General features: G+C 40.5%; 2 protein-coding genes across 8 annotated transcripts; both read left to right on the top strand.

Annotated features, from left to right (window-relative positions):
* The first annotated feature begins 122,885 nt into the window (after positions 1 to 122,885).
* slit2 (slit homolog 2 (Drosophila)) lies at positions 122,886 to 492,526 on the top strand. 7 transcript variants are annotated; one of them, XM_052037428.1, is made up of 41 exons: positions 122,886 to 124,123; positions 126,174 to 126,245; positions 127,393 to 127,464; positions 142,505 to 142,576; positions 345,729 to 345,800; positions 363,624 to 363,695; positions 366,166 to 366,237; positions 367,622 to 367,785; positions 370,332 to 370,476; positions 385,665 to 385,736; positions 389,992 to 390,063; positions 395,711 to 395,782; positions 402,889 to 403,032; positions 405,965 to 406,128; positions 406,434 to 406,457; positions 412,617 to 412,634; positions 413,956 to 414,106; positions 416,303 to 416,377; positions 417,464 to 417,607; positions 420,966 to 421,109; positions 423,330 to 423,496; positions 432,588 to 432,720; positions 435,699 to 435,767; positions 437,665 to 437,736; positions 437,929 to 438,000; positions 441,800 to 441,871; positions 443,087 to 443,250; positions 443,557 to 443,589; positions 444,380 to 444,504; positions 450,800 to 450,897; positions 458,205 to 458,344; positions 462,937 to 462,963; positions 469,111 to 469,204; positions 471,815 to 471,952; positions 472,339 to 472,579; positions 473,887 to 474,017; positions 479,953 to 480,107; positions 480,901 to 481,189; positions 487,633 to 487,844; positions 488,478 to 488,566; positions 491,206 to 491,436. In XM_052037428.1, exons 1-41 carry the CDS (start codon positions 123,930 to 123,932, stop codon positions 491,296 to 491,298), a joined length of 4,629 nt encoding a protein of 1,542 aa, XP_051893388.1. In that variant the 5' UTR covers positions 122,886 to 123,929; the 3' UTR covers positions 491,299 to 491,436. The 7 variants fall into 7 exon arrangements, with proteins under 7 accessions (XP_051893388.1, XP_051893349.1, XP_051893365.1 ...); XM_052037389.1 differs by lacking the exon at positions 488,478 to 488,566 and having other exon boundaries at positions 122,888 to 124,123; positions 491,206 to 492,526; XM_052037405.1 differs by lacking the exons at positions 443,557 to 443,589; positions 488,478 to 488,566 and having other exon boundaries at positions 122,889 to 124,123; positions 491,206 to 492,526.
* Positions 492,527 to 527,605: 35,079 nt separating this feature from the next.
* Positions 527,606 to 568,873, top strand: LOC127566945 (PACRG-like protein). The gene is made up of 6 exons (XM_052009504.1): positions 527,606 to 527,630; positions 533,066 to 533,229; positions 561,602 to 561,736; positions 563,190 to 563,297; positions 564,807 to 564,887; positions 568,717 to 568,873. The coding sequence occupies exons 2-6, from the start codon at positions 533,086 to 533,088 to the stop codon at positions 568,771 to 568,773; spliced, it is 525 nt and encodes a 174-aa protein (XP_051865464.1). The 5' UTR covers positions 527,606 to 527,630; positions 533,066 to 533,085; the 3' UTR covers positions 568,774 to 568,873.
* The last annotated feature ends 7,843 nt before the right edge of the window (positions 568,874 to 576,716 follow it).

The raw sequence follows: 576,716 nt of genomic DNA, 5'->3' as shown, positions 1-576,716 counted from the left end.
GGAGCAGAAGGTGCAGAAGAGATCTGATGTCATCAGCGAAGGTGTTAACTTCATCAACAAGGAATCATAATTTCAAATTGGGTGAAATAAGAAGTAGGTAACTCAGGCAATCCTTTTTACAATAAGAGGGTATCCAACACACGGTACAGACTGTCAGTAGGGGGTGAAATACCAAAAATCTATAACAGCTTTCAAAAGGCAATGAGACAGGTTCCCGACAGCAAATCAAAATTAACTTGTTCCATTTAGAAATAAATCAAAAGACCCTTGTCAAAGGTCGTCTGATCTACTCCCAGCTGAAAATGATTAGATTACTGAGTTCAGTATTTGGAATGAAAACTGTCCCCTGTACTGTGGAGCATTATATTTTGTTTAGCCAATCAGACAAGCAGAGTCTTGTTGCTATAGTCACAGATGACAAATTTGGTATTCGTTAAAGGGTAAAAAAATAAAAGGAGACAAGTTCAACATTTCTGAATGAATCAGCCAATGAGCTTTTGGGATCCGCACTTGGTGCTCATATGAGAAGACAAATTAATAATAGAATTGGTGAACCCAGCTAATCTTTTCCCACTGTACAGGACAAAAAGTAGTGCTGTGAACAGCTACAGGAGAGTTAGGGCCTGCAGCATGTACATTATTAAACATTCACAAAGTGTAATCTCTCTGCTTTCATATGTGTTATGGTGACCTTACTGTCATACTTCTCCTCGCAGGTCAAGGTTGTACAATGTGGGAGCGTGAGAAGTTGCTGGTGGGGACCATTGCTTCTGAAACCCCTGCACCCCTGGGAAGAATGTGGACTTGACTTTATTCAGTTTGCAATGCTCACTGTAGTTGGCCCCCCAGAGGTGGGAGAGTCTGCAACTGCAAAATGATATCTGTTTCTGTGGTAATAATGTCAGTTAACGGGACAGTAGACATAATTAGATTTTAGAAGGTTGCTTTGGGCATTTGAATTCCACAGCTAATGTTCCCCTATGTGTTTACTTGACAGATGGACACCACCCAGTTTCGGATGACTGATCGGGCGGGCACATCCTCACACTCACCATTACCCATGGATCACTTCCCATTATGCTTGGAGTTCAGGCACTTCACTTGCTCAGCACGACTCCCTGGAAATGGAAGCAAAGCAGAGATTTTATGGCTGTGCCTTGGGCATTCTATAGGAAAGGCAGCAGACTTTACACAGAAGGCCATGCCACCTGTCGCCTCTGTGGTGTTGCCTGTGGATCCCTTGAAACAGGGAAGTTTCTGTCAATGGCAAACCTTCTAGCATGTTGAGAGTGGTAGATTTGATGATAGTAATGCCATCAGTGCTCTACATATCAATGCCCTCTTTCTTCGCAATATAATGGAGCATACAGCATACATCACTGTTTTAGGCACCTTGCCTAAGCTGTGCTCCAAACACTCCACTATCACAGTAACTAAGCAACAGTGTCACTGCTTCAGTGCTCCAAAGTATTCTTCACACTAGCTTGGGCTTGGGCTTTGTTATGGTAGATTTTAGATTCATTGGCTGTCCCAGCAACTGGGGCCACGAGTCAGTATCAAGGAGAATAGCCAGAATCCCACATGTTTAATTTATCCACACAGCCAGATAGGGTGGCACGTAGGGTGGCACAGTGGTACAGCTGGTAGAGCCACTGCCTCACAGCACCAGGGACCCTGGTTCAATTCTGACCATGGGTGCTGCCTATATGGCATTTGCATGTCCTCCCTGTGACTGCATAGGCTTCCTCTGGGAGCTCTGGTTTCCTCCCAAATTCCAAAGACACGCAGGTTGGTAGGTTAACTGGCTGCTGTAAATTGCCCCTAGTGTGTAGGTGAGTGGTAGAATCTGGGGGGCATTTGGAGGGAATTAAAATGGGATTGATGCAGGATTAGTTTAAGTGGATGGTTGATATTGGTGCCAGCTCAGTGGGCTACAGGGCCTGCTTCTATTCTGTATCTCTCTATGACTTTATCTATGCATCCATTCATATTGCGTGATTGAATAACATGGCATAAATCTAAGGTTAGCTTCTGGTGTACCTGGTATTAACTAAAGGACATTGAGGTTGACTTTGCACTTTAGTTGCACATTGACAGTGTTCCCATAGCACTGCTTGGCCCAATGCAACATTAGAGCAAACACATGTGCTGTTGCTGATGCCTGTACCGAAGAAAGGCAGTTGATACTTCTGTACCCATTGCAGCATGAGCACCTCAGCAGAAACCCTCTGACACTTTAGATGCTGTAGTGCACCAAGGAACAGTTCATTCCTACTCCTGTGACAGCTTGAAAGAATACTGAAGCATTAAGATTCATCAAGAGTCCAGGATGAATTGTCTCTCCACTCTGTGGTGGGGCAGAAAGCAGCCACATAAATACTGTGGCGACTAGAAGAAGTCAAAGACTGGACATTTCGAGGTGATACATCTTCCGACATTCCAAAGCCTTTTCACCATCTACAAGGCAGAAATCAATCATAGAATACTCTCCACTTGCCTGCATGAATGTATCTCCAGCAACTCTCAAGAAATTTGACTCCATCCAGGATGAATCGGCCAAGTTAATTGGCACTCCTTCAAACACCCTAAACGCTCATTCCTTACACGACCTGTGCATAGTTTCTGTAGTGTGTACCATCTACAAAACACACCCCAGTTACTCACCCAGGCTAATTTGACAGCACCTCCCAAGCTGACAACATCTACAATCAAGAAGGACCAGTGCAAGTGACGCTGGGGAAGACTACCTCCTGCAGGTTCCCTCCGTGTCACACACCATCCCGACTTGGACATATATTGCCAGTCCTTCATCATCACTGGGTCTAGACCTTATAACTCCATACCCAACAGCACCATGGAAGTACCTTCACCAGAAATACAGCAGTGGTTCAAAAATGCTGCTCATCATCACCTTTTTAAATCCAGAAAGGGATGGTCGATAAATGCTGGCCTTACCAGTTCTTTAAAAATGAATAAAAACATCGCAGCCATAGGAATGGCAAGTGTTGCACATAATGGCAAATCCTGCACCAATACCCATGTGACTGCTCCTGAGATTGTGGCTGTATCTCTGTGGGTGTTTAATATTGAAGGTAAGTGGGTACTATTCACTCCTTATTGCCTCTTCACACTAAATGCAAGCAAATATTGGCAATGTTGCACTTTTTATTTCCCCTTGTCTCCCTTACAACTCAAAGAACAAGCAATTGGAGTTTAGTGGAGAGTGAACTTGATGGAGCTAATGTGGCATTAAATGAGCTATAACATGCTTGGAACCACCAAAAACTATTGTGCTGAAGATTTTAGCCACTCTTTCAAGATCTGAGCAAATATAGGACCATGTTTTCCCTTGCATTGTCTGCCTGCACCAAAAGTTCACAATCCTACTGTGTAACTCTCATGGCCCCATCATTCTCCTGATTTGAACCACAGAGTCACAGAGAGATACATTACAGAAACAGGCCCTTTGGCCCACCAAGTCCATATCAACCATTTTTACAGTATTCCTACCCTGATCTATTTTATTCTCCTCACATTCCCATCAACTACCACCCAGACCATTAGGGGCAATTTGCAGTGATCAATTAACCTGCCAACCCACACATTTTTGGGATGTGGGAGTAAACCTCGTGGAAACCCATGCAGTCACAGGATGAACATGTAAATTGCACACAGATAGCACCAGAGGTCAGCATCACTGGAGCAGTGAGGCAGCAGCTCCTCTTGATTAGGCTAGAGGTAATTGAAAGCTTTCTCAAGGAGCTTAGGTTATGGCATGCCTGGCTAGAAATTGCAAAAACCATTAGAAACTGCATTTAGGCTGAATGCTCACCAGAAAAATGCTGAAGTAAAGGTGTCAGTTTTTATAATAGCACAGTGGCATTGAACAATCCTGCTGCCTATGAGCCTGAAAAGTTTGAGGAACTACTTAAAGTCAAACCTGCTGTAGAAGCACAGGTGCAGCCCAATGAAGGGAAGTCACAATAAAGGTCAGTGCAATCACACCTGGGTCCCTTGATTTTGACTTAAAATGCAAGAACCAGGTGAAGGTGAATTTGATCCTTATGTTTGTTGGGAGGTTCATCAAACACAACACAATGACATTTGGAGCTGCCACAGGCTCTGGAATTGCCATTTGAAACATTGCATCGAAACATGGGCTCTTGTATCTATTCACTGTGGTATTTTATGCTGCAACTAAGTAAAAGAAGCACCAAATTGATCCTGAGACAGTTTCACTGCAGTATCTTAACTGAAGTAGTTTGACTCTGATACTTAGGCTGAGGAGCTCCTCAGGTGTTTGGAGTTTTCTCAGAAGAGCCAGCCTTTTGGTTCTAAGTGCTGTCCACCCTGTGTGCTATCATCCACTACAAAAGGCATGCCCAATATGGTTGCTTCCTGTACGTGCCTTTGGTTAGACAGCTTTTATGGGCAAAGTTCACATGGTGGGATTAACCTTTTCAAAGACTGCCATAAAAACATTCCAGTAAAATGATGGGGCAATGCATCATTTGATGCATCATTTGATGTGACATGATCTCAATGGAACATTGGAGTTGGTCTAGCACTCAAGGTTGTGCCCAGATGGAAGACTACTGTTGGTTGCATGCAAAGTCCTAGTAACAACAGAGGGTGAAACAAACTGAATCTATTCAGTTCAGATGAAGCTCAGAAGATCTGATAAAAATTCATCAACTTGAAATTCTAACCCTGTTTCTCTCTCCTCAGATGCTGCCTAAACTGCTGAGCATTTCCAGCACTTTCTTCTTTTAATTCAGATTTTCCATATCCATACGATGTTGTCTTTGTCCCTTCATTCTATTTGGAGTTGGTTTTAATGCATCAGCAATTGCTAGTGTCTCCACAGGTTTTCATGTTTTCTCCTGCAGGTCTCATGTGCAGCAAGTACCATGCCAAAAACACAGGAGAAATGAATCCCTGAATTTCAGTAAATCTAAATCTAGTCAATTGCTGTAATTTTGATGGGAAACCAGTAGAATGCCTGTGGAAGCAACATTAATCACTGAAAACAGCAACACGGTTATGAAAAGCTCCATGGAAATTCAGAGCATTATCATCCAGACAAACATAATGCTTGGTTCTTTACACTCTTCATTGTCTATCTTTTATGAACAACATGAATATGGAAATTAAGCTGTGCAATATTATTACACAATATATGCAATCAAGTTCCCACGTCTATGATTTATATAAAGATTTAAGCTGATATTTGTAAGAAAGCTAAAAACTGTTGAAATAACGAATATAGAAATCTGATACTAACTTTTTAATCATTAATACAATAATATTGCACTGCGTAATTTCCAAGCTCTGGTTTTCTCGCAGGTAAGATTTTATTAATGCAACATCTCCTGGAGCACCATATCGCAAAAATAAATTTGAATCAGTAACTCATGAATGAATATTTAATGCTTCATTTAAATATATCTCTGCTGGGCTTTCATGCTATTGCATCACAGGAGTGCTGAAGAGGAACAACAATAGCTGATGTTAAATGCTACTACTACCATTCATCCCATCACCAAAGCTCCTTCTCACCATGACATAGCAATATCACAGGTAAAGCATTCATTGTTTCTTTCCTCTCCTGTCATTGAAGAGAAACCACTGAGTCACCAGCAATATATCAATGAAATTACTGGTCAGAAAACTGTGAGCTCTGCAGGCCTCTCCCCTCACAGACCTCTCCTCTCACCCCCCTCTCCCATCCTAATTCCAAACAAGATCAGGCAATATGCTAAGAGGACAAACTCATAAAATCTGCCCTTATTTGCAATGCTTCATATGTCACATTAATGAGGAGTTGTCTATCTCTGCCTTTTCCATGACAGTGGACAGCACATTGATTGTGAAAGTCAATGGTGTAATATTTACAAATCACCAAATAATGTTAACCACACTGCTTACAGTATTTGGCAGTGGTAATTTGATGATAAAAATAATCATTGCCCTGACCATTCAAAAATTTTAGCACATCTGTCTGAGCTACTATATCTCTGCCTGCTTGATGAATCCTATTTCTGCCTGAAGAGTAAATCTGCTGGTTACGAATGCAACACATTTTGACAGCTGTCAGACCACTCAGTGGGTGGGTCATCCTACTGCTGTGCAATATCTGACTTTAGGGCAAAAGGAAAGATGATGTAGGCCATTGCTCTGAGCAATATACTCTCTCTTCCTCTTGACACTGGCAAGGAAGCATCATATGGGTCACTGGCCAGCTTTTCTTGACTGTAGGAGTTCTGCATCCAGACAAGGACCATAAAAGGAAACTCCAGACATTCTGGTGAAATATGAGCAAAAGGCATAAAATAACTTACAAAACTGTGCTAATACTTCAGAAACAACTCACATAATGGAACATTCTTGTGTAAAAATATTCAACAATTTGAGTACATGATTGCAATGTTTTTCTTGACACATTGGATTGCTTTCCACAACACCAGTTTGAGATGTTTATAGAGCTGACAGATAGGTTGCAATGTAGTTAGAGTCACTACGTCAGTAAAGGCAGATGTCATCGACTTGGACTTTATCTTAATTCACGTAAAGGTTGGACATTGCAGACAAGGCCAACATTTATTATCCATTCCAAATCACTTTGAGAAGGTGGGGTCAGGTAGGGTATTCCAGGATTTAGATCTGGTGATGATGTTGGAACAACAATATAATGTATGACTTGGAGGGGTATCTGCAGGTTGTACTGTTCCCCAGCACCTGCAGCCCTTGCTCTTCTTGATGGCAGGTGGCGCAGGAGTGGCTGAGGCCAATAGTGGCAGTGTATATTGTAGATGATGCGCACGTGATGGAGGGAAGGTGGTGGATGGGGTCTGAAAATATACTTGCAGGAGCAATAATTGTGTGAAACAATGGAAAAGCCTCATCTATTTTTTAAATACATTTTATGGGTGAATTTACTTTTGGCCCACCTTGTCCATGCTGCACATAATACCTACCTATGCTAATCCCAGATGCTCGCATTAGGCCTATATCTGTTCATTCCTATCCAAGTACCTATCCTAATGCCTTTTACATGCTGTGATTGTACCTGCCTCTACCACTTCCTCTGGCAGCTCATTCCATATAACCACCACCATCTACATGGAAAACCTGCCCCTCAGATCTCCTTTACATTTCTCCCCTCTTATCTTAAACCTGTGCCCTCTCGTTTTGGATTCCCCCACTCAAGGAAAGAGATTCTGACTATCTACCCTATCTATGCCCCTCATCATTTTATAAGCCTCTGTAAGGTCACCCCTCAGCCTCCTACATTCCAGTAAGAATAAACCCAGACTAACCAATCTCTACTCATAAGTGAAGCCCTTCATTCCAGGCAACATCTTAGTGAATCTCTTCTGCACTCATTCTAATTCTACCACATCCTTCCTGCAGCATGAGGACCAGATCTGTACACAATACTCTAAGTATGGCTGAACCAATATTTTGTACAGGTGCAACTTGACTACCTAACTCTTGCACTCAATACCTCAGGCTGTGAAGATGAGTATGCTGAATACCTTCTTCACTAACCTATCCACCTGTGTTGCCATTTTCAGGGAACTATGAATGCACCCCAAAGTCCCTCTGCACATGAACACTCCTGAGGTCCCTGCCATTTACTGTGTATATCTTGTTCATATTTGACATACCTCACACTTGTCTGGATAAAGTTCCATCTGCCACTTCTCCATTCAACTTTCCTGTTCTTCTGTATCCTTTCACAACCTTTTTCACTACCTGCTACTCCACCAGTTTTTGTGTCGTCAGCAAACTTACCAGTTAGTTGACCTACATTCTCAACCAAGATAGATATGACAAATAATAATGGTTCCAGCACTGATCCCTGCAGTACACCACTGGTTACCAATTTACAGTCTGAAAAACACTCCATGACCACCACCCTCTGCCTCATATCACTGTCAATTTTGGATCCAGTTTGCAAAATACCTTAGATCCCATGTCCCGTAACTTTCTGAACCAGTCTATTATTTGGGAATTTGTCAAAAGCTTTCCTAAAGTCCATATAAATTACATGTACCACCCTACCTTCATCAATTTTCTTAGCTGTCTCCTTAAAAAAAGCTCAATCAGATTTGCGATATAGGACTTCCCCTTGCAAAAAAATGTACAAAAATGGCTTCAATTTCTTGGCTTAAGAAGGATATTTTCAGACATATAATGAAGACACCAGTGCACTGGGTTCTCACTGTCTGAGCTGGTAAAATCAGTAAATGGTTAAATCACATAGATCAGGGAAGTCAATCAGGAATATTAAGAACAGATTGTGGATCATTGTGAGCAGCACTACCCATGTAAACTCAAATCCAACACAGAACCCCCTTTCTGATATTATTCAGTAGTTCATTCTGATGAAAGGTTATTGACCCGAAACATTAACTCTTCTGCTCTTTCTGTCCTCACAGGTGCTGCTTGACCAACTGAATCCACCATTTTCTGGTATTATTTCAGTGGCTGGCAGTTGAATGATGTCTAAGCTTCCTCACCATGACAGCAAGGTTAACCTAAGGCTTGTCTGAGCCTGGACCAACCTTCAACTGATGGTATCTCTCATTTGGAAATGCTGGTAACAGCTATGCAAAAACTGTTTAGGATTATTCCTTCCTTCTGGATGTGGCCTGACATTTGGGTGGCCTCACCTATTATTTCACAAGAAGTTGTCATTTTAAAAGCACATTTTTCAAAAGATATATGAAAGCAAAGGCACTTTACCACAATCACTTTGCTTTGCTTCCAAATCGTGTTGGAAGGATCTGCTTATCTCTTCTTCCTTTTGGGTTCTTTCTTTGTGTTTCTTTCCTGAACTGAATGCCACATTAACTCCATGGATGCATTTAAAAATCTCTGAGAAGATGTTTCCCATATGGACCACACATCCATACCACAAATATCCATTCAGTTTAACAGACTGAACTTTGAGATATGTAGGCCACAGGTGAGGGGAATGCAAGGACCATCTGCTTAGATAATAAGTTCTAATCTAGCCTTTGTCCCAGCTTGTAAGGCATAAAGGGCACCTGGTACTCCTGCTGAATTACCTGAACCAGGAGAGAAGAGGTTCTCAGAATTATTCTACCACTTGTTCTTCAAATAATGAAAATGTTTTCAAAATGTTCATTTTACCCACATATTTAAATGCATTGGGTCTGGAGCACATTCCTCACAAGTATCCCAAGCAAACAAGTGAACTCCAGCCTGGAATCTTCACATTAAAACTTTAGTGTACCAGCTTCCTTTATACAGCAGCAAAAGATTACATAATGCTGAGTGTGTGCAATGCTGTGTTGGTTTAATTCACCTTGTATCTCCATGTAGGCTTGTGAAAATGTTGTTTAACTTCAAACACACACTTTTTCCCAGTTCACCATTTGCAAGTGTAAAGCAATTCTGAGTTGCTACTGCCAAAAGTTGCACACCTGAGGGCTTCGTTCCATAACCACATCCAGTTGCTTCTGTTCAACCTGCTGGTGCACCCTAATACCAGATTGCTTCACCACACAACTGTTGAATGACTTCATTGTCAGTATGTTATTTTGAGCTTCATTTTCAAAATCTACCCATCACATGAGTGCCCATTCCCAATTTCCTCCCTTTCCCTGATTCCCCCACCCAACATCTCCTGAAAATCACGTCCACCCCTTTGCTAATCCAGACACAATGTTTGCAATGCTCTGCGATGGACTCTTAATCTCTGTGGAGCACTTCATGTTTAATATGTCAATAATTCATGTGGTTATAGAACATTTTATCATCATCTGTATGTATGATGTAAGCACCATGTGTTGGTCTGCCTTGCGGTTAGACCAGAATAAGGTACTCTCCCTTGTCTGGAACCTCCTGCTGATAAGTTTTGGTGCAAGTTTTATTGCTTGCCTGCATTCCCAGAATCCACATTTGTTGCTAATTGTAAAGTTTCACTCTGAGAAACTTTACAATTAGCAACAAATGTGGATTTGCTTTAAAAAAAGTATATGTTGTGACATCTCCAAAGGGTTTTTTTCCTTGGAACACTAGTTCGTCATGGAGCTCTTAAATAAAAATGTAGCTGCGAGGTGAAAGCAGCAGAAATGACAAAAACTGCACTGCCGTGCCCCAGGTACAGAGGCGATGAGTGCACTTGCCCAGCGACCGGTGGTTCAGCGTGGAGAAACTGCAGGCAGCAGCAACAACGACATTCAGCACAGCAGCCGCCACTCTTAAAGCAGCACCAAGCAATTTTAAAGTGAAGTTAGAGCAAGCTAGTCTGCAGCAGAGCAGGCCATGCTCAGGTATAAAGGGAAAACATGCAGGTGGCCTGCAGGGAGTTGTTTTGCTGGAAAGGAAAGCAATAGGGCAGCTCCAAATCATGGGTAACACGGAGGCCAATAACAAGGCGCGTGAATCACCCAGCACCCCCATGGGGAGGATGGGGGTGGGGAGGATGGGGATGGGGGTGGGGATGGGGTGGGGGTGAGGAGGATGGGGTGGGGGTGGGGATGGGGGGTGGGGAGGATGGGATTGGGGTGGGTTTGGGGGTGGGGAGAATGGTGGGTGGGGGTGGGGATGGGGGTGCAGAGGATGGGGGTGGGGGTGGGTATTGAGGTGGGGACGATGGGGGTGGGGGTAGGGTTAGGGGTGGGGGTTGAGTCAGGGTCATGGCCAATGATATTCTTGAGGTGGAAGACGGTGCTGGGAATATTCTGCATCCAATGCCACTGGGAGGGACTGAAAGGGAGCAATTGGTTCTGAAGTGGATCACACACAAAGTAGTTCTGTGGGAAAGTGCAGGAGTCCCGGTGCAGAAGAAGTCCGGAAGTTAGGAGAGTGCTTTAACACACAGCCCACTTGAGATGGTGGACAGCCATAAAATCAGTACATGGGAAAAACAGCAAGTGATACATCGTCACTCCTGAAGAACTATTTAAGGCAGTGACACTTCAGAGAGGTTTTAGATTCTGCACTAAGAGGCAGGTTTGTGTGTTGTCAAAAGGATGTAAGGATCCAGATTAAGCTGTTCCAAACATTAAAGGAAGGAAGCGAATGCATAAACCCAGTATTAAGGATGATGCAATAGGGAGTTGGTGGGGGGAAGGAGAAGGGGGCTACAGGGTGCTGAAGACATGCTTTGGGGATGATACAGTTTACAGGGGGGGTATTGATAGGTTGAGTGAGTGAGCAAAACATTGGCCAATGAAGTTAACATGTGGGAAGATGTGAGCTTGTTCACTGTGAGGGAAGCGTAATAAAAGAGATAATTATGTAAATAGAGGACGTAGCACAAAGAGATTTGGGGATGAAACACAGAAAGCTAGCACACAGCTGCAGCAGGTAATCATGAAGGCAAATTGAACGAATGTTGGCTTTCATTTCAAGGGAGGTGGAGTATAATGGTAGGGATGTTGTATAAGGCACAAGTGAGACCATATCTAGAGCACTATAAAAAAGGTTTTGTCTCCTTATCTAAGGTAATTATACATTATCATTGGAGAGATTGTCTTATAATGAAAGACTGAACAGGTTGGGTCTGCACTCATTGGAGTTTAGAAGAAAGAGAGGTGACCTTCTCAAAACATATTAGATTCTAAGAGTGCATGACAAGATAATTGCTGAGGGGATGTTCTCCTCCACGGCATAGTCTCAGAATGAGAGGCTGTCCATTAGACTGAGATGAGAAATAATTTCATCTCTCAATGTGCCGTGAGATTTTAGAATAACTTATCCCAGAGGCTGAACCTTTGAATATATTCAAAGAGCAGATAGATAGAATATTAGTAAACGATCAAGGGTTATAGAGATAGGGCAGGACTTGAGGAAAGTTTAATCAGCCATGATCTTATAAAATGCGGGGTCAGTCTCATGAGGCCAAATGGTCTACTCCTGTTCTTCTTTCTTATGGTCTTATTTGCTTTGTAGGATTGTGACTTCATGCCGATGGCAGCCAAACATGCCAAGGAGTTCTTCTCTTCATCAGCCATAGATACTGTATACCTGTCAAAGGACAACTCCATAAGCTTTAGCCCAGAAACAGGGAGAGCATAGTGTGACTGCAACTGGTGCCAATCGGTGTTACTATTATAGCAGTCCCCATTCCCCATACAAATGATCGTTTAAAGAGACCAAGTATTGCGCATGCTGGAAGCACATAGCAGCAGGTTGCAAATTGAAATACAAGACAACAAATAGGAGGTCTGTTTTTTAATGCAGCACCAGCACCAGTGCAGATGGAACAGACAAGATCACCTCTGAATCTATATGTGTGAGGGTTGTCCTCATCCACTAAATTGTCAAATGGAGTCACTTCCTCATGAAACACCTTCCAGTCCACGATGCCCAAAGTTATTCAGGGTTTTGGTGGCTTTCTGTGAAACTCAAATGGTATCACTATGGCAAAAGATAGATTTTTATATAGTTTGGAGTAAGTATTTAAGTAATTTCTCCATTACAGTTTGAAATGTATTTGGTCTAATTGCACTTTTGTACAACGGGAGGTGTTGTACTTCAGTCGGAAGGTAGATGCTAAAGGGCTGAAGTCAATTAAACACAAGGCTGATATCACATGTCCAGAAAATGCTAGAAGAATTTCTCTCCTGTCTGGGGATGACTCCATATTATTCTGGATTCTTGCCTAATCTAGCTAACACAGTTGCACGAACTTTCTTGAGTCAATAATAAATGGAAATGAGCTGACAAGCAACAGGAACCGTTTAATCAATATAAGCACAGTATAAACACCACAACTGCTTTCCTGTTCTCAGGTCCCATCTCATTACATCTCAGTACTTCTATCATTGCCTCCTCTTCATTAAGACTTCCCTGAACTGGATCCCCTCTTAACTATCTAGTCCTGAACACAACAATCGCTTTAATGGATCCTTCCCCCCACCCCAATAAATATGGGATCCACTAAATATCTATACTTCACTCCCTCACCAAGATGCTGTCTTTGGTCAACATTATTTGCAAAAATGCGTCTGTTTTCATGGGTCCACTAATGTCAACCAACTCTACTTCTTTCCACCTCCTTTTGTGTACTGAAATTGCATAGCTGATGTCCAATCCCAGATGAGGCACAGTTTCCTCCAGTTAATCATTATAAAGACTGTGTCATACAGCACAAAAGTGGATCCTTCAGCCCACCATGTCCATGCCATCTCCACTAATCCCATTTGTCTGCATTTGGTCTGTATCCTATGCTTTGCCTATTTAAGTGTCTGACAGTAATTGTATCTGATTCTGCCATTTCACCTCTGGAAGTATATTCCAGATATCAATCACTCTCTGTGGAAAAAAAAATCCCTCAAATCCCTTTAAACCTCCTTCTTCTCACTATAAACCTATACCCTCTAATTTTTGATACCCCTACTAATGCCAACATCTTCTGCCCAAGAACAAATTCCTGATCTTTTCCACAATTTCCGTTCTCCTCTACATCCATTAACTCAGGTGGCAGAAGATTGTTGGTAACTTCAGCATTCTATTCAACCCTGGTCTGGTCTTCTGACTCTATAGCTTTCTAACATATTACAAAATCCTCAGGTACTTCACAGGAGAGGTATCAGATAAACTTTGAAACCAACAAAACATTACAGCAGTTGACAAAAAGCTTTTTCAAAGAGTTGATTGTAGTACTTGGAGCCTAGGCTTCCAAAGGCATAACCACCAATGGTTTCTTCTCAAAGATTGCTTACATCCACCCCCATGACATCTTCCACCTCCAATCCCAGCCTAGAACATCTGCTCTTCCATGTCTTTTAGCACTTTGACTCTGCCAGTGCTCTCCTAAAATACCACCCACTCACCAATCTCCATAATCTCTAAATGTTGTTGACTGTATGCTGTCCTCTACCATATCCCATCATTCATTGATTCCCTACACTGCCTGTTCATACCCTATTGCATCCTATTTAAAATTTCAGTCAATTTATTTTCAATCCCTTTATTACCATGCCCCTCTCCACATCTGCAGACTGAAATTAACTCCCTCTGCCTCTCAATCTTCTCCTCCTCCATTAAACCTCTCCTTGAAGCTTGATCTCACATCTCCCAATATTGGCACAGTCTCCATTTATTTCTGCTGATATTCTATGAAGTGCCTTCAGGAGATTTTGTTTAGAGATAGCCTTGCATAAATGCAAGTTGTTATACTTGTTGTATGAGAGCATGTTTCCATTTAGCATAACCTGTGGTTCCAACTCATGCCAGCTCCACATTATTGGATAACCATTAGTGCAATGTACTGGACCAATTATTATTATTTTCCATGGGGTACAAAAGAATTCTTCAACCCATCACATAATCAAAATCATGAGTTTGCTCCAAAGGTAATGAAACAAAAACAAAGGGCTTTAAACCATTGTAATATAAGAGTACTTCTTCCAAATTTTGCTGTTTTTCAGACGAACTAGAAGCAAATATTTAGGTCTAAATGGTAAAGTAAATATAATCTATTCATGCATCTGTGTCCCTGATATGTTTCTTGCCTAGGATTTATGGTGAATTTATTCCCTTGAAAGTTGTATTTCTCCATCAAAAAATGCTTTGGTAACCTGTTTATAAAGAAAAGCAGACCATGACATATTTTTGCTGTATAAGAGAAAGCAAAATGAACTTACTCAGGGGCCAGTGTAGAGTTCAATCAAAATTGGCCAAGTATTGTTATCGTGGAAAGTAAATCTGAGCTTAAGGTTCCACAAAGCTCAGTTTGAAGCGGCTTTGACAAGTGGTCAAATGCCTGACAAGGCAATTTAGCAGATTATTAAACAAAGGAAAGTAAATTAGTATGATTGATGAAACTGCCAAAACACTGAACTTATTTTTTGAAATTCAGCTTTAAAAAAATCACTGCACGAACTTGCAGTAGAAACAGTGCTGTGAGGAAGCATTTTAATCGTGGAGCTCAGATGGTGTTTCAAAACCTTCAAAACCTTGAACTTTCTAACTCATCACCCAATATATATTAGTCAGCATTTCTATTTAATTATCAATATTATCTGTAATTAATACCTGGAAATGTTCCAGGTAACTTCAATGACAACCAAGGATCTTGGATATGTTAACTCTGGAATAAAAATGCATGTTGTTACCATTTTTGCAAATCAGGGCCCATGTCTGCCATTACACAGGGATGAAAGATTTAAACCAACACCAAAAGTTATCAATGACTATATATATAGATAGATAGATACATACATACATACATACACACACACACACACACACACACACATATATATATATATATATATATATATATATATATATATATATATATATATATATAACAATACAGCACAATACAGGCCCTTCGGCCCACCATGTTGTGCCGACCTTCAAACCACACCTAAGACTATCTAACCCCTTCCTCCCAGATATCCCTCTATCTTAAATTCCTCCATATGCTTATCTAACAATCTCTTGAACTTGTCCAATGTATCAGCCTCCACCACCACCCCAGGAAGCGCATTCCATGCACCAACCACTCTCTGGGTGAGAAACCTCCCTCTGACATCTCCCTTGAACTTCCCACCCATTACCTTAAAACCATGCCCTCTTGTATTGAGCATTGATGCACTGGCTGTCCACTCTATCTATTCCTCTTAATATTTTGTATACCTGTATCATGTCTCCCCTCATCCTTCTTCTCTCCAACGAGTAAAGCCCTAGCTCCTTTAGTCTCTCCTCATAATCCATACTCTCTAATCCAGGCAGCATCCTGGTAAATCTCCTCTGCACCCTTTCCAATGCTTCCACATCCTTCCTATAATGAGGCGACCAGAACTGGACACAGTACTCTAAGTGTGGTCTAACCAGAGTTTTGTAAAGCTGCATCATTACTTTGCGGTTCTTAAACTCGATCTCCCGACTTATGAAAGCTAACATCCCATAAGCTTTCTTAACTACCCTGTCCACCTGTGAGGCAACTTTCAGTGATCTGTGGATATGAACCACAGATCCCTCTGCTCCTCTACACTGCCCAAAATCCTGCCATTTACCTTGTACTCCACCTTGGAGTTTGTCCTTCCAAAGTGTACCACGTCATTTATTGTTATACCTGCATTTATTGTTTTTGAAGATGATAAAAGTGGACTTCTCATTGATTAGAGTGGCAAAGTGTAATGGAGGTTCATTCACTGCATTTAATAATGATTGGCTATGGACAGCCACATATGATTTTGTTTTGATCCCACCTTCATCCTTTTTGGGAGATATTGAGCAAGAGACCAGACACTTTTACGCAGAGAAATTAGGGCATGGGGTGGAGGGGCTGTGGAAACTAAAAGACCATTTACTCAAGTTTCTGGCACAGATTGGAAGGGACTGGGAATAGTTTCTGAGACATTCCCTTTTTGACATGGTTAATGGCTAGCATGAGCACATTAGGAAGGGTTAAGATAATAGACCCATCAAAATAACATAATTCATATGTGGAATTAATGCAATTCCTATTTCATTACAGTATATTACAAATGTAACTACTTAGAAGCTGGTCATCTGATGAATGCCCACTTTTTTAAATCTGAGGGAGGATGAATGTTTTGGGCTATATGGCACTGGGATCCTCTCAGTTTAAGAGCTAACAGCGTAGGTAGGGCATAGTTCAGATGAAAGACAATGCCCTTCCTGAATATGCTTGTTGGATTATGTGCCAAAGACTTGAATCTACAACCTATTGACTCAAAGGCAAGAATGATGAGGTGACAAGAATATTACCAATGAGTTAAGATGACACTTTAATAACCAGAATGTCCTTGAAATATTTTTTATATTCTCAAAACGTGTGCATTGCAGGCAAGGGCAGCATTTAATTACCCTTGAGATGATGGGGTGAGCCATATACGTAAACTGTTGCATTTGTATTAGATAAGGAATTTATTGTAGCCATTTGAAACCAATGAATGGTTTGTTGGGCCAATTCAGAGGAAAAGTCAATCACATGGGCCTGAAGTCACATCCAGAACAGACAAGGAAAGGATGGCAGATTACTTAGTTCGTAAATGTGAACCAGATGTGTCTTTTAAATTTAGTTTCATGATCACCATTACTGATACTAGCTTTTTATTCCAGGTTATTTATATTAACTGAATTTATATTTTTCCAACTGTCAAACTAGGATTTGAAATCTCATCCCTAGATATTTAATTCCGTTTTCTGTATTACTAATCCTGTTACTTAACCAATATATTATTTATTTGTGGAATGACTTGTCACCTCTGTAGTGGAATATTGTCGTAAATCTAATGAAAGGATGGCATTGTGGCCACAAATGCAGTTAGGATTCAACAATAGGTGAGTCTCGGCTATGTTAGAAATTTCCCATAGACTCAGTAGGAATGGATCCTACACTTGTCTTTAATATTGAAAGATGCTGAAGCCCCAGAGGATGCAGTAAGTTCACACACCTGCATTTTATTCCAAATAAATAGTTTGGTGATTAAAAAAATATTTATTTGTAATGCCTACTTAGCCAGTCTGAGCAGACATTTTCACAGTGGAAATGAACTTACCTGAAAAAGAGAGGGCAGTGTTTTCATTGCGTATAAGTAACCCCAGCTGGGTCACTTTTATCACAAGATGTGTGGCACATTAGGTCATCAGCCAACTGGATGCTGATGTATTAGTCATAACTCCAGACAAGCAGGTCATAAAAAGCCGTTTGAAATTTCAAACCCACATAAGATTTTACAGCACGGCATGAACCTTTGTAGACAGAGATTACTAACCTTGGGTTTGTCAGCAATAGAATAACCACAAGGCAGAGTTCTGAAATTAGACCAAATGTAAATGTATCAGATCGAAAATCATTATGAACCCACTCATTCTTTGGGTTAACTCACCCAACTAGGAGGTATCATTGGCTCAATTTTGTAGCTGATGAATATTTATATAGAAGGACATAAATATTCTTAATTTATAAATATTCAAATTATTTTTAATTGGTTGACTTTTGCCACCAGCAACTACAGTATATGGTGAGGGATAGGCATAACAGTTCAAGGAAATCATCAAAGGTATCTAAGGTGATAACAAAAGCCTCTTTCTGGAGTTGTCAAGCTATTGATTTCTACCATGAAAATGAAATGGTTAAACAAAATTCTTGCTGTATTGCACTGTTGCTTTGAGTTTTTGTGCATTGCTGATAGATTTCATCAAAAAGATTCAAATACAAGAATCCCTGCTGCTGCAGCAGGAGTATTGCTTAAGTTTCTTAGCACAAATCAGTGCAAGTAAAGGATCAAAGGCAAGTATGTTTGATGTGTGTAAAACTTAACAGTCTCCTCACTTCTTTTCCTTTAGGGTGCTTGTTCCAAGAACTTTCAGGACAAAAATGCTTTTGAAGTGGGCTGCAGACTCAAAAGTTTGCAATTAAATTAATATTTATTGAGGTAAACAAGGGAAGGGCTGCACATTTTAAATTAAAAATGGAGAGAAAAGGAAACATTCCAAGTATGCAACTTTCTCATGTCTTATGGCTAATGTTTCTGTGAATGACAAATATCCACAGCATTTGAAATACCAATGAAACTGACTTTTGAAGTTGGTGCTTTCCCTGGTAAGTTTGTGCTAAGCTCCTTAGAGAATTGTAATAAACAGCATAGATTGCTAATTTTTCTGAGACAATACTTCTCTGTATATATTAGTAAGTGTCACTCACTAATCTTTAATAGTTGAACTACAAGATGAGAAGCTGCAAAGAATCCCAGTTATTGCAGTGATTTTGGCTCATCTCAACAGAGCTGTTGTGTGGTATTTCGTCACCTGCACTATGATCTGCCCAGAATGGAACATAGAATATTTCTTTCATACAGATTGCAAAAGAATTACTTTTGACAAACTAACAAGAGGTTTTGCATAACAAAACGATGAGCTTGATACTGATACGGAATGCTTCGCCAACTGGTGGTTTTGCTCGGATGTCAAAAAGAACATTTTTAGTTCAGAGACAGGTAGAACAAAAACATTTCAGAGGATGGAGACGTCAGCTGTATAGAAGAGATTTAATAAAGATGTTCCTAATTGACAAAGTAGATCAGGAGAAATTGTTGCCAGAGAACTAGTTTTAAAATAATCGGCAAAAGAAGCAAAGAGGTGATGAAGGGATTTTTTTTTATGGATGTATCCTTGAAAAGGAAAACAAAACCTGCAAAGCTATAGGGAAGGAGCAGAGGAGCACAACAAATTGGATAAGTTTTTCAAATAAAATGGCACAGAGACAATTGGATGAATGGCCTCTCTTGCGATTGGTAACAGCAATATTTTGTATTTCAGTATTGCTGCAGACATTACCTTGAACGCTGCATGCAAAATTTCGAAGATGCAGTTACTCTTGCCTATTGAGCTGTTGTTGGTGAATTCATGACCTTTTGTAGCAACACATATTTCCTACCCTTCTGTGCTGTCAGCAGTCAAATGAACAAATAGTGTGAAACATCTGTCCTTCTTATAAATGTCCTTGCTTTTGCATTGCATTGTGGAATAAAACAGCAGATAACAGATCAAACTAGGAAAATGTTATTTTTCTTTAAAGCTTTATTTTTTAGAGTGTTGTCATTTGAATTTGTACTCAGTTAATTTTCTTATGCTTAATTAAGAGTATAATGGATTTCATTATTTTAATTGTAGATATTTTATAATGTATAAACAATGTTACAATTGTTTGTAACTGGCAAGTGCATGGGTGATCTTAATGTTGAACTACACCAAGAATGAATGTCCAAAGTTCCCACAGGGATAGAAATGATACATGGATCCCATTTGGTGATGAAGTGAAAAGCTTGAACCAGCACAATGATTGATGACACAATGAAATATTTGTGTTATTAATGTCCATTACAGAAATAGATTTAAGATAGGTCTTCTGATGAAGCTTGGCCTGACATTGTTAAATACTTACTGTGCGGAGGTGACCAAAGCTACAATGGACATGTCAGTAAAATGTAGTTTTGCTAATTGAGGTGAGGTTACAATTTAGTGCAGCAAACACAGGACTTTGTATGATGGGAAGCACATAAAGTATTTAGAAATGGAAATCATTACATTAGATTTAGAAGATATGTACCAATGAAAGTTAAGTGCTTGCATCCTCTTTGCAAAGATCTGGGCCACAAAGTTCATCTGCAGAGCAGCCAATCTTTGGGCTCTGCAGCTGCAGATTTGGTTCCAGTATTGCATGCATGCATGCATGCACATGATATTTATAGACTGAGATGTTCCTGTTGAGAAGGGTACTTGTATATACAACACTTTTGCACACAAGAAGATTGCAGTGTAGACAAGTTGTGATATTAGTAAATGTACAATATTGATTTGATTCTAGCAGTGCCAAACTGGAACACAATGAAGCAGCTAGCGCCACGTGTTTGCACACACAAGGCGAAACTGGCAGGTGGCAGCTGGCAAGATCCCCCCACCTACATTATTTGAAAGGATAAATAATTATTTGCAGGTTAGTTGATGATGGATTTATGGAGTGTTTGTTGAAGTAAGGTATCTTTTAGTGCTTTTCCAGACTTCATAAAAAGCTAGAGGGCTGTGGCTTTGCAGAAGGAAGGATTATGCATCGTTACATCAAAGTTTTAGGAAAATCCCTGTGCTGCCAGTGCTAGTAGTACAGCATGACGAGGAGAATGACGATGGGGCACGCAGACCAGAGCAATCGTCCAGGAAGGAGAGGAGGATAAGGGTGAATGGGCCTTCAACAGGAAGCCCAATCAAGCAAGTATCAGGGAGCAAATTGTATTGTACATCTCAGCAAGGCGCAAAAAGAATATAAGGAACAGAAGTAGAGGTATTCCAAATGAATCCTCAATGATTCTGTATTAATCAATAGTAACATGGTCCCTCAAGACTCTTTACATGCTCATTCTACAAATCTTGTGCTTCTCTTGGTGCCCAGAAACCCATCAATTTCATCTGAATATATACAATGAATGAGCACTGACTATCCTCTGAAGAAGAGAATGCTGAATATTTTCAGTGGTCTGCCTAAATAAATTTCTCCTCATCTAAGTCCAAATGACCATTAGCTTCCACAAGTATACTGATGACTTACAGCTTTACTCTTTTAACTACTTCACTATCTCTGTGATGTTAGACATTCATCTGACATTCAATACACTAAGAACAACATTTCCTCCAACTATGTCCATTCTCTTTACTCCCTGTCACAAACCCTGTTCTGCAGCCACCAACCCCATCCCTCATTCTGGACAATGAAACGGAACCAGAAAGTTGTTGTATTCCCCAAGTTTTCACATGAGACCACGTCTTCTGATTCGAGACAAGCTAGTCAGCAGAAATAACTACCGTATTAGCCTCTTTCAGAATCTTACATCACCCTAGAGATTATAGGCCAATTGTACTCCATAACTTCTCGTGGAACGATGCCTTGGCAACGGAAGACAAAGCTCACCATTTGTGAAGCGATAAGCATTGGAGATGAGCATGAGGCCAGGACTGGAGTTGTTTATATACCTTGGAAAATCTCTAGTGTCTTTTTTTTATATATTGCTTGCAATAAGAGCCCTTGATTCAATATTACATTTCTTGAGATGTCCAAGATGCTATCCTATTCTTCTGATGTAAACACTGATGCAAAATAATCATTCAGCATTAATGCTGTTTTCTAACTTTCATCCACAGTATCACCACTATCTATTTTTAAGGAGTCTACAATGCACCTGACCACACTCATGTGCCAAATATAATTCCAAGAATTTTCGTGTTGATTTTAATATCCTTTGTATCCTTGTAGTAGTTCTTACTATTACCTTCTGCTGTTATTTGTATTTCCTTCAGTGTTCTAGCACATGTAGGCATTTTCTTTTATTTAATGCTGTTGCCTACTTCAATGACATCCACGACTCTTTATTTGCAAAGTAGTGTTTTAGTTCTTTACGAGTATAAACTAGTTCTGAATCAGATTAAATTCTTTTTGACGCCACCTATTGATATACTGTTGCGTTATCCATTAGCAGATTTTCTCATTTAACTGTGGGTTGTCTCTCTTTCATCTTGAGGGATCTCACCTGGTTCAAATCTAAAAGTCCAGTAGTCATTGTATGTTTCTCACTTTCATTATATTTTGTGTGCTATCATATTATGACCATTGTTGAATAAGCACTCACAAATCACCAGACTGCCAAATGTGGCTCATTATTCTTTACTAATCCAATGTGTCTTGTTGACTTAGGGACATTTTGTGGTAGATCACTATACTAAACGAACACTAGGAATTCACAACTCTTAAGATATGAATTAGTCTCCAATGATTCCAGTGTTAAATTTCTCCATTAAAACCATCCTGACTTTGTTACCAGTTTGTCTAAGTTCTGTTTTCAACATTTTGCCATGATAATTGGTGCAAGATATCCTTTCCTGTTTCTCAATTCTCAATTTTCTCAATCTCCATTGTCGGTTTACCTCCTATGTTATCACCTCTGGTCACTGCTGAGATTTTGCTCTTAATTTCTAGGTGACTCATTGCTCTTTACTATTTTCTTTATTTTTCCTGACCATCTTGCAGAAGGGAAATATTATTTCCTATGATCTTCCCCCACCCCCACCACCAATAACCTACTATGCCACACTACTGCTTCTGGACGTGGACTCTCTAATATGTGAGAGGTAAGAAGTTGTATTGCATATATGTCTGACATGTTTGTGCTGCTGGCGCTATTCCTACACCACCTTCTTCTGGAAAAAAGAGGGAAGAGTTAGTGAACATTGTGTTTGTTTATTGAGCCTACGATGCTGCATAGGAATGTTTGGACAATTCCGACTAATAAAGGTTGTTCACAATGAATAAAGGGTACAGTGTATTGGAGAATGTGTGAAGCAGGTGTGCCTGAAGTTGGAATTCATCTTTATGGTGCATCTAATAGGTAATGCAATTAGCATTAACGCCCAAATTAAAAGAATCCCCCAAAAATAATGAATTGGAGAAATTTACTTTTGAAAATTATAAGTGTGGTTTTCCCCCTAATTACAGTGTTAAAATGTGACGTGGAATTCCCGAGGGCAGTTTCTGCGTCATTGTCGTTAGCAATCATGGGAAGTGGGTCTCAGCCTTAAAGGGGAGACACAAGAGACTACAGATGCCGGAATCTGGAACAACACACAATCTGCTGGAGGAACTCAGCAGGTCGAGCAGCATCTGTGGGGAGAAAGGAATTGGCGATGTTTCGAGTTGCAGGGTTTTGACCCAAAGTGTCGACAATTCCTTTCCTCCCACAGGTACTGCTTGACCTGCTGAGTTTCTCCAGCAGATTGTTTGTTGCTCGGCCTTAAAGAGCTCGCCCTGGCAGCCATAGTTCAATAGCATAACAAATTGCCATTGAGACAAAAGAAAATACAGGGGAGGGGAGGGAGTAACACATGACTTCACAGTGGGTGTCCATACCCCCTCATGTTCATTGGCACAGATCAATAGCCCCTTGTCACAGCAAGGTTTGGAATTCATTAGAATCTGGCTACCTGGCCCAACCCTGATGGGAGTTAACTGTGTGCTAATGCATTTAGTTCAAGTTGGGTTGGGCCCTGCCCAGTATTTTATCCAGGCATATTTACGATTGTTATATTTACATCAATGGTCCTGTCGGATAGAAGAAATTTATAAGTACTCAGGCTCAAATTGGGTTGGGATTATCCATGAATGGCTGTGGTTTGAATAGGATTTTATATTTATAACTGAACAGACCTCTGTGGTTCATCATTCTGCAGAGATCACAGCTTGTATCTTCACTGTGAAAAACTGCAATAAACTCTGTGAGACCGAGACATGATGCATGAAATGTGCAGAACATTAAAAATTCGGGCAGGCAGATACAGACAGCTACACATCGTTTTCATTGAGGACCTTTTAATTCACATTTCCTTGCCACCTTGCTGCATGGCTTAGTCCTTATTTTTCTGGAAGTCAAACCTGAAGGCTGTTGTTTGCACATCATCACTCCAATATTATTGCTAAGGCACAGATAGTATTGTGCACATTGATGGTGCCATTATGTGTGTAGAGACACTGGAAAAACGTCACCCAGTCTAAGGAGAATCTCACCCAGAAGTGCCTGTTCCAATTTTCCAATGGGTCAGACTTCCACTAGGAAAAGTCACTAGAGTGCTAAAGCATGCCAGAAATGGTTGCATGCACAATTTGTGACAAGTGGGTTCAATTTTTGGGCAGTGTTGAAGTTGAAAGAATGTGGCATTTGAAGATCTGTGCATTCATCTGGACCATATGTCACTGGAGCTCATCTACTTTCTTCGACCTCCACAGCTTTCTCCTCCCAATGCTACTTTATTCCATGGATGGAGAGCTTCCTGATTCACTCTGGATTGACTGCATTTACTCTTTGTAATAAATGCTGATCTTGCCAATGTCACTCACAATAATGATTAAAACAGGCTGAATTTCTGGTGAGTGAAAGCTTATAATTTCACTAGCCAGAATCTTATGAACATCTTACAACACTTAGGGTGCAATGGGTTATGGGGATATCCCTTGCAACAGGGAGATTGGTTGTAATTTACACCTGGTCTTCAGGAAGTTAGAGTAGCATTTTATATTATTAGCATTTTGCACTGTAAGATAACCTGCCAAATTTAAGCTAAGTTTTTAAAAAATGCAATGCATTCAATGATTTCTTTAAAGATAATTTGAAACAGTTGTTTTTTGCTGTTGCAAAATTATATTATACATTTTCTTGTGGACATACCTTTTATTGCAGGTAACTGATTGCTTACAGGAAACAAATATTTCTGTCCAATCAACCTGTAAAATAAAGGAGTTATCCAATCCACTCTGAACTTTATGCACCATGCAAAATATAATTTGTTTTGAGAAGAGACTATAAGGTGACAGATTTGGCACACCTTTTCTATGTTGAACTGTTTCCACTACATAATTCCTCACTTTTTAACAAGTGTAGCGTGGACTGAGAAAATCACTTCAAAAGTATTTGATATTTATTTTATTCATGATACCTGTTCTGTAAACTGGGAATGCAATACGTCTCTATGGGACATAGATTGTATCTTATTTATTAGCATGACCTTGCTCCCAAATGTTGATTTTCAGGCTGTTAAAACAGTGGGATAAATTCCGGTGGGTTAGCATTCATTGTACACTCCCTGGTAAAGCTTGTTTTCTAAATTAATGTTAGGAAATCAGAACTATCAGATAATAGAAAGATTGAATTCAGCAGCTGCAGGTGACTGGTAAGGATATAATTGGTATTGGTATTAGTTTACTATTGTCACTTGTGCCGAGGTACAGTGGGAAAACTTGTCTTGCATACTGTTTGTAAATATATGAAAGTCTTTCCTTAAGATAAGATAAGATATCTTTATTAGTCACATGTACATTGAAACACACAGTGAAAAACATCTTTTGCGTAGTGATCTGGGGGGCAGCCCGCTAGAGTCGCCACGTTTCCGGCGTCAACATAGCATGCCCACAACTTCCTAACCTGTACGTCTTTGGAATGTGGGAGGAAACCAGAGCACCCGGAGGAAACCCACACAGACACGGGGAGAACGTACAAACTCCTTACAGACAGTGGCCGGATTTGAACCCGGGTCGCTGGCGCTGTAAAGCGTTACACTAACCGCTACACTACCGTGCCTTTATTATTTGTGTTTCTTCATTATTTGCATGGAGGCTTTACTTTTTTTTACATGGAATAGAATGCCATATAAATTCATGCTGGAGCAAGAGCTACAAACTGAGTTCAACACAGTTCCGATAATTTAATGGACCTAAACAGAAACAACAGTAACCAATTTGATATTGCACCTCAACAACTCTTAAACTGGCGTACACCACATTTTACACAGCCCTGAAAAACCGTAGGTCCCATATTCATATTAAAAGGAGGCTCCATGCCCTGTTTTCACAAAGATATTTATAATCATTTATCCTGGTTGGAGCTGCTGTTGAATCACAGGATTCAATAGCAGCATAAAAAATGAAATAAACACTATGCATGGTTTAAATTAATTAATTTTGCAGATGCAGGTTTAGAAACAGTAGTACCAGTGAACCAGTTCCATCTAATTAATTTAATAGGGATAAAATAATATTCCAAGTTTGCTTCTAAATGATGATTTACAGAGACAGGGTTCCATAATATGTACAGATTAGAAGCAGGCATTCAGCTCTATCAGTTCATGCCACTATTTATGTTTTGCTCAAGGCACCTCTCTTCCTTTTTTGTCTGGCTTGTATCAGAGTCATCATCTAGTGTCTTTGCCATTCTCTTAGGTGAACCTTATATATCTCAACACAGTCACTCCTGTGGTTGTAAATTCAGGGGATTCACCATTTTGTGGATCAGAAGATTTTTTTTCCCTCAATAATTTATTTGACTTTTGTTGATTATGTTGCATTGATGGAATTTAGTATTGCTTTTCCCAGCAAATAGAAACATCTCTCCTGATTAAAGAACAAAACAATTGAAAATCAGCTTTGGCATTTGTTTGTGCTGGTGCAAGATTCACTTTGCAATAATCTGTCTGCAAACTTCAATACCTGTCTTCAGGGCTCATCATTCCTTCTCTGGCTCATTGATATCCTCAATCATATTGGAGAATGAAATAAATGTGATCTGTTACAAAGATTTATCAAGGTTTTTTTTTTGTTAGTTAAGTGGAAGAAAAATAAGAGCAGTGTGCCATATGGCCTTTTGAGTCTGCCCTGCCATTCAGTATGATCATGATTGATCATCAATCTCATTAATATATTCCCGTTCCCTTCCCCTACTCTTTAATGTTTTTTGTGTCCAGAAATCTATCTATCTCCATGCCAAACATATTGGGTGACTTGACTTGTACAGCACGTTGTGCTAGAGAAATCCAGAAACTCACCACTCTCTGTGTGAAGAGATTTTTCTTCATATCGTGGAGTCATAGAGTAAAAAGAGTCATGGAACTGTACAGCACAGGAATGGACCCTTTGGCTCAACTGGTCTATGCAGACTGCGAGGACTATCTGCACTAATCCCATTGTCATTCCTAAAAATTTTATCCTGTATCTTAAGATTGTGATCCCTTGTTATGGACAGTCAGCTCGGGGAATCGTTCTCCTCAAATCCATTCCGGCAGAAGTTTGTACATTTCAATTAGGTGCCCTTCAATTCTTCTAAACTGTAGTGAATACAAACCTACTTGCCTACTCACTCCTCATATGACAGTCCCACCATCCAGGATCCTGTCTGTTGAATTTTTGCTGCACTCACATTACGGAAAGCATATCCTGTCTTAGATAAGAAGACCACAGCTGAACACAATACTCCAGGTGTGATCACATCAACGCCCTGTATAATTGTAGTAAAGCATCCTTACTTCTTACTTAAACCCTCTTGCTGCGAAGGCCAACATATCATTTGGTTTCTTAACTGTTTGTTACACCTCTGCTTGCTTTCAATGACTGCTGTCCATGTACCCATGTCTCTTTATACAACAGGGAGGAAAAATACTGATCAAGACTGAACATCACAGAGAAGAAAAGAGAGACTATCATCTTCTTTAGGTTTCTACTTTGAATAACTCAGTAATTTAGGCACTCATTTTCGCTGTTGTACAAAGTGCCTTGAACATTATTTTTCACCTTTGCTCACAGATACTTAGAATCTCAATCCCTGTTGAGGAATGCACCATATCATATGTATTATGTTCTCTCTGCTTTCAAAATTCAGTTCCATGGTGACAGAGTTCAACATACTGTCTTCTTAACAGAGCACATTTAAAGCTATGGTCAGGATGAATTTCTAGCAACATACTCGTGCTTAATTCTGAACTGAGTACTGATTCCATAGACTTGTATTTTCTCGAGGTATTCCCTTGAGAATAGAGGACTAAGGTTGATTTAATTGTGATCATTAAAATAATAAATTGGATAGATAGAAAGTATTACCTTTGATAGGGAAATCCTTAACAAGGAGATAAACCCTAAAATCAGTAATGTTTGAAAGTACATCTTCATACAAAGGACAGTAGAAATCTGAAACATTCTCCCCTGAAATCTGCTGAAATGAGATCAACTGAACCTTGCAAAATCAAGGTAGATCTTGATTATATAACAGCACTATGGAATACAGAAGTAAGGAATGTAGATGGAATTAAGATCAGCCAGGATGAAATTAAATGGTGGAGTAAGTTTTAACAGCAGAATGGTCAACCTCTGCTCCTGCATTCCCGTTAAATCATTATATCCACCATGATATGACCTGTACCAAAAGAGCTGGTCATTGACTTCAGGAAAGGGAGCGGTGTACATGCACCTGTCTACATCAACGGTGCTGAGGTTGAGAGGCTTCAGAGCTTCAAGTTCCTGGGAATGAACATCACCAACAACCTGTCCTGGTCAAATCACATAGATGCCATGGCCAAGAAAGCTCACCAGCGCCTCTACTTCCTCAGGAGGCTTAAGAAATTCAGCTTGTCCCCTTTGACTCTCACCAACTTTTATCGATGCACCAGAGAATACATCCTATCTGGATGTATCATGGCTTGGTACGGAAACTGCTCTGCCCAGGACCGCAAGAAACTGCAGAGAGTTGTGGACACAGCCCAGCCTCCCCTCCTCGGACTCTTGTCTTTACCTCTTGCTGCCTTGGTGAAGCAGCCAGCATAATCAAAGACCCCACCCACCCAGGTCATTCTCTCTTCTCTCTTCTTCCATCGGGTAGAAGATACAGGAGCCTGAGGGCACGTACCACCAAGCTCAAGGACAGCTTCTACCCCACTGTGGTAAGACTATTGAACTGTTCCCTTATACAATGAGATGGGCTATGACCTTATGATCTACCTTGTGACCTTTCACCTTATTGCACTGCACTTTCTCTATAGCTGTGACACTTTACTCTGTACTGTTATTGTTTTTACCTGTACTACATCAATGCGCTCTGTACTAACTCAATGTAACTGCACTGTATAATGAATTGACAAATACAATCAGTATGCAAGACAAGTTTTTCACTGTACCTCGGTACAAGTGACAATAATAAACCAATACCAATACCAATACCCCTTCTAGAGCCAGTCTGTGCCCTGCAGCAAAGACAAAGACTCCAATGTCATCGGGAAGCCATGGGGCATGCCAGGAGAAGGTTGCAGGCAAAGAACCCAGCAAGTTTGTGATGTGCAGGACCTACTGATCTTTACAGCAAGATCACGTTTAAATAAAAGAGTAGCTCCCGACGCCTGTCCAGATTAACAACCTGGTCAGAGGAAGGGAGCTGGGATTCGCAGCTGTTTGCCACACTTTAGATCCTTGAGGGTGGAAGCCAGGTTTGGAGTAGACCTGTATGCAAATAGAATGAGACAAGTGACTGGAGCAATGTGGGTTGTGGGACCTGGGGGTAGCTCCATGCAAGGGAAAATCAGGGTTTCTCTGTGAGGCCCAGCAGAGCACGCCCGCTCCTCTTGGCTTACAAGGAAACCTGAAATATAACTCCATTCCTTATGCAATGGGCTTTCTCCAGTCACGGAGTCATCCTGCAGCTGGCTTGCCTGACAAAGTAATTAATCCTGCCTCCCCACCATAACTCCACCTCAGCCCCTGACGCCACCCAACCCACCCATTCAGTCAACTCCATCCTCAACTTGGATCAAACATCACACGGAAATTGTAAATTGGATCCTGATGATTAGGTACTACTTGTTCTGCTACAATTTTTCATTAGTTAGACAAATGTATGATGCAATTTTACTTAAGCTGGAGTGAGTTGCGCTGGCTGTGGATAATAGTTCCAAACAGAACTTTGATGTCCAGCCATTCAAACCATTCAAAACTGGGATTCCCCCAAACTTATACACATTCACTGTGAATCAGGGACTTACCTACAGATAGAACATAGAACATAGAATATAGAACATAGAACATAGAACATAGAACAGTACAGCACAGAACAGGCCCTTCGGCCCACAATGTTGTGCCAACATAGCTATTCCCTCCTACCTCCTTCTCATTCATGTGCCCATCCAAGCCCCTCTTAAAAGCCCCCAGTGAATTTGCCTCCATCACCCTATCAGGCAATGCATTCCAGGCATCCACCACTCTCTCAGTAAAGAACTTACCCCTCAAGTTTGTTCTGAACCTACCCCCTCTCACCTTAAGTGCGTGCCCTCTGGTATTGGATCACTCAATATTGGGAAAAAGATATTGCTTGTCCACCCTATCTATGGCCCTCATAATCTTATACACTTCCAACAGATCACCCTTCAGCCTTCGCTGCTCCAGAGAAAAGAGCCCAAGTTTGTCCAGCCTCTCCTGATAGCACATGCCCTCTAATCCAGGGAACATCCCAGTAAACCTCCTCTGCACCCTCTCTAAAGCCTCGACATCCTTTCAAAAGTGAGGTGATGAGAATTGCATGCAATACTCTAAGTGTGGCCTAACCAGAGTTCTATAGAGATGCAACATAACTTCTTGACTCCTATACTCAATACCCCAATTAATGAAAGCAAGCATTCCATAAGCCTTCTTAACCACCCTATCTACCTGTATAGCCACTTTCAATCAGTCATGGATGTGCACCCCAAGGTGTCTCTGCTCTTCAACACTGTTAAGGGTCTTGCCCTTAAAAGTGTACTGCCTCTTGACATTAGTCCTACCAAGGTGCAATATCTCACATTTATCTGGGTTAAACTCCATCTGCCATTTCTCTGCCCACGTCTGCAGCAGCTGGTCTATATCACGCTGTATCCATTGCCAGTCTTCTACACTATTCACAACTCCACCATTCCTGGTATCATCTGCAAATTTACTGACCCACCCATCAACACACTCATCCAGGTCATTTATGTACATCACAAACAGCAGAGGTCACAGCACAGATCCCTGCGGAACACCACTACTCATAGACCTCCAGCCCGAATAAGTCCCTTCAACCACCAGCCTGTGTCTTCTATGGGCAAGCCAGTTCTGGATCCACACAGCCAATTCTCCGCTGACCCCATGCATCCGAACTTTCTTGATTAACCAATTATGTGGGAACTTGTCAAATGCCTTACTGAAGTCCATATAGATGACATCCACAGCTCTACCTTCATTAGTCTCTCTCATCACCCTGTCAAAAAACTCAACCGGGTTAGTAAGACACGACTTGCCCCGCACAAAGCCATGCTGGGTTTTTCTTATCAAGCTATTGGATTCCAGATGCCTGTATATCCTATCTCTAAGAATTTCCTCCAGCAATTTCCCTGCAACTGACGTGAGACTCACCAGTCAATAGTTCCCTGGATTTTCCCTCTTTCCTTTCTTAAATAGAGGAACAACACTAGCGACTCGCCAGTCAGCCAGTACCTCACCCGTGGTCAAAGAGGACACAAAGATACTGGTCAAGGCCCCAGCAATTTCCTTTCTCACCTCCCTCAGTAACCTGGGGTATATTGCATCAGGCCCTGGGGACTTATCCACCTTAATATTGTTTAGGAGACCTAACACTACCTCCTCCTTGACCTCTAAATGCCCTAACATGTTTCTGCCCTCAATTCCAATTTCTGCACCCTGCATGTCCCTTTCCTGGGTAAATACTGAAGAGAAATACTCATTCAGAACCTCACCCACATCCTCTGCGTCCAAACATAGATTCCCTTCTTTATCCTTAAGTAGTCCTACCCTTTCCCTTGTCAACCTCTTATTCTTGATTTAGGTAAAGTATGCCTTTGGATTCTCCTTAATCCTACCTGCTAAGAATGTTTCATGGCCCCTCCTGGCTTTCCTAATTCCTTTCTTGAGTTCATTTCTAGCTTCTCTATAGTCCTCATGTGCTCTGTCTGATCCTAACTTCTGAAGCTCTACATGCTTGTCCTTCTTCTTCTTGACTAAGTTCATTACTTCCCTGGACATCCAATTTTCCCATTCATGTCCTTCCTTCTAATCGGGACATACCTCTCCTGTACTCTGTGTATTTGATCCTGAAACACTTTTCACATGCTCGACTTGCCAGCAAAAAGGTTTTTCCAGTTTACTCCACCTAGTTCCTGCCTTATGCCTTCATAATTAACCCTGCTCCAATTTAAAACTGTCCCGCTAGCCCCATACCTATCCTTATCAATAGCTATCCTGAAAGTTAATGAACTGTGGTCACTGTTCCCCAATTGCTCACCCACTGATAGGTGAGTCACCTGGCCAGGCTCATTACCCAACTCCAGGTCCAGAATAGCCTCTTCCCCTGTTGGACTGACAACATATTGATTTAGGAACCCCTCCTGGATACACTTAACAAATTCTGTCCCATTTAACCCCCCTTGCACTAAAAAGGTCCCAATTTATATCAGGGAAGTTGAAGTCTCCCATGACTACAACCCTGTAATTTTTACACATTTCCCTAATCTGTTTGTCCCAGTGTCCCGGTGGCTATTGGGAGGTCTATAGTACACCCCCAAGAGAGTGATTGCACCCTTCCCATTCCTGAGTTCTACCCATATAAACTCTGTGTCCGAGCCCTCCATTATGTCTCCTCAGAGTGCAGCTGATATATTATCTCTATTCAGCACTTCAACTCCTCCCCCTCCTTTACCCTCCCCCCCCTTTTTATTCCTCCTAAAACTTCAAAACCCTGGTACATCGATCACCCATTCCTGTCCCTCCCTCAGCCAAGTCTCTGCAATGTCACAACATCATAGTTCCATGTACTGACCCATGATCTAAGTTCATCACTCTTGCCCATAATACTCCCAGCATTAAAGTACAAACACTTCAAACCATTCATCCCATCACATCTGTTATCAGGAATCTGCCTAATACTACATTGCCTGACATCAGCCCTCCTGCCTGTTCCCTCACCTACTGACCTGTTGTTCCAGTTCCCATCCCCCTGTGAAGCTAATTTAAACCTTCCCCAGTAGCATTAACAAACCTCCCTGCCAGGATATTGGTTCCCCTCCAGTTCAGGTGCAACCCATCCCTCTTGCACAGGTCACCCCTTCCCCAGCAAAGGTTCCAATGATCCAAGAACTTGAAACCCTGCCCCCTGCACCATCTCCCCAGCCACTCATTTGTCTGTGCTATCATCCTGTTCTTTCCTTCACTAGCTTGTGGCACCGGAAGTAATCCGGAGATTACTACCTTGGAAGTCCTGCTCTTCAGCCTCCTTCCCAGCTCCCCATACTCATTGCACAGGACCACTACCCCTCTCTTTCCTGTGTCATTGGTACCAATATGCATCACGACCTCTTGCTGCTCACCATCCCCCTTAAGAATATTCTGCAACCGCTCCGAGACATCGAGGATCCTAGCACCTGGGAGGCAACACACCATTCTGGCGTCTCTTAGGCGGCTGCAGAATCTCCTGTCTGTCCCCCTAACTATTGAGTTCCCTACGACTATCACTCTGCCTGACTTCATCCTTCCCTTCTGAGCCTCAGAGCTGACCACAGTGCCACAGGCCTGGCTGCTGCTACCTTGCCCAGATAGGTCACCCCCTCAGCAGTATCCAAAGGGGTATACTTGTTGCTGGGAGAAATGGCCACAGGGGGACCCTGCACTAACTTCTTTTCCCCCTACCCATCCACTACCTGAATCCTGCACTCTGGGTGTGACCACCTGCTCAAAAGTCCTGTCTATGATTCGCTCAGCCTCTCGGATGCTCCTCAGTTCATCCAACTCCAGTTCCAACTCCTTAATCCTGTCTTCCAGGAGCTAAAGTTGGCTGCACTTCCCGCAGCTGTAGTCATCAGGGAGACCATCAATCTTCCTGAATTCCCACATCCTACAGGAGGAGCATTCCATTGCCGTATCTGCCATCCTGTCTACACTATATTAAGGGAATCTAAGACCACAGCACCAACAATAAAAGGACAAACTTAACCTCCTTCTTTTGCCTCAGCCGCTTCTTGGCAAAGCCTCTAAATTCCCAGTCTAACTCTAGCCCACTCCAACGATGGCCACTCCGCTCGACATTACCTCCCTTTCATGGTTGAAAACTCCAAGCAAATGGAGATAGAAACAAAAATTCAGGGGTTGAATTTGTCCTAGATTTATACAGCATGGAAACAGACCATTAGGCCCAACTTGTCCATGCCAACCAAGTTGTCAACTTGATCCAGTCTCATTTGCCTGTGTTTGGCTCATATTCCTCTGAACCTTTCTTTTCCATAAACAGGTCCAAATATTGTTTAAACATTGTAATTGTACCCACCTGTACAGCTTCCTCTGGCAGCTCATTCCATATACCCACCACCCTCTATGTGAGAAAGTTGCCCCTCAAGACCCTCTAAAATCTTTTCCCTCTCACCTTAAATCTATTCCCTCTAGTTTTAGACTCCCCTACCCTGGGGAAAAGACCATAACCATTCACTTTATCTTTGTCTCTCATCATTTTATGTATCTCTATAAGGTCACCCCTCAGTTTCCTATGCTCCAGGGAAAAAGTCCCAGCCCATGCAGCCTCTCCTTGTAGCTCAAGCCCTCCAGTCTCGGTAACATCCTCGTGACTCTTTTCTGCTCCCTTTCCAGCTTAATGACATCCTTCCTACAGCTGGGCAACCAGAACTGCACAAAATACTCCAAGTGTGGTCTCACCAGCGACTTGTACATGATTCTCTGCTACTGGTGCCCCACTGGTGTCCCAATGACTGGGCCAAATCTTGGTAATGTTCCTCAGTAACACTAGGGAATCATCATTCAGCTCCAGCAACAGATCAGACCTAGCAGAAGGACAGAAGAACCCTCATCCTATTGCTTTCAGCAATGATTCTGTGCATTCAGAAGGTTATTTAGTTTGTATTATTTTTCTTTAGATTAACTATTTGGTACCTTTAATAATTGGTATGTCTTTAATTAGTTCAATTTTAATAATTTGAATTGGCTTATATGTAAAATTACTAAAATCATTGTTAGGTTTGAAAGGGGCAAAGCTCCACTTGGTTTTCCATCTGCCACTGGCTGCCAACTCCTACATCATTGGTGCACTTGTCACTGGCAGCTCAGAAGAAGTCTCCTCCCAGCAGCCATGGAGCAGCAACAGAGTAAGCTAATGTGGAATTGAAGAAAAGCACGGGAGAGAGGGGCATGATATTATCGAAGTGAGTGGCCACCCACAAGCAGCGGTCTGGCCTGATTGAGTCCTGTGCTGCCAGTCACCTTATGCAGAATGAGGCAGAGATCAAAGCATGTAGTACTGGTGAGCACAAGATAAAAAGGCGGCCAACAGTGATGGAACAACTAATGACCTGGTTTCAATTATCCTGAGGCTGGCAGATGGTGTGCGAGATATTGATGTAACAGTGTACTCCCTTTAATTGATTTCTCACTTTGGAATATAACATGACATGCTCCTGAATTTTTTGTGATATTCAAGTAGGGTTGTAGGTTGCACCCAGAAGCTTCAATTTATGTTGGTAAGGGAGGAAACACAGAGTGCAACTTGCAACGCCATTAGGTGTACAACTGACCAAGAAGGCATCAACTACATTCAGCTGAATTGAACACTGAAATTCATGGGCCAATTTTCTAAATGGTATGACTTCACCCAGAAATGATTGTTGATGCGATCTAACTGGGTAACACTTCCTATATGCACAGACTGCATTAAAAAATGCATGCTAATGGATCCAGTTTCTGTGGCAGATTCTTTTTGCATATTTCCCTCAAACTGTGAACAATAAATAAATGGCTTAATATTGGAATCAACCATGAGAAAATTAAATTTTACCAATATGACCACATATGGCAATTTGGCAGACCTTGTTTTTTGTAATTTAACTAAGTATATGCATAAAGCAATCTCGGCTCACCATCCTTTGAAAACTAATTGAGCCCATTGCAATGCAGTGAATATTTCCAAAGCTATGACCCATTAATGTTTGTGGTATGACTGTGTGGGATGTGTGCCATTCCTCTGATATTATTTTTAAAGTAATTTTGTGCCTGCTTTTTACCTCTGTTCTAACAAAGAAGGTGGCCATGTGTGGGAAGATCAAAGAAAAAGACAAATTAAAGCATTAAAAATTAAATGCATTCTTAACTCCTTCATCAGGTTACATAGCATTTTAAAACAGCTTTATACTTTCTAACCATTGTGAACTTCCCAACTATTCAAGCGCTCTGGGATTTTACCATTCCTCATTAAAAAATGAAGTTATTGCAAAGTTAGGCCAGCTGGTGTGTTCTCAGAAGTGATTCAAATCACCAAAGATGATCACTTAATGTTAATTCAATGTTGGTATGAATTTTCAACTCCCGCTGCTGCCAATAAACTAAAATTAACTTAAGCCTCCTTGACTTGTAGCAAATGAAGGTGATTATTCCAGTGTGCTGAAATACTTTTTCTAGCCAATGAAATAAATAATGAAAATTCAGGATTAAACTAGAAAGTTTTGATCACCTTCCAGAACAGCATATATCCTCCTAATTTTGCTTGCCATTAGATGAATTTACATACTTTTGTAGGGTGCGAGCATTAGCAAGTTCAAAATAATAATCTTGAAGAGTAACACCACTAATTTGCTTACATTACATAGTTTCTTTGGAGCCTTTTCATGTTTCTCAGCTTTCATTTCTGTTTTCTTCTGCAACTCAACTTAACTGCTTCTCCTCACTTCTCTTGATGTTTTGGCAGGCTGTTGTTGTATGTTTATCCTTATAAGTGACTAAACTATCAAATGTGTCTGCTGAATAAAGTATTTGAAGAAAATGCATCAAATGAATGTTTCATACACTGCTGTGTTATTAAAAGTAACTTTGAGGGATGAGTACCAAGTTAATGAATGTCCATAAATTTTGGAAGCAAGAAGGCCAATAAACCTAGGATTCAAGATGATTGTTTTACATCTCCTGGTCATGGGTCATATCTCACAGTTGACTGATGTATTAATAAACTATCTGAAGACTAATTCAAAAGCAAATTACTGCAGCAGCTGGAAATCTGAAATAAAATTGTGCATGGGAGATCATGCTTCATGAATATGATTGAGTTATTTGAAGAAGCAATGAAGGTGGTCAATGAGGGCAGGGCAGTAGACATGGTCTATATGAATCTCAGTAAGGCCTTTGATAAGGTTCTGCATGGTAGGCTGCTATGGAAAGTTAGATCGTATGGGATCCAGGGAGAACTAACTAATTGGATACAGAATTGGCTTGATGATAGGAAACAGAGGGTGATGGTGGAAGGTTATTTCTGGGACTGGAGGCCTATGACTAGTGGTGTTCCCCAGGGCTTGGTGTAGGCCCATTGATTTTGTCATCTATATCAATGATTTGAATGAAAATGTCCAAGATGTGGTTAGTAAGTTTGTAGATGACACTAAAATAGGTGGTTTCATTGACAGTGAAGATGGTTGTCAGGATTTACAGAGGGATCTTGATCAGTTGTGTAAGTGGGCCGAGGAATGGCAAATGGTGTTTCATTTGCATAAGGGCAAGTTGTTGCATTTTGGGAAGACAAATGAGGGTAGGTCTTTCACAGTGAATGGTAGGGCCCTGGGGAGTGTTGTAGAACAGAGTACAAGAACATGGTTCCCTGAAAGTGGTGTCTTGGGTAGACAGGGTGGTGAAGAAGTCTTTTGGGCATGCTGGCTTTCATCAGTCATGGCATGGAGTATAGAAATTGGGATGTTATGTTGCAGTTGTACGAGATGTTGGTGAGGCTGCATTTGGAATATTGTGTTCAGTTTTGGTCACCGTGCTATAGGAAAGATGCCATTAAGCTGGAAAGAATGCTGAGGAGATTTATGAGGATGTTGCTGGGACTCGAGGGACTGAATTATGGGTTGGTTCTTTTTTCATTGGAGCACAGGAGAACGAGGGGTGATTTACAGAGGTGTATAAAATTATGAGGGGCATAGATAGGGTGAACGCGCACAGTCTTTTTCCCCAGGGTTGGGGAATCAAGAACCAGAGGGCATAGGTTTAAGGTGAGAGGGGAGAGGTTTAACCGGGAACCTGAGGGGCAACTTTTTCACCCAATAAATGGAATGAGCTCCCAGAGGAAGTGGTTGAGGCAGGTACATTAACATTTAAAAGGTACATGGACAGGTACATGGATAGAAAAGGTGAGCAAATGGGACTTCCTTAGATGGGAACCTTGGTCGGCATGGACCAATTGAGCTGAAGGGCCTATTTCCATGCTGTATGACTCTATTACTACCTGACTCTATGACTCTATGAAATGCTGGAAATGCTTGGAAGGTCAAGCGGCATCAATGGGGATAAGATGGAGATAACATTTTAGATTGGAAAAAATTTGAGGTATATACCTAAAAATTCATCTCTGTCTCATAGTGTGGCATGTCTACATCATATTCTTCCACTGTAATTCCTTCCATTGACCAATGTACTGATTGTACAATGCAGCATATTGTGACCACTGAATGATGATGAATTTCTACACTATCGGGTTTCAAGATGCAGGGAAGGGAGGAGCAGAGTAAAGAACACAATGAGATGATCTCTGGAAGACAATGACAATATGTTTAGCAGATGCCTCCAGACCTGCTGAGTATTACTGTATTTTCTGTTTTTACTAGCCGTTGTCTATAACAGAAGTAAAATATTTTCATCAATGATGGATTACAAGATTGACTTATTTTGCTGATTATGCCACATGCATGGTTAAAATTAGTTCATTCTGACTGATAAGAAGATCAAGAGTAAAAAAAAAGCAATATAATTTAGGAAGCCTTACCACTTTGAAGTGTGACCAGAGATCTTTCAAAGTCTTCAGAGAAAGTTGTGTCTATTTTGCATGAAGTAACCCAAGCCACTTGATTCACTTACAAGTATCCCTCGGTTCTTTTTGTGTGTGAATTTAATTGTAGTCTAATTAAGAAGTGCTCTTTTACCTCATTTTCTTCTAATATGTGTTGAAAGGATTTTGTAGACAGATGCATAGATTTATTTATCCACATGTCAGACAGAGTGAAAAGCCAGCAACAAACCATGTTAATTTGGTTGTGACTGTGTTTACACTTCAGAGGTGAAATAAATGCAATAGATGCTCCTTTGTAATTTTGCTGTTCTGAGGTATGCAATTAAAATTGCATTTATTGTAAATCTAATGTCAGTATTGAATATTGTTAATTTATTTATAAAATGAGCATATTTGACCAGTTTTCATTTAGAGTCCATTATGGTTCTTTTCCTTATAACTCTTTAATTATCCTAATTCATGTGAAGGCATGTACTAAGTGTTGTGAGCAAGAATGAAGTGACATAAAACATGCGTTCAAGCTTTGTCCTGACTACATCTGATCATATATCAGCATCTCAAGGCACATGACTGCTAGTAGAGAATGTGAGTTTGCTGATGGAAAAGTTCTAAGGTGCGAAACAAAGGGAAATAGGCAGCACAATAGAAAGCAAATGGGAACAGTCTGTCCTGTTTTCCACAGTGCTGTAAAGAACAACTGAGAATAGAACAATATCACAGAAGCCAGCAATTCACTTCTGCAATGGAGGAGACAAAGGCAGAGAGATTGTGAGCAAATGACGATCCTTAAGGCATGTCTTTCATTTCTGCTTGGGGATGCACATTTTTAAAATGGCTTGTGTGTTGAAAGTGAGCAGCATAATCTTTCTGGCAACCCTTTTCTCTCACGGTTTGTTGAAACCACCTTTTTGTTTACTATGAGGCAGGGCATTCACCAGCTAACCATGTTCAGCAGTTCAAAATCCTTCCATGGGAATCACTTTCAAATGATAAAATAACTAGATAATGTAATAGAATCATAATGATACCTGAAGTACAACTATTTAAATATTATGCAGTAAATTTTAAATACTCCATTCTTTGTACAGATCAAATTCATAATTGGAAAACTGGAAGATAGATCATTTGGACACAATAACTTCCCCATTATGTGCTCCATGCCAGACTCTCATGGAACAATATCTTATGCTTGGGATTGAAATGCCAGAATGTGAAGTTTAATATTCTCAGACCAATATCCCAGCACTTAATTCTCCTTCCTATAGTGCTTATTTACAAGGGCCTGCTGCAATTGATTTTATCCCATTGCACTTGTTCAGCAACTGAGCCAAACTGGCACTAAGATTAAAAAGGATTATTTGGCAGCATGGAAGATGACTCAACTGTTCTGCATTAATATGATTACTGCAATCCATCTTTGCAGAAAGGAAATTATCTGAAATGGTGAAAGACCACTAACAGCATCAATATCTACACTATGAGGCAGAGACATGCTCTCTGCATTAGAGGTAAATGACTGAACCTAATGGCCCAGATTTTGCAGACAAATTTGTTTCTCTGTTGGTTCACACCTGACTTTCAAAATCAATGCAGACTTATCTATCTTTGTCCTCTTGGTAGGAGCTTCTGCAAATCTCAGTTGCAGGACTCAAAACAACAAAGGAGCCTTCCACACCCAAATAGAATCATTGACTGCTGACTAACGCATGTTTCTTGACTTGGCTCTAAGGCATTCTGATGGTCTGGATTGACCTAGAGAACCAGCAGCCACCTGCAGTTAGCATTTCAGTTTATCTCAGACTTCTGCACATGTATGATATCTAACCTCCAGCTTTGCTGCTAGATTCACACTGAGTCTGATGGCAGAAGACAGATATAGAACGTAGAACCGTACAGCATAGGAACAGGCCCTTCAACCCCTGATATCTGTGCCAACCGTGATGCCAAATTAAACTAATCCCATCTGCCTGTACATGGTCTATATACCTCCATTCCCTACCTGTTCATGTGCCTTCTAAATGTCTCTTGAACATTGCTATCATATCTGCTTCCACCATCTTTCCTGGCAGCTGGATCCAGCGCAATATATTGAGAGAAGCTGGATACAATTCACATCACTCCCCTCATATTTACACCAGTGCTGGCTGACATTAAGAACAACATTTGCAAGAGGTAACCAAACTTGTGAAAAAAGTGAAGGAGGTTAAATTGGTTTAGTTATTTTATTTTGTTTTTATCTTTTAAATTATTTGTTATAATTTTAAGGTGTTGTAATTAAACTTTTAATTTTTTTTGGTTATTTAATATGAACAGATTTTAAATGTCTTTGACTTTCAGAAAAATTAAAAGCAGTTTCAAAAACCTTTGAAAGAGGACTGAGGACAGATCAACTCTCAGAGCCCCCTGTACCTCCTGGAGCACCTCTCAGGGTACAGAGCCAACCCTCCATATGTGTAGTAGGTCAGCACGGGTGAAGCAATCAAAAGTGTTCAAAAGCAATTGAGATTTTAATAACAAAAGACTTTAATAACTAAAATGAAACCAGGAGAACTTAACAATTTAAAAAACCCTAAAAAAACTTTAAAAATACAAAACATTCTACAATAGTTTAGAAAAACTTCTGACCGTTGTAATAGAACTTTAAGTACCTTTTAAACACTTTAGAAGATCTCAGGGATTTCTTTTTAAAAATCATTAGCATGTTTACTGGAGCATTTTAACACTATCAATTGCAAAATAGTCTTTTCACATTAACAAACCCAAAGCTTTCACAACCATTCCCATTCATGCACACCAATAGGGAAAGGCCAGTTGCCTGATGCAAGGTTCTTTGGTGGGTGCAAAATGTGGATATGCAGAAGATTTCCAATGCTTCCCCTCCCATGCTGAACTGCAGCAGCACTGGTGAGCAGTTGTGTCTCCATCAGCAAACCACTGGACTTCCATGTTCATGCTTACAAGTGGGTATGTGGTAGTTACTGTCACTTAGACAATGCTGGCAAAATGCTGAGAGTTTCCATTGACATTTCCCTTCAAAATCTGGGCCAATAGAATGGCATCCATCAATATGGGTGACAAAAGCCGAAAAATCAGCTTTGATTTTGTTTAATTTTGCTTAATTCATCTTAATGTTAGTGGATAATATCATTAGTTGACATTTCCACAATAGAAAAAAAAGCATTAAGGAAGAAATAATTTTGAAAAATACTTATAATATCAGCCATTACAAGATACAGAGTTGAAAAAAAAGTCTGGCTTTATGGTTTGGAACGTGATGAAAGAGGGTTAATAAGTATCAGATGCAAAATTTCCAGAACTCCCACCTCGAAAACCTGTTAAAACTAATAACTGTTTCAGTGTAATTTATGTCCCAGGGTTTCAACTAAAAAGAAATAGAAAAAACTTCCCCTGCAGTTCAGTGAAATAATGGATCTTTTTAAGTCCGCCTTAAAGTGGAGTCATCACCTTGATTTAATGTCCCATCGATAGGATGGTATCTCATACAGTGCTGCATTTCCTCACCACTACACATCAGAAATAGAAGCAACAGTAAAAAGGCCCTTCAAAACTGATCCACCATTTGCCAAGATCATGGCTGTTGTTCTTCCTAAACTCTATTTTTCTGCCAAATTCTGATAAATCTAGATTCCTCTGCATTCCACAAAATATATCAGTCTTGGCCTTGAATAAACTCAGTGACTGAGAATCCACAGCCTTCTGGGCTAGAGAATTCGAAAGATTTAACAACCATTTGGGGGTAGAAATTCCTCTAAAACTTCAGACATGAATGCCTGACCCCTTTACCATGAGACAATGCTCCCTTCCTTTTAGAGTTCCCACCGAACAGCTTCTCAACATTCATCTTGTCAAACTTCAATGTAATCAACTCTCATTCTTCTAAACTTCTGAGAATATACTCAAACTTTCCTCATTGAACAGCCTCTCGAGCAATGAGTCAATCAAGTAAATGTTGCATTGTCTCCAAGGCAAATGTATTTTGTGAGATTACAGGTTCTCACCAGGTTATGGCAGGTAACCGGAAGTTTGCAAGTCAGAAATGCAGCCATGAACCAAGTTCCCAAGTGGCAAAAGATGCTTGCAGCCCAACAGCAGCCAGCAAATCCATACCACCAATCTCTCAAACATTGGTTCATAGGTATGGGCTGTACATAAGTCGGGCATTTGTAAGCTGGGAACGACTTGCATGGGATCAAAGTTGTTCATAGCACATCAAATATGGACACATGTCAGCCTTTGGAATGGGACTTGTCCCCAGTCCTCTTATCAGAGTCAAGAATATCAGCAACGGGAGGGACAAATTAGTATGGTTAAAACTCCAGTAGCTATGATTGAAAATATTAATGCATAAAGAATGTGATTTTTTTGTGTAACAAATAAATGGAAAGTTTATAGTGAGCTTACTAGTAAAACATTCAGGTTATTTTATTTCTACTCAGAGTACTTCTTGCATTGCCAGTTTGGCAATTGTGGCATATTTTGGGTCAACCATAAAGTTGTATGTGTCCATGTCAACTCTTCTGGCACTTTATGACAAGTTGCTCACAGGGTGCTTAATATTTATCTACACAGACTTTCACCTCCCTACCCTGTGGGTTTCCTTTCTCAGGACTACTTGGAGTTTGGTTGCTCTACAATCAATTTATTGAGGTTTATTGCTACATTCTTCACTCAAACTTCAAAGCATTTACATAGATTTGGTTATTTTTCATCTATCAGGGTTTACATACATATTCCTTTTGCTGAAAGTTGACTCAGCAAGGCCACCAAGGAATAAAATTTGCTGTCATTACTGACATTGTTTTCAACTGTCTTCCATTAGTAACTCGGCCTGGCTGTCATTATTTACTTTCTCCAAACAAAACCAAGATTATTCATGTTTTTAGCAGACCTTCAATGATTTTGTCTATTTTCTCTACTTCCCCATTATTCCACAGACATTTAAAAGTATTTTCGAGGTGAGCAAGCCATCATCCTGGTGAAACTACACAAATATTTCCCCTAAAGATGATCATCTATCTGATGTTTCCTCATCTGGTTTCCACACTTGAGAAATGAGATATTATAAATCATCTCTGACCTTCTGCAATGAACATTTTGCCAGAACAGAAAGAAACTTAGGTCCATCAGTGCTTAATCTATCTTTTGCACACATGGAACAGTTCTGGAAAGTTTGTTCAAGCTGCTTGTTCAAACCTGGCTGCAATGTATCTTGCTTAGTTATTTCTTCAGGCTTTCGTATCTCTTAGTGTCCTCCATAAGGTGAATCTTTTAAACTCTCTTCTTCAGTGGGCTATAGCCAGTCAAACCATCACTGTAGTCCTTCTCTTTAACTTTAATGAATAAGGCATGATCTTAATGAAATATATCAGATTCTGATTCAGCTCGACAGGGTGGAACTAAATGGGTGCTTTTCCTGTGGGGGAATCAAGAACTAGTGAGCATGGTTTCTCAGCTCTTGTTTTTTCTGCACCTTCCTCACATTTCTCCTTATTAATCTCATTTTCTGCTTCTGAGGTGCTCCAGGAATACTTTCTGCTAAAGAATGATCACTGCAGCCACCACCATCAGGAGATGATGGGGTGGTTCTCAGTGGCCAGGCATCACAAGGTAACAGGTAATTAGAGCAACAAACAAGATACTGGAGGAACTCAGTAGGTCAGGCAGCATCTGTGGCGGGAAATAGACAGTCAATGTTTTGGGTCGAGCAATTCATCTGGACCGAAAGATAGAGGGGAGATGGCCAGTATGGTGAAGGGAAGGGATGGAGCAAGAGCTAGCAAGCAATAGGTGCTTGCTAGCTCTTGCTCCATCCCTTCCCTTCACCATACTGGCTCCATCCCTTCCCTCTTGCCCGAGGGGTGATAGGCAGATGAAGGATGGGAGAATCAGAATCAGGTTTATTATCACTGACTTATATGCCATGAAATTTCTTGTTTTGCAGCAGCAGTACAGTGAAAAGACATAAAAATTACTATAAATTACAAAGTAAATAAATAGTGCAAAAAAAAGGAATAACGAGGTAGTGTACATGAGTTCATGGACCGTTCAGAAATCTGATGGTGGAGGGGAAGGAACTGTTCCTAAATCATTGAGTGTCAGTTTTCAGGTTCCTGTACCTCCTCCCCAACGGTAGTAACGAGAAGGCATATCCCGGATGGTGAGGGTCCTTAGTGATGGATGCTGCCTTCTTGAGGTACTGCCTCAAGTAGTGGGGGGAGTTGTGCCCATGATGGAGCTAGCTGAGTCTACAACCCTCTGCAGCCTCTTGCGATCCTGTGCATTGGAGCCTCCATACCAGGCTGTGATGCAACCAGTCAGAATGGTCTCCACCGTACATCTATAGAAATTTGCAAGAGTCTTTGGTGACATACCAAATCTCCTCAAACTCCTAAAGAGGAGAGTGCAAATCATGACAGATTCTGGGAGGTGGTAGGTGGAGGCAACAAAGAGCTGCAGATGATAGAAGAGGAAGATGGAATATGGAACCAAATAAGGGAGGCGGGAAGGGCAGGTGGGAACAGTGGGGGGAAGGGAACCAGTGGAAGGAGTGTGTGGGTGGTAGGCAGAGCTAACTCTTGTTCTATCCTTCCCCTCACCTCTTAATACTGGCTATCTCCCCTCTATCTTTCAGTCCAGATGAAAGGTCTCATCCCGAAATGTTGACTGTCCATTTTCGTCCTCAGATGCTGCCTGACCCGTTGATCTCCTTCAGCATCTTGTCTGTTGCTCCAGATTCCAGCATCCACAGTTTCTGGTGTCTCCATGAGATTATTAGAGGTTGGTTTTGAGGACGGTGGCAGAGTCAGATGGCAGGTGGTCATGGGTGGATATTGGACATTGGGCGGGCAGTGCTGTGGGCATAGACCAAACCAAGCGAACATTCCTAGCCATACTTATAAATCCAATCAAGATGAAATATATAAAATGTCAACTTCTAACCCTCGGGCATACACTTGGTTTGTGCCATCCAGAATCAAAATCAGATTTATTGTCACTGTCTTATATGAGGTGAAATTTGTTGATTTGCAGCAGCAGTACAGTGCAAGACATAAAGTTGCTGTAAATTACAAAAACAAATACTGCAAAAAAGACAATAAGAAGGCATTGATTTCCCCCAGTGGCTGCAGCCAAACTGGCAGAGGGTTGCGTTACTTTCTGTAAAGAGCAAGATGGACCTGGACCCAAGTGACTAAGTTTCAGAGTGTGCTACTTCACCTTGGGCTACTTCACCGTGGGCAACAAGCAATACTTCAACAATCACAATGGATCAGAGGGGCACAGCAGTGTTGTGATTCCAGGTATGGTCGGGAACAGCAGACTTATACTCCTTTCAGCAATTGCCACCTTACCCAGGATGACACCTCAGTTACTTGTTGCTGGACAGGTTTGCTGCAGGGTCAGGACACCCTTAGTGTCCCTTTCAACACTGGCATGCACAGCCATGACTATGACAGTATGGGCTCCCACCACAGTGTTCAGACTTTGGATAGCTTCCACTTTTGTAATTTATGGTAATTTTATGTCTTTGCACTGTACTGCTGCCGCAAAAAACAACAATTTTCATGACATATAAGTCAGTGATAATAAACCTCATTCTGATTCTAATTCTGTATCAGAGTAGAACATGACCTCAACTGTGAGACCCTACATGATGAAAAACCAAATAAAATAGACTGCAGATGCTGGAAATCTGAAATAGAAACAGAAAATGTGGAAACGCTCTGCAGGTCAGGCAACATGTGGAAGTAGAAGCAATTAACATTTTGTCTGAAACAGTGTAGGTAGAAAGAAGGAGAAATTTAATAATGCTGGTAGATGTCCTCTGGAATGGCAATGCAAGCACAGCCTTAGCCTATTCAATCCATGCAATGGTATTCATGCTTTCACTTCACTAACATGATTGTGGGAAATGAGAAAGAGAGAAAAACAGATTAGTTTTAAGCTGCAGTGAAGATCACAAGATCACAAGACAAGGGAGCAGAAGTAGGCCATTCGGCCCATCGAGTCTGCTCCAAAGAAAAGGGGAAAAAGAAAAAAGTACACTCCAAGAGCCTACAAACGCTTATCATATGTAAGCCCTTTCATTCCGGGAATGATCCTTGTAAATCTCCTCTGGACCCTCTCCAACATCAGCACATCCTTCCTAAGATATGGGGCACAAAACTGTACACAGTATTCCAAATGAGGCCTCGTTAGTGCCCCGTAGAGCCTCATCAACACTTCCTTACTTTTATACACTATACTTCTCGAAATGAATGCCAACATAACATTCGCTTTCCTTATCACCGATCTGACCTGGTGGTTAACCTTTAGGGTATCCTGCACGAGTACCCCCAAGTCCCTTTGTACTTTTGTACTTTGAATTTTCTCCCCTTCTAGATAATAATATACCCATTTATTTCTGTTTCCAAAGTGGACAACAGCACATTTCTCAACATTGAATTTCATCTGCCATTTCCTTGCCCATTCTCCCAAACTATCTAGGTCTATCTGCAACCTTCCTGTCTCCTCAATACTCTCTACTCCTCCACCTATCTTGGTGTCATCCGCAAACTTAGCCACAAAACCATTTACTCCAGCATCCAAATCGTTAATGTACAGAGTAAAAAGAAGCGGCCCCAACACTGACCCCTGCGGAACACCACTAGTAACTGGTAGCCAACCAGAACAGGATACTTTTATTCCCACCCTTTGCTTTCTGCCAACCAGCCAATGCTCCACCCATTCTGTTATCCTACCTGTAATTCCCTGACCTCTCATCTTATTAATCAGTCTCTTGTGCGGCACCTTGTCAAAGGCCTTTTGAAAGTCTAAATACACAACATCTACCGCCTCTCCCTTATCCACCCTACCTGAGATTTCTTCAAAAAACTCCAATAGGTTGGTCAGGCAGGATCTTTCCTTCACAAAACCATGTTGGCTTGGACCTATTTTGCCATGTACCTCTAGGTATTCCATAACATCATCCTTGAGGATCGATTCTAATAACTTTCCCACCACCAACGTCAGACTAATAGGTCTCTAATTTCCTTTATGCTGCCTCCCACCTTTCTTATACAGCGGAACTACAGTTGCGACCCTCCAGTTCTCCGGAACCATGCCAGAGTCTGTCGATTCCTGGAAAATTATCACCAATGCCTCCGCTATCTCTAAAGCCACCTCCTTCAGAACCCGGGGATGCATCTCATCCAGTCCAGGAGACTTATCAGTCTTTAGTCCATTTAGCTTTCCTAGCACCTTCTCTCTAGTAATCTTAACTGAACTCCTTGAGACCCCTGACTATCCGGTATATTGCTGATGTCCTCCACGGTGAAGACCGATGCAAAATACTCATTTAGTTCCTCTGCCATCTCTTTATCATCCATTATAATTTCTCCGGCACCGTTATCGATTGGTCCTATATCAACCCGTGTCTCTCTTTTACTCCTTATATATTTAAAAAAAATTCTTGGTATCCTTTCGATAAAGAGCAGATAGGCCAAAGTGAATATCAATGACAGGGTGAAACCAGGTCTAATGGGTTAATGTGGTCACTCAGAGGGTGTTATGTGTTACTAATAGCCCAACACGTCAGGCTGGGCTAATAGAGAAAGAAAAACTGAGCTAAAAGTCAACTTTAGCTAACTTGCTTTCTCTGTCTGTATCAAATGACCCATTGTGATACAGACAGAGAAAGCAAGTTACCTAAAGTTGAAGAATTCATTACTGAATGCAAAGGGCTGCAATGTACCCAGACATAGATGTGATGTTATTGAGTTATAGAATCATATAAAGATACAGTACCAAAGCAGGCCCTTTGGCCCATCAACTCCATCAACCACCTATGTTAAACGAATCCTACATTAATTCCATTCTTCATTGTCCCCACATTTTTTTCAGCTACACCCAGATTCTACCACTCACCTGCACATGGGATAATTTACAGTGCCAATTAACATACCTACCCACAAAAGTCTTTGGGATATGGGAAGAAACCAGAGCTCCTGGAGGAAATTCCACACAGACAGTGCCTGAGGTCAGGACACACAACACCAGAAGTCAGGATTGAAGCCAGAGCTCTGGAACTGTGAAGCAGCAATCACCTGCACCAGTGTGCTTCCCCCAAGGGTTAGAAGTAATGAGCACCTCCCTTTTATGAGGTGTGGTTATTGGCTTCGTAAGCACAAGTGAGCTTACTACTCTCAAAGATGCATCCTGTGGACATGTGTTAATGCCAGTTAGTGCTGGCTGTACATGACAATCATGTTAATGAAGTGAAAGCATGAATATCATTGCATGGATTGAATAGGCTAAGGCTATGCTTGCATTGCCATTCCAGAGGACATCTCCCAGCATTATTAAATTTCTCCTTCTTTCTACCTAAACTGTTTCAGGACTTTACACATTCAGTCTTTAGCACCTTTATAAAGTCATTGCATACTTTTCCATTTTAGTGGAAGCAGCCTGAACTTCCTTATGTCAGGCAACATCACAGTGGATCTGTTTATTACTTCACTAGCCTTCAGACAACATGGAACATAAACCAGCAAGCAGTATTCCTTTTTTTTTCCTTCAACGGGTTTGAACGTCACTGACAAGGTCGGTGGTACTCAGCAGGTCGTGAACTAGGGCATTTAGTCCAGCAGGTTAACATCATAGCTTTCTCCATATGATACATTGCATCCCATCTCTCTCTCCTGCTCGTATCTCATATACTTTAACAGTTCTCCTTTTCAAGCCATTATCTAATTCCCTTTTAAAATGCTTTCGTGGACTTTGCTTCAGCCTGTTTGCAAATAGAAGGGGGCACGCCAAAATCATCAGAGCAGAAATGAGTAATGGTGAAGGTAACTGCTGATGGCTGCCTGCTCATGAGTGATTTCCATATCCCAGTGTGTAACTGGTAGACCAAGGACATCTGGGAGGGAGTGGTTATAGTATAGGTAATTTGATAGCAGTATTAAGTGTTTATTACACAAAGTGCAAAGCTGGTTATGAAGCCTGTTCCAGTAATCATTGTATTGCTGGATTTGGCATTATAGGCAATCTGAGCCTGATCTTTTTCTCACCCAATGGCCCTTATGTGGCCCTTGTGATGTTAATGATGCTCGTACTAGTTGTGAGCCCTTGATCTAAATCCTTGTGCAGTACATTTTCAGCAGCATTGTACTAAAAAATTAATCTTAGAAAATTTATAACTCCAACCAATTTTGAAGTGGAATTCCCCAGGACTATAGTAAGATGATGCTCTGGATATTTGTAATTTTATTTGCAATATTGCAAGATCTTTTCTCTGACATAATTGGGATGAAAGTGAAGTGAATGAAAAAGAAAATGGGGAGGATTCACTGCTTTTGTACTCCCACACAAAATAAATTTCACTCTTGTTAAGTGTTGTTCTGATACCTTTCGTGACTCTCTTTTAAAAAAACCTGAGATATATTGCCTATTAATAAAAGGCACATGAAAAGGCAGAGATGTAAAATATTTCACAGTTAGCACTAGTAGTTAGTGTTGCTTATTTTCTAAATTATTCAAATCATTGTGGAAGATCTATACTGCATTAGTGTTTCATCAATTAAGTTGTCAACAGCAATGGCCACCAATGTCACAGGAAGTTCTTTTTTTTATTTTTAAGCCACTGAAAATGTTATGAAGCATTGATATTCTGTTAATGTATGGCCTAAAGGAAAAAGAAAACTACTTCAATTAGTAATCAATGTGTGCAGTTTGTTATTCTTGGATGGTGGTCTTGCCCTTCAATCAATCAGTTGAATCTCTGCTCCCACAAGCTCAGGATTGGTCCTTCTGCTCAAGGTTTTTGTATCAGAAGGGAGAGTGGGGTTGAGATTCACATCTAAAGCTGCATGGTATATATCAGGACTCCCTGTGGCAACAAATAACTAATGTCCTCACATTAATTTCAAGGGCACCTAATGGAAAAGTTATTGCTGGGACTTCCTTGCTTCATCTTTTTACAAATGAGCGAGGTGTCAGACTCAGATAGAGTTATTCTCACAGAGAACAAAGTGATGTGGATATCAAACTGAAAACTATTTAAATAATTGTGGTCTATCTTTTTAATTACAGACGAATGAATGATACTACTTCATCTGCATGAAAAATAACAAAATACAATTTCCATAGCAGTCAACCCACCAAGGATTAGAGTGTGATGTCTGTGCTGTCATGAATAATATTTGAAGGCTAATGGCCCTATAAACAGAATAATGCAACTGTAATTTAGCAAGTGGCAAGAAATCAATCAGCTTTTTGGTGCACTACCAGATGTTTATTCCTAATTGAATAAAAATGTGTTACTACTGACAAAGAGCGCCTGAAAATAGCCAAGAGAATAGCTCACACATACTCTCACATTTACAAACAAAGGACACATGTGCAAAGAGCATACTTCAAAGTGATAATGGATTAGGAGGATCGCCAGCAGTCTTGGAAAGTGCAAAACTCCCAGTGGGGATCAAAAAGAAAGGGTTGGAGGAATTCAACTTCAAAGTGATGCCCTGGACAGAAAAGGGAAAATGAAGTTAGATGCCAGTTATCATAGCATCAAGTTCAGAAGCACAGAAAGAAAACTGCAGATGAACGAAAGGATTCAGCCCAAGAATAAAAGAAGATATGAGGAGAAACCTGGACCACATGGCACGACTTGTACAGCAACAGTCTTGCATTAGTAGATATTGCTGAATGGAAGAAGAGATGGTTACATAAGGATTTATTTTAAGTATGATAAAATTCCTACAATTAGCACTTAAAAGCTGCCAGTTAGGAATGCTGCATTTCAAGGTTAACCACTAATAAGCTATCAGTGTTAAGGTATTTCATGTTTAAATAAATCTTTTGGTAGTTTGTTAGCAATGGGTGGAACACTTCACCTTCTGTTGTGGTTCTAAGGAATGACATACTGTTTTGGTGATATCATGTGGCTTTATATGAATTGAACAATGAAATCCATAGAGACAGTGAGCTGAGTTCTGCTTTTCAGTGTTGGAGTTAAACACACAAAAACAATCTGGAAATTCTCCTACACCATAAATAAGGCCAATTAAATTAAATGAAAATTTCCTTCAGGCATTCAATTACAGTCAGAAAATGCTTGAAGTGTTTAAAGTTCATGCAGCATCTATAGAGAAAGCAGCAAAATTGATGTGTTAAGTCAATTGTCTTTCACTGGAATTGATGAAAGGCCATTGATCTGAACCATTAATTCTGTTGACCTTCTACAGATGCTGCCTAACCAGCTGAGTATTCCATTTTCTGTTTTTGTTTTGGATATATAACATCTTTTGTATTTTGCTTTTATTCAATTATTTAGCCTATGCTTAATACATTTGATAAAATATCCAGTTAATATTATGAATATTGTTCCCTGAACATGACCTGTTATCTGGTGTTTCCCCCCCTACTTTATATAAACTATTTAAAATGAAACCATTGTGATCAATCCAGCAAATCGTACCTTTGTTCCTTCTCAATATCATAATCAATTTTTGCCTTGCAAGAAGAATATTCCCAAAACAATTTCATATTTCTTCTTTGTATCCATTTATCAGATTGCGAGGATTTGGTGTCCAATCACTCTGGTTTTGTTTATGACTTTATATTCCTGGCACCCCAGCATCCATCAAAGTTTCCTGAAGGTTCCAATTTGCTTCAGAGACAGAGCAAAACAATTTGTACATTAGAATTCTGTGCTCTTTTTGTTAATAGCACAGTCTTGTTTATGCAATTGAACTACATCTAAAGCATTTTCGATATAAATATTAAAATTTTCCACAGCCGGAAGTGAAATATCAGTCCTTATAGTTAACTTTAACCTACTTAGGTATTCAAACAATTGGTTTACACAATTTCTTTAAGTCAGCCCAACAGGTAAACCACTGATCTGCTCTTTGTTACATGATATAACATGACTGAAGTTCACATTTGTGAAGTTTTATCCCAATTCTGCCATTAAAAAAAATCAAATTTGTTTCCATTGGGCAAGCCACATCATTCACACCAGACTCTGAAAATGACATCCTATTCTGATATCTGTCAAGAGATTACCAGGTGGAAAGAGTCATAGAGTCATAGACTTATCCAGCATGGAATCAGGCCCTTTGGCTGTTAGACCCTTTGGATATCAACTCATCCACGCCAACCAACTTGCCCACCTGCACTAGCCCTATTTGCCTGTATTTGGCCCATATTTCTCTAAACCTTTCCTATCCCTGTACCTGTCTAAATGCCTCTTAAACATTGTCATTGTACCCACCACTACAGCTTCTTCTGGTACCTCGTTTCATGTACCCACCAGCCTATGTGAAAAAGTTGCCCCTCAGGTCCCTTTTAAATCTTTCCCCTCTCATCTTTAACCCATGCCTTCTAGTTTTAGACTCCCCTAACCTGGGGAAAAAAAACTATAAGCATTCACCTTACCTATGCCCCTCATGATTTTATATACTTATATAAGGTCACTTCTCAACTTGCTACGTATGTTTCAGGGAAAAAGTCCCAGCCTATCCAGCCTTTCCTTATAACTCAAGCCCTCCAGTCTCGTTAACATCCTTGTGAATCTTTTCTGCAACCTTTCCAGCTTAATGACATCCTTCCTTTAGCTAGGTGACCAAAACTACACACATTAGTCCAAACATGATCTCGCCAACAATTTTTGCAGTGGCAACATGACGTCCTAACTCCTGTACTCAATACCCTGGCTGATGAAGGCAAGCATGCCAAACACCTTCTTCAGCATACTGTCTACTGTGGCACCACTTTCAGGAAACTATGTACTTGTACCCCCAGGTCTCTCTGTTCTACATAAGGAAAGGTTCAATGATGTGCTCAAAGCTTCCTTGAAGGAATGCAGCATCCCCGCTAACTCTTGGGATCCTCTGGCCTACGATCACTCGAAGTGGAGAAGGAATATTTGGGATGGTATTGAGAACCTCGTCCATGCACCAGGAGCACCTGAAAGTCCTGTGTAAGTGGCCAAAGTACCCACCCTTCTGTCCTGCCAGGCACCTCCTGCCCCATGTGTGGAAGAATCTTTAGTTCACATGTTGGCCTTGTTAGTCATCACAGAATCCACAAAACTGGAATGGAAGGAGATCATCCTCAATCCTGAGGGACCCCCTAAGAACTTTTATGGTCTATTTCCAGCCCATTCATGTTCTGTTATAAGCAATGTTGCACTTTTGTGCATTTCACAGATTTACTTCTCAAAATCTTTTAACTCTTTCTTGACATGATAAAAGTCTCTCTTTGCCGGTGACGATGTGATCACTGGTGTGCACTTACTTTGCAGAACAGCAGCCTTCTTTAGGCACTGTGCAATACTGTTTGTCTTTATACTGGGCCTTCTTCTTATATTACCACAACCTAACAATATATGGCAATTTCTGGGAATGAAGAGTAACTTTGAGAAAACAAGTTCCCACTGTATTAGGCCAAATACAGTAGTGCCCTTTCACCAGCTTTTCAAGCAGTTAATTTCTCATTGCAGATGTAACCAGTGACAGAGTTGCAAAAAAGCATTCAAACAACAGATTAATCATGGAATTGTTTTTGTGAACTATTAATCCCCTGAAACAGTGTTTGAGAGGTTTTTGTCATCTAACATGCACTATACATTACTTCTTTTGTGACACCCCTCCTGAAGAAATAGTCAGTGTACTGTTCTTTATTGTGCACCTTATCTATGATGCACCAGAGAACAGTGTGTCATTGCTGGCTTCTGGCATTATGTTGACAACATGTTTGACACATTTTTGATTGATGGGTTGAACCTGAAGTAATGACCTGGACAAACGTGTTGCTTACTCCATGAACCTGGATCCCATTGACTGCTATTTAATTTTATGCACAGTTCCTCGTGGAAGAAGTAGATTATCATGACACTGCCATGTCTTGGGACTAAAGTAATAGTCTGTGGAGCTGACGTTTGAATACTAAGGAACAGATATGTGCTGAGTATGCTGCTGCAATGATGTGGAAACAAAATCAACCAGCAAAACATGTCCCATTATTCTGAAAAGGCACAGCTTATTTTTCTTTTAACTGGGAAAGCAATATTTATCTGAACACCATAGAAAGACAAATGTTTAGTATTTTCTGTCTTGATGGACATCCTTAACCCTTCGTGCCCATGGAGTCAAAGCGGTATTTTTAGAATGGAATGACCACCCTGCCAATCTACTGCAGCTAGCTGACTGAGTGAGGTAAGGGCCAAAATTCTAGACTTTGAACTTAGGCCTTGGAATGAGCTTTGCACATGTCCTGCCCACCATTATAGAGTTATGGAGAGATACAGCATGGAAACAGGCCTTTTGGCCCACCAAGTCCGTGCTGACCGTCAACCACTTATTTACACCAATCAACTGTCCCCTCCACACTCCCCCCCCCACCCCCCAGATTCTACCACTCACCTATACATGAAGGGCAACTTACAAATGCCAATTAATCTACCAACCCGCACATCTTTGGGACGTGGGAAGAAACCGGAGTACCCGGAGGAAACTCGCACAGTCACAAGGATGACGTCCAAACTCCACACAGACAACACCCAAGCTCTGCCGGCTGTGCCACAGCACTGTCTACCCAATGGTCTTAAAATCAATCCACTACTGCATTTTATTTCCATCATTTCTTTTCATAAATAGTAAACATAACTACATAAATGATTAAATACCATTGTTAAAGTCCTATTTAAATATTTCCCCCCATAATGCAATGTGCAAAATCAGTATTCAGTGTGTGTAAACTAAAGCCCTGCTGGTAGAATGTAATCTCGATCTTCTTTGTTTAATTGTCCATAAAGTGAATAATGGACCCTTCAGTCCTTGAGTCTGTGCAAATAGGTTTTACAGCCTGTAATCTGATATTGCCCATAATTAAGGTAAATTGCATGGAATTATATGGAAAGTTCAACAAAGAAGCAGGCCATTCAGCCCAACTAGTTTATTTATGGTGTACTTATCCCCTTTAAGAGTCTCCTGACATTACTCAGCCCTTTCAGAGTGTTCTTCTCTTTATTCCTCTCTCAAGTATTTATCCAACTTGTGTTTAAATGCATCTATTCCTCTCGCCTTCACTTCCACATTCTTCTTATAGTGTAAAGATCATTTTCTTGGTTTCGTTACGGCATTTGTTACTGATTATATCTATGACTCTTGGTCCCCCTGCCCCAACCCAGTCCCCCTTCACTGTGACAAGTGGAAATATCATTTGTTTAGATATTTCTTGCAGTGTAATCTGGTCCTGCTCTTAACCAAGGAATGCGAGATACATGATAATCTGGTAATGCTCAGAAACAAGTTATGACATTTGGGTGCTGAATTAATGCATGTTTAACCAATAGACCTAATGTACTTTTGCAAATCTCCTTTACGTCAGACTTGTTTCCTTCAGCCACTGGTGTACATTTGTTCCAATGAATTCCTTGTGGACAGGTTTACTGTCCCTTCAGAATGAAGGCTCTCACTTTTGTCAAGTTTTTTTCCAGCTGTGAATTGCAGTTCTTGCTGACGGTGCTGTCTGCAGCCTTTAGGCCAGATGCCAACATGAAGGATATGCACCATATATGTTGCTGATATAATAAGGATTCCAACAGCAGGAATAATCCTCAAAGAATACTCTGTCATAGTAGCTTAACTTTCTAACTAAGATTTACGGTACAACTAACTTATAGCAGCTCTTTTATTAACCTAGACACTAAACATCATATTTAAGAAAGTTGTCTGGTCTGATCATGGAGAATGACATAAGCCACACAGCATAGAAAGAGACCACTGGGTAAAACTCATCCACATCTCTCTACTCACATCTTCTCCATCCTTAATCTGGTAGCTTAATTAGTCACTGTAAAGTCATCCCTACCAGAGGTAAGTAGTAGAATCTGGGGGGTTAGTGTCGATGGGAGTATGGAGAGAATAAAATGGGTTAGTATAGGATTAGTGTAAATGGGTGCTTGGTGGGACTCAATGGGCCAAGAAGCCTGTTTCCATACTGTATATCTTTTTGGACCCATAGCTTTATCAGCGTAACAGACTATTCCTTTCTTCTTCAAATGTTTATCCAGCTGTCTATCATATGTATCTACTTCTTCTTCCTAGGCATTCCCTTAGATTGAAGAAGGAGTTGCCTCCATTCCAGTTTTGTGGGTTCCAAGATGGTTAAAGAGGCCATTGTGGGAATCACAGACTCTTCCACACATCAAGCAGGAGGTACCTGTCAGGGCAGGCAGTGGATAGTTTACACATCTTTTGTTGCTTTCACTGTGCTTTTGTGTGTTTTCAATGCAAAGCCTTGAGGTTGTCAATTCAATCCCAAATGTTCCTTCTCCACTTTGAGTGGTCATGGGCCAGAGATTCCCAGGATTCAACAGGGACGCTGCATTTCAACAAGGAGGCTTTGAGCATATCCCTAATTCTTTTCTTCTGTTAGGGTAAGCTCTTCCCATTACCCCTTAACCTTATCTTTTCAATGGTAGATAGATCCACCCTGTTCTACATCTGAACGCATGCAATCTTGCAGTTCTGGTGTTAGACTTGAACTCTCACAGTGTATTCCCTGATCACTTTGACCTTCAAACTATTTATCATTCTAATTTTCCAAGTAATGCTTGACATTAATATATACACACCTTTTCATTAAGATGAGGGATGTGGACATTACTAGTGACGTCAATATTTAGTGGCTATCCCTAACCACCCACGAGAAACTGCTGGGGAGCTACCTTTTTGAAATTTTGCTGTCCATCTGGTGCAGACATGCCCACAATACTGTTGGAGAAGAAGTCCTAGGATTTAGATCCAGTTGTGTAAATGGAATATCAATAAAATTCCAAGTCATGATGCTTATGACTTGTTGAGGAACCCACAGGAGGTGATGATCCCAAGCACCAGCTACCCCTGATGGAGGTTGTAGTGTTGGTGTTAGAGAAACCCTAGAAAGTTGCCGCAGTGTACTTTGCAGATGGTAGACACTTCAGGTGTGGTGCATTGGTGAAAGGTGAGGTGTGCCAATCAAACAGGTTGTTTTGTTCTGGATGTAATTTAACCAGGAGAGTTGTTGAAGCAACATTCATTCAGACAAGTGGGAAGTATTCCAGTGCACTCCTAGCATGATTTTAGATAGTGGGAAATGTTTGGGGTGTGTTGTGAGAAATCCACATGGCTGTCACGTGACAGTAATGACAATGACCCCCACTGACCGGAGGACAGCATTGTTCCTCTGATCGGAAGTGATACTACTGTCAATCAAGGTGCGGCTCCACCCACCCCTCAGGTGTGAGAGTACCTTTTGCCTCTGAACTTGCCTGACCAGTACCCTTTGTCTCTGAACCTGCCTGACCATTGGCTGTGGCAGGAGCCTTTGACTCCCACACCATTGGCTCATTTAAATCACAACAGTGAGGCTCCACCCAGCCTCCTAGCACCATAAAAATGGCTGCATCACCTAGCCCTCCCTCTTTTGATGACTCCAGGAGTAGTGACACAATGCTGCAGAGATCATTGTTAAGAGTGCATCACCACATGGTCAGGGAGTGTTTCATTCAGACTCAGGAGCGTTAAGGGCCAATGCTAGTGTGGGACCGGCATTGAAGTGTTATATCCTGAACGCTTGTTTGTATCAATGTGTGTGTGTGTGAGTGTATTTTACCCCAGTTGCAATCCCCTCTCGTGTTCACGGATTCCTGCATGTGAGTGAGTGTGTGTCTGTTCCCATCCATTCTGTCCCGCGTTTGCCTTTGTGATTAAACTAGCTTTGGTCTACAAAGCTCGTGTCCAGAGTCCTTGATCCTTAAGACAAAAAAGAATGATTTCACACAACAGGGTGTCAGAAGGTGAGAAAACCCAGCCCCTGACTGCTCTTGAAGTCACAGATTTATTCAACTGGTCCAGTTAAGTTTTTGGTCACTGGTGATCCCCAGGATCTTGACAGTGAGACACTCAGTGATAGAATGCAGTAAAATATCCAAGGGAGGCAGTTAGGCTCTACTTTGTCAGAAATGTTGACGATGGTCACTGCCTCCCACTTGCCTGTCATTTGTCAGTCCCTGTTTGAACATTGTCCAGGTCTTTCTGCAGGTGGGCAAGAACTGCTTCATTATCTGGGAAGTTGCAAACGGCATTGAACATTATGAAATCATTAGTGAACATCCCCATTTCTGACTTTATAATGTTGGGGATGTTATTTATAACACGGGTGAAGATCAGTGGGCCTAGGGCACTGCCCAGAGGAAGACAGATTTCCAAGGACTGAGGTGATTACACATCAATACACAACTTCCTTCCTTTGTGCAATGTATAACTCTAACAAACAGAGAGTTTTGCCTTGATTCATATTGACTTCAGTTTTGCTAAGCCTTCTTGGTGCTGCATTCAGTCCAATTTTGGCTTGATGTTATCCTTGCCCGCTTTCTGTAATGCAACTCCTTTGTTCATGTTTGTTTGTTTTGAAATTCACTTTCTATTTATGTACTGATTCTGCAAGTGTATTAAACCCTTATTGTAATGCATTGCAGCCCTGCACAGAGTTGACCAATTCCCCTAATTAAATACCACATGCAAAATTGGAAATGGTGCTTTTAATTCCAAACTCTAAATTGCTAATATAAATTTTGAACAACTATGGTCCCATCACTATCATGGTGAGATCCTATTACCAACCATGGCTCTTTCACTGACTAGTTTTTACAAATATCCTGCTATCAAAACCATTGTGCTGTTTATCTGCTGAATTTCTAAGTTCTAACCCATAATTATTCTATTATGTAATACTATGTTAAAGGCCTTTTGAAATCCATATATATCTTATTTATTATAATCTTTGTTTAGTTTCTATGTTACCTCTTCGATGTGTTCATTGGTGTTGGTGGTGCAAGACCTTCTCTTTTGAAAATCATATTAACAAATTATTATTGTATTTTTGTTTTCTGTCTAATTTTCTGTTTTCTTCTTTAGAAGGGGTTAATTTGTTTGGTGGATTGAAGTGGGAATCAAGTTGTAAAATCAGCACATTAATAATCCAAAGTGCAGAGAAGAAACTTCCTTGTAACTGAAAGTGAAGAGAGAGCCTGATAAGACTTGTCATGAAAGAAGAGAATGTAAGAACTGATCTGTTATTAATACCAAGGAAAGGAAGGATACTTCATCTTGACCACAAAAGGAATTCAAGGTTGTCAATGACCAGATGGAAGTAGTGGAAAGTTATGTTTGTCTCGAGCCAGAAATGGAGCTGAATTGATGAACTAACTCTCTGAATCGTTAACATTAGGAAGATCAACACAGCATGGCATGATCAGGATAATATGTGATAAAGATCTTGTGGCCCCTGAAATAAAGTACTTTGATTTTTCCATTAGCATTGCACAGATGTGAAATAGGCACTTCACAAGAGGACAAGAGAAAGACGTATCGCGGCACAGCTAGTTTAGCTGGTGTCTCACAGCTCCAGCAACCAGGGTTCAATCCTGATCTCTGGTGCTGTATGTGTGGAGCTTGCACATTCTCCCTATGACTATGTGGGTTTCCTCTGGGGGCTCCGGTTTCTTCCCACATCCAAAGACATATGGACTGGTAGGTTAATTGGCCATTCTGTTTCCCCTTTGTATCTGAATAGTAGAATCTGGAAGGAGTTGATGGGAATGTGGGGAGAATAGATTACAGGGAAATTAGTGAGGGAATAGGATGGTTCTGTGAGCCAACACAGACTCCATGGGCCAAAATTGCCTCCTTCTGTGTCGTAAGGAAATATCAATGGCTTTAAAATGTATAACAAAAAATATTTAACAAAATCCCATAGAAAGCAGAGAGAATCATTTTGTCATAGGCCGTATAAAGCTTCCTCTTGAAGCTATGAGGCACAAGCCAAAAAGGACTTACTTTGGATGTGTAATGTGGTAAACCATTGAATAGAGAAGGCAGTTATGCTTGGTAAATTTGAAGAAAACAGAAGAGGAAATCAGCAAACAGGATGGATGCCTGTGATCATATAAGCTATTCGTATGTCTCTCTGTCAGCTGTGAGAAGTAGTTAGTTATAAGACATCTTGGAGAGAACGAGTCAGTGGACACACACCTGATGATGTCACATTTCGTGCAGCATCTATTTCTGCCCTTATTCAGATAAATTGGTACTTCAGGGTGCAACTGATGACCAACATTGAACAGTCACTGTACAACCAGGGGCAGACTGAGGTACTTTGTTGTATTTATCATTATTTAAAGGGACATTCTGCTGATATTGGGAGATTTGACCAGGCAGCTTCAGAGCTCATGGTAGGCTACTCAGACACCCTCCATGGTCCACAGATGCTACAACCAACAGTAAGTAACCAATGATTTCTCCAGCGCTGAGCTGCTGAGATACTCATTAAATGGTAACATCACTAGCATTACTGCTTTACTAAAGGCAATGATAAGGCAATGACTGGCCTCTCATGTGAACATAAGGCAAAGACATGTCCGTTTCCAATAAGATGAGACCTGCAAAGACTTCAGAGAAGCAACATCCTCTTTGATAATGTTATCAAGCTCAGGTTTTCCATGACTGTCACTGCTGAGATATGTGACATTATGCATAAAGACCTTTGACCATAGTCTCAACCATGGACTGTTCTTTCCTTGGAGGTTAAGGTCAAGTTGACCAGTTTCTTCATCAGAGGATCTTTCCCAGTAACCACAGCAGATCCCCGTCACATCTCCCAATCTGCTGCTCACTGCTGCATTAGAGAGGTCATCCCGGCACTGTATTTACAGAGAGATGATTGAATGGCATCAGGACCAGTAGTTCAGGCTTCCCATGAGTGCAGGTAGCCATTGACTGCACCCATGTGCCCATAAGGACTCCCTTTAGTGAGTCAGACTATTGCAGGTATTGCAACTGTCACACAGGTTTCATCCTGTCTCATTCTGTTTGTGTGGAGCTTACATGTTCTCCCTGTGACCATGTGGATTTCCCTGATGTGCCTCAGCTTCCTTCCAGATCCTACAGATGTGCAGATTGGTAGGTTAATTGGCTCCTGTATATTACCCCTAGTGACTGGTGGAAGAATCAGTGCAGTGATATTGAATATACGAGAGAGAATAGTATTCAGGAAAGTGGGGCGATGAAATTTCTCCCAGGGCCAGCATAAGCACAATGGGCTGAATGCCTTCCTTTTATGCCGTAAGGTGGTCCTGGCCAGTTTGCTGTCTCCCTTGGGGCACAAACTCTCCCTCTTGGTGTGCATCTCTGGAGGAGATTTCCATGTTCCTTTCAGTGAATCTGGGAGCTCTCTCCCTCTCCCGTTCAACCTCTCACTCCTTCATGCCAGCCATAGTGTGTGTTGCTGCCTGGCTGCCATGTTGAGAGTGCCTTTAAGGACTGATGCCCTTGTTAGGTGGCTGTGTAGCAAATTGGGGGCAGTGGTGTTCAACCGAACCTGGCCTCACTGGCAACCTCACAGGTCCTGATTCCCGCATAATTCAAGGTATAGACCATCCTTACACTATTTCCAACACCATTTTGGACAATTTCATGATATTTATACGGGGTGTTCCATTGGGTTTTAGACATGCAGGTAACACAGGTTTTGCATAGCAAAACAAAAGGTGAAATCTAATTTCCAGGCAATTGCACCTCAAAAAATCTGGATGCTGGAAATCTGAAATGAAAAATAGAAAATACTGGAAACTCTCGGCAGATGAGGCAGCGTCTGGGGTAAGAGAAACAGAGTTGGCATTTCAGGTCAATAATCCTTTATCAGAATCAGCAAATGCTGTCTGACCAGCTGAGTGTTTCCAGCATTTTCTGTTTCTATGTCTTTGAATGATGTCTTCAACGGACATCATGTAGTTTAGAAGAAGGATGGGGCACAGGAGGAGAAGCTGTTTTACAGAATTCAGTGACTGCACCTGGACAGGTAAAATAATGCACTTGAAGCTGACTAAATACCTTGTATCAGGCATGGAGCTGGAAAGGTTGATACTAATTTGTATTACTGTATTTTAAGCTGTGCTGTGTTAATTAGGCAGGTGTCTGGTTAATGAAGTTCACCACCTGATTGCTCCATGCACCATTGCCCATTCTGTGACACAGGACTCAGTTAAGAGGCAGAAAATGGCTTAGCTTTTGATATCTCAATTATTTTCTTTGGGAAACAAATACACTTCACTGAATTGAATAATGTTCATTGTAGTTGTAAAACCTCCCCACTCACTTTCAATAACCCTCAAGATCTATTTCCCAGCTGAGGAGTGTGTGGTATGTAAAGAGTTGGCTGTCAGTGGGACTGATGTTTTGAAATTGTACCATGATGTAAGGCTGTATAAGCAAGTATAAACAACCAAAATATACACTAATTCTTTTCAAACTTTTCAGTCCCAAAGGAGAAATAAATGTAGAATCACTCATTCTATGGACTATGAAGGTGACTGTGAAGTCAATGTAGTCTTCGTGTGACACAAATTTCCTAATCAGCAGCAACTCAAGGGTTAAATTGAAATAGGGAATATCAGACAACAGGCAATTATGCTGCAAACTTCATGGGATTTGCAAGGGTCACGATCTCTCTCAAATTAAAAATAAAATCAATGTTTCCAATCCATTTATCCTCAGGGTCGGAATCAAATTATAACTCCAACCCCTCAAAAAATCTGAATTATGAGTCACCCAACCATCAGGAAATCTCCATTCATATGTGTGCTATTTTACTTTTGTCTTGAAATCCTTACAAAATGGTGATATTGAATATACAGGATAAAAGACACCACTTTGTGAAAAATAAGGTAATAATCCAATCAAGTGATTCAGCGGATGTTTTAAATTTTACATGATGGTCATCGTTTTAACCCACAGATTGGATTGCTGCCTTTAATTCATTCCGAAATATACATTGCAGTTTCCAAATGGTCTGTGACGATTCTTTGCAATTCCTCTTATCATTTCAGTGCTGTGCTGTCACTGCCTTTGCCAGTTAAAGACACTACATGAAATGAAATCAACTTCTGAGTCTGATGTAAGCCCTGAAGATATATTAGATTCTGCGGCATGCACCTAAGTGAGGATTGAATTTGTGAGGCCCATTTTGATGGAATATTGGATTTATGATGATGGATCTGGAGGTTTTACCTCAGCTTGCAGAGATATTACTAATTCTTTTCACAGGATTACACTTATCTCACACATAACAATGCAGAGGGAGGCTATCTGGCCCATCAGGTCCATGTGGGCTACCCCTACTCCCATTCCTTCCACTCTATTTCCCTCTGCCTAAGCAATGTATTCACTCTTACAGTACACATGCACGTCAACTCCCCTTTGATTTTTTTTTGTCATTAAACTACACTGACCAGTAAGTTACAGTAGCCAACTAACCTCCCTACTTTGGGATATAGGACGAGTCTGGAGCATCTGGAGGAAACCCACGTGGTCATGGAGAGAACATACAAACTCCACACAGACAGCATCCGAGGTTAGAATTGATGCTGGGTCCCTGGATCTGTGATGCAACTGTTGTGTCACTATGCTTTGTATCTTTTGCACTTACTAGGTTTGTGGCTTATTCATAATGAAGACTATTGCAGCTTTGGGCAATGCAATGTTCATCACATATTTCACACCCAGGAGCTCCACAAAGCAAACACCCAATATGCAGTTCATTTCCCCAAAGCAGAGATGACCACTTTTCAAGCAATGAATGCCATACAACAGATTGGAATAAGTGCAAGCGAATCATTGCTTTGAGCAGGATCGTGTGGGTCCCTGGATGGTGGGAAGGAAAGATGTAAAATGATAGGTGGAATTGGAAGAGCAGATGAGGGAGTTACAAAGAAAACAATCCTTTCAGAGGGCTGAAGGGGGAGGGGAGGAGAAGATGTGTTTGGTGGTGGAATCTTATTAAAGGTGCAGAAATTACAACAGATGATCCATTGAATGCAAATACTGGTGGGGTGGAAAATAAGGACTAGGGGAAATCTGTCCTTGCTCTGTCTGGGAGGACAAGTAGTGGGAGCAGTGGTAAGGAAATAAATACGATGTAATAAACAGCTTTGTAATTATGATAGAGGGGAAGCCACAGTTAAAGAAAAAGAATGCAGAGATACCTTCCTTCTTCATTATTTGTGGCATCCCCTATACATTGGAGAAACAAAACACGGATTAGGTGACTTTTTTGTGGAGCACCTGTGTTCAGTCCACGGTGCCAACCCTGAACTTCCAGTACCCTGTCACTTTAATTCTCTAATTCATTTCCATTCTGACCTATCTGTCCATAATCTCCTACACTGTTCAAATGAGGCCCAATGTAAGCTTGAGGAACAGCACCTCGAATTCCATTTGGGCTTATTGCAGAACTTCAAGGCTCAAAATTGAATTCAATAGTTCCTTGTATCAGAACTAGCCAGTTTGGCTGTAGGTGTCCATCTGTAATGTTAACTAGTTTTCTTTCTCCACAGACAGACTAATCCTGCTGGCAGCACTGACCAGCATTTCAGAGTTTTTTCATGTTTGTTTGTTTGTTTTCTCTCCCTCTCCTACTACCTCGTTCATCTATTAACTAGATGGCTGCGTAACATAAGAATAACCACAGCAACCCCAGCCTGTTTCAGAAATATTCCCTTTGATTTGTCCATTCCTCCCCTAACTTTTCTACATTTTAAAACTAACATGATTTCTCACTTTCCCAGTTCTGGCAAAGAGTCTTCAGCCTGAAACATGAACTCTGTTTCTCTCTCTACAGATGCTGCTTGACCTGCTGAGTGCTTCCAGCATTTACTGTTTTTATTTAAGCTCCTGTCTGCTTCAGAGACCCATCTAAAATTTGTGCCAGGGTCATCTTGTGTAAGTCTGGATTGGCTTAGTCCACACTTCTGCCTCCTCCCTCCGCAATATTCAACTTCTGTCAATGAAACAGGCAATCAGATGAAGATTAGTCTTCTTATCAGCTACATTTCAAAAGCAAAGCACAATATAAAGCATGTAAAAGACCCTTCAGAGTGTTCCCACAACAAAAATCACATATTTATGTGGTGCTTTTGATGTAGTAAAATGTTCCAATGAGCTTTGCTGGAGCGTTATCAGATACAGAATGACACCAAGCCACACAAGTACAAGTAACTAAAAGCTTGTTCAGAAAAGTAGCTGTTAAGGAGCACTTTAGAGAAGAAAGGAGAAGACCAAAAATATATAGAGATGGGAGTTCCAGAGCTTAGGGACTAGGTAAGCAAAGGGCAATCATCAATGTAAAATAAAGATAGAAAATGTTTGAAACACTCAGCATGTCAGGCAGCAAGTATGGAAAAAAAGAGTTAACGTTTCAAGTCTAAGCCCTTCATTAGAACTAGGACAAAGAGAAAACAAGTTGGTTTAGGTTGTACGAAGGATGAGTCAGGGATTGATAGGACAAAATACGTATTTCCATTAAGGTAAGGAAAAAGGAAAGATGTGGCAGTGGAAGTGGATTTTGGTCAACAACTTATCAAAGACAAGAAGAAAAAGAGAGAAACTAATTATTCCTTCTGTCCTAATCACCCCTCCCTCACCATTGGCAGTATGATTAAATAAAGCATACATAAGAACTGGAAAATTTCAGAGGGTTCTTAGGCTGGTGCAAGATACCTGTATGACAGGGTAGAGGAGGCAAGGGGCATCCATGGAAGGAATTAATAGCATAGGCTGAAATCTACAATTCCTTCCTCAAATCTAACTTTGCCATTTGAAGATAACAGAATGGCCAGCAAAACCTTTCAGGAAATGGCCATTCTTAGAAATATTTCTTTTACATCTATTATCCATGATTTGGGTTTGATGAGCTATAATCCTGCAATATGCAAATGAATCTATATATCATCATGTACACATCAACTATGCTTGCCAACATTTGACACTTCAACTGCCAGATATATATATTTATAAAATATCCAAACTGTCACTTTTACATAATTGGCTCAAATATTCAATATCAATCAATAGAAAGTGAATAAAGCCTGCAGATCACAAAGTGGCACATCACAGAATGCTGCTGCCCTGAAAGCTGACTTGGCTCTGGACACTAGTGGGCAAAGAGACTGCCACAGTGCAGCAATCCAACCATTTCTTCTTCAGTACTGCCTCTGCGAGGTGATCTCTTGCTGACAGTTTTAATTCTACTCCTCTTCTCCTCACTCATCCAGCAGCTTGTCTGCTCACCCTACCCCTAGTCCTGCTCAATGCTATGAGGAAACCCGACTGGAACAAGTACTAAATCACCAAAATGGCACATCGCCGCCAGCCAGTCTGTACTTGGAAGCCTATTGAATTTTTTAACAAGCATGGAAAAACACCCAAAACATGTAGGATGGAAGCAGCTGTGGAAAGCAAGAATTCAACAACTAAACTTTTGGTAGACACAGTAGTATAGCGGTTAACGTAACGCTATTACAGCACCAGCGACCCGGGTTCAATTCCTGCCGCTGCCTGTAGGGAGTTTGTATGTTCTCCCCGTGTCTGCATGGGTTTCCTCTAGCTGCTCCGGTTTCCTCCCACATTCCAAAAAGGCATACAGGTTAGGAGCTGTGGCCATGCTATGTTGGCGCCAGAAGAGTGGCGACACTTGAGGGCTGCCCCCAGAACATTCTCAGTAATGCAAAAAGATGCATTTCACTGTGTGTTTCGATGTACATGTGACTAATAAATAAATATCTTATCTTATCTTGTTGATTCCTTTAAGCAGCATGGATAGTTCTGAGCTCACAGCACTAAACATACATTCAGCTGCAAGGGTTTAAGAGAGGGCATAGAGTGGAGAATGGAGCTCCAGAATAGCAGTGCTGGCATCAGGCATCCATATTACAATCTCCCTGATCTGCATGCTGCCAGCAGATGTTAAGTGTGCATGTGCTAACCTCTTTAAAATATGGTATCAGCAAAAGCAGTGTGCAACAGACAGAAATAAGTGGTCTAACAACCAATGGACCAGATTGATGTACAGCATTCTTTCCACATCTAGTTGTGAATGGTAATGGACAATTAACCAGCTAATGAAAAGAGGAGGCTCTAAGAATATTTCTGTTCTCAGTGATAATGTGGCCCAGCATGTGAGTGCTTAAGACTCAACCATGTTCAGCCCCAAGTGTTGGCTTCCTCCTGAGATCCCCACTCCCAAAAAAGCCAGCCAGTTCAAACCACTCTACATGATATCAAGAAACAATGGAGAGCATAGAATACAGCAAAGGCTATGGGACATCCTGGCTGTAGAACTGAAGACTTACAAAAGCAACTGAGTATAGAATTATTGAGTATAGAAGCTGGGTTGTTATGTTGCAGTTGTATAAGATGTTGGTGAGGCCTCATTTGGAACATTGTGTTCAGTTTTGGTCACCCTGCTATAGGAAAAGTGCCATTAAGCTGGAAAGAGTGTCAAGGAGATTTACGAGAATGTTTCCAGGACTCGAGGGACTGAATTACAGAGAGAGGTTGAGCAGGTTGGACGTTTTTCGTTGGATTGTAAGAGAACGAGGGTGATCTTATAGAGGTGTATAAAGAGGTGTATAGGGGCATAGATAAGATCAATGCAAAAAGTCTTTTTCCCAGGGTTGGGGAATAAAGAACCAGAGGCACAGGTTTAAGGTGAGAGGGGGGAGATTTAATAAGAACCTGAGGTGCAACCTTTTCACCCAGGGAGTGGTCAGAATGTGGAGTGAGTTGCCAGAGGAAGTGGTTGAGGCAGGTACATTAACAATGTTTAAAACGTACTTGGATAGGTACATGGATAGGAAAGGTTTAGAGGTTTATGGACCAAACGTGGCCAAATGGGATTAGCCTAGATGGGAATTTTGGTTGGCATGGACCAGTAAGGCCGAAGGGTATGTTTCCATGCTATATGACTCTACGACTCTACAGTACCGCATTTACCTGTGGAAAACTGCACAGATATATTCAGCTCAAAAAAAGCAGGACATATCTCATCATTGCACAATTAGTCTACTTGCAATCATAAGACATAGGAGCATGAGTTAGCCATTTGGTCCTTCTACCATTCATCAGGATTATGTCTAATCTTCTATTTCAAACATCATTTCATGCTCCAATTCCATATTCCTTGATTCTTCTAATATCCAGGAATCTATCTATTTCTACTTTGAATATCATCAGTGCCATCTAGGATAGAGATTTCCAAAGATTCACTACCCCCTCAGTGAAGAAATTTCTCTTCATTTCAACCTTAAGTGGTTGACTGTGACCTTGATACCAGACCCTTTAGCAGGAGAAACACATTTGCCCCACATCAACCCTGTCAACCTCTCCAAGAATTCAATATGTTCCAATGAGTCACTTCTCAATCTAATAAATCTAGAGACTAGAGGCCTTACCCATTCAATCCCTCTACATATAACAGTCCCATCAACCCAGGAACTAGCAAAAGTGTCTTTAACACTGTTATCAAGCGGCACTAACTGATCAACCAGCTTTTCACCAATGCCCAGTCTAGGATTCACCAGGACCGCTCAGATCCAGACCTCATCAGAGCCTTAGTCCAAAGTTGGACCAACCAGCTGAATTCCAGAGGTGAAGTGAGAGTGACTGTCCATTACACCAAGGTAGTATTCGACTGAGTGTAGCATCAAGGATCCCTCATAAGCAAATAGAAGAAGAAGGCCACCAGGCCCCTCAAACCTGCCACATCATTCAATATAATCATATCTGATCTATGCTGGCCTCAACTCCTCTTCTGTGCCTGTTCCCCATAACCCTTAATTCATTGATCTTATATGTTTAAATAACATCACCAATCATTCTTCTAAAGTCCAAGGAGTACAGGCCCAAAATGTCTAGCCTCTCTTGATAGGACATCCCAGGAATTAGCCTGGTGAATCTCCTTTGGACTGCCTCCAATGCTAGTATATACTGTACTTATTTAGGTAAGAGGACCAAAACTGTGCACAGTATTCCAGATGTGGCCTCATCAACATCCTGTACAACTATAATAAAACCTCCCTATTCTTAAACCAACCCGTTCACAATAAAAGCTGAAATGCTGCTTGCCTTTTTAACAATTTGTTTGACCTGCCTGCTAACTTTTTGTGATTCATACGCTAGAACACCTCTGAACTTCACTCATTTGAAGTCTCCCTCCATTTAGATAATGAACTGCCTTTTGATTCTTCAGGATACTGAAGAAGGAAATTAACTTATTTCAGAAACATACACATGTATTATGGGTAACATGTCTAATATTTGGGCTATTGTTTCCAAACTATTGCACTGTACAAAAGGAAATTGCTTAATCAGTACGTGGGTGTTAATGACTATAGTGTTTTACTGGTTTATTACAACTTCACAAAAAGTAATTTTTTTAAACCAAAGTAACAAAATGTTTATGACTCCTAATATTCATTAGCCCCTCAAAGTCTTTATCTAGGTCCTCTACAGCGAAGTTAGTGTAGTTACTGTTAGTGATCTGATGCCTGCAGTATCCTTTCCCCTGACTTTATTGCAGTGTATGTGTGCCCAAGTGTCTCACACATGCCAATGTCACCCTCTGTTATCATTTAAATTATGCCCAGTTTCAATACATGAGCTGGTGGCAGCAAGTGTTAAATCGAGTGAGTGATTGAAATTTTATACCTGGATAGGCCTTCCTTCTTTCTGAAACGTTATGTGTTAGCAAGCCATGGTCCAGAGCGATTGTCCATGCCATTAAATGTAACGCATCTAAACTGAAATGTAGTTTCATTCTCTGGAACCCAAAGGGCAATAGATAAAATTATTTGAAATGTTACCAATAGTTTCCATTTAAAAATAATAGTGCATTCTCCTTGTTAAAGTCATATAAAACATATAATATTAATTTGTAAAAAGATACATTTTTAAACTGGATGTTTTAAGAATGCTAATTAGTTTGTTTTAATGTTCTCCCTATTACATCACTGACTTTCCAAATAACCTTTTAACTTCAGATTGTAAAGTCATTCATCTGGATATGTTATCTTGATTATACTGGACACTGTTTTCATTCATAAACATATGGTAAACATGTTACACTTCCTAATGTGTGCTTCTTAGTTATTTTTATTGTCAGAAATAACCACAAAAGCCGAATTTCAGTTTACATACATCCGCTTTAATAGTGCTAACACTTTGTGTCTCACCGTCATTATTCAGCTCCTAGTACCTGCACTTCCTCTCACTTGACTGTCAGCAACTGGACTCTCCGATTTCTTGTTAAACTGAAGCTCCTACTTGACGTTACCACCCAGCTTGATTTCCCCGATTCTTGAGTTCACAGATAAATCAGGAAATCACATTAATATTTCAAAAGCTTAACACTATTTTAATAACTTGTTTCACAGAAGCTAGATGCAACATCCACAGGTATTAGGAATTGGAGATCAGAAGCAGAATAAATTTAATTTACATTTGTAATGAGTGGCAGCTTATTGCTTCTCTCTCATTTTATTTACATTTGTGAACTAAAGTAATGAAATCTGACTTGATGAGACCATGTTGGGAATCAATATGCTCAAGTTGCTTTCCACGCTTGTTCAGCACACTTTCCAACATTACAGCAACGACTGCACTTCAAAGCTGTTTCATTGTCTGTGAAAAGCTCTGGGATGTTCTAAGGTTGTTACAGGTGCTCTGCAATAGCAGGCCTTTCTTCCTTGGTTCTTTCTTTCAATGTACTCATGAGGATCACCCAGCTGATGTATTTGGGAAGGCAGGAGAAGCAAAAGTTCAAGCGACGGGCCTGATCCCCTGCAAGAAAGGGAGTTGCCGGGTCTTCTGTCAGAAGTCTTGTTTCTCTTGAAAGTAGGGAAGTAAGATAATGAAAAAAAGATATTAAATGCTTTGTGAGATTCTAGATCATCACTATGTTGTTTTTACCTAGCAAGGTTGTTGGAGTGGTTTCTGGTCTCAGACTTGGATTGATATTGCATTTGGGAGCTGATGGCTGTTGTCATCATTGTACTTTGATATGAATGTTTGAAAAGGACCACACAGCCATCAGGAAGGAAATCAGCAAGTATATTTTAGTTGTCCAGCTGGGGTTATGCTGAACAGGATGGGTCAGAATTAGTTCAAATATACAGGCCTTCCCCAACTTACAAATGCCCAACACATGTACAACCCATACCTACAAACGAGAGACAGCCTATCAACTGGTTTTCAATGCATTGCAAACTTGGTTTAGGTGGCACATTTTTGGAGCCGATGGGAAGGATTTGCCTGCTGCTGTAGGGCTGCAGGTATCTTCTGCTGCGTGGGAACTTGGTTTGTGGCCACATTTCTGACTTACGCAATGTTTGGGTTACTAACAGTTCACAGGAATGGAACCCTAACATAACCTAGGGAGGATCTTGTATGTTCCCCTTTCCCTTGTTCTTTTTCTTCTTAGATGCCATTCACATTTAATGTCCTTCATCCTGAAGTGGGGTTTATACATCAATTGACTTGAATTCTCTGGACAAATGCCATTTGATCTAATGAGTGTCTGCAGTACTATCTGCTTTTCGCTTGATATTAGCAACTTAGCTTTTCCTGAATCAAGAACAAAAAAATAATTTAATAACATATAAATGTGTTTTTATCTTTTTTTCTGAGTGCTGGTCTGGCATTTTTATAGAATATTAATTTAGCAAAGTTTCCCAAACCACTTCTCAGAAGCATAATCATTTGAGAATGACTACCCAACCAATGAGAAGGACACATTAGAGCAGCCTTCACTGTATGTTAAGGGGTATCTTTAGAAAGGAGAGGAAAATGCACACAAAATGAAAATCAAAACTTACTCTTTCTTTGTGGCTATAACTGGCCATTTCTACCTGACTTCATTTTGGCTCACTTTTTTCTCTTTCAATTCTTATAGTCTAGCCGGTTGGGCATGTCCCACAAAACGTTACAGACAACGGAACGTAAAATGTGCTTGTAACAGCCCTCATCAACCCATTTAGACTCCATATGCACCTTGTTCTACCGATTCCTCCCCCCCATTCCACTGCCCCTGAACCTTCTCTTCAACTGAAAACTAACTTGCTTTTTCTCTATTTCCCAGTTTTGATGAAGGGTCTCAGACCTGAAACATTAACTGCTCCTCTTTCCACAGATGCTTCCTGACCTGCTGAGTCCTTCCACCGTTTTCTGATTTTATTTCAGAAATGCACACTAAGTTTAGAGGGACCATGCAAGGATTGTGGGACTGGAGGAGATTGCAGGGGCAAGGAAGGGGGGAGACTATGAAGGAATTTCAGCATGATTATGAGAAATTATGAAGTGTTGGTTCAGAGAAACAGCATTCAATGTTGATCAACAAGGACAGGAGTAAGAGATGAATAGACCTGTTGCTTGTACTTAGTCAATGTGGGGAGTAGAATGCCATTCGAGGGGCCATTGCAATACCTGTACCTTTGGCGACAGTGGCATGATGAGGGCTTCAACACATAATGTGCCGAGCCAGGCTGGAACAGATGTTGCTAGACAAGTGGATCCTTGTGATAGGAAAAATTCTGGGTCAAATTATTAGCTCAAGGTCAAATGGCACATTAAGAGAATTGCTGCAGAGAAAGCCGGGAATGATTACAAAAACAGATCATTTGTATTGAACCGAAGGGCAACAACTCCTATTCTCTCAATGTTTGCCCGGAGGAAATTGTGTCTCGTTCATGATTACAAGTTTCTGGCCACAGAGAGTGAGAACCAATCCTGTTTGCTCCATTGAGCCTTACCTGATTGAGAAGATTTACAATAGATCTGAACCCTGGGGCTAGAGATGGGTCATATGCAAGAAGGAATAACCAAGATAGATGGGAGTAAAGACATTGCTGGGGATAACGTCATAAGAGGTGAAGATGAGGAAGTGGTTAATCCGATCAACAGTTGCAACAGGATCAAACTGATGACCAGGAGATTCCTTGTACTATCAATTGGTTTTCAATGCATTGTAAACTTGGTTTAGGTGGCACATTTCTTTCTCCTTCCCTGAATGTTCATGTCGCATTCCAACCATTAATATTGTTTCTTACTGCAAAGCAATTAAATCCAAAATATTGCATACTACTTTGAAGCTTCAGAAGACTACAATTGTCCTTCCAAATGCACCGTTAGAATGAGTATTGCTGCCTGCCTTCATTTTTGCAGGAAATATGTGGTAAAGCGTCAGGCACCATGGGTTCACTCTGCCATCTGTCACTAAAGCTGACACAGAACCAGAATGAAGAAAGGCAAAACTGGCTAGACGAAAAGATCAATTCTCAGCTGAAGGAAAAATAAATCTCAGGGAATTGTATGCCCATGGGGAATTAGGGGACATAAAAAATCCTTTTAAAACATTTAATGTACTTTAAAAATGCATATGTTTCCTTCTGCAGTCTGCAAAATTATATTTGATTAATTACAGCAGTCTGAAGAATTAAGTTTTTTTTCTGGAAACCATCACTTATGTAACAAAAGCACCAGGAAGGAAGAAGGTTTTGATGGATAAAAACTTGGATATGCTACATATAATGGGATTAATCAAAGGGACAATTGTCCAAAAGGCCTCTGTCTGTGCCAAAACTTGTGTGATTCTACACTGCATGTTGTCAATGGATAGATAAATAATTATGTAGACTGTTATAAGATGGTATTCTGTGCCTAGTAATCCTTTCCTCTCTTACTTCTCTCCTGAGAGCACTGACAGATGATGTGAATGTGTTTCCACACCTGCCTTCCACTAATACTCATGGACGCCAACCACACGCATTATCGCACAACACTCCTTACTTTAGCAATGACACTGAAAGTAGCTGCACACAGCATGGGCTAATCACAGCTGAACTCAGGAAGCAATGAGACTAAGGGAGGGAAGAAGAAGGTTGAAGAGAGTGTAAGAAGGAAAAATGGGGGGAAGCGCAGGAAGTGAAGCTAATGAAGGGGAAGAGAGGCAACTCAATAATCCAGAAAGCAATGAAAGGAAGAAGAAAGAGAAAATGGATGGCAATAAAGGGAAGGAGAAACAAATCCAATGAGAGGAAACAAAAGGTGCAGGGCGTAGGAACAGCACAATGGGTACTGAGGAAAAAATTGTTGGCCAGCATTAACTAAGAGATTATAGAGGGATAATGCATCACCAGCTAAGACGTGACAAAGAGAAGTGCCATCCATAATTGAGAGAAACCAGAGGGAAAGTATCATTAAAAAACCGAGAGGACTACATTTCTGGTGTTAACCACAAACACAGATTTTTGGATTTTTTTTTCTCTCAATGGGGGATTGAATTTACAACCACTGAGTTTGTTGCTTCAGGAGCATTCCCACTTGACTTTCACATTCTTTGGTCAAGGCTCACCCAGACGGAAGTCTGGCTTCAAAAGCATTTGATTAAAATTTTGCAGAGGGAATTGCAACACTGCAATCAAGCACAAGGTGCTTACTTTCTGATTCATGAGTTTTCTGAGTAGCCTCTATATCACAACTGCAGTCCTGCAAAATCAACAATGTACCAGTCTGGACTGTTAGTAAATCGTTTGACAATGAAGAATCAAACCTGAACTCAAACTTAAAACCTCCGACTACTTTGCAGAAAGGTTCACCATGGTTGGAAGAATCTGGTCCTCTCATATGCAATGAAGCCATCAACTGACCTAGCAAATTTGGATGTTCTAGGTTCAATCCATTTGGGACAATAGGGGACAAGCAATATTTCAGTCCACCATTAACCTTCTTTATTATTCTGCAGCACTTCCAATTTTGGAAGAAGTATCAAAATGGAGAGGGTGAAACTGATTTTCAGAGCCACTGACCATGTGAGGAATTAATGTACGAATAACTGTTGGTGATAAAAGGCCCCAATATTTATGTATTTGTAATTTAATATATATTCCTCTCTTAGGTTCTTATTATTGCTGGCCATGATTTCTTCTCCACCGATGTGAATGAGAAAGTCCCAGCCATTCGGTTTCCTTTTTATTTCACTTAAGATGAGATATATTAGTGTAGGGGAATAGGATCCTTCCACTGGTGTCAAATAATAAAGTACTTCTGTTCCAGGAAAATATGTATGAAGTTACTTGTATTATGAAGATTCATTGCTGCAGCTGGGCTTGCAGTGATATCATTTAGTGATCCCAAGATTTGTTAGCATTAAAACTGTTTATAAATATTACAAACTTTGATTTTGCCACACAAGCTAATTTTTCCTCAGTTACATTCAGTAAATTTATAGGTTTTCTCTGTGCTGAAGAAAGAAGTGATAACTTGCAATATATTGGTTGCTCATAAAAAATGCTGCCTTAACTTCTATTTTTATTATATACATGAATGATATAATTTTAGATTCTCTCTGTTTTTGGCCCTGAACTTAATTACTTGAATTGATGTTAATTGATCTGAATGCATTGATCAGATATCAGTTAAATTACTAAAATACACAAAAGAATCTGTAAACTAAGGGAGAGTCCTAGAGGGGTATTGAAGCCTCACAATAGCAAGGCAGGAATAAAACAAATATGAATGATATACTCCTGGGAAGCACTTCATTTTAAAGGAAATGAACAAATTATATTCTATCTTCCCCAACAGGACTATGATACACCAGTCTACAAAAATATCAAAGGTAATAATTATGATAATGCAGTAAATCAAGCAATAGTTACCATGAGTTTCATCAGATGTTACTTCTTGTATATTTATCAACTTTGACCGACTTGAACAGTTACTTAAGTTAGCGATGAATGTTAGTAACCACTTGTATAATGTTTGAAAATTTATTCTATATTTTAAATGAATTTTGATAGATGATTCAAGTTAACATTTGGCAGAATTCATTTACGCTGAACTGGACACGTATAGGTGTATATCTGGGGTATAAGAATCTCTGAAAATCTGAATTGCATTTATTTGATTGCAGCAAGTTTTGTAATCTGCAGGATGCTTTACATCACTTATAAGGAACGTTAAAAAGCAATTGGAAAATTAAAAGGAACAGATCCAGAAGTATAATTTGTTTTAAAGAGGTGAGATCTGAAATGTAAATCAAAGTTGCTGCCCAGCATTAACTAAGAGATTACAGATGGAAAATGCCATCACTAACTGAGAGACTACATTTTTGGTCACAACCCACAAACCAGAGTTTTTGAAAACTTTCCACTTCATCTTTCTGCCTCTTTAAGATGTGTTTCTTAACTGTTGTGAGTTCCTAGCCTTCACGTTAATGGTAAGTAAATGAAATGATGCCTTTTGGAATAGAAATATAAAGACTGGAATGTGATAATGGGCCATGTCTTGCTGGTCCAGTCCCCTTGTCTGGTCTTGCTAACTCACTCCATCCTCCCCCCACCGGCCCTCCCCCCCATCAGCAATAGCCAATGAGATTCCATCCTGATTGTGCAGGTCTGAGAATTTCCTTCAGGCCTGCAGTGAATTGGAGCGGGGGGAATTGATGGTGACTGATAGGAAATAGTTATCTACTTCAATGCAATGACTTCTTTTTTGATTTCAATGATATCAATGGAAGATCATAGATACAGTTCACATCTCCAGGGGCCCTTTGAGAAATTGAAATATAAACTGTCATCATTTAAGAACACTATGTGTCATTCTAACTGTCTAATATACAGGTCTCTCTGTCTAAGAGCTTAATGCTCGTCCTTCTGAACAAATTAAGAGAGTAATAGCCCTTTTTGGAATGCTGTCCCAATGGAAGGTAGTGTAAACCAAGAATGGTGAATATGAAGGAGATATAATTTAATAATGGTTTAGTTGAGCATAAAAGAAAAATCATTGGGAAAGAACTAGGGAAGATTTGAAAGGTAATTCTCTTGAAGCTAAATAAGTTTACCATGAGCTTCCTCAGAGTTTTCGCAATGTTTTATGTGTTATCAATCCCTCTGTTAAATTGCAGGTACAAAGGCTCTAAAGCTAGAATTTAATTCTTGGCTTAGAGACAGCAGATCCAGCTTTCTCACAATATTGACTTGTATTCAGGCCGAAACATAGAAGAGGATGCCATACTCTAATAGAGGCATCTCAATTTCTCGCATCAACCAACTTAAGGCTTATTTCTGAGACTTGGGTATACATAACTTCAACTGCCTGCGTGATAACAATTTACTAATCCCTTCCCCAATTATGATATAATCTATAATTCTAATCAGGTTGCATGATGTTTCTTAATCCAGGTTGTTTCCTTTCACTTGAAACAGTTCAGGCTAGCATTAATCTTGGGTGCACAGCCATCCTGTATTCTGAAGTAAAACATAAAATAATGGAAATCTCACTAGTCAGTTAGCATTAGTGTAGAGAGAATCTGATGACCTTTCATCAGAACTGGAAAAAAATAGAAATAGAAAGAAATTGCAAAGCAAGGGGGAGGGGGCAGGGTGAAAAAAGGGAAGGCCTGTGATAAGCCGAAGGGCAGGAAAGACTGAACAATAGAAGTTGTAATGGAGTTAGCTGAAAGAGGATGGTGAAGGCTAGTGAGTAACAAGACCTTGATTAGAAATTGGATGACATGGTGCTCATTTTTCCAGCCCTGTACAATTAGTTCTGATTTCAGCTGGAGTAAATCTTATGAGTGATAACTTCTGGGTGAAATCTTGCCAATCATGAAATCAGACCAGATACTTCTAATCACAATACATGTTAGCATGAGTGATTGTCTCCTGGCATCAGAGGCACACCTAATAATGTCAATCCTCAGCACACATTGGATATACATTGAACACCGTGGGCTATTGATCAGTATTGATGATTGATATTCAACATTGTAGCCAATGCAGCTGAGAGTAATGGATATCTTAACATAATTAGCTGATTGGCCTACAGTGAAGAGTTAACAATCCAGTGAAGTTCATTCTCCAATCAGTAAGGAGAAAACCCCTGAAGGACTCTCTTGCAGTCATAAAACACAGTTAAACTATTGAAGCAACTAACTAGACCAGGATACAAAAGAGGCAGTTAATGGTGGTGTCTCAAGGGAAGACAGACTGGGTTTCATTCTATTCACACCAATCAGATGTGATCGTCTTACAGTCACACTATCTTGCTCAAGGTATCACTTTTAATGCTATCTCAACTGCTGATGTAGAATTTATACCTGTGTGAGCAAATGGGTAGCATTGAGTATGTCCTACATTTGACCATGCTGCCCCCACTGAACCTTTTGTAGGAGTCCCTCCCTCAGAGACCGCCATCAGGCATATCCAAAGAGTTCATCAAGCATGGGAGAAGAATCCCCAGAGATTAACTGGCTTTACATCAGAGACCTTCCTCATTCATTGCATGGCAGGTATGGCATCAGCCTTACTTAGTTCGCAATCATGTGCTGTGCAGTAGTAAGGCTCTCCTTGTTATTTGGGAAGGATCCACCTACTGCTACTAACATCATCCAAGATCTCAAGCCATTTGATCTGAAATGCATGTAATCAGCATCCTAACTAAGAGGGGTATCGCTGCATATGCAGAAGTGCTGGCAGCAACCAAACTGCATACTCAAAGATCTTAAGGATCCTACAAAGAAATCCTATTAAATCTTACCTGCTTGTTGAAAAATATTTATAACAAAGATAAGATCAAAGATTTCATCAACAGAAACTTATTATAATTGCCTTTTAAGTTAAACACCCCAGGGTGCCTTTCCTCACAACTTGCAAAAAAAACTAATTTTCTCTGGAGCTGAGCATTTCCAGTTAGAGAACATCTTCAGGTCAATCCACTCCTCATTTTCATTCTGCTTAGCACCAGGGAATCTCTGAGTGTCGATTTTATTACTTCTAGGTTTAACTGCATGAATACAGAGGCTGAAAGATTGCCTTGGATTTACCCACACGATCAAAATATTATGAGGGGCCGATTTCAGAAAAATGAGGAATTCAGATTTGAATGATAGACTGATTTTCCCTTGATTACCTTTGGGGTTAAGGAGACATCCTGCTGAATTTTATTACCTTGGATACTTTAATTATGACCCTTCACATTGGCACAAGTGGGCTTGAAGTACAATTTGCCTTTCCATTCATCAATTCTGCATCACATATTGACATACATTTTTCAGGATCAATAGGAAACCTGCCTAAAAATCACATATATTCAGCAATACATAGGGAACAATTATCCTAAACAGCATACCTACAACAAGTTAAATTGACTTGTGTGACTTGTGAAATGCAATATATGGTGCCTAAAGCAATACTTCAACAAATTCCTAACAAGAAAAGACATGAAGTGTGGATTTCTAACTTTAGGCTCCTGTGGGGAGCATTGGCCACCAGCAGATTGTATCAGTTCAGGCACAGCTCTCAATCAATTCCACTTATATTTCTAATCTATATGGTTGGAAGATCATGAGGAAGAAATTTCCAAATTCTCTGTACACTCTTCAGGTGGAAGAAGCTTCCTGTCAGGAGGGTGCTTCTATTGAATTACTCTTACAGTTGTCAAAAAGAAACATTGATTCCCTGAAGAAGCAGTGCTCACTTGGCTCTTGAAATTTTCAAGTTGCACTCTGCAAAGCTTTATAGTGCCTTCTCACTACAAACTGCAAGTTAATAGTTACCTTTAATTTCAAATGTTAAATTTATTTTGGGCTTCATTTTCCTCCTGTTCCAGGTCAGTGGAACTCACAAACAGTAGAGCCAAGATTCTTGATTAGAATGATTGACAATTTGATGAATTTTAATATTGTAAGTCTAACTACTTCAGTCTAAGTTGTTGACTGTAACCAAGTTGACTGTAAATAGTTTTTACTTTATGGAAACTGGCGAGGTGAAGTAAGAAACACTCTGATTCCATGCAGTAGAGATGGCAAACCCTGGATTTTGGAATAAAGTACCAAACAGAAAAATAATTTATAATCTAGAACCATAGAATAGAAAATCTGCAATGCATGATATTTATGTCAGTGCATTTAGATCATAGAACAGTACAGCACAGGAACAGGCCCTTCGGCTCACAATGTTGTGCCAAACCAATTACATTAGTAATAAAATGCCCAAATGAACTAATCCCTTCTGCCTACACAATGTCCATATCCTACCATTTCCCTCACATTCATGTGCCTCTCTAAGAGCTTCTTGAACATCCCTATCGTATTTTCCTCCACCACCCCAGGTAGCGCATTACAGGCACCCACCACTCTGTGTAAAAGAACTTGCCCCGCACATCTCTTTTGAACTTTACCCCCTCTCACCTTAAATGCATGCCCTCTGGTACTAGACATTTCAACCCTGGGGGAAAAGATACCGGCAGTCTATTCTACCTATGCCTCTCATAATCTTATAAACCTCCACCAGATCTCCCCTCAGCCCTTGCTGCTCCAGAGAAAACAAGTGCTTATAAGTGCTTTCTGCTCTGTAAAGAGATGATTATTAGAAGTCATATTTGAGTCAATGCAGCTGTCTTCACTGCACGTGTACAATATTATGCCGCTAGAGGTGAGCCAGCCTCAACTCATCCAAGGTCATCTCTTTGCAAGTTTTTCTTTGCATCTGTTCCTTCCCACCCACTGCACCATCCTGCCCCCACCCCACACCCTTTAGTTCAAGAGATTAGAATGGATAGAGGAGAGCAAAACCTTGCCACCGGCAGCTCATATAGAGCCAGTGTTTTATTTTAACACAACCTAAATCTTTGAATGTACTGAACATTATCCTCAGAGGATGGTGCAGACATATTGGAACTACAGTCTCCTTCAGTGGTATCAGTTTGGATAATTTAAGGAAGAGGTATTGCAGAGGAGATGTTTGCCACCTGTCTTTATCTGGAGAGGAAACTCTCTGCAAATCACAACATGGAGCAAGTCTGCCAGGTGGTGACAAATCAAGTTATTGCCTTGTCTTATACAGATAGATCACCAATGAGAAAAGAACTCTCAGTCACGAGGAAACCCTCCACCATGTGTCTTGCCATGGATTTAATTCTATGTCCAGAATATGCACGTCAATATGAAAAAGCATTTACAAGAGAAGCTTTGAACTTTCATTCACATTGTATTTACCAACCCATACATCACCTCAAAATAACTTGCCGTTAAAATTGCTTCTCATGTCACTTATTAGTGGCATAAACAATTATTCTCATGTCATTTGCTCACTTACGTAAACAAGATTGGAATAGGCCGAGCACTGGTGTGCCATTTTAAACTCTTTCAAATTCTAATAAGTAACAATGTTGAGTGTCCAGTCTCCCTGATAACTATATCTGCACAAGGTGCTTCCAGCTGCAGATCCTCACAGACCGTGTTAGGGAACTGGAGATACAGCTGGATGACCTTCGGCTCCTACAGGAGAATGAGGAGTTCACAGATAAGAGCAACAGGGAGGCAGTCACTGCTAAACTGCAGGAGGCAGGTAGCTGAGTGACTGTCAAGAGAAGGAAGGAGAATAGGCAGGCAGTGCAGAGTATCCCTGTGGCCATTCCTCTCAATAACAGGTATATCGTTTTGGATACCATTGGGGGCAGGGAGCGCGGGGACCTACCAGGTGAAAGCCGCAGTGACCAGGTCTCTGGCACTGAACCTGTTTGTGTGGTGCAAAAGGGAAGGGGAGAGAAGAGGAGAGCGGGTGTGACAGGGGGTAGACAGGAGATTCTGTGGAGGTGAAAGAGACTCCCGGATGGTATGTTGCCTGCCGGGTGCCAGGGTCAGGGGTGTCTCGGATCGGGTCCACAGCATTCTGAAGGGGGAGGGTGAACAGCCATAGGTCCTGGTACATATTGGTGCCAATGACATAGGTAAGAAAAGAAATGAGGTCCTGAAGAGGAAATATAGGGAGCTAGGTAGGAAACTGCAAAGCAGGACCTCAAGGGTAGTAATCTTTGAGTTGCTGCCTCTGCCACGCACCAGTGAAGGTAAGAATAGGATGATTTGGCAGATGAATGCGTGGCTGAGGAGTTGGTGCAGGGGGCAGGGTTTCAGATTTGTTGATCATTCGGATCTCTTCTGGGGAAGGTATGACCTGTACAAAAGAGACAGGCTACACCTGAACTGGAAGGGGACTAATATTCTTGCAGGCAGGTTTTCTATAACTGTTGGGGGGGGGGGGGGGTGGTTATTAAACTAGTTTGGCAGGGGAATGGGAACCAGAGTGATAAGTCAGAGGTTGGTGCATTTAGTGTACAAGTAGGTGCAGAGTGTAGAAGGATGTGAGGAAGGATAGGCATTTTAAAGGGCAAAATTGCAGTCAGTTGGATGAGCTGAAGCGTATCTACTTTAATGCAAGAAGTATCAGGAACAAGGGTGATGAACTTAGATCGTGGGTAAGTACATGGAACTATGATGTGTGGCCATTACAGAGACTTGGCTGTCATAAGGGCAGGAATGGCTGCTGGATATTCTGGGATTTAGATGTTTCTAAAGGGACAGGGACGGAGGTAAATGAGGTCAGGGGTGTCTTTGCTGATCAGGGACTGTCACAGCTGCAGAAAGGGAGGACATCCTGGAGGGATCGTCTACTGAGTCAGTGTGGGTGGAAATCAGAAACAGGAAAGGAGCGATCACTCTATTGGGAATATTCTACAGACCCCCCAGTAGCAGCAGTGACACTGAGGAGCAGATTGGGAGGGAGATTTTGGAGAAGTACAAAAATAGCAGGGTTGTTGTCCTGGCTGATTTCAACTTCCCTAATGTTGATTGGCACCTCCTTAGTGTAAAGCGGATAGATGGGACAGGGTTTGTTAGGTATGTCCAGGAAGGATTCCTGACACAGTATGTGGACAGGCTGACTAAAGGAGATGCCTTTCGGGACCTGGTGCTGGGCCTGATCAGGTTTCAGATCTCTCGGTGGGAGAGCATTTTGGAAATAGTGACCATAACTCCTTGACCTTTACCCTAGCCTTGGAAAAGGATAGGAGCAGACGATATGGGAAAGTATTTAATTGGGGGAGGGGGAGTTATGATGCTATTAGGCAGGAACTTGGGAGTGTAAATTGGGAACAGATGTTCTTGGGGAAGTGCACAGCAGAAGTATGGAGGTTGTTCAGGGAGTACTTGCATGGGATTCTGGATAGGCTTGTCCCATTGAGGCAGGGTAAGGATGGTAGAGTGAAGGAACTGTGGTTGACAAGAGATGTAGGATATCTTGTCAAGAGGAAGAAAGAAGCTTAGAAAGAAGAAGTTTGGAAAGCATGGATCAGACAGGGCTCTGGAGAGTTAGAAGGTAGCCAGGAGGGAGCTTAAGAATGGACTTAAGAGAGCTAGAAGGGGCATGAGAAGGCCTTGGTGAGCAGGATTAAGGAGACCCCAAGGCGTTCTACACATATGTGAAGAATAGGAGGATGACTAGAGTGAGGGTAGGACAGATCAGGGATAAAAGAGGGAACGTACCTGGAGTCAGAAGAGGTAGGGGAGGTCTTTAATGAATATTTTGCTTCAGTATTCATCAGTGAGAGAGACCTTGATGTTTGTGAGGATGGCCTACGACAGGCTGATACGCTAGGGCATGTCATTGTGAGGAAAGAGGATGTGCTGGAACTTTTGAAAAACATTAGGATAGATAAGTCACCGGGGCTGGACGGGATATATCCAAGGTTATTATGGGAAGTGAGGGAAGAGATTGCTGTGCCTTTGGCGATGATCTTTGCATCCTCAATGGCCACAGGAGTAGTGCCAGATGATTGGAGGGTGGAAAAATGTTGTTCCTTTGTTTAAGGAAGGGAGTAGGGATAACCCTGGGAATTATAGGCCAGTGAGTCTTACTTTGGTGGTGGGCAAATTGCTGGAGAAGATTCTTAGAGACAGGATTTATGGGCATTTGGAGAAGCATAGGCTGATTAGGGTCAGTCAGCATGGTTTTGTTAGGGGCAGGTCATGCCTCACAAGCCTGATTGAATTTTTTGAGGATGTGACAAAGCACATTGGAAAGGGTAGAGCAGTGGATGTGGTGTACATGGATTTTAGTAAGGCATTTGATAAGGTTCCTCATAGAAGGCTCATTCAGAAGGTCAGGAGGCATGGGATCCAGGGAAACTTGGCTGTGTGGATTCAGAATTGGCTTGCCCATAGAAGACAGAGGGTGGTAGTAGATGGAGCCTACTCTGCCTGGAGGTTGGTGACCAGTGGTGTTCCGCAGGGATTTGTTCTGGGACCCCTGCTCTTTGTGATTTTTATAAGTGACTTGGATGAGGATGTGGAAGGGTGGGTTAGTAAGTTTGCTGATGACACAAAGGTTGATGGTGTTGTGGATAGTGTAGAAGGTTGCTATGGATTACAACAGGATATTGATTGAATGCAGAGCTGGGCTGAGAAGTGGCAAATGGAGTTCAACCCGGAGAAGTGTGAAGTGATTCACTTTGGAAGATTGAATTTGAAGGCAGAATACAAGGTTAATGGCAGGACTCTTAGCAGTGTGGAGGAACAAAAGCATCTTGGGGTCCATGTCCATAGAACCCTCAAGGTTACTGCACAGGTCAATAGGGTTGTTAAGAAGGCATATGGTGTGTTGGACTTCTTTATGCAGGGTATTGAGTTCAAGAGCTGCGAGTTAATGTTGCAGCTCTATAGAACTCTGGTTAGACCACACTTGGAGTATTGTGTTCGGTTCTGGTCATCTCATTATAGGAAGGATGTGGAAGCTTTAGAAATGGTGCAGAGGAGGTTTACCAGGATGCTGCCTGGATTGGAGAGCATGTCTTATGATGATAGGTTGAGCAACCTAGGGCTTTTCTCTTTGGAGAGAAGGAGGATGAGTAAAAAGGATCTGTAAAAAGGATGACCAAAATCTTGATATTGGTCTACAAGATGATAAGAGGCATAGATCGAGTGAACAGTCAGAGACTTTGTCCCAGGCGAAAATGGCTGACATGAGTGGGCATAATTTTAAGGTGATTGGAGGATTGTATAAGGGGGATGTCAGAGGATTTTTACACAGAGAGTGGTGGGTGCATGGAACGCACTGCCGGCAGAGGTTGTGGAGGCAGATATATTAGGGACATTTAAGACACTCTTAGATAGGCACATGAATGATAGAGAAATGGGGGGCGTTGTGGGAGGGATGGGTTAGATGAATCTTAGAGCAGGATAAAATGTCGGCACAACATCGTGGGCTGAAGGGCCTGTACTGTGCTGTAATGTTCTATGTTCTCTGTTCTGTGTTGAAATTTCACATGGGTTCATGCGATTTCTTGCAAAAACCTTTATCCATTGGATGACTTCCTCAGACAGAAGACGCAGGTGAGTAAAGGCTGGGTGGGTGGTATTAGAAAAGGGCTATTAGACAAGAATCGACAGGCAAGTGCCAAAAGCCTACTGTGCAATGGGTGTTACCGTTCAGGTGCCGCTACATGAGATTCAACAATGTTCATGTCTCCAGAATAAATCAGTGTGGCAACTTCTAGGGATGTAGGGTCATGGGTGTCAATGGGAGGGCACAGAGGTCCACCCGACAGTCTGTCCTGTATGGTTTTGTTCAGCAGCATGTCAATTTGCTCTGAGCGTATCAGCTTGGGAGAATTCCAGCAGTGAACACTCTGGTGGCAATAAAGAGGAAAAATAACAGTAAATCCTATAAGTGCATTCACTTGTTTTAAAGTCTTTGTGCGTAGTTTTAGTCTAAATAATACCCTTTCTTCCTGAAAAATAACCCTAGTAACATCAAAAAGAGAAAATGCTGGAAACACACAACACGTCAGGCAGTATCTGTGGAAAGTGAACATTTGAGGTCAAAGGCCCTTGTTCGGAACAGTGAAAGAGAGAAGAATGGTAGATTTGAGTTGGGGGTTGGGTGGACAGTGATGGATAGGGTAAAGGGAAAATCTGTGATAGGATTAGGTTGGGGTTGCAGACTTCTGGACTCTGTTGAATTCTTAAACTTCTGATAAATGGCTTTCTCTGTCTATATCAGAACTGATCCTTTTCTATTACAGTATTGGCTCAGTTTTTTTCCCCACTATCCACGAACACGCCCTGACCTACTATTTGCAACACGTCACACTTCAGGTGCTATGATTTTCCACCACACCTTAAAAATGAGCAGGTTGGTAGGTTCATTGGCCACTGTAAATTACCCATGGTGTGGAGATGAGTGGTGGAATCTGTGGGGAGTTGATGGGAAAGTGGGGAGAACAAAATGGGTTGGGGTAGGACAGGTGTAAATGGGTGGTTGTTGGCTGCACAGACTCAATAGATTGATGCGGTATCTCTCCATGATTCTATGATTCTTTATCACCCATTAATAACTCATCCCCACAGCAATCATGGCCTCAACACAGCAGAGATAGTCCCTTTCCCTTTATCTTCCTCCTCGATTCCCCAATACTCTGAACTAACATTTTCCTCTCTTTCACAGTTCTGACAATGTTTTGATTTTCATTCACTTTTGTGCCAACTCCTTACCAAAGTTGTGGTTCATCATTGCAGATGCAAGGATGTAAAACAGTTATTGCCCTGAAGATCGTGAATTAAGATTTGGAATTGCCATCATTCTAGATTTTTTAAAAATGTTATGACTACGTATTAGTATATTGTTGGTCAATCCTGTCTATTTGCTCCTGCGATTTTTCATAAATTGCATCTCATATCCTGACCATATTGCATGATACTTCCTGAACCAAGGAGAGTTGTCTTTTACTCAAAGATAGAAACAGGCTTCAAGGATAGATGCATAGATAGATAAGGCTGAGTGCTTTATACCATCGCTTATGTTTGAAAAGGAAGATGGCATGGAATGGTAAGAAGATGAAGCAAATTAATATCAAGCAGGTTCATACATGACATACATTTGCTGTTTTCTTTATGATTATTAGTTGCATTACTTGTGCATGACACATAATTCCTCTGAATAGAAGCCAATAATTTAGATTGCAAAACAATAAAAATAATTGATTCAAACTCAATCAAGAAACTACTGTTCTCTTGTTATCTTGTTGGAGAATGAAATTACTTTCGGTAACTGTTATTGAAAGCAGAAAATATGACTAAAGTAATTCAGTTTTAAAGGCATTTGGCTTTGGTCCAATCTGATTCAACACTATATTTAAAACATGCCAGGCTTTTTTTGTAAGTGTGAATCTCTTCTCATCCTTCAGTGGGGTCCAGCACGTTGGCATAATGTTCCTGAATGCTTCACCTGGCAGATTGGTTGGTGTAAGTCTGTACTCATTAAGGTGGAATGTTTGCCCCAAAGGAAGTGACCTAATATAAGCAGTCATTAACCAAAATATTATGGATCAGTGGGTTTGCCTCCAAGGCAGAGACAATGATGGATCCATTAGTGCGAATTCTGAAGAATGGATGTTATTAGAAGATGAATAAATAAGCAAGAATATACCTGTAACCAACTTATTATTCCACTTAAAAGCTATTGCTCCTGAGGTTAAGGCCAGGACCTGACAGCACACCAAAAGAATGAAACACATTAAGAAGACAATACCAACCACCAATTATGATTAAACTGGGATTTTAAAATTTGGTGTGCAGGTATGTGTGGTAGTGTTGGACATATTGAAGAACAGTTCCCATAATTCAGGAAAACATCTTAACAAAATGTGACAAAGAATATATACTTGAAAATTACAAAACAAGAAGAGATTAACTGTCAAAAATGGTTGGAAATGGAATAATTTGTCTAAAAAGGCTACGCTGACAAGGGAGCTACCTTTTCTGAAAGGAATACAGTAAAAAAAACCATGGATTGCTGTTGCAGAAATACTTGATTGAATTTTAATGCAGCTAAGTCCATGGTAGGTAGGAGTGAGGTGGGGTAGTGCTGGTTAAATCCAACAATATTGAGAGTGCACGAAGAAACCGTTTCCAACTCAACAACCTCTAGATTTGACTCCAGCAGATAAGGCTGCCTGTGCATAATCCCCTCTAGAGAGGGCGGTCAGTCTTCATAAACCAATCCCTTAGAGTGATATGGATGCATTGCTTTTACTTCAATGCCAGGTCAATAGGTTCACTGGTGTTCCCTCACCTCACCTGTGAAATTAAGACAAACACACATCAGCTGAAGCAATCAGAGTGAAGGTGTCAATAAATGCTCCAAACCTTCAGTTGTTTTGTTACTACTAGTGGAAAAGTCTTTTTTTTGTAAAAAACAGAAAACGTTAGAAATGCTCAGCAGGTCAGGCAGCATCTGTAAAAAGGGAAATAGTTAATGTTTCAGGTCCAGGATCTTTCATCAAAACTGAGCTTTGATTTAATTGATTTAATTTTAGCTGCTTATATTAAGGTGAAGTTGCAGAAAATGGGCAGTAAAAAAGGAAAATGAAAACCAAGGAATACATAAACAGTAGGAAGAGAACAAAATAAGGAAGTATTTTTTTCTCTGTTGTCAATGAGTTTTTCCCATTTGAGTAAAAAGTTCCATTAAAAATTAGCTTATTGATTCTGGGGTTCTGTACAAAATAATTTTTTCTTCACTATTTGCTCAGAGGCCAACAAACATTCTACACCTCTTGTTTTACCTCTTACAGGTAGCTTTCAATTGCAACTAATTTTACATGTTCTCCATGACCATTCCTGCTCTACTTCTCCATTCTCAGCCATGCTTTATGTGACTTTGGATGGAAATTGATTAAACAATAGATAACGACCAGAATCACTCCATATAGTTTCACACCCAGAGCAATGTAAATACTTTTTGCAGTGACTGCAGCTCAGATTTTTTTCCCTAAGTAAAGAAAATATATACTTTATTGATGTGTTAAGATGTGCATTAGTGGATGGGACATGTCACCAAAAAGAACCATTTAGCCTAATGATCAGAATACGGATTGTGATCAGGCAATACTACACAATGATATGGATTGTTTAAGGTACCCACTGACTTTATTTCCACACAATTATGGAAAGTTTTTTTTTCCCCTTTAAAGAATCTTCAGTGCATTCAGAGTTTATTTTTATCCTTTCCAAGCAAAACCTTTGTGGTACAGTCTGTGGAATGAAATGGTCTGGGTATTTTAGACAGGCAAGCCTTCTGTGGAGAGCCTTTCGTAAACCTCCTCAGTTTGTGTTCTGGCAGTGTTGTCCCATAGGAAAAGAAGTGGGAAAAGGTCAATCAGCAATTGATTATATTAACATTTAGTAATGGATTAGAGAAAAGAAACAAAGAATCTGGAAGTTAGAGCACCCTATGTAAGTGGGACTGAAAGTACACTTTGAAGCAGCATTCCTTAATTTCAAAACATTAATAGAAGAATCAAAAATGCATGTTTCTATATTTTTAAGTTAAATATAAACTCTTTGAGTGCATAGTATATGAACTCACATGTTTGAAACAAGCCTGCATTGGAAAAATATCTATCAGCAACACATAAATAAGAATTGACAATACCTGGAATAAAAACATAACAAGCTCTACTTACATGAAATTTTAGCTGAGGCATTTTCCAAATAAAAGCCATGAAGTACAACAGCAAAACTGACAAGTCTGTTTAAAAAAAATGTTTGCATTAAACAACTTATTCTGGAGAGCATAATATCTGATGTGGCAAAGCCTGGTTCGTAGTTTTAAGAGAAATATGTCTGATGAGAAAGTTTTTGGTCACCAGCTGTGTATATAAATCTCACACAAGCATCAACATTGAAGCTAGACCAGATTCAGCTGTTTGACTGCACCATGCAGCATGTCCTAAAGCGACTCTCTCTTTTTAAAACCTGGGAACTTCACTCTGTGAAGCCAGTACCCCATGAAGACATCAAATTCCTGACCCCTCAGAGGAAAATCTTAGAAGCTATATTATCTTATGAGGTAAGATTTCCTAATTTGGCAGAAAAAATGCAGCTTAATTCTATTTTACCCTTACATATTCACATTTTCTACAACCCAGGAGGTACCCTACCAGTCAGTACACCTCTCTGGAGCATGCCAATTTATATTCAATGATGTTAAATACATCTATTTGCATATTGTTGCATATGGTTCCTTTTTAGAATCCTGTTCTCTTTGCAGATGTTACGAACAAATAAACCTTCAAACTGTGACATACATTTCTCATGTGAAGTATATATTTAAATACACATATTATTAAGTTTTCATTCTTTTTGTGAGATTATGTGTGGCTTTTTTACTTACTGAGGTGGTAGTGCTGGAAGATGCAGTACTTAAAAAATGCCAAAGCATTGCATTATTAATTTCAAGGGAAGGATGACCTATTTAGATGTGGCACAAGTCAGGGATTTAAATTATTGAACCCTGTGTTGAATGTATGCTCTTAAAAACAATATGCTGCCTGCATGTCAGCGGTACACACTCCACCGTCACTGGAGAAGATTTTACACATATAGAAAGGGTCGCAGTCCCAGTGAGCAATTTATTTGGAATTAGATTAGTGGAAACTTTAAACTGCATTGAAGATGAAACTTGACAATACAGGCAGTGAATTGGGAACTTAATTTATTTTTCCATTGAAGTCATGGTGAATTCCAGCTTTAATATCATATGTGAATACACCACACATGAATACTGACCCCAGGCAACACCCCCACCCCCCAGGTAATTTACCATCCTGTGGCACTCTTGAAGCAATTTTTTTTCCTGTGCTGGATTCTGGAGATCAAGATCCCATCTGTCATCAGCTGTAGACAAATGTGTGATGACCTTTCAGCTAAATGCTTCCTACTTCTCTACTGCTGTATCCACCTGTTCGAGCTAACTTATACTCTGTGCCCTTGTAATGGCTTAGCTGAATGCACTATATACACTTTATATAGTACCCTGGTTCCCCTGTCAAAAGGAAGTAATCCCATACAAAACATTAATTATTTACACATATAAATGTGAGGGCAGGCATGGTAGTATAGCGGTTAGCATAATGCTATTACAACACCAGTGACTCAGGTTCAATTCCAGCCACAGTCTGTAAGGAGTTTGTACGTTCTACCCGTGACTGCGTGCGCTTCGGTTTCCTCCCACATTCCAAAGACGTACGGGCTAGGAAGTTGTGGGGCATGCTATGTTGGCGCCAGAAGCGTGGCAACACTTGCGGGCTGCCCCCAGAACACTCTACGCAAAAAATGCATTTCACTGTGTTTTGATATACATGTTACTAATAAAGGTATCTTAAAAAATCTTAAATGTATACAATAGGGTCAATATTTACAAATGTATACACAGTTATCAACTCAACCAATTATGAGTTCAATTGATGTACTGATCTTAAACCTCTGAAATCTCCTCAACTGCAGCGGTGCCTTTGTTACCCTGAGGTCTCCACTTCAGTTGTCCCGGTCCTGGTGAACCACCACCTCCTGTGGTCCTTGTGTCATCCTCTCAGTTTTGGGTCTCCTGTGCTTCATGACCCACAACCTGCCCAACAATGGCAACATCACAGAACCAATCCTGTAACTCAAATCCATGCTCATCCTGCACACCATATTCTCGATCACTATTGTCTTGGATATAAGATAAGATATCTTTATTAGTCACATGTACATCGAAACACACAGTGAAATGCATCTTCTGTGTAGAGTGTTCTGGGGGCAGCCTGCAAGTGTTGCCACACTTCCGGCGCCAACATAGCATGCGCACAGCTCCTAACCCGTACGTCTATGGAATGTGGGAGGAAACCAGAGCACTCGGAGGAAACCCACACAGACACGGGGAGAACGCACAAACTCCTTACAGACAGTGGCCAGAATTGAACCTGGGTCGTTGGCACTGTAATAGCATTACACTAACTGCTACGCTACCATGCCGCCATTGACACTACTGTGCCGTGATACCATGTGCATGTACCAGTTGATTAAAGTGAACCTTTCGACTTCGGACACCCATTTTCACCACTTAGCTCCTGACTCCCAGTGCTTCCACCATCTCCCTGTGGCTCTATCTTGCCAATCCTCCAAGGCCTGGTATTTAGCATCCCCACTTGAAACTGTCTCCCTTGACCTTGTGACTTCTGCCATCACCTCTGGCTCCTCTAATTTTCCTCCACCTGTCCTTCCAAGTTAAGTTTCTCCAAGCTCAGCCAAGTCTACACACCAAGCCATCAGCATCACCACTGGGGAACATGTCATGGTGGAGAGTGGGATGGTCCTGCACATAAGCAGAAGCAATGCCAGCCAATGACTCATCGACCCTTTGTCCTCTAAGTGCCATGTTATTGTGACCTTCACTGTGCAGGCAGATCACTTGGCTTCCCTGTGAGAAGCTGGATGACATTAAGCTGTGTCAGATCCCATTAGGGTGGACGAATGTAACAAACCGCACTGACCTGAACTGTGGCCCGTTATCACAAACTAGTTCTTCAGGGAGACACAGGAGACTGCCGATGCTGGAATCTGGAGCAACACAAAAGGCGCCTGAATGAAGGGCCTCGACCCGAAATGTCGACTGTCCATTTACGCCCATAGATGCTGCCTGACCCACTGAGTTCCTCCAGCATTTTTTCTGTGGTTCTTCAGGGAAACCATGAGTTTCATAAGCTGATCTTCGAGCCTCCGCAGTTCTTTCTGTAAAGGTGCAGGATCCACTCCCAAACGGTGTGAGGAGCTGTCAACCAGCAGACTGCCTAGGACTTCACTAGATCTTCAATATCCTGGTCAATCCTAAATCAGTACACAGTCTGTGACCACAACTTTCATGTAGACAATTCCCTGTGCCTAGCATGGACAGCCATCAGTTTGTGTGCTTGTGATACCTTTGCAGCCACCACTCTGGACCCACCTCAGGCAACCTTGACTCACTAACAGCTTTTGGCACCTTCTCTGGAAATATCTTATCTCCTCACTCTCTGCCATCTTCATTCATACCAGCCCATCAAGCCATATTCATATACCTGCCGCAAAATTACATGTGTAAAGGTGGCCCCAGCAACCTCTTCGTCTGTTGTCAGAAAATCAAGATCAACCACAAACTGCTGCTGCATCTTTAGGAGTTCCTATTCAGTCTCTCTGGTGATGAAAATGTCCTTTTGATTTCATAGACACCCGGTGATCCCTTGCAGACTGAAAGACTTTTGGGTTTGATAACCCCATATAGCAGCTTGGTGTGGGCATAGAGCCCTCATGTGCTTTCATTGTCTGGTAACTCTGACTCCCTGAGGTCACATTCAAAAGTGCACTGGCACAGCTTGCTAAAGTATTGAAAACTTCCAATTCTCTGAATTGATCATACAAGGTGGGCAGCAGCATATGCATCAGCAACAGCTTTGTTCAGGATAACTTCGTAGTCCCCACATAATTACACAGGTTTACCTCCACTGGGAACCAATAATATCTTGTATGTCTCCAGTCCTACTTCCAGCAACAGTATCACCTTTCTCTTCTTGCATGTCACCACCGTTCTCTATTCTGTTTTTGTCTGCAGCCTCGACACTATTATAGAATGGTACTGCATGGACACAGGCCCTTTGTCCCACTATGTCCATGCCAGACATCAAATGACTATAATTACTAATCCCATTTCCCAGCACTCAGTCTATAGCCTTCTACACCATGACATTTCAAGTGCTCATCTTAATACTTCTTAAATGTTGTGACAGTAACTGTCTCCACCATCCCCAGGCAGTGTGTTCCAGGTATCAACCAAGCTCTGGGTGAAAAAAAAGTCTTCTTAAAATTCCCTCTAAATTTCCTACCCCTTACCTAAAGACACCTAAGCTAAGGGAAACATTTCTTACCATCTACCCTATTAATACCCCTCATAATTTTGTGTACATCAATCAGGTCAGCTTTCAGTTTTCTCCACTCTAAGAAAAACAAAGCCAGCCTATCCAGTCTCTCCCCTTGGCTGAAATGCTCCATCTCAGGGAACATCTCAGTCAATATCCTCTGCAGTCCTTTCAGTAAATCACATCTTTCCTATGTTGTGGTGACCAGAACTGCACTCTATCCTCCAGCTGTGTCCTAATTAATGTTTTATTTAATCATACCAAAATGCCCCTGCTCTTATATTCTCTGCCACAGCTAATGAAAGCAAGTTTCCCATAAGTGTGCCTATCCTACCTGCTTTTAGGAATCATAGGACTAGTACACCAAGGTTCCTATGCTCTTCAGTACTTCTAAAGGTCCTACTATTCGTTGTGTATATCCTAACCTTATTAGTACTCCCAAAGTGCACCACCTCACACTTATCAGGATTAAATTCCATCTGCCTTTGCTCTGCATATCTTACCAACTTATCAATATTGTTTGGTAGCCGAAGATTTCCCTTTTCATTATCAACAACACAACCAATTTTTGTGTCAACTGCAAACTTACTAATCATACTCTTTCCTTCTTGATATTGTTCATCTTCAGGAACATTTCCACTTATTCCATATGCCTGAGTCATCTCAAATCCCACTGCCTTCCCTGCTGCATCCACCGACATTTGCCATGGAAACCTGCATTCTACGGTTTTGGAGGAGATGGCTGTGGATATCATGAATGCATTAATTTTCACCTTCCAAAATCCCAAAGGTTCTTAAATTATGAGAGGCATAAATAGGTTAGATAATCAGAATCTTTTTTCCAAGGGTGGAAGTGTCAAATACTAGAGGGCGTAGCTTTAAGGTGAGAGGGGGAAAGTTTAACAGAGCTTTGCAAGGTAAGTTTTTACACAGAGAGTGGTAGGTGCCTGGAACGTGCTGCCAGGGGAGATGGTGGAAGTAGATAGAATAGTAACATTTAAGAGGCATTTAGACAGACTCATGAACAGTCAGGGGATGGAGGCTTATAGACCATGTGTAGGCAGATGGCAGTTTAACTTGGCATCAAGGTCAGCACAGAGATCATGGATGGAAGGGCCTGTTCCTGTACTGTACAGTTCTATGTACTATATCAAGAATCAGCTGAGAGCACTTTATACAAGAAGGCAGCAGGACTAGACTGCATCCCAGATGTAGTACTGAACACTTACACTCCAGAACTTGCTGTGCCACTGGACAAATTATTCCAGTACAGCTATAGCACCGGCATCTACCCAAATTTGCAAAAAATTGCCCAGGCATATCCCATCCGCAAAAAAACGGACAAATCCAAGTTGACAAATTATCACCTATTCTCAATCATCAGTAAAGTGATGGAAGATATGGTTGACAGTGTATTCAAATAGCACTAACTCAACAATGTCCTTTTCACTTGAGCATCAACAAGACCAACCATAGACCAATGAGCTGAATTCCAGAGAAGAGGTGAGTCTGCGATTAATATCAGGGCATCAAGTATGCGAGAGGACAATGCCTTTACTTGATCAAGCATGGCATCAAGACACCTTTATAAAGATGAGGTCAATGGACACCAAAGGGGAAAAGGCAAACACTCAAGTGGCTAGGATCATGCTTTGCAAAAGAGAAGATGTTTGCATTTGTCAGGTGGAGAGGGGAGTGAATGTTGGGGAAAGCTGTTCAAACCATTTGTGTATGTACAGTACTACATATAAAAAGACAAAATAAATCCTCCAAAATTAGTTATTGGTTTCACATGATGCAGATGCCATATAACACGGCTGTTAAGGTTGTCTCTGGACACCTGTGTTATATTAAGATTGCACTGTTCTATGGATACAGGTGTTTCATCCTATTACAGACAATACCTTTAATTCTCTCCTCCCCTCCCTCCTGCACTTCCCTCAATTCCTGCTTAAAACTTAAATTTCTAACATTTTCCAGATCTTGTAAGAGCCTATCAGTTTGAATCATTGCTTCCCTCCGAATAGATGCTGCCTGGTCTGTTGAACATTTTCAGCACTTCCTGCATTTTCAAATTATTTTTAAAGTGGGATGACGTTCCTCCTTCCCAGACACCCCTCAGATATCCTGACTAGCTTGGCTTCTTTTACAAGCAATGAGTTGAAATAAGTGATTTCCTCCTTAAATGGCTTCAGGTCTTAAAGCACTCAAATTTCCTTCTGCCGTTGAGCCACTGCTGATCCTTGGGTAAATGTCCTGCCATTCACTTAGTTTATACGTCATAGTCAGATGAACCTGGAAGTAGCAATGTTGATGTTGATCACAGGCATATATGGTTTGGTGGTTTGTGGTGAAGAGGAAATGAGAAAGGTCAACTCCTTACTCCTTGAAAGGAGAAACCAAGGATAAGAACTAATGCCGAAAAGATGGCTTTTATTCATACATATGCCTTTGGTGTCCACACCCTCATCCTGGCTGTGATAAATCCTGATCTGCTTATTGTGTATTGGAATAATAATCTAACCCATGCACCTTTATCACACACTGAACCCTTCAAGGATAACTGAACTGGTGGATTATTATATTGAGAAAATTACATTTTAAATCAACTATTGTAGTGAATTATATTTCTGCATGCTCTCCTCTGAAGCCCTGAATAATTAGCAGTAGGTTCCGGTAAATGTACAAAATGTTCCATTTTGTCATCATTGATTTAAAAAAAACCACAATGTTATCAGATTTTATTTCATAAAAAAATCACAACCACTTAACAACAATGATACGCTACATAGAATTTACAAATCTCTTTTGTCGGTGTTTGTCACACCCAAGGTTAGTAATTTCCCAAACTTTTCAGGACTAATGTTGTGCTCATAAATGTTTTGCTTTGTGGTCTCATTGTAAATATCAGTAAGCCTTATCATAAATGTTAGTCCATGGTTTTATTGATTTGCTTAAATCAACTTGTCAAAGCTGACAAGGGTGCCAAGTTGAAAAACGCTTGCTTTCCCCATACCCCTTTACGATGCACAATGCAACAGCACCCTTTGCTTCTGATGGACACAGCACACCAGCTTGGTGCTGATGCTCATTTAAGTGACTGCAGAGTGCAGCCAGCGCTAAACATTGCCATCCATTGGTTATTACCTCAGCAGTGAGTCCACTTTTATTAGTGGCTAGCAGAAGTTAAAACTAACCTGTGCTGTTTAAGGTTAGAGTGTACCTCTTAAAGGGGAGGTGGACTGGGGCTGCCAAAGGCACTGGCAGACTCAATGATGCAGCTAGTAGAGATGCTGCCCCACAACTCCAGCAGTCCAGGTCCATCCTGACCTCCGGTGCTGACTATGTGGAGTTTGCACATTCTCCCACTGACTGTTATGGGTGCTCTAGTTTCCTCCCACAGCCCATAGACGTGTGGGCTGGTAAGTTAATTGGACACCATAAATTGCCGCTATTGTGTCGTTGAGGGTTAGAGGCAAACTCTTTAGTCCCATTGTGCATAATTTTGCTTCATCTACAACTAAAATACTTTTTAACTTGTCTTTTATCTTTTACCTTCTCCCCTTCTCCACCTTCCAACATGTTACTGTGCATTAATGGAATTTTAGTTCAAAGGTGAATGGAAATAATGATCACCTAGTCTTGCAGTGTATTGCTCCAAAGTCTTTTTGTTTAATTTTCAAGTATTTTCTTCCCAGTGAGAGATTTATTTTGCCATGAGCTCGTGCACTAACACGATAGAGGATAGGCCGGTGGCTCATTCCTGTGTTCTGCCATTGTTTCTTTTTAATCGGTGGCTTTGGCATGTTTTAAGTGATGTGAGTCAACTTGCCTTTCAGTTTCCTCTCCTACTTTAAACAGAAAGGATTTCAGTGAATTAGCACCACTGAAACACCAGCAATCCATGAGTGTAGACTGGAACTAACCTCTACACATTTTTATGCACAGCTCCATACTTCAGTAAGCCTATCACATATTATTCTTATTATAGTGATGAAACCTTACACTGAAAACATCAGCCTATTTTTCTCTTTTAGATGCTGTGTATAATGCCTTCAGAATGCATTGAGAAATAGCATCCAAAAAGAGTACAGGTTTATTTATATGACACCACATTAACGATTTACATTCAAACTATTTACATTAACTATTCAAACTCTTGTTGCAGACTGTGAAACTTTTACATTGTTGGGAATGCAGAACACATGCTTCAGCTATTCCATATGATCACAATAAAACATATGCAGATAAGGAATAAACAGCATGATCTATGCTTAAAGATACATTTCACAATAGTGCAATATAACTATATACATATTTAATGAATAACAACTATAAATTTATTCTAATAACTGCTTCCAGATCTGCTTGTAGGCTTTAGTGTTGAATCCATTTTTAAACTGGTTCTGATTTTGACCTCAAAGAAGGATGAATTTCTTTGTCTTACTTAGATTTTGTACATCATTTCCTCAAGTTTGCACTAGATCTCAGTCATAACTTTATAATCAAGTGGATCGTTATCCAGACTTGATTCATCTTTCATAGATATCATTTGATCAACAGGAACACCAGAAATTGTCACCACTTTCAAACACATACCTATTGGTTCAAAAGCTTCTTCTATTGTTCCTACCTCCTATTGTGAGTTCAACTTGCTGGGTGGATTAAGAACATGAGCTCCCTTGTTTTATTTGAAGTTGTGTTCTTTCTGGTCAGTGTCGTAGTGATGCTTATGACTGAATTACTTCTGTTCAACATTTTAAGCTAAATTTGATTGAACAAGACCTAGGCATGTTTTCAATCTTCATCAAGAGTGTTGTAGGTGTAAATGCCATGGTATGAAAAGTTGTTCTGTTCTACAGCAGGAAAATGCTGAAGTGAAGCTTCAGGCTGAGTTTACAGTCTCCTAGCAACACTTGCTTCATGAGAGCTTCCTTAACTATTCCGTCTGACCTATTGGCAGCTCCATTTGAAGCCGGATGAAGAGAAGGAATGAGAGTATGCTTGCTACCATTCCATTCCCTAATGCTTGCAAATATAGTAGCTCGTTGTTAGAAATGAGTTCTGATAAACCATGACATGCACATCGAGGCCTCAACTGATCTATAGTACGTTCAGCAGTGGTACATGAACCCATGTGATTCACTTCAGTTCACGTTGAATGATCATTGACTCCCTCGTTCCTTGTTTTCACAGAAATCTACATGTACTCTCTGTGCAATGTCAAAAAATGTGGATGGAATTCACATGAAACTGCACCACCCCTAGGAACAATCTCACCTCTGCTTTATTTCAGTCCTTGTCGCATCAGTGATACTCTCTTCTTTTTTCTTCACATTTGTAGGTCATTGACATCAACCTTCCAACCAAGGTATACTACATCTCATTGTGAAAAGTGCATTTGCTTCGCTTCGGCTCGACGTTGTGCTCATGTAATTTCCTGAACACTGCCACAAAATCAGAAGGTTTACTGCTTCTGTGATCACAGCAGTCAACAAATCTTCTTTGCTTCACAAGCAATGATCTATTTTTTGCAAGTTTTTATCTACTGTGGTCTGGAAAGCCCTGGGCAAAGACGTGACTCCATAGGGTAACCTTGTGTATGTGCATGAGTCAGGTACTGCCAGCTGTCCTTGTCAACATTCATTTGTTCATAGGCATGGGAGAAGTCCAATTTTATGAATATTTTTTATACTCCTAACTCTTCACACAGATTTTATGAGTGGGAACACTGGTTGGGAACACTGAGTGGGAGCACCAGTCTTGATGCTCAGCATGTGTCCTCGGAAATGAGAGTGTGGCTGGAATCATGAGCAAAAATATCATTGTACAATTATGTAGGAGATACATAACCAAGAGCGCTGCTGTGCCAGGAACTTGGTGCAAATCCCTGCCACAACTGTCCCACAGCAAAGAATCACCCTTGGCTTGCTGTGGAGAAGCTGCCTGTGAGGGCTAATGTTGGGCAGCTGGGGCAAGCAGTAAGGCTGCTCAGTGCTGAGACGTGTGGTTCAGGACCACACCCTGACTGGCACAGTGATTGTGAACCACTGCTGGAGACTGGCAGCACCTGCTCCACGTGTTGCCAGACCACCATTGAGCTTGTTACAGTGCAGAAGTTTCCAGTCTGGGGGATGCTGGGCTGAATGCAGCTTCCAACAATGAGGAGGGCAGGGATTGACGCCAAGTTCCAGGGGTTTGCCTCAGGTTCCAGGTACAGCTGTCCACAGGGTAATGGTTCACACCAGACACCCAGCAAAGCAGCGCAGGGCCTGAGCGGCTTTCTTCTTAGTAGATTAAGGGAGCAAGCATCTGTGAACGTACAAGGTGCAAGACTGGCTGTGCTATACAAACCAGTGCCCTGTGTGGTAGTACTAAGTGTGGTACCAGCAGAATGGATATCATTCATTGTCTGCAACTTGATTTAGTGTGACTTTGCAGTCTCCATACCACTGCACCATTTTGTCTGCCTTAGCTACGGTTAATATCGACATGGCCCACTCACTCTGGTCAGTTTTCACAAGCACGCCATTATGTTCCAGCTTATCCAGTTCCCTCCTAACTTGACTCTTTAGAGCTATTCATTATAGTACTGTTGGTCCTCCAGCCTGTACATCCACAGATACATACCCCTTAATCTATTAAAAAAACAGCTGCTCAGGCCTTTAGCTGCTGTCCTGGAGGTCTGACATAAACCTCTGCCTTCTGGACAAATGTGCACTGCTGTGCCTGGAATCTGACATGAACCTCTGGAACTTAGCATAAATCCCTGCCCTCCACATTGTTGGAAGCTGCTGTCTCCTCAGTGATGTATAGCTGTTGTCTCTGTTTGTTGCATTGTATTGTGCACTCCATTTTCCCTATTGTCTGTAAAACCTCATCAAAGTAATGGTTTTCAATTTGATAGTGCTTTCCCTCAACGGTACCTGGCTGAATTTGGTACCTGAACTTGAATCATTACCAAAGAGGATGCAATGGTATCAATTAGCGTGGCAATGCAATGACCTAAATTCTAAAAATTCTGCTTGTTTGATGACTTAAATATTGTACAGTCCACTTCCTCATTTCAGATGACTTGCTAAACTATGAAATCTCCTTCCTATCATCATTTCAAATTGTTTTGGTTGTTTGTATAAGCATTGGATCTGCAGGCTGCAGCAATGTGATCTTTTGTTTGGGAATGAAACACTTGTCTGTTCTAAGCTGATAATACTGGGGTGAGCTATGACCATTGCAATGATAACAAATGCTCTGGATTCTGTTTCGAACCTTGGAATTTGTTATATGATTTTGACGACGGACTGCAGTTTTACCAGATGCTAATGGTGAAATTTCTTTAGCATTTTTGGATGTCTTTCCTTTGACAAGCAATTTTATTTGCAAGTTCAAATGTTTGGTTTTGTATGCTCAACAGTTTTGATTGAATTCATTCTTCTCAAAATCCATACTCAAACCTATGTGATAAAGCACAATCTAAACATCACCATTGTGCGAAGGACAAGTTCTTCATAAAAATTGACTTCAATAATTGCCTCGTCCTGCTTCTGCTTTCTGCCTCAAACCTATAGATTTCCACTATTTCTAACAGTTTCAGGCCAAAGCAATATTCTGTCAGGCAGGTCCGTGCTGGCACCACAGGGAACATCTCGATAATTTCATTTTGCATCATTTACCTGTGCCAAGTTTATCTGAAGGCAACCATGAAGGTGGCTCCTCAAAGACCCTCTTCCACTCTAGCTGAAGCCTTGCTCAGACATAGGGTGCAGATACAACAGACTGAAGTAGCTACCACAATTATTATAGAATGTACCACTGGCGTCCCAAAGCAGGATGTCAGATCTTTGCACTGATATGACTTACCTAAGGTGCCTTACACTACCGCCAACCCATATTAGCTTTTTAACTTTCTTACTAAAAGAAAGTTACTTTGGGAATGAAGCATCCAATCCAAAATAAATCCAAAATAGGGGGTCACACAGATAATGATCATAATGAAAAATCTCCAGTGATATCAGCACAGTCTGATGACTGGAGCACTGGGTGCACATCCAAGATACCTCTACCACAGCTACAAATAAGAAAATCTGCCTTGTGATAGAATTGCGTTAATGTGGCTTAGGTATTTTCTGTGCCACTGTCCTCTCCATCTCTTCAACCAGTGGCGGAGCCAGTCTTTGTTGTTCTACCAGCTTTCTAGTTCCTCAAGAAAATTAAAACCTCTAGACAAAGTTCAAAAACAGTTTAATTGATTACGTGTCCTACTTAGTGCCATTAGTGACTACTGCTCCATTGTGACGCATCACATTCTCATGCATTGTTTGAACTGTGTAATACTAAATCACAATAATAGTGACTTTCTTGTGAAAGAAGTGGGTGTTGGTTTTCATAGTCAAATAGAATGCTGATGTCTTGTGCCTTCTTCTGCTGTTTCCTGAGATGGCCTGGCACCTGTTCTGCCACAGCACTTTACACAGTGGCTAACCAGCTCTGGTCATTGATTGGTAACTCCACTGCTCCTTCTACAGTAATGTTGAATGGAACAGATATGCTGCATCCCTGAAAGTCAACAGCTTTATCCATCCCTACACCTGCATGTCATTGCTGTTGGGTCTTCCCTTTGCACATCCACTGACTGACATCAGAGCATTCCTAAGGGCAGAAATTCTGAAGGCTTGCCTCAAGGCTTTTCAATCTGCTTGCCCGGAGAGTCTCCAGTAAATTAGAGCTCCTTATCTCTCGAACAGAAATCTGAGCTTCTGCGAGCGATATGCACATTGAGCTTAGGACATCAATGTGGAACCGACTGTAGATGCTTCAGGAGCTGCCACGTAATGGGTAATGCCATGTAATAGCCTTTATGATGAGTAACTCTTTACCCACCCACTCACAAATTCACACAGTGGAATCCCCTGCACCCATAGCCTTACCTTGTGAAATGTTAGTTGGACTGAATGAGTCCAATCACCAATCCCTCTCAGAGTGCATCTTCTTTAAGGACTTCCTATGAAATCAGGTTTTTCCACATTTAAGAAGGAAAGTGAGCTGGCCCTCCAGCCAAGACGCGCCAGGCCTCTCTGACACAACCACTTCCTCTTTTTCACTGGTCCTAACTACTCAGCCTGATTGGTTTTAAATCCATTCATCTGCACACACCATTCAAGTTAACAATCAGAATGGATTCGTGTTGGAAATCTCACATCTTGACAACCTCCTCAACTTTTTTGAGGATGTGCAAACCTTGGTAGACTATGGTAATTCTTTTTTTCCCAAAAGGTTTTTGAAAAACTTCCAGTCCATTAATTTGACTGTGGTAATTTAGAATAAACCCTGGAAATGGATGAGAAAGAGTACAGTGGGTACTTGTTCAATAAATACTTGTCAGCAGAAAAGCTGCTGGAATCCTAGAAGCTCAGATTCCTGCTCTAGAGATATGGAGCTCTGATTTAGTAGAGACTCTCTAGGCAACCAGATTGAAGAATCTTGAGAAGGTGGTGGCATGGGGAACCCTGGGGTTTCTTTCTACATTCATTGCTACCTCTAAATTACATTGGTGACCTGGATTCTGAAGTACAGCCAAGGTGATCCAATTTGCAGATGATACCAGACTGGGAAAGGCAATGGAATTGCCGGTCACCATGCAGAGGCTACTTACACAGTGCAGACAGGAGTAAAGTTCTCTACATGGGAAAGAAAAATAGGTGCCATCTGTATTCTGTAGGTGGTGCTGAATTCACCATTCATGAAGTTGAAAGAGGCCTATGAATCTTAATAAACTCAATCCCATCATTTCTGACCAATTTAGAGCAGTAATCAATTAAAGCAATAGGATGCAGAAAAGATATATATCGAAAAGGAGAGGGTGATAATCAAACCACGTGGTATTCTGATCAGACTTCAACTTAAATGCTGCATGCAGTTCTGGTCTGAAAGCATGGAATGAAACTTCAAAGGTGCTGATCCTGATTTTGAAGATACTATGGGAAGATTAAAGAAACTGGGTTATCAGGCTTGGAAAGGACATGCAAGAGAAGAGATCCAATACAGGGTATAGAAGTGTAAAACCAATGGAAAAAGTTAATTAAGTTGGAATTAAATAATGGTTCAAAATGTTGGCCCAGAATTTTGCTGCCAGCAGTGAGCCAGTCATGTTTGGTACTGATCTAAAAGACAAATACAAACCTATGGAACTACTATTGCCCACCTTTACACCAGGACTATGCTGATTTAGAAGGACCTCATGGATGTACTACTGACATTGGGTAGGTGGGGAGGGGTTTGGAGTGGGGCTTGCCAGTGGATTAAGACTAGTGTTGTCCACAAAGAGCTTTGAAAAACTTTGATAGCTATGCCTCTGACAACCCTGTCAAAAACTTCTGTGTGTTTCTAAATGTTTCTGCACTCAGAGACATTCAAATACACTCAAAACTATTAAAATTCAATTGAACAATTAAAAAATAAACAAAAGCTTAAACACTTTAAGAAAGCTTTTAAACAAAAGCAATTAACTAAATACAATTAACTCATAAAAGATAAAAATTGCATTATGTTATTTTGCTGTATTGCCATTCAAATGAACAGACTCTTCCTGCAGCTTTAACTGGCATAGGTTCAGTAGACAAATTCTCCCGTGCAAAAACTGGGGAACTGTTCGTAGTTTGTGGGCCACCGTGGAAAGCCAATCAGGAGACCGCTAGTGAAGAGCTGCCAGCAGATTTGTGCAGGAATTCATAACTTGATGATGCCTACACAGATAAATGCCAATAGTTCCGTGCAGACCTATCGATTTCCCTGCATAACCAACCTCTCAGAAAGTAATTTTGGAACTGATACCAGGGAATTTCCTTTCATAACGAGTATGAACAATGGGTAGAATCAGCATTGAGAGAGAAATGAGAGCAGAATCCTAGCATTATTTAAGAAGCAACATGGCAATGTGGATTGGAGGGTGGGTTTTACTGAATAAAAAATTAAGATGGAGTGAGTGGCATTTTATGGTGTACTACTAACAACATTCTCCAGGATGTGTGTGTTCATTGGAATTGCAACTGCTTTAGAAGAGGACATTACATACACGATTTCTTTTATCAAGGAATGGTCCATGCTCCCTAAGTTGATTTTGATTTTCCATATATGCTATTTCATATGGGAGATTAAACTATATGGGAATCAATCAAAATGAAGTTTTACGCATTGTGCTAATCCATGAGCATCAAAATAATAGTCTGTTAATAGGTTTTCTATTGGTCACTAAACTTTGTTAACCTTGGAATTACTGTTGCTTATATTGATATTCTTAATGCAATCATATGATATCCATATGCGATATGCAGTTATTCCTCCACTTATTAATTAAAGTGTAAGTTTAAAGTAGAAGGCATTGAGGAATCAAATTCAATCTCAAATGCCAACCAAGAGGCTGACAGAATCAGGAACATCATTGCGATGAGCATTTCAGTGATGTCACCAGAGATTTATAGTGGACTGGGTGTTAAAATGGCATTCAGCAGATCTTTGTAAGTTTTCTACCTGGCGATCTGGATTAATAGGGCTTGCCCTGATACTGGATTTTTACTTCTTTGGGAGTTGTGGGAATTTCTTGCCAAAGTTATAGGAAGTAATCAGGACAACCCCTGCAGAAATTCAAGTTCAGCAATCTATTATGGTGACCGGCACACTCAGGGCAAATAAATCTTTGCAATTAATCTTGCAAACTGGGAAACTGAATTTGTGGTTGTTTTACTCCCCAACTGATTTTCTTTCTTGTGGTAAAGAAACTCAGGCTGTCTGTAAAATGGGGTAATGATTCACTGTTGCATTACCACTGATGACAAATTTCAGCCCCATTTGTGCTGTGCTTTACATTGGAAAGTGTGTGGTTGCTTTAGTGGATCAATTTTTTAAAAACTTTGTTCAGTGAAAATTATTGTTGAGTATTTTATTAAATGCAGGGAAGCTGTGGATAGGAGTCAAAGGAAAGACCAACCAAGTATAATCTTGGGGACGACTTTCAGTTTATTTTCGACTCCTTTCACTTTGTTCCACTCATTGTGCTCCAGATTGTCAAAAAATCATACAACACAGAGAAAGGCCCTTTGACTCACCTTGTCCATGCCAGCTATAAAGTACCTACCTATGCATTTGCCAACACTTGGTCCATAACCTTCTATGAGCTGGCGATTTAAGTACTTCTAAAAAGTTGTGAGAGTACCTGCTCCCACAACCCACACAGAGTGTTCCAGATTCCAACCACCTACTGGATGAAAAGGTTCTTCCTCAGATTCCCTCTAAACCTTCTAATCCTTACCATAAATCTATGACCTTTCATCTTAGATATCAATGCTACTGGGAAAGGTTTCACAATTTCTACCCTACTTATGCTCCTCATAATTTTGTATACCTCGACCAGATTTCCCCTCAACCTTCTCTACTCTAAGGATAATGAGCTGATGGTCTTAAAAGTTCTGGAATCCTCCTCTGGTCTCTTCTTTTCTACAGTGATTGTAATTTTCTGTTCAGTCATAAATGCAACCATCCAGGCTGTGGATTCCGCTCAACGTATTACTTACCATTGAACCTTGTGGGTTTCCCGGAATCAATGAACTCTTAAGTACTGCTGGACAAATTTCTCCACTGATGGGACTTTTGTAGTGGTGGTAAGCACTGGTAGTAGTTTCCAACACAACCGCCAACATAAGAGTTTACAAGAAAAGCCACTCACAACTTCCAAGAATACAAGTCATATTTATTATTTTCATGAACAGAAGAAAACTGTAGATATTTGAAATAAAATCAGAAAATTCTGGAGGTACCTGGCCGTTCAGACAAGATTTGTGGAGAGAGAGAAAAACAAAGTCAACAATTCAGATTGCTGAGGTCATTGGCCTGAAAGGTTAATGATGTTTCACTCTCCATGAGTGCTGCCTAATCTGTTGTGCTGTTCCAACATTTTCTGTTTTCATCATTTTCTTGTCATTAATTGTTCCTGTGTTCCATGATATATCAGAAATGGCCGGTTCCCTCTGGTATTTTCTCTTTGTGACTGCTATGAGAATGAGATGGGCAAAGGTTAATAATATGTGTAGGCTCTGTCAAGTGGGGTCTTGATGATTCTTTCTTTGTCTTATGTTTACATGCTGACCTGTCAGGACAAATGTCCAATCCTTCTATATTTCTGTCCACCAAATACCACTAAAACTGGCATCCTGCCTCAAAGTGAGGTGGCGTTCAGAAAGCAGCTTAAGTGCTACATGATTATTTATCGCGTCAATCCATTTTAAAATGTCCAACAATCATTTCCTGCACAGGTTTGTTGCAGGTTGCCATAATCAGTGAGCTGCTTCTAAACATATTTGCATATGTTAGTTTTCTTCAGCTCAGCCATCTTTTGCTTCATCTTGGGTTCTTTGATATGCTGTTCTATTTAGTGAACCAGTTTTTTTTGAGGAAAGGACCAAGCAATCCCCACATGATATCCTTGTGTTAACTTCCGGTTATCAGTCATTGTACAAATGACTGGGATACAGAACAGTGTTTGCTCCAATTGGATTGAACACATCAGATGGTTGTACCACAGTCTGCAAGGCATCCATCCAGCAAATTGCCATCAGACTCTTCCAGGGGGTTGACACAAGAAATTTTACATAGTCCACATACACACTGAATATTGCCTTGTTGCAGACAAGATGCCATTTCTGCTTATTAGTAATGTATGTTCTTTATGCTATCAATTCTTGTCCAGTGCAATACACTAGCTGAGAATTGATAGTTTAAAGAGCACATGGTGCTAATAAATAGTATTGCAGAAGGTGGATTTGGTGAATTGTGCAGGCTACTGCAAAAACTGATATTGGGACTTAATGTGTGGACAAGAAATCTCCCAATAAACTTTAGTTACCCAAAGTTAACCACTAAATAGCACATCAAGAACAACTTTTAGAATCATGCATTAATTTCCACTGGACCATTAGGGACGGGATGCCCCCTACTGGTCTACCAAGAAGTTAACACATCAAAAAGCACAAGCAAACGGAAGGAGAGGTGGTAAAGCATGTTGGGAACCCAGCAGTTATTATTTCCAAAGCCATGGCCCTGTCACCGTGTGAGAGGATAAACTTTCAGTGTTTGTCTGAAAGTCCTTCTCCACAACTTCAGTAGCTATGTTCACCCATTTATTTTTAACAAGATCACATCTCCACTAAAACAGCAATGGGGGAATTCCAGATGAACATATTACACATTCATCCATTAATATTCCATGGCACAATTTCAGGACCAATGACTTTTCAGTCTGAAACATATTTCCACATTGGGAGGCGAAATATAAATCACAAGACAAATCAACTGGGCCTGTTTGAAGGCACTGTATGACTGCCAAATACAAAATCAATTTGTCAGGGGAAAAGAAGCAAGCTGCCCTGTTTTTTAAGTTTTTATTCCAGATAAATTTCTTGAGCTCAAATATTTCTCCTGGACTTTGATATGATACAGTTTATACCTATTCCTGCCAATTCTGTCTCATCTGCATTAGTCCAGAAATCAAAAAGATTACCCCTGTACTCGTATTTCACAGTGGATCTTCTCATGTGGTCTTATGTTTTCTTCTTAATTCTGGAGGACACTAGAATAAATACTTTAATGGATTATGGCTTCAGCTATAAACTGCCAAACAAATTACTAGACAGCGAACAAATATATGAATAGAAGTGATGGCTCCCTGCATTTTTGCTGTTGTTTCAGGTTTACCTCTCCTTTCTCAAAAATTAGGGAAGTAACAGATAATAGACGAGACCGGATCTGAGGTGCTGGCAACTGTTTGACAATGGAATCCTAGCAGTTGCACCTTGGACCATACTCACTGCTGCACTCACCCCAAAGATATGTGTGGTGATGAAGAAGGAAACCCAAGCTGCTTGGAACCATTGTGTATCTGTGCACCTTAGAGATTCACTATCCTCAGAGTTTCATCAATTGATGTCATCTGAGCTCAGGTGTATTTATATATGTCTCACCCACAAAGACCATTAAGGACTCACAAGAACAATAGGAGCAGGAGGAGACGTCAGGCCCTTCAAGGCTGCCCCATCATTTAATATGGTCATGGCTGATCTGTGCTGGCCTCAACTCCTCTTCTGTGCCATTTCTCCACACCCCTCTATTCCAAGATCTATTGAATATTTACCCACCTCTACTTTAAATACTACTTCAAATGATCCAGCTTCCACCAGAGAGACAGAGAATTCTAGAGGTTCACCGCTCTCTGCAAGAAGAAATTTCTAAGTACCTCAGTTTTAAAAGACATGCCCCTTGTCGTATAGTTAGGTCCCCTTGTTGGAGACTCTCCCACTGGTGAAAATTCCATTATCACTGCCCATTCAGCTTTCTCAATAATAAAACTCATTAAAATGACTTTCCTTATGTTCTTCTCTGGTCTAAACCTCACTGACCTAGGGCTCAACTCATTACCCCATTGCCCAAAGCTTTATGGGGAACTGGTACTGAAGAAAAGTTGAGACCAGCATAGATCAGGCCATGATCATACTGAACAGCAGGGCAGGCTGGAGGGGCCTCGTGACTTACTCCTACTCCTACTCCTATTCTCTTATGTTCTTGTTCACTAGGTCTCTCTCTGATGGGCTGAGAAATCTGGGATTCTGATCATAGGCAACTCTTGCCTTTGGCTGTTCACTTATTGACATGAGTAGCCTTGCACAGAGCAGAATAAACCTCATCCCCAGAGGAGACTGTGGGAATTTCCAACCTATATGCAAGACCTGGCAGAGTTTATTTGATAGTGGTGGAATCCTACCCTAGTTTTAATCAGAGTTACCAGGGTTCCTTGCAACTTCAAACTAAAGGAATCTGGGGATGCTTTACATTGCACTTTGGACTGACTGCCCACAATATTTTCTTCAATAATTTTCTACAATGATTTTGCTTGAACTATCCGGTTTGAATTAGACAGAATGAAACTAAAACTTTCTTTAAAAAATGTGCTTTTAGGGATGTTTCTAATTCTCAGAATGAGTTGCCTGCAGACCTCAGGAGAAAATATCTCAGTTATGTTAAGTTAAATGGCTTGATTCCTCTCTCGTTAGAAACATCTTAATGTCATCATCAGAGAGCTAGTGCCATGTTAGACTGGTGCAATGCACTAGGGCTGGAAGTTGAGGTATCTCTCCATGAGATCAGTGTAGTGACTCCTGAATATGTTCCAGGTAGTCTGGAGAAGCTGGCGAAGGCAGGTGAAGTACTGCACAAAATAAACTCTGTAATAAGTTTAACGATGCCAATCCCATGACCATATAATGGTGGACCACAGGCACCAGCAGGAAGAGGCAAATGTTGGCTCTTAGCTGTGCTCTCAGTTCAGGAATCATTGAAGTGCAAGGAAATCCGAGAGCACAAGAGAAAAGCAAATGACAATCTTGTCCTGGGAGAGAAAAGAGCAATGAGAAAGCTGAGAAGGCTCAACTTCGCTTCATCCTCTTCTTTTCCTCAATTGTCCTTACACCACCACAACTCCCCTCCAACCCTCCCCCAACCATCACCTTCCCCTCACTCTGCCTACCCCCATCCTCATTTTAGTCCTTGCTGCCTTGTTTGTTACTTTGCCAGGATTGTAACAAAGTCTGATTTACCCAGCCTTTCCAAAGTCATCATGAGTGTTACATTTAGGAAGTGTTTAATTCTACTCACCTGACAGGTAGGCAGATAAAATCCAGATCCACTTGTCTGAGGTTGTCAATGCCCAGGTCTCAGTGTTTTCAGTTTTAACACATCCTACATGGGTCATGGCCTGCTTTAAACCAGTGGAGGTCCTGTTTAACTCTGAAGTTTGGTGACTCATGATATAATTGGGACAAGCTACTATTTTAACAGAGGGAAGCCAGTTTTCTCCCTGGTGACCATAACTGAGAGGAGAGCATTCAAGTGTACAGTGTGCACCTTCAAGCACTACAAGGAACATTTAGGCTTTATCTGTTCCAGACCTTTCCCTCATTTTCCTATCATGAGACTACAACCCCTGCAACAGTTACCACATCAGATTGTTTGGATTCAGATGATCTTTTCCCTCTGCTTCTATCCCTATTAGATTTCCTGGATCTGAAATGTTGGAGTGATGATATGCTTAGCACTGTTCGTACATTCTATGTTACCTCCCAACTGCATCATTTTGCTTGAGAGCTCTTTTTACATCACCTCTCCTAACCCCAATTCTTTAAGTATGTTGTACAAAATGACTTGATAATCCCTGGGCTTGTAAACATCTGATCAATGCGCAGTTAGTGACTCACTAAAATTGTTGAGGATAGTCGGAACCAATTTAGAATTTATGTCTGGGCTCCATGTGACTGTGGCATTCATGGTTATCTGAAATTGCAGCTGATATTTGGCTGTCATAAGCTGTGGCTTTGCTGCAGATGGAATCAGTCCCAATAGTTTTTCTTCTCCCTCAGGGGTGGGACATGCAGTTGGTATAAAGTACTCCACCTAATGGGCAAGCCAAGCACTGGCATGATCGACTTACTGAGACAGCAGCCACTCAAAGCTGACATTCATACACTCATCCTCTGTGCGGATTGAACCACTAATCTGTTTGAAAATCTATTTGGAAAGTGTTTTATACATTTCCTTTCTCATGATCCGCCTGCGGTGTGGTAATGTTGGAGGCTGTGCGGCAAAAGCCAGTTATGGTGTTAAGTTACATTGGAATTTGAAAAGCTACAAAAAGAAAACAAACGTACTCCGCAGGCAGTCAAAATTGGCCTGCCTTGGTAATAGTAGCAAGTATATTGCTAAGTAAACCTACTGGATCAGAAGATTCTGCAGATTGTACATGATTGTATAGTGGTCCTGTATATGTTGCAAGTGACTAAGATGGACATGGTTGAAGACAGGTAAAATTCTAAGTGATTTATTTGATGTAGACCGGCCTTAGCATTCCCATTCTTGTTCCTGCTGTATTCACTGGAATAGGAAAACACTGATGTAAGTGCCAGTGGTCACTTAATAACTCATCAATAAAGCAATCTCCCCACCCAAGAAATCAACTTAGTATCTAACAAGTAAAATTCATGCAACACTGATCCGACTGTGTAGACTAAACAGGGTGTGTTACAATTAAAGTGAAACTCATTTATATTCATCAATTTGAGCATGTTTCCTTTTGATTCATACAATCTTGTTGATCATTGTATGCAAATTCCTACATCTCTGTGCACCAGAAAGCAGCACTAATGAAACCATGGAATGGCAAGGATCTTAGTTTTTATTTGCAGAAAAACAACAAAGCAATTTTAGAGCAACAAATAGCACAAATACATTCATCATAGAATATAGTGTGGAAAAATATGAGATAATTTGCTTTGGTAGACAAAAGTGGAAAATGGAGTACTTTTTTAAATGGTGAGAGTGAAAGGTGTTTGCTTTCATAGGACCTGCATGCCCTTGTACATAAATTACTGAAAGCTAATGTGCAGGTAACACAGGCAATGAGGAAGGCAAATGGACTGTTAGCATTCATTGCCAGAGGATATCAAAAGAAGAATAAAGACATTTTACTGTATTTATATAGGGCACTAGTTAATACTCTATACAAGTCTGACCTCCCTTCCTTAGGAGTGATAAAAGGAGTATGACAAAGGTTCACCAGATTGATTCCTGAGATGCAGGCATGGGTATCCCTAATAAGCACACTATGTCTATGTTCTCAAGAGTTTAAAATAAGAGGTGATCTCATTGCAAGATACAAAATTCTTACAGGGTTTGACAGAGTAGATACAGGGATGATAATTTCCCTTGCTTAAATGTCCAGAACCAGATGTTCCAATATAAGATACAAACTAAGGCTATTCAATACTTAAATTTCTTCACCCAGAAGATAGTGAACCTTTGGAATTTGCTATCTGGGAGGGCTGTGGAGGCTTAAGAGGCTGAGTACATTTAAGGCGGAGATGCACATATTTTGGAATATTAATCAAGAGGTACACAGTTAGTGCAAGAAAGTGGCAGTGAAGTGAAAGATCAGGAGCAGACGTGAGGGGCCCATTGGCCAACTCAAAAGTCTGCAATTCTCCTCCATTGTTCAGATGTTTCCAGGAAAACTGAGATCCAGAATAGGTGTTAAAATAACTGTAAACTATCATCATGAAATGTCATTTTTTTTACATTTTTCCAATTGATAAACATATAACAAGTGTTTCCTCAATATTTTTTATTTCATTTCACTTATAAACAAAATGGTGAAACCCATCAAAGAATGGGAATAGAACAAAGGTTTGGATCTGGTGGTTATTATACCCAATTTGTATGCTCCTGATGTTGCAGCCATTCAGCTTTCATATGCGATTCTGTGTTGTGGATACAGTCTTATAATTTTGGGGCTAAATGCCTGGGTGTTTTCCTGATTTTTCCACTCTTGGGAAGGGATTTACAGAACCCTAAGAGAAATGACATAGACACCATATTGTCTAAACTCATGATCATGCTGCAAATCTCAGCATGTGTCTGCTTCACTGACATGTTTCATGTGGTAGCATTGCAGAAGTGCAGAAACACAGTTTACAGCAAGTGTTTGGTTATTCGGTGTTTGCACAAGCTGTGAAATTCCTTCCTGCCTGTGAAACATTGGGACAGAAATACAGCAAAATTGATCCTTACGATGCTCATTGATTATAATAACCAAGAGTAACTAACTAGCATATGAATCCTCGAAACAGATTAGACAATTTAATGCATTGAGTTGATCTTGTCTAGAAAACAGATCATTGTTAAATTACATAACTGAGAAATAGTTTTGGAAAGTAATATTTTGTCAGTGATAAAAACTGCTCACTATAAGACAAATTCTGCACAGTAACATTATACCAGATGTTGTGTAGGACAATGTAAAACATGGAAAGACACTGTGAAAAATCTGCTATTTCATAAATTGCCCTCAGCACAATAAATTTGAAAAAAATGTAAGTTTTACTTAAAACAATAACTGGATTCATACAAATGTCTGTTAACTTTACAATAGAAAGATGTGATAGCGATGTTTACTGATACATTCCCTTACATTAATCAATAGGATTGTTCTGAAATGTGCTGTACAGACAGATTCAATAGTAACCAAAGCTAGATAAATGTTTGAAAGAGGTGACATTTGCAGGACAATAGGTTAAGAGCAGTGTCCGGCCCTAATTCAATGTTTTTCTTGAAGGGTCACCATAGGTCTGATGGGACAGAGATAGAATAACTCTCTTCTCCCGTCTTCCATTGGGCAGAAAATACAAAAGCTTGAAAACATGCACCACCAGGCTCAAGGATAGCCTCTATCCCACTGTTATAAGACTCTTGAAAGGATCTCTTGTATGATAAAGATGAACTCTGGATTTCACAGTCTACATGCACTGCACTTTCTCTGTAACTGTAACACTGTATTCCGTATTCTGTTGTTGCTTTTCCCCTTGTTCTACCTCGATGTACTTATGTTGTGAAATGATCTGTATGGATAGCATGCAAAACACACTTTTTCACTGTATCTCGGTACACGTGATAATAATAAACCAATTACCAATTGACCTGTCTGTGACGTATGAAATTAAGATGCGTTTCATTCTTGAGACATTCAGTATTCATCCTTATGTTAGCAGATACATATTATGAACAACCATATGGTTTTGGGAGAGTGGAAGAATAATTCTGCCTTACTACAACACAGGAGGCCATTCTGCCTGTAGGGTCCATGCCAGCTCTCAGTCGAGCAAACACATCAGTCCTATTCCCCCGTAACCCATTCTTTTTCATATGCCTATCAACTTCCCTTTGGTACTTTCATTGCTTTTTACTCACATTAGGGGTAATTTACAGAGGCCAATTAACCTGTCAGCCCATCTTTGGGATATGGGAGGAAAACAGGACTCCCAGAGGGAGCCCACGCAATCACAGGAAGCATGTGTAAACGCCACACAGACAGCACTCAGGGCAGGTTCCAACCCGGGTTACTGGAGCTATGAGGCAGCAGCATTAATTGCTGTGCCATTATGCTGTCCTGTCTTGCATCAGATAAGATTTCTTTATTAGTCACGTGTACATCGAAACACACAGTGAAATGCATCTTTTGCGTAGAGTGTTCTAGGGGCAGCCTGCAAGTGTCACCATGCTTCCAGCGCCAACATAGCATGCCCACAGCTTCCCAACCTGTACGTCTTTGGATTGTGGGAGGAAACTGGAGCACCCAGAGGAAATCCATGCAGATATGGGGAGAACGTACAAACTCTTTAAAGACAGCAGCTGGAATTGAACCCAGGTCGCTGGCGCTGAAAAGCGTTACGCTAACTGCTACACTCCCATGCCTGCCCAGTTTGTTTTTGTTGATGTTGACTTCCAGGCTGCGATCAATTGCTGAAACTGCATAGTGCAAATTGAGGTGGTATTTTACCTGCACTGATATTGAATTTTATATTTTACATCTAAACAGGGAAATGGGAAACCCTACATCAATTATGACACATTTGCAGAAAAATCTGACAATAGCTTCTTCCTACAGATGGTAAAAATGCTAACCACTGAGCGACACAAATGAGGAATGCCTTTAGTTTGATCCCCAGTGTGCACTGTGTTGACTGATCTCAAATATGGCAAATGCAGATAAAGGTAACTACTTTCATCTCTTGAGGGATAGGGAATGACTCAGTGGATTTCCTACTGCTTGTCACTATCCAGCAACTATCAATATGTAGACGTTGGGCCTGAGGGTGGTAAAGCATGTTGGGAACCCAGCAGTTATTATTTCCAAAGCCATGCCCTATCACTGTGTAAGCGGATAAACTTTTTATGTCTGTAAATCTTTCTCCACTATTTTAGTAGATATATTCACCCATTTGTTTTTAATAAGATCACATCTCCGCTGAAGTAGCAATGGGGGTTGGGGGTCGGTGCGGAATTCCAGATGAACATATTGCACATTCATCCGTTAATATTCCATGGCACAATTTCAGGACCAATGACTTTTCAGTCTGAAATATATTTCCTCTTTGGGAAGTGAAATATAAATCACAATGAATGGCCTGAGGGTAATACACACTGCCAGGGTGTATAGTTTGCTGCTTCCACTGTTCAGATATACATGTGAAGATTAGCCATTTAGTCGAGGATATGGGTGTGTGGCTGGCCCTGTGGAGATATATTCCAATAAAGAAAATCTGGATATTGGAGAGAAGCAAGTCTCAGAAAAGATGGAAAAAACAAAATCAATCACACAAGTCACTTTAAGTTACCTATGCAGAATAGAATAGTCTTGTTTCAAAAGTGTGTAGATTTGTAGGCTTGGTTTATTGTACAATAGCATGTTTTCTCCTTTCTATTAGAATATACCCAGCTAAGTATTTGTATCTGAACATGAAACGATCAGCAGAGTATGCTCATAATAATTCTATAAAAAGTAGTCACTTGAATAAAAGAAAATTATCAATGAAATAAAGTGTTTATTTTCCTTTCCACCAGATTAAATTGTTTATCATTCCCTGACCAAGAAGATATGAAGATAAGCATCTGCCAATTTTTGTCCATCATCTCATACATAACACAGAGCAGACCCAACATTTTATTGCTGAGCTTGGATTTTCACATTCCCATGCACACGTGGTCAGGCCCATGTATGTGAATGCAAACACGTGTGCAGACATGCACACACTCATACATATACTGACATATGCTGACGTAGACAAACACACAAATACACAGACAGCTCTGCACACATCCAGAGGGACACATACTCACAAATTACACATTTTCAGAGAAGACATAGACACAGTGGAAACATAAATATACCTATGTTTTTGATATCAAATATCCTCATTAAAATAATCACTTCCTAAAAAAATGATTTACCATACATTCTTTTTTCTTGTCCCCATGTGGTAAAATATGGAAAGTATTGAAAATAAATAATTAACAGTTGTTACTTTTTGGGTCATTAAGTCTAAATGTAGTACACACTCTAGGCTATAAAAAGCCCATAGATGACTGGTTGTCTTGGGGTATACTAAAGTATCTGTACTGTTGAAAAATTGTGTACTCTGGTGGAATCTCATGGTAGATTATTGCACCATCACTCCATGACAAGATGGAATCAGGTGGATAATGATGATGTGCTACAGCACAATTTAAGGCCTTTTTATAGCAGTTGCAAAATTTTACAAAGCAAAAGGTTTGCTTAAGTTACTGGGGTCCATCAAGTTATTGGAATGTATTAAATAAATCATAATGGTTTACCTTGTTAAAATTGTCAAATCACATGTTAAATGAATAATTGCCACTAGAATAACACATCACAACCATAAAGACAAAAATGCATGTCAACTACATTTTGGTTGCTTGTCAACATTTTGTAATTATGCAAGATTTAAGACAGGAAAACACATTGATAATTTTTTTTACCCTACAACATTATATTCTGAATAATTATTGAAAATATGGAATTCAAATAGAAAACATTTTTGAAAAAAGTAAAAATTGTATTTTATGGGATTAATGATTTTGAGAAAACCTTTTTATTTTCTCAAAATCATAAAATCTCAGTCGCTGTATGAAATAAATTTTACCACTAAAATTCTACTCGCAGAAATTAACCGATGCTAATCTGTTAAATCTGTACAAGTTCTCCATTCAGGAAATATTGCACACACTCAAATATTTGATAAAAACAAGTCGTCTGATTACCACCAATATAAAATTAGGTCCCACAGTGGTTATTATTACATTCTTCTACCACCATGCCAGTGCTGCTTAATCTGATGGCTACATAATGATATATTTTCTACAGCCAAAGTCTGCAAAGACCCATTTAATGAAAGGCAGGAGTTGGAGTTGTTGGAAACCAATTAGAACAACAGTGATAAAAAAAGCTGGTTGCAGATCAGTAGTTACTGTGTCTGAGTCCTGATCAGAAGATCTTGAGTAAAGGAGCTTTCAGATTATTACAGTGCCGCTGACTCCTGGCACGTGGCTGTCATACAGCCACTGGCACTTCAGATTATAGCCACATATCAATGAAGCCTGTATTTTGCTGATTTTTCTGTTTCCTGTGCTTTCATTCTGATTATAGATGAGAAAGGCACTTTGACCCATCTTAGTGCAACCTCGCAGAATTCCTCACTGAATTATGTTTTGATCTTCGCTTGAAATCTATTCACTCAGTGTAAAGGAGGTTTTCCTGATATCAACTCAGAATTGAACTTTTACAATTTGAGTTTGTGTCCCCAGCTCTAATTCTTTCTTTTTATTATCTTTTGTACCACAACATGATCGTCTCATAGATGCCTCTTTTCAAACGTCAAAAGCCCAAATATCTTTCCTCCTGGCAAATATTGATGTTGCAGTTGACATCAATAAAACAGATGACCTGGTTATTGTCACAGTGCTGTGGGTACTTGCTGTGTGCAAGCTGTCAGCTGCTTTTCTTACATAACATCAGTAACTGAATTTTAGAAGTTCTGCATTTACTTTAGGTACTTAGGGATATCCTAAGGCTATGAGTGGTGTTACCTTAAAAGAGAGTCTCTCTTTCTGTAACCCAGTAGATCAGGGAGCAGCCTTATGGTTCTCACCTATACTGTCACATCTCCTTAAATATCTCTCAATTAATTGGTTGCAAGAACTGGACACAGTGCATTGCATGTGAACTGAGCAGAGTATGATATGGTTTGAACATGACTTATATTCTGTTTTGGTGAAGTTAATTCATCATTCCATTGTCTTTATTGATTGCTGGCCTGCTGTACATAAACATAGTATGTGGAATGAGCAGACAAACTGTATCTTGGTGTTTGCACTTGTCCCATTATCTTTTATATACTATTGTTCTGCCTGCTTGCCTATTTGATATAATTCATTCCATCATAGTGGAGCCCTGTCCTCTGAGCAATCCCAGTATGTAAATCTGAACAATTGTGCAATGAGTTTCTGATTCTAAGTCATGGGAATAAATTAAAAACACACGCAGTCAGACAACAGTCACTGGGAAACCACAACTGCCATCTTCGACTCTTCCACAATATATTTAGCATGCATATGCTATTTTGTACCCTTCTGTCAATTTGTTATCCATCCCACGTTTTAACTTGAATTCCTACAGCTCTGAGGTCAACTAGTACCTTTTTATTTTGAAACTTAGGAGTCTAAACGGACCACAGAATGGTTGCAGTTTGTCTGTTGAGTCAGAACCACCTCTGTGTAACACCACTCCAGCTAGTCCCACACCCCATGCCCTGCAAATTCTTTCCTTTTAGATGTTTCTTCAGCTCGCTATTCAATGTTATGACTTAATTGACCTCCACAATCCACCTCAGCGGTGCATTCAGGACCCTAATCACTACTGCATAAAATCTTTTCCTCTTGTCATTTTTAGTTTGTTTGCCAATTATCTTTATTCTATGTCCTCTGGATCTTGACACTTGGTTCTCTCTATCTATTTTGTGTGTACCACCTCCCCCCCTCCCCATGATTTAAAATTAGATCTGCTTGCAACTTTCTCTGGTTCAAGGAGAAAAACAACAGTTTCTCTAGTCTACTTGCGTAACCTAAGTCCCTCATCTCCGGAACCATCTTAGAAAGCTCTTCTACACTCTCTACAAAGCATTTACATCTTTCCTAAAGTGTGGCATCTAAAACTGGGTACTCCATTTGTATCAGAATCAGCATTTTATAAAGATTCATCATGTCTTCCTTACTCTTGTCAAGTTCTCATGTATATTTTGAACAATGTTCTCAATCAAAGAACTATGCACATATTACTACTACAGCTCCAGAACTGCGCCCTCTAATTTATATTGCCTCTTCCTACCAAAGTTTAACACTTCACACTTATCAGCATTAAATTTCATCAGCTACTTATCCAGCTATTCCACCTGCCTTTCTTTGAAATTTACTATATTTACGTGCAGCTATTATTCTCAACACTGGTGCCCCACGAGGCTGCGTCCTCAGCCCTCTACTCTACTCTCTATACACTCATGACTGTGTGGCCAGATCCTGCTCTAACTCCATCTACAAGTTTGCAGATGATACCACTGTTGTAGGCCGTATCTCAAACAGCGATGAGTCGGAGTACAGGAAGGAGATAGAGAGCTTAGTGGAATGGTGTCATGACAACAGCCTTTCCCTCAATGTCAACAAAACTAAAGAGCTGGTCATTGACTTCAGGAAAGGGGGCGGTGTACATGCACCTGTCTACATCAATGGTGCTGAGGTCAAGAGGGTTGACAGCTTCAAGTTCCTGGGAGTGAACATCACCATCAGCCTGTCCTGGTCAAATCACATAGATGCCACAGTCAAGAAAGCTCACCAGCACCTCTACTTTCTCAGGAGGCTAAAGAAATTTGGTTTGTCCCCTTTGACTCTCACGAACTTTTACTGATGCACCATAGAAAGCATCCTATCTGGATGTATCACGGCTTGGTACGGCAATTGCTCTGCCCAAGACCACAAGAAGCTGCAGAGAGCTGTGGACACAGCCCAGCGCATCATGGACACTAGCCTCCCCTCCTTGGACTCTGCCTTTACGTCTCATTGTCTTGGTGTAACAGCCAGCATAATCAAAGACCCTACCCACCTGGGACATTCTCACTTCTCTCCTCTTCCATCGGATAGAAAATACAGGCACCTGAGGGCACATACCACCAGACTGAAGGACAGCTTCTATCCCACTGTGATAAGACTATTGAACAGTTCCCTTATACAATGAGATAGACTATGACCTCATGATCTACCTTGTTGTGACCTTGCACCTTATTGCACTGAACTTTCTCTGTAGCTGTGACACTTTACTCTGTACTGTTATTGTTTTTACCTGTACTACATCAATGCACTCTGTACTAACTCAATGTAACTGCACTGTGTAATGAATTGACCTGTACGATCGGTTTGTAAGACAAGCTTTCCACTGTACCTCCGTACAAGTGACAATAATAAACCAATACCAAGTGTGTCCATCATTTGCAAATTTAAAAAGTGTGCCTTATACACCCAAGTCTAAGTCATTAATAAATATTAATAAAACATTAATCCTACCACTGATCCCTGGGGAAATCCATTGTACACTTGTCTCCGGTCCATAAAGCAACTTTTCACTGCCACCCTGGTTTCTATTAGTCGATTTTCCATCCGTGCTGCTACAACCCCTCTTACTCTATGGTCTTCAATCCAGATGTGGCATTTTATCAAATACTTTATAGAAATCCATCAGCTGCATTTCCCTCAATGAACCTCTCTGTTATCCTCCTTGTTACCAAGTTTAAACTATTATTGTGTGCTTCACTTAGGATATTGGTATATCAAAGATCCAACAAGGTTAGGCAGACACAATTTTTCGGATGCTCCTGAGAATTAATTCAAATATTTTACACAGGCTTGATGTTAAACCACTGGGACTGTTACAACCGAAAACAGATGCCTGTGAGCCTCCACAGCATCTCCCATCCAAACCCCACCCCAGTGACCAGTGAATTCCTACCATAACAGTTAATAATTCACAAATTGTTGTTTTGATGAATTGGATTTTTACACCAGTGTTCTCCAACCATGCAAAATTACTTCACAACTCAACCATACAGTTGCCACTGCCTTTAGCTTGGTGTGTAGCTATTGACTAACGTTTTGTGCCATGGAAAGTTTTTTTTGTTCTGCAGTGGAATAATTTTCAACACTGAATTAGATATACTTGCTTTATGAGAGGCAGTTCCACGTCTGAAGTCCTGCTCTTGCACTTGAAACTTAAAACAGATCTCCATTTTCACTAAGGGAGAGTTTTAGTCATTCCCAGTCAGTTTATTATCTCACAATTATATAAATTACACAGATCACTGAGTGTGAAATAAAGCTGGTGAGCCGAGCTCCTACAAGAAACCGGAGAAAGAAGGGAGACTATTTTACTCAGCAATACTTTGGCAAATTATCTAGTGTATTAAGAAACTGAAATATGAGGGAACTTAATTTTTAGTTCAATTTCTACCTAAATCTAACGAGTTCATAAGAGTATTCTAGTTCTCCCTGCAGTTCCTTAATTCTCTATCTATATCTTCTATACAGCTATAACTTTTGCGTTTTGTTGACAGCCTTGTGCTGTAAATCTGCCTGCCATACATAGCATTTAACAGTGATGGACATTGATTTTTATTAAAGGTTAAACCTACTTTTCTTTTGTTTGCAAACACATAGAGGTTAATTGCATGACAAGACATCATTGTGTCACTTATGCACAGCACCGCCCTTGGAAAAATGACGCACGTTGCCCGTGGCTGCAGTTTGCAAACAAAAGAATGGGGTTGTCACAATTCATTCACTTACTTGGGGGAACGCATCCGTAAACAGAACCTAGGGATCGAGCAGCATCCCACCTAAGAATGAAGCTGCACCTAAAACAGGATTACATTGGGCGGGGTACATGAATAATAATCTCAACGAAACGTGCTTCAGAAACATGCCAGAGATAGAGTGAACAGTCGCCCAGACCAGGACTTTTTGTTTGCTCATTTTGGAGAGGGGGGGGTGGGTGTTCGCCTGTTTTAGCAGTTATGGAACAGAGAGAGGCAGGGGAAAGCCACGGCAGAGAGCGAAAAAGCAAGACAACCCAGTTGATTACTGTTTGATTAATGAACGCTCCTTGTGCCAATCACACACGGGCCCCATTCAGTATCTGGGACTTCTCTTCATTCACTCCATTGTTGCCCGCACCGCGTCTCCGCCGTATGCAAATGAGCCGGCGTGCGGCATCCAATGGGGTGGAAGGCGGGGAGAGGGGCGGGGCCAGCGGCCCGGGTACATTAGCGCGTGCCCGAGCGAGGCGAATGTTGCAACGTTGTGAGTGTGGATGGGCGGCGGAGGCGAGGCTGCAGCTCCAACACCAGCACCAGCTCACTCGCAGCATGTGACAGCACCCGGCTGCTCTGCTACTTCTAACCCTCGCTTTTAACACCCGGGGGGGTCAAAGCAAAAAAAAATTACCCAAACCAACCATCGGTCGCGACTGATGCAACTAGAGATAGGTGCTGAGAGTGCAACAATGCAAACATTGGTTTCACTGCCCACCTACCTTCAGGTGTTTAGGGCAAAGCGAAGAGATTTCTAGAGAAAGCAAAATTTTGGTTTCAATCAGCTTCCCGGAGAGGCAGAGAGGAGGAAAAAAAAGAGAACTCCTTGTTTGTTGTACTTGGGACCCGGACTTAAAAGAAGAAAAAAAGGACAGGTTATCAGGACTTAAGCATTTCTAAACACGGTGATAGCCAAGAACTGGTGTGCTTGAATTAGGGCAAGTATGATCTTCCCCCACCCAAACCCTCAGCGATTCTCATGACTGTCAGTGACAGCTTGATGGATGCTTGAAAGGCAATCAATATCTGGCGTTGTATGCGGCGCCGTCTGTTGAATCATCCAGGCTGTTGTGGTCGAACGATCCGAAGCTATTCGGTGACAAGATAATTCATTTGGTTTGGCTGCATTCGTTCACAACCCGGAGCCTCCTATCGTGGTGATAGAAAAGGCGCTGTTGATACGTGTTATTGTCTGGGAACTGGCCTCGGTGAGTTTGCAGGGATTGTAGCAACCGCTGTTCTGCAAATCTCTGCACACACGAATACCCAGGCACTGGGACAGAAAGAAAAAGTTGGGAGAGGAGGTCGGTGGCTCTCGGAAGGCGGATTTGAAACGAACCGTTCGCATTTATTCACCTTCGGCTTTCGATTTAAACGTTCCTTGTTTGTGTGTTGTTTTGTTTTAAATCGAAGTTTACCTCTTCCCGATGGCAGCGATGAGTGGGTTTGGATTTGGGGGGATTTTCCTGTGGTTTCTCCTTGTGATCGGGACGAGCACTTGGGAAGAAGTTGCTGGCCAAGTTTGCCCGAATCGCTGTACCTGCGCTGGGACGGCTGTGGACTGCCATGGACTGGGGCTGCGCTCCGTTCCCAAAAGCATCCCCAGGAATACCGAGAGACTGTAAGTACAAACCCCTGGCAGCAGCCCTTCCAGTCTTTTATCTTCCAATCGCTGATTGCATTTATGCTCGCTGTATCACTGGCACATAGCACTCGTTTCTGAATTTCGCCATTATCGACATAGTCCACGGAGAGTGGCGCTTGGCCATTTTCCCTGCTGATTGAGTGTGGTGCAGAGGGTGGGTATGGAGCAGCATATGTCTGCCCCTTTCACCGTGTGAAACTGACTCGACTCACGCGTCACATTTAATGCAGGAGCCGAGAGGAAGGACCCTGCACGGGGGTCGATGAAGTCGGCACGTTTAAATATTTGCGGATTAATCTTGGTTTAAGCGCTGCATTTTTGATTCGCACGAGGGTATGCACATTGTCATTGCACGGTGTCAGATTTGGACACCGCAGGAAGCGGCTTCGAACCTGCCCGCCTGAGAGACACCGAGAGTTTGCAACACCAGAGAGCCAGAGTGATCATGAATTGGTCTGTTTGATCCACCATCAAACACCTGGGAGATGTACAGAACGAGAGCCAATTGCAATCCTGAAATCACTTTGAAAACGGGTTTATTACTTGCTAACCGTCACGCTCTGTAGAATAATTCGGTAGCCGGGAAAGGTTTTGATCAATTTCCCTGGTTTCGCCTTGTTACACAACTGGCTGAAATGATCACCTGAAAATAGACAATTTTAATTGCTAAGCAGGACCTATTTCCATGTTACAGTTAAAAGAATTCCTTAGGGACTGTGAAATTGTTTCGTGGACATCCCGAACTTGCTCAGCTCTTTATTTTGAATGCCAGAACGGGACACATTTCAAGACTGCTCCTAAATAAAATATCTTGCAGCAGATTACAAAAGGGAAGAGTGCGGCCCAGGGTCCAACTCCTCTTGCAACAGCCCCATACCGCCCATTCCCCGCTCCCCGCCGCCCCCCAGTTACTGCCGAGGGGATTTCACTTTGATTATACGCCGCGGGTTTTCAGCGGTGTGTCCTGTGCAAGTCGCCGCGTCCTGTTCAAGTCTCCGAGTAGGTTTGAAAGAATTGTGCGCTTATTGAGCTTAGTTAGCGAGTGTATAAGTGGTCTCAGATGCTTGATGGGATTAAATTTCAAGGGCTTGCTGTGCTGTCAAAGTCTACATTTGCGCGCAGCAGAAAACCACACACACTTTTGCATGAATACTGATTTTTATTTGTTTGAAATCCTCGATGACAGTGAGGTTTTCTGTATTTTGTTTCCCACATTCCGTTTGTTTTTAATAAAAGCAAGCACTCACATTAGCAGCTTCTCCCATAAACTTTCCCTTATAAATTAATTCTAACCCCATAATTGCACAGAATGCAGCAAATGACAACTCCCTTTAATGGGGGATGGACATTGGTAACAGTTTACAGTCTTTTCCGTTCACTTACGGAGATTCAGACAGGTTTATATAGCAGTGCTTGTCAGTTGATGATGATTCAGATTAATAAACACCTCCAACCACATCGTTCCCCCAGTCTGAAACTCGCGCCAACCCGTTCATGTTGCACCTCCTTTGCCCGCGGTCCCAATTTCCCCCAAAACGTGTATCTCCTGGACAGCTGCTATGACCTCTTGCTCTGGCAGGTGATGCCTCCAAAATGACAACAATAGTGAGGCCCGAGATAATCATAGGGTCTTTGATGGAAATGTCACTCTCAGATTTTCTTCCACAGTGCTAAATATTCTGCAATAGTTATACACTGGCTCCTTTTATTTTGCATGCAGAGACAAAAAGGTGGCAATGACCTGCTGGGCAAATATTTTCAGCTCCTGCATTCGGCCCCTTTCTGGTGTATGCGCGGTTTTTTATTGGGAGGGGGCGTGTGGGGGTGGGCAGACACGGCTTGGTCTTATCACTGTTCCAGACAGACCTAAAAATGGTTCAAGTGTCACTGAGTGAAGTATCAATAACTGGGCCCAGATCTGGCCTCTGGTTTTCACACTTGGTTACGCTTCAGCACATGATAATGAGCCTGTCGTGTTGTCTCTCCTTGCTTCATTGTCAGACACTTTGACATTGTTTCTTTTCAGGGATTTGAATGGGAACAACATCACAAGAATCACCAAATCAGCTTTTTCAGGATTAAGACATATGCGAGTTCTGTAAGTCCAGATCTTTCTGTTGCACAATCTGTGATTATATTTCTGCTACTTCTTATTTCCAGCTGTTCAATTTCTGCCATCAGTGTTTCATTTTTTTTGTATATTACAGCTTGATATTTAATGCAACTTTTAATAGTCCCTTGTGAATGAAGTGTAAGAGCAAGGTGTTGTATGAATTAGCACAAGGCCGAGTCTGCAACGACTATATCCCACAGCTGTGGACCCTAACATTTTGAACCCTGAGTTTTATGATGGGACTTGCATCATGCTACAAGAAAACCTGATTCAGCTGCTTGCTGTTTTGATGATTTAATATTAGTATGACAGTACACTTGGCAAGCTCAACTGGCCCACACTGAGCCTGTATTTTACATTTTTGTTGCAGTGGTTAGTTGTAATGAATAATAGAATACACCAGCTTTAGGTAAGTAGGACAACAAAATACCACTCAGCAAATAGCTTCAGTGACACAGCTAGTATTCTACTTTAAGTGCAGTCTCAAAGATATGAATAATATGCTTAAATTGACACATTAATATTCCTCATCTTTTTAGCACATTCACATATTTGAACAGGAACATATAGGTACACAAACTTCCTAAATTGCCTATTATCCAGGTGAAGTTTCTTAGAAACATATAGTAGAAACATTCAGTTTCTATTAATCAAAGTTTTGGTGAGCTTGTCATTCTAAAACATAATCAACATAACGCTTCTCACGCAGCCTGTCTCTGTTTTCCTGGTACTATAACTTCAAAGTGCTGTTCGTGATAAATACTTTAGTTTCACTCTTTTACTTCTTTACTTTTGTCTTAGAAACCAAACTCCAAAGCATGTTTTCAGGAATGTTTTAAAATGTATTTTTAATGGTGAAAGGACCTTCCCCTTCCCCCTTCCCCCTCCCCCCCACTCCATACTTTCTTTCAGTTCCGCACATGTAACTGGATGGGTTTCAGGTGTCAGTAGCAGGCAGAGCAAATTGGATGTGAAATCTCAAACTTGGGTACGATATGCTGTGAAAAAAGACAAGCCAGCCCACAGTCTGCTGCTAATGTTTGAAATGCAGTCATTCTAGGTGTTAATGGCTGTCTGCTTGTTCGTTGCATTAAGATGCCATGGCTTCAATTTTCTGTCATCTGCTTCACAGACAGCTCATGGAAAACCAAATAACTACTATTGAGAGGGGAGCTTTTCAGGATCTAAAGGAGCTGGAGAGACTGTAAGTATTACCAGTACATGAACTTTGTAGTACCTGAACTTTATATCAACTAAGAACTCAAATATAGTCATTTGTATTACCAGGTCAGGAAGTGAAAGCAATATATTTCACTCTTTATGCTATCATGTTTGTGAGTTTTCTTGCTTCATCTTGATTTGGTACTGGATTCCTAACTGAGGAGATGTTCTTATAAAGGGTTAATTAAATGTAAAATTTTCAGTTTTAACTTTTAAAAAAAACATACTTTGACATACTTAGCATTTATAAACTCTTCAAATAGAATTTTGAAAATTTTCTGTTCATGTGAATTTTTTCTCAACAATTTTATATGCATGCATACTGTGCAGATTTTCAAAAAATTCATACTAATTTGTATATATGAAGTACTTTGGTGGCCATGCCTTCAGCTGTACAGGTCTTGTGCTCCAGCAATTCCTCTCAAAAACTGATTTCCTATTCTATTTTATGTGTTTTGATCACCTGTCCTATTATCCCTAGCTCTATATTTTTCTTCAGCTGATAGGACACTTCACAAGAGTTTTAGGATGTTTTGCTCTGTTGTACTTGCTGTATGAATACAAATTCTTGTTAGTAGTGTGAAAACCTATAGAATGGTTCATTCTCTGCATTTTCTGCGATTACATTTTAAGGCTAATATTTGATGTTATGTTATATAATTATCTACAGAGTCATACCTAAGTTTATATTACATTGCTCTTTAAATCTATATATCAAAAATATTACAGTAGATCTCTCAAGACATTTCTTTTGCAGTTTCAGGCATGGATCATCATAGTGTTGTTACTGACATCATCGTTTACTTTCCTTTTGAGGCTTTGTACCTTATTTGCCAATGTATTGGACAGGGGACCAAAAGCATTTTGAAGAAAGAGAACAGTGAAGAGGTTCATGGAGTAAATGCCAGTACTTGAGGCCTAGACATCTTGGATAAGGGCACCAAGCTAACCACTGCATCTATACAAATGAGGGCTGATTATCTGGAACCATTCAAGGCAAGCTTTGAGGCAGAGAGAGAAGTGGACTGACTCGGTATTTCTTAGGGTGTGTTTACCTGCTTTCACCAAGTTTGGGTAATTTACCTAGTTTATCTCCAATCTTGGTATTCCCTGGTTTAAACACAGTTTATGTATTTTTTCCATTTCACCTCTGTCTTAGTGTATTTAGCCTGGCCAGGCTAGATTGGTTTCTGGGTTTAAAATACATTTTGGCTTTATTAACCTAAGTCTGGGGGCATTTACTTAGTTTTGCAGATGTATTTCCCTCATTTAGGCCCAGTCCAGGATATGTACACAGTTTGTCCTTGGTTCTCGTGTGCTTACAAAGTCATGGAGTCGTACAGCCTGGAAACAGGCCCTTCAGCCCAATTCGTCCAAGCCGACTGTGTTGCCCAGTGAGCTAGTCTCATCTGCCCACATTTGGCCCACAGCCCTCTAAACCTCTCCTATCCATGTACTTGTCTAGATGGCTTTTAAATGTTGCTAATGTGCCCACCTCAACCACTATTTCTGGCAACTCATTCCAAATTTACACGACCCTTTGCATGAAGAAGCTGCCCCTGATGTCCCCTTTAAATCTCTCGCCTCTGATCTTAAACCTACACCCTCTTGTTTTTAGCACCCTCTCCCTGGGAAAAAGACTGTGCTTTCACCCTGTCTATGTCCCTCATAATCTTATATACCTCTATCAGGTCGCCCCCAATCTCCTATGTTCTAGGGAATAAAGTCCTAGTCGGTACAACCTCTCCTTGTAACTCAGGCCCCCAAGTCCAGGCACATCCTGGTAAATATTTTCTGCACTCTTTCTAGTTTAATAACATCTTTTCTATGACAGGGTGACCAAAACTGTACACAATACTCCAAGTGCGGCCTCACCAACATCTTTCATAACTGCAGCATAACTTCCCAAATCCTATACTCAGTGCCCTGACTGATGAAGGTGAGCATGCCAAACGCCTTCTTCACCACCTACCTGTGATGCTGCTTTCAGCGAACTGTGCTAGGTCTCAAAGTTCCACAACACTCCCCAGGGCCCTACCATCCACTGTACAAGTCCTACCCTGGTTTGATCCCCCAAAATGCAATACCTCACCTTTATATGGATTGAAAGCCATTTGCCAATCCTCAGTCCACATACCCAGCTGATCGAGATCCCCCTGTAATTTTTAATAACCTACTACTCTGTCTACAACACCACCTATTTTAATATCATCTACAGAGGAGGTTCACTCTTTAGCCGCAGACCAGGAGTTTTGATTTGCTTGGCCTAGGTTTAGGCCTATTTACTCAATTTAGCTCCAGACTGGTTGAGATTACCCAGCTTTACCTTGGATTGGGAGTATTTGCCCATTGTTGCCTTGCACAGGGATGTTTATAATGGGGTAAGGATACTGAGGATGTGATGGAGTTTGAGGACGTAAGTGAATGTGATACTGTCGACAAAGAAGGGTGTCAGCATGACCAAGCCTGTTGATTTTCCAGAGGATGGGTAGAAAGGCATAGTAAGAAGGAAACTAGTTTTTTGTTTGTGACATTGAATATTCTATGTCTAAATTATGAGATAACTTCATTTTAAGTGGAAAGAAGAAGAAACTGTTGTGGTAACTGAAAATGGGCTTAAAATTTTTCTCATTGTACGATTGTATTCAGATTCAGTGGTGAGCACTCAGCACAGAAGAAAGACATTTTTCACAACTGCAAGGTTGCAACGTGCCTCTCAATCAATGAAGTATGTTAGTAGTGTAACCACTGATGTAAGGCGACAGGCAATTTGCACACAGCAAGGTCCCACAAACAGCATTTACATAATAATCAGACAATATTCTTTGTATTGATGTGGTTTGAGGGATAAGTCTTGGCCAGAGCAGTGTTTGAAACTCACCACAAAGTTTACAGTGTACATTTTCACTGAAACTTGGGGAGAATTTCTGTGGGGTTCTCTCTTCGTAGAAACCCCAAGGAATGATGTTAATAACTCTGCTAATTCTTCATCTGATCTTCCACTGAAGCAACTGACTTGATGGAAGCCTTGCAGAAGTTCCAAATAATTATGTATAACACATATTTGTAGTTGTGATCAACGAAAGCATGTGAGTCACAGTGAATCCAGTTCCCATAGTGGATTTCCAAGTCTTAGCATCTGCTGATTATACCACGTTGCTATTCACAGACATTAACCTTATTTAGAAACTTTTTTTTTCATATGTAGAAATATTGCTGCACCAGTGCAGTATAGAATAATTTATCTGTGTATCTCTACTAGTGAGATCTGTTAGTTTCTGGCAGACTAACTATGGAACAAGATCAAACCAACCTGAATTTTATTCTGTAAGAGCAGTTGTTACATTGCTGCCTTGGTGATATCGTAGTTCCTACCAATATTCCTAGTTATTAATGAATATTAAATTGAATATTAAATATGAATAATAATTAAATCACTATACAATTATCAGAACTGTTGTGTAAACATATTAGAAGATTTTAAAAACAAAGGACTTGTTTTATTCCTCTGAACTGGCTGCACTGCTGAAGACCCATTAGCTGCAGTAATTATAATTAATCTTATAAACACATAGTTTTGCTTATACCTTTTGTAAGACTGCACAGAATGAAATCTCAAATGCTACTTGCTGTCCCAAACTTCAGCTGAGGCTTGATTCAAACAAATGTAGTACAGATGAGGTTTGATGTATGCATGTTCCTGTCAGAAATGGATGGGTCTTCGTTCATACCACCTCAGGGAACTCTGGCATTCTAATCATCCCTCCTGAACCAGAGCTCGCCATCCCACATGAATGCACCGAATATTAGCTTAGAATGCAATTACATCTATAGGAATGGTGTTTTTTATTGGTGTTCAATGCTGTCTTCTAGTTTGCTTCACATTGGCTGCCTTAACTGTTGACAGTGATCTATAGCTGGTAAGGCCTGACTGGAGTGTGGGAGATCGGGCTGAATTTCAGCCATGGAACGTGATTTAGCACAGAGCCCCCTCTAGGCAGTCACAGCTGTCAGCCCCAGAGCAAATATTTCATATTTGTTAGGAATAAGCTGCGGAAATTCCCATTGTTAGTGGCTGTCAAGTCAACCTGACGTGAAGACTTTGTTATCTGACAAGCAATTTATCTTTAAGTGCCTGTGGAATCTGCAAGAATGTTCACTTGAAGTTTGTATTAACCTGTAAATGAATTTCCATCATATTCTTTTCCCTTCACTTCAAGAAGGAAACAGATTGAATTTTGATTTCCATGAGATGTCTTGAAAAAGCACCTGGAGTTTGCTTTCCGATTCTAACAACTTCTTTTCAATGCTGTAGCAGTTTGCTTACCTGCAGAGCCTGCAGGGAAAGTAGAAGAGATGTTCCCACGATTCCTTTGCACAGCAAGTTCCCTGACCTTGACTGTGACATCAAGGGGAGGCACAGAGAGTAGGCTAGACAGTTCCCCACAGGAGGGAGGGAACTTCTGCAGGCAAGTCAAGTCTTATTAGCAGCCACTTCAAAGTGGATGAGGAGAATTAGTGTTTATTTCAGAACTCAAGACTAGTGTTCCTGCCAATTGCTTAAGGAGGGTGGCATATTCTGCTTCTATTTTGGGAAGGGAGAGGGAGGGAGAAAATGACATCTCAGCAGTTCATCTATCTTGCTTCCTTCATCTGTCATATTTTGCAGTGACAAGAAACTAGGCTTCATTTATTCTGGGGACTATGGCACTGGGCTGCAGTTCTGTTCTCTCAACTTTGGCAATAAATTTAGGTGCAATTAAGCCTAAGAGAAAGACAATCAAAGTAGAAAGCTGGCAGAGTGGGTGGGGGATGGGGTGAAGCGGCAAGTCATTGTAGGATAATAATAAAGTAAAAGCAAGAAAGTGCAATTGAAGTATCAGGTTTACCATCTTGGAATGAATCGGAACTGTAATGTCATGTTGCTGCTCAGCTGGTGAAAACTAAGTAAGGCTCTCGGCTTGACTGGCCAGTAGTCATTCTGGTCTAGAATAATGTTGTTCAAGCCTTGTCTGTTTTTCACTCGAGGGATTGATTTCTTCTGTGTATATCATGAAAATCAATCCTGTTCCTTCTCCCCTAGTGTAGCACCCATGTTATTGCACCAGATTATTAAAGAGGGACACCAAAAGGGAAAGTCATCAGTGGCAATTTATTTAGAGCAAAGTCTGTTTTCTTAAATGTCATCAGGATGCTCTTGGTCTTTTGCACACTGGCAGTGTTGGCTGTGACTTCACTTTTCAAAAAAGCAGTTTTAATTTCTCTTCGTCCACCACCCGCATCTCCCCGCTCATTGTCTTTATTGAACCAAGAGACAGTTCCTTTGAGTGCATTTCATCAAGTTGTACAGCACAGAAACAGGCCCTTGTGCCCACCATGTTCACACTGACCATCAATTGGCCATCAGCACTCATCGCATTTACCATTACTTGGTCTATAACCTTGTACGGCTTGGCAATTTAAGTGCTTGTCTGAATACTCCTTACATGCTGTGAGAAGCTGTGTCTCCACCACCTTGTCAGGCAATGTGTTCCAGATTTCAACCACCCTCTGGTTGAAAAAAAATGTCCTCAGATCCCTTCCAAACCTCATTCACCTTACCCTAAACCTTTGCCCTCCCAGAAGTTTACATCTCTGTTATGGGGAACAGCTTTCTGTCTTCTACACTGTCTACACCCTCATAATTTTGTATATCTTAATCAGGTTGCATGCCCCCCCCCCCACCCTCCTCTGCTCCAAGGAAAACAAACCTGATAGTCTGTCCAGTCTTTCCTCATAAGTAAAAAGCTCCATCCCAGTGAATCTCCTTTGCACCATCTATAGTACGATCACATCCTTCCTCTAGCTTAGTAACCAGAACTGCATGCAGTACTCCAACCGTAGCCTAATCAATGTTTTACAAAGCTGCATCATAACCTCTCTGTTATATTCTTTGCCCTGGCTAATGAAGGCTTCTACCCCATGCTCCTTCTCTACCACCTTATCGATCTGTTCTGCAATCATCTGGGATCGTAGGTTTTTGTACAAGGTCCCTCAGTGCTCCCTAGAGCCCTACTATTCATTGTGCATGTCCTATCCTTATTAGTCCTCCCAAAGTATGTCATCTCGCGCTAATCAGGATTATTTACTCCATAGCACAGACAGAACCTTAAACCACTGTTGGTTTGCTGCATGTGAGATTCCAGGTAGTTTGCTTTGAAAAATGTGGCCATTCTGAACATCATGTTCTCGTGTCATCTAATGTCCCAAGTGTATAGCAGCAGGGATCCTAGGAAAGCATGAAATAATGGAGACTGGCAGTCTGAATGCAGATTTATTCTGAAGTCTGCAGCCAGTAGAACAAGGTAACGGAGACTAAGCTTTTCCCCAGGTATTGCAGTTAGTTCTCCCCGTGACACAAGAGCTGATGAATATTGGCAAATACCTGGTGGTGGTATTCTTTCCTTATCTTCTATTGCAAAGCCTCTGTATACGCGCTACTCCAGCACAACTACTTTAATTGAAGGATTGTGACCTTCAGTCCTGGCTTCAGTGCCACCAGGCTGTAACTGGACTTGTTGCTGGGGCTTCACACCAGAGAGCCTCCCCGCACTGTGGTTTTGAAGCACATCGCAGGTTATCTCCTGATGGATGGGTGGTTAATAACAAATAATTGGTTGTGCTTAAAGATGCCATCTGTGGTTGGAGGTACTCCTGGTGGTACAGCAAATGATCTTGTGACTCCAGCTGCCTCACCCAGTCAAACAGCCTTTGTCACCCTGCCTCTCATACTTCTGCAATTTACAAACAAAAAGATTTTGAAGAAAATGAGGAAATAAAGTAAGCACATTTATTTCAGATTCCCCTGCGAGTTTCCTTCTGGGCACATGTCGCAATGTCTGGGAGATTAATCTTTAATTATGGGAGATTCACGGAATTCTTGACAACCCATAAGGTGCTTTCTTAGTTAAAGGATGAAGTTTGGTGAGGAATTGCAGCAATATGGAACAGTGATGGTGTAAAAAATAGGTGGGGACACAAATAAATGAAACACAGTGCATGTCTTGAGAAACCAGAAATTAATTTGATCTGACATCAATTTAAAAAGCACTCAGTAGTGTCTGCCTGTTAATCTGCTGCGTGTCTGCTTGTTTCTGGTTATAATAGACCTTGAATTATTTCTTTCAGTGCTTTAATGACTTTCTTTTATGTAGTTTAGAAGTGTCAGACAGTCAATACTGGCGAAATAATCCAATTTTTTTTAAGCAAGAGTTTCAAACCATTGTCTGGACCTACAACAAGTGCTGATGTGGAGATTAAACAAGATCTTGCTCAATGGCAGAAACTAACTAATAGTGACAAATAGGGTATCTTTCATACAAAGGATGGAAAGTACTCTGTCACTTACATGGTTTGTGTTTATATGCCGGTGCTTTACATACTACTTCACCTTAGGCAGTCCCTTGGGATCGAGGCTGATCTGCTTCCACTCAAGTTCTGTGGGATTGAGCTGGCTAATGGCCATTGTGGCAACGGCAGACTCTTCTGCAGATGGGGCGGCTGGAGGCCTATGGGGCATGCAAGTGGGTGGTTTATTAGATGGTCTGCTCCTTCTGCCACTGATACAGGGCTTCTGTATGCTCCTGATGCATGGTGTCGAGGTTCTTTAATGCTCCTCCTCCACTTTGAGTGGTCAAGGCTAGAATTTCCCAGCAGTCAGTGGGCATGTTACTTTTCTTGCAGAAGGCTTTGAACACATCCTTGAATCTTGTCATCTGTCTTCCTGGTAATGTCTTCGCAATGATAGAGCTTGGAACAGAGTGTCTGTTTTGGGAGACTGGTGTCAGGCATGTGAATAATGTAACCTGCTCAATGTAGCTGACTGTAACTAGGGCCTTGACGCTGGGTTTGTCGGTTTGGGGGAGGATGTTGACGTTGCTTCACTTGCCCTTCCAGTGGATTTGTAGGATGTTGCAGAGAGAATGTTCGTTGTACTTTTCCAGTGCCTTGAGGTGCCTGCTGTAGCCAGTCAAGGTTTCAGAAGCATATGGGGGACAGGTTTCTCTTGCCCAATATACTATGAATTTTGTGCCAGGTCTGAGATCTTGATTTCTTTCAAATACCCTTTTCCTCAATCTACCAAAAGCTGTGCTGGCGTAGTGAAAGCTGCAGTGAATTGCGTCATTCGTTCTTCCCTTGTTGAGAGGTAGCTCCTAAAGTGTGGGAAGTGGTCCAAGGTGTGGCCGTGAACCTTTGCTGTTGGAGAGCAGTGGGGGGGAGGGTGGTTGGAAAACCTGCATAAGCAGGTAAATAACACCACATTCTGCTCATGATTATATGCAGAAGGATGTCTTTGGAAGGGCTTGACTGCTGTTGGGCCTTGGGGCAGCCTTTACTGCATCACAGCATTTCCCACTGACAAAGCATTTTCCCCCTGGCAGCATTGGTTTAGTTTGAATTCCAGGCATGAGTTTAAATATCCATTCCACATGCTGAAATTGCTAAATATGTCTCTTTTGGTTGGGCAGGAGAATTGTAGACTCAGTTTTGCAGACCCAGCTTTTCATGTAACCGTTGAGTATGTCATTGAGTTTTCTGGATTTAGTGGTAAACCATCTCCAGAATAATAGATTTATAGGACTTAACCTGTGAAGGTAAAAGAACTGTTTGAATGTGGCAGAATCGCATGTGGAATGATGGATTAATGATCACAATCACATTGCATTTTTTTGGTGGTCAGCCTTGTTTGAAGCACTGGTGTGTCACACGTGTTTGGAGGCGAATCACCTTGCTGGAATGCTTGATTGTAATCTAACAGAGATAAGGATAATATCCTTAAAGCAGGCCTGGCCCTTTAAATTGTTTATGTAGGAGTGTTACAGAATAGAGAGCAGACCTAATCCCTGTTAAAATTCCAAGGAGTTAAGTGAAATGTGGGAAGATTCTTGCTGAGATTGAAAATAAAAGGTCCTGGAAGTAATCTTGGCTCCATCTCACTGCTGAGATTAAGCATTAAAGCCAAAAAAAATCAAGTATTCCTGTATCAGATTGCCTGCTTACCTTTCCCCACTCACAATTCATAACATGTTAAAAGTTTCCACTGGTGGAGCCAAGCAGTGTTCATCATTAAAGGCAGTCTGAGGTTGCTTGAAATGGTCTTCAAATAGGGAGTGTAGGAGAGGATGAACAATAGCCTGAAGCAATGCATAATATTATTTGCTATAGAAAAAAATACATTGAGCACAGTAGGTGTAATAATTATTGCCCTTTGCCCACCCCTGAATCTTCCCTTGGCTTGTGAATCAAGCCTCATTTATTTTCTGGAACATTGCTGACTGCTACATTGAAAAAGGTGATACTATGTTCCAGAGGATTTGACCAGAAGTGAATCAATGGGTCTCTTATTTGTGCATTGCTCATCCATTATTTGTCAGTCATACCTTGCAGTACAAGTCCTCAGCGTCTCTGTATAAAGGCAGGAGTGGGTGTGTTGCTGTAGAAACCCCTCAGAGGAAAGACCCTGGTCGAAAAGGAAACATTTCCTTTACCTAATCAAGTGCGTAAATTAGAAAATACAAATGGGGCTAATGTTCTCCCAGAGAGTGATCCAAATAGTATTCCCACCTGACACAACTACAGGAACTGCAGCTGAGGTAGTGGGGGAATGCCCTCTTGCCATACAGCTGTAGAGACGTGCAGGGTGGTGAGAATAAGATCTTTTTGGTGATGGTTGACATCTTTCTTTCGTTAATGACACAATCAGTTCTTAAGAAGCTGGGCAGTAAAAACCTGTTCTTATTGTTATGTAAAACACAAGGAAAAACTTAAGCAAAGGCTTTCTTGAAAAAACACTTTTAACATGTATTTGTTTTTGGGCCAGTTGCTGCTGGCTGATGCTGTGGGCTGTCAGCTGTACGCAGCTTAGCATATTTTGGACTGCCACTTGCGTACAGTGAAAAGCGGAAGTCCAGGATGAAGTGAAAAATGCCAGTATTTCTGATTGTCTGATCTGCTGTTGGGCACAATGGTACGAGTCCTCATTGAGCCCAGTGGTTGAGCAGAGGCTCACAGCAGAGAGGAGCATGCACAAAAAGCTGGAGGAACTCAGCAGGTCAGGCAGCATCTATGGAGGGAAATAAACAGTTGACATTTTGGGTCGAGACCCTTCATCAGTTTGCTCCAGATTCCAGCATCTGCAGAACCTCTTGTGTCACAGCAGAGAGGGTCCAGATTCACTTCACATCAAGGCTGCAAACCAGGAGGAGTGACGTAAGAACAATGATCCTGTTTATGATGTTTTCTGATTTCTGATCCCGGTTTCTGATGCAGTGGTACGAGGTGATTGCAGGCTTTTTATTTTACTTTAAATATTGTTTCAAATTAAACTTCAATATTTTAATGTCTTTATGATTAAAGTCATTGTTTTAGATTTTTAAATACCTTTTTTGTTGCTTAAAACTATTTTAAGACAAGATAGGATAAGGTATCTTTATTAGTCACATGTACATCGAAACACACAGTGAAATGGATCTTTGCGTAGAGTGTTCTGCGGGCAGCCTGCAAGTGTCACCACGCTCCCGGTGCCAACATAGCATGCCCACAACTTCCTAACCCGTACGTCTTTGGAATGTGAGAGGAAACCGGAACACCTGGAGGAAACCCATGCAGACACGGGGAGAACGTACAGACTCCTTACAGACAGTGGCTGGAATATGAACCTGGGTTGCTGGCGCTGTAATAGTGTTATGCTGACCACTACACTACTGTGCTGATTTGAATAGTTTTTGAATATCATTGAATATCCAAGTCCTTTAAAAGCAGTTACGGAACCTTTGACAGCTGCTGAGCTGTCATAAGCCTTCAAGGCTCCCTGGGGCAGCTCTTCAGGCTACATCTCCTGAGGGTTAGTCGCCACTCAAATCCTTGCAGGACTCCTGTCAGGTGCAGAAGGTCAGCTCGTGTTCCCCTTTGGATGCACTTGGCAAAACAGTACTTGCTATCAAGGAAACTGTGCTTAAAACTTTCACGTATAGTTTACAACATTAATAACATCGTAAAGAATAAACTACAGTTCAGTAGCCTTGCCTCTGGGTCAGAAGCTAAAAGGTTGAAGCCCCATTCCAGAACCTTCAATGCAAAATCTAAGGTGACAATTGCAACGCAATATTGAGGGAACTTTTCTTTTACTAATTCAATTTTTTGGATCTGTGTGTCACTGGCATAGCCAGTGTTTATTGCCTTTAAAGTGGTCTTCTAGGCCAGTTAAGATTCAGTCACTTTGGTGGAGTTATATACAGGCCAAACCAAATAAGGATGGCAGGTTTTCTCCCTTTGAAAGACATTAGTGAACTAGATTGTTTTTTATAACAATCCGGTAGTTTTTCTGGTTTTCATTGCAAGGACTAGTTGTTTTATTCGCCGAAGTCCATATTATTAACTAAATTTAAATTGCACAGATGCCATGGTGGGATGTGAATGAGGACCTTGGGTTGTTGGTCTCTGCTTCTGAATTACTAGTCTGGTAACTTAACCATTGCACCCCTGTCAGAGGTATTGTCTTCCAAACAAACCTCCAAACGTCAGGTCTCAAATGAATGCCAGAGATCTAATGGTAGCACAGAAGCTCTCCCCTGCTGGCCAGTTTTCAGCAGTCAACAGTTATTGTTAAAACAGAAGAGCTGGTCATTATATCTTTGCTACTGGTGGCACCTTGCTGTGCACAAGTAAACTGTCACATTTCCTGCATTACAACGATGTTGCGTGTTGCGCTTTAAAAAAAATTCACCATTGAAAAGTATTTCTTGATGTCCTGAGGGTGTGAAACTTGCAATATAAATGAAAATCTTTCTTTTCTCATATGATATGCTAAGTTAGTAAGTATATAGGCAGAACCATGGCAATTTAAGGAATGCGATGTTACATTCCTCATCAAGATAACATTACAGCAGATGTTCCCATTGATGTTTGCATTATCTGAGGGGGGAGCTGGTAACAAAATGTTGTTGTTCACATTATGTGAGGCTTACACTCTTTTCTCACTGGACCCACACAAGAACAAGAAGAAAATATGAACAGGGGTAGGCTACCTGCCCCCTCGAGCCTAACCCACCATTCATTATAATTATGGCTGATGTACTCCAAGCCTCAGCTCCTCTTCTGTACCAGTTCCCTATAGCTCTCAATTCCCTGATCTTTCAAAAATTTATCCACCTCCTCCTTAAATACCTTGAGTGATCTAGGCACTACAATCCTCCGGGGTAGAGATTTCCAGAGTTTCACCACCCTCAGTGAAAAGCAATCCGGTCATCTACTTAGTGGTTACAAGGGTAAAGCTGAGAGTACTTGACTTTGTACACAGATTTATAATTTTCTGATGGCACATTGGATATGGCAGCACTGATCTCCATGGACAGGTTAAGCAACTTCATGGTGCATTAACACTGTCAGTAGAAACAAACATATTAACCATTGCATTCAGTATAGTTCACAAGATTGCTTACTCTATTAAACTTAGGATTTAACCCCAAAATGGACTTGGATATTGGTACCTCGGATCCATTGGGACAGGAACATGTGATATCCAAAGCCATTAATATTAGGGAACTAGATTGATACAGCACCACCCTTACTACCCCTTCTGTTCATAGAAGACTTCCTATCACTATGTGCTTTTATTTACAGCGATTAAGGGCAGAGTATCAGAAGGAATTAGCAGTATTATAATAAATAAATAATTACAATATGAACAAGATCTATGGCCTAGTTGTTGGATGGATGTCACATCTTCCTATAAACTGTGTTTCAATGAGCATTATGTAAGTGTTAGCATAGATAAGTCAATGCTTAAATGTCACAGTGAAAGGCTTTCTTTTTCCATTGCCCGTTGCTAACGCAGTTTTTTCCTGCCCATGAACAAACTTGCTAATATTGCAGAGTTCTCAGTGTCTCTCCTTTGCTTTGGGTTGGGTTCTGCCTGACCTTTTTATGGCTATTGATGTTGAATTGAGGAATGGAGCCTGTTTGCACTGAGCAGTGCCTTCTTAGCAATTCAGATGGCAGGCTGCTGTTTGTTTTTCCCACATCTGTTTTGCACTGGTCCTTTGTGGCAATGTTTGCTGGATGCTGGCCCTTCTACTTTCTCCTGAAATGCGAAGCCCATTTGAACGGATGTTTCCAAATGTTAGACACACTGTGTTATACCCTCCCGTGCGCACCCACCACCACCGCACCCCCCCCCCCCCCCCCGACCACACTTCATATTATCAGCCGACAATACTTGGACTGTATTTCACAAAAGCAGTAGCTGTCATCTGTCCGAAGATAAGACTGGTGATCCCACTGCTTTCAAATGGTAGCTTGAATGGATGCGCTTTATAAAAACAAGAAAATTGTGATTTGTTTTTCACTCCCTAATTCCAGATTTCTGTCTGACCCTGAGCAACTTTCCCTTCTCTCCTGGAGGTACTGACTCTTGGTCAGGAGCACTTCACGGAGTGCCATGAATTCACCAGTATGTTACTTAACTGATTGATTGTCCTATACGGTGAACCTTGTCAAGCTGCTTGGCTGAGGAAGACATCACAACCAGGCGTGATTCTATCCTTGACTGGAGTGCAGCTGAGTGCACTTTCCAGCTGTTATTTTTTTGGATAAAACACATGGCAGGCATTGTGGCTGCTTCTTCCCAATGTATATCCAGGGAACACGAGAAAAACTAAAAGTAATCTAACATGTACTTAATGTGCATTATGGGAAATTTGTTGATATTAAGGTGGTGTAATGCCACAGACAGTCACTAGCTGAGCAGTAGGATTAACTACATGCTGAGGGATCTTATGATTGAGCAAGGTTAAACACAACTTCCCATAATAAAGGTAGTTTTTTTTTTAAAACTTAAGTTGCCTTGAAACCAGGCACATAAAAAAATCATTTATGACATTTTGACAGTCAGATGTAGTGACTGAGAATAAGCAAATCACAATTTTGTAACAAGATGGGTCTATAGATGCTAGTAAATTAATTCATTGAAAGTTAGCAGTGACAGGAAAGTTGATATAATTAGAGGGTTTTGATCAATATGTGAAAGTTACTGAGCTGATTTAAAAACAATAAAGTCCAATTTGCCATTGGGCATGAGGAAAGAATTTTTCAGACTTCACTTTCTCGTTAACTCTGTGTCAGCCCTTCTTCATGGACTTCACAGATTTTTAACTGACTTGCGCACCCACCGGGAACATTTTAACATTCTGTAATATCTTGGGACCACCTCGTGGAATTGACAAGCTGTTATCATACCCCAGCCAAATATGTAACACATTTTTCATTTGATGCATATGTAGCACCTGTGTCCATTCGAGCTTAGACCTTTAATAAACACACAAAGCTATCCTTTGACAGGCACCATATGAAGAATATTAAAAACAGACAGTGTTCTTATTATTTAAAAATGGGAGAGTGGAGCTCCTGGTGTGCCTGTGAGTACACCATAAGAATTTTTAAAGTGCGATATCACTTTTTCTTGGATTTTCTTTCAATTTTTATTGATGTCAAATGAAGAGCAATTAAGGTACTATACTGTTAAAAAAGAAAACTTGCATTTATATGGATCCTTTGAAGATCTCCTCGATCTCCAAAAGTGGTTTTTGGCAATGAAGTACCTTAATGGTATGTTTTAGGTTTATAGTTACACTTATAATATAGAAAATATGACATCCAGTTTGTATACAGGAAGTTGTCAGAAACGCCAGTGTAATAATGACTGGAGAGATTGTTTTAGTGATGTTGGTTGAAAGATAAATATTGGCTAGAAATATGGGTAAGAGAAAGGGAACTGCAGTGTTGTGGACCCATCTCCAACTGTTCTCTCCTCCTGTGGAATCAATAAAGTTAGCTATTGCTGTCTGGATTCAAAAATGAAGGATAGCCACTATGAGGAGGTATTGGAGAATACTATTTATTTGTGAGATGAGGGATTAAAATTTGAAGGTTTAAGGGGTGATTTTTGCATACTCCTCACGATTATTTCTCTTTTCGCTTTCACCCAGCCGCCTGAACAGAAACAATCTGCAGGTCTTACCCGAGTTGCTTTTCCTGGGAACTCCAAAGCTCTACAGACTGTGAGTAGTCAAGTTTCCTTAACCCTGTCAAATTTGAAACCAAAAGACACCTGGATTATTTCCATGACGTGTGGCTACTCCTGAACGAATTGCACCACATCAGCACAATCTTAACTCCTGGTGACTTGCTGCTCAAACCAGCCTAATGCTACAAATGGCCATATAATTACAAATATTTTGTTAATACAACTGTCTGAAGAGGGTACTTTTGCTTAATTGTCACAATTTTTCTAAGGCCCTTACAAGGCCCTTTCTGTGAGAAGTTCTAGGATAATTGAATAGTTGTAATTTGTTTCATGCTTTCTTACAAATCATAAATCAACGCTAAGGCTGAGTTCTGAGGTATCCTCGGGCACTTTGAAGCAGGCTGATGCAGTCCTGATGGTAATTTAGAAGGAAAACAGTTCATTTAAAGTCATTGAGAAGCAAGTGCTTCAGAAAGGTGGAGGATGAAGGTCATGTCTGGAATGGTTTCAAATTATTGCAGTTCACTTGGAACTTTCCATGCCTAATGGATCAATTTTCCTTTAGTTTCATTTTTGCAACAGAAATCCTGAGAACTTCTTGAAATTTGCAAGTTCAGTTGATTAATGCATAAATATTAGTTGAAAATGTGGAATAAGTCCACTATTGTCTGGTTGTTAAAGCACGTTACATTGATTTGAATGTGACATATGACCGAGGGCCTCCTTTAACTTTAATGGGTAAGTGGATTCCTCTGTGAAGACAGACTGTGGTTGTAGATGTAACTTCACTGTCATTCAAAATGGAATTTGAAAACGTGACCTTTTGTGCTTTTTGTTTTGTTCTTTGCAGGTGAAATTTCTAGGAAGGAAAATACAATATACATGCACATTGTTGTGAGGCAAATATCATAAGATCATGAAAATCCAAGAGGGATTATGATTATATTCATATGTATATTGTGATTCCTTTGGGCAATTATAAACTAGTATTATCTTTAACATTAGTGTAAATAATAAATTAACATCAATTGTGCACTTGAAGCTTTGGCATTCATTAGTATACCAAAATATCTTTTGGGAATTGTTTTAAAATGAATTCTCAGTTATAAGTGATTGCAGTGAAGCAATAGTAGGAATAATAAGTTGTTCTTATTCCTCTCTTTTTTCTCTGTTTCCCTCCAATTTTATTCCCACTTTCCACACCAGAAAGAGTTAATTCCCACTGGCAAAGTGATCCCACTTGTAAAAAGCAATCAGAACTACAGCCTTGTCTAGGTGTTTTCTGTATTCAACTTTTTGAGGGTCTTTGGTCTACAACATTGAAGTATCTCTTCTCCTAAATGCTTCAGTGAGCAGTGCCCCAGAGGGCTGTGGAATGCATCTGGTTCTAAATCATTTCTGTTCCTGCAAAAATCTGTTAGCATTCACTTGGATTGATCTGAATTAAATTAGCATTATTTGATTTTGATACATCTCCCTTTCAAAATATTAAATTCTTGCAACACTGTGACTAGTTTATACCCATTAGTGCCAATGGAGCTTTCTTTTCATGTTTCTCTCCCTGTCATTGAGAATACTTTAAAAAATAAGAAAAGAGAATATAGGCTTTCAGCAACATGTCTGAGGAGTTTACTATTCATTGTGCTCAAAGAACTTGGATGAGCAGTTTGTCTCCACTCTCAGTGGGCTTGAAGGGAATGCAAGTCAGAGAATCAGCACACAGTGTGATAGCCAGTACCCCACTTCCATCCTCACCGTGTGCAGGCACTGCATTTATCCCAGTGCTTGAGGCATGTACAAATGAGATGCCATATTAAAATCTCATTTCATATTTCATTGTGGTATTGTTGGTAGCATTCTTCGTTTAGGTTCGTAAGTTGTGGGTTTGTGTGACATTCGGTGTTGATGTAACTTACCAGTTAAATAAATGTTGTATTGTTGGAGGTAGTGCCCAGCACAAGCAATATTATGACCGTTGGCTGGCAAATTGGGTGTTATGGATCCTTAGGTATTGTTTAGAAGAGACCACTGGAATCACTCTGTCTTCTGACCAACATTCCCCCTTCAGCCAATCTCAACTAAGCTGAGCTGATTTGTAATTCATCTAATGGCCAGTCATGAGAGAATATGGGAAAAACCTATTACTGCTGGGCATGGCTACACAATGAGCAATCATGTGAACCACTTTAATATTCCAACATATGAAGGCACTAATTAATTGCAAGTATTTTGCTTTATTTATTTAAACCATTGAACAATCTGCAAGAACATCATTTCTTCCACCTGTTGTATAGTAAGTTGTCCAGGTTCACAGCTGAAGACTTCTCTCCATTGCTTGAGTAGAGCCTGGGAAGTCTTTTAGACCTTGGCTTGAAGCTGCATGATTACTTTCAGATGCAAGATTAATAAAGCATTATTGATTACTATTTTGAAATGCTTTTGCAACATTAGTGGTATAAAAATAGTGTGCTGCTTGGCTGAGTGAAATAATTAAAATATTTTTGATTAGTATTTTGAACCTTTGACTTATTGAGTTCTTCAGCTAAATATTTTAACTAGATCTCTGACTATAAACTATCTCCATATATAAAATATATTGATGTATTGATATATAAAATATCTCAACTATAAACAAAAAATATGTTCATCCCTTTTTTAAGAAGTTTGCCCATTTGTTAACATAATTGAATCAATTTTATATTTTTATGGATTACCTTTAATTTCATTAACATAGGTAGCTTAATTCAAGAAGAACTGGTTTTACTTACAAGTTTAGGTCATGGATGATGTGGAGGTGCAAACTGTTAAGATATGCATTTACAGCCTGGTATATGTTTGCATCTTACTTTCCTGTGTAATGCTGCAAAGTAGTGACATTATTTCTGATGATAGCTAAGCAATCTGGGATCCTGCTCCTCAATCAGTAACCCCTATTCCTTTGGGTGGAGCTCAGATATAGTTTGTCTAAATCCATGGTGAGCCTGAGTCCTGTGAAATCTTTAGCAATCATTTGGGTTCAGCAAAACTAAAGAAGCTGCCTGACCTGCTGAGTTCCTCCAGGGTTCTGTGTGTGTTGTTACAAAGACTACTCTTATTTTATAATTGTGCAGAGCCCAGATGGATAATAGTCAAAGGAAATATACAACTCAGAAGGAGGCTGTTTGGCCCATTGTGGCCATCCCAGTTGAAAAAGATCCATCCAGCCTAATCACACTTCCAAGACAAAGTCCATAGCCTTGCAGATCATGGCTCTTCAAGTACATGTTTAAATGTGATAAGGGTTTCTGCCTCTAACAGGTCTTCAGGCAGTGAGTTCCAGGAAGGGAAAAGCTCACCTGAGGTTTAGAAAGCATAGATCAGACAGGGTTCTGGAGAGTTACAAGGTAGCCAGGAGGGAGCTTAAGAATGGACTTAGGAGAGCTAGAAGAGGGCATTGGAAATCCTTGGCGAGTAGGATCAAGGAAAACCCCAAGCCGTTCTGCACGTATGTGAAGAATAAGAGGGTGACTAGAGTGAAGGTAGGACCGATCAGGGATGAAAGAGGAAATATGTGCCTGGAGTCAGAAGAGGTAGGGGAGGTCCTTAATGAATACATTGCTTTGCTATTCACCAGAGAGAGAGACCTTGATGTTTGTGAGGATGGCATATGACAGACTGATATGCTGGGGCATGTCGACGTGAAGAAAGAGGATGTTCTGGAACTACTGAAAATCATTAGGATAGATAAGTCATCGGGGCGGATGGGATATATCCAAGGTTATTACGGGAAGCTAGGGAAGAGATTGCTGCACCTTTGGTGATGATCTTTGCATTCTCGCTGGCCACAGGAGTAGTGCCGGATGATTGGAGGGTGGCAAATGTTGTTCCTTTGTTTGAGAAAGGAAGTAGGGATAACCCTAGTAAACATAGAAGCATAGGCTGGGAAGAGAAGCATAGGCTGATTGGGGACAGTCAGCATGGCTTTGTGAGGGGCAGGTCATGCCTCACAAGTCTGATTGAATTCTTTGAGGATGTGACAAGGCACATTGATGAAGGTAGAGCAGTGGATGTGGTGTACATGGATTTTAGTAAGGTGTTTGATAAGGTCCCTCTTGGAAGGCTCATTCAGAAAGTCAGGAGGCATGGGATCCAGGGAAACTTGGCTGTGCGGATTCAGAATTGGCTCGCTCGTAGAAGACAGAGGGTGGTGGTAGATGGAGCGTATTCTGCCTGGAGGTCGATAACCAGTGGTGTTGCACAGGGATCTGTTCTGGGACCCCTGCTCTTCGTGATTTTTATAAATGACTTGGATGAGGATGTGGGAGGGTGGGTTAGTAAGTTTGCTGATGATACAAAGGTTAGTGGTGTTGTGGATATTGTAGAAGGTTGCTGTAGATTACAACAGGATATTGATAGAATGCAGAACTGGGCTGAGAAGTGGCAGATGGAGTTCAACCCAGGTAAGTGTGAAGTGATACACTTCGGGAGATTGAATTTGAAGCAGAATACAAGGTTAATGGCAGTGTGGAGGAACAGAAGCATCTTGGGGTCCACGTCCATAGATCCCTCAAGATTGCCACGCAGGTTGATAGGGTTGTTAAGAAGGCGTATGGAGTGTTGGCCTTCATTAGTCGGAGTATTGAGTTCAAGAGCCGCGAGGTGATGTTGCAGCTCTATACAATTCTGGTCAGACCACACTTGGAGTATTGTGTTCAGTTCTGGTCACCTCATTATAGAAAGGATATGGAAGCTTTAGAGAGGGTGCAGAGGAGATTTACCAGGATGTAAAGTGGACAGTAGGAGGATGAGAGGTGACTTGATAGAGGTGTACAAGATGATAAGAGGCATAGATTGAGTGGACAGTCAGAGACTTTTTCCCAGGGTGACAATGGCTAACATGAGGGGACATAATTTTAAGGTGATTGGAGGAAGGTATAAGGGGGATGTCAGGGGTAAGTTTTTTACACAGAGTGGTGGATGCGTGGAACACACTGCCTGCAGAGGTTGTGGGGGCAGATACATTAGGGACATTTAAGAGACTCTTAGATAGACACATGAATGATAGAAAAATAGGGGACTATGTGGGAGGGAAGGGTTAGATAGATCTCAGAGCAGGATAAAATGTCGGCACAACATTGTGGGCCAAAGGGCCTGCACTGTGCTGTAGTGTTCTATGTTCTAGTATCCAGTGGGTGAAGAAAACCCTTGAACCCTCATCCTTTGACCAATGCCTTTAAATTTATGCCCTCTGGTTCTTGACCTGCATGTTAAGGGATCTGGTACTATTTTTACTCCATCAAATGCTAATGTATTAAAATCTCATTTGTTATTTCAGTGTGGCCTTGTTGGTAGCATTTTACCTTTGAATTCATAAGATATCTCATGAGGAATCAACTGCCTATTTATACAACCTACTGCATTCTGTGCTCTGGAACAATATATCATGTGGTGCAAAGGGGCTACTTGTTGGGGAGTAGAATGTGTACTTCCAGCTCATCATCAGATGGAGCCAGTAAGAAGTCCACTTGACATGGACTGAATTGCCTTTGGTTTTCCAGGTGATAAACGTTAGTTTAGTATACTCTGAGAGCAGTTTACTGCTCTTGTTATAATCATTACTCCTCTGAAAGTGCTGGCGAATGGTTCAGCAAGTGCCTGGCACCATTTGTTGCCATGGCAAAGAAGCCATTTTCCTAATGCTGAAGTCCAGATACTAGATGGCAATAGATTTTGTCTGTGGGCATCATCACCAATTTGCTGCTGTGTATCAGCATCCATACAAGAGCGATTCAGCTGCTGCAAAGCAATTAAGTTCAGAAACCTTCACCAACTTTGTGTTTTCCTACCCCCTCTCTTATTCTGAAATCAGCTGAGATAAGCTACCTCGGACTGAAAACTGGACCCTTTCTGACTGTACAAGATGGCTTTCCAGTGATCTAGTCAGCCAGGCTGAATGGAGGATCCAAACCCTCTAGTTTTGTAAGGAAGATAAAATATCTCTATAATGACAAGGTCAGTATGGCTGGGGAATTGGACTTGTATCTGGTACCTTACCATCGGCTCAAATCCTGGAGCCACAAGTCTTCACTAAGTTTTTCAGGACAGTGCCAGGGCCTCACTGAGTAAAAGCTTGCTAGCTGTGTCGCAAAAGCACAAAGCTGATTTTAGTTTAAAATGATGGCAGGAAACAGACGGTAGCGATTGACCATCCATTATATAGCCCCACAAACTACCAGAGGAGAGGGCCATCAAACAACTGTATGGGGGGCATGGTCTGTTACTGTTCACCCTTGTAAGTCTGTGATATTAGAGACTTTAATGCTGTGGGGGGAAAGGGGAAAATAAAGGAATTCAATGCAAAAATGAGAAGGAAACTACAATATTAAATTTCTCTTGCCTGAGGGTTGTTGCTAAACAGACTATGAAGTCAAACTTGTGTGTGTGTTTGGCTGATGCAGACTTTCATAAATAATGACACATGCTTAGTTTCAGAGTGTTGCTCAGTCTGTTTCATCTTTTGTATGCTCTGCTCTGTACCCTTGCATAAAATGGATTTTAATTCAGCAGCTTAAGTAGCATTGCAAATTTTAATAATGCTGCTAATCAACAAATTGAATAGCCACTGTGGTGTGAAATGCTGCTGAAAATAAAACTATTTGAAGAATATTTGAAATGCTTTGCAGGCTGCTAGTACCAGTGCCAAAGAAAATTTAGATAACGCAACATGAATTGTAATGTATTTTCTTTTAAGGAAACATGTCCATCAAAGTCTCTGGTAATGTTTATACAGGTTGTATTCTGCATGCCAAGAATGATTAGCATTTTGTGGCACTCTGTTCCAGTCTCTGGTGCGTTAAAATTTCTTCATAAAAATACTCCTGAAACATAGGTTCGGTCTAATTGACAAACTGAACCTATCCACAAAATCCGCTGCAGTTACTCACCTCGGCTACTTGAACAGCATTATGCAAACCTACGATCTTCCCCACCAAGAAGGACAAAGACTTCAGCCACTTAGAGACACCACCCTTTTCAGGCTCCCCATCCTGAGTTGGATCTTTATTGCTGATAATACATTGTCAAAGGGTCCAAATCCAGGAATTATCTGCCCAAAAATATTTGGGGGGGTTCTCCACCTACAGGACTCCAGATGTGCTCACTATCATCTCATGAGCAATGAGGGTTGCTGTCCTTGCCCAAGATACCCGCAGCATATAAAGTGAACCTAAAAACTGTGCACATGCAACAGTGGGAGAGTTTTATTGGAGTGGTCCCCTCAAACTGTTTCATATGAGCATCTGAACATTACAAGTGGGTATTTCCTTTTTGGCCTATGGCACTGATGAATAGTGAGAGGATGTGGGTGTGTGAATGACATGATTGGTTGCAGATGGTCACCAGTAGCAACCAAGGGAATTGTTTCCCAATTTTGCTGTTTGCTCTATAGCTTCTCTTAGGGAGCAATACCTCTGGAAGTATTACATGCTTAGGTCAAGGTATTTCCTCTGTAACAGTAGTATAGTCACAGCTGTGTTGCAGGGTTAAGAAACCAGTTCAAATATCAGACAAGTTATAGTGCTCTTCATGCTGCTATATCTTGACACAGGTACATGTGGAACCATGGCTCAGACTCCCTCCAGTAGTTTCTGAGGGCAAGTTACGCATTGTACAACCGATGTAGGGTCTGCATTGCAATGCTGTGCAGCTTCTCGGTGTAGAGTAGGTTGTGTTTGCTCTAATGCCTTGTGGTCCAGATATAGGCACCTTCATTGCTTTAGCTCATCGTAGTCAAGCCGCCCATTTTATCTCAGTGAGACAAGTGTGAATAAAACTCGGAGCCCAAGTTTGACATCGATTTCACGAAAAGAGTATTCTGCAGGCATTTGCATAAACTGGATATGTTATTATAAATTATATTGTTCAATATTAGCAGATGACTTTATTAGCATGTCTCTGTGCTGAATCCATCCCATATTGGACTCCATTCCATATTCATGTTGACATAAAGTTGACGGAAGACTGGCTTTTTGCTGGTTACCACCCCCTGAATAGTGATTCACTGAAGAATTCTAAAGAGTTTGATGAGAGTAATTTTTAGGCTAGTTTGATGTATATCTGCCATACTTCTTGCCTGTGTCATTGAATTTCTGTTGCTATGTCCATGTAAACCATGACTTGCATAATCATAGATATCCAGAACTCAAATTTTTAGAATTTTCTGAGATTTTAATCGACACACAGATATTTTTAGTTGATGAAGAATCTCATTAGGATGAGAAATCACGTAGAAATACATCATGTTTGTCAAAGATCATTATCCTCAAATCTGTAGCCTCTTGCTGTATGACCCATGGCATCTGGTCTTGAGCAGGAGCCCCTACTTAGTTAGCCCTCTTAAGGATAGAGCTTCTGCCAACCCCAAATAAGGCCAGTGATTTACGAAGGGATGGGACTTGGGGTGTCGGTATTTCATCAGGTGTTCCAGGCACCTGGCCAACTGGGAGGAGGGGTGCTATGGCAGTAATAGTACGTTTTATGGGCTTTTGTTAGTCTTCTAGGTTGGGAGTACAACTTAATGCAACATAAAGAAAATAAAATCATAATATGACCCTTAATTATTATGGCAGTTAATTAGGAGAACCCCCACCAGGAAAGGTCCCAGTACCAGTGAAGGTATAATCCACACAGATGCTATATTTAAAAAAAACATCCAGCTCTATATTTCACCTGTTTAATTTTGCTGGATAAATTGTTTTACTGGAATTAATACTGCAGCCAATGCTGTCAACACAGTCAGTTATAGTTACCATCGTACTGTAAGGTTTCTTAGGTGTTGTTGGTTGTACATATATTGGCTCTCATCCAAAAAAATCTCATACACATGGTTCATTCCTAGGGTTAAACTCTTCATTAGCATTGGTCTGTATGGGCCATCATTATGGAAGTGCTGTGGTTACATTGTTTCGTCTGTGCAGTTACTAAACTCAGCAACTAAAAGCCTACTGAACCAAGGTATATATAGTATGTGCCAATACACAGAGAGTGAATTCCATCTGCACTTCCACTTTGAGGAGTAAAGAAGAGGAATGGTCAGTGTCATCTGACAGTGCTGGTAGCTCCTTACAACCAAATTAAAATATTGCAGCCTATCTCTTACTCTGAGGAACATTTAAATAAAAAGCAGGCATTGTGATGATCAATTTTATATCTCCCTGTAATACAGAGAGCACTCAAGATTGTGTGGATTAGAGCAGAGAATAGAAGCAAGATTCTCTGAATTGTGGTTTATAAATGTGGGGGAAAAAAAGCAGCAATTTTCCTAAATGGATGTCTGTATTATGTTTGGGTTTAACCTCTTGGCTTGCTTGTTGATTTGTGGGCATTGCAAGTAGGTATTAATTTTCTTTGTTAGTGAGTAATTTGTTCGGGTTGCAGTGCTGTTGATCCCATCAGATTCACAGTTACAATGCCGTACTGTAAAGGGGAAACAGGAAAGTGATTTTTTTCCGACATGATTATTTGCCTCAGTGGTAATTTCTTTAATTTAATATTTCCAAATACTTGGAGCCGAACCACACAAGACCACAGGGGATTAAATCCTGATTCAAGTGGAATTGGGGAGACTCTGGGGAAAGATTTTCTTTCCCTTTTGATGTTTGTTCTGAACAAAAGGTGCATTTGTGTGTGCACCTGACTGTGTACACGCCTGATTGTGTGTGTGTGTGTGTCTGTGTGCGTGTGTGATTGTGTTTAAATCTGTCTTAGTTTATATGGATTGGGGTGGATGACATTGGGTCCTGAGGAGGAAACAAATGTGTTTAAGAGAGTCATCCTTGCATGTTCTAAGTTTATTGATCCATTTCATTGTGTTACTTGAAATATTTCTTGGATATTAAGAGTTGTGCTCTCTGTTGAATCACAGTTATTCTGCTTAGAAATTTCCTGAAAAATGTTAAGAACTGAGAAAGTCTCTTGTACAGTTTTGATTCCTTTTCCCCTTCATGTTTGGTTTCCTATTAGCTGTTTCATTCACATGCATCATCCTATAACACAGTGGAGGGTGACCTCCAGCTAAATTTCTACTAGCTTGTGTGCAATCATATTTATTTGCTTTTGATCATTCTCAAAAATTGAAAACAAGTCGAGTTTATTGTCATATGCACAAGATTATGTATGCACAGGTGAAATGAAAAACTTACTTGCAGCAGCATCAAGGTACATCACATCAGATACACAACATTCACAAGAAAAACAAAACAACATCAATTATACAAAATTATATTAAAAAATAATGAACTTACTGGCATCTGCTTGGTGTCCTCATGCATTTACATATTGGGCTCAAAATTTATCTCCAGTCAATAACATTAAAGATGCTGTATTATTGCATCGGCACATTGTATTCTGCCTTCAAAATTCATTGCAAGGTACAAAGCACTGATGCAACTAGCATATGATTGTGGATACATTTCTAGACTGTCATCCTTTGCATTCTGGAGACTGAATGAGCTGCCCCACCTTTATCTTTCCTTAATATATAGATGTGGTAAGGGTTATCCCAAGATTGCAGTGAAGAGTGGTACTGTCCACAGTGGCCTGATTTTCTCATTCACAGCAATGCTGGCCTGATTTTCTCATTCACAGCAATGCTACCCTGATCAACTCTAGTACCTCCTGCAAAGCACATTGTTCACAGTCTACTGACTGCTCATCTGAAGCAAATAGATTCTGACTGTTTAATTTGGTTTGTTGGCTCACAGTTCAGTGATCATTCCTTGCTGATCAGCAGTGTTACATTGCACCAAGTGTTTGACCTGAAATGCTGATAACTGTAGAGTCAAAATTCGTCTGTAGTACGTGCTAAGGGGTATAGTAGCAGCTTTGCTTTGTACCTTGGTTCCTTTGACAGAAGTGGGGTGAAATGTGTAACTACCACTAACATTCATGGTTAGCATAAGTTACTGAGGATTTTTATCTTTTGGGTTTATAGATACGTTCCTAACTTTAGGTAGAAAATAGGATAAATGAGCCAAGTGGTTTTGAGAAGTGATTTCTTCAAGCAATTTATTAACGCTCTGTGCTTCAATGGTACATGAGAGTAAAATCTGAACAAATCAAAAGTTGATAAGGATTGTCTGGTTTGAGCACAGAGAGAGGACAAAAAAAACACAGGGAACTGGCTTCTGTATCAGCTCCTTCCTGTCCTTAATTCAAAGCAAGCATGTCCATTTACCCTGTGAAATTCTCCACAGTCACGAGCACTGCCTTTCGAAATGGAGGGAACAAGAGGTTTCCATGGTTTTGTAATGGAATAGACTTCCTTCTGGTGACTTTCTCACCCTGCAATGGAATGGTGTACTGAACCTAATGTGTTCATCCCGTACCATGCACTGTCAGAAAAATGAGGTGCAGCTGATTAGTCCCTGCTTGGGCATAGATCCAGAAAGTCTGAGCGATGATGGAACAGGATCAAGACTCTGCCTTTTCTTGTTTTAGACTTTAAGAAGTGATGTGCTGTTGGTTTTTCTGTCCTGCTGATGACAGGATTACTGTATCAGGTCTGTTCATGAGCAAAGAACTGGGCCAGACCACCTTTTTCACCCACAGAACTAATAAATCATCTCCAGACCCTAATTTCTAAGCTTACCTAATAGAAGAGTTTGAATGGGGCATAATTCAACAACATGTTAGTGTGACATTTTCTTTGGGCTTGTTGTAATATTTTTTAGTTTTTTAATTTGTATTGGGAATGCTGAGGGGCAAGTATTGTTTATTTTACCTGTAATGAAGGTATTCTAATGGTTGATCTTGATGTCCTCTAACCATCCTGTCCTGACCGCTGCCCAGCAACCCTGAACCCCATGAATACAGACACCAAGCAAGTGAGGGGATTGAGTTTGATGGCAGTGTTGGTGCTTTAACTGTCTGTAGACTTTCTTATCTCAGTCGCATGCATGAAAGGGGTGATGATTTATGCAAGTAATCAGACAGTTGCAGGTGCCTGTGGAGAGGTGTCCCATTGCAAGCCGTCATCCATGGGACAGCAGCGAAGGGATAGGCACACAGTTTATAAGAGACACCAGCACAAAGAACATATAAATTTACCTCACATAAGCATTTTTAATTGCTTTTCCTTTTATTGCTTGTTAGCACGTGATCGTGCAAATGAAATGGTCAAAAGCAATTTATAATAGGAAGAAGACAAATGCCTCATTCTCAAGGAGTGTTTCCTGAAATAGAAAATATTCCCTTTTAGTCGGGCATTTTGCAGCATTGTGGGTTTTGTAGCCTTATCACAAAAGCAGGAGCTGCACAGGGAACTATATCGAAAATCCTCTGGAATTAATTTCTACCAGCTATGATTAAAGTGCACGACACCAGACGTGTCAGATGCCATGGTCCTGTGACTCATTTTCTTTCTGGCCTCTCTGGCCTTTGCCGTATTGAATACGACAATGGCTGAGCAGGCTTCACAGGTTACTGTTGCTACGGTTACTGTCGCCTTGTCAAATCAAAATCATTACTCAACCCGTGAGCTGCCATGATAGCTGTTGCTGGCTTCCAATATTAGGAAGACTTGGGGGTAATTTAGGGAGAAGAGAGGGAAGTTTTTGGCTGTGTTCTGTGAGGTGGATTTTAACGTCTTGGCTCTGCTTGCATGAGATGGTTGTTGACGAGCCCTTGTGAGTTGTGTCTGTGTCAACCTGGACTCTTAATTGTCATGGAAACCTGAAAGAGAGATGGCATTGTAAACTTTGTAACATTGAAAGGTTTTTATTTGTTCTGGGATTATACTTCTGTGTGCATTCACTTTGATATTTTATTTATAATATTATCACCACCTTTTTAAAATCCTTGCAAGTTTTGGACTTGTTTGTTTGAGACCCTGTGGTAGTGTATGAATAGAACAAGATGTTGTTTCCTTTGCAGTCTAAAGTACTGCCAGCTCATAGTGTTGTCCCACCCTGCCGGGTTGAAAAACTTCAAAAGAGCAGACCGGCTTTTGTTTTGGGGTCTCCTAAAGAAGCCAGTGACATTGTAAATAAGACATCAGGCAATGCTAGTGTGCAAAGTGGCCTAATCCCCGTCAAGTAAAGACAACCTACCATCTCAACCGATTGAACACTTGACTCGCATCCTAAAAGTCAAATGCTAAATTTCCATGGAAGTGTCAGCAGTGTCGATTGGCGATGGAAAGGATCGCAGCCAGGCAAAATCATTTCCTGATAATAAGTTTTCCTAAATCTTTGTTATGTGAATAGATGATGCTTTAAGTGAAGGCAGCAATGATTTTATTTTTACATCCCTCTCTGAACTTCTAGGCTGGTGATTGGGTCCAACCCATCATCTTGGAGGATGTGGATCGAAAGAGATCTATTGGAATTGGAAATGAAGTGAACATTTTTATTTTGCAATATGGATGATTGTTTGGAGGTGTTGTTAACCAACCAAAGGAAGTAAAGCTGCCTAATCCTGTTTTAATGTTCCATGTCAGCAACATCAGCTCAACCTCTATGACAAACACAAGGATAGGAAGATTAAGGGATGCTTCCTGTAGTGTGTGGCGTGTTTAATGACAGCTCAAAGTACCACAGGAAAATGCTGTTTATCCCCAGGTTGCCTCTATTCGTTGAGTAGTTGCTTACTGCTCAAACTCTGATGCTGTTGCCAATGAGTTTCGTTGGTTCTCAGCCAGATTCTCTGGTGGGATCCCCCATCTCCTGGAAAAGGGAAGCATAGTTGAAGTAAATTGTAAAAGAGGAGTAGAACGTACAGTTGCTATAATATAGTGCATGTAATGTGACTAATTGGGTATAACTTTCTAAGCATTGACAGGATCAAACTACACTTGAAACTAATTTGCAGTCAGGAGAGAAATAAGTAAGAGGTTGAAGATGAACCTAGAACGCACAGATACTATTGTTTGAATCAGGGGAAAATTGATTTAACAAAATGCTTTTCAGTATATGGTGACAGGAGCGTTTGGTATTTTACTCTTTTGTGAAAGGTCAGAGTTGCATTGACAGGTAGTCAGGAAAATCTGTTCCCTGGCTCCAAAATGACTTAGTGACTTTATTCTAGAAGTTGGAAAGTTTTAATGATCCATGAAATATCCCAGGTTATGGCACGGACTAGTGCCGACACAGCTGTAGTAATATAGAGATGCTGCCTCCTGCTCCTAAGTAGAAAGGAAAAACCTATTCAGAGTCCCCACTGCCAATTGCAAATGCTGACGGAAGTGCATGTGCATCAATATCAGGTTGGGTGCACGGGTAACGCTCTCTCCAGTCAAATAGCTTGTAGTGCTCTCTGTTGTGACTCCGCACACCGATAGTCACCATATGGGCAGCACCAGTCATTATATCTGCTCCCTGCAAGTGGAAGAGCAGTGGTAGAAATACCATTGCTGTCCTCATTTAAAACATTGTCCATTTGTGGAGAAAAGATTTAATCAAACTAATTATCAGAAAATGATTAGGTTGACGTGCTCAAGAAATCTTCTTTGATATTCCACACAAAATTAAATAGAACATTGTGCATCTTGATGACTGCTGGAAGAGATGGTCTCTTGAAGCAGAAAGTGTGCACTTAGCCTTGACAAGTGTGGCATCTGTAGAAAGATATAAAGGAAATACTTTCTGAATGGTGTAAACAGCTGGGGCGGGCTGCTCAGCTCTCTCCTTATTTGGTGTGAATAATAAACGTCCACATCCATGAGGTGCTCCTACGTTACGATGCAATGGAAACAGATGTGGCTGAAGATGCAGTGTATTTCTTTTGTCAGAACTTCTGAAGTATAGCCAGCATAAACGTTGAGCATCAAAGCATTGAAATCTGCTGAAATTAAAATATCACCCTGCCTGTAACCATGTCACCAGCATGATGTGAATGGGATGGCAAGCACGTTAGACATTTAAAGTGGCGATAGATTGGAAACATTGCCACGTTTAACTGAATCACACTTTCATTAATTATAGACTACACTTGGTATATAATTACATACTGGGTGAAGTGTGTATAAACATTAGGCGGAGGGAAGAGCAGACACGACAAGTTGATTCATTCCACTTGGCTGCTGGAGGAGGAGTGTTGCACACAGTCTAATCCTCATAGTTCTTTCTCATTTGTGCGTTCCATCCCACAACCTGTACCAAAATAGTTTTCCGTGAATGCTACATCAGCACAGATGAGTGCAGAGCGTTTCATTACCTGCCACCTGATTGGGTTTTACATTAATAGAACAGAGGTACTGCTTCCCAAGTACCTCTGGCTCACTGGATCTGCACCTCCAGTCACACGGACCAAGATGATGCAAAGGAAGAAAACCATTGGGCATGGAAACCTGATGGGAGAGTGGAATGTGGTGGAAAAACACAGTGGCCCATTTGGCCTGTGTGGAGTGAAGAGACAAGCTTACATTTCAAATACAGTCTTCAGTCACAATGTTTGGAGCAGGGGGTTTGATCTAAAACAGGCTCCCAGAGAATTCTCTGGTTTGCTTCTTCGTTCGTACTGAGTTGTTTAACCTCACCTGGGGCAGTGGACATGTTTCTGTATCCCTTGACAGTGGAGCTAAATAATCAAGGCTCTAATATTCAGTCATTAACCTGTGTTATAGCTAAGAATTTTGGATATTTAGAACAAATTTAGATTGGCATGCTATGCTGACTGGGAAAACACATCAAGAATCTGTTGCAGTAAGAGCTGTTGCAGTGTGATTTTCACAGAACAGATTACATTTATTTCATACTCTAAACAGTTTACTTTTTTTTTACTGGAGACAATCGTATGCAATACAATCCCTGCTGTTAGCATAGCTCCCCATTAAAAATGCTGCAAACAAAATTGCTGCTTTTTGAAATCATGCTTAATTCTGTTGGTGAATCAAGTGCAAAGTGAACGTATGTGAGCACCATGGGAGGGTAGGACTGGGCTGGCTGTGATATGTAGCTGAGTAATCTGCAGGTTCTCATTGTACAGACTCATCCATTGCCAAGCAGCTAATCTCCTGGGATTCATTGGATACAAGAGCTGGATATATGATGGCTACCCGTGTGAGGTATCCAGTGGCTATGAGAGTGAGGTGGCTGAGGTACTTGATGATTACTAGGGTGAGGAATATGATGTTTGCCAGGATAGACTGGATTAAGATTTATTGGGGGCACAGGGAAAGACAGAAAATTGGAGGCCATTCCACAATAGTGATGGAGCTTGTTGCAAAGTGGAGGATGTTGTGGCCACGATTCCTGAGTAGGCCTCTTGAGGGAAGCTTAGGGCTGATTGTGGGCAGACCCCCCCCCCCCCCCCCCCCCGGCCCCCGCAAGTCCTATTGTGCAACAGATCGAGACCGCAATCTTAAAGACACAAGCTGCCTGCAATGACTGTGAACGTCATATGAAATTCTATTAAATAAGTGCAACAGGAAAAAGAAAATATAGTGCAGGATCTGCCAATTATCCATTCCTGAAACCTGGCCATTTTTTGAAAGCCCTGCAGTCCTCAAACTGCATGCTGTTATATTCAGAGTTAAAATCTAAAGGCAACACTCCAGGCAATTCAGACAATGTACATAAAAGCATATTTTATTATGGCAAGCTTGCTGTTCACAGCTTCCTCTCAGTAGGTAAACATTTCACATTCCTATAAGTCAAGAACCTGGGAATATTTCCATTCTGTCCACCCTCAAGAGCCAGTGAACTTTGCTGCATCTGTTATATCTGAGAATAATACATTAAAGCAGATGTTGGTCAAAGAGGTGGATTTTAAGAAGCTTCTTAAAAGGGGCAAGGGAGATGAAGAGGATAATGGCACCTGAAGGCACAGTATCAGTGGGCGAAATGATTAAAATCAAGGTTGGTCATTGAGTCCAAATTAGAAGAGGAAGAAATGAGGAGGAGTAAAGCCATAGAGGGATGTGAAATCAAGGTTTAGAATTTTAAAATTGAGGTATTGCTAGATCAGCATCCATTGTAAGTCAGTGACCACAGAGACCAAGGCATTACAAATTGAATCTGATGTACAGCTTCAGTGCAAAATGACTTGAAGTAGAACCCTTATGACTTTGGTCATCAAAGCACTTTATGGCCAATGAAGTACTTGTGAAGTGTACTTGCTGTTGTAGGTGACATAGCTGCCTGTGGTGCGCAGATATAGCAATGTGAAGATAACTGGAAAATCTACTGAAATGATAATGATTGTTGAGAAAACCAGGAACAACTTCCACTGTTTAATCATTGAAAACAAATGAGGTGAAGTTTCTTTATTCTCAGAGTCGTGAGTCTTGGGAACTCTCTTCCTCGAGGGGCAGTGGAAGCAGGGTAAATATTGTTATGGTAGACGTAGATAGCTTTGTGATGAGCAAGGTTCTGTGGCTAGATAGGAATGCAGTATGAAGGTTGCAAACAAATCAGTCATAGTTTTATTAAATTGTGGGGCAGAGCTTGGAGAGCCAAGTGGCCTTCTGATACAAAGTAGGCAGCAGGAGTTTGTGCTTATATTCCCAAAGTCTCTTACAATGGTAAATCCTGGGAGGAAGGTATGCTAATTCAAAAAAAATCTTACAATCTGTTGTGCCTTTAATTGCTCTTTCATGCAGCTCTATGAAATTGTACCAGCAAGATGCCTTTAACCATTAGTTGAGTACAACAGTGCTATACAGTAACATCTGTACCTACTGGAATGGTATTCATGCCCATCTGTATTGTATATGAAAATAAATTGAATGCAGATGCAGGAAGCATGAAATAAAAATCTGACAAATGGTCTTCAACTGAAAATTTTAACTCTCTTTCTTACCACAGATGCCGCCTGACCTGCTAAGTGTTTCCATCCTTTTCTGTTTTTATTCCCCACCAGTACCATGCCCCAGTCTCATGCAGTGTCAAAGCTGTACCTGCCATTACTGTACCCCATTTTTATACAGTATGTAAATTGGCCTCCTGTTTGTTGTCACTGGAGTTAGGTACCCATTGGTTGCTTGGTCAAAATAGCCAATGGTTGCTGGGCGAGGCATCTGATGGTTGCCAGGGCAAAGCGCCCAATGGTTGCCAGGGTAAGACATCCAATGCTTGCTGGGGCAAGGCATCTGAAGGTTACTTGTGCTGTGCCCATGCCACTAAAGTGACCACAAAATCTCCTTTCAAGAGAGGAAGAAAGTGGAGTCTTGGTGAATTTAAAAATGGTTTACTGGTGACCGAATAAGGGATTGGATAGCTAACTAGCTGTTGGTTAAAGATTATGCAGTAGAATTCACATCTAGGTTCCTTGCTTTCCAGCTTAGTTTCTTAGGAACTTCTATAAAAGTTAACTCTCAAGGAAATTGCTCATGTAATAGATCAGCAGACATTTTTTTTAGGTCAGGATGAGGCTTCCTTAGCTGAAGGTTAATGGAAGCTGCTTTGGTTATAGATCATGGTCGTTTTAGTACACCAACTCCAATGAGCTGGTTTTTGTGCAACCAATAATAATCTTAATTTTATCAGTAAATTTGCTCTGGCCAGCTATCTGGAGAACCAATTTTACCAGGTCTTAAAGGTGACCTGCACTTCCGAGTCTGATATTATTTTGAGGTTGATTCTGGCTGTATTGGATCCACTCATTGGAGTTAAATAGCATTCACAAACTAGCAAGCCCAGCATAACAGCAGCTGGAATCTCCCTGGTTGAGATCAACCTGCCCTTAGCAGCAGTTCCAAGGTTGGATGTCTCCCAGTGTGCCCACTTGATATAAAATATGAAGCAGTTCCTACAGGTAATTTTATATTACCATGAAACAAGGGAAGCTGCTGACGGCTTTTTCCCCCTGACTACTATTATTGGATTTTAGTGTTCTGAATATTTTCTAATGTTTGTCACTGTTGAAAACATTGCTGAGGATAACTCATTTTTGGAAAGAAAAAGAATTTGCATTTATATTGAGCTTTCTCTGACATTAGGGTGCACCAAAAATGTTTTTTAAATATGGTCACTCCTATACTCTAAGTTCAACAAAATTTTCACACATCATGCTCTCTCAAAGACCAAAGTAATATGGACCAGATAACCTATTTTTTTCCTGATACTGACCAGGACACTTTTGAGAACAGCCCTGCTCTAACTTGAACTATTGCTCTGGGATGTTTTGCATCCATTTGAGAGGGCAGGAAAGGCTTTGTCTCATCTGACAGTTCAAAACTCCCTTGGCACTGTGCCTGAGAAACTAAGGGTGACCAAGCAGTCGATGGTCCTCCTGAGTTTCTCAAGGTTTCTGGAATAGGAGTGAGCCACGAAAAACTCATTTGCTTGTTCTATTAGACACAGCTTTAGACATATGAACACACAGCAAATATGAGGTGTTTTGCAGAGGAAGTTTGCCAGATCTACCCAGCAGAATTGAAAACTTTGAAGATTTTGTTTTATTAAATGTTTAAAATATGTATTCTGATTGCAAAATTATTTTTTTCAGAAAACAGTCAGAATCTGCTACTCTTTTCACAATGCAGTTTTCAAAAACCAAATTAAGACTTTTTTGGAAAGTTTATCAAGCATAATCGGTGCGCATTGATAATTGAATCACGCACCAAGACATCTGGGTATACTGTAAATAGCTGATAAAATGTGATTGTTGACATTATATGACAATAGCTGCACATACAAAAAAGTTGGGAAAAAAAGCAGTTACAAATTGTAGAATAACAGATGTGTTCGTCTTTTGACATTTTGAGATTCCAGGTCAAGAATCCTAGAAGCCACTCTGAGTTACCATTAAAGGGTTTCAATTTAGCACATTTAAGCTGAGTGTAACGCTAAATGCTGATAGCAGAAATGGCTGATCTTTGCACTGTGTTCCATTGATAATATCCTGCAAGGCCTCCTAGATTACTCTTTAGTATGTATGAGGTTGGACGTTCTCGTGCTTGATATTTAAATCTACTCTGTTGTTTCTCTATTGTACTGCCTTTTCATCGTCTTCAGTTGTTTTGCTTTAGGATGTGAATAGTGGAGCCATTCGGAACAACTTGTTCGGTATTTGCTGCCGGATAAACTGTCTCCACTGGTTGACTTTAGATTGTGGTCAGATGAAGTGAGTCCGGTTTCAACATCACAAGCATCACAACTTGAAAACTATATTTAAAGAAGTGTAATATTATTGCCACTTTGCAAATTGCATTGGATCCCTGAACTATTTCCATCTCCTTTGAGTGTTAGCCTGGATTTTCTTGTTGAAAGTAGGATTTTGGAAATGGGGCAAGCGACAATAATGGAGATTGCTTCTGCTTTTAGAATGCCTTTAAAAGGCTGATCAAAATAGCTCCACGAGGAACCTTTCCTCTATTCAATGGCTGCCAGATACCACAAGTCTACCGGAAGAAATTGCCATGGTTCGCTGATCTTATCCGTTCACTCTATTGGTGATAGTAAGTATCTGTCACTAAGGGTCAGGAGGGAGGGTGAAGTACTGATGTCTGGTTTTCCTCTCTCTGTCACCGAATGACTGGTGGCAGAGTTTAAAATTATTGAAAGGCACAATGTGCTATTTGTGCCTGGTAGATATCCCTGAGCCTGCACAACTGGACTCTTCTGTTCCCTCCATCTCCATCTGTAACCATGGGCAGAAATAAAGAAAACAAAGTAGTTGTGGGGGGTGAGAAACTGATAGACACAACGCTGAATAGAGTTTCAGCCCATTTTATCCTGCAAATTGTTGATGTGCAGTGATACCACACAGATAAAGGAGATGTCAAATGGTCAATAGGATTAAATCTGGCTGTGATGCTTTTCATAACACACTTGTTGGGAATTTCCTTGGGGGCTCTCCCATTTGGATGTGGCAATGTTGTGCCAATGAGTTATTTGCTGGAGTTAGGCTGAGCAATTGGAAAAGCCTCGTGAGGAAATTGCAGGCATTGCTGCTTAAGTCAGTGCCTAACGTAGTGGTCAGATGGTTGAGGAATTGGAGGCCAAAAGTCGACCCATGAAATAAGGCCCAACAGCAGATGTTCAGGAGAAAATGAAGAAAACTGAGGCCTTTATTGACAAAAAGTAATAATAGACCAGAGCAAAAATGTGGATGTGAAGCTTTCCACTGAATCTACCAGTTGAACTCGTCTATAGAAAAATATAAATTGCATCTTTAGGATGGTTACAGTGTAGGCAAACATTGCAGCCAATCTGCTATCAGCAGAATCTGACAGACAACATGAGAATAACATGTTTGAGATGTTGAGGGATAAATGTTGTCTGAGTCACAGGGATAACACCCTTGTTGCTCTTAAGATATTGCTGTGGGTTTTTTTCTGTCCACCTGAACTGGCGGACGGTGCCTGACTTTAATCTTTTCCTTAAAGATGTGACCTCCAACAGAGCAGCATTTTGTTGGTAATAGCTGTGTTTACCTGCTCACTGGGAGCTGAAGGCATGCATGGTGTAATTTCACATGTGTTTTACACTGGAATGTCACAAAGAACATATGTGAACTCCCCACTGACTGTGCACAATCTAAGTAGGGAATATTGAGTTCAGCATTTCAACAGTTAAATACCTAGATGCCTGAGCTTAATATAAATGAGAGCTAAGATTCTTCATCTTCATGGAGTGGAACATCCTTTGAACCCCTACCCTGACGCCCGCTCCTTCCAATGCAGCGAAATCATTTTTCTGACGATAGGCATCTCCCCTTCTCCACTGTATAGGAGACGTCTTGGAAGTGAACAACAGAGTGAAAAGCAGCAGCTTAACTTGCATTACCGTATCTTCTCCAACCCCCAGCAATACAAAAGCTGGCTTGTCCTCATTGGGGCCTACTTCAAGTTTGTCATTAACTCTACTGATTGAATTTTTTTTTCCACACAGCTCCGGTATCCATGGCCAGGGAGCCACTCTCCTATCATCCTCCCACATGTTAATGTAATATGTAACCAGCCTAATCTGGCCCATTATGATTACCTTTTCCTTTCTTCTACTTTGGACAAATTTCCTGTTTGTAAATGAACAAACAAGATGTGAAGACAAAAAGGCCATGACAGAAAGTGACTACTTTTTTGTTTAATTCCCTTCTTTTCTGTATTTTTTTTCCCCTTTTAGTTTTTTTCAAATTAAAAAAACAAAGAGTCCAGTCACAGAGTGCTGCTTGGGGAAGGAGGGCTTGCCTTAGGAATGCAGCACACTGTTTGCTGTTTTGTACCTTCCATTCTGCCTTTTATTTGTGTCAGACTATTACACCAGTGTGCACGAGCGTGGATAGTCAGTGCATGTAGGGAAGTGGTGCTGCTGTAGTGAAGATCTTTTTTTTGTTCTAAAAGCAGCATTTCATCAGTGCTTCTGTAAAGTCTGAGAATGCAAAAGTAGGATATGTAAGAACACGAGCTATTTAGCTGTTGAAATCACATTTAATAAAGTAAGAAGATGGAGGGGTGCTGGTATTGTGCTGAGGCTTTCTACGATACTTGTGGTGTGTTCTTGGGGAAAAAAAAACAAATGAAAAAATAATAAATATGAGGTGCAAGAAGCATCATTTTAACTACATCATTAGGTTCCTGGCAGTTATTTTTCTGTTCTCCCTGCTAAATGTTCTAACCTGCAAACATTCAAGCAGGCCTTTGGGGATTAGTGTCATTAATAATTAGTTGCAGTATTGATCTTTTGAATTGCTGATCTAATTTTTTTTTCTCCCATGTGCTGTGTTTGAGGTCAGGGAAGATGGAGTTTTGATGTATCTGGATTTAAAAGTGTAACCACAGGAAGGAGAATATGGTTTTCCAAATATGCCAGCATCCTTGTGTCATTCTGTTACTATTTGTGTATGTTTTTCAAATGTCTAACCATAGGAATTAGATCCATTGGTGCAACTCATGCAGAAAAGTTATTTTACCCAAGGAAATCATGCCCATCAGGAAATTGGTCCGCATTATTGTTTGTGAATCACCTTAGCACGGCTGGCATTTTTCTGGCCTCAGTCACGCACTTCATGACATCACAGTTAATGTGCCATGTGCCTTCTCAATTACTGGCATAAACTGGAGCATTTGGGTACAACCTATAACCTTCATTGGTCACTGGAAAGCCTGTTGGACATCACACAGGGACCCCAAAGAGATGTCACTTAAAAAGTCCACACTGTGTTGTTGATATCTTGCACGCAGCATCTGCCAGTCTCGGTTTTCGGTGCTCAGGATAATGGAAGCAGCGTACCTGTTGCTTGCTTCACTGTTCACCACCTTTCTATGCAGATTATATTTACACTTCAAGCTGTGACCTATCACCCCACCTTGACCATCTCAGATCTTGCAGTGGCATTGAGCCACTGGTGGCTTGGGGCTTGATTGGGGCATGCTATCGTATGGACCCCTCCCCCATTGCATTTTCCCTCACCTCCTTGGCAGTATTTCATGCAGCTGTTCTGCAGTCTTTAATGTCACCAGTCCTCCCAATGATGAGGCAGCTGCAGGCTTTTCAAGCAGCTCTTGATGGGAACTGCACAAGTCCCATATTACTGCATGATTCCATGCAAACCCCTGCAGTGTTGTTTCAATCATATTCTTAGCCACTTTCACAAATATTTGCACGGGATATGATAGCGAGATAGGACTTTGCTGATTTCTAGCATCCCACCTTTTTTTGTTAATTTTCCTTCTGATTTTGTTTCATTTGGACCCAGAGTGGAAGAAGAAATGGCACAGCGGTGCAGCTGGAAGAGCTGCTGCCTCACATCTCCAGTGACCCGAGTTCAATCCTGACCTCCGGTACTCTCTATGTGGAGTTTGCATGCTCTCCTTGTGACCACATGAGCTTCCTCTGGGTGCTCTGGTTTTCCTCTTGTGTCCCAAAAATGCATGGTTTGGTTGATTAATCAGCCACTGTCAATTGCTTTCTACTGTGTAGGTGAAGGTAGAATCCAGAGGGAGTTGTTGGGAATGTGAGGAGAATGAAATGGAATTAATGTAAGTGGGTGCTTGGTCGAAAGGACTTGTTTCCATGCTATCTGACACTGGGTATGGGTGATTCGCACCCTATGCCAGAATTACTGCAAGAAAGTACACACGGATTTATTGATTTACCTCTTGTCAAAAATTTACCAGAGATTGAGATAGAATCCATGCTGCACAGTAGCCGAGACAATTTTAAGTCAAACTCCACAGAGTATGGACCAAGCTTTAATTACTGCACTTTGCTGAGTGTGGTGAGTCTACAGACCGTGCCAGCAGTATCACTAAGTAGCTAGATGGCCAAGTCCTTAATCCTGATCTCCAAATAAGAATCTCCATAAATACATGCACATGGTCTAAGAACAGGACTGGCTCGGCCTGAGATATCTTGCATTGACAGCATACAGTGAACACTCACTCTCTAGATTGCCACATTAAGAATGGCAATATGAACTAGGTAAGTTGACTGGGAAATTGGACACCAACATGCCTCAGAAACTTTCAGAGAGGTGAGCAACCCAGGGGAGGGGGAGGCTGAACCTTACCACATCACCACATTTGATCTTATGGCAACAACAAGTGCCATTTATACAGCACCTTCAATCCAATGCAATGTCCAAGGCAGTTAATGGCATTTTCAAAGAAAAATTGAATAGAAAATGGGATTAATGTAGGATTAGTGTAATGGGTGATAGATCGTCGGTGTAGACTTGGAGGGCCGAATGGCCTGTTTCAGTGCTGTATGACAAGTAGAATGTTGGGCCATATCACATTGCGTTGTTGATGGTTGGGGTGATGACCTCTTACATCATTGGCAGTTAGTCAAACAATTAACCTCAAAGACTTCATAAGTGGTGATATAACATGCCCTATTTGATGCTCCTGTTTTAAGGACAGAGCTCAGTGATGTTGAAGGAAGTAATGAAAAGCGAAAAATCTTGTCAGAGTAATACCAACACTCTGTAGAGCAAAGAAAAGCCGCGGAGAACCATGAGGGGAACATCTGTGAGTGACAAGAAAGTTCATTCAGTAGATTTTGAAATTGGGTGAGACCATCTTGATTAAAATTGAGAAGAAAAGAGAAATAAACAAACCCAGGATAAAGGCTAAAAAGAAATAAATCTTTGCAGGACCACACAATGAAGAAACTTTTTCCCTCTACCAGAGAGAGATTAAACCTTGAAGTAACTGAATAGCAGAGAAAAGTTGATTGCTTCCCCTCCTACAGTTCAAATTGATGAAAAAAGGCTCAATTCAAGTTGTGTTTGTTCTGTGTCTTAGACCATCTGAATTTTTTTCTGTGGAGTGGCAGAATATACTGGTAGGAAAGGAGCCAGGGTAAAAAGTCATTGCCGGCAAACAATTGCTTCTAATCCTCACAAAATGCTGAAGAAATTCAATTTATTCTGTATTGCTCAGAATGTTACCTAGGTCACTCAGCGATGGGAAAATTGAACTGGAAGTTGAGTTGGCCCCATCTTTGTCTTGTGCCTAGATGTTTAACCCAAGATGTAACAAAGCTTTCTGCAGAGGTTGGTGAGAACTTTGAACAAAATGTTAGTCGTAGCTTTTTTTTTGGATGTTTTGTGTACTGGAGAGAAGCAGAGAGCTGAATGCAGAGTGCAGTGTGAGAGCACTACAATTTCAGATTGAAATGATTTTAATTAACACTTAACGCTAACTGTGTGTGGAATAAGTAGCTCTCATTGTTGGGCTTCCTGGGAGGTTGAACATCCTGCTTTACTCAGCTGTACTGCTTAATATGCATCTTTTTTGTTAAAGAGTTGGGCTAGCCTCCTGAACATACTTTATATTACACACACTTAGTTTAAATTCTGTAATTTAAGGGATGTTTTATGATCTGTAATATTATTATGTGGATACATTTCTCCCCATTCATCAGTAGCAGTAATACAATAAGATGCAGCAAACCTTTCCTAGTGCAGGCAAACAACTGCAGGCAAAGCCTTTCCCAGTGACTTGGTTGGTGAAGGCATTGCTCAGTCTGGTACTGAATACCTTGGATCCATAGTTTCTGCTGTATTTCCCAGTCTTTCTGTTTTCTTGGGATGGCCATTCAGAATCACCAGTTTCTTCAGGCAACTGTCTCCAGGGCAGGGTTGAACTACTCTCAGGGAGGCATCAATCTCTGTCCTTTTCTATGAAAACCCAGTTTATCACCATCAGAATAGCAGCTGGATGCTTACGGTGGGCCTTGGCTGTCTGGATCAGGGAAAGATCGGGTCTTTATTCATCACAACAAGGAGGCATTCTCTTGGCCACCCTTTCAGTAGAGTTAAGTCCCAAGTCAAGTCAACTTTGTTGTCATGTGCATAAGTACAGTGAAGTACAGGTACAATGAAAAACTTGCTTGTATCAGCATCACGAGCACATAGGTACGCACAACACAGAATATAAATTATACATAAAATTATACCATACAGTGGGGGGAAAAGTGTGCAAAAGCAAGATAATGCAAACAAAATCGAAGACAAGTTGATGGTAGTGCAAGAGGTGGTCCATAGTGTTCCATTCCTGTGCTAAGGTTAGGGTTGGGCAGGTCAGTTCAAGAACCTGATGGATGTCGGAAAGTAGCTGTTCCTGAGCCTGGTGGTGTGGGACTTCAGGCTTCTGTACCTCCTGCCTGATGGTAGCAATGAGAAGAGGGCATGATCCAGATGGTGGGCATCCTTGATAGTTGCCACCTTCTTGAGGCCGTGTCTCCTGGAGATGAGGTGATGAGATATCTTTATCAGTCACATGTACATGGAAACACACAGTGAAATGCATCTTTTGCGTAGTGTGTTCTGGGGACAGCCCGCAAGTGTTGCCATACTTCCAGCCCCAACGTAGCATGCCAACAACTTCCTAACCTGTATGTCTTTGGAATGTGGGAGGAAACCGGAGCACCCAGAAGAAACCCACGCAGTCACAAGGAGAACGTACAAACTCCTTACAGACAAGTGGCCGGAATTGAACCTGGGTCGCTGGCACTGTAATAGCGCTACACTAGCCGCTGCACTACCGTGCCATGCTATCGATGATGGTTCTGCTCGTGATGGACCAGTGGAAAACCACCACTCAATATTATTGAGTGATCCATGCTTCATGTACGCTGGTCATGGACATTGAGCAAGGGTAGGATCTGAATACCATGGAGGGTCATCACTGTCTTGCTCCCTCCCCCAAGTTCATCTCACTCCCTATAACGGTCCACACAAATAATAGACTCTGGGAAGGGTCTTGAGGGGTCTCAATGCCTTTGGATCAGGGAATCAATGCCTTCAGGAGGGGAGAAAAGGAGATGAGGGGATAAGAAAATTAGCAATGAAATCAAGCAACTACATGAATAGAGCTGCTGGCCTGTGTCCCCTTAACATGCACAACACTTGTTACAGTGAGAAGCAACTGTGCAAAAGCAGTTGTACGAGAGATACAGGTCACATTACTAACCTTTAACTTCACTAAGCACCTATTGCCAGCGGCCAGAAGGAAGGAGGTTGTGATAGGAAAGGGTTCTACTCCTGGAAAGGTCGTGTGTTGAGTGAATTGCTGCGGTTCTGGAGCTCATGCTCAACTTGTCCTTGTGGGATTCTCTTGTTCTGAAGTAGCCATGTTAGTATTAAAACTTTGCCACTGAGTTCAGCTGTGTTGGGTAAGAGCCCTGAAAAAGGAGCATTATTTCTTCGATAATAAAATCATAAATTGTTATCTTTTTTTTGAAATGAATATGTGGATATGGGATTGGAATTTTCAGGATGAAGGGTCATTGACCTGAAACATTAACTCTGTTTCTCCCTCCATGGTTGCTGACTGGCCTGCTGAGTATTTCCAGCACTTGTGTTTTCATTTTCGATAAAGATAATCTGATATTTGACATTTTTTTTCCAGAAAGTATGGAAATTAAAGAATCATCTTTCTTGTGTGCATATGTAATGCTACGTTAAAACTTTGGTAAAAAATTGTGCCATTATTTCAGTGACAGCATATTCATTACACCTGTCACATTATGAATATGAAGTTGTAGAAGCAGCGGAGTAATGAATCTATTATTGAATCAGGCTGATGGAAAGGCAGCAGCATAGTATAGAGCACCAGTATGTTGGATCTCAGGATAGTCTCCATGCTGCTGCCTTTGGAGATGCATTTAGGAGCTTGACACAGACCAATTAAGGGCTTCCTTATTGAATTGGCAAACGCTGCTGCAAGGTGTCTTACGAGTGAATTGCGAGGTTGTTGAGGACACCTTGAGTGTAATGAAGAAATGCACAGACGAGATTAAGCTGAGGAATGCCAATGGTCTCAAAGGCATTTGCATTCAGAGTGAAAATGAAAAATTTATCTTCAGCACATTCTTTCTCTGGATGCTCAAGCAATCAGCAAAAAGCAATTGGTATTTACTGTAGCATTAAGGAAAATCACTTTTGAAATTGGATGGTAATGCAAGATGAAGAATGATATTTATTCTGTGCAGAAATCTTACAGTTCTTAATTTACAAAGTCGGGTTGTGTGTAGGGAGCATTTGGCTTTCCATAGGAAAGGCAGTTACTTCAGTTCATCAGGAATAATTCTGGTGGTGTCTTTTGGCAGCCTGATCAATTTTCCCAGTGTGAAGTGTGAAATGAAATCCAGAGGGCATTTCAAAATGGCAGCTTGTTTGCATGGTAATTCAATCCAGCACAAGCAAGAGCCAGCAAGTAACTCAGGCAGCAAGTGCTAAGCACCATGAAAGCTGTCCATTTGTAAGTCAGGAGTGGAAATCAGGACACAGATTCCTATCTTTACTGACATCAGCTTCATTCTTTCTGCTAAATATCTGAAATATTTTGTGAGAAAGGGAATAAAGATATTCTTTTAACAAACCTAAAGATTAGGAATGGAACAGTCCAAGTTATAACATTTTAAATATTTTTTTATATTGTGAGACAGCTGTAGGCAGTGAACAGATGTACAAATTAGCGCGTTATGAAGAGTATCCATGTTACATGTGTCAAGTGAACTCATGAAGCATGATCTACTTGTCTCCAAGGTCAGGAAGAGCTTGCCCAGTGCACAGCTAGCCATCTTTTAAAACCTGGGATATTGAACATAAAAAAAAAACTCTTCAGACTCAATAAACTAGAAATGCTGAAAGGAAACAGAAGTCCAAGCCAAAACTAGAAATATGAAGCAGTCTTGACTGCATCTAAGAGAAAAGGCAGGTAAACGATTGTTCTGATATGGAGCTGAAAACATTCAACAAAACGTGTTCTTTTTTTTTCATTTTCAGTATTTGTAAGTGTTCACGCATGCTGTGTTGTCACAGTGCAGGACATTATCATGCTGCTGCTATTTCAGTATTGCACCAAAAATAACAACTAGAACCGATACTGATAGGCTGAATAGTGTGCCAGACATTATTTAAGTAACAAATTTAGACTTGTAAACATCCTGGGTTTGAAATTATGCTCAATGGTGTTAGTAACAAGTACATTAACTCAATCCATTTGAAACACCTCTGTTATTTAAAAAAAACAATGACTTGTTTAGAAATACTGTATTTGTAAACATTGTACAAACAGGTATGTGTTAACATGTTTGGTACTAATGTTACACCAAATGGTTTTAGCCCTATTAAAATCAGTAAATTGGTTCTGTAATATAGGTATATTGATAATAGGTTTGTATTTTTTTTTGTATAGATAATATCTCTGTAGTCATTTATTTTATTGGCAAATTTGTCTCTGGTCAGTAAAAATTCTGGTTTTTGCATGCAACAGGATTAGCTTGCACTGTTGTACATTGGGATTATATTTTAATATGTATATTTTACTTTATTTTCTTCAACTCTGCATTTGGTATAACTCAACACCAACTTGCATTGCCCTCTGAAGACCCTTCTTTCAACAGGATAATAACATGAGAAATATACAGCTGGATATTGAAATACCAGTATCCTGCCTACTATTTTAAACATGTTACTTATATGTTCAGTAGAATTATATATAGTTTGTGGGAGCTTGCTGTCATCAAATTGGCTGCCATTGTTTCCCTGCATTATAATATTTTAAACGTACTTCATTGGCTGTAGAGCACTTTGGGACATCATGAAATCATGACAGAAAACAGTGAAATGCGATTTTTTTTCCCAGAAATGTGATTAAGTAACGCTTCAGTGTTGTATTTCAAATTGATGGAGAAACCTTTCTGAAATATTAGCATATCATTCAACAGTCAATTTGAAGGAAATAATCTTTGTGATTGAATGTCAAGGTAATGTCAACTGTGGACATGTGAATCCTGCAAACTTTTTTAAAAAAAATCACACTATCACTGAACTGTGATTTATCAATCTTATAGATATAATGATGTGGAAAAAAATCTGCAAATCTGAAATGTTCATCAGATTGCCATCATGCCTAATAATTTTATTTATTCTGTGTAAATTAATTGGATACTTAATAACAATAAATTGGATACTTGATTCTTAAAGAACCAGGATTCTCCCACATTTTAAGCTTTCTTAAATATTTAACTCCCTTACTGCACTTTGGGTTTTCACCACTATATTTAAATGAATTTGGATACTTGCACCTTCTTTGCCAATAACAGTGCTGTCAAAACATTTTGCACCAAGTTTACTGCCTTGCTAGCTCCTTATAATCAATGGAATTATTCTGCACCTTACCACCACAAAGCATCTCACTATGAGTAGAGAGCTGTGCTTGATAATTGTGCACAGCAGTTTCCCACCAACAGTGAAGCAACAAACTTTCTATTTATTGTTTTGATGAAGGAATAATGTTACTTGGGAGGATACCCTCCTTTCCTTTCAGTTGTGCCATTGAACTTTTCAATAATCATCTGAATCATTGAGTTGGTAGATGAAGTCTTAGTTTAACATTCCATCCAAAGGATATAGCTCTGACAGTACAGCAGACCTTCAATACAGGTTATGAGATTAAAGACTAAAATTTAATGCACATACATGACACTCCTCTGACCATTTTACAGTTATGCTAACCCTTTATTGGAAATAGTTCCACACCTATATTAAAATAATGGATTGAGGAAATTATTTGACTTTTTCTTAAATTTTAGTCCACTCTTAAAAGACATGTTTCTGGGGTATTGAACACTGTGACAGAAATGCTGCTTACTCCTCCCCCATGAGAGACATGAATGGTTTTCAGTGCTGCATTTTGAATGCATGTTGGTGTTGATGCAGAACTTACATTAAATCTCATAGGTGACAGTTTGCTAAGGTCTTTCCACCAAAGGTACTGTTTGGCTTTGCCAGTGGATTATTTCCCAGATGCCCAACTAAACCGGTTAAAGGAGGGTTTTAACCTATCCAATGCCTGTGGCCTGGCTCATTTCCCTCACAGGATGCTGTTCAAAGAATGGGAGATGATTCTGAGTGTAAAAACAGTGCAAGTGGTTGATTGTAGGTTTCTAGAAAAATAGAGTCCTGCCCCTTGAGTCATTTGCATATGAAGACACTTTGCTTGAAAAAGGTGATTAAATTGTCATGAGGGATTATCGGGTGTCATGGCTCTAGATCAGTAAATCTATGTGCTGCGGTTCAGAAGTGCTTAGTGAAGGATGGCAGATTTCAAAATATGGCCAGCCAAAACTTGATTGTTGGTTCTATAAGCTGGTCAAAGTAGTTACTTCTGCCAAGAATGTCATGGCTGGGTTCCCTTGCCAGCTTTTGCCTCTTGTGTGGAAAGGCGATGAATGTTTGTGCCAATGAAAAACCAAGAGTGAAAGGGAACGCTGTGGGATCCTGGTGAGAAGCTGCACATTTTCCACCAACACATCCTTCCATGCCAGGCTTTGGAAGGAGAAATAAACATGCTGTTATTCTGTTTATAAACGAAGCCTGTTTGTATTGGAGGAATAAGCCAGAGGCATGAAGGAAAGTGCCAAGCGCCACATTCTGACGTGGAAAACATTGGCGGAGGCAGCAATTGCTAATGACTAAACAACGCATGCATTACCACTAATTGTATATCGCTGCCTCGGCACTGAGTGCCAGTGCCTGGGAGTTTGCTCACACAACTTGGAGCCCAGTGGCTGGATGTGTAGCAATCTGGCAGCTTTGAAGCCAGCATTAGCACTTTGAACCACGGCTGTTTTAAGATAAGCTTTTTTCCAAGTGGAAACATTAACACTTCTAGCTAGCACAGTATCAGATTCAAAATATAACAGACAAAATAGTTACACAAATAAGTCAGAGGAGCAGGAAGATGGTTGCAAAATATTTGAAGGGTTTCTCAAGTGGAATTGAAAGTGTGAGATGCCACAATGATAATTACGGTATTCTGAGACATTGGGCAGCCACAGGGAGTGTTTGTAGAATCCTCTGAGGATTGACAGCTGATTGACAGGGTAAACACTCCTACTGTGTTCTGATAATACACGCTGTGAGTCTTAAAAGAAGCAGAATATCACACAAACGTGAGGAAATAGCCAGAATCCAATTTTTATTAAAAGTTATTTGGATCAATGAGTGTAAACAGCACTTTAATTAGTGGGTGTAAAAAGTGCCAGAGCCCTTTGGTTCATTTGCAGATAGCACAGTAGTTCTCTGACAGAGGCTGAAAGGATCTGTAAAAAAAAAGAATTCTGCACTAAAAGAAAAATAGGATCACAAAACAAACTGTGGACATTCTCATTAAAAGGGACTTAAATGAATGTAAACCATTTATACTCTGGCAGATTATTTTTGAGTGCTATTGCAGTGTCTTCTGAACAATTCTGCAAATGATGCGAATGTGAAGTAATACACATTCTCTGGAATACACCGAAATGCAGTTTTAAGCTGGCTATTTAATTGTGTGGACATTGCATATTCTGTCCATGTACTTATGATTTGTCATAGCTGTGATGTAAAATGTCACAGTATTTACTCTCTTCATAGCTTATCAAAAAGCAGATTACACCCACAATGGAGTGTTAAATGTGGAAAAATTGGAGTCCTCCAGTTTTATTCTGCAGATCTTTGTCACTTCTGGAACTAATAAGATGTTGACTGTTTTCTAAAGATGCTTTAATTCTTGGTGTAATGGGGCTCTCGCTGGAAGCTTTCATACTTATGGCAAGCTTGCCTTGTGGATGTCATTGCTTGTCCAGGCATCTGGTGGCTCTGGAACCCTCTGTGTTCAGTATAAAAGAAAGTGAAGTTTAGCCTGTGCACATATAGACTGTGTTATCCCATTGTAAATCCCATACACTTTTTTTTACAAGGAATTGTGTTGCACTCCAGAGTAATATTGCATTGGCTTTTCTTTGAATCTTCTTAATTTTCACAAATTGTCAAGCTGCTTGGTGCACACTGAAAGATTTCGATAGTTTTGCAGTTTTGACCTCTTTTTTTTTACAGTGTAATAAACAATACATTACTTTCATGAAGTTATTTCAGAATGCAGTTTTTATGATGTTCTATAATGGAGGAAAACGGATAAATGATGCAGGTTTCTCAAAAGCAAACCATATCTTCGGCCTGCAGACTTTGAATGATATTCCCCTGCTATATGTAAAAAAAAGAATACCTTGTACAGATACAATGTTTTATGATTGCATAAATACAGGACTTAAGCTGTATGATTCATGATGCTTTAACATTTAATGTTAATTCAAGTTTGCATCTTTTCCTGTAAAGATGATTTAAACATCCTAAATTTTTAGCAGTTTGATTTAGAATACTTGTATAGTTTTAATTACTAATTCGATATATTCATTCATTAATCTGATATGTTGCTAAACTGACAAGGAGAACCAAATAAAAAGGGGTATTGCAAAATGATATTACTTTCAATTATTTTTTATCTAATGGTGAATTTTTTAATCCTATTATCTCTATTTGCTTTATTATTAAAAAAAATTCTTTGGTTGCACATGTATTATTTCTATTAACTTACTAAACCATTGCTTTTAGGAATTCTGCATGGGTCTGTTAAACAGTGATGACATGGTTTAAACTGTCTTTTAGAATAACAATACAATGATTAAGTCATAGAGTGCAGAGATGATCTGATGGATTTATGGCATTTCCCTTTCTGAACACCCACTTCAGCATGTTGGGATGAAGTCAAGGAGAGTTCAATGTCATGTCAAATCCCTATTGAACTTGCACTAGTGTCAGGAGATTCTGTGTGAAGCAGACCTTTCTTTTGGTTAAGTCTACAAATTCTGGGCAAAAGTCGCCATTGACACAGATTATTTAACAAATACAAATTTCCTTGGTTAAGTCTAAGAAGATCAGTGTTCCCATGAGTCACTGCTATCTTTCATAGTACTCTTTAACACCGACTTCTGCTGTTTGGGTTCCTCAGTTCACGTACTCCCCTCTGCCATTATGTTGATTAATTGAAGGACTTTCAATGTTAATCAACAGGAAAGCTAATAGAAGTAAATACCCTAACTGCATAACAAGCAAATGTTGAAGCACCTCACTGGTGTTGGGGATGTATAGCACAGCCAGAGTCCTGGCCATGGATGCCAGTCTGTGCCGATGGTTGCATTAAAGTCGAGCAAAGGGAGTCGGTGGAGGAAAAAAGGGAGTGGGGGGGTGGTGTTCTCTTTCATTCGAGCCAGTCGATTGAAAAAAGGAACTCTGATCTTTGGTCATTTATGAAAGATCACAGACAAACCAGGGTTGGCAATAAACCTGTTTTGTTGTTCTGTTTGAATATGGCCTCTAAAAGGAAGGGATCAAAGGTCAGAGAAGAAGTGTCAGGGAATCTGTAGGTCTGAATAATGAAAATGTCAGGGAGAAGAGGGGAGATGATGGTAAGGAGTTTTGAATAAGCCTGCCCTTTAAGTGATGACAAGTACAACTCATTACTGTTACCAAAGGACAAAGACAAAGAGGAGACAGGATCTAAATATGGCTGGTGGCTACAGGCTGCTGTGATTCAAGATTTGATGACATGGCATGAGTTATACTGCAGAAATGTTTTAGATTTTTGCACAATAGGAGGTCTTGGATAGTATTCTGATGCTTTAAATGTAAATATTTGGATGCATTGATGTACAAGTATAAAGTAGCTAGATAGCAAAAAGGTTTGAAGCTGCATTTGAGCATAAACATAATAACTTATTGGTATGCTGTTGCTATGTACCAACACTAGGTGATACCACGATACATATGGAGCAACACTTGCCGTGGAACACAAAGGTTAGCAAGATCATTTTCAGAAGGGAGATGGATAGATTCAAGATAACATTTCCCAACATTATCAGTTTAAAACCTCCTCTCTCCCAGAGGGGATAGGTGCTTCCCCACAGGTATTAAGGTCAAATCAGAGGAGCAACTCAAATTGGTTTCTCTTGTTTTTCTTGGCACTTGACAAGAATGGCCTGACCTTTGAACGCAGGCAAGGTGGAATAGAGATGCAGAAGAAGGAAATCATTTGGCAATGAGCACATTGTTTCGATTATGTTCCACACATGTTGATTTAAAGCCGATAAAAGTTTTGCCTCAATCAATATCTCAATATTTACTGCATTCTGTTTTACGTAACATGAAAACATGAGAAGTGGAAGCAGGAGCAGGCCACATGGTCCCTTGCACCTTTTCCACTTTTCAGTAAGGTCATGGCTGATCTTTTACTTCTGTGGCAGTTTCCTGTACTCACCCTTTATCCCTCGATTCTCTTAATGTCTAAAAATCTCTCTTGCTTTTTCTTGAACTTATTTAGTGACTGAACCCCCGCAGACCTCTTGGGTAGAGAATTCCAGGCATTCCATATGGGTGAAGAAACTTCTCATCTCGATCTTGAATGGCCAACCACTTATTTTGAGACTGAGACTCCTTGTTCTAGACACTCTAGTCAGAGGAAACATCATCCTGGCATCTGCCCTGTCAAACTCTGTAAGAATATAGCTGAAATCATCTCTTATCTTTCTAAAATATTGAGAGTGTAGGCCCAGGTTGCTTAATCTCTCCTCAGAGGATAATCCACCCATTCTGGGAATTAATCTAATGAATCTTCCCTGCATTTCCTATATGCTAAATGTATCCTTCCTAAAGTGGGGTTAGGGTTAGACCTTTACACAACAGGGGCCTATAAATTTGCTGTAAGATGTCATTATTCTTGTACTCAAATCCTCTTCCATTAAAGGCTAACAGAGCATTTGCTTTCCTAGTTGCTTGCATTACCTGCATAGTTTCAGTGATTCATGTAAAGGACGTCCAGGTCCCTATGAACATTTTAATCTTTCACATTGTAACAGAATACTTCTCTGTTTTTTTCGTACCAGAGGGCATGACCTCACATTTTGCTCATTACAGTCAATTGGCCATGTCTTTGTCCATTTAACTTGCCTGCTGTATCCCCTTGCAACATCCCTGTATCCTCTTCACTATTCACATCGACACCCTGCATTGTATAAGAATTTTAGAACTGCGGCACCACTTAACTGGTGGCTAGTATTGGTCGGTAAATACAGTGATGTGTGATTTGGACTATGGGATATATACAGCAGCTGGATGAGCTTAAGTAAGTGGAAGGTTGGAAGCTGGTGAACGGTGTTCTGCAACAGGCAATTCTACAGGTAACAAAAGCAAAATTAAGAGGAACAGAGGCAAAAACAAAGGTGAGATCAGATTGATAGCTCAGGGAAAACTTTGTACTGCAGATAAATACAGAACAAGCAGAAGAGAAATAAAGAACGACAGCTCTTGCTATCTGATTGTTCAGCAAGGAACAAATCTGGAGCATCTCAAGTTAATGAAATGACATCAATTGTCATGCAAATCAAAAGAAAAATTAATTGCTACAATAAGCAAGATTGTCAAGAATCATTTACAATTGTGCCTGATTATTGTAGCTTAGTAAGCAGACTATATGCATTCATTTTAACAGACAAGTGCTGGCCAGGGCTGTGGGAAACGGGGCTTCCATTGCAGGAATAAAACAGAGTGTTGGGAATAATCAGCAAGTCAGGCAGCGGCTGTGTAGAGAGACAGAGTCAACATTACAGGTGAATGACCTTTCATCAAGACTAATGGAAACATTTTGCTTTTGAATGCAAGAGCAGGAGTGTGTTTGTCTGATCCAGTGGGGTAAATCTCCGTGCAACCACTTCAGTCAGGCAGAAGGAACCAGTTGCCTGACTGAGGCCCAAATCGATATCGGACAGTAATGATGCAATATAATATTGTTCCTGAACCCTATTGGCTTGTGTTAGGAACACTATATCTTCCACTTCAGATGTGACTCAGTCTCATTGAATGGGACTTAATTTATCCTCTTCACACCTTGGCACAGGATATTAGAATGGCCTCTCATTTCAAGGTTCATTTCTTAGCTTTTGAGTTCCATCTTAACATGGTCTTCTGTGTAGTTTGTCTGTTGACAGAATGACTGGTGAAACTTGCAATTCAAAATAAAGCAATCAGTGAGGAGCTGGTGATCCCAGTAATGTAACATGGAGGGACAAATGACTGCAGATGCTGGAATCTGGAGCAAAAAATAAACTGCTGGAAGAACTCAATGGGTCGAACTGCATTTGTGGAGGCAAAAGGATGGTCGGCATTTCAGAACGAGGCCCTGCATCAGGACTGAGGGTGTAGAGGGAAAATAGCCGGTATATAGAAGCGAGAGGGAGGGTTGAGACAAAGGCTGGTAGTTGATAGATGGAACCACACGAGGGACGGATGATGACTAGACGGAGCCAGGTGGGGGAGGGGAAAGAAAAAGCAAACCAAGGGAGAAGAAACTCAAGTAGATAGGTATGTGGGTGATGGGCAGATGGACCCAGGTGGGAGAGGGTGATGAGTCTATATAACAAGGAGGACAGGGATGGAACAGGTGAATGGAGGGAGAACGACTCTAGGTGGACTCGTAGGAGTGGGAATGGAATTCTGGGGGTGTGGGTTACCTGAGATCCGAAAATTAATTGTATCATTGGGCTGTAGGCTGTCAAAGCACAATATGAGGTGCTGTTCTTCTCATTTGTGTTAACTCCCCTTCCCATTTCCATACTGACCTGTCTGTCCTTGCCCTTCTCCACTGCCACAGTAAGGCCAAACACAGACTCGCCCTCCTCCACCTAGTTCCATCTGGCCCCACCCAGCCCCATCTGCTCATCTCTCCCACCTCACCTGTTCCATCTATCAACCACCAGACACATCTCACCCCTCCCTCTTGCTTCTTTATACTGGCTATCTTCCCTCTACTCTCTGTCCTGATGCAGAGTCTCAAGCTAGACTGTCAATAATTCATTTCTCTTCCCATAGATGCTGTTTGACCCATTGAGTTTCTGCAGCAGTTTGTTTTGTTACTCCAAATTCCAGCATCTGCATTCTCATATATCCCTCACTTCTATATACTGGCTATTTTCCCTCTACACTCTCAGTCCTGATGCAGGGTCTTGACCCAAAACATCAACCATCCCTGTTTATCTCCACAGATTTTGCTCAACCTGCTCAGTTCTTGCAGCAGTTTTGTTTTGCCCTAGTAATGTAACACATTATGGGAGTTTAAATTTGAAAAGTTGTAGAGTGCAAGAACTTAGTCATTCTTGAGCTATGCTACTCTTGAACTGTCTTTCAGCTGGTGCGGTATCCAGTTATTATAGTAAAATTTAGTATATCTTTTCCTGTACCCTAGTAGAAAAAGATTTACATAATGCATCCACATTAGATCCTAAATAAAACAAAAGACTAAATAATATGGATGAGTCCACTGCCATTCTGGTTGTATATTTTTCCTGGAATCAAACATAAATAGATAGATCGTTCCTGTTCAGATTTTCCATCTGGTCTAATGTGAGGACATGTTGGGGGATGGCTTCTGCTCGTCACTATTTTATGTCACCAAAACTTGACATGACACAGAAACCCACAGTATGTTAGAAGGTAGAGTAGTGGAGGGGGAGGGAGGAGGAGACCAACTTTTATGCAAATATACATTTTCCCACGTGTACCTTTACTAACTATCCTTTGAAGTCATTGACTGTGGCTTGGGAAAACAGTGTATAGACAACACAAGCAAATTGAAAAAATGCAAGTTGAATCAATGTGGCTATAATTATGCAGGAAAAAAAGCATTTGCTGTCTCTTGTTATGAGTTAGCAAGAGATTAACCTATTCTAACTATCAGTCCCCCTGTGCCTTTTGCTTTATTAAATGAAAAAGTCTGAACCACATAGAGAGTTCTCATTCTGCTCCTGCCCTTTGTGTGTCTGGTTTTTCTTAATTTACTGCCTGTCTAGCTGAAGGCAGTCTAGTCATTTATTGCGCCTTGCTATAACACACACACACACACACACACACACTCGTAGATGCTTTGCACACTCAATAGTTAAATATCTCTTCCCTTTTAGTAGCGTGCATTGAGACTTTAGCCACTGTCAAGACTCTGAGGCACTGTTGTGTAGCTCACAGCCGGGTTTTATTAAATAAAGTCTGTTAGGTCTTGAAAAGGTGTTATTTTGAGGTTTGTGGGTTTTTACTAATCTTGACCCTTGAATAAACAGTTTTTTTTTCTCTCTCAGATGTGGTTTTGTATCTCAAAAGAGCCCGAGGCTAGTGTTTGTAAATAGCAACTGGCTTGAAGCAATTTTCACCATGTAATTGTGAATTTCTCAGATGAAAAAAGGTATCAAAATCAAACAGTTTTCCTTATCATTGGCTTATTTAGTGCTGGGGGACATTCTCTGTTGTTGCCATAACTACACTGAAATATCACCTAAGAGATGGAAAAGACATGTACATATATGTACAAGGCTGGACCAACCAACAGTAAACAAGAGGATGGGCAAAAAATAGACTGCACATCTTTTGTTATCTCAATGACTTTTGGTTGCTAGTGGTTACGAGAAGGATCTTGAAAGACTCTTCAAACTGGGATACTGTTTGTGGAGTAAAATCATATATTGAAATTCTTGCTTTCAAGGTTAGTCATAAGTAATGTGATAATACATAAGGCCATAAGTTATTTTTGATGTCAGATAAATCTAGTTGAAATAAATCAGATTTCATTTCCTTAGTTTTTAGTTGCTTTATCTGTGAAAAGTAAATTATAAAATCTTGAATGAATGACATTGAGTTTGTGGTCTAATACTGAAGGTATAATTGGAAACTCAAACGAGAAAACACAAGGAATAACCATGTCACAAATGGGTTCTTTTCATAATTCATCAGTACTTTTTTTACTTTCTTTCATATAAAGTTGGCACAGTAGTAATGCAGTCGGCTAGAGATCATTATTGTAGTGGAAGTCAATTTATATTCACCCAAAAACCCTTCACATTAAAAATGGACATATGAAGATGGGAAGAGAACAGAAGACTGTAGCACACACAGAGGAGGTAAAGTTTGGGCTAAAATTGGATAAGGCTGAGAGAGAAAAAAGCAGAGACAGAGGTGAAGAGCAAATGACAGCAGTGTGGATGGAGTTCTGAGGCATGTACTGTATAAGACTCAAAGATAATTCCATCAATGGGCACTCAACCCTGTAAATCATTGCCGGTAAGCCTACATGAGTGGAATAACTGGGTTACAACAGCTTATTCTTTCTACAGTTTGTTTCCCTCAATTCAAATAATTGGGACTGAAAAGCCATGTAGTTTAATTACTCGTGGTGAGAGGATGGATCTCAGCGGGTGGATGTGTGAATTACCATTGAAGAATTCCACTGAGCAGGGCTACAGTGGCTTTTAATACAATGGTGAAACACAACCCACAGGCTGCCTTAAGGTTTCAGATTTTTAGTTTGAAGGGTTTGATGTTTTTTATTGCCTCTCTCAGGAGACTGTGTGGCTATTTGTGGCAGGGGAAGCTGAGAGTTGCAGTCTGCATAAAGTTCCACCGTGATCTCCAGATGAAACAGGCTTGGTTTCTGATCATTAATTTCTCATATCGTTTTTCTCTAAACAAATCGCAATTCCAAATTTTCTATCAAGTGGTATGTCTTGAGTTGGGTCAGTTAACTACCCAAACTTTTCAACAGTTAACTACCCGAAACTTGCAACTGCAACTATTAAACTCTCAATTTTATACAATCACAGCTGTGCATAGTGTTTCCTCTCTGAAGGAACCAGCTACTTATTTAGTTATCGTGCTTTCACCTCAAACATTTGTTGAGGTTTCATTCAAAATTAAGTATATTTGTTGTTTAGTAGATCATCAGCTACTCTGTAGTAATATAGCGGCAAGTCCTATCCAGTGAAAAACATACGTTTAACTAGAGTTTTTAATAGATGTAGAATTTCTTGACTGTCCAGTAGACAGTCTTAGGAAAGTTAAAATTTGGAAATTAGTCACACAAACTCATGGTAATAATGGGCCAAAACATAACGTACTACTGTTAACTCTCTTCACAGGAGAGACTGCTGTCAGGCATGTCAGTTTAACTGAAGCATAATTAATATGCTTGATAATAAAGCTCCATGTCAACTGCCCCTCAACAATTAATGTTAGCTGCTTAAGATATCTTGCAGAGGCTGACAGCTTTCTCACAGGCAGTCCCACTCACTGGTCACGTGATAAGCCTTCATGGCATACATCGCCAATGGGAAGGCCCAATCTGCCAAAGTAATATGCTTGGATTGTACTCTTGGTAATCGCAGGGCAGCCGCAGGTAATAAGCATGGGCGACTTCCTGTGGTACTGACTGGGTGCATTGGAGCTGTCACCTAGCAACAGATCAGCGTCTAGTTTCTGCACTGCATGTGTCCTTGACCTAATGAAGTTAAATAATCCTATGACACTGCAGTCAAATGTCTGCTGTGGGAGTATGATAGGAATTTCGCTTCAAGTGCCAGCTAGAGTGGTAGTTAGAAAGCAGCTGGCCACCTCCTTAATATCCTTTCAGTGCCTTGGTTGTTCCTGGTCAGGGTGTTTTGTGCTACCATTTTGAACTGTGGGCTATCCTACCCTGGATATTATCTCTCTGATTTGACTACAGTACTAAGCAGATGCAATGTGCAAAATAAAGATTTTATCTTTGTTTGATGGAAAGACCAGCAAAAATGAATGAAACCTCAGATGGATAAACAGTCAGCAGGCCTGAAAGTGCTGCAAAGCTCTGATATTTTATAGTTTCCTATTCTGTTTGCATGCTGCAGTTTCTTCTTTAATTGTCAGTGGCATGCAAGCTGTTCAATTAAAGAAATACCACAAATTTTAGGAGGATTAAAGTATAAATATAGACATAAATGAAGAAATGAAGGGGAAGGAAAGTCTAGGTGGCAGTATTATTGAAAATTGGCTTACATCCAAAAAAAATCATCCAAGGTGTTTTTTTCCCTTTGGAGCTGAGTGGCAGGCTTTATTAGGAAAGTATTGTCTTTATTGAGTGTGGTAATCCTTAGATTTCTGAAGCCTGTATATGGGACCGCTTGAATCCAGTCATTCGACATGGGCTGAAGTGCACGCAAATCTGTGACGCCTAATTTTTTTCTTAAGGACAGCTTCGCATAATCTGTTTAATGCTTTTTGTTGTCTGCCCCTTTAATATGAAACCCAAGCTGTCATGGGTATTAGCCTAATGGGAACAGAACACATGTTCCCCTTCCTTGCCTTTAAAAGGAAATGTTAATATTACGAGGTGGAGGGTGGGGGGGAGGTTGGTTTCAGCGTGTGCTTTGTGTTCTTTCATCTTCAGTTATAACGAGGTCAATGATCTTTGATATAGCCTGGACCCGATTTTACACATGATGAATAGCAATGCTTTCATGTGGAAAAGCTCTACCTTGGTGTTATACTTAAATCAGTGGGTGATAATGTGTGAGCTAACATGAGCACCAGTGAGAGGCTACCTGTCCACAACAAGAAAGGCCAGGAAATTTTGAAGCTCTGATGCTTGGAGCCTTCATAATGTACCAAACCATTGGGAATGCACAGGATAGGGCAAAACATGAAAGTTCAGGTGTGCTAGCACCATTCCTTTACTGATGTACATCAACTTGAGCCCCACTACCAAGATTAATTTCAGATATTAGACAATTTAAGACTTTCCCTAGCCAGAACCTCCCCACATATTGGAGACACAAGAGACTGCAGATGCTGGAATCTGGAGCAACAAATGATCTGCTGGATGAAATCAGCAGGTCAAGCAGAATCTGTGGGAGGAAAGGAATTGTCGACGTTTCGGGTTCAAACCCATCCTGATGCAGGGTTTCAACCCAAAACACCGAGAATTCCTTTCAGAGATGAAGTAAGATTGCTTCTGTTGACAATTTCAGTCAAGAAGTTGTTGTGGGTCTACTGTCAGACAGTAGACCCACACCAACCTTCAAAATGTGCAGTCATGTCTTTGCTGTCTGGTGTTTCTGGGCTTACATGCAATTTTAGCTCTCACCCACCATCTTAGGCAAAATGGGTTGATTTTTTAAATTTAAGTCAGTGATTTGGAATGTAAGCAAAATGATATTACATTGTAATAATTAAAGGAACATGAACCTTTGCTTCACAAGCAAGGGCAAGATTGGACTGATAATGTTTTTGTAAATTAGCAACATTGAGTTTCTCCTTAACTAGATCTTGGAATGTGTGGTTAGACACATGTCCCCACACTTCCCCACACTGTATGTTTTGAGGCTAAGTGGGAAAACCATGATGTTATACAGTTGTGGTTTACTCACATCAAGGCTGTAACATGAGGTGGGTTAGATTTGTGTGCCTCTTGGCTCAACTCCCTTTCTCTGTTCAACAGCCAAAATGCATTTGATTGAATCTTTACTGCTCCAGCAAAATTACTGTTTTGTATTAGGTTAGTCTGCCTGTATCTGATGAAAAAATTGAAGATTCCTGCTCTAGGGGAACCACTTCTGACGGTCTCTGTCACTTTTCAAGTGGTTGGGCTGGAGACATTCCGGAGACTTTTGTGTGCTGTAGCTGTGGAATGTCTCGGGGTGGAAATTCTTTGGCTTGATGCTGACATTGTGCTTAAAGGTTCTCAGCAGTACGAATGGTGTGAGGTGCGGGCGTTACCTGGAACTGGTAACCAGGGTCAGTGGTCTCCTCCACAAATGGGAAATGAAAGCAATATCCAGACCATGGCACACTCTTAACCTGATTGAATTTTATCAAATGAAGCATGTTGACGATGAGGTTTTCCTTTTATTGATTCGTCTGAAAAGCTATTTTTCACTTCAGAGATTCCCAGTTTAAGAAGATCTGTTACTAGTTGAGGCATAATTATGATAGATTAATAGGAGGCAGCATGCTAAGCAAATGTATTGGCTTACTTATTCCTGCAGTATACAATGTGCACTTTGTTTTTTTTTGTAATATCTGTTAATGTGTCAAATACACAGAATAATTGCAATAATCAAAAACAAATATTTCTAGATAAATGACGCTACCTTAAATATCTATGAATTTCTCATTCTCCAATCATACATACTTAGCATTTTTGTGTTAACTTTGTGCTTGTTACGGAGTGACCCAGTAGCTTAGAAAGCCCTGAACTTTGTTTCACGGTGTTGTCCGTTGGCAGTAGATTTACCTGAAAGCTTAAAGTTGCCAAGTCTGAGAAAGTTAGTTTTTTAAGTCAAAAATCACTTGGCTTTCATTGGCTTTGAAATGATTATTAAAAAACTTTGCTCTGATTTAATGCTGCAATATTAATCTTGCACTATGGTTATTGTATTGTAAATATGTACTTGTAAGCCGCAACAAATGATTCTAAGGTGTTCAAATAGCAGGGGGTAAAAAATTCATTTGGAAATATCATTGTTTGTGCCAGGCCCTTGTTCCTTAAACTGCTTGTACATTAACTTTTGTTGATTAGCTGGCTTTAATTAATTTTGGAGGAATCCCTATTTCTGCTGGGCCTTGTGTAACTGATACTTTTCTTCCTGTGGTCCTGTAAACCTGCCCCTCCTGTGGCTGTACCACAGTGGGACAGTGCAGTCAGCATACACACCTGCTGTTGTTCTGATCTGATGTCACTGCTGTGCCCAATTGCACAGGCTAACATATTACTGCCAGTTGCTTATGTGAGAAACGAATGACCTCACTAATGCTGCTAATTTAAAAGGCTGACTGGCTGCATATTAGCCTGTTAATTGCAGGAGAATGGCATCATTCTCAACATTCACCACACACTAAACACAGTTCAAGATTCATAATCATCTTAGCACTGACACCAACCCATTAATATTAAATGTTCACCTTGATTGGGTGACAGTATTAGGAAAGTTTTAAACAAAGTTAATTTTTGCCAATATCATTTCTACTGCAATATTTGAAAATGAAAAAAAAAACAGGTGCTGGAAATCTGAAACAAAAATAGAAAATGTTGTAAACACTCAGCAGGTCAGGCAGCATCTATGGAAAGAGAAACAGAGTAACTATTGTAGGTTGAAGAAACGCAAAGGATCTTCAATCTGAAATGTTAACTCTGTTTTTCTCTTCACAGATGCAGCCAGACCTGCTAAGTGTTTCCTGCATTTTCTGCTTCTGTTTATTTTCTTTCAATAAGTGGAATGGATGTGTTAGTTATCGAAGAACTTTATTTCTCCCCACCCAGAAAATGTATTTCAGAGCACGAAGATTGTCATGCATTTCATTTAAGGCACTTTTTGGATTGAGTAATACAAGGATAGATGATCTGATATCTCCATGCATGTGGGAGATCAAACTCACATGTTCTTCTGCTTTGACTGCAGTAGCCAGCTAATGAAAGGCAAAATTGACAACAGCTGAAGAGGTACCAGTGTGGTATGGCTCACACTGGGGAAGTGCAAGTGTGATGTAGAGAAATGATATCAATTTTTCCCATTATTTCTTTACAGTGGTAATATTGGCACAATTTCATGGATGTAAGAACCATCTGGTACTTTTCTAGGTGATCTTCTATATTTGTTGAGATATACCCTGGTGGGTGGAATTCCTGCAAGCTCCCAAGAAAGGGTCTATTTTTGAGACTGCACACCACACCATTTCATTTCCTCACCCAGCCATTCATTGAGCTCCTGAGTGATGGCAAGACAAATGATAAAGTTCATTTGCAGTCACAGATAATAGTATTACTCTTCTTAAAATTTAACCAACTTTACTGTGCTCTCTCTGCAAGGCTTTCTCAATATTTACTGCAACTTCTGGCATCTCATGCTTGCTATGGCTCTCACAGTGGAAAGAACAGACAGCACTATTGCTCTGGGGTTTTGGACACGCCAACAATTTGGCAAGCCATGTCCGTGACACTGCAACATACTTAATTGGGATCTGGGTCTTACTCAGTTAAAAGTGAAAGACAATGCAGGGAGCTGCTTAATTACCTTCGGTAAATGCACAGCATTCGCCAAGAGTTGGCCTGTCCATGCAAACTTGAATGAACTGCAGCTATTGACTTCTTACGCCTTCGTGTTTATTTGCCAAAACTAAAAACATTCCGTGTTATGCGCTTTGACTGAGACCAATTTCCCCTGGATGCCATCTGGCTGGCTGGGTCACTTGTGCCCAGTAAATTCAAGTTTGCATGAAAAGCATTTAGTGTTTGCCCTTGTTCTCACATCAGAAGAATTTTTTTTCTTTTGTGCAATTTATTCTTGTTTCAAAAGGCTTAAAAATGAAAGCTTTGTTTCTGAAATAATGGCTTAGTGTAGGCTTACATTGTTGATCCTCTCAGTAGATGCAATGTAATCCGCTTTGGTAATGTGAATTTTTAAACAATCACCTCCTTTGGCATTAACCCTTGGATGCTAATACACGGTGCCCGACTACGCAAAGTACAATGACAGCAATGAGAGTTGTTGGTTGGTATTGTGTGCTGGGGGCACATAGAACCTGTGTGCGCCTGCAGTGAGTTTGGCCTTCATGGGTCTAACACATCTGTATTCACTGAGCATTCTTTGTCAGCTCCTTTCACTATGAGAGGCTACTTCTGACTAAACAAGGTTCATTTAAGATGTAAGTTGTTGCTGCTGGTGCACTGTGCAGTTTCACAGGAAAGGTTGCACAAAGTAATCCTTGGGAATGATGCAGTGGGATGAAAGATTTCTAAGACTTGTGTGTTGGGTCTACTCCTCTGATGTTCCTTTCATGCTGTGTACCAAGGCTGTAGAAGAATGGGAGCTCTCATCTGTTTCCAGAGACACCAGCCTTTTTATTACCTTTATTACAGGATTGTATTGATACTTCTAAAACAGAAATTTACATAATAAGTTCACAGAAGAATAAACAAAAGCTATAAAGATAAAGGGAACCACTGGTACCATATCATTTGTGTTGTATTCTTCATGCACTTCAATATAACAGTGCCATGAGAGCCATATTTACAAGATGAATCAATCACATGATGTATGGTCCTCACATTCACTTGAAAGATATGAAGAAGTCCATGCCTGTGTGCAGCAGGACCTGGACAACAGTCTAGCTCCAGCTGACAAGTGGCAAGACACATTTATCTCACATGCAATGAGAAGGGATACTCTTAAAACATTCCCATTGACACAGAACTCAATTGAATTAGTTATGTAAATACCAAGGCTTCAAGTGCAGGTTACAGGCTGGTTATTCTGCAGCAAATGACTCTCTTCTTGACTGGCCAATAGTTTCTGGAACCTATAAGTTTCAAATTATAAGGTTCAAAGGAATACTCTCTCTCTCTCTCTCTGCCTGTATGAGTGTAGCTCCAATATATAGAACCATAGAACAATACAGCACAATACAGGCCCTTCGGCCCACCATGTTGTGCCGACCTTCAAGCCACACCTAAGACTATCTAACCCCTTCCTCCCAGATATCCCTCTATCTTAAATTCCTCCATATGCTTATCTAACAATCTCTTGAGCTTGTCCAATGTATCAGCCTCCACCACCACCCCAGGCAGCGCATTCCATGCACCAACCACTCTCTGGGTGAGAAACCTCCCTCTGACATCTCCCTTGAACTTTCCACCCATTACCTTAAAGCCATGTCCTCTTGTTTTGAGCATTGGTGCCCTGGGAAAGAGGCGCTGGCTGTCCACTCTATCTATTCCTCTCAATATCTTGTATACCTCTATCATGTCTCCCCTCATCCTCCTTCTCTCCAATGAGAACAGCCCTAGCTCCTTTAGTCTCTCCTCATAATCCATACTCTCTAATCCAGGCAGCATCCTGGTAAATCTCCTCCGCACCCTTTCCAACGCCTACACATCCTTCCCATAATGAGGTGACCAGAACTGGACACAGTACTCTAAGTGTGGCCTAACCAGAGTTTTGTAAATCTGCATCATCACTTCGCGGCTCTTAAACTTGATCTCCCGACTTATGAAAGCTAACATCCCATAAGCTTTCTTAACTACCCTATTTACCTGTGAGGCGACTTTCAGTGATCTGTGGATATGAACCCCCAGATCCCTCTGCTCCTCCACACTGCCCAGAATCCTGCCATTTACCTTGTACTCCGCCTTGGAGTTTGTCCTTCCAAAGTGTACTACCTCACACTTTTCTGGATTAAACTCCATCTGCCACTTGTCAGCCCAGCTCTGCATCCTATCAATATCCCTCTGCAAGCTTCAACAGCCCTCCGCACTATCCACAACACCACCGATCTTTGTGTCATCTGCAAACTTGCTAACCCAGCCTTCCACCCCCTCATGTAAGTCATTAATAAATATCACAAAAAGTAGAGGTCCCAGAACCAATCCCTGTGGGACACCACTAGTCACAGCCCTCCAATCTGAATGCACTCCCTCCACCACAACCCTCTGCTTTCTACAGGCAAGCCAATTCTGAATCCACATGGCCAAGCCTCCCTGGATCCCTTGGCCTCTGACCTTCTGAAGAAGACTACTATGAGGAACCTTGTCAAACGCCTTAGTAAAATCCATGTAGACCACATCTACTGCACTACCCTCATCAATCTTCCTGGTCACTTCCTCAAAGAACCCTATCAGGCTTGTGAGGCAAGATCTTCCCTTCACAAAGCCATGCTGGCTGTCCCTCATCAGTCCATGATTCTCTAAATGCTCATAGATCCTACCTCTTAGAATCCTTTCTAACAGCTTACCCACCATAGACGTAAGTTGTGGTTGAGCTTTCTTTTCTCAAGAAAGCTCAACCACATCCAGGACAGAGCAGCCTGCTTGATTGGTATCCCATCCACCAAACTAAACACTTATTTCGTCTACCACCAGTGCACCTTGGTTGCAGTATGTACTGTCTATAAGATGTGTTGCAACAGCTCCCCAAGGCTACTTTTGACAGTACCTCTCATTAGACTCATACAGCATGGAAACAAGCCTTTTGGACCACGCTGGCCATCCAACACTTGTTAACGCTAATCCTACACTAATTACGTTGCTCTCCCCACATTCCCATCAATTCCGCACAGATTCTAGCACTCACCAGTAGCAATTGACGGTGGACCCCTACCCTACCAGTTTACACCTTTGGGATATGGGAGAAAACTGGAGCAGCCATCGGAAACCCGGTAAGAATTTGCAAACTCTACACAGACGGCACTGGAGATCAGCAGTGAATGTGGATTGCTGAAGCTGTGAGGCAGCAGCTCTACTAGCTGTGCCTCTGTGCTGCCCATTCTCAAATCCACGAGTTTTGCCATTTTGAAGGGCCAGGAGAGCGGTTCTAAGGACACCACCAGCTACAGCTTCTCCCCCTATGAGAGTACCTCACATATGGATCACTGCTGTTCAAGAAGGCAGCTCAACGTCACCTTCTCAAGAGAGGTTAGCGTAACACTATTACAACGCCAGTGACCCGGATTCAATTCCCGCCGCTGTCTGTAAGGAGTTTGTATGTTCTCCCTGTGTCTGCGTGGGTTTCCTCCAGGTGCTCCGGTTTCCTCCCACATTCCAAAAAGACGTACAGGTTAGGAGCTGTGGGCATGCTATGTTGGCGCCGGAAGAGTGGCGACACTTGCGGGATGCCCCCAGCACATTCTCAGTAACGCAAAAAGATGCATTTCACTGTGTGTTTCGATGTACGTGTGACTAATAAATAAATATCTTATATATCTTAAATGCTGGCTTTGATAATTACACCCATGTCCAATGAATGATTTAAAAAAAACATGGAATCAGACTCTTCTAGTAAGCCTCTGCTAATAATGGGTAAATGCCTATTGAATTATTGAACCATAATGACTAAGAATACACTAGTTCAAATTATGAATCTACTTTGAGTTAGTTGATCTTGTCCAAACCAGTGGTGTGAATGGACATTTGATCCCAGTGTCAGTGGAAGAGAAAAATTAACATGAATTTGGGAATGAGTTTATTTTGGATGTCATTTGAAGAGGGGATTGGAGTTAACAGTGATGTCCCTTACACAAACAGCTGTCTGTTCAGGCTCAACAGCTTAAGTATGGTCCCCAGCACAAGATGCCAAATGAAAAAGGGAAAGCACCTTGAGAAGTTGGCTGATGGTTGGAAAGGTGCAACTTAACTCAGGCTCAAGTCACCTCATGGCACAGAGAACCAGTGTCCCACACCTCTGTTTACCTGAGCCTAGTTAGGCACTGTGAAGCTATGTTTCAGGCCACATTTTGGTGGTTGTGCTAAGGGTATTTAGTGGAGGAGGGTAAAGTAGATGGGAGAGGGCGCAGAGTGAAAATTAATCAGATGGTCAAACCAAACATGGACCAATGTTTTGGACACCTACATGCTTGTGATGCTGTTGCAAGTTTTTCATTGTGCTGTAACCTCGCTGTACTTTGGGATTAGCTTCATTGTTAATTCAGTTGGAGCATGGAGGCAGCATCATTAAGAAGAAGTGAAAAACGATGTGGGGCGAGAAATTAAGAGATCTTCTGTTGTTCAGAAATTGCCAGCCACTTGCTGTGGGCTATGCTATTGGTTCCATTATGTCCCCATGTGCAGCTTTGCTCTGGAAGCCCAACGCCTATCCTCTTGGCATGGTGGAGTGCAGCATTCGGGCTGTCTTGGCACAGATAGCCAGATGCACTCACAGAATGGCTTTAACAGCCAGTGACGCCCACCCACGGTGGCTGTCAAACCTGTCGGCATCACTGAATGTTTGCAAAAGTCTTTAAGATTCTTTAATTATCAATAATATAGAAAACGTTTATTAAAGATTTTTTATAATTAAAGCACTAAGAAACACATTCACGTACCAAAAAAATCAATTTTAAAAACTGTTGAAACTGTCTTAATTAAACAGGAAAATAGGCTCCATTTACCTTTTCACTAGCAGCAGATTTCTCTGAGCCATTTGAATGGGGCAGAGGTGATGGGTGGGGTGTGAAGGGGCAGGTGGGACTTTGAACCGATGCAGGCTTGGGCCGAAGCTTGGTTAGTCTGCAGGAGCATTTGCTGCTTCTGTGTTCGATGTAGAGTCCACTGGTCCAGGGTTGGGGCTGTGGCAGCCCAGTGGAAGGTGCGACCTCTGACTCAGTCCCTCGCTGGCTCTGGAAGCTGGAACTTCTGCCGGGAAATGTCAGTAACTCCCAAACTTACCACGGGTGTTATGTCAGAAGATCGGGCCCAGCATTTGAAGTGAAAGAACAAGAGTGATCATTTTAATTTTTGATCATTTCTTCCATTCTGACCTCCCTACAGTCATTAATTCAGGCACTGTCACACTGCAGTGAACATTATTCATGTGTCAGCCTTGACATTGTGTCAACCGTTATTGACTGTGCATTGGAGGAGGGGAATAGAGCGAGAAGGAAAGAACAACTGATACTAACCCTTTGTAACATCTGCATACAGGAGCTGCTGTATTGTGTTCAGAGATTTGGAGTCTTGGCCAGTTCATTTCTTTCCCTCCCTGCCCCCCCCGCCCCCCCCCCCCATTTTAAGTTACTAACCCCAATGGCACAACCCCCCCCCCCCCCTTAACTAAATCAGCACAAACTAATGATCAGCCCTGAGTCTTTCCCACTCAGCTATTTAATGAATAAACTGGCTGAGCCTTTGGGGAACTCCAGAAGTAGTTCAACATGAACAGACGTTGAACAAAAGACATACTTGTAAATGAACGGAAATGTAGATTTTGAGGATGTTTGACAGCGAACAGGAGCAAAGGATCTACCGGTCCTTTGAAGGACGGGGGTGGGTAGCGATGGAGAGGTTGGTGGAGTTGAGGCACTGGTTACTGTCTCTTTCCAACTCCACAGTGTCAGGCTTGAGAGAGCTAACAGCAGGAGCTCCTGTTGATTGTTTGGGAAATAGCTGGAAGCCCTTTTAGAGTTATGTTAATAACACGTTCCACTTTTAGAAAGGGAGAACAAGGAGTTGATAATAACAGTTAATCCAGCAGAGCAGACTTTCACAATTTTACTTTTTCCTCAGGTTACAAGAGAGAGAAAAAAAACTTTAATTGCTTAATTGAAGTAAATTGACAGGAGAGAGAAAAAAAAACTGCAGCTGTTCTTTCATGAGCTGTAAGAGCTTGGATTTGGGGACCTTTACAGTGATCAGCTGAGTACAAAACCCCAGTTGTGAGAAAAAAAAATAGCACCGTCCGAAAGAGAGATGTGTGTATGTCTAGTGAAGCTTTTTTAACCTGTGAAGCATCAGAGCTGGGCATATCTATTCATGAACTGTGTCTTTAATTCCCTTAATGAAGGTTTGAAGGTTTGAATGTTACCTTGGCCCAGGTGCTCAGCTCCAAACATCTGTCCATTCCATCTAGCAGTGATGATTAACGGTGTGATGTTCTTGACTATCGCTGTACCAAGGGGTCAGATAAGCCATGAAGTGATAAACTGGCAGACTGCACCATCAAGTTGCAGCACAACTTAGAATGCCTGGTTTAAGTGGCAAGATCAGAATCAAACAATTAGGTCACTCTGAAGTATTGCGTTCTCTGATGCTATTGACTCAGGTTGATGGTTGGGTGTTAGAAGCAGCATGACCTTAATCTACTTGCTGAAGAGATCGCAAAAACCGAACTGTGGAAGGAAAAAGGGAGGAACAGGCATTATGTTACAGCTCAGTGGTAAGTCGCAGATAAGCTGAAGTCTGAATGTTCAGTCCTGAAGCCTATTGATTGGAGAGTGGATAAGCTTGGATAAAACGAGTAAAGTTGACTCTGATTTGCCAAACGATCCAGGCAACCTGAACTTAATGCAGCTTAATGTTGTTAAATAGTGCATTTAAAATCACTTAGGCAGAAATGACAGTAGCTATTAGGGAGTTTTATCTGTTTGACATACTAATAGACTCAACTGAAATCAACCCAAGTCTCCCATGATGTCATGGTATAAGTAAAGCATTTTGACTGTAAGCTCCAATTTGGTTGCATTTAGTACAAGAGGATTTAGGGAAAGTGAAGATGAGTGCAGGAACATAATGAAACAGGGGAGGACAACAGTCATTCTACAGGTTGTAACATTGTCTGTGTGGGAGAAAGATTGAAAGGTAGGCAAGATGCATATACATCAAATCAATATCCTTTCTGTGAAAAGCTGCAGGTAAATGCATTCATATTTTGTTCTTTTATTCCGTTGAGTGAGAAATGTGGCATCTTAGACACCCTTTCATTAAGTGTTAGCCCAGTCGGGCTGGGATTACAAACCTTCATTCCAGCTGATTCCCAGTGACAATTGTCCTTCAATCAGAGTCTTTTTAGTTCTGCAGATGACAACCTGAGAGGGTTAAAGTAAAGGTGGTCACTCTAGAATTACATTTGCCTATCTATACTTATCCTTTCTATTATTGTTTCACGATGTCGTGCACTTCTTCACTGACACTGGAATCCCAACTTTGCACACTGCAGCTCAGCAACTTAATGAGCAATTAAACAAAAATATGATGCAGGTGCACACTTCGAGGACAATGTCTGTTGTACAGGCTGAGAGAAAAGAGTTAAGGACTGAGAGCAAGAGCTACTCAAGGACCTATGAGTATGAAGTGCGAACTAAAAATTGAGTAGCTGTGTAAGCCTACCTTTATCAGTGATGTATTGCTGCTCACTTTTCATTGCTTTATTGTACTCCACTGTCTTCAAGCTCCTTTATTCCTCCAAGGTAAATTGCAGAATAAGAAAATAAATCCACCTAATGGGGTGGGGGAGGGGGGTAGGAATACACCTTTGAAGCAGCTTAGTATACTTTATAGGATGTAAGAGGAAAGCAAACTGTTTTGGTATTGAGCAATGTAGAACAGACGGAACCCAGGTTTGATCCAAGCAGTCTCTAACTGTGCAAACTTTAGTGTCCTAGCTTCACTTATTAAATCAAAACCAAAGCGGAAGTTGCTGCAAGTGATTTATTTCGCTGACTGCATGAAACCACTGCCCATTATGCAGTAGTAATTTCTTATAAGTGTAGCAATTTTCAGGCAAGCACCAAGTCTGTTTATTTGTTAAGCAGTAGCCTCCAGGATTCAGGATCTGCCCAGACTGCTTCTTTAGTTGTTAACATGAAACAGCGTCAGTCTCATTCACATATTTGCTCAGGACTACTTACTACTTAGCCAGAACCAGTGAAAGTACTCGAAATAATTATTCATTACATGTGGTGATCTGCACATTATTTTCAGTTTTCTGGCTCTGTTCCATCGGCTTTCCCAAAGATCAAAAATTAACATTACGAGAACAGTGCTTGGTGACGCATTTCATTGTATTCCTCCCTTTTTTTATTGGAGAAAAGGCTTGGTGACATCAAATGCACTGCCTTTATGTACTTGCAAATAGAATTGCAGCAAAGGGATCATAACTTCAGTTGAGATTAGGGTTCTTTTCAAACACTTGTTTCAGTCAGGTGGGCAGGTTTTAGGGGTAGGTTGAAACTTTTCTTAAAAGTCAAGGCTTGTACACAATTTCTATTCATGGGACCAAGCAGAGGCTTTGATGTACAGGCTGAGAGAAAAGAGTTGAGGACTGAGAGCAAGAGGTACTCAAGGACCTATGAGTATGAAGTGCGAACTAAAAATTGAGTAACTGTGTAATTTTTATTTAAAATGAAGGTGCCAGGCTGCATGAAGACTGTGGCAGGCTCTGTGGCTGCTATCACAACAGTACTCTGCCCAGTTTCCAGTGGCATTCACTGACTGCACCTGGAGACCCTGCCCTAACAAGTATTATGGCTCGCTGGCCATTAGGTTGACTGAGATCAGGGATATTGCTGTGGAAATGGGCTGTATTTCTTAAAGGTGCTCTGCGACCCTCTGATAATGGAAAGGCAAGGCCAATACATTTGCATGAAAAGAGTTTGGAAGGATTCTATACACATGAGTGAAGCTGACTATGTGAGCAGCTGAAGTTGCCCAAACCGTGTATAAATTATAGTTAAACACATTTAATGGTTGCATGCTTCAGTGCAGTACACATATAAATAAGAATGACTGAATTAGCTAAATCAATGTAGTGGGAGGAAAGTGAATGGTGACAGGGGAAAAGTAGCCAAACTAAATTCTTGTTGCTTGGAAGATTTCATAGGGATATTTGCATTATTTCATTTGTGGGAGGAATAAACTTTTTTTCATTCCATTTCTTCAGAAGTGAATCCCAGAGCTTGTTTTTCAATTTTATGGCTTTGTTGACTTCCTCTTTACTTAAAATGTTTTTACTTATCTGTGCCTCTGGGTCCCTTTGCTCACCTGCTTTAATTAGACTCTCATTATACAAGGAGCAGATGACCTTCATATTTCACTTACCAAAGCTTAAACCACACTGACCTGTATTGAAATTGGCTGTTTACACACTCATTCTACAAATTTTACACTAGCCACAAATGGTCTGTTAAACATTTGGTCTCTTGTGTCTGGTAAGTGACTTCAGGGATGTTCAAGCTCTACTACATCTCCATTGTGGCTAGCAGACTTTCCTGCAGGTGAATTCAAATTTCACAGATTCACTGGCTGGAAGGTTGTGTTCATGTGCCAGTTTGAGTGACATTTATTAAATTCTCGAAAGAACGAGATTCTAAACTTTTTTTTCACCAAGTTGATGGGACATATAACCCCAGGAGGCAGGGGATAGGGAGCATTGAGAAGGAGGTAGGGGAAGAGTGGGATTCCACCTGTCAAGGAAAGGATTGTCATGACTACAAAAGCAGAATCTGTCATTTTGAGCTCTTATGCTGACATTTTCACTGAAGTTTCCATTTGAAGGAATTTCAGCTTTCCTTGTTATATTCCATCCCTTCCTTCCCAACCTTATCCCAAGTGTTCCTTATTCCCAATCCAAAACTATTTATTGAGCATGAAAATGATAGTTCTCAAAAAATTGGGGTGAAATCGTATTCTAAAAATGCCAGTGCCCAAATGGTTAATATGCACGTATATAAAGTTCTTCAGTACACTTAACATTGTGCAACACCATCTCAACCCCATGATAATTTTTCCAATTCACACCTGTGATTTGGTCAGAAATGTACCTGCAGAAGTCCAGTTTTTGAGCCATTGATATAGAAATATGCTTCACTTGTTCAGCCTGGTTTGCATGTCCAGACCGTGGTCTTATTTTCAGTTTATCCCAAATTAATATCCCTGAGGCATACTCAGATAATAAGCACCTTGTATGCCTGGCATCCTTGTGCAGATGTACGTTCTGCCAAGCAGCACTGGTGTACCCAGGTGATAGATAACCACAAGTGTTTAACCTGTTGCACAAAAGCCTCGACTGTTAACATGTCTTTAACCAGTAAGTGCAACAATTGCTTTCTTTCAAATTCTTTCACGCACAGAATCATCGGCCAGCTACAAATGGGACAGGAAAATAAGTCGTTGAAATTTGCGACAGACAGCTCTCAGCCCAGTTCATTTCTTTTCTTCTACTCTCCACCCTCCCCCATATGCTCTCTGCTCTTCACTCAAAGTGAAATGTCAGGGTTGTGTGATAAAACCTACCAGAAAAAACTAGTGGATGTGTTGCACTGACTTATAACTTGCTCCTCCTCTTCTCCCTCCTTTATGAGACTTTATGAAATTGCCTTTATTAAGTTTAAAACACATTTAACATATCCACCACATGTAATGCCATAGGCTTTAGGTCAATAATGAGAAAAATTAATTCAAGTACTGAAACCTTATTTATTCCATTAATAAAAGACTGTAATTATTTACCATTTTATCACTTCAGGTAAGATTTAGTAAAATATGAATGGACATGATCCAGACATCAACAAATAGTGTTTTGAAAAATGTCAAATTCTACCAAGCCTGACCTTCAGAGTCTGCACTGATATGTAAGTACCTTCCACCCTTGGACTTAACAGCCCCTTCAAGAAATACCTATGCATAGTTATCTGTTGGTGGAACAGGTTATCCATGAGATTATATTCATGTTGTGGAGTTTTTGTAAAAAATTTCCCTTTAGTAACTGAGTAGCAATGGAAGGAAAAAAAAATGGTTCAGGTGTACATCCCAAGTAGCTGTTTTACACCCAATCCAATCAAGCCTCTCGGGGGAATTAATTCACTTTCCTCCAACCATCTGAGGGTCATTATTGAATGCCTTGTGACTGTTATTGACATGTCTGAACAGATGTCAATATGATCTTTGGCTGCTTTGATGTGTTCTTTGCTCAGCCTCTCGAGTGTGGAGCAGAACACCATATGGAGTGTAGTCAGATCAACTAGCAGTAGGAGGGTTTCTGCTTTGACTGCTCCAGAGTTTTCCAGTGATTCTTCTGCCTCAGTGCTTTCATTGTGAATGCTGATGACTTCTGTGCCTATATCTGTTCCATATAACAACTACAAAGCTAACTTAACAGAGTCTCCATTAGTAATTTGATCTTATCAGGGTTTTGTTTCTAGGAAACAGATTTTAGTATGCACTCTTCCCTTTCAGCATCACCTCACCCTTTGATAAAATAAACCAGATTTTACCCATATGGTAACGCTGCTCTATTGCAATAGTTTTACCCATTTCTGTTTCCACAGATGAGACTTTCAAAATAATTCCCCAATCTTTTTCAGGATATGTTCATTGAGATTTTCCGAGGGGTGGAATATTTCTGCAGCTCTTCCAAGGCTTCGAAGTCCTTGGGTGCCAAAGTCTGCTCAAATGGATGCAATCATTTCAGTTTTAGCGGTGTGAGTGCTTCTGACTTGAGTAACGACTGGATGAAGGCTTGGAAAATAAGACCTTTCAGTAGAAATGAATGATTACTGTTAGCTGTATAAATACCGGTAAACACTGTCAGTTGTAAGATTGACTAGTATATACAGCTGTTTATCTATAAAGTAATTTCATGATGGTAGTTCACTCTATAATAATGTTTAATTTTTGACACTACAGTGAAACAGTACATGCTTAAAGCTGTGATTTGATAAAATGTAAAAATCAAAGAACACTGAATAATAATAATAATAATAATAAAATCTGAATAATAATTTAGGATGTGGAAGCTTTGGAGAGGGTGCAGAAGAGGTTTACCAGGATGCTGCCTAGAGTAGAGGGCATGTGCTATACGGAGAGGTTGGACAAACTTGGATTGTTTTCTCTGGAGCAGCGGAGGCTGACGACAGATCTAAAAGAAGTTTATAAGATTATGAGAGGTATAGATAAAATCAACAGCTGGTATCTTTTACCCAGGGTCGAAATATCTAATACTAGAGGGCATGCATTTAAGGTGAGAGGGGGTAAGTTCAAAAGAGATGTGCAAGGCAGATTTTTTAAACAGAGTAGTGGGTGCCTGAAATGTGCTGCCAGGGGTTGTAGTGGAGGTAATTACGATAGAGGCTTTTAAAAGGCTTTTAGATTGGCACATGAATGTGTAGAGAATGGAGGGATATGGACATTGTGCAGGCAGAAGGGATTAGTTTAGTTGGGCATTTAATTACTATGTTTAATTAGTTTGGGACAACATTGTGGGCTGAAGGGCCTGTTCCTATGTTGTACTGTTCTATGTTCTACAGTATGCTAGCACACTGACCACATCTTGCAGTTCTGAATTACCCTAACTTTTGGCACTCCAGGTTGAATTCATATGTTATTCTATGATTCTTGTAACAAGGGTGTTTCTGATATATCTCCTCTCCCTTTCTAAAGGTACAGACTTATACTAGGAACTACAAAGAATCGCAATTCAAAATCCTGGTGAACACAAGCTATGGTCCCGATATGTGCCTTGGGAGGCAAGTATCCTCCTCAGTGATGGGATTCTGTAAAAACATCCCTTGTATATCTCCATAGTCACTGGGAGGGTTCTGGTGTATCTGCCAAGCATCTTTTTCTTGTGTATACGCTTAGTTGATATGCCCCAGCAGTCTATTCTACTTCAGGAGCATTGCGGCTTGGTCTGATCCTTTCCTCCAACGGATACCAGCAGAGTTGTTTTCCTGATTATTCTTCCTCTCTTGCTGTGACCATTGGGACCCCAGTTGCCAGCAGCCAACTGCAGGCTGCACTGTATTAAATACACAGGAGTACTTTAAATTGAGAGGATCGCCTCATCTTCCCCTATTAATTATTTTGTGGCAAACAAAGAAAGGCGAGCCACAGAGAATGGCCGTGAATAATTTATTGGATGAACTTTGATTTTGTACAGATTGTTCAAAATGAAACACTGACAACATTTACAAACCAAACAAAATGTAAATCGCAGCAATCATTACTTTAGTTTTCACAGGGGAGCAGTCTTGTGACTGACCTTATCAAGCCCTAATTAAGTTCTATTCTATGTGAAACGATGATCGTTGCACATTGCTGTGTAATGAGCACTGTAAGAACGAAGGAAAAAGTGACAACATTTGATCAGAATAAGCATTGGTGCTAAGATTTCAGAACAGGATCTAAATCTTGTATGCATATATATTACTTTGAACATAATTTACTTTGTTTTCAGCTCACTCTGATGGAGAATGGCTGATTGCCTTTGCTCAGTGGATGCCGGGCAGTGAGCAGTAATACTTGTAGTAGTGAGGATCTATAATAGATCAGTAATAGAGGATCTACTGACTAAACAAGCAGTGACATTATACTGAGAACGAGAACTGTTAGTAGGCAGAGGCTGCTGCTGAATAGTGTGCCTGTGGTAGGCAGAGGGTGTGGGGGGAGAAGGGGGGGTTGGGGTGCAGCAGACCCCAGCACAAGATTAATGCTACAGTTCTGAAGTGGAGAGCCAACTCAGAGGAGAATTATTACAGGGCGGTGCAGTAGGGCAGAACCCAGTCGGCAGAGCAGTCACCTAGACAAGGGGAAACTAATGGTGAACACCTGTAGGGTCAGCAGAGAGGCTGCCCAGGTGCTTTCATGATGAGTGACCTGACAAATGCTGTAAAGCAGGCTGCCGAAATTACCAAGACCGCAAACCTGTCAACTTCTTGTAAATTATGATTTTTTTTTTGAAATGGCTGAAAGAGTTTCATCATTCAACACTTCAGTCCCAAGTGGTCACTTGTTCAGTGACCTGAGTGGCAGGTATGATCACTGTAGTTAATAAAATGGTAGGGGGCATGAACCCCAGGTGGTGTTAAGTGTGATCTGGAATTTGCAGGTGGATAGTTCAAGTATTCCCATCTGTTGGAGCACCAGATCAGCATTGCAATCTTCTCTCAGTTCACAGCCAGAGCAAGCACTTTGTAGATATGGTCAGGACCTCAGGCGTAAGCACACCTTGGAATTACAAAACAGCTAGCGTTCATTTGCATAGTCGCTGATGGCTTATGGAGACCACACAAGTACTGCATCCACATCAGTGCATTGGTTAAAGTTGTAGTTCCCCAAAAGTGTATTTGTTGGGACAAGACTGAGGCAAGGTAGCTTTTATATGGCGGCAAAAACATGCTAATTTTTCTTTCTTCCTTGCTGTCCTGAGTAGGTGCTCTTAGTTGGTGAATAATGGAGCAGGGCCAACAATTTTTGTGAAGGAGGGGGAAGGGGCTCTGGAATTTGGAATGGCTCTGATCTGAGCACATTGGATTAGGTTCCTCCACAAATTAACCAGTGATGCACAACTGAGGCACTTCTGAAGGTAAGGAGTGGCACTGTGGTAATAATGATGGCAAAGGCCAGTGACGGCCTGTGATTCGACCCAGTCCATCCGCAATAGATCCAGTGAGACTGCAGCTGCTGGGAGCAATAATAGATCATATTCTGGACCCAAAGAAGGCTGCATTTGGGGAAGGAAACAAAAATAATTAATTCCTTTACATGCTACCACTTCCATCTTTTGAAAGGACCTTGCAGATTTTTTGAGCTATTGTTCATTGGCTTCATCTAGGCTTGATAGGTGTCCTTTTGGAGTAAAAGATTGCCATTCCTGCCTCTGTGGCACTTTACATGTTAATGTTCTTTTAAAAAAAACACACACAAAGAGCTGAAATAAAGACAAGAATGTTGTGAGTTGGTAATACCTTGTAACTGAATATTTTTTTTAAATAGTGTTTTGTTATTCAGACTCTGAAATACATTGTCTCCTTTGGGGGCTACATAATGAAAGTAAGCCTCACTTAAGTGTGGCAGACCAAATAAAAGTCGTCTCAATAGGAAAACGTATTTCTTCCCTCTTAGAAAAAGATTTAAGGAAAGTAAGTCTCAAAAACGTTCTCTCAATGGGAAAACACATTTCCGCACTTTCAGAAAAAAGATATTCAAAACCTATTTCTCCAGTTAGGTTAATTGACTTCTTTTTTTAAAGTCGTAAATGTTCAGTTCTCTCCTTTCAAATTATTTTCTCGTCTGAAGTAACCGTCCCTATTAGTGGCTATTGGTTAGAGTGGCTGTGCCGTCTCTGGCTATTATAGTGAGCTCCACGTCCTGCGTTGATGTGTCAGGCGGGAACTGACTGGATTAGCATGGCTAAGTCTGTATGCAGCTGGGCTCCACTAATAGCTGAGAACGTTGCAGTCTTCCAAGAGAATAAAAGAAAAACGCCAGTAATGAATGAAAACAACCTGAATGGAGTATAACTCGTACAAACTTGGTTCCACTTTCAAAGCCTTTCCCTTTTTAATGCTTGCTTTTCAAAACAAACTTCTGGTGCAGTTTCCCACCGCTGTTATAAACAGCATGCCGTTGCAAAAGCTATAATCATGAAATTGCATCATTTTTTAAGTTGCTGGTAATGAATTACAAGAGAAATCAAAATGTGTTTTCGCTGTAATTTGGCAGGGAAGCCCTTCCATTCTCACCACTTTCCAGTGATTTGGGACTGGGGTGGGGGTTGGGGGGTTGGGGCTGGGGACGTCAGCAACAGGTGTTAAGTTTAAAACCTTCTCCCAACGGCTTCTAGCAACACAGTGTCAATTCTGGACTCAGTCACGAGCTTGTAAACTTTATAGGTCTCTCGAAAGCAAGCTGGTGGCTGCGCTACAGTGTTGATATATGAAGTAATTTCAAATTAGATCTCAAAGAGACTGGCAACGACAAGAAGTTTCACGCCCAAAATTCTAGCCAAGTGACATAATTTGTCAAAATACTATTGGTGCATTAGCTGAAGCAGAGCAGCAGGGGATTAATCTGAGATCCAAAGGAACTGATTGATGTAGGAGTTGAGAGAACAGAGATTAATCAAACATTTGAATGTCATAAGCAATTTAATATTTTACAGTCATAAATTCATAAATAATAGATTGCCGTGTTTTGAGTTGGAATTTCATATCATTATGTCATTTTGTGGAGGCATTCTTGTAAAACATGAAAAATACACTGCAAGGACATTGGATATTACAATATGAACATGCTAACACTGTAAGTCTCATGTCACAGCTACATGCAAATGTTAAATAAACAGAATTACAGTCTGAAGAAGCTAGAGGTTCCAGTTTCTGGTTAGCCTTTCGCTAAAATGTTCCTGTGTGATTTATGATCCATGGTCAACACTGAGATGAAAAACCTTGACATTGAGGTGATGTTACACTCATGTTTTGATAAATAATGAATAGTCACTGCACAGTTAATAGTTATGTCCCCATTTACTTCACGCTACAAAACCATTTGAACTCCACACCAGGTCTGCACCACAGAACAGGATCATTCACATCCACCAAGAGTGGAAGCATCTGGGCAAGAGTTGGGGGAGGAGGGTGGTTGCAGAGTTTGGGACAGCTGCTGTGGTCCCTATTAATGCTCATTTTGTTTTATTGTACAGACAGCGGGTATCACTTTGACATTGTGTGATAGTGTAAAATGCGCGATACCAATCTGTTTTTTCCATCTCTCGCAAATCTGCTTTGAAGTCGCTAGGAATGAAAATCAAGAAGATGTAAAATGGGCTGGCAACTGGCTACTGCTCAGTTTACACTTTGGCACAAGTAAGACTATTGTTAGACCATTAATCAGAATTACCCCCCAGAGCTTCCCGGAAGCCCTGGAAACACTTAGCAGCCATTCAACACGTGGCTGGGACTAGTTCTGCCCAGTGAGCAATCTCTCTCAGTTACTGCACATTTAATTCCAGCCCACAAGTTTTTGCTTGTTCTGTGATCAGGGTGGTTTCTACAAATATTTTGTACCACATTGATGTGCCGATGTTGATTTCTGGCTAATGTGTTTAACGTCTTGAGTGAAACGGTAGGATTTTAAATTGCCAGCACATTGGCACAAATTGAAATGTTTGGACTGGAAGGTGAAAGGGGTTGATGCAATTATTGGAGTGACTAAACCTCCAGATACTGCAAAAGCCCAGACCGAGAGCCAGAAGTAAATTGTGGCAAACCATGTTAATTAACAAAATCACCACAGCCACTAATCTCTTGCTTAATTCAGACCTTTTGTTCCACATGGAAGCCATCCCAGAGCAGCAGAGGACTGCCACTGAAATTCCAAAACATTTTCCAAGACCACTGACTGTAGGTGTAGAATCATGTCACATTTACAGCATGGAAGTGGGCCATCCAGCCAAGGCTGGTGTATGTGCTGAACATGCTCTGGCTCCATCCTAGCTCTGTAACCTCTTTCAGCCCAACAGCATACCCACTCCCTGAGCTATCTGCTCATGGAATCATTCAGCACAAAAGCCAGCCACCATGCCCATGCTGACTATCAAGCATTCCTCTATACTAATCCCATTCACTTGGTCTGTGGCCTCCTTCTGTGCATTGGTGATTCAAGTGCTCAGCTGGATATTTATTAAATGTTGTCAGAGTATCTGCCTCCACCACCTTCTTCAGATTGCAACTATCTGGAGCGTGTTCCAGATTGCAACTATCCTTTGGGTGAAATTTCTCCCCCCCTCAGATCCCCTCTAACCCTCTTACTCTTCACCTTAAACCTATGCCCTCTGGTTTCAGACATCTCTTGTTACGGGGAGAAAAATTCTCACTATTCTCACTATCTATGCCCCTCATAACTTTGTATAAATCTATCAGGTCCTCCTCTGCTCCAAGGAAAATAAATCCAGCTTATACAGTCTCTCCCCTGAAAAATTCCATCACAGGCAACATCCTGGTGAAGCTCCTCTGCACCCTTCCCAGTGCAATCATGGCAATATATTTGTGGCAACTAGAACTGTACGTAATATTCCAACTGTGGCCCAAGCAAGATTTTAGAAAGTTGTACTATGACCTCCATGCTCTTATATTTTACGCTTGGCTAGTGAATGCCTTCTTCACCACTTTATCCACCTGTGCTGCCAGCTTTAATGTTCTGTGAGCTTGTACGCCAAGGTCCGTCCGTCTGTTCTTCAGTACTCTCTAAGGCCCTACCATTAATTCTCTGTGTCCTCCCCTTTTAGACCTCCCAAAATGCATCACCCTGCATTTATCGGGATTAAATTCCATCTGTTGTTACTCTGCCCAATTTACCAGTTCACCAGTGTCTTCTTTTCAACCAAGACTATCCTCCCCACTGTTACCAACACCATAATTTTTTGTGTTATCTGCTCTTATACATCCAATCTTAATTGCTCCACCACAGACTGCCTTTATCTCCCTGAACTTCCCTCATTAAATCTCTTCACTCCACTGCTTTTCTTTCCTCATTGAAGTTGTTGCTTAGAATTTACTTCTTCCATTATTTAATATTATGTGCTGGACGTCACATTACCACTATAAAGGCACTATATAAACATAACTTGTTACTGTTGAGCCTCCTCACTCTCCTACTACATCCATCTCTTGTCAGTATCTCCTCAGCTCCATTTTCTTGTGTGCATCTGTCCAGCTTCCCCCAGACTATTTGCCTCAAGTTTCTCACACGGTGGCAACTTTCACATTCTTTGGTTCTGACCTTTACTGGGTCACCCCTCAGTGCAGAGAGTGATAGATATTTAGATATTAAGGGAATCAAGGTAAATGTAGTTAGTGCAGGGAAGTGACATTGGTATTGGTTTATAATTGTCACTTGTACAGAGGTCCACTGAAAAACTTGTCTTGCATACCGTTCATACAGATCAATTCATTACACAGTGCATTAAGGTAGTTCAGGGTAAAAACAATAACAGAATACAGAGTAAAGTGCCACAGCTACAGGGAAGTGCATTGCTGGTAGATAATAAGGTGCAAGGTCATAACAAGGTAGATTGTGAGGTCAAGAGTCCATCTCATCATATAAGGGAACCGTTCAATAGTCTTATCACAGTGGGATAGAAGCTGTCCTTGAGCCTGGTGGTATGTGCCCTCAGGCTCCTGTATCTTCTGCCTGATGGGAGGAGAGAGAATGACCCAGATGAGTGAGGTCTTTGATTATGCTGGCTGCTTCACCAAGGCAGCGAGAGGTATAGATAGAGTCCATGGAGGGGAGGCTGGTTTCTGTGATGCGCTGGGCTGTGTCCACAACTCTCTGCAATTTCTTGCGGTCCCGGGCAAAGCAGTTGCCATACCAAGCCATGATGCATCCAGATAGGATGCTTTCTATGGTGCATCGATAAAAGTCGGTGAGTGTCAAAGGGGACATGACAATTTCTTTCTCCTCCTGAGGAAGTAGAGGTGCTAGTGTGCTTTCTTGGCCATGGCGTCTATGTCGTTGGACCAGGACAGGCTATTGGTGATAAAAGATCAACCATGACCTTATTGAATGACAGAGCAGACACAAGGGGCTGAATGGCCTCCTCTCTTGAGAAACATTCTTGAGAAACAAGCCCGAGGCTGATTTACATTAGCTTGATAGTTAGAATGCCACCATTCTAGTATTAGCTAACAAGCCTCAACGTTTGACAAATTTGCACAGTCACACAGCAGTGCAGCTAATCCTGTAGGAATATTTATTTTTGAAAAGAAATATTACTGTGATACAGTGTAAGAGTAATTTTATCAGTTCCCAGTGAGCACTAGGGTACATTTTCAATCAGCATTGGCCCAGATTTATCTGGTACATGCGATATAATGCCCTCTAAGCAGCAGCAATGACATTGTTTTTTGAGACATAATGTCGTTATTGAAATCATTAGTAGATTGTAACCAATTTTGGAATGGTGAGCCAGTTCTGGCAAAGGTCGCTGTGGAGAAAGCTGAAGAATGGAATCGGCTGTCATATTTTGTAGCACAGTCCCGTGCCCTTTGAGCATTTGGCTCTAAAAATAATCCTGAAGGTTCTGCTGGAATCCTGCACTCAGGCTGTAGCTGCCATAGTCTGCTCCAACTGATAGGTAATGGAGTGTCGGGACTTTGATCACAAGTGCTCTGAGTGCAGGGTACCCTTTGAAATACTTTGCATCAGTCCTCTAATCAAACCAAGTGTTTTGAGCCCTAACTGGTGTCCTGAACCCAGCAACTTATGTGTGAACATTTCATGTAAGGTAATTGCATAAGGATTGCCCATCTGGCTATTTATTTTTAGCTGTGAGTAATGGATCTAGTGGATGCAGTCTTCTACAGTGGCCAGCCTTCCAAAAATAAAAAGCCATAAGAAATGCAACACCCCTTAACTCGGCTCATTTAGAGCTGCCACAAGTGGGACTGGCTCTTAACCCTTTGAACCACAGGATTTATTAATCAGGAAGACACACGGCATGTTCAGAATACTGTATTCTAGTTCTTCAACTGGGAGTAACATTCTTTGGGTTGCTGAATCAGAATTCTGAGACTATGAAACCATAAATCCAAATCAATCTGAACAAAATGAAACTGGGAAGAATAAAATATCAGGAAGCTCCTAATTAAGAGTGAGTCATTAAACTTGTTATGCTGACAATTTTTATAAGATAAGATATCTTTATTAGTCACACATACACTGAAACACACAGTGAAATGCATCTTTTGCGTAGAGTGTTCTGGGGGCAGCTCACAAGTGTCGCCACGCTTCTGGCGCCAACGCTTCCAGCATGCCCACAACTCCCTAACCTGCATGCCTTTGGAATGTGGGAGGAAACCGGAGCACCTGGAGGAAACCCACGCAGACATGGGGAGAGCATACGAACTCCTTACAGTGGCTGGAATTGAACCTGGGTCGTTGGCGCTGTAATAGCGTTACGCTAACTGCTACACTACCGTGCCTTCTGTATTCTTCTGTATTCTTCTGGGGTGTTTTACTAAGGTTCAGTTCTTAATAAGTAAGATTGAGAAGTCGGTCCATTATATATACAATATATAGTTCGTTGATGTCAAAATTTTCTGGGCCCACTCTTGATTTGGCACTGCCTGTGGGCCAAGTCAAGAGGCCCAAAAAATGACCCGCATCACTTTAGCAGTGAGAAAGCGATACCCAAATCTCATTGTGAAATTGGTTGACATTACACCTGTTTCATGACTCAAAAGCAGAATCAGTGCATTCAAATTTATGGTGTGCTCTTTGAATATTAAGGTGGAATTCCCCCTCCTGTTTAGTGGGGAAGGTATAGGATTACACCATATTCTTCGAGTTAAAATTAGATTTTATTATTACTCCTTTTAGACACTAGTTAAAAATTACCTCTTTGACTGAGCCTTTAGTCATCTGTCCCAATGCATCCTAGTATGATTCAACATTAATCTTTTTGTTTAATTTTTCTCCTGAGAAGCACTTTGGGATGTGTTTCTGCATTAAAGGTGTCATATAAGTGCAAGTTGCTATTGTCATGGAGGGGTTTGGCGCGAGTCAAACACTTTATGGTTGTTCATGATTTGCTTCACTAGTTTTAAAAATGTTGGTGATGGAAATGGAAGTATTCAACCATAATGCAATGATAGCATTGAATATTTAGTTTTGTTCATTGACTCTGACTCCCAGAAATTTTCGAACAATCAAACAGCCAGAAATCTGTTGAATATTTTTGTTCACAGTAGTTTGATACTTATGTGGAAATCAGTGCGCTCATTGATTGGTCGATTCATCAGTTTGTTTTGAATGAATCTCCCTATGCTGAGTGGAGCTCAGTGAACCAGGTTTTTAATATTTAGTCAATACTTCTAGCTGACATTGTGGCTTCCTGGCTATGAGTTATAGCAGTGTGAGGTCACATAATTATGTACCATAAGCTAAAGAGGATTTTATTTTCAAACATTACCTTCAAACACAACCTATTTGGGCAAAGATGCTGAGAGTCAACAGTTGCTTGCTCAATTCACGCACATCTGGATAATAGCTAATGTGAAATGGCCCTGATGAAACATCAGGATGAAAGTACTCCTCCCCTGCTCAAATCAAACAAACAATGGTGACAAACCTAACAGAAAGGCCGAGCATGGGGAGGGGCACAAGAGATTGGAATTTGGGCTAGCAGACAGTAAATAATGAGCCCTATATAAAGGCCGACTATTGAGCTGCTGATAACCTCCCCCACTTCCCCATTCACATTCCCACTCCCAACAATTGTCATTCCTTGTCCTCCTCCTGCTTCTTGCTGGTGTTTAGTTCTTCTCCTTCAATGAAGTGCCCTTTCTTCTTGTGCCTGCTTGGATAGTGAGTTTTAACAAAATATTTATCACGTTGAGGATGACAGCTGTCTCTGATTATACCTACAGCCATTAACCATACAAGGGCACATTCTAGCAGATATCAGTGGGATGAAATAAGAAATAGGAATCCTTTCTGATTTTACTTCTCCATTCCTGTATCCGAGTCTCAGAGGCCTGATGCAGGATTTCACATACAACTGACTAATATCAGCTTGGAATCAAATTTGGTAGTATAGTACTTTGTTTGGACAATGCACAGCAGAGTAATCCATGTAAGCTAATAGCATTTAGATTGTTTAGTACAGATTTTTAAAGATATGTTCTGGGGTTTGAAATCAAACTGTTCTCAGGTAGAAACTAGACACTTATCAGAATGATTACTTTTGTGATAAACACCTTTTCAGCATTGTGCTAGATTACCACTCTTAAGCATGTAAATAATTATATTATAACTTGAAGAAAAAAGTAAATAATTATGCTGCTGATTGTTCTTGTGTGTGGAAGGATTTGTATTAGTGATTATGCGAAAAGAGTTTAGCATAAACTGGAAGTTTGACCTATCCTAACCAGTGCAATTTCAAGTGTGATTTGCATTCAGTATTCCAGTAGTGATCAAAGAGGGAACTTGGCCCCACATCTGAATGGAATTTGAAGTTTTTGACCAGGGTCAGTTTCATTATTAATTTTCTTTGCACACGCTTTACTTTTTTTTATTTCTATTAACTGACTGCACAGCAGAATTTTGACATATTACTAGAAAGCTCCACGATAGTTGTCCTTGTTCTGGCTCTTTATGATTTCCTCTATCCTGTTCTTACTGCTTGAATTCCACTGTGGTTATAAAACTGTAAATGGTTGATACTCTCTGTTGTCGCACCCTAATAATAGTTGTCTATATGTGACTATTTGTAGGCAATTTGACTGCAGGGGATATGAAACCTATCCGCATCTGATATCCATATACGATCATAGTTTCCAGCAGAGTAACTTGGAAATTGGTTGACAGCAAGAAGCTAACTGATGTTTCCCAAATATACCTCCAACTCTTTGTCTGTATGGTTACTAAGCCTCAGAGACAGAGTCACAGTCATACAGCACAGAAACAGGCCCTTTGGCCCGCTGTGTCCATGCCGATTATCAATCACCCATTTACACTAATCCTACACTAATCCCATTTTATTCTTACCACATTCCTATCAACTGTCCCAGATTATACTACTCACTAACACACTAGGGGCAATCTATAGTGGCCAATTAACCTACCATCTCCATATCTTTTGGATATGGGAGGCAATCTGTGCAGTCACAGGGAGAATGTGCAAACTCCACACGCAGACAGCACCAGAAGTCAGGGTTGAACCTGGGTCACTGCATTTATGAGGCAGAAGCGTCACTAGCTGTGTCACTCATTTCTGAATCTTGGCAGAGTTTGGCGATGTGGCTCCTATCAGTAACACAAAGTTAACTACTTAAGTTTTATTTCACTTGGAAAGATATCCCCAGGTGCCTTAACTGGACAAAAAATAGACACTGGGTAAAGAAGGACAGATTAGGAGATGTAACCAAAAGCTAGGTGAAAGAAGTGTGTGTTTCAGATCTTGTGGTGGTATGGAGTTTTTTTCTCTACTTATCATGTTGCATCACAGAAGGGGAACATTCAGCCCATTGGATCCATGCTGGATCCTGGCAGGATAACCACATTCAGTTCCATTTTTCTTCCCCCTGCCATCTGTAACCTATTTTCTCTCAGATGTCCATCGATTCCCCTCTTGTTCTTTTGCCACGTCTACATTAAGGTAGCCAATCGATCTACCAGCAAGCCTTTGGAATGTGGGAGGTAGCCAGGGCAACCAGCAGAAACCTACATAGTCATGGAAAGAATGTGCAAATTCCACACAGACAGCACTCGAAATCAAGATCAACCTTGGGTCCCTGGAGGTATGAGGCAGCAGCTCTAACTGCTGCATCAGCCTGTCAGCAGGTAAGGAGCAGAGAGAAGGAACTCTGAAAATTCTCACCTTAAAGTCCTTTTAAACTACATTGATGGAAAGTGGAGAAAGAAGATCTCTAAGTCAAATTGACCAGCTGCTCTTTCCAAAACAGGAGTAATGCCATGACATTTTAATGTCAGTAGGGAACAAAACTGAAAGCTGTGGCACTGATGTGAAGAATCTACAAGTTTCTGGGAATATCATCAAGAATCGTGTTTGTGCTCACACTGTGGATAGCTAATTCTAATTGATTATTAAATCTGTTGTGTTGATGAAGCAGTATAGTACACTTGACTGAAACATGTTTGATGTGCTCAAAGTGACTGAATTATTCATGATCAGTATTGCACAGAGCAGTGTATTATGCAGGCTGACAATAATTAATTTGATCAATAACATGGCTACAAATTCCTGGAATTGAAACCTCGTGATTCTACGGATTGCTGATCAATAATTCACTAGAAATCTCCTCTTTTCAGAATGTTCTGATATGCTGAATAGAGCTTGGCAAGAACAAATTCATTTATTCAAAACAAATAAATCGTGATCTGATCTTGCAAATGAATGTTGAAAGATGGTTGTTTTAAGAGGTTGGAAGAAATGACTAATTTTGGCATCCAATAAACAGACAGAATAAAATAGTTTTAATCCCAGAAAAGGATAGTGACACACTGAAGTTAATTGCACAATTCAGAAGAGATTTTTGTTTAAAAAAAACAGATGACTTAATTCAGCCCCAATCTCAAATTCAGCTGACCTGTAAACCCTTTGAACCTACCTTCTAAATTTTGATGAAACCTATCACTGATTAATGACTGTGTTGACAGAGTGGTTTGGAAATAACAATGATAAGACTATATCTTCTCTCCTTTGGAGTGAAGTAACACAAAGCTCATCTCATGCCTTTCAGAAAGCTCAGCACCTCTCCTTGATAATGGCGAGGTGGGCCGTGGCCTTTGAAATTCTCTGACAATCCAGATTTTGAACTTGTAAATGCTTTCATTTTATGATAGTGTGCAATTGTTTAAAGGGCACTCCAGGTGTGCACGGTTTATAGTACCATAACATTTGAACCAGTTTGATTTACCGCTAATTAAAGACAGTTTCTTTTACTCCCGTCATACTACACGACAACACGGTTTGGTTAACAGTCATTGCAGGAAATCTGTGCACCTGTTCGATGTGCTGCTTTCAGCACTTGGGAGGGACGGTGAGCTGCCGGACAAAACCAAGAGCTAACGGAACTTGTTTTAGGAAGTGGTCTGAAAGAACAGACTCTTTGTGGAATGGATCTTCATTTGAGTTTATAAATATGACATAATAGCGTATCTAAACACATTTTCTATTTCTGGATAATTTCAGATCCCTGTTCCTTGGAGAAGAGTCCTGTTTGTAGAAAAAGATGTGGATGTATTTATACAGAAAACTGAGAGAAATTTAGTTATTTTCAAAGAAGTCTCTTTTTCAAAATACTTAGCTTTATTAAAAGAAAAATTTGTATTTATGTGCAGGTCTTTCACCACCTTGTGACAGATTGAAGTGCTTTGCAGCCAGCAAAATACTTTTGAAGAGCCATCACTACTTCAATTCTAGCTCCTGCTCTTCTGAAGCCAGTTACGTATACCAGGCTATCCATGGGTAAAGACAGCCCTCTAGCACCCTGCATAGGATTTATTTGTGATTCTTGATCCTCATTTATGGCAGGCTAATTGACCATGGGGACATCAGCATTGAATATAGTTTTGTTCTCAGCTGGTGTGCAAATTTTCACTTTTTAGTAGTGGTCGTAAGATAGTTGACTGATCCTGTGCCCTTTTAACCCTACCCCTCAGCATCGTAATGCTGAGATTGATTATTGTATGCTAATATTGAAGCCCAGAGTACGAATAAGTAACTCTGCACATATTTGTGATTGAACTCCCTGGATTAAGTGATTCGTCATCTACCCAACCACTTTTGTGAGACAAGCAAGGCTAATTTTTTTTTTTGATTTCTGTAACGTATAATGTTACCCCACAGATTTAAGTAAAAAAAATCTTTCAAGGATTCTGTAAAGTACAGATTCTGAGAAGAAGTAGATTTTGATTCTTACGATGTGGTCAAGCACAAAGTAGCTAAATTGATGTCTCTTAATGTCTCTGGGCCTGTACTGGATGGAGTTCAGAAGGATGTGGAGGGATCTCATTTTGAAACCTACTGGATACTGAAAGGCCTGGATAGAGTGGATGTGGAAGGGATGTTTCCATTAGTAGGAGAGTCTAGGATCCGAGGGCACAGCCTCAGAATAAAGAGATGTCCCTTTAAATTGAGCTGAGGAGGAATTTCTTCAGTCAGACAGTGGTGAAACTGTGGAATTCGTTGCCACAAGGGGCTATGGAGGCCGTCACTGGGTGTATTTCAGGCAGAGATTGATAGGTTCTTATTGGTAAGGGGGTTATGGGGAGAAGGCGGGAAAATGGAGTTAAAAAAATTCAGTCATGATTGAGTGGCAGAGCAGACTTGATGGGCCAAATGATCTAATTCTGTTCCTATATTTTGTGGTTTTATGGCTTAAGTTCAGCATTCTGAGTTCTGTTTGTGATTGATATAAATTAGCCTTCTCATTATCAGATTAGATTGTAGTTCTGATATGAAATGTTTTAATTGTATGAAAATCCCTGAAGGACTTTACAATGACACTCTGCTTGGCCTGACCAGAGGAAGCGATATGTTAGCAATCTGAGTTTTCCAATGAGGTTACTTAGTGGAAAATTAGAATGCTGTATTTTCAATGGTATAAAGGCAACCGCAACTTGTCTACAAAATGATAACTTTTAATGCTGAGGTTCCTGGCAGCACAAAATGCAATAATGTTTGAAACAGCTGTGTTTAATCTGTCAGATTGTGCTGGTGATAAATGTAGCCAGATTGTCAAATTGTGACATTGGATTGTATGCGCAGAGCACACTGCTGTGTTGTACATTCTGCACTGTACTTTAGAAGTAATTAAACACTACAAGCAGTTGCAGACATAGCTGTGTCATCTGCAGAGTTTCAAATCTCAAAATTTACTAGGTGGGTGTCCAATCTCTGGGTGGCTTCCAACTATCTCTGATATTTTCAATCGTCCCTTCCTTCCTCATTGCCTGCATTTGTTTAAATATAAGTAGTTATGCATTTATACATATGCACATGCACACTTCCAGACAGAACTGTGTGTATGTACAAATTGGTATGAGCATACCTTCCTGGAGTCACATGTATGCACAGATATATTGGTGAGCCTTCTTCTTAGTGATAGTTTTCTTGCTTTTGAGTCAGACGGACACTTAATACTGAGTAAATGATGTACTATTACCAGGGGGCCTGTACACAACTCCCATTACAGTCTTAATTTTTTTCTGTTTCTTAAATGTACCAATAAATTCTCCAGTGACCTCTTGCTTTATCCTCTTTCATCATCGATGTGGCTTTAGCCACAATCACTGCTAGTATTCCTCCTGGCTGTCCCACTATTAGCTGCTACCTTCCCTCCCTTCCCCTCCCCTTCCTCCTGTTTACTGTTCATCCCCTTGTTCCTGTACTCCTGATAAACCTATTTATTTAGTTTGCAGTCCTGACCATCTTATAGTCATTTCTAAGTAATGGCTACCATGTGCACTAAGAACTAAAAATGCAGATTCATCTTTAACTCTTTGAGTGACACAGTGACGCAGCTAGTAGAGCCACTGCCACACAGCTCCATCCTGATCTCTGGTGCTGTCAGTCAGGAATTTGCATATTCTCCCTGTGACTGCATGGGTTTCCCCCTGGCGTTCCAGTTTCCTCCCACATCCCAAAGGCGCATTGGTCAGTGGGTTAATTGGTCACTGTAAGCTGCCCCTAGTGTATTGGTGAGTAGAAGAATCTGGGGAGAGTTGATGAGTATGTGGGAGAATTAAAACATATGATTAGTGTAGGATTAGTGTAAATGGGTGGTTGATGGTCAGTGTGGAATTGATGGGCTGAAGGGCCTGTCTCCATGCTGTATCTCTCTATGACACCACGACCATGACCAGAAAACCTGGATTATCTCACATTCTGCATGTCATTCACTGCTTCCCTTCTTCTGTACCTGGAGTATCTCATTTAAAATAGAATCACTTAAAAAACATCTGCTCTGAAGTTGTGTGCCAGAAGACACAGGAGCATTAAGGAAGATTTCTAGTTTTTATGCTTAGCTGGTACATTTTGTGCTATCGCTTGACATGTTACTGTGCACACAGCACTAATCCTCTTGCATTAACTTTGATTCCTCCAGTCTTGCAGGCACGACATTCTGCTCTTAGTGTCCACAGTCCCTCTCTGCTGTCAGTGGTAGTCTTTTTACTCTCAGTCTCGCTTCAGGAATGATATAATTTTGGCTGCTTCAGCCATTAAGCTTGAGGATCCTGTTGCTGCTGCCGGAACATCAGTTGTAATTCTTGAGGATATGCCTTGCCTTTGCAGGAGGATTGAATGTTCACACAGCCGGTGAGACATACTTGGACTGGGAAGGAACTTGCAACAAGATCACATATGCTGTGGTGCTAGGCGAAAGCATCCGTAACTTTAATTGGAAAGCTACTGTGGCTTGCAGAGCATGGCTGTTTTATATTTTACCTTCCCTTTCTGGTTCTTTCTCTACATTAGCCATCAAAGTTAGCAAGGTAGTTCCTTTTCCCTTCATCTTTTCATGAGCAATTTGTCAGAGCTTCATTTCTCACATAGCGGTACCCTAATGTTTCTGACATGCTCAACTTTCATTTTGGTTCCTGAAACATCCGGTTTAAATCTTGCATCAGCAGAGTGTCAGCAATTTAACTTTGAAGCTTCAAAAAATTTCTCGACAGGAGCACCAAGTGCATTGAACACTCAAAAGGCATTTGTGCAGAGCAGGAATGAGAAGAAATAAAGGACAATGTGATAGGAGTAGGGATAGGACTGAAGGGAAATCTGGAGTTCTAGTGAGCACTGTACGGACCCACTGACTACACGTGCAGCATTTGGGAGTGAAGGAACTCGGAATATGAGGTGGTGAGAGAAATTATAGGCAGGCGCTTGATCTTATTGACAGTGTGTATTATAGTAAAAATATGACCAGGACTATGAAAGAGCAAGACGTAGAAATTTCTGAGCCTGTTGTAAGTCAAAGGGAACTATCAGGATCTGTGAGAAATGGGACTGAAACTGGAGCAATGTGATAAATTAAGAGGTACAAGAGGCATGGAAAACACAAGAAGTTCTGACTGTTATGAAAACACTGCTTCAACTTTTAAGCAATGGTTTAGTTTGCAATTTTTTAAAGATTTATTGGCTTTCTCTTAAGTTGCCTTGTAAGCTTCTGCAAATTTGTATTTCCTTATATGTTAAAAATATAACAACTACTACTGCATAGGGTTGAAAAGGTAGTTTTTATTGTCAAATCATATTTCTAAGTTCTAAGACAATCTCGAAACATTTCCTTCAGAGGTGATAACATCAGCCACTGGTTAACGTTTTTGATTATTTTGTAGGAAATTAAAGATATCTTTGCTGGACTTTTCACCACATGCTGCCCGACCTCTTCGTGAAGCTGTATTCCATGACATTTGCCATAATAATAAGTAGTAAAAGATTGCTGCCCCGGACGTGGTTAACTTCTTAACAGACTATTACCGCACCATTTCTTATTGGGTTTCAATCCAGCCAAGTTGCCATGGACAAGCAGCCATCCCTTCACTGCCCCTCCCCATTTCTGTTGCTCTTTAGTTGCTGTCAATTTTTTTTTTCTTGAATCAGATGCCAGAAAGAATGAAATAAGTGTTTTTGAATGCTTCAACGTTCATACATTGTGTTGCCAAGAGTCATCCAGATCCAGTTGAGGGAGATACATGGGAAATGTCAACAGGGAGATTTTCTAAATGTTATAATTGTGAAAATTGTCAAAATCTTTCTGTCTGGTAATGAGAGGCATTTTCTGTATATTGCTGACCGTCTTGCACTTTGCCAGAGGAAATAAGCAAAACTCTGGGCCACCCAGTTTATAATTACTGATGACAGTTGCTGGTATTCTGAAGAAACAGCAGCACCGACAAACTCTGAATGAAAGATGGCTAACAGGTTTTGTCACACAAGGTTGACTACGGAGGTTTTCCTTTGCAGGGGCGTGAGAACCGAATGAACTTGTGATCAGAACCAGGTATTAGAAGGGTAGCTGTTGGGAGCCTATCATTTTCCTCCTGTCTGTGTTAACCCTGTTGCCCATGAGAAGTCTCTTATTTTACACCATGTAGGAGATTCATTTATCCAGAAGAGTATTGTTTATAAAGTCAGATGTTCACAGTTGTGGAATTTTGGCGAGGTAACCTTAAAAATGAAGTTAGCTTTCTAATTTCTTGTGGCCCATTTCTTGTGGAGCTCTCTCAACTCTTACTCAGATGCCATGGATTCAAGCAACATTCCAAGAATTGAATTAATAATTATGGTTTAAACTTCAAAGTTGTATGACATCATCAGATCACCAACTTTCAACTGAGATGTTAAATCAGGCCTCATTTGGATATAAAGATCCAATTACATTATTTGGAGAAGAGTTGGGTATCTATGCCCAAGTTCTGTTCCTGATCTAAACCAATATCTGTCACTCAGCCAATTGTAGTAAAGCTAATTACTTGGAATTTTTCTCATTACAATTTGTGGGACTTTTCTGTTGCCTAATAAACAAAAATTCCCACCTTCAAAAGTGAAATAAAACAGAAACTGCTGGAAATACTCAACAGATTAGGCAGCATCTGTGGAGAGAGAAACAGAGTTCAACTTTTAGGCCAATGACTTTTTGCCAGAACTGCTAAAGTGTCAGTCTTTGGCATCCTAAGCATGTCAGTGATACTAAATATTAATGCAGCTTTCTGCTTTCAGTTTTTACATCCTCTTCTTAAAAGCTGATTTAAAGAAACTACCTAAAAGAAAAAAAATGTGGCATCTTTCGCAACCTTTGTAACAAATAATTAATTCTTGGAATGTAGTCACATTTGCAGTGTTGGTGCCAGCAGCTCTTTTGCATCTCCCCAAACTTGCTGTTTTGCATGGATCTAAGCTGTGTCAACAAGCAACTTGAGCATGCTGAGCATCACAGATGAGACGGGTCTTCAGTTGATCTTTAGAACAAGACTCTTTTCATTGTGTGGCTGTGATCAGAAGGAAGAACAGTAGTGAATTTATTTATTTCCCCCTCCCACCACCTGCTGCAGAGTCAGTAAACTGAGGCCACTTGCAATTTCCCACCAATGTTCCAGCTGAGATCTAGGAATAGCACAGGCCAGTCATCGGCTCAGACTGAATGCTTCATCTTGTCTCAAGAGTTGGAGGGAACTTTTCCACCTGACCCCCAAAAAGAGCTTAAAAATCAGGTATATTTACAGCAGCTTTTAGCATTTAGGTGAATAACAGAGAAAAAAAGAAAAAAAAGACACAAGTTATTATATCATGGTTAAGTGCAGTTATGGTCACTTTACCCTGAGAACAAAATAGAGTTAACAGAACCTTTCCTCAACAAAATAGATGAATAGAGGTGACAGAAACAGTTGTAAAGTGACAAGTGACTAATTCAAGAGCAACAAACAATAACAAACAGTCTGCTGGAGGAACTCAACAGGTCAAGCAGCATCTGTGGGGGGGAAAGGGATTGTCGACATTTCGGGTTGAAATCCTGCATCAGGACCCCTGATGCAGGGTTTCCACCTGAAGCGTCAACAGTTCCTTCCCCCCTACAGATGTTGCTCGAGCCGCTGAGTTCCTCCAGCAGACTGTTGTTGCTCCAGATTCCAGTACCTGCAATCTCTTGAATCCCTTTAAAGATCTGCTTTGATTTGCCATTAAGGTAAACCCAGTACTAGTCAAGCCAATTTGTGTGCTGCTGCCAGGGGCTATCAAGCTGACCATATCAAGTATCCACAAGGGTCTTAAATCCTGGCAGTCTGTGAAGCAGACAAGCAGGCAGAAGCTGGGTACTCATGGGAGGCCAAGCTCACAGTCCATAGGAAATGCCAAAGCTGACGTTGAGCCTTCTTTTTCTTGAGTTGAGTACAAGAAACAATCTGAATCATCACTTTAGTTGATGCATTCACTTTGTAAAACTACAGAACTCACTTGCATTACATTTAACATGCTGCCCCTACACAGGATGTTCTTTAACAAGGTCAAGGCTTACAAGCTAATAATCTGCTTGCTCTATTCCTTTTAATAAAGAGCTGCAGCCACTGAACAATTTCCAACTGATGGCTATTTATGTTCTATCATTTTCCTGTAAATTGTGGCTTGAGCATTGCAGTTAGAGCTTAGTTGCTCCCTTGGTACTCCGTGCAGGTATCTATTTCTCTCAGTTAACAATATGATCATTGTTAGCTGATAGTTCACGAGAACTGCTGTAAGATAAATTGTGGTACTCTAAAGGGACTTCTTAGCAATTTAGTTTTCTGGAAAAGCTCATTAGTAGTTTTAAGATATTTGAAGAAGATTTACTCTTGGTCTGCTATCTATATGACTGTAGAGGACAACAACTATTTTTCTCTCTGGAAGTACATTTTACAATCAACATCTGAGGCCCATTTCTTTCCTTCATTTTTGTGGGTAAAAGGCTACTTTGCATGTGTTGTGCTTATAACAAATTGTTTTCCTAATGGGATTGCAGTTGGGTTTCTAAGTGTTTTACACAGTCCTAATTCAAGCTGTGAACATGCCAACTAATTTGTGCAGATTTTGTTATTCTGCAGATGTTGTCAGTCCAAACCCAAGTTGTCTCTGAGGTGGGCAACCTACCTTCATGTTGCACCAGCAGAAAATATTGGGGGTTCCTGCTCTGTTACTGCAGGGGGAAACCTAAAGGTTCTCACATAAGAGGAAACATTTATGAATTTGCACACCCATATCCAACTTCACCCCCTGGAATACACCTAAGGTGTTACTGAAGCATGCATTCCCTTCACCATCCCACCCCACCTTCTCTTCCACCCTGGATACTATTTTCTGTCTATTATTAGGGACAGTCAGCACGGCTTTGTGCGGGGCAGGTCATTCCTTACAAACTTGATTGAGTTTTTTGAGGAGGTGACAAGGGTGCTTGATGAGAGTAAGGCAGTGGATGTTATCCACATGAACTTTAGTAAGTCATTTGATAAGGTTCCTCATGGTTGGTTGGTTCAGAAGGTGAAGATGCATGGGATCCAGTGTGAATTGCAAGTGTGGACTTGGAACTGGCTTGCCCATAAGAGACAGAGAGTAGGGATGGAAGGCTGTTATCCTGGCTGGAGGTCCGTGACCAGTGGTGTTCCACAAGGATCGGTGCTGGGGCCTCTGTTATTTGTGATATATGTCAATTACTTGGATGAAAATGTAGATGGGTGGATGAGCAAGTTTGTAAATAACACCAAGACTGGTGGAGTTGTGGACAGTGTAAAGGACTATCAGAGAATACAGCAGGATATAGATCAGTTACAAATATGGGCAGAGAAGTGGCAGATGGAGTTTTATCTGGGCAAGTGTGAGATGTTGCACTTTGGAAGGTCAAATAAAAGGAGAAAGTGTACAGTTAATGTTAGTCCCCTTAATAGCATTGAGGTACAGGAGGATCTTGGGATCCAGGTCCATAGTTCACTGAAAGTGGCTATACAAGTGGATAAGGTGGTAAAGAAGGTGTATGGCATGCTTGCCTTCATTGGTAGGGCTGCTGAGTATAAGAGTATGGAAGTCATGCTGCAGCTATATAAAACTTTAGTCACACCTCACTTGGAGTATTACATGCAGTTCTGGTCGCCCCATTATAGGAAGGATGTGGAGACTGTGGAGAGGTTACAGAAGAGGTTTACCAGGATGCTGCCTGGAATGTAGAGTGTATGAGCTATAAGGAAAGGTTGGACAAACTTGGGTTGTTCTCCCCAGAGCACTGGAGGCTGAGGGGAGACCTGCCAGAGGTTTTTAAAATTATGAGAGGCATAGATAAGGTACACAGTCAGAATCTTTTCCCCAGGGTAGAAATGTCAAACACCAGAGGACACGCTTTTAAGGTTAGACAGGGGAAGTTTAAAGGCAACATGAGGGGCAAGGTTTTTGTGCAGAAAGTGGTAGGTGCCTGGAATAGGTTACCGGGGTAGTAGTGGAAGCAGGCAGTTTAGTGGAGCTTAAGAGGCTTATAGATAGACACATAAATTTGAAGGGAATGGAAGGATATGGATAATACGCTGGAGAAGGATATTTAGTATAAATTGGTATCAGGGTCGGCATAACCCCATGGGCCGAGTGGCCTGTCCAGTGCTGTACTGTTCTATGTTATATATTCTACTTTAAATCTGGCATATACTTAAGAATATCAACCTGCATATGGATTTTCCTCTGGTGTGAACCAATCTTGGAAATAAACCTTGTAACAATACAGTAACTATAAGTACCAGCTTGGGTTAATGACCTTAGTCTAAAAATTGGATTGGAAAGAACACATTTTCACCTGTTTTTTTTTCACCTTAAACTAGCAATGTTCATGAGTTTCAGCATGACGTACTTATTGTTGAACTGTGAGTTAATAACGAAGGTCGTACATTCACGACCTCTGGATTAAATTTCTTTCGACAAGTAATTATTGAGTGCCACACTTGCTAATGATGTCATCACGCGCAGAAAACACAACTGTGAAATAAGATCACTGTTAGGGTGAATCATGACAAAAACTGCCAAGTCCAATTTCCTGGTGAGTGGGACTTCAGTGGAAAAAGGGCACACAATCTTTAATGCATCTTATGCAATACTTACAGAGTCAACGTGTGAGTGCCCAAGAAGTAGCTATTTGTGAGAAGAGCAGAGTTGGGTTATAATGATTCTTAAAGGGAGTAAGCCAGACATGATTTCTTAGATGGATTCCAATTTCATGTTTTTGGTTTAGTTACTTGATTTAATGATTATGCTAGACGTATCTCATTAAGTGTAGAGGAAATCCAAATTCTAGGTACCCATCTGTTTGCACTGAAATGTCACTACATTTAAACTGTGCAGATCAGAAACTGAAAGTAGGGTAAAAGTTCAGCATGCTCTGAAAAGTGGAATTAGAAATAGTTGGCAGATATCTGTCCAATTAGTGGCTAGTGAATAAAAAGAGCCCAAATAAAGCTAGCAATCGTGCCAATCCAAACATACTGAAGAAATTTCTAAATATTTTCATAATTATACAACCAGATGCATAAATAATGCAGAGCACGATAGAATGCTTACAATAACATTCAGGGGTTTTATTTATGACAACCCTGAAGGAATTATGATTATGTAGTCTACTACTTCTGGAGGAAATGTAATATTGATCTGTTTCTGGTCCACCAATTATATCTGGAGCCAAGCAACCTTTTGAGGCATTCCAAACAGTCAAATACACGCTACTCAGAGCTAGAGGGAAGAGGGATGGACAGGAGGCCCAGGAGGGGATGGAAGCAAATGGGAAGAGACAGATAGAGTTGGGAGGGGGAGAGAAGAGGAGGGGGGGGAGAGAGAGAGAGAGAGAGAGAGAGAGAGAGAGAAAAAGAAAAAGAGAATGAAGAACTTTTGGTGGATTAAGGAGGGAGAGGAGAGGATCAGTAGAAAGAGGAAGACAATGGGGTTGGGATGGCTGGCTGAAAATGGGGAGGTCATTAGAGAGGAGGGAGGGATTTGGCAAAGAGAAGGAGATATGGAGTTTGGGTGGAAGGATGGGTGGGTGAGCAGAAGGAGTAGAGGTGAATTAAAGGTTGCAGAGCAAGGGGATGAATATCTGCTTGGGGGATTATTGTGGCCTCGGATCCAGCTGAGGTTGTGAATGGATGACTAGGCAATTGACCTTCCATAAGTACATGCAATAGAAGAGTTATACAATGTTTTAGGAGACCCCAGGAACATGAAGAATGGGGATTTGGGCAGATGAAGATAGGATTGGAAGGCCACTTTACATTTGACCAATGGCAAGGTGGAATCACTCAGGCTTCAGCTCCTTGATAGTGATGGGCAAGCCATTTCTTGTGTTTTTGATATGCAAGGAATGGATCTGATTTCGATTGCCTTTAGTTGGAAGTGCTGTGATGGACATTGGATTGAACTCAATTGATTGAATATTCTGATGTTGGAGATGAACGCGAGGGGATCATGAGAATAGTCCACACCCCTCCAAAGAAAGTAGAAGGCCTTATCTACAACCATTTTTTATTATTTCAATAATATACTTTATTCATAAAAAATATAAATACAAAAATAGTATGTGGCTTTCTTTACATTAAGAGTGTCATCCAGTCTGTACACTCATAGTGCTATCAGAGCTATATGTTTGTAGTATCGGCATGCTATGGCGCCGGAAGCGTGGTGACACTTGCAGGCTGCCCACAGAACACTCTACCCAAAAGATGCATTTTGCTGTGTGTTTCGATGTACATGTGACTAATAAAGAAATCTTACCTTACCTTAGTAGCACATTCTGTGCATAAGACCCCATTGCTACTTACTGTATGTGGCCTCCTTGGACTATACACACTTTGAGCGTTTGAGAGTCTCTCTGCAGGAACTAGGCCCTCAGTGTCTAGTGGCAGCAGAACTATAGACTGCAGCCCTTCCCCACAGAGCCTTTGCGTTAACAGCAGCAAGTTTCAGTGCATCCCTCAATACGTACTCACGCAGCCTAGAATGTTCCAGTTGGCCGCATTCCCTTTTGGAATCTCATTGTACAGGAAGGCCAACAAGTTTTGGGCACACCAAAGTGTATGTTTCACCAAGCTGATGATCTTTCAGCAGCAGTTGATGTATGTCTCGATATGCGTCCCTGGGAACAGCCCGTAGATCAGAGAGTTCTTCTGTTGTGCAGTGTTTGGGACAAACCTGGACAAGGACCCTTGCATCCTTTTCCAGACCTCTTTGCCTTATCTGCAACTTTGGAGACATAGTCCGCTGAAGGAAATTCCATGTTTGTCGCCAGTGGATGACTCCCTTGCTCAGGTAAGGGCTGCCCCTTAAAAACTGCAATCGAGCAGTCCTTCTACCCTTGTTAAGGCCTACTTTTCCATTTAAAGCCAGTGGAATGTTATCACAGCATATGTATGCTGAACATTGCAGCTGTAGCAACAGGTGTGCCCTCATGGAGTGGCCTCTGGGTAAATACATTGTCAATAAAGAAGATGCAATGCAATTTTATAAGTATTGATCACAATATCCAATCTATATTATTCAACAAAAAAATGCTCGAGGATAGAACTTCCAGCCCACTCTTTCCAACATATTTACTTTGTTAAAAGATATCCAAACAGTGGCTTTTTGGTGAAAGCTAAAAGAGCCCGCAGTCCTATTTGTGCTCCTGGGGTCAACTTATGATTAAGTAATGGGCTGTGCGGTGAGTGCAGATCTTTTAACACTGCAAAGGCCTATCACACTATAACCCATAGGCAAGACTGCTCTGAGCCCAATACTTTGTCAAATGGATCTTGCTGTATAGCTGACACCTGACTTTGAGTTTGTAATGCATTTGTTTTGATATATGTGGGAAAGGCAAATTTTGTTCATATCCAATAAAAATGCATTCTCCTGAGCTACAGTATTGTTTTCAATGTGGTGCGTAAGACAGAAAGCTAACCTAGAATGTGATTGAGCAGGTAGGAAACATTAATTATCTTGGAATTATTTGGCACTTCACTTGTTAATGTGTGTGAGAAGGTTTAGTACATTAATCCAAGCGGAGCCATTGAACCCAAAACTGATTTTATCTGAGTTGTACTTAATCCTGCCAGCTCTTCATCTAAAGTCATGGCCGAATGAGCTCTGCACATTTTATAGATGGATTTACAAATTGTCAATAAAGTACCCTAGTGAAACATAACATCAGCTGCTGTAATAGCATACAATTATTGGGTAATTTGAGAGTGTTTTACTTGTCAAACAGAAGCGATACATCTTATTGAAATGGAATTTCAGTAAGTGCCAGTTGTAGCTGGGCAGATAGTGCACTTGTCCCTGAATCACAAGGTTTTTGGGCTTAAATCCCACTTTAAGACTTGAGAACAAAAATCCCAGACTGGCAGTTTAGTGAAGTGCCGTAGGAGTGCTGCACTATTCAAGGTGATGTGTTTCAGCTGGGGTATTAAACTGAGCCCTTGTGTGCTCTCTCTCTGTAAAATATCCAAATGCACTATTTTAGAGAAGAGCCATCAGATGCAGATGCTGGAATCTGGAGCAACAAACAATCTGCTGGAGGAACTCAGTGGGTCAAGCAGCATCTGTGGGAGGAAAGGAATTGTTGATGTTTCGGGTCGAAACCCTGCATCAGGACTGAGAGTGGAGAGGCGAGATGGACAGTATAAAGAGAGGAAGGGGAGTGGTGAGACAGGAGTCTGAGATGATTGGTGGACTGAGGAGGGGTGTAAGATGACAGGCAAGTTGTGCCAGGTAGGGTAGGGGAGCAGGGGTGGAGTTGGGAGACAGTGGCAGGTGAATGATAGATAGATGCAGACAGAGAGAGGGGAAAAAAATTGGAGAGGCAGAGGCTCCATATAGTTATCCGTCACTGAAACAGATTATAAGCCGTCCGTGGGTTACAATCACCTGACTTGTGGTCACTGTACGTATGAGCGAGCTCCCATAATATTATTAAGTTCAGAAATTCAAGGTACAGAGATACGGTCATTCCAGTGAATGGCAGAACTAGTTTCTGCTCTCTCTCCACTTTTAGTAAATTGTTCTTTCAATTCAGTCTTTTGATGCCATTCATCACAATGCTGTGGAGGTATGGTTACCATATCGAGCGATCTTTTGGGTATTTTCTGACTTATGGACAAAATCAACATGTACATCTGTATAAAAGGAACCCATTCGTTACCCGAGGACAGCCCATATCTTATTGATATCTTGTCCTGTTGTGCAGCGATTTTATCTATTTGTTCAGAATGCAGGTATTACCAGCAATGTTCCTCATCTCTCATTGGGTTCTGAAGTGAGTGACTTGATGAGCCATTTTAAACAGCAATTAAGAGTTAACCACATGGAAGGGTCTGGAGGTGAGCATGGCAGAGTTCGTTCTCTGAAAGGAATTAGTAAATCAAGTGGGATTTTACAAAAAGCTATGATCCCTGCCCTTCTTTGACCTGGACTACCTACAGCAGGCAGCTCAAGACGCTGGGACAATATCACAAATGCTGCCAGCACAAAATCTTCCAAATTCGCTGTCTGAGACTACCAGTGTTGTCTCCTATGCCAACATACCCTAGTGTTGGGCAGGTCACATGGCTCAAATCCAGGAACACCTGAAACAGACCCGCTATTCTAAGCTCTGTCATAGGAAGAGGTTACCAGGCAAACAGAGGAAAAGATTCAAGCATGTTTCCAAAGCCTCTTTGAAGTAACATCCCCACTGACTCCTGGCAATCTGTGATCTCAAAGGAGCATTTGGGACGGTATTGAGAACCTTGAGTCTGTGCATCAGGAGCACATAGAAGCCCTGCGCAAGACTGCCTAAGAAGAAGAAAAAGATGCTACTGTACACTATTTTAACATGTCCTGCTTCATTGGTGAAAGTGTTATCTGGGGGATTGCAAAAGGAACTGTTTAAATTAAACGGTCTTGTCATTGTCCCTTTCTCTTTGAGGAAACTGGCATTGCTTAGTGCTAGCAAACAACTTGTTGGATAATTCTCTCCATTCTTCATTTCTTGTTGGAACTTTTATATAATCTTGTTTCTGTACTCCTTAATGTACCTGTTAACAATCAATTCAGATTTCAGTGCTTTCAGATGTCTGCAAGTCCTACCAACAGCCACCTGGAAAAGACAGAGCCTTTCCTTTGCTCTCAATGTCTCAATGAGACACAACAGACTGCAGATGCTGGAATTTGGAGCCAAAATCAATCTGCTGGAGGAACTCAGAGGGTCGAGCAGCGTCTGTGGGAGGAAAGGAATTGTCCACCTTTCGGCTTGAAACTCTGTATCAGTCCTGATACAGGGTTTCCACCCAAAACATGGACAATTCCTTTCCTCCACAGATTCTGCTCGAACCCACTGAGTTCCTCCAGCAGATTGTTTGTTGCTGTCATTGTCTCAGTCTGCCCCTTTCTTTATCTCCCTTTCTGTTTTAAGTGTTTAACTGTTTTAAGTGCCTGGTTTTAAAAGTTGTTTTAATTAAGTCTTAGGTCAGTCAATGCTTTAAAAATTTACCATGTAAATTCCCAATAAATATAACATTTCAAAGATGGTTATTAGGTTAATTAAACATGGCCCCTTTTAGAATACTGAAATCTTAAAGCTGAAATTTGACAGAAGCTGAAAAGGAGCAAAGATTCTGTGTTTGAGTATGAATTCTTATACTGTGCCTCCTCTAAAAGGTTGCTTGTCGTAAGCTTTGAAAGTGGATGCATCGGTTACACAGTAACCAGGAGGCTTGTTCTCACATTCTGTGTTACAGTTTCATGCTTTCACACTGAGAGGCAGCCATTGTGAAGCTTTAAGTTGCTTTGTGCCTTTCAACCACACTGGAAATGTCATTGTCATTGCTGATTATTTCCTCGCTCGGATTTTCTCTTTGAATAGCTATTCCTCATATACCCCTTATGACATAGTTGGAGGCCATCGAGTCAATACCAGCTCTTAGATCAATGTCATCAATCCCCATATCCCCAATTATTTCCCTGTAACCCACTCTTTCACACATGCCTGTTAACACTGCATCCTTCCCCTTCCCCATTCTCCTGCCATTCACTGACTCTAGGATTAAGTTACCGTAGAAAATTTGCCTAACAGCCTGCACGTTTTTGGGCTGTGGGAGCACCTGGGCGAAGCCCTCTCAGTCCCAGGGAGAACATGAAAACTCCACGCACGCAGCACCCAAGGTCAGCACAGTGGTGCAGCTAGTAGAGCTGCTGCCTCACTGCTCCGGTGAACTGGGTTCAATCCTGACCTCTGATGCTGTCTGTGTAGCGTTTGCACCTTCTCCTGGAGACTGAATGGGTTTCCTCTAGGTGCCTTGGTTTCCTCCAACATCCTAAAAATATGCACGTTGCAGGTTTAATTGACCACTGTAAATTTTCTCTAATGTGTCGGTGAGTGGTAAAATCTGGGGTGAGAGGAGAGCTGGTGGGATGTGGGGAGAATAAAATGGGCTAGGGTACGTACGATTAGTGTACAAATGGGTGCTTGGTGGTCAGCACAGACTTTATGGGCTAAAGGCCTGTTTCTGTGCTCTATCTCTCTGTGAGACTGGAGTCGTGAGAACTGTATTACCTGCATTACCACTGTGTCTTGTGAAGGCTGGCTACATTTCCACTGGCAACACAATCTTGCCAGTACCTCACCCAAGGAGACATTGGCAGTAGATGCCCGGAAGGTAGTGCAGTTGTCTCACAGCCGCAGCCACCCAGATTCGATTCTGACCTTGGATGCTCGGCAGGATCTCCACAAGCAGCATATGAGCGTCAGGCTTGATTCCAAGCCCGTAGTGTGCTCGCTGATCCTGTGAGTGGCTTCTGGGTTCCAAGCCAAGGAAAGGAAATAAGGAAAATCAGCCCACATTATTCCTTGTGTTGGTGACTAGGGAACTCTGACTGAGCAGATGTTGATCGAGAATAGAGTGGTGATCAGCTGTGCTACCCTTCACGGTCAACCGTATCAATAATACTGCTGATAGAGATAGCCTGGCAAAGTATATTATTGATATGGTTGACCATGAAGGAGAGCACAGCTGATCACCACTCTCCATGCTCCCCATGACCCCTCCCCACACTTCCACCCACCCCCCCCCCCCCCCCCCCAAACAAGTGGTTAAGGAAAGGTTCCAACTATTTGGGAAGGGTAAACAGTGAGAGTTCACAGCTGCTGGGGTTGCTGGCGATCAAGCTAAAAGGGCAGAAGGAAAGCTGCAAGTTTCCTTGAGGATTCGAGGGGAGCACTCTCCTGCCACAAGTGGTCACTGACTTCCTGAAACCGGAAGCTGTGGCTCCCTTTTCCTGTTGGGTTATCTGAGTATGAAGAAGTCCACACAGCAGCTGTTACATTTAATGCTATGGCCGTGTCTCATTGCAGGAGATTCACATCCAATACAATTGAAGAGGACAAAAAGTGATGGGATAAGTCAAAGCACAGTTGCTCAATATTCCAGTCTGCATGTTCTATCTCACAAATAAAAGACAATTTAAAACAATTCCAGTAAAGAGTAAATGAGAGAGTGCCTGTTCAGTGTAAATCAATGGAATAGCAGAAAATGTATTGATTATGAGATACACTCATTTGATTCTTGAGAACTAAAATGATCAAATCTAACAGTTTTCTTGTGGGCAATCTATAGTGCTTACCTGCATTCAGCCTGCAGTGTGACGGAAGTGTTCAGAGTGCCGATTGTTGTAGTTCGGTAGCTTTGTCAGGTAGTTACATTTGCCACAGTAACAGTTATATAATGGTTTACCCATGAACCATAACCTGACCGGCTATTATGACCTTTCCCCTCAAGTGCTGAGGGTGCAATTCAAGGGGGAAGAAGCCAACCTGTAGAAAATAGGAGCAGGAGAAGGCTGTTCAGCCCCCTGAGTTTGCTCTGCCATTCCATATGTTCATGGCTGATCATCCAAATTAAGTACTCTGTTCCGACTTTCTCCCCATATCCCTTGGTCTGTGTAGCCCTAATAAGTCCATCTTGAATATATTTAACGATTTGGTTTCAAGTGCTTTACTGGTAGAGAATTCCACAGGTTTACCACTCTCCGGGAGAAGCATCTGGGCTTCCCAGCTATCAGGAACTTCAGGATATTCGGGATCAGAATATCTGGATTAGGATGTCTTAGGACAACATTAAGGTGATTCATTTTATGATAGCCCTGAATGCCAGAGTTTCAAAGATTAGGAGTGGCAATTGGTCCCTGGTTAGCCAAAATTTTTAAAGATGCCCTATCAGTGGGTAAACTGCCACAATCTTTTTATGAAGCAACTGTTTCTTTAATTCTTAAAAAGGATAAAGATCCCACTGATTGTGCACCTTATAGACCTATTTCTTTATTAAATGTAGATTCCAAAATATTTTCCAATGTTGAAAAGATGCTGAAAAGGTGTTTGACAGAGTCGAATGGGAATATCTATTTAGTACACTTCAAAAATTTAATTTTAGTCCTAAATTTATATCTGCGATTAAAGTGATTTATTATGCACCTATGGCTTCAATACTTACTAATAATCAAAGATCTCCTTTGTTTAGGCTTTTTCGAGGTACTAGACAAGGCTGCCCGTTAAGCCCTTTATTATTTGTTATTGCTTTAGGACGTTTGGCTATTGCACTTCGGGATTCTTCTAATATATGTGGTATTACTCATGGACAGAAGATTCATAAAATATCTCTTTACACAGATGACCTGTTACTTTATATTTCTAATCTGGAGAAATCTATCCTCGCAGTACTATCACTATTAGATCAGTTTAGTGTTTTTTCTGGCTATAGATTAAATCAAAGTTTTTCCATTAAATATGCAAACCCCAATTTATAGCCAATTACCTTTTAGATTGGTAACTGACTATTTTATGTATTTAGGTGTTAAGATTACCAAGAGACATAAGGACTTATTTAAAGCTAATCTACTACCTTTAATTGACCATGTTAAACAATTATTTACTAAATGGTCCCCACTGTCTATTATTGGTAGGCCGAATTAATGCGGTTAAGATGAATATTTTGCCAAAATTTTTATATTTATTTCAAGCGATTCCAACTTTTGTTCTGAAATCTTTTCTTGACACTATTGATTCTAAAATTCTTTCATATATTTGGCAGAATAAAAACCCAAGGTTAAGTAAGAAATATTTACAAAAACTAAAAAAGGATGGTGGTGTGGCCTTGCCTAACTTTAGGTTATATTATTGGGCAATCAATATTAAATATTTAATTTTTTGGATACAAGATTCAGATGCAATTCAGCGCCCCAATTGGGTACACCTTGAGTCCCAATCAGTACTTGAATTTTCATTAGTTTCTATTTTAGGAGCTCCACTCCCTTTTGCACTTACCAAATTAAGTAAGCATATGATTAACCCAATTGTTAAACATACAATACGAATATGGTTTCAATTTCATAAATTTTTTGGATTGAATAAATTTAATCTATCAAGTCCCATTCAATCTAATTTTTTCTTTCATCCATCCAGAGTTGATTCAGTGTTTTCCATATGGAAAAGGAAGGGAATAGTATGTTTTCGTGATTTATTCATTGATAACTGTTTTTCATCCTTTGAACAATTGTCTAACAAATACAATTTGCCTAGATCACACTTTTTTCGATATTTGCAGATTAGAAATTTTTTAAAAGCTACTATACCCTCTTTTCCAACACCTTACAAAACTGAAATTACGGAAGAAATTTTTGGTTTTAATCCTTGTCAGAAGGGCTTAATAGCAACAATCTATGATCTAATTATGCAAATTCATTCAGAACAACTGAACAAAATTAAGAATGAATGGGAAAGTGAACTCCAGACATCTATACCTACAGAGACTTGGAAGAAAATTCTTCATTTAGTTAATACATCTTCAATGTGTGCCAGACATTCTTTGATACAGTTTAAGGTAGTTCATGGGACCCATATGTCCAAAGATAAGCTAGCTCGTTTTTATCAACATATAAATCCTATATGTGACAGATGTAAATCGAATGTGGCTTCTTTGACACATATGTTTTGGTCCTGTCCTCTTTTGGAAAAATATTGGAAAGATATTTTTAACATTATTTCAAATGTATTGAAGATTGATTTACAACCTCATCCTATCACTGCAATTTTTGGATTACCAAGGATAGAGTCTGGTCATCTATCTGCCTCTGCTAACCGTATGATCGCCTTTGTTACCTTAATGGCCAAACGATACATTTTGCTTAAATGGAAGGATCCAATACCCCCTACTACTTTTCAATGGTTCTCTCAAACTATATCATGTTTAAACTTGGAAAAAATTAGGAGTGGTACTGTTGATCCTTTGCTTAAATTTGAGGAAGTTTGGAGTCCATTTATTCAATATTTTCACATGATATAGATCCCCTTGTAATAACCTTTCAACTTAGAGGAATGGAGTTGATGACATAATATTGCTCTGCTTCTACTGAGAAATTTTAGTCCATTTTTTCTGTTTGTTTTTTTTTGAATTTTCTTTTCTTTAGCTTAGTTTGGTTTGATATAGTGTTTATAAATTTTCTTATTGTTTTAGGGATTTTTTTTCTTTCTTTTATATTTTATAAAACTTTTTCTTTCATTTCTTTTATATTATATTCATTCACTAAGAGATCATTGGATCTACAGATTTTTTTATATACTTTATTGTTTTTTATGATTATCCATGCCATGATTGTTCTTCCAATCTCTTTGTATTACATCTACAAACATTGATGTTATATATTAATCTGTATTCATTTGAAAACTAATAAAAAGATTGAAAAAGAAAAGAAAAAAGGAGTGGCAATTGGAAATTCTCGTCAAGGAGTCGTGTGCGCTTGATTCATGGTTTCTGTGGACACAAACTTAGGCAGACTAGCATCTGGTTCCACTGACTTCCAGCATTTCCAGTCTGTTCCCCGAGCCTGTAAATATCATCACAATTAAACATGCTGCTTTATTTCTGGGCTTAAGATAATCTAAATATAAATGGCAAATTACCCAGTGGAGCAAGTCATATAGATCAACTAGGATATCCTCCTTGTTTTGTTGAGATTGTGAGAAAACTGTGTGACCACAAACACTGATTTTTCCTGTTTCTTTTGCAGGTGTTCCCTTGACATGGGACTACTGTTTAAATTGGTTCTGAATTATTATATTGTATGTTTGAATGAGCTCACTGATCCGTTTTTAATTTTAATCAAACTATTTTGGAAAGTTGGTGAAGGGGTAGAATGCTATGGTGAAGGGTAAAGAGAAATTACTTCAAAACTTAACAGACAATCTCTTCACTGTGGAATCTAAATTAGCTCAACAGATTTTCTCTTGAGGAGCACTATATAATTAATAACAGAAGGTGAAGATAATGCAATCAGACACCATCTGATGGAGATCAAAAGACTGTGTAGCAACCACTGCAATTCCATTATTTTTCTGTTAAGTGTTATCAGTGATTCAGTGAAAATCAAAGATATGAAGTTGTGTTGGTCCTTATGCCATTGCATGTGTGATTAACATTCCTCTGCCTGCTACTTTAACAGAGGTATTAGTTTATTTAAAGTAAATAAATTCATGTATATCATGCACAGACATACAATCAATGCACTATGAATTTTTTTGCTTCTATTCGGCAAGTCTGATTTGCAGGCCAAGGAAAATTTAACAGTTAGTCGATACAAAAAATTGATATAAAAGTAAACAAATCTATTAATTTTCTAATGAATAGTTTTGCACAACTTATGATTTATCTCTGGTATCTGTCTAACTTAGAGAGACACCTTTTATTCCTACTTAGGAATAAGACTCCTAATGCTAAATTAACTGGTTTTGGATTGAAAGATTTGTGCACACGATCTAGGTGATTGCTGAATTGCAATGCTGAAGGACTGCTGGTGAGGGTTTCTTGTGAGATTTTAAACTAATCCTCATGGTTTGCCTGCATTGGGATTCCATTGCAATGCTGGAAGAGGAGCAGAGGCAGGAGTCCAGGCTAATAATATCCACTATCATCCCGGTACCGAAGAAAAGCAAGGTAACATGCCTCAATGACTACCGACCAGTGGCTCTGACATCCACCATCATGAAGTGCTTTGAGAGATTGGTCATGGCACGCATCAACTCCAGCCTCCCAGACAACCTGAACCCACTTTAATTCGCCTATCGCCGAAACAGGTCTACAGCGGATGCCATCTCCCTGGCCCTACACTCAGCTCTGGAGCATCTGGACAGTAAAGCCACCTACGTTAGACTTTTCTTTATTGACTACAGCTCTGCCTTCAATACAATAATCCCAAGCAAGCTTGTCACCAAACTCCGAGACATAGGACTCAACACCTCCCTCTGTAACTAAATCCTTGACTTTCTAACAAACAGACCGCAATCAGTGAGGATAGGCAGCAATACCTCCGGCACAATTATTCTCAACACTGGTGCCCCACAAGGCTGCGTCCTCAGCCCTCTATTCTACTCCCTATACACTCATGACTGTGTGGCCAGATTCTGCTCTAACTCCATCTACAAGTTTGCAGATGATATGACCGTTGTAGGCCGTATCTCAAACAGCGATGAGTCAGAGTCCAGGAAGGAGATAGACAGTTTAGTGGAATGGTGTCATGACAACAACCTTTCCCTCAATGTCAATAAAACTAAAGAGCTGGTCGTTGACTTCAGGAAAAGGGGCAGTGTACATGCCCCTGTCTACATCAATGGTGCTGAGGTCGAGAGGGTTGACAGCTTCAAGTTCCTGGGAGTGAATATCATCAACAGCCTGTCCTGGTCAAATCACGTAGATGCTATGGCCAAGAAAGCTCACCAGCACCTCTACTTCCTCAGGAGGAGAGAGAAATTTTGTTGGTCCCCTTTGACTCGCACCAACTTTTACCAATGCACCATAGAAAGCATCCTATTTGGATGTATCACGGCTTGGTACAGTAACTGCCCTGCCCAGGACCGCAAGAAACTGCAGAGAATTGTGGACATAGCCCAGCGCATCACGGACACCAGCCTCCCCTCCTTGGACTCTGTCTTTACCTCTTGTTGTCTTGGTGAAGCAGCCAGCATAATCAAAGACCCCACCCACCCGGAACATTCTCTCTTCTCTCCTCTTCCATCGGGTAGAAGATACAGGAGCCTGAGGGCACGTACCACCAGACTTAAGGACAGCTTCTACCCCACTGTGATAAGACTATTGAACGGTTCCCTTATACAATGAGATGGACTATGACTTCACGATCTACCTTATTGTGACCTTGCACCTTATTGCACTGCACTTTCTTTGTAGCTGTGACACTTTACTCTGTAGTGTTATTTTTTTTACCTGTACTACATCAATGCACTCTGTACTAACTCAATGTAACTGCACTGTGTAATGAATTGACCTGTATGATCAGTATGCAAGACAAGTTTTTCACTGTACCTCAGTACAAATGACAATAATATACCAATACCAATTATTCCTCAATTAACATCAGAGAAATAGATTATCTGACCAGGCATCCCATTGTTATTTATGAGACCAATCGTATATATGTAGGCTGCTGTAGTTATCCACAGGATAACACATTACAACTTTAAATGAAACTTACTGTGTGTAAAGTGCTTTGCAAAATGAGGAGGATTTCTGAGAATGATTTATATAAGAGATTGAGACAGTTTAGAGGTTAAGTTCAGAGTGGTGCTCTGGTGTTTGCGAGGTTATCATTGACATTATTTTGTCTGTTTACCCGAGTGAGAACATTTCTAAGATATCTGTTTGACTCAATCTTTTGTCTTTACTTATTCCGAAAAATAAAACAATGTATGATTGGTGGGACCCAGCAGGAAGTCAACTCTTGTTGAAGATAGTCCTGACATTTGAAAAAACCTTGCAGGATTAAAGGCACTCAGGCAAGCACTCACTGTAAACTCGCAGGCATAACCTGACAGGTCTAATCTGTGCAGAGCCATTGATTGAATGGCTCCAGGGCACTGCATGCTTGTAATACAGACAAGATCAAGCAGACATTTAATCAGGGGGCAGGCTCAGACTTTTCCATTTGTCCACTAATGTTTTCAATAAATGTGACCTTTCAATTCCCCCTTTATTTAAAACAAAACTCATTCTCAATAAACCCCCACTTTTATTCTCCCCTGAATACAACGAGTGCTTACCTATTAATCATTTTCTTTTTCTGCTTTACTGCTTAAGCTTGGAATGGACAAAACTGAATTTATTACAAATACTTAAAAGATAACATACAGAGTGAGATCCTGGCATCTGTCAGCAATATCGCCTCTTCACTGTTTATTCTGATTTCGCTGCACTGGGTTGGTGTCAAGTTACAGAGCTCAAGCGGAATCTGTCTTTCATTCACTGCTTTTTGCTTGGCAGAGGAGAAGAGAGCAGCTGATATCTTTAGCTGCACATGGACATGCAACAGGTGCGTGGCTATCAACTTAACACATCTCTTACTCCGTAATGCTATTTTCTATGAGAAGTCTCCAGTCCCCATGATTCACACCTCAGCTGCTCGCTGAAACTTGCTGATGCTGTGGCTGCTCTGGGCTTCTGAACAATCCCATCTTCAAGAGTTCCTGCTGAAGAGAAGGACCTGTTTTCACTATGTTGCAATTTACTCATGTCAAGGAGTGGGGCGAATGAGTATTCTCAGAATGCAGCAACGGTTTGGTTGTTTGTGTAATATTTCCGAAATCATTCATGTCCATTTCTCTGCCTGTTTCTGTGAAACAGAAAATTCAATCATGCACACATGCCCAGCAAACCACAGATCAATAGTGAGAACAGCTGTAACCAGCATCAACTTATTAAAGAGCTATTGTCCAGAATAAAAGCAGAAAATGCTGGAAATACTCAGCAGGTTTAGGCAGCATCTGTGGAGAGAGAAATAGGGTTAAAGTTTCAGGTTAATGCCGTTTCATCAGAACTGGCCAGTTTTGAACAGCCTGCAATGGTTGGTTATCTGAAATTGTTGAATTTAACGTTAGTTCTAACAGCTGTAACTTTGTCATGTCATTATGACCCACAGGACTCAAATTGAATTCAATTATTTCGGGTAATCTTTTCCAGTTTGTGTCAGAACTGTAAGGTCATTGACCTGTAACGTTAGCTCTGTTTCTCTTTCCACAGATACTGCCCGAGTTTCTGAGCATTTTCAGCACTTTCTGTTTTCATTTCTTTTGGTGTGCTAACCCACCGATTCATGCAATAAACCAGAACCTGTTGGGAGCTATTTCTCATAGCTCTCAGCTACTGTGTCATTGCCATGCTGATTACTGGTAAGGTTATCTGATCTTAAAGAACATCTCTCCATTGCAGCGACAGATTAACTGTAGAAAAGGCTGCCATCGAGGTGAGGGAAAACATGGGAGAGACAAGAAACAATAATCTTCAGGCTGTGTGGCCACTTCCAGGAAATCCAGTGCTCTGTTCGAAGCCCTTCCCATGCTATTGCGAGGCATGGACTGATCAATTTGGCAGACATTGAAGCATATTTAACTGAAGAGCATAGCATAGAAATGCTGTGATCATTGATGGAGACATGCAGTGATGCTTCTGCACATATACTGCATAATGAAAAATTAGTTCAGGTGATGCACTGAGTTAAACATTGATATTGATTGAAAACTCCATAATTCATGTCTCTACACTGATCCACTGCCGGGTTTGTTGCTTGTGTTTTCATGCCTGATAAACCAGTTAGGGTGGACCTTTAGAAAGTCCAGGTTGGACTTCTCTGCAGCAATTTAGTTTGGTAATTATGGAAATTGCCTCTGCATATGTGATGACATCATCAGCTACACGGCTAACACTGGAAGATAGCAGCAGTGCTGAGGCGAATCGTGCTCGGAAGTCCTCTGGCTAATTTCCAGATGGGCACTGATAGATCCAGATGTGATTTAACCCACGGAGAGCCGCTTTATGGTCAAATTGTACATTGACGCCATAATTAAATGAGTCGAATTTCGAGGCTTGTTTATTTATTTATACAATGACTGGGGATAAATGTTAAACCTTTGGAGAAAAATATGGTTTTATATAGGCTGAGTGATGCTTCAGAGATAATGTAATCACTGGGATTACATGACAGTTGAATACTTTTGAAGCAATCTCCCCATTGTAGACTTTAACTCATTGCTCTGTGTTAACTGCTGGTTTCTGGGCCTGGCATAAACCGGTTGATTGCAGGGAAATTCAGCGTCCTCCAGCTTCTGTCAGGCCCAATGACAATCAATGGAATGAGCACAGTGTTCCCAGAATATGCATTGGACCATGCATGTGTATGCTCTGAAACATCAATCAGAGTGACATGTTCAGGAGTTTCCAAAATGGAGGGGTTTCTGGTTTTTGCACACATCATTGGTGATTATTAAGTTGTTTTAACATAGGGACCAAATAGTATCAGGCCAATTCAGAGAGTGAAGGACAGAACCAAGTCAGTTCCTGGGTGTTTAAGTGAGGCTTTTACTTCTGTTGCACCCATTTGAGAAGGTCAGAGTTGGGAAGGCAGACAGTGGAGAGGCTGCTGCCTGGATTTTAATTCAGGTCAGCTGTTTTCCTGCATAAACAGAGGGCAAGGGGGCTGGAAGACAGAATCAGATTTATTATCACTGTCTTATGACGTGAAATTTGTTGTTTTGCAGCAGCAGTACAGTGCAAAGACATAAAATTACTATAAATTACAAAGTAATAAATGATGCAAAAAAAAAGGAATAATGAGGTAGTGTTTATGCGTTCAGGGATGCATCGACCTTATTGTTTATACTGCAGTTAGCAACCAGGTAGTTTCCAACCTGCCCCAATGACTGGATCTTAATCCTTCTGTATGTTTGTCTTATTCCAACCATACAAAGTTTTTGCATCACTTTAATTATTCATCCCTCAATACTCCTCTCCCAAACCCTCAATGTGAGACAGTCATAAAGCCTCTGATGGTGCAGTGGGCCAATACATTATCATACATTATTCCAATTCTGAAGTTTAATGTTCAGCTCCTACCTTGTTGAGTTTGCAAAGTTAGCTGTGGCATTGATGGAGTCCTGCTGCTGGCAGAAGTATCCATGCATCAAGAAGGAGAAAAATGAGCAGTGAAGCTGAATTGCAGGAAAAGCTGTGTATATAGATATGGTAACACTTTGCTGGAAACCTATGTATATAGGTAAGAAAATGAAGGCAGGATTAGGTTTGAATTTTATGGCGCTCACATCAAATCATCCACTGGAATACACACATATCAAAAGTGACCTCTCTTAGGAAGCTTTAGGTTCCTGAAGGTTGATTCCAGAGATGAGGGGGCTAGCTTATGAGGAGAGATTGAGCCACCTGGGACTATACTTGCTGGAATTAAGAAGAATGAGAGGGGATCTTGTAGAAACATATAAAATTATGAAAGGGATAGATAAGATAGAGGCAGCAAGGTTGTTTCCACTGGTAGGTGAGACTAGGACTAAGGGACATAGCCTCAAGATTCCAGGGAGTAGATTCAGGATGGAGATGAGGCGGAGCTGCTTTTCCCAGAGTGTAGTGAATCTGTGGAATTCTCTGCCCAGGGAAGCAGTAGAGGCTTCCTCATTAAATATATTTAAGACGCAATTAGATTTTTGCATAGTAGGGGAATTAAGGATTATGGGGAAAAGGCAAGTAGGTGGATCTGATTCCACGGACAGATCAACCATGATCTTATTGAATGGCGGAGCAGGCTCGACGGGCCAGATGGTCTACTCCTGCTCCTATTTCTTAAATTCCTACTTAGAGTCAGGTGGGAGTTATTGTCTTCTGAAAATAAGCAAAGGGGAAAAAATTGACAGGAATATTTCTCCATCTCAGCAACTCAACCTTACCAAATTGGGGAAAGTTCACTATACTCAATCTTTTTCCCCATGTAATCATCTCTGCATATCTGTAAGGATTTTCTGCACACAGCTGTTGGGTAATTAAAATCAAATTATTTATCAGAAAACTTGAACTTAACATGAAAATGTTTTTGTGCAATAATAACCTCCCTTAAGTGGTATCTGATGGGATGTTGTTGCAGGGTGTTTGCTTTGACCAAGTATGGTTGCATTTCCTAGGGATTAGCTCTGAAGTACTTGTTGAGCAATGCTTGCCACTTGCGGTGATGCCCTGCTATTTACTGTGAAACTAGCTGGAACAAATCCTAGCCTTGCAAACAGAAAAAGAAAATCTTCACGAATCCAGTCCACAGTCTGATCACTGCTGCAGACTGATGACCTCCAGTGAATTTCAGGGATTAGCCATATGTTGAAACCCAATTTCATGGTCTAGGTAGGTAGCTCTTGTTGAGGCTAAGCACTGGTGTCTTTATGGAATCATGAAACTTTCAGCACAGGACCCCATTTGCCACAATATGTATTTTGCACTCTTTGAAAGAACATTCCAGCTCCCTGCTCTTTCCTCACTTCCTTACAAATTTCCTTTTTAAGTATTCCCCTTTGAAAGGGAATATTGCATCTTTCCCACAAAGATTAATGCTGTGTGCTCAATTCACAGCAAAAAAATAATCCTCCGCATCTCCCCATTGCCTCCTTGGTCAAATGACATTACCCCACAACCTTCTGCCTTTCCTAAATTCTGGGAGTACAGTTCCAAGTGTAAGTATAGAAATGGTTAATCTTTGTCAGTTTCATTTTTTTCCGGTCTGGTGAATAAGTGGCATCATTGTTACATGGGGAAATGGCATCCATTACTTTGCATTTCTATTTTAATATTATAACCATCACATTGTGAATGATATATGATTGCCCAAACCCAGGTGCAGTCGTGTGCTAATTAGACAATGATAGTTTTATTTCTTTAATATTCATCTATATATTTACTGTAACGAGTAGTCCAAATTGTCTAGAAATGTATTCTTTGTCAAGAAAGCTGAAAGTGCTGAACGACTGCAACAGTGATGTCAATGGAATAAACTTCAGAGACCGAGTACAACATTGCTATATAGTGTGTTTAGTGCTACTAACTGAGGATGGATTTCCATGCAAATATGTTTCAGGGTCTTTTGCTGCCCATCACTTGCTTCTTAACATAGCTGTGGTTAATGAGTAGATAGATTGAACAGGCATAACTGGAAGCATCATTTGAATGTGTAAGTGGCTGCAGACTGGAGTCAATCTGAGATGGGCAGGAGTTTGTTAAAGCAGATTCCCGTACAACTTCTCACCAAAATATAATCTACGGATGCTTGTAATTTCCCTCAAAGGACTTAGGCTTCTTTGATTACTGCAATTATATGATTTTCATCATTTCCCAAATTCAAGAAAGATTAAAATTTACATCCTTTTCTTAACTTCCCTTGGTATTAAAGGTCGGGATGATGGCTCCTGCACTTTTGAATCTGATCACCTTTCAAATTTGACTTCAGGACTTTGGTGGTCTTTTCACCTCTCAGATTGATTTCACAAAAGCAAACAACGTCTGGCAGTAGTGTTGTGCTTTCCAGCTGAATAGAAAGAGGTGAGGAGGAAGCTCATCAGAGCAGACGTCCTTGTCACAAATTCAGCCTCTGGTGATGACGGAGAGAGACAGAAGAGACTGCAGATGCTAGAATCTGGAGCAAAATATAATCTGCCGGAGGAACTCAGGTCCTGATGCAGGGTCTCAACCCGAGATATCCCTCTGCCTCCACGGATGCTGGCTGACCTGCTGGATTCCTCCCGCCTCGAATGATGGTACCAAGGCTAGATCAATGAAAATTGCAACTGTGAGATTGATGGGGTTTTCTGAGGTGAGGTTAACATGGACCATAGATGGAACAAAATGAGTAAATGGAAGTAAGATTGGCTATGATCTAATTAAATGGCAGAGTGGGTTTGAGGGACTGAATGGCCTATTCCTAAAACAGTTATTCCAAATGAATTTATGGAGTAGCTTGGAAATTCATAGGCTCACTATGTCTCTCACAGTCTCAGGGTCTGACTTCTTCCTTTGCCCTTTTGATTGAACATTGGTTTGTCAAACTGCCAATCAGAATTACTGCATTGAATAAGAAATTATTATTTAATGTTCCTGTTAGCCTCATTCTCCATATCCCCATTCCCATCCTGGCTCACTAGGCATATCAAATAAAAATTTATTCTGGCACATTTGCTGCAAGACGCTGTGGGATGGGTTCAATGGCTCCCCATTGCCTCAGAATTAATGTGATGTGTATGAAAACACTATTAATGGCTGTTTGCTCTGCTACTTCAACTAATTGTCGTAATCAATATCCTAGATGACTTGTGTGTCTCCAGGAATTAACCATCTATAAACTGAATTCAGGAATGTCATGCAATAAATTAGAACACAAGTCTTTCCCAATAAAAATTCTGTGTTGCTTCCATTTTAATTAGCATAACTCATTACCATTTTATATTGAGTTTTACAAGAGTCCATAATTTTCATGTTAAAAATGAAATAAAGTCTTTAATCTTTCCAGCTCAGTTATGTGTGTGAGCAAAAACTGGAGTGAAGTCAGCATGATTTAATTGCATGCCCAAGACTTATCAAGCAACTTGACTCCAAGTAGAGATTTTTGTGCCTTTTTAGCACTCTGGGATTGTTTCTGCACCGGGTCCTAACATTAAAAGTGATAGCTAGCCCCAAAACTGTGTTGGTGCCCTCTTTTATATCATCCCATGTCTTCTAGGGCCTTTTCTGAGGATAACACAACCCCACCTTTAATTGATCCACCATTGGTGGCCATGCTTCAGGTACCTCAACCGTAAGTTTTAGATCCCTTCCTAAAGCACCAAGCTTCTTTATTGACTAAATCCTAACATTGGTCTTAAATTTTGTTGGATAATAGATTATCGGGTTGTTTTCCCATGTTAAAGTGCAAGACAATGGAAGTTGTTGACTTTGGGACTTGGGAGGTGGTGTCTGTGCCTTCAGTGTGCCATTTAGACTCATAGAGTCATAGAGTAATACAGTATGGAAACAGGCCCTTCGGCCCAACTTGTCCATGCCAACCATGGTGCCTAAAGCTCGTCCCATTTGTCCATATTTTGCCTGTCTAAACCCCTCCAATTCATGTACTTATCCAAATGTCTTTTAAATGTTATGGTACCTGCCTCAACCACTTCCTCTGTCACCTCATTCCATATGCACCACCCTGTGCATGAAGAAGTTGCCCCTCCAATCCCTTTTAAATCTTTCACCTCTCACCTTAAAACTATGCCCTTTGGTTTTTAGTTCCTCTTCCCCAGGAAAAGACTTTGTGCGTTCACCTTATCTACACCCCTCATGATTTTATACACATCAGTATGGTCACCCGTCAACCTCCTTCATTCCAAAGAATAAAGTCCTAGCCTGCCCAACTTCTCCCTATAACTTAGGCCCTTGAGTCCTGGCAGCAGCTTTGTAAATCTTTTGTGCACTCTTTCCAGTTTAATGATGTCTTTGCTATAACAGGAAGACCAAAACTGTACGCAATACTCCAATGTCTTGTACAATAGCGACATAATGTCCCAACTCCTGTACTCAATTTGAAGAGGAACTCTGATGAAGCAGGCCCTAAAGCCTTTAATCAAGTCATTCTCCAGTTGGAGAGTTGGAAAGGGGGCATTAGAAACCTTGCAGATTAATCTTTTTTCCTTATAGGGGCATCTGGAGTGGGATCATTTGGACACCTGGTATCTTACTTTTCGTTGATGCAGCCCTGTCTACCTCAGCTGTGCTGCTGCTACTAATCATCCTGAGTATACTGGATGGGTGCAGTGTCCTTTGAGTGTGTGGTGTGCTACACCTGACATGTAAACAATCGAAGAGGCCAAGAGAATCATTCTCTTTGAATGCCCAAGAATGCTATAAAAATATGAGATGGAAATTCCTGTGTCCTAAAGGTTTTTAGATAGATATCTTTATTAGTCACATGTACATTGAAACACACAATGAAATGCATCTTTTGCGTGGAATGTTCTGGGGGCAGTCCGCAAGTGTCGCCACTCTTCAGTCGCCAACATAGCATGCCCTCAACTTCCTAACCCATACATCTTTGGAAAGTGGGAGGAAATCGGAGCATCCAGAGGAAACCCACGCAGTCACGGAGAGAACATACAAACTTCTTACAGACAGCGGTGGGAATTGAACCCGGGTCTCTGGTGCTGTAATAGCATTACGCTAACCACTACACTTTGTGCTGGAAAGGCATAGATGTCCCACTACATTGAAATCTAGTTGCAACCAAAGCCTGGCGATGCACATTATTGGATTTACTTGACACTTTTCTCCTGAGTGGCAGCGGGATGGGGAGGGAAAGGCTTCAGAGCACAGTGTGTAGGTGGGTTAGGATTCAGAAAACTGGGAGCATCAGGGTCTTGAAGGAGCCACACTGTAGCACTAGGAAGGGAGGGATTGGGAAGCCTGGGATCATGATGTTGGTGGGGTGGGTAGGGGGAGGGAAGGGGCTACATGAGAGATGGTGGGTGAGGTCCACTGCAGAGTGGGGAAGGCTGTTGGAGTATTTAGGTAACCTTCTGAATCACCAGTGCTGTGAGATTAAGACCAGGTTGTCGCAGCAGTGGTCAATGACAGCACCCCTGGACAATGTGGTCGAAAGGTCCCCAACCATGCTTTAAGAGGAGTGATGCATGGGAAACTGTTTCAATGCATGTGCCCCTGAAGCAGAAGTTGCATCGGGGTCAGAAGGATTACATAGGACACCCTCAAAGTTCTACTTGTCCAATAGGAGGCTGACTTGGTGCAAGGCCTTAAGGCCTGTTGCATCGAAATTCCTCTTTATATAGTATTACTGAAGACATGGACACCACTTCCCAAGTGCCAGCAACAACAGCATTCCATTATTTAGACTGCTCAGTTACCTGTTTGGCTCAATTTAACCCAGAACTAGTCACAAATGCCAGTTACTCATGGTTTAATCAATTTACAGTTGCACAGTGCTGAACAAAGCAGCCCTGTGTGATTCAATTTCTCGGGAGATGTGTGGCAGCAAACCAAAATAGCAAAGATGTTTCAGGTTCACATGTATTGCACACCGGAACAGATGATTCAAAGGTGGCTAGGACAATCAAATTGTCAAGGAAGCTATGTAAGTGGAATAAGCAAGACTGGGATTTGTATTGTGTTTTTAATGGACTTGTGTTGTCCAAAAGTGCTGTATAGCAAAGTATACATTTTTTTTGATGCCTGGTCACTTTTATGAGTGTCAGCTGAGCACATGATTAGGCATGGTTGTGAAGCAGCAATGCTCAAGGAGTCCGCTCAAGGGTTTGGCTGACACAGGACTCCCTATTTGGGGAAGTTGCTGAGGACACAAATGGTCGTTGGTGTTCAAGACAGCACATTATCATATATTAATTTCAAGTGAATAGGTGAAACATTGGAGGTTTAGACTGCAGAAGCATTTTCATACAACTGCACACAACATTTGAAGCCAGCAAATAAAATTACTTAGCTGATAGAAATATTCTGTCTTTTTATTTCACGGGAGAGAAAATAAACAAACATTCCCTCACACTCCAAGTAAAGATGGACACAGTTGATTAGAAATTTTCTTGCTGAGTGGTGTGCCCTTTGGGTATCTACAGTCAGCTGGTATCCAGGCAAAGAGGCCAGGGAAAACAGTTCCTATTGTATACATGGAAACACCATTAAAATAATGTGTGTCCACAAAGCAGAAGACCTATCACAAATTTTCCTCCATCTGGCATCTCACTCCCCCACCTAACATTCCTGCTGTTATCCAGGTCCTTTTATCTCATAGTCACTATGTGGGTATAATTTCTGCCAAGGGACAACTGTAACATATGGAAGAATTTCTCTAAAAACAAACATTGTCCAGTTTCGGGATTTTGATACCAATATTACTGTGTTGAACAGGCAGTTAATTTCCTTCTCTTCACTTTGAAGACTGTCAATACAGATACGCACAACAGATTAGGATTTCCTGTCAGCACTGCCCTTATGCAATAGTATCTCTCATAGCTCCACTTTTCAACATGTGCCTGTGTCCGAGTCACCTGCAGCTTTCTTTCATTGTTCGACTTTGAGGAGATGACATGGAGTTCAAAGGTCAGAGGTATATGTTGATAACAGTGTTGTGGGAAGTAGTCTGCAGTGCAGCTTGTGTCTGTTTTCTTCTATCAACAACCTTAATAGACTCTTCTTCTGGTTGTTTGATGACACTGACCACAACAAATAAGAAGGTGGGAGCTGAAATATCAGTCCAGATTTTTAAGTTATCTGTTTATTCTAGTTGATGGAATTCTTCCCTCAAGGCGAGATCCAAATTTTGTTAAAACAATTTTGAGTTATAAACCTTAGTTGTATTAGTTCATTGTATACTGGCTTATTCCAGGAATGAAATACAGACTTTACATTTGCCAGCCAGCAGAGAACAAGAAGACAAATTAAGCAACGCCTGGCTTTGAAACAGCCTCAGCAGACGGGAGTGAGGGTTAGAGGTGATTAGGCAATAGATCCATAGCCCTGTTGACATGTAAAAAATGCAGTCCATTGACAAGATACCTGAGGGTTACAAATGGCTGAGAAACTAGAAAGAAAGAGCTTGCATTTATAAGCACCTTTCACAACCTAAAGAGCTTTACAGCTGCCACCATGTGTGCAGCAAGATCCCACACTGAGCAATATGATTATGATCAGATAGTCTGTTTCAATAACATTGGCTACGGTATAAATATATAGCTTTGAGAGATTGCAGTGCTATTTTTACCTCCAAGGCAGGTGGGGCCTCTGTGAAATTTCATTAGTTTCAGAAGAAGAGAGCAAACTGTAAATTCTATCATGGAGCTCAAAATTTATATGTACTGCAGGGTTGGAATTTCCATGAACAATCTTTTGATCTGTCACCCATGACCTCATGAACTAGGCCCATGACCTACTTATTTTCCATTATGGAGTGTGCAGAGGGAAGGCCTTTGAGGAGTTAAATATGTTCTAACACTGATCTATTGCACTTTGGGTTTCCTACACAGTAGTTTGTTGCTGTTTCTTGGTCTTCGTAAAAGCCTTTGTTGTCCTACTGCAGTGAACCTATTCCAGGTGCAGAAAAACTTCCAGGCTAGAATCTTTATGTCCCAGCTGATCTATTCTCTTTGCTTTTAAATATTAATATTGTTTATATGATAATTGGTCATTAGTAATCGGCTTATTATTGTCACATGTACAGAGGTACAGTGAAAAACTTTGTTTTTGTATGCCATCCATACAGATCATTCCGTACATAAGTATATCGAGGTAGTATGAAAGGAAAAGCAACAACAGAATGCAAAATATGGTGCTACAGTTACACAGAAAGTGCAGTGAGGAAAGGATGATATAAATTATAGGAGTTTGACTTATTTAACTTAATTATTTTCTTTACACACTATGCACTGAAAAGATTTTAGTTCAGTTATTATGTGACTTTTTTTTAATGGGGTGGATAACAAAGTGTCAAATCTAATGGATGGAAAATCCCAGCCATTAATCTGACCGTCCATTATTGAAAGATAAATAAGCTGAGACCTGGGGCTGTAGAGCCAAGGGGCAAGTCATCTGGCTGTGACCTGAGGAGCAATACATATTGCTGAAAGATCAACCTGTTCAGACCTGAAGCTGTACAAGTGAGTAAGCTTCTATTGGATACCAAAAGGCTGGGATGTGGATGAGTGAGATTTATCTGACTGAAATCTGAGTCATGACTTTGTCCTTCCTTTTCTTTGTTATTCTCTTTAGTCCTGAAACTTTGCAATGTGTCTGCTGTCCTTTCAATTCAGGCCTCTTGATCATTCTTGAATTTAACAGCACCACTATTGGTAGTTATACCTTCAGCTGTTAAGACACTACAATATGGAATTCCGTCCCTCAACCACTCACCCACCTATTGGTTTCCCTATTTTAAATGTTTCTTACAACTTATTCCTTGGCCCAAGTTTATAACTCAGTGCCAGATTTTGTTGGATTTTAGTCCTGTGAGTTGTATTGAGTTTCTTTGCTCTGTTAAGGTGTTTTAAACACACAGCGCTGTGTGAAACACTCAGCTAGGAAGAGAGCCACCTTGTGGAGCTGAAAGCTGATGAGACCTCTTGCTGGATGTTGAGGTCCACCTGTTAATGTGTCCATGGACATCTCTCCATCTGACCAAGACCTGTGTCATAGAGTGAGTGGCAAGCCTTGTCAAGACCCAAGGAAGAGACCTGAAAAAAGATCCTCCTGGCTAAGAGCTAAAGAAAAGTCAATTATTGCCTACCTATGGAGACCATGCACCCCCATAACTCTCCAACACTTCTCCATGGAGTTGTATATAGGTCAGTCTTGAGAGTTGGAGCTGAAAGCTGAGGAGAGATCCACTTAAACAGCATCTAATAAGACGGATTGCCTCAAATGTGAAAGGGGTGATTGCTTAAACAATTGCATTATTGGATAACGTGGGAATTGGAAACACAGATATTTTCTTTTTTTAACTAAACTATTGGCAGAACAAGTAATACAAGGTGTACGTCAAAACCTAATGTTCAATGCCCATTAAAGTGGTAGTAATGTCTGCAAAATATTGAGGACTATGTGTCAACTGGAACTCGATGACAGAGCATACAGATCAGAAACTGTGCAGTGGGAAAATAGTTTTTTTGTAGTATAGCATTTCAGAATGTGACGATCACACCTCAGTAAACACTGCAATAAATTTAACTGAACTTGGGTTCCACAGCCTCAGTTGCTCACTCAGTCATCTTTGGTCAGGTGGCTCTGAATAATTTCTTGATTTAAGAGGGACTGAGTTGGGAGCAGATCCCCAGACTAAAGTCATTAGAAGTAAACAGAGTGTGTATTGATTTCACTTCACATTTGAAACAAGTCATCGCACAAGCCTGTCAACTACCTTGCTGAGTTATGGTCACTGAAGCTGGACGGGGAAAGAGAGCTCTGAGCAGCCCACGCTTGGAAATGAAGATATTGAATAAAAGTCACAGCTGTAGTGAAAGCTGTGGTGCAGATCTAAATCACAAACAGCAGGCTTTCAGAAAGGAATGGAATTCTGAGGCTGGTAGTCTTAGTGTTTGCACATTAATGCTGCTGAGGGGAAAAGGCAGATGAAGAAAATTACTGTCCCAGTGCTGTTTCATGTTGAAGATTTATTTCTCTTTCACTTCGTTCAGCTTTATGTTTTAAGATGCACTCCAAAGTGGCATTGGGCCTTACTGCAAGTCTTTCTGAGGTTTGTGTCTTCATGTTTGGAGTTTATACAGGCTCCTGGGTGCAGAGCATTGCCTGCCCTGGTAGTTTTATAACAAAAAGTACTATTTATCTGGAGAAAAGGAGGCAAGCCACTATTTCATTTGTTGCTGTCAGCAAAGGCTTGCAGAGTTAAAATATAATACGCCTACTTAATTTAGAAATGATGAAATATATCCTGTAGGGTGAAAATATTATGAAGCCTCATGAGGAAACAAAGAGTTTAGAATAGATTCACTAATTGTCGCTTGTAGCAGGTAGATCTTAAAAAGGGATTTTGAATCACTTGGAGACAAATCTTTGAAGCTTATGAGCTGAGGTATCAGCATCTGTTTCATAGGAAGATGAATATAGTAATTTCATTGCACAACAGATCTTCCAGAATTAAAAGAATCATTTTAAGTTAGATCAATTTTATTTTGGAATTTGGTGTCAATGCCTTCAGTAGGACCATTCATCATAGGCATTAGGACTTCATATAGTGTGCTGCACAATAAGAACTTAAAATGTAGGAATTGGAGTAAGCCTACTCTGCCAATCAAGAAGATCATGGCTAATGTAATAACTGACCTTCACTTTCCTGCCTGTTCTCATTCTCTAATAGTCCAAAAGTCAGTCAAGTGCTATACACCTGCTGTATTACATAGGCTAGTTACATTAATACCTGAGCTAGGTAATGGGTTGGACAAAACATTCTCTGGTTCTGCTGTCACCGCATTAACCATTTAAATCTGTTATAAATTGCTCATAGCTTTTTTTTGATAAACCTGATCCAGACACTAAAAACTATCAATATGTTGCTGCAGCTATCCTGTGAGCTGTAGAGTTCTTACCTTAACTGACCGAACCAAATATGACGAGAAAAGTTTTGGCTTCAAGATTAGTCTGCAGCAGGGAACAAAATGAAAAACACTTCGGGTTGTGAGAAGCTGTCTTGACAGAAAAGTCTTGCTGTCAGTCTTCAATTTCAAGGTAAGAATGGAACGCAGCAAGGAAACTTAAAGTTGTCTATGGAGTATTTGGCTATGACAAGCTCCCCTTTTATTTGATCGCCTTCCTGGATGCCAGGTACTGCCATTACTCCTTGCCTTCTATAGTGATTTAAAAATGTCAGAAATAAATTATTTTCATATAACTAGTGTCCTTGCTCAATATACAATAATTCGTTGGTGATGGAATAGTCTAAAAGAGAGCTTACCGTCTGTGCATTCCTCATGATTTATGCTTTAAAACGGTTTAAGGTTTATACAGTGATTGTAACCCAAAGCTTCACCATTGTGAATCATTTAGATAATGCACCAATAGTCATTAGTGCTATACTTCCAATGAAAGGTGATGGTAGCTTTGTATAATGTTTCTCTAGTTTATCAATGGTTCACATTATTGCACAAATACCTGTAGTAATGAATAAAATTAGTCACTTCAGCAAACTATTTTTAGGTTATTTCTAACATAATAGTAATAAAAACGGGCTTGTCATTTTAAATACTTCTAATCAGTATGAAAATTTGTTTTGCTTTTGTCAAGAAAATTAAAAAAGAAATATTCTGCAGTAGAAATAAGGATACCAACTATTTAAAAAGACTGAGTTGTTACCAAAAGGCATAACATTTGTTTTCAGAAGTATTTTATTAAGGGTTTAAAAGTAGTGTAGTGGTTAGCGTAACACTATTACAGTGCCAGCGACCAGGGTTCAATTCCCACTGCTGTCTGTAAGGAGCTAGTACTTTCTTCCTTGTCTGTGTGGGTTTCCTCCAGGTGCTCCGGTTTCCTCCCACATTCCAAAGACATACAGGTTAGGAGCTATGGGCATGCTATGTTGGCACCAGAAGTGTGGCGACACTTGCGGGCTGGCCCCAGCACATTCTCAGTAACGCAAAAAGATGAATTTCACAGTGTGTTTCGATGAACATGTGACTAATAAATAAATAAATATCAGATAACCTCCTTAGCTTGAAGCTTCATGTGATTTCAGTACCCACTTTGTCTTCAATGAGTAAATTGTGGACACCACTCTGGAATCCATCACACTCTGGCTGTTGACATCTTATGAGTTCAGCTGGTGCAAACCGTATGTTTTGGGTCAGCAGGCAGATGATTAGAAGGGCAAGAGCAGGGATTGTTCAGAACTTGCATTGGTTTTGTTGAGCCAAGTAGGGTTTTCCTTCTCTCTCCAAGTCTATAAAATACTCTAGATTTCCTATGGTTATGACCAACTGCAATGAGTCCCCATTAGGAGCTGCTGATTAGATCACTAAAGACCCATCTTCAGCTTGCATATCGCAAGTGACTAGGACAAATAACTATAAGAGTGCAGGTCTTCAAAGAACAGAGGAGCCTTAGTTCAGTGTTGAAATGAGGTTCAGACTCATCTCATGGTCTGGCCGATCATATTAAATTCCCTAACTCGAACGGCATTGGGTCTCTGCACTGCTAAATCAGTTACATAGCAGAGATGTTTCCTCAGTAAAATGGGCAAAATTGAAATAAAATTTTGTCCCCTGCCAAGATCTTTATGCAAATGTTTGACTCTCTTGAAAAGTTTTGAATTGGCTTGCATTCCACTGGCATGTTGGGTTGCGTAATTAAAATTCTGTGGTATATTTGTATGTAAATATGTGAATGAGTTTATGTGATGTAATAATATCATCACGTGTGTGAGGTAAGCACATCTGGTGGTCAGTTGTTAGCGCATGTTTGAACATCAGTAACAGCACTTCAAAAAATTCTTCGTAGCTAGGGAAATACTTTATAATACCCTGAGGTTCTAAAAGGCACGACGTTAATGCAGGTCCCATTACCTCTTAGAGTTTATTTAATGCAGTATTTAGCAGCTGTGTATTTGTTGTACACAGACCAACTCTCCATGTACAACAGAGACTAGATTTCTTTCAGGAAATTCTGACATGCAAAAGTCAACAAATAATGTCAACATTTTTTAATTCATTTACAGAATATAAGCATCGCTGGCAGTGCCAGCATTAATTACCCATTTCTAATTGTTGTTGAGAAGGGAGTGGTGAACAGACTTCTGTAAGCATTGCAGATCTTCTGCTGAAGGTACACCCAGAGTGTTGTGGCAGAGGGTTCCAGGGTTTGTGGTGAAGACTTCCAGAACCCAGTGACCATGAAGGAATGGTGAACTTTTTCCGAGTCAGGATGTTGGCCAGCTTACAGGGGAACATGCAGATGGTGGTGTTCACATGCAGCTGCCCTTGTCCGTCTTGATGGTAAAGGCTACAGATCAGGAGGTGCTGTCGAAGCAGCCTGGGTAACTAACCGCAGCACATTTTATATACGATGCAAACTGTAGCCAGAGTGTGCTGATGGTGGAAGGAGTGAATGTTTTGAATGGTAGGTGGGGTGCCAGTCAAGTGGGTTGTTTTGTCTGGGCTGGCATTGAGTCTTTTGACTTTTGTTGTAGCTATAATCATCCAACCCAGTGAAAAGTTTCATATCATACTCTTGATTTGCCTTAAATAAGGTGGGGGGGGGGGGGGTGGGGGGAGGCTTTGAGGAGTCAGCAGGTGAGTCACTGACTGCAGGATACCCAGCATTTGTTTTAGTACAATGATAATGATTGTTAAAATAACAAATCTATGTGATAAGTTCAAACAGTCATGTGCTGACATATTGTAGAGCTACCTAGAGCAGGCTGCCCCCAGCACGTTCTCAGTAACGCAAAAAGATGCATTTCACTGTGTGTTTCGATGTACATGTGACTAATAAATAAGCATCTTATCTTACATCTAGAATTGTAGAAAATGAACTAATCAGGACGCTGGTAATTTTTGTGAAGTGGTACGGAATCTGCTGCTTATTGTCTTAGTCCTTTGACTGGAGGAAGGATGTCTAATAACAGCAGTGGCCGTGATGAAACAAAAGTTTTTTTTCAAAATATTCACTTGGCCAGTACTGGACTTTGACTACTAACCCTGAAACTATCAGCTCATTGGGCATCAGGAGATCAAGCAACATTCTGTTCTGTGGGACATTGCCTCTCAGTCCTTTTGACTTCAATCCTTTTGGAATTTTTAAGGATTTCCCCCAATCAATATAGCAAAAACACTTTAATGCATGAGCTTTTCAAGCCTCAAAGATAAATCAAAGTAAAATTATTTGGATTATTATCACAATGCATGTCAAATAAATATTCCTGTACCTAAGTGACAAGAGTGGACCTTTGTTTTTATTTTACATTGTCTAAAGCAGTGTTTTGGGTCGAAATATTATGGGTTTTGTGTAATATCCTAATTGGATGCAATGTAATTTAATGTATTTTGTTCCCTCATTTTAGTCCTCATCACACTCCTCAGTTCAATAGCTGTTTCATGCTGCTGCATCCTGTCCTCAGCCAAGAAACTAGAGGGAAATCTCACACTGTTCGTTTGCTGCACAGGTCGGCATTAACAGTATTTGCTGCCAGTTTCTCTGGTGTCAAAGCAACTTGCTTCCATGTAGCACGCCAACTAACAAATAGTGGGCAGGAAATTTTAAGGAGTTTGAATGCCAATCAGAATATGGACTTAAGCCTTGCACTTCAAGGACCTGCTGCCCCTGATCTCCACACAGTAGCAATGTGTTTGATCTTTAGCATTCTGATGATGCGGAAATAGACATTGTAACAATATCTTTCCATTGAACACATAAGGTTCTTTAACAAATTAGCTGTGTGTGTAATTTATACTTTGTGAGAACAGAAACGTTTGTCCTGATATATAAAAATACATATAAAAATCTGAGGTTAGAGAGACTGTGGAGGAAGTCAGCACGTAACACAAAACAGCTGAATTCACTGACTTAAATATTCAGCAAGTTGCTAAATGTAGTAGCTTATTTCTTACTATTCAATTAATGATCTAGATTTTCATCAAAGCATTTAGAAATTGTGATGCAGAAGAATATTATATAATTGAAAGCTGATAATCTAATGCGATGATGTGGGGAAGAATATACTGACATGCAAAGTAGTTGAATGCAGGCTCTCTATGTGTGAGAGATCTCAAATCTTGCCTATGCTCAACTTCTACTTTTTGTAAACATATGGTCCGACAAGATTTGATGCCTGGTTGGTTTTGGACAGTGGAATAGTAATTTATTGCTGATATAGAAAGGGAAAAATAAACCAAAATGACCACCCCTGAATTATCTAGTGTCTAAAAGTGGCCAGGTGCAGATGAGATTGAGCTTGACCGTGAAGGCTTCATGGCCAAGTAGTAGCCAGCACTGACTGCATGTACACATAGAAATGGTGAAAAGGCTCTTTCATTGTGTAAATATTTTGCCTTCATAAACCACTGAGAAAGGCAAGTTTCCCGTTACCTATTTCTATCTGTATTTTTTCTACAGATCTATATTTTCTATTTACCTAGGCTCACACTTGACACAACCACATATAAAAGACAAATGTGTTTTATACAAAGGGCTCTGAATATTAATGTAAAAACAAAGTGCTGGCTGTGGATTTGCATTAGACATTGGTTAAGTCACAAAGGGAGCATAATAAGCATACTATCTCAGGAAGGATATTAGAGCATTGGGGAGGGCATAGTAAAGGTCCCTTTGAATTTTGTCATTCATAAGGGGTTATAGGATGGGGAAGGACTAGAAGGAAAATTAGGACCTGATAGAGGTTTGTTCAATTTTCTGGAATGTTTTGAAAGGATGAATGGAGAAAGACAATTAACACAGCAGCAAAGGGCCATAGACTCAGTTTTATCACAAATGGAAAGAAGGGGGGAATTAAATGATTTAAAAGAATCTCAAAGGAACTATTAAACATGAACCTTTTGTGACAAATTGTTGCTCAGGCCTAAGTTATAACACCCTCTAAAGCAAACCTGGATAAGCATTTAAAAATGAGGCTATTTCGTTGAAGAGTGTTTACATAGAACAGTACAGCATAGAACAGGCCCTTCGGCCCATAATATTGTGCCGACATGTCTACAGAATGCCCATATCCCTCTGCTTTCATCTCATTCATGTGTCCATCCAAACCCCTCTTAAAAGCCCCCAATGAATTTGCCTCCACCACCCTATCAGGCAACGCATTCCAGGCATCCACCACTCTCTCAGTAAAATAAAATGTACCCCTCACGTCTGTTCTGAACCTACCACCCCTCACCTTAAATGCATGCCCTCTGGTATTGGATCGCTTAATCATGGGAAAAAGATATTGCATGTTATACTGTTACAGGTTCATAGAGCCAATTAATAATGATCATTGTATCCATCTACCCTTCGTAAATTTTGTTTCTTTAATAAGTTCATGGTATGTACCAGCTTTCTGATTGGTGAATAGCAATAAGGTGCCTAAACCAAAAGATACCTATTATACTTATGGTTCTGTCATTGTGGCCTTAGCAATCACAACATCCTTTCTTCTCGACTGATAAATCACCAATTTCTTCTAGTAGATTTTCTAATGACCAACCTTGTGTGTTACTGAGACAGGTCAAGATTCAAAGGGCACTGTTCTAGCACACCCATTTTGTACCATGTCTCTTTATTCAGCAAGGACAGTACCTCTACCTGGCATCAAATCATTGTTACTTTAATATTTGGTGATGTGTTGAAGGTGAATTCACTTATCAGTAAGGACAATTCCTTTAACAGCTTTGGGCCAGCCATGTGTTTGGAACGTGTGTGTTGCTGTGGAAAGAGCTGGGCAAAATTCTTACTATCGACAATTAATAGCTATTAATGCAGAAAGCAACGGGTATATTGTGGTATTTATATTTGAGTTTCAGGTAATTTGTGCATTGGGAAATAGTAATCCAATCAAATGCAAAATATAATCTTATTTAATTCACTTTAGGTGTTAAGATCAGACTTGAGGACATGGCTTTCTCACCTGTACTTTTTGTTTCTTGATGCAACAAATGTGTTGATGGTGATGGACAAGATTTTGCTGTGGATCAGTGCAGCTTCTTATTATAATGGTATACTGAGCATGTGTCCAAAAAATGAGGTTGGTCTCTCAGTTATTTTCTAAAGGTCCAGTGATCATAACTGTTATTGGACAATATGATGGTCAAAAGCATCAGAAAAATCGTATTATTGAACGCACGTGTGGAGAATGGTTTGATTGTTGCTGTGCAGCAGTGCGCAGTGGGATGGAACATGAGCTAGATTATAAAGGCTGCTGTTTCTTCACAAAGGCTAGATATGAGCTGACATCCCGTAGCATTTCAAAGCAGCTTCTCTACAGGGTGTCAGGATTCATCCTCTGGAATACTCTTTCATGTACATAACACTGAGTTTGAGTGCATTGTGCAGTGTGATTACTTACTTGCATTTTAGCACTCAAATGGCTGTTTCCCTTTAGTAACATTTAATTTGTATTTATTGTAAACCTACTGCACTGTCCATCGAACATGGATAAATTTTTTTATATAATTTTATTCTGTTTGATGGCTTTACAGCAGTAAGCTAATAGAATTACTTAGATATCAGCTGTGACCTCTTTTGTCAAAGGAATTTGAATTCATAATTCCATTCCAAAAATTTGAACTCAAAATCTTGAAGGTCCTTGCTTTCAGAAAACAACCACCCTACCTTCTCGGGCAAGTATCAAAAACCTTGGTGTCACTTCCGAGAAGAGTGGGGCAGTTTTCCCTTGTGTTCAGTCAATGTGTACTACATCTCTGGAACTCAATATTTCTAATGTCCTTTTTCTTTTCAAACTTCTCTCCATTGCCAAAAGCAGTATATGGACCTTACCTATCCCTTGGGGACAATAGAGTCTTGCGCCCTTATCACTATCCTGTAACACTACCTTCTTACAAGGAATATGACTGGAGCAGATATTGTCCCTGATTTTTCAGTTCATGCTGTGCCCGACCTTTAGTTTTTGGAAAATCATTCAATCAGATTGTACAGAAATGCCTCTCGGTTCTAAAGAACTCATTCAGTTATTTGCAAGTTAATACTTGAAGCTGCTGGATAATTTTGATAAAGGTACTGTAAAATGAAGGAAATAAATAAAAAATACAAATGAAAGCAGTGGCTCCTAGAATGTGTGATTGGGTATCTGGCATCCATCAAAATGGTATGAATATTGAGGCTTTCTGGCATTGTCCATCTTCCTTGCAGCTTGATCTCAGTACATCAGATATCTCCCTTTGCTGAATAGGAAAGGGCTTATTTAACCCATTTTCACGTATGTTTGTACATGTAGCAGCAGTAACTACACTTCACAAAGTAATTCATTGCACAACTTAGGTAATTGTAATAAAGATATATGTTTAAAGTAATCAATGAAGGCAGCCTGTAAGCTGTACTTGCAGATTCCTTCAGCATTAATTATTTATCATGTCTTTAAATCATTTTCTTTGGATCATTTGAATTATTAGTAATTTGTCAGAACTGGACAATTATTTAAAGCCCAGCTATTTGGTAGTTTTCTTTTTTTCCTCTATCTCAGAGAGCTGCAGAAGAAGCCCAGGAGAGATCTGCTGTCGTTCACTAATGTAGGAATGGTGCTTCATACATTAATTATTTACCTAGTAATACAAGATTACCATGAAACCATTTTTCATTTTCATGACAGGCAATTGCCTGATATGTAAGACTGTATTGTGCACAGCACTGAGAAAAGAAAAGTATTAAGTGAGGATATCTTTGCAAACCTGGTGAATCTCAAAAATAACATTGATTTGAGGTCAGCAAAGGCCAGCGATTACAGAATTATAGCTGCTTGAAAGCATTCAAAGCACCCAGCAAATTCCGAATAGTAAGGTTGGGCCAATCTATTTAATGTATCCAGCCAAAGCATTGGGGTGGGGATGCAGCAGGGAGTCCACACAGTGTGAGGGAGTATCTCATTGCACTTAAGACTGGAAACTATTTCACACATACTCAGAAGGGAGAAGCAAATCCTGCAGCTCAATGACAGGATATTAAAATATGTGGCATGCAGTGCTTTTAGTGATCAGATTCAAACAGATAGGGACTCTCAGCTAGAGGTTGTGACACACAGTAATATATGTTCCCCTGCTTCTCAGCTTTGGTGCTATGATTCATATTTTGTTTCTCATATAAAGACTTCCTTTACTGGAACCTCATCTCCAGCAGGGTTGACAGGCCTATGTCCATGTTATGCTGGTGATGTAATATGTGGGCCACATGAGTAAAAGACTGCCTTATTTCTCAGGGGGTCTTGCTTTTGCTCAGAGTCTCTGCAGTGTGACTGCAACTGAGATCAGAAAGCCTGTTTGGAGGTGCTTGAAGACTAAAGCTCTGGGATGTTGTACTGCCTCTCGGCCACTGCAATGAAACAGGATAACTGTGAAGAAGGAAATAAGAAAAGTGGAAATAATTGCTGTAAATGTTTTTGCAAAACCCAACTCCAATGTGCTTAAGTTCTTTTTTAGCAAATGATGCTCTGCCCCAAAATGTAAACAATCAGATGATCTTAGTGCCTAGTCACCCATTAAAAAGGGCAACCACTGCCTACATGATGACTAAGACAGCAGATATATTATTGTTAATTTTTCTTTTGATTCCAAGCTTGTCATGCCTTCAGGATTTTATATGCAAACTTATAGAAAGGAGGCAGTAAGCTATTGTCTGTAGGACTGGTGGGACTCATGATTAATTGGCCAGTTGTTGACTTGCATGGACTACTCAAGAATTGCACACTTAATGACACCCTTACACTAAACATACAGGTTCCTCAGAGTTCATATCAACATTATTATCAAAGAATCGAAGAGAAACTCTTTGAGGTAACTATACTATGTGTAAGCTTAAATTTTGAAGTGTACTAAAGTGGTTTTAACTAGTCTCTGATAAAGTGATAGAACAAAGAATTGTGGTGAAATACCAAGCCATCAGTGAAGAATCCAAAAAATGTAATAATTGTTTACAATTATTAATCAATTATTAATAATTGATTTCTGTTACATTTTTTAGTGAAGTACAATTCATTTAATCACAGTGGAAAAATAATCACACAGCAGATATATCTCAAGGGAGGCACTGTGTCGCAGTGGTTAAATCTGCTGCCTCACAGCTTCAGGGATCCAGGTGCTGTCTGTGTGGAGTTCGCAGTCTCCTGCTGTGATTGTGTTGGTTTCTACTGGGTGCTCTGGTTTCTTCCCACAAATTAGAGACGAGGTGGTTGGTAGGTTAATTGCCCCCTAGTGTAGGTGGGTGGTAGAAGAATTAGAGGAAAGAGGAGTTGATGGAGATGTGAGAGGAAAAAAATGGGGAGTACAGTAAATGGATGTTGATGATCAGTGCAGACCAGGTGGGCCCAAGGGCCTGTTTCCATGCTATATGCCTCTAAGAGATGTGACGTAAGGACACCAGCTTGTGTTGTTTTTGTGTTAAACCAAGATCAGTTTCTGATCACTTTAGATTCTTTTGGTTTTAACTGCACGAAAACTTTATAAAATAAACATACCTGTGCAAAGGCCAATTAGATGTTTTGTATTCACTGTCAAAAATGGTGGTCACTGTAAATGCAATTTACATATACTGATTACACCCAAAGACCTGATAGCCACCACACAATGTGTGCAATCCTTCCTAATTAGCTTTAATTAAGTAATTGTTTTGCATAACCAGAGTGCATGAGAACTGGGTAAAGAGAAAAGTGATATAAGTCAAGATAGAAAATTGATTGAACAATGCTCATACAGTTTCAGTACTTTACTTAAATATAAAGAAGATTTGGAAAAGTAGTAATGCTAGATGTAGCCTTGTAAATATCTGCAGTTCAACCTTCAATCTTCAAGGTCAGATTTTGACAAATATATTAATAGGTTTCAGTTTTACTTTACTTTGTAACCAGATTGAGTTGATTAATGAGATTATTCTAAAGGAATTATGTTAAAGTCATTTTATTTGCATTTAGGTGCATTACCATTCAGTAAATTGTGGTCCAATTTGACCATGGAAGTACAATGATGGTGTCTTCTTTGCTAGCAAGGAAAAAAATGCACTGAAATGATTCTATTTCTGAATGATCTAGTTTCAAGCCCATAAATTAACCTAAAATTATGAAGAGCATTAAAATAATAGGTTCTCAGGTTCCCTGATGGCATGGTAAATCTATCCAGCAAGTAGCTGAGTTACAAAGTCCAGAAATGGTTCATGTTTGATCCCTGGGCTATGCTGAGTTAGCTCAGGTGGCAAAAGGGAACCTACAGTTGTTTACAACATCTTGTAGAACCTGATGGAATCGCTTGCCCATGAGAACATCAAATAGTATGGGATTAGTCAGAGGTGTAAATCCACCTCCCTAGCTCTCTCCGATTTGAGGACCTTATTTGCATGAGTAATGGCCACTTTGGAGAAGCGCTGCAGGATAGTCATTCTTATAGAACCACATGAACCATGCTGCCAGTAAGTTGATATCTCCACTGGAAGAATGGTGAAAGTCAAAGATATGAATAACTTATACAAAATGGATCTGTGTTGTTATTAAGATCAGCGATCGTGTATTAAAAATGAACAGATGCTGCAATCTTTATGAGTGCTCCTTGCCTGTGTAAGGCACTGCATTAAATGTTCAGGAGTCAATAGAGATGAAGACAGTGTCCCAGCAGGAATCCTTTAATTCACGTGTGGTTCCTGACTTGCTCCATTATGTACTCCTTGTTTGACTGTGAGTGGACAACAAAGGTTGCTGTTGCATGCTAATTATGTCATCAGATGCATCAAATGCAGCGGAGTTTTAAGTTTTTTATTTTAGGATGAACTGCAGCAGGAAATGCACAGTCCGGTTTCTCAGTGGGCACATGCACTTTGAGAATTGTGCAAAACATTTTTGGTGAGAGTTACACTAAAACAAAAGCAACATGTTTTTTTAAATCAGTTTCTAGACTTGTGTATGTGCTGTTTCAGAGGAGATATGTAGTATCAGACTGTTGATAGTCTAAACACAGAAGAGCCCAGCTTCGTTGAAATAATTCTGGTTCCTTTCTCCCTAGAATTCGATGACTTGGGCCATGTTATTATCCACTGTCCTCTAAAGCAGCGGTTCTTGATCTTTTTGAATAAAAGAGCCACTTGTTCAAACTCGGTGGGGGGAGAAGGGGGATGCCACCTTAAATATCTGATGATGCCAAAGGTAGCTCCTTGTAATGAGCTGGGGCTGTCCCAGGATTCCCAAGGACTACAAGTATGGCCAGAGCAGTCAGCACACTGAATAATTTTTGTATATATTTTTACTGACATGTAATTTCTATTTAAACCTCCTCAACATTATTCAAGATTGATGGACCTCTTGTAATCCTTGTGCCCCCCACCCCCACAGAGAGAGTCACACACTCCAGGTTGTGAACCATTGCTGTAAAGTAGTACAACCTAGTGAACTGTTTTGTCCACAAAGATGATAGTTTATTATTATCGATATAATAATGGAATTGAATTAATACCTGGCTTAGAGTGAAGAAGACTGCTTTGAAATACTCCTATCCTTATGATCAATTGGTGCAAAATGGTGATCACCATCATATAGTTGATTTGATTAAATGGTGGATCCCCTTCTGATGTATCCAAAAGGAACTTTTCCATTGGATGAGCATCCAGTTCTTTCTATGTGCTAAACTTATTAAAAGTGAGAGTTAGTTGATAGTAATTTAGAGATGGTTCATATTCACTGGAATCATGTAATAAATTATAATGAAGATTCATGTTTAACCAATTTTTGATCATTTCAATTTGCACTTGGTCTCTGCTTAGAGCTCTAACATTTACAAAATTTGTCAAGTGGTGAGCTTTACATTTATCAAAGGGGCAGGCACGGTAGTGTAGTGGTTAGCATAATGCTTTACAGCGCCAGCGACCCGGGTTCAATTCCGGCCACTGTCTGTAAGGAGTTTGTACATTCATCCCGTGTCTGCGTGGGCTTCCTCCAGGTGCTCCGGTTTCCTCCCACATTCCAAAGACTTATGGGTCAGGAAGTTGTGGGCATGCTATGTTGGCGCTGGAAATGAGGCAACACTTGCGGGCTGCCCCCAGAATATTCCACGCAAAAAAGATGTATTTCACTGTGTGTTTTGATGTACATGTGGCTAATAAAGAAATCTTTAAAAAAAACTCAAATCAGAGCAACTCCACAGAGAATTATTGAAAGGGTTAAAATATCCAGATTAAAGTGAGTAATTGCTATGTCGTCACCTACACGCTGATTTTGACAGCTGTGTCTTTAAAACAATGTGGTTATCCTGGTTTGCATTGTAAATTTCTGCATCAAACAAACTTTGCAAACAATGACTGCAGTGTTCCAGACATATACACAAGTGGACCACCTATCAAAGTGCTAAAGGCGTCATTATTGTAAAGCAACATGTTGCATCGTGTGGGTTGGATATTTGCTTGGAAATGTATTCCTGCAGGTATTTTCTGTTCATTCTATTTGTGAAGTAAATGTGTGCTCTGAGGGAGAATTTGCCACTGACATCATTCATTACATTCTGTCCTTGTGATATCACTCGCCAGAGTCCACCTCACTTACTTTGCACCAGTTGTCATTATTTTATCTTCTGATGTTTTCAGGAACATTAATATTGATTTATCAATCAACACATAGGAATAATGTAGGAATTCCCTCCTGCATTGGCCTATTGCTTTAATTAACTATTCATTACCTCATGCAAGGATATAGTCCTGGGGCTGGGAGCAGAACCTTGTTGCCACACTGAAGGAATCATCCTTGTGCGTTGCTCTACCATGAGAATTAAACACGCAATTGCTTTGAAACTATAAGTTGGAACCATCAAGGACAAACATAAAAACAACAAAGTGAAATCCAGTGTCACAATTATTTCTCCACCCAACATTGCTGTTCTTAGAATTCACTAGCACATTACTTGTCATGGCAGGAATCACTGCTACCCAATAGATCATAAGTTTTGTGCCAGGCCTGTAGTCTTGATCTTCCTCAACCCTTTCTCTCTAACAGTCAAAGACTGTTGGTACTTGAAAGCAATAGTCAATTTCATCATCCATTTCTGCCGTTTGTCTTGAGGTGGCTCCCAAGATAAGGGAAATGGTCCACTTTTTCCAGGATTGTACCATGAGCTTTGATTGTTGGAGGGCAATGTGGTGCAGCAGATCAGGTTGATGGAGGACCTTGGTCTTGTGGATGTTGAATGTGAGGCCCATCTTCTCATATCCTTCAGTGAAAGCATCAAGGATGGCTTTAAGCTCAGCTTCTGAGTGTGTGCAGATGCATGTGTGTCTGTATACTGTGCTGCTACAACCCCTTTTATACTCAGGCCTTCAGTCTAGACAACAAGCTTGATGTGGCACTTTATTTAATGCTGTTTGAAAGTCCATGTGGGCATCAAACACACTTGCCTCATCGACTCTCGCTGTTTCTTCATGAATACCTCTTTATTTCCTCTTCTTCATTTCCCTCAGGAATCTAGTATGAATCCTATCTGAAACAAGGCATTTATCCACTTCAAATGCAACCTTTCTAGTGCCTCCTCTTCATCAATTTTTAGCCCGTCCAATACCTCAACTTCTTCCTTTGCTGAAACCCCAGCAACATCTTCTTCTTTGGTAAAGACCAATATAAAGTACTCCTGAGGTACTTGATCTGTGCCCTCTGCCTCCAAGAATAGATCTCTTTCTCAGTGCCTGATCAGCTCCATCTCTCCCCTTACTGCTCATTTGCAGTTTACGTGCCTGTGGAGTATTTTTGGATACCTGTTTACATCTGCTGCAATATTTTTTTCATTCTCTCTCTTTGCCTCTCTTACTTCCCCTATGAGCCTGCTATGTTCAGCCTGTTTTTGAACTTGACACCTGATTTCCTTATCATCATTTTTGTCATCCAGGGAGCCCTGGCTTTAATTGTTCTTTCTCTCTCATTGTAATATATCTTTACCTAAGCCATCTCCTCTTAAAGCTGCACGTTGATCAATTACAGTTTTGACTGCCAATCTTTAATAAGTGCACACGGAGTTTGGGTAAATTACTGAAAGGTTGATGAAAGAGGTAGATTTCAAGACATGCCTTAAAGGTGGAAAGAGAGACTGAGAAGTTTAGAAAGGGAATTCCAGTGCCAATGAGCTTGACAGCTGAAGGGATGGTTGTCTAAAATGGAGCGCTTAAAATCAGAGATGTGCAAGAGACCAAAATTGGAGTGGAGCAGTTACCTAAGAGGGTTATCAGGCTCAAAGAGGCATTGGGGAGGACATGGTGAGATTTAACAACAAGAATGAGAATATTAAGGTTGATACATTACCACACTCTGAGGTGATCGAACTCTACGGACATCAGGAGCATGCAGCAACATTTCGGGTGAGCTAGTTTACAGACTGTGGAAAATGAGTGGCTGGGCAAGAGAGGCTTGAACTGTAACAAAAGCCTGGTGAGGGTTTCAGCAGCAGACCAGCTGAGGGAGGGTCAAATAAAATAACTTTAATATGTAGAATTTCTGTAAGATAATTGGACCCAGTCAGAAACAATGAGTTGGCACATTGTCCTTTCACCCCCTGGGACCAGGGTTTGAATCCAGTCCAAACAGATGGGATGGAAATCTCTTTCTCATGGATGTTAGGAACGTTAAGTGCATGTGCCTGGCTCCATGTATCTAAGTCAAAACCACAAGTTTCCACTAAGTGGGAAATGTAACTCAAAGACTAAATGGAACAAGATATATTCTCTCAGGAAGTGGAAGGGAGAGCATTAATTCACCTCATTTAAGTGGCAGTGGTTGGGTGGGGAAAGTGCACTACTCTCTCTCTCTCTTTCTCACTCAGCTGCAGGTGGGTGTGGTGAGGGGAAGGGAGCCTGCAGATGGATGAAATTGGATGAAAAATGCATTTGGAAAGAATGTCCTTAAGCCACACTATTCATATCATGTGTTTTGGAATACGCATTGAACTTTACTGATTAATTATTATTTGCTGCAAGTCTTCTCAGTGGAGAGGTCAGCTTTATAGCCTACAATTTTAAGAGATTTCAATAAAGAACAGTTCTTTTTATTTCTATTAAACATTGTGTTTTGTGCCAATGTTGTGCATTGGTTTTGGTTAAAATGAAACAAACGGGTCAGGCCTTCTGCACTAAAGCAGGTCTTAACTGCAGGGTCCAGGCCAAGTTTAGATTTAGTTAAAGGGGGGGACAAGCATAGAGCAATACAGCACAATACAGGCCCTTCGGCCCACCATGTTGTGCCACCCTTCAAACCACTTCCTCCCAGATATCCCTCTATCTTAAATTCCTCCATACGCTTATCTACAATCTCTTGAACTTGTCCAATGTATCAGCCTCCACCACCACCCCAGGCAGTGCATTCCATGCACCAACCACTCTCTGGGTGAAAAACCTCCCTCTGACATCTCCCTTGAACTTCCCACCCATTACCTTAAAGCCACGTCCTCTTGTTTGGAGCATTGGTGCCCTGGGAAAGAGGCGCTGGCTGTCCACTCTATCTATTCCTCTCAATATCTTGTATACCTCTATCATGTCTCCCCTCATCCTCCTTCTCTCCAATGAGAACAGCCCTAGCTCCTTTAGTCTCTCCTCATAATCCATACTCTCTAATCCAGGCAGCATCCTGGTAAATCTCCTCTGCACCCTTTCCAATGCCTCCGCATCCTTCCTATAATGAGGCGACCAGAACTGGACACAGTACTCTAAGTGTGGCCTACCCAGAGTTTTGTAAAGCTGCATCATCACTTCGCGGCTTTGCCTGGTTCGCGACTGGGGAGGGCAAGATGTCTATCTTTTACTGGGTCAGTTATCATCCACCTCCACCCCACCCTCTTGCTACAAGTCTCCTCTGGACTCCCTGATCCAAGAACCCCTTCTCCTCCCCTTTGCTGATTGCCTCTGTGCCAGTCTGGCTGACTTCCAATCCTCTGGCTACGGGGACATGCACTCTCCCACTCCTCCCCACACACCTCCTGTCCAGCCCAATCTTCCCTTCAAACTACAACCCACAATCCACTGCCAGACTGATTTCTTCTGCTAACTCTGACATTTTGGAGTTGGTGGGCTGGTGGCGGAACCATCCAAAGTGTATTCTATTGCAGACAAAGCCTTAAGCCCCATGAATGATAAACATTTGCTGCTGGAGGCCTCAAAAGGTCGTCACAAACTCCCTGTGCAGTATCACTTGCATGGGCTTTTTCAAACAGTGTAAAATTTCCAGGCCTATATTATTTGAGGGCAGGAATTGGTTATCAATGTCTATGATTTCAAACAATTTATTTTGATACACTGAAACCAGAGCAGTGTAAAAAAGTCAAATGCTTTAAAGTATAACATCTTCCACAACCTCATGTTCTCCAAAAATACATTTCCATCAGGGAAGCACTTCCAGACTGTAGTCTCAGTTGTACTGTAGGGAACAGAAAGCCAGTGTTTGCACAGAAAGCTTTCAGAAACTGCACTGCCTCAATGACAGATAATCTGTTTCTTGGTGATGTTGATTAATGAATTAATATTGATGAGCACATTGGGGATAACTTCCCTGTTTTTCTTTTGAAATAGCACCATGGGATATTTTTTATTGACATGAAAGAGCAGTCAGTGCCTTGGTTTTAATTCCCCCTCCGAAACACAGAACCTCAATCAGTGCTGCACTGCAATGTTGGCCTTAATTTGGGACTCAAAACTGGAGTGGGGCTTGAAAGAACGACCTTGTGACTCCAAGGTGGGAATGTGACCATTCAACCATGGTTGAGTCATGCAATGAGCAGCTAATCCACAGAAACATAGAAAATAAAAGCCCGTGTCTTCCATTCAGCCCTTCAAACCTTTTCTGCCTTTCAATATGAAAACAGCTGATCATCTAAAGTCAGTACCCTGTTCCAGCTTTCTCCCCATATCCCTTGATCTCTCTGGCCCTAAGAACAGTATCTAACTCCTCTTTGAATATATTTTGTGTTTTTGGACAACTCAACCTTAAATACCATTGTGTATATTGTGCAAACTGCGCACAGAACTAGGTTGACAATATCAATGAACATCCAAAGATGAATGACTATCTTGGATGTGCATTGACATTGGATTATGTACGCAGCCTTACATATGCAATGAGACACATGCTAGCTGCAAGTCACTGCCTTCATAAAAGACAGGACAAAAGTTGGTGGTGAGAAGGGTTTGCATACTATTCAGTGGGAGATCTTTGTCTTGAGTGGCTAGTGTTAAATGCATACAAGAATACTGGCTGTCTGCTGTACCTAACATTGCACAGTATCTTCTATTAAAGTCAGTGGAACCAAATATATGTAGATGGATCCTACTGGCAGCTGATTTTCTCACATTCATTTAATGGTGGTAATGAAGTTCTCTCCTTTAAAAAATACCAGCAGACTAACCAGGAGAATTTCCACAGTGTCAAGGACCAACCCCTCCCCCTCCTCCACCCCCACCCCCATCCCACTCCCAGCTTTAGCAAGTAATTACAGTATAAGTTTCTTTGGCTACAATATTCATTTTTGAAGTCAACAAGCTAAAGGGGGATCTGGATATAACCCTATCCTGTTTATGCCTGTTTATAGGTTATAGTTGTCACGGGGTACAAACCTTGAGGGCAGTAACTAGTTATCATGCAAGCTGCTATATCATGAGCCAACGCTGAGATGACAAATCAATGATGGCAGCTAATCAAATGTTCTACTTAATGTCCTTTATCACTGTTTTGACAATGACTTCATTGTCAGCCACGTTATGAACAACAGAAACTAATTACCATGATGATAGTTGACTTTGGGAGTCAACCTGCTTGAGTGATTCATCAGAACTGAATCGTGGCAATAAAAAATACTGGTTTTGAACATTGGAGCAAAAATTACATTAGCATTTGGGCATCAAAATAGGAGTGACAGATATGAGGTTACAGCAGCATGTACATAATAGTGTTCCCTTGTGGGTTTTAGTTTCAAACAGCATTTGGATGAAATACGGATCCCTATGGTCTTGTCTGGCAATGTGCTGCAGTATCAGGTTACCTGAATAGATCAGTTGGTGTCCATCATTGATCACCTCACCTCCCTCCCCCTCCACCCCCATCTCCAGCCTGAGAGCTGATGTCAACACTGGGTGAACCCTACCACATGATCGAGTAATGTACTTTGTCATAAATCTCTCTGGGTTAAAGACATTGCCAGGTTAATTCTCATCATAGTTGCTTGGAAGAATAAGAGCCAGGCAGGGATTAGGAGCCAGGCAACTCAGCTGTAGCAGTATTTTTGTAGTCTCTTAGCACCTTTGTTAAAGGAGCATACACTTAAATTCTGACCTCCAATGACTCTAAGTGCTCACACTGGAATGTATATACTGTGCTATGTAATGGTGAAATCATGTCATATCAAAAAGCAGTACACAATGTTTGCACAATGCTCATGTACTTCCATCACACTGCACCATAACCATTACACCACTCTTATTACAGCTAGCAGTGTCTCACAGCTGAGGCTGTTCTCAAAGGGGGCGACGTCAGAAATGTATATTTAATGATTGGACGTGTCACAAGCAATTAAGATCCTGTGGTTAGTAAATCTGACTGAGACCTGACTGAAGTGACCTCTATATGAGGCCTTACTGGGCTGCTTATGAGCTTGGAAGAGTTTAATTTTGTACTTGAGGGAATTTCATTCATTTACCAGAAGGCAACCACAGAGTGTCTGGGTTGAATGGCCGAACAGTAATGGGCTCCCAGACCCACGGGAGCTCCATGCATTGCAGAAAAAGGCATCACACCCAAGTTACATATATAATGATCATAAAACTCCAAGAAGGCATTGTTTTGCCCATGGATATTTAATAGTGTAGTTTTGATAGTATCTATCTATACACATTATATAAATTACAAATATTTGAAATCACTATATCGTTTTTGTTGCTGCACCAACACTTTAAAATCTGATAATAGAATTCTAGATCTTATCAAATATTGTAATAGGCAATAATAAACATATGGCAATAGCATTATTGAAAGATATGTAGCCTATCCTTAATTCACTGGAGTTAGGGGATTGGGTGAAATATATGTCTTCTCCTTGCTCACCAGTAGAGGGCATGAACTGAGTTTCTTGACATACCAATCACTGTATTGGCCCTTTAGACAAACAAACTATTTAATTTGAAACCTTGCTTCATTTCTGAGGGGAACCTAATTTGTGCAGAAGTACCTCCCTGACTGAAGGCAAATGCTGGTTCCCGAGATATTCAAAGCACACTGGCTTGCTTTCTTCTTACTCTGCACTGCTCCGAAGAGAGAATCCATTATAGCTAAACAAAGTGCATCTGTGCCAGTCCCCAGTGACTGTCAGCATACATCCAAATATTGCTGCCAGAAGGGATTTTGTGAAAATGGCTTTCAAGACAATCTTGATAAAGCATTGTGTACTCATTATGATGCACTCTTTTGTCAGTGGGGAGCTGTGTTAAAAAAAACAGGCAGCTCAAATATGACAGTACAAAAGTAAACCAGAGCAGTATTACTTATACACTATCCACTTTCCTCATACCTACAACTTGGAACAACCTGTACTCATAGACTGTATGTACATATACTCAAACACACACACACACACACACACACACACACACACACACACACACACACACACACACACACATATAAATACACTCACACACATACATGCACACACACAAGCACACACATAAACACACACATATATGTATACATGCATATGCCAATGTGGCCATTAATACTGCTTCAGTCACCCCCACTATTACACACACTTTGGCTATCACCCTTTTTAATGACACTTTCAGAATCAGATTCATTATCACTGACATATGACGTGAAATTTGTTGTTTTGCGGCAGCAATACAGTGCAAAGACGTAAAAATCTATAAGTTATAAAAATAAATAAATAGTACAAAAAAAGGAACAACGAGGTAGTGTTCATGGGTTCATGGATTGTTCAAAAATCTGATGGCGGAGGAGAAGAAGCTGTTCCAGAATCGTTGAGTTTGGGTCTTCAGTCTCTGTATCTCTTCCACGATGACAGTAACGAGAAAAGGGCATGTCCCAGATGGTGAGGGTCCCAGATGATGGATACCACCTTCTTGAGGTACCACCTCTTGAACATGTCCTTGGTGGTAGGGAGGGTTGTGCCCGTGATGGAGCTGGCTGAGTCTATAACCATCTGCAGCCTTTTGCAATCTTGTGCATTGGAGCCTCCATACTAGGTGGTGATGCAACCAGTCAGAATGCTCTCCACCGTATACTTACTGAAATGTGTAGGAGTCTTTGGTGACATACCAAATCTCCTCAAACTCCTAACAAAGTAGAGCTGCTGGCATGCCTTCTTCATGATTGCATCAATGTGTTGGGTCCAGGATAGATCCTCTGAGATGGTGACGCCCAGGAACTTGAAGCTGCTCACCCTCTCCACCGCTGACCCCTCAATGAGGACTGGTGTGTGTTCTTCAGACTTCCCCTTCCTGAAGTCTACAATCAGTTCCTTGGTCTTGCTGACATGGACTGTGAGATTGTTGTTGCGACACCACTCAACCAGCCAAACTATCTCATTCCTGTAAGCCTCCTCATCGCAATCTGAGATTCTACCAACAATGGTGATGTCATCAGCAAGTTTATAGATGGTGCTTGAGCTGTGCTTAACCACAGTCATGAATGTAGAGAGACTTCCCTCTGATGTTCTTTGTCAGTGCACAGTGGGGTGAAGTACCCTAAATAGAGAACACAATTTTGAGACACAAGAGACCACAGATGCTGGAATCTGGAGCAAAAACCAAACTGCTGGAGGAACTCAGAGATTCAGGCAACATCTGTGGAGGGAAATAGTCGACATTTTGGGTCGAGACCCTTCATCTGGACTCAGTTTTGAATCCAACCATAATCCAACAAGATTTCCTGGCATTAAACACCCTAAACAGGTATCTTTAAAGGTATCAAGGCTGGTTGCTCTAAATATTGCCTCATAACTATCCGTGATATAATTTCATGGTGTGTGTTCTTTCACTTTACTGTTTATCCCCTCTCTTTCAAATCTGTCACCCTTGCCCATCCTCTATTTCTTTGCCCTTGCAAACGCCCACTTCATTTCTCCTTGAAGTCCTTGTCACATCCCAAAATTCCTGCCCATCTTACTAGAACTCCTGGTTTGAATCTCTCCAATGAAATTTCTGCCACTGCCACAACATTGAAATGGCTTTGATCACTGGTGACATCCTATGTGACTGTGAAGAAGCTATACCAGCTTTCAACTCTAGTCTGGAGCCTTTGGCATGACTGGTGAGATCATTCTGGTCCAGCAACTCTCCACAATGGCTCTGCTGCGTGGGTCACAACTGCTTGCACCCATTCTTATCCACCTAATGATAGTCAAAGATTCGCCTACATTGGCATCTCCTCCCGCTCTTTCACAGTTACCTCTGAAACCACAGTTATCTCTCAGGATTAATCCTTGGCCCCATCCCATTTCTCATCTATATCCTATTCCTTGTCAATATCACCTGAATATAAGTTGTCTTTTGCCTGGATGGCAGGATTTGTGGAATCATGATAGACATTGAAGCTACTTTGAATGCGGTGAGGACTGAATGTGGGGTGTTGAGGAAGTTTGGGAAGACTAGCAGACACACCTCTTATTTTTGCAAGTATGAACTTATCAAGACATTTCTTAGTTTTCTGTCTATAATTTTGATTGGGATTTGTTTTATGAATCAGGTTCCTTGTCAGAATCATGATGCAGTTTGGCAAGTTCAAGATCAAGTCTGTTGTCAGGGGCATACATACCCAGGGTAAAAATGCCATGAAAATTAATTATTAAAAGAAACATAGTCTGAGGTAGTGTTAGGGTTTTTCAGGTCGGTTCAAGAACCTGATGGCAGTGGGGAAGAAGTGGTACAATGTACACAAACAAAGGTGCCTTGGAAGACTGTAGTGATCGTGTTTGAAAAATGAAGATAGGTGTTGTGTTGGACTCTGGCCAGATGATGCCATCCTGAAGTTGGTTGCATTGCTCTCATGGACAATATTCTGATTCTTATTTCTTGATCCATTTTAGTGCAGATTTGAAAACGAAACTACACCATGAACCATTTCTATTTCCATATTATGAACAGTGCTATACAGACATCTGTCCATCTGGTTCCAATACTTCTAGCTTTGTTCAATTTGTTTACAAGTGCAAACGCAGCTATTATAATTCATGGAATGTCAAGCATGTGCTTTCTTCTCTTCATTGGCCATTTTCCTTCAGAGCAAACCCATCAGGTTCAAGGAAGACTTGCTTCCACGAAGGAGTGCAAGATGTGGGCGGGTGAGTGCTTTGACCATAGGTCGACTATGTACACAGCTATCGCATGGACTTGGCAGAGCAAGACAAGATCAGAAAAGGCTGGGAGCGCTCAGTAGGTCAGACGGCATCTAACAAAGGGTCTTCAACCTGGAATGTGAGCTCTGTTTCTCTTTCCACAGGTGCCAAACTGACCTGCTGAGCGTTTCCGGCATTTTATGTTTCTGTTTCAAATTTCCAGCAATGACATTTTATTTTATTTTTCACTAGCTAGAGCAAGGACTTATTCCAATAGCTAAGAGCTCCAAGTCCACTGGAGACCTGGCTCTGTCCAGTGACATGCGCGGTGCGCACGCACGCGCGCGCGCGCACACACACACACACACACACACACACACACACACACATTCTTGTCCACGTCTTCTTCCTCATCTCCCTCCCTCAACCCCCACCCCCACAAACCTCTTCCTTCAGTTTCTCTCTTCCTGCTCTCTCCCCCTAACTACCATTCTCTCCCTTCAGTCCCCAACCCTCTCAGTTCCTTCCCCCTTCATTCACCTTCTTTGTTCTTGTCCCCATTCCCATTCCATTCCCTCTTGATTCCCCCACTCTCTTGTAGCCTCCATGCTGGCCAACCCCAACTCTCCAGCAGTTAGCTCACTACAAGAATAAAGCCATGTTCCCACCACCACCCCCCCCCCCCACCCCTTCCCAACCGCCTCTGCCTGCTCTCTTTCTTTAGGTCCACCTCCCAATTGCCAATCATCCTCCCACCACCACCAGTCCCAGCAGTAGTGATGCCGGAAACACCACTCTGTTTATGGACCTCTCCCAGGAAAACATGGGGAAATCTTCAACCATCTGACTGATGGTGGTCTCCTGGAGTGTCCCACCACATGACTGCCCAGCAGACAGAGACAGATTCATTTTACAGGAGAACCCTGCATCATTTAGCGTATATGATGAACTTAATCTCAGCTTCATGCACTGTTTCTAATCGGGTGGGGTTAGGGACCCTGTCTCCTCCTTCTCTTGGCCTCCTTCACCAGGATCTCCAGTGCTTTGTCTGAGAACTTCTGCAGCCTGTCGCTTGGTCCCCAAGCCATCTATGTACCAGCCAATATGAGTCAGCCAGGCCAGTTTACATCTTCGCCAGAAGTGGATGAATGGAGCCCTGTTATACTGCTCCATAAAAATTGCTGTAATCAGCTGAACCTACCAATGATATTGCATTTGATGCTCTGGGCAACTTCAGTTTATGGTAAGAAATTAGGACCAAAAATTGCATCCCAAACCAGTCTTTCAAAAAGACTGGTTTTATTAGCATTGCTTCTCCTTTGGCCTTTTTCATCTTTTCATCAAATTAACCTCCTGGCTCGAAATGCATGTATGAGTAGAATATAAATCGGCCAACTATAACTTGAAAACCTCTTGTGGATATGAAGCTTAGAATTGGTCTGTATTACATATATATTCTGATAAAATTGATTAACGCACTATTAACTTGGAACTTTACAATGCATTCTCTAAGCTTGAATCCCAGTGCCCACACAGCAGTATTTCAGAAGCTTAGTTCAAAGCTGAATTAAGAGTATTGGCTGCTTCCTCCTTGTGTGCAGCAAGAGATTCCGCGATAGCTACAAGATGGTCTGATGCTGTGTAGCAATGACAGTTTTATTGGAGTTATGTGCAAACAAATAGTAGCTGGGTTTAAGAAGTGGCTAAATAATAATAACAATAAAATGCAGCATTAAAGATAATTCAGGTCAGTACAGCGGAGAAACAGGAGTCTGTGCTGATTAATACACAGATGAGTAAGATGTTATTTTGGGCTAAGGTTGAAATGTAGCATCCCTTCAAAGCTTACGACTCATTGTTGGCTGCACCAGTTTCTGTAAATGTTTCCAGCTAGTAAGAGTCCCTGCCTGCTTAATAACTACCGTCTGCCAGCAGCCTGTGTGGCTCCTTTTCATGCATTGCTGCAAAGGAAGTGGTGGCTTTTGGATTGCATTTCCTTTCACCCTATGAGCCCAGTTGGGAATTTCTTCTCCTGTAGCTGGAGTCCAGAGCAAAAGGATGACTCAAGTCAAAGAAGTGTTCAGATGTAGCCCTTTGTTTTTCCATTCTACACACATGAATGCCAATTTTATTTCCACTGTTGAATGGGATGTGATTGGAATTATTTGTAGGTTGTATTGCGCCATTTTAGAATTTGGCCAGGCACTTTCGGTTGTGAATTACCTTTGTGCATCTAGTGACCATGTCCAACAGGGATGTCGTTCCCTGGGTCAGGAATATTGTCAGAGAAATGAGTGCACCACATTCCGAGGAGTGCCATCAGTGTACAGTTCTGGAACAACCATGTTTTAGTCATGCAACACCAGGCTGGGACCCTACTGAGACCGATCTCGTTCCCTCTCTCCCTTGGTCCCTTGCCCAATGGTACCAACCTTCTCCACCAACTGCTCTCCAACCCCTTGATGAGTCCAGACCCCGATTTCCAGATCCATGATCTTCCCAATTGCTCCTTCCTCATGAGGGGGTGGGAGGTATTACCCAGCTCTCACCCCCTCAAGGTAACTCCTCTACCACCAGGCACCACCACTTCCCCCCAACAACACAGGAACAAGCCCTCAATGTCTGTGCAGTCACCTCAATCCCCCATTGCCCACCCTCCCCAACTCCAACTCCAAGCTATGGAGTGCCTTTTAGGACCCAATCCAATTTATAGACTGCAATTTGCAAGATCAGTTGCAGAAACCATTAAATAATGAAGCAGAATGACAAACTTCACTTTATGTAACTTTCCATCATGAACGGAATAGCAGTTGCTGTTGATTGATTTCTGCACAATGAGAATTGTCAGAGTTTTCGGTGCAGGTATGCCGAAAAAGGGTCATTGTAACTGCATTTTCCAATATTAGCTGACAAAGAACTTAGTGGGATTTTGACAGGAATAAATTGTGGTAAGGCTGATGGTACATCAGCATGTTTGGTGATGGAATAAGGATTGGGGATGCCAGTTCATAACCTAACATTGCCCCTTACACTGGCCTGCTGTCTTGGTTACTGGAAGCTCAAGATCATCAATGGGTGAGTTCTTCCTCCTGATCCCTGGCTGATTTAACAATTTGAAAGTGGGAGCTTCTGGAATATTTCTTCCCACTCCCTGCCTCTCATCATCTAGCTCCCCCCACCAGTTCCCAAGGAATCTTCTTATTTTGTATCTGAAAAGGAAATATTTGCAGGGCTATGTAAACAGAGCAGTGGAATGGGATTAATTTGCAACTCCACCAGAGGGCCAACGTAGACACAATGACTGAATGGTCTCTTTCTGGGTTGTGCGATTAGAGTCATAGTCATACAGTGTGGAAGCGGGCCTATCGAATCCATGACGATGATTTACGCTAATCCAACAGTGATTGCCATTCCCCATCAAATTCCTCCTAGATTCTACCACTTACCTACACACCAGGGGCACTTTACAGTGGCCGATTACAGATCTCATCTTTGGAATGTGGGAGGGAGCTGAATACACCCACGGTCACAGGGAGAACGTGCAAACTCCACATAGACAGCACCCAAAGTCAGCAATGAACCTGTGTTGCTGGAGCTGTGAGGCAGCAGCTCTACTAGCTGTGCTACCCCCTATGATTCAATGATTAATGAGTGATTATTGAAAGAAGAAATTATGAAAATACTAAATCAATTATTTGTCACTCACAAATCCTTGTTTAATGATTACCCTTTTTCTTGATCGGAATTTTTTATGGATTCGCTTATGACAGTTAAATGTTTCACAAAAAGGTGGAAAGCCTGCTCAGTACAAGGATCCACGTTTTTTTTGTGGTGGTAGTTTTTCTGGGATGTGTGGGGAGAAAATATAAACCTGATGGAGCAGTGAGGACATAGGGTGAATGAGGCATTTCTTAGTCCTCTGAATACCCTAGATTTGTATGGGCAAAATATTGTTCCTCATATTCTAGATTGAACAGCTAATTTATGCCAGGAAGCAAATGTCTCTGTTGGTGGAATTTAGCCAAAATAAAATTTGTGTTAGTCTTTCTGCAGTTGATATTGAGTCTTTACTGCCTTTTTTGAAAAGTGGTTTCAGTACCACTTTTTGCGTGTATTTTACGTTGGCTCAAGAGCAGATGAACCATTTAAGAAAAATTGAGAATGATAATCATTGTGTAAAGTGTGTCGGATATACATTTCAAAAATATAAGGCAGCGTGTAATGCAAACAGTTGAGAAAGTAACCTGTTCTCTACAGATGAATAAGTGAGTTGGAATGGGGCTGGTTGAGGTTTGTTTGAAGGGTGTTTGGATCTTTCAGTTGAATCTATGAGTTGTCTCTGGGGAAGCATCTTTACACTGCAACCTCAGAAAACTCAGTGGATGCACAGTTCGCTCAGAAGTAAGAAGAACCAGAGGAGACAATTGCAAATGTTCAAAATGTTTTTTATCACCTCTGTGCAGCTAAGTTGTATTGAAGTGCACAAAGAAAGGATTGTTTGCAGTAATGTTAAAGTTTCCAACTGACGAAGCATCCAGTCTTCTTATTCTGTTACTGTTTTAACTTCTGCACTTTAGAGGTTTTTCACTTTGGAATGGTTAAATTCACCAAAGTGTAACATCAGAGAGCCTTGAAGGTTGATTCAGTCAGCTTGCATTTTGGAAGATGAACCTTGGAAGGTTCTGCAGGGGTTGATTTGCTTTCTTTCTGAAGCATTGCTTGGCTGCAGGGGGGAAAAGTTCATCAGAAAAACAAAAGATAGAAATAATGACACAAAACCGAGAGCCAGCAAATTCTGGTTTTTGTTATGAAGAAAATAAGGCGGGGGTGGGGGAAATGTTTTGAAATGTTTCTGCAAGGATATTTCCATGCCGTCATGATGGATATTATGAACTGCTGCACTGATACAGTGACTCAAGGATTTGGCTCTTCTTCAGAGAATTTGATCTCTTTTATCTGTCTTTCAACAACCAGTGCAATATATAGTTTTCATATTTTCTATTCCATTCCATACATTGTTTATTGCTTCAGCGTCAAGCTGCCTAGATACTTGCCACACTGTAAAGCAGAAACTTATAAATGGATTCTGCTTGCCTTTGATCTGAGGGCTAGGGTTCCTCTGTAGTTAGTCATCTGTCTGGTGTAGTGACAGAAACAACGTTCAATGGCAGAAAGGCAACCTTGGCTGCGCTGCACTTTGCTAAATGATCAGAAATCTTTCTTTAAATCAAAATATCCCTTGTGGCAAGCTGCTGACTCTGTACAGCTTTCAGAGGGGAAATAAACTGGCATCTGGTCTGGCCAAACGATTTGCCTGAGTGTAATGAAATGAAATTGGAAGATTTATTTGTGGTTTTTGTGAGAACGGATTTCTATTTCTCTGGACGGGCCTGGCTTTTCCTCTAGTATTTGTTTTGGCTCAAGTCGTGTGGCTAGTGCTCAGACCTCCCACCTAAAGAGCTGTAACACTAATGCTTTCCCCCACTTCAGCCTCAGTGCTGCTTAAATTCCTAGAAAATCCCATTTCTATGATGTGAACAGAGCTCCTGACTTAATGTGTGTGTTTCTTTTCATCCAGGCAAACTCAAGTTTTCCCAAGCCTTCTAAAAGTCAATATCAACCATCTGTGGCCCTGTTGACCTGACAAAGCACCTAACACTTTTTAATGCATTTATTTTGTGGAGGTGGATGAATTTGGCAAGGCTGGCATTTTATCACCCTTCCTTAGTTACTGTTACTAAATGGCTTACTAGGCATTTAAGAGTCATGCATTTTGGGATCAGAGAGCCCCATATAGGCTGAACAGGTAAGGATTGTAGAATTCCTCATATAAAGGGTGTGGATTAACAGTTCAAAATGTTGTTTTAATCCAACAGCTTCATCAACATTTTTACTCATAGCAGCTTTTTCTTTCTTGGTCTCTTAAAATTGAATTCAAAAACTCAAAACTGCCACAATGCAATTTAAAATCATGTACTCCGGGTAAGTGTGATTTGAGGACTGAGGTAATCAAGGGGATACCTTTTTTTGTTTAAAGTACAAAATATAGTTTGTGCTTTCTTGTCGAATCACTTGGGGAAGATTCTCTGGGCATTGACTCAGATATGTTAACTGACTCTTTGCAGTTCTTTGCTCTTGCCTGGGGTAAAAGCATGAATCCTGCAATTATGCTTAATACCTCAGAGTAAAAATCAGTCAGGGTTACTGCTGCTGGTTGCTGTTCGTGAGTTGATGAAGGAAAATGGAGTGCAGGCGGGACTAGGCACGCAGCTGCAATGCCCCTTGTAACTGAGAAGCAGATTAACACTTCAAGGGGGAGCAATGGGTCACCAGCGCTAAACCTGTGCAAGAGGCTATCAGTTGTTCTCAGCACTGCACATTTGCTTCCATTCAAGTCAATGGAGCTGAATGTCAGGAGGTAAGAAGAGATGAACAACTGATGGTCCTAAATGTTCATCACTAGCAGCCAAAGGATTAGTATTAATTATGAGAACTTGCACATGAAGGCCACTCTGGAAGCTGTTAACTGAAGTGTTGAGGGTGCCTTCGAGAAAGGAATGGTGGAAAAAATGGAAATAATACATCTGTAATGGTTTGGGGAGGACCTCACTTGTTGATTTTTTGATGACTTTACTATTTGAAGAATGACAGGCAGGATAAAAGCTCTTTAATCAGTCAGTCCCACACGACCGATGCATTGCAAAATGACCCAGAATTTAGTCAGCAGTGAAGCCACGGCACCTAATTGAAGAAAGTTTCACAAAAAGAACTAACAGTCTTTATAGAAAGATGTTTTCCTTTCCCTGCTGTTCCAGATGTCAGTTCAAAGGGAACCCTAGTGTCCAGCAGCTATGATGTCATCAATCTGGCTGAGCAACCAGTTACATCCTATGAAGGAAAAGAATAATTTTTAATTAACTCTTTAAGTTTTAGAGAGTTTGCTAAATAAAATACAGAACATACCAGTAGGGTTAAGGCAATAGCTGATGTATTATATACAGTATGTATTAAAAAGTAAAATAAAATTAAAATGCACAATATTTTGAAATCATCATGAGAAAAGATCTCAACACATAATTGTCATATTATTTTGTTAAATGACCAAATAACTTGTGAATCAGAAATTATACATTATTATGCCATTAAAATCCTGCAGACGTTTGTGCAACAAACTGTGAGATTTTCAAGGTTTCATGTAGCGGGAGTAGTTTCAAATAGCTTAAATTCACATAAATATAAGTGGTTTCCTTTGGTTGTGGCAGAGAAGGCTGCAGACAGTGCAGCCCATGGAGCCTTGCTGATACGCTAATTGTAGCTTTGAGATTTTCATGTTGAACTGCACATAAGAGAGAATCCCAAAGTTGCTGTCAGTTTCGTGGAATAATTTTGGTGAATCCTGCTAGTTTCATCATCACAATTACTTCAAAGTCTGGGCCAATACATACAGCCCACCCTAAATCATCTCCAGAGGGAGATGAAAAACAAGATAAGAACCCAGCCCAGCATATTCGCGAAAGGTGGCATTAACCAGAGTTAAAGAGAACAAAAAATTGGATTTTTGCCTGGGAAGAGGGAGGAATATTTTATGTCATTGAGGACTTGGTTCAAAGGAGTTGTAACTGCCTCCTTTGTGAATAGTCAATCGGTGTTTGACAATGTGCATGTTCATTGATGCAGTGCGATAAATGTGTACACGTGGGGCCATACATGAGCTTTGCAAAAGAAAAGAATGGATCTTTTGTGGATGCTCATCAGTATTTGTCATGTAAATCTGAACAGGAAAAATACAGGGTGACCAGAGGGTTAAAAGGAGGCTATTTGAAGTTTTGCTAGGCTGTTTTTTGGTTCTGTTGTCAAGTGCCTCACTGTCATTTAGCCTGTCTTAAGCAAGGTGGAGCTATATTCATTTAATAAAATACAAGAGGAGAGTAATCGATTTAAGTGCAGAAATGATGGCAGTGTAATCAGGATATATTGGTGTGTGGAAGGGTGTGATGGCTAAATAATGGGTCATTTTTGATACCAGCAGATCCTAGGTACAAAGTGGAAGGGGATGATGTGATGTGTTATCAGCAGTCAGAAAGAGGTGTTTGAATGCCTGTTACTGAGAAAAATTGTCATTGCTTCCAGCTTGATTCTTTCCCTTCCAAATAAAAATCTCTTAATTCTAATGTAAACTCTGTGGTGTTTTTGCTGGCACTACTGTATGGGAACCATGCAAGTCGAGACTCTCTCAGAGTAACCATGCAATTGTTGCTGTGTCCCAGGCTGTTCCCTTAGCATTTAAGTGGCAATGAGCTGCTCTAGCTCTGGGACAAAGATGCTGGGATTTCTGTTTGTACCAGTTTCAGCAAGGAAAGAAAGGCGTAAAGAAGAGGTGTTTTGCAGGTCTTGTTAGCAAAGACAAAGCAATCAGCTCTAAATTGTCAGGATGAGCTTCCCTTGTCTGAAATTGTCATTTCATCTGTTATTTATGTCCAAATGTCCAGTTCTCAAAATAATTGTCTTATAGAATCCTTCACAAATTACCCACTTTTTCCTTTCTATTGCTTTATATACATGGATGACAGGGCAGTGTCAATGCAGTTTCTCTGCAAGAATATTTGGGGCAGATGTAACATGTATAGTCAGTAATATCAATTGAATTAAAATGAAGCATAGGCATTATGTATGGCAATCTATTATTGTCAGTTTGTTGGGAAAGTTAAAATGGGATTTTTCTGAAGAATAAACCAAGAAAATATTCCAATGTCAAAAATATTTTTTAAACAATGAAACATTGAGATAAACAACAAGGAGTTGGCATTGTGGTTCAGCTCGTAGAGCTGCTGCCTGATAGCTCCAGAGACTTGGGTTCAATCCTGACCTCCTGGTCTATTCATGTGGAGTTTGCACATTCTCCCTGTGACTGTGTGGGTTTCCCCCAGGTGCTCTGGTTTGCGTGGTTACTCTGAGGGAGTTTGGACTTGCTTGGTTCTCATACAGTGGTGCCAGTGAAAATACTACTGAGTCTGCAAGCCATGAATCAAACGCAAAATATCTGCAGATGCTGGAAATCTGAAATAAGAACAGAAAGTACTGGAAACACTCTGCTGGTTGGGCAGCATCTGTGGAAAGAGAAACAGTTAATATTTTAGGTCGTAAGCAATTCGTCAGAACCTCTTAAGCATTAGGGGTGGTGCAGTCTGGTAGTGTAAACCATAAGTGACTGATGACAGACAGTGTGTAATCACAAACCCTTGAGCAGGGGAGTGGGGTTCAATCACAAGAAAGCAACAAGGTTGAGGGGTTGGGGAAACACCACACCCAAAGCTATATCCCCATTTGCTGGGGCTTCCTAAAGCCTCATTAAATCCTTTAAAGAAATTAAATCTGAGGCTCCGGCACCCCATTGTAATATTTAAGTAACCAGTAGTTAACTGGAGGTGACTGTCCTGGAAGTGGATGCAGTGGCAACAGAGACGCATTAGGTTCACTTCTGTGTTTATAAGTATTTTAAAATCTCTCTAAGTCCCTGGCCCTTTGTTGGGTATTTGCCCAAGTGTATTCAGCCTGCCCATGCATGTTGAAGAAAATCACAGCTCTTTGTGATTGGATGTTAGATAATCAGACTGGTATTGCAGAAGCAAGGAGGAGATAAGACAACAGCAGAGTTGGGGTGACATCAGCAGACATGTGGAAGCTATTCCCATCTTACATGAAGTCACCAAGGGAAGCACATAGCTGGGGAAGAGGAGAGCGCCAAGGACAAATCCTCAGAGAATGCTTGAGATGAGGGTGCTTTGATGGAAAGAGAAGCCTTCCGCTGGGAACATTCTTCCTGCAAAAACATGGATATTAGAGGAAAGACAATGGGGGAGGACAGTGTTGTTGCCCATGTCAGAGGTTGGAAGGAGGTTGAGATGGATGAGAAAGGATAATGTGATAGTCATCCATGGCTAGGATTTCAGCTTCTTCTGTGTTGTGGGAATGGCAGAATTTACGTTGAAGAGATTCAAATGGGTGTCACAGGGGGGAAAGAAGCAATCAATTCTAGATCCATTGACTAGAACCAGAATATATTATTGCAGAAGTTTTCTTTAAGTGGTTTTTATTAATTTGTAAATACGTTCTGGAAATAAAGTGACTCCTGGTGATTGAGATTCATCCGAGTGAATTTTTGATAGCTATAAAATATGGTCATATTAAATCCACTAAATGGATACTGCTGCTTTAAATGTTACACATTGACTCTGTATCTAATTTGCTGTCAGTTTACACGGTATAAGGGGTGTAATACATGAAGTTAATGCGCTTATCAGTTTTCTGCTCAGATTTAACACAGGTTGTGGTGGACACCATAGATAAATGGTTCCATATTTTTCTGCAGTTTGTGAGATTTTCATGAGCTGGTTGTCATAAGAGGACTGCAAAACATTGCTGTTATTTTTCCTTACCATATTGAACCAATCATCCAAAATGCCTCCCTGGGCTAATTACAGTGATGACAGTGGTAAAAAGCAAAACAGATGTAAATAATAATAAATTAGAAAGTCACTTGTGATCACCATTGAGGAAGAATGAATTTGCTGATTAAAGTGAGAAAGCTGTTGGAGAAAGTGTATGCAACAGGTTCAGGGGTTGAAATAAATTGTTTAGAGGCTGAATTCCAGCAGGGGATTCAAAATATATAATTCCTTCAGTAATTACAGATATAATTCCTTCAGTAATTACAGTTAATTAAACAGGGATTGTGCTTCCAGTGTGTAGTTCCTGCATTCACATCAAAGGTCAGTGGAAATTTTCTTTTACTTTAAAGGCAGAGAAGGAGAACTTCAGCTTTGGCTGTGAGGGTTAAACATAAGCAAGAATTTTGACTGACGGTAATACTGTTCTCCATACATTGATACTGATGAAATAGTTGGGGCTGATTGTGCAGCAGTGAACACATTTAGAGCCTGACATGCTACACACATTTAGTGCTGGTTATCATGGACAAATTTCTCCCTCAAGCTGCTTGCCTAAGTTGAAACATCCCAGAACACATTCTGCAGTTGTGACCTTTTTAATGTAGAACAGTAGTGCTAAGCAGGAAATATTGATTCCACCACTCGTAAAGCAGCATTCAATTATCATTTACACAGTAGAAATAAAAATCCAGAGAAATACATAATGGTACAGAATCAAAAAGCAATGATGGTGTGTGTTTCAATGTACATGTGACTAATAAGATATGTTATTTGGCCCATGGTGTGTGCTTCAGCTTTGGGGAAGAATCTACCAGTTTGGTCCCACTGCCTGCTCTTTCCTCCAATGCCCAGATTATATTATTATAAGAAATCAAAATTGCCACCAGTGAATTCCTAAGTAACTTGTCTGTCAAGAAAGATGATGTTACAGTCATTTAAAAAAAACAGTGACTTTTTTTAAAAGTCTGTACAAGCAGGTTAAAAAATATAATCTACAGAAATTACTTTCAGTCATGAGTAATTTTTCTCTTTAGCATTTGGGCAGTAACCTGGCAGGTTGCTTTCTATAATGGGCCAGTGATCTGCCCTGCTGGCGTACTGCCCAAGCATGTGGGTGAAGGTTAACTCCCCGTCATGTCTGAGTGTTTCAGACAGAGAATTGCTTTGAAGAACAATGGTTATTGTTGCAGAAGCAAATGCAAATAGGGATGCTAGATTTCACACAATGTCCTACAACTGGAAATGAGGTGATTTAACCAGTGAATCAGAATCGGATTTATTATCACTGACTTATATGACGTGAAATTTGTTGTTTTGCAGCAACAGCACAGGGCAAAGACATAAAATTACTATAACTTACAAAACTAAATAAATAGTGCAAATTATTGAGTGTGGGTCTTCAGGCTCCAGTACCTCCTGCCCGATGGTAGTAACGAGAAGAGGGCATGCCTAACTGAAGGGAAAGTGTGGGCCACCATATCTGAAGGGCTTCCACCTCAATCATGAAAACAGGATCTCATGTGAAAAAAGCTGCTCTGATATGCTTATGTACTGCATTGCAGTGTCAACCTAGTCTATGCACTGAAGTCATGGGGCGGAGTTTAATTCCACATTTTTCTGACCTTCAGGAACATGGCCATTCTGGGGGTATGATGATGTAATTGGTGGCAACTGCCAACAATTGTTCTTCTGGAAATAGTGAGTCATACTCAGAAATGGGTTTGTGGTTCTGGCAAGCAACTGAAAAAGGCTTGTGTGTGTGTGTGTTTAGCCATCAGAATGCAGAAGTTGTAGCTGATGTACTTGTAGCAATACACCACGAACAGTGATCACATTTTGGTGTTGGTAACTGAGAGGCATAAATTCATTCCTCCATAGCCTAGAGATTGTGGTGCCCCCATTGTCATTCAGAGGTAATTTAGGTGGAAGTAAACTTTTCCTGGCATTTAACATGAGGTGGTTGTAATGGTGTATGGATCTGCCCTTTAAGTGACCTAAACTAAGATCTTGTGCACCTGTTCAGGTGAATGTTAAAAAAAATCATGGTAGCATTTGGAAAACTATAGAGAGTCTTCCCAGTGTCTCAGCCAATTTTTCTCTTTCTATTTACTCCAAGTTAAGTGATCATGCATATAAGTGGTGTTTGTGGTACACTACAAGGTGCACATTTGCCAGCAAAACTGATTGCATGGCATGTTAAGATAAGTTTCTTGGAGATATGAAAAGGATGTATAAATGCAAGATGGTTTGTTTCCCCAGAATCCCTCACCTAGCTAACAATATCATGATGTGTTTATGGTTCCTTAATCAATATCTTAATTCTGCAGTAAAGGCATCTGTTTTCGTGCATATATTTGGAAAATGCTGCAGAACAATGAATCATATAAGTGACATTAATGCATTATCATAGTAACAAATGCTAATGCATAGTAACAGCAAATCTATGGTATCTTGAGGAAGCAGAGAATGATCACAATGTTCTGGCTTCCATGCATGCACTGTCGAACATGGAACACTACAAGGTTTGGGGGCTGAATATGTCAGCTTGCTCCACTGCTGGTCTTGCTAAGATTCCCTCGCATTTACTCTGGGGAATCTCTGCTGGGATTCTGCGCCAGGTTAGACCAAGTGCAGGATCTGAATCCCCATCAATTTCATTGAGGATTGTAGGGCTGGGTGAACAAAGCAAGATGAAGTTAATATTTATTTTTAAATTATTTTAGTTTCATTTAATGCATTTAGTGAATAAAAAGTGTTTTAGTTAATTTTTTGTTTTTATTGTTAATATTTTAAAGTTATTTATTTTACCTTTAATAGTTTTTAAACATCTCTGAATGCCACTAAATTACATTCACAACCTTGACATGTGGTGAAGCTGGGAGCAGGGCTTTGCGATTTGTCAATGTTTTGGGGGGATATTGAGGTAGGCCTTCCTCACTGTACCGTCAGAGGCCCAACTGCCCTTCAAACCAGTTAGCTAAATGCTGTGAACCTACAAAACTGATCCTCCACTACCTAACGTGGTAAGCGCGGGCACGGAGAGAACATGGGAGGCAATTCGGATGGTGGTGGGAACAAGACAGGAAAATTGACACTCTGTTTTCAGTCTTTACAATGGTGACCACACTTCACAAATAGTTTATTAAGATATTTTCCGACATCCTGAGGTTGTGAAAATTGCTTGCTTTTTTATATTTCTTTATGTTTTATGCAGTTAATCTTACAAATAGTACTCTCAAATCCATCTTTGGGCCATTAAGCTTTGTAAGCTTTGAAAAGCTTGTAGAAGGATTGGCTCGTCCAACCTGTGTCAGCATGACATTGTGAGGGATGCAACTCCAACAAGGGCTGGGTTGCAGTGACACAGTCAGGTATAGATGCCACCTTACACTCTCTCTGAACTATGGAGGCACAAGAGACTGCAGATGCTGGAATCTGGAGCAACAAACACTCAGAATCAGAATCAGATTTATTATCGCTGACATATGACATGAAATTTGTTGTGTTGCGATCGAACAGCATCTGTGGGAGGAAAGGAATTGTTGATGTTTCGGGTCCTGATGAAGGAAATTGTTTGTTGCTCCTCTGAACTGTGCTGAATTTGAAAACTGGTTCTTAGATTGTTGTGTTATGCTTGGCAAAAAGAAGTGTAGTTTTCAGTGTCTATTTGGCAGGAAAGGGCAGAATTGCCATGAGCAGCTGCTCTTGTTCTTGCATCAGGATTAACCTGATATGAACCCCATGACTTAGCACCCAACAAAAAGGAGATAGGGTGGGAGGGGAAGCAAGGAGGAGGTTCATTAGGGGAGTGCTGAGGTTATCATGGGGTGAGATTTAAATATCACCTAGTAATTTCTGTCTTCTGTCACCTAAACAATTAGTCCCAGCCTGCTTTGGGTGTCAGTGTTCTCTTTAACATTCAAAGCTTCTTTGGGCAGCTTCAGCCAAATTCTCTGATTACCTTGAATGCTGTAATTTGCAAAAAGAGCTGATCTCAAATGTCAGGGCATTAATCCCTCATTAGGAACATGTGACATTGCCTCAGAGAATATTGAAAATATTGCTGACCAATTATTATTACTTTAGTGATACTGATTTTCATTTAAGAAATTCTGACATCCATCACTGTTGCTGTGAAGAGCGATCTATTCTCACAAATTATGCCACATCGGATGCTAAGCAAATAAGAAATACATATTTGAAATCTGTCTCTGAAATTAAGGCTTGGCTAAATTGGGATGAAAACTGATCAGTTTGTCGCTACCTTAGAGAAAAGCAAGCTCTGTGTGTGTGTGTGTGTGTGTGTGTGTGTGTGTGTGTGTGTGTGTGTGTGTGTGTGTGTGTGTGTGTGTGTGTGTGTGTGTGTGTGTGTGTGTGTGTGTGTGTGTGTGTGTGTGTGTGTGTGTGTTTGAGATAGATACTTGCAGTTTGGGAACCCAAACCCACCCTTCGTTTCAGCAAGTGGCATTATTTATGAGTGAAATTCACGATCAATTTGGATCATTTGTGATGGAAATGTTAATGTTAGATGGCCACTTTAATTTTAAGCCACCATATATCAAAGCCTGCTCTAGAAAATCCTGACGTAATCATGTTGCCACTAATGGAATGGAGCCGGGCCAGTTTATGGAGTAAGTGAATGGTAAACCATTACTTTATTGAATGTGGGCTCTAAAGGATTTGCAATTCCATTAAAAGCTACTGCAGTGCGGGACCTTCATGAGGCATGGGCAGCAGAGAGCATCATGTCTTCATGCCAAATGTCCTCAAGTTTATTTTGGGAAAAATGGTATCATAAATCAATATAAATTGTTTCTGCAATATCATTTGCTAGTAATGCACTTCTTTTAGGCAAAATGTCATGAAGATGAACTTATTTCTGGATTCATGCTTAGAGTTTAAAGCTGTTATTAAGAACCTAAAGCATTCTTGTGTGCCTCTGCACTAAAAGCTGCATACTTCCAGATCATTTATTGCTGTCATTTTATCTGGTGATGACCATGCATTTAAGATATGATTGCTTACAAATCAGAAATTCCTTACACAAACAGTAAGCCACTTGTCAAGTTCCCGTTGTATTGCTCAATGAGCAATCCAAGTTCATCACAAGTTTTACACAAATAGATAGAAAGCTGAATACATATGTGAAACATTTCCACGTTGACTACAATATTTTCTTAAAGTATGGCATTATTAAAGTATAGCAGATATATTAATATCCTCTGCATATTTTAACAATGCTGCCATCTTTCTCCTAGATTTTGGGTCAGAATTTTTGGCTTGTATTTGAGAAGTTGGTGTTTCCATCAGGTAGTTAAATGGGAAGTACCTGCACTCTAAGAATTGAATGCCTAGAAATTCATTGCTGGTCAGTTGCACTGAACACACTTTACATAAGAATGCTGTAGTCTGCATCCCAGAATTTATAAGGCAGAGTGCATTATATTTCCATGACTATATTGCATGTTTGTGCTACTACATAATAATGCTACTGGCCAGTGGAAAATTCTAAACAAAATTCTTGTGCATCACAAGACATCATAGTGATTCCACAGCACTCCTGCTGTGCTCCTGTTCTGATTTTTTTTATCTTGTTTAGCACTGTTTCAAAATGCTAGTTTAAGCTTAGCTGATAACATCTTGAGAATGACTCTTGAGAAGCTGGGTCAGGCCTTTGGCACCATGCTCTGAATTCAGTCAGCAGATGGGCATAGACAGATGGAGGCTTCGCAAGTGCTGGTGACACAAGTCCTGACAAGGCGAGAAGAGTGAGCTGGGAGAAAACACTGAATATTACCAAAATGTTTAAAAAGTGGAATATTTAAGTTCACCTCTTGCTTCTAAAATGGATTTCAAGTTGGAAAGGAGAAAAGGAAGTGGAGAGGAGAGATAGACACAGTTTAAAATATTTAGCTTCCAAGAATAATAATTGCAGTCTTGTGGATTTGTTAAATTATTTTGTGGCCACTGGGACTGTTGAAATCTCACACTAGGCAGCAATATGTATGTTAACATGCTACATGAAGCAGAGAAGGGCAATGGAGCCTGGAACTAGCTGTAGGTGGTTTGTAATTTGGATGGTGGGAAAATTACTTGTGTGTGCTAGCTCTCTGTCAATATCTTTTGAACATAGAAGAAGTGTTCAAAAGATATTGACAGAGAGCTGGTACACATAAGTAATTACGATACTCATAATCAGACCTGAAGAAGGGTCCTGACCCGAAACATTGACTGCCTGCTTTTCTCCACGGATGCTGGCCTGCTGAGTTCCTCCAGCATCATCGTGTTTTTCATCTAGATTCCAGCACCTGCAGTCCTTTATTTCTCTTTTGAACACTGGCTTCCTTAGCCCAGTGTAGCCCTTGCCTCACAGAAGGATGGGGAGCTGGCATGCACTTGTCCCTGCTTCAAATTTTTGAACCAAAGGAGCTTCCCAAGGATTGAAATAACACAGTACTTGCTTCCACTTTGAGATTAATTAGGGCCATAGAACCATACTTGTATGACAAGGCAGGTGAACATTTAGCACATTGTGCCTTTATCTGCTCTTTCCCAAAGCTCTCCAAAACCAATTCCTCATAGTTCCATAAGTTTTATCCATTCATCCCATTTTGTCTGGATGGATGAGGTTGCTGCCTGTGACAGAAGATTCCACGCTTTAACATTCCTCTGCAGAAAGAAATTTATTTTAGCTTTTTTTTATCTCTGGTTCTCTTAGTTCTTGTTTATAACTTGATAAACTCCTGTCACTGTTACCCCAACCAAGGAAAATAGTTTTTATCCAATCACAGAAACGTAGAAAACAGAAGCAGCAGTGGGCCAATACGATTATGGCCGATCCTCTATCTCTTAAAGACATTATTCCACTCTTTCCCCGTGGCCTTTGATGCCTTTTGTGTCTTGAAATCTACCTACCTCCTCAATATATTGAAACTTGGCTTCTACCACACTCTGTGGTGGAGAATTCTTCAGGTTTAGCAACCTGAAAGTAAAAAAAAGTGTCTTTTCTCTGTCTGAAATGCTTTATCCTGTATCCTGAGACTGTGACCACTCATTCTATACCCTTCCAGCCAAGGGAACCATCCTCCCTGCATTCAGTCTGTCTATAGCCCTGTCAGAATTTTATATGTTTCAATGAAATCCCCTCTCATTATTTGAATCTCCTGTGAAAACAGGCCTAGTTGACCCATTCTCTGCTTGTATGACATTCCTACCACCCCATCAATCAGTCTGGTGAACCTTTGTTGCCCCCTTCTACGGCAAGTGTATCCTTTCTCAAATAAGGAGATGGAAACTGCATGTCGTACTCCAGGTGAGGTCTCACTAAAAGGCCCTGTATAATTTTAGCAAGACATTCTTGCTCCTGTACTCATAAACTCATGCAAGGAAGACCAACATACCATTTGCCACCTTAATGGCTTGTTGCATTTACATGTTTGTCTTCAGAGATTGGTGCACAAGTACACCCAAGTCGCTTTGTACATAAACATTTCTCAATCAATCACCGTTAAAGTAGTTCTCAGCTTTTTTCTTAACCCTATTGAACGGAATAATTTCAGATCGGTCATACAGTGTTACATCTGCCATGGGTTTATGCTCTCATTTAATTTATCCAAATCACCCTGAAGTCCTCTGTTGCTGCTTGCGGACCATCCTGTCAAAATATAGAGCAAAATAAGAACTTAAACAATCAAAAGTAGAAAATACTGGGAATACTCAGCAGCTCCAGCAACACTCTTTGGAGGGAGCTGATGTTTTACATAGATGACCTCTCATAAGAAATAGATGATGGGCAAAGAACCTGTGCCACCATTCAGTAAGATCATGACTGTTCCTCCACCTCATCTCCACTCTCCTGTGTTATCCTGTTTCCTGCTGCTTATATGATGCCTGTGATGCTACTGCAAGTACGTTTTTCATTGCACCCATGCACACATGTGCTTGTGCATATGATGATAAACTTGACTTTGCTTTGACCTTATCTGGAAATCTTTTGATTCTTCTAATGCCTGATTATAAACCTTTGTTGCTTTAATAATATGGAGTGTTCCTTGTCATTGCTGTAGTGGAAATAGTTTTGGCTTCCTACTTTTTCTCGGATTGTAGTTTATTACAGTTTCCCATTACTACCATCAGCCCAGTGAGACTTCATCTTCTCTTTAATGGCCCACGATATTGTTACCTTATGCTGACAATTCCAGGGCAAAGGCCTTCCTTGTGGCCACTTTGTCACTGACTTCCACATGTGCACCCTGCAGCACAGAGATCAGGAGCAAGCTTACTCGGAGTATTTTCCTACACTTTGCCACAGTGTTGTTGCTCTGCATGGTTAGATGCTGCGTTTGTCTGGGAAATTATTTTTACATTCAGTGTGAGAAGGAAACAAAGGTTTACAGATGACATCCTGTTATATATCCTGATATATCGTTCCTTTGGAGTCAATGAAGGAAGACACATCTAGGGAATCTGCATAGTTTACTGTCAGTATGTGAACATCGACCTCGGAAACAGCTAATTGTTAAGTATTTACTTGCCCAGGCCTTCTTCGATGCTTAAAAAAAATCACGTTATATTGGTGCAACATGGTTAGTCTCTGCCAGGTTTGTCCAAGGACCTCAGCAGCGGTTCCATCAATAACACATTCCAAGCCCTGAGGTCTTGTATGTTACAAAATTAGTTCTAAGTGCAAAACTTTGTAGAATGACCTTTCCTTTGCTTGCTCTACAGTGGCAAATGGGATAGGCTGTGGATCCAGGTTGGCTGAAGTTAAAAGGAGGGAATGGAGGGGACTGTGGGTTTACAGGTGACTGGAGAGAGCAGGGATCGGAGAATCAGGCTTGAGTCAGTTGGAGAAAGGGACTCCACAGGAAAAGATAGGACAGTGGTAGAGACCTGGTTGGGTGGGAGTGGTGATAGATGCTGAGGGAGGGACTCCATGGGTTGCTCACGCTCTTGTTAATATACATCATGCACATGGAAAACCAAAGCAAAATTTCACAAGTGTGCAGTCCATGTACAAAGTGTGCAACTGTGTTTCACCACTGAGTTTTAGATGAGATCTATTTAAACTTATTCCAGTCCATTCATTATTTATAAGTGAAGCAACTCAGCTCTGTGCTTCCTCAGAAATACAGTTGTTGTGGTTGTGTTAATAAACGGAAATAGTTTACCAACCAAAATAAGTATGTTGTTCACATAATGAGCTTCTTCCTACTGATTATTTTGGAAAAGCCTTTAGTTATGGGTTGACGACCTGCTGCAAAAGACATGCTACTTTCAGCTAAATGCTCCTGATGAATCCTTAGACAGGTCAAGTGATGCATTATTTAGTGGGGTATACAGCTATTTAGACCCATAATAGACCTCAGGATTGGTCTGCCATGAGTGAGAATTCTAGGCCACCACGTGGGCATTAACATTGCAACTCATTTTGTGAGCTGAGAGTCACTTCTGATAATTATGTTGGCATTGGGTCAGAATTTAAGTTGAAATATACTGTACATGTTCCTGACCACAGATGTGTCAGATGACAAAAGTATTTTATGTTGAAAAGCTCTTAATGGTCATTACTGTTGGTTGTAAACAGCAACTTGCTCCAAGGACCTTGCAAAATTAGACATAGATTTGTTCTTGAATTACGCCAGTAAATTGTAGACTGTCTTGCAAATCATAAAAGAAAATGCTTTTATAATGCAATACATTGGACTGGAACATGGATGTAGCTCATCCAATATGATCCAGTTATCTATTATGTTCTGACCAGCAATGAGGCCAAATAGCTGGGAGGTTTTTTTTGCAGAGATGCAGAGATAACCAAACCAGGAAAGGTTGTATGTAGTCTCCATGTGAAGTAGCTTTTATGGTTCATTTGCTGCTCTGGTCTCCTGGAGGTGGAAATTTGCCCCATCAACTCGATCTGTCTTGTTTGCCATTTCAGCCTGGAGTTTTGTCTGGAAAGAAAACATGAAGTATTGGAATTATGCAGTAGGACAAGCAGCATCAGTCAACTTCTTAGGTCACTGTGCCATTGACTTGATTGATACATTAACTCTGTTTCTCTCTCCCCAGATGTTGCCTGATCTGAGTGTTCCCAGTACTTGCTGTTTTTATTTCAGATTTCCAGCATCTGCTGCACTTTATTTTTCAGTTTACTCTGGCCTGTGTTGAAGAGATTATTGTCCAAGAGGCACCAGCCCCTGTAGTACTGGCACTAGTCTTCACACCTGAAGCATTATTGTGTCATTTTTTAAGTTGTGTGGATGTGAGTGAGCCAAGCTATTAGAGTAAGCAGGACATTCCTCCTGAGCAGTGATCCAGTTACTTAGGCATTGACAGCAGCGTCAAAATAAATGGAGGAGAGACGGCTGGGGATCAGCTGGCTACTGAATAATGAGCAGAGTGGTGTCACGTTGAAAAACACAAAAGCGCCACAGAAGCAGGTGGCATATTGTGGCCAGCAGCTCATGTTTTAGCAGTAAAACATCAGTCCTCAATTGTGCATGTGCAGTTCATAACCCACATCAAAGAGAGGAAGATCTCGAATGTGGCATGCTCACTAAAATAAATTAATAAAAAGATGGAGTGAACCATCCAAGTGTTATAAAGTGTCTGTTTTGCTACAGCGCACATGTCAATAGCAGATGTGTCACTGTGTGAGGTGCAGGGCAGCCAGGGGCACCTGTACTTTCAGTATGTGTTGCAGTGTTCACTTCAGGCATCTGCACTGCAGAGTCAGCAGGAGGCATTGGTGTTCACCGTCAAAAGGATTAGTGGCAAATACACTCACTGTAGAGGTATAGGATGAGTGTTACTATTATTCACAAGAGAGGTACCAGGATGAGTGACACATGCACTCCCTATCAAGGTACCAGGATGATTGACATGTGCACTCACTGTAGAGATACCAGGGTGAGTAACACGTGCACTCACTAGCAGGTATGACCTGTTCAAAGAGGACGGGTTGCACTTGAATCCCAGGGGGACCATCGTACTGGCGGGGAGGTTTGCTAAAGCTACTGGGGAGAGTTTAAACTAGAATTGTTGGGGGGTGGGATCTGTACTGGAGAGACTGGGGAAGAGGTGTTTGGCTCTCAAATAGAGGAGGCTAGGAGTAAGTACCATAGGCAGGTGATAGAGAAGGGACATATTCAGACGGGCTTGAGATGTGTCTATTTTAACGCAAGGAGTGTTGTGAACAAGAGGATGAGCTTAGAGCTTGGATCGATACTTGGAGCTATGATGTGGTGGCCATTACGGAGACTTGGATGGCTCCGGGGCTGGAATGGTTGATTCAAGTGCCGGGTTTTAGATGTTTCAGGAAGGACAGGGAGGGAGGCAAGAGAGGTGGGGGAGTGGAACTGTTGATCAGAGATAGTGTCACGGCTGTGGAAAAGGTGGACGTTGTGGAGGGATTGTCTACGGAGTCTCTGTGGGTGGAGGTTAAGAACAGGAAGGGGTCAATAATGGTGCTGGGTGTTTTTTATAGGCCGCCCAATAGTGACAGGGTTATTGAGGAGCAGATAGGGAAGCAGATCCTAGAAAGGTGTGAGAATAACAGAGTTGTTGTGATGGGGGATTTTAATTTACCAAACATCGATTGGCATCTCCAGACAGTGAGGGGTTTAGATGGGGTGGAGTTTGTTAGGTGTGTTCAGGAAGGGTTGTTGACACAGTATGTAGATAGACCTACAAGAGGAGAGGCTGTGCTTGATTTGATATTGGGAAATTAACCTGGTCAGGTGTCAGATGTCTCAGTGGGTGAACATTTTGGTGATAGTGATCATAATTCTATCTCCTTTACATTAGCCCTAGAGAGGGATAGGAACAGACAGGCTAGAAAGGTGTTTACTTGGAGTAAAGGGAATTATGAGGCTCTCAGGCAGGAAATTGGAAGACTAAATTGGGAACAGGTGTTCTGTGGGAAAAGTACGGAAGATATGTGGCAAATATTCAGGGGGTATTTTTGTGGAGCTCTACATAGATATATTCCAATGAGACAGGGGAGTCATGATAGGATACAGGAACCGTGGTGTACGAAGGCTATAATAAATCTAGTCAAAAGGAGAAGAAAAGCATACAAAAGGTACAGAGAGCTAGGTAATGTTAGAGATCTGGAGGAGTACAAGGCTAAAAGGAAGGAACTTAAGAAAGAGATTAGGAGAGCCAGAAGGGGACATAAGAAGGCCTTGGCGGGCAGGAAAAAAGGTTGTGCTGAAACTTCTGGAAAGTATCAAGTTAGATAAGTCACCGGGACCAGATGAGATGTACCCCAGGTTGCTGTGGGAGGCGAGGGAGGAGATTGCGGATCCTCTGACGATGATCTTTGCGTCGTCGATGGAGACGGGAGAGGTTCCGGAAGATTGGAGGGTTGCGGATGTTGTTCCCTTATTCAAGAAGGGGAGTAGGGGTAGTCCAGGGAATTATAGACTGGTGAGTCTTACCTTAGTGGTTGGTAAGCTGATGGAGAAGATCCTGAGAGGCAGGATTTATGAACATTTGGAGAAGTATAATATGATTAGGACTAGTCAGCATGGCTTTGTCAAGGGCAGGTCCTGTCTTACGAGCCTGATTGAATTTTTTGAGGATGTGACTAAGCACATTGATGAAGGGAGAGTAGTAGATGTAGTATATATGGATTTCAGCAAGGCGTTTGATAAGGTACCCCAGGCGAGGCTTATGGAGAAGGTGAGGAGACATGGGATCCAAGGGGACGTTGCAGTGTGGATCCAGAACTGGCTGGCCCACGGAAGGCAAAGAGTGGTTGTTGAAGGGTTGTATTCTGAGTGGAGGTCGGTGACCAGTGGTGTACCTCAAGGATCTGTACTGGGACCCTTACTCTTTGTGATTTTTATAAACGACCTGGATGAGGAAATGGAGGGGTGGGTTAATAAGTTTGCGGATGACACAAAGGTTGGGGGTGTTGTGGATAGTTTGGAGGGCTGTGAGAGGTTACGAAGGGACATAGATAGGATGCAGAGTTGGGCTGAGAAGTGGCAGATGCAGTTCAACCCAGATAAGTGTGAAGTGGTTCATTTTGGTAGGTCAAATATGTTGGCGGAATATAGTCTTAATGGTAGGACTCTTGGCAGTGTGGAGGATCAGAGGGATCTTGGGGTCCGAGTCCATAGGACGCTCAAAGTGGCTGCACAGGTTGACTCTGTGGTTAAGAAGACATATGGTGCATTGTCCTTTATCAATCGTGGAATTGAATTTAGGAGCCGAGAGGTATTGTTGCAGCTATATAGGTCCCTGGTCAGACCCCACTTGGAGTATTGTGCTCAGTTCTGGTCACCTCACTACAGGAAAGATGTGGAAGCCATAGAGAGGGTGCAGAGGAGATTTACAAGGATGCTGCCTGGAATGCGGAGCATGCCTTATGAAAGCAGATTGAGGGAACTTGGCCTTTTCTCCTTGGAGAGACGGAGGATGAGGGGGGACCTGATAGAGGTGTATAAGATGATGAGAGGTATTGATAGGGTAGATAGTCAGAGGCTTTTCCCCAGGGCTGAATTGGTGGCCACAAGAGGACATAGGTTTAAAGTGCTGGGGAGTAGATATAGACGAGATGTCAGTGGTAGGTTTTTCACTTAGAGAGTGGTGAGTGCATGGAATGGGCTGCCGGAAACGGTGGTGGAGGCAGATACAATACGGTCTTTCAAGAGACTGTTAGATAGGTACATGGAGCTGAGTAAAATAGAGGGCTATGGGTAAGCCTAGTAATTTCTAGGGTAGGGACATGTTTGGCACAGCTTTGTGAGCCGACGGGCCTGAATTGTGCTGTAGTTTTTCTATGTTCTATGTTCTATACTAGGATGAGTGACACGTGCACTCACTATCAAGATTCCAGGATGAGTGACACGTGCACTCACTATCGAGGTACCAGGATGAGTGACACGTCCACTCACTATCGAGGTACCAGGATGAGTGACACGTCCACTCACTATCGAGGTACCAGGATGAGTGACATGTGCACTCACTATAAAGGTACCAGGATGAGTGACACGTGCACTCACTATCGAGGTACCAGGATAAGTGACGTGCACTCACTATTGAGGTACTGGGATGAGTGACACATGCTCCCACTATCAAGGTACCAGGATGAGTGAGATGTGCACTCACTATCAAGGTACCAGGATGCGTGACACGTGCACTCACTCTAGAAGTGCAGGATGAGTATCACTTGCATGCACTGCAGAGGCACAGGAAAAGCGATACTTGCACTGACTGCGGAGGGTACTGGAAGGTCTCTAATGCTGAGGAATATGTCACCTGCCACTATGAACACTTCATTTGTTAAAAAACTGGAGAGTCTTAAGAATAGTTTGCCAAGTCTTTGTGTAAAGAAAAATACGATAATTTGGCTGAACTACAATGTTGGCCAATTTGATGCTCTTTGCTAATTTCTTTGTATCAGAAAATATTTCTGCATTCCACCTTCCAAAACAAGGTATTAATACATTGAAAATTATCAGGGAATTCTGATTGTACTAAATGAAGAGGCAATGGGGCTAAGTTCAGACATGAACTGTGATGTCGCTAATGAAAACCATACTGTTTTATCCATGATGCAGCAGCCAATTAACTGTAGTTGGAACTCCAGTATAATGAATGATCTACTGATCAGTTAATTTACGCAGCAGCAGCTTAATTAACAATATTCTCTTGATTTGATCATATAGTTATTTTAAATAAAGAAATTAGATAAAAGTGATGCACTTTAATTTCCCTAATCTTCTGACATTTTTCAGATAATTTCAGCCTATCAACATCTTTAACAGAATAGGAAAGAGATTGCTAACAGATTATTTATAGTTTTAAAGCTCCATACTTACATCCATGTGTATATACACCAATAAGACATAAACTAAAATTTAATTTTAATATCTACATTCTTTGTTTTATCCCTTTAATGTCTCGACATTTAGTTATCCTGAAGTCTTTGGCTCTGGGGTCTTGAAGAGTGTTGAAGGTTAAAATGACAGCAGTGGCAGGGCTGGGTTAAACTAAGCAGACACTACAATGAGCAATCAGAACATCTTCACAATTAAACTGAAGAGTGCAGCTGGTCTTTAAGAAAATACCCAAAGACACATGTGGAACTTCAAAGAGTGGTGCAGTAGTCAGAATTCTGAATGGAGTGGTCTGCGGGGAGAAGGCCCAAACCACAGCCAGATGTGGCACAGAGTGAGACTCTGAACAGAAGAAGGTGTGAAGCACTGAATGAGAAACCTCTGATGACATGTTGGCACTCTATGCCAGCGTGGAACTCAACTTACTTGAACCCAACAGGACGAAAGGGATAATCATGCCTTCAAGAGATAATAAATCAAGGCTTCCCAGGTCTTACACTTCACAGATGTGCAATAATTTAAGTCCTGTGGCTTATTCAGTGGCATGTACTTATATTCTTTGAAGGCTACATTAAAATCTTATTCCAGTGCAATTTTCCCATCATTCTGGCATAGTCTTCTTTGATTTAAATGGGTAAATGTTGTAATATGTACATTATTGCTTCATATTTAAAAGGTGAATATGTGCTAAGTGAAACAATGTCTTTAACTTTGTATTTTGCAATATGTGATCTTGTCACCAATCATTGAATTGAATCCAGATATCACGTGGCACAGAAAAAGAACAAGGTTATTGAACAATTAACTTGGTTGCTTTTCGCTAGGCAGTTTCGTCAGGCAAAATGTCATCCAAACTCAAGACCAGTAGCATAGACAAGTAAGTGACTGACATAAACTCAGCCATGTTCTTGCATATATCAATGCAACATAGCCTGATTGATTTTTGTGCTGAGCAACCACCTCTCTAATGTGTTTTCCTTAGTACTCCACTCTAATATTGCCAGAATTATTGATTTGTCTTTCTGTCATTTTAAGGCATCATATTGGATGTAATTTTCAACAACAAAAACTTCCATTTAGGTAGCTCTTCCAAAACAGAAAACTGTTGCAAGAATGATATAAAAGTTCAAGATGAGCCATGCAAGGAAGTGTGAAAGCAAGTGACTAAAAGCTTGGTCAAAGAGATTAATTTTAAGGAGCAATATAAAGGTGGAAAAAGCGTTAGAGCTCTTGAAACATTTAAATAGGATATACCAGAGCTTAGGGTCTTGGCAACTGAAGACATAGCCTCTAGTGGTGCTGGTGTTAAATTTGAGGATGATAAGGAACACAGATATCTTGACAGCCCCAGACCAAGTGCGTATTTTTTACTGGTAAACCTAGACTATAAGAATTGGTGGGATATTAGAAGGTGCCATATAACCAGACACAACCAGATACTGATCTCATGCAGAAACCTTCCCTGTTTCCCTACTCCTTTACTGGGGAAAATACTTGAGTTTGATCTGTCATCTCATCCATGAATGGTTCGTTCAGAAGAGACTGAGAGTCAAAGCCAGAACTTCCAGAGCAATTGGGTCTTGTAGACAATTCTACAATTAACGCTTAATTAACGAATGTTTCTTTCATTAATTAATATCGTTATAAAACTGATATGAGAGTCAGATGAATTTCTGTTGATTATTAGAGAGGTCTTGCAGCATTATGAGTGGCAGCAGCCAATCAATCCATGGGTAGATGACAACATTAGAGTATGAGTATGATATTTGTACTGTACTCCCAGAGCACATGGGGAGGCATCCATTATACAACTTTGAATAGTCATTATAGACATCCAGTAAGGCAATGGCTGTTGCATTTATTTCCATTGTCAGCCAACAGTAACTGTCTACTGGTGCAAGAAGTTGGGATGTGACAGTTTAGATATGCCATGATGTACTTGCTAAATTGTATGAGACAACAGGACCCAAGTGATATGGTATGATTTTCTTTTACCAGTTTCATCCTTTTTTCTTCCCAGTGAAATAGAGAACATCAACTTGTAGAATTAATTTCAGGGAGCCTTTCATCAATTTGATTGCTGGTATGTAGGACAGAATTGTATCCAAACATGCAGATGGATGGATAGATCAGCTTCTGCAGAGTTTTAATTTCAGTGATTTAAAGCAAGATAATTTCAGGTTGTTGACCTTATGCTGTTTCAAATATTTAAAAGATTCAATCATCTATGACTCAACCAATCCCTGTGACAAGTGTTCTGTTCTCCTTTCTGTGTAAAATAATTCTTTACCAGTTTCTCATGTAACTTCCTTGGGCACAGTTTTAAGCTGATGATGGTCCTCAGCACTCACCATCCAGAAAAATTGACCTACCCTATTCATTGCATCAAATATCATATTTGAAATAAACCTATGGTAAAGTCTTCTCTGTTTTACTGGATACAGGGAGTATTGCTCTTCAGAGCTACCATTTTTGCACACTTTCTATAATGGAATGCCAAGATTTACATACAGTATTCTGACCACTCTGCCCAATGTTTTATTTAATTTCAATACCTTTAACCTACCCCTCAACCTTTGTTTATAAGTCTGTTTATTTTCCTGTGCTTTCACGGAATTACATTGTTTTTTCCATTTAGGTATCTTTTATTGTTCATTTTTTTCTCAATCTTGTGACTTTCTCTGCTTCTCTTCCTATTGTTATCAGTAAACCTTTTCAATGACAATTAGACATTCCAACAGCAGACTTCTTTTCCATGGTTTTTCCCTCTCTGTCTTTGTCCCTTTTCCATAATATCTCTCCCCCTGTATGAGGGTGTGGAAAAGGGAAAGTCTCACAACTGTACTCCCTGATTTCCACCTTTAAAGTATAAATGCTGAAGATTATGGGAAGCCATGATTTTTCATGATGCACTGCCTGGATTGTGCATTCCACCAGTGGGAGTACAGACTTGGAAATAAGCCCTTAAGATCTTTCATCCTCCAGTCTCTGGAACCAAGACAATCATCAAAACTCTGTGGCAGAGGGCTCACAACATGATTCCTCCCCAATGTATCTTATTAACACTTAGCTGAATTTAATGAGGGGTTTCTGTTCTGAGGAAATACTCTAACCAGCTCAGGATCATCTGCTGATCTGTATTCCTTCTGTCAGACAACTGTCAAAAATGCAAAAACTTTCATTTAAAAAAAAGGACAAAAAACAAGAACTATTATAGACTATTATTTCAAGAGTGGGTTTTTAAATTTACGTCTTTTGTCACAGAGCTTGACATGCTGATGGTACTAGAGAGACCATGTTCCCCAGAACAGAATAAGATACATGGTGTGGTCTTGAATTAAGGCCCGAAAACTATGCTGAAAATTTCTTCTTTAATTCACCTTTTTCTCTGTCCCCCAACATTAAAGCTGGTTCATTGTGACTATAATTCTGTTGCATTCACCAGGGATATTTGTGATAGATTCAGCCCGACTACAGTATCAGAATAACTCATTTAAATCTTGGTGCAAAGGCCAGCATTATTTGTTGGTGGAATTAATTTTATCATTACTCTTATACTATACTGCTGAATTTGTTGTAATTAACTCCATCACTGTGAAATATTGCAAGGCAAGAACTAGCAGATATTAAATGCAAACTGCTCTTATCATTGTTGAAAACTAAAGATAAAAAGAAGGGGCACTGAGAGCTGAGCAGATTAAATACTTAGTAACACAATATTTATCAGAGTTATCTTAGACACAGGGCAGGAGGTATTAAGCATTTTATAGCCCTCATCAGAATCCCTTTTTCTATTTTTGACAATCCTTCAGTGTGCCCAGAATAGGTAATGTGGTCCATCAACACTGATGCCTCCAAGCTAATCAGTGCTAGCTCAGATGATAAGAGCCAGATGTGATTTATCAGAGTCTTGCAGGAATTGTCTCCAAAACTTGAATGGTTGGTTCAGAGATGGGGAGCTTCCACTGGCATTGTGAAGAATGCATTAGTACACCACGAAGTCTGAGCAACTTATCAGGCACTGGAACTAAAGGAAAACTGTCTAGGTTGGGAATGATAAGTTTAAGATATTAAAAATATTGCTTAAACATTTTCTAATTAATTGCTGTTTATAATAACCATGTAAAATCATGTTGTTATCCTTGTTTAAACAATAAATAATATGAACTCTCCATGTATGAATGTAGTGCCAAATACCATCCTGGTACAGAAAGAATGTTACATTTGGGTTCCCTCTCAATTTTTACTGATGTACCTCATCTTTAATTCCAAATATTGCTAGTTTAGCTAAATTTTGAATTTACATATGATTCATTATGCAGAGTTATGCATTGTATAACAGAACTTTATACAATGCCAAATCCTTAAAATGCAGTTATTTTGCAGTACCATCATTTTTCTGGTGTTTGCTTTATATGTTGGAGATGGTCAGAATTTGTTGCAAAAACCAGGGAAAGTCTCACTGATCTGTAAGAGAAGTTTGTTTCATTGTAAGGTTCTATATCTACTGTAATGGAAGATTTGTTTTAGTTATAATTTATTTTAATCCCTAACTATCCTTTGTCACTCACAGTGAAGAGAGTTGGTTGTCAAAATGCAAAATATTAAGTAAAGTAGAAAAAAATTAACTGTGATAGTCTATGTTAATTTTAGCCAAGTGAAATACTAAATTACAAAAATAAAAGCAGGAAATGCTGGAAACATTCCCCAGGTCAGGCAGAATCTGTGGAAAAAGAAACCGTTAATATTTCACACTGAAGACACTATTGGATAGGTCTGAAGAGTTTTGATGAAGGGTTTTTGACCTGAAACATTAACTCTGTTTCTCTTTCAACAGATGTTGCCCAACCTGATGAGGATTCCGGTACTTTCTGTTTTTAATTCAGATTTCAGGCCTATGCAGCTTTTGATTTTCAAAAGTTGCTCAAACTAAGTAATTAAATTAAAACCTAATACAGGCCCTCCCCAGGTTAAGAATAGCTGAGTTACAGACACCCTCTACATATGAATGAGCTCCCATAATATTATAATATTCAGAAGTAACATACACCATCCTCCAAATGGCAGAACTTGTTTCCTCTCTCTCTCCACTTCTAATAATTGTTCTTTTTTTAATCAATCTTTTGTGCTATAGATGCCATTCATTACAACACTGTGGAGGTATGGTTACTATATTGAGTGATTTTTGTGCATTTTCCAGCTAATGGCCATAATCGACATCTGGACATCTGTAAAAACAGAACCCAATTGTTACCCGGGGATGGCCTGTAATGAAAATTAGTTTTTTTAAAATTTCAGAAGCATGGACTGAAATGTGTATTCTTGCTTGAGGTGTTATTTACTTGGCAGATTGACAGTCTGCATGTGACAGTTAAAGAAGCCAATCCTGTTGAGCTGAATCATCTTTGGTCATATATGGAGAAGTAACTTGTTAAACTGACCCTAAATATTTCGGGAAACAAAGCAGACAGAAATAGTGCTGGGGTATCATTGGGCATGTCAGAACTTTCCCATGGCATAATGCTGCTCCAAATGTTGACCTGGCTCTTGCTCTGTGCCAGTGCTGCTTTATAACCAGCCTTTAGGAGGTGAACATTTGGTTGCCAACTCTGTTGGCTGTATTCCTCTGGGTCTCATCACATGACCTACCTCCTCCAAGTGCCCGGCCCAAATAATGTCTTTTTCCCATCTCCAATATTTTTATGACAAACAAAAATGCATAATGAAAATGAAAAGAAAAACATTTCTGTTACATCTCCCCAGAATAGTTCTCATGTGTTACCAGAAGGAATGTTCAGGAGATTAATCTTAAATTCAAGGAGACTCCAGGGCATTCCTGGAGGTTTGGCAATCCTGAGCACACATGAGCAGCCAAGGTTAATATGCCCTCATGCAATTTTTTTTGGAAGGTTATTAGTATGCTGAGCTATTTGCTTTCACTGTTCATGCGGTCATGTAGATGACATTGTGTTCTATGCTCATTGCTATGCAAGACAATTTGCCAGAAGTCAATGCAACTTAACTGTAACTTTATGGGTAATCAGATAAAATTCAATAAAAACTACCTGCCCATTAACTGAATGATCTCCAGCTGAATAATAATTTTCACATGAGGCACGCAAAACAACATCACTCATGAATACTGTCAATTAAATAGCCAGTCTCTCAAATCTGTTCCAATCTACTGCATTCCTTGGAAATTTACCCTTAGCTAGGCAAACAGGGTTTCTCAGGTAATAATGAATTAGAGATCACATTGTATTGAGCTTAGCAGCTCCAATGCATTCAATTATTTTCAGTTGTTAAAGTCTATTGATGCCGGTAAATTGGAGGAGCCTGCACGATGTGTCAGTGCAGGAGATTTAATGTTGTTCTCAAGATGCTGCTGACCTATCCTGTATTTGTCTGATGGATTAAATCATATCCCAATCAGGAAATGAGCTGATCACAGTTAAAAGTCTGGTTTCAGCTATGAGGTCACTGGCTCATCAAAGTATGGTGTTTAACCCTTTAGCCTGTTGGTTTGTTCAACAATGAAGTTCCTTTCAATGCAGTTGATTTCAGTTGATAATCCATCCAAATCCTTCCTACATTCAATTTGCATGATCTGATCTTGCCGTTTATTTGTTGTGATTCATTCCTGGACGTGTTGAAGAAGGAGAAACAAATAATTTACCATTGAAGTGTTATAACATACTCCATAAATATTTACTCCATAAACTGACAATTCTTCATGTTAAAGAATGCAAAGGCTTGAAATAAGGGCATGAAATATGCAAATAAATTAAGCCATTCAAAACAGTGAAAGATGCCATGAAAGTGATACAAAGATTTTGTATGTCATCTCAGGCATTTAGTGGGATTGAGTTTTCTGTGATTGTGAGAGAGAGGGGTGGAAGTTTTTTTTTCACTATGTTCCAATGCACTTTAACCTCCAAATAAATTTGACAGCCTGAAAGTCTGGTCTGTTAGTTCTATGTTACATGGTGCAACTGACATTTTCATCATTGTGGCTTTTAAATTCACCAGTTTGCTGGATAACAGTAAAAATAATCGGAGGCCAGAAAAGTCTCAGGTTTAACCACCAATCTGTTTTGATTGAGTTGTTCTCTGAGAGCACGGCAGTACGGGTCACGTACAATTGCCTTCAATTATCTTGGTCTGAGATCGGTGAAGAATTCAGTCAACATTGCCATTCCTGATTGGTTTTCACTGAACTCTGCTTCACCATTGGATATGCAGACATCAGATGAAAACAGGTTTGAATTTTGCTGTAAAGGCATGACATTGTGTTGCATCTCACAGTGTAGACTTACATTTATGAACGGTTGTTGGTCAGGATACTGGGGATTGCTAATGCCATAAATGAACCCATGTCTATAGGAAATGAGAGGGGAAAAAAGAAAATGAGGTAAAGAGAGGCGTATCTGCAGAGGAAAGGGCAAATTTACTAACACATCAATTAGTTATGTGATGTTCTTGGTACAGAATGAAATAAAGGTATAATTGGACAATTGAAGAAGAGATGGTGGTTTGCTGGGAAAAAAGTGTCGAGTTATAATGAGAATAATGTTAAGCTCTCAGTCTGGCACATGGTGCAGTGGGCATAGCAGAGGATTTATCATGTAATGCAGCACACATGATAGCAATGGGTCAGTTTCAGTTTGTCATGGATAACAGTTCATTGTGTGAAAAGAATGATAACTGTAAAAATGATAACTATCCTGAGTGCAGTTTTATGGACTGTTTTTAATTCACCTTAGATTCTTAGTTTCAGACTATGACAATTGTCCATCTTCTTCTCTACTGTGTTTTTTGGTGTCATAATCATCAATTGTTATGGAGTCAGCTGCAAAGGAAATGGATGGTTTGCAAGTGCTGAGTCGCTGGAGGTCAAACATCTTTTAGTGCGTGATATTTGGAAGAAAATTGGAAGAAAAGAGCAATAGCACAATGAAAGCAGTCATTTAGTGCAAGAGAAGATTTCTCAATTGGAATTTCCTTATGTTCCCGTCAATTCACCAAGCTGTAGTGAGTTTGGAAGGCGTTGCAGCTTTGGTAATCATAATGCCAAGGCTTCAGTACACTCCTTTTCAAGCCTTTGAGCCTCTGTGGGAATGTTTAAATGGAGCAGCAATGTCTTTCTGAAGGGGAGGGCCACCAGTCTGACACTGTGCAGAGAGAAAAAAATTGGAAGCATGTGTTAGCAATTTTTTAACCTCTGTATGTGAGGTGCTTGTCAATGGAAGTCCATGGAGCCAAATCTAGTTAATAACAGCTGCAGGCAACAGTTCTTTTGAAAGCTAATGCAGAGTTCCAAGATTACCAGAGCCTTTGAACAAGTGAAGTTGGCCACAGGGGAAAAGCAGCAGGTCTGGACTTTGCTTGTTAAGTAAGGTTAGCCTGGCCTAAAGATCAGGAAAAAATATTCAAAGGCAGATAGTTCCTCCCCCCACCCCAACCCTTTCTTTTGGATTGCCATTGTTTTATTTAAAAATAAAGTGAGGTAAAATGATGCAAGCCTAGCAAGGCAAGGATTGTGGCCACTGGGGTTTAGCACAAGAGGTTGTGGATTAGGCATTGCAGTAATGAAGATTCAGAAAATGCACAGCTGTTTGGCACCTCACTGCCCAACTGTTAGGATTTCAAATAGTGCATTAAGTAGCCACAACAAAAGTAGCACCACATTCAATTAAAGGAGCAAATGGAAACACTCTTGCTGATGGAGATAATAAACACAGAATATATGATACTACACTAATGTAATTGGCTAGTGTGTGTAATATGAGAAGGTTCTTTGCACTTGAGTAGTTCAGGACAAGCCCTGGGAGTCTAAAAAATCGTATGCACTTCACAGTTTGTTAAATACTGCAGCAACCTTTAGATAGTGACTGAGCCTGTTGGCTCAAGTAACTTGTTTATTTTTCTTTATTATATGCCATCAAATGACTCTTGTACACTTTTGAAATCCTTTTATAAACTTGTGGCCAGAGCGGCCCTGATTGCTCAGTGTTCATTCCCACAGACTGAGAGAATCACACATTCAGTCCCTAATATGTGATGAATTATCTCAATCTAAATTAAGGCAGCCATAGGAATAACAGTTGATCTGAAGGCCCTGGGAAGGGAAATTTACCCAGGCTTATGCTTTGATCATCCTCTAACTGAGGACAGATTCAGGCTTAGCTGTGAAGCTTGCAGTGGATGAATACTTCCTTACTCTGGGTGTTCAGACATGCTCTGTCACTTTTAAATGAGGGCCAACAGTGTAATCCATGCCTCAAAAATTGATGAAAAGAAAACAATAGAGGGAATAGATTTTGATCAAACTGATAACGTACCAAGCCCAAATAAGTCAAACTAAATATCAAATCTCATTGTTTAATTAATCCCCCTTGACCTTTACTGTTAAAAATGTCACAGTTGGTTTGGAACAGAACTGTTACAAGGTTGGGAGCCATTCCTAATGAATAACCAAAATTATTAGAGTTGTGCTTGCATTCTATCCTGAAGAATGAAAAGAAAACTGTGAATTCTAGTATTACATATTCTGGATAAAGTTGAATGTAACAAATACACCCTTGCGCTAAACTACACCAGTGGTATTCCAACGTGTAGATGGTGTTTGATGGGCTGGCTTCACAGTGGTTGATTTCTTCTGAAGTGCATTAATGTCTCAGGGCAGAAGTCTGATTGGGTATAAAATTGGTAGCTAAACTGAGCCCAAATACCTATATTTGCTTCCTTACCCAATCTTTGTAACTCTGCACCCCTCTCTCTGTCTCTCACATACATGCCTACAACTGTCTGCCATTTCTTGCCTGCCAGTCTCTCTCTCTCTCTCTCTCTTTCTCTCTCCCTTTCTCTCTCCTTCTCCCTCTCTTTCTCTGGCGGTGTCTCTTATACTCTGCCAACGTGTTAATCCAGTTACGCCATTGTATAAATGAGTGCAAGTGTGCCTGTAGGATCTGAGCGAACCACATGTTGCACTGTTGCACCAGACAGGATTTTTATTGTGAGATTGGCTGCCTTCAATAAATGATGTTCCATTTATTTGAAAATCATTCTGGCCTGAGTACTTGCAGTAGCACCAGAGAAGTCCAGGATACTACACTGGCCACATATCCAGAGTGTTGCTACTTGTGAGAATAACAGGAGACAGAAGTTCATTGTGGTGAAAGTGGTGGGAAAAGGATGCATGAGGAGCGTTAGGAAGCTCAGGAATTGCAAACGGACTTAGCCTCTCATTTGGTGTAAGGAATAGGTGTTTAGGGCAAATTGTAGCCTTAAGTTCCCGATGAAAGGACACAGAGATGTGAGGAGAGGATGGCGATATTGCCACTGTCAGTGGGTTCGGACGTATGAATTTATTAGTGCCACAGTCCACAAGGAAGGTCTCTTATGAAGGCAATGCAAAAAACCGTCAAAGGACATTTCAATTTAATGCCATTAGAAGCTGTTGAGAGGATTCAATATAACCAGATTAATACATTGAACGTGACGCTCAAGGGAATGTGCAGGGTTGCCAGCAGCAGGGAGACAGTGATTCAGAATGTGAGGCATCTTCATGTGGGGCATTATTCTGGGGGGCAGGGAGGAAACAAACCCACAGATTCGATAATGGTGGCATGGTCTTTTTCATTGAGGCCAAGCCACAAGATCACATGAGTCCTAAGGGCAGGAAGGCTATGAGTCACTTGGATGGAATAGGTGGGTGGCGATGTCATGGGAGGCCACCCAGCCCCAGAGTGCCCATTCAAGTCCTTGAGGAAGTTAGTGGCTTGCAGAGATGCCTCAGAAGCAGGGAGATAACTCTCTGGAACAGGCACTCTGGGTTCTTGGAGCTCACTCTGAGGTATTGGAATACCCTCTGACAAAGAATGACAAGGTGGCAATAGGGACACTCGATGGTATTTATTGTGTCTGAAGACAATTAGGATATGTTAGGCCTTTATGCCTATTAAAGAAGTGACTATAAGTGTGTATGTGTTGATACCATGGCAAATTCTTCTATGATGAGACAAATGTTTGGAACATTTACATTACTTTCTGCTGAGATGGACCAAAATGCTATTGTGCATCTACTCAGGGGACGCTCAAGGAGTCTTTGGTGAGATAATTACTGGGTGTCCAACAAGGACCATCAAGTCCAATTATCCATTGTATTTATGACCTATGAGTGTGCACCAGAGATCGTGGTAGTGAACTGGATTGAACCACTTGTATAGGGAGACTGGTTTTGAAAGAATCCTCACCTAAGGCAGTGAAGGAATGCAGGAGCCATTCATACTTTGGGGTGTACTGGCCCCACCCCAACAGACCACTGGTTGGGTGGGGTTGGGTGGCACCCGGAAGTCTAACAGCAGATGGGCACCTGAAGACCAGGGCTAGGGCTGCAGCTTGAGCAGGTTAGCTGTGAGTGGATGCCGACAATGAAAACCGTGGAAGGAAAAGAGATCGAGAACTTGGTAGGTAACATATCAATGAATAGAGGGTGTACTTCAGAAAGGTTTACGTAATGGTGCACTGTATATAGTGTGTTCAAAGTTATGGAGGTAATTATGTTAAAGTAACAATTATAAAACTGTTAAATGCAGCGTGTAGTGAGGAGTTTTGTAGATGAGAAGACAAAGAAAGTAAGTAAATTTGTTTTAGGTTAACAGTATCATATAAATCTGTAAATAGTTAATGTAATTTATTATATGTGAATAATTATCTAATGGAAGACCTTGATGCATGAAGATAATTGACGATTTGCATAGGTTTATTGCTTATTTTTAAAGCAGAAGCAGTACAGTATTTAATGCCTGTGCGTATACCTTTCAAACTGTGTGTACCATGCAGTAGACCTCAATACATTGTTGTACCAGACACTGCTGTTTAGTTTGAGGATGGCTGCCTTCAACAAAAGAAATTCTACTGTTATACTTTGTCTAGTCTAAGCAGTGGCACTAACAGCAACACAACAAAAGCAGAAGCACATAGAAACTACTAAAAGCAGGGGCTGACTTGATCTGAAACTGAATAATTCAGGAGAATATACACTCAACCTGACCTAAATATGACATGTAAACTTGGGTTTCTTCAGGCTCGGGTTGCCCAGCCTTTTTTACCTCTGGAAAGAGTACCATTCCAAGAGTGCTGTTAAGTCAAGACTCCAGACCCAGTGCAAAACTTGTGGACTACTGAGCAGCAGTGATCCCTGCCTTCCAGTATGCCTCTGAGACCTGGGCTACATGCAGAAGGCACCTCAAGGCACTGGAAAAGTTGTTTCTGCAAAATCCTCCATATTTACTGAAAGGACAAGTGAACCATCATTGGTATCCTCTCCCAGACCAACATCCTCAGTACTGAAGCCCAAGTCACACTAGATCAGCTAATTTGTGCAGGCCACATCAGTCAGACACCAGACTTCTGAAACAGGCACTCTATTCTGAGCTATGTCTCAGGAAGAGATTACCAGGCAGACAGAGGAAAAAATTCATGGATGTGCTCAAAGACCCCCTGAAATGCAATATCCCCACTGATTCCCGGGAATTTCTGCTCAAATATGCTCAAAGTCATCTCAGAATCCATAAAACTGGAGTAGAAGCAAGTATTTCTTAATCTCAAGGGACTGCTAAATAAGACCAGTAATGTAGAGCCATTTGTTCTGCCTGTGATACTGATTTACTCTCATCATTGTTGTCGTCAAAGTGAATTGTGGATTATGTTGGATACAAACAATGAAACAACAGTTTTGCACCCACTTTGTAGATGTTTTTAACTTTTCTGTAAACTATTCATAGAAAATGAGACAATCAGTTTGCTTGGATGTGCTACAGAGATTTATAATGGGCAAGTGGCTTCGTTTTAAATCATAGCCCTCTGATAAGGGTAAATTGCCAGTAATTTCACAGCACATACTAATTTCTGGTAAAGATTAGAGACATATGAACCATCATTGTTCCTCTGATTATTTTAAATGTGGTTCATTTTACTTGTAATGTAGAAGCACCCCATGTGCCAGTGATTTTATATTAATTTCTTCAAGTTTTAAATAGTTACAAAACAAAAATTTAGGGGAAAAGTGTATCCTGGATCAGTGGCACTAATTTCGCAATGTCTTCATGTATCTGAAATTTGGTTTACTGACTTGATTGGCAGCAAACCTCAGACGCAGAGTATAATCTCCCGCGACCATCGTGTCTAATGCTGCTAATTGAGGAATAACGTTTGGGCAGCAATTCCCCAATAAGATTGGGGTCCAAATAATACCAACTCTATACTGATATTTCAATACACCAGAGGTACTTTCTCATCTTATGGTAAACTACTGTGGCTCTTCAAAACAGCAAGCATTAATATCCCTAAATAATCTTCAGTTTCCTAATATCCAAGAAGTCTTTGTCTGTAATATAACAATATTGTAAAGTAAGCATTCCAATTTTTTTTAACCACTTGCTAATTAAAGAGGAATTGTTTAGCCCATCTGTGTACCACAAGCAACTGTCCACCAAGAGATGGGAGCAGAGTACAGTTTATGCAATCTGGGCGGAGATAAGATGGAAGGTAAGGACCAGAAGAAAGCCAGGTAAGTATTATTAAGCTGAAGCAGACAACATATCAAATTGAACAAATATGACAAATAGGTCTTTTTTCACCCGTAAATGGTAGATGCTGAACAGTATGAAATTCATCAGTCAAAATCAAAACATGGACCTTGTGGTGTTCACCTTCAATGATCTTTGAAGCAAAACGCCCTTCTATATGAAGTGCTAATTTTTAACAAATAAAATTCTTCGATTCTTTTATTTCCTTGCCATAATGTTTACTGAAAAGGTGGAGAGAACTTATTAAGTGTTGGGCCTCTGCCAATGTACTTGGCCACTGGGAAAAGTGAGCATGGAGCCGCTGGGCTCTCTCCCATTATCCACTCTGGTGTGCCTTGCAGGAATTCTGACTGATAATTGAGAGCTCATCATTGAGAGACTTAACCTCACGAGTCTGGAGCTGCCATTGTGTTGTTGAAAAAGCTCAGCAAAATGTGGAAATCCAAAAGACAAAGAGAACATGCGAGAATTGCACACTAGTGTCTGAAAAGAAAGAAGACATAAATATTTCCAGCGTTGATCTCCTTTGTGAAAAGTCTTTACAGTAACACTTGCTTGCCTATTTTCTCTCCTCAGATGCTAACAAATCTGTTGTGCATCTCCAGTATTTTCTACTTTTCTTTCGTCCTACCAACTTGTCAGGATGTTTTCTGGCTTCACCTTTGTGAATGAGAATCAGAACATACTTGCCTGAATTTCTCATATATTCTCTCAGAGGGCAAAGTTCCTCACCAGGAATGCAGAATTGAACAATAGTCCCGATAATGTTGAACTGTTACCATGTATGTTTGTTTCTTTCAGTTTTTATTTAAATTATTTATCCCAATATTTACTTTTCATACATTCAATTTTGTCAAGTTAAATGTATGAACTGTACTGTCACAATGTGCATTTCCATGGAAACCACTGACAAAACATAATCTCTTATAATAGCAGATAACTTAAGACTTTCCACCTTGATGCGAAGCAGTTGTATCTACAAATAACATACAGAGGCCAACTGAAAGGATGCCTGTCACCAGTATCCCATGTTCTTATGGAGGGAGCATTGGCTGTTTCCACCATTAGGGCAAAGGGGAGGCAGGGAGGATTGGATGTTCCCAGGAAGCATTATCCATTCCAAACCAAAGCAAATATTTGTTCTATGATAAGAGCTTTTCAGACTCTAAAACAGTTAGCATGGCGAAGGTTGGAATAGGAGGGGCAGGGCTCATCCTTTATGAAAGTCAGATGAATTTCATGCTCTTTAGCATTGACTGTGACTGGGCTTTTCATGGAGCCCTGCCTCTAACTTTTGTGTGTGGAATAAGAAAGGAAAAGTGATTAAAGTTCGCACAGTTCTTGGCAGCAGGAGGGAACCGCCACTCATCTTTAAGAGAGCAAGAGGGAACTTTAATCAAGTACTCTGCAAAGAAAAGAAATTGGATTCAAAGGATCCAGAGAGGCTGCTGCTAACATTTATTCATTTCCTGTGCTTTAACATATTGTAATATTACCCTCTTCATTAGAACATTTTTTATGGGAAGGAAAGAGAAAAGCTCAGTTTAGCTGTGAGGTGAGGTCAAAGGTCAGAAGAATCTTTTTAAACTAAAGAGTTGTGAACTATTTGTGATTGTGCTTGTAACACTTGAGTAGATGTAAATGACTACAGGAAACTGTCACCCAAAGACTCAGGGCTGTCTTTCTCTTTCACACTTGCGAGCCTTTTTATCCTTGTTCTTCGAAACAAGTAACCTTGGGTGTCCACTCAAGTCCCTGTCGAATGAATCAACTGAAGTATACTGCAGGATCGTGCCGGCCTGAAATATCCCAACGCACAATTGCCATTCACACATTCTTATAACTAATAGGATTAGGGGTGCTACAAAGGGATTTGAACAAGATAATTAGTTTATTACTTAGTTCGCAATGAAATGGGCAAAATCCCTCTGAGAAAAGACACACAAAAGGGGTCAGAAAATGTGTGGGAAATTAAGTAAAGGCTTTCAGCTGGGGCCTTGATCAACATTCGACTTGACGTAAGCTCTCACAGTATTAATTCACTGTCATAGCCTTGTTTTCTCTCTCTCTCTCTCTCTCTCACTCTATTTTTTGCCCATCTCCTCTCCTCTCAATGTATTTTGCTAAGTCACCTGAGGTGCAAAGGACAGTGTTGCGTACAAGCTGAAGGTGATGGGGTGGGGGAGGTGGGGTGGCAGGAAAGAAAACCAGAGAACCATTACGCATAAAAAATCTTTCCAATTAAGGAATATCTTTCTGATGAAATGTATGCATTGCATTTTATAAGATGACGAAACTCCTGGAAACAACCTATAATAAAACATGGTGCAGTTCAAATGTGCAATAATGCCCAGCACAAATTGAAAGATGTTAGCATTGACTGGAACCCATTGCTCCTCTTTGTCTATTGAATGCTGCTACTGAATGAAGTGGAAAAGACAAGATTTCTAAAGACTGTTATATATTGTGAGATTGTGTGTGGTATTCTTTAGTAATGCAAAGAGCCAGCTGGGAACACTTCGTAGTTCGTGCTCATATTACTCTCTCCGAATATCGTAAGAGCCACTGAGCTGATCTAAGGTGCCTGAAATGGTTAGTGAAGTACCCTGCCACACCTATGGTGACTGTTGGTCTGATCGGGCAGAAGGTGCAGCACGTGCTCCTCAACAAATCATCCACACCATTGAGGAAAGTGAACCATTGATGCTTTTGGTGGTGCCAGATGGGGCTTGGGATGGGAAATGCAGGAGTGTGGGTGAGAAAGAAGGGTAGAGTGTGGCTGTAACTGAGGGAGGAAGAAACATGTTTTGAGAAAAATCTGTTTCTAGGATAAAAGTTGAAAAAAAGCCTTCCAGCAATCAATATGTTCTGTAAGAAGTAAGTGGATGTTGTCATGGTTGGGGGTCTTTTTGACAGCCTGTTTTAGAACATAGAACACAACGGCACAGTACAGGCCCTTCGGCCCACAATGTTGTGCCAACATTTTATCCTGCTCTAAGATCTATCTAATCCTTCCCTCCCACATAGCCCCCTATTTTTCTATCATTCATGTGTCTATCTAAGAGTCTCTTAAATGTCCCTAATGTATCTGCCCCCACAACCTCTGCAGGCAGTGCGTTCCACACACCCACCACTCTGTGTAAAAAAAAACTTACCCCTGACATCCCCCTTATACCTTCCTCCAATCACCTTAAAATTATGCCCCCTCATTGTCGCCCTGGGAAAAAGTCTCTGACTGTCCACTCGATCTATGCCTCTTATCATCTTGTACACCTCTATCAAGTCACCTCTCATCCTCCTTCTCTCCAAAGAGAAAAGCCCCAGCTCACTCAACCTATCCTCATAAAACATGCTCTCCAATTCAGGCAACATCCTGGTAGATGTCCTCTGCACCTATTTAGACACTTATAAATAAGTCTTTGAATTTTATTGCAACTTATATGGAGTTTACAACACAGAAAGAGATCATATGGCCTAAATGTTTTGCTCCAGTATTTTTTCCTCTCCCACACAAACTGTTCTACTTTTCTTGTCTAACGTACATATAATTTTCTATTCTTTTCTCTCCTAGGTATGTATCTAGATTTCCTTTAAAAGTGCCAATCCTACTGCTGATCCCAAAGAAATTACCACAAAACTTCACTGGGCTTTTGTGGAATGCATTTTTCTTTCCCAGTGTGAGTTGCTGTTTGGGTTCAGCTACAGGGTGTCAGTGACACTCAGCGAAAGTGATGTCTTTGCGTGGGCTGAATTGCCCATTGAATTGAAAAATTCTCATCGCAAAGCAGCGAATAAGAAGCTTTTTTTAAAAATAAGTTTGAACATTTTGCAGAGAGTGAAATTGAGATTAAGATGTTCACAGATGCCATGAGATACAAACATCATCAACTAACTTATATATATATTTGTTGGCGTTAATCTTTGTTCCATCCATGAAAATTTGAAATAATTATTCCAGTGGACTTAGACACAAAAACATAAAATTAGTTTTTTGGAGATAGAGTGGTTGAACAGCAATAATTATGAGATAGAAAGCTATTCTCACTCACATTTGTGAGAACGTGAGTGAGGATAATTTTCAGGGCTGCAGGGAAGTAAGAGGGGGAATGGGACTGATGGGATTGCAATGCTGGGGGCCAACATGGTCTAATCGGCCAAATTGCCGCCTTCTGTGCCATAATAAGTAAATGCTCAGCAATTAAAAAATTCACACCACATTCAACAATCCCAACATATCCAATATTTTTTACACATTAGTAGTGGGTGAATGCTAAATCAGTGATTCTGTGTTATTACTTTAGGAATGACTGCAATACTGCACCCTCTGGAGGAGCAGGGAGTCACTGACAGCATCTTCCAGATTTCCACATTTACTTGTACGTGAATGCCGGAAGTTGCTGTCAGTTTTGGGGAGCAAGGAGAGATGGAGGCACCAAAACTGCAATGATGCAATTAGAAATGCAGCTGATGAGTGTGGCCAGTTAATGAGGACATGCTGAAAAAAATCTTGATTCCCTCATCTTAATGGAATCATAGAATTGTGGAATTGTTGCTGAATCCCAGCTGGATGAGATACCTGGCCTTAGCACTGGGAGCTCGGCTTGCCTGTTTACTGTCAGCAAGAGTGAAGCCCAGCAAACCTTCAGACACAGCTCCCCAATGACAATGTAAAAACAAGACTATGTCATCTGAACATTGCTCTCCTGAAACTAAATGTGGTATGACTGTGAAGATGAAAGCATCATATGAAGTGAAAAAGATACTTTGACAAATGTGTTGCAGATGGTACCTACTGAAATATTTCTGTGCCTCGTTTATAGATGCAAACCTTGCTGTAGGAAATTACCTACTCAAGTGAATGTGTCTCATAGTGGCTGTGTTTCATGCAGAATACATTCTATTAACCTTATTCCCTTACTGTAATTTAGTTTTCTTTTGGAAATGCTGTCTGCCCAACAAGATTACACAGAAAGTAAAAATATTCAGTAAAATGGCATGAGCAGATACTTGCAGCATTGCAAAGCAAAATAAAAACCCTCTCTTGTCTAGTGGGTGACTTGATCTTTCCCTCAGATTTATAACTGCAGCACAAATCAGGATTTATTTTCCAGCAGAAATTTAAAGCAATTTCCAAAATATTCTTTTGTGTTAGTGAGAGCAGCAAGTGGTTGTGTTGGAATGGCATTTGCAAAGGGAATGGTGTAAAAAAAAGGCATAAAGAGAAATGTTTAGCAAGGTGCTTGGCTGGCTAATGCAAAGAAAAATGTGAGCCTTAAGAATGACAAAGAAAAATAGAAAATATCTTGAGACTTTCATAAACCCACATGTCTAACATTTAACTCTCTGCAGTGCCATAACTCTGGCCCTGTCAGAATGGATGTTCCAGTGCAGAAATTCTGTCAGTAAGTGGAAAGGAGGTGACCAGAGAGAAATGGCTCTGGATAAGAAATAACTTGTGCTGACTGTTGAGAAATAGCTGTAAGGCCATGATCTCTGGAGCACAAAGCTTATAAAGCATCTGGCTTTGATTTCTTTAAGTGGTCACGGTGTACTTTTGTATTCTATCTCTCTTGTATCGTAAAGTTACATCTCAAGAATCGATAATTGCAGCAAAACAAAACCATTGCTGTTTCTAATGGGTGATTTAGTCTTTCCCTCAGGTTTGTAAAAATTGCACCACAAATCAGTTATTTCCAATTGCAGATACTTTGCAACGGTGTCTAAAAGGTAACAAGCTGGTGCTCAAGTCACAGTTGGTTGGGAAACATGAGGGACTGCACTGGTGCAGTGGAGATTGTCTGTCAAATCAGAATGCAGGTCAGGTTATAGATTCAGTAAAGCCATTCTTATTCTTCAGAGTGAAATATTTAAAAATGTATGAATCCCAAATAAAATTACAGTGTGGAGCTTGAGAAAGCATTTGTCACATTTTCAAGCCCAGATCTCTGTCTATGAATAATCTCAGGCAATGAAAAGCTTGCATTGATATAGCACCTTTCACAAGCTCTATGTCTGAAAGCACCTTAGAGTCACAAATACAGGATGGAAACAGGCCCTTCAGCCCAACTGGTCATGCTGACTCTAGTGAAGTATTTCTGAAATGTTGACTCTGAAATTTATCAGCCAGTTTGAGAATAGCAATCTCCCACAAATAATAATCCAATGAAGACCAAATAATCTGTGGTTAGTGTTATTAACTGTGAGATAATTCATTTGATCTTCAAAATGATACCATTGGAATTATTTATCTCTGTCTGAGAGAGCATTTGAAGTCTTGGTATAGCATGCCATCCAAAACACAACACCTACCTTCAGGGTTGGAGCATTCCCTCAGCACTGAACTGGGGTCTCAGCTAGATTTTTGTGCTCGCGTTTTTGGACCCATTAACTTTTGACTTGGAAGCAAGCAAGTTCCTATCTGAACTGCAGCTGGTACGGGGGATAAGAATAAAATATAATCACCTGGAAATTTGTCCTCAGTATGGAAAACTAAACACGTAAAATGGAAGTGTCTGTGTGTGCCTGACTTCTGAAATTCAGCTGCATTGACAGCAATGGAACTGAATTTTTGGAAGGGTACAATGTGCGGCTGCTATTATATTGCCTGTTGAGTGAAGCCATCTATGATTTCTTTTTCCTTCCCCTTTCCTCCAAAGATGAATTGTCCATGGCTACATTATCAACTGACTATTATTCATATACACATCATTGCACTCCAGTCAAGAAGGAAGAGATAACACAGACAAGCTTAACTTTCTCCTCAGCCAATGTCTACCCATGCAATTAGTTTCCTGGGCAGCAATCAGTTCTCTTTTGCCTGACCCATTGAGTTCCTCCAGCACCTTGGTTTTTGCTCCCGATTCCAGTATGTACAGTCTCTTATGTCTGTCTTAATTAAAGCACATTGGATGATTTTTGAATTAATGGAAAGTCAATGGCAGAAAGTTAACCACAGAAAATGTTAGTCAAAAGCTCTGATATTTTGGTCCCAATGTAGAAAATAAAAAGACCTGAAATATGGGACAGTCACATGTTAGGGATCCTGAACATCACACTCAGCTGCTGAATGAATCTCTGCTGGAGTGGAAAATGCAAATATTTATCTTGGTATATCTGCAGGTCTGAATGTTCTGCAGCATGTAACTGCCTGTAAATTACTCTTGTGCTTTGCAGCACTTTACTTTTAATTAAACCTTTGTAAGTGAAATGGGTTTGGTCTTTTGGGAGACCATTTGTGCCTGGCTTTCTATGAATAAATTGATTCCACTTAATATCGAGGACAACGGCAGCACAATCAGATTGAGTTCTGCAGTGCTCCATTACTTCGCCTTTGCTACTTATCCTTGCTCAGTGAAATGTGGTTACATTATCACTGAGTCAAATCCTGGAATTCTCCACACTGCACCATTGTGAGGGCAACTTCACCACAAGGACTGTTGCCATCCACTCAGGTCATGCAGAGAATGATAATAAATGGTACTATGCCAGCATCAGTTATATTCAGGCAGCTAAAATATGATGGGGGTGGTCTGCAAATATTCAACTTTAAAATGAGTAAATATATGAAACTGTTAAACACCTGTCACTGATATTACATACCTATCAAGTTTTCTTCTAAATCAAATTAATTTTATGACTAATTTACATAACAAATCTTTTACACATTTATACTTACTGGAGAAGCATGTGTTCTAAGTACATTAAGTTGTGCAAACTGTTATCACAAAACTTTGTTCAGGGAAAGCCCATTTTTCTGAGTGGAGGCTTTCAGAAAGAGAAAGTGTGGAAATTTGGTAGTGCAATCATTTTGTAGAATGAATTCACTGAATAAAATAGGGAGAAAAGAAATGTCAGGTCTCAAGATGAATGAGCTTCATTGAATTATTTTTTCTTGATTGCATTTCCATCCATCCTATCTATTTGGAAAATACAGCAGTCAAACAAATGTGCAATTATACAACTAACCAACAATAAAATAACTGTGTGATCCAATGTCATACAACATACCAAAATTAATTTTGTATGCACTACATTTCAGAATGCAGTAGAAATGTAAATTAGTAATCCATAAACTGGATGGGGGACTTAAACTGATCACATTAAGCACTGTGTTAGTGAGGTTTAACTTGTAGTGAAGTCACACTGTTCATTTGGCTTTGATTGATAGAGTGAAAATCCAACACAAGAGTGCAGTTGGAGCATACTAGACATGCAGCTGTCTTCTCGCAAACCCAGTGGCTTTGGAGTGTATGTGTGCACATAATGATCTGGCATTAAATGATTCTCAAATTTTGAAGCTAAAGGATTAATGTTTCTTTATAAATATGATTACGGCATCTGCAAATAAAATTCTATCCACTTTTTCACCCATTGTAGAGACAAAGTGCCCTTGTACCATTTAAATTTCAAGTTTTCCTTTCCCTGAGCTTTATGTAACTTCAATTTTTACAACAGCATCCAACAGTGTTGAGGTTTTTATTGTGGAAATGTGCTGTAATAAATTGCCTTGAGCACATCTTGAAGGTTACTTTCATTTTGTTCTCTTCAGTCTTATTTGCCAGTCAGCAAATTTGAAACAGAATTTGATGGCATCAGCAGTTCAGATAAGCTTGCTTTTATTTTCATTACATTAATCAAGTCACTTCAGTACCCACATGGAAAAACGTAACTGTCTTAGTGCCTATGTTCCATCTGATATGGACCACTGATAGCATGCTTTATATTCAGTAAGACATTACACAAAGAACTAGGCACCCAAAATGATTTTGTTCTTATTCTTAATTCAGTTTATTTTCCTTTACAGTGTTCTTAGAGGAAAGATTGTTGTGTCTATTTAAAATAAAAGTTCATGCTGAATTTTGCAAAGTGGCTCATTTTGGTAAAAAGATTGAAGAGAGGCAATATTAACTATATGGTACAGTAGCAAGGGATTGTATGAACAGACATGGTTTCACATTCACAAATCTATGAAATTAAGAGGACAATTTGTTAAGGCTGTTTAAAAAAAGTATAAATCAAGTGAATTAACCAAAGCCTCTTTACATCAATGGTTAGGCCTCAGCTGGAATGTTTTTTTAGTTTCTGACAATTCAGCAGAGATGTCAAGAAATTGGAGAAGGTCCAGCGGAGATTGGTGTGAATGACAATAGAGATGAGGGACTTGAGTTTTATGGAGAAATGGAAGAAGTTGGGATTACTCTCTTCAGAGCAGATAAAAGGAGATTTAAAAGGCATGTTCAAAATTGCAAAATGTTTTGAACGAGTAATCAAGGGGGACAATTTGCATTGACAGGAGGATTGCTAGTCAGTGGAAATGGGTTTATCATAATTAGCAAAAGAGCCAGAAAGTTGGATGAAGCTTTTTTTGCACAGTGTTCTGTTATGACCCACAGTGCTATGAGTGTGCTGGAAACGAATGCAGTGATAACTTTTAAAGGAGATTGGATGAAAAGTCTGTAATTGCTTGAGTTGAATTGTAAACATTGCGGCTTGTGTATCTGTTTCTTTCTCAATTCAGGTCTGAGGCCAGTCTTTGCATTATTCACGAGCATTGCACTATACACTGAATTTCACCTGCCAGATGTGGCCCTATTCCCACAATGATCAGTGCTCATCTTGCACAGATTCTTGTGACAGCAGCAACTTGCACTCACTCTTTGGTGCCATGAGATGATGTTGATAGTCTCTTCTTGATAGGCTGTTATTTCCAAGGTTCTTTTTCAACATTAAAATGAAATAATGGCTTAATACAAAAGCCACCATACCATAATTTAAAAAAAAGTTCATGGCAAGTTTCTGAGTTACACTTAGAAATTTAAGTAACAGGCCCTTTGTGTTTGCGGAATTGGCATGCACAGATGACATGCACTAACTATTGGAGAGGACAGTGAGGGAACAGAACATGATTTGCAGTGAGCTTGTCCCATCTCCAAACTACTGCTGCTTTCTTGCTGTGAGACCTATAGGAGTGGCAACCCAAAGATAAACCAATTGGGTTTACTAGAGCGTGCCAGCTGATTTAACCAGATTAAATCCAAATAGGTGAAATCTATGGGCAAGAACCCACAAAACTGGCATGCGTCCCTTCTAGTTCGAGCAATTTGTGGAAATGCTTCACCCTTTTAAGTTCTATAATATTCAGCCTTTCTTGAAAGTTTTGTTCATTACTTGACTGGTACTATTTACTTTCTTCAAAGCACCTCCCATCAGTATGCACGTGAGAGAGTATTTAACCAAAGGACAATATCAAACCCCAAATCAAACACCGCTGTTAAATTGTCCATTTGACAATTAAAGAAGCAGAACTCCCATAGATGTGACTCCAACAGTGGTCTGTGAGGAGTGTATTGGTTATGTGCAGCACATGTGGGGACCACGTGTTACACCCTCAGCCAAGATTTATGGCTCTGTTTGTGTGTGAAAGGGACAATCTGATGCCAACCTAATATACATTGCAGCTTTTAAACCTCTTGGTGGTGTCACGCTGTTATATAGATTGCAGAAGCTTCTATGCTGCAGAATAATTCAGCACTATTGCACACAGTGTGCACCATTGAAAGTCTGATACCATAAAAGGCTATCTGCAAATGTTTAAGTTCACTGCAGGTTCATTCCCCATTCAATTTATTCCTGGATAGAGTTTGTGTGACACTAATCTAGGAAGTGTAATAACGTTTGTTACAACAATACAGAGAGAGAGTGAGAGAAATAAGCTGGTTATTACAGAAGCGACAGTAAGTAATGTGGAAGGTAGCAGCATTTGAAACGCATTTTACGCAGATAAAATGAATGAACAGAAGTACAGCAAATGGAGTTCAGCATGTGCCAGTGTGGGGTCAAGCAAGGTAAATAGTAAGAAAATAGGTACTGCAGAATAACAGAGGTTTGGGAGTCCAGTTACACAAACCATTTAGTGTTTAGACAGTTACAGACTTCTGGCTGACTTCTTCCTTTCTAATTGAGAAACACTGAGGCTAGTTCCTGCCCTTCTATCATCACCTCTGCTAACTTGGTGCAGACTGGAGATTAAACTCAGAAACTATCCCGTCCTGATCCCATGAGGGTAAACTTTTTTGACTTTCAGTGCAGAAGTGTTCATTGGAGATAGGTGTTAGAATTTCAGGCAGGTACAGTCTTCCCTTCATAAATTTTCAACCATTAAGACAAATTGACATTAGACCAAGGGGAGGATGGTAGAGTTGAGGAAGAAGGTGTTTTGTGGCAAAGTTCCTGATTAGAGCCCCCCCCCCCCCCCCGCCATCCCCAATACTTCAATCTCCGTGCCAGGCAGGTGCACATTTAACTATAGGTTTCATTCTGTGAAGTGCATTTACAATGATCATTTGGAGCATCCCATTTTCTATTTGGAGAACTCTAATATTCATTTCAGGGAAGAAACAGGGAAGCTATTGATTGTCATGAACTGACATTGTATCGATGACTTTGTTCATGGAGCTCAATGAGAACCTTTTGGTGGTCCTTAAAGGGCTTCACCCTAATTCTGTTGTTGGAACAAAGAGAGTCAAATGATTAATGAAAAGCAAAAAAAAAAATCTGCAGATGCTAGAAATCTGGAATAAAGACAGAAAACACTGCAAACTCTCAATAGGTTAGGTGGCATCTGGGAAAAGAGAAACAGATAATGTTTCAGGCCTAGATCATTTTGTCAGAACTGAGAAACAGTTTTGAAGCAGGGTCCAGGACCTGAAATATTAATGATGTTTCTCTTTCCACATATGTTGTCTGATCTGCTGAGTGTTTCCAGCATTTTCTGTTTTTATTTAAGTCAAATGACCAAATGATTGAAAACTATCTTCTTATGAATGGGGAATTACTGATGCAACTCTGAACACCTCAGAGAGTCATCAAATCATACACCGTGAAAACAGGCCCTTCGGCCCAACATGCCCATGCTGACCAAGATGCCCATTTAAGCTAGTCCCAGTTGCCCGCATTTGGCCTATATCCCTCTAAACCTTTCCTATCCATGTACCTGTCCAGCTGTCTTTTAGATGTTATTATTATACCTGCCTCAACCACTTTCTCTGGCAGCTCGTTCCATATACAGTATGCACCATCCTCTGTGAAGAAGTTGCTCCTCAGGTCCCTCTTAAATCTTTTCCCTCTCACTTTAAACATCTACCCTCCAGTTTTTGATTCTCTTTCCCTGCGAAAAAGACTATGTATATTCACCCTGTCTATGCCCCTCATGATTTTATACACCTCTATTAGGTCACCCCTCAGTCTCCTACGCTCCAATGAATAAAGTCTACTCAAACTCTCCCTTTCACTCAGGCTCTCGAGTCCTGGCAACATTTTCGTAAATCTTCTTTGCACTCTTTCAAGTTTAATGATGTCTTTCCTATAACAGGTTAACTAGAACTGTACACAATCAATGAGGTGCCGCCTCACCAATGTCTAGTACAATTGCAACAGCAAGCAACAGCAGAATGGAGACACAAGAAATTCTGCAGATGCTGGAATCTGGAGCAATACACAAAAAGTGCTGGAGGAACTCAGCAGGTCAGGTAGCATCTATGGAGGGAAATAAACAGTCAACATTTTGGGCCGAGACCCTTGTGTTTTTGTTTTAATTGAGGCGAAATCCACATCACTGTTACTTTAAGCACCTTGATGTTGAATCACCCTCTGGAGCATTGATGTACAGAGGAATCTTGCAGTGCAAATCCATAGCTCCCTGAAAGTGGCAACTCAAGTGGATAGGTGGTAAAGAGGGCATATGGTACGCTTGCCTTCAATAGTCAGGGTATTGAGTATAAAAGTTGGGAAGTCATGTTGCAGATGTATAAAACTTCAGTTAAGCCACATTTGGATTATTGTGCGCAGTTCTGTTCATCGCGCTGCAGGAACAGAGTGGAGGATGTTGCCTGGATTAGAGAGTATTACCTATAAGGAGAGGTTGGACAAACTTGGATTATTCTTCCTGGAGCATTGGAGGCTGTATGGCGACCTGATAGAAGAATATAAAATTATGAGAGGCACAGACAAGGTAGTTAGTCAGTCTTTTCCCCAGGGTGGAAGTGTCAAATACTAGAAGGCATATGTTTTGGTTGAGAGGGGGACAGTTTAAAGGAGATGTGAGAGGCAAGATTTTTTCACAGGAAGTGGTAGGTGCCCGGACTGTGTTGCCAGGGGAGTTGGTCGAAGCAGATACGATAGCAATATTGAAGAGACATTTAGACAGGCACGTGAACAAGCAGGGGATAGAGATATATAGACCATGTGCAGGTAGATGGGATTAGTTGAAATTGGCATTATGGTCGCCGCAGACATGATATGCAGAAGGGTCTGTTGCTGCACTGTTCTGTTCTATGTTCTGTGTTCTTTTAGTTTTGGAATTGTTAGTGATCGTTTTATTCTTTGTGGAAATCTTTTTCTTCATTGTGATGGAGCAGTTTTGTGAATTGGAATATGCATGGCTATCCCAATTTTATCCCCAATTAATAACACTGGATTCGCCTCATAGCAATGTATTCTGCCTCCAAAATTCAGTCTCATTGCATCAACTGCTGCAATTTGCATTCTGACCTGACAGGGTTATCTAGGGGCCAATGGCGTACATAATGCTCCCTTTTCTCCACTCAATGTGGTAGTGGAAACCAGCCTGAAAATAGCTGCATGTTTGAGCATAAATGACACCCTTGCATTGCAGAAGCATGAGCAGATCTGTAAGCAAATAGAATGCTGGACTAAATAACCAAGTTAGGACAGCACGAGTTAGACAATCTGGTCAGATAACTTGAAATATAACTTGATATAGATGTGGAATTGAATGTTGAGTGCTGAAAGATAAAGGGAATGAATGTTCAGGCTGTGGAGGCAGAAAGAACCAACCACAGCATTAATCTTCATTGCAGCCAGCACAGTGTTCGCAGCTCCATGGGTAAAGATAGCACCTAGAGATGCAGCAACGTTATCTCATTTACCTCACAGCTCTGCTCCAGAATTAAAGAGTACAGTTAGCTGTGTTGTAAAAGGGCCAGAGGAGCCGAGGTTGAGCAGTATTGTTAAATGGGTGATAATGGATTGTATGTCCTCTTGTATGTTCCATGAAGGGAAGTAAAAATCAGGAGTGATGTATAATGAGGTGACTGATCCAATATCACCCAAAGGCAAACTTATCCCAGACTCAAAATATTATTGAGTGAAATGTCATAGTTCACAACCGTAAACAACTAATTACGAAATCAAAAGATCCCCATCCCATTTACATGCAAGCTCCCAGCTCCTCTTGAGCCTTGAGGTTTGCACAACTTCAATGATCAATGGACCAAAACAAGCGTTAGCAATGTGTTGTTCGTTGTTACTGTGTCTTTATGTGCGAAGAGAATATGGGACTGGTGACCTGGAAACATCGCTCTGGTTGAGGAAGTTTTGTAACTTGAGAGAGAATGGAAAACGTCAAGTACTGTATGGACATAAAGCAGAAAGGAAACAGGTCAGCAGCCGTTAATAATTGAGACAGTGAAAAGCAAAGGGTTCCCGCGTCCTAGGTCTTCTTTCATTAGTGTCTGTGATGAAGTCCTTTAATTTTTTTATTTTCCTGTTGTAGATCGTGGGACAGCGTCAGCCTCCAACAAAAGGCATTTGGTTCAGTTGAGCAAATTGTGCACACACTGACAATGAGCTGCAATGTTTTATCCCACTTGTGTGGTCCATTTCTGGGGCCTGCTTTCTGTTCGGAAGTGATTTTTTTGATTGTGTGTGTGCTTGGATAACACAAGTATCACCACCCTCTTACCTTTATTAATTGATGGTACTTCTGCCAAACTACCTCTGGCCCCTAGCACAAAGCAGTAAGTGACTCAAGAATTCTATTTTCCAATACAGGTAATGGCTTCCTGAGAAATCCCAATCCAATCGCACTGTTAAATCCCTATTGTAAATACAATGTATATTGCAATTTATCTTGCTTTTCAAAGCCACAAGAGGAGTATCTTCACACAAAGTGGACCACCGTCATATCATTTCAAAAATTGTCAGTATCAAGATATTAGCAAGAACACATACCGCCCACCTACAGAGAAAACTAAGAGAAACAAGAAAGATTCACTTGTATAATTACTGTCACAAGCTCAGGACACCCCGAAGTCTTCTGAATTATTTCTCGGTTTGTCATCATTCAAGTGCAGGAATATGGAGCAACCAATTTATACACGGCAATTTCCAAGGCAATAAAGTGATAATGATTCAATTATTGCCTTAATGGTTTTGGTTGGAGGATAGATATCAGGCAGGACACCAGCAGCACTCATCTGTTGTTCAAGTTACTGCATTAAATATGTTTTTTAATCTACCTAAGAATGCAGATGCAGCCTTGGTTTCACATACATTCTGAGAATGAGCTCCTCTGGCAGTGTAGCATTCCTTCAGTGCCGCACTGGGATGTCAGTCTGGATTTCATGTTTCTGGAGCAGTCCAGCGTACTTGCAGGTTTCTGATTGATGAGCAAAATTGAAGTTAATGAGCCACGGTTCATCCCACTGATATAAATGCCCAGTTTTCATTGTTGTTGTGTAAAACTCTGAGAGCACAGCTCCATCAGATTAATTTTATAGTGGCAGAAGACATCTTCTCTCAGGCAAACTCTCTTATTGGTCTCCTTTATGTTGTTTAGCTTTAAAATAAATGTGCTTTTGGGGACAAAGAAGGAAACATGTTTTGCAAGGATATTGTAGGATGTTTAGAAGAACATTGATGTTTGATTGGGGGGAAAAAAGAAACATATGGCAGCTATAGGCAACTTGGTTCAAGGAAGTCCCTTGAGGAATATAGAGAGTATAGGAGAAAACTTAAGAAAGAAATTAGGAGGGCAAAAAGGACCATGAAATATCCTTTTCAAGTAAGATTAAGGAGAATCGCAAGGCATTCTATAAGTATGTGAGGAACAAGAGGATAGCAAGGGAAAGAGTGGGTCCCCTTAAGGATCAAAGGGGTAATCTATGTGTAGAACCAGGTGATGCAATGAGATCCTAACTGAATATTTCTCATCTGTATTTGCCAAGAAGAAGGACATGGAAAATAGTGAGTTCAGGGAGGGGTACATGGATAAGCTGGAGCTAGTCAGTATTAAGAAGGAGGAATTGTTTGATGTCATGGAATGCATAAAGGTTGATAAATCCTCAGGGCCAGATGAGATCTATCCCAGGTTGCAATGGGAAACAAGGGAGGAGATAGCTGGGGTCCTGATAGAGATTTTTGCATCTTTGTTAGCTACAGGTGAGATGCTAGAAGACTGGAGAGTAGTGAATATTGTTCGTTTATTTATGAAGGGCAGCAGGAATAAGAATGGTAGAGCACTAAGGAATGTTAATGAACAGAGGGACCTTAGGGTTCAAGTCCATAGTTCCCTGAAAGTAGCAACACATGTAGGTAGGGTGGTGAAGAAGGCAAATGGCATGTTTGACTTCATAAGTCAGGACATAGAGTATAAAAATTGGGAAGTTATGTTGCAACTTTACAAAACACTGGCTAGACTGCACTTGGAGTATTATGTGCAGTTCTGATCGATGCACTGCAGGAAGGATATGGTTGTGGTGGAGAGAGTGCAGAGGAAACTAACCAGAATGTTCCCTAGTTTGGAGGACTTTAATTATGGAGGAAAGATTGGTTAGGCTGGGACTGTTTTCCTTGGAGCCAAGAAAACTGAGGGGTTACCTGACAGAGGTATATAAAATTATAAGAAAGGGTAGATAGTCAGAACCTTTTTCTCATGGTAGGGGTATCAAAAACAAGAAGGCATCGGTTTAATGCAAGGTAAAGGAGTTTTAAAAGGGATTTGAAGGGAAGGCTTTTTACATAGAAAGTGGTTGATATCTGGAACTTGCTGCCAGAGGAGATGGCAGAGTCAGATATAATCACTACGTTTAAGAGTGATTTAGACAGGCACTTAAAGAGACAAGGCATAGAAAGGTACGGACTCAATGCAGGGAAGTTGGATTAGTATAGATGGGCAAAAAGGTTGATGTGGATGTGGTGGGCCGAAGGGCTTGCTTCTGTGCTGTACAACTCTGTGACTCCATGACTCTGAATGAAACCGGTGGTTTGCTTTTGATTCACCTGCACCTCTGCTTTAAATTGTTGGATCGTAGGACAAAAATATTTCTGCAATTAACTATTTGGTCACTGCCTTAGGAAAACTTCATCAGAAAAAGGCTCTCTTACAAACTACCTTACAATAGACATGAACCAGATCCATTCTACTTGAGATGGATTGCACCCAGTGACATTCCCATTTGGTCATAAAAATTAAACTACCCTGATATGTATACATCAGATATCCTAGAATAGGGGAGGAGTTGGAGAATAATCAATATACGTATTTTCTGCCAAATTGGTTGAATTTCCACCATTGTCTGATAAAGATATAGTAGATTATACAGTCAACAGGAAGAATTCTTTTACCTTTCATTGATATTATTTGGCTCATCAGTTGAGCAGACATCAGTATTGAGAATGGAACATTTTATCTGTCACCTGCTGTGAGCATTAAGCATACCCATGACAGCTAATTTAGTGCTACTATTTTGCACAATTTATTTTCTCACCAAGAGAAAAAACTTCGTTAACCTCAGTTCCTTTTACACCTACCCACATCACTGAGAGTCATTGAACTTCAGATAAAAAAGAAAACAGTTCATTGAGTAAAATGTCTGGGGATGTACTATATGAATTATTGCTATTTTCAGAGATCCCACTGTCAATTTAGCTTGGAATCCAATGCAATCCCAGAGGTGAAGTGAGAGTATTGCAGATCAACCATATGCATCATGGGAGAATATTCATCCTCTGAGGTGAGTATTGAGACAGGCTTTGGTACGTCACTGTTGCTAGAAGTGTCTGAGGAAGTGCTTCATTCTCAACACTGACATCCTTCATTTAATCAACACATAACTTTAACATTTTTTTAAGAAGACATATATTAAGAAAAAACAGAAAGTAAAACTGTTACTGGATATATTAGACAGGATTCCGTTTTACCCAGTTACTTGGCCCTCAGTACTGTACTAAGTTTAGTGTTTCTTAAAGTTACAGCTGCAATCTTAGTTAAAAGTATCAGGCTTTTGTTTATTAAATGCATATTAACAACTTCCTCACTCTAGCAACATAATGATTGATGGCAGTAAAAATAAATAAGATTACATTGATAAACTACTGCCATACATGTTTTAATTGTCCGCTAACACATTACATCCCAAAACAAATTTCTAAGGATTTGATCCTTTGAAGATCCAAGATCTAAATGTTCCAGGCTTTCACCTTCCCACTTTCGTCTTCAAGCCCATCTTCTCTGTTGCAATATATTCCACTTAGTTTGTTCCAAGAATTCCGTAGAATTTGAGTTTCAACACAAAGTTTGATGAAGTGCCCCCAGGTCAGGAATTCAGGTGCAGAGATAGTTAGGGTCCAAATCCTGCAGGACCTGTTGACTTAACTCACAAATCTGCAGATGCTGGTAGTCTGAAGTAAAACAGAAAATACTGGAAACACTCAGAAGGTCAGACAGTATCTGCAGGAAGAAATAGGGTTAATGTCTCATGTCAAAGGCCCTATTTATCTTTGTGCTTCAATCTAGGTATGTGCTGCCAACATATGAAGCACCAGGAAAACCACCATGTATGGTCTTCTTATATGTTTCTTGTTTGCAGCTTTTTCCAAATTTCACTCTTTAATATTGTTTTGAAAACTAATTAACTCAAGAGATCAAATTTGCAAATTTTCCATAATGGAAGATGTTTGTTTGCGCTAAAAGACTTACACTTATTTTATGTACTTCCATGATCAATTCCCACTACAACAAATATGTTTACTGAATGGTACAACAAAATCAATGTGACATACTTGTATGATGACTTTGCATCTGAATTCATTCATGTTTTTCTCAGTGAAGAAAGTCTGCATCTAAAAGACATTGCCCTTGGCAGAAGTGCTTGACAGAGTTATTTTGTTGAGAGAAGGGAAAGAGTTCAGATTATTCTTGTCATGATAACATCAATCAGCAATGATGGAATGAAATATTTTGAAAATTTACAAGGTTTCCCATCATGTGTTTGTAGACAATGGAAAATTGATTTGGCAACACTACAGGAGCAGATGTTGTTCATGTTTTTAAAATTTTATTTATTTTTTGCGGATGAAGCTTTCTGTCATCAAAAGGTGCAAAGCCCCAATACTTCAACATTAAGGAGATTCAACAAGGGAAAATAGCAGTAAAATCCACTGATGGTGGGATCAATGATGAAGGAGATCTCTAGGAGCAGGAAGTCTAGGGTAAAGTACTGTTTTAGCTGTCAGTGAATTCTCACACATATTGTTTTTACTGATCCAGCTCTTTTGGGAGAACCAGAATTTAAAAACGTTCATCATTTTGTTTGAATGCCATTCTGTTTTCTTTCACAAGAATGACATAATGAATGATGGAAGAAGTCTGTAAACTTAATATAATGTTATGACACAGCCATCCTGGGCATGGTTGGACTTCCTCAAAGGGCTACAGGTCAAAACCACAGGGAGGCGTCTCCACTTGCTAATGCTAAATTATTGGATAGGATGCCTGTTTGCTATTGATTGGCATCAAAGGTCACACAGCTAATGTTGGTTAGAAGATCTGACTGCTATACATGACCAGGGAATGTAAATTTCTGTTAATATATGTTAGGATTTTTTGACTGCACCTTCCTCTTGTCAATTTTAGGACAATTTATATCATCAGATAGTCATAGTGACTTTGTTTAATTAGATAAAGCTGTGACTGCATTCATATCAGTTCATTGCAGGTAAAACTGAATGGAAGTTGGATTGCTTCCATATTTCACTGTGCTAAACAGTTACTATGTCTTTCCCTAATCTCAAATTGGAATCATGAAATTGGGATATCCTTGTTTTAAGAAATGGTTTATTCCCTTAAAGCGACATTAAAACATGATCTGGGCCTTCCACACACACTGCTGCTGGTTAGACTCACACTGACTCATGAGTAGTAGATCAAAATTGCCATGGAGATGAAGTCAAATAGGTATGTGGGGGAGGGGGTGGGGGAATCGCAAATTAAGAGAAATGGGAGGTGGAGGTATGAGGGAGGAAGGGATAATTGCACAGGGGTCCAGAGCAGAAAGAGAACTGATCACTCTCTATGACCATGGGTGGTCCGGGGCCCTGCGATCGGCAGTAGCATCAGGTTATTGATTGAGGGATCAGTGATCTGCACTTAGCAGTTCACAGAAGCCTCCATCTGTATTAAGTGCTTCAGCGGCAAAGTTTTATATGAGCATATAATGATACAAATCAGGAGCAAGCCACTTGGCCCTTCAAGTTGGCTCTATCATTTGATAAGATCATAGCCGATTCATTTGTAATCATGCCCTGTAAAAAATTACAGGGGATGATATACAGAATGTAAAATCGTTATCCTGGTGGGATATGCAGGAGTCACTACTTTCAGTGTGATATTGTCATAATAAAAAAAGGTTGTAAGTCGCAATCTGTTGATCCACTCACCATCTGTTGGCGAGTATTTAATGGGTGCCATGTAGATGACATCATCATGTGTTGGAAATAAGTCAGTGAGTTGTCATCAGTATTGTGGTGAATTGCAGCAGGAAGGTACATCGTCTGATTTCCTGCTGTGTGGGACATCAACAGGAAATTGGCACAAGTAATAGGGACATGTGTTTTTGTTCCTCATCCAATTCCTGGGCTGGACAACCTACAGAACAGCATGTTTTACCTGATCTACAAGCACAAGCTGCTCATTTTCCAGTGTTTCTCCTCTAAGATCATCACTCTTTTGACAGAACAGCAATACATTTGAAAAGGTTATCTCTCAATCTGGGCACAATACCAGCAGCATAACAATTAGACTCCTTTATGGCCATTTATTGTAATGTCCCTAATTTAAAATGCTTACAGCAAATGTACTTGGCATTGCTTTGCAAGGGAAAACATTAAAGTTACTCAGTATATCATAATGTGTGGATGAGGTTACTTACAGTGTATGTGGCAAGAGAGACAGCTGGAGTGGTTATATCTGAAGACATGGAGAATTCATTTCAAGTAAAATCTTACAACCTGTTGCCCTTTTAAATTTGACTTTAATGTCCGCCCGTGACTTTCCCATCCCTGATTACTTGGTAGGAATGTACCACACAGCATTCATGTAAGCAGGAAAGGGACAAGGGTTGAGTGGCTGGTGGGGACACTGTTAGACACAGGGCCCTAAGTATTGCTTTGGACAGAGCTCTTGTGCTTCTTTCAGAACACTGGAAAACCTTCAAAATATTAAATTTACTTATGGCTATCCTCCTTACATCAGATCAAGGCTGGTTCCTTGGTGTCAAAGCAGCCTTGATCTTCAGTTAAACTGTGATGTGCACCCAGACAGCATTATCAAAGGGTGACTTTGCTGTTTTAATTAGGCTTCCTTCTTGCTTGGAACAGGTGAAAGAAGTTATCATTTATAAACGGTTCAGCAATGGAGCAATTTTCTCAAATCCAAGCTCATGACTCACGATCCCCCTCATCCGCTGCAGGCACTCTCATTGAGGTGGTGGGTTAAATTTAGTCCCATTTTTTTCCCAAATCTGAGACCTCTACTCCCAAGAAGGACAAGGGTGGCAGGGACATAGGAACACCACCAACTACAGATTCCCTTCCAGGTCATACACCATCCCAATTTAAAAACATGTCACCTTTATGTTGGAAGTCCCTACCCAGTACAGTTGTTGGGAGTACCTTCATCATAAGGAATACTGTAAGACAAGGAGGTGGCCCAGCATCAACTTCTCAAGACCATTAAGGAATGTGGAATAAATGCTGACCTTGCCAGCAAGGTCCACATTTCAAAACATGAATAATAAGCTACTTCTTATTGGTTGATTTAAATTTGTTCTGGAATCACAAAAGGTGCAAGTTTAGAATAATAGAAATAGGCTTGGTATATACATGTGTGAAAATGAACTGGGTGATTGCCTAGGAAGATAATGATTTTGTTGGACTGTGGCTTTTGGAGGGTCAAAGATTAGCAGATTCCATGGAAACTGCAGCTGCCCAGTTATCATGCTGATCCTCTGAATTAGGAACATGGTGAACTTCAGTGAGTTGCTGTTTATCTACCCTTCCCTAAGCTCATGAGCGTCAGAAGGGTAGCTCTTCCTCCTTTTGTTAGTTTTAGTCAAATTGAGAGCATCAGCTGGTGTTGCTTAATGAAATGAAAATAATCTCCAAAGGTCAGAAATCTCTGAACATATTTGGAGATGGTGGTGGAGCATCCTGTTCTCCTGCCACTTCACCAGGCTCCTGGATGTGCCCACAACGTAGAACACTTGGTGTGAAGTGGTAACATTTACAGAGGGTTCTGCCCTGCTGAGGTAGTGGAAGCCAGATCAGAACTTACGTTCAAGGAGAGACACACTTTGCCTTAAACCAATCCAAAAGGGGCTGATGTTTCATGCGTCTCCAGGTGACAAAGGACAAATATAACTATTCAGTGTCTTTGGGATGGATTTCCATTTTCTTCTGCCCAGGCTCTTCATTGTTTACAGACAGCTACCTCCATCTTGCACTTATCAGGTGCAGATGGCCATGGCCCTTACCCTGAACAAACCTTCAATAGTCTGGCATGATGTTATGCAGGCAAGCCTTAGCAATGACCCATTGTCCTGAGCACAACATCCAATATGAACTCAGGCTTATCAGTGGGATCACTGTATATCTAAGATCACACTCAAATTGCATTCTTGTCCCTGAAATCAGATTTTCTTCCCCCACCAGCACCACTCAGAATGGCATAACATTAAACTTAATTTATTTCATTAGAAAATTCTTCAAATTGATTTTTCTTGCTTTCTGCTGGGTGGGTGCACCTCTTTCTGAATACCATTGGAATAAACAGAGAGTGGCACTTGACCTTTGCTGTTCACTCTTTTCCATGCATTACTTTTTCTTTCTTGCAGATTGTTAATGAATACTTCCACATTTTTGACAAAAAGTACAGTTGAAATTTTAATTAGCTCCATTAAATATTTCAGAAAAATCAGAATTAAGCTAACTGAATTTACTGGACCTAAGAGACTACTGAAATTCTGGATTGTTTCATAAACTGTCAGCAATGCATGACTTAATAATTGGAGAGTCACACAATCCAACCTCTTATGCTATGCTGGATTCAGTGCCAGGCACTTTGCATATTGGATTGCGGCTTGCTCAATAGCTGCGCGAGTGAGTTAGTGCAGGGCTGCTGCTGGATGAACGACAACCCAGCAGGATAAAGCCTTCAGCTGAAACAAAGCAGAGAAAATTAGAAAGGAATGTTTGGAAAAGGAAAAGAACAAGATAATCGGAGTTTTATCATTTTACTGGAAGACCACAGATAAACAAAATACAGATTCCCAGTTGAAATTTTTTATCGGAAGATTTCAACTTGTACAAGTAAAATCTGTAGCAACAGGACACAAACACCATAGAGCAATACATAGCTCAACACAGCACGGATACAGGCCCCTTGGCTCAACGAGTCCATCTTTGAAGTGGTTCAATTAATCCATTTATTGCAGTTCCTCACACAACAGTCCATGTTGTCATGTACTTTTACGTTTTCAGAAGCAGAGGATGGCCAAGGTGCCAGTTCTTGGTGATATCCCAGAGCCACATTACATTCCCATGTTTCAGATTTATTGTAAATAAATCTACAGGTGGGCATTCACAGAGTTTTAGATACTTCTTGAAAAGAAAATGATAATCTGTCCCTAATTAAACATTGCTTCCATACTGTTAGCAATGGGGCAGCCAGTTGGAGTTTCCTCAGTGGTTTCCTGATCTCCTGCAATAATTTCAGAAGGATCACAAAATAAATTGTGTAAGAAGTTACAGACAGTGGTTTACGTCATTCTTCTTAATTTCCATTCTTCACGGGAATCCCAGAGGCCCTATTTATCTGTTCAACATTAGCTTTTTGGATAAGATTATGCTATGTTGGTTTAGGTGTCAGAGTGGGTAGTGACCTTTATGTTGCAATTGATGTTCAGCAGGCTTTATTGTTGCACTAAGAGTTTAGTTGATTGATATCTGAGGCTAAACCAGCCAGTGTACAAACAGATTAAGTTTCGTTCATGGGATGAAGATGTAGCTGGCAAATGCTGCCGTTTATTGTCCATGCCTTATTGTCCCTGAACTGAGGGGGCAGATAAGAGATGCCCTCAGTGGTGGGTCTGGAATTATAGTGCAGCCCAGGTAAGGATAACAGGTGCCCTTCCCAAAATAGTATTAGTGAACTAAAACGGTTAGCAATGTATTTATGTGTTACATGATAAAGTTTTATCAAAAAGCTAATTGTGTCACTAATAGCATGATTCCAGATATTCAATCTTACTGGAACTTATTTAACATCATTTGCACATATCAGGCCTGAGAGCTGATTTAGTTGTAGAATCGAGGCCGGCTTTGGCATCTTATCTGGGCCACGACATCCACTTTCATCCATGTAGCTTGCTTCTTTAACTCCTTAATGTTCAATGCTTGCCCCACATCACATTCTGCTGATGTCCTCAGCCTCTAAACATACACTCCACACCTCCCGAATGTCTCTTCCTCCAATAGCATCATCACCCTGACCCTCCTGAACATCTCCCCATTATACCCCTCCAATCATCTCTACAGCTCCCCTCCTCCATCGATCATCTTCCTCTTCCCACTCCACCATTCCTTCCCCCGCTAATCCCCAGATTCTCTCCCTGGCCCTCATCCCCAACCCATTCACAAAAGGGAGGGAGCAACCTTGGAAGTGAGTAAGATGTGGTGTTTGAAGCTTTGCCTTGGGTTGAACAGAATGGAAAGAGCTTTTGCCATCCAGTTTAGTCTATGCAAATGAGCTGGGAGACTGACAGTCAACAGCCAGATAATAGGGCTTATTGGGAGAACTGAAAGCTGTGACTTTGTTATTCCTGAAGCAATGACCACACGGGCTAATAGCATTGGTATGTTCTGAACAAAGAAATTTCAATATCAGAATGATATAATGTACATAGAAACATCACCTCTATCACTGAATTAGAAACCTTTCTCTTTTGGATGCCAACAGATTTCTTGTGCAATTAATCATTTTTGGTTTTATTTTTGATTAGCAACATTTGCAGCTTTTCATTTAAGCCTTACTTTTTCTAGCCAGGAGTAGAGGAAGCACTCAGCTCTGTGGTGCTGAGCGGATCTTCCCTGGCCAGTGGCAGTGATGTTCAGCAAACATCATGACCGTGGATTTACAATATCATTGTGTTGTGGTCATTATTCTGGGTGAATGGGGCAGGGTACAGAGCACCAGCGGCTGAGAACCATCTCTCTGTTGAAGCTATCATTAGTAAACACTTGCTCATTGCAGTCTCCAAGCAATGGGATTCCAACCTTTTCCTCTATTTTTCCCAAAAAGAATTTGAAAAAGAAGAAAGGCTTACATTTATATGACAGCTCTTGCATCCCTTTCATTAGATCCCAAAGCACTTCATGGACTTTTGAAGCATAATGCAATATAGAAAACAAAGTATTCAATCTGGGCACAGCAAGGTTTCATGCATAGCAGTCTGATAGTACCAGATGATGTATTTTAGAAATATTGAGAAAATGATAAATATTGGCTAGGACTCTGGGCTTGGCAACCCTGATTTTCTTTGATATAGTGTCTTGGGATTTTTTCCATCCACTGGAGAGAACAGATCCATCTGAAAAGCATCACCCTCGACTGTGCAGCACCCTAAGTACTGCATCAAACTGTTAGCCCAGACTTTTGTGTGGTGCATTTTGTACACTATGTAAATATAATAAATACTTTGCATATAACTAAAGAAAAAAACATTCTGCCTGCTGCTCTGAACTTAGAAATCAGCTACTAACAATGCACCTTCCACAACTTTCCCACTTGCCTGCCATAATTCCCTAGTTCCAAACCTGTCACAATGTTCGAAGGGCCCAGATTACAAGACATTCATATTGTCTGATACTTGAAACTAATGTGTCCTACTGATTGGAATTACATTGCCAAAATCTGCCTGGAATAATTTTAGCTGGTGTAAGGGATCCAATGACTTGAATGGGACTTCTCCGCAGCACAGCAACACGTCAGTCGGAATCCATCTGGTTTTCCGGGAGGAAATAGCTGGAGTGTGTCATTTTCATTAATGAGGGTTTGATACTCCTGCATAAGTTCCATAAACTGTCTTCATCACATTTGTCGTTAGAAAAAAAAGCAAAATTGTCTTTTAATTTATATGACATTTATTTCACAGTTGAGAACATTCAGTAAAAGAACACACACTTGATGGTTAATGTGTTCCCATTGAACACTCCTTGCGGTAGATATTACATTGTGCTCAAAACTGGCACAAACTGAGCAGTAGCCGTATTGAAATTGATCTGCTCAAGTATCATCATAGAACATGAAACAAAACACATTAAACTGTGCTGCCCCAAAGCAAGTTTAACACGATTGTTACCAAACTGCCGTGAAGTAAAATCTCATGTGAAATAATTTATTTCACTTCAAGTTGTTCTCTGCAGTGATACTTTCATGGATTGAGGTGTAGCTTGAGCACTCTGTGATGCTGTCAGATCTGTTGTGTTTTTGTGGTAGTTTTTTTCCTGGAATTTCAATGAGAGTTCTCTGGTGGAAATTAGCAAAACCTCCAAAGAAATGGCATGATTAGGTAAAAGTGATCCTTTTTTAACAACTTTCAGTGAGCTTCACCAATCGTCAGCCCAAGTTGTAGCTGGAGGTCAGTGATGAAGCCCCTCAGCAATTCTGAGTGCTTCTCATCCGTAAAATAACTGTTTATTAAGTGTATTCTTTCCAGTTTATGTGTATAAAATTCAAGGCAGTCTACCACTGGAGTTTATTAATATCTTCATGATAACACTGATTAAGACACTCCATTCATCGTGTCATATAGAATATAGAACAGTACAGCACAGAACAGGCCTTTCGGCCCACGATGTTGTGCCGAGCTAATTAAGCTAGTGATGCCTAATTAAACTAATCCCTTCTGCCTGCATATGGTCCATATCCCTCCATTCTCTGCATAAACATGTGCCCATCTAAGACCCTCTTAAATGCTCTATGCTGGATCAGGAAATTCATTTTGGTCCTTGGTCAATGCTGTGGTATTTGGCCTTAAGTGAAACAGCAAGGGATCTAGCTCCTGGTTTCAGTAACCTGAGGCTGGGGAAAACAAATCCAATGAATATTTTCTGGAATAAATGCAGAAGGACAGCAGAGAAGCATATGATTTATGTTTACCTGCACAGCTCTTGTATTGAATATCTGCTAGAGCCTGGTGAGCCTGGTGTTTAAGTCAGTACATAATGGAAACCACAAGCTATTGTGAAGTGATTAGCACCCACAGAGAAAATAAGGGCAGAAATATCCATGTATTTAGCTCTTTCCCAATATTTAACTGACTAATTAATAACCAACAGACAGCCTGGAATAAGGGAACTAAACTTATTAATATGTTTAATATGGAGAATTTTTTTTCTTTTGCAATGCTACGTTAGTGAGGCAGTGACAAAGGAACCAGTTTTAATGGATTGCAAGTTTTTTTCTGGATTTGCTATTAATACACAATGCCTTGAAGTGCAGTTCATATGATATTGTTGATAAATCCATGCAGGTGAGTAAGAAATCTTCTAATTTTATTCTGGTTGCGGAACATGCTTACCTTTGTATATTCAATGGACATTTACCCTTTGGCTGTAGTGGTGCCAGTGAGATGCCATTCAGCACAAGGCAAGTGGCTGTTGGGGTGTGATTGAGAATAGTACTGATTGTAGATTGTCACATTGTGAAGTCCATACTATCTAATGTACAGGTCATTGCACATGCTGACTTTTAGAACTGCTCGAGTCAGGATTTTAATGAGATGAACTTAAGAAAGGATTAAGTACAAAGCATTTGTTTTGTGTGCTACACTTACATTACTGCTGATGGCAGCTTCTCGAATGTGGTGGTGGAAGAGAACTGCAGCTAGAGGTGAAAGTGAATCTTGTAAAGAGACGTGAATCCCAGCACCAACATCACAATGCAACAACAACAAAGTGTGAAGGTGGATTGTTTGGCAGCCTGTGATTGCAGCGGGTGAGGACTCAATCCCATCCTGCAAAGATCACCAAAGTGTCATTTTTAAATATGAATGAACCTTCACTACCTATTGGCCAGGATGTCAAAAATTTAGATTTACAAATATAGATTCTGGGTAAGGAGACACAAGCGACCACAAAGCCTGGAATGTGGAGTGACACACAAAAAGCTGGAGGAGCTCAGCAGATCAGGCAGCATCAGTGGAGGGAAATGGGCAGTCAGGTGAAGGGTCTCGACCCGAAACATCGACTGTCTATTTCCCTTCATAGATGCTGCCTGACCTGCTGAATTCCTCCAGCTTTTTGGGTGTTGCTCTAGATTCTGGGTATGTTAGCTGGGGCTTTAGCTGTCCATTTTTAAGGACCATGATTCAGTTGATCCTTCTCTGTTCAGTAGGTGGCAGCCTTTCTCAAACTGCAGATTACTGCAATGAAATGACCTCTTCCTAATTCAAGTCAAACCATCCAAGGAGGTTTCTGTCAATGAGAGGAAGTATTGTGGGCCAACCAGTTGCTCACATATTGCATTTCTGCCTTGATTAAGCACATGGCGCATTTGAACATACGTTCACCACTAACACCCCCTCCCACCCCAACAGAGAGCTATCCTAATAGATGTGAGCCAGGCTGGGAGAACTGCACTGAAGAATCTTGGTCAGGAAAAAGAAACAAAACTAATTGAAGGTCACTGTGGGGAAATATCATTATCCCATCTCATTATTTTTTAACGAAGAGGGAATGTTATGCTGAGTTTCTCTCAGCTCAGCACCTGTTCTGAATTGGCACCTTTTCTTGAACAGACTGTGGAGCACTTGGCAAGCACTACCTTTACCACTGTACAATCAGTAGCACATTCTGGGACTCTTACTGTCTGAGCCTAGTTACTTTTACAATTCGTCTCAAAGAGTTTTGCTCATTAAAGGTATTTATGAAAGCAGTCGATAGCAGTAGAGATTTATGGCTGCATTGTTCCGAGTCCAGGGACATTACCTTGGAGGAAAATAAAATTACGCATAATTAAATTTACGGGCAGGGTGCCATCGATAGAAGATTTATTGCTACTGAGTTCAAAGGACAGTGAGGCAACATTAGTAACCATACATTCCCAGTGATGCACCACCTAAGTCTCTGCTCCCAGAGGGTTAACCTGACAAGACCACGGTAAGATTTCTGTTGAAAGTCTGTAATTTCAGCAATTGTTTTTCTATTACATCCACTCAAGATAACATATTAAACAGCCACCTGGACCAATCTGTATTCTTCTCAAACTGCGTTGTATTAGCCCTTTGCTTTTGAATCATCTAATAATCCACATCCTCTGATCTAGCTCACTGCTTATGTTGTCCTTTCCAACTTCTTTTCTAGTAACGTGCCCTTCAATTTGCTGTGCTTTGAAAGCTTTATTAGAGAAACTTCACAGTGGCAGCCATAATACAAGGCAAAAGTGACAATAGTTTCCTATGATCTGCTCATTTATTAAAATAGGCCCAATGTGCAGCACACACCCTTACAAGTGCAACTGCAACCAGATGTTTTTATATTAAGGACAATATTTTTATTAGAATGCCAGCTTTATGTTCCAGTACGTCTGTACAGAATAACACTATGAAGTACAAAGGGCCTAATTTATCTACGTGTGACCTTCTGAGAAAGGAACAAGTCTGCATCATTGGCTTAAGTTCTCTCTGCAAATGTCAGATGTCCAGATTTAGTTAAGGAATTCAAATGAGCATCATCCTTTCCTCTTGATAGCCTTCCATGTTTAGGAATCTGACGATATCCTCCATTTTACACAATTAACATGAGGTGGCCATTTTGCACTGCTGCAAGCAGATAACAGTTCAGAGATTGAATAGAACGTTAGAACTTCATCTGTCAGGCTTTGTTTTCCTCCCCTCATGGTATTTACTTAACTCTGATCCAGCAAAGCCTTTGAAACATTTCAGATGTAAATACTAGCTTAATCACACTTGCTCGAAATAAGTCAACCGCAAAGCTGAAATAGCTCTGTTTTGTTTTGGAGTATAGTTGGAAAAATGTTAACTATTTTATTATAAATATTGCTTTGACAATTTAGGAGGAATGATATTCTGCTAATAATCTTGACTGCTTGTTCCGTTTGCTCAGATACTTTGAGGTGTTTCAGGCATTTTTCTCCCTTCTGGTTTCCCAAAGGAATAATTCACTAAATGATTGGTGAAAATCTATCATTTGCTTGACAGAATCCAAGTGTATTTTATTCTAACTTGTGTAAAGTTGTCAAACTCTGATTATATTTCGTTATTTTGCTGTAGAATGATTGAAAAGGTGCATTAGTGCCATAAACAATGAGACGACAGTTAGGTTCACTGGCATCAAACGGACATTAAGTTGGGGTATAAGATAATAACATTAATGTTTGTATCGTGAACAGAAAATTATATGCATAAGACCCCACTTTTATTTTGCTTTTATTTGGCATGAGGCAGTGTAAAACTCTGATAATGAGCCAGAGATCAAAAAGTCCTGAGACCACATTTGCTTGAGTTGGAAATTAATAGAAGGTATCATAATAACCAGACACAGCCCTCTTCAAATACTGGGAGTTACATGAGGTATTCTCTAAAAGGTTAATCAATAGAAAATATATAATACGGAGAATAATTTCACTGAATTCATGCTGAGCATGGATGATTCGGCTGGTGCCATTCCCCAGATCTCTAATCCAGGAGGATAATGCAAAAACCCGGGTTTCAGAGTGAGATTAATATCGGAGAAACTCCACTCTGCAATACTATTCTCAGTACAATGTATATTATATAACAATATAGCTCCTGTAACTCCCAATAATTGAAGAGGTAGTGCCTGGTTATTTTGGCACTGCCGATTAATTTCCAACTCAAGCAATTGTGGAATCTGGAAGAGTTTGGCCTCTGACTCATTATCAGAGTTTTACGCTGCTGCATTGGAGTCACATTCTCAGCGTCTGTTGCCATTGAAACGCCATTCAGTTCTTTGCAAGAGCCCTCAACAGGTCACACGCCTGAAGAATTGCTAGTTTCTCGCACCTATTGAGAACAGAAATTGTAGTACCATTGAATCCTTGATATCCTGTTGTAAAGCTCAGCATGACAAATTTAGATGATTGTAATTGAATGCCACAAATAATCACACATCTTATTACAGCTATGTTGTAGATCTCTTTTGGCAAGAGTGAAAATTATTGTTGGATGTTTTATTCTCTGGTACTGAGAAGTATATACTGAATTTAATTATTAACCTCAATTATATCAAAGCCCTGAAGTTCCCACACTCTACACCTGATATAGAATCTTGCTCAGATTTGGTGTCATTTTCATTTCATAGAGTTCTGATTCAAGGCAGTTTGAATATCCAACTGATTCAATAGCTGGAGGTTTAGAAACACCATTCATCAGTTGTGCCATTTCTTCAGTCTGAGTATCTGCCATGTGAAACGTCCTAGTCAAAGTGTTAAAGTTTAGAGGCCTTTCTTTAGCATTAGAATAATGAAGACAAAAGAAGAAAGTCCCAACATTCAGTCCCTGTCATGTGCTGAGTCTGCAGGCCACATGCAAGACAGCACGAAACTATGTAATTGGCTAGAGTAACCCTGGTGACAACAAAGAGGCCAAGTGAGCCACGGATTTTGCGTCTGATCTCCAACTATTCACCGTGGCTGGTAGTGGAGGAGAGGATCAGGTTTAGCCTCTTATTGTTCCCACAGCTAACTGCCCTGCCAACATTCCCATCTAAGCTCAGAAGGACACCTGGGCAACTTGATAACTGCCAGAAAGGAGCCAGTTACAGTATGAAATCACTTAAGATTTGTTCTTAAACAAGTGAAAAATTATAGTATTTACTATATCAGGTCTGCCAAATGCACATACTATTTCCTGGTACACCCGACGAAGTGAATACTACCTCAAAGATAACCCCAAAGTATGATTACATTGACAAGATGAACTTAAGATATTTACAAAACAAATTTTGTTTTAATTAACTAGTTCTGTTTGAATGCATTCTCCTTGCAAGAGTGTTGGAAATAAAAAATAAACCACCATAATGATAGAAAATCTAGATTTGCATTTCAGCTAAGAAAAGGTTAATCATTTTACCTTGAGCTATTATAACAATGACGAGGTCTTATTTCATTTGAAGAAGTAGGATTTATTGTCAGGGCTTCTGCAGTCATATTGCATTTCACAGATTACTTAAAGTGCCTTGAAAATTGAATCACAGCAAACAGGTCCCATCTCCTTCTGCACATTCATCACACTAAAAGTGCACAAGCAACCAGACTTTTACAATCCATGCAGCTTATTTCAGGTGCTGCATTTTCCTCAGTGAATGGGGAACATGCACATACAAAGTAAAAATCCAATGAATTCAGACTCTCTGCTTTTGCAAAAGAGAAATAAAACTCAGTGCTGCTCTATCTTCATCTGTTATTAGCCAGACCTATTTTCTGTACATTATAATTTTGTGCATTTCAATGTGAATCAGAAGGATGTTTGATAAGAACAAAAAATGGTCATGCAGGTGATGATATGGTGCAAATGAAAATGTGATTGGAAAAAGTGAAGCATTGTAACTAATTCAACCATGCTGTGTATGCAGGCATTCTTGTCTAATTGAATTCTCCCTGAGACCAATGTTAACTCTGTTCCCTTGTTATTTTCTTCTAGTGACTTGAGTGAAAACCATATTCATGCTATCCCGAGAAAGGCCTTCCGAGGAGCTGTTGACATTAAAAATTTGTGAGTACCTTTGTGGTTTTCTGCCTGTTGTGAATCCAGACGTGATTGATTATGCCACAACCTTTACCATACCAGGAAAAGGCTGAGAGCCTACATTCAAGTGCCTTTCCAGGTCACACTATCTCTATTTCAAGGAAGCTTTTCCAGTTATAGAAATATTTCTGCCAGGAAGGAATGGCTAAGTGGAAACAAGAACATTTGAATACATTGGGCCGAACCATGCTTACCTCTAGCTATTGGCTATCGGCCACTCGCAGCTCAGCTGGTTCTGGACTTCTACGCATGCTCAGCCAAGTGTGAATGTCTGAAATGATTTGGAAGCCTAATGCTGGCCCATTTGATCTCTTGATGCATTGCTGCAATGAACATTGCCTCCAGCAGAGGAAATCTAACATGTTAGTGAGAGGGGTCAGATATACTTTGCATCTAGCCCTTCAGCTTTACACCCAGTGTACAAGCAGTGACCCAATTTATTTGAAAGGGATTGGTTTATCTTTAGGGAAAGATAACTGCAGGTATATGAATTGTTATATTTTATTTTGGATTAATATCTTCAATTATTTGTTCATATTTCACAATGTTTTAAAATGCATTTTAAAAAGAAATCATTTTAACTTCTTTCATTACTTAAATCTATTTCAATACACTTTCATTGCCACTGACTATCAGAGACATTCAAATACTGTTCAAAGACCATTGACAGTGAAAAGCTGTCAAAGGCCATCAAAATGTTCTCAGGTGGGTTTCAGGTTACTGGACCTGATGCTTGGACATCACCTAGAGCCACTGCACCTTGCAGGATACTGTCAGATGGAGTGAGCTAGTTCATTCATCCTTCTCACTTCTGAAAAAGGTGAGTGCAGTGGGTGGAGTCCAGGGGAATCCAGTCATAATATTTTCAGTCACCACTCATGATTCCCATTGTAGAAATATAACCTCTGGTTAAGGAGGCTATCACTTTCAGTTTGTCGTGCCTTGGAGGAACTTCTATCTGGCCATACTGTATGTCTTGCAAGTCTTTGATCTACCCTTTGAGAATGGGCAGTGGAGCACTTGAGGGAAGGCAGCTTCTAAAAAATACCGTCTACTTTGGTCTGTGACTTTACTAAGACACGAGAATTGATTTGATGTGTGCATTCTAGGTTTACATGTTAAAGGCAAAGGACGTCACTTGATGCCGAGGCCCAATGGCAGATTATGGCACATTGCCATAATTCTGTCTCATAACCATAATTTTGGTACACAGTCATCGTCATGGCAACTTCCATTATGTTGATTATGTTCCATATTTTATTCCCTGATACACCAATTGCACAGTGAATGAAACTGCTCTGCCGGCTCTGGGCTTTCATGTAGGTAGTGCTATCTACTGTACAGTGCCTCTCTACCAATAACAGCTAGGCCATCATCTCCCTCAACTCCTTTGCAATCCTACATGGGTTTGCTGAGCTGGTGTCACATGCAGTATTGCCCATTTTCTATTCACTGATTTATTAAGCTTCTTGTCTCCTTGCACACTGAATAGCAACAACATCATGAAATTGTGGGATTATGTACTTCATTAAGTGTTGGTATCCATTTATCTTTCTTACAACTAGTACTATGTTCAACAGTCATCAGATAGCTGGAGTGCTAGGCAGGCTTTGTTGTGCATTTTGGCACTGCCACTTCTGAACAGTGACACCATCACCCACACACTCTTCCCACTGGTCCCCTCCCCTACTCTTCCCATCTGCCTTTCTCACCTCCCTCACTTGATTCCATGCTCCACCTTCCACTCCTGTCAGATTCAATCAACTTCAACCCTCTGTCGCTTCCACCTGTCACCTCCCACCTTTTGTCTCTATTCCAACTCTCCTCTCCTCCATCTGCCTATCACCTCTCCTCACCTGGATCCTCCTATTACCTGCCAGCTCTTGCTCCACCCCTTCCTTCCACTTCTTTTATACTGGCTATCTCCCTTCTGTCTTTCGGTCCAGATGAAGTGCCTCGACCCGAGATGTCGACTGTCTGTTTCCCTCCACAGATGCTGCCTGACCCATTGAGACAAGTTGCATCTTGTCTATATGCAATGCTGCTGTACAGCCAGGCCTCTGAAGATTGGGAGGGGGATTTGGCGTGCAGGTGCTATCATTGGGGGTAGCACATTGGCTAGTGGAGCTGCTTCCCAACTGCTGCGACCTGGGTTCAATCCTGGCCTCCGGTACTACTATGGAGTTTGCATGTTCTTTCTGTGACCGTTTCTGCCCATCTCTCAAACATGTGCAGATGGGTCGGTGATCGGCACCTCAATTTCCCCTAAAGTGGTGGTGAGTGATAAAATCTGGAGGGAGTTGATGGGAATGTGGGGACAATGAAATAGGATTAGGGTAGGATATGTGTAAATGGGTGCATGACAGTCAGCATGGACTGGGTGCGCTAAAGAGTCTGTTTATATGCTGTGAGATTCCATGATTCTAATAATAGGTTCTGAAGCACACTTTGTTTGTTGCATTCTTTGCCTTCTGCGAGATCTACAGAGAAGCATTATCTTCATTTCCTCAGTTCTTCCGCCCTCATCACATCCACACCAAGTCTGCTGAGTGTTGTAGAGAGGAATCATCCTGGAGACTTCCTCTCGAGCAAGGGTGCCCATCAGCAAACTCTCCATTATCTCACTTTATGCATCAGTGCTGCACATAATTCATTTATTTTCCTCTCAGAATCTCAAATGTTTCCAAATGATTGGTAATCTCTGTGTGGAAAAGAATTGTGGCAATTATGCTTTATTAAAGTGTCATACGGCAAGGGAACAGGCCATTGAGCCCATTGCGTCTGCATCGACCATCAACCTCCCATTCATACCAATCCATCACTAATCCTATTTTATTCTCCTTCCATTCCTGTTAACTCCCTCCCAGAATCTACCACAAGGGGAAATTTACAGCAGCCAATTAACCGACCAATTCTTCTTCCATTCACTGTTAACGCTGATGTTAAATCATTACCAATTATATGCAGTGGTTTCCAGCAAATAAAACAGCCTTTTGCCACCTTCTGGAGCAAAATTCACTTCTTCCGAAGGCACATGCAAGGATATTGCGTGGATTATTACACGGTGGTTTAAAATAGGGAGGGAACTTCTAAATTAAAAGTTATTTGGAATATATATTTTTGACCAAGGAGTCTCTCCTCAGCAGACACACAGTGCCCCCCTGTACTGTGGAGAAGCCCAACCTGTGCTGTGAGTGACCCTAAGTAAGCACAGGCAATGGCAGTTTCAGGGCTACAGGGCAAGAGCTCGGTAGGCTAAGCGTATTCAGTGCATGTATGCTTCGATCAGTGCTAAGGGCTGCTGTCAGAGGTATTTTTCACAGATTAAGATGACTGCCAGGGGTATGGAATTTATAAAACATCAAACAATTTTCCAGCGGTATCCCTTTAATTCGCACAGGCTTCATTCCTTTCGGTATGTGGTACTCTTTGTTAGGCCTGTTAGTTAGTAATGATACCTGGTAGTTAGTAACGATCAAGGTCATAAGGTTTGACCTTTTAATCCAATTTCTGCTGGTAGGTAATTAATGGTGGCACACATATTTGTGAAGTTATCAAGTGTGGGAAATACCACGAGGTAAAGATATTAGCATTAAAGTAAATTGCAACATGAAGTGCCCAGTTCATCTTTTCATTGGGTGGAACTTTAGCAAGAAATGGGCACAGGTACTTTAAAAGATGCAGAAAATTGCCTTTTATGTGTAGTATACACACTAAAATCAAGCACAGAAGAATTTAATTTCTGTGACTTAATTTCTTATGCCCTTGTATGAATTCACTTGAGGACTTCCGCTTCCATTGACTTCCTGCTGCAGTGACACTTCTAAGGCATTGATTTTGCCATTAGTATCCATCTGAACAGTTTACTATTGTCAACCATGATCAAACTGAAGGTTTATTGAAATTATCGTTCTTAGATATGGCAAGAATTGTTAGAAGTGCTTCAGTACCTTTTGGAATGACATGCTAATTCATTGTCCCTCAAAGTTATTGTATTTTCTTGGTGTATTTTCTCTGTCGCGGTGTGTGCAATACTCTTTCTTGTTAAAGATGTATCTGACCTGAGGCATTTAGGTTCCCTACTCTTCCCCTTTGTCTAAGGTCAATGAGAAGGAATGAAAAATCACTTTGTTGTCAATAACTAGCTTCCTTGTTTGCACTGGAGATTTTCTGATACATTTGTTATAGTTTTTGATGAATGAGCAAGGATAGAAGGTTCTACATTTTAGTCACACAAACTTCTTCCCTTTCTACTAAACAAACATATCTCTTATAGCACCATCTTACAGGCAAGTTCATTCTTAAAGCTTCATAAACTCTACCATGTTGTCAGCTTCTGAGCTTAACCTCTCACACATTACATCCATCTGGTTTGTACAATTCAACAAGAGCACATTGTTTTAATTGACAGACAATTGTTAAAGTTGACAGCTTGCTCACATTTGGCTGCTCGCATGTTCGTTATTTTTGTATTTGACAGTATGGCCATATCATTTGTATTTTTAGCCACATTCATTCGCTCTGCCAGTTATTGAAACTCAGGAGAGGAAAGAAGGTTTGCTGGCGATTAGAGATGAAGCAAGTCAACATTGAGCCGCAGTGGGTAAAGGCTTGAACATGATACTTGGGCGCCATTTATTTCAGACTCTGCAGATTTGAAAGAATGCACATTAATGTCAGAAAACTTCCTTCACCTTCTCCTCTTGGATAGTGATACTAACATTTCTGTCTTCACTTTTCCAACAATGCCCATTAATCATTCTCAGTCAAGGGTGGAGATTCTGCATGCTTTGCTGTTACCTTGGTGTGAGCAATGCTGGATTATGACTTGTTATGGAATGTATTGTTAACTGTTAACAATATAAAAATAGAGATATTTTGCAAAATAGGAGACTTTTTGACAAAACTAATTTAAGAAATGCAGTGCTAAATATTTCCCATCGAGCTGCTACCTTCAATACCCAGCGAGAAGAAATGATTTAAGAGTGGGTTGGATCTGTGTCAGCGTTGATTTATACAATGACAGTTCAGGAAAATGAGATATAGACCAACATACAATTCACCCTTCACCAAATTAACCTGCAGAACCCATTAAGCAAATTTCATGATATTATATGATTTTCTAATTTGTCAAGTGTTTTGTGTTTTGCCAGAAATGCAGTTTATGCTACTGCTAGTAATTTAAATTCCATTGATAAATTAAGCTATAGGTGCAATAATAATATTTTAGATGAATCTTATGGCATAGAATATAAAAGAAACTATTGGCCACATTATTAATGATGTGGCCTTTAAAAAAATCAAGCTTTTTAAAAACAGGATAACTAAGACATAGAGCAACACACAAAACGCTGGAGGAACTCAATGGGTCAGGCAGCATCTATGGAAGGAAATGGACAGAAGACGTTTCGGGTCGAGAGTCTTCATCTGGACTGAAAGAAAGAGGGGAGATAGCCAGTATTAAAAAAAAAGTGGAGGGAATGGATGGAGCAAGAGCTGGAAGTGATAGGTGGATCCTGACTCATAGCAGGATCTTGGATACTGGGACACCAAGAGGAACATATTGGTCTCTCTCTCTTTCTCTCTCTCTTCTCTCTCTTTCCCTCTCTCTCTCTCTCTTTCTCTCTCTCTCTGTATTATCCCCTCCTTAGCCTTTTCTTGCTCCTTTCACTCGAACCCTCTTGTTCTGTTGCTCCCTCGGCCCCACCTTTTCTCTGTCTCTTATGCTCTCCGTCTATCTTGTTGTCAATTTTTTTCTTGGTCTCTCACTCACCCTTGTGCTTTCTGTATTGCTATCTCTCTTCCCCTTATCTCTCCTCGCTTTCTTGTTTGCTCTTTCTTTCATTCTCCCTCCCTCCCCTCTATCTCACCATTCACTCTCTCTCTCTCTCTGTCTCACACACACTTAATTTTCTTCAAACGTCCCAACCACTATTTTTCTTTCTTTCTTTCTGTTATTGCTATTGAAATTCTCTCAGTTCAGCAAGGGGAATGCATGATTCTCCACTAGATGTTCTCTTTTCTATGTAGATAAAGCCAAAAGTCTACATCTGCCCATCCTCTTTTGGACATCCCGAATAAGGATGGAAAGATAAAAGATTCATGAGCAGGCAAACTGATTCACTTGAGAGGCTGTGCTCTGCCCCCACTGGGTGTGGATAAAAAGCAGCACCTAAAAACTCACGTATTTACATATCAGCAAACTTTGCTGATTAGATCAGAACAATCATTTCAAGGAGTTTGCCTCTAGTTCCATGTTTAGAAGCAAAAATCAGCAAAAGATTGAAATCAGCTGAGGAAAAAGAAGACTGACTTTGGACCGACTGAGTCACAGGTTCACTGGAACAACACCAAGGCTTAAAGGGTTAACTTAAGTTCACTTCTTCTTTCAGCTTGACTTTTGTTCCATGATGGCGTCATCTAATTGAAATGCTTAACATAATGAAGGGCATGAGGGAACATAATCCTAAGGTTGGAGCATGACTACATAGGAGGTGTAGGGGAGATATTTTAACTCCAGTGAGCAGGTGAGTTTAGGAGTAGGTGGAAAGGATCAATTGGACAGGGATTAAATATTCTAAAGGCTCATCAGAAGCACAATGACTATCATCAGCTCCCACGTATAATCCAAGTATGGGAAACCCTATTGAGAGAGGTGGGCTATTTGGCATTCACTCACCAAGAACAAGAAGAGCAGATATTCGGGGCTGCACTAATTTCATAGCTTCAATCTTGCCCATAATACCAAGGCAGCAGTATTGGACAGGGACTAAATGTCAGGGAGATCTGTCGCAAAACAACCTCAGTTGTTTCCTTGAGCAATTCTTCATAGAAGATATGCTAAGAAAATGTTAGTGATAAAATTATAACCATGAGAGAGTTTTGTAACATTGTAGTTCAAATCAGCAGCAATGCTATTGTCTGCCACTATCCAGAGTAGATGCTGTTGGCTAAAAAAAATGCATGAGTTCGGAGACCAAGCTCTATATTATCACAGACTTAAAACTAATGAAGCCTATGAGATGATGAATCTTGCCCTCAACATCTGCAAAATAAAGTTCCTCTATTGCCTCACTCCTGCTGTATAAGATCTCCCTGCAAGAATAAAGATTCACAGTGAGACCTTGAACAACATGACCCATGTCTCATATCTCATGAGCCACTTCTCGGCAAAGGTGGTAAAATTCACTGTTATTTTCAGTGAGCCAACACAACTGGTTTTTGAAGAGCAAGATCGCAAATCTGGTCTAAAATTCATGGTGTACATGATAGCATTAATCTCTGCTCTCCTGTATGCATTTGAGACTTGGACTACCTACAGCGGGTACTTCAGGGTACTGAACAAAATACTGCCAAAACTTCCACTGCAAAATCCTCCAAATCCATTGAAAGACAAGTAAACCAAGGTCATTTTCTTTCCCCAGCCAATACCCCCAGCATTAAGGCTCATTAGGCAGGACACATTGTTTGCATGCCCGAAACAGACTCTTGAGTTCTGTTACAGGAAGACATTACTAGAGAACAGATTGAAAGGTGTTCTCAAGACCTCCTTGAGAAAGTGTACAATCCCCGCCATCTCCCTGAAACTCCTTTCACGTGGCTGCTCAAAGTGGAGAACAGTTTCCTGCCAAATGTGGAGCTGGACAGCAGGAGTGAGGCAATAGAGGAACTAACTGTGAAATCATCAAACCCATTCAATGTGGTGTCTCATGAAACCCTCATAAAACTCATAACTGAATTGCTGAAAAAAATTCTGCAGAAATGTCAGACCTTTAGTCTGTCAACACCACTACCACCTCGCACAACATCTCTACCAACACTATCAATGTGTTGGAAATCAGACATTGATAGATTTTTAAATATTAAGAGAATTAAGGAACTTGGATGTAGTGCAAGAAAGTGGTGCTGAGATAAAATATTAGCCATCATTTTATTGAAGGGTAGAGATGGTGCAAGGAGGTGGGGAGGGGTCAGTCAGCTTACCCCTCCTATTTCTAATGCTCTTGTTCTCTGGTGAAAACCTGGAAATTATTGAACGCTTCACTCCTCTAAAAACATGTGGATGCTAGGTCAACTGAAATTTCCTAGACTGATGTCAGTGATAGGTAGAGGTATCAAAGGCTCTGGAGCAAAGGCAAATAAATGGAGATCAGCCATAAATCAGTCATCAAAGATGAAAGGTTTTCTCCTTTTTCTATCTTCTATCTTTCTGTGCACTTTGCCATCTGTGCAATCACATCTACCCAGTGTGTGTGTCTTTCTATTCTTGGTACATCATGTTTTGTGCTTCCTCAGCTGCAAAGAGATCTGTGAATGGGAAACAACAAAATGAAATAGACAACAAAATTTATTCTTCATAGTGCTGGTCAGTGAAAAGTTCCTTAGACCGTACCAAAAATGAGTAGCCAGTTAGATCCGAGATATACAGTATCGGGCTTCATGTACCACAGGGGGCGGGATGTAAAACAGACTACCACTTCACTTTCACTTTTTCTGCAAAGCTTGTTTCAACCTAAACTTTCAATAAGCAAGGCCTTCACTCACCTCGATTACATAAGAAATTCATGCATTGTTTCTAGATTCATTGTATTGTGAATGACAATTGTTCAATCTCACTGAACGCTGCAAAGCTACCCTCTGAAATTAGGAACAGAAGTCGGCAGAGCTTAATTCAAGGTGCCTGTAGTTCATTGAAGGAATGTTTGCTCCCAGTGCAGCAATCTAATGATTCCTAGTTAACATGTCAGAAATTCCTGTGAATGGAATAACATCAAATTAAAATATTAATAGCTGATTGAAGTGCTAATTTCCCATTCATCTTCCACAGACTATTATAGAAATAGACACTTCAGCCTAACTTGTCCATGCTGCCATCTATGCTTCATTTGAGTCTTTTCCTGACTAATGAGTCCTCTATTCTTCGCTGCCTCAGACTTATTGAGCCTCTCCTTTAATACATCTGTGCTATTTGACTCGACTGCTACTTATAACAGTGAGTTCCACATTCTTACTACTCTCTGGGGAACATGGTTTCTTCTGAATTCCCTCTTTGATTTCTTGGTGACTGCATTACATTTGTAGTCTCTAATTTTGGTCAGACCTACAGATGGAAAACACTCTTCGTGCTGTATCAAAATCTTTGATTATTTTAAAGATTTCTTTTTGGGCACCTCTTTTCAAGAAAACAAACTTATCACGTTCATCCTTTCCAGATCTCACAGTCCTGATATCATTTTTATAAATCTTTTTACATTATCTTCAGTGTTTATTTATATGATTAACATTTTCCAGGTGTGGTATAACTAATATACAAACACATCTTGCATATTTACTCTGTTTTTCAATAGTCTCTCATAGAGCCACACCTAAGTACATGTGGGTGATACTGTGGTGCTGCTAGTAGAACCATTATTTCACAGCTCTACTGGTTCTGGTTCAATCCTGACCTCCAGTGCTGTCTAAATTGATTTTGCATGTTTTCCCATTGACTACATAGGTTTCCTCCCACATCCCAAACACGTGAATGTTAGTAAGTAAATTGGCGATTCTAAATTGCCCCTAATGTATAATCATAGGGAGTCATTGGGACTGTGGGCAGAATAAAGTGAAATTAATGTAGGATTATTGCTTGATAGACAGCATCGACTGTTCTGTGGTCTACGGGTCCTTGACTTAGTTTATCATTTTATGGCCATATAAACCAACATTCCTTCCTTTAGTGATTTGTGCATTTGTACCCTGAGATCCTTTTACTCCCTTATCCATTTTAGATTTTTATTTCCCAAGCAAAATTAAACTTTTTTCTCTCACCAAAACATGGAATATCGAACAGTACAACACAGGAATAGGCCTTCAGCCCACAATATCTGTGCCAAATGTTATGCTGATTTAAACTAATCCCATTTAGTTGCACGTGGTCCATATCCCTCCATCCCCTGCCCGTTCATGTGCCTGTCTAAATGCCTCTTAAGAGTTTCTATTGCATTTGCTTCCACTTCCTCCCCGGCAGGGTGTTCCAGGTCCCTACCACTCTCTGCTTAAAAAAATTGTCTTGCAAATCACCTTTAAACTTTCCACATCTTCCCTTAAATCTACACCCTCTGCTATTTGACATTTCCACCCTGGGAAAAAGGCTCTGACTATCAACCCTATCTATGCGCCTCATAATTTTATATACTTGTATCAGCTCACCCCTCAGCAGCTGACACTCTCGAGAAAACAATCCAAGTTACTCCAACCTCTCCTTATAGCTCATACTTCATACTTTTCCAGGCAACATCCTGGTGAACCACTTTTGCATCCTTTCCAAAGCCTCCACATTCTTTCTGTAATGCAGTGACCAGAATTGCACACAATAATCCAAATGTAGCCTAACCAAAGTTTTACAGACCTACAACATGGCTCTCCTAACTTTTATACTAAATGACCCAACTGAAAAAGGCAAGTATACTGTATGCCTTCTTTACCACCCTATCTACTTGTGTTGCCACTTTCAAGGAGCTATGGACTTGCACCCCAAGATCCCTCTGTACATCAATGCTTCTATGGGTCCTGCCATTCGTTGCATACTTCTTCCTACATTTGACCTCTCAAAGTGCAACGCCCCATATTTGTCCGGAATAAACCCCACCTGTCGTTTCTCCACCCATATTTCCAACTGATCTATATCCTGCTATATCCTTTGAAGACCTTCCTCCCCATCAACAACTCCACTAATTTTTGTGCCATCTTCAAACTACATTTTCATCCAAATCATTTACATGTATCATAAACAACAGAGGTCCCAGGATTGATCATTGCAGAAAACCACTGGTCACAGACATCTAGTGAGAATAACACTCCTCCAGCACTATGCTCTGTATTCTATGGCCAAGCCAGTTTTTAATGCAATCTATCAAGTCTCTGTGGATCCCATGCATCTTAATCTTCTGGATCATGAGGGACCTTATCAAATGCTTTACTAAAGTCCATGTAAACAACATCCACTCTCCGACCCTCATCAGTCATCATCATCTCCTTAAAAAAAAAACTCAATCAAGTTTATAAGACATGAATTCCCCTGCACAAAGTCCAAGCTTTTCCAGATGTGAGTAAATCCTATCCTTAAGAATCTTCTCCAATAATTTCCTTACCACTGATGTAAGGCTCACCAGCATATAATTTCCAGGTTTGTCCCTATTTCCCTTCTGAAATAAAGGAACAGCATAGGCTATTCTCCGGTCCTCTGGGACCTTGCCTGTGGCTGGAGAGGTTACAAATATCCCTGTCAAGGCCCCATCAATCTCCTTTCTTGCCTCTCTCAATAAACTGGGATAAATTCCATTCGACCCTGGTTCTTCAAAAGACCCAACTCTTACTTCTTGATATCAACATGCCCTAGAATGTCAACATGCCCCTTCGTGATCTCACTATCCCCCATGTCCCTCTCCTTGGTGAATACCGATGCAAAGTACTCATTTAGTATCTCATCCACTTCCTCTGGCTCCAGGCATAAAGCTCCTCCTTTGTCCTTGAATGGTCTTACCCTGTCCCTAGTTGTATAAAATGTCTTGGGATTCTCCTCAACCCTATTCACCAAGGACATTTTATGGCCCCTTCTAGCCTTCCTGATTCTCTGTTTAAAATCTTTTCTGTTTCCTTTATATTCCTCAAGGGCCCTGTCCGATTTCAACTTCCTAAACCTTACATATGCTGTCTTTTTCTTTTTGACTAACTTTACAACATCTTTTATCATCCAAGGTTCCTGAACCTTGATATCCTTGTCTTTCTTCCTCACAGGAACGTGTTGGTCCTGAATTCTGACTAGCTGACCTTTAAACAACTCCCACATGTCAGATGTGGACTTACCCAATAACAACCGCTCCCAATCTACTCTCCCCAGGTCCTGCCTAATACTGTTGTAATTAACCTTTCCCCCAATTTAACACTTTCCCCAATTTTTTCCTTATGTTGAAATTCAACTGAAATGCATTTTTATAGCACCTTTCATTTCCTTTTTAATCTGTGCTACAACTAAGGAAGATCTTTCAAGGTGTGGTCAATGTTCTACCTTAGCAACGATGGCAGCCAGTTGGCACAAAGCAATTGGCAATGTGATATTGACTAGATAATATGCTTTAGAAATGTTCACTGCTGAACAAGTTATTGGCTAGCACACCAGGCAGAACCTTGTTCTTCTTTGGAATAGCATTATGGGAATCTTTGCTTCTGCCAGAGAGAGTAGAACAGGTCTTACTTTGGCAAAAGACATCACCCCCAACAGTACCACACAGACTCATCAACTTTGGTTATGAGCGCAACTAACCAGTGCGCAACTTATTGTATGCGTTCACATCTCTGACTTGAACCGAAGGACAGGTGTTGCTTACCAATTATAACCCCATTCCACAATCTTAGTAATGCCCTCTTATAATTTGTTATAATCCTTCCCAGTACTGACTATCACACTTTCAACAATAGAATTGTGTCTTTGTTTCCAAAGTCTAAATCATTAATTTAAATTGTGACCAACATTGAGCCCAACTCCAATCCCAGTGGGACTTAAGGTTCCATCTCATATTCTGAATTGCTGTTTTTTAGCCATACATTTTGCTTCCTGTCTTAAGATATTTCGGAATCCAATTTGCAACTTACTCCCTGATTCTACATGCTCTGACCATATTTGCTAATCTATTTTGCAGCATCTTATAAAAGGCTGTATGCAAGTTTACGACACAGAAGGCCATTTGGCCCATTGTGCCAATGCAAGTTGTAAAAGAGCCACCCAGCCTAATCCCATCCTCCAGCACTAGGTCCATAGCCCTAGCCTAGGTCACAGCTCTTCTGGTATGATGAGTGCCTCTGTCTCTACCAGTCTTTCACACAGCATATTCCAGACCCTAACAAACATTTTCCTCACTTCCCATCTAATCCTTCTACCAATTACTTTAAGTCTGCACCACCTGGTTTTTGATATCTCTGGTAAGGAAAATAGCTCCTTCCTATTCATTTTATCTAGGCCCCCCCCCCCAGTTGTACAAGTCTCAATTAACTCCAACCTTCCCTCTGTGCCCCCCCCATCCCTCCCCCAGCTGCTTCTGCCCTAAAGGAAACAGCCTGAACTGGCAATGCTTTTGTAAATCCTCTCTGAATAGGAGAGGTAAATCCTCTCTGTAAATCCTCTCTTGATCCTCTTTTAAAGTCCGTCATGATTAGTGTGTTACTTGCACCTCTAATTTCCAGATTTCTACTATGCTCTACATTATCGTTATCTCACCAATGGTTTCTACCCCTTGCTGTTCATGAGCTCCATCCAGACTGATTTTCCTCTTTACAGCCTATAAACCCATCAACATCAGTGCCATCGCTGCACCTTCTTTTTGATGGTTCCTTATAAAACTTAAATATCCTGGAATATTTCAGCCAGCACTGGCAACTTATCCATTTCTGAGGATGCTTAACCCTTAATACTAACTCTTTTATCATGTTCACAGTTGTACAAAGTGTTGGTGAGACTGCAGCTGGAATATTGTGTGCAATTCTGGTCACCATACTATAGGAAGGATGTTATTAAGCTAGAGAAGGTGCAGAAAAGATTCACAAGGATGTTGCCAGGACTGGAGGGCTTGAGTTATAAAGAGAGGCTGGCTAGGCTGGGACTGTTTTCCCTCGAGCGAAGTAGGCTGAGGGGTGACCTTACAGAGGTTTATAAAATCATGTGGGGCATGGATAAAGTGAATGGTCACAGTCTTTTCTCCAGGGTAGGAGAGACTGAAACTTGAAGGCAGGGGTTTAAGGTGAGAAGGGAAAGTTTAAAGGGGACCTGAGAGTTAGGTTTTTCACACAGAGGGTGGTGGGTATATAGAATGAACTGCCAGAGGAAGTGGTAGAGATGGGTATAATTACAATGATTAAAAGACATTTGGACAGGTTCATAGGAAAGGTTCAGAGGGATAAGGGCCCAATGGGACTAGCTCAGGAAGGCACCTTCATCGGCATGGGCGAGTTGGGTTGAAAGGCCTGTTTTCATGTTGTACAATTCTATGACTTTATCTCATTCAATGTTTCAGACTCAATCGTTTGAACCACAAGTTGACATCAGTACCCTGTTTAGTGAAGACAGTCCATTTTGTAGGAAAAACAAGACAAGAAACACATCTAGATGGTGAAAAATGCAAAGGGAACTGGGTATTCCCGTGTGTGATTTGTATAAGGCTATTGTGCAATTGTCACAAGTAATTAGGAAAACTAACAGAATGTTATTGTTATTGTTGGAGGAAATTGAATACAGAGGTTGGGGGCCAATGGTTAAATCATACAGAACATTGGTGAGACCACATCTGAAGTATTATATACAGTATTAGTGTCCTTATTTAAGGAAGGATGTTAATGCATTGGAATCATTTCAAAGAAAGTTTATTAGACTAATACCTGGAATGGGTGGGTTGTCTCAGGATGTGAGGTTGGACAGGCTAAGCTTTAGTCTGCTGGAGTTCAGGGGCGTGAGAGGGGACTTGAGTGAAATGTATAAGAATCTGAGGGTTCCTGACTGTGGAGGTGGAGAAACATTTTGTCTTGTGGGAGAATCTAGAACAAGGGGCCACAGTTTAAAAAAAGGATTATTCACTTAAGATAGAGATATGGCAATTTTTTTTCTCATAGAGGGTCATATCTTTGGAACTCTTCCTCAAAGGCCTTTGAAACAGAGTCCGAACATTTTTAAGGCAGAGGTAGTTCGATACTTCATAAGTTAGGGGGTGAAAAGTTATTGCGGATAGAAAGGAATAAGGAGTTGAGGTTGCAGTCAGGTCAGCCATGATCTTATTCAATGGAAGAGCAGGCCGAGTGGTCTACTTCTGCTATTACTTCATATGTTCATAAATATTTATTAAAAACCTCACCCCTATCCTTACATGCAAGTTATCTTTTTTGTTCCTGAGAGTCCCTACTCTTGCCTTAGTTATCTTTTTGTTCTTCATGTCCTTTTGAAGCATCTATAGATTTTCCTCAATTTTACTTGCCAGTATCTTTTCATACCCTGTCTTTGCTTTTGTAGTTTCCTTTTAATTTCAATCCTACACTTTGTAAAATTTTCTTGGTTTTATATTATATTAATCCCTCAGTGTTTGAGATAATTTTCCTTTTATGCCTTATCCCGTCTTCTGTGCAACTTATTTTCCAGGGGCCCCGGGTGATGCATTTCACCCTTTTCCTTTGTGGAAAGTTTTTTACACTAAATCTCTTGAATCACTTTCTTGAATGCATCCTATTGCTTCAAGAATGATTTTCCTTCAAATACCTGTTTCCAATACACTTCTCAATCCAGTAAAATTGGCCTTATACCAACTTAGAACCTTTACTCCTGTTATACCTTTTGTCTTTTTGCATAACTATGTTAAATGTAACTGAATTATGATCACTACTACAGTAATGCTACTCCACTACTACATCTTCCAACTGTTCAACTTTATTGCCTAGGTCTAAATCCAGAATTGTCCCCACTTTTGTTGGACTTACAATATGTTGTACTACAAAGTTCTACTGTATGTAATTTAGGGAACTCTGTGTCTTCCATCTTATACATTGACTATATTTCAGTTCATCTGAGGATGATTGAATGCTCCCAACTTTACTGCCCTAGTGCTTTTATACTTGTTAGAAATTTGGTTACAGATTTGCTCTCCTTTGGACTATAATACACTGCCAGCCATATTATTTTTCCTTTTTTTTTTGTTCTTTAGTTTAACCCATAGAGTCTCATTTGCTGATTCTTCTAACATTTTTTTCACAGCTATTTTATTCAGCCATCATTGTTTCTTTACCAATATGTCTCATCTGAACACCCTGTAACTGAGCATGTTAAGCTTCCTGTCCTTGTTTAAGCAAAAATTCTATTACAGCAACAATATCACAGTTCCATGTATACATCCATAGCCCCAGTTTATCTGCCTTAGTTAGTTTCCTTGCATAAAGCACAGCCAGGCTACTTTTTCAAACATTTGTTCTCATCACCTTCTAATTTAATTTTCTGTTTTCTATTTCCAATCTGGTTTTCTCCCCTCTGAATCTTTGTTCAACCCTCTGCTGCCCAGCTAGTGTTTAGACTAATGTTTAGAAATCATTAATACATAAATTCATGTGTCCAAACAGGTTTAAGGACTACCTGATTCATTAGTAAACCTCAGAGATGAGGAAGATCCCATGTTAAAGTAGTGCTGTCTGTTGGATTAGCTAACCTCAGCTAAGATTGCAACACAATTGGTAGAGTTGACTTCAACCCCATATTAGATTAAGTAAATTTAGTTGGGGACCCTAGCTATTTAGTGACTGGTATGAAAATATGATTATGGTGTGGGCAGTTGGTGAGCATAAGGATGGACTTAGCTGTGATAGCTTGCTATTACATGTGCCTGAAAAATGCTCACTTATCATAAGTAACCAGAGGGCTGATGATGTTTGTGCAATTTCACCTATCACTGATCGTGCCCTTGAGAAGATTTCATGGATATACTGTATAAAATAGCACTGAATGGTCAATTCTAAAAAGAAAACAGAAGAGGATTCATTGTTTCTAAATTCTTGGCTTATAGCAGAGAATTGAAAAAAAACTTGTTAGGTTCATCAGCTTACTGTACCACTTATACCTTCTTCCGAGGTCTTGCCTGAACAGTTTTCATTTCCCGCCATGGCCATCACTCAATTCCCTTTGGATTCAGACTTTACTCCATTATTAACAAATCAACATAAAGTCATCAATGATGACATCCATTGACAAATGAAGAGCAGTTTTATTTGGGAGAGAGGTCCAGCCTCCTTTCACATGTGTATCTTTGTCAAATTAAGTACATTGTTGGAGAAAAGGCATGACATTGAATGTTCCAGAATTATGGAATCATGTTCCGTAACTCCTATCTCAAGAAAGCAGAAAATTCCAAACTTAATGTATTTTCTGAACCATTTCCATTAACACCAGAGTCTTCAAAGTGTGACATACACTCAACCTGCAGAATATAGAAACACTTGCTTTTTGGAACTACTGAGACATTAATATCTCAAATCACTTTTATTTAAGAGAAGAATACCATGCTGATTTCTTTTCTGAAGATGATTAGTTGTCATGATGATCCCAAAAGGATTGTGATTTCTCTCATGCTTTATTTGGTTATGGATTTAACTGCAGAGAAAATTGCATACTGTCTGCTGCTTCCGTTGTGGACTTATGAGATTGTGTAGTAGTTACTGGAGACTCATAACCAAGCTGCGCTTTGCATGAGAGAAGTCATTGGCATTTGCCGAGGTTGGTAGAATTAGCATGCAGCTTGGTTCCTCTGATAAATGGATTCTGTTAGGTCACCGAGGGGAACAGTGTGACATTAAGTGATTTACAGTCCTTTTCCTTTAATGAAATTGTTTCAGTGAGATGATGCTGAAAGCTTTTAATGGATAGCTTTTCTTGATGTAATGAAATTGTATTCCGCCGGCATTTAATATAAGGTGCAGTTATTATTTACTGGAGCTTAACCGAGCTGCTGTCGCTTGCACACTGTCTGAGGAAGGGCAAACATTTTCAGGTGGTTGGTACAGAAGGATGAATAAATATTAAAGGCCAGATCTTAAGAGAGAGTGTGTATGGTCCTGTGTGTCTGTATGTTTGTGTGAGCAGAGAAGAGAGAAATAGAAAGACATGAAGCACCAGTAAGAATATTTTAGGCAAAGGGCCTAGTTACAGAAAAGCCTTAAGGGAGGCTTTGTGGTACATAACACTGCTAATATTCTGATTTTCTGAGTTTATCCTCCTAATCTATTTAACAGGCAACTGGATTACAACCAGATCAGCTGCATTGAGGATGGAGCGTTCAGAGCTCTGCGTGACCTGGAAGTGCTGTGAGTACTGCTTCAATTTGTCTCTATGGGGCAGCCCTTTGCTGAGGGATTATACATGGAGTAGTTTATCTGAAGATTGCAGTCTGTGCAGAGAAAAGAAACTTCCGTGTCAGACCAAGAGCTGGTAAACCATCCGCACTAGATGAGTTCAGAGCAGTTTTTATTCCACACATTTGGATGTACAAAAAACATTTTCCTTCATTTGATCTCTATTGTACCAGGTACCTGTGGGTAAATGCATACATAGAAAGGTACTGAAAATAGTTCACATGAGATCAATTTAGAATACTTTTAGTTAACTGTATAAACTTTCACTACCTTTCATAGGAGAAACAAGGAAAAACTAACTGCAGTCATTTAGTAATTTGAAAATAAGTATGAAATAAGGTTACTGCAGCAATGCTTGAAACTAGAGATGGTTTGCAACCAGCTACTAAGGAGGTACCAAAAGAAACTTAACTACAAAGCATTGACCTTTCGATGTAGTAGTACAGTCTGTGGTCAAGGGAAAGGCAAAGCCTGGGAGAATTGAAGCACTTAGCACATTCTTGACATGTTTGGCCTTGGGACCCTGTGCTCCACATTCTTTGGATATTTGTCAGTATGTGAGGAGGCCAAGACTTAGTTCCATTTTTTTGCAAACATTTTGATCACCAGATGTTCTAAACAAAAGCTGGTCCTTTTCCTTGAGCAAAGGGCAAGGAGTCACAGCTGGAGTAACTTCTTGGGTTTTGGATCAGCTTACCTGATTCCCAGTTCATTTTGTGTGGAGAAACTGAACCCAGCATCTTCCAGAGCAACTAAAGATTGCGTCAATTCATACCAAAACTCCTGAGGAAGATGGGAAAGATTCTGGCAGGAGACTAGATGTATTAACTATCCCTAAACTACTTGGGAAGGGGTTTCCTTGCAGCTACATAGCTCTTCTATTGGGAGAACTATTCAGTTGCTTTACCTGAGTTGTTAATCCCAGTTTTCTTCTTTAACAGGCAGCTTACATAATATTACCCTCCTAAAGCAATGTTCAAATGTGCACTTAGTCTTACTATAATTTTAAACTGCAGCCAGGACACCTCTCTGGTGAACCATTAGTTTTCATGATAACCAGGCAAGGAAAATTACATCAATGTTCAAAGTCTTACACAAGGAAAATAATTATAAAATGGCTTCTTTGTACTGACCTGAAGAGGACATGCATTAAGGTAACCCGCGTAAATCGCTGTGCTTAAAAAGTCTTTATTTTTGCTTTTTAGTTACATAGAACATAGAACACTACAGCACAGTACAGGCCCTTTGGCCCACAATGTTGTGCCGACATTTTATCCTGCTCTAAGATCTACCTAACCCTTTCCTCCCACATAGCTCCCCATTTCTCTATCATTCACGTGTCTATCTAAGAGTCTCTTAAGTGTCCCTTATGTATCTGCCCCCCACAACCTCTGCTGGTAATGCGTTCCATGCACCCACCACTCTCTGTGTAAAAAACTTACCCCTGACATCCCCCTTATATTTTCCTCCAAACACCTTAAAATTATGTCCCCTCGTGTTAGCCATTGTCGCCCTGGGAAAAAGTCTCTGACTGTCCACTCGATCTATCATATTCTGCTTTGGTTTTGTAATAGTTTCAATTGTCTGGTAAGGGTGCTTTCTGTAAATACAGCAGTTAGTATAACTTACAATGAAGCAAAGATCAAGGAACAGAAGGATGGATTATTTCTAACTTTTCAGTCTCATCTTCCCAGAGCCCAGAAATATGGTTCTTTCAGTTCAAAAACTGTTTATTGTTCAGTATTTCATGTTCTAATTTGCAAATACTGTTTGATACAATGAGCAGATAGTGCATTAATTTCATTAAAACATAGGACACGGACACATTCTCTACATGGCTGAAACAATGAATAAACTGCCATGTAAATGGTACAATGAAGAGTGATGCTTTATTTTAATTGTGACTGCATTTCTAATGAAGTTATGGATAACAAACATTATTAAAAGTAACTTAAAGAGAAATATCACTGATTTCTGCAATATTATTGTTTATATTTTGTGGCTTTGGAGAATATGCCAAAGGAAAGAAAAAAAGGATGTTAAATGCCTATATCATTAACATTTGAATCTTACCTGCACCACAGTTATGCAGCTAAGCCAAGTTAGTAAGCACTGATTGAAAGAAAAGAACTGAGATCAGCATTTCAAAGTAAGATTCAATGCAGTACGCAAGTGCTGTCAGTGGCTACTCTCTTCTTCCCTTTCAAAGCCCACGTTACATCAAACATTTGAACGTCTCACAGAAGAAATGATCTGCTTGTAAGCTCCTTGAACTTCTCACAGGGAGAGATTTCTTTCCCCTGTGTTATTAGTTAAATGCACATGGCCCTATCAACAACAAAGAACAATTACAGTTAGTTGTCAAATGTAAGAAATTAAATAATTTAGTGAAATTTGTATCTTGCTGTTTTTTGTCTTACAGTACTATTAACAATAACAATATCTCTCGACTCTCAGTGGCAAGCTTCAACCACATGCCCAGGCTAAGAACCTTGTAAGTAAAGAAAGGAGCACTTTTAAGAAAAGTATAGTATTTATAAACCTCAAGCATTAGAACATTTCAATTAGAGGTGTTTGTGATTAAATAACAACAATATTACAAACCTACATTAAAATGCATAATTCAGAAATACCTCCTTCAATTTCATTACAACTGTTTCTCAAAGTATATTTATAATAGGTTTAAGGAGATAAGCTAGAGGTGAATTGGAGACAGTGAAAGATGAAATTTATTTTCCAGTCATTTTTTTTTCAATTTATTTTTATTTTAAGAAAGCACGTCATGTTGGCTACTGAAACAGCCCTATCTTAGAGTTGAGTATTTAATTAAAAGTAGCTATCTATCCAGCAATCTCCTGAAAGGAAAATTAGCATGCTGGACAACATTCAGAGTTTCAATATCCATTAGGGTATATTTTGTTAGGATTGAATGCATTGACTAAAAGGTTTTGATGAAATGACATTACATAGTCAAAGCAGGGTTCGAGACAGCAGCTTGATTTATTGCTTTTGTCATCCTTTATTTTACTTTGAGGAACATGAAAGCCAGTCTGAAGTAATTTGCCTAATTTAGGGGATACATTTGTCTGATATTTTATTAATGGCGAGCTGCTTTTTGCCTGTTGGAAAGGAGCCATGTTCTTGTGAAGGTCCTGTCAGGAAAAGCAGCTTACTTAATTCCCTTGCTCACTGCCATTTGCGTCTTTTAATTTCAGAGATTGTATTGAGCATGGGTCCCAAGGGGCCGAAATCTGTTAATCCCTTTTCAGTGATTAAACAAAAAAGGAGGAAATCAGAAAAAAAAGGATGTGAAAAGATTGTTTTATGTTGTATTATTATTCTATCTTGTTCAGCAGAAAATGAATGTCATCCGCTAAATGGACTTTGGAGGCTGTTTGTATAGAAACTAATGATGGCAAGACTTATTGGTGTTTTTAATTAGGAGCCAAAGCTTCTATAAGCATTATTTTTCTTGCTGACAGTATGTTACCACTGTTGTGCATTTTGCTCCTTTTCATCGTCGTTTGGTGAGACTTAAGTTTCTGAATTCTATAATTGGTTTTCTGGCTTTTAGGTGTTTCCTGAGCTCGTAATCCAGTCAAAGGGGAATGCTTTGAATTGATTTTGTGACAACTGAGCCAACTTTTATTAATTAATTAATCTTTAGCTAAAAGGCTGCTGTCACACAAATGCTGCTTGGAGAAAAAAAAAGGTGGAAGCATTGGAATTGACCCTGTCAGGGAGCCTTAAATTTACAGATGAGATTAAAGGATTGATTCCAGATTTTCTCTCCATAAGCATGAATCTCTGAAATCACATCACTCACTCTCCCTTGTTCGCTTAAACATATTAACTTGTTCCATGCATTTTTATTCCAGCCGCCTCCATTCAAACAACCTGTTCTGCGACTGCCATTTAGCGTGGCTTGCTGATTGGCTGCGGCAGCGCCCACGGGTTGGGCTTTACACTCAATGCACAGGTCCTGGTCACCTGAGGGGCCACAATGTTGCTGAGGTACAAAAGAAGGAGTTTATTTGCTCTGGTAAGTGGAGAACAAAAGTATTGAAAGAAAGACTGACCAAAGCGCATATGTGCATTGCACGAAAATGTAGGGAGTTAGTCTTCATTTGCTTTTTGAGTAGCGTTGTATTGCCATGGGATATACAATATCTACAGAAATACTAAATGGAATATGTTGTTATTATTTAATTGCTCAGCAATGTGTATAATGCAGTTTTTGGCTTTAAGTTTCAAATTAAAATGCATTTATTGAAATGGATTATTAGTAATATATGCATGCTTTTACTAATACTTGTTTGCTAATTACTAAATTGTGCTTAGAAAAAAATGCAAATTAAATGAATATAACAATTAGTAAGATATATGACTCTAATAGGTTCTGAAATCAATTGATTTTTTACAGCTTATTCCTGCAGTGAACTAAGTTGTTGAGCAATATTTTAATATCAGACATTATCTGTGTAATCATATTTCCTCATAAATATATTCCTGAAATGCTAGTGTTAGAAATATTAGATGAAAAGCTGTATTGATATTGCTCAGCATGAAATCTGTTGGTAAGAGATAGTTGTTTTTTTTTCCCCTAGATCTTTGCACGTGTTGGGTCCTGAGGGAACAGGAGCATGGAGGTGGGGGTGAAGAGGGTCTCAGTTTTAGTTACATTCTTTTCAACCTTACCAATAATTCAGGAAAAAAAATGTCTAACATTCCTGTTGATGTTATGGCTGTCATGAGGATGTGCAAAGTGTGTTATCAGCAGACTTTGCCTTCTTTCAAGCCACTGGACAGTGAAATGCCGCTCCCATCTTGCTCGCAAATGCCGTATATTTTTGTTGCCTCTCCTGTGAGTACTAAACATTCTTTTCCTTCCTCTCACTGGCTGTTAAGCTGAAAGATGCTCTCTTTTATATATTTTTGAAATTCAGGTCTAAGTAGCCTAAAACATCTGTAATTGTTTATCGTCTTTTGCTAATCACACACAGTTTGTTGCAAGGACTAATTGCATGATGTTAATCTCATTGTGTTTTTATCATTTTTGTCTCACGCTGTCCAGATGAGGATGAAGGCAAGTTTACTTCTATTTTTGTATTCTGCTCATTGTTAGAAGTGAGACTGTTATCTGCTCTCTCCTGTTCTGTCCTTTTGCAAAATGAATTTTAAAGAATCCAGTTGGGTTATTTTTAAGTAATGCATTTTCAAGTTACATACCAATTTATTAGTTTTTGTTTCCTCACTTGCCACCGGAGTTTCTCCCTCTCCGTAATACAGAAGAATAGGGACAAGAGAGGGAGCAATCCAGTGAATCAAAGATATAAACAATGGTGGAGGTTCAAGTCTAGACTCTAAACCTTGAGAACATAGATTTCTGTTAATGATTTTAACCTGGGAATTAGACTGTTGCATTCTACTTCACCAAGAGCTGTCGTCATAATTTACAAAATATAATTAATTAAGTCAAAATTCATCTCCTGTCATCTGCACTTAAATCTGCCAAAATTGTGGTCAGTGCACAATTCGCTTCCAAAATCTGGTTCCATTGCATTAGTTTCTATATGCGTGGTTTAGAGCAAGTAATCTCATTGCCCTTAAATTTGCCATTTCTGTTTATCATTTGAACATAGTAGCTATATATTTTAACGAGTTGAGGTCAAATTGAGCTCATCATTAGCCTTGCTCTGATACCAGGTAATTCCGCTGACTCCTACCTATATGTATTTAGCAATGTGTAGTCTTGTTTATTGCCCAGAATAACCAAAACACACATCTAGCATAGGTGCATAGTCAGATGTTAAAGCAATATGGGTGGGCTACTGACCAAACTGTTCTACCTTACCAACCTGTAGCAGGGCTATATGCTTATCAGTTGGCATGAATATTCACTGTTGGGCCTGTGGATAGTTCTTGTGGCTGCATTTTACATGTATCAAAGTATAATTTTCATTAATTAACATTAGTCTCTGTGTTCAATAGGCTAATAAATTGCTGTGGTGTGCACTGTTAGAGTTAGTATTGTTGCAGAAACATTACGTAGCGAAATAATTGCTGCATCTATTCTGCCTGAGCATATCGTAACCAGCATGAGGAATGGTATTGGACAATGCACATCTGCCCCAGTGGATTTGTTGCATGCACAGCAGTATTCGCTGTTTTGTTGGATGTATCAGAGTCCTGATTGTACTGTTTTATTCTCCTGCTCATATAAAATGGGAACTGCAGATTATAAATCTGGCCATGTTTGTAAATGAGCTCAGTGGTGCAAGTCATGTTTAAAGTTTCCATCTATTTTCATCCTTTTTTTAACTTTAAACATTGTTTTTTTACTTAACTCTGTGGATAACGTCGTCCTACCTGCAAGGATAATTAATTTTTAAAAGCTGTTGGGCATTTAAATTGTATTTGATTTTTTTGTTGTAGTCATCCATTCATTCATGATGTAATGAGTACACTTATTGAGAAAGAACAAAATGAAATACTACATTTAAACCTGACCAGTTAAATATAAAAGGGAGACATTTAAGGGCACGGTAGGTTTCAGTGATATCATTCTCTTTCTCTTTGCTCCGTTAGGCCACCAGAGTTCGACAGCACAGTCTTGCAGTGTCCATTCAAAGTCCTGCCCATCTGTCTGCACATGCAGCAACAGCATTGTGGACTGTCGTGGCAAGGGCCTCACTGAGATATCGAGCAACCTTCCTGAAAGTATCACAGAAATGTAAGCTTCTGGTTTTTCTTTTATTCATTCCAATTGCAGTTGCCTAGCATTAACCTGACTGCTCAGTGAGGAGCATTATGCTTTAACTACTTTTAAAAAAGCTCAAGAATTCAGATGAATTCCCCTTGCATGTCAATTTTCCTCAAAGTAGAAAGTTTTGATTGACTGACTAATGAATTAATTCACTTGCGTCGGGCAGGATATGGGTGCCAGAAAGATTCATTACATGCAACCTTGACAATAGTTATAATTTTTAAGTGTATGTTTAATATATAAGACTGTTGCATTAGACGCATTGTTTCATTAAATGCTCAGTGAGATAAATGCTGACGGTAATTTTGGGTAGTAATTTGGTAAAATGTATTAAAATCAAAGGAATAAAAATAAGAGCAATAACGAGTAGATCATTTATTCCTCCTAGTTATCAAGTGGGCAATAACAAGGTGTCTCCCTCATTGGAGGTAACTGCTGTTCCATTGCTTCTATATGTTGTATAACGATAGAGATTTTGGGTGTTGAAGATGTCATACAGTGTGGCAGCTATTTTATATCTTGCACCATCTGACCACAATAACACAGATTACATTTTGAATAGCTTCCATCTGTCTTTTCCATACAATAATTTCAGTTTGCAATGTCTAAAATAAGGATCTAAACAAGATGCGAAACATGGCATATTTCATAGAGTGCGCTCCCCTGCACCCACTCAGACAAAACGTAATCCACAGAAAGTTTTGGCATGAACAGGAAAGCAAAATGCTGCACATGCTAGAAATCTGAAAATGGAAACAGATCCTGTTCAGTCCTGCTGAGAAAGCCTGCAACTCTGGCTGTGAAATGTTTAATATACTCATACTGCAGGATATCAGCAAAAGGCCACAAGGTTTTCACCAGGTAGAAATGGTCGTGACTCAGTCCACTGGCTGAGTGTTTGACACCCCAGTTCAAAATATTTTCTGCTGGTCTCAGTTACTGGGCCAAGTTGATTTTAATTTCTTCACCGTTGGTGGCTGTAATGTCCCTAAACAAAATTCTCTTCCAAAACCCTCCACCTCTCTACTTCTCTTTCCTCCTTTACCATAAAACCCATCCTTTAGACCAAGTTTTTGGTCATCTCTTCTAATATCGCCGGTGTCAAATTTTGTTTGTTAATGCTGTAAGGGGCAAAGAATGTAAAATAATATGGATGCTGGAAATAAAACCAGGAAATCCTACCAATAGTCAGCTGGGCAGGCAACAGCTGAGGGAGCAATGGTTGTTTCAAATCAATATTCCTGCATCCAAACTGTAAAAACCTAGAGATGTAACAGGCTCTAAGCAGGTACAAAGGGAGAGAATGTGAGATGGAAGGCAGGAGATATTTACAAGACACTGGGGTGTGATGCATGAGAAAGCAGGATAGTAATGGGATAGAAAGGAGAACATGCTGCAACTGAAGGAGGTGAAAATGGGAATGGTCGAATTGTTGAACGCTATTTGTTGAGTCCAGAAGATTGTAAAATCCGTAAGTGAGCTATGGTTGCTCAAGCTTGTATCAACTAAAATAAAGCCTATTACAACTCCAGCTTTTCCCAGTTCCAATGGAAAGTCATCAGTTTGAAACACAAAGTCTGTTTCATTCTCTACAGGTGGCCTGTGGTAATTTATAACATTAAAGGTGCTAGATAAACGCAAGTAGTTGCTGTTGCTGACAGTATCTACAGATATCTAACTATGTAATTCAAAAATCAACTAATTTTAAGAAAGAATTGTTATCCTGCACTTTGACTGAATACTGGCTTTTCTTTCATCCACCACTCCCCACATATAGTGACAACATAGCAACCTCAACAGAGCCTGGGGTGTAGAGGAGTGAAATATTCCTCAGGTTCTGTATTGTCAAAATGTATTTCTCTGTTTACACTTGTAATTGGTAACAAGAATGCCTCAAGGGCAGTAAGAATAATGTAAGTGCAGCTTCAGAGGGAGGAATTCTGACAAGCACTAGATTTTGCAGTATGAACCAATATCATCCATTTTGCCTCAGGTGTGTAGAATCCTCTGTTTTGTGAATGCCACAATATGCAATATAATGATATGACCTCACATCATTCTGATTTACTGCACATACTATTACAGTTCTTAACAGTTGGAACCAAATTAACTTACCATTGTGATTGATGTTTGTGTGATCAGAAAACATGAGGAATAACAGTTTGAAGAGGTCAAGCAATTTAGCTCCAATAAATATAAAGAGACAGAGCAAAAGAGAGGTTTGCCGATGTGTCTGGTAGCTAAAACTAGCAAGGCCTCTTGAGTATTTAACTTGAAGCATTCAAACCAGAAAATAAGGTGATTAGTAAAGTGTGATACATGAGTTTGTTCCTGATCTACCTCTTAGACAAAGCCGAACCAAGAATAAATAAACAATCTGACAGAAAAATGGAAGACTTAATTAGATTTCCTTCCTCTTAAGCTGGGAGAATTCTCAGCCATGGTGATGCTGGTAGAATACCTGGAGATGGATGAAATGGCTCTCAAATTTTCAGTTAGCTGAGCTTGTTAGCATGAAGAAAAGAATGAGATAGCACTTACATATAATCACCTGGAGAACCAAAGAACTCGCTGTCTTCCACAACCTCCTGCATTGGTGTCACTTTGATCATGCACAATGCTTCTGGGAATTGCAATCAGAGATAAACAATGTTCAGTTGACATTCACTTATTCATGATTGAGGGTCTGTCCATCAAAAAAAAGTGTAATTATTTTTTATTCCGATGAACGGAACCTTTTCTGGACTGACTCCAATAGAGAGAGTTCATACCCGAATCTTTGGCATTCAATTTTAAGTGGCTTCCAGTTCCAGGGTCTGGAATCCACTTTGATAATATTTGGGACGTACACAGGACTGTGCACTGTAGAGGGTTGCCATTCAGCCAATCCAGTTCATCTTTACATCTAGTTCTACCCCTCAAATATCTGCATCTAAACTCTGTCCTCCTCAATGCCTTTGGAGTATTCCTTTCCCCACCCAGAATATAATTCTGGATGTTACTCCCTTTGTGTGAGGAGGGAGATACAAAGCAGGAAATTATAAGCCAGTCAGCTGAACATCTATCATTGGGAAAATGCTGGAATCCATTATTAAGGAGGTAATAGTAGGGCATTAATAACATCATAAGGCAGTCAAACAATGTCAACGCGGTTTTATGAAAGGGATGTTGTATTTGACAAATTTGATGAAGTTCTTTGAGAATGCCACACCAATGTCATTCAATGGGAACCGATAAATGTGAAGTGTTTGGATTTCCAGAAGATATTTCATAAGGAGCTACATAAAAAGTTACAGCATGAGATAAGATTGCATGGGATTGAGGAATAATATCTTAGCATGGAAAGAGAAATGGTTCACTAATGAAAAACAGAGAATCCATAATTTTTGCATTGGCAATGATTGGCAGTGTGGTGTCCTGCAGGTCTCAATACTACTAAGTATTGATAACCCTGATGAAGGTATAAAATTTACTGATGATACAAAAATAGGCGGGTTAGCAAGATGTGAGGAGGACATAAGGAGACTGCAAAGGGATATGGATAGGTTAAGTGAGCTGGCAAGAAGTTGGTACACAGACAATATTGTGGGAAATTGTGAGGTGGAAGGAAGAATGAAAAGGCAAATTATTATTCAAATAGAATAATACTACAAAATAATACTGTACATGAGGATCTGGAATTGCTGATAAGTGAAACGTAAAAGGTTAATGTGTAGATGCAGCAAGCAATTTGGAAGGCTAATAAAATGTTGACACAAGAGACCACAGATGCTGAAATCTGAAGCAACACACAATCTGCTGGAGGAACTCAGCAACTTCAGCGGAGGGAAAGGAATTGTCAACGTTTTGGGTTGAGGGGCAGGGAAGTTTTGATGCACCTTTATAGGGTGCTAGTGAGACCACATTCAGAGTACTGCATACACATTCACTGTCCATATTTAGGAAAGGAAATACTTGAATAGAGACAGTACAGAGAAGGTTAGTACCTGGGATGAAAGGATTGACATATAAAAAAAGGTTGAGCTGGTTGGGCCTATTGAAGACTCAGAGATGATCTTACTGAAACAAGATTATAACGGGGGATCGACAGGATGGATGCTGAGAGGATGTTTTCCCTAGTGAGGGTATCTACATCTCAGGGGGCATAGTTTCAGAATAAGGGCTCACCCATTTAAGGTGCAGTTCAGGAGGAATTTCTTCTCTCAGAGGCTCATGACTTTTCCACCCTTGAGTGCTGTGGAGGCGGAGTCAATGAATATATTCAAGACAGAGATTGACAGTTATTTGAACTACAGGAAAATCAGGGGGAATGGGGAGCGGTCAGGAAAGTGGTGTTAAGGTCAAGAATGGATCACTCATGATATTATTGAATGGTGGAGCAGACTCAGGGAGCCACTTGGCCACCTGCTGCTTCTGTTCCTTGCATTCTTGAGTATCTCTTTATTCTTTTATATCAGTTGTTCCTATACCATAAAACTCTGAAGATCTGGTACCCTTAGAACTCTATTGGTGTCAGACTCATAGGCTTTCTGGACTACAGGATATTATTCATTAGTACATCAACATACTATTAATGCACTATTTTTCAACATGTAACACAGGAGCATAATATATTTTCCAGAGACCAGTGAGTTTAAGGGGAGTGCGGGAAACCAGGCCTCAGTGAGTTTAAAGGGACCATTAGAAACAGATCCCTGGTGAGTTTAATGGGAATGCAGGAAACAGGGCACTGGTATGTTAAAGGGACTGCAGCAAATAGAGCTATGTTGCCTTTAAAGAGAGTGCGGGAAACGGCCACAGTGAGTTTAAGAGGACCATGGGAAACAGTATCCGGTGAGCCAGATGCCTAACCACAGGAATTTCCAAACAATCAGAAAGCAGATTATCCTGCAATAATGGATTACCTTGTTTGCCTTGAAATAATGTTCAAGATTCATTTATCTAGTCCATTTGTTCCTATATATATTTTATAAGGTCATTTCTGCCCTCTGAATTGCTTTCAGTCAAGACTGAATAGTCCATGTTTTTCCAACCTTTCCACATCTCTCAGGTCTCTGACCGACCTCCTTGTCCTCCTTCCAGGCTTGGAGGTTCTCCTTGTGACCCAATGACAAGAACTGTTCAAGGAGAAGACTGTCTTGAGCACTATACGGCTTTAACATGATGCCCTTAGAATCATTAAGTTAAATATGACAACTTGACACCCTCAGCATGGAGTGCATGTTAGGAGTCTAGCTGAACAAGTCAACTGCCTCCCAGGATTTCCCATCCATTAAAATCTGGTGACCTCTGCACTTGAATTCCCAGTTTGTGCTCTTTCTACAAACTGCTCATTACTGGGAACACATAAGTGTAAAATCTCCCCTCTACACTAATGATCTGGCAATATAGCTCTCCGTTCTGCCTATCTAGATGATTGCTGTTCTGCAATGATGGCAGATGGTTAGTGTTCTCATTCCCAGATCTTGTTCAGCATCACTCTTGGCTGGTTTAGTGCCTTCTGAATGGTTGATTCTGATTGCAGCACTTCAACAGTCAGAACAGCCCAGTGAAGGTGCCATTTACCAGCGACAGAAATGTAAATGTACTTCCTTAAACACTACAGTACAATCTTTGTCAAGTGCAGGTGTTGAGCCAGACTGAGGATTTGATTTTGGTAATGGTGGTGGCGTCGGGGGTGGTGGAGACGAATGGTTGGTGAGTGGGGACAGGAGTAGGATGAAGACCATTAATTTATAAATTTAGTGGTAAAAACCTTACTTACTGTTCAGGGTAATTTATATCACCTGCTGTTGTTGCTCTAATTTGCTGCACCTTATGCCTCTGTGTGGTATAGTTACTCTACATCTGACTATTAAGGAGTCAATTTTTTTTCCCACTGATGGGGCTAATCCCCTGGCCTCGTTTAGAATACACCTGGTGTTCATTTGCTTGAAATCAATAGAATGAAAATTGGATGGGTTTCTGCTGCAGGTGGGCTGCCTATCCATCAAATAACCAAGTGTGGTGACAAAAAGGATTTGTCCCAATGTCTTTCCTCCTTGTTCGTACGGTCCTTTTGGGCCTGGGTGATATTATCTAGGGTGATTTTACTTTGCACGTTTTTCCGTCCTTATCAGAATTACTGTGGCTGTTACTGGAGAATAATATTACAACATGCAGGTTGGGAAGATGTAGAAGCATTTTCAGTACAGAAGCCATCATAAATCCCCAGCTGCCGTTTAACAGTCTGCTTTCAGTCAGCACACACATGCTTTTAATAATTTATTGTAGCAGAGCAACTGACAAAATGTGAACAAGTTGTTAGCTTGCAGCATAAAATGTACAGATGTTGATCATATTCAGGGTTAAAAATGACACCACACTTAGTTTCTATTTGGATTGTTGGATTAACAGTAGGGAAAGGCAAAAACTTAAACCTGACACAATGTGACTTACCAAATCGATAGAAACATTGTTTAGTAAAAATTCAAGGAAGATAAAAATTCAATATATCTTTGCAATCTGAAAAGTGTATCGAACCTTAATCTTAATAGTTTACTAAACTGGACCTCAGCCCCAACTTCTTTCTGATCTATATTCAATTCCTGGATAGTACAGAAAATTAATTTTTGTAAGTGACTGTTCTGTGGTCTGAGCTTGCCTGAAAGCTCATTGTAAACAAGAGTTTCCAAAAACCAAGCCCTTTTTGTTTGCAAGTTTCTTTACTCCAATTGACTGGACACTTTAAACTGATAGAACAAGATCACAGCAGAGGTAGGCTGTGTAATTGTGGTCCCTTTAGATTCCTTCAGAATCAAATCCATTTATTACAATTACACTTCTCACTGCATGTATTAATTTACTATATAAAGCTTTACATTTCTACAAAGAGAAATCATGTTGTTTGCTTCCTTTCCAAATGAAATCCTTTATTCTTCTGTCAAGGACTTGGACATTGCTTAATGGTTACCTTAGAAGGTAAAAGGTCAAGTGCCTGTGACATCTACCTTTTCAAGTTTATGATACTGAAGCAATTCTTGGTTAAGTCAATAGCCTCAAATGTTTAGCTGTCACTATTCTGCCCTGCTCTGTTTACAGTATTCCACCATGTCCTCACAACTATCTTCATCTGTAGCCCTCTCTCATATTGAACTATAGAATATTGAAAGAGAATGTGGCCACTTGGTCCATTGAGGCTTTGTCATATCTTTGAAAGAGTTATTCAGTTAGCCCCACACCCAGCTTTTCACGATATCTCTGCAGTTTTTCTTTTGATGTTTTTTCCAATTCCCTTTGGAATTTGTTATTGAATCAGTTCCTGCCACCTTTTCAGCCTATGCATTCCAGATCATGGTGACTTGCTGTGTAGAACGAATTCTCCGCATCCTCCCACAAGCTTTTTTGGCAATTACCTTCAAATTGTGCCCCCTGGTTACCGACCCTCCTGCCAGTGGATACAGTTTCTCTCCATCTACTTTGTCAAAACTACTCTATGCTTTTTTTGTTATCCACACTTTGGGTGGTCATCTGTTGTCAAGTGAGCCACTTTTAGTTGTTGGATTGTAATAACGCATGGAGCCTTCAATGTGAGATAAAAGTGAGAAATGCTGCGACAGTCGGCAGGTCAATGAAAATCTAAGTAGAGAATTAACAAATTAAGATGACGAATGAAATCCTTCACCAGAAATGAAAACAAACCATGCAGCAGTGAGCACTCTCACACTCACTTTTACACTCACATACACACACACACACACACACACACACACAATTGTTTTAAGATTTTATTGAGATTTTTAACACCTGCTGCACAGAGAAAAAATAACAGGAGATAGTTAAAAGGCTGAGGTTATTGTGAAATAAGAAGATGCAAAGTACTGTATAATAGATATAACTTCCATAACCCTCTTCTCTCCTGTATCCCTCTGTCAAAGTTACAAAGTAGCTTCTCTTTAATGATTTATAGATATGTCCAAATACAGCTACTATATGTTATAAATGCCTTTCGGCAAATTTAGTGCGTTGTATCAAAATGTTACAGGAAAATCAACATTGAAAGCAGTCTAATATTGTGCAAACAAGTTTTTCACATGAGCTGTAACGCAATTTAACTGAAGTCAATCCCAGGCAGGATTAAAGCATCAAGCCGAATACCGGTGATTTGCTGCATGATTAGTCCCTGTTTTGTGATTTCATGGAGGCCAGAGGGAGATGCAGAATAGAAGTAAGATTCTCATGGTAGAATTTGGAAGGATGAGTTGCCTAATTATCAGTAGTCAGCTCATAGCCAAGGGAAAGACAGATTAATGAGGTATCCTGCCCCTGCTATCTTAATTCCATATTCTACCACTTAGTGTCATCCATTCTCTGTGCAGCAGGTGTTAAAAATCTCAGAAAAATCTTAAAACAATTTTTTTTTCAAATAATGATTCCTGTCATAGGTAGCCATTTAAGACAGACCTGGAAAACTGGTTTGACAACAGAACACAGTTCATTCCAAATTTCAGACAGACAGTGAAATCATTCTGTGGCAAATTAATGATTTGTTTACAGTGATTTACTGGATTGCAGGAAACTGACTAATATCACTTGGTTCTAATGTTTCCCAGATGTTCTGTACAGTCATAGAAATTAAGTTTAAATCTAACCCATAAAAAAACACACAGATTTCCTATTGGCAAATAAAAGCCAACTTCACGTGATTGGAAAAGTCGTTGGTGCAGACTGATCTACTTAATTTGCATTTGCCAGTGGAATACATACTCTCTGCTTGACCCTCCTTCAGTCTTCAAGGTCTAAAATGCAAAGGCTGAAATTGCACCAAGCTCTATTTACAGCTGATGCTGTCTCCAGGTTGTTAAAGTCTTGTGTAAATTCCAGTCACATCCTGGTACCAGCGAAAGTGGCTTTAAGTGAGACCAGCTGCAAATGAGAGCCTGGCAATCATGCCAGACATTTTAAGTCTCTGCAGAAATTTGCTGGTGCATGCATATTTTGCAAAGACATGCATGCTTGCGTGTGTGCACGCGCACACACCCACACACACACAGCCCACGACACACGCAGCGATGTGGATATGAGAGGTCCCTTTCATGATCTGTAACCACATTAAAGTATTGAAAGGAAATTTACCTGCTTGGAAGTGGCCTTCAAAGATCTGACATTTTACACTCAGGACATCAGAACCCTTGGTCTGATGAGATGTCACTGACCTGAAACATTGACTCCATTTCTCTCTTCACAGATGGTACCTGACCTACTGAATACTTCCAGAATTTCTCTTAGTTAATTTATGGGTGCAGTTAGCATTTCAGTGATGCCTGCAAAAGGTGCGATGCATGAGACATTAGCCCTGCCTTTCTTACTCCACAGGCTGCATTTCCTGTCTGTGTCAGTGAAGCCAAAGGAATCACAGATTTCAGCAATATTGAGAGAGCTTGTCAATCACATGGGTTCTGAAATTAATGGGGAGGTGGGCTGAGGGGGGTGGGGGGCGTTGCGTGGTGGGCTAGAAATGGTGCCCATCCATTTCTCCTCTGCATCTATTCACAGGTGACTTCCTGGTTCTTAGATCTCATTACATCATACCCACTGGCAGGCAATCACTTGCAAAACTAAACAAGTGTACTCAATGATTTAAGATAAGATATAGTGATTTATGGGACTACACTAAATTATTTCTTGCCCATTGTATATTTAAACCATGCATTGCATTTTTGAAGTGAACTCTTATGGAAGCTATAAGAGACATGATTGGGATCAGTACACAGAGATTCAGCACTTGGGCACGGGTGTCTGCGACGTGATTCATTTCATGCATAAGCTGGAATTCGTATCCGCTTTCGAAGACAAGAAGGAAGGGAGGAAACTAGACGAAGTTGCCTCTCAGTTGAGATGGATGGCCTCGTTGTTATTGAACCCATAGGCAGTGGAGATGGACTGACACCCAGAAACAAGTCAGCTGTTTGTCAGGTTGCAATTATCAGGTGCTCTAGCACTAGTTCAGGAGGAGATTTGCACAGCCCAAATCAGCACAGTGGCACCATTGGGAGAGTAACCTGTCCTCTGCAAAGCCGAAAATGGCAGGGAGTGGTTTAACTGGATTTGGTGATGGGTAGGACTTGATACCAGGATATTCCAACTGCTGCCATAGGGGCAAAATTTCTCTGCTTGATAACTAAATCGTTAGCAATTAGGGGGTGTTTCACCATGCCAATGGCTAGTATACTTGCCATCACAAGTGTATAGCACACCTTTGCCAGGATTGTGCTAGGTTCATTTAGTGACTGAGGTTGGTAGAATGCTGGATCTCCAGACCTCCTCTCTTCAGCTTCAGCCACTCTGGCACTGCATACTTGTAGAGGGAGAAGGTTCTTCTCCTTACAATGACCAAGGAATTTATGATCTTGTAGCATAAGTAGGGCGAACACCCATCTATTATTATACAGGATGGAACCCAGCTACAAAGATTCAATTCTGATACTGGCCAGAATGGCTCTGGAACATCATTTATCCAAGAGTCCTTGTCGCATCAGATGATCAATAGTGAGCTTCTGACCACCTAGAAAAGTTTACAGCTACACCACGTGAACCTCCCATTGCCAACCAACTGGTTCCCATACACCGTGGGAGGCCCTGTGCATTAGTGAGGCCTTTATTGACATCATGGGTGGAGTCAACATAAGCCAGTATAAGCCCCGCCCACAAAAGCTTGAAATTCACATAGTAGGTTTTAGCTTGCTGTCAAAGCTGTCAAAACAGCAGGAATGTTTCTGGCATTCAAAAAAAAAACATAAGGAATTTTAAAACTAAAGTAAACACTTAAACTCATTTAAGTACTTTGAAATAATTTAAAAAATATATCTCAGTTATGACCCACAACTGTGCACTGCATTGAAATCAGATTGCTCCTGGGGATATCACAGACATATCCTTCTGGAAGTGGTGAGAAATTGCCTCCTACTTTGCAACAGGTCCCATCACTCCTTTGTTGGAGCACAGTCAGAAAAACAGCCATGAACAGCTGACCACACCATCAGGAAATTCGGCCCATAGTAAATACAAGGAGGCTCATGCAGCTTTGGGTCAGCTTCTCGTGTTAGGGGCAATACATCCAGAGCAATGGCAGCACGATTGTGGTGGTACTGCGATCTCTGGATTGGGGGATAGCCACTGAGAATCAGTAACTCATACCAGACATACAATGTGAGTTCCTATTCCCACCCTGTCTGCTTGCAACAACATCGGTAGTTTAATTTGTCCATCACATGGGATCTGAAATTAATGGGGAGGTGGGCTGGGGCAGGGTGGTGGTGGGCTGGAAATGGTGCCCATCCATTTCTCTTTACTTTCTTAAAAACAACCCAGTATGCACTGGATAAAAAAGAGTTTACAAGGCAGAGTTGGCTCAGGGTCAGGATGAACCCTTGCTCACAAGAGCTTTGCTGAGCACCTGTGCCTTGTCCATAATGGCTGTCTTGAGTTCTCGGTTGCAAACTTTTTCACTCCCCTTCCCATTCCCACACCCACCTATGTGATCTTAGCCTCCTCCACTGCCAGGGTGAGGCCAAACGAAAACAAAAATCAGAATCAGGTTTGTTATCACTGATTTATATGAGGTGAAATTTGTTGCTTTGCGGCAACAGTACAGTGCAAAGATATAAAAATTACTATAAATTACAAAATAAATAAATAGTACAAAAAATGGAATAATGAGGTAGTGTCCATGTGTTCATGGACCCTTCAGAAATCTGGTGGCGGAGGGGAAGAAGCTGTTCCTAAGTCATTGAGTGTGGGTCTTCAGGCTCCTGTACCTCCTCCTGAATGGTAGTAACGAGAAGAGGACATGTCCTGGCTGGTGAGGATCCTTAGTGATGGATGCTGCCTTCAAGAGATGCGGAGGGGCTGTGCCCGCGATGGAGCTGGCTGAGTCTAGAACCCTCTTCAAACCCCTTGCGATCCTGTACATTGGAGGCTCCATGACAGGCTGTGATGCAAACAGTCAGCATGCTCTCCACCGTACATCTGTAGAAATTTGCAAGAGTCTTTGGTGACATAACAAATCTCCCCAAACTCCCAACAAAGTAGAGCCACTGCATGCCTTCCTCTCTGATTGCATCAATGTGTTGGGCCCAAGATACATCCTCTGAGATGTTGATGCCCAGGAACTTGAAGCTGCTCACCCTTTCCACCGCTGACCCTCAATGAGGACTGATGTGTGTTCTCCCAACTTCCCCTTCCTGAAGTCCACAATCAATTCCTTGGCCTTGCTGATGGTAAGTGCGAGGTTGTTGTTGCGACACCACTCAATCAGGCCGGATCTATCTCACTCCTGCATGCCTCCTCGTTGCCATCTGAGATTCTACCGACAGCAGTGGTGTCATCAGCGAATTTATAGATGATATTTGGAGCAGTGCTTAGCCACACAGTCAGGAGTGTAGAGACCAGAGCAGAGCAGTGGGATAAGTACGCATCCGTGAGGTGCGCCTGTGCCTGTGTTTGATTGTCAGCGAGGAGGAGATGTTATTACTGATGCTAACAAGAAGAACAGCACCTCATATTCCACCTGGGTAGTCTACAACCAAAAGGCACGGACATTGAGTTCTCCGATTTCAGGTAGCCTGTGCCCACTTATCTTCATTTCTCTCTCCGTCTGATCCACCCAGGTCCTCTCACTAACCCCTTCTTTCCAAGGCCACCCTCAGCCAGCTGCCCCTTACCCAGTTTCTTTCCCCTCCCACATCTGCCAGTCAGCTGCACACTCTACCCATTCAGTCCCCTATTCGCTCCTCTCCGCCCACTGTTCCCATCTGCTCAGCAACCACTTCCTTATCTGGTTTCACTCATCACTTCCCTTTCTTATCAAATTCCAGAAAATGCAACCTTCTGTTGTCTCCATCAATCTCCTCTCAGCCTCTGTCGCTATCTCCAGCCCTCCGTCCCCCACCTGTCTCCATCTGCCCATCACCTCCTCCTCACCTGGATCGACCTATCACTTGCCAGCTTTAGCCTCACTTCTGCCTCTCACCTCTTTATACTCATTAACCAGCCTCAAACTACTTTTTGCACTGTTATGGTGTATGTAAAGCTAACTGCAGAGCTTCGTAAATTGTCCTGCAGTTTGTGGTGACTCACACTTTGTATAAATACCTAGTTGAGGCCATCTTGCCAGCTCCTGCCTCACCCCTACCCCTCACCTCTTTATACCAGCTATATCGCCTTTAAACTTTCAGTCCTGATTCAGGGTTTCAACCCAAAACATTCCTTTCCCTCCACAGATGCTGCCTGACCCACAGTTTGTTTTTTTTGCTCACATTGACCGACAGCAGCAAGAACTCATTGAGGACAGCAAGACCACCATCTCCTTTTTTAAATGGGTGCATTCCACGTTACAGTTTTGAAATGGTTTTCAACTAACTCATAAATCTAGCCTGATGTTCCATTGCAACCACGTCATATTTATAACAGGATTGCAACAAAAAGACCATCGAGTTTTTGCTGTGGTTCCAGTTTTAATGAAAGCTGGCTGGGGAAGTGGGTTGGGTGGGGGCATGTGTTGACAGGGAACTAACTTGCAATCGAGGCAGGTCAGTAATCCCGAAGTGATAATGAGGTTTATGGGTCAAATGTTAACTGACTACTGTTACATTGTACTTACTGTATTCATCTCCCTATAGCTTTGCATTATTGCCTTGATGTAGTTAATTTGACATTCTGAATACAGGACGTCTCCGGGTAACGAACGGGTTCCGTTTTTACTGACATCCATAAGTCGATTTTATCCATAAGTCTGAAAGTACACAAATATCACTTGATATGGTAACCATAACTCCATAGTATTGTAATGAATGGCATCAAAAGCACACAAGACTGATAAGAAAGAACAATTAAGGTGGAGAGAGAGAGAAAACTAGTTCTGCTGTGTGTAGGAATAAATGTATGTACATATGTCAGACTTTTGATTTAATAATATTTTGGGAGCTCATTCGTATGTAGGGGTGTCCATAAATCAGGTGTTCTTAACCTGGGGATGGCCTGTACTGGTGAAGAGTTTGAAGAAGCAAAGTACAGTAATCATAAGGAAGAAAGAGAGCACAACTAGAAACCACTTGGCTGCATAAGTGGTGGCAACACAGTAAAAACAGTCTAATGACAGCCTACAAAGCAGGCCTGCAGCACATAACATTTCATCACTTTGGATAGCCTGGAGTGAAATCTCACTAAGAGCCATAACTCTGTGCTATCCCACTCATGAGACTGTGCAGAAGGATATTTAATATAAAAATCACCTTGGGTGCAATACACACAAGTTAACTTTGACACTACTGAACTCACAGCTCTTCCAGCACCACACTTGTTAAGACATAAATTTTAGATAAGTTACGTACAAGCCAACAGACCACCCAATCTGTCAGTGTTGGCCATTAAAAGACACAGATAAAGCCTACAAAAATTTTAAAAGATAATTTACTGTATTATGATCAATTCTACAATTAAAAGATTAATATTTTCTTGAAAGCTGTACTGTAGCGTACCCCGTAGGAAGGATGTAGCATTTCGGTACTAAGTTACACAATGTTTTTGCACAATCCAATTTGCCGATGACTCTCAGTGAGTGAAGTTACCTTGCAGCAAAGAGATGGAATATATTTGGCTCTTGGACTGATTCAGAACAAGCTTGCAGAAGACGTGTGCAGAGCTAATAAAACAAGTGCTTGTTTTGGCTGAGTGGCAAATAATGCATTCCTCACTGATACTCCAGTGAAAATTTAATGTTAATTTTTATTTTTACAACTTTCTTTGAAATTGTATGATACCAACATTTTCACAAGCAGTATTTAAAAGTTGTTTTCCTTTTAAATCCAATTGCTTATTGCAATAACATGCATCACATCGTCTTACATAATTTAGTTGTTTCACTGCGACAAACAATGCCCTCTCTCATTAAGTGAGAAGCAGGGACATAGCACATAATTGTGAGCAGTCCTTATGGATGAATTTCTTCTGAAGATAGGGAGATAGTCATTGAGGTTCAGCACTTCACAGTAATGTAAACAGGAGTACAAGTAACCTGGACCAAGCACATGTTGACAAGAGGTTGACTACGGACCACCACTACTTGGCGTTTCACTGAAGGAATGTACTTTCAATAAGAAATGGTATTTTCTCCACAGACGTCTGGAGCAAAACTCAATCAAGTCCATCCCCCCTGGAGCCTTCTCACCCTACAAGAGGTTGCGAAGAATGTAAGTAGCAGGAAAAAAATCTTAAGAAGATTATTCAGCGTGTGTCCCATAACTAAAGCTAAGAGCGTAACAAATTGTGGACTGTAATGGCTGGCTGGTCCAGTTTGATTTACAGCTCAAATCTGTGAATGGGCTTTTCAGTTTATAAAGCCTTTTTGTGTTTCCTTCATGAAAATGAATGATGGAATTGAAACTATTCAGAGTTTTCCTACAGACCTCCCAATCTTATAGCTCCCTTCTTTTCCCAAAGAATGTTGCTGATTCAGTCCCCAGAATAGTTCCATAGATGCCAATGGCCCAGTAGATACAGCCCATTCTTCATGAGGTGGAGGTGGGGAAACTTAACCCCTCACCCCTCCCTTCCTGCAGGATGGTGGGCTTAAAATTCCAAGAAAAAAGGTAAAGCCATCAAGCTCTAACTTGCCTCCAATTCTCAGCTTTCGTTGGGTGGGAAGGGGCTATGATAATGAGCACCCTATTTGTTCTCAAGAGGCAGGTGAGCAAGTTAAATAAGATGATGGGTCAAATTTTCTTTGACTTGTACATTAATTAGTCTTGGGCTGGATTTTGTGTGACTTGGAAAACACAACTTAGCCATTCCAACACTGGTGAGGAACCAGCAGGAGGAAGAATGCTTCATCACCATGTTTTCAGTCTGACGTCCCTGATGTTGACCTGCCAACCACAATCTCTCTACCTAACCCCTGCCCGAATATGTTCACCCTAACCTTGCATCGACAGTGCCCCAACTTGGCAAGCAGCCCTGCAGCTACGTAGCCACGCCCTATTTCCTGCTTTCCTAGCTCCATTTGCCCCTGACCCCCATGTCCCTCTGTGTGTATATCAGAGCCAATTTGTGTCAGGAGCTGTAGCAGCAGATGCTACAGCAGATGTCACCAGTGCATGTTACAGATCAGAAACCCCCTACCTCGTCTATTGACACTGAATCCTTTTGTAGCACATACACTCTGCTCTGACTGATGTCAGCTACCTCATAGCCTGCAGCCTTATTTAATTGTATGGCATAGCGTACATATCAAAGGATATACTTATCCTTTGCATATATTTCTTCAGGAAGATAGTGTAATTTGAATGTTAATAAGCAAAGAAAACAATCTGCTGGAGGAACTCAGCAGGTCAGGCAGCATCTGTGGAGGGAAAGGAGTGGTCGACATTTTGGGTCGTGACCCTGCATCAGGACTGAGACCATAGAGTGAGGATAACCAGTATAAAGGCAAGGTGGCTGTTGGGTGGGGGTGGGAAATGAGGCAGGGGCTGGTAGGTGATAGGTGGAGTGAGGGATGACGGACAGATGGAGCAAGAAGGGGGAGGGATGGAGTTGGAAGACAAGAGGCTGGGGGTGGTAGGTGGAAACGGACCAAGGAAGGAGCAAAAAGAGCAGAAGGAGCCAGATCGGCTATGGAAATAAAAGGGTGGGAGGACCTAAGTGGATCGGAAGGAGAGAGGGAGAGGGGGAAGACGGGGTGAGGGTTTCCGGAAGTTGGAAAATTCATTGTTGGGTTGTAGACTACCCAGGCGGAATATGAGGTTTCGTTCTCCAAGTTTGCGTTTGGTCTCACCCTGTCAGTGGAAGAGGCCAAGGACAGACATGTCGGTGTGGGAAAGGGAAGGGGAATTGAAACAACATGCATCTGGGAGCTCAGGATGGCCACTGCAGACTGAGAGTAAGTGTTCCGCGAAACAGTTGCCTAGTCTGTGCTTGGTCTCGCTGATGTAGAGGAGGCAGTAGACGTGTTTGGAGGAGGTGCATGTGAATCTTTATCTCACCTGAAAGGGCTGTTAAGCTCCCTGGATGGTGGTGAGGGAGGAGGTGTAGGGTCAGATGTTGCACCTCCTGTGGTCTCAGGGGAAAGTGCCAGGGAGCGAGGAAGAGTGGGTGGGAAGGGATGAGCAGACCAGGGAGTCACAGAGAAAGTTATCCCTGTGGAAAGCAGAAAGGGGTGGGGAGGGGAAGATGTGGCTAGTGGGATCTTATTGCAACTGACAGAAATGACAAGGGATGAAGTGTTGGATACAGAGGCTAGTGACTTGAAAGGTGAGGACCAAGGGAATTTCTATCTGTTCTGTTTGGAGGGAGCTGAAGGCTGGCAAATAGAGGAGATGTGAGTGAAGGCTCCATCAACTACAATATAGGGGAAGCCATGTTTCCTGAACAAGGGCATTTCAGATGTCCTGGAATGGAACACCTCATCTTGAGAGCAGATAGAGTCATAGATTTATACAGCACAGAAACAGGCCCTTCAGCCCTACTGGTCCATGCCAACCAAGATGCCCCATCCAAGCTAGTCCCATTTGTCAGCATTTGGCCCATAACCTTCTAAACCTTTCTTATCCATGTACCTGCCCAACTGCCTTTTAAAAATTGTTACTGTACCTGCCTCAACCACTTCTTCTGGCAGCTGATTCCACATACATACCACCCTTTGTGTAAAAAAAGGTTGCCCCTCAAATTCCTATTAAATCTCACCTTGAACATATACCATCTAGTTCTTGATTCCACAACCCTGGGAAAAAGATTGAGTGCATTCATCCTACTTGTGCCCCTCATGATTTTATACATAGCCTGCGGAGGTAGATGTGGTGGAGCTGGAGAAACTAAGGGAAAGGGATGACGTCCTTACAAGAGACAGGGTGGGATGAGATGTAGTCAAGATAGCTGTGGGAGTCAGTGGGGTTATATCAAATATCAGTGTATAGTTTGTCTCCTGAGATGGAAACAGAGTTATCCAGAAAAGGGAGAAAAGTGGTGGAAATGGTCCAACTAAATATGAGGAGGGGTTGGAAGGTAGTAGCAAAGGTTTAATAATTTTAATAAAATAAAAAAATAATAAAAATAAAAATAAAAAAATTTCAAACATGAGTGCAGGAAGCAGCACCAGTGCATTCATCGATGTAGCAGAGAAAGAGTTGGGAAGGGGCACCAGTTAAGCTTTGGAACAAGGACTGTTCCACATAGCGATCAAAAAGACAGGCATAGCTGGGGCCCATGTGAATGCTCATGACTACATCTTTAATTTGTAGAAAGTGAGAGGAATCAAAAGAGAAGTTGTTCAAGGTAATGTTAATGAATTGGCAGCTAATTTTACATCTTTCCTGAAATTTAATTCTGTTGAACTCAGGTCAAAATACCACCCAAAGCTGAATACTATTACACAAAATCAAGATCTACTCCTTTAAGTGAAAACATCATGTTGCTATTAACTAAAATTATACAGCTTATATAAATGGAGTATTCAACAAGGAATTGTTTTCATTAAAGTGGTGACAGAGATACACATTATTTTATTAATATTACTGAAGAGTTTTTTACTCTTTTATTCAGAAGTATCCTATATTCAGTGCAGTGAGCTAAAATGAAAACAGTCACCTTTTACGTGAAAAGTCATTACATTTATACTTTTAAATGAAATGTTTTGTCATTTTACTAATTTTGCTGTAACCTTTTGAAAGAGACAAGTTCTGAAAACTTTCCAAAGGAAATGGTGACAAATTTTATTAGAGAAATTGTGCCTATTCTGAATGATTCACAGAGCTGAACAGAGCAGTGTCTCAGTTATAAGCCACAGTAACAATGAGAAAGAGGCCTTCAGAATGAGCTAAGATTGTCTGATATTATGTTTGCCTTTGAGTAATAATAGCACCTTAAGGTATCATTGCTATCAGAAAAGAACGAAATGGAGCAATCTGTCCTTATTCATAAACCCAGGATTTTGCGGTTCAGTCACTAGGCACAATTTACATTTACGTGTTTCAGCTGGTGGTTAAAAGAAACTCCATGCCCATTGCATCTGATTTTCTGGTCACATAAGATCGCTTAAGATGGAAAATTTGAGTGCAACAAATGCCTGAACTTTTGATTTGCAACCTTGATGGGTCGGTATGCCAGAAGAGCAATGATAAGAAAATTCACTCCAAGTGTGCTGCTTAAATTTTTATATTTGACAACAAGAAGAGTTGCAGACCGTATTTCTATTTCCACTTCTGTATCATTGCCCGACTCCTGCCGCAAACATGATATCGGGCAGTCTCATCCCATGATCGCTGGATGTTTCGCATGAGAAACAGATTTAAGGTCCAGTTAATACAAAAGGGAAAAACTCTTAGCTACCTGTATGAGGTCACTGTGAATACCTAAAGGGAATAAACAATCACAAATAACACCAGTAGGCCGGCAGCAGGTTTTCTTTTTGGGTGAAAGATGATATTTGATTAATGATGCTGATTTTCTTTTCAGAGACCTGAGCAACAACCATATCTCCGAAATCGCGCCAGATGCTTTCCAGGGACTGAGGTCACTTAACTCTCTGTAAGTTCTTTAGAAGTTTTCATGCTTCCCTAAGGTTGTCTGGTTTGAGTGTAACTCTGTCTCCTTATGAAATGCTAAGCTTTAAAGAAATCTTGCCACTTGTCCATTCCCAAATTACTTCTCTGTTCTAAGCTATAATTTGTTCTAATTATACACAAACACTATACACAAGATTATATATATGTTGAACAGGCAGTCACTTGAATATGAACATTTCAGATTTAAAGTACAGTTTTTTACATTCTATTTAATTTGAATTAAACCAATTTGATACAAAGTTTTGAATGCAATATATTTATAGGCCTTCAAAAATCAAAGTCAGGGTGGAAGCGTGGGAAAGCAGGCTAGCTCAGATCTCACTGCACACTTTATTGTTCCACTAGGGCATTAGAGGAGCATTGCTCATCACACATCCAAGCAAACCCAAAGGAGGTTGCAAGCTACCAGAAATAACTTAGGCATTCTGGTGGCCACATTGCCTAAGTGAGGCTGGTGCCAGAGGTTAGGGGGAATTTTACGTAAGCCAACTTGAAAGGGAACTGGTGGCAGCCCAGCTTAGCGTGGGGTTTATTTTTGTACTGCCAATTCATTTTTCCCTCCCCTCCTCTTACGAAGGGATTAACCTCTCCCCAGGACTTTGCTAATGCTGCTCCCTTGTGTATTGACATCAGTGAAGCAGATTGTGTCCACTATGCTCAGCAGTTCCCAGTTCTCTGCGATATGAAGTGCCACTTTGGAAATTTTCATCTACTAATCTGAATTTTAATGTGAACAAACCGGCTGCTTCTGGCCACCATGTTCCAGTGTTTACCTGAGCTAGGCAAGTCAATGTGCTCAGACTTGGCTGGGTGTGTGTTATGTTTGATGTTAAGATAAGACAAAGCAAGATAAGGTATCTTTATTAGTCATATGTACATCAGAACACACAGTGAAATACATCTTTTTGCGTAGAGTGCTCAGGGGTCAGTCCTCAAGTGTCACCATGCTTCCGGCGTCAATATAGCATTACCACAACTTCCTAACCTGTACGTCTTTAGAATGTGGGAGGAAACCGGAGCACCTGGAGGAAACCCATGCAGTCACGGGGAGAACATACAAACTCCTTACAGGCAGTGGCCAGAATTGAACCCGGGTCACTGGCGCTGTAATAGCATCAAGCTAACCGCTACACTATGGAAGGAGTCAGTCCTCCTTCTTTACCAACTGCCATGCTGAGCTCCATGAGGAAGCACCAGTCCTTTGGGTTCCTGGCAATAAAATGGAGCATGGAGAGAAGGAGACAGGGAAAAGGTTATGCATTGAAAGAAAGATGTTAAACAACCAAGAATAGATATGGAGGCCGAACAAGAGAGGAGACAGAGAGAGCAGTAAAACAGACTGGGAAATAAATGGGCTGAGCAGTACCCTTATCCAAACAAAAAAATAAGGAAGTTGAACAAGAGCCAATGTGCCTTGGTCCTGCTCTGCAGTGTTTCAATACCGACTCTTCATGTTGCCCATATTGGTTAACAGTTTCTAAAGAAAAGAGTCCGGTTTGACTTCCCCACTACTTTATTTCCCTCCATTTGTTTCCTAAGAATGTGCCTTGATACTCCCTGCATGAGTACAGCTGGAATCAAGAGTTTACTGCATGGCACATTGAAGGCATAATCCCACATCCTGGCTTTGCATTTCACAGCATGTAGTTGCCCACAGGAATCAGAAACCATGGTGTCTGTATGCATGGCTGCAGGCCAGAAAGTTCATCAAAATATTCATTTTTCCAAAGCCTTTTTCATCTTCTAATGAAATAGTTGGAGCTTTTTCCTTTAATGCATTGAACAATTAATAATTGGACAGCCTATTTAGTTATGCACAGGCAAGACCTTTGAGCTGCAAATTCATTTGTAAGTGGCTGGGCCTGTGGCTGGCTCCTCTGTAGCAGGTCTCATGCACAGACAATTGTAAGAATAAACCGCAGTAAAATAAACATCTTGCTGATTACAGACCCTTTTGACTTGTAAATACAGTAGAAACCAGTTTAAATAACAACAGCCATTGGTTATCATTTAGCAGTTTACTCAAACTCCCAAGTTTGGAGCCAGGAAAACCACAGAGATTTTGTCCGCAGTGTGTTGGCAAGTTCCTTATTGCTGTGGTTTAAAGATGATTATTTCAAGTACTTCCCATGGTAAGGTGATACACATCCTTTCCTGCAGAGATTTCAGAATGCATCCTAATGTACCTTGCAACAGAAGCAGGAAGCTAATAAACACTGTGCAATGAGCAAATACCCGATGCACCAGCCAGCTTCCCAACGCAGCTGAAACAAGCGCCTATCTTTGTGGTCCAAGGACAGGACTAAAATGTTTGACCTGTGTCAAATAAAGGCTTGGTATTTACATATCCAGACAAAATAAACCTGCTGTGTTTCTTAAACAGAGTTTTCTTTGCCTTGTGTCTGGGGAATGGCGATTGTTGCAATCCCTCAGTCCCGTCAAAGAAAATCAAGTTGGCCTCCTTTTATGGTGGCGCTGCAACTCAAAAGCTAATTTGGTAAGGTTTGTTAACTCGCATTTTCACCGTTAAAATAGATGAGCTTTTGGGCTCGTGCAATTAGTCGAAAGTGGTAAGCCGGATATTGTGTCACCATTCCGGCTAAAGTCACCTGATATGTAAGTAAATCAGTCTGCCGCTCCCTTTCTGCCTCTACCAGTACTGACTTCAACTTTATTGCCCCTTGCCCCTAAAGGGAAGGTGGCCAACTTTTCCCCTTCACCATGCCTCTCCAGCACCACACACCCCCCAACCTGCAGCCCCCACCCCCCCCCCCCAACCCGAGCCTGCTTATAAATGAAGTTGAGAATGCAAGCGCCAGAAGTGGTAAGGGAATGCAACCAGACAAAGCTATGATTATGACAAATGGGGGTTCCCTGTGGATCACATACAATACACAACTCTGCATTGCTTTCTTTTCACCACAGTACCTGGAATATTTCCAGGAAGTCGCCAAGTTTCAATGCTACACATCCCCGCATTGCTTTGAACCCTTTTCTGCCTGACCACCACCATTCAGCCAATGGGTCACAACACTTTCATCATTGAGAACACAGACTAAATGTAGGCCATTGAGAGTCCTGTCTCAGTTTCTAATAGAGCTTTAATGCTGGAAGCTTGACAATAGACCGTATCAGCATCAATTCAAATGACACATGGTTTTGATATTAAAAGAGCACAAAATATTTAATTACCACATTTTTAAGTTATGCTCGGGCTTTATTGCAAGCAATTGAAAATTATTTTCATTGACATTACTGATGGAATCGCATTAATGAGGCAAGACTGAGGCGGATGTGGTTTGCATATTGGCATTTCCTCGACCAAAGTCTCGCAGGGACTGAAAACAGCTGCTTTGATGTTCTGTGGAAGTTAATGTCATCAACGCACACACAAAGCAAACTGTTAACAGCCCTGGAGATTTGGTGCTGCCTTTAGTATTTGTTTTTGTTCATTATCCATTGCCTGTAATCTGTAGCTGTATTCCCAACACATAGCAGGTAAAATTCTGCTCACTGCTGTTTACTTACCAAAAAATAAGGGCCAATGTTTTTTTTATATGTACTGGCCCATCATCCCCAATATGGTAACGTCCTCCTTTGCAGACTAATGGTAATTTCACAGATTAATCTTCAAAGACACTGTAGCCGTTTTAGATCCTTTCTATTAAAAGACAAGATTATTTTCAATGATTTGCCAAGTTTTATTTAACAGTGTCACTTAGCAAGATTGTGATTAGGTTCTGGAGCAAAATACACAGATGACAAGATTGTAGTTGGTGGGGGGATTCCTTTTCAAGACCACCTCTCCTATTTTCATCAGTAAAAATGACTTTTACTCAGTGATAAGATTTCAGTAAATTGGTTACCTTTACTTCTCCAGCAACAATCCAGTGAATAGGCTAAATTTAGATGGTTAAAATGTGATGGAACATTCAGAAGAGGTTTGCATTGTATTGTGTGAAACTGCAGTTTAAATTGCTTTGAAGACTTGTGAAGCATTGCCTTTCAGACCCATTCTCTCATATGCTTTACTGAACAAGATGATGCTCTATCTCCAAATGCATGCATACACAAGAGTCATCTACATGCAGCAGGTTGACTGCTGAGATTGAGATGCCCTTAATTCTGGAGTGTGGGTGCTATAAGTATGCTCGCATTTGAAGGCTGAGCTCTAACTCATGATCAACTCAACTCATTCACTGAAGTTCAACATCTGCAAAGCAAAGGTCCTCCACTGACCACCCCCCACTGTACAAAACTTCTCTTCAACAATAAATAATTGCAGTAAGACCCAAATTTATCTGAACCACCTCCCATATTTATAAGCCAACTTTTGGCAAACCAGACACTGACGAAGTTCACCAATTGGCCTCCTTCCTTGCTGTACATTTTCTGTGATATTAATTTAAAGAAATGTAAAGTAGCTGTCTTACATTAGTCTCTGCATTAAAATCAATGAATATTCTGTTCTTCTGTCAGCTCCAACCTCGCGAAAGTCATTCAAGCAAGTTTCATAGAGTAGGCACACGAGGACTGTCGCCATCTCCCATTCTGGGCTCCTTGAGGAGTCGTGCATTGGACTGAAGTCTAGGAAACAACTGTATCCTGCTAAGCACAACTTTGGGCTTCCCTGTGCATAGATGCGTGGATACGTGCAGACACTCCCCTGCAAAATCAAGGCCCTTATAATATCATTGAATGGAAACGGCCTTTGCATGAAATGTGTGAAACAGAATCTGAAAATGGAGCTGAAAATGCAGAAATGTAACAGATAAAAACTGTTCTAAACTTCAGCTCAAGTTCACAACTAAGCACAGTGGACATGGTGCAATAGTTATTAGTAACAGCTCCCTGTGGGCCCTGTACAATACACCACTGGGCACTGCTTCCTTTTCAGTGCAGTACCTTGAATGCTAACAGAAAGTTGGCAAGTTTCAATGCTATCATCACTATCCCACACTCCTTTGAACCCTTTTTATGTATGACTAGCACTATTCAGCCAATGGCAAGTGCAAGTTTCAGTTTTCAAGGAACTTCATCAGATAAAACTGCAGTTTGGACAATGTGTAGGAGACTTTTTAGTTACAGCATCTATAATGGTATTCAGTCTAGTTGGCATTTTCACACAGATTGTTCCTTAACTTTGACTTCATTCTCTCCTTCAATATAGCAACAAAGCTTCCTCATTATTAGTTACAATATTCCTTCAGTGAAGAAACATGCCATTCTTAGCATGCCCCAGAAATTTTTGACTTCACTCTAACACCAGGCTAGCAGGCTCCCTGGTTCTATGAGAGTACCATTAAGAACACAGAATGCATTAATTCTGGAAGAAGAGTCCCCACTGCTTTTCAGGGGATCCAGCAAAAAACAATAACTGCCAGCCTTGCCAGTGAAATCTATTAACTGAGAATATATACATTTTAAATGCAATAAGTTAATTTAACTGATAGGATAAGTTCCTATTTCAAACATACACACAAATCACAAATACCCTAAGGAGAAAACAAAATCTGTGAAGTACTTCATAAGTTTAGAAAATAAATTGAAAATACGTGTGTTTGTTTCTTTACAGTTTTTGACTGACAGGTGTTCTACTTTCATTCCAGTGTGCTCTATGGAAATAAAATCACAGAGCTGCCAAAAGGCCTCTTTGAGGGACTCTTCTCTCTGCAGTTGCTGTAAGTACATTCTACCTGCTCCTGTGCACCAGACTGAGGAAGATAAACACAAGTCAGTTGTCACCACAGCATTTCTACATTCAGTTTTAATTCCTACCACCTGGTGGAATAGGAATTAAAATAGTTAAAATAGGGCAGCAAAGTTGTCTGCTCTTTTCCCAATCCATTAGTCTAATGTACTTTCCCAATCTGATCAGCTGCGGAAACCTAAAGCATCTGCCTCAACCCTGTGTCATTCTCTTCCAATGTGTCAGTCAAGTGCCCATCAGGGACTGATCTGAACTTTTGACCTGGGAAGGAGCAGAGCGATTCCCCACCAGACCAAATCTGCTGGATACAACAGCCAGATTTGAAAGGGACCTGGCAAAGCAATTTTTGATGACTTTTCTTGTGGGCTGGGAGAAAACCACCAATGTTTCCCCTCGTCTGGGTTTCCCCCCACTTCTTTGAACTAGAATTCTGCTTTTGGTGAACTTACCTTGAATGGGGACTCTAACCTTAAGTCTCTGGAGAGGACCTCTTCCTGCCCATACTTAACATCCATGCAGCTGCTTCCTGCAGACTGCCCAGCCCTTTTGGCTAGAAGGACAGCAAGTACCAAACTACTGGGGTGAAAAAGTTAACAAAGCCACACCACTGCCACTGTCTTATGAGGCACACCATTTCCTTAACCTGATCCCACCCAGGTTTTAATACCTAGCCATGTGCTTTGACTGTCATTAGATGTTCAAGACAATTTTATATACATGCAGTGCAAACATGAGTTGGTGCAGTCGTTCTCATGAACTGTTTTCCAGCTTCAATATTGAGCTACTGCTCTGCAGTGGAGATAGCGCTGTAGTCATCTGATCACAATATCACTTCAGTACTGAAGGGTAGAACAGCTGGTAGTCTCTCTTGTCATGTAGAACACAGCCTGAATTTGAACAGTTCTATGATTCAATCTCGGATGTAAATTTCAGTTTTGACTCCTCTGGTACATCTGCAGGTACTCACCTTGTGACTCATCCTCCATGGAGATCAATGGTATAAACTGTTGAATAGTTAAAAGAGTTGGTTATCAGAACTGGAAAAAAGTCAATTTTTTGCATTTGTTGCTGTTTCTAGGATGTGTTGAAATGATTTGACATATCTGGTAAATTCCTTTGCTGCCAGATGGTCAACCCTTTTTTAAAAAATAAAACTACAGTAGAAATTAATTCCTGCAATCTCCAAACTTCAATTTCCCCAGCAGTGATGTGGGGCCAGGTGAGACTGATCCCCACAACCCCCTCCCCCACCTGCCATGCTTTTTCTCTTTTTCCCTTTCCTAGCCTATCTCTCTTTTTTCTTCTGCTTCCCTTTTGTTTCCTTTCTCTCCTTACCTTTGACTCATTCCACAGTGGATCTGCTCTCCCCTCCTCCCCCGCACCTGCCTATCACTATCTCTTACCTGCATCTACCTATCACCACCTTGTGCCCACCCCGCCTCCCCTCTTTTGTCCAACTGTCACTGCTCTGCTTTTCCCTCCTATATATTGGGTTTCCCCTTTTCCTATCTTCAGTCCTGAAGAAGGGTCCTGACCCGAAACGTTGACTGCTTGCTTTTCTCCACGGATGCTGCCTGGCCTGCTGATTTCCTCCAGCATCATCGTGTTTTTCATCTAGATTGCAGCATCTGCAGTCCTTTGCTTCTCTGATGTTTTGTTGGCATCACTTTTTGTTTGTGATGTTAATTTATTTAATCCACTATTTATCAATCAAAATATAGTTGAAAAGTGAGGAGTGATCTTGAGTTAAACCTACAAGCATGATGGTCCAATGTTCCTTTTATTATTTCAGCTGAAATTTAAGTGAAACTTAACATAACTTGAGCAAGAGCAATGGGCAAAACTCTCAATTTTAAGTCCCCTTGCTTGGTTGGAATAGAACAGGTGGAGAGGAATGCTCAGAATAAGATCAGGGCAACGCATTTCTGTCTTTGTTCATTGAGCACCTCTGCTTTAATGAGGTCAAGTTGTTAAAGGTCAGCAAAACCTCCCTGCTGTTTCTCTTGTTTGGGCACATCAGAAGTTAATACTGAGCCCCACGATTTAGTTGTCTTTAGAGAAATGTTGCTCCAGGAAAACAAGGTCTTCAAATATGCAAACATCAGGGTGATATGTTGTGGTTAAGACCCCAGTGTCATTGTGAGGCAGGATCACTCAACTCACGCTTGGTGTGTCTGAACCGACAGTGAAAGTTCACTGAAGCACATCTGGCAGAGGTCCTGAAGTGTGAGTAAAATTGTTTTAGTTTTAGCTGCCTTGAGGGTTGGGTTGAATATGATTTCCTCTTTAAGCCCCAAAGGGGAACAGTGGGCTTCCTCTGCCTCTGAGTTTTCTTCACTCCATAGAATTGTGGTATCGCGGAGACATACAGCACAGAAACAGGCCCTTTGGCCCACCTAGTCAGCACCTATTTACACTAATCCTATTTTACTCTCTCTGCATTCCCATCATCTCCCTCTCCCTGATTCTAACACTCGCGTACACACCGGGAGCAGTTTACAGTGGCCAATTAGCCTAGCAACCAGGAGGAAGTACACTCAGTCACAGGGACAAAGTGCAATCTCCACAAGGACAGCACCAGAGGTCAGGCTTGAACCCTGGTCACTTGAGCTGTAAGGCAGCAGCTTTATTAGCTGCACAGCTGTGCCACCTCTTCTGCCAGTCAAGATCACCTCCATTTCCCTTCACCACTAATTCTGGAGATCTTTAAAAATCCCACTCCTAACCCAGTATCTAAGGTCTCAGGGGTCTGATGGAAACCTAACGTGAAACATTGAAATAAGGGAGATATTAAAGCGGGTCATGCTTCACACCAACACTATTCCTTGGTGTTACCTTTCCAAACCAACCCCACTCATTGCCTTCACCCTGAGTTAAAATGGTTCCCCAACAAATTGTAAATCCATTAAAATTTGCACTTTTGAGGAGTTGTAATTCACAAAACTGCATCATGATTGACCAATGAGATATTTCATTTCAAAACAAATCAATGAAATTTGAACAGGCCTATTGACCGCAGGGTAAGTACAATGAACGTAAACCATTAGGATCGTCCTCCAGAGAAATGAAGGCTTGGGAATATGACAGCCGGAATTATACTCCTTAACCAAAGAGGCTCCGTAAGCTTGCTCCAGAATTCAGCAGAGTAATGGATATATCCTGTGGAGAATGTTGGTTAGAGGTCAAAACACTTTTACTTCCAGTGACTTTTGTACAGTACACAAAGCAAGCGTGGAGAATTTGAGGAATCTCGTTTCCCAGTCTCTGCCTGTGACCCCATTGTGGAAGCTGTCATATTAGTTGACCCTAGCACCACTGGATGTCTTAGATTCAGCTTGGTGATGCATGAAAGAATTTGATATGTTTATCAGACACTGTCAAAGCAAGCGGCAGGAATGAAGATGCACCATTGCCAAGGTTTGGCTGAAGTGGAAAAAGATGCATTTAACAGCTTTAAATAGCAGCAGTGTTCCATGCAGATTCTATGGAAATCACTCTGCACTCTCCTTGTACAGAGTTGAGCTCAGTAAAAAACTGTTCATCCGGTGGTTTGAAAGCAATTCACGACAGGGCTGTCATTTGATTGGCACCATCTGCTTGAATGTGGGAGACCAGTGACTTGCGATGGTGATAAAGCATCGCTATCCAGACGGGCATCTGTGTACCACTTCCATTTTCGTCTTTCAGTTTTAACACGATATTGTTACCTGCAGCCGGTAGGATAGCTGGTAAGGTAGTTCGTTTCAAGTAATAGCACACACAGTCAGCCTGGTGACTAGCCAGTTGTGGGAGTAATTATAACAGGATGAACTAATGACTAGATGGAATGTTCAGTCTAGCAATGCAGTTGGATTTCTCTACTCAATGAACATCTTCCAGGAATACAGACAGAGAACTCAGCCAATGCAGCTGAACTTAATTTGCAGAGCTCCATTGGACAAGTTGAATTGGCTGGTCTGATGGATAGGATGCTTGATAGGGGGGAGGCACACAAAAGAATGTGACCCATTCTCCTGCAAATGCACTGCTGGGAAAAAGCAGTGGGTTACAGTCAGTGATAAGAGAGTAGTGGTTCGCTCTTGCCTCTCTTGTCTAATGAAGGAGGCTCGGCAGTGTGTTATAGGAAAGTCTTTGACGAGTGAAATAAATGGAAAACAATTACATTTAAAATGTTCTGAAATGTTTGTATTCCATTTTAAAGTTCCTTGAGAATGAGTGTAGAGAACAGAGGAGCATGGTGATCGGAACAGGTTAATTCATTGAAAGCTGGGATGTTGACAGACAAAAGTGAATCATAATTTTTAATGTCTAAACTAAGAAATTATCACACCAGTACAGCACTTCTCAAATTAAAACACCCAAGGAAGAGTTGAAAAATTCAACTGACACAGGTGTAGTGTACGGAGGACTAACTCTGGAGACATTTATTACAGATGTGTTGCTCGACTAGCATGATTGTCTCCTATAAAGATCCACAAACAAGCCTTCTAACCACACAGGGATGGATCATCCTTCAACCCACAATGCTGCCCAGATAAACATGACAACTATGTTTTGTTTTTTGTTTGATGATATTTTTCCCAAAGTCATTCTCTTGGGATGTACCACATGCAGCAGACTCATTGTGGTTTGGCTGATGTTTGGTAGTGGGTTTCCAATCATTGGAATTATTGTCACTGATAAAAATAACAGTGTGGATGAAGTTTAGCAAAGCAGAGGTTTCAGGTAATTATGTGGTTATCAGACATTATCAGCAACAAGCTTGTGTTACCTTGAACTTATGAATAAGAGCATAATCTTTCAGGAAATGCTGCAAAAAAGTAAATGATTTCATGACCTTAATTGAAGAAAGGTTAATATTCCACAGAACTCATTCAATTGTATTCTGTAGGCAGTAATCCTGTTTCTCACAGAGAAAGGGACACATGGGATGGTGACGTGGTGCATGGATGGAGGTGGAATTTAACCATTAAACCCTTTCTAGTATGTGCTGGAAGATATCTGAGTTGTAAATCCTTCTAGATATGGTAATGTTTTTTGATGCGGAAATTGAAAATTTGCGGTGAGATCCTGAGTCCTAGAATTGTTAAAGTAACTAGCATTCCTTGGTAAATTGCAAATGGAAGAAAATCAATAAATAAAATTGTTTAATTAATTATTTGTAGTTTACACTTGCATTAGTCATTATACCCTGCATTAGATAAGCTTTGGTTATTGAAGCCACTTTTGAGACCAGCAATTTAAAAAGGGATTTCAGGGCATTGTGAGAGAACAAACAAGAGGAAAACAATAGTGCTGTGGCTTACGTTGGCATAGAACAGTAGAGCATTTAATCTGCAGTGGATGTTTTCTGATCTACATTGGAAGTTTTCTGACAGCAAACCTTCCATTGAAACCTCTGACAAACTTTGAAAGATAACTGTTCACAAAGCAGAACCCCTTCTGTAAATCTTTCCAGTTCCCCCTAGCCTGGAGTGATAAATTGCTATATTTACATTTCTACAACTCAGATCAGTGAGAATGGCTATTTTAAGAAGTCTCTGGATGGACATAAGTAAATAGGAGCAAGGAGTAGGCCACTCGGTCTCTCAAGCCTGCCCCGCCATTCAGTATGATTGTGGCTGATCTGCCCCAGGCCTCTTCTCCTTTTCTGTGCCGGTGCCCCATAGCTCTCAATTCCCTAATTTTTTTTAAATCGACTGCTTCTTTAAGTACACCCAGGGATCTAATCTCCAAGACTATCCAGGATACAGCCCCAACAGAGATGTACATTGAGGCATAGAGCCTGAGATTTGTTAATGCTCAATAGAACATGGGGACATTTTTCAAAAATGCTGTTAAAGGGTGGACTTGGGGTGCTCTTTTACGAGAACCCTCAAACTTTGATCCATTGGCCAAACCTAAGGCAGGCCACAACTATGGAAGAAGATGCAATTTATTGCATAATATAGGAGAAATTTTACACCAACATATCGATTGGAAAATAGTGGATACCAGTATTGGACAGAGTATAAAGTCAGCTTTTCGCTCATTCCCGTTGGTTTCCTGGTTAATGAACGAAGTTAGGGTAAAATGCTGCCCATTTCAATGTAACACAGTCGATAAAGTGAACACTGTAGGGCCACAGATGGTTACCACACAGAAAGAGGCCATTCAGCTCACAGGGTCCATGCCAGCTCCTACTTGAGCAATCTCATCAGTCCTATGCTCTTCACCCATAGCCCTGCAATTATTCTGCTTTATGCGCCTAAATTGTTCCCTTTCGAAAGCCCTGATTACCTGTTTCCAGCACACCTCCAGGTAATGTATACCCGACCCTAATTATTCTTTGCCCTTTTTTCCCCTTGCATCCCTCTTATATCTTAACTCATTAAATCTGCTCTCCCGATCTTTGAACAATCTGCAAATGAGGGCAACTTCTCTGTATTTACCATGTCTAAACCAGTCATGGCCTTAGTTGCCTTTGTTAAATCTCCTCTCAGTCTTCTTTATTCCAAGGAGAACAACCCCAGCTTCACTATTCTAAATGAGATTGTAGCTGAAATCCATCAATCTTATTCAATGGGAATAGGATTTTGATTTTTGCAATTGTGTAAAATAGATGAAAGGAAATTGACACCCTATTTAACACCACTTCCACTTTTAACTTCCACTTTGTATTCCATTCAAATAATCAGAAAATGCATTAAATGAGCTGTTGAATTGGTATCACCTATTTTATACCATTGTGCAGTCAAAATCTACTGTGTGGCAAAATGGGCTTTCTATCTCCCTCGCTTTTTATGATCATTAATGTCATCTGTATGCAACAGTTGGCACGTAAAAGCAAAATTCCAATGATGTAGGAGCAAAATCAGGTGTCAGATGTCAAATTTCAAATGTCAAGACTGTAATAACAAGAAATAAAAGTTCAACCCTTCTGTAAAAACACTTACACATGTGGAAGAATGACTATCTTCCAGCTGCTTGAAGCCTTTTGGGGCCAGGTGTTGTGAATTTTGTTGTGATTGGAATTGTTGCCGTTTTAAACAGAAGGCATTTATATATTTAACACAATGTCATTTCTTTTTTTGACAGGTTGCTGAATGCCAATAAGATTAACTGTCTCCGAGTGGATGCTTTTCAGGATCTCCATAATCTAAACCTCCTCTCCCTGTACGACAACAAGTTACAGACCATCGCCAAAGGCACTTTTGCTCCTCTGCGTGCCATCCAGACATTGTATGTATTCCTGGCTTTTCTCAGTGGAATGTGAAACTCCTATCATGTAAAAACAATACATGAATTGAATAAATATCATTTTAGTCATTTAGAAAACAAACATTTCCCCTATCCCTTAGTCTTCTTTGGAATGTGCAGTGTCCCCTAGTAAGAGGTGAGGGTTCATCAGCCTCCACTGATGTTTACATTGCAGGGAAAGCAGTTGTCTTCTTAACTGGAGACACGAGAGACTGCAGCTACCGGAATCTGGAGCAACAAACAATCTGCTGGAGGAACTCAGCGGGTAAAGCAGCATATGTAAGGGGAAAGGAATTGTTTAAATGTCCTGATGGAGGGTTTTGACCCAAAACGTCAACAATTCCTTCATGCCCCCCAGTTCCTCCAGCAGATTGTTTGTTGTCCCCTTAACATCACCTTTGCTCATCAAAGTGCATATCAAAATTCACTTCTCCTGGACATTTTGTTGATATTGGATAGTACTCTTAGATCCATTTTATCTCTTCCCTCAATATGACTTCCTCTGATTGCCTTTTTCCAATGTTAGCACCCTCAGGTTCCTATTGTGCTTCCTTGTAGCAAAAATGCCTGCTGTCTTCTTAATTATTTCTCTTGGTACTCTTTCCAGCAATGCATCAATGTACCTATGGCACTGTGCCCAAGTAATATTCCAAGATAGCCCTGGCCCAGTCTTTTAAACAAATTAATGATCTTTTTCTGGGATTAGTGCTCAGTTATACATTCTTTTCTCATTCCTAGCCAATCTCAAGCTCCCATCACACCAGTATTATCGTTCTTTTATGCATGTCTCAACAGAGCATAGAATGTTCAAGCTAGATTCATTTTTATAACTTTATATCTTCCAACTGATTCCTACACCAGCTTATATTTTCCCCCACCCCCTTCCTTTTGACATTTGGACTGTTGTTTCAATAGTTTATCCACCTTTATCTGACCTCTCCATCTCAGTTACGAGCAGATTATCTTCATTATTAAAATCCTATCTTGTTCTCTGCCTTTGGAAAAGTATATATTCTTATCATTCTAGTCCTCAACCTCTCTCTGAACAACATCTCTCTGATATGCATTATAGCAGAGTTAATGTATTTGATTAACCTTTGCTCTTTGTTGGCATTTGTATGTAGAATGTACTCTCTTTTGTTATTACTCTACCCTATTTATTATTTACATTTGTTACAACATGGTTTCCTTTCTAATTACCCTATGTTTAGTATCACCTTTATTATAATCGTATTTGATCTGAATTCTGGTAAATTTTCTACCTCAACTAATTCTGATTTACTAATAAAAATAGAAAATGCCTTTCCAGCTGGTGCAGTTTGTGTGAAGAAACAGAGCAAACATTTCAGTTTGACTGGCCAATTGTGATTCAAATTAGACTGGCTGACTATTTTAAATTATTAATTCAGTGGTAAATCCTAGGGATTGGAATGCATCAGGTCAGAAGATGAGATGCTGTTCCAAAGGTTTACACCTGTCTTGCTTGAACTAGTGTAAGAGGCCAAAGACAGAAAGGTATTTCCATTATTCTCTTTTTTTCATTTTAGATTTCCAGTATCTACAGTGCTTTGCTTCTCCAATCTGTATCTCACAGTTTACTGCTGTTTTCCCCCCTTTTCTTTCACTCCCATCTTCATTTATCTCCTTCCATTTATATCTCTTGGAGGCAGATTATCTGCAAATGACAGACATGCATCATCCTCTCTCAGCCAGCACCATCAGTACTCACATCGTTCAGTCTGTCTTGGCTTCACCCTGTCACAGAAATTCTCTCTGTTCTTTCTGTCCCTATCCCTTATCTGCAATTTAACACATTTGCTATCTAACCTTTCTCGGTTCTGATGAAATGTCATCAACCTGCAATGTTAACTCTGTTTCTTTCTCCACAGATGCTGCCTTGGCTGCATTTCTATTTCAGATTACCAGCATCAGTAATTTTTGTTTGCTTTTCAACTTTGGTTTTCTTATATTTCCCTCCTTGCCAAGTTCCTTTTGTTGAGGCTTTATATTGCTCTAGGTTAAATCCTCTCCAACTGCTAGTTGAGCTCAGTGTCAGACATCGATTAATGTTCAACTTAGGTAAATCATGTTTCATTTGATCAGCTTGCCTTTCCCCTAGAACTCATTCCAAATACTTGAAAATGTTAAACCTTTCTTTTTGTGTTAATTTCCTAATCTGATTTGGGAAAGCATTAAACCTTAGATGACTATTCTGCTCTTTAATGCATTTATGTTGTATCATAAGTGCAACTTCCTAGATCATTGGCTTATATATGATATACAATTTCTGGCTTATTGCCCTATGTTTGCAGAAACTTTTCGAAACAGACTGTTAGGTCCCTATATCCTGGTACCAAGGAGGCTGCACATTATTTAGGGTTTCCAGCCAGGCCTGTCTTAACTTGCAGTCACAGAAGCCCCAGTAACAATAACTTGTGTTTTATTCAATATTGTAACTTCTACCTTCCCCAAGAAACTATTTCCTTCACAGTGTCGGGATGTTGCTTGAGGTTTAGGTTTTCATAGATTTCCAGTTAACAATACATGACTGATGAGAGTTTTATATCTGTAGAAATGAAAACAATGTTGGCCTTCACAGCAAAAATTTACTTTAAATAATTCAGTAAGAAGGACTGCAGTTCTGTTCTGTCTCATCTATTTAGGTAATAAACAGTTTTGAAGGTGATACAGGACTAACAGTCAGTGTATAGAATGCTAAGATGTACATTGTAAATTCTTAATGTATCAGGTCCCAGTAAAATGCATTTCAGCTGTAACTAACAATTGGAACCATTAGTCAGGACTGGTGTACTGCTCCATTTGAAAAGCTGTTTGCATTATTTTATGTTCCTATGGAAAACATAGTAATTTTTTCTTTGTTATCTTGTTTGGTTTTTTTTGCTCTTTCTAAAAGGCATTTGGCTCAGAACCCATTTATTTGTGATTGCCATCTGAAATGGCTCGCGGATTATCTCCACGCCAACCCCATTGAAACAAGTGGTGCCCGCTGCACTAGTCCTCGCCGCCTGGCAAACAAGAGGATCGGGCAGATCAAGAGCAAAAAGTTCCGCTGCTCAGGTAATAGGATTATTTGAACTTCGCTCTTTAATTATGTACTATCTTGGCTGGGACTCACTTCAACATGAATTTCTGAAAATTCATCTGTTTTGCTGTTGTGTTATTAAATCTCTTGCAACTTTTCTTACTTTTGTTTTCCTGATTTGATGCTAACTGCAACAGGTCATCTTTGTGCAGTTGGGTTTATTGTTGACTAGTTGGAACCTGTGGATTTAATATGAGATAAACTGTTCCTTTTTCCTTCAGCCGCTAACATTCAGGTACATCTCTTCTGTCTTTTCTCTCTTTTTTTTTTGTTTTTGTAGCAAAAGAACAGTATTTCATTCCAGGTAGGTTTGCCTGGCAGCAGGACTGACAAGCTGTGGATTTCCCTTAGGATTTAGTGGAGCATTGCATGCTGTAGTAATCCGGTCATCCTCCCTGATAGACAGCAGCATAGTATTTTTCCTTGTTTTTCCCAAATTGATTCAGCTCCTACCAGACATTGTGCATGCAGATTTATAACCCAAGTAGCTGAATCCTTAAGCCCATGCTTCCTGTCTCAGCTATGCAGTTGCCATGCTTCAGAGTTCTTTTTTGACTATTGGTTTTATTACTATTTTAGTCATCCCAGTCTTATCATACATTGTTGCTTCAAAAGAAAGCTTTATTTCAACTTACTTGGAAAAAAGATGCTACAAACACTTAAAACTATGTAAGAATTACTGGTCACATATCGCGTACCCCTTAATCTTTGGCACCATTGATGAAGCAAGCAAAGTTTACTTCATGTGAATGTTTGGAAGGGGTGACAACCAATTAAAGCTGAGAAAAGTATCTTGTGTAGCCTAATTACTAATTAGCCCACATAGGGAAGGGAAAAGTAGAATTAAGCAGTGGTCCTGAAAACAAGAAAATCCCTTGGATTTCCACAAGGCTAGTTGGCAAACCGCAAGATGCGAGTGAGATATCTGCTCCAAGAGGCTTCAAAGTGCCTGGGAGGAAAACTGGTTTAATCAATCATAGAACTTTCACGTATATTAATGGTGTAGATATACAGCCTGAGACACTTCACAGAGGTGTCACCCCAGAAGGAGTTGATGCAGAGGCAAAGGAAGAATGATCAGTGCTGAATCAAAGGTAGATTTTAAGGAGGTGCTTAAAGGAACAGAAGAAGCTTTCCACAGAGTTCCACGATTCCAGTATCAAGGAATCATAGAAAATGTACCACACAGAATGAGGCCATCAGTTTCAACAAGCTGAAAAGAAGAGATACTTAGCCTAATCTCCCTTCTTGCACCAGCCTGACAGATCATGGCTCCAAGTACATATCCAAGTATTTTTTAAATGCAATGAGGGTTTCTACCTTTGCCACCCTTTCAGGCAGTGAGTTCTAAACCCCTACCAACTCCTGTTATGTTTTTTTTGCTTATTTTCCCTCTAATCCACCTACCAATTATTTTAAAAAGTCCTCTCTGTTTGGCTCCTCTGCTGAAGGAAATGGTCCTTCTATTTTTCTTTATCTAGACCCCCTCATAATTTTATACGTCAATTGAGTTTCTCCTCAGCTTCCTTTCTTCCAACCCAATCTTCCAAAAAACAATCCCAGCATGTCTTCTCTCATAGCCATTGTTTTTCCTGATGTATCTCCTGGTACTTTGCTAGTCCAGTCACATCTTTCCTGTAGTGTGATGACCAGAGCAATCCTCAGTACTTGAGTTGTGGTATAACTAGTGCTTTAGACAACTTTTGAAGCAAGTGCCCTGCTCTCCTTTACTACATCTTTTATTCCTTTCTAACCACCTTATCTTTTGAAGTCAAATCTATCATTAGCACATTGAATGATGGAACTGGGATGGATGAGGGTTGGCGAACATGATGATGGTGGTGGTTTCACAGCAAGCCAGAGCTTGAGGTCTATAGAATTCTGAAAAGGCATGTTTGATTGGAGGTTGTTCCATTGATGGACGAGGCCAAGATAGTGACTTAAGCATGAGGCTTATTACATTGGAGGCATTAATTACTATGAAAGGTAGGAGGTTACCTGGAATAGATGAATCGAAAGTGTCGAAAGATTGGCTGAGGACTTCAGTAGCCAGACGAAGGCAGATGATGTTATGATGGTAGAGTGGGCAGATGTTGTAAGTGAAGATCTGGAAACAGCATAGCTTGGGATCAAAATTGCAAGCAGCAGGTTTCAACCTGGCCAAAAGGCTTTGGATTCCTCAGTGTTTAACTGGAGAAAATTGCAGTTCATTCAGTGCTACATGTTGGATTTTGAATTGAGCTTCTCTGTGGCTCGCGTACTATTGCAATCCTAATTCCACCTCTGTAATATTAACCACCTTTACCTCTACCTCGGATCAATAGATGCAACCACTGTCATCCATGCATTTGTCATCCCTGAACGGAGCGATTCTTAAACTCTCTTGGTTTGGCCTATTATTCCTCTGGTCTCCATAAACTTCAAAACATTGAAAACTCAGGTCCCTACATCCTCTCCTGTAACAAATCACCTCTGTTCTTGTTGGCTTGTCTTACCTCCCAGTTCTGCACCACCTCAAATTTAAAATTCTGATCTCTCCTGGCCAGAAATTCCATCCCACCTTTACTCATTCTCATCTTTGTAGCATCCTCCAGCCCCAATGCTCCCCTGCCCAACCCCTTCAATTATGGCCATTAAAGAACGCTAATGAAGTGGAGGTCAGTGGGTGACGAAGTGGCACTGCAGGGAGTGTGACTGTCTCACAGCTCCAGCAACCTGGGTTCAATCCTGATCTCTAGTGCTGTCTGTGTGGAGTTTGCACATTGTCCCTGTGAGTGCATGGATTTCCCCCAGATACAGCCAAAGACAATTAGGCTTAGGGGGATTGCTGTAATTTGCCCCCAGTGTTGGTGGTACTATGAGAATCAGGGAGAAAGAGGTGTTAGTTGGCATGTGTGAGAGTAGGTTAAAGGGGAATAAATGGGGAATAGGACTGATGGGATTGCTCTGAGAGCCAGCATAGACTTGGGCTGATTGGCCTCCTTCTATGCCATAGGAAAATAAATATGAATGTGTCGGGAGAAAGACTATCAAAAAGCATGGTTGTCATTAATGGAATCCAATTATCTCAGCACCTCACTGCATGTGTTCCTCAGGGCAGTGTCTTAGGCCAATTAGCTGAAGTTTGGTCAACATGACTTTCATTCCATTTTAAGGTCCCAACTGGGTATATTTGCTTATAATTGCTTTTGACTCTATACACAACTTTTAACATAATGAAGCACTTTGTTTCAGCATAAAGCAAGGCTAGAATCTGATGGGATACTATTCAGTTCTCTGGATAAATATAGCTCCCATTAACAATCAAGGAACTCACATCATCCTGGCAAAGTAACCCATGTGATTGTTATTCCACAAACACCAGACATTATCCCCTCTAGTATTGACTCACCATGGCTGGCGATGTACCGTTTACAAATGCACAGTGGCAACTTGACGAGGCTTCTTTAACAGAACCCCTCAAACCCACTACCTATGTCATCTACAGGGAATTAGGGCAACAACCACATGGGAATGCCTTCTCCTGGAAGTTACCCTCTAAGTCACACATCATCACAGCTAGGAGACAAATTACTGATCCTTCATCATCACTTGGTCAAAATCATGGATCTCTCATCTTCAGCACATCAATGGCAACAGTTCAAGAAGGCAACCCCTCACCAAATCCACATGGGCAAGAAGGATAGGCAACGAGCCTTAACGGCAACACCCTTGCCCATGGAAAATCTTTAAAAAAATATCTACATTTGTCCTTGACTCTAATAAAGACTAGAGATGAGTGGTCCTGGTAGGAACCAAATAGAACATCAGTGAGCAGTTTATTGGTATGTAATTGCCTCTTGATAGCATTGCTGACTACTTTGTCCTTCACTTTGTTGGTGATTGAGAATTAACTGTAGAGGCAGGAATTGGGGAGATTGGATTTGCCCTGATATTTGTGGACAGGGTACACCATGGAATTTTATTACTTAATTGCTGTGGAACAAATTTCTTTAGCCCTTTTCCATCCTAATTTTTAAAGCTAATATCATCACTCCTTCATCAAAATCTATAAAGACTGTGGAAGAGGATCTTCATTAGATTCATAGTGGCTCCTTTCCACAGTTCTATGGAAAATTGCTACAATCTGTTTAACTCTTCATGATACTAATGCTCCATGCGTTTAACACGAAAATACTCTGGGAGGCTGCCTGAACAAGAAACATCTCCTGACTCAGTGATAGTTGTAAATACATTCTGCAGTCATTGCAATCAAAGGAAAGAGACACTTCCATTTACATGGTGACTTTCATTGATTCAGGATATCCCAAAATACTTTACGTCTAATTAATTAATTAATTTGGAGTGTAGCCACTGTTGCCCAAAGGAAAGTGAGAATGTAACTATACTATCCAAGCCCTCTATTCTGTTCCACTATTCAGTGTTCAGTGACCTAGCTCAAACTATCTGTCTCTTTGCATATTCCTTCATACCATTATTTAAAAAAAGCAATATCGGATTGAAAATTAGCAATTCACCAAGCACCAATTGTTCTATAGAGAAAAAAAATTCCAAAATTCTACCATCCTTTGCATATAGAAGTACTTACTAACTTTTTATTCCTGTAGGGGCTGACTCCTATTTTTAGACCATGCCTATAGTCCTAGACTTCCCAGTCAGCAGAAATAGCTTCTTTTGATTGACCCTGTATTTTGAAAGCTTCAATAAAATCATCCATTAACCTTTTACACGCCAGGTAATTTAACCCTAGTTTGAGTAATCTCTCTTCATGATCTAACCTTGTAGTTCAGGGTTTATTCTCATAAATATATATTTTTTTCCCTTTCTAAGATATTTTACCTTTTCTGAAGTTTGTAGCCCAGAGCTCCAGGTGTGGTCTAACCAAGGATTACTATGTAGTAATTTGCACATAGTAATGTCCACTAAACACTTATATGATAATGGCCATATAATCTCTTTTGCAAAGTTAATTGAGATAAATATTGACCAGGACAAAGAGATAACTTCCTGGCAACTTTGCAGCATTGTGCTGTAACACCTTTTAATGTCTCAGGTAGAAACTCCAATGATAAATGAAAATATATATAAAAAAAATAGATGCTGGAAATCTGAAGTAAAAGCAGAAAATGCTGGAAACATTAGCAGGTCAGGCAGCATTTGTGGAAAGACAAACAGAGTTAATTCTTTACAGTTCCTGCAAAGGGTCTGTGGCTTGAAGTGTTAACTCTGTTTCTCTTTGCATAGCTGCTGCTGTTTTTAACATTTTCTGTGTTTATTTCAGAACCTCCAGCAGTCCCCAGTATTGTGCTGGAGTGTCAGCCTGGATTATGTGCTCAGGTTTGTTGAATCTGACATGAATCCACATCTTTTGATTTATGTGTGCTACTACTGATCCACAATGGACTGAGGATTTATCCTGGACAGACACAAGTGGAACAATATATCCGCTACTGCAATATAAAGACTTTCAGATGTTGTGATGCAAGTGTAAGTAGAGTGAGCAGATACCAAGGGCTGGGGAGATTCCATGGCCCGATGTCACCAATGATAAACAGAACCTGGAACTTTGTTTCAGAATATCACAGACTATCCACTTACCACTTCTTGCAAGATTCTGTCTTTAGCTCCATCTTCATCTACAAATGTTTTGTGGTAGAATTGTTACTCCATTTTTTCCATCTTTGGCAACTGTGTAGCTGTGCATTTTAAACATTGTTTAGTTGCCACTTAACTACTAAAGGTTAGATTGATCCCAGACAATACTTTTTGTCGCACGTTTCAGCTGTTTTGCCTTTGAAATTTTATGTTAGTTGATAAACATTGGTGTGTATGTGTGAATGAATAGTTGCAATAACATGCTGGTGGTTGAATGCAATGTACATGTCTGAATCAGTCCAAACTCCTGAAACAGATTTTGAGATTGAAACCAAGACTGGTTTTCATCAATAATATTTTGTTGAGGAATAGTTCCATAAATTAAATTAAGTACTAATATGTTTAATAAAAGCCAGCTATTGGTATTCTTTGTAGCCTTGGGAAAATTCAAACCTTCTTGATGCAATCCATGATTTGATACCCATCTCCACAATATATTTCCCAATATTTATTGTAAACAATATTATTTTGAAGTGATGCCCCTGGCGATGCCATTGCCTGAAAAGTTCACCTTATTAATTGACTAATTAAAAATGGATTTATGATGATGTCATGCCATGCCTTACGCTGATGGTGTACAATTCTTCTGTGTGAGTTGCTGGACTTCTAGTCTGGCTCATTCCCTTTGACATTGTACTCTACCTGGGTACAATCTGCTAGTCAAGTTTATCCCTGAGTTCAACGTCATTAACAACTGATGCTGTGCAGAGTCTTATCACAGATGGATTGGCTGCTTTCTTTGCTTTCCTGAATATAAATGCAATCGCTCTGTCTTTCTTTTCCTTCTGTGCTTCTTTACTTTTTACAGGAATTCACCATTTTGGCTGTAAGTACAACTATATGTGCTACTGATTCTTTACCTCTGTCCACCTTCACCTCCTGCTGTTTCAGATCTGAACCAACACTCTCTCCCAAGCTATATTATTTCCCTTTATGTTCCTACCTTGTTGCTTCACAGCCACCCTATTGATAAGAAACCAACCGGCTCTCAGCCAAAACTGCCCTGCCCCATTTCTCCATACCTCCATGTTCCCTGATGTATCAGGTTTTTGGTAGTGCTTAGTTTGCAAGTGACATTAAGTACTGAATTGGAGCAATATCCAATTGGAAAGAGCTGTTCTTTCATGTAGGCATGTATATTGCTTGTGTTCAGTGTATAATTCACAATAGTTGTTTTGCTGTACATTACCTGAATGTAAATAACAGTATGTTCCTTTGTGAATACTAATGCTTTTGTACCCCAGCTCCCTGCTGCCTCATGCTGTACCTCTTACAGTAGAATGCTCTGCCTTGTTTCCTCTACTACCTTCCCTCACACTTTTACCTGGCCTAGCTGATGCGGTTCTGAAATTCAGCGGGATTTTCCGTTGTGCTTGATCTAACCATGTGGTTGAAAGGTACGAATAAAACATGGTTCTGTCAAGCACCATGGAGCGTCACGTAAGCCTTCTACAGCATGCCAAGCTACAAACAATATGAGTACCTAGAGAGAGAAAGAGACAGAGGTAGAGACACTGTTGTATCTTTTGTCAAAGACCAACAAGGTTCAGGATAGTAGTTGTGCAGACAGAGGACTTTTAGAGCTGGAAATCAATTTTATGACATTTATATTTTGATCATTGCTGATTGAATTTTCTCATAAAAAAGACGAATGAAAATACAGTTGCAATTTGATGTAGGAAAAAGCAGGTGAAGGGACAAAAGTAATAACTGCAGTAGATGTGTTACTCCAGGTGTGGAAGTGTTCAGTCTTTTTGAATTCCTCTCACCATTTCCAATGAATGGCTCAGCTGGGAGCAGTAAATTGAATTAAGTAAGATTTTTCAACACCAGGAATATTAGAAAAGGCAGTTAGTTGTGGAGTAAAAATAGCAATAGAAGGATTCTGAATTGAAAGGTCAGCTTGTAAATGTTACCTTACTCTTCTGGATCTTGTCTTTAACTGAATATAAAGTTCAAGATCTACATGTAATATCTTAGGGCTTAAGGTTTTGCTTTCTATATGGTCCTTTGTAAAACTTACCTGATACATTTTTTTTCCTTGCTGTTAATTGACCCCCTTTGTAAATATCTCCTTCTGTTGAAATATCTGCTTTCCAATTTACCGATTTGAGTAATCTGCAAATTTTGACTCAAATAATCTGCAGGCACAGAGGATTACAGAGCCAAGCTCAGTGGAGACTGCTTCATGGATCTCGCTTGCCCTGAAAAGTGCCGATGTGAGGGAACCACTGTGGACTGCTCCAATCAAAGACTGACCAAAATTCCTGATCACATCCCTCAGTATACCGCAGAGTTGTAAGTCAGCACAGCAGCCCACTATCTCACAAATTCTTCCTCACTCTTTCTTATCTCTGCTTTAGCAGTGAAGTAAGGAAACGTAGAATTCATTTAGAAAATGTCTCTCACAAGCCTTGAGCTGAATGCAAGAAGTTATCCTTATGGCAGAAAGGCCTTTGGTTGTATATCATTTTTACTTATTCATGACCAACCCTGCCAAGGTTAACATTTATTACCCATCCCCAATTGCCCCTGGCTGAGTAGCCATTTCAGAGGGCAGTTAACATAAAGAAGTAACCATATAAAGGCAATGTGTGTAGGCCTGCCCAGATGAGGATGGCAGATTACCTTCCCTGGATGATGGGAGTGAACCAGATGTGTTTTTAAGGCAGTAGTTTTAATGTTTACCATTACAAACAATAGCTTTTATTTTAATTCCAGAATTTATTTCGGGTTAAATTCCCCTGGTGCTCTGGTAGAGTTCAAGCTCTTGCCTGCAGGTCAATAATCCAGGCTTTTCAATACCAGCCCAGTAACAGTCATTATGTTATCATACCCCTTGCTTGTCATTGGGGAAACAAGGGAGAAGAAAATTTACTGAGGGTGTTCATATTAATAAATGCAATAATGTTATTCTTTCAAAAGAATATTTTGCATTTGGGTCCCCACACCACAGAAGTAACTGTTTATCAGAAACTACTGTTCTCCATTGATTCTTAGCATGTATTAGATATCAATTTGTTAAACAATGAACCACATTTGTGTTGTGTCTGTGCAGTGGAGGAAACTGTGGACTCAGTTTTTCAGTTTGCTACATCAGTCTCAAAGTTTCACTTGCAGGCTTCAATTTATGATATTAGGCATGATGAGAGCACAGCTGAATGGGCATTTCATGACCCACAGGTATTGGTATGATTGATCATAATCTCTGGGAGCCAGCATACCACAGGCAATAGCATGGTCAATTTAGAACACAATTTATATTGTGCACCTTTCTGATGAATGACCATCAACCTGAAACATTAACCTTTCCTTTCCCCACAGGTGCTGCCTAACCTGCTGAGTATTTCCAGCATTTTTGTGTAGGATGCCCAATGTATAACCCACATGGGATTTCATGACCAATACATGAACCAAAGAGAGTACAACAGCCACGTGTAACCCACAGCACAAATATGATTAATTTCTAAAGCCTGCAGGAGTAGTGCATGGAGCATTGAGGGATATGAATTAATAGGACTAGCCTTCACACCCAAATCTCCATCAAACTGGGTCTGTGCAGGCAATGTTGAACATGCAATCTGTATGTCCAAGTAAATGCAGCTTTCTATGCTTAGAGTTTCTCTCCCATAAATTGAATGGTTTAACTTTTGTATTTGAACGTGGCACTTTTCTCAAGTTATGAAAATTTTGAGCTACTCAGTCGCTCACTTGAAAAAGACGTGGAACTGAGACCCATCTTTGGACATGGCTAAATTGTACCAAGGTCGTCAGTTAGGTGTTGCAACTGTTCTCACTGCTTCTTGGCAAAGAAATTGAATTCACAGTCACGGTCAACGTTCTGTTTGCTTCCCATGATTCATTCTGAAGAAAGCATTTGTGTAGATACTGGCTGAGGAAAGAATCACCTGTTTTTGCCTCCCTGCCAAATAGACTCCTAATTTAGCACTTAAAGAGAGTTCAAGTCTGCTTGTGTCTCAAAAACTTCAATGTAAATCAGCACTGTCAGGGGAAGTGGGAGGAAACCTGATGTGGGGGAAATAATTAGAACATTTTTATGTTATTCATTCTTTGTTCAAGGAGAAAAGTGGATCAGTCCCATCTCCTGACCCCATTCTGTGTGGCACAATTCAATCTTATGTTCATGTTTTGAGACAGGGTTATTCATTTCCCTGGTTCTAAGCAAAGCTTCACTCACTCCCATATTTATGTGTCTGAAGGAAGGTAATTTAGTTTTCCATTTAAAAGTGAAGATGATGCAGCATCAAATCTCTGCACAGTTTAGAATGTTAATTAAAAAAACTCAGCGAAATTCAAAAAAATGAATCATTTTTAACTGTCCAGTTTCAACTGAGAATATTTAAAAGGACAACTTTCAATATTAAGCTGACCAAAGGTACCACAAAGGAAGGATAAGATCCATAATGCAATTTTGAAGGAGTTTAGACTTAAAAATATGTTCCTTTGACAATTTTTTCCAATTAAACACTCTAGGCGTCTTAACAACAATGAATTTACAGTGTTGGAAGCTACTGGGATCTTCAAGAAACTCCCTCAGCTCCGCAAAATGTGAGTTGAATTTCTGCTTTAATTTCTCCCTTGTATCTCAATCAACCGGGTAGCAGTTAGCACCCCATGTCAGTCCTACTTTGTGAAAGACATTATTAAAGGCAGTTATGCAAGTGACCTGTAATGTGCTGTTAGCAAGTTTATTGAGGCATAAAGGAATTGGTTGTTTGCACCTCTGTTTGTGAAGGCAAGCACCTCACATCTCTCACTCACAGCAGGAATCAGAAGCCAATGCAATCCAAAAGCAAGTTCAGCAATCTCCTGTGACTGCCCTTGCAGTACTCACTAAGTACTAGTCTCCATTAGGTTAATTTAGTACACATTTATTGTGAAAGAACAAAGAACTATTTTAGAAACTGGCTTTACTGCTGGGCTTGACTACTGTTTAAGAGACGATAACCAATTTAAAGGGGTTTTATGAGAATGGTATTAGAATTTGAAAGTTATAGTTTATTTCCTGGTTGGAACAATAAAAGTATATTTCAGGGGATAAGAGAAGCATTTAGGATTTTTTATTGATAAGTATTAATGTCTTAGACATGGGTATGGAGAGTAGAATTGCCAAATTTGCAGATGACACCAAGCTTGAGAAGTTTGGCAGAGAGTGAGGCAGGTAGTAGTAGACTGCAAGTGGGTATGGATAGGCTGGCTGAATGGGCAGACCAATAGCAGAATTCAGTGCAGAGAAGTATGAAGTGATACACTATGGCTGAAAGAACAAGAAAATGCTTAGAAATTCAATTATCATCAAATTCAGTTATCAATCCAACCCAAAACTACCCTGAAACAAGTTACTTGCTAGGCCATTTCAGAGAGCTGATAAGAGTCTATTTGTTTCATAAAACTCCTGGATTTTCATTGAAGAACCATTGAAGTGCATTTAAATTATGTATCTCCTTGGTGGGGTTAAAACTCATGTCTCTTGATCATTGGTACATCCTATGGATACAGTCCAGTAATGCCTACCCTTTTAATTTTTGCTCTCTGTAAAAAAAAAGTACACATGCACAAACTTCATGCCAAAGCCTGGTTCAGATGGGTGCTTTTGATTAACTTTGTGAGTTTATTTTACTTTTTGCCTTTTAGAAACTTAAGCAATAATAAGATTACAGATATTGAGGAGGGAGTGTTTGAGGGTGCTTCAGGTGTGAATGAAGTCCTGCTAACCGGTAATCGCCTGGAATCTGTGCATCGTAAAATGTTCAAAGGACTGGATAGTCTTAAGACACTGTAAGTGAAATAGTTTTGCTCTTACTTCTCCATTGTGCATCAATATGGTTCACAATAGTTGGCTTCTGAATTTTCATTGTTCCTTTGGAAGCTTTCTTATTGTGGAGTTTGTTATTACTGCTCCTCACCCTATCCCATCATCTCAGAGACCTTGTCCCACTTTTTTTCTTTCTGTTGTGTGCATGCATCATAAAATTTGCACTCAATTTAGAGCAGAATTTGGACACACTTTTCAAGAATTTGGCATTTTGTTTATACATTAAAAATCCATTCACCATCTATTCTCTCTGCGCATTGCCTGTCTGAACAACGAAATTGAAATATGTAAAGTCACAAGAAAGTATCTCGGCACTGCGACGTCCTTTTATAATGCACCTTTTGAAACACACTTCTATGTTTCTTCTCAAGGTTCAAGTCACTGAATGCAAGTAGACTTTCTAGTTTTGCTCATATCAGCATGTGATATAATGTTCTATGTTCATCTAAGTAACTATTGGCAAAGGCGCTTTTATGTATTCTGTTTGCAGTAAATGTGGCAGCTTTAAGATCATGGCCATTGTAAATTGTGCACAGTCTGTGGTACTCTGCAAATGCAATTTTATTTTTATTAAAGAATTAAATGATAGGGAGCATTTTATGGCTCAGTTGGCTGCAAACTTGCTTCTGAGTCAGGAGGTTGTGGAACTAAGCCCCACTGTCCTTAAGTGCAAAAATGAGGTGGCATTCCATTTAGGTATTAGTAATCTTAAGACCCCCTTAAACCTGTCTTTTAGCTCAGTTGTCAAGAAAAAGTTTGGTTGCAAAATTTAAGACAAGTTGGTAAACAAGCTAATGTACAGATTAAATGGATATTCTAGCCCTCACAATTTAAATTATCATTGTGTGTAAAATTGGTTGCACAGTTGGCACGTGACCACATTTCAAAAGTAATTCATAGGTTACAGTTTTGGGAATATGGTGAGGGACTGTATCAATGCAGGTTCTTCCTTTTCAAAGGATCATTACTTTGAACGAAGCTGGTTGTCAACTTTTTTAAATTGGGGGCTGGCCAGTGGTAATGGAGAAAGGAAGGGGTCCTGTATCTTCACTGCTTTAACAGCATATGCAATGGTGGATTTCTGAGTGGAGCACTTTTACATCATCATCTGGGTGTGTAAACAAATGAATACTTTTCTTTCCTTGATTAGGATGGGCAGATATACTTTAATTCTGAAATCAATGGACATTTACCAGTACATGTATGCCTGAAATGAGACAAATAGCATGAAACAACCTGGTATCAGGCAAAATTCAGAACAGTGTCAGATATTTAAGTTTTTCTCCCAAAACCAGAATCATAAGACCTCATTTCCAAGGGAACATAATTCTGTTCTTCTTCCAATATAAGGTTTAGATTTAGACATGCAAACAGTAGGAATAGAATCACAGAAGTATCTATCATGAATTTGCATAGACTGTGTCTTTATGATCTTTTTTCTTTATATTCATTTATCCCCAAAATGTATTCTCAAAATATTAATTATGAAAATAGTCAGCATACAGCCCTTTATCAGGAATATAGTCCATGAAGAAAGAGAAATATATAACACCTTCACCACATCCAAAGCTGCTCTGGAGCCAGAGAACTATTTCTGAAAAGTGGTTGTATCGATTATAAATCTGCAATAGACTAAATTATCTAGTCAAATACAGTACCTTTCTTTTGTGTTGGAATGTAATTTTGAAGATCACTTTATTAAAATTAAACATAAGAAAATGGGGCTCATGATACTGGTGCTAGAATTGATTTATGTGCTTGAACTAGGGAGAGAGAAATTCAACCAGAGTAACTGACCTGATTGTCATACATTAAACTCTAGTGGAAAATGCAGGAGTGGATGTTGGTAAGAACAGTTTCTTGTAATGGAGTTGCTTCTTAGCCAATGTCATGTACAATACTCATGGTTAGCTTCGTACACCATGATGGTCTTGGGGTGAGTTTTTTTTATTCATGTTCATGACTGCTTTCAGGGCCAACACATGTGCATGCCTAATTTCCCTTGAGAAGGTGTGGGTGAAGGCCCCTTATTGAACTGCTGGAATCCACAAGGGAAGGTGCTTCCACAATTCCATTAGATAGGAAGACCTCAGAAATTGATGCAGCAGCATTGAAGGATTGGGGATATATATCCAAGGCAGGCTGGTGTGTACTTTAGAGGATGACCTGGAATTGATGGTGTTGCCATACACCTAACGCCTTTGCCCTTAAGTTTTAACAGAGGACTGTTGATGTAAATAATACTTCTGCATAAACCAGAACAGAGAGAAAATTGAAGGGACATAACCAATGACAAACATAGATAACAGGCTTCTCTCACCATGACAGAACAAAGTTAAGGAATATGCCACGGCAGCTAACCATAGACGATTTGCTGCAAGATTTTTTCATATGCTGCATAGAGGATGAGTTTTTGAAATGGTTAATCTGTTAAACTAATACTGCATTTTCAAATGCCTCTCCTACTTTTGGCCAGCTTGCAAACCAAAAAGCATTCAGTTTCACCCAAGCTTAGCAACCTGAAGGTCAGCTTATTTTTAGTAAGCTTTGGGATCTACATGCAGATGAGGAACTGGATTTTCCCAGTGTTGGATGAACATTTGACTTATTATTACAGCTGCAGAACAGGAAGGAGTTAGCACAAAAGTATCGGTCCTCCTGGTGCAAGATGCAAATAATGCCATAAAGAAGCTTCACCCTTTACCTTAATAAAAATAAAATAAAAACTTATTAATGCACTGTGGTGCTGGATCGCTTCAAATGGGATGCATGTGCTTTAGAGTGGCAACTAGCTCCAATCCACAGGTTTCTTAATAATATCATGAAGTTGCCTAAGCAATTTTTTATAACTCAACTTTCTCAGCTGTAGCTCCATTAATTTATATTGGGACCTTGAGACCTATTTCTTTATACATAAATTGTATCTATTAATTTTGGCTATTTATTCTGTTATTGTATCATGAGGTCCAAGAAGAGCTCTAGTATTAGAGCTTTAGCTCTAGTATTAGTATTAAAACTCCATTACCATATTGAGGAGCTGACTTAGTTTCTGACATAGGCTCCCCATTGCAATTTCTTCCAAGATTTGAAAGTTTAAAACTACTACATGGACTTGTAAAGGATAGCCTTATGGACATGGAGGTTTACAAGTCAAATCTTGGAAGAAAATATTTTTTTAATGTCTCTTACTTACTGTGAAGTCGCACAGTGTCAGGCTCAGTTCCAGTTTGTTCCTCTCTACCTCTAGGTAGATTTGTAGCTAGTTCCTTGCACAAAGTTACTCCTGACCATGTTGTAACAATCCTATTCTCTATCCTGTAGGATGCTGAGAAGTAACAAAATTAGCTGTGTTAGCAATAACACATTCACAGGCCTGAGCTCCGTTCGTCTGCTATCACTCTATGACAATCAGATAACTACCATTTCTCCAGGAGCGTTTGATACTCTTCACTCTTTGTCGACACTGTAAGTAGTTGGGAATAATGGTGAAAAACCAGAGGGGGACATTTCAAGAAATTGGGATTTCATTTCCAGTATTGATGACTTGTGTTATTTGTATGTAGGCCAAAGCATTTTAACCTGTAATCTAGTTTTAACATAATAAAACAAGCATTCTTTATGTTTATTCATGTCTATAGATTTTCTGGCTGAGGGTTGATTAGTTACAGAGGGAATGGAATTTTCAGTAGGAAATTCATTTTTTGTAAGTGACATGTAATCAGTATAATCAGTGTGGCTGTCAGCTGCAAAGGAGAAGCTATTTGCTTGTTCGAGTAAGTGATGGAGGTCTGAAAATGACATGTTAATGAAATGACCCTTGTAAAATAAAAATTCAGTCTGAGAAAAGTCACTGCAATGTCCCCTTTTCATCTTCAGGCTGAATTACCTTCTTTATTAGATCAGCTCAGTTTGACAATATGTTGAACCTCATTGACAATTTGAATTACAGCTAAATGAACTGTAACCAATAACGCATTATATTCTGGATGGGATGGCCTCTTTTAAACTTAATATTTGCCATTGGAGTGCAAAGAAAGTTTGGGTCTAGAAAAGCCATTTACCTCAGCAAAGTTCACCCCTTCCACAGCCGTATTGCTGCATAATTGTATTGAGGTGAGCTCTCTGCTCAGCTTGAATATAAGTCTCTCTTACCCCACTTCTGCTTATGTTTTTCCTTTATGCCTCTTATTTTTGCCTTAGTTAAGGTGGGAAGAGGTTGGAGAATGGAGGAAGTTTCTAATTTGGGCACATAGCATTAGTAAAGTGCACCTACCACTGCTAACTGTAGAGTGAAGTAAGAACAAAAAGTGCTAGAAATACTCAGCAGATCAGACAGAATCCATAGAGAAACAGATTTAATGTTTCACTTTAATGACCATCCACCACTTTGGTTATGTAGAGTGAAGTTTCCTGTATGCTACTTGAGCAATGTGTCCTTGCCCCATCACAGAAAAACACATCCCCACAGTAATGTGAGAATTCTCCATTTATGACATCAGCTTCCCTCTAATTTCTTTGTTGAATTTCCAATTTAATTTCTAAATTGTCATGGATTAGTCCAGGTCTATCCAAGACTTCAATTTCGTTTCTTTATCTGACTGGCCTTTTTGAAATCGCTCACAGTCTGCATTGGATGGCGTCTTTTAAACCACTGATGTGTCAAAGAAGGATAAATGTTCAGGAGCAAAAAGGCCATTTATCTCAGCTACGTTCACCTCTGTCACAGTTCCTGTGTTCTGTGATAGTGTTACAGTTAGCTCACAAAATGTCACCTAAATGGAATCCTTTCTTTCATCTCCAACTTCCAGCATTTCTTTCTGTCTGTCCTTCAGCTTTCTTAATGTAGTCCATTTTGTTGATCTAATTTCTGTTAAGCAATCTGAATTTTCATGTCTTGTTTCTTCTGAACCCTGAAGACAGTATTGGACATCCACTTCGTCCCCTCTGGATGCTCACTGTATTGACATCAGGATTCATTTTCCACTTAGCCAGTCCATTCTTTCTTTCACTATATAAAAAATAGGAAACCCTGCCCCCATTAATTTTCTCTTCTGTCTGCAGTCTGCAAGCCTTTAAACCCTCGTTTAGTGTCACTTAATCACTGCTTCCTGATTGATCTTCCCTTCAACAGTTTTCCGCATCACTAGTCTCGTCTTGATCTGTGTGCCTTGATTCCTTAATGCAAAGGCCAAGATAGAGTTCTCATTATCAGTGGTGCAGTGGAAGTTAATGTAAGCAATCCCATTCATTCAGATAATTCCCGGTGCACAGTAAATTCAATCCCATGAGTGTTTACCTTGAATCTTATGTCGTAAACCATGCTGTGGTGGGGCAGTATCATTTTACAGGTCAACACTGTCATGACACTAGACAATGCTGAGGTGCAAGTCCTTCTAATCTGATTGGATTAGTTACTCACATGCCCACTGACATTTGACTGCACTTCGGACCATTGTATTAATCTATCGTCAGTGACTTTGGATCATCTACGCCATGCATACTGTTTCAAATAAGCTTACTAACGTTTTCTGCTGTAATGTAAATGAGGTAATGAGATTTTAGGCTGAAGCATGGGGTATGTTGAAGACCAAATTTCAGAATTAAATTGAAGTTATGATGTTTTAAGATTTTAAGATTAAATTTAAGATCATTTTCTCAATTAGTAATCTTTCCTGGTCTCTCTAGAAATCTTCTGGCTAATCCTTTTAATTGCAATTGTTACCTGGCCTGGCTGGGTGAGTGGTTGAGAAAGAGGCGTATTGTGACTGGGAACCCTCGCTGCCAAAAGCCCTATTTCTTGAAGGAAATTCCTATCCAAGATGTAGCAATCCAGGACTTCACATGTGATGATGGTAAGCATCCTAGATATACTCTTTTTCTTTGTATTTAATATATCAAAATATTTGACTGCATGTGAATCAGGTGGTGATGAGTTACATTGGCATCAACATCCAAGAAGTTGATCACAGTTGGTCAGATTGGTTGACCCACCGACCAGCAGGCATGGCTATGGATGCTGATAATTAACAGCATTTCAAGTCAGAAAGTGGGTGGCTCAGTGTGAGCGCACGGTTATGGTCTGGCCAGCAACCTTCTGATTTCCCCTCACTGAGTTGCCACGGATGGTACAATGGGAAGCACCAAAGCTTAACACATAGATTAAGGAAGTGCCAGTTTGTGAACAATAGGCTGTTTATAAAACCAAAGCTCAAACCAGCACAAAATTCATTTGACAGTTGGTATTTTGCAGAGCATTTTAGGATACTTGTAGGTTTTTTTCTAGATTGAATTTAGCCATAATATTCAGGAAAAATTTTGAGCCACAAAATATTAATATTAGTGAAATGGAGACAACATAGTAGAACCTCCAAACCCCTCAATATGTCCCCCCCTCAGTTCTCTGCACATAATACCCCCCCACCCCCAAAATGTATGGTCACGTGGTCTTGCTCTGACAACGTACGCGCCTTGCAGAGTTCACTGGGTAGGCTGACTGTTGATCTCCATCAAGAGCTCAGCAAGAGTAACGAGGGTCAACTAAATGGCAAGCATTACTGCTCTGAATGCTCAGAAAATTGCTGGCAAACAGCGGATCCTACGATCCAGTCCAACCTGTATCATTCATGGTAACTGGAACTTGGATTGATAATTAGGGCTTCATCCTAGTTGACTGCAAATCAGTGAGCTCATCTGTAATTCCCCAGATGTTGAGACTAAATCATTCTTCAAATTTCAGAGTGCAACAGCTTTCTGAAGTGCAGTTCAGAATTTATTGCTCTTGACAACATACAGCACATACTTCACCTGTTTTTGGAAATATAGTTACATTTTACAGCTTGTACTTAAATCCTTTTGAGGTGTGAACACTGATTCATTATGTGAAAAGAAAAAGAGTGCAACTGCTGTAATTACCCTTTGAGCTGAGTGGAGTTTCTCTCTATGTGCATATGTACATAATTTTACGAACTGAGAGTGTTGTGTTTATGCAGGTAACTCGTTTGTTATGCATGTGAGGGTCTCATGTGGAGTGCAATGTCTATGAGCAATCTGTGGAGCTGTATTATTATTTATTCGCACCTGTGTTTCCTGTCACACGCTGCTCATGCATGACGATATGTGTTTTTAGTGTTGTGATTTCCTGGAAAGCTTATCTTAGACATCGACCTGCATTAATTTAGTGCCATGAATAAAACATTAGATGCAGTTTGTGACTGCGCTTTGACAGTGTGCCACAGCCTTCCCTCGGGATAAGATGATAATGGTGTTTGCACCAAGGGCCAGAGAGAATCAATTTGCACAAAATACATGCATCTAAAACACATCTGGAGTGTGGATGACTAATTCCAAAGAGCACTTTACTGTTATGGGGCATCTGTTTTATGGGTGCACTGATGTGAGATGGGCAGAAACACATGGCTTCATCTGGGGTGGCTGGAGACCATCTTATACCATCTGTTTCTTTCACACACCTTTGACAGTAGCCACTGTTTAATTAGAAGTACTTTAGCTGGTTCTCCCTTCGATACACTCCTAATTGCTGTTTGCCCCCCAGTCTGTAGGCTTGCACGACACCAGCCAGCTTGACACTCAGAAGTTCATTTGCAATTATTTGTCCCATTCTTTCTTTTAGTCGAAAAAACTCTGCTCTGCTTAACAGACTTTTAGAAAACGGGCAGAGCTCACTCAACAAGGGAGTACCAGCCATACTGGCACAGACCTCTGGATCTAGTCTCCCAACTGTCTTTTTCAGAATCAAATACTACCTAATGCTGAGAGGTGCTGAACTGTACATGCATATTCTGAACTGTAACACTTCCTTTAACACTTTATTGCCGTGCCTTCTATAACTTATACTGTAAGATCACTGTTTCTTGCTGTAATTGTTCCACTTGATTAGTTGCTTCTTCCAACATAACTCACTCCCAAGTGCTTGCTTCAGGACCAACCTGCAAACTCTGCTTGGCCCTATTGTCAATAGCACTTCCACCGGCTCCAACAACTCTAAATCAACAACCAAAGCTATTTTATTTTACATAGCAAAGATCAAAATAATTGGTTAACCCACATTGCCATTCCTTCCCACCCAAATTGTTCAAGTATCTTTAAGCTATTCCCTCCCAAATTATTATTTCAATTTCAATATCTGCTATGCACCACCACAGCTCTTTTACTTCAGACTAACTCCTTGAAACTTCTTTTAAAATTATCATTAATCTATAACTCAGAACACCTGTGCAGTATTAAGATTCAGATGATCCACAATTCTTCCCAGTTTAATTTTGGTAAGGTGAAGCCCATTTGTGCCACCTGAGGTAATCCATCTTGTCAGTTAGCTACCTTGGAAGGAGAGCCAGATAGTGTGCTGTATGAAACATAAATTCCACCTGATCCTATCATGTTTCTGAAAGCCAGGAAAGGTTAAAATGCTCTGTGATGAATCACTGTTTTCTTTCACCTCTGGCTCAATGACCCAGATTTTGCAGTTATAGTTAGAGCAAGACTATCAGGGTTCCCGTGGCTGCAGTGTGAGTGTGACAGCAACTTCAAGATTTCCGCATGTGTGGTTTAAGTCCGCTATGAGCTGCACCTTTGTTCTGTACTTACCTGGTGGAATCAGAGGAAAACAATTGAATTGATGAATATTTCACGTTTCCTAAAACTTCCTGAAAATTTTACACTTTTTTACATAGGATCAAGGAGAATTTTCAAGTTATAATTACTGCTTAACAAACTGTCTAGCCCTAAACAAATAAGTTTATGTCTCTGGATTGTAATTCTCTCACATAAATAGTTCAAAATATTGAAAATATAATTTTTATTTTTAACACATTTACTAATGATATTTCAGCTTCTTTACTTAGCTTATCCTATGGCCCAATCTTTATTTAGTGCTCTATAAAATCTTCAAAATATTAGCTGGAAATGTTGTTCTTTTCTAACTCACGTTGTGATTTTTTTTCCTTCTCCTGGCGCAGCTGGCTCGGTGGCTTCTGTTCCATTGTTTACGATACCAGAAGAACAATTGATGTCGGAAAAGGGGAAGTCCACAGATTTGGTGTCACAGATGGCCAAATCTTTGTGGGCAACTTTTCCTATCGTCAACAGGCAGCCATTGGTTTACAACAAACTGCTAAATCCAGACTCATGTCCCATCCTCTCTGCTGGCATCCAATGTCATGTTACTCCATGGTTGTACTAGATGGCCTTTCTGCTTCTAGGCTTCCTAATGTGCCCCCGTTCATTGTTCACATTCCTGCAATCCTGCAATGCAGTTTACCTTGCCAGCCCCCCCCCCCCCCACACACACACACATACACACACACAGTAACACACACACTGACACATAAACATGATGCTAAAGTGTAGGCCAGCAGAATAAGAAGCATAATGCAGTAGACTCAACACAGCATTTACAACTATGCACATCACACTTACCCTGTTTTAATACCAGATCCATCGGATCTATTTTTTCAAGCTCCTGTTAGGAATGATGACAGAGCAAACCACTTGAGTGAGAAAGGGTTGCAATGACTTGAAGGTTCCTGTAACTAACCCTTCCTCCTGCAGAGCAAGAGCCTCTGACAAATGGTTATTGCATTGGCTCTAATTCAAAAGCTCTAGAGCAAATGTAATAAAAACATGGCTTGCAAACTATGCTCCTTTAACGTAATGTCCTTTCCTATAATGTATGCAACCTAAATATGGGACTAATAGAGTTTACATTAAAGATGGTAGAAAGGAGCTCTGAATGTTTTTAAGTGAAACAAAAGCAGAAAATACTTCAAGTGCCCAACATGTTGAAACTGTTTACATTGGCCAGAGGGTTGGTAACCAGAGGACACAGATTTAAAATAATTGGCAAAAGAATCAAGGGCAAGGTGAGGTTTTTTTTAGTCAGGAAGCTGTTATGATCTGGAATGCACTCCTTGAAAGGATGGTGGAGGCCGATTCTTTCAGAAAAGAAATGAAACACAAGGCTGAGGAGAAAAAAGGATGTTGGAGCCTTTTGGATAAACCTTTCAAAGACCTGGTACAAACAGGTCTTCAGTGCTGAATGATGGTTAATTTGACAACTTAAGGGAAAAAAATGTAGGCTGACAAGTAGACTGATTGCTCAGTGCGGCGCCGGTAGTAGGGATCAGTGCTTGTGAGAACCCCAATTAGAAAATCACACCTCAATATTGCTCAGATGTCTACCCCATACCAAGGTGCTGTGCATGCAGGCACTGTCCAGAGGATAGAATCAGAAAATCCAACCCTAACACTTCAGGTATAGGCTCTTCATCATTATGTCCACCCAAAGCATTAACCCATCCTTTCATCTTAGAATCATAGAGTCATACAGCACGGAAACAGGCCCTTCGGCCAAATGGTCCATGCCGACCAAGATTCCCATTTAAGCTAGTCTCACTTGCCTACGTTTGGCCCGTATCCCTCTAAACCTTTCCTATCATTGTATCTGTCCAAGTGCCTTTTAAATGTTGTTAATATACTTGCCTCAACCACTTCCTCTGGCAGCTCATTCCATATACTGACCACTCTCTGGGTGAAAAAGTTGTCCCTCAGGCTCCTATTAAATCTCTCCCCTCTCACCTTAAACTTATGTCCTATAGTTCTTGATTCCCCGACCCTGGGAAAAAGAATGTGTGCTTTCACCCTTTTTATGCCCCTCATGATTTTATACACCTCTATAAGATCACCCTTCATTCTCCTGCACTCCAATGAATAAAGTCCCCACCTGCTCAGCCTCTCTCCATGACTCAGGCTCTTAAGTCCCGGCAACATCCTCACAAATATCCTCTGCACTCTTTCCAGCTTAACAGCATCTTTCCTATAGCAGGGTGACCAAAACTGAACACAATATTCCAAATGCAGCCTCGCCAACGTCTCATACAACTGCATCTTAACATCCCAACTTGTATACTCAGTGCCCTGACTGATGAAGGCCAGCATGCCAAGAGCCTCCTTCACCACCCTGTTTACCTGCAATGGCACTTTCAGAGAACCATGTACTTGTGCTCCTAGGTCTCTCAGTTCTGCTACACTCCCCAGGGCCCTACTAATCACTGTGAAAGTCCTACCCTCATTTGTCTTCCCAAAGTGCAGCACCTCGTCCGTATCTTATTTGATGCTGACAGAACTGGAAGGACATTTCAAGTATTTTTTTTCTGTTTCTATCACAATTTACATTTATAATTGAAGCCATTTGCTGGCATTGCATTTCTATCTGTGGATCGCATGTACTTGGAGAGCATATTGGAAATATGAACTTGCGCTGACCATGATTATGGTGAGAAATTAGACTTTGAGTAACATCACATAAATCTCGCTTTCCTGCCTCATGTCATATTTGTATTGCTTTATGGAAACCAATATGTTTACAAATTCTTTTTTTTTTGCATTCTTTTTGCCAACTGCAGCTGTAAGATTTTCTCTTTGCGATGACAAATGTTTGAAGATATTGTTTTCTCCAGCTAGGAAGAGTGGAGTTTCTGTCATGAAATAGTTTTCAAGCAGTCAGTCCTTCTTCTGTATTTATATTACTTCATAGTGCAGCTGGATCTGGGCCAATTCTAATTTAATCTACAGGCTGAGACCTACAGACTTGCACTCAATGCTGGACTGTACACATTATTGCAGATTAGACTGGGGGGGGGGGGGGGAAGGGGTGCAGTGGGGTACCTGTTCCAGGAAGTAGCATAAATTGAGCCCCAGAATTGACAGTATGAAAGCTGTTCCCTGACACTAATGAAACCTCCATCGCTCTTGGGAAAGGATGGATTTTCAAGCATACGTCACTGGGAAGGAAAGCTTTTTCTACTCTTGTTGAAACGCAAATGCCAAAATGTCAATGGGTTTCAAACTCTGTGCCTCAATGGATGTCAATTTGGTTGTTGTCAAGCTGACTAAATGGAAGATGATGTTATATTTACTGCCACTCTACTGCAAAAAAGCTTGTCCCATTTTGCTGAAGTACTTGATCTGTGATTTCTCCTGTTAACCGCAGATTTGGTTAGAAGAGTAATAGGCCTGGTTCAGACTGATTGAAGTGGAAGTGTACTTACCTTTAAATTTTAATTGTAAGCTCATCAGTACAGCTTGTGATGAGTGTAGGTTCAGTCAAGGGGTTTGAGAACATACTTCGTGGTGGCGCTATTTACCTGATAATATAAAATGGATGGTAATGAGCTGGCAGTCCATTTTCCAAACTTCTGATTTTAGACTATTGCACAATTTATGCAACAAGTGTAACGCAGGTCTGGAAAGCATTGCCAAGAGTAGTAGTGGAAGCTGACTCCATCATACCATGAGAGGAGCTGGAATGCCTTATATATGTGATAAGCCAGAAAGCTTCCTTCCCTCCTGTAATCATTCTGTGCTTGTTCCCTTCTAGAGTGAAAGCAGAAAATTGCCTGTAAGTTTTAACATGGTGTGGCCTATAAAGTGTGTATTGCAAGCATAGAAAAAGTTTTAAAAGCTGATGATGAGGCTGAAAATGAATGTAAAAGTATTGCTGGGCACTGTCAAGGCTGAAGCATAAGGGGATTGAGAAAAAGAAGGAAATATTTGGAGCAAGGAGACTCAACATCTCAACATCTTAATTGCCAAGCAATTAAGGTGCTACTATTAATTCCAGGAAGTTTTGACACACCTTCCCATCAATGGCCAAGATTTACATCATCCAGGAAGTGGGTGCAGAGCTGTGTCACCTGGCAAGCTGTGGATCAGTTTGGAGTCAAACTCCCTTCATTCAGGCTGCTGAAGTGAGGGGCTTGGCTGCACACAGTGATTACAGGAAGATGTATTCTGTCAAAGGTTCCCATTGTACTTATAACTGCCGAGCTATCAGGGTATGACTGTATCTGCCTGTATTGTAGCGTGCTTGTAAGTAAGCCAGAGACAAACTTCAGATACGGCAGGATGTTTTTGCAACAGGTGACAGGGCTTTGCACCTACTTCCTGGGTGATGTAAATCTTGGCCATTGATGGGAAGGTGTGTCAAAACCTCCCGGAATTAATAGTAGCACCTTAATTCCTTGGCAGGTGTGATCAATCTTGTTGAGCCGCCTCTTGCTGTCTCTTGATCTGTCTCCACTAGTTTATTACCTCTCAAAGTCTGACACCTGGCAGACACTACTGAACACATTTCGGAGTGCTGAACACATTCAGAGTTTGCTACAGGCAAATAAACATTTGTCAGACTGAGGTCTGGCCACCTCTCACTCTGCAGGTTTCTGTGTGGAAAAACCAGCAGGTGAGCATCTAGCCCGAGACCCAGGTTCATTCCCATTTCCCAGTGCTGTCTGTGTGGAGTTTACATGTGGTACCTGTGACCATGTGGATTTCCTCTGGGTGCTTCAATTTCCACCCACATCCCAAAGTCATGTGAGTGGGTAGGTTAATTGACCACTGTAAATTGCCTCTGATGTGTAAGCGAATGGTAGATTCTGGGGAGGGTTGACAAGAATGTGGGGAAAATCAAAAGTGGGACTAACATCGTATTAGTGTAAGTAGGTTGTTGGGTCAGAACAGTCTCTCTGGCTCAAGGGCCTGCTTGTGAGCCACATCTCTCTGTGATTCTGTGTAGACCGATCATACAGAACAGCACAGGAATAGGCCTTTCAGCCCACTATGTCTGCCCTGACCATAATCCCATGTGCCTGAACATGGTCGATCTCCCTCCATTCCCTGCCTGTTCATCTGCCTGTCTAAATGCATCTTAAATGGTGCAATTGTATGTGTTTCCACCACGTCGCTGGGCAAGGTGTTCCAGGCACCTACTGCTCTCTGTGTAGGAAAAACACTTGCATCACACATCTCCTTTAAACTTTTCGCCTCTCACCTTAAACCTATGCCCTCTAGCATTTGACATTTGCACCTTGGGGGAGAAAAAAACTCTGACTATGGCTCTAACTCTAACTCTGTGGTATTCCATCCGGCATCCCTCTGAAGCTGGTACTTTTCCAAACAGTTGAGATTTCCGCAGGAAAAGTCAGTGGAGCCGGTGATATTGCTTGAAATACAACAAAATCCCTGACAAAAAAAAGTAATAAACCATTTTCTTAAAGTCAGTATGTCCTTTCTGTGGTACCCAGTATACCTATAGCTGCCAAGCTCTCCTGGACCCCAAGGTGACCTGGTCGTTATTGATTCTTGATATTCTGCATACCAGAACATAGGGAAAGTGATACTCACTTGTTTAAGGGATGAATTACCATCATTGCTGGGACACAGTGTGGGTCACATGATTAATTACAAACCCAGGTGGGAAACAGAAAGAAGTTATAGATATTCTCTTTCTATAAAATTGAGGAAATCCTACACTCTTTTTGTCTTTTTTTATTTATAAACCTTCTCCACCAGCAATGTGAATTACTCCAGACAAGTGACAAAATTGCGATCTCAGTAATTTCATTATTAAAGTATCAAGCACTTTTTGTTACACAAAAGTTTTCTTTTCAAGTGCTTAGTTTTCTTTAAACAAAGACAAAAAAATCACAAGTGTTCTGGATAATGTGACTTGATCTGAGGAAAGAAACCCTAACTATTACCTGAAGCTGGTAATTGTTTGTCTTCAAGGAGTAAAAGAGAAACCTGATCCATGGGGCCAGTTTCCTCATGTCTTCGTGATTAAAGTATTGCTTTGTAATCACTGCCAGGTAGTCAGCATTCTCTATGTAAACCATCTGAACTTCTCAATTAAATTGTTGCTTGTAATCACTGCCAGATATTTCATATTCTGTATGTAATTCTTTAAATCTTGCTGCAATTTTCATTTTGGTATACAATGCTACTATTCTCCAACATGAGTTAATGTGAGCAGCTTGAATCTGTTACATTAAATGATTCTCTATGTTTTGATATTCTTTCAAACTATCCTTAAAATTTAAGGAAAACAACTGTTTATTTTGACTCAGGAATCCTTTCTCTCCCACCATCCAGGCAATGATGACAACAGCTGTTCACCCCTTGCCCGCTGTCCTGCAGAATGTACTTGCCTGGACACTGTGGTTCGTTGCAGTAACAAGGGTCTCAAGGTCTTACCCAAGGGCCTCCCCAAGGATGTTACAGAACTGTGAGTGACACTTCTTACTTCTTACCTTCAGGCATTTAATTGAGAGAGTTTCAGATTTTCAGAATAATTAAAAGGAAGCTTATTAAACATGGCAGTCTGAAGGTTCTTATCTGATGGCAGATGTGAGCCCTGTTCTTTTTTTAGTAAAAGCAGTTGTAATTCCTTTGGCAGACAAATAATGTGAAGATAAACTCCATTGCAACAGCAGACATCTATTTTATAAAATAATCATCAACTTACCTTGAATTTAATTCCATCATATCTTCCTGTTTTGAATTCTGGAGTTACACGGGTGATTTTTGAATGGCAGAAGCCAGAAATTTATATTCACAACTTTGAAGCAATGTTGTGTTGAGGTTACAGAACTGAAACTTGGTAGCTTCCACTCTCACATCTCACTGCTGGTACATCACCTGCATGGTACCTTCTTTATATTCATCTACATTCTGTCTTTTACACACCCTCTGCACCCTCTTTTACTTAACATGGCCACTGTTTCCCCATTTCAGTCTAAAACCATCTTCATACTGCCTTTTACAAATCATTTCCACACCTCCTTTGACACAACATTTCTACATCACTGGTTACACACCACTTACACACTAACTTTTATAACTTGCTACCCACTACATTTTAAGCACCATCTCCACACTTCCTTTGACACACTGCTCCACACTGCCTTCTGCACAGTCTCCACACTGCCTTTTACATACCATCTCCCCTCCTCTTTTTACACAGCATCCCCTCATCTTGTAAGCACCATCTCCAGACGTTTACACATCACTCACACCACCTTCAACATAACTATTCCACACAACCTTTTGCGCACCATCTCCCATTTCTTTTTATGAACTATCTCTCATCCCCTTTAATACACCATTCCCCTGTTTTTATACACCGTCTCCTCACTGCCTTTTACATACCATCACCATTTTATGCACCATCACACTGCATTCTGCACATCACCACACTACCTTCTGCACACCATTTCTCCACCTTCTGTACACTATTTTCACACCATCATTTACTCACCATTACCACCTGAACACTTCTGTTTGCATCAAGGCTCAAGGACAGCTTCTATCCCACTGTGATAAGTCTGTTGAACGGTTCCCTTATACGATGAGATGGACTCTGACCTCACGATCTACCTTGTTGTGACCTTGCACCTTATTGTCTACCTGCACTGTACTTCCTCTGTAGCTGTGACACTTTACTCTGTGCTGTTATTGTGTTTACCTATACTTCCTCAATGCACTCTGTACTAACTCAATGTAACTGCACTGTTTAATGAATTGACTTGTACAATCGGTATGCAAGACAAGTTTTTCACTGTACCTCGGTACAAGTGACAATAATAAACCAATACCAATACCACTCTTGTCCGGTTTGCCAGGTAATGCATCTTTTCTGTGTAGGTATTTTCTCTCCTTCCAGAACTTCTCATGAAATGTTAACCTTTCCGTGCCATGTTTTTTATTATGCCTCCTCTGGAACTTCTCCAAAAACCAATCCAACCTCACAAAATGGGGGAATCACAATTTATAATAAGATTCAGGAGTTATTGTTTTTGCTGAGAAGGTGAAAACTATGGATGCTAAACCAACCAGTCCTGATGCAGGGTCACAAACTGAAACATCAACAATTCATTTCTCCCTAAATATGACGCTCGACCCACTGAGCTCCTCCAGCAGTTTGGTTTTGTTTTCATCCAGGTTCCACCATCTGCAGTTTCTCATGTCTCCAAACTAACACTTGCTTTGTTCCAAGGCACAGGCACCAATAGAACATTGCTGCTTCATTTCAGTTCAATTATACTCAAATAATGATAGTGATAATTCCTTTGCCACTTTTAATGTTTTTTTCCAAAGGTTTCCATTGGCCATGATCCTTTTAGAACAGTTATTATTTTTGGAAAAAGGAAAATTAATATTTATAGCAAGTTGATACACTTCTCAATCTTGCTCAAAGCTAAGTCTATACTTACAATATCTATGAGCAGTTGCACACAAATCAATGAAATTATTATTTCATTAATATTTAAAACAACGAGTTGCAACTTCACAAAGACACAGCATTAATTTTTAATGTGACAATGGCCATTAACAGCCTTCGGTAATCAACGACAATGAATATTTTACAGCAATAATAACAATTAGCAGTTTCCCAAAGGTAATGATAATTAGAGCTTAAAACAGTCAAATAAAACTCTTCCTTCGCAGAAGGGAAACTAAGGACTTTGTGTTTTTTTTCCTGTTACTTTTTATTAGGTCCTACAGGACGCATTGTAAATTGTGTAGATTTTCCCTCAGTGCCTGAAGAAGTTGTTTTGTTAAAGTTATGGGGATTCCAGGGTTTTGTTGAATCACAATACTCTGATCAGCTGAGTTCAGTCACTCAAATTTCCAGAGAGAGAGTGCGAGGAGTCAGTAAATATTGGCATTTGGCCTAGTGTCTATCATCGTTATCACATCTCTCCTTCCCTCTACCATGTCCACACCACTTTCATCATTGGGAAGATACAAAGAGACAGGCAGCAATGCAGGGGAAGCCCATAAAAGGTAAATGAATCCTTATAACGTACCCCTGTGGATTCTGGCGACTGTGTTCAGTCACTGGCCCGAATTTGAAATCCAATCTTACTGCAGAGTGCATGGGAAAATCAGCTTCGTTGCTACCAACTCAAACTAATTCTCATCCAGTAGATCGAATGTGTGGAACATGCTCCAATAATGTAACCTGTTTCCTACAATATACTGAGCTTTATGTCACTTCACTGTGAAACCTCTGTTTAACTCCTTACTCTTGCCTCCTCTCTGCTGATGATTTAATGCAGCACAAGCTTTGACATTTCACTTGGTTCCTCAATAACAGAAGTCTTTGCTATTTTATATTAGTAGTTTTTTTTGTTTGAATTTAAAAGATGGAAGGCTGATTACTGGCTGATCTTGGATCTCATGCAGTGTTCCCTGTTCCAGGTACTTGGATGGAAATCAATTTGTGATGGTGCCCAAGGAACTCACCAACTACAAGCATTTATTACTTATGTAGGTACTTTCACTATTACATCTTTACAGTACATGGGCCATTCAGTGGCCCTCATCTATTCCACTAGCACTGACATATTTCCTAACTCCATCCACCCTCCTGGGCAACACCCCTTTAGTTCCTTAGCTAAGAAAAAAAATTATTGATCAGTTTTAAATTTATATTGCTAACATCTGCTGCTTATTGTGGGAGAGAGTCTCACATTTCTGCTACCACGCTCTGGGTGAAGGAGTTTCCTAATTTACTTCCCAAATAGCCAGCATCAGATCTTAAGCTTATGACTCATTGTCCCAGATTCCCCTATGAACAGAATTATTCTCCCTCTACCTACCAGTGAACCTCTTATAAAATGTTGTTCTCTGGTAATTTAGAAGTTTGCATTGTCAGACTCTGTTGTGTACATGAGGCTAGGCTACTTCCAAAAGTGTCAAAGGACAGCTTTTGTGTTAATCACAGCACGGTTAGGAAATGAATATCTATTTTGACTAGATTTGGACATGTTGATTGCTGAGAGCCTTAAACGCCACAGAATGTGAGCTGTGCCAGTTAATTCTGTGTTTCCCAAAGATAAATTATGGAAAATATATGATGTGCTTTGATGCCACTAGGCCCATATATTAGTTCTGTGCTGCATGAACGTCACCAGCCCCTTATCCCTGCTCAGGATTTTTCAACTTACTGGGGCTTGTGCCTACAATGAATACAACTCATCACATCCACACCAATCAGAAAAAATAATATGGTTCTTGCATCATGACTCATTTAATTGCTTCATGTTCAACATGGTACCCCAGAGAAATGTTCTCTGGTCATCTCAGTGGTCAGTCTTCATGTGGGAGCCTGGACAGTGAGTGCTGGTGAACTATTAAAGTAACTGAGCAAGATATCCAGAGCTACAGGGTTCTTTGGGTAGCAATCTGAACTGGGAGACTTGGCTGATGGTTTTTCTCTTTGCAGTCTGGGATTACACACAATTGTGATCATCGATAGGGAAATAGGTTTCATTAACTGAAGTCACCTAAACTGGCAGAAACAAGGAATCAACTTAAGCACCTGGCTGGTCTCTTGTAGTTCAGTAATCATTGAGACACTCAGCTATAAACTAGCTCTAAGCAGCTTATTCAGATATCTGAGGGGACTATAAATTCAGGGAGCCAAGTGATTTTCTGTCCACACGTTAGCGATAGTGGATCTGATGATCAAATGTGAAACTGTTCATAAGACATGGAAGATTTTCATGACAATGTTATAATCAATAATCAAAATATGGAAACAGTGCGGATGTGATTCCCTGATTTTCTTGTGGGGAATCTGGTGTCTGATCTTGTGTATTAAATGGGTAGTCAAGCATATTCTAGGTTGTCTGGAAGACTTTGTTTAAAGAGGGACCAGCTGTGTTTTCAAAAGGGAGCTTTAACTTTGAGCTTGTGAGAGCTGAAATTTTTGTTTGTATCTTTTGGAAGATTGTTTTTTTTTGGAAGCCATTGCCTTCAAGTTGGCAGCAAGAACTATGATTGCAACAATCAAAATTCTGGATACGCAAAGCCCAACAGGTTTTCATCTGTGTTTCTGGAGGAGGAAATGACTTCCAGGAAGTGGAATAGTGCTCAGACACTGGATACATTATGGAAATGTCTTTGAGTTAACACCATTGCTTGGGCCTTACTGAACCACTTGAGGTTTATGCACAAGCTTCAAATTTCCAAACACTATTTGGCCTCATTGTGTTTAATTAGATGAGTTGGATGTCCTAGGCTTCAGGTCTTTAAACCTGACAGTATAAGACAGCAGAATATCAGGAACTTCCTATCACGTTATGTGTCTGATTGTATGTTTCCACTCCATGTACATCATTACTACCAACTGCTCTAATTATTCTCATATTCTGTTTTTCAGTGATTTAAGTAACAATAGAATCAGTACATTGTACAACCAGAGCTTCAGCAACATGACAGAGCTCCTAACTTTGTAAGTTTTTACCCTCAATATTTTTCTGGCACCAGACTCTTACCTTATCTGTAGAAATGCTCATCAAACTGGTCATCATAAACTCCAGGGCATGTTTTCACAATATTTGGCTTTACCTCCAGCTTGTAATGGCTTCTCCATTTATGGTATGAATCAGTATATTTCTTCAATGTTACATTTTTACTTTCACAGGATTCTCAGTTATAACCGGCTCAGGTGTATCCCTGTTCGGGCTTTTGATGGTTTGAGGTCCCTGCGTTTATTGTAAGTACAGGAAATATCAGGTGAATCCTATCGTCATTTTAAATAATGCAACTAATCATTAACCACTCCTCCCTAAAGATTATGGTGTCTGTTTAATGATGCATCTTCAGCAGCCTTTGTATTAATTCTGTGCACACTGGTGATTTCAGCTCCTTTCCTCTGCTACCAGGACACTGCAAACATCTGAATCAAAATTATCCTCCAAATCGTTCGCACTGTCATAACTTCATTTGCATTAACAGCGTTACTGCTGCAATTCTGATGGGAGCAGAGTCATAGAGCAATACAGCTTGGATACAGGCCATTCGGCCCAACGAGTCCATGCCGACCACAGTGCCCTCCCAGCTCATCCCAATTTTCTGTGTTTGGCCCATATGTCTCCAAGCCCCACCCCTCCATGTACCTATCTAAGTCCTTCTTAAATGATACTATTGTACCTGCTTCAACCACTTTCTCTGGCAGCTCGTTCCATATACTCACCACCCTCTACATGAAAAAGTTGCCCCTCAGGTCCCTTTTAAATCTTTCCCCTCCCACCATAAATCTATGCCCCCTAGTTTTGGACTCCCCATCCTGGGGAAAAGACTGTTACCATCCACCTTATCATAATTTTAAACATTTCCATAAGGTTGCCTCTTATTCTCCTGCATTCCGAGGAGTAAAGACCTAGTCTGGCCAACCTCTCCCTATAACTCAGGCCCTCTAATCCTGGCAACGTCCTCGTAAATCTTTTCTGCACTCTTTCCAGTTTAACCAAGTCTTTCTATAACAGACTGACCAAGACTGCACACAGTACTCCAAGTGTGGCCTCACCAACGTCTTATACAACTGCAACATAATGTCCCAATTGCTATGCTCAATGCCCTGACTGGTGAAGGCCAGCATGCTAAATGCCTTTTTCACCATCCTGTCTACCTGTGATGCTGCTTTCAATGAACCATGCACTTGTACTCCTAGGTCGCTCTGTTCCATTACACTCCCTAGTGCCCTACCATTCATAGTATAAGTCCTACGCAGGTTTGACTTTCCAAAATGCATCACCTCACGCATAGCAGTCACTGGCCAGCATTCGGAGAAACAACCTTCAACCACTACCCTCTGCTATTCCTACCTCGGAGCCAATTTTGAATCCACCTAACCAGCTTTCCCTGGATTCCATGGGACCTAACGTTTCCAGTCTAGCCTACCATGTGGGACCTTGTTAAAGTCCAAATGGACAACATCCACTGCCCTACCTCTTCAAAAAACTTTAAAAAGTTCAGCAAGCACAACTATCTACACACAAAGCCATGCTGATTCCTCCTAATCAGACTTTGTGTATCCAAATGCTGGTAGATCCTGCCCCTCAGAATTCCCTCCAGTAACTTGCCCACTACTGATGCCATGCTGACTGGCCTATAGTTCTCAGGCTTGTCCTTGCTACCCTTCTTAAACAATGGAACAACATTAACCACCTTCCAGTCTTCAGGACCTTCACCAGTGGCTAACGATGAAGCAAGTATCTCCACAAGGGCCTCCGCAATTTAGTGGGAACAAAATTGAGGAAATGCCTCACCTTGATGTTTGTGAGTCAGTCAATTTAATTATGGGTGTCCCACAGCCCAGTGAGGTGAATGGACCAGAAGGCTTTGATAGTAGCACAGACATAAACCATGCAAAGCAGAATCTTACAGGGTCAGGCCTGCCACCCTGAATACTGCCCAGCCAGTCACTGTGCCCTGATTACCAGATCAGGTTATGTGCTTGTTTGTGTGTGTTTGTGGGTGTGTGTGTGCGTGCGTGCGTGCATGCGTGTGTGTGTGTGTGTGTGTGTGCATTTCTAGTTGGTAGGGAAGGGGTACCCGCTTGAAAGGATATCAAAACATAGGGAATTAGTTAATGTACCCACTTCATAACATCCCATCATCCAGCCAGAGCAATGGCAGGATATCAGGTAATGTACAGTGGAGGCCCTGCTACAAATGGCTCTGAAAGCTTTGAGAGCTGGCAGAGCCCTTCCCCTTCTACCAGCTATTAAAAGCTGTAAGGACCAGTTAATAGTTGTTAATATCTATGACATTCAGAAACATTTAAACAGAATTTAAAATGATGCAAGTAAATTTAAAAGAAGAAAATAAACAAAAATACAGTACTTAGAAGTAGTGAAAAGAAATTGATCTACTTCAACTTCACTTTTGCTGTTTATCTGCAGCCCTACAGTCCTCACTGAAATCAGTTTGGGTCCTTGCTCCTATGCCAAGTCCAAGCTGGCGCAGGTTCCCAGAGACAATTCCCTAACAAAAGTAAATGAAAAACACAATGATGCTGGAGGAACTCAGCAGGCCAGGCAGCATCCGTGGAGAAAAGCAGGCGGTCAACGTCTCGGGTCAGGACCCTTCTTCAGGACTGAAGACAGGAAAAGGGGAAGCCCAATATATAGAAGGAAAAAGCAGAACAGTGATAGGTGGACAAAACAGGGGAGGCAGGGTGGGCACAGGGTGGTGATAGGCAGGTGCAGGGTAGGAGAGGAGAGCAGATCCACCAGGGGATGGGTCAAAGGTAAGAAGAGAGAGAAAAAGTAGTTGGGAAGCTCAGCAAACTGGTTTCCACCAATGGACTCCAGCAGTAATGTGAACTAACAGACTTGGCGTTGTGAATTTCTCAGTAAATTTGGGACTTTCACATGTGTGAAAGTCACGGGTTTGCTTCCATTTAAACCAACATTTCTATTCTGAATGGCTGGCACTTACCAGCAGGTTTCAGGACAAAATGATTGCTTTTGCCACCTGTGTTCGGCTTTGTGTATGAAGTTGCATTATTAAGGTTGCACAAGGAAGTGGGTCTGGACCAGTCATAAAAAAAATGCAGGCCAAACATCACTTGACACCTAAAAACAAACAGACTGAAAAGCAGGAAGTACTAATGCATCCATATCCTGCCCAAATCCATGCTTCTCCCATCTGTTTATTTAGGTTGAAGCTACCCACAATAAGGAGTGCACAGAGTTTCAAGGCAATACTGGAAAAATCTTGAGCTGAGTTGTCGTTGCAGGGATTCAACTCGTGCAGTGGATATGTCAGTTGAATCTGGTGACCTTCAAGTTGCTGACTAGTAAGAGGGGAAACCATATGCTCACAGCTGAAATCGACAGAAATTCTGTTACAAAATCAGTGAAGGTTCAGAGCACCAAAATTTGCTCAGGGTTGCCCAAACCTTGTACTTCAGTGCAAAGTTATTTCACTCTCTCTGTGATTGAGTTGAGAAGAAGACAAACCAATTCAAATAAAAGAGCTTATTTGGGGAAATTCTTTCAGTTTGGGCTTGGGAAAACATTGCCCCGACATGGGCTTTCCATGCCTTCCATTCCAAAACTGGCTTCTTATTCAGAAAGATTACAAATAAAGGGTCTAACTAAGGGACAATGTTTAGCTTATATACCTGTCTGGAAACTGGCATGATTGGGTGGCATATTGGATTATTCTCCATACAACAGTGGGTGCGGAGGAAAAGCAGTTCTTCATTTACAACTATGGGTTCCCCACTTGGTAAGTTAGGTTTCAATTAACCCAGTCAGTCTATGATTTGTGTGGAAAAATCTGACTAAGCAGTTCAAATATATAGGTAGACAAGCAGTGGCCTACCAGAATCTATACTGAATAAACACCAATGCTAAAATGTTGAATGGTTTGATAACACTCTAAGCTGTAACTCAGCCTAAGATACTTCACAGTAGCTTGAGAAGCTGAATAGAAATCAGGTCCTCAATTGATTATGTTCAGCTTTTATTCTTTTGTATTGTATTTCATTCTTTTTTTTATAGGTCATTGCATGGGAATGAGATATCAGCTATTCCTGAAGGAGCTTTCAATGACCTCTCATCATTATCACATTTGTAAGTAAAAACTTCAATAAGCCCCCTGCTACTACATTATTTCATGGATAGGGACAGCATTTTTATGCTGTGGACTTTAAGCAGATAGAATTCTTCTCAGCTTGTACCTAATTAAGAACTAAAATTGGGAAGCAAAGTACAATGCACGTTTAGCACTTCTGACCAGAGGTGAATCACTGGACACTGATGTTAACTCCTATGTTACTGAACCAAATCAGACATTTAATATTTTGTTTGGAATGAATTATACATCATGCATAGAGCCATGCAGCAAAAGATGCAATTTTACAGAATCTAAAACTGTTCTGTTATTTTCTTCATGTTATTTTCACCATACTTTGTATCACGGTGATGAAATAGATCATTGGTGGTCACAGAAAGGAAGTGATGAATCAGCAACCTGTTATAAACCTCATCTGATCTACTATTCCATGGAAATAAAAATTGGACTGGATTTAAACATGCTGTCTGTTAACTTCTTTGCACATTTACTCTGAATGTCTTTTAATTTGAGTGAAAGGAGAACTAAAGGGTGTCTAAGTACGTAACTAAACATCCATTGCATAACACTACAGCTGCTGCAGAAAAGGTCTGAAGTAAATGGTAATATGTAATGTCAGTAATGTAAAATCTAAGGCTGAAGTCCTTCTAAGTCTCTGTAGAACATGGATTGATGCACATCCTAAGTACTGAGTTCAGTTATGCAGATAAAGCACAGTGAAACATTCAGACCTAAATGCAATGCAGTAAAGATCCATGAGACCAATTCTTGCTGATGTCAGGGATTGAAGTGCGAGGAAAATTAAGAAGTCAGCTCTATAACTTAAAAAGAGATAAATTAAGACGAGGAGAGAGTGGCAGAGACTGACATTATGGTGATGCACTATGCAACTGATTAGAAGTGAAAATGCTAATCCATGGTAGATTTTCAAGCAATGTAGTGGCATTAGACAAGAAATCTAGATGCAAATTAATAAAAGGAAAATTTAAGATTAGAGCTAGGAATCATTTCTTCACAGTATTAATGATTTTCCATCGATGGGTGGAGGCCAAAACAATGGAATTTTTGTTTATATGTGGCAAATGAATGCAATGATGAGAGGCAGCAGAGATGTAAATGGAATGGTGTTGGATGTGATGATTGTTCTTGTGATCTTTGATGTTATTTTACCATTGCACAGAGAAACGAATTAATGAACTTTGTGCTCTTTGCAGGGCCCTTGGTGCAAACCCACTGTACTGTGACTGTAACATGCAGTGGTTGTCCGACTGGGTCAAGTCAGGCTACAAAGAACCAGGCATAGCTCGTTGTGCTGGACCTGGTGACATGGCAGATAAGCTTCTGCTTACCACTCCCTCGAAGAAATTTGAATGTCAAGGTAACGCCACCAATACAGGTTAATTCTGGGAGAGAGTGTACATCAAAAGCACACTTGTTTTGGAGCAAAGTGATTAAATCAAAACTTTCTAACATTGATTATCAGTCAGATTTATTTGTTAAGTATTGCTTGACTCATGGTTATTTTGTTGGGGTGGATGTATTGCACATATAATGAGGAGCTATAGTATTATTCAGATAAAGCATTTTGTAACATAATTGCCCTTTGAATTCTTCTGTTTGCATGTAATCTAACACTCTTTAATTTTTCACTTGTGATCATTGACATCCTTTGCCCTGCCAATAGAGATTCCAGGGCCTTGCGGTTTTCTGGTACCAGGTAAGACAGCTGACTCACCCCTGACAATAATGGATGGTGTTAAGCACAGACCTTCTGCCTCTCCCTTAATGTGAACCCAAAAAGTTACCTAACGCCTCAACAGACTTGTTTTCCTTGGATCATCAATGTCAAGTTGATGTGTCCATATTAGTTAACACAGTGTTATTTAAATTATGACCTGAAGTACATAGTGCATGAGTTTAATCTTAAACTGAAAGGTAACTGTGAAGTAAATGTCTGTCTTAGAAATATGGTATTTGGCTTTATGGCACATTGATTTATTGATAAATTTACGTCGATGTTAAAGTGTATTTCAGAATGTTGTTTCCTGACTAAAAACTGTATGTGATATAAGCTACATTATATTTGTTTCAGTGGCGATTATTTTCATTTGCATCTTTCAAACTTAAGCAGAAATGTTTTCTGCAGCAAGTAGCAATGTTTTGTTAAAATTAGTTTAATTTCAGTGCACTTAGTTTCAAACTGAACCCCTGACTCTCATGTTTTAGTATCACACTAATTACTGGGCTCCGTAAAAGCCTGAAAATCATTAATTTATTTGCAATTTATTTTCATTCTGTATTATCTACCTGACTTTGAAGGATTACAATTTTAATCACCTTTTTCCCGATTCTAGAGTATTCCATTTGCCAAGGTGTTATAAAGCGGATAAATGACAAGCAAGAGTGATCAAATATAAAATTTTAAAAATTATGATTTTTCTGTTTTTTTTTATATTTACCCTACTTGTATCATATTCTTAACTAACACAAGTACTTTATTTTTCAAGGGCCTATTGATATCAACATTCTAGCCAAGTGTAACCCTTGTCTTTCCAACCCGTGTAAAAATGATGGCACTTGCAAAAATGACCCCGTGGATTTCTACAGGTGCACTTGTCCTTATGGATTCAAGGTACGTTCAGAATTTGAAAAGAAAACATTTCCAGCTCTTGTATGTTTTTGTTTCATCATCATTAATGACTGGCCAGTAGCTAACACATGGTATATTTGATTTGAGATTTACATAGTGTAAAATAGCTTCAGAACCTGGTTGTTCAAGTAATATGCCACACATAAAATAATGAATGATGAATGACTGATGTTTATGGATGAGGACATGCATTGATTTCATGTATATTTGTTATTTTAGTAAGGAGAAAGCACTTAGTCTATCTGTTCTAGTTCTACTTTTATCACATTTATATGGAGCCATTATGAGATAGTTTTTGTTTCCTTACCTAAGAAAGTATATATTTTCCATTGAGGGTGTGCTGTGAGGTTTCACCAGGCTGATTCCTGCCATAGTAGAAATGCCATATGAGGACAGATTGAGTCAACATGGCCAGTATTGACCAGAGTTTAGATGAATGAGAGGTGATCTCATTGAAATGTACAAAATTCTGACTGGGCTCAACAGGCCTGATGCAGGGAGGATCACTCAGAGGGTGGTGAACTGTGGAACCCCAAAAGGCTGCCAAGACCAAGTTTCTGAATATATCTAGAAAGAGATAGACGGATGTCTTCATACCAAAGGCATCAAGCAACATGGTGAGAAAATGGCAATATGCTTCTAAGATAAAAGATTAGCTGTGATCATATTGAATGGCGGAACAGGCTTGAGGGGCTGAATGGCCTACTTCTGCTCCTATTTTTCTACATTTCTGTATTTTTGATTTCCTGGAGGTTTCAAGGAAAAACTCCTTACATTTGACCATGAAGGTATTGGAATAAAAGATCCAGCTGTGAGCCAGATATTACAGGCTATTGCCAGGGGTTATAGTTGGAAACTCCATACATCCTCTGTTTAAACTACAGTACCTCCTAGACTATGACACATGCATTGTCAAATGATGTCAGATATAAGGGGTCAAACCCACCTGTACACTTTGTCCAGTGGCCGACCCCAGATTTTTTTCTGTTTCCAAGTGTAATCCTGCCCAACATTTTGACCTAGCTCTTGACCTGAGACCCTGTTGGACTAAGTGAGGGTCATAGGGCAAAGGAATAGGAGGCTAAGAGGACAGCAAGTCACTTTTTAAAAGTTATTTTCTTTTACTTTAATATTTGCTTCATTATTTTAAAGAATATTTTAAGTAACTTTTTCAAGCTATTTACATCAGTTTTGACAGTTTTTAATTAAATTATACATCACAGTCATTCAAAGAACTATTAAAAATGAATTACAATTATCACAGGCAGCAAAGCCCTGTCCCTGTCTCCCCAGTTCATGGTCACCAGAAGAATCATACAGGGGACAGATGGTAATGATCTTAAATCCTATATTTCACCAAATATTTATTCAATGTTTTTGCTTGGAGCTTGTGTTGGAAATTCCTGTGACCGTGATTCTCATTGTTAAGCTTATATTTCTCATTAATCCTGTGATTATGCAGTTTGAACCAGGTTTTCAGAATGGTAAAGAGATACATCTTGTCTGTTTTCTCTTATGAGAATTAATCTTGGTGTATGAAATACCACAGCCTGTGGGACCCTATTTTTTGACTGCACACTTGCTGAGTGTTTTAAGATGCACACAAAAGCAATGATTACACTGACCAGATCCATCCTAACATCCCCCTGTGTAGATCTTGCAAATTCTAGCAAGGTTACGATTGGAGGGTGCCAGTGATCATCAACTCCACCCCATCCCCCACCCCCCATCCTCCCCAATTCTATCTGTAAAATGTTAGGGCCAATGTACTTACAATTTTCATGTAAATACAATTTTCTGACATTACAGAGATAAATGAGAATAAGATACTGCCTATTATGTATGGATGTGATAATTTGTCAGCCAGCTGTTGATATTGCACAGCAGCTCGTTGCTGGGGAGAAGTATATGTGTGTACAGTTCTGAACATCAGTTAATTGCTGTTCAATGTTGTCACACAGACATCATCCCTTGGTATCTCATTTACTCTGTCAGGTCAAGGAGACCTGCCAAATTGACCTAACAGAAACTCAGCAGCTGACAGTTGTCTGTCCTCCAGACAGAATATGAAATAATATATTTATAGAGTGATGGTTAATAGTAATTTTAAAACTGAACAGTGACAGTTGATAGTAATTGTAAGGCTGAATATCAGGCTTTGACTTCAAAGTGTGACCCTGTGGGACTCTTAGCTCTGTAAGTGTTCTTTGGAGTGATAACAGTCTGCATTCATGATCTTTATCTGTGGATTGAAATGAGCTTTACCGATTTTTCTCCAAAGACCTACTTAAAAAGAAAGTAAAAGCTTTGCAGCTTCACATTTTACTGTGGTTTTGAATTCTGAGCAGTGTATGGAAATTAAGAGGATGTGAATCAAAGTTGCCCAGATCCACATCCCAAGGAACACTCAACTCCTTCCCTACCTTGAACCTGCTTGTCTAAGCTCCTTGCCTTGCCTTGTCATCTCCATGGTGAATACCTCCCTGCTCAAAAGACTCCATTGTTCCATCCTAGATAAACTTGTGCTTAAACCTGCCAATCATCTCCAGTCACCCAGAACAATCAACCTGATCCTTGCCGGATTTCATTGACTTAAGGTGCCAGGACCTCATCTTCAAAAATGTCATCCTTATTTTCCATTCCTTTCATTACTTGGTCCTTCCAACCAGTGTAATCTCCTCTAGCCAGGTGGCCAAGCTTGCTTCTTCCACTCTGCCACCTCTGGTTCACCCTGCAGTTAATTCACTCTCTTTCCTGCCATCAGAGAATCATACGGCATGGAAAAAGGCCCTTTAGCCCAACTGGTCCATGCTGACCAAAATGCCCATCCAAGTTAGTCCCATTTGCCCATGTTTGTCCCATATCCTTCTAAATCTTTCCTATCAATTTACCTGTCCAACTATCTTTTAAAAGTTGTTATTTTACATACCTCAACCACTTCAGTTGGTAGCTTACTCCATATATGTACCACCCTCTGCATGTAAAAAAAAGTTTCCTCTCAAGTTCCCATTGAATCTTTCCCCTCTCACCTTAAAGCTATGCTCTCTAGTTCTTGATTCCTGAAACCTGGGGAAAAGGCTGAGTGCATTCACCCTATCTATGCTCCTCATGACTTTATACACCTATGTAAGATCACCTTTCAGTCTCCTACGCTCCAAGGAAAAGTCCTATCCTGTCCAACCTCTCCCTATAACTCAGTCCCTCAAGTTCTGGCAACATCCTTGTAAATCTTTTCTGCACTCTTTCCAGTTTAATAACATCTTTCCTATTAGCAGGGAGACCAAAATTGAACACAATACTCCAAGTGCGGCCTCACCAGCATCCTGTACAACTGCAACATAACCTCCCAACTTCTATACTCAGTGCCTTGACTGATGAAGACCAGCCTCCCAAGAGCCTTCTTCACCACTCTGCCTACCTGTGACTCCACTTTCAGGGAACAATGTATCTGAACTCCAAAGTCTCTCTGTTCTACAACACACCCCAGGGCCCTACCGTTTACACTTTGTACTTATCTGAATTAAACTCCATTTTCCATTCCTCATCAGTGCCAGATTCTTTGTTTACCTCACTCCCACTCTCCCTGAGTCTCTTCACAAGACTTTCCTACTTCACCCTTCCCATTTCAGAGGTCTCCTTGTCACCTGGCTGATTGACTTTGCATTCCATCATATCTTCTAAATTTTCGTCCATGTGTCATTGGGTGCAAAGTGCAAAACAGTTTTGTGCACTTTGCAAAACCTCCTGAAAGGTTTCTCACAATCTGGCTCTCCAATGAAAGGTACTGAATGGCATAATGTTGTGGTGCTTATAAACTAACAAAAGATACCATAGAAAGTTCAATCTTTGTCCAGTTCAGAATCTTTTTAATGATAAGTGTTATTGGCGACAGCCTCACTAATATTGAATATTAATTATGACAAGCATGAGCTCTGGTATCATTATGTTGGAGATTTTTTAAATGTAACATTTTAAATTTTGAAATTTCAATTTTACCATCTGTGTCTTTCTTTTTCTTGCAACCCAATCCTTTTCTCATTTTATTTCACTTTCTGTACCTGATTTGACATTGTCTTCACTTCCTCTAATATACACTTCCTTCACAGATCTTGCATTGTTAATTTCACAGTTTATTGAGCTGGCTAAGGAGATATGTGGTTGCTTGCCCAGTTTACTCAGGTCCCTCTACATTTTTGCAATGTTACCGGCTCTCACTTCCAGTTACTTGAAAAATTTAAAGCATAAGTGTCTAATGGCGCATAGAACTAAGACAGTTTCCACTTGATGCTCTGCTGTGGCAAAATGTAACCAACTAAATATGGTATATAAATGAAAGCCAGTGCTGCCTTTGCTCCCTTGAATATTGCAGGAGCTTTTCTACCTTAATTTAAAATAGGAGTGATATCTTTACATTTTATGATTGCCTGACAATTAAAAAATTTAACCTAATTTTTATCAGAATTGAGCTGCAGTGTTTCTTTTTGCATGTGGTTGGGATGAAAAGAATAGGCTTTGGGATAAGTAACATTTCCTTCTTCTGTGTTTATGCTCTAATCCAGACAGCTCCTTCCCTAACAGATTATCTTGACTTCCTTGTTTAAAAAGGTTGATCATCCACAAATATATTTAAAAATATATAAGGACAAGGAATCTAACTCTTTCTGCTTCTGAGTAGTGCCCAGTACATTGAGCTAAGCAATGAGCTAGTTTTGCTCTTGTCCAGTTTACTTTCTCTGCCTGCTAACCTGTTGTCGCTTCCCCTCCATTGAAGATGCGATCCCATTCCCCATCAATCCAATGGGCTGCCAGCTCTATTAACAACCCATTCCCCATCCCCCAACTTCCAATATTCTCCTGGTACCAACGGCCACCATCATCTCCCCCACCTTCCTGCCAGCTACCTCCAGTAAAAATACCACTATTACCACCACCTATTAATGGAGTCTCCAACCCCTGACCTTATTCACATCTAATGCCTGAGTTCCAAAGCACCCCCTTCTCAGCCAAAGAACAGGTCCACTGGGCTTGTGCTTGCTGATCTCCCAAGCCCAGCCTCGGGTGGGAGGACTGGGCACCACATTTCCTGTGCCTAGTCATGTCATGTCCAAGTGCCCAGAATGCCAGAAATAAGCATTGATATCCCATTGCTCTGTCCCATAATTGACCCATTAGGTGCACCAAAACTTCTTTCTTCCAATCTAGTTGGTGTCTTTCCATTCATTACTGTCAGTCAGAGGCTTTAGGAAATAACTGACAATACGATTTAGTTGGCCAGTGAGTTGGAGTGACCAGAGGAATCATTTGACTAGTTTGAGTGTATATCAGAGCCCCAAATGCTTGTTGGCCTCTAAGAATTTTAGGTTTTCTGGCACATGAGTAAGAGAGGACGTAAGAGTATGTGACAGAAAGTAACACATTACAATATGGAGACTTCAACTCAATTAACTGGGGAGACTTATTGTGCAATTTGATCACGGAGGCAGATTCAATGTCAATGATATATGTCAGATGTTGTAAGTATACATGTCTATGCTGATGTATTAATTGCACTTGATCATGTGTCAAAAAGTACATGAACAGTGAGGGAGATGGTGCAACAGGCTTCCACTTCCTTCCTTCCTACCCAGGCTAAACACTGTAAATGGTACCCTGTAACCTTGCTCACAGTGAGTGCTCAGCAAAAAGCTGCAGAGTATGTGAAGCAGATCCTCTTGCAGTGACAACTGTGATGAAAATGGAGTTCGAGAGCTCTGTAATTGGCCACTGTGCATGAGAACCAGCTGGACAGCTTCTTGTAGGTTTCACTGATGGGTTATGCTAATGGTTTATTTGTGCATCTATACTAAATAATATCAATAAAAATGTTGTCTTCAACTGTCCAAAGTATGCGTAGAATATCCAGATTAAATGTTTTATAATCAATACTTTGCTGGGCTATTTAAGCATTAAACCTTTTTATTCTTGGTCTCATTGGCTCTCTGTTGACATTAATTAGTTTTAATTTTATTTCTAATAAAATATATTTTCAAAGTCATTACTGCAATGGATGTAACAACTGTTCTGTGAGCACTTGTCAACATGGCAGTGCAACTGAATTTAGACTTCATACCCACTCCTGCAATGCCTGTTTCTGTTGGGCTTCTCTTTCCACTTTGCCATGATACACAAGTTAGAGCTTTACCCTCAGTCCTACAGTGGCTGTCAGGCTGTTGGTACCAATTTGTTATATCCTCCAGTGGCTTTGTAATTAACTCCTCCATATTTTATTCCTCTTCAGGGACAGGATTGTGATGTTCCCATTCATGCCTGTGTTAACAGTCCTTGCAAAAATGGTGGAACCTGCAATCTGAAAGAGGGGGAAAAAGATGCATTCTGGTTTGTAAAATTTATTTTGTTGTAAATGAAGAAATGCATATAGTAGTCTTATTGAAGTCTGGAATTTGCTAACCTACTTCAATTGAGGACACTAACATAGACTCTCTGAGGAAAAAGTAAACTTCACACATCAATAAATTATTTGAATAGAACTGAAAAAAAGCATGCTTTTTTTTTCCTGTTCTGGCAGTGCTTTGATCTAATACAAAATGTGCACATATACATCTAAGTCTTGCAATTTCTGAAGCAAAAATACCTGAGAGAGTTCTTATGCAGGTGGAATTTAAATGCAGCTGAAATAGATGAGCAAAGAAATATTTTATCTCTTCATTAAAGAGCAACTCAAAACCACAAAGGTGATGATTTTATTAATCTGCAAGAAAGATGTGAAAGAGAACTGGAACTGATAAAAAATTAGTGCAGTGAAACAGAAAATTAAAGAGTTTTTTTTCAGGCCACTGCTCTATACCCAATAATCACCTTGTGAAAATTACTGTCTCTGAATGTTACAAAAGATTTAGTTTAATTAGAAAAAGAAAGTTTCCAACTTTCCTTCGACAGATTAAATAGTATTGATGAAGAGCCTAAAAACCTCTTCTCTTCTAATATTTTTGAAGTGTTTTCGCAACACTGTCATTAACAATCTGCACATGTCCTTGCTCTGTTTATATTTAACATGCTGTTTTACCGAAGCTGCACTCATAAGAATATGAGAATTAGAATCAGTTGGAAGGCGTTATAGCTCAGCAGATTTCTGAGTGACAAAAACAACAAGACAATAATGATCAGGGGTTTCAACTACCTTGACATTTACTATACTACTAACAGGGTAAAGGGAATAGAAGATAAAGAACTCTTGAAATGCATTTGAAAGAACTTTATAAATCAAATCATAGCAAGCTGACCAAGAAAGGGGAGCACTGATCTTGTTCATAGGGAATGAATTTGAACAAATGGAAAGAGTAGGAGGGGGGAAGGGGAGACACTTTTAACTTAGGAAGAAATAGGTCCTATGAGAAGCCAAAATATTAGCCCGGGTATTGATGTGAAAGAAACTTGTATAATTCTAAATGAATAGTCAATGGAAGTTTGAGTCACTCAGGGACTGTGTGTGGAGGAAAGTTCTTCAGGGCTCTGTGTTAGGTCTCTCGGTTTTTTTTTGTTTTATGTGCTGATGATTAGGATTTAAGTGTATGGATTGTGATTAAAATGTTCGCCATTGATACTTTAATTGGGAGTGTGGTTGGTAGTGTGGAAGAAAGGAAGATATCAATGGTTTGGTTGGGAGGCACAGAAGTTGCAAATGGACCAATCCAGAATGGCATGAGGTAATGCGTTTGGGGAGAGAATACAAGGCAAGGGAACACAAGACAATGAAGGAACAAAGGGACCCTGGCTTACAGATCCCTGAAGGCAATAATGCTGGCACATGTCATCAAGAAAACAAGCCTTTATTGGCCTAGCATAGATTATAAGAGCAGAAATAAACTGTATAGACCACTGGTTAGGCCACAGTTGGATTACTTTATTCAGTTCTGTTCACTACACTGCATGAAAGATGTAACAGCACTAGAGGTGGTGCAGAGATTTCTGACAATATTGCCATGGCTGGAAAATCAATTATCAGGAGATACTCACCAACCAGGAATATAAGAGATTGAGGTGAATACAATTGAGAGGGCTAGACAGACTAAACAGGAGGGAAATCTTTCCTTTGACTAGACAGCAGACACAAATTTAAGTTAATTGTTGGAAGGATGAGAGGAGAGTTGAGGATTTTTTTTCATCCAGAGTGGTGGGAGTGAGAACCTACCCAAAAGGGCAGCAGAAACCCTTACCACTTTTAAGATGCAGTTGGATAAGCAATTGAAGGGATATAACCTGCAAAGCTGTAGTGCGAAAATTAGCAAGTGTTAGTAACAACATGTCTCCATTTGTCCGGCATTGACAGAATGGGCTGAGTATGTTACAGTTGTATTGTGGTTTAAATGATTCCATGAGTCAAAAATGTCTTCAACAGCATTATTCCAATGGGCAGCTGGGAAGCAACCTCGCATACTAATATGACTCAGAGGCTATAAAACCCATCTCTGCCAAACTGAAGATGCATTCTAAATGTCCCTATTGTCAAGTATCTGTGCATGGGATGGTCAATTTGACCTTGAGCACCTATTCCCACAGATGGCCAAAATTGAACTGGATATTATTTGGCTTTAAAACATTTGATATATCTGATGATTCTGCACAGAATGTATGGCCACAGTTTGTGCGATAATGTGCAGTATTCTTTAGGAAATGTTTTCTGACATGGTTGGGTAGGAATTGATAGAGTTTTTTGCGACTTAACAGAAAATGAAAAAGCAATTTCAAACTGTTACACCAGGGCAGATAAACATCCTCTGAGTTTCACAGATCTCAGAATGTTAAATAAGAGCTTAAAATGAGTGCAGCTACATGCTCATAAATTATGGAGCAGTGCTCTCTATTAGTGTAGTTTAATAATTCCACATGAGAATGACAATTAATTCATCAAGGTTGTTAAGTATACGTGCAGTTTCATACTTGCATGCATCATTAAGAGAATAAAGATCGTTTTTTTTTCCTGTGAAAGGATTAACTGGCTACAGTTCTTGCATCAGGATGTTTTTATATAGCCATTGATTTCTGTGCAGTTATTCCATTACTGATACTAAATGTGCTGAACTCTTTAATGAGATGTTCTGCCAGAAAGAGTGAGAATTTACATTAAGATATTTTTTTTATATTTAAGGACCTGTCCTGCTGAGAAATGTCCCTGCCTTATTTTTCATAATGCTAGAGTAATGCTTCATTATAGAGATACACAATGGTCCTATATCTTTGATTCCACTAAAGTAATGGAATAGGCTATTTGGCTGCTTATGCTTGAGCAATATGTGTCCATTGGGCATAACTGTTCAAAATGAGGGTAATTTGTTCATGCATAGATAATACAGGCAACTCATTTGCATTGGTCCTCAGATTCAAAAATTGGCTCTGTAGCTTGCATTTTCTGTGCCAAATTGGTTCCAAAATGGTGTTCATTACAAGGATACTCATTTGTGCTGAGAATTAGAATTTTCAACTGCTCCCAATCTGGCTGCAGCCTTGGTTTCCTGCCTGCAGGGTTATTCTGCCAATCACAGATTTGGCAGGCACTCAAAAGGTCTTTGCAAAAACAGAAATATCCATTACAAACAGGAGCAGCCTTTGTAACTGCTACTCCCACATCCAGTCACCTACAGGCGACTCGCAATTATCAAGCGGCCGATTTACCAGTCTGTAGGTTAACCAAGCGAGGGGGGAGGAGGGCCATCTGTTTCCTGGCCTAATCCTGCTGAATTCAGTGGGCTTGCCTCAGCTTGGTGATTCCGCTGGTTGTGGTGAGCTGATGTCGGGTATGGGTGACATCTGGTGGGGGGGGGGGTTCTCAATTGGCTATTGCTGCCAAGAGCCCCGTCAAGTTGAAGGTGGCTCTGAAGCTCAGTCTTAGTCTTGGCCATAACGCGGGACATAACGCTTTGTTGCACTGGCGCCATGCGAGCTTCTTCTGGAACCCACCTGGACATTGGGCAGTGAAGTCAGAAGGAGGTGTTGCTGTCCTTGGCAGCCATCCATTCGAACATGTCGCAGCAGCTCCTGAAGACTGTGAAGACCGATAGACGCCACTGAGCAGATGTTGCGCTGGCAAAGCTCAGTGGGGAAGTTGGGCACTGGCAGCAGCTCCTGCTGCCACTTGTGAGCTTGATGCAGGAGCTCATTGGGAACACAGGAGGACAGGATGCCATTGATCAATTGATCAGGTGGAATTTAATCCTGATAAGTGCAAGGTGATGACACTTTGGGAGATCAAATAAGGGTAGGACGTACCATCAAATAATGGTAGGGCATTGGGGAGTATTGAGGAACAGAGGCACTTTGATATACAAGTCCAAAGATTCCTTATTGGCAGCACAGGTAGATAAATCGATGATGAAGGAATACAGGATATTTGCCTTCATTAACTGGGGCATAGAATACAAGGGCAGGGTACAACTTTACAGAACACTAGTAAGGCCACAGCTGGAGTACTCATTACAGTTCTGGTTACCATTTTATAGGAAGGAGATGATTGCAGCTGAGATTCACCAGGATGTTGCCCGGGATGGAGCATTCCAGTTCTGATAAGAGACTGGAGAGGCCGGGTTTGTTTTCCTTGAAGTTGAGAAGACTGAGAGGGGCCCTGATAGAGGGATACAAAGCTATGAGGGACATGGTAGGCAACTTTTCATAACAGAGATAGCTAAAACTAAAGGACGTAGTTTAAGATAAGGAGGGGATCTGAGGAAGAATTTCTCCTCCCAGAGGGTGGTTGGAATCTGGAATGCGCTGCCTGAGTGGATGAAGGAAGCAGGAACAACATTTAAGAAGTATTTAGACAAACAAGGTATGGAAGGCCATGGACCAAATGCTGGTAAATGGGATTGGTGCAGGTGGTTACTTGATAGTCGGCATGGACATGGTGTATTGAAGGGCCTACCTCTGTGTTCTCTGGCTCTGATGGGGCCTTGAGGCATTGCCGGCAGGTCCACATGTGCTCAGGCTTGTCCAATCCAAGGTCTTTGGTTGGATATGGGATACCGTCAGGCTGCTGAACATTTGCTTGGTGCAATGAATGGAGATATAGGTATTACTGGACACTGAAACGTAGCCCCACTCATCATGAATATGCTTTTTCTGTTGCACTGGATTTCTCTACATTATTGGTTTTTGCATTATCCATGGAGACACTCCCCTCCATTACCCAATATAATAACCCTGTATAACCATAACTTTAAAAGGCATCTTCTTTCAAATTCGTCCATTACCTCTTATAAACTGCACTTGCATGGGATTTGCTGTATCCTTTTCTGATGAGCTTGGATTAGCAGGCTCAGCACCAGTTGGCAGATTGCCCACACTGCGAAGCAAATGAACTTGGCTTTGTAAAGTGAGGGAAGTTCAGCAGCAGCTGAGCAGGTGTTAATGGCACCTTTTTTAATTACACCATAATTATACCAGGTCAAAAAATTCTAGCAATGTGCCAGCATTAAAAAAATGATACTTAAATCTTCATGATTGACAGTCCTATGGAGTCTAAAGTATTTCCATTATGGGATAGATCCCCAAATCTTCCGTAGAGTACCACTTGACCAGCACAGGGCTAGACAATGACGCAGCTTGTTGCTGCTTCTGCATTGTAACCGACAGAATCATTAGAGAGTATTATTTTGAAGGGAAGTGACAGCAATGCCTCATTTACCTAACAGCAGTGCTGCTGAAGAATGGATTTCAATACTGATAACAACTATTCTTAAGGTTAATTCAGCACCTCATCCTCCTGTGGCTAAAAGTGTTTCTCTACTAGGAAAAACCACATGAGAGGATCAAAGTTTAAGCGATTGTGTCGGGCACTGTGACTGAGGGAAGGGAGGGTAGTGAAATGGTGAGACCTTGTGATTACAGTAACCGTTCTACCTAGACTCACTGACAGGCTGGCTGACTTCCTGAACGTTGCTTAGACTCCTCAACCAACCATGTGTTGCAACTACTGCAGTGCCTTTGGAGTGGCTGTCAACATTGGCAACTCAGTAATCTTGGCAGAAGGCCTTAATAAGAATGCATTTTCCTGTTCATTAGGGCAGTTAGATTGTGTCATGAGGTTACTTTCTGGTGTTTAATTTAGAGAGGTGGCATGGTGGTACAGTAGTTAGCACTGCTGCCTTCCTGGGTTTTTTTTGGGACCTGAGTTCAATCCTGACATCCAGTGCTGTCTGTGTGAAGCTTAAACATTCCCCCTGTGACTACTTAGGTTTTCCCCCACATTCCCACATCTCAAAGGGATGCCGGCAGTTTAAAACATGATGATGCTGGAGGAACTCAGCAGGCCAAGTAGCATCCGTGGAGAAAAGCAGGCAGCCAACATTTTGGGTCAGGACCCTTCTTCAGGACTGAAGATAGGAAATGAGGAAGCCTAATATATAGGAGGAATCTTCAAACCCTCCTTCAAACCTTCAAACACTCCTATATTTTGGGCTTCTCCTTTTCCTATCTTCAGTCCTGAAGAAGGGTCCTGATCCGAAACGTTGACTGCCTGCTTTTCTCCACGGATGCTGCCTGGCCTGCTGAGTTCCTCCAGCATCATCGTGTTTTTCATATAGATTCCAACATTTGCAGTCATTTGTTCCTCGATGCTGGTAGTTTAATTTGCTAAATAAATTAAGCAAATTATACTACTTGTTGAATTAGATTATACTAATTATTGCTAAAAATGAGATTGCCATGTCTTCTTAAGTCCCTTAGCTGTGTATTCAGGTGGACAGAGGCAAGTGTACTTATTGATCCCATCGATGTAGTTGGAATTATTTCCACCAGCATTGTCCCCGCAGACATCAATGTTCACTGCACAGTTCTCACCTTCAAATCCATCAGAACCTGAGCATCTGAGGGAACAGGTGCTCATGTTCTGTTCCTTCAGGTGCTCAAGTGCTGATGGCTTCGAAGGTGAGAACACTTAACGCAGGTTGGTGACAAAAGAATCAAAGGGGAGTCGATGGGTATGTGAGAGAGAACGTTGGAAGGTGCAAGGAAATAAGGAGGGGAGGAATGGGACTGATGAGATTGCTCTGCTGGGAGCTGGCATGTGTCAGAATGAATTAGTAAGAACTGATTCAACGTTGCTGCCAACTCACTTAACTTTGCCTCAAAACTGCACACATTTTTTAATGTAAAAGTCATATAAGAAAGGCAATTTTTTGCATGCATGAAGTGTTTGTACCCATTTTCTACAAAAGATCTACCCTTTTCCCAAAGAAAAATTGGATTGGGCAGTTCCTGCAGCTCTCATGGAAAGATCACTAACTGTGTTGATGCATGTCCCGTGGGTTAGCCCACACATGCCCTTGCTCCTGCCTGCCTGGCAATTGCAGTGTGTGGAAGGCATAGGTCAAGTTTTGACACTTCTTAAATGGTATAGACTAGAATAACAATTTCCTAAGGCAAGGATGTTCCAGTTTAGTGATTTTATTTTCAAATCACTTCTAATGTGGTCTTAATGCTGCATGCAGCACCCACGTAGCTCAGGAAGTATGGTGGAAATCCAATTTTTAGGCATTTGTGTCTACATTAACCAGATGACTATGACTCTTGGCAACTTGGTTATTTTGACAGGAAGTCTTAATAAGAATACCTCTTCCCTTTCATTAGGGTGGTTTGATCGTGTCATGAGGTTACTTTCTGTTGTTTAAGTGTGAATTTTCTTATTCCCTCAGGTGCTCGTGTTCTGATGGCTTTGAAGGTGAGAACTGTGCAGTGAACATTGATGACTGTGAGGACAATGATTGTGAGAATAATTCCACCTGCATTGATGGGATCAACAACTACACCTGCCTCTGTCCACCCGAATACACAGGTAAGGGACTTGTGGCAATCTCATTATTAGCAAACAAATGTATATTAAGAACACAAGGGTAAAATTACTTGTTGATAACATGCGAAGCACAACAGAAAACTTGTTCAAGTATGCATATTTTGTCTTCTGTTCAGCAACAAATAATGAAAACGAAACAGCATTTTCTGTGTTTGAATGTGGGCCACTTGTTCTGCCATAGGACATCACTGAACGGCTGCTTTTGATATTGTTTCCCACCCCCCACCCCCCCACCCCCCCATTTGTCATACTGATTTGTTCTCCTTATCTCTTCTTTCCTGAAGGCACTGACTCATGCTGGGATTATGGTTCCACAAGTAGTGGCAACCCTCCAGTAACTCAGCACTGCCTGTGCTTCATGTGAAGCCAGTTGTAGCATCCATGTCTATCAGCACCCCAGCCAAGATCAGCTAATTTAGACTAGAAATTTAACCCGGAAACTTCCTGGACTGTTTAGTGCACTTAAATACACAGTGGAACATATATGTATGCAGGAAAATTATGTGCTAGTTGGCAAAATAATCTTAAATCTAAAATTATTATTTGTAATGTTAACATATGAATGCTTAATGTCCTTTTTAAGGTAGCAGACAAATGCATATTTTACCATAATGTATTAAGTGCTCAGCACTGATACTACAAATAGAATTTCTAGGCTTTAAATTCCCAAGTGTTGAGATATTTGATAGGTGATTAAACCTGAAGGTAGTAATTTCCCATTATGTGGTATTTTCTTTTTAATATAATTTACGTAAAATATCTTCTAAGCTCTTTTCTAGTTTTCTACTTGTCTTTTGCCTGATTTGTTGGTTGAATGGGAATTTGTAATTGCTGGCCTTAATTTAACACAAAGTAGTTTGGCAAAGAAATGGTACAGTTTAATCTATTGACTTTACTGCTGCATTTTTAACAAGGCGTGATTCAACCAGAGCCTTCTGAGACTTAAGAAGTGCATGCCTAGCTGGCTTTTACCACCGAAGATACACAATGTGAAACTAAGGGACAATGCCAACAAACTAACTTGACCTGCAATAACCATAAACAAAAACAGAACAACAAGATTTTAGTGTTGGGACTCCGTGTTCTCTTGCCCTAGTGTGTATTTATTTGGAATACCTTTCCAGTTTACTGCAGGCAGAAGAAAGCCACCATAGATTTTGTTGTAAGTTGGGAGGGAATAGGCTTGTATGATATGGATTGCTGCCTGCTTCACAAAATGGCCTTTCCAATGATGTATTCAGTCAGGATTTCAGTTTGTCTTCTAAAATGGAATTCTAAAAATGTTTTCTTGTTTACGATGCAAAAATGAAACTGTAAATTGGAAGTAAACAGTGTCTAGATATTCTGGTGAAACAGTTTTTGTCTACACTGGCAGATACGTTTTATTCAGATTTTTCTTAAATATTCTCTCATGCAGATTTCTTGTAGCTGCTGCAGCTACTGTAGTCTCTGATGCAAATAGGCTTGTTAATAATGGAATCACATTTTATACTCACGTAATATTTTCGGCAAAATCTAGAGAGTGGATCCCCTGAGATTGTAACTGCAGATATCTTGACAGCCTTTGCCTAACTGGGATCATGGCCTAATCTAAAAACCAAGAAATATTTAGCAATATTTTTTAACTCTTTACAAAACGGTCTATAACAATCATGAGGATATTTTTCCATGAAGAATTAGAATTCCCCTCCTCGCCAGGGTAACATCTCACAATGGATTTTCTTCCCTGCTTTTCTGGGAGTCGGCCAAGAATCAACAATAAACACCCTGCCCAAAAATTGTAAGCAATGCAGCCATCCCCTGGTTCCACTCATTTTAGTGGAGGTTTGTGCTAAGAGTGAGCTATTCCAAGATAAACAGCGTACAGATTTTTGTACCATATAAATTAGTTCAGCTTCCTAATAGTATGACTTGAGCCCCATAGCTGAGAAGATCTCTTCAAAATGTAACAAGAGCAATCCTGGCTTTTGAGGATCCCATATCCTACTTGCATAGTTCTCAACCCTTCCATCATACATCCTTCCCTGGTATGCATGATATTTTGGGCGTAGCACTCCCAGGCCAGGAAGAGCAATGCAACTGGAGCACCGGTAAATTCTGCAAATGAGTCGAGCTCATGTGAGTCAATGAGCTCAGTCCAGTTTCAGTACCTGAGCAGCACGGCTATCTGTACCACCTCAAGTTACACAGTGACTCTCAAGTTGGACTCTATTGAAAAGTAAGGCATTATATGCAGCAATAAATTGTGTCAAAGCATTTACATTTTTGGCATATATCAACAGGCAAAGTCATTTGGCAAACACCCTTTCATAAAGATCAGGTCACTTTAAGAAGGTCTTATCTAAAACTTAATTCATTGCTTCTTCCTTTGCCTAAAAAGAAAAATTTTGACTTCGGATGAGAATGTAAAATTAGCATTTTGGATTCAGCGATTTGTTATATATCTTGGATAATATTCATTTTAAATTTCAATTATGGTATTACCCAGCGTGATGACCTCCAGGGTTCCTGTTATTACATGTCAATAACCTCATTCCTTCAGGAAGCAACTCCGTAACCACCGTCTGAGGCTGAGCCAGACTGTTTACAACCTCAGCATCTTATCTAACCCTGAGCTAAGCTCCCAAACACCTATATAGTCCATCACCAAAATCACCTGCTTTCACATCTATAATGTCACCAACTCCCATGCCTGCTTCAGTTCATCGGCCCTCACCTCAGTTCACCTGCTGCCAGCACCCTCATGAATGACATTGTGACCTCTCACCTCAAGTATTTAAGTACTGTTCTGGCTTCCCTCCAAGCTTTCATCCCCTGGAAACTTCAGCTCATCCAGAACTTGCAGTTCATATCATAACTCACACTAGATCCTGTTCACATATCATCTCTGTGTTCACTGACCAACGTTACCTCCCAACCCAGCAGCAACATGATTTAAGCATTCTTATCCTGGTATTCAAATTCCTCATAGCTCCAGCCTTCCCTATCTCTGTTCCCTCCTCCCACCCTACAACCCTCAAAAGCATCTGCACCATTTCAATTCTTGCCTTTTATCCTTCCCAAATTTCCATTGTTCCACCATTAGCAGCTGTGCTTCAGCTACCTAGACCCTTTCCTTGGTATTCCTCCTCACACATTTATGCCTTTTTACCACATCCTCTTTTAAAACCTTCTACCAGGATTTTGGTCAACTCTTGGCAAATTTTGTCTGATGCAGCTCCTATAAAGTACTATTACAGGCATTATATAAATGCAAGCAATTGCTGTTAAACTCATTCCAGTTGCAGTTCCATTAATTGTAAACCACGCTGTACAATACAGCTGTGTAATGTAATACAGATGTTATTGCAAAGAGAGCAGCAGCTCTTTACACCAGATCCAAGGGTGTAGTCAATTGTGTTGCTATCTTGGTGACCAGCTTGGACCTGTTACATGTGTGTTGCCAAATCATTTTGTGGCATTAGGCGTTTTGTCAACAAGTCAAGAAATAACAACAAGTTCTGGAATTTCCTGACATCTGGTGAGCATTGAAGCCAGAAAGCATAATGACCCAAGTCTGCCACTAAACTGAGTCAACTCATATTGTTTACTGAGCTATTACTGTAGTTTGTCAATACTATTTAAACACACATTATCACAAACTCTAAAAGAATAGGTTTATTTTATGTCAAAATTTTAGACATGTCAGTGTAGTTAGAACATAGAACATTAAACAATTACAGCACAATTCAGGCCCTTCGGCCCACAAAGCTGTGCCGAACATTTCTTCCACCTTGTCAGATGAAGAATGACTAGAGAGCCTCTGCAATAGAGTGCCATATATTAGTCATTAGAATAAGCAGAAGTCAACCCTTCCAATAGCTTGGTGGATAAATACAGGCCAGGAAAGCCCCAAGTTGGGTTTCTGGTTTGCTCTGAGCAACCAATCTCAACCAATTTGTAATTAATGGGTTACAGTTTAACTTTGTTCCACTGCAAACGGGAGAGGGAAAATCAATTAGAATTGCTACCTCAAATCGCTATCCAGGAAAACCATGCTGGAAAATGCATCAGTGTGGAGATCAGTGGATAACAGAATGAGGCTAAGTTATGATGATTCTTGCCATCCAGTTACTCTACTGATACTCCATGGTCAGATATTCATTCAAAGAATGGTGAGTCAGGTAATGTAATAGGTAGCTGCCGATGCCCACAAAACCATATCCAAGTGACATTCAGTGCTATCAGGAGAAGAAGGGAAAATGCGGATGGGTGGGAAATGAATTAACGAAAAAGAAAATCCAAACTAATGGATAAATTTTCCCACTGCAATTACAGCATGAGGATAAAATTACTGTGATCTACACGGGGAGTATGTGCTCCTGGCAGGAAGAACTCTGTTTAAAAATAGCCCAAGCTTTTAACATAAAGAATGACAGAGAATTTAATCAGGAAACTAGAAAGAGAAAGGATTGAATGAAAACTTTAAATAGTTACTGAGCTGATTTTTTTTCTGCTGAATTATATTGTTCTAGTGTATTGCAAAAGAATAAACTCAGAAAATCTCTTGTTTCTCTGTCTCTTGTCACTGCAAGCTGCTAATCTGAATGAGGTGGAAAAAGGTCAGTCGCAGTCTGTTTCTCCCATTTTCTCTTTTCCACGAGCTGTGAGAGTTGGATCATTTTTTCCTCCTTCCTGTCGCCTGCTTGTTCCTTGCAAATGAGGTGCATGATTTCTACCCCACATCCCCGATCCACCACCCCACTGCACTACTGCCATTTCCCCTTCTTTGGAAGCATTATGGTGAGGTAGACGAGGAGTAGCAAATCAAGCAGTACCTCTCCAGCAAAACTACAGCTAATTACCTTTGAGAGGTAACTGGAACTCATCCTTGTGATGCAATAAAACATTCTTCCAATTTCAGAACTGCTTATTTCCAAATATTATCCAATGCAGAAACATAGTTATTCTTTATGATGACCATATCAACTCCTTGTTAATTAGCTCTTTCCAATTTCATATGCATTACATTAGTTGAATAGATGAATATGATGCAGTTGTGATATGTCTGCTACATTGATCTACCGCCTTCATTAATGAGATAGCAAATTTCATTCCTTGTGCCATAATAAAAAGGACTGATGCTGCTTAATGTGCAGCTTGATCCTGTGTTGCCTGTTGGTCACTTAATGTAGAATATTACACTTCATCTCTGGCAAAAGAAACCGGACCCAGGGATGGTAAATAATCCAGTTATCTGCCAGAATATCTGATAAAGTAACAGCAGAGACAAAAATACAGAACAATCAAGGCAAATGAATAATCCCAAGATATACACTGGTAAATAAGATGGCAATAGAAAGCACATGTCTCAGGTGTGAGCAGCTGAAATATTCCTAACATCTTTTATGTTTCTTGTAATGGAGTCAAATCCAAATCAGTCAATAAATATTTGCAGTTGATGTGTCACAGCAGGGATGCTGAGATAATAATCTGTATTAATCTAACCAAGGACAGAGTTGAATATAATCCTTTGCATTTACTTCTAGAAATAATGGTCTGGATAAAAGATATGGTTAAGTGAACAAGCTGTCCTCTCATGAGGGTAGAAAGGAATCACAAACTTCCCCCTATACCTGTACATACTTGATATATGCTGGCTCTTACCTTAAATAGTCCCATTGTTCTATTTTCAAGTTCAACTAGTGTCTGTAATAGGAGGTGTGCTCCTTCTGTTCACACGGAGCCCATCTTCAATGCATTTCAATAAATTGGGTCATCTCTAGGTCAGGTTCTGTTTCAAAGGAGATTTTCAGTAACTATATATAGATTTATTTTTGCTAAGAAGTACCCTAAATGCCAAGCCTAGGAAGTATTTAAATAAATCACCCTTTTTATTGGTATTAATACTAATAAAAGTTAATTTATATTTAATGCCAATGGACTACCTTTCATAATAATTTTACATTGCGTGGTGCAGAACAAACAATATCATTATGGGCCCCTGGTGAATAGTCATTATCATCATGAATGCTGCTTGTACCTTTCTTAGTTATATGCAGTGAAGTATTCCCAAAGACACAACATTTATGCTTGAGATAAGCATTCAGCATCATCTTTCTAATATTGAATTTTTTTCCTCCCATTCCTTCCCTTGATCATTTTGTATTTTTTGAATAACAGTGTTAATCTCGAGCATAACAGCTGTTAATGAGTTTGGAAATGAGCACCAAGCAAGTCTCACAGGTTCCCAGCACTTTTGTGAAAGGCCAGAAAAGCATCCTGTGCTTCATCTGAGGGAGAATTTCTGGGGCTTAAACAGGGTATATCTGTCAAGTAAGACTGTTAAACAATCGGCATTGGGGGAAATGAGAAAAAATGTTTCAACTCACTTTGCTTAGGATTCTTCTTGTCACAGGAGAGACAGAAGAGCCAAAAAGTGATTGTTGGCAGGATGTGGCAATTATTAATAACAAAAAATCAGATAGGATAATTGGCAAGGAATGCCACATATGAGACTACACGTTGCCACCCTTTAATGTGGAATTTGTTTCTAATGTTGCCACCAACATAAAATCGTTAATTTATATCATCATTGGCAAGTGAAATGATCGTTGTGGATTCAGCATTAACAGGAGGCTGCGCTGATGACATCAGGACAGCCTTTCTTCCTCAGTATTGAGCTAATGGCAAGAGGCTTCCTAGGAAGCTACTCCTTTTGGATGATTTTACTTCAAACTGAGTACAAAGTGTGATTTCTCATTTGATGCACATACTTCGTGATTAAAAACATAACTGAGAAATATCACGCCCATGCCATCCCAGTTTGGTGAAACTGTGCACTCACCAAGCTTAATAACAGTCTAATGGTGATGTAAAATCAAGTAAAAAAAAACTCCCTGTAGCTTTATATATATATATATGACAATGTTTCTTTTCATATTCACACATAAAGAAAATACTATTTTAAATTGTGTGTCAGTGATATGCTGCATATGTCGTACCTGTTACATGAAAAATGCATAAATTAGTGTCATCCATGAGCCATTAGTATAGATAGGTAAAGAATGGAAATCCTTCAAGTGCCAGTGCTTCATCTGTGAGTTATTTCCTGCGGCCCACTGGTAAGATTAAGAGCCTGCTGCTTGACAGATGTTGGATCATAGTACTTGTGTAACGGAAGGAATGTGTGCTGCAGTAACCTGGGAGTGTCTCTCACAGGAATCAAACTCTTTTGAAAACTGAACTAAAGATCAGGACCCAAAATTTCTGCAGAGCAGTGATCTCAGGCACTATGCCTGGATGGTGCCCTATTGTAGTCTGCAGAGGTGGAGGGGTGAGATCTGGGAGTCAGTAGTTTACAACTCCTGGTAGTTGTCCACATCACTAACAGCACATCTAAAGCTCCTGCTATATGAAGTTGGCCATAAATTGTGATCCAGCTAGGAGAGATGGAGGTGTCAGAATTCTTCTTCTGGGAAAATTTTCAATGCTGACCCTGTGTCCCCTAAGAAAGGGGCTGCACAAAAACAAAAATGTTAAATTACTCCAGACCTTGATCCCAGTCTGCAGCCTTGGACAAGTCTCCTTTGTACCATTATGGTGGGTGGTGTTCTTGTTCTCACCATGCATACCATGGTCAAGAATGTGGCACAGAGGGCTGGGTCACAGGATAGCCTCAGGCAGGTAATTCCTCCCTTGTCCCTTTCATCCCAAGGCCCCTTACAATAATCTAGGAGATTCCAGTTTTAACTTTTTTTTTGTTTTCTTTATTTGCAAAATTAAAATACTTTAGTTCAGAAAAGATTTCACAGAAAATTTACACAAGTGACAACTGGTAATACTTCCACTTTTATTTCTGTATGCAATTTATATATTTTATTGTGCATAGTACAATTGTCTGGTTTTAAACACACCACATGATTTCTGTTCTCTCATGCATTTTATGCAAAGGAAATTTAGTGTTGAAAGTGTCACCTTTACTAATAGGTCCTTTTCATAAATCCACCACCCCCTCCCCCCCCCACCTTCCTTGAATACATCTCACAGCACATACTCCTGGACTTTGGGGTGTGCTGGTCGGCAACACTTGCTCATCAATAACTTCATCTGCCTTATTCTTGCTCCTGAAGCCAACACAAAATGGTCACAGATGTTCATGAGCCTGTGGCCCACTGCTGATTGAAGTAAAAATCAACATCATCTGGGCCCCACCCTTCCTGATACCTACCCTTCCTGATAGATGCATTAAAGAACTCAACACAGCACGTGAATGAAAAGGGAAACCCTGGCTCCATTCATTCAGGAATAGAGCACAGAAACAGGCCCTTCAGTTCACTGAGTCAGTGCCAGCTATCAAGTATCCATTGTTACATTAATCTTAACTGAACCACTTTTGTTTTCCCCACATTCCCATCAATTTGTCCCATATTTTACCACTCATCTCCAGACTAGGGGCATTTTACAGTGGCCAGTTAACCAACTAATCTGCATGTTATTTGGAGCACCCAGTCCAGAGTACAACCCCAGAGTAAGCTGGAACTGTTCAGCACATCAGGGACAGAGAAACGGAATCTGCGTTTCATGATAAGGACTGTTGATTGGGAGAAGAGAGAAGACAAACATGCTTTAAGTTATAATGAGGGGGAAGGTCAGAACAGATGGAATGACTGTAACGGAGCAGACCAAAGTTGTCGTCAAAAGTAACCATTATTTTAGAAAGCAATTGTTGGGAAGAAAAAGGAAAAGTGAAACAAATTGAAACAGAAAAGTACAGCCACATCCATGGAGAGAAAACAAAAACTGCAGATGCTAGAAATACTAAGGAGTTGAAGAGAGATTTCACAGTTTGTTGCCTTCCCTACACATCCAGCAAGGTCCAGCAAGGTGTCCTGATGCAGGGTTTCGACCCGAAACATCGACAGTTCCTTTCCTCCCACAGATGCTACTCGACCAGCTGAGTTCTTCCAGCAGTGTTGCTCTAGAATCCATCATCTGCAGTCTTGTGTGTCTCCAGCAAGATTTGCATTGGGAGTACATCGGAACAATGCTGCATTCTTGACCTCCAGTTGTATTTGATATAGTCTGGTCCATTCTGATGATTAACATTGGAGTGGTATCACCAACATCTGCTCCACAAAATCTTCCCAATCCATAGTAGAACAATGCTTTAAGTTATAACGAGGGGTAGTCAGAACAGACGGAATGACTGTGACAGAGCAGAACAAAGTTGTCATCGAAGTAACGATTACTTTAGAAAGCAATTGTTGGGGAGGAAAAGGAAAAATGAAACAAATTGAAACAGAAAAGTACAGCCACATCCATACTGAGAAAACAAAAACTGCAGATACTGGAAATGCTAAGGAGTCGAAGAGAGATTTCACAGTTTGTTGCCTTCCCTACACATCTAGCAAGATCCAGCAAGGTGTCAGCATCCTCTCCCAGGCCAATATCCCTGTCACTGAGGATCTAATCCCACTCTGCCAGCTCTGATGGGCAGGCTTCATCATTTGTGTGCCCGACACTTGACTCCCCAAACAGGCACACCAAGATGGCAAAAATTAAGGAAACACTTTGAAGATGTTTTCAAAGTTCCCTTAAAATATAACATCTTCTTCAACTCGCAGGAATCCCTGGTTACTCAAAATAGAGAAGGAGCTTTTGGGAAGGTGCTCAGCACCTCACGTCTCTTCAATGGGAGCTGGCAAAGGCCAAATGAAAATGACAGAAGGAGTGCAGACGAAACAACTCATCCTCCTGTGTCATCGAGCACCTCCTGCCCCACCCATGGACAATTCTGCAGGTTCCAAATTGACCTCATTAACCACATCTGAATCCATGAAGTAAGAATGGAGGCAAATTATCCTTGACTCTGAAGGACTATCAAAGAAGATTTCTCTCCTACACCATCTAAATTCAATGTCAGTTTCAGGCAGACCCGAGATAGGTTTTAAGATGCAGATCCAGGGAGAATGTCCCGTCGGGACAGTTTAGGAACGGCACACATGGAATAATCACTCTTCGTAATTCTTTACTTACTGTGACCTTCAATAGATCACTTATACTCAATTTGCATGAAAAGAATATAGATTAAACGAGTGACATTAAATGAAGTGCTGCTAGATAAGTTTGGAAGGGTTTGACAGGAATTCAGTTCAATGGCACAAGCACCTGGTCTGCATGTAGGGGAATGGCAAAGAGAAGGGGGAGTGCTGAATGCCTCTGCACGTGTTATTCTGATTGAATCAGTGGCTTCATCTGTTTACCGTGACAATTCACAAGGTGATGTCGATAATAGAAGGAAAGCGGACATTTGTACCACTTTCCTTAGTTGAATATTGAATTGATCCACCATTCAGTTTTAAACAGACAGGGAATTGGTATGTACTAGAGAATAAACACATTTAGCAGCTCGAGTCTGCCTTGTGCCTCAGCCCCATCTATTGGGAGTACAGGTGTTGTCTGGCTTTGGTGTAATCCATCGTTTTTCACATGATTGAATAACACAGTGCTTTCAGGAATCACCTAGGGAAGATCAACAAAGAAAAACATTCAGTATTTTGTTCTGTATAATGAAACCATTCATCATGTCAACTCCATCAGCAGCTTTAAGAAAGATGGAGAATTTCTCAGCCTTTTTCTGCTTAAGATTTAGAGCTCATAGTTTCCACACAGTAATTTAGATCTCTCTTCTGTTACACTATCGTTTATTTTAAATCTCATTGCAACAATGGGGGATAAACTTGTAGCCTTTTCTCATTCTATCATAGGTGAGCTATGTGAAGAGAAACTGGACTTCTGCGCCCCAGAGCTGAACGCCTGCCAGCACGACTCCAAATGTATCATGACTGTCAAGGGATTCAAGTATGTAGAAGGATTATTTGTTGGAAGACTGATCCGTCAATTTTTGGTCACTATGTAAAATGAAGAATCTAGAAAATTTACAGACATTTACATGCTAGGAGTAAGGAGGAGACACCTTGAGGCAGTGTTTGGTCATTGTTATTTTGTGCTGGCAGCCACAGAAGGATCCTGAGTGCAGCAGAGCTAACTTCTGATCTGCTCACTAACAACTGATGCTGGCACAGAGGAGCCCCACCACAAGCATTAGGCCCCTTTTTCACACATGGGAGTGAGTTTATACCTATTTTAATCAACCATTAAAAAGAAACCTCACAAATTTACTGGTCTGTCACACTCACACGCAAACTGTACCACATGCAAACCATACCAGAGTCATCTCATGCTTAAATTTATAGATGTACTGTGTTTTAAGCCTTGAAAATAGATGAAATGTATACTGATTTCCACCCTTTATGTTCCTGCTCATTTCAAAAATGTATGGCAAGTTTATGGGACCTTGTTCTCTTTTGGCTGTCTTTTATAATTTACATTTATTAAACAGAAGCGGGGCTTTCAGCCTTACTGGTCTCTCTGTGCCCACAAGAGACTCCGTTTACTATACATCATCTTATTCTATCAATGTGTCCTTCTATTTCTGTCTTCTTCATGTACTTATCCACTTCCTATTGCATTTATCCTTCAACTACTCCATAGAATGGAAAGTTTCACATTTTCACTAGTCTCCGAGTGAAGAAGTTTTTCTGCAATTCATCATTTGTTAGTCTGTCTTACTTTTATGGGCCTGTTTCAAATTCCTACATAAATGGAAACATCACTCCAATGTCTATCCTGTCAAGGACCTTTGTAATTTTAAGGACCTCTACCAGGCCACCTCTTAGTTTTCTCATATCCAGACCAAAGAATAATAAATAGCCTGCTCAATCTTTCCTGATTATTATGTCTTCTTAGAATTGTAATCACCTTTGTAAATCATTTTTTCATCTTCTCCATTGCCTCAATGTCCTATTTGTAATACAGAGACCTGGAGAGAGAATCAAATGTGGTCTAATCCAGATTTGATATAAGCTTAAAATTAGTTCCCTACTTTTAATTTTTTTCTCTTGTTATTAACCTATATTGGCACTTAAAATGGCTTTGATCATGTTTGTCAAATAACACAGCATTATGAGATATGAGTTGTATGAACAAACAGCTTTTTAAAGCCATCATTGCAGGTTATTGCAAAGTTCCCAGGAAAGTTTTGCCTATCTATATCAATGCAATTGTAGTTTTATGAGAGAAAAGCTGAATTACTATGATAGATACAACACTAAAAGCAGACCTTCATGGATAACTTGGTTTGTAAATGTAAAAATATGGTCTGTAATTGCACCATAAAGTCAGAGCTCCCATACCTTAATCTCTAGTCTGTTCAGAGTTTTTTGATTTCTTCAGAAACAGCAGTCATAAATTATATAGTTGACTTTGGTATCCAGGGAATTGAAGAGAAAAGGAGGGCAAAATTAATTATCACGTAGGGATCCCTTCTAAAAAATACACGTTCGTCTATTGGACAAAGCCAAGCTGGACTTTATCTTTGCAGAGAAGGTTAACACACATGGGAAGCTGGTACCAATGAAATATATCATTCAGCATTTCAAGAGAGTTGGTGAAAATATTGTATTAAAAATCATTGCCTAGAAATTCATCCCAGATGGTGTCACTAACTGTTCTCTACTGTAGCATCAGTGCGTTGTAACCCAGCCTCCAAAATTCATTTTGTTGACTTCAATGGAATAAATTTTGGAGAGAGTACAATGTGCTGATGCTACAATATGGTACTTTTAACACTATTGACTAGGAATGAATTTCTCGGCATATAAATTTGAATTACAATATATCAAATGGAACCGAGCATGAAAAGTGATTTTGAATCTTTTGTTGAAGGATGCATCTCTCACCTTTATTACGGTTGAAAAGCCAACAGTTATTAAATAAGTGGCTTATCTTCTCCACTATTCTAATGCTACAAAACTGCAGTTTGGAAAGCATCCAGCTCTAGGCAGGTGCTGCTGTAGTATTTCCTTTCTGCCTGCAGGTACATAATAATCTTTGCACGCCAATGCACGTAGACGTGTTGTGTGCTGTATACACTGTGCAGGCCAGCAGCATTACATGTGTTCCCACAGATATTTAGGCCAATCTATATTAAGAGCAGACATTGCTAAACTTCCAATGAAGGGAAACAAAAAATTTAACAAGAAATTATAGAGTTTATGATGATATTGAATCAACAGAGTGTACACCACCTTTTAATGTATTGCCAATTACCTGAAACATAGTAGTCTAGCAAAACCTTACTCTTGTTTTCCCTTAAGTTGCTAGCTCTGGAAGATTGGCTGCTTTCCCAATGGGGATCATTGTAGCTATTCCTCCTATGGTGAAACTTAAAAAAATGGTTTTGACACCGCAGAATGCCAACATCATGTAACTCAGATTCATTTGGAAAGTAACCAAAATCTCCTCGAGCAGTACAAAAGGGAATAGAACAGAGATGTGTCTTTTCAAAGAAACTTCTGATGGATATTTTATCTGCATTTTGTATTTTGGAGTATACTTTCTCTTTTACAGATGTGAATGCACACCTGGCTACATCGGTGAACATTGTGACATTGACTATGATGACTGCCAGGAGAACAAGTGTAAGAACAGTGCACAGTGTATCGATGCGGTCAATGGGTATACCTGCATCTGCCCAGAAGGCTACAGGTAGGCCTGGGTGAAAGTCATACAGGGGATATAAAGGATTCTGCTAAAATGTGACACACACCAGTCTGTGAGTTGAAAATTGAAGAAGGGTGTGAAGGAAAGGCTTTTGAACACATGCTCCTGCAAGGCTTCTTCTGTTGCACATGACATGCTAATCCTTGTGTGCAGTAAAATTTTGCAACAGCTAGCCCAGGGCACACCATACATACATTTAACAACATATTTTTCGGATGTCAAAAACTTTTTAGCCCCTATACTTCTCTGTTTTCTAAACATTAAGTCCTGATGGGTTGGTAAATGTTCAATCTTAGACGGTTGATGGGCTATGTGTGTAGCATTTATTAATGCAGGAGCACTGTCAGCTTTCTTTATTTGCTGTCTTTCAGCGGTCTGTTTTGTGAAGTGGCCCCGCCAATGGTTTTACCACGCACCAGTCCCTGTGATCATTTTGAGTGCCAGAATGGAGCCCAATGTATTGAGATTGGAAACGAGCCTGTTTGCCAGTGTTTACCTGGTTATGAGGGCGACAAGTGTGAAACATTAGTCAGTGTGAACTTCGTGAACAGAGATTCTTACCTACAGATTCCTTCACCAAATGTCCATCTACAGCCCAATATCTCTCTCCAGGTAAGATAAATATATCCCTCTTACAAAAAGAATATTTGAGTATTAAATCTCTAAAATATCAAAAACGTACATGAAACTTTAGTCATTGAAAAGTAACCATTCCTTGAGAAGTCCATTAAATGAACACATTCAGGCTTCCAGTTTCTCAACAGTATTTTTAGGATTATTCCTGTAAATCTCTTCTCTACTGCCTCTATAAAGTTCATATCTTCCCTAATAGTGTGATGCCAGAACTGGACTCAAGTTGCAGCCAATTGAATACGCCACTTCCTCCTCAAAGTTCACTGTGCTTCTCAACTTTGCATTGTCTGACAGACAAGCAAGGACTAGCTGATACATCAGGGCTGCACTTTTATTCACCTTAATTGGAGTGTACTGTCTTGTAATCAAAGCTGTAAAACCAGGAGGGGTGTTTGTAAGCCACAGTTACAAGGGGATGTGAAACCAAGGCAGCTGGGTAAAACTGTGATGTAGATCAATCACGGTCTCACTGAATGACAGAACAGGATCAAGGAGCTACATGGCCTGCTCCTGCTAGGTTGTTCCTAGTTACCCAAGTTAACAGTACTTAGATGTTATTTAGTACCACCCATTGCTTAGAGATCTCAAGTGTCAATGTTGCTAAATAAATCTGCAACTTACCAGAAGAGTGCATTGGTAAGTGTTCTGCTACTCCTTGAGTCACTTCCATCAAGACATTGACTAATGTGGAACAATATGAATAGAAAGCAATCTCATTGGGAACAGAAGTTACTTCTTCACCCAGGAGGGATGCTTGTCATTCTGAAATGTGATAATAACATTTACACTTTATTAGAAGCACGTCTTATATGTTTGGCATACAAGCTTTGAAATATTTGCTATGTACTTTTGAAAAAGTTTCATCAATGCCTTTTAAGTTGGTTGAAAACTGTTCATATGTAGGGATCTTCATTTCCGATATTTTTGTTTCTATAAGATGCTATCTCAGTGAAGACCAACAAGCTGATAGGGCAGTTACGGAAGTGTAGCCGTTAGCGTAACACTTTACAGCGCCAGCGACCCGGGTTCAAATCCGGCCACTGTCTGTAAGGAGTTTCTACGTTCTCCCCGTGTCTGAGTGGGTTTCCTCCGGGTGTTCCGGTTTCCTCCCACATTCCAAAGACGTATGGGTTAGGAGGTTGTGGGCATGCTCTGTTGGTGCCTGAAGCATGGTGACACTTGAGGGCTGCCCCCAGAACACTACGCAAAAAGATGTACATCGAAACACACAGTGAAATACATGTGACTAATAAAGATATCTTATCTTTCCACTTGACATTCCCCAGGTAGCTACAGATGAAGAAAATGGGATTTTGCTATACAAAGGAGATAGTGATCACATAGCTGTGGAGCTGTTTCGTGGGCGTGTACGTGTCAGTTATGACACGGGTGTATATCCAGCATCTGCCATTTACAGGTGGGTGACACCCACAGCCTGCTTCATTGGAAAAATAAGTTACCTTATGCAAACAATAAAGTTAGAAGCAACATGGGAAACAATCATGTAATGTAGAGAAAATATTTTAATGGGATGTTAATTTGATAATTTCTTTCTTCATGGGAGTGAGGGACGTAAGTAAGGCACCTAGTAGCTCAATGAAACATGAATTAATGTCAGCTGCCTTGTAAATTTCTCTCCACTCACTCCATAAGATACAGGAATAGATTTAAGCCATTCGGCCCATCGAGTCTGCTCCACCATTCAGTTATGGCTGATCTTTTCAACCCCATTCTCATATAATCCTTAACTCCCTTACCAATCAAGAACCTATCAATCTCTGCCTTAAATACACCCAGTGACTTGGGCTCCAAAGTCCTCTGTAGCAATGAATTCCACAGATTCACCACACTCTGGCTGAAGAAATTCATCCTCATCTCAGTTTTAAAGGGACGTCCCTTTATTCTGAGGCTGTGTCCTCAGATCCTAGACTCTCCTGCTAATGGAAACATCCTCTCTACATCCACTCTATCCAGGCCTTTCAGTATCCAGTAGGTTTCGATGAGATCCCCCCTCATCCTTATGAACTCCATCGAGTACAGGCCCAGAGATATCAAACACTCCTTATATGTGAATCCTATCATTCCTGAGATCATTCTTGTGAACCTCCTCTGGACCCTCTCCAGGGCCAGCACATCTTTCCTTAAATATTGGGCCCAAAATTTCTCACAATAGTGCTCACACTGTTGTTCACACTCCACTCCACACTCCACTCTTCTGTAACCTTTTCCCACTGAATCGCTGCAACATTTCCAGCTACTATTTAACCACTGAGAGTAAAAGACCAAATTAGGATCATTGTCTACACTTTTGCTGTGAGTTCATGCCCACTGGGGCCCATTAACCATCCAAGTAGGCACCTTTGACAGAAGACCCTTTATGAGTAGAAATGTGTCCTTAATTGCTTGCTTTAAGTGCGTGATAAAGCACTGACTGCTCATTTTAGTTTGCTTCCAAAGTTATGTTATGTTGACTTCAATGTAACTGAACTTTGTGAGTAGAATACCAGGTGAAGCCACGACCATATCGTAGAGTTGTCATGAGTGATTGTGAATGCATTTCTATCCATACAACTGACGCACGTTAGTTGGGGCTGAATTTGAACCCAGTTCAAGAAGAAAGAACAATATTTCATTAACAGGAATGCCAATGCCCAGAAATTCTTCAATTTATTTCAGGAGATGTACACTGCTGCTTGTTTAATAAAAGACTCTAAATGTTACCTTTAGTTCTGTTGTGTTCCTACTGAAAAATCAGGCAGCAGCCTAGTGGAATCCAGTGGAAAATGGGAACCAGTTGTGCTTAGCGCCGACCAATTCCCCAATTTCCTTTTTGACTTCATAGCAGATGGGAGCTTCCCTAATACTTGTCAGCCCCATCTCTTAAGGCCAGGTATTACAAATGGAGAACTTTACGCTAAGTGATACGAGTCATACCAGCCTCAGGACAGAGTGCCTCACCTAGAAGGATCCAGACTGGGCCTGAAGAAGATGCAGTTTTTATCAGATCTCTTATCACTTCACTCAAATATTCAGTCACTAGCAAGTTCCAGCTGGAATCCATTTGTATTTTTCTGAAAACACAAGATTCATTGATACAGTTTTTCTAAATCAGTTTGTTCCAACAGTTATTACAATTGGTGATGCTCTGATGAATTATTTATCCTGCTATATTCAGAATTGTTGTATTCATTTTGTAGCAATGGGCAAATGTTCTCAAACACCACAAATGGACTACTTTTTACACATTGAGAAACAGGAGAGAAAGTCAGAAATGATCAGGGAGATATTTAAAGACGAGGTAGATACATTTTTGAATGATTGGGGAATTGATGGCTGTGTGGAACTAGCACAGAAGAGGAATTGAGCCTGAGAGCAAATCAGCCATAATCATAATGAAAAATGTAGCAGGCTTGAGGGTTCAGGTGGCCTCTTGCTGCTCCTATTTTCTTGTGTATAAGTGTGTGCATTCGGGGGGGGGGGGGTGGGTGTGTGTGTGTGTGTGTGTGCATGTCTATGGTTCTTGTTTTAGGAGCCATATGTCCACTTCACAGGAAATCACTTGTTGGTGTTTGATTACAGTATTTCACTGGTTTAGTCAATATTTATGGATATGTATTTCAGAGAGATGGTTTGCAATATAGTTGGTCCAATTTGGGTTTTTGAAATTTGAATATCCAATATTAAGATGGTGATTCTCCCTCTTAAGCAGCGGCTCCATAGAAGTCAATTCCTGTTAAGGAGCACAGGCGTTTGTGGGGAAAAAAATCTCCTTTCTGTTCCTCTCCCTTCCTCTCCTGAAAGGTAGCTCATGGCACATTCTGCTTTCATGATTGGCAGCACTGCAAAGCAGTCATCGTTCACCCATGGGCTTGGCAAGCTGTTCAACTTTCAGAAGGTGAGGTGTCATCACAGCTGAAGGTGATGCGGTGCTCAGTTGATGCTTGCCCATTCATTCTGTTTCAGTAAGAGAATCAATGCAAACTCATGCACACAACGTAGCAAGTTCAAAGCAGTGTTCGTTAACCCTAATCGGTACAAAACCTCAATAAGACCAGGGGAATGGAAACAAATAGAGTGTAGCTCCAAGTTTGTAAAATGAATAAAAGTATAACTTAGATACCTTATTACTGTTTTAGGAGCAAAATCTAATTTTGATAATTCATTGTGAAACTAATCTGCAGCAGTGGTCTTTCTGAAGGAACAGGCTACAAACAATAAGCTTGAAGCTGACTGCTTCCAAGTAATTCATCCAAACTCATCCAACCAAAGAAGACTGGTAATGTCAAAATTAATTGCAGAGTCACAAAAGAGGAGAAAAGAGAAATGTTTTACTGTAAGGCATTAATTAGACAATTCATCACTCATGTACAGAATTGTGACAGGTCCTTCTGGCAATATGTTGGCTTGCATAACACAAAGATACTGCTAATAATTAACTCAATTAGAATACTTTGACAAGCCTGTGATTCTTAACATTTATCATTTATTACCATGTCTTCAGTCGCTGAGAAGATTACGGTGGATTTTTAATATGATTGTCATTCAGCTGAGGTATGGTATAATGTTTGCATAGATAATTATGCTTAAGTAATTAAACAAGCAGACTGAATCTGATTTGTTTAAAATTTAAAAAAAACAAATGTGCCCCAGATTCTGGAAATTCCAAAAAAAACCACCAGAAATGCTCAGTAGATTGATCAACATCTGTAAACAGGTTTGAGACATTAACATAAAATTCCCATTCAGACTAAGGGATTACACAGCAATCATTAACATGAGCCTGTTCTCCCCATATATATTGCCCAAAGTTCTGAGCACTCCTTGCTTTGCTTTGATGCTACTTAACTTTTAATATTATCCCAATGGCCAAGACAGTCCTTTTTCTTAAACAACCATGTAAAACTCTACTTTTAAAAATGATGACAGATTAAATGATCCGAAAAGACTTCAATCTTGCAAATGAAGCTGTCTGCATGCTAATAGAAATGGCACATCACAAAGCTGTGCCTCTTATCAGGGAATTCAGAACAGGGTTGACAGTGAACTACTGGGTTAGCATTGTGCATGGTGCTTGTCAGTTGTACGTGAATTGTTGCTGTAAATAATGGTCTTCCATTAAGTCTGGGTGAGATGGAAAATATCTATCTCCCAAACCATAGCCGGGTAATTAAATTCACCATTTAAATCCTTTTCACATTTCCATTGATCAACAGTTAGTAAAGACAATTGAGATATTCTCATTTGATGTCTTAATTGGAACTGGTATTCTTTTCGATGCATCAGGTCATTTGTTCATGTAACATAGGCACAAAATGTGGCTGCAGAGCAAGTTAGACACAAACCCATTCTTTACTTTATCCTTATAAAGATATTTGTGTTTGCATACTGCCTTTTACATCCCTTTCAGGATATCTCAAAGCTGTTTTTCAATTTATGAAGTACCCTTTACAGAATGATTGCTGTTTTAATGTAGAAAATCTGACAGACAATTTGGGCGTGGCAAGCTCTGATAAGAAGATATTCTGCTTTAGTATGTTGAAAGAGGGATAAATATTATTCAAGACATCTGGAGTAACTACTTCAAAATAGTGACATAGAATGTTTTATGTACACCTAAGGGAACAGGCAGGGCCTAAATTAAACACCAAAGCAAGATTCCTCCAACAGTTTGGAGCTATCTCAGCAGTGGAGTGGTGTACCTGCCTAGATTCTGATGTCCAGGTCTCTGGAGTGGGAATTGAAATCCACCACCTTCAACTTTAGAGGTGAATGTGCTACCAACTGAGCCACAGTTGAAGCAGGGCTCATAGTTCCCTCACCACCCATAATTATGCTTGGAGTTGGTTGTGAAGATAAAGCTGAGCTTGGAATATATTTGGGCGGTAGACAGGTTCACAACTACACAAGTCCATAACGCTTCATCCTCTACATGAGCTTCATTTTCTCAAATCCCTTGATACCCTCTATATAACAAAAAGCTATAAATCACAATCTTGAAAGTCTTCAACTGTCTCAATATCCACAACCTTTTGGAGCAGAGCTCCAGATTTCTGTTGTGCTTTATGTAAAACCAGTGTTTCCTTATGTTGTACCCAAGTGTCTTCAGTCTGGAATATTAATTCTGTTTCATTTTCCACAGTTGCTGCCTGATCTGCTGAGCATTTCCAACAGTTCTGTTTTCATTTCAGATTTCCAGCATCTGCAGTATTTTATTTTTCATTTGCACCAAAATGGCTCTACATTTAAGGAAGCAGCCCCTTTTTGTGGATTCCTCCACCAGTATACCTTCCTTTGTCACTAAATATATCACCCCTCAACTATCTAATCCAAAGCGAATGCAAGTCAAGTTTTTGCAAGCAGTTCTCAATTTTCAATGCCTTGGTGTGATTCTCGTAAGGGGCACCATTTGATCACATTCGAAAAATGTGGTATAGACAGAAAATGCTGGAATTACTCTGCAGATCAAACAGCATGTGTGGAGAGAGAAACAGAGATAAAATTTCATGCTAATGAATTTCCATCAATTCTGTTGCTGTGTAACCTGAGATTTCCCATCATTTTACATCTTTGTTTCAGATTTCCAACATCTGCAGCATTTTCCTTTTAAAAATATAGAAAGCTAAGTTTGTTGTAAAAGTGATTATCTTTCTTTTTTCACCTTTTCGTTCACGTTTTGCTTTCATGTTGGTTCGTGTCCTGCTTTCCTATATTCCCTTTGAGCTTTTGGGTAGAAATTAAACCTCTGTTGTATATACTAAATGTATGATGTGGTATAATTACAGGTTGAACTCTGTGTCTGAAGTCTGGTTCCATAAGCTTTTGAGGAATGGAATTTGTGAAGTGGGGTTCAATGCAATTATGTAACTAAATCACAGATTTGGTACCACATACAACAGAGGAGGAATTTTTGTCCCACTTTTGGGGAGATATTTTAATTTCCTTTCCATCAGTTTTCCCTGAATTTTTTTGGGAACATTAGGTTTACTTCATTTACGTCCACATTTTTTTGCATTTTTAGTATTATTTAAATTAAATGTATTAACACAGCTGCCAAGTAGTTTACAACCCAGCTAGTTTCTTTTCATGCCAGAATATGTGTCTTGGGTTATCGTGGATTTGCCATCTATGACAGAGTGAATGGAGACAAGGACAAATAATAAAGGATGCTTTTGCTAATGGATCAAGTAACTAATCCTCAACTTTCTTTGTGTTAAACTAAACCAAACAAACATATTTTCAGCAAGGGACTAACCACAAACTTATGACCACCATTCAAGTAAATCTACCTGATTTTTGGTGCAATATAAAATGTACATTATCCAGTTAACTTATTTCCCTTGTTCCTTCTGCAGTGTGGAAACAATTAATGATGGCAACTTTCACAGTCTGGAACTGGTGGCATCTGATCAAATCTTGAGCTTAGTGATTGATGGAGGAAATCCAAAGAGTATCAACAATTTAGCTAGACAATCCACGCTCAATGTGGACTCCCCTCTCTATGTTGGAGGTATGGAATGGCTCCAGAACCTTACTTAAATTTTACACTGATGAGGAAGTTCCTTCTGCGTGTTTACTTTGTGTAATCCTTCATAGTTCCGGACAAAGAGCAAAATCCACACACAATAATAAAGGGAACAAGATATCAAGGCATTACATTCCATCTTATTAAACAAACATACATTTATAAGAAATAGAAATTGAATGTTATGAATTAGTGATTACAGTGATGTGTTTGCAAAATAAAGTACAACCCTTTGCACGCAACACTTTTTGAATAACTTTCTTGATAATTTTGCTGAAGGCAAATGATGAAGGATTAACAGATTTACATGTGAGGCAAACCTTACCAAAAACAGTTGCACAAAAATAGTTCTGCATTGATTGAGTGATTGTATCTCTCTTTACAAATAAACTTTCTGTTTAAGTGATAATTCTTGAGGGCACTTCTAGAACACCTGTGCCTTAGAATGGTAGGCTTTAGTTTTCTGTGTGTGTTTCCATTTAAGACTATTTATATCATAATGGGCATCCCCATCTCAGATCATGACGAGAGTATTATATACACAGGCTGTTGCTAATGGGTTTCTAATGCAGGTTAGAAGATACATGGGAAGTGTAGGTTAAAACAAGAACAGGAAACGGATGATTTTAGTAATTAATTGCTGAAGGAAAAAAATCATGGAAGTTATTTTGGCTTACAAGTTTGAATATGTTTTAGCACTGCTGTGTAATTTCATCATTGGCACCAAAGGATTTCTGTTCCATAAGATCATTTGCCAAACTTTGGCTGTTTTTTTTAGGTATGCCCACAAAGACCAACGTTGCAGCTTTGCGCCAAGGGCCAGGCCAGAATGGTACCAACTTCCATGGCTGCATCCGCAACTTGTATATCAACAACGAACTTCAAGACTTCAAGAAAGTTCCAATGCAGACTGGCATTCTGCCAGGCTGTGAACCCTGCCAGAAGAAGATGTGCCAACATGGTACCTGTCACTCCATTGGCCAATCCAGTTTCACTTGTGAATGTGAAGGAGGTTGGACTGGGACACTTTGTGACCAGCAAACCAATGACCCATGTCAGGGCAATAAGTAAGTAACTGTGCATTTGTTGTTTATAGTCTTAAATGGGTTAAATGCTTTTTTTGGTGTGTTCATCAAAATGGGTGATATCAATACTAGTGATGGGAATATGTTACCATTTCTGGTGACACAATAGACTGCAGATGCTGGAATTTGGAGCAACACACGAGATGCTGGAAGGACTTAGTGGGTCAGGCAGCATCTACAGAGGAAAATGGACAGGCAATGTTTCGGGTCGAGACCCTTCATCTGGACCGGAGTCACCAGTCTTGATGAAGGGTCCCAACCCAAAACATCAACTGCCCATTTTCCAACATAGACACTGCCTGACCTGCTAAGTTCCTCCAGCATCTTGTGTGTTGCTTACTATTTTTGTTACCTAACAGTGAAACTGTGTTCCTGAACCATGTAAAGGAAAGGACTCATGCAAAGTAAAACTTCCTTTATTCTGTACTACCAGTAAGTTTTCAGCCTTAGATAAGCAACATCTACTGCAATGTGTGAATATTTCTAAAGTATTTACCAAGATGGTGGATGGGTGCTTCTTACCATGTTAGGCCAAATCTTGCTATTGAAGTACGGGACTTACAGGCATAGATAAAAATATATCTTGTCACTCTGCTTTATTACGGAGCTGGAACTGTGGAGCATCGCAATGTTGAAATGTGCATGGATAACATGTTTAGTGAGCTGGTCACACTGCACATAAAGACTACACAGCCAGGAAGACTACGAGGCAGACTAAAGGAGACGATAGTGCAGGAATCCCCTTTGGCTACCCTCCTCTCTAACGGATATACTGTTTTAGAAACTCTTCAGGGACGTGATCTCTCGGGGATGCAGGAAGTGTCTCGCTCACAGCACCATGAATGTATCTACACAGAAAAAGAAGAAGGGTGGTAGAGCTATAGTAAGAGGGGATTCCACTGTAAGAGAACAGAAAGATGTTTATGCAGCCGCAAATGTGAGTCCGAGATGGTAGGTTCCCTCACCGGCATTAGGGTCAAGGATGTCATGGAATGGCGTTGAGGAGAAAAATGAAAATCAGTGATTGTGGAATCAATGACATAGGTAGCAAAAAGACTGAGGTTCTGCAAGATTGAATTTGTGGGTTCAGAGATAAATTACAAAGCACAAAGTCAATGGTAGTAATCTCAGACTTACTCCCAGTACTGTATACCAGTGAGTATAGGAGAATAAACCAGATGGCTAAATAAATGGTACAGAAGGAGGTGACTTAGATTCCAGGAACAATAGAACTGGTTCTAGGGGTAGGTGGGACCTGTACAAGTACGATGGCTTACACCCAGGCAGGACTGGGACCCAATGTCCTTGTGGGGTTGTTTGCTAGTGCTGTTGGGGAGGGTTTAAAAAAGGATGGGAGTGGGATTGGAACCTAGCAGGTTGACTCAGGAGAGAGAGAGAGATAAACAAGGATAGAAATGAAAGAACATGAGAATGCAAAAGCAGAAGGCAGGAAAATCAAGTGCAAGAGGCAAATAAGGCCACAAGACAAAATAAAAGTAAGATGAATAAAAATAGACAAACCCAAAAGGCTTTGTATCTTAATTGCCAAAACATTTGTAATAAGGTAGATGAACTAATGGCACAGATAGCGGTGAATGGATATAATTCAATAGATATTGTGGAGACATGCTTGCAAGGATTTCAAAGCAGGGACCTTAATGTTCAAGGCTATTTGACTTTTAGGAATGACAAGCAGGAAGGAAAAGGTGATGTGGTAGATCTGCTGATGAGAAATGAACAGTAGGAAAGGGTGTAAGTCAACAAATATTGGGTTGTGTAAAAGGAGCAGTGCAATAACTTTGGGAGACTTCATGTAGTTGGGTTGATCAAGTTGGAAAGAATAGCTCTGAAAATGTATTTATAGAGTGCATTTGGAATTGTTTCCTAGAGAAATATATTATGGAGCCAAACAAGGAACAAGCTTTCTTGGATCTGTAATGGGAAATGAGGCAGATTTGATAAATGACCCGAGGGTGAAAGATCCCCTAGGAAGTAATGATCATAACATGGTAGAATGTTGTATTCCATTTGAGGGGGAAAAACTTGGATCAGAAACAACTGTGTTTAACTTAAATGAAGGGAATTACAATGGAATGAAGATAGAGTTGGCTAAAGTGGACTGGGGAAGATAGACTAGTAGGAAGATTTGCTGGCAGATTGTTGCAGACATTTAATAAGATAACTCATAACACCCAGCAAAAATATATCCCAGCAGGGAGGGAAATTTCTTAGGGAAGGTTGAACCAATCATGGTTAATCAAGGAAGTTAAGGAGGATATTAAGTTGAAAGAGAAAACATAAAAGTTAGTGTAAATCCGAAGACTGGGATAAGTTTAGAATTCAGCAAAGAAGAACAGGAAAGATAATAAAGAGAGAGAAAATAAATAATGAGAGCAAATTAGCAAAGAATATCGAAACAGACAATAAGAATTTCTTCAAGTGTATAAAAAGGAAATAGTTATGGGGAAAAAGGAAATAGCAAAAGAGTTAAACAGATATTTTTTGTCAACCTATACAGAAAATGATGCTACGAATATCCCAGTAGTGCTGAATGATGCTGGGGAAAAATAAATGCCATCATTATCACTGGAGAATTAGGTAAAGTAATGCAGCTAAAGGCTGACAAACCACCACCACCCCCCCCCCCCCCCCACCCAGCCCGGATGGGCCAGAAGTGGCTCCCAACATAATGGATGTGGGGGTTGTAATCTTCCAACAATCCTTAGATTCTGGAGAAGAACCAGAGGATTGGAAAATTGCCTGTATGACATCCTTATTCAATAAGCGAGGGAGGCAAAAATGCAGTTAACTATGGGTTTAGTAGCCTAACATATATTGTTGGAAAAAATGTTAGAATTGATTATTAGGGAAGTAATAGCAGCACATTTGGAAAATAATCATCTAATTAAGCAAAGTTTTCCCAGCTTTGTGAAGGTGAAATCATGTCTGACATATTTATTAGAGCTTTTTGTGGAAGTGAGGATCAAAGTGGATAGTGAAGAACTAGTAGAAACTTGTATTTGGGCTTCCAGTAGGTGTTCTACAAGATGCCTCAGAAAAGGTTAAATCACAAGATACGAGGCCCTGTTGTTGAAGGTAACTTGATAGGATGGATAGAGGATTAGCTACCAGGCAGGAAGCAACGAGTAGAGATAAGGAGGTTTTTTTTAAGGTTAAACCTTGTGACCAGTGGGATACCACAGGGATCAGCGCTGGGACTGCAACTGGTTACTTGTTAACTATTAATGACTTGGAAGAAGGAAGAGAATGTACAGTAAACAAATTTGCAAACAACACAAAAATAGGTGGGGAGGCAAGCAGCGAGGTGGATACAGTTTATAGTGAAATGTCAGTAAGTTTGGTGAGTGGGCAAAAAGTTGGAGTATAAAGTGGGAAAATGAGAGATTGCTTGTTTTGGAAGGAGAAACAAAGGAATAATATTATTTAAATAAAATTGTAGAAAAGAGATTTGGGAGTTCTTATGCATAAAACACAGAAAGCTTCACACAAGTGTAGAAGGTAAAAGGGAAGGCTGATGGAATGTTGGCCCTTATTTCAAGGGATTGGAATATAAAAGTGGTGAAATCTTAATGCAGAGCACTGGTGAGACCACATCATGAGTATTGTGAACAATTTTGGTTCCACTTTTTATGGAAAGATAGTACTTCATTGGAGGGACTTAAGTGAAGGTTCGCTAGCATGATTCCAGGTATGGATGGATTTCACATGAGGAAAGGTTAAACAAGTTGGGACTCTACTCATTGGAATTTAGAAGAATGAGTGGCAATCTTATTGAAACTTGTAAGATTCATAAGGGGCTAGATATAGTAACTACTGAGAGGAAGTTTCCTTTCATGGCGAAAATCCAAAACCAGAGAACCTGGGCTCAGAATAAGGGAATATCCATTTAAGAGTGAGATGAGGAAGAATTTCTTCTCTCAAAGAGTTGGGAGTCTTTGGGATTCCTTGCTACAGAGAGCTGTGGGAGCAAAGTCCTTGAGAATAAGGCTGAGATAGATTTCTAATCAGCAAGGGAATCAAGTATTATGGGGAAAGACAGGACTTAAAGAATATTGGATCAGCTATGATACTATCGAATGGCAGAATAGTCTCGAGGAGCTGAATGGCTTACTTCCATTCCTACTCCTTAGGGTTCTGTGGGTTCATTAATCATTATTTTATTTCATTATAGCTACTGTGGAATTCCCGAAAAAATGAAATCCAATATTTGAATCTATAGAGAATGCCTTTAAATCTAATCATATTTTCAGAATAGAATTACATTATTGAATGCTTTTGCAAAAGATCAGGAAATGAATAATAAATTGGAGCAATGGATTAACAAAGAAATTTCTCTCGAGTATTGTTACAGTCTGATCATCAAGTATAGCAGATGCATATTGTTCCTTTTGAGCCACTTTGGAAACATAATCAAGTAATCCAAACAAATGATACACATAACTATTATTAATATTATTATTATCTAATAGTGGAGTGGGGGGACTTGAATCACTTTGAACAGGAAGTAGTCCTTTGGAATTGTCATGCCTCAGTATTGCACCGCTCAATTTACTTATGTGCCATTAGTAGTTTCAAAATTAGACTATATTTTAGTCTTCAGTTGCAATCAACTGTGGTATAGCTACCTTCCTGCAAGTTTGATGTTTATACATGATCTTCAAAATTATCAAAGAACCAGGGAGAACATATTTTTATGCCTAAGAGATTACCTGTATGTAATGAATAGGTTACACTGTTAAAACATTTTGGGACTAATCTTCCTGACTTTGACTGGTTGATCCAAAGAAAAATAAGTTCTGGATTAATGCAGACTTACTGAGACACAAATGGTGCCACTTCTGGAGTCCAATGGTGGAGTCCAACCTTGCTGGGATAATCTCTCCAACCCAACAACCTGATTTGGGATCAGAAACTCCATTCATATCAGTGGTGATTCTCAACTGGCAGATTAGCAAACAAAAGCAAGGTTTTTTTATTGACTACTTTTGTTTAATGTCTCTCACTACTCCTATGGATTTTAATATAGTTTTAATAAGGTATAATTTTCAAATGGTTCAGTAATTACATTTGTTATGTTTATTTATGTCAATGTCAAAATATCAGAGACATTAAAAGAAATATTCAGATCAATTATAAACTTTGTTAGAAGACAAAGCTCTGCTTTTTGTCAAAGCCTGTGAGGTCTTTCTGGGGGCTTCTGCTGGTGAGATCTCACCACCCATCTCAAGGGTGCAGCAAGCCGGCGAGATTGGCTCTCCGCATTGGGACCCCCTTCTCAAAGAGGCAGCTTGGATTTTGAGTGGTGTTTGCTGCTGTTGGACCAATACAGGAAGGTCCAGTCAACTAAACTTCAATCATTTGTTTGGTAAACCAAAAAAATTAAATAGTCTATTTTTATATTTTGCTATTTTTGATCTGCACTGCAGCTGAACTAATTTGAGTAAGGTGATTGTTTTTGTTTCAGAGGGTGTGTTTGTGCAACTGCATTAATAAGTTGTACACAGGATGTTAACAATAGGCCTATTTTTGTGGGATAAATAGGAGCGAAGGTAATTCCTAACAACTCTTTATAAATAAATAGTGAGCAGGTAAAATATTACTGGATCCCAGATGTTATGTTTCCATCCAGTTGTTGGTTTAGAGATGACACAACTAAGTAACAGTTGTAGACTTGATCTGAAGACCTTCATGATGCAGGCCAACATTCTTCATATGACAGTTTCCTTATGTACTGCAGCTTGACACGATTCATGAAAATAACCTCATAAGTTAAAGTTCATGGCACCCCATGTAATTCAGCCAGTGCTGTAACATCAGTAAACATCAAGATGCATACAGGAAAGAGCTTCCAAGTTTTATGGAAAATTCCTCACGTGTAGGTTTAATTTCCTCTTTTGGTTCTCCATTTCATGTATTTTGCAAAATTTCTCCTTGCACAATTCATAAGAAATAATGACTGTGTTAAAAATAAAAATACAACAACATTGTGTAGTGTGGTAGAATGGAAATTAATCCTCTAGGGACTTCCAGTGATGGTCTCACTGATGGTGAGAACTCAGTGTTTGTACTTAGCAATTCATTCTGTGCTCCTGTGGCACGGCATGCTGGGACTATTACTAAATCATGTCAAGCTGCAGTACATAAGGAAATGGTAATATGAAGAATGTTGGCCTGCATCATGAAGGTCTTCAGATCAAGTCTACAACTGTTACTTAGTTGTGTCATCTCTAAACCAACAACTGGATGGACAACATTTTTGTCTGCATTTATCATTACTTGCCCAGTCTTTTGACTAGCAATATGATGCATTATGGCTAATATCAAGAAAGGGAAAATAAAACTGTAGGAAAATGACACTTGATTACATTTGTTGATTATTTAATGATATTTTGATCTGTTCTCAGGTGCGTGCATGGTATTTGTGTGCCAATCAATGCTTTCTCATACAGCTGCAAATGCCAGCTGGGTTTCAGAAATGTGCTGTGTGATGAGGAAGAGGAGCTGTTTAATCCTTGCCAGAACATCAGGTGTAAACATGGAAAATGCAGGCTTTTGGCTCTGAGCCGGCCTTACTGTGAATGTAATAGTGGTTACACTGGAGAGAACTGTGATAAAGGTATGGGCAGTTCAGTAGAAATAACTTTCTGATTCTAAAGTTTAAATACACCCACATTTTCTGAGATATTGTGATTTCAATTTGCAGTTAGTTTTAGACAGCCATACCATTTGCTTTCATTGTATTTAAATATCTCCAAGATTCTGAAAACAATTGGGGAGAACAATTTTAACTTTGTGCCCAATTCCATCCCTTCAACCAGAGGAAAAACCTGCAATGTATGTTATAAAAATATAAAGCAGCTAGAGTGCTATTTTGTAAGTAATATTGGCTAACCTGTGGCATAAATGTTCATCATTCAGTCATTGCATACCACACCTCACAAATCTGATGTTTTTTTTTAGAATCAGTCGCTCTTTGCTCTGTAGGAAAGAGAATTTGAACAACATGTTTTGTTCCCTGTTTTCAGTATATTGACAGATCATTTGGTATGTCATGTAGCTGAATTATGCTGGGTGCTAAGGATGACTCTTTGTATTGCTGTATGCCTCAAGTTAATTCACTTTTTATGTTAATGAGCTTTCATTAAATGAATTTGAAAGCCCTTCATTTAAGTAGGGTTCATTTTTTCAGCTTTAACCTCACTGCTGTTTATCTCACTTTAACATTTCTATATCTTCTTGGACTGAGCAGCCAAATCCAATGATTCCGCACTTAACCCTAGTACAAACTCTACCTCTGACCTCTCAACTTCAACTGACCAATCACAGCACCTCTTGCAGGTGAGACGAATGGGAAAAGGGGTGATTGTTTCTTCTCTCTCTTTTTCTCTCTTTTTCCTAGTTACCCTTTCTAAAAACTTGTTTGAACTCAATAAAATCTATTTCCCTTATAGTTCTGACTCACACCTTTCCCCGCCCTCTTTGCTTGTACAATGTGATTTTCTTACTCTATTGGTGTAAGTGTAAAGCATGCAGCAATTGTCGTGACAATTATTCCCATGTCTTGTTAGTTCATGTTTCCATACCAGATGGCTGGAAACACAAAATATATACAACACAATATGTATAATGTTACCAAAATCAATCATTTTTATTCCATACAAGTAAATGGAAAAACTGCAGTACTAAGGGAACTTGTACTTTCATTTGTAATTGTACATTAGAAGCTATAACGTTAGTACTTCAAAGAACTGTGTTTTAAGTTTCTTAGAATAGCATTTGCCACATTTATGGCCAACAAAATATAATAACCTAGTGTTGAAAGTGCATTATCCAAGAGTTACGTAATGCAGTTTTGATTCCTTTAGATGTAGCAACATTTGAAGGTTCCCCTCACTCGTGGAACAAACTGGGTATAAACTCATTTTCACTTGATATCTTGTCTCTATAAATAATTTTGGTTTTTTTAGTATTTTTAAAATAACTACAGATGGTATTTTAATGTCCTCATGACATATCCTGATATCTTAAAATCATGAATTTGTGGCTGTTAGGTTTCAAAATGTCTTCTTTAATAGTCAAGGAATTTGCATAAACTATGTTTCCCAGTCTTATACAAGACAAAACAAATGAAAGTATGGGGCTACATTCCATTTTCCATAATAAAGATAGAAACTCCATATGCTCCTTAACTTCTCTGGTTAGTTATAAGTCTTGTACTTAGAAAGCTGAACTTATGATAAATTTGATAAAAGGGCAAGTGAATTTTCTAGTTTATCTGGGGCAGTAGACAATTTTGGCAAAGTCATCTTTATTGCCTATCCCTGCATGTACTGATAATGTGTTTTATTGGACAGTTAGAATTAACAATATGGGATTTACATGTGAGGTGGTAGTGAAGGCCATTACCTGAATCATTTGGTTCCCTTTCAGGCAATCAAAGCATTATTATTCTTTTTGGTACTGAATCATCAATTCTATTTTCTTCAGTTTTAGAGTTTCCCATTGTAGGATTTGAACTCACAATCTCTGGGTTGTTAGTCCAGTGGTACAGTATAATTCTTTATACATGGTGACAATAGAAATGCATGTCAATTTCCAAAGAGCTCCCACCATTGCCGTCATTTCTGAAATACTGACCCAGATTTTGTTTTCAGTGGTGAAACTACAGCAATCACTGCTGACCTCAAACAAAACTGTCCACAGAAATCTGGCAATCCCCATGGTGTGGCCGTCCCCTTTTTCAATGCCAGTTCCATGGATACTCTGGCATCCAGCAACAGTGATGTCATCAAGCAGGCTAAGGCACTGATCACATTGAAGAATTCTCAACAGCAGTAAAAATATTAAGAAACTGGATTTTCAAGTAACTTCCTAAGCAGAGCGCATAATATAGACTGGAAAATACATATAAGATAATGGTAGAATTTGAAAAAACAAATATTTTAGGATACAGCAATAAAAAAATATTTAATTGAAGGCATGGAATTGTTACTTATTTATGATGGAATGACAAACCATAAACATAAAACTTGGGTTTTGGAGCTATTGAGGTTGTTAAGCAGTAATCACAGCTTCGTTCATTGGAACATTCTAGAAAACACCCCACAGGTCATCTGTGGAGAGAGAAAAGAAGCTACATATGACTTAGAATGCAATTTAAAAACTCACATTTCATTTAGCAAATTGTAAAATTTCAGGCTTTTTTTAAACTGTGATAAAAGTTTGTAAATATCTAAAGTACAGTCATTTCTAAAGAATTACGCTGAAGACAATTGGGAAAACAGCACTCTTTGTGGAGGAACAGAGAGTCATAGAATCATAGAGTTGTAGAGAGAAACAACATGGAAACAGACCCTTTGGGGCACAGACTATCAAGCACTCATTTTCACATTGATTCAAACTTAATGCGTTTTATTTTCCCCCACGTTCCCAATAACTTCAAACCTGCTCCCTGCCCAAGATTCTACCACTCATCTACACATTAGGGACAAGTATACAGTGATCAATTAACCTACCAACCCAGTAGGAGGAAACAGAGAGAACATGCAAATTTCGCACTTGGGAGGTCAGGATTGAATTTGGGTTGCAGGGGCTGTGAGGCAATGGCTCTACAAGCTGAGCCCCAACTTTTTTTCACTGTTCCTCTGCAACTCACATTGACAGCAGTTTCTGGTTTCCCTTGTTTAATGGCACTTGTGCCTACACCAGATGTTGTAGTTAGTTGTCCTACATGATGACTCTGAATCAATAATAATGACAGACTAGTCAAGAGAGATTTCACTTTCCATTTTAAAAGACACAAATATCTTACCTTCTGTTTTTCTTCAGAACTTGCAACATTGAAATCATTTAGCTACAGGTTAATGAGGCCTGAAGATTTAAGACTACTTATTGCTGAAGAAAGTAAACATATTACTAAAATGTTGTAATTGCTGTAAGTAAATCAAAAATGATGGATCTTCCATCCTCATTTCCAGAAATCTCCTGTCGAGGGGAACGCATCCGAGATTACTACCAGAAACAGCAAGGCTACGCTGCTTGCCAGACAACCAAAAAAGTCTCGCGGTTAGAGTGCAGAGGTGGATGTGACAACGGACAGTGCTGCGGACCTCTGAGAAGCAAGCGGCGGAAATACAGTTTTGAATGCACTGACGGCTCTTCATTTGTGGAGGAGGTGGAGAAGATCGTGAAATGCGGCTGCTCACGCTGTTCTTTGTAAAAGCTTCAAACGCTCGCCCCTTTTCAAAACAATGTGCGCCTGGTGACTGTGTGGGACGTATGTTGCTTTCGTGCTGGAGATATTTGAATTATATTGTAAAATACAGAACAGACTTATTTTTATTATCAGAAAATGACTATTTTCTTCATTTACAAAAACATTTCAAGTCCTTTTGACTGAAAGTTGTTGCAAAACACAGAAGTATCTGTCAGAAGCCAAACCATTTTGGACTGGATTTTGACTTTTCCTGACTCAGCGTGAGGAAACTCTCTATAATTTGACATCTGGCGGACAAAGAAAAAGAAATCTAAAGGAGGATTGTGCCACTGAAGAAGATGTCAGTCCATCTTTGAAACAGGGACATGGATTTAACTGTGCTGTAAGGAAATGAAACCAAGAATGTGCATCGATGAAGAAGACCTGGAGCTTCCGCTGTCATTTTATATCTTGATTACGTGAACAGCAATTTTTCTTTTCCCCGGTATAATGTGTACGTTAGCATAATCGAGCTTACAAAGTGTTTTAGCAAGCCTTGTTTCCAGTATTAATTCTTTGTAATATAACTATAAATGGGGGACTATACAACAGATAGAGAATTGATGTATGGATTACTTAGTTGGATAAAGTTTTGTGGTTTTCTTTTGAAATGAGTTTATGCAGTATTCAAAATATCATTAAGAAGTATTTATTGTATCAAGAAAAACTTGTACCTAACTTTGCTAGAACTTCTCTTTCACTCCATTTTTGAATCTTTAATATATATTAATTTATATTTCGTTCTCATATTTTTGTATGTTAAAAATGTTAAAAAAAATGATTGCAGTTTTTTTTATTTTTATTTTGGGGGGGGATAGAGTAACTAACATTCTAGCATGTCCTCTCGGGGTGAATTGTCTTGTTAACCTTTTGATCAGTTGTGTCTCCTGTACTTTTGACCAATGACATTGCTTTGGTTTACAAAGCCTGGGAAATAACCTCAGCCTAACGGTGTCAGATGTAACGATCCAGTGTATATTTTGTGAAATTCTGCTGAATTTGTACGTTTACCAGTGAAATAATGATCTCCTTGACAAACTTCACTTTTGTTATAGAAGTGATTTATTTTCCAAACAACCCCATCCCAAATTTCTCGTGCCCTGAAGTTTGACAAAGATAAATTAAAGCACATGCTACTTCTCTGGGCAAATGGACAGGTTGTTACATAACAGGATATTATTTGGTGTTCCTTAGCTTCCTGACTGACTGTAAAATTCAGAGTGTCTCCTTGACTATTTGTCAGCCATCTGCCCCACAGCAACTTGTTGTCACTAAACCTCAAATTTAGAGTTCATAGATTTAAGCTGTTGGGCTGGGCTCTTCGCAAATTAAAGATGCAGAGCGCCTGTGCATACAACTTTGTTTCCTTTGATTTCTTTTTAGACCTACATATTCTCAGTGTTATCACTGATCACGTGTAGATTAAATCAGGTATTAACTTCAATCTGATTTACCCTCTCATATATTGAATGGTGTGGTAAACTGGTCAAGGCGGTAGCACTCTGCTTCTTGGGTGAAAGGGAAGATTCCTTGCTGCTGCAGATTAGATTCCTGGTTTAACAGCTCAAAGGGAATTCAACCTAATTTGCCCATCTTTTGGGTGTCAAATCAGAGTCTGGAAGATGCATTTCAGGACACTGTTTCCTTTACCTGATGTTTTCTGGAGAGGACGCAACCAGCAAGTTGAATCAGGCAACCTTGAGTTGTCTTTGATGTCTACCTAAAAGTGGGTCTCTTTAAAATGATTAAAGTTAGGGTTCTTCCCCTAAATTTAAGATACTTTAGTCCAAATTGAACAGTTCACTTGCAAGACTTGCTGTTCTTATGTCTATGTGGTATTTCTTGGCATCAACAGGTACAAAGTAAGCTGGATCAAAATTTTTTTAAGATGATCCTTGACTGCATTCATGATTAGTGTTTGGCTGGTCATTCTTAACTGCTACTGAGTTTCTAGTGTTTATATTGGATTAGTTGGTTGCTGCCGCTGAGGGCAGAAGTTTTACAAGAGTGATTTTTGGCAGCATTAGGATTTAATCTGACTGGAAACTCCAAAACTATGGGTCTTCTCCTGGACCTGCCATTTGGGCTGGAGAAGCAAGGAAAAGGACAGAGATGTCCAGCTGGAGGCAAAAGGGGGTGATAGGAGAGAAAAGGAGCTATTACACCCTGCTGCTTTTCCTTGATGCTATGTGTTGCATTATGGAAGAACATTAGGGTGTAATAAATCATTGATATGGTACTTCAAAGCTGCAGTGTTAAACAACATAATATTAAAAGAACAACAAAGGAACTTAGCAGGTTAAGCAGCATCTGTCGGGCTGGGGGGTGTGGGGGGGGGGTGGGGGAAGGAACTGTTAATATTTCAGTCGAAAGCTTGCACCGGAATGTCCTGATGCAGGGTTTTAACTCAAAACATCGGTAATCCCTTTCCCCTCCACCGACGCTGCTCAACCCGCTGAGTTCCTCCAGCAGATTGTTTGTTGCTCCTGATTCCAGCATCTGCAGTCTCTTGTGTTTCCTAATATAAGAGAAGTCTGATCATTATAGCTTGTGAGTGCTTTTAAGTGATTTGGCAACTGCAATTTTTTACAACAGTGACTATTTTTGAATAAACCTTCATAGGCTGTACAGAGTCTTAGAGTAAACAATGTCATGAAAGTTTGTATATAAGTGGAAATAATTTCTTACGTTAAGTATCCTGGCACAACTTAACTGAGAAACAGTACCTCAGGCATCTCCTTTTCACAGGAGGTTGTAACTGAACTACATCAGCTGCTGCCAGGCCAATTTCAACCCAACATCAAAGCATTCTTATTTCTTGGTTCAGTACTTCAAGGCTGCAGTCTTCAATGGCTTCAGAAAAGACTGCATCACCACAGAATAAGTTTAAGCTGAAGCTAGTGATATCAGAGTCATCTAGTTTGTTTGTAGTCTAATGCTGCATCAGGGGCCCTCCTCAATCCCATCAGGGACAGCAAAAACAAGGGAAAAGTGTCCTGGGATAACTTCCAGGCAATTACCTTGCAACAAAGGAGCACTTAAAAGTTGGCTGCATTTGTTGGTTTCCCACAAGCACAGAGTATAACCAACTGATTTCACTAAACTTTTGCATTCTTTATACAAAGAATCCAGCTTCTACACCTTGAACATCTAGCAACTGTGAACGGTGTCTCCAGTCATGATGCACTTACTTCACTAGTCCTGAATAAGACCTCTTTTCCACTCAAACATCAAGTATTAAATTATCTGCTTGTAGACAAGGGATGATCTCTAAGCATGTGAATCATGCCACATCTTTGGATCCTGAGAGTTCATAAGCACTTGGGAATGACATATTCAGAACTACATCTTTATCAGAGTTTTGACTGAGAAGATAAATGGGAAACAGAAACAATGGATAAATACCTATCCATTGGCTGAAAAAGTATTTAGCTATTGTAGATTCCGCTCATAGAAGAGGAGGCACAAGAACCTGGGGATTTCCAGGAAGCTGGAAAAGAAGAACAAATGCCAAAACAGCTACCAGCTTGTAGAGCCCCAAGATACCAATGGCAGACAAAGTCTTGTTGAATTATATCCATTTTACCCCAAACGAAATTCTGTCATTGTACCCAGTGCTCCCAGCATCCTCTAATGATAGACTTGCCGTCATGTTGCACTGACTTCAATAAGTAATTTTTGACAAAGCTGTCCACCAACTAATTGATTCATAAACTTGAGATTAAATTAAGTTCAGAAACTAATGATTGCCCATGTGCAAGTGGGAGAAATTCATCTTTGGCAGCTATAGTTAACTGCATGAGGGAGTATCAGCTGCCAGTGTTACTCAGAATAACACACAGGTAGTCGGTTAACTTCTATGTAACCAGATGTTGGAAGGTGAGTACAACTAGCTGTCAATACTCTAATGTGCTTAGCCTTAGTGATCAAAGCCAAATTTCTAACCTTCCCAACACCCAGTGTCTGTTCACTGTGTTTGTTTCCCTGTTCTAAGCCAACCTAAGAGTAGAAATAGCACCATATTTTGTGACAGGGTGACATTTGTGGGAGGAAGAGTAAAAGCAAGTAAGATGTCAAGCTACCTGTAGAGTGTATCCTCCAGTCTCACCAGTTACAATATTTTTTTAAAAATATCCCTCCTCCTGCCCCAACTTTTGTGGCCTCCTCTTGAAATGGGGTGACAACGTGAATGCTTGTCTGTGGCTGTGTGGCAGAGTTGTGTACCTGAGTGGCCTCTGAACAGAATGTGTTAATGGTGAAATTTTATGATAATATGAATGTCGTAGTAAAATAGTGCAGTCAGGACGCAAAGATACCATCGGTGTGAGTAGGTGAGGGCTGTAATTGTGAACTAAGTGGTCAGTTGAAGAAGTATAAATAGCTTCAGAAGAATGTTCAGAAGGCATGCTGCCTTAATGTAAGGTGAGTGATTGGAAGTGCAGGGAAGAAGGCATGACAATGTCAGAGTACAGATAAAGCAGGAGAGATCTGAATACGAGTCTTACCATAGTGACATAAAGCAAACTGCTGGAGGAACTCAACAGGTCAAGCAGTATCTGTGGAGGGAAATAGACAGTTGATATTTCAGGTCAAGGCCCTTCATCTGGACAAGTGGTTCTGGTCAAATACTTGGACTTCCTTTGACATTACAATCACATCCTCTTTGCCATCCACTGAATGTTCGCCTACTCTTCTGCTTCTCTCTCTGTGATTTTGGGTAATTTGCCTGGCTATCACTTTACCACCTCGAGGGAAGAACCCCTCCATCCTCATGGTCTCTTCCTCCACCAACACTTCCAGCTGAACATATGGGAATCACTGAGGCTTTCCATACATCACCTCTGACTGCCACTTACAATATTTATATTTCCATTTTAATTCTGTTAATACAGCCAAACTGCACTTCTGCATGTAACTGGAACCTTAAGCTTAATAATTTTCTTGTTGATCTTTGTTCTGGATCCTGCACAAAGATCTCTTTGAAAGTAAGCTGGCCAAAAATTTGTATGTTAAATAGATCTAGTATTTGCAACATAACTGAAGGATTTTGTCAATCTTAGTTTTCAAAGAAAATGATGAAGCAATATCACTCTTTGGGGAGGGCAGAGGGGATCCCTTTTTGTGCAATTTAATGTATGTCATAATGCTAGGCAGAGATTGTTCATAATTCTCAGTGCAATGCAGTAATTTAAAACTTGTTTTACAATGCCCCCACAACATACTTTAATCTCAACTATGAATGTGTAACCACTGAACCGATGTGACATTTCCATTTCCCAACCTAACCATGTAAATGAGATGGACAATTTGCCACCACTTAGCACTGCATGTCTAGACAGTTGTATGCTGTGAGTGAGCACTGATTCTGAACTGTTGATACTGATAAAAAAGATCCTATTGGACAAGAGAGGAAAAAGGCTAACATCCTATCTGTCTGATCTGTGCTCAAAACTGGTTCAAGAGAGCAGAATAATAATGCTTTGCTTGTTCATTGGGATGGTGGAATTTTACAACGGAACGCTATATATAAATCTTTTGTTGATCAACTGAACTTGTTATGTAATATTACACTCATTATCAAATGTCATCAAAGTGACTGATGTCTATTTGGTTCGACAAGCAGGAATAGAAAGCTTTGGAGAATAATAATCTTAAGGTGCTTTCTACTGGAATATCTTCACTGGATGGCTGAAACTGTTTAGTGAGAAAATATGTATGATCACAGCTTGGAAAAGATGCAAACAGTGCTAATTGGTTTGAACTTGATGAGAAGGAAAGTTTTGGTTGCACCTCCATAACTCAGGAAAAAAGAACTGTGTTTGAATTTTCCCTTTGCCTGTGTGTACAAAAAGCATTAAATGTTGTGGTAAATACATCATCACCATCAAATTGATAGAATGTGACATTTAGAAAGACCATCACATCTATTAATTAACTTGGAAAGACAAAACACAATAGTATCATTATGGGACAACCTTGTAAAATTCTGTGGAGGTTTGTTTGTTTATTTAAAGCCACTTGTTTTCATCTCCTTTTGAGAGGTAATTTGTCCAAAGCAAACTGTTGTTATAGCCTGACAGGGTTTATTACAAAATATGGGTAATCTGTAGATTCCTTGAGAGGCTTGCTACTTGATGAAAAATGTTCTTCACAGTTAAGTCATTTTAACAAATAAGCCATTCTCTTCTCCATTTGAGAGATGCCAAAAGTTGATAAATAATAGAATTGATGAGGGAGCTTCATTTCTGCCAAATTACACATTTCAATGGAACCAAAGACAATATTCACCTTCTCCAGAAGACATGTTTCTGACTGGTCTGAGAAAGATCATTTCTATCAGTAGATTGTTAAATAAACACCATTTATCAGTTTTGAATATCAATGTTCGTAATGAAGATTCTAACAATTAAATGTTTTTAATTATATTAATCCTATTGGGCCAGAAACTATGGGAGAAGTAATCGCAAATTCATTAAGGTACCACTATCAGTTTATGAATAAGAGCAACAGTCTGTTTTGCAAAAAAGAAGCAGTGTGATTTCTGATTGTCCATAAATTGTTGCATGATTTGGGATCCTTCACAAAACTAAAAGATTGTGCCCCAGCAAGTCCCTTCTTATTGAAATACATAAATCCTTCATGACATTGTAGGATTTATGCTGTTAATGAGAATTAATCCCATGGCTGCCAATTAAGGCTATCAATTCTTGTGACGATGACCTTGATAATGTGATTTGTGCCCATGCCCTGACCTTGCTCCAAAATTCTCAGTACTTTATGGTTCACTTTGGATTGCAAGTGACAATTACGAGTGTTAAAATGAGGGCTCTTGGCAACTTTGTGGTTTTCCACTTGTACTGGGAGAACTTGGGGTAAAAGGTAAAAGCTCCAGAGGCAGAGGCAGATGGAAGTGAGGGACTTTTAAGCCAGCTGAAGGTTTGTGCAATAGTTACTTCAACTTTTGGAACAAGTTTGTTTTTGGTGTTCAGTACATACTGGCTTTAGAAAACCATGTGAGATGACTGTGACATTTTAATCACCTTTCCATTTCAAACAAACTAATGGCTTTTCAGGACCATGACCATAGAAGACAGAAGGTGGGGGTGGAGGAGTGTTATTCTGACTGGAGGTCTCTGACCAGTGATGTTCTGCTGGGATCAGTGCTGGGATCTCTTTTATTTGTGATATGGTTATTAGTAGGTGGATGATTAGTAAGTCTGCAGATGACACAAAAATTAGCAGAGTGGTGGAGTGGGAGGAAAGTTGTCAAAGGATACAGCAAGACATAGATCAGTTGGAAATATGGATGGAGAGATGGTAGATGGAGATTAATCTGGACAAGTGTGAGGTGTTGCACTTTGGGAGGTCACATGTAAGAGGGAAGTATACAGTAAATGGCAGGACCCTTAATGTACAGAGGGATCTTGGGGTACAGGTTCATAGCTCCCTGAAAGTGACAACACAAGTAGATAGGATGGTAAGGAAGGTGGAAAGCATACTTGTCTTTATCGGTCGGGGTATTGGGTATAAAAGCTGGAAAGTCTTTGGTTAGGCCACGTTTGGAATATTGTGTGCAGTTCTGATTACAGGAAGGATGTGGAGGCTTTAGAGAGGGTACATTTGCTTTCTTTCCAACAACCTCTCCTGGAATCTTCTCCCCAGAGAGTGCAGCAGCACAAGAGTGTCAGCTTTAAAGAAAGGATTATTGTCTGTGGACCAGTATTACATATAACACATGCATTTTGCATCTCTCCTTTAATAATGAAAGGTGAAAGAAAGCAAGCCCCAAAAAATAGAACATCCACGTGGCTGCCCAGTCCCTGGCATGAAGTACTCCAGATTCTTCAGTTAATGGATTATCATAGAGCAATGCAGTATGGAAATAAGCCCTTCAGCCCAATTGGTCCATGCCGACCAAGATACCCACCTAAGCTAGTCCCATTTGCCCGTGTTGGGCCCATATCCCTCTAAAGCTTTCCTATCCATGTACCTGTCGAAGTATCTTTCTTAAATGTTGTTAATGTACCTGCCACAACCACTTCCTCTGGCAGCTCATTCCATAAACGGAAGACCATCTGGGTGAAAAAGTTGCCGCTCAGGTTCCCATTAAGTCTCTCCCCTCTCACCCTATACCTATGCCCTCTAGTTCTTGATTCCCCAACCCTGGGAAAAAGACTGTGCGCATTTACCCTATCTATGCCCCTCATTACTTTATACACCTCTGTGAGATCACCTCTCCTACACTTCAGTGAATAAAGTCCCAACCTGCTCAACCTCTGTCCATAACTCAGTCCCTCAAGTCCCACTAACATCCTCATAAATATCCTTTGCACTCTTTCCACTTTAATGGCATCTTTCCTATATCAGAGTGAGCAAAACTGAACACAATATGTCCTTCCCAATCTGGAGCTTACTGATTGTGGTTCTCCTGGGGCCTGTTGCTGAGCTGTGGTGCATCCTCCAGTGTCTCCATTTCTGCATCAAGCCTTCTTGGTGGTCTTTTTGCAGTGGTTCCAGTTCCTCCAAATTTTGCACACATCATAGCCTCATATGATCTAGGGTGTTGGATGTGTGAAGTAGCGCTGCCTTTTGCCACATCTGATGTTGGCCTGATGTGGGTGTCATCCTTGCTGTGTTCCAACTCTTTGTGGTAGCAGATTCATTGTAGTAGTATAATTACCTTCTTCTGGCTGCCTCTAGTTGTCTTCCTACACTTGTTGGAACCTGACAGCCTTTCTGTTGGGAGTACTAGTTCATCTATTCATTAGACTCTGCTTGTCATCCCTTGGGCTCGGGTATTGGAGAAGACTAGGGTGCTCAAGTAGGGGTCTAAGTGTGACAATCTAGCTTTCTTAGGCCATTCCATGCCCACTTTCACAGCGTTCTTTCTTTCTATTACTCAATGGAAAGTGAAGTGATGTTCTCTGGTGATCAAACTGCCAATCCTTTGAGAACCTCATAAAGTTCTCTGCTGTGAATTGTGGTCCATTATCTCGAACTGGTGCCTCAAGGATGCATTCTTTGGGTTTAGGAATAATAGTTGATAAGTGGGTATGTTCCATCTCTCAAAAATTTGCATTCTCTCATCCAGGTGAAACCAATCTGATGAGACATTTCCCTAGGTTTGTTGGGAACTTGAAAATGAAGTGTTTCCTTTGGTTGGTTCCCTTTTAAATTTCTGCAGATCAAGGAGAGCATGGCCTCTGCTCTCCCTAATCATTCCTGCCAGTGGACATTACAGAGATTACTATAAAAAGACTGAAAATCTTGGATCAATCCCAGTGAGAATTTAGAAATTACCTGAGAGTCTGGAGTTGTTCGACATTTCGAATTTATGGAAGCGGTTAACAACGTAACTACATTGCACAATAAGCATATTTTGTTTCATTGTTTAATACTATCAGTTTCTAATCCACCATTAGAAGATAATTCAATAAGCAGCTCCTTAAGTTTAACAAAGTGATTGTAATTATGCTTAATAAGATCCAATAGTTCCTCAGTTGGGAGTTAATACCGGAACCATTTCTGAGGAGGTTAGATTTCTTTTTAACACCAAACTGGATTAAAGGAAGGCATATTTTATTTGCAAAGTATGATCATGTGTTCCTAACCAAGCATAAAATTGCACTAAACAATACTAATACGTTAAAGTAATCATAATAGGATTTGTCAGAATTTGATGGAGTATTATGAGTTTAGCCATTGCTGCAAGTAAAAAATGAATACCTGCATTTAAAATAAAATTGTACTATTTCTGAGCATGCATAGGCATTATGTAATGCAGCAAATACAAAAATAAATCATTATTGTAATAATGGAGGAGGCCATTTGATCCTTCTTGTTCACATTGCATTTAAACAATTTTTTGTGAGACATTTCCCCAAATCATGACCTGATTCTGATGAACTATTATTCATCTTTGTTTTCTCCTAAGTAAGTAGCTTTTACTCCATTTCAACTAGCTGCTAACTGTCAGTACAACAGAAATATATGGGGATATTGCAACCTAATGATACTCTTAGACCAAACCGGCATCAGACACCAAAGCAACAGTTACATTTGATGACCTCTTACTCTGTGCGTCTTTATGAATCTCCAGTGTAATGCAATTGCATACTTGATTAGGAACACATACTCCTATATTACAAATGAAATATGCCTGCCTTTAATTCAGCTTGGTGTCTTATCTCCAACCAGAGACAATCTAGCCATGTACCCTTGACATTCAATGACATACCATTGTCAAATCCCTGTCATTCTAGAAGTTACTATTGACTAGAAATAACAGGACCATTCACATAAAACACATAAAGAGCAGATCAGAGGCTGGGCCAATGCCTTGAATTCAAAATTTTCAATTTTCAACACAAATTGTTTCCAATCTCACTTCTCCCCACTTGAATTCTGAAATGAAAATAGAAAATGCTGAAAACACTCAGCAGATCAAGCTGTGTCTGTGCAAGCAGCATCAATACTCAACTTCCATATTGTCAACAATGAAACCTTCAACAGTAATGTCCCCACAATCAGGAACTTTATTTCTGTCTTCATTGGAATGTAATCCTACATTAATTTTAGCGATATAAACTATTGCCATAGCCCATATTTTAGAGGAAAAGTGAGATGGGAAACTGACAACTTTACCAATTAAGTCAGTTTACCATCAGCTTGGAACAAAGACAAAGGTACTAAAATATTAAAGCAATTTTGAGGGGGGAAAATGACAAAATTAATTGTAAGTAAAAAACTTTGTTGGAGGAAATAAAATCCAATACTCCCCATAGCTTTTGATTAGATCTAATTGTAAACAACATTTTAAAAGAAAATTCTTTCAGCAGTTCTGATCTTGTATGGTCTGTAGCTCCTGTTGTGCTTAAAGCAAAGTTGATTTCTATATCAAAGAAATGTGTTTAATAAATATTGATCAATATATATCCAATTGATTCTGAATGTAAGAACTAAGAAACAGATCAGCATGATACCATTTTTACAAGAATAATATTGCATCTATGAGTCCCAAAATGCAGGAAAGATATCAAAGGTAGTAAATGAGGGATTAATTGCTAGTACCACCTGCTAGCAAGGGAAGAAATAGGAGGATAGATAAGATCAATGTGTGACTAGAGGGGTGGTGTAGGAGGGTGTGAGTTAGATTCCTGAGGCATTGGTACTGGTTCTGGGGAAGGCGGGATTAGTACAAACTGGATGAGCTTCACGCTGACAGAACTAGGATCAATCTCTTCATGGGATTATTTGCTGGGGGGTTTAAACTAGAATGCTAGAGGTGGGATGCCTGAGCAGGGAGTTTGTAGGGTAGGGAAGCAAGCTGAGAAATGAAAGACAAAAAAATCAAAGGAGAAAATCAGGGTCACAATGGACCTGACAGATGGGGTTAATGCAAAGAAAATATACAATTAAAAACACTATATCTAAATGCATGTAATACCTGGAAAGAAACTGAATGAATTAACAGTAAAAATAGATATACAGTATACAGGTATGACGTGATAACCATTATAATGACATGGTTTCAAGGAGATCAAAGCTTGGAACTTAACATTCAGGGATATTTTGCCTTTAGGAAGCTCAGGCTGGAAGAAAAATGTGATGGAGTAGCTCTGTTAATAAGAAATGAAATAATTACAGTTGTGAGGGATGATTGAGGTTCAGGAAATGTGGAGTCCATTTGGATGGAGATAAAAAAATAGCAAGGGAAAAAAGATGGTGGTAGGACTCGTGTATATGCCACCAAACAGTAGCCTCGTTGTTGGAAAGAAATTAAGAAATCACATGGGTGTGTGAAAAGAGTTGTCTGTTGATCATGTGTGACTTAAATCTTCACGTAGATTGGATTAATCAAATTGGAAATGGTAGAGATGAGAATGAATTCATAGAACAGTTTCCTAGAGCAATCTCTTATGGACCCAACTGGGGAACAGGCAGTAATACTTAAAAGGACAGGTTTAATAAATGATCTCAGAGTAAAAGATCCCATCTCAAGTCGTGATCGCAGCATGGTAGAATTTAGCATTCAGCTGGAGAGTAAAAAATGTGGACCTGAAACAACTATGCTAAACTGAAATAAGGGGACTCATAAAGGAATGAGGATAGAGTTGGCTAAAGCGGACAGGGCAAGTAGATTAGAAAGCAGGACAGTAAAAGGCAGTGGCAAATTTAAAGGAAATAATTCATATCACCAGGCAAAAATGTTCTGAGGAGGAGAGCGACCTACTGGGGAAAGACACAATGACCAGATCTCCGGTACTGAGCTTTGTTGTGTGGCGCAGAAGGGAAGGGGGAGAAGAGGACAGTGGCAGTGATAGGGGATTCAATAGTAAGGGGAGGGGGCAGACAGGAGATTCTGTGGACATGAAAAAGACTCCAGGATGGTATGTTGCCTCCCGGGTGCCAGGGTCAGGAACATCTCAGATCGGGTCCACAACATTCTGAAGGGGGAGGGTGAACAGCCAGAGGTCGTGGTACATATTGATACCAATGATATAAGTAGGAAAAGAGATGAGGTCCTGAAGGGGGAATAGAGGGAGCTAGGTAGGAAGCTGAAAAGCAGGACCTCAAGGGCAGTAACCTCTGCACCAGTGAGGGTAAGAACAGGTTGATTTGGCAGATGAATGCATGACTGAGGAGTTGGTGCAGGGGGAAGTGTTTCAGATTTGTTGATCAATAGGATCTCTTCTGGAGAAGGTACGACCTGTACAAAAGGGACGGGTTACACCTGAACTGGAAGGGGATCAATAGTTTTGCAGACAGGTTTTCTAGAGCTGTTGGGGAGGGTTTAAACTAGTTTGGCAAGGGGATGAGAACCAGATTGATAGGTTAGAGGTTGGTGCATTCAGTGTACAATTAGATGCAGCATGCAGAGAGACTGTGAGGAAGGATAGGCAGTTGAAAGGGCAGTTGGGTGGGCTGAAGTGTGTCCTCTTTAATGCGAGAAGTATCAGGAACAAGGGTGATGAACTTGGAGCATGGGTAAGTACATGGAACTACGATGTTGTGGCCATCACAGAGACTTGGATGTCACATGGGCAGGAATGGCTGCTGGATATTCCAGGGTTTAGGTGTTTCTAAAGGGACAAGGATGGAGGTAAAAGAGGTGGGGGAGTGGCTTTGCTGATCAGGGACAGTATCACAACTGTAGAAAGAGAGGATGTCCTGGAGGGATCGTCTACTGAGTCAGTGTGGGTGGAAGTCAAAAACAGGAAGGGAGCGATCACTCTATTGGGAGTATTCTACAAACCCTCCAAGAGCAGCAGAGACACTGAGGAGCAGATCTGGAAGCAGACTTTAGAAAGGTGCAAAAATAACAGGGTTGTTGTTATGGGTGATTTCAACTTCCCTAATGTTGATTGGCACCTCCTTAGTGTAAAGGGGATAGATGGGGCAGAGTTTGTTAAGATGTGTCCAGGAAGGATTCCTGACACAGTATGTGGACAGGCCAACTAGAGAGGCCCTACTGGACCTGATACTAAGCAATGAGCCTAATCAGGTTTCAGATCTCTCGGTGGGAGAGCATTTTGGAGATAGTGACCATAACTCCCTGACCTTTACCATAGCCTTGGAGAGGGACAGGAGCAGACGATATGGGAAAGTATTTAACTGGGGGAGGGGGAATTATGATGCTATTGGGCAGGAACTTGGGAGCATAAATTGGGAAAAGATGTTCTTGAGGAGGTGCACAACAGAAATGCGGAGGTTGTTTAGGGAGTACTTGCATGGGGTTCTGGATAGGTTTGTCCCATTGAGGCAGGGTAAGGATGGTAGAGTGAAGGAACCATGGTTGACAAGAGATGTAGAATATCTTGTCAAGAGGAAGAAAGAAGCTTGCCTAAGGTTTAGAAAGCAAGGATCAGACAGGGCTCTGGAGAGTTAGAAGGTAACCAGGAGGGAGCTTAAGAATGGATTTAGGAGAGCTAGAAGGGGGCATGAGAAGGCCTTGGTGAGTAGGATTAAAGAAAATCCCAATGTGTTCTACACTTATGTCAAGAATAGGAGGATGATTAGAGTGAGGATAGGACCGATCAGACATAAAAGAGGAAACATATGCCTGCAGTAGGAAGAGGTAGTGGAGGTGCTTAATGAATACTTTTCTTCAGTATTCACCAGTGAGAGAGACCTTGACATTTGTGAGGTTGGCGTACAACAGGATGATACGCTAGGGCATGTCGACGTGAGAAAAGAGGATGTACTGGAACTTTTGAAAAACATTAGGATAGCTAAGTCACCGGGGCCGGACAGGATATATCCAAGGTTATTACGGGAAGCAAAGGAAGAGATTGCTGTGCCTTTGGCAATGATCTTTGTGTCCTCACTGGCCACAGGAGTAATGCCAGATGATTGGAGGGTGGCAAATGTTATTCCTTTGTTCAAGAAAGGGAGTAGGGATAACCCTGGAAATTACAGGCCAGTGAGTCTTACTTCAACGGTGGACAAATTACTGGAGAAGATTCTTAGGGACAGGATTTATGGGCATTTGGAGAAGCATAGGCTGATTATGGACAGTCAGCATGGCTTTGTGAGAGGCAGGGTGTGCCTCATGAGCCTAATTGAATTCTTTGAGGATGTGACAAAGCACACTGATGAAGGTCGAGCAGTGGATGTGCTGTACATGGATTTTAGTAAGGTGTTTGATAAGGTTCCTCATGGAAGGCTTATTCGGAAAGTCAGGAGGCATGGGATCCAGGGAAACTTAGATGTGTGGATTCAGAATTGGCTTGCCCATAGAAGGCAGGGTGGTTGTAGATGGAGCGTATTCTGCCTGGAGGTCAGTGACCAGTGGTGTTCTGCAGGGATCTGTTCTGGGAGCCCTGCTCTTTGTGATTTTTATAAATGACTTGGATGAGGATGTGGAAGAGTGGGTTAGTAAGTTTGCTGATAACACGAAGGTTGGTGGTGTTGTGGATAGTGTAGAAGGTTGCTCTAGGTTACAACAGGATATTGATAGGATGCAGATCTGGGCTGAGAAGTGGCAGATGGAATTCAACCCGGGTAAGTATGAAGTGATACACTTCGGGAGCTCGAACTTGAAGGCAGAATACAAGGTTAATGGCAGGACTCTTAGCAGTGTGGAGGAACAGAGGGATCTTAGGGTCCACGTCCATAGATCCCTCAAGGTTGCCGCGCAGGTCGATAGGGATGTTAAAAAGGCGTATGGTGTGTTGACTTTCATTAGTCGGGGTATTGAGTTTAAGAACCGCAAGATAATGTTGCAGTTCTATAAAACTCTGGTTAGACTACACTTGGAGTATTGTGTTCGGTTCCGGTCACCTCATTATAGGAAAGATGTGGAAGCTTTAGAGAGGGTGCAGAGGAGATTTACCAGGATGCTGCCTGGATTTGAGAGTATGTCTTATGAGGATAAGTTGAACAAGCTAGGGCTTTTCTCTTTGGAGTGAAGGAGGATGAGAGGTGACTTGATAAAGATGATAAGAGGCATAGATCAAATGGACAGTAGAGACTTTTTCTCAGGGAGAAAATGGCTAACATGAGCTGGCATAATTGTAAGGTGATTCGAGGAAGATATAGGGAGGATGTCAAAGGTAAGTTTTTTGCACAGAGTGTAGTGGGTGTGTGGAACACACTGCCAGTAGAGGTTGTGGGGGCAGATACGTTAGGGACATTTAAGAGACTCTTAGATAGCCACATGAATGATAGAAAAATGGGGGAGCTATGTGGGAGGGAAGGGAGATCTTAGAGCAGGATAAACTGTCGGCACAACATTGTGGGCCGAAGGGCCTGTACTGTGTTGTAATGTTCTCTGGTGCAAGGGGTGGGGGGGGGGGGTGGTTGGTGAGGCTGAACTAGCTGTGGTTGATCAAGTGAGTTAGGGAGAGTACTAAGTTTGAAGAGTATATGAAAAAATATGAGGTGGCAAAAGTTAGTTGTCAGACTGACTATGGAGATAAATTCAGAATCCATCAAAGGACAACTGAAAATAAATCAAAAAGGAGAAAATAAACTGTGCGAAATATAAAAACTGACAATAAGAGGTCCATAAAATGAAGAAAAAAGTCAGTGAATAAGTTAGAATGATAGGAGAGTTAAACAGATATTTTGCATTGGTCTTTTTGGAAGAAAATACTATGAACATCAGATTGAAGCAAAAAGCGGTAGAGAAGAATTAAATACGTTTTGCATATTTCACCATCATCACTAGAAAATTAGTTTTCAGCAAACTAATGGGGCTAAAAGTTATTAAGTCCCCAGGATCTTATGGTTTACATCCTAGAGTGGCTCCAAAGATGGTGGATGCAGTGGTCTTAATTTTCCAAAAACCCTTAGATTCTACAGAAGTACCAGAGGATTGAAACACTGCCAATGAGATCCCCTTATTCAAAAAGGTAGGCAAAAAACAGGCAACAATAGCTCGGTTAGATCAACCTCTGTTAGTGGAAAATTGTTGGAATCATTCATTAAGCAGGTAATAGTAGAACATTTGGAAAGTCATTATTTAATCAAAAAAATTCTGAATAGTTTCGTGAAAGAAACAAAATCATGTGTTACAAATTTAATGGAGTTCTTTGAGGGAGTATCAGCCAAACTGGATAGGGAGGAACTGGTGGATGTGATATATTTAATTTTCAAAAGGTACTGGATAAGGTGTCACACAAAACAACTTACTTCATAAAATAGGAGCTCATGTGTTCGAGGGAATCACAGTAAAACCCAGTCTTTTGGTCAGCTGGAGAAAACACGTTTTATATATTTGATTTATTCTAAACTTGTTTATCTATTCTCAGTACTGTTGGGATTCTAACTATTACTCATGTCCCAGACCCAGCATTCCTCTTCCTCTTTGTCAACTGTTCATCTCCAGATCTGTTGCTGCCAAGGTACTCAGTGTTTCTTCTTTTATGTGTTCTTGCACCAGTCTTCTGAATATTGGCGCTCCTGAAATCCCAGCTGAGCCAATCAGACACAGTGGAGCATGGAACTAATTGCTTCTGATGGTTTCCCCATGTGGGTCTCAGGACCAAGATTTCCTACATGGGTATTTCACTGCCTTAACCTAGGCCTTTATTTATCTTTTATTGCCAATATAACAATTAGCTCTTCTGCCTGATGTTGAGGCCTTGGATGCTGTCAGAGACATCATAGGCTGGACCCATTGTTCCTTACTACAACCAGAGAGCCAGTGTCTTTATTGTCCTTTATCTTATGCCAGAATAGTTCATCCTGTGATTAATGATGCTGGTGATTTACACCTTTGAAGTTACTATAGGTCTCCTTGCTATTCTCTTAGCACTCTCTGAGAATTCCTGGACAATTAACCATCTTGGTATGTGGCAGCCTGTGAATGTTGATTCAAACTGAAAACACTGTCCATTCCTCTGTTCTGGGATGGCTACTTTTAACCCTTTGTACTGTTCTACTTCTCACAACAACCTGTTCATGTGAAGTTGGCTTCTTTTCCCATCACACTTTGTACAGGTTTAGCTGCTAGCTACTTGGCCATGGTCATAACCTTATGGAGGTACTATATTAGCATGGTAGAGGATTGGATAATTAGCAAGGTACAATGAATCAGGATAACTGAGTCATTTTCAGGTGGGTAACCTGTAACTTATGAGTACCACGGGGACTCCAGCTGTTTACAATTTAAGTTAATGACTTAGAGGACGAAAGTGAATGCACTATAGATGGACTTGCAGATGATACAAAAGTAGGTGGAAATGCAAGCTGTGATGAGGATACACACATTTTATAGAAAGATATTGATAGACTAAATGAGTGGCAAAATGTTGGCAAATAAGATGTAATGTGGGAAAATGTGAAGTTGTTTATTTTAGAAGAAATAATAAAAGAATGGTATTGTTTAATGGAATGTTGGCTTTTACTTTAATGGGATGGAGTATAAATGTAGGGAAGTCATACTATAGCTGTAGAGGCACTAATGAGGCCACATCTTGAGTGCTCTGAATAGTTTTGGTCTAGTTATTTAAGGAAGTATATATAATCATTGTGGAGAGTTCAGAGAAGATTTACTTGGATGATCCTGAGTATGGATGGATTGTGTTATGAGAAAAGGTTGAACAGCTTGGACCTATTCTCATTGGAGCTTCAAAGAATGAACAACCTTTGTCCCAGAGAGCAGTCAAGGCCTAACCTGTGAGTATAGTCAAAGCTGAGGTAACTTGATTTTTAACTAGTAAGGACAACGTCAAAGGTGTTGGAGAGAGGTCAGAAAGTGGACATGAAGAAGGTTGGATAGGCTGTGATCTTATTGAATGGTGTAGCAGGCTGGAGGAGCCAGATGGCCTACTCTTGTTCCTATCTCTTATGGTCTTATGCACATTCACATTCTGCACCTCAATTGCACTGCCTGAATATTTACAAAGTATCCTGAGAACCAACCAGGTATTTTGTAATCAATATCAGCTTGGTAACGGGCAGCAAAGCACTATTTTCATCATGTTGTAATACATGGCTCAGTGAAACTCTCTCTAGCTACTGTCAATAAACTGAGAATATCCTACATTCACACAAAATATTAATTCATCTCTGCTGTGGTCTGGAAGTCTGTCTGAACAGTCAAGTTGCTTCCAAATTGATGCTGTTTGATAGTATCTAGAATACATGATATGTAGCTGAAACTGCCAGTTATTGGCTTACCCATCTCAGTTGTATTATTTTATATTCACATGTATTGCATTGTGACTTCAGTGTAGTAGAGAACTGTGTAATAACCGACAATGCGATGAATAATGCTACTTTTCTCTGTGATTCACTGGTAAATTGCAATTACTTCTACCAGAAGGGATTCGGTGAAGAAATAAAATGGATTGTAGAATTGTCCTTTTGTACATTCTGTTTAATTCTCTGGTAAGAACTTGAATGCATTTACTGGGATTATGTTTAACAAATGAAAGAAATTGGATTAACTTTCAGTTTTCAGAATCATTGGCTTTGCAGAGGCTTTTGTTGGAGAGAAATTTTAATGACATCACTGAAGTAATTATCTTGGAATAGCTACTGAGCTGGCAGTATGAGACAGCTCAATTAATATCCACATAAACTACGATATTCCTGCCAAGCAGAAAGTCTTTGTCACTGGCACGAAAGCTGCAACTGGTGAAATTTAGCAAATAAACATTTTTGTGGGATGCCTATCCCTTTCACACAGCAAACAGAGCTTAGAAATTTTATGTATTAGTCCTGAATAAAAGCTGTGTTACCCTGGATGAATCATCCTGCTAATCACTTCTGGGGAAAAAAACTGCAGCCATTGTGAAATTGGTCTGGTCACTTTTTACACATGTCTCATCTTAAGGAGGATACCAGAAGTTTTTTTAGATACGTAAAGAGTAAAGGACAGGCAAGAGTGGACATTGGACTGCTGGAAAATGACGCTGGAGAAGTAGTAATGGGGAACAAAGAAATGGCAAACAAACTGAATAAGTATTTTGCGTCAGTCTTCACTAAGGAAGACACCAGCAACATGCCAGAAATTTGAGAGAGTCAGGGGGCAGAAGCGCATGTAGTCACTATTACAAAGAAGAAGGTGCTTGGGAAGCTGAAAGATCTGAAAGTGGATAAGTCACCTGGACTGGATGGACTACACCCCATGGTTCTGAAAGAGGAAGCTGAAGAGATTGTGGAGGCATTACTAATGGCATTAGTAGTGATCTTTCAAGAATCACTAGACTTAGGAATGGTTCCAGAGGGCTGGAAAATCGCAAATGTCACTCCACTTTTTAAGAAGGAAGGGAGGCAAAAGACAGGGAATTACAGACCAGTTAACCTGACTATTAGAGTCCATTATTAAGGATGAGGCTTTGGGGTACTTGGAAGCACATGATAAAATAGGCCGAAGTTAGCATGGTTTCCTTAAGGGAAGATCTTGCCTGATGGATCAGTTGGAATTCTTTGAAGAAGTAACAGGCAGGATAGACAAAGAAGAGTTAATGGATGTTGTTTACTTGGATTTTGAGAAGGCCTTTGACAAGGTGCTGCACATGAGGCTGCTAAACAAGATAGGAGCCCATGGTATTACAGGAAAGGTACTAGCATGGGTAGAAGATTGGCTGACTGACAAAAGGCAAAGAGTGGGAATAAAGGGGGCCTTTTCTGGTCGGCTGCCAGTGACTAGTGGTGTTTTGCAGGGGTTGGTGTTGGGTCTGCTACTTTTCACGTTATACGTTAATGATCTGGATGTCTTTGTGACCAAGTTTGCAGATGATACAAAGATAGATGGAGGGGCAGATAGTGTTGAGTCTGCAGAAGGACTTGACAGGTTGAGATAATGGGCAAAGTGGTGGCAGATGGAATGCAGTGTAGGGAAGTGTACGGTCACGAACTTTAGTAGAAGAAATAAAGGCATAGACTATTTTCTAAATGGGGAGTGAATTCAGAAATTGGAGGTGAAAAGGGACTTGGGAGTGTAGTGCAGGATTTCCTAAATGTTAACTTGCAGGTTGTCTGTAGTAAGGAAGGCAAATACAATGTTAGCATTCATTTTGGGAGGACTAGAATATAAAAGCAAGGACGTAATGCTGAGGCTTTACAAGGTGTTGGTTAGACCATATTTGGAGTATTGTGAGCAGTTTTGGCCCCCATATCTAAGGAAGGATGTGCTGGCATTAGAGAGGGTCCAGAGGAGGTTTATGAGAATGATCCTGGGACTGAAAGGGTTAATGCATGAGAAGTGTTTGATGGCTCTGGGCCTGTACTTGCTGGAGCTTAAAAGGATTGGTGGGGGTGGGATCTCATTGAAACCTACCCAATATTGAAAGGCCTGGATAAAGTGGACATGGAGTGGATGTTTCCAGTAGTGGGAGAGTCTAGGACCAGAGGGTACTGCCTCAGAATAAAAGGATGTCCGTCCCTTTAGAACAGAGATGAGGAAGAATTTGTGAATCTGTGGAATTCATTTCCATAGACTGCTGTGGAGGCCAAATCATTGGGTATATTTAAAACGGTGGTCGATAGGTTCTTGATTAGCAAAAGTGTCAAAGGTTACAGGGAGAAGGCAGGAGAATGGGGTGGAGAGGGAAAAATAAATCTGCCATGATCGAATGGTGGAGTAGACTCGATGGGCCAAATGGCCTAATTCTGCTCCTATGTCTTATGGTCTTAAAGTGTTTGCCATTTGCCTGTGGTCAATTGTACTCATCTCACACACTGTTCCTCCACTGACAGCAGAAATTGGAGCATTTTTGTGCAACCTACAACTATTATTGCCTACAAAGAACAAAACATTGCTGGGATGCAGAAGTGAGTCAACAATTAAAGGGTCTGCATTGTGACATCATTGTCTTGTACACAGCATCTGCCAGCCTCTCGGTTCAAAGGTCTGGTTGATGCAGAGTGATTCATTGGTGTGCTTTTCACTGATTGCAGCCTCTTTATTTATTTAGTTTTGTAATTTGTAGTAATTTTATGTCTTTGCACTGTACTGCCACTAAGCAACAAATTTCACGTCACTTAAGTCAGTGATAATAAATCTGATTCTGATTATTTATGCAAATCAGATCTGAGCTGCATGATAAGATCATAGGCCCCTACTGTGTGCAAAATGCCACGGTATTTCCTTTCAAGGATTTATGCCCAGTTTCAGAATTTTTTCAAGAGATTTAAGTAGCTGTTAAGCAAAAGATGCTAAAACTCAATTTCTAGGTAATATTCTTGTAAAAGGTGTGTATAATTTAAGTTTAATTTATGTTTTTCTTGCGAATGTTGCTCATATGATGCTATGTGTCTGTGATGCTGCTGCAAGTAAGTTTTTCATTGCACCTGTGCATACATATACTTGTGCATCTGACAATAAACTCTACTTTGACTTTGATATTCTTGCAATAACTCCTGCCAACCTGAAGACCTCTCATACGGTTGGATTCAGGAAGTTAGCTCTCAATCTATCTGCTGACTTCTCAACCTTGCTGCCTGCAGCCAAGAAACAAAGACAACAAATTTATCAGACCCTGAGAGAAAATGCATTTTCTTAATCTCAACCTCAAACAGCAATTATATCCTGAAACCAACATTGGAGCCAAAATGCAGGTAACTTTTCAGCATCGAGAGAGAAAATTGCTAGAAACAAAGCCCATCAAGTGCGATTATTAAGGAAAGATAAAAATCATAATTGGCTCCTTGACCTACAAACTGATTTCTGCTCCTGGAGCTTCTGGGGCAAGGGGGGGGGGGGGGGTTGGGGGTGGGGTCACAACAAAACATGTCTTAATATTTATAGCACAAAGATATTGTTCAGGTAAATGTTTATGATCCTCAAAAGGCAATTGGCTGCAGAGGAACACACAACGAGAGAAAAGAATATTAACAAATTTGCAGAATGGCTGTAAAAATGGGAAATAAATTTCACCATAAAGTAGTGTGAAGTGGTACTCTTTGGAAGGATAAATAAGGAAGCCATCTTGGAAAATAAAGATCTAGATGACGAACATGGTAAAGAGTTCAAGCTATAGATTGAGAAATCACTAAAAATAGCAAAGCAGATGAACAAAGCCAAATAAAAAGCAAATATCTAAGGCACAGAAACAGGCAATTTCGGCCCACCTCATACAGGCCAACCTTGATATCTATCTATCTCCACTAATTCCATAAGGCCAGTATCCTTACAATGCCTTTCCTATCCAAGTATGTGCCCAAATGCCTTTAAAACACTGTGATTGTACCTGCGTCCACTATTCTCCCTGACAGCTTGTTCCAGATATTCAGCACTCTCCGTGTGGGAAAAACTTGCCCCTCAGATTTCCTTCAAATTTCTCCTCTCTCACCTTAAACCTGTGCCTTCACCTTAAATCTGGACTCTCCTGCCTGGGAAGAAGATTAACTATCTATCTTATCTATGCCCCTCATAATTTTATAAACCTCTAAGGTTGTCCCTCAGCCTCCTACATTCCAGTGAGAATAAACCTAGCCTATCCAATCTCTCCCTATAACTACAGCCCTCCTTTCCAGGCAATATAATGATATGCAAGTATGATATAAGAATTGAGAACTGCAACTATACTGGAAAGAATGAATAGGATGGCTGTGGTTCTTTTTACTGGAAAAGAATAAATTGAGAGGTGACTTTCTAAGATTGTGACAGTTGTCCAAAACCAATATCTATAAATGTAAGTGTTATTAATACATTCAATAGGTTCACGAGAAATTTTTTTATTCAGAGACAGTGAAAATGTTGAACTTGCTACCATGTGGCATGATTGAGGTGATTAAATTACTTCATTCATGGGAAATCAAGATAGCTACATAAGGAAGAAGGAAGCAGAGGCTATATTGATAAGGTGATGTAGCTTAGCTACATACATGGCCATACTGTTCCCTGTATATCTATGTGTGCGGACTTACTGTGGTCCTGTTGGACAGAAGAGTTGTGTGGTGTGTCCATTTTATAACAATGACTGGAACAGAATGTCTGCAGCAAAAACTTGAAGGCGCACATGAATATAGATTAGCTAAGTACTCAGCCTTGTAAATAAGCCAATACCTATTTGGTGTTGATTAGGGACCAAATAGCTAATCACTGTACTGAGGCAGAGGGCATGGCTAAAATCTTAGTAAGTACTTTACATTGATTTTCAACAAGAATAAGGAAACTGGCTAAATATCAGAAGATAAAGATAATGGATCAGAAGAAATTTGAAGAGAAGGTGGTGTTAGAAAAGATGACATTGCATAAAGTAAATAAATCAGGATGATCTAGATGGGATCTGCCCTAGATTGGTGTGAGAAATGAGTATGAAGATTACAGAAGGGCTTTCCATAATCTTACTTTTCCTGCTATATAAGGGTGGCGCATGAGGGCAGTAGAAAGGCAAATGTAACGTCCTTGTTCAAAAAGGATGGAAGGATGTAATGGTAAATGTAGACAGGTCAGTTCTACCTTGATGGTGGGGAAACTTTTAAAATCAATAATTGGGGCGAAAAAATTAATAGGCACTTGGAGAAGTCTCTATACCCATTTCTCGCACAAATCTAGGGCCATCTTGACCATGCTGGCTTATTCATTTTATGCAGTCTCAGTTTTTCTAATACCTCTTCCTTATCAAGTTTCTCCTCGTCTATTACTTTTTTCTACTGAGATTTTGCCAGTTTCCCTTTTCTTGTTGAAAATCACTATAAAGTACTTATTAAGTGATTAAGCTAGAGAGGGTACAGGCAAAGGTGTTGCTGGGACAGGAGGGTTTGAATTATAAGGGGAGACTGGATAGGTTGGGATCATTTTTCTTGGAGCGAAGGAGGCTGAGGGGTGACCTTACAAAATCATGAGAAATATCAATAAGATGGATGGACACAGTCTTTTTCTGGAGTAGGGGAGTCCAAAACTGGAGAGCATAGATTTAAGAGAAAAGATTTAGAGGGGACCTAAGGAGCAAGCTTTTCACATAAAGGGTGGTGGGTATATGCAACGAGCTGCCAGAGGAAGTGGTAGAAGTGAGTACAATTACAAACTTTAGAAGACATTTGGACAGGTTCATGAATAGGAACAATTCAGAGGTTTATGGGCTTGATGCAGGCAAATGGGATTAGCTCAGGAAAGCACTTTGGTCAGCATGAATGAGTTGGGTCGAGGGGCCTGTTTCCATGCCATATAACTTTATGACTCTTAAGTATGGAGCTGTTAAAGAGCATGAAATATTGGAGCGGTTGTAAAAGATAGCTGGGAACACAAGGATTAACGACTGGCAGTGTAAGAGTTAATAGTATGCTTCTTAGTATGCTTCTCATTGTAAACGGATTCTCAAGGTAAAGAGTGATCTCATGTATGGTGTGATTTAGTTTTGTCTAGTTTCAATGTCAGATGCAAGTGGAAAAGAAGTAGTTTTTTTTAGACATATCTTGTTATGCTAGAAACTTTATGTAAACAATTGCCTGTATAAGTGTAACTTCTCATCTAGTTCTCCCTCGAAAATGGGTATAAAGGTATGCTGTAGCCGAGTCTTTTTTGAGTGGGTTTCAGTACAGAGTTAGGGTTACATGGTTTACTCTCTCTCTGTATTCCCCCACTCCCGCTAGTGAAAGCTAATAAGGCATTTATCGTAAGTTCTTTGGTTCTGCTGTTGTCTGATTTTTTACAGAAGTGCGGGTTGACTTTGACACGGTTATGGGCAAATAATGATTTAATTTATTGATGATAATAAAGAAAATTCATGAAGAGAATGTAGTACACTTTATCCATAAGGGTTTTCAGAATGCACTTAACAAAGTTCCAGAAAACATGCTGGTAAGCAAGATTTGAGACCCATAGAATAAAATGGCCATTTATGGAACAGAAATTGGCTTAAGGCCTGAAAGCAAATAGCCATGATAAACAATTGCCTTCAAACTACTGGATGGTAGACAGTGAGGAAGATTGCAAAGGAGTGGACATTGAAAGGCTGACAGAATAGGCAGATGAAATTTAACAAAAAGAAGTAGAAGAGATACATTTTTCCTTCTCATTTCCATGCCAATGTAATAAACAGCACAGTTCTAACTGTTGTACATAAATCCTTGAAATGGCAGAACATGTTGAGATAAGCATACCTGGGCTTCATGATTAGAGGCATAGAATATAAGAGCATTGAGGTTATGTTCAGCACCTACAAAACAATTGTTAGATCACAACTGAAGTACAGCATCCAATTATGGTCATCTATTTTTAGGAATGTAGACAAGATAAGAGAGATTTCAGCCATTAGATTAGACTGGAGAAGCTTGGTTTGTGCTTCCTAGAACAAAGAGTTGAGAGAAAATTTGATAGAGGTGCATGAGATCATAATGGTATCAGGCTGGATAAGTAGATAGGAGTTATTCCCATTACCTTATGGTTCAAAGATCGCGGAACCCAGATTTAATGTGATGGACAAAAAATACAGGGGGGATATGAAGTGAAGCTTTTTTTACACAGAAGATGATTAGGATCTAGATCAGGTTCCCTGAAGGTGCATTGAAAACAAAATCATTCAGTGCTTTCAAAAGGGAAATGGAGAAGCTCTCAGGGAAAATAGCACTGTAGGAAAGAGCAGAAGAATGGGATTTGCAGGTCTGTTCTATGAGGAACCAGCATGATTTGATGGGTTAAATGGCCTCTTTCTGTGAGCCATTACTGTCCACGATTCTTTGCAATAATCTGAGATGAAGCTGGATAGTTAAGCATTTCTTGTAGTGGCAGATGGCACAAGGAACTTCCATATCTGCTGCCTGACAGAAAGGCCTCCCGACTAGCCCATGTATCTGAAGTGAATATTTGACCACTATCTTTCAAGCTTTGGGTCACTGAAGCGCATGGGTAATGTCTGCTTGGTATTCCAAAGCAAGAAGTTTGCTTACCTCTTGATCTCTCCTGTGCACAGCAAATGAATGTTGGGTGAATCAGGTATATGATTTTTGGAATGGCAGAGATGAGGCCAATCTGAGGCTTTAGGCTTGAGCCCTGACTTTGGTCCAAAATTGTAAAACTGGCTGTTTTTATCTCTTTACCCAAATAAAATCAGTTTAACGTTCATGGGTTTTCTAGGTATACGTATCAACATAAGTAGATAGGAAGACAAAATGATTATTGAAAACAGTTTGATCATTTGCTTTTGTGTCAACTCCTGGTTGTGGATTGTTGGCTCTTTGGCTGATTTTTTTTTTAAACTTGCACATACCTTCATAAAGAGTTGCAGGTTTTTTTTAACAAATGTCTGCATGCTTAGTAAATTTTTATTGAATGAGACAACCAAAAGATATTTTACCTGGTACTTATTTCCTGCATCGGATGTACATTTTGGGAAGTATTCCAAAACCAAAGATTTGAAGGGAAATTTTAGATTTTTGTGAATGCAGGTGATGAGGATGGAATATCCATTAGACAATATACAAAGGAATTGATAACTTGCTTTCTGTGGTATAATGGCTCCCTCTTTTGGATGTTGCAAATATAAATAGCATAGTAAAGGGTTTTCTACAGATAATACTTAAAATGCAGAAATATTTTATTGTAAGCTTTTTGACCAAGTTTAGATGTATTTGTAGTGATGAGCAAATTTATTATATTGAGACACTTCTGTCAATGATAAACTTGATTGGGTGTTCCGAAAATAATTTGATGGAAACCCATAAAATCATGGGAGATCATCAGAAAACCCCATTTAAAAAAAAGCACCCATTTTCAAAGAATTTGCACAAGATAGATTGAGTATTTTGCCACAACCTATTATCTTATACTCTTTGTGTTTTATAACAGTCAGAATCAGTCACTTGCTATCGTAAAAATGTCCTGCACAAAGGTAAGGTTAAATAATATGATCAAATAGAATTATGTAATGGTGATCCCTTTCTTGTTAGTTACAAACTAATTTACTACTTAATATTTAAAGCCTTTAACCCATCAGCTGTCTGAATATTTGTGAAGCTTCATTAAGTTTGATCTGCCATCTATTGTGTTTACTTGCAGCTGTAATGGTTTTGCAAACAGTGTAGATTTCTGTGCATAAGTGGATCTATTCAATGCACACAAAAGCAATTCTGCTGAGCAATTGTTAAAAGAAGATCTGACTAACAAGTTAATTTTTTGAAGAGGTAACAAAGGGTTTATAAGGGTGGTATATTTGACGCACTCCACGTGGATTTCATGAATGCCCTGCTGAGCAGGTTGTTTGAAAGAGTGAATGTGCATGGATTCCAAGGGAGAGTGGTAACTTGGTTCATTACCATGGAAATTTTTGTGATTTGAAGGTTAATATGAGTGGTGTCCCATAAGGGTCAGACCTCGGTCTCTTACTATTTGACTTACTATTTGATTTAGACTTAAGTGGAAAGGTCAAAAGGGGCATGACAAAGAATTTTGTAGATGATGCAAAAATTGGTCCTGCGATTAACAAGGAGGAGGAAAATTTTTACTGCAGGAGGACATCACTGGTCTGGTCAAATGGACTGAAAAGTAGCAGAAAAATTGAATCTGGAGAAGTACGAGATAATGCACTTGGAGAAGTACCAGAAGGGGAGGAATATACAGAAGATGGCAGTATACTGCGAATTGTGGAGAAACAGAGAAATCTTGAAGTGTATGCACACAAATCCTTAACGGTAGATAAGGTAGAGAAAAAGGCCATAATGGATGAGTTCCTTTATTAGCCAATAGACAGAATATAAGACGAGGGAGGTTCTATTAAAATTGCAAATCCTGCTTGTTAAACTACAGCTTAAGCATTGTGTACAGTTCTGGTCAGCACGTTTCTGGAAGGATATGATTACACTGGAGAGGGTGCAGAGAAGATTCAGGATGTTATCAGGACTGAAACGTTTTAGCCATGAGGGAAGATTTGACAGGTCGGCATTGTATTCTTTGGAACAGATGAGGCTGAGGGGAGATTTAGTTGAAGTGCTTAAAATTGAGAGGTCTAGACAGAATAACTATTTCCTTTAGCCAGCAGGTGGTAGGGCTCTAAAGCTCGCTGTCTGAAAGAGTGGTACAGGCAGAAACCCTCATCATATTTAAAGAGGTATCTGGATGTGTACTTACAGAGCTGTAACCTGCAGGTCAACAGATAAAGTGCTGAAAGATGGAATTAAGTTCAGTAATTGTTTTTCAACCAGATTGGCTCACGGTCAGATTCTTCATGGACAGCCGGAGTCTCAATCCCACTGTATGTTGTCCTCAGGGAGACTACTGTGTGGATGAGACCATCATTCAAATTCTTCTGGAACGTGTGTTGCCAAGAAGATCTGGAAAGGGATGCTGAGGTCCTTGTTGAGCGTCATCCCAAGCAGCTACATTATATAGGCTCCATGGGCTATTGACACAGATTTATCCTGCAACAAACATTGATGGCTGCTGGAAAAGTATTAACTCAATGAAGAGGACACATGCAGGCTAGCACATTCTATGGTTTAGGACAACATGGTGAGGTACACACTGAAGCTAGGTGTAGCCACCACAAAATATCTATGGGGAAAGGCTACACCATGGGGTCCTTATGTGACTGGGCGCTGAGGGGCTGGGCCTTGGATAATAACCTATCACTGATGTAATGCTTGGGGCTGAAAAATTGATGTCACATTTTGTAAATATTGTAAGGAAATGTAATGAGATACATGGTACAAGGAATGAAGACAGTGCAATGTCCTGTACTGTATAAATGTATACCTTATTCATAAAGTTTTTCTAAATAAAGTTGTTTTTTGACCAGAATGTTTGTGCTTTCTAAGGTGCAGGACGACATGCTGAGGGACACACTGAAGATTGGTGTAGTCACTGCAATACTTTTATGGTGAAGGACCTTCTGCCACTGCACACTGACAGCATGCAACAACATATAAAAACTCCATCACTCATGAAATGGATGTGAAAGGGAAAGGGATCTCTTGCTGACATAATGTAAATTTTGTAAGCAAATGGAATGTTGTTGTAACTCTCTAGTCCAGCATTCTGTGGTCCAGCAACTTCTGTGGTCTGGCATGATTTGAATCTGTAATACAGATCTATACCAATATAACTAACTCAAACAAAGATCTAAAATTAACTGAGATGTGTACTAATCTGTAGCTAATTAACTCACTAATGCAATTTTTGTGATCTCAGCCGACAGTGTTTCCAGCCTACAGAAACTTCAGATGACAGACGGTTCTCGGAACCCTGTGTGGCCTGGGATGTGTCTATACCTAAAAAGGACAGTTCTCCAGCTCAGAGGAAGATGACTGGGAGCAATTTCTGTGGTCCATGTATTCTACAGTCCAACACCAGTCAAGTCTCAAAGGAAGCTAGACTATAGAGTTTCAACTTGTACTGTAATTGGTGATGTATGAATGTAAATGCAAATTTTATGGAAAAGTATATTTCTGGAAAAGAAATCCTTTTTGACTAGCATAGATGTAATGGGCCGAGTGGTCTCCATCTATGTTGTAAGTTTTCAATGATTCTGCAATTCTAATAAAGATATCACAATTCCCTTTCTCTAATTTCTTATAAAATATTCCAAAATATAATTGGAAATCTAAACCAGCTGGGCAAGTAAAATGCATAGTAAGACACTGACATAGTGAAGTCTTTAGGACATGGAGACAAACTAGGGAAGACAATTTTCAATCCCACAAATACAGGGACAATAGTACATGTTCCTTTACATTGCCTACATTGGCACTACAGCGGGGTTGTAAGCAGGAACACAAGCCCTTCATTAATCATAAGCAAGCACACATATTTGTGTGCCTGTGTACAATGTGTGAAGAACTTGAACTATTCCATCACTGTTTTTGATTTAGTTCAGGGGTGTCTTTTCATATATTTGGAAGTTTTCAGTTTTAATAAAAGTTTAGGCAAATGCATCACATTTGGTTTCCATAATGAATTGCAACTTAATTGGTATTGGCAATAATAGTACCTGCATGTTGAAAGTCGTTCATTGTTCCCCAAAATCGGGGCCATTCTTTTCTATGTTATCTGATCATAGTAGTGATTTGCATATTCGAGTACCCACAGACAAAGGTGATTAATCAATATTCTATGTATGTTATTTGCATTTTGAATGTAACATTCTTAAAGCAAATGTATGGATGACTTTTTAAAATATGATACAGAATAACACCACTAGATAAAAATAAACAAATTTTCTAAGTTGGTCTTTGGGTTCATTATCAGTCAACGTTAGAAAACCTATTAGGAATATAATTAATGTGCTCCTCCATATGCAGTAAAATTTAAATATTTGTGTTAGTTGACCACTGGTCAAAAAACAGCTTTATTTAAAAAAAGCTATGCTTTATTCATAAAGTATACATTTATGCAGTACATTGCATTGTCTTCATTCCTTGTACCGTGTATTTCACTACATTTGCTTAACGACCCTGTTAGTTGAGGCAGTTATCTAAAAGAATAGATTGCCACCATTAGGAGACCGATGTGGTTTATCTCTATTGATTCAAAGGGATGAAGATTAGGTGGACTCTACAAAAAATGGATGATGCATGTCAGTAGATACTGCTAAGGAAGTGAAAACTGTCAACTTACTTGCTTATTACAACATGGTAAGGGGCTATTTAGCCCATCAGGTTCATGCCAGCTCCTAACAACAGAGCAATCCTATTAGCACCACATTCCCATTTCATACTTTCCCTGTTGTCCTACAACTCATTCTCTCTTGCTTTGCTTACACCTCATTTACCCTTTAATTCAATAAGGGGTAATGTACACTAGCCACTTGATCTATCAGCAGCACATCAATAGGATGTGGGAGAAAACCAGTGCACCCAACAGAAGCCCATGCTTTACAGGGAGAATGTGAAAACTCCACAGTGATACCACCCCAGGTGAGGATTGAACCCAGGTCTCTAGAGCTGTGATGTAATCATGTGAACCACTACAGCACTATGTTGCCTAATACTTCTTAAGGCTAGAATGTTAACAAAACTGCAACTTTAGCTTTCTGTTCAGTGAATTGTTAATGTCTAATATAGAACTGCATAGGATGTAAAACATAGAAACTTTGCCTAACTGTCTGTTTTGGTAGGGAATATGAGTTCCACATTTTAACCATTATCTTGGTACAGCAATTTCTTCTGATGTCATCAGTGACCAGGATATATTAAGGGCCCTAGTTTTACATGGAAGACAGAGCAATCTATCCATGTCAAAAACAATCTTCTGTTTGAACCTCCTCCCATCCTTCTTCATAAACATTTTACAATTATACTCGCACATATTCACATTGAGCTAAAATGTATCTACTCAATTTACTTTAACTAATACCTCTGATAGTGAGCTCTACATTCTTACCACTCACTGGATAATGAGACTTCATCTGAATTCTCTCTTTGATTTCTTAGGGGCTGTCGACATAAGGTAGTTACTAAGTTTACCCCTTCCCCAGAACTTAGAAATCTACTAAACCAAAACCTCTCATTATTGGTAGGTCATTTCTTGAGCTGCTTTTTTTCATGAGACAAGAGACTGAGCTTGTTTTTCCATTCCAGAAATGAACAACCTCATGACCTCATGGTTCTGGTATAATCCTGGTAAATCTTCTTTGCATCCTTTCTAGTATCTCTATAATATAAACAATCCCATTCACCCAAGTATGTCTAACCAAAATTCAACAGAAATGTAAAACAACTACTTTTCAATTCTATCCTTCAGGAGATAATCCCTAGTGCCTGGTTCACCACCTTCTTAATTGCGTTGCTACTTTTAGCGATTTCTGGACCTAAATCTCTTTGCTCCACTTCCCCATTTAGACCTATTTTCCAATAATATGTAATCTTATCTTCCTCATTTCTCCAACTTACACTTGTCTAAAATGAAATTAAACTACCAACTACGGACTCATACCATAAGTTAATTTAGGTGTTACATTTTATTTCAATCCAATTCTTTTACTACATCTCTGCTTTTGTGGTATGTGCAACTTTATAAGATATTCTTCTGAATTAGATAAATTTTCTAAATTCAGAGGTAACTCGATAGACCAAATGGGGAAAAAATCTATTGCTCACAGATGTTAAGCAAGCAGACTTTTACAGTCCGTCAAATATGATGCATGGTCCTATTAATAATCTTTCTACTTCATACACTGGCATCTTTTTTATATTGGGTTGTAGTTATATTGGGAATAGGGTTGTAGTTTTATTTCTATTTAAGAAAAACAAAAGAATTGCAATTAAATTTGAGCTGCATGTTGACTCTCAATTGAAACTTTGCTAGTACCATACCTTTAATGTGATCATGAAAGAGTATTTTACTTTTTATTGGAGATGAGTGATGGTCATTAGGATTTTGTTCATCCTACTCAGTAAAAGGTTTGTCAAACATTATTTGGTGGCTTGCAAATCTTATTTGTCAAACATCAAAGTTGTTATTGTTATAACATCAGAAGATGCTAAAGGTTACTTAACCAGTCCAACTGTACCAGTAGAGAAAGCTAATGATTTAGTTTAATATCCTTCCATTAGAACTGGGAAAGATTAGAGGAGTAATAGGCTTTAAGTGAGTATACAGCAGTCAGCAAAGGTGGGAAAATGCATGACAGTGGAAGACAGCTGGATTGAAAGTGCATGCCAAAAGTGGATGTGAATGGGCTGAGCAGCAAGAGCTGTTTTTGGAAGATGTATAAGTGGTAATAGCTGAATCATTAGGCTAGCACCTTGCTGACATGGTTTCCACACCAGGATTGACTGCCCACAGTCTGCCCATACTAATGTTTACTCAGTCCAGATGTGAGGGCGAATGTAATTGCATGGAAGCGTTGTGCACATCAGCATCACGGAAGCAACTAAGGTAGGGTCACTGGGGTGCAGTGAGAGCCCTGTCCCTAAAACATTCTGACAGCTGACAAAGCGCCACCCCAACTTTGATGGTTGTGAGCAACTTCTAAGTATATTTAAAGCTCCTAACATTAAGAGAGACACAAAACTATTAAAAAAAAAGAAATACATTAAACATAGAAAGATTGTTATTTCTTTTTAAATTATAGTAATGTATATAATGTTGTTCTCCAAGCCAGTAGGGGTCATGGTGTTTTTGCTTCAATCTTTTGGTTGCTCTCTGTAAGTGCTGCATTTGCAGACTTGTGCACGTAGCAAGCTTGAAGAAAATAAATAAACTTCTTAAAGAATGAAACTCATCCTTTATCTTTTTTTTGAATGTTTAGATTTTACATATTAGTGACAAGGAAAATTGCTCTTAAGTCAGGGAGGAATGAAGACTGTTACTTTGGTCACACCTGGGAGTAGTATCCCATTCCCAGAATGGAAAATTTATTTGTTAAGGTCTGCGTGAGTTCTGTATACAACAGATAGTGTTAAAGGGTCAGTCTGAGAAGTTTTTGAAAATCAACAAATACAATGACTTGTTTGTATATAACCAACCATCTATGGTGATTTGTCTGTATCAAAAAACCATAGAAGCGTTGCTGCAGTGCCTGAAGCAGTTTTTCCATAAGTTAAGATGTGCTTTAACCCTGATAACTTATGAATGCATTATTGGAGTCGCCAAGTTCTCCTTGTGACCACTGGGGTTTCCTCTGGGTGTTCCGGTTTCTTCCCACATTCTGAAGACATTCAGATTGGTAAGTTTAGTTGGCTACTGTAAATTGTTCCTAATGTATAGCTGGGTGGTAGAATCTGGGAGGAATTGATGAGAATGTGAAGAGAACAAAAAAAAATAAGATTAATGTAGGATTAGTGTAAATGAATGGTTGATGATTGCACAGACACAGTAGGATAAAGGGCCCCTTTCCTTGCTGTATCTCTCTATGACTCTTATACAATTATTACTACTTGCTGTTAGTTTTGTCTTACCCAAGATTCATTCCTTACATCATCAATAACGCTGATTACTTGCAATCTTTTGCTCAGCTGCAAAGAGCTTGTTGCTCATTGTTGAAAGTAAAATAACCAGGCAAATTAACAGCTAATTCCTGCATGGAAGGCAGGAGGATGAAATGCTATTTTAATATCACAGTGCTGGGATAGCCAAGTGAAATAATAGCAACTAGTTACAGATGGTAGCTAACAGTGGTAACATAAGGAACATAGGAAAATTGTACAACAGGATGGCAGAAGACAAAGTGAACTCTTTAAAAGATAGTCAAAGAATTTTTGATTAATAGAATTAAGGTTAAGGTGAAATTTTGGATGATGAGTCATCTTATATACCGAAATATATGAAGCACACGATGGATGCCATCATGTGCTTCATATACTTCAGTATATAAATTATAATTTAGTTGTTAAATTTGGAGGAAGATCTGAGTGCTGACTTGGCAGCCTCCTAAAGTAATTATTTGTCTGAGAACATTTGGTTTCTAAATGAAATGAGGTAAGCCAAATTACACAGTCTGGAAGCCAAGATTAGCAAGTAGTTAAAAAGGCTTGCTTTGTCAAATATCATCAGGTGGATTCCTACAGAATTACCCAATTTTTAAAGTGCATGAATGCATTGCTTAACTTGTCACTGTGGGAACCTATTTCTACATATCTGACTTGAGGTACTGTAAAATAGACACATCAATGTTTTACCCTAATGTCTGGAAAGTCCTTCCAGTGTGATTGCTGAAACCACCAACAACTGTAAAGTGAAAAATCAGAATGATTAACTACTCATTTTTCTCTCATTAACTAAAACAGTGTTTTCCAGTGAATGATATAATTTCTTGTCCAATTACATTATGACAACTGAGAATGCAATTTAACTTTGAAGATGATTTAGAAAGTTGCCAGAAATCTTGCAGAAATAATATACTAATCCAGCATTGTGCTTATTTAGGCTATTTATCTGGAACATTCAGTGCCTTCTTGAACTGCTGTGGTCCTTGAGGTTTGGGTATACCCACAATGCTGTTAGGGAGGGAGTTCCAGGATTTAGACCCAGTGGTGAAGGAATGGTGATATTTCCAAGTTAGGATGGTATGTGGCTTGGAGGGCAACTTCCAGGGGGTGGTGTTCCCATGCTTTTGCTGCTCATGTCCTTCTAGCTGATAGAGGATGTGGATTTGGAAGGTGCTGTCTAAAGATTCTCGCAATATGGCTCATTTCTACCCTAAATTCAATTTACTGTGCTCTGATAACAAAGTCAGGACCTCCAGCTGCACTGATGTGAAGCATTGGGGATATGTGGTTAGATACTGCATTTCTTAGAGTCAGAGTTGTACAGCACAGAAACAGGCCCTTCAATCCATTGTATTCACCCCATAACCTTCCAAGCCTTGCCTATTTAAGTATCTAAATATCTCATAAACAGAGTAATTGTATCAGATTCCAGCACCTCGTCTGGCAGCGAGTTCCAGATATCAACCACTCTTGTTCTGAGAATGAATAAGTCAACAACTTGGAAGAGAAATTGATCTTGGTTTTTGGGCACAAAATGCATGCTGTTGCGGGGTGGACAGATTTCAGAGTGTTATGATTTTTAGGTTTACAGCAATGAATTGCCAACAGTATGGGGCAGGACATATTGATCGAAAGGTGAAGAAAACATACTGAAAACGACTGAGTTTAAAGGACATAAAATAGTCCAGAGATCTGTCCGCAGGTGGAGGAATGATTTACTCAAGTGTAAACGAGACTGAGGAGAGCGTTGCCGCGGGCAGGAGATGGGATGGGATGGGAACGGAACGGAACAGAACGGTTTTGAGATCGCGTTTAGCGTTGAGACGAGGCGGATTCCGTAGAGGGAGAGGGAACCGCTGCCGAGCAACGGGGAAGCGGCCGAAGGTGAGGAGATGGAGGCGAAGGGGAGGGGCGAAGGGGAGGAAGGGGAGGGGAAGGGGAAGGGGAAGGGGAGGGGAAGGGGAAGGGGAAGGGGAAGGGAAGGGGAAGCGAAGGGGGGAAGGGGGGGAGAGGAGGGAGGGGGGGGGGAGAGGAGGGAGGGGGGGAGGGGGGAGAGGAGGGAGGGGAGAGGGAGGGAGGGGAAGGGGGGGAGGGGGGGGGAGGGGAAGGGGGGGAGGGGGGGAGGGGGAGGGGGAGGGGGGGGGAGGGGGGGGAGGGGGAGGGAGGGGAAGGGGGGGAGGAGGGGAGGGGAGGGGGGGAGGGAGGGGAGGGGGGGGAGGGAGGGGGAGGGGAGGGGAGGGGGAGGGGGAGGGATGGGGAGGGGGAGGGGGAGGGGGGGGAGGGGGGGAGGGAGGGGGAGGGGAGGGAGGGGAGGAGGGGAGGGGGAGGGGAGGGGGGGAGGGGGAGGGGAGGGGGGGGAGGGGGGAGGGGGGGGGAGGGGGGAGGGGAGGGGGGGAGGGGGGAGGGGGGGGAGAGGGGGGGAGGGGAGGGGGGAGAGGGGGGGAGGGGAGGGGGGAGAGGGGGAGGGGGGGAGGGGAGGGAGGGGGGAGGGAGGGGGGGGAGGGGGGGGGGAGGGGGGAGGGGAGGGGGGGGGGAGGGGGGAGAGGAGGGGGGGGAGGGGGGAGGGGGGGGAGGGGGAGAGGAGGGAGGGGGGAGGGGAGGGGGGGGAGGGAGGGGGGGGAGGGGGAGAGGGAGGGGGAGGGGAGGGGGAGAGGGAGGGGAGGGGAGGGAGGGGGGAGAGGGGTGGGGAGGGGAGGGAGGTGGGAGAGGCGGAGGGGAGGGAGGGAGAGGGGAGAGGGGGAGGGGAGGGAGGGAGGGGGGAGGGAGGGGGGAGAGGGGGAGGGGGAGGGAGGAGGAGGGGGGAGAGGGAGAGGGAGAGGGGGAGGGAGATGGGGAGAGGGAGAGGGGGAGGGAGAGGGGGAGGGAGAGGGGAGAGGGAGAGGGGGAGGGAGGGGGGAGAGGGGGAGGGAGGGGGGGAGGGAGGGGGGGAGGGGGGGGGGGGGGGGGGGAGGGGGGGAGGGAGGGGGGGAGGGAGGGGGGGGAGGGGGGGAGGGAGGGGGGGAGGGGGGGAGGGAGGGGGGGAGGGGGGGGGAGGGGGGGAGGGAGGGGGGGAGAGAGGGGGGGAGGGGGGGAGAGGGGGGGGGAGGGAGGGGGGGAGGGGGGGGAGGGAGGGGGAGGGGGAGGGAGGGGGGGAGGGGAGGGGGGGAGGGGGGGGAGGGGGAGGGGGGGGAGGGGGAGAGGGAGGGGGAGGGAGGGGGGGAGAGGGGGGGGGAGGGAGGGGGGGAGAGGGAGGGAGAGGGGGGGGAGGGGGAGAGGGGGGAGAGGGGGGGGAGGGGGAGAGGGGGGGAGGGGGAGAGGGAGGGGGGGAGGGGGAGAGGGAGGGGGGGAGGGGGAGAGGGAGGGGGGAGAGGGAGGGGGAGGGAGGGGGAGGGAGGGGGGGAGAGGGGGAGGGGAAAAGTAAACTGGGGCGATAGTGGGAGGGAGAAGGACGAAGGGAGAGGGGGTAGAAGGAGAGCGAGGGACAGGAACGGGGGAGAACGGAGGGGTGGGGACGGGGTGTGAGGATGTTCAGGGGCACAGAGGAAGGTGCAGGAGGAGTGGAGGGGGGTGAAGGCGAGGGGCAGAGAAAGATCATGGGGAGGGCTGTTCAAATGAAGGTAATAGTGAGGGAAGTGCAAAGGCAGGTAAGAGGAAGGGGACAGGTGTGAAGATGGAGAGAAAAGGTAAAGAGAGACGGGAAAGGAATGGGGATGGTGGGGGAAAGAGGGAGGTGGGGAAAGTGACGTGGAAGGAGAGGTTCGAGGGGGAGGGGGCGCGGGTAATGGTGATGAAGGAGAGGGTGGAGCAAGAGAGGAAGATGGTTGATGGGGGTCACTTTGAGGTGACTGGTGGAGCGGGGAGGAGGTGTGTCCGGGAAGGAGGAAAGAACCTGGTACGTTGGGGAAGTGGAGGACGATAGGAGCAGGGGCAATGTCAGGCAGTGGACAGGAGTAGAGAAATGGGGGAGAGTAGGGAAGGAGCAAGAGGTGCTATGGAGAGGGGAAGATAATTTAGAAGAAATCATGTTCTACCCAACTCCAGATATTTACACCTGACATTTTTATGGCATTTGCATCTTTACTGCTTTGATTATCATTTGATATTTTTCTTTAATTTATTGATTGCAATCAGAATCAGTTTCCAAAGCTTGCCTTAGAAATGCTACATTTTGTTGAGTCTCAACCTCTTTGTGTCTCTAAAGTGTTTTATTTTTATTTTATGTGAAAAACAGTTCAGAGTAGCGGATTTTTGAACTCATTTTTGTACATTTGGAAACATTCAAATCTTTTGCGGTAAAAATCAACACACAATTTGCCATCCTAATTGCCTGTCTCATTTGTATATATTTGCTTTCAGTGACTTGTGCAAGGGTGCTCAAATCTCCTTAAACTTCTAAGCTTTCAACACTTTAAAAAGTAATATTTCTGTTACTACTAATTGAAAGCTCACATTTTTCTACATAGTGCCCCATCTCATGTATTGTTGCTATTCATTTAGATTGTATATATCTCTCCTTAAATTTTTTTGTATTACTTACTTGTCTTCAAGTTCCCAATTAGTTTTTTGCATCATCAATGAACTTGGAAATCTTACTTTCGATCCACTCAGCCAAATTATTGTGAATAGTTGGAGCCCTAGCACTGATTTCTGTTGTACCCCACTAGTCACAACCTTACTGACCTGAGAATGACCCATTTTCAGATCTGCTAGTCAGGCTAAAAAGTCAATAGTTCCCTGTTTTCCCTCCCTTCTTTCTCCTTTGTGGGGTCATGCTTTCTGTCCTCTGATATGCATGAAACATTCTAGGTTCTATAGATTTTTGGAAGATGGTATCCAGACTGTCCACTATATCCATTGTCATCTCTTTCAGGACTTTGAAATGTAGATTGTCAGATTCTTGGGATTTATCGGTAGTCAGGCTGCGGCATTTTTAGTATGATAAAATATCATGTTCTTTTGGTACTTACTCTTTTCCTCTATTAAGTATAAATATGAATTTATTTGATGCACATGGCTTGAGACTTCATTTCAAGGTTTGGCTGAACAACATGAAGCCCTGGACTGTCTTTCCAAAAATTGTTTGCTTTTCCAGGGATTACTTTGAATCTCAGAATATTCCTGCAACTTCATATTTGACTCTCCAAACTCAAGTTTCTGGAGATTCAATGGAAGTAACTAAATATTTCATTTGATTTTTGGTGAGCTATCAATATTCATCCTCCTTGAACTCTAGAGTTTTGACATGAAAGGTGTTCTTTGACCAGCTGAGTGACAATGCCCTTACAGCTTTGGCTAAAGAGTCTTCAGGAATGCCTTCTCACCTCACCCCATTCTGTTACTTCTGGAGTGCCTCAAGAATTTGTGTTTGCCCCCTCTTCTTTCTCATTTGCACACTGCCTTTTCAATCTAATGCACAACCTTAAGTACTTTTTGCACACTGATGACACCAGGGTTTGCCTCATCACTACCTCCTTCAACCCTTCTGCTATTTTTCTTGTTCCTCTTGTCTTAAATTCTCTAGACTTTCATCCCTATCTGTTTCCTCAATACTTTCCCCATCTTTTTCCATCCTTTCCCCTTTTTGACCAGATGCTTTGTCATGTAATAATAACAACTTTCATATAGTGTTGACAGTTGTTTTAAATATACTCTTGCAAAGAACTTCGTATCATTATCCTATGTTGAAGACATCATATAAATCCTTGTTAGTTTTTAAAGAACAATACACTGTTTTTCCATGTGATGGCGCTAAAGTGTAATCTTCAACTTGACATTTGTTACAGAAAGTGGGAAAGACCAAGTACTGACGGATGAACCCCAGCTAAATTTTGGTATAGAGAACATATTAGTACCTTCATTAACAAAAAAAACGCCCGCTCTTGCCTTATATTTTTTACCCTAGAGAATTCTTGTTTGGGAAAGAATCATTTGGTATAGTTTTAAGTAACAGATAGGGTGGCACGGTAGCGTAGCGGTTAGCGCGACGCTATTACAGCGCCAGCGATCGGGGTTCGATTCCCATCGCTGTCTGTAAGGAGTTTGTACTTTCTCCCGTGTCTGTGTGGGTTTCCTCCGGGTGCTCCAGTTTCCTCCCACATTCTAAAGACGTATGGGTAGGTTAATTTGGGGTTTAAAATGGGCGGCGCGGACTCGTTGGGCCGAAAGGGCCTGTTACCATGCTGTAAATAAAACTTAATTAATAATTTGTACCTTTTTCCATATCTGCACTTTCAGTGTTTCCCATTATTTCATTCTAGTTCATTTTATTTTATGTTTTGCTTCATGTTTTAATTAGATATGTTCAAAAGTTGTACTTCTATGCTTTACTTCTCGCTCTGACCTGGATATCAAATGTGCTTCTTGTGATAGTCTGAAATTACTTTAAGAAAAGTGTTGATTTGGTAACCTGGTACTTGTTCATGTGATGAGACATGTGGAAAATATTTTTTTTACCAGCAGTTACTCTGGGATGTTTTTCCTTCTAAAGTTAAGTGTGTGTAAAGCAACACATCATTGATATATTTACATCATTAACACAAATTCATTGACTTTTGATCCTGATGAACCTTTGTAATGACAACAGTTTTAAGGAATATTCTTCCATATTGGCCGTTATTTTCAGATTTCAAAGTTATAACACCCTCCTTTTCCCAAAGAGCATCTTGAACCTCATGCCCATGTAAATTTAATACTTGATAATTTCTGTAGAGCATTTCAGGCACTGAGAGACAATACAGCCAAAGTTGTCAAAGTCATCTTTCTGATTTGCAACAAAAATAAATCTGCTTCGGAGTCTGCTTAGGATTGACCCTGGTTCAACGAGGAATGCAGGAGGACATGCCAGGAGCAAAACCAAGTGTACCAAAAAATGACGTGTAGTTGCAATGCAGGACTATGTGCTTGTTGAACAGCATTTGGATCAGCTCTTTAGTCCTACCACATCTAGCGAATGGTGGTGGACAATTAAACAACTAATTGGAAGAGGAGGTTCCAAGAGCATCCCATCCTCAAAGTTGGTGGGGCTGAGCACATGACTGCCAAAGCCAAGGCTGAAGCATTGGCAACCAGATTTAGACAGAAGTGCTGAGAGGATGATTCCATCTCAGCTTCCTCCTATGATCTGTATCCAAAATTGGTGTGAGCTGAGGGTTTAATCCTCAATCACATTGTACTGTTATGGAATGCCTTAGAAATTAATTAATTTATGGACATCTGGGTAAAATTTATTATATTTCTTGAATTACGTAAGGAGAATGGCCATCCTGTCGCCTCTCACCAGAACACACAGCATCTACTATGAGGAGAATGCTTATTTAAAATTCAGACATTTTATCTTGCAGTTGGAAGATATGCACAAATAATGTCGTCGCTGTCTCATGAGAAGTCTAAAATTGATGTACAGAGAAAGAAGGCACCAGGATCAGCAACGAGTAGCACTACAGCTCCTGCCATTAAACCATATCCAAGGCCCAGTGATCGACTGAATCCAAAAACCATCAATCCAGTAAGTTTCTACAGATTTCTTTTAGCACTTACATAGGTTTGGATGTAACTTCCTTCATATACAATTAGTGACATTTCAGACTGAAGGTTCAGTGCTGGAGACTGGGAGGAAGAAGACTTCAGACACTACAATTTTACCAAGCTTAATTCCATTCCAGAATATTGGGTGAAAAGTTCCTGATATTCCAGCCCTAAAATCCCTTCACGCAACTCTAGGGAATAAAAAAGCAGTGCCGTACAATTGGCATAACCTGGAGCAGAGTGATTTTGGATGTTTTAATATCCATTGGGAAGTTTGATTCCTGGCTTTTAGTGGAATTTCTGTTTGCATCAACACCTTTATTCCAACGAAAACTCTCCCAAATAATGTCAACAGTAGTACAACAATCAACGTTAGTCTGCAGTGGTATTTTCAACCTCACTATTTGTTCACAGGACAATCAGGTTTTACTAATACTATTTCCAATGAAACTGTTCCATTTAAAGGCTCAGCACTCAAACTTTGACCTCATTGAGATCTATGACTGTCTGTGACCTAGTAAACCCTTCCATATAAGCTTAGACTACTTTGACCTTGAAGATCGCAGTCACAGTCGTTCTCAGCTTCCTAGCCTCTGGATCATTCCAGGTTGTTGCACATCCCTTTTATGTTCCACAGTTCACTTCTCACTGCTGCATCGGAGAGGTCACCCAAACTCGAGACTTAAGAAGAGAAAACCTCATCTTCCAATTGCCCACAGAAGCAGGCAGAGTAGGAAATGATAAAGGGGAAATTGTGTGTGTAGTGTATCTTGAAGGCTTTCAGTCGGGTCAAAAAAGCTTTGAGCACACTGAATTGGAGGTAATAAATTGAAATCAATTGAGATTTGATTATCAGGCAGAAAGTAAAGAGTGGAATTAAATGGATTTTTCTCATTTTGGTAGGCTGTGACTTCTGGGGTACTGCAGGGATCAATGCTTGGGTCCCAGCAATTCACAATCCATATCAATGACTTGTCCAAGGGGGCAAAATTTGCTAATGATACTAAACTAGGGTGAAATTATTAATGGGGAGGAGGATATAAAAACAAACTTCATGGGGATATCGACAAGCTTAATGAGTAGGCAAGAATTCAGCAGCCACAATATAGTGTGGGGAAAAAATGTGAAGTTATCCACTTTGGTGCACAAAACAGAAAAGCAGAGTATTTCTTAAATGATGAGAGATTACATAAATGTTGATGTTTAAAGAGACCTTAATGTCCTTGTACACGAGTAACTGAAAGCCAATGTGCAGGTACAGTAAACAATTTGGAAGGACAGTTGTATGTTGGCTTTTATTATGAGAAGATTTACATATAGGCATGAAGACTTCTTACTGCAGTTATCTAGGACCCTGGCAGACTACATCTTGAATATTTTGTAGAGTTTTCATCTCCTTACCTCAAAAAAAAGGATATGTTTGCCATCGAGGAAGTGCAGCAAAGATTCACTGAACTGATTCCTGTAATGGCGGATTTGCTCTATGAGGAGAAGAAGACGATTGTTGTCTGGCCCTTCTGTCCTAGAAAAGCGCCATCCAGTACTTTGGGTAGTTTTAGCCTCTGTGTGTAAAGAGTATGAGGTGGAATGATCCAGAAGCTCACTATAATATTTAGATAAGGGTCTTCCACCAGGCAATGTGGTGGAACTAGTCTCCCCCCACTGCCTGACTTTCTGTAAATGATGCACCCGGTACAAGTCTGGAGTATTGCAAAATAACTAACCATGTTTGTTGGAAAACAAATAAAACTGCAGATGGAATCTGAAACAAAAACAAATGTTGGAGGAACAGCCAGTTGGGCAGTATCTGTGGAAAGGTGGAAAGAGAACTATATACAGTTAATATTTCAAGTGGAAGACACTTCATCAGAATTGCTAGAATTGAGAAAGCAAGTAACAGACAAGATGGGGAAAGGCAATGAGTGGAACAAAGGGAATGTCTGTAATAGGCCGATGTTGTGAAGTTTGGGTGGCGTGTAGTTTGGCCTACTGGGACGTGCTGGGCAGGCCAGAATATACAACTGAAAGAAAGAAAAGTGGGGAGAGGAATAGCAAGCACAGATGGCTAGTCCTGATGCAAACAGAAAGAAATAGCAAGTTATCTGAAGTTGAAGAATTCAATGTTGAGTCCTGCAGGCTGCAGTGTGCCCACACAAGAAATGTTGTTTACTTGAGCTTATGTTACGATTATGTTACAAACAGAGGTCAGAGTGGGGGTGGGATGGCAAATTAAAATGGCTGGCAACTGGAAGCTCAAAGTCACTCCTGCAAATTGAACCAGGTTCTCCACAAAGCGATCACTCATTTAGCTTCTCCAATGTAGAGGAGACCATGTTATGAACACCAGATATTGTAGACCAGATTGGAAGAAGTGTAAGTGAAAGAGACTAGTTCAAGTCCATGATTTCACCTTAGTTCAGAGATTGAGGGTTAATGTTCAATGAAGAAGGAGAGGAATGGGTGCTGATGGCAACTGAATTTGTCACAGAGGATATGCATGATGAAAATGAAAGGCGATGGAGAAATGAGTGCAAGATGTCAAGTGGCCTTGCACAAACATCTCCAAGCTGCTGCTTTCCACATCTGAGGTTTGTAGCAACCATGGTGTCCACAATGTGGACAGGGAAGGCATGTGCAGATATTTTCTGGCTTCTCTGCTTGTCTCCTGGTGCCCTGTTTTGCCTGACTTTCTGAAACAAAGTGAAGTGTGTGTTCATGGTAGACTTGTAAGTATGGTGGCATGATATAAATACCATTTGCAAGGTTAGTGCAAATGAAGGTTGCAGTAATTCTGACAATAAAAGATAGTGTCTGTGTGTTGAGTAGGAGGGCAAGGAGTAAAGTGCAGTGTAGAGAATGAAGGGGAGCAGAGGAGGTGATACTATATACGTGCTGGGAATGTCAGGAGAAAGATTGGAGTGCAAGTTTATTGTTGCCGTAGGCATACATACCCAGGGTATAAATGCCATGAAAATTAGCTTTATGTAGGGGGATGGGAACCAGAGTATTAGGTTGGATGATGGAGCAGTTGGTGTAAAGGTAGATGCAATGTGCAGTGAGACTGTGAGTAAGGATAGGCAGTGGATAGGGCATAAATGCAGTCAGTTGGATGGGTTGAAATGTGTTTAATGTGAGAAGTATTAAGAATAAGGGTGATGAACTTGGAGCGTGGATCAGTATGTGGAATTACAATGTGGCCATTACAGAGACTTGGCTGTTGCAAGGGCTGGATTGGCTGCTGGATGTTCTGGAGCTTAGATGTTTCAAAAGGGATAGGAAGGGAGGTAAAAGGGCAGGGGGGGTGGGGTGTGGCAGTGGCATTGCTACTCAGGGATAGTGTCACAGCTGCACAAGACGTCCTGGAGGGATTGTCCACTGAGTTAGTGTGGGTGGAAGTCAGAAACAGGAAGGAAGCAATCACTCTATTGGGAGTATTCGATAGGATCCCAATAGCCACCGGGACACTGAAGAGCAGATAAGTAGGCAGGTTTTGGAAAGGTGCAAAAATAACAGGGTTGTTGTCATGAGTGACTTCAACGTCCCTAATATTGATTGGCACCTCCTTAATGCAAAAGGTTTAGATGGGACAGAATTTGTTAGGTGTGTCCAGGAAGGATTCCTGACACAGTATGTGGACAGGTTGACCAGAGAAGAGGCCATACTAGATCTAGTACTAGGCAATGAACCTGGTCAGACAGATCTCTCAGTAGGCGAGCATTTTGGAGATACAGACCATAACTCCCTGACCTTTAGAATAGTCATGGACAAGGATAGGAGCAGACAATATGGGAAAGTATTTTATTAGGGAAGGGCTAATTATGATGATACTAGGCAGGAACTTGGGAGCGTAAATTTTGAACAGATGTTCTCAGAAATGCATAGCAGAAATGTGGAGGTTGTTTAGGGAACACTTGCATGGGGTTCTGGATAGGTTTGGTCCACTGAGATAGGGTAAGGATGGTAGGGTGAAGGAACCATGGTTGACGAGAGGTGGAACATTTAGTCAAGGGGAAAAAGGAAGCATACTTAAGGTTTAGGAAGCAAAAATCAGGCAGGGCTCTTGAGAATTACAAGGTAGACAGCAAGGAGCTCAAGAAGAGACTTGGGAGAGCTAGAAGGGGACATGAGAAAGCCTTGATGAGTAGGATTGAGGAAAACCCCAAGGCATTCTAGTCTACCGGGGGCATGGCATCCATGGAAACTTGGCTGCATGGATTCGGAATTGGCTTGCTCACAGAAGGCAGAGAGTGGTAGTAGAGGGTGGTGTTCTGCCTGGAGGTCGGTGACTAGTGGTGTTCCACAGGGATCTGTTCTGGGACCCCTGCTGTTTGTGATTTTTATAAATGACTTGGATAAAGAAGTGGAGGGATGGGTTAGTAAGTTTGTAGATGACACCAAGGTTAGAGGTGTTGTGGATAGTGTGGAAGGTTGTTGGAGGTTACGATGGGATATTGACAGGATTCAGAGTTGTGCGGAGAAGTGCCAGGTGGAGTGCCATCCAGAAAAGTATAATGTGATACACTTTGGAAGGTTGAACTTGAAGGTGAATGACAAGGTTAATAACAGGATTCTTAGCAGTGTGGAGGAACAGAAGGATCTTGGGGTGCAAGTTCATAGATCCCTCAAAGTTGCCGCGCAAGTTGATAGGTTAAGAAGGCGTATGGTGTGCTGGCCTTCATTAGTAAGGATTGAGTTCAAGAGCCGCAAGGTAATGTTGTAACTCTATAAAACTCTGGTTAGACCGTATTTACCTGAGTATTGTGTTCATTTCTGGTCACCTCATTATAGGAAGGATACGGAAGCTTTCGAGAGGGTGCAGAGGAGATTTACCAGGATGCTGCCTGGCTGAGAGGACATGTCTTATGAGGAAAAGTTGAGCAAGCTAGGGCTTTTCTCTTTGGAGTGACAGAGGATGAGAGACGACTTGATAGTGGTGTATAAGATTATGAGAGGCATAGATAGAGTGGACAGCCAGCACCTTTTTCCATGGGCAGCAATGGCCAATACTAGAGGACATCTGTTTAAGGTGAGCAGAGGAAAGTTTAGGGGAGATGTCAGAGGTAGGTTTTTACACAGACAGTGGTGGATGAGTGGTGGATGCCTGGAATGCACTGCCGGCAGTGGTGGTGGTAGAAATTGGTACTATAAGGACATTTAAAAGACTCTTAGATCGGCACATGGATGAAAGAAAAATAGAGGGTTATGGGCTGTGTAGGAAGGAAGGGTTAGATTGATCGTGGAGTAGTTTTATATAGGTTGGCACAACATTGTGGGCCAAAGGGCCTGTACTGTGCTGTACTGTTCTATGTTCTGTGTTATAGGACAGGCATTAAAAGACAAGGACAAACATAAGTTAACATAATCTTAAACTAACGCAAATTATACACGACTCACATGCATGAAAATAAACATAATGATACTAGTGCAAGATTGAGAGACAATAAAAATGTAGTCTAAGGTACTGTTATGATTTTTCAGGTCAGCTCAAGAAACTGAAGGCAGTGGGGAAGAAGCTGTGGTTGAACCTTGGTGTGGGGTCTTCAGGCTCCTGTACCTCCTGGCTGATGGCAGCATTGGGGAGAGGGCACAGCATGGATGGTGGAGGTCCCTGATGATGGATGCTGCCTTCCTGAGACATGACCTCTTGTAGATGTCCTTGATGGTGAGGATAACTGTACCCACGATAGACTGGTTGAGTCCACTGCTCTCTGTAGCCTCTTGTATTCTTGTGCATTAGAGCTTCCAAACCATGCTGTGACGCAACCAGTGAAAATGCTTTCCACTATACATCCATAGAAGTTTGTCAGAATCTCTGATGACATGCTGAATTTCCTTAAACTTCTAAGAAAGTGGAGATGCTGGTGTGTCGCCTTTGTGGTGGCATCTATGAGCTGTGCCCAGGATAGGTCCTCTGAGATGTTGACACCCAGGAACTTGAAGCTGCTCACCCTTTCCACCATAGGCCCTTCGATGAGGACTGGTGCGTGTTCGCCTGATTTCCCCTTCCTAAAGTCCACAGTCAGTTCCTTGCTCTTGCTGACTTTGAGCACAAAGTTGTTGTTCTGGCACCACTCAGTCAGCTGACCTATCTCACTCCTGTACACCGCCTAATCACCATCCGTGATTCTGCCAACAACAGTGGTGTCATATGCGAATAAATGGCATTGGAGCAGTGCTTAGTCATGCAGTCATATGTATAGAAAGAGTAGAGCAGGGGGCTAAGCATGCTGCCCTGAGGTGTGCCTGTATCGGCGCCAGTGAGGAGGAGATGATGTTTCCAATCCGCATTGGGTATGGTCTCCCATTGAGGAAGTTGAGGATCCAATTGCAGAGGGAGGTACAGAGGCTCAGGTCTTGAAGCTTGATTATAAGTTTTGAGGGGATGCTGGTGTTGAACGCTGAGCTGCAGTCAATGAACAACAGCCTGACATACATGTTCTGGTTGTCCAGGTGGTCCAGAGCAGAGTGGAGAGGCAGCATGATAGCATTTGCTGTAGACCTATTGTGGTGGTCAGTAAATTGAAGCAGGTCCATGTCCTTACTGAGGCAGGAGCTGATTGGAGCCGTAACCAACATCTCGAAGCACTTCATTACAGTGGGTGTAAGTACGACTGGACGGTAGTGGTTGAGGCAGTTCACCCTGCTCTTCATAGACACTGGTATAATCAATGCCATCTTGAAGCAGGTGGGGACCTCAGATCACAGAAGCGAGAGGTTGAAGATGCCCCTGAACACTTCAGCCAGTTGGTCAGTGCAGCTTTTTAAGCGCTCGACCAGGTACATCATCCGAGCCTGACGCCTTGTAAAGGTTCACCCTCCTGAAGAATGTTCTGATGTCAGCCTCTGAGACAGATCACAGGGTCGTTGGGTGCTGTGGGGACTCGCAAGGGTATGTCATTATTCTCCCTCTCAAAGCGTGCATAAAAGGCATTAAGCTCAACGGGGAGTGATGCTTCATTGCCATTTATGCTATTCGATTTTGCCTCGTAGAAGGTGATGGCGTGCAAACCCTGCCACAGCTTTTGAGCATTTGTTTGCATCTCCAGCTTTGCCTGGAATTGTCTCTTCGCGCTCACGATAGCCTTCTGGAGGTCATACCTGGACTTCTTGTAGGTCTCTGGATCGCCAGTCCTGAACGCCACAGATCTAGCCATCAGCAGACTTCGAGTCTCCTGGTTCATCCAGGGCTTCTTGTTTAGGAAGACTCAATGTGTTTTTGTGGGCATGCACTTGTCCACACAGGTCTTGATGAAGTCTGTGATGACTGTAGCATATTCTTTCAGATCCATTGATTAATCCCTGAATGTGTTCTAGTCCAATGATTCAAAGCAATCCTGTATATGCTCCTCCACCTCCCTTGACCATACCTTTGTGGTCCTCTCCTGGTGCCACACTCTTCAGTCTTCTGCCTCTATACAAGGAGCAGAAGCACGGCCAGGTGGTCAGATTTCCTGAAGCGCAGGTGTGGGATGGCATGGTAGGCGCTCTTAATGGTGGTGGTCGAGTGTGTTGCATCCTCTGTGGTTACAGGTGACGTGCAGGTAGTAGTTTGGCAGAGGCTTCTTCAAGCTAGCCTGGCTAAAGTCCCCTGATGGGGAAGGCATTGGAGTGTGCTGTTTCGTACCTGTTAATCACAGCGCTCAATTCCTCCATGCCAGCTTGATGTCTGCCTGGGGTGGGATGTATACTGCAACCAGGATAGCGGCGAAGAAAATCACTCGACAGATAGTATGGACGACACTTGACCGCCAGACATTCCAGGTTGGGGGAGCAGGACTGAGACACAACTGCCATATTTGAGCAGCGCGACAAGTTGATCAAGAAGCAAACGCCACCATCTCTGCATTTACCTGATGCTGCCATCTGATCCAAATGGTGGATGGTGAAACCCTCAGGCTGGAGCATTGTGTCTGGAAAGCTGGGAGCGAGCCATAGCTCTGTGAAACAGAGTACACAGCAGTTACTCATGTCCTTCTGATACAGCAGTCTTGCTCTGAGGTTGCCTGTCTTGTTTTCCAATGACTGCACATTAGCTAGGAGGATGCTAGGGAGGTGGGGTCTCAAGCCCTGACACTTCTGTCTTACCTGTAGTCCTTCCTGTGACCACATTTTTTGGCACATTGGAGGCCTCCCTGACACTGCTTTCTGGGTGGTCTGGTCTGCTGAGTCTTTCAGGTCTGTCTAGTGATCATAAAATCACTAATGTGTTTAAATGGCTTAAAACATTGTTACTGCAGTCATTGTGGTTGCAGATTTCAGCATTAAAAGGTAAGAACGAGAATACTTTGGTGCTTCCTTGGGTGTTGCTTGCAAAATGTCAGCATTCTTCAACGCCGTTTTGAATTTTTTTTTTCTTTAAAGACTTCATGCCTCCAGAAAGCTGGATTTTGATATCTGCTGAAAATATATCATGGATACAAAATAGATCTTTATTGAGAAATTGTTTTGGGTTTTACCTCCTAGCATGGGTAAATTGGTTTATTATTGTCACATGTATTGAGGTGCAGTGAAAATCTTTGTTTTGCATGCCATCCATACAGATCATTGCATTACAACAGTGAGGTAGTACAAGGGTAAACAATAATAAAGTGCAGAATAAAGTTTTACAGATTGCAGAGAAAGTGCAGTGTAGGCAGACAATAAGGTGCAAGGCCATAATGAGGTAGATTGTGAGGTGAAGAGTTCATCTTATTGTACTCTGGGACCGTTCAATAGTCTTATAACAGCAGAATAGAAGCTGTCCTTGAGCCTGGTGGTACGTGCTTTCAGGCTTTTGTATCTCCTGCCGAATGGGAGAGGGGAGAAGAGAGAATGTCCGGCGTGGGTCTTTGATTATGCTGGCTGCTTTATGGAGGCAGCGAGGAATATAGACAGAGTTCATGGAGGGGAGGCTGGTTTCTGTGGTGCTGAGCTGTGTCCACAACTCTGCAGTTTCTTGCGGTCTCGGGAAGAGCAGTTGCCATACCAAGCCCTGATGCATCCAGACAGGATGCTTTCTACGGTGCATCGATAAAAATTGGTGAGGGTCGAAGGGGACGTGCAAAATTTCTTTAGCCTCCTGAAGAAATTGAGGCACTGGTGTGCTTTCTTGGCCATAGCATCAACATGGTTGGACCAGGACAGGCTTTTGGTGACGTTCACTCCTGGGAACTTGAAGCTCTCAACCCTCTCGACCTCAGCACCATTGATGCAAACAGGGGCATGCACCCCTTCCTGAAGTCAATGACCAGTTCTTTTGTTTTAATGACATTGAGGGAAAGGTTGTTGTCATGACACCATGCCACTAGGTGCTCTATATCCTTCCTGTACTCCAACTCATCGTTATTTGAAATACGGCCCACTACAGTGGTGCCATCTGTAAACTTGTAGATGGAGTTAGAGCAGAATCTGGCCATGCAGTCGTGAGTGTATAGGGATTAAGGTAGGGGGCTGAGGGTGCAGCCTTGCGGGTCACCAGCGTTGAGGATAATCATGGCAGAGGTATTACTGCATATCCTTACTGATTGGGGTCTGTTGGTCAGGAAGTCAAAGATCCAATTGCAAAGGGAAGTGTGGAGTCCCAGGTCTAGGAGTTTGGAGATGAGTTTGCTTGGAATTATAGTATTGAAGGCGGAACTGTAGTCAATAAACAATAATCTAACATGGGTGTCTCTACTGTCCAGATGCTCCAGAGATGAGTGAGATGGCTCTGCTGTGGACCTGTTTTGGTGGTAGGTGAATTGCAGTGGGTCGAGTTTGTCTGGTAGGTAGGAGCTGATGTGTGCTGTGACCAGCCTCTCAAAGCACTTCATGATAGTGGTGGATGTCAGAACCACTGGGCAGTAGTCATTAAGGCAGGTTACCTCATTTTTCTTAGGTACTGGCATGATAATGGTCTTCTTAAAGCAGGTGGGAACCTCAGATTGAAGTATGGAGAGGTTAAAAATGTTTGCAAATACCCCCACCAGCTGATCTGAGCAGGATCTGGGGATGCAGCCTGGGACACCATCTGAGCCAAGTGCCTTACGTGGGTTCACTCTCTGGAAGACTGATCTGACCTCTGCAACGGTGACTGTGGGTTCAGATATATTGGAGGCTGTCGGGGCAGCTGGTGACATTCCATTCACTCCTGTTCCAAACATGCATAGAATGCATTAGGCTCATTAGGAAGGAATGCACTGTTGTCCACGATGCTGCCCGATTTTGTGTTGTAGCTCGTTATAGCATGTAAACCTTGCTACAATTAGCGGCTGGTCTGGGACTCTATTTTGGACTGGTATTGTTTCTTGGCATCTCTGATAGCTTTACGAAGGTCTTACCTTGATTTCTTGTGTAGGTCAGGGTTACCTGATTTCAACATGGCAGTCCTGAACTTCAGTAGGGAGTGGATCTCGTGGTTCATCCATGGCTTCCAGTTTGGGAACACCCAGATTGATCTCTTTGGTACATAGTCCTCTACACACTTGCTGATATAGTCTGTGACAGTGGTGACATACTCATCAAGGTTGGCTGCTGAGTCTGAATATGGACCAGTCTACCGACTCAAAGCAGTCTATGAATGAATTGTGCCTGACTTGGTCCGCCAGCCTGTCTTGCACTAACCATTGTGAGTTTAATTTATTAACTCTTGATTAGGATATTCCCCAACTGGTGAGTCAGTGGCTACCAAGTCAATGAGCAAAATCTTGATAAATTGTCAAGAAAGAGGACTACATGTAAGTCATGTAATGAAAGATGATTATTGTCACGATTTAATATGAAAGCTGGTTGAACAACTGATTAATAGGGATGACTAAATCTTATCAGAGAAATCTCAAATTTGAGCAGCAAAACTTTTCTGGACAAAGCTGCTAAAACGTGATGGTTTAGTGTGCAACTGTAAACCGGTACCAATGGATGCCGTGCATTAACTTGCAACAACCATATATTGTGAGTCTGGGATAATAAATTGGTAATATTATTTTAAGAGTTATTCCTTAGTTTACACATTAATAGCTTTTATAAGTCAGTGTCATTTGGATTAAGACCACACATGATTAACAATGTTCTGAGTTTACACAATCTTGCAAGTTACATCAGTCCTTTAATCTTCCTTCCCTGAATTAATGAGCTTTAGCATCTAGAGTTCTAAATCAATAAATGTCTTTGTGGCATTGATATCTGTTTTAGTTGGATTGATGTCTTTGACTGAATTTTGCAAGATGAGTGATGATATCAGTCTGATTTCATTCTGAACTTTCTTAATCTTAAACTACTCAAAATTAAATAACACTTCTTACCTCTTCCAGAATATTTGCTACAGCTCCCAAAATAACATACCTCCTTGTTCAGATATGTAAAACATAAATTGGAAACTTTCTGGCATTTGTGAAAGTTGCTAAATTTACTAAAAAGTAGTGTGGTAGGTGCTGAAGGATCTTGTTTTGATTTCAAGATTTCTGCCCGAACCAGTTGCATCCAGACATGAATATATTATAGGCATTTGCCTTGGAGTTCAACATGACTGAGAAAATGAGGGCACATTGAACAGGCAAATGCTGAGAGGGAGGAGGAGGAGGAAGGTGGGAAGAAGTGCTCTCAGCAAGCCATAATCTCAACCTGCATGTTCATTGAATAATTTGCCTATTTGAATTTCAGCAAGGAACAATAAAGAGATCCTCTGAAATATACCACATGCTGCAACAGAACTGAGCTAGGACTGAAGTGGCTGACAAGGTCACAGAGATTATGAACTTTTAATGCATAGCTTCTTCCAGGCTGGAAGGCATTTGGGAGGTCACTGATGCTTCCTGCTCAGAGACAACTAATTACAATTCATTGTGTCTTGCGAGATCACCAAAGATGGAGCCAGGATTATGAGCTTCCCTTATGGTGCCAGATACTATTGATTATAGGCATGTTTTTTTTTGCATGTCAGCTTTAAGAAGCATCACAACTGAAATAAACTCTATTCCCTTAATGTACAGTGATGTGTGACCATACACAGTGCATCATGCATGTTGAATGTTGGGTATCCTGATGTCAATATTGATGATTTCATTCTGTGACTGTGACATCTGAACTGGAGACAATATAACAAACCAAAATGCAGCTACTGAGCCATCCAACATGACATAACTGGTGACAGCAGAGCACATGTGGGCATGACATGTAATCAAAATCTGACATGTTGCTACACAGGATATGATAAGGAAGACTACTGACAGGCTGAAGCAATGATTCCATTCTGTATGGATCATTCTAAACAAACTCTGCAGCAGAGTTGGTGTTATGATTCATGGTTATCTGCTTTGTGCTCCACCATCTTGCCAGTGGAAGGTTTTTCCCTTGCCGCCATTTGCACAGCAGCAGGAGAAGGGGCAGTGGAGGAGGGTGAGTTAGGGAGTAAGTAACTTAAGCAGCCCCTTTCTATGAGCAAAGTGCTTAACTGACACTAGTAAGTATAACCCAGAATTCACTAACAGTCCCAATTGTTAGCTTCTGGGTGCTGACTATCTAAATGCTTATTTTGATACCAATGCAAAATCAAAATCTGAACAATAACATATTCCAAATCATATCTATAAATCAAAACATGCTAAATTACAAAAAAATGTCAATTTGTTGTTGAACATCCCTATGGTCTTGCATATCTTTACCTGTCCATGTCCTTCCTGCTTGCTGCATGGCTAATGGAAAGGTGTTGATTTTTAATGGAAGAGACTCTGGAGGTGGCCTTGAGCAACACTGGGCTTGAAACACTCAGCTTCACACTGCGTTACCTCAGCATGAGTGGCAAGTATCTAATCTGTTGGCTGATGAGTAATGGCAGTGGTGGGCTCTCAAATACTCTCTGCAAAGCTATTGACCTAATAACCTCTCCAGCATTAGTGGCTAAATATTCCTAGTAAGCTGTGGGAAGACATAAGTAGACAGCTATGGAATCCTGCAAGTTTTTTTTTGCATACTGATATTCACAATTATTGAAGGCAGGCAATAAGCTGGACTTTGCACTACAGCTTCCAAATTTTGAGTGGGTTCTTTTTGTGTTATAATGGAAATTAAGACATCAGTTGTCAGATTAAAGTTAATGGAGATGTTCACCAGTTGCGAGCTGGAAAGAAGTGGTTTCAATGTCTGAACAAAACCCTTGTAAGTTTATAGTAAAGCTGCTATCTACTGTTTGCTGCAGGTTTTTTGGCACATTAGCCAAAAATCCTTGCATTTCACCATGCAAACCCATCAACATTTTTCTATCAATTACTCCTTCAGAGTCCTCTGTAGCAGAACTTGTGAGTGACTTTGCCCTTTAGGGAGTTGTGATACCCTTTCCCTGTACGTTGGCTGCAGCCACTTCTGCCAGGAGACTTGCCATTTGCAAATGCTGACAGTAAGCTGACTCCAAATTATGCACAGTATTAATAATTGAATTAATAACTGTGAATTTTAAGTCATGAGGTAATGTCTTTAGTTTTTCTACCATCCCTTGGCCAAGTTGCAGTTCATGGTTTCCAGAAAGCAGAAAGAGGAAAGCAGGGCTGTAGTGAAATAGGGAATTCTTGGGGAAGTAGGAAGTGAGGAGAATTTGGTACAATAATCCTCTATGATATCAGCCTTTCTGCTGCCTCAATAATGGCTGTTCCAGAGTTGAAAACTGTCTCTGCATGGAAATTGGGTAATGCATTTGTATCTATCACTTGGTATTTAACTGCTCTTGTCTGCAATTATATATCACCTTGACTTGTAGAAGAGTGGAAAATGTGTTAGTGTTGTGCCAAGCTGCTTGACGTGTACGATTTGCAGTGATCCTAAGTGCGAACGTACGGACCAGCATATAAATTAGGTATGAGTTCTGATTCCTAGAGATTATTAGTTTGAAAGTGATGAGTGTGATGCAAATACTAGTGGTTGAAATTACTGGTGCAATTGCTGGAGTGTCATTTGAAGATGCATCTATCTCAGAAGTGAAGTCATTTAACTAGTGGCAGTGGATCCAAGTGTTGGTCCTTGACTGTATGTTGACTGTCACAGCTATTTCTTCTGCTTGCCTTTTCGATGCGTGTCTGATAACCTTCCTGCAAAAACAGGACATCTTTCAACACCTTCCAAAGTTTCAAGTACAACATAAGAAAACCATGGCCCCTGTTCTATGCCGTTTCCATTTTCCTTGATGTTTTCCAGGTGGCTAGCAGACTGGCATCCAGAATACTTGCCCAAGCTTCTACTACAGCATAAGTAACACACATTTTAAGTAACACACCCTGGTTTTGCATAGTATTAATCACACAAAAAAAACAGTATCTCACTGAGGCAATGAGTGAACAAATAGCATGGTTAATAATGGCTGCAGACAGCAATCATGTAAGTTGGAGAGCAGCATGAAGTTGGCTTGTTGTTTATATTGGGAGCAATGGGCTAATGTTAGTCATGCAATGTGATCCCTGCACCTAGCTTGGGGTTATTGAATGTAGCCCCCGTTATTTCTCTCACTGTACCTGATTTGGCTGTGATTTCTTCTCCACTCTGTGACTGTTTCTTTCTCAATCTTTAAATCTTGGTTAAGGAGATAAATTGTTGGTTAGTTTGCTCACCTCTGTTCATCAAGTGCTGTCACGAGATGCTCCGCTCCAGCAAAATCTATGGCTGCATATGTTATCTCTCTGCTACTGTAAAACTTAATATCCTGACTTACTGTGAGCTGTATCCTGGGTATCTGCTTAATAAGGCCAAAATATGGATACATAATTCTGATGCAGACATTCCCCTAACTTTTGTGCTGGAAATATTATCTGATTTTGTTTCCTGGGTATTATGGGCACTCATGGCAACATCTTAGGTATTTTATATAATGTGATCAGGACAAAGATTAAAATCTATTTTATCACTTCCTGTGACTGAGAACGATTGAACTAACTATGTTATATACCATCATGTTGTGTTAGGCATGATTTTTACTGTAATTACTCTGATTTAACATGTCAAAATTATCTTTCAGTTCAGCAACCCATTGAGCCAAAAATCTGCATTTGCCACAGCATATGCGAAAAGAGAGATTCCATGCAGGTAATTAAGGGATAATAGGTTGTGCTTACACAGTCGTCTAAAGGATATTCAGATAAGATCAAAAATCCTTGAGTGATCTACACTGCTCTTGAATCACCTCCGAGTTTCTATTATTTTGTATAATGAGTGTTAGTAATTTTGTAGTTTCAATGTCATTTTGCATGATGTTGAAAACTAATGAAACTATCAAGAGGTTAACGTTCATGTAAAATCTGAGATGTGCGCACAGATTCACAATTTCTTTATATTATACTATCAAGATGACCTAAAATATGTAGTGCATTGAGATTTAAACATTAGATTTTGTTTGGAAATGTTCTAACAGGAGATGGAAGGTCAGCATTCTACCCAATTCCTCATTTATAACTTCGCTGACAGGATAACCATTGAGTATTTTCTGTAACATTCAGATACACTCTGTTTCTCACACATCAGTACAAAAAGCTGCAGGAATTTTCAGTGCTGTGAAATGTAAGCACAAATTTAAGTAATGAAGGTTTCCTATTTGGTATACAAAATACTTGTGCAACAAAGGAATCTTGACACTATTTTAATCCAACCTCATGATTTTGTTTCAATCTAGTGACCCGAATTATGATTAGTAATTAGATGGCAGTATTACAATTTAGTATTACATAATGGTTTATCCCAGCAGAGAGCTTTCTTGTCAGGAGTATAATTTCATTAACTCTACAGTTAGATATCATATAGTTCTTGCTTTCGTTGATTATGAACAATAGCTTTCCAAACAATTGAATACAACTCATTTATTTATTGATAAGGATATCAAAGTGATATTGCAAGGTTAGAATTGTTTGTCATATAATTTCTGTTTGTAAATCCACTTGTGCAGGTCCCATTGTGGTTGTAATTGATTAGGAGAATTCGATGGTGGGATTAACTGCTAATTAATGTTAATTTGTAATATATAGCCTCTAGCTAATAATGATAATTCAGCTTTTTGTGTTGACTAAGTGTTGCTGAAAATAAATGATGGTTGTCCTGACACTGAGATTGAAATTGAGGAAATGGATGGCATGCTGATCTTTCATCTCGCATTAGATCATTCCCAAACTGACATAAAGATTGCCAATAGTTGCAGCAAAACACTAAACTGAATAAGTAGTTTGTAGTGAGGATGAATATGCATAATTGGCATTGGATTTGTATTCCTAATTTGAAATGAAAAAAACAATTGGCATACGGTCATATTGCACCATGCACTAAGACCTTACTTTCTGATATCAAGAGCAAATTACCTGGTAAGGATGATATAGAAGAAATGTTTATTCTGTTTGTTCGTGTTATATCTGAATGAATAAAATGGCAATATGTTCCATTTTTGGATGACTGCATAAATTTAGATAACTAAACACAATGTTAAAAAAAGCAAGGCATTACCAATATGACGTACTTGTATGGATTCTTCATACACCAATTCCTTATTTTGGATCTTCTTTCAAATTAAGAGTATTTCTATCAGTTAAAATCAAGAAGTTAAAATCTTTTCTCTCCCAATTTTATGAAAACATAAGAAATATTAAATTGTCTCCACTTAGTCAGAAATCATGCTCAAGTCATTAATTTTATATTTGCTGAGGAATAAAACCACTTTGACCCAAAGTCACAAATGTTACATAAAATGCTTTGAAACAATTTGAATAGATAAAGTGGTTTATAAATGAAAATTCTTGTTTATAACAGTGGTATTAAAATCCAAATTCTTTAAATATTATTGTTTAATACATAGTTTTATTCCATCAGGTTGGTTTCATGGTTCCGTTAGTCATAAACTGCAATGGAGCAGCCACCAGAGACCATTCCTTTGACCCAATCCTTACCATCTTAGCTGAGGTAAGATTGGCAAAAAATTTCCATGACTTCAGTCTATGTTTCACTAAACCATATGGCTCTAGTATCAATCCCTTGAAGACTTCAATCAGTATATTTACCCAGCCTTGCATAATTTCTATAATTAGCAACAGCTGCCGTCTCTCTTTCAATCATTTCTTTAAACACATCAAAACATTACTTAAAATGCCATTGCTGCTTTGGATTTTAGCCTTCCCAAAGGAATTTGGCCAGAATTTGCTACAAAGTAAATTTGTCTGATTAATGCACATTTTTACTGATATGCAAATCATCTGTAACTTGACAAGAAAGAAAGAGACCCTGTGACTTGGATAAGACACTGGACAAGATAAGATAAGATATCTTTATTAGTCATATGTACATCGAAACACACAGTGAAATACATTCTTTTGCGTAGTGATCTGGGGGCAGGCCCGCAAGTGTCACCACGTTTCCGGCGCCAACATAGCATACCTACAACTTCCTAACCTGTAAGTCTTTGGAATGTGGGAGGAAACCGGAGCACCTGGAGGAAACCCACACAGACACTGGGAGAACATACAAACTCCTTACGGACAGTGGCCGGATTTGAACCCAGGTCATTGGTGCTGTAAAGCGTTACGCTAACCGCTACACAACCGTGCCTGCCACATTTGTGGCTAGCCTTATGAAAAAGACATCATGCCCTTAAGCAACCATTGAATTACATGAATTGCCCATTAAACTTCCCACAGTCCTTGACATTTGGGAGTTAATTGTTTTAATACCCTTTTAACCACGCGATAAGTGACAATTGTTGTAATTTACTCTTCCTGGTTCAGAAAGCAAACTATTCAAAGTGTGGAGTTTCATTCCTATAAGGTAATTAAAAATGTCAATTTGCAGGGTTAGGTAAGAGTGACTAGAAATAAATGTGTACAATCTAATAGCCATTTTGGGTTTGTGGATGCAAAGTGATTAAGGAAATTAAATATTGCAGGATACTTAATATTTAAAAGCGATAAGCAAAATGCAAAAGGAGGAGGGGTAGTCCTGGTAATAAATGATGGGATAAGGCAGTGGAGAGAGAGGTTTTGCTTGGAAAATTAAGAAGTAGAATCTTGTGTCTCCAAGAAGTAGAATCAGTGTCGATTGAGGTATGAACCAGCTAGTGGAAGAAAACTGTGAGTGTTGTCTATAGACTCTGAAAAAGATAATGGCAATATAGGCCGTAGTATAAATCAGGAAATTAAAGATGCATGTGACAAGGGTAATATAATAATGATGGGGGAATTTAATTTATATAAAGATTGGGCATATTAAATTATCAGTGATAGTGTGAATAGAATGAAGTTGTGAAGTGTTCACATATGGTTTCCTAACTCAGTACATTGAGGAACTAACCAGGGATATTTTAGATCTAGTGTATTACAATAAGAAAGGGTTAATTAATAATCTTGTAGTTAGGGGGCCTTTGGGGATGAGTGATTATATTGTAGGATTTTATGTTATGTATGATTTGAAGTGATTTAATTCAGTCCAAAACCAATCTTAAATCGAAACAAAGTAAATCACGAAATCATGAAAGTATGAGAGATGAGCTGTCCATAGTAGATTGGGAAGCTGCAGTGGTAGATTTGACAGTAGCAAGTAATAGCTAACATTTAAAGACTTATTACACAGTTTACAACGAAGTTACAAGGTTTTAAAACTTTTTTTCAGGCAGCCTATTTTAACCAAATAGCTCACCCATGCATAACAAGTTCTGAAAGGTTGACTCTTCTCTTGTTGACTGTTTCTAGTGTTTTTATTTTTATTTCAGATTTCCAGCATTGGCAGTTTTTTCTGATATTTTCCATAAGAGTAAGGTATCTGGTCTGTTTATTTAAAGGAGCAGGGAGTGGTAGTGATCCATGTTTTAAATATCCTGCAACTCACCCAAGGGTTGTGGCCCTCACTTGGAGCATTGGTCTTCAAAGGTACCAAAACCCAACAGCAAAGGTGGTCCAACTGGGAAGTTACAGATAGTATTAGATCAAAAGAAAAGGCTTGCAAAGTTGTCAAAAAGAACATTAAGTTTAAGAAATGAAAACTTCAGAATTCACCAAAACAGGACCAAGAGACTGATAATGTTTGTGAAAGTAGGACACAAGTAATCTCGTGAGAGATATAAAAACAGACTATAAAAACATGAGAAGAAGATGAACAAAAGTTGATGTGAAAAATTATTTGGTGAATAAGGAAATAACATAGAAATTAAACTAATATTGTATGTTTTTGCAGAAGGGAATACAAAAATAACTCCCAGAAATATTGGACAACCACAGACCCAGAGTGAATGAGCAACTCAAAGAAATTAGCATTAGTTAAAAAGTAGAACTGAAAAAATTAATGCGACTGAAAGCAGATAAATTCATAGGATCTAATGAATAGCATTGTAAGGTTTTGAGAGGTGACAATTGAGATAGCTGATGGTTGTCATCTTCCAAAATTTTCACAGAATGGAAGGTAATAAATATAACCCCATTATTTAAGAAATGAAGGACAGAAATAACAGGAATTACAAACCAGTTATACTGACATTAGCAGTAGGGAAAATGCTAGAATCTATTGTCAAGGGCAGGGCACTCAGAAAATAGAACTGAGCAGAGCTATCTCGAATTTATGAAAGGGAATTCATGTTTAACAAATCTGTTAAATTTTTTTGAGGATAAGAGGTAACCAATGAATGTAGTGTATTTGGATTTCTAGAATGCTTTCAGTAAGGTGGCACAGAAGAGGTTATTTAGCAAAATCAGATCATATGAGATTTGGGCAATATATTGACATGGATTAAGGATTTGTTAATGGACAGCATACAAGGAATAAACTGGCAAAATGGGATGACACAGAGATCGTGAACAGCTGGGACCCCAAAACCAATCAATGTCATATATCCCCATTTGCTGAAATTATGAAGTTGGATGGCATTGTGACTTGAGGATAATGAGAGAGGCTTCACTGGGGTATAGGCAGTGTAAGTGAATAAGCAAGAATGTGGCAGATGGAATGTAATGTGGAAAAATGTGAAATAACCTGCTTTGACAGAAAAAATAGAGAAAAAAAATGGTGAGAAATTGAAAAGTGTAGGGTCCTGAGTGTCCAAGTCAATCAACAAATCAGTGAAAGTTATCATGCAGCTACAGCAAGCGATTAGGAAGAAAAATGTATGTTGGCCTTTCTTACAAGAAATTACTGAAATTATGTAAGACCCTGAATAAACTACACATGGAATATTGTGTATAGGTTTGGTTTTCCTACCAACAGAAGTATATAGTTGCAATAAAGAGATAATGGATTGTCTTATAAAGAGGGATTAAGAAGACCAGGCGCTACTCAAGAGTTTCATAGATTGAGAGATGATCTCATTGAAACGTACACAATTCTTATGGGGCTTGATGGTGTGAATGTAATGATGATGTTTTCTCTTGGCTGAGCTGCTGAGATTTGAGGCACATTCTTAAAATAAGGGGTTAGCAATTAAGAACCGTGAAGAGAAAAAAAACTTTGTCTAGAAAGTCTGTGGAATTCTCAACTGAAGTGGGCTATGGGGGTTTAGCCCCTGGCTATGCTAAAGATAGAAATTGATAAATTTCTGGATATCGGAGGAATCTGGGAATATGGGATTAATGCAGGAAAGTGCACTGAGGCAAGAGATTGGCTGTGATCATATCAAATGATAGAGCAGGTTCATGGGGCTGAATGGCTTATTCCTGTGCCTAATTATTTTTTGTATACTTTTATGGCCTTCCTTGCCCTCCCTGAATTTGATCTCTCTTTTAACAATTTCTCTTCCTAAACCTGATTTGACTTTAATTCACTCGGGCCTTAAGTTGGTCGAGAAATTCCCTATTGAACTCATTGTTCACTAAGGCTCAGCATGCTTGGTGCCCTAGCCAAACCATTATCTGTTTGCACCTCCAGAAACTTGCAGGGCAAAGCATTGTAGAGATGAAGGTTGAGGAAAATGTCTAACCAGACAGACTGCAAAATGCTCCACTCTATTCATTTGAGGCTCATTATAAAAGGGTTTCTGGAAGCCCTGAAATACATATCATTCTATTTTCCAATATCCAGCCAGTAATATGAGTTAAAAGTTAAGGAATATTGGTCAAGAAGGATCTGTCTCCTGTGATACTAGTTATCATTTATAAGGTTCATTTGACTGTACAAGTTAAAGTGGTCCATAATTAATTCCATTTTTTAGCCTGTTATTAAAAGATCTGGAGTTATTTGGTTTTCCTTTTGGCATTTTTTTTGAAAAGTGGTGATTCATTGACTTTTTTTCCCAATCTGGTGCCGTTCATCCTTAACCTCATTGGTACTGGTTTATTATTGTCACTTGTACCGAGCTACAGTGAAAAACTTGTCTTACAAACAGTGCAGTTACATTGAGTTAATACAGAGTGCATTGACATAGTACAGGTAAAAACAATAGTAGTACAGAGTAAAGTGTCACAGCTACAGAGAAAGTGCAGTGCAATAAAGTGCAAGGTCACAACAAGGTAGATCGTGAGGTCATAGTCCATCTCATTGTATAAGGGAACCGTTCAATAGTCTTACCACAGTGGGGTAGAAGCTGTCCTTAAGTCTGGTGGTATGTGCCCTCAGGCTCCTGTATCTCCTACCCGATGGAAGAGGAGAGAAAAGAGAATGTCGTGGGTGGGTGGGGTCTTTGATTATGCTGGCTGCTTCACCAAGACAACGAGAGGTAAAGACAGAGTCCAAGGAGGGGAGGCTGGTGTCCGTAATGCGCTGGGCTGTGTCCATAACTGCAGTTTCTTGCAGTCCTGGGCAGAGCAGTTGCTGTACCAAACCGTGATACATCCAGATAGAATGCTTTCTATGGTGCATCGGTAAAAGTTGGTGAGAGTCAAAGGGGACAAACCAAATTTCTTTAGCCTCCTGAGGAAGTAGAGGCGCTGGTGAGCTTTCTTGGCTGTGGCATCTACGCGATTTGACCAGGACAGGCTGTTGGTGATGTTCACTCTTAGGAACTTGAAGCGCGGAACCCTCTCGACCTCAGCACCATTGATGTAGACAGGTGCATGTACACCACCCCCTTTCCTGAAGTCAATGACCAGCTCTTTAGTTTTGTTGACATTGAGGGAAAGGTTGTTGTCATAACACCATTCCACTAAGCTCTCTATCTCCTTCCTGTACTCTGACTCATCACTGTTTGAGATATGGCCTACAGCGGTGGTATCATCTGCAAACTTGTAGATGGAGTTAGAGCAGAATCTGGCCACACAGTCATGAATGTATAGGGAGTAGAGTAGAGGGCTGAGGACGCAGCCTTGTGGGGCAGCAGTGTTGAGAATAATTGTGCCGGAGGTATTGCTGCCTATCCTCATTAATTGCGGTCTGTTGGTTAGAAAGTCAAGAATCCAGTTACAGAGGGAGGTGTTGAGTCCTATGTCTTGTAGTTTGGTGACAAGCTTGCTTGGGATTATTGTATTGAAGGCAGAGCTGTAGTCAATAAACAATAGCCTAATGTATGTGTCTTTACTGTCCAGATGCTCCAGAGCTGAGGGTAGGGCCAGGGAGATGGCATCCGCTGTAGACCTGTTTTGGCGATAAGTGAATTGCAATGGGTCCAGGTTGTCTGGGAGGCTGGAGTTGATACGTGCCATGGTCAACCTCTCAAAGCACTTCATGATGGTGGATGTCGGAGCCACTGGTCGGTAGTCATTGAGGCATGTTACCTTGCTTTTCTTTGGTACCGGGATGATAGTGGTCTTCTTAAAACAGGAGGGGACCTGAGATTGAAGCAGGGAAAGGTTGAATATGTCCGCAAATACTTCTGCCAGCTGATCAGCACAAGATCTGAGCACATGGCCCAGGACACCATCTGGGCCAGGTGCTTTCCTCGTGTTCACTCTCTGGATGACTGATCTTACGTCCTCCACTGTGATGACAGGTTCAACTGTGTTGGTGGCTGTCAGGGTGGATGGTGAGGATCCCCTTCCCTTTTGTTCAAAACGTGTGTAGAATGCGTTAAGTTCATCAGGAGGGGATGCGCTGTTGTTAGCTATGCAGCCCGACTTTGTCTTGTAGCCTGTTATGGCATGTAAGCCCTGCCATAACTGGCGGCTGGTCAGGGACTCTATTTTGAGTCGGTATTGCCTCTTGGCATCCCTGATAGCTTTTCAAAGGTCATACCTCAATTTCTTGTACAGATCAGGATCACCAGATTTGTGTGCAGCAGTCCTCTCCTTCAGTAGGGAGTGGATCTCCCGGTTCATTCATGGTTTCCTGTTTGGGAACACCCGTATTGTCTTCTTTGGTACACAGTCCTCCACACACTTGCTGATAAAGTCTGTGATGGTGGTGGCATACTCATCAAGTCTGGCAGCTGAGTCTTTGAACATGGACCAGACCACTGTCTCAAAGCAGTCATGTAGGAGCTCATCTGCTTCCTCAGACCAGTACTGCACAACTCTCCGTACCGGATCTTCCTGTTTCAGTTTCTGTTTGTGTGCAGGGAGAAGGAGCATAGCCTGGTGGTCTGATTTCCCAAAGTGAGGATGAGGGGTGGCTCGAAAGGCATCTTTGATAGTTGTATAGCAGTGGTCAAGGGTGTTGGCGCACCTGGTGGAGCAGGAGATGTGCTGATAGTATTTTGGTAACACACTCTTGAGGTTGGCCTAATTGAAGTCCCCTGCAGTGATGAAGAGGGCCTTGGGGTATCCTTTCTCAAGGTTGTTGATTATAGAGTATAGCTCATTGAGTGCAGGCTTCATGTCTGTCTGTGGTGGGACGTAGACTGCCATCAGGATAGCTGAAGTGAATTCCCTTGGCAGATAGAATGGTCGACACTTCACTGTTAGGTACTCCAGGCTGGGTGAGCAGGAGCTTGCCAGGACCATCACGTCTGAGCACCACAAGTTATTGATTAAGAAGCAGATCCCTCTGCCTTTAACTTTGCCTGAGGACTCTGTATGGTCCATTCGATGAATTGAAAAGCCCTCAGGTTGAATAGCAGAGGCAGGTGTGAGCCACGTTTCAGTAAGACATAGTACACAACAGTCCCTCAGTTCTCTTTGGTAGGTCAGTCTTGCCCTACATATGTTGCACGTTCTGAAAATTGCTTGTCTGTTGCTGTTAACCACATTTGACCTGGCTGCCAGAGATTGACCTGACTGCTCTGTGACCCATCTCTGAGGGGTTACACTTGTTTGGTTCTTATTCTATCTTTTTGAATGTAGCCAGCCGAATCACTAGCCAGTATATTTCTCTCACTCTTACTTTGTAACTGCCTATCTTTGGTTTGCTCCCATTTCCCTCTTTAATTTGTTTCTTGTAAACAATTTCAGCTTCCACATGAATGTTGATAGCTTTATTTCTCCATGATCACCTTTAAATGCACAACCATCATCAAATTGTCTGTAATCAAGTTGTGAATGAACCAGAACTTTCTTCAAAACCAGCAAGAGTTTTGCTCCAACCAAGAGCTCCACACTTCATTTCCTGACTTCGTCATCACCTGCCTCCTCATAGACTAAGCAACTTGATTTTGACCTTGACGTGTGCTGCATTTCATTTACACTTGAATTGAGCTTCAAACTAATCTAGGGCATATTAATGTTGATGGTCTCTAACTCTGTCACTGTTACCTCTTCTCATTTTCTCCACAGTTGAAACCCACTACCTCTAGACTCTAACTCTCCAGCAGTCTTTGGGCTTGTGAATTTCACTGTACATAAAAGTCAATTCGTACAGATCTGTCTCCTTGTTTACCTAGTGCAACAAATTCGAAATCTGCGTGTTCTTAATCACCAATGGAAATATGCATAAAAAAGAATGAGTAAGAAAGATTTATAATTCTTTCAGAGACTCATTCCACTCTTTTCTCTCTGACTTTTTCCTGTGCCCTTTCTTTTCCAATTTAGGACTGTGTATTTCCTTCACTTTTTTCCCAATAAAACTATAATTATCTAAATGTGAAGTCCATCTGTCTTTCTTTGCTGAGGAAGCCATGTTCTGGTTCCTTAACCCCTGAATACACAGGAAGATGCTCTTCTGTCTGATTTTGTCAGGGGGTGGGTTATTTGCCATAACTTTATTTGGAAATAAAACCCCAGGACGTGCCACATTCCAGAGAAGAGCTCATAATATGGGTTCATTGAGGCACCATTGTTGTTATCAACTTTTGTATTCTGAAGGATCACATGAAGCCAATGGATTGATGTTGGGAGATTTTATAGTTTAGTTCAATGTGTTTTTCCAGGATTAAAATGGTGTGCTTTATGGAATGACCGAGTGCCTGAGTATCCTGGTATCAATATTATTTGATACATGGCTAACAAATCCTTCTGTCCGTTACCTGGTTTGCCTGCAATTACAAACCCCAAATTTCTTCAGGTAAATATTGCTGGACTGGATTTGGTAGTTCCAGTTGGAATCGCCATCTATCAGCTGTTGAAACTTCACTAACTGTTGGAATTCTTTGCATGCAGTGCCACATGCAGAACTGTGAGACTTGATGAGTGACAGATGATTCCACATCTGTCACTGCACTATGCTGCTCACCTGTATATGGGGTTCTCGTTGGAATTCCTGGCATTATCACTGTCTTTTGTGTCAGGTTAGACCCAACGTAGAATCGGAAACCAAATGACTTCAAGATTCTAGACTTAGGATAAGAATCAAAGCAGAAAGAATATTTTTCTTTAATTATATTGAAATTAAAATTTTAATGTTTTAAGTAACATTTTGTTAAAATGCTTTTAATGACTTTTAAAAATAAACAGAAATATTAGAAATGGAGTATATTTGTATGGCCCAAGACAACTGAGGCAGGTGTTATAAAATTAAAGAACCATTAGTAGCATTTTAGTGGCCAATTAATTAAAAAGAGGTTAATTAACATTTAGCTAGGTCAACATGTCTGTTCCCTTCTATTGAAAAGAATGGATTTGTTGTTCCTATACCTATGTGACGTGTCACATTAAATGAAAGATGCAGGAACTCTGAAATGAAATCAGAAAATGTTGGAAACACTCAGTAAGTCAGCCAACGTCTGTGCAAAGGAAAATAGTTAACAGTTCAGGTTGAAGGCCCTTCTTCAGAATCGGGGGAAAAAGAGAAAATAAGTTAGTTCTTAGCTGCAGAGAAGGTGGGGAGGTGTGAGACCAGTGTTGCCAGGGAGACAGTGACTAGAGGTCATTCAGTCGATGAGTTAATGGGGGCACTTAGACAGTCAGAATACAAACAAAATAGCATAAAGGTTGTGAAATACAGCAAAGATTGTACCACAAAAGGCTGTAGGACGTGTCCTAAGGTCAGACCATGCTATTCAAGAGAGAAAAAAATGAGCTAGTATCACAGGTGGATGACTTAGAGAAAAAAAGATCAGTTCTGATACAAAATAAGTGAGTTACCTGTAGATGTAGAATTTGATATTGAGTCCTGAATGCTGCATCGAGAAAAATGGAAGATGAGGTGCTGTTCCTCAAGCTTATGTCGGGCCTTTAATTATAACAGTGCAGGAAGCCACACACACAAAGGTCTGAAAGGGACTGAGAATTAAAGTGGCAGGCAATACAGGTGCTCTGCTAAATAAACACCTAATCTGCATTTGGTTTCGCCAATGAAGAGGAGGCCACTTTGACAATATCAACAACAGTACACTAGATTGGAAGAAGTGGAAGTGAATTGCTGCTTCATCTGAAAGGGCTGTTTGAGTCCCTGGTTGATGGGGAGTGAAGAAGAGAAATGCAAGTGCTTCATCTCTTGCAGTTACATAGAAAAGTGCAATAAGAAAGGGAGTGGTTGGTGCGGATGGAAGAGCAGACCGGGGCGTTTTGAAAGGAATGGTCCCTTCAAAATGCTGAAAGTTGGGTGGGGGGGAGGCAGGAAAAGATATGTAGAATTTTGCTGCAGCTGGCAGAAATTGTGAAGGATTATCTTTTGAATGTGGAAGCTGTTAGGCGGAAGGTGAGGATCAGGGGAAGTTTATTCTTATTCTATCCAAGACAAGAGGGGTGAAAATAGGGGTGCTGGAAATAGATGAGATGTAGCCAAGGACTCTGTCAACTATGGTGGAGGGGAAGCAATGGTTCAAGGAGAAAGAAGATATTTCAGAAGCATCTGTATGAAAAGTCTCATCATCAGAGTAATTAATGACTGAGATGTAGAAGTTGGGAGAATGGAATGGAAGCCATACCAGAGGCAGGGTGGGAGGAAATATAAGAGATAGCTTTTGGAGCCTGCAGGTTGATAATGGATCTCTAGAGATGGAGATGGTGGGATCCAGAAAGGGAAGGGAGGAGTCAGAGGATGGGTCATGGGAAGGTAAGGGCAGGTTGAAATTGGCAGCAAAAGTAATGAAATTTTCAGTTTTCTCTGAGTGCAGGAAGCAGCAACAGTGAAGTCATCAATATACCAAAAAAGAGATGAAGGTGGGGGCCCCAAGCTGGACTGAAACTGTTCCGTATGTCTCATAAAGAGAGAGGTGTAGCTTGGGCCCATGTGAGTTCCCACAGCTACACCCTTGCTCAAGAGAAAGTGAGTAGAGTTGAAGAAGTTCAATGTGAGAACTTCTTACAGGTTCAGCAGATAGAGCACCTGCCCTTTTACCTCTTCCTTTCCCATCATTCAGGAATCCAAATGTACATTACAGATGAAGCAACAATTTACTTGCACTATTTCCAATTTATGTACTGCATTCCTTGTGAACAATGAGATGGGAGAAACCACATGCAGGTTAGGTTACTTTGTTGCTGTATGTCAATGTTCAGTGCATCTCCATTCCTGTGACTTTGAGCTTCCTGTTGCCGGACAATTTAACTGTCCATCCCATTTACACTCTGACTTTGGGCTCTGGTCTCTTACAGTTTTCCAATGAACCCCAATGTAAGCTTGAGGAATAGCATTTCATCTTCCAACCAGGGGCATTGGAGTCTTTGGGATTCAATAGTGAAGTCAACCTCAGATAACACTTTTCCAGAACTGGCCAATCCTGATGTAACTTTAACTCATGTTTTTCTCTCTCTAAAGTTGCTGGCTGACTTGCTGGGCATTTCCTGCGTTCTCTTTTATTTTTGGTTTACAGAAATCACCATTTTTATCTTGTAGTTCCAGCTTGTCTTTTTTTTCTCTCTTCCCTACTTTCAGTCATTTCCTACTTATGTTTCCTCCAGGTAAATCAATTACAATTAATAAGCCTTTACCATGTGTTTTAAAAACTTAGGATAAGTTTATGTGTGCTCTAAGAATTATTTTTATCCTCCACCCCAACCCCACTAGAATAGCATAACACTCTGACAATAGTTGTTATTGGCTATTTCTCTGACATTACATTGATGTGTCAGCTTCCTGAAATGCTAACAAAGTTATGAAATTGTTTTGACCACTGGGTGGGGTGGTTGTATTGTAAAGTCAGTGCCTAGTTGAATCCAGAGGCAGATTGTGTTGGGAAAAGCCAGCCTTTGTAATTTTTTGCCTGCTTCCTTACACAGGGATTAAGAGAAACAAAACACCCTTACACGTTTGTAGCCAAAGAGGGCTTCAAGGAATTGCTGGAGGTTGAAGATGCTGCTGAAAAAGCAATTCCATTAGTTCCAAAGGTGGTTCCAAAGTTAAAAGCTGCTCTGGTAAGTTATCAGTGAATCTTCCACAACTGAAAATTTGGTTTTGCTAACAATAATGTACATTCTTCATTTCAGTCATTTCATGTTTTCCAGGGGAATGGGCAGGCACGGTAGTGTAGCAGTTAGCGTAATGCTTTACAGCGCCAGCGACCTGGGTTCAATTCCCACCACTGTCTGTAAGGAGTTTGTACGTTCTCCCAGTGTCTGCATGGGTTTCCTCCGGGTGCTCTGGTTTCCTCCCACATTCCAAAGACGTACAAGTTAGGAAGTTGTAGGCATGCTATGTTGGCGACGGAAGCGTGGCGACATTTGCAGGCTGCCCCCAGAACACTCCACACAAAAAGATGCATTTCACTGTGTGTTTTGATGTACGTGTGACTAATAAAGATATCTTATCTTTGCAATTGGGATGTGAACATAACAATAATTTTGGCCTCATTGCAAAGTATTACGTAAAACTCTTAAAATATTCACAACCACAAAATAAATGTTGCATTAAATTCAAATTAGTAGCCACCATTACCTTTTTTCATAGCTTTATGGTTCTTATTATCTCAAGAAAATGTAATTACCTCTATTCTCAGTTTGTGGTACATCTTTGCTGCACAGCTCTCCTAAATCTGGAGATTCTCTCTAGGGTTACAAGCTCAACAGCAAATGACTGTATTTGAGCTTTGCAACAGGAGTGAAGGGCAGCAGTTTTCACTTAGTTCCCATCACAGCAGCCTGAGTGGATGCTATTTTCCTAAAGCACAGGCAGGTACTTACTCATGACGGTACTTGATGACCTCATGCCCTATAATAAATCAGCACTCCGTTGGGTAATGCTGTCTGTGGTACTACCTAAGGATCTATTTTCAGTTTCTTCCCATTTCTCATCCATGTATTGCCCTTTGCCAACACTGTCAGAAAACATGTAAGGTTCCATATTTACACTAATGACATCCAGATCGGCCTTGGCACAGCCGCTTGTCCCTCTCACAGTCCTGTGCCTCTCTGGCATCTGTGTAGAAATTTCTTCTCATGGATTTTGGGAAGGCCAAAGACACACATACCGCAAAGAAACCCACAAATTCCATTCTACTACTGCTGACTCCATCACTCTCCCTCTTCCAACTGTATTAGGCTGAAGGAGACTTTTTACCCATGTGTAATTTGCCACTGTAAGGAGCTTTTGACGATGTAACTACACTGGCATGCAACTTGGGTTTGCTGCTGAATGGATTGAAGGTAGTACACTATGCTTCTATTTGAAAAGAATTGCAATGCTCATTAACTTTTTATTTGCCAAAAATGAGCTTTTTCCAGCAATATGCTTTATTACATAGTGTTACAGTATAGTTAACGTTCAGGAGAATGCAGCTGCCATGAGACTGCACAGTAGCTTGTTAAATGTTAATCAATTTTCAATCTTGACAGTTGAATATTTCTACGATTGCTATTTTTCTCCCAAAAGGCACATTCAGACATTGAGGTATTTGAGAGGGGATTACGTGGCTTAGTCCAGCTGAGTGCTGTTGTTGGCCCTGCTGTGAATGACCATCTTAAACATCTGTTGACTAGTGTAAGTATTTGGTGCTGCACTTTAAGAGAGTGGCTGTTGGCATGGGCTTCTATTGTGTTTAACTGTTGTTAATTCTTTTCATGAATTTTACACCACAGAATAAACAGAATTGGAAACTCATTTTCTTTCCAACCAACTGCAAGATTGACAATAAATTTCAGTAGCATTAGTAGTTGCCAATAGATGTGCCAGTCTACACAATGGGTGCATGTATGCCAATGAGAGGATAATGGCTGCAAAAATGCATTTCAGGCCAAGTAACTCCATAGCTGCAACTTTTGAAATTTCAGTTTTAAAGCAAGTTGGCTAAGGTTTGTATCTCTATATATCTTGTGAAAGGTTTACAGCATGCTGGATCTCAAATTATCAGATTAGTCCCTATCCAGATTAGTCCACCAGGGCTGTCTCTCGCAAGATTCCATGCTTTGTCTATATTGCTGTGAACTTGTTATGTGATATGTCTGGATTAGAGTCTGCAAGAAGAATTGGCTTGTGATGAGTAAACTACTTACTAGGAAGAGTAGGAGACAATCTTTTACATAATTTATGGTTATTGAATAGAGCATAATAATGACATTAAGTGCGCTATTAAATGTTTGTGCAGTTGATGTATTTGAATACTATATCCAAATTCTAATCAGTCTGATTTGTAGAAATAGATTTACACACCTCCATTCTCCTCTATCTTAATATTTTCTTGTAGAATTACTGACTGTTTTCTTATTAATGTTTCTCTGCACCAATACAGAAGCATTTTGCATAATTATCTTCAACAATGTCCTCTGCCTTGTCATTGTGTTTCTAGCTACTATTTTTACAGTTGTATTTGTGGAAGGCATTTTTGCGTTTCCTTGTCACAATACTATTTCCAGATTTCCAGCCATGTCACCTGAGTAGTCGAGACTGTTGACAATTTGCTACCCTTGCTGCAATCTTTTGAACGTAGTTTCATACCAAATCCAACTTCCTCTATTGCTTAACACAGAGGTGTTGGTGGATTGGAAGCTTTTCTTTAGCTGTTTCTACTACAAGAAGTAAAGATTACTGAGCCTTCCATGATTTTCGTCATTTAGGTGACTCAAATGGATTTGCAATGTGATAATTATGGTTCGGGATGCCATTTTAGAAGCTCACTAAAACTTTGTTACTATATATAAAGATTTTCAGGGAACTATAAAGTGGCAGTGGTTGATAAATGGCTTAGAAACAAGTGACTTTAACTTGATTGATCTGGAGAAAATGAGAGAAAATGGAGCTCATGAAGACCACTGGGTTTCCATGTTAAGTTACACAGTTGCAAAATACCAAAGTTGCTGTTGGTTTCACAGAGTAATGAAGTTTTGCCACTGTTATTTCCATAAAATGCAGGCATATAGGACAGATGCAGTCAACTTATTTTGCACCTCCCTTGAGTTTTAGGAGCTTTTATTTATACCTGAGTGTTTATTTTCATGAGGAATTTGCATTCTGAATTTTATAACTCAGTATATTTTTTTTATCTGCATTAAGCTGTCAAAAAGATTGATGGATAAAAATTTTAAACAGCTGATCACAGATGCTCTGCAAAGACTAGAACAACATGGCGGAAAGGTATGTGTGTACATGTATAACTTCAAACAAGCTAAATCACCTTATCTTACCTTGCTTTACAAATTTCAGACTGAAGTTCTCAGTTAATTGCAAACTTACAAAATGACTCTTATTGCTGACCACAAGTATTTTGAAACCACTGTGAATCAGCCACAGATGTTGTATTTCAAAAAGATTTGGAAGTGGAATCAGTCTGAAAATTGGACTAAAATGTACCTTTCAAAATACAGTAATTTATTTTATAAGGATACCTGTGCCTATACCCACTGCAGGCATTGATTTCAGGTGTTTATAGATATGTGTGGTCAGATGCGGATGTAGATTCTCCCTACCTATGAATGGCATCTATTAAAAACAATTCCTATTTGTGCTGTTCCATTTTATTTGCCATTTACTTCTGCTATAAGTAAAAATTATGAAGTAATTAATTTCAGGCTTGTGTGGTGTTTACAGAGAGGGAATGAGACTTGATATACAGACATGGCAGACAAATGAGACTTTGGAAGCAAAAAGACGCTATGTTTTAAATATTACATTTGATAGAATGTGGAATGCTGCCAAATAGGACTATCTAAAAGTAACATTTGGAGAAAAAGTCATTCTCTGTTCCTGAAGCGCGGAGTTTGCAACTTGTGCTGAAATACATTTATATCCGCATCACAGATTATTGTATCTGTTGGTTCAAACATTATCCAAACTTTAAATGAAGGGCATATTTGAGTCTCCTATATTCTGGTGTACAGTTGTTTTGCAATCATCCTGCTGGGAACATTGGCAGTAGTGTTAAGGGATTCTGCCACAATTGCATAAAGTAATTCCTCTTCACTTCTCTTGCTAAAAATAAATTATTTTGAGTGACAAAATGTACATTCAAATTGATATTATCTATTCCAATTTAAATTCTATGTTTTTCCAATCACCATGATGAAAACTAACATATATGTGGGGTGACCCTCATCAGCCCATCACCTAGTTTTTGGGTGTGATAGAGAAGTGTTGGATCATTAATTTTATTTTGTTAAAAGTCCATCTTGCACCTGAAGCTTGCCTAATGCAACAATAAAGTGAACACTTATTGAGGCTCCCAGCACTTTTGCCTTAGATGCGGGGAAACATTAAATTGGAATCCTAAGAGGTGCTTTGAACCACCATACAATTTTGCCCTTCCACTGCACAGAGTTTCAAGTGTACCAACCACTGGAACCGAACACTGAGCAGACAAATTAGCTACCTTTAAAAGAATGTCTGTAGATCACTCCCAAAAAAAATCTTTTCCAATTATTTTTCTGGGGCTTTTGGAATTCTACTTTACCTTCCTGACTTGTAAGTGGCTGTTGGCGTTCAGTCAAGTATAACAACATACCTTGAATATTAATGAGGTTCAGCATGTAAGTGGATTAAACCTCACACTGACTTCAACCAGCCTGCTTACTGCCAGGCCAAGTTACACAATAATTGAAAATTGCCCACTTTATATCTTGTGCAGAGTCCTTCTTCATTCCTGCGTTGCTGGTCATGTATTGAGTAATAGTTAATGTCAAACACTAGAATATATCATGGTCTTGAATTATTTCGGAAGTCCCTGAGCTTGTCTTTGTTCTCTTCAGTAATTGATTGTTATTTAATAGTTACATTCAGATGATTCAGCCAGAGTCATTAAGGTTAATGTGAAAGATTACATTTCACATTCTAGGGCCAAAGAGGTAATTGTTGCAGATTGTGTGTAAACCCAAACAGCAACCATCAGTCTTGCATGATCCTTTTAAAGGCAAATCCAGTCAAACTAATAAAAATCTGGAGTTTGAGACAGTCTGATGTCTAATCTGATGAAATAAGAAATGTCCAATGTTATTTAGTCACAGTTTAAACTTTGGGCATTTAACTAAATAATGTGACATTGATACAAAATCTCCTCCAGCTACATGCTATTACCACCATTATTCAGCCCTGTGAATAATCCTATATGTATGAGCCTTGTGCATAAAATTATAGTCTCTCATCCCCAGCCTCGAATGATCTTCCATTGAACAGACATACCAGTAACTGCAATTTACACCAAAAGTGCTGCATAGATTAACATGGTTACTGTTTTGTCTGCAATGGTAACATTCCTTGAATTTTTTTTATTTACTGATGTACTGTGGTTTAGCTTTTTGTTTCTATTTAAACCACCTTTTATCCCACACCTAGCCCGATACTTTTGTTTATTCATTTTTCAGGATCTGGGCATTACAGGCAAGGTCAATATTGGATACCCATCCCTGCATTCACCATGGCAAAAAAACTCCTAACTTGTGATTTTGCTGATGATTACACATTGTTTAGTCTTGAATTATTTCGGAGGTCCCTGAGCTTGTCTTTGTTCTCTTCAGTAATTGATTGTTATTTAATAGTTACATTCAGATGATTCAGCCAGTGTCGTTAAGGTTAATGTGAAAGATTACATTACACATTCTAGGGCCAAAGAGGTAATTGTTGCAGATTGTGTGTGGCCTTCCTGATAAGGAAATGAAGCAATCCATGCCTGCATGCAGCAAGACATAGACGTCATTCTGTCAGAATCCAAATGGCTACCGTTGATATTGAATGGCATTACCATCACTAAGTTTCCCTCACCATAAGCATCCTGGTGGTCAAAATTGAAACTCACCTAATATTACTGTATCTACAAGAGCAGGTTAGAGGCTGGGTATGCTGCTGTGAGTGACTCACCTGCGTACATCCAAAGGTCACAAAGCACAAACCAGGTGTGTGATCAAATACTTTCCACTTGCCTGGGCAAGTGTGGTTCCAACAACAACCTTGCTTTCATCCTGTTTGGCAGTTGCTGGGGCATCACAAATGCAGTGTGTACCACCTACAAAATGCACTGCAGTTACTCACTTGGGCTACTCCATTAGCACCTTCCAAGCTCATGACTTCTACCATCAAGGGCAAGAACAATAGTTAGATGGGAAAACCACCTTCTGCAGGTTCCCTTCCAAGAATCACACTGTCCTGACTTGTGAATGTACCACCATCCCTTCATTGTCACTGGGTCTTAAATCTGGGGACAGCTTTGTGGGAGTACTTTACCAGAAGGACTGCAGTGGTTCAAATGGGCAAGTCAACATCATCTTCAAGGGCAATTGGGGACTAACAACAAATGCTGTCCATGCCAGCGATGCCCATTATCCCAGAAAATAAATAAAGGAAAAAATCTGATGATATTCTTGCAAATCTACTAATCAGGCTGTCGGGGCATTCTGGGCACCCAGCCTCAATATGATGTTCGAGTCCTACTTGCCCCCTACATTCCATCCTGCCTCATCATTCAGCCCTCCGCATCCAAAAAAAAATTACAGCTTCAGTGGGAACACCTGGCAGTGAGCTGGGTTGCAGGATGATCCAGCCCAGTGATTGGTTTTAACCTTTTCTTTTTCCTCTTCCTTATTCCCATTGAAGGAAACAAGTTGTATTGAAGGAAACAAGCTGTAACATCCAGGGATCTTTTATACATGCTGTAAATTGAAGCATGAAAAAATATTGAAACTATCTGGAGCACTGTTGCTCAAAAAAATTTGCCAGTTATGCAGTAATGTGATTTTTTTTGGTTTATCAACTAAATGGTCTTGTATTTTTAAGTACCAACACAATAGGTTCCCAGTCAGTGCACGGCAATCTTGTGAAGTCAACAAGTAAGTGGTACAAAATTGGGGGGTGGTAACCCTGCAATTTTCCTCGATCTGTGATTAATTGCTAAGTGGCATTGGCTGAAGCTTCAGAGTCTTGTGAAATGAAAAGGCATAATTGTTTAAAACATTACTCTGATTTTCTATTTCTGTTGCAGGATTGCCTGGTCATTATTAAATCCAAAATTCCTACCTATTGTTCAATTTACAATTGAAAAAAACAACTGCATTTGGTCAGTATATTCAGTATCCGGATGGAAACCACAGATAAAAAGAACATCTTGCAGGAGCTTTGTCTGATCAAGTGAAGTACTGTTTTATTTTCTGCAGTTTTGTATACAAAATCAAATAAATATATGAAATGATGTGTGATATGAAGGCAAGTCAAATTATTCTCTATTGGAGAAATGAATTGGAGCCTCATTGGTTTTGAAAGATCATGAACGTAATCTTTAAGGCTGCATTCATTATAATGCTCATTGATTTATCACTTTTACATTGTCAATTTCATTCCCTGAATTTGTTGACTGACATAGAATCATATCCCTATCTCTCAGGCACTGCTCTCAGTGAGGCCATTCTTCATTTGTGACTCTAGATTATGATGGTCCACATTCTATTTGATAGTAGTAGGGAAGAGAGCAGGAGAAGCCAAGCCCTTTCCTACACAAGTGTGCACCAATTCCAGGCCAGACTGTTAGACAGCAACCAACAATTTATTTTCCTCTAGCTGCCATGAAAAGAGGAATATCTGATAAGTTATCTGAATTTGTCAGAAACACAAAGCTGAATATGTGACACAATTCTTAGAATACTTAGCCAAGTTTAAGATTGACATGGAAATTTAAGGTAAATCATTGTGCTGTTAAATGTGGAAAATGTTAATCATCGATATAAGATGGCAGGTAACCAAACCACGATGAAGGATTAAGAGACTTTTGGGGTGATTATCAAGAAATCATTGAAAAATGTTACAGCAAATTTAAAAAATGATTGATACAATTTAAGAAATTGTTCAAACTACAATCTCTAGACTATTATAGTCCTAGGGCCTCGGTGTTCTAATTCACCAAACTAGGCACTCAGTATATTTTTAAAAAAAAACCCAAAATACTGAGATTGGTGGAAGGATGAAATAAAACACAAAATTTTGGAAATATTAAGCAGGTTAGGCAGCAGGTTTGAAGAGAAAATCAGATAATATTTATCTTGATGACATTCAATTGTAAGAAGGAAAAAGTAGTTATCAAATTCAGAAGTATAAAGTCAGGAAGAGGGTTCTTAGGTGATTGGGTAAGCCTATTATGGGATCTGTGGACCTTGCTGCAGATGGGACAGTATGTGCTCAATGGTTCAGGTATGAGGGTAGCGTGGTAGGTGGTGCACTCCACCTGCCATTTCGGCTTGGCTTTGTGTACTCCTGCAAATGGACTTGAAGTTCAATGATATCCCAGACGATGATTCTACATTTTGATTGGTCACAGACCCGGTATTCAAATGAGTTTGTGTAACATATATTTTTAGGGAGTTTTTGAAAGCATCCTTGAAATGTTTCCTTGTGACAAATATAAAAAGGGATACTGAACATAAAGGACTCGCAAATAGGCTAATGACCTTGTGCAACTCGTGCATCCATTGGCAATGTACATACAGTGAAACGCGTGCAGCAATGTGCATACTTTTGTGTGCTGAAGCAATACTGCTGTTATCTGCATCACTCTGGAGGAGTCCTGCAGTGCTCACCAAATGCTCTTAAGATTCATGAGGTGCAGGATTCAGCAGAACAATCTCAGCATTGTAAAGGCAAAGCATTTGCCACTAGCTGTAGAGAGTTGAGGGACGGGAAGGGCAACAAGAACAAGGAGAAAACATCCTAGATTGCATATGTCTGACCAGGCCATCTGGTAGCAACTCATTTGAGTGCAATGTCAATCATAACCTCCTCCTTGATCCTTGCCTTCCTTTTGTTACTGACCATCACAGAGGTACTGTGATCGCAATGCAAAAATAAAAGCCAAAATCAAATAAGCATTCCAATCCAAGTTTGTAAATCAATTTTACACCACGTTACACAAAAATGACAACTGCTAATCATTCTTGTGTAATAGTTATCTTCTGGGTACCTTACCCATCCCACTGCTCTTACTCAGTGCTACTCCCAATGGTTACAGCATGGCTGACTTTCAGTGGACGAGACTGTAATTGGTCTGGCAGAATAACTTTGTGGCTCTGCTTAGACTTCACCATACCAGTGTGATGGGAGCAGTTGTGGCATGTGCAGGAGTTGCTGGCTGATGGTAAGGATACTGGCAGAGTGATAGATATAGGAAGACTGGGAGTTTGTGCTTCACTGAACTGGTCTCTTTCCCCAGCAGTGCCACCTTTGCATTCTTAGTAGTCTGTTGAAGGCAGATTACCGAACTGCTTTGACATCGGATACTAGTTCATGGTTGTGTTCGTACATATTCTGGCCGAGCCACTTGGTACTTCCATTCTGGATATGATGGTTTGGATTGCACTTGATCCAGCCCAAACCTCAGTTCTCCCCAGATTACCCCAGTAGCTGCACTAACCGGAGGTCTTGCAGACTTTGTAGACTCAGTCATTTTGCAAGGTAGAGTGGCCATGAGGTGTGACTAAGCTGCAGGTGGTGTTAAGCAAGGCCTTGTCCTCAGACTAACCTGAGCTCATGCTGTCAGAAAACTCATTGTTTTCAAATGTCTCTGACGATCAGAGACACTGAGAAACAGTTGTAGAAAAATGTAGATAATTTAAATATTAAAATTATTGATGAAATATTGTAAATGAAATAATTTAAAACATTTAACCTGTTTAAATTAATTTAAATATTATTAATTAAAATAATAAACTACAAGGATAAATTAGTGAGGGTGTGGGATTATTCTGTGAGCTGACATAGACTCAATGGGTCAAAATGTCCTCATGTTGCAAAGGTAAATGGAAATTAAATTGAATTTGGTTTTAAGAAGAGATAAACCACTTATCTTCACTTCCCTTTATGATGAAGGCCATTGACCCCATTCAAGTGAAAATGTGTCATTTATAGCTGGTGTAAAGCCCCTGAGTTCATTGAGCAATGGAGCTCCCACACTGCAGTGCAGGTATGGAAGCTTGGATCGTGCCGAGGTTGGCACTGTGGTGATCAGTGGTCCTCCATGGAACTGCTGACTAGCTGACAGTGCAAGCAATCTCCTGTGCAAGGTTGGTGCTGAGATTCACCCCTGTTCCTTGACCCTACTTTCATCTTGCAAGCGACTAACGCACCAAACATTTCATTCTGTGCACACATCCCAGCCCTCCTGTAGTGTACCCCTTTGAAGTGTTCAGCTAAGATCTCTGCAGTAGAAGTAGCATAGGACCTTGCACAGTAGGAGCTTGTATCTCTGCTACCCTAGCCATGGCTACAGGCCACAGTGGTCCAGATCCCTCCTTTAATTTTCACACCCTGTTAATGTCTGAACTGGTGGTTGCATGTATGAAATAAAGTGACTATGTTTGTTCATTATTGTCTTGCTCTCTTGTGGCCCTTCCACCATTTCTAGCCAGATGAATATCTGAAAGATGAAAAGGACAATGGTAGGGTCTGGTGGAGGTGGTGGTTGGCAAATGACAGCTGCATATGTGAGGCATCTGCTGGTTTTGTATCGGTAGTTTATAGGATTGGTGTGAGGTGGGACATGTGAAGGGGATTTGATGTGAGGATATTTCAGCTTTCTGCCTGCTTATTGCCTTAGAAGTAGCAGCTCCAATGATCACAAGTAACCGCTTCTTCATAGATTTATGAAGTTGTCATTGTGCTGGTTCTCTGCTGGTTAGCTTCTATTGCCTCCATTTCTGTGCTACCTTAACCTGCAAGAGAGAAGTAAATGTGTTAGTGAATATTGAGTGACATAGTATGTAGAAGCATGTGAGTGTGAGGCTTTCAGCATTATTACAAGGGCAAGTTGAATGTACGAGCATTTGGAACGAGTAGTGTTAGGTGAACAACATTGCTTGGTAAGTGACAGAGTTTCTGAGTCTAGCAGTGCAGTTTTCCATTTGAAGAAGCATTCACTATCTTTGTCCATGTAACACTGCATCTAGCTCCTTGGCTTTTGACCCCTGGCATAGGCTGCCAAAGTAGTCTGGTCCCTCTGCCTTCTGAGCAATTGTTTGGAGGGTCTCTTAAGGATAGAATACATCGGTCCTTCTATTAGCCTTCTCCACTAAGGCCTCTCGTGACGCATCGTAAATCTTTTTCCATGCCATGTTGTAGTTCAATTCCCATCTGGTTCCTGAACAATTCCTAGCACCCTATTTATTCATCCCCTGGATGTGGGCATCCTGGCAAAACTTGCACTTTCATTGTCCCCAGATCCTTCTTGGATGGAGTCATTTTAGGCCATTTTAGAGAGCTGTTAAGAGTCAACCATATTGGTAGATTTGGAGCTGTACATAGAATAGATAAAATCATGGCAGTAGATTTCCTTGGCTGAAGGACATTAGTAAGCAAGATGGGATTTTGCAACAGTCTGGCAGCTTTATGATAGCACTATCAATACTAACTTTATAACTGCATATTAATGTAAGCTCTTGAATTTAAATTTACTGCTGTGATTGGACTTGCACTCGACTTTGGAGCAACAGTCCAATCCTCTGAGTGGCAGGACCTGTTTTAGCCTCAATGCATCTCTCCTTCAAGAGGAGCTGGCTGATTTTTAAACACTGGGTTAGATTTATGTGTTGCAAGTGACTTGTGATGCTCTCTCCCCTGCTGAGATGTGAAGCCACTTAACTGCACAGTAATGGGTGGCTTCACACTGTAATCATGATAATTAGCAGGCAGCCTTGAGTTGGGGAGGAGGATGTGAATTTTGCAAACATAGAATGCCCACATAATTGCTCAAAGCATCAGCTAACAAATCAGGTAGTTTGGACGAGCAATTAAATGAAGACTGAGGTTGTCCCTAATGTTATAATAAATTTTCAGTTCCTACTTCTTTGCAAATGATTGACATCGAAAATCTGATAACATTTCTCCACTGTGTTCTTTTTTTTGGGGTGGGCGGTGGGTATAAAGCCTCCTTCCTTCCAAGTAAGGATATAGCCAAGAAACATTACTTGGAGTTTTTGTGCCTGATGCAACCAGCACTGTGCAGAATTCACCACGGGATCAGTCTGAAAAACTTGATTGGGAATTCAGCAGGATCACAAATGCTTCCCAAATGATAGATGGTACACCCACACAGCAAGGTTAGTGACAGAGGGGATGAAAATACATTTTAAAAAATAACCTGCGGATGCTGTAAATCTGAAACAAAAGCAGACAATGCTGGAAACACTCAGCAGGTCAGGCAGTATGTGTGGAAAGAGAACAGTTAACGTTTCACTTCCAATACTCTTCATTGGAGTTGGTGGAGGGGATGCCAGGTCCTTTTTAAATATTTTCATGGTTGGTGCTTGTTCTTGTAATGGGTAGTCTTGCCATAGTGCATGTTCATAGCATTGAATTTGTCATCAGTTTTATCCAGCACGTTCACCTCAGGAGATGCACACAGAGATAGTGCAAAACCTCGTCACTGGTTTGAGGTGAGCTCTGATGACTCACAATTGAGCACTAGTCCTTTCCATTCTGTTTTCCAATATGTTACATGTTATACCTGCTTTGATTTGTGTAAATTAATCATAGACACTCTTGAAACTCGGCCCACATAAGCCATTTATGTAAAGGTCCAATCCAACTATATACAAGACATCCATTATTGGGGAAAATGTAAAGTTCATTGGTTATTTCTAGTTGCAGGAATCTCACAAAAGTAGCTTATTGTTATGTGCTTCGTAATTAAAATATGTTGACCATTTACCAGATATAGTTTCAGACATAGGATAATATAATGATGCAAAAGAACAGTAACAAGAATCCTAAAGATGGAAATTTACACACGCCATGAGGAAATTTTCCTATTGTTTCTATGCTAGCCTGAAAGAGTTTGGTCTAATCTCTATCAATTCTTGAGACTAGAATCTTGTAGTTGAATGCACATAAAGTCCCAATCCAGGCACTTTTCAATTCTGGTAAGAGTTTCTGCTTATACCCCCCTTCAGACGGTGAGGTGTGGATTTGGTAGATTGGTTTATTATTGTTACATGTACCGACGTACAGTGGAAAAACTTGTCTTGCATACTGTCCATACAGATCAATTCATTTAACAGTGCATCGAGGTAATACAAGGTAAAACAATAACATAGTGAAGAATAATGTATTACAGTACAGAGAAAGTGCAGTGCAAGTAGACAGTAAGGTGCAAGGTGATTCAACCTCCCTCTGGGCAAAATAATTTTCTTTAACTTCCTCAGCTCTTGAAAGTGGAATCACAGGTAGACAGGGTGGTGAAGAAGGCTTTTGTATGCTGGCCTTCAGCAGTCAGGGCATTGAGTATAGAAGTTGGGAGGTTATGTTGCAGTTGTACAAGATGCTGGTGAAGCTGCATTTGAAGTATTGTGTTCAGTTTTGGTCACCCTGCTGTAGAAGAGATAGGTATTGGTTTATTATTGTCGCTTGTACCGAGGTACAGTGAAAAACTTGTCTTGCATACCAATTGTACAGGTCAATTCATTACACAGTGCAGTTACATTGAGTTAGTACAGAGTCCATTGAGGTAGTACAGGTAAAACGATAGCAGTACAGAATAAAGTGTCACAGCTACAGAGGAAGTGCAGTGCAGGTAGACAATAAGGTGCAAGGTCATAACAAGGTAGATTGTGAGGTCAGAGTCCATTTCATTGTATAAGGGTACCATTCAATAGTCTTATCACAGTGGGACAGAAGCTGTCCTTAAGCCTGGTGGTATGTACCCTCAGGCTCCTGTATCTTCTGCCTGATGGGAGAGGAGAGAAGAGAGAATGGCATGGGTGGGTGGGGTCTTTGATTATGCTGGCTGCTTCACCAAGGCAGTGAGAAGTGTAGACAGAGTCCATGGAGGGGAGGCTGGTTTCCGTGAGGTGCTGGGCTTTGTCCACAACTCTCTGCAGTTTCTTGCGGTCCTGGGCAGAGCAGTTGCCATACCAAGCTGTGATGCATCCAGATAGGATGCTTTCTGTGGTGCATCGATAAAAGTTGGTGAGTGTCAAAGGGGATATACTGAATTTCTTTAGCCTCCTGAGGAAGTAGAGGTGCTGGTGAGCTTTCTCGGCCGTGGCTTCTACGTGATTTGACCAGAACAGGCTGTTGGTGATGTTCACTCCTAGGAACTTGAAGCTCTCAACCCTCAATCTCAGCACCGTTGATGTAGACAGGTGCATGTACACCACCCCCTTTCGTGAAGTCAATGACCAGCTCTTTTGTTTTGCTGGCATTGAGGGAAAGGTTGTCATGACACCATGTCTCTAAGCTCTCTATCTCCTTCCTGTACCCCAACTCATCGTTATTTGAGATATGGTCTACTACGGTGTTATCATCTGCAAACTTGTAGATGGAGTTAGAGCAGAATCTGGCCACACAGTCATGAGTGTATAGGGAGTAGAGTAGAGGGCTGAGGACGCAGCCTTGTGGGGCACCAGTGTTGAGAATATTCGTGCTGGAGGTATTGCTGCCTATCCTCATTGATTGCAGTCTGTTGGTCAGAAAGTCAAGGATCCATTTACAAAGGGAGGTGTTGACACCCAGGTCTCGGAGTTTGTTGATGAGTTTGCTTGGAATTATAGTATTGAAGGTGGTCCTGTAGTCAATAAACAATAGTCTAACGTAGGTGTCTTTACTGTCCAGATGCTCCAGAGCTGAGTATAGGGCCAGGGAGATGGCATCCACTGTAGACCTGTTTCGGCGATAGGCGAATTGCAGTGGGTCGAGATTGTCTGGTAGGCTGAAGTTGATGCATGCCATGACCAACCTCTCAAAGCACTTCATGATGGTAGATGTCAGAGTCACTAGTCGGAAGTCATTGAGGCATGTTACCTTGCTTTTCTTTGGTACCGGGATGATAGTGGTCTGCTTAAAACAGGTGGGAACCTGAAATTGAAGCAGGGACAGGTTAAATATGTCCGCAAATACTCACGCCAGCTGATCAGCACAAGATCTGAGCACTCGACCAGGGACACCATCTGGGCCAGATGCTTTCCTCGTGTTCAGTCTTCGGAAGACTGATCTTACGTCTTCGGT

The sequence above is a fragment of the Pristis pectinata genome, chromosome 2 (assembly GCF_009764475.1).
Source record: "Pristis pectinata isolate sPriPec2 chromosome 2, sPriPec2.1.pri, whole genome shotgun sequence".
Lineage (NCBI taxonomy): Eukaryota > Metazoa > Chordata > Chondrichthyes > Rhinopristiformes > Pristidae > Pristis > Pristis pectinata.
This window is presented reverse-complemented; position numbering and strand designations above follow the sequence as displayed.

Bases quoted from the DNA above. Each gene is read 5' to 3' on its own strand.
- slit2 (XM_052037389.1), top strand. From the start codon at position 123,930: ATGGCAGCGATGAGTGGGTTTGGATTTGGGGGGATTTTCCTGTGGTTT. The intron at 406,129-406,433 runs GTAATAGGATTA...TTGTTTTTGTAG, and splicing joins CAAAAAGTTCCGCTGCTCAG to CAAAAGAACAGTATTTCATT. The intron at 458,345-462,936 runs GTAAGGGACTTG...TGTCACTGCAAG, and splicing joins CTGTCCACCCGAATACACAG to CTGCTAATCTGAATGAGGTG.
- LOC127566945 (XM_052009504.1), top strand. From the start codon at position 533,086: ATGTCGTCGCTGTCTCATGAGAAGTCTAAAATTGATGTACAGAGAAAG. The intron at 561,737-563,189 runs GTAAGTTATCAG...TTCTCCCAAAAG, and splicing joins CAAAGTTAAAAGCTGCTCTG to GCACATTCAGACATTGAGGT. The intron at 564,888-568,716 runs GTATGTGTGTAC...TTTCTGTTGCAG, and splicing joins TAGAACAACATGGCGGAAAG to GATTGCCTGGTCATTATTAA.